Source organism: Lepus europaeus, chromosome 13 (assembly GCF_033115175.1).
Source record: "Lepus europaeus isolate LE1 chromosome 13, mLepTim1.pri, whole genome shotgun sequence".
Taxonomy (NCBI): Eukaryota; Metazoa; Chordata; class Mammalia; order Lagomorpha; family Leporidae; genus Lepus; species Lepus europaeus.
In genome coordinates, this window is record NC_084839.1 from 39,505,695 (window position 1) to 39,978,900 (window position 473,206).

The 473,206-nt window shown below is 46.2% G+C and overlaps 2 protein-coding genes and 1 pseudogene across 2 annotated transcripts; 1 reads left to right on the forward strand and 2 right to left on the reverse strand.

The window, feature by feature from the left end:
* Window positions 1-68,484: 68,484 nt before the first annotated feature.
* On the reverse strand, window positions 68,485-72,603 carry ZFP36L2 (ZFP36 ring finger protein like 2). Its single transcript, XM_062209348.1, has 2 exons — window positions 72,281-72,603; window positions 68,485-71,790 (listed from the first exon to the last, which is right to left on the reverse strand). The coding sequence occupies exons 1-2, from the start codon at window positions 72,329-72,331 to the stop codon at window positions 70,348-70,350; spliced, it is 1,494 nt and encodes a 497-aa protein (XP_062065332.1). The 5' UTR covers window positions 72,332-72,603; the 3' UTR covers window positions 68,485-70,347.
* Window positions 72,604-74,745: 2,142 nt separating this feature from the next.
* On the reverse strand, window positions 74,746-449,990 carry THADA (THADA armadillo repeat containing). Its single transcript, XM_062209349.1, has 38 exons — window positions 449,885-449,990; window positions 446,071-446,170; window positions 445,680-445,774; window positions 443,009-443,139; window positions 436,336-436,484; window positions 436,184-436,216; window positions 435,884-435,932; window positions 433,866-434,053; window positions 430,334-430,428; window positions 427,922-428,142; window positions 426,232-426,923; window positions 423,118-423,269; window positions 421,412-421,567; window positions 420,558-420,680; window positions 412,274-412,397; window positions 405,073-405,224; window positions 403,751-403,961; window positions 399,042-399,177; window positions 398,640-398,776; window positions 393,325-393,483; window positions 389,881-390,038; window positions 380,651-380,760; window positions 358,573-358,705; window positions 354,364-354,477; window positions 349,613-349,735; window positions 334,285-334,376; window positions 283,323-283,412; window positions 280,954-281,085; window positions 241,960-242,128; window positions 183,792-183,907; window positions 159,450-159,544; window positions 132,915-133,294; window positions 132,212-132,330; window positions 131,791-131,863; window positions 128,307-128,460; window positions 123,019-123,150; window positions 77,685-77,854; window positions 74,746-76,762 (listed from the first exon to the last, which is right to left on the reverse strand). The coding sequence occupies exons 2-38, from the start codon at window positions 446,144-446,146 to the stop codon at window positions 76,373-76,375; spliced, it is 5,829 nt and encodes a 1,942-aa protein (XP_062065333.1). The 5' UTR covers window positions 446,147-446,170; window positions 449,885-449,990; the 3' UTR covers window positions 74,746-76,372.
* Window positions 412,895-413,395, forward strand: LOC133772946 (RING finger protein 212B-like; annotated as a pseudogene).
* Window positions 449,991-473,206: the final 23,216 nt, after the last annotated feature.

Below are 473,206 nucleotides of genomic sequence, written 5' to 3' on the forward strand. Positions count from 1 at the left end.
TGTGGGGGCAGAGACTTCCGCCTGTTTTGTTTTCTGCTGCAATCCCTCACTCCTAGAACAGAGCCTGGCCCTTGGGACACAAGGACATGGCGAGCAGCCAAGCACTGAGGAAGCAAGACTGAACGGCAGAAGGGGAAGTGGCATTTGGTGCAGTGGCAGCTGCCACACGGGACATCCGCATCCCATACCAGAGTGCCGAGGTCTGGGTCCTGGCTCTGCTCTCCACGCCAGCTTCCTGCTACTGCACACCCTGGGAAGCAGCAGGTGATGGCCTTTGGTATGCTGGTCCCTGCCAGCCACGCGGGAGACTTGGATGGAGTCTACAGCTTCTGGCTCCCCTAGTCCTGGCTGTCGCAGGTGCTTGGACCATGAACTAGTGGACGGGAGATTCTCTCTCTGTACCTCTCCTCCCTTCAAATAAATAATTTAAAGGATGAAGGGGAGGGAGTGACCCTGGGGGAGGAATTGCAGCCACTATCCTTTATTCTGAAACAACCTGGGAGGTGGCCGAGGAGTCCCACAATGAGAAAACACAGTCACGCCCACCTCTCCCCTCTGTTTTAGAGCCTGTGCCTCCCTTCAACAGGAGCCCAATCCCCATCCCCCGATGGCCACCGCCCCCACCCTGGCTTGGGGCTGCCCCTGTGACCTGCTTTAACCAACAGACTGTGGCGAAAGTGATGCTCCTAAGAGACAGCTGGCTAGCCTTGTGATCTGCAGGAGTCAAACCAGACCGCAAGGAAAAACGTTAGAGGTACTAAACTATGAAGCTTCTTCTTTCTTGGCTGGTCTGTCTCTCTAACCTCATCATGGTGTTTTTTATTGATTATTTAATGTTATCTTAAGAGAAATTAAAATGTTAAAAAAAAAGAAGTCTGAATGCCCTGTGCCGTGCAGCCGTATATCACGCGCATAGGAGAGCCCTGCGCACATGTACAATCAAGCGTTAGGCGATGTGGGTGGCGTGGCTTGTATTTGCATACAAGAATACGTTTTATTCTTACAAGAAACTCCACACAAAGTCACTCAACTTTTACTGCTCTGCCTGACATCGCACGCACGGGTACGGCGGAACGGAAAGGAAAGGGGACCATGGCGGGGGCGGGAGTGTGTGTGGGGGGGTGTGTGGAGGGGGGTGGAGGAACAAGCCCACGCCTCGCTGTCTCCTCTGTCTCCTCTGCGCATGCTCCCTGCTCCCGGCCGCCCCCGGTTCGCAAAAACACAGCCGCATGTGGAGATCAGCGAGCTGCTCCGCTAAGGCTGGGTGAGGACCACGAGCTACGAAACAGTTGTTGGTTTGAGCCCCTACGCTGGTGGGGCTTGCTAGGCAGCACTTGCCAACTGACACAGCGGTGCAAGCCCGGAGACGGCTGCAGCTGGAACCACGCAGGCCCCGCTGCAGGCTCCAGTGTCCTGGGGCGTGTGGGGGGGGGGGGGGTGTTTCCTCCTGTCCTCCTAGAGTTGATCACTTGAGGGTTGAGCTAGGGGTTAAAGGTTGCTTCACAACAACGACACATCAAAGTGGGTATCAGAGCTTTCGAGAAGCTAAGGCTGGACAGGAGGCAGGGAACAGGGGCCTGGCACACAGGTCAGAGCCGAGAACAGGCCCGGCCTCTGTCCAGAGCGAGCCTGGGCCCAGCGGGGCCCTCGGACATCTGGTTTCCATCCCGAATCAGTAAATAAAGCTGCTTTCCCCTGCCTCCCCCAGCCTCCGTCTCTGCTGACCCCACAGGAAACAGGTCAGGAGGGGAGTGGGCCCCTCCTGGACGGAGGCAGCCCGGGTGCTGGGATGAGAGGCAGAGCCAGGGCCCCGGCTCCAGGCTCCCTCCCCACCCCTCTAAACCTGTAGCGAAAGAATTCTCAGGGCCTCCCTGGGTCAAGGAATTGGTTTTCCTGGTGTAACGGATGACTGTCACTCCTGCCGGTGGCCGTTGACACATCAGCCTAGGGTGTGGGGTGTTGATTCTGCTGATCCCGGGCTCACGCCTCAGTAAAGCTGTTTTAGCGACAAGAAACAGGGCAGCGCTATTCCCTAGACTTGGCCGATAAGGGAAGTGTATTGTCTCACAGAGCAGGAAGTCCAGAGGAAAGGCGGTTTCCAGAGAGGTTAATCCAAAGCTCAGCAACACCATCCGGGACTCTCTCCTTTCTCTCTAATGCTTCAGCTGCCTTGTCCTGGGTCAGCTCATGGCATGGTCACAACACGGCTGCCACCACCCAGGCACCACAGCATCACACAACAACGTCCACAGCAGCAGAAACAGATCAACAGCAGGGAGCATTGCCTCCTTGCGCCCCGTTGTAAGGTGCAGGGAAACTTTTCCTGGAAGCCCCAGGAAGCTCCCTCACCGGTGTCGTGGGCCAGAGTCGTGCCACATCTCGTGCCTGAATCCATCATCAGCAAGGGAGATGGTGCTGCTCTCACTGCCTCAGCCATAACCTCGAGCCTAGGAGGAGGGGGACAAACACTGGAGCAAAGCCGGGCTCGGAGTAAAGGGAGCCAGACGACTCATCGAGTAGGCACCAAGCCGTGTGTGCTGTCGCTCATTTGTTGGGCCCAGTTTTTACAGGTGGGGAAAGAGAAGAGGAAGATTGGTATTTACAGAGGGAGCCAGGCCCCCGATTCTCTTAACAATACTGCCTCACAAAGCACTTACAGCAATTAGATTATAAAGTACTTAATTATATATATATTTATATATAATATATATTATAAAGTACTCAAATTTATACATATATTTAAATTTATACATATAAAATTTATACATATATAAATTTATACATATAAAAGCTGGAGTTGGAGCAGGTGTTTGGCCCAATAGTTAAGATGCAGATTCGGATGCTTGCACCCCACATTGGAGGACCTGAGTTCAATTCCCAGCTCTGGCTCCTGACTCCAGCTGTGTGCACGCCTGCTACCCGCAGGGGATGGGGGATTGCGTTCTCTGCAGGTGCAGGCACTTGGAGAGTGAACCGGTGGATGGAAGCACTGACATGGGTTCTCTCCCCCTCTTAAGGGGGCTGAGCAGACTTTCCTCTTCGCTCTGAGCATCCATTCAGGTTCCTGAGTGCAGCAGGGTCAGCATTGGACAACAGCTTTGAACCCTGACCCTGGAGAGATCAGCTCTCCTGACCTCGTACAAGTTACTTAGTCCTTCTCTGTGCCCTTCCTTACATCTAAAAGGATGATAATAACATCCATCCCTGAACTATTTTATTTACCAACACACTGACACATAGAAAGGGGTGAAAAAGCATTGGGGGAGGGGTAGACTTGACCCAGTCCTGCTCCCTCCTCCCAGCCCCAAGCTCAGGACCCAGCTCCAGGCTTGCCAATCTTAATTTCCCGCCACCCACCCCACTCAACACTTCCTGCCTGGGCTTGGCACCTGGCACCCAAGGTTCCATCCATATTTCAGCCTGTGGCTGCCCACCCCTCAGAATCACTGCTCACCAGGGCTAGATGGGGCCACACTCCAGGCCCTGTTGCGCTCCATCCCCATCAATACTGGCTTCCTGGGGTTCTTGGCTATAGGCAACAGAAAGTCTGTAGACTCCTCGTGTTGACCAGAGAGCCAGGCTCAGGGACCACGGAGGTCTGGACTGCAGTCAGAATCCCAGCCCCCAATCACGCCGCACCATGGCCAGCCCATGAGGGACGGCAGTGCACTTGACCCTGGGGCTGGTCCTGAGGCTCACTACCCCTGACAACACTACTGTTGCCGCCCCACCAGGGCCCAGTCCTTCCCACCCTGCCTCCTTGTATCACCTGCTTCAGAGCCAGCTTTCTGGGATGGGCGTCCCTGATTGGCTGAGCCAGGTCACATGCCCACAGCAGAAGCAAAGGAGGCTGGGAACAGGGAGCTCTGGTTTCTAGAGTAGCAGGGGCTCTGCTGCTGGGGAGACAGACAGGTGGAGTCTGTGGAAGGTAAAGATCCACTGGGTGGGGGGAAACCACCTGCTGGGGGGCGGAGCCTGTGGCTGCCTGTCCCATCTCCCACCCCAGCATTAGGAATAGGTGCACTCTTTATGGAGCTCAGGTGAAATTTGAAAACAGCTGCAGCTGGGGCCCACAGCTTGGGGTCTCTACAATGAGTCTGAGGACCAACCTAAAGTCACCCACGTTTTATTTTGCAGAGTAAAATTTAAAAAGTTGAAAATAAATAAAAACCATTTTCTACTCTAACCATCAACTCATTAAAAAGCAACATTTTGGGGTTGGTGCTGTGGTTCAGTGGGTTAAAACCCCAGCCCGCAGTGCCAGCATGCCATATGGGCACTGATTCGAGTCCCCACTTCTGATCCAGCTCCCTGCTAATGTGCCTGGGAAAGCAGCAAAATCCTTGGGCCCCTGCACCCATGTGGGAGATCAGAAAGAAGGCCCTGGCTCCTGGTTTCAGATTGGCTCAGCTCCGGCTGTTGCAGCCGTTTGGAGAGTGAACCAGTGAGAGGAAGACATTCTCTCTCTCTCTCTCTCTCTCTCCCCCCCCTCTCCCTCTCCCCCTCCTTCTCTCTGTAACTGTCTTTCAAATAAATAAAATAAAACTTTAAAAAGCAATATCTTAAACACCAGCAGAAACACAAGGAAAGGGCAGAGCATATTTTTTAACTTTTTTGTTTATTTTTGTTTCATCTGAAAGAGAGTGACAGAGAGACAGAGATCCTCCACCTCCGGGTTCACCCCCCCAAATGCCCACAGCAGACAGGTCTGAGCCAGGCTGAAATGCACGCATAGGTTTTTTTCGTAATATGCATGGATGTCAATTTTTTGTGCCAAAATAGGCTCAGCTTTAAAAACACATTTATTTGAGATGACTTTTAAAATTTTATTCTTTAATAAAGCCATTTTCTTTTTTTAAGATTTATTTATTTGAAAGGCAGACTTAGAGAGGCAGAGGCCGGGGGGTGGGGGGAGGGTCTTCCATCTGTTGGTTCACTCCCCAAATGGCCACAATGACCAGGACTGGGCCAGGCTGAAAGCCAGGATCCAGGAGCCAGGAGCTTCTTCCGGGTCTCCCATGCAGGTGCAGGGGCCCAAGCACTAGGGCCATCTTCCTCTGCTTTCCCAGGCCACAGCAGAGAGCTGGATCAGAAGTGGAGCAGCCAGGACTCGAACCAGTGCCTATATGGGATGCTGGCACTGCAGGCTGCGGCCACAGTGCCGGCCCCTAAATTTTATTTTTAAGTTTCATTGTACTTGAAGCACAAATAGAATGAGAGAGTGAGGAGAAAGAGAATGAAATCTTCCATCCACTGGTTCACTCTCCGAATGCCCACAGTAGCCAGGCAGGGCTGGGACAGGGTGAAGCCAGGAGCCCAGAACGCCACGTGGTGGCAGGGCCCAAGCGCTTGAGCCATCACCTGCTGCGTCCAGGCTGCACCATCAGGAAGCTGGGTGGGAAGCAGAGCAGCTGGGACTCACACCTGCGTTCCAGTATGGGACCTTCATTTCCCACCACCCTTTGAAGTGCCCTCATACATGTCAGCTCTGTTGAAAAACTCCTGATTTTTCTGACAAGGTCATAGCACAACTGACTTTGAACCTGGCCCTGGGGTTAGATAATAGTATGGCATCAATGCTGACTTTCCTGATGTTGTTCATTGTGTGCGGGGTTGTGTAAGTCTGCCTTGGAAAAGAATGTCCTTGTTCTTGGGAAATACACCCGGAAGTATTTGGCAGTGAAGGGGCACACTGTCTGCAAATTACTATCAAATTGAGGAATTTGGGGAAATTGTACACACACACACACACTCATGTGCATATGCAGAGATAGTAAGGCAACATGAACAAAATGTAAATGCGTGGTGAATCTGCGTAAAAGTTATTGCAGAGTCTGCCCTAATCTAGTCATCTAGCAACTTTTTTGAAGACTTGAAATTATATCAGAATTAGAAGTCATAGGCTGGCGCCGCGGCTCAATAAGCTAATCCTCCGCCTGCGGCACCGGCACACGGGGTTCTAGTCCCAGTCTGGGCGCCGGATTCTGTCCCAGTTGCTCCTCTTCCAGGCCAGCTCTCTGCTGTGGCCCAGGAGTGCAGTTGGAGGATGGCCCAAGTGCTTGGGCCCTGCACCCCATGGGAGACCAGGAGGAAGCACCTGGCTCCTGGCTTCAGATCAGCGCGGTGCGCCAGCCACAGCGGCCATTGGAGGGTGAACCAACGGCAAAGGAAGACCTTTCTCTCTGCCTCTCTCTCTCACTGTCCACTCTGTCAAAAAAAAAAAAAAAAAAAAAAGTCACCCAAAAAAACCTGCACAGTGACTTAGTGGTAATTGTCACCCAGGGTTGGGTTGCCTATTTTGGTTTGAACTTTCATGAGAACGTATGTTGGCAGCAACCAGCAGGAATAAAGACAGGGCGGGCGTTCGGCCTATTGGTTAAGATGCTGCCTGGACACCTGCATCCCATACAGGAGAACCCGGGTTCGAGTCCCATCTCCACGTCTGCTCCAGCTTGCTGTTAACATGCACCCTGCAGGCAGCAGTACCGGGGTCCCTGCTGCCCACAGGGCAGACCCGGTGGAGTTCTTGGCTCCTGGCTTAAAATGGCCTGGCTCTGTCTACTGCGGGTGTTTGGGAAGTGAACCAATGAGCGCTCTCTCTCTCTCTCTCTCTGCCTTTCAAGTAAAATAAATAAATAATATTTTTTAGAGAATAAAGACAAAAATATAAAAGTTACAGAGAAAATGAAAAGGCCATGACAAACGCGGTCTAGCGCTTACCACTCAACCGTCTGCCCTAAGCTATCGTTGCGTCAAGAGGGAAGTCGAGGCCCAGGCGGGCCTTGTGCTTGCTCAGTAGCAAGGAGCGATTAGCGTCAGAGCCAGGACACTAGCTTCCTGCTTGCAGCTTCCTTCCAGGCCAGGGCGCCGGGCCTGGCTCCCCGAGAATGCCAGGTCCTACCAGGAGGACTTCCTTCAACCTGGAATCTCCCCTGAGGTCCCTGCAAGCCAACCGAAGTGATCAAGAGTTGCTCCCGACACGTGCACTCTCTTCTCACCTCGGGGAGCAGACCCAGAGGGGCACCTGGGGCTTGCCCAGGGTCATTCTCCACATCACGGGACAGAGTCACCGGCTGTGTAGGAGGCCTCCCCCACTGGAGTGCCTGTTCAGCATTCCAGCTGCTCGGCTTCAGATGCACTTTCCTGCTAGCACGCACCCTGGGAAGCAGCACATGTGGGAGGAGTTCTGGGCTCCAGAAACAGATGGAAGCGCTCTCTCTCCCCCCCCCCCCCCGTCTTGCTTCCTTTCAAATAAAATGTAAATTAATTTTTTAAAAATTTCTTAACAGAAAGGGACAAAGGAAGGGGCCTTAGGCACTGGAACAAAGGGAGTGGGGGAGGCTGCCCTTTCACTCAATGTGGTGGCAGTACCCCCCCCCCCCCCAGAGCTTAGAAGAGGCAGAAACAGCAGTTTGCAAGTGCACCGTGTTTACAGCTCCAGGAAGCATCAACCACTTGGCAGTCTACGAGAACTGTGCCGACGCCTCCTGGACTTGTGCAGTGGGCAGCCTGCACAGCTGTGCACAGCAGCCCTGAGAGAGTCATCTCTTGTTGGGGTGGGGGCAGGTGTTGGGGAAGAGATATAAGTGATTGAGTCCCTTCCATCAACCACTTTTTTTTTTTTTTTTTTTTTTGCCACAGTTTATATGCCAGGTTCCATGCTAGGAGCTGGAACTCTGCAGACTCGAGATGCTGTAGGGAGAAGCTAGGGGTAGGGATGGGGTGGAAAGAGGGCCCCGTCAGGACAAAACCCCGTGCACCTTCCGCTGCCACCCCCCTCCCTCCTCCTGCATCCTTGGGCCCCCGGGGGGAGCCCTCCCCCAGCTCACAGTGGCAGAGGTCCCTGGGCTCTCTGCTGTGTCCTCTCTCCTGGGTGGCGGGAGACCCTCCCCTATGGGACACCTAGAACTCACTCATTCATCTGCTCGTTCGGTGATTTCTTTCATTTCTCTGGGGCTCTGTTACTTGTTTGTTAACTAGATTTTGTATCAATGAAATCAAAAAAGAGGTATGTACTTACAGTTAACAAATAAAACAAAACAGAGCAAAAGTGAAAAGTGCCCCCTCCATCCTCCTGGCTTCTCAGGAACTTGGGGGAGCCCAGTGCTCATGGCCCCGAGGATGGAGGAGACGCTACCTGCAGCCTTAGGACTGCTGGGGGCTGGAGGTGGGGGAGGAGGAAGACAGAGAGGGAGGCAAAGAGACAAATTGTCCCCAGTGACGCCCAAAACTGCACGACAAACTGTCTCCTCTCTCATACCCTCTCCCTCTTTTAAAGGGAAATGGAGCTCATTGAAAAGGACCATCTGGGGCCCAGGTCACACGTGTGAAGGCTTTAAGACTAGGAGGTGAGTGATTCCGCACCTGCCCCTCCTCCCCGTCTGCCTTCCCTCCCCACCTAGACTGAGAGGGGACGGCAGAGGACTAAGGACATCCCAGCTCCCTCCAGTGGGAAGTCGTGTCTGAACCCCGTGTCCTGCGCCCAGCCCTCGCCTAGTGTTGCCTCTCCCCTCTGGCCTGGGCACACAGCTGGCACTGAGTTACACGCCGTGTAGATCTCCTCTTGGAGGGAGATGGACGAGCCTTGCTGTGAACCCTACCTGGGCCGGGTACCAGCTGTGTACATCCGCTGAGCTGTCTCCTCGTTTGTAAAGAGAGCAGAAGGGAAGCCGGCCTGGAGGGACATGATGCCGACGAAATGGAGCAAGGTGGGCTGGGAGCCCGGGGGTCTCCTTCTCAAACCGCAGCTGCACAAGAGGGCAGGAGGCCTGAGCAGGGCCCGGCCTGGTGTGGAGGAGGAGGCGGGGTGGTGCGGGCATGGACACCCGCCGGACAGAGGGGACCCTGAGCTTGCTGTGGAAAATGCCTGTAGGGAGCCACCGAGGGTTGGCAGCCTGGGAGGCACAAGAGGACAGGAAGGGACAGCCTGGGAGGCCGTGGCACAGTCACTGCAGGAGTCCCAAATGTGTCTCTCCATGTCCCCTCCCTCCCCCAGCTCAGCCCACGCACAGAGACCACGATCTGGTCTGGGCAGAGCACAACCAGGAGGGAGCCGCAGGAAGGGCGAGATAGGAGCTCCCGCGGCCTGGGTTCCAGCCCTGCTCTACGCTCCTTGCTGGGCCTACCTGATGCCTCCCAGCCGAGGGCAATCACAGCGCCGACCTGGCAGGATTGCGTGGAGAGCAACATGAGAAGCTCTCTGGGTAAAACGCTTACCCGCAGGCTCCTGTGGAGCTGGTGCTCAGTGCAGACTGATGGGAACTCCGAGGTGACAAGCGAGAGAGAGAGAAAGGCAGACACGGGGACACTGGGGACAGAGAACAATGAGGCAGCCGGGACACGCCCCCTGGAAGGAGGCAGTGATGGAGGCGCCCAGCTACGTGGTGAGATGGGAGATCACCCCCCAACACACACTCCCTTCTTTTCTTCCCACCTCCAGTCCCAGGCGGCCCACCTCTTGGTGGTGACTGGGCTGGGCGTGCTGCACACACTGAGCCCTAGGAGGGTTCCAGAGCTGGACCTACTGCACAGGAGCTAGGGCTGCAGGTGTTAGACAAGAGGGTGGGATTCCCCATCCATCAGCGGAGCCCTGGTGCAGCCCACCCTGGATAGGAGTGGACCTGTGCACATCCTGGCTCAGGCCTGGCGCCGTTCAGTGGGGGCCCCGCATCCTCAAACACTCACACTCCCCCAACACGGCCGCAGCCTCTGCAGCACAGGGCCCTGCCGGGCTGCTCCCTGCTGTCACCTCAGCGCCCTGCTCCACAAGCGCTGCTCTGGAAGCGGCCGCCACACGCTCCTGCACGCGCACCTGCCGGGACTGATGACCCCTGCTCCCCCCACGCCCGCCCTGGGACCAAGTTCTACCCGGGATTGGGCAGTGTGAAGGCGCCTTGCTTCTCTCTCTGGCTGCCCCGTGCTCCGAGTCCAAGCCGGGGTGGGGGGAGCAGTCTCAGGACTTTGGGAAACAGCAGCTTTGCACCTCTGAGAGGTAAGCGAGGACCCCTGTTTACTCCCTGGGGGAGTGGGATTCTGGGGGGGGCCCATGTCATGGAAGATCCCCGTCAGATAGTGGCCAGGTTTCCCACAGTGACCAGTTGAGACCTAAGGAGACACAAGCAGAGCTTGGTGGTGCAGCGGGGCACCCCAAGTAGGCGATCAGGGAGGACTCCCTGGAGGAGGGGAGTCTTGTGCAGATGAGAGTTGAGTGGACCTCCCTGGGGAGAGCTGGTTGGTGTGACCGTTCTGGGTTCCAGGACTGGCCCGGGAGCACCATGTCTGTGCTGGGACCTCAGGACCCCCACTGGATGACAGGCAGGCTGATTGGGCAGACTGGGGCACCTGGGCTGAGGAGGGGGGTGCCGTGGGCTGGGACAGGCCCCTGGCTGGAGCCTGCAGACAATGAGCAGAGAACATGCAGGCCGTGGGGGAGGGGACCAGGGACAGACAGGAGGCCAAATGGATAGACTAACAGATGGACTGAAGGCCAGGGGAGGGTGGCTCGCAGATGGAGGACCGCAATGACCGGATGGGGATGGACACTGGAGGGGTCTGGCCAAGAGGGACACCAGACCTTCCCCTGGAAGTCACTCTTGGAAGCCCACAAGGGCCTGCAGACTGAGCTCCTCCCTCCCAGATCCCCCACCCCACCTCTGTCTGCATCCTCTCCAGGCCAGGTTCCCAGGAAGCCAACACCTGCTTGGCCTGGTGCCCAGAGACACAGCTTCCAGCCAGGTAAGATCCTGGCTTTTGCCACTGTGGGGAGCCCAGCCCAGGCTGGGTACGGGCAGGGGCTAAGCCCTCCGATCATGGCTGACACCCACACGCATGTGCATACACGCCGTGGTGGCCTCACAGCCCCACAGATACTTGCTGACCACACGGTCATGGATACCCACGCCCCCGGCTGCCACAGGGCCACCCACTATGCAACTCCAGGTGAAAATACCATTCTGTCTACAACGCATGGGGCCACCTGGACGCTCAGACCCACCGAGCACAAGCGGTCACTAGGAAGCCAAGGCTCACTGCACAACTCATGTCCCCGGCCCCAGGGGCCCAGGTGCCCTCAGGGTCCTTGCTGATCTCAGCCCCAAGCCTGCCTCCTGCCCATGCCCTGGGCAAGTCCTTTCCTTCCTCACACCCTGTCTCACTCTTCCTACAGCCAAGAACTCGTTTCCCCTCCTTTCATTCAAGACAGGGCCATCCTGGCGCTGTGGCACAGTGGGTAAAGCCACCACCTGCGGTGCTGGCATCTCATATAGGTGCCGGTTCCAGTCCTGGCTGCTCCACTTCTAATCCAGCGCTTTGCTAATGGCCTGAGAAAAGCAGTGGAAGATGGCCCAAGTGTTTGGGCCTCTGCATCTACATGGAAACCGGGATGAAGCTCCAGGCTGCTGGCTTTGGCCTGGCCCAGCCCCAGCTGTTGTGGCCATTCAGAGAATGAACCAGAGGATGGAAGAGCTCTCTCTCTTTCTGCTTCTCTGTCTGTCTCTCTGTCTGTCTGTCTGTCTCTCTCTCTCTCTCTAACTCTGCCTTTCAAATAAATAAAAATAAGTCTTTTAAAAAAATACCCCTCTGTACCCCACAAGCTTAATAGTGTGATATATAATAGTGTCTCAAATAAATGTTTGTTGACTGACTGACAAGCTGGATAGAGCCATTGCCCACAAATCCACTAAGAATTGGTGACAGATGGGCCATGCTGGGCCACGCGCTGGGGTTCTGGTCAGAACAGAGGTGCACCCATGGGCTGGAGGGGCTGGAGCCCCACAAGGGCACGCCCGTGACTACAGCCACGCAGGGAGGCTGGAGAGGGCCCTGCACCCTTATGGCCTCTGTTTGTCACGGAAAGGTGGGGGAGGCACCCTTCAGTGAGGGCGGGGGGTCCTGAGACCGTGCAAGGGGATTTCAGTCAAGGCTGGGGGCTCTCAACCCCCTCAGGAGACCCTAACACTTTTCCAAGGTGTTCTTCCGGGCTGGGGAGTGCCCAGGCAGGCCCTGGGCCATGCCAGCAGGTCAGGGGACTTTGGATGTGCTGACGCCGGCTGCCCTGCCACGCCCCACGTTGGCCCAGTTGGCCAGAGCTCCACGCTGGCAGCCACTGGCTGACTGACCTGGGTTCTCATGCCTTCTGCCAGGGCCAGTCATACTCTAGAGTGTGTCCTGGGTGCCAGGCTCATTTCTAACCCTGATTCTTGTAGGTGTTCCCACTGTCCTCGCCTTAACCCTGTGAGGCAGACATGGCTCTGGTGCCCATTTTACAGCTGTGGAAACTGAGACACAGAGGCAGCTCCACTAACTTACTGAAGCCACAGCAGCTAGAGGCGGGCGGCCAGGCTTCCAAGTCAGGCTGCTTGGCTCCAGATCCCGCAACCTCCGCCACAACACTTCACTGTGTCTCTTCTGGAACTTTAAAAAAAAAAAAAAAAAAGATTTTCTTATTTGAAAGTCAGAGTTAGATGACAAAGGCAGAGGCAGAGAGAGAGGGAGATCTTCTGTCTGCTGGTTCACTCCCCAGATGGCCACAGTGGCCAAGGCTGGGCCAGGTCAAAGCCAGGAGCCAGGAGCTTCCCCTGGATCTCCCATATGGGTGCAGGGGCCCAAGAACTTGGGCCATCCGCTGCTTTCCCAGGCCATAAGCAGGGAGCTGGATAGGAAGTAGAGCAGCCGGGTCTCGAACTGGCACCGTGTGGGATGCCGGTGTTGCAGGTGGTGGCTTTACTCACTGTATCACATTGCTGGCCCCTCCCTCTTCTGTAAGTTTTTACTAAAAGATTTAAGTATTTATTTGAAAGGCTGAGTCCCCCCCCCCCCTTCACACACACACACACACACACACACTTCTATCCCCTGGTTCAGCAAACGGCCAGGCCTGGACAAGACTGGAACTCCACCTAGGTCTCCCATGTGGGTGGCAAGAACCCAAGCACTTGGATCACCATCTTTTGTCTTCCCAGGCACATTAGCAGGAAGCTGGATCAGAAGCAGAGTAGCCAGGTCTGGAACTGGCACTCAGATATGGGATACAGGTGTCCCAAGCGGTTGCTTAATTTGCTATACCACAATACCTGCCCCAAACTTATTTTTATTTATTTTAAAAATCTATTTATTGGCGAGGTGGAAAGATAAAGAGAGCATCCACTTGCTGATGCACACCTCAAACATCTGCCATGCTGGGGTTAGGCCACAGACGGAGTCAGGAGCGAGGAACTCAATCCAGGTCTCCATAATTACCTGAGCCATCCCCACCATCTCCCAGGGCCTACATTAGCGGGAAGACGAATCCAGGAGCTGGAGCTGGGATTGAACCCAGGCACCCTAGTGTGTTTCGTGGGTGGCTTCACTCTGTCATAATCACTAGGCCAAAAGCACCCCCTTAACTTACTGGAAAAAAAAAGTGAGAGACATGCATGGTGGCACAGTGGGTTAAATCCACATCCCTGGCTTCCACCTGGCCCTGCCCTAGCTGTTGTGGGCATTTGGGGAATGAACCAGCGAATCTCCTCTCTCTCTCTCTCTCTCTCTCTCTCTCTCAGCCTGCCTCAGTCTAGGGTTACCAGGTACACCCCCTTTGACCTCCTGGTTCTTGAGGGGCCAGGCATGAGGCCGTGGGAACAGGGTTGGGTCCAAGTCTATTCTGGAACATATCTCTCCCCCTACACACAACCTCTGGCCCACGCCCTCTCTTCCCTCTGCGGCTCTACCCCAGGCCGGCATTCCTAGAAAGTTCAAAGGCAGCTTCTGTAGCCGAGAGAGGTCCCAGCCATGGCCCAAGAAGCTGCACCCTGAGACCAGGAAGCCCGGCGTAGCCCTGGGCATTTGCAGGGGCTGCTCCCAGGCCCTCAGAGAGCTGCGACCCAAGCTTTCCTCTCCCCTGCACGGATGCTGCAGGCTGGCCCCCCCAGTGCCATGTGTGGTCACAGCCTTCCTGGAGCACCACTGCCGACCTTCCCAGCCAAGCTGGGACTCCGTCTTTGCTGTGGGGGCTGTGGGAGGGGCCAGAGCATATCCCGTCCTGCTCCTGACCCCCAGCCCCCAGTGGACGAAGGGGGCTGGCTGTGGTTTTGGTGGCAAGAAGCCCCCCAGCAAGTATCCCTCACCCTGAGACTCAGAAGAGGGTGGAGCCCCTCGGTGGCCCCTCCCCCTGCCCTGCCTGACTCAGAGGCCTGTCAGCTTGCGGGGAGAGATGCTATCTGGGTGCCAGGGCCTGAGAGCATGGGCTGGGCCCTTAGCCCTCACAGGGTGACCTTTAGCAGGGCCTCTGTGCACCCTGATCTAGAAATGCCCCAGGTACACACACATGCATGCGCACACACTCGTGCACACACACATACACACATACGTTTGCGTGCACATGGACGCAATCGCGTACATGCGCACACTCGTGCACACACACATGCATGCACGCGCCTTCACACCCAGCCAGGCTCCCACCAGATGAACCCACCCAGGGGTGCGGCAAGCCAGTGGGGAGCGTTAGGCTGAGCAAGAACAGGAGGTGTGGGGTGCCGCCTCCTGGCCTCTCCTGCAGAGGCCCCTGCACCTCTGGGTCCTGGAGGCCAGAGCTGGCCCAGCCTGGGAACAAGGCTTGTGCTCCTTGCTCTCAGCCCACCAGGGGCACAAATTCTGACTGCTCCTTGGCATACACCCCAGCCCTACAGCCCTCTCTCCACCCCCTCCCCCGTCCACTCCCTCTCCTCAAACATACTTCCTCTGAAGCCCCTCAAGGTCTCCTCCCACCCACCCTAGCCTCAAAGTGCCACACAGCCTCGAGTCCCTCCCTCAGCCCCTGCACCTGGATGAGGCCCGGTGACCAGTGTCAGGGACTTTCCCCTCCCAGGTCCGCCCTGGTGCCCTCTTCCTGGGGCTGGACTCAGCATTGCTGCAGAGGCCCACTGTGTGCACCCCTCGGCCTGGCCTGCTCCAGCCCCCCTGCACGCAGAGAGAGAGGCACACAGGGGCTCCCGATGGCTTGCGGGACCAACCTCACCGCTCAGGTCATTTTTCCTCCTCTGTGTCTCCACTCTGTGTCCGGAAACGCCCCTCCCCCCCTTCCTAATCAGAACAGCAGTCACTGCATCAACACCTGAGCTTAGATGCGCTGAGCCTCCCAACAGATGCCAGTAAGGCTCCCCATTGCTCAGATCGGGGAGCAGAAGCAGGTGCACTCTGGTCGCCACTGCCCTGATCCGGGGCCCCAGAGAGGAGATGCGGCCCCCAGTCTGGAGCCACCACCCTGTGAAGAAGTGACTTCTGTTGCGGCCATGACTTCAGCCCACAGGGACCGGTCTGGCCCTCTTCCCAGTGCGAGCTGGTGGCTGAGTCATGCCCTACCCCTCTTCAGAGGGGACTCTTCCCTGCCTGGAGAAGTGAGCTGTGGCAAGGACCAATAGGGTGCTCCTTGGGCCCGGCACCCGGCCCGGCCCAGCCCTGTCCACACCTTTCCCAACAGTTGCCTGGATTGGGTGAGTTGGGGGGAGGGGGGAGGAGGAGCCGGAGGCGGCTGCTAGAAACTCCCCCAGCTTGTGGGAGGTCCAACCTGGGCTCCGTGCCTGGGTTCGCTCGCGAGCTGCCACTTCGGTGTGTGTGGGGGATGTGGCAGGGGAGGGAGGGGAGCTGGACCATCGGGCCCTGGCCCCAGCCTCACCCTGATTTCATGGGCACTGAGTTAAAAATAGACTCCGAGGGCCCACAGAGCGGGCAGCAGATAGAGGGATTCCAGGAGCCCTCTGCGTGACCGACCCCCACCCTCATAAGCCGGCTGTGTTCCAGGTGGTCCCAGCGACACACCTGGCGCGTGGTACGTTCTGCAGCAGAAGATCAGGAACTCTAGGCCTGGTTTCCTCCCCTGCTGGACAGAAGGGGAAGCTGAGGACCAGAGGGAAGTGGTGGGCTTGAGGCCCCCAGAGCGCCTGGCTCCGGTTCAGAGCACTTTCCGCTGTGCGAGTGCGCTTGCTTGCTCTACATCTTATTTCACGTGGTGCTATGTTCCACATGCCGTGCTGTGTGTTGCTATATCGTGGCATGCCATGCTGACAGCGGGAAGGGTTGGGGCGGCAGGCAGGAAAGAGGTTGGGAGGTGACAGGTCGGGAAGCAGCCGGGAGCCCTTGTCCTCCCCAACCTGGGATCTCAGGTGTAGTGGGCGTGGCTGGGCACCCCTGAGCCCCTGTGGACAGTTTCTTGTTCATGCGTTATCACCTTGGGCTGCTTATCTTTATCAGAACCAAAGGTTGATTGGAGCCTCCTGGCCCGAGCTCAAAGCAGCTCCACTCCAATTTCACAGCCGTTTATGACCGCCCAGCGTAATAACCTCTTCAGATAGCAGCCTGACTTGCCCCGGGTCTGGCCCTGGAATCCCCGGCAGGATCCTCACCATCTGCACCAGGAGGGGTGCAGGGAAGCAAAGCAGTGCCAGAGCGCGAGGTGAGCCAGGCTGGCACACAGCCTCCCGATGGCATGAACGGCACCCCACGGGGACACCTGCCAGGGGCTGCGGCCTCACTCCAGCTCCAGCCTCGGCCATTGGTCATTGTGACAAAGGTCCCTGGGCCTTATCGGCCTGGGAGTAGAATATTAATCTGGCCATCTCTGCCCCAGCCCTGACCCCTCGTGGCGTGGCGGGGCCTCCACACTCCAGGGGGATGGGCCTTTGGAAGGACAGTGGGCCTTGTGGCCATGGAAGGCTGCACCCTTGGGTCTTTCTCCAGCAGTGGCCGAGGACCCTCCAGGGAATACCTTCTCTGAGACCTGAGACCTGAACCCTTCCTGACCTGTGAGAGTCCTACCTGGGCCCTGATGTCACAGAATACCTAGGTCCGGCCTGGCCAAGGTCCCCTGGAACCTGCACGTCGGCCCTCATAGCATCGCCTGGAAGAAGAGGATGGACTTTGATCTGTCCTAGGACACTCTCCCCAGACCCCAACACACTCAGTACCTGATCTGGGCAGCCACCCCTCCCCCCTGCACAGATCCACCTGGGACAGGATCCCTGGCCCCTGGACAGTGCTCTGTCATGTTTTGCTTCTCACTGGGCTGCTCTTAAGGCCCCACCCCCAAAACCTCTGGGGGCTCCTGGACCAAACTGAAGATCTCTACTCAGGATGTCCTCAGAGATCTCAGTGGGATGGCCCCCGGGTGGCAGGTGTGTGTGCGCCCACCCTCCAGAGGCCCTGTAGGGAGGGGGCATTGTCCAGAGGGCTGGGCGGTTGTCTTTATGGCCAGGCATAAAAGCTAATCATTGACCACATCAATGCCGCCCTGCGCGTCAGCGCCCGCCCAGGCTCGCCCCTGCCAGGCTCTGGATGACTTTACAGTCACATAAAAGGAGCCTCCAGACTGGCCCACGGGGACTTTGGCCCTCAAATGGGGAGAAGCAGGCAAGCCGCTCCCTGGAGACAGCCTTTGCTTATAATATTTACTTGGCCGGAGAAGAGCTCCTACCCTTTATCAAACACTGAGATTGTCTCAGCCCAGCCTGCCTAAGCCACGGAGTCTCTGCCAGCAGGGGCCGCCCCGTGTCCCCTCCCTCCTTCCTCCTCTTGTGTCAGGACCCAGCGGTGGCCTGAGCACACCCCACAGGGCCCTCCCAGGGCTGGGACTCCAGGCTCACTTGGGAGGTGCTGTTTCTTTAACTAGTTTTAGCCCATTAACCTCATGGAGTAGGCATCAAATAATGCCCATTTCACAGACAGTAAAACCTGGGCTGGTAAACAGCCAATCCCAACAACTCCTGTAATCTATATGGCGGTGGTTTCCAGACTTTCTGGACTGCTATCAGTAAAAACTAGTCTCGGCACACACCTTCAATATATTTACATGGGTCCATCAATCCTACACATGTATGACTGGAAATCTGGGCGCTTATGTGTCCCAGTTATCTGCACTCTAGTGGAACAAACCATTCTCATCTTATCAGTCAAACCAGATCAAGTCAACTCAGCATCCTCCCAAAGTGTCCACACCAGCAGGGACATCTCAGCAGAGAGACAAGGTAGGAATTGGGCTGAACTTGGGAGCCAACGTGGGCCTAGGGCACGTGAAACACATTGGAAAAGGCGTTCCAAGCAGGAGAAATAATGTGAGCAAAACTCAAGAGCAGAAAATGTTGTTGGGGCCAGTGCTGTGGCGCAGCAGGTTAAAGCCCTGGCCTGAAGCGCTGGCATCCCATATGGGTGCTGGTTCTAGTCCCAGCTGCTCCTCTTCGATCCACCTCTCTGCTATGGCCCAGGATAGCAGCGGAGGATGGCCCAAGTCCTTGGGCCCCTGCACCCACGTGGGAGACCCAGAAGAAGCTCCGGGCTCCTGGCTCTGGATCAGCGCATCTCCAGCCATTGCAGCCATCTGGGTAGTGAACCAGTGGATGGAAGACTTCTCTGTCTCTGCCTCTCTCTGTAACTCTTTCAAAATAAATAAAATAAATCTTAAAAAAAATAAAAAAGAAAATGTTGTGCACTAGGGCCGCTGCTGTGGTGTAGCAGTAAAGCCACCACCTGCAGCTCTGGCATCCCATATGGGCACCGATTCGAGTCCTGGCTGCTCCAGTTCCAATCTGGCTCCCTGCTAATGTGCCTAGGAAAGCAGCAGATGATGGTCCAACTGGGCTCCTGCACCCACTTGGGAAACCAGAGGAAGCTCCTAGCTCCTGGCTTCAGCCTGGCCCAGTCCTGGCAGTTGCAGCCATTTGGGGAGTAAACCAGAGGATGGAAGACTCTCTCTCTCTCTCTCTCTCTGTATGTAACTCTGCCTTGCAAATAAATAAAAAGTAAATATTAAAAAAAGAAAGGTTGTGCACCAGCAAGGACGCTAGAGATGTGCACGGGTGGCAGACAGAGGCCCTGGAAATGTGGGGACAAGCCCCAGAGAGCCAGCCTGAGACCACTCGAGCTCATCCAGCATGCAGGAGACAGCCATGGAGCGTTCATGAGCAGGGACACAACTTTCCCTGAGTTGCATTTTCAAAACCTCTGCCAGACCACAGACAGGAGCATGGGTTGCCATCCTGGACCAGTACCCTTGGGGTCGTGTAATGCAGCTCCTTGGGGAGGCACCAGACTGAAGGCTGGAAAGGAGGAGGCACGCCTCCGTCTGTGTACCTACTCTGCCCTTCACCAGTTACCCGGCCCCGGGTGAGTTCTACAGCCTCAATGGCCTCAGTTTTCTCATCTCTAAAATGGGGATAACAACAGTACATGCATAGACACTGTAGCTCTGAACTACCAATTCTGCACGTAGCAGGTGCCCAGTAAGTGCACCCTGAAGGAATCAAACTAACCTTTTGACGTCTGGTTCAGGTTTCACCTTTGAGGTCCCCATCAAACGTATGGCTCCCTCCCTGGGGCCCCTCTGAGCTCTGGATTCCTGCTGGGAATTCAGCACTTGACACAGAAGAACACCTGTCACCCACACCGTGGCTCTGCTCCTGTACCGCACACGTAATGGGCCAGGGCAAACTTTTGTGAATTGGTCCAAAGTGATGCTAAAAATGGAATCCCATTGAAAGAGACGGAGAAAGAAGAGGAAGCAGCAGCAGCATACTCAGGGGCTCTTGGCCCCGCTCATCACGTACGTGACTTACTGAATCCTCTCATTGACCCTATGAGATAGGTCACGGTAGAAGGTAGTAGAGGCCAGTCTGCGGGGCAGTAACAAGCATCCCAAGATTCAGTGGGCTTAGAACACTGCCGATCGCCTGGAGGATCCTGACAGAGTGGGTAGAGAGGCACCGGCTACAGGAAGCTCCATGTCAGCGGTGCCATCCACCATCACCAAGGCAGCAAGAAGGGGCTGTGAGAACGCGCACGCTAGCTCCTATCACTGCTACCCAGAAGTGGCATGGACGAAAGCTCCCCACAATGCTCATTTTAGGGGCCAGGTGAGCTGCAGCCCCTCAGATCTGTGCCCCCAACTCTGTGTCATCACAGCTGCTCCCCAAAGCCCACTGTGGCACAGAGCTGATCCCCCCACTCCCCAGAACCCTCCCCACATGGCATCAGCACACAAGAATCTGGGTCAGTCCTTATCTTCCAGCAAAACTGACGGCATCGAGGAATCTGGCCTTGACTTTGGTTAGGCCTGAAAATCACAACCATATTTCCTGACCACCGCAGAGACATTGCGGGTCTGGCAGGGACGAGGGAGACGGGGTGGGGCGGGGGGTGCAGGAAGCCAGGGACAGCTGGCTTGGGGCTGGAATGCAATTTATTACCGAATAATTGCGTGCTCCCTGCAGGCTGGGGTCACACACTTGAGTTTGTGCCACAAGCAGAGTCTGTCCCATGCATTTCCCAGTGCCTGTTACCTGTTTTTTCCATAATCGTCTGCAATGGGGATTTTGTAGGCTCTGAAGCAAGCAAGCTGCTAGAGCGTGTGTGTGTGAGAGAGAGAGAGAGAGAGAGAGACAGACAGAGAGAGAGAATTCCAGAGAGGGACAAACAGACAAGAAGAGTCCTTTGGGGCCGGCGCTGTGGCATAGCTGGTAAAGCTGCAGCCTGTGACACTGGCATCCCATATGGGTGCTGTTTCGTGTGCTGATCCAGCCCCCTGCTAATGGCCTGGGAAAGCAGTGGAAGGTGGCCCAAGGGCTTGGGCACCTGCACCCACGTGGGAGACCCAGAAGAAGCTCCTGGTTCCTGGCTTCGGCCTGGCCTGGCCCTGGCTATTGTGGCCATTTGGGAAGTGAACCAGCAGATATAAATTCTCTCTCTCTCTCTCTCTTTCAAATAAACAAAATAAATCTTTACACAAAGGAGTCCTTTGTGAGAAGAGCCCCTGCTGGAGCCAAGGAGAGGGAGGAGGACAGGTCTCCATCCAGCTTCTGATCCCAGGCTTTGGCCTTCCTCATCCAAAAGTGAGTGCTAAGCCTGGCTCCCCATGAGAAACAGCAAATAGAAATCCTTAGACCATGGGCAAGCTTTGTTCTGCCCCACAGGCGCTTCAGAGGAGATGCAGTTAGGCAAAGGAAGGGGGGGTGGGGAGGGCGAAGGGGAAGCAGGAAAGGAAACTGGCCAGGTTTCGGAGAGACAAAGCAGGGGGAAAGGGGAGCTCGAGGTGAGCGTTTGGTGCACCAGCTAAGCTGCCACTTGGGACGCCCAAATCCCGCATCAGAATGGCTGGGTTTGAGTTCAGTTCTGTTCCCGATTCCAGCTCCCTGCGAATGTGCACGCTGGGGGACAGCAGGTGAGGGTTCAAGGACCTGAGTCCCTGCCATCCACATTGGAGGCCCAGAGTGAATTGCAGGCTCATGGCTTCGAGCCGACTGAGCCCCAGCTGCTGCACACAGTCAGGAGTGAACCAGCAGAGGGGATCTCCCTCTGTGTCTGTCTCTGTCTCTCCGCCTCTCAAATCAAACGATATTTTTTTTTTTTTAAATTTTTGACAGGCAGAGTGGACAGTGAGAGAGAGACAGAGAGAAAGGTCTTCCTTTTGCCGTTGGTTCACCCTCCAATGGCCGCCGCGGTAGCGCGCTGCGGCCGGCGCACCGCGCTGTTCCGATGGCAGGAGCCAGGTGCTTCTCCTGGTCTCCCATGGGGTGCAGGGCCCAAGCACTTGGGCCATCCTCCACTGCACTCCCTGGCCACAGCAGAGAGCTGGCCTGGAAGAGGGGCAACCGGGACAGGATCAGTGCCCCGACCGGGACTAGAACCCGGTGTGCCGGCGCCGCAAGGCGGAGGATTAGCCTGTTGAGCCACGGCGCCGGCCGCTCAAACGATATTTTTTCAAAGAAGGTTATGGTCAAAGGGCAAATTAGGAACAGAGACAGGGGTTGCAGAGGGGCAGTGGCTACAGTGGGAGGGGCCCAGGCTCTCTCGGGGGCTCTGCGGCCTGCCAGCTGTAAATGAGGCTATCGGAGCCCCGCATCATAGAGCTCCCGTGGGCCTGAGTGAGCTCACGGGAAAAGCTGGCAGAGGCCTGGCACCAAGCAGGTGCGCAGCAGGCAAGGCCCAACCCTGCTGGTTGTGGCTGGGGCCCTGGGGCTGCTGTCTGGGGGAGGGGCTTTGGTGTAAGGGGTAGGGGGGGCCTGGTGAGAAATGCTGGATGCCTGATGCCTCTGCCCCCACAGGTGCAGCAGGATGGGCGGGACCCAGCCCAGGGGAGTCAGTCCCCCGGCAGCAGGTGCCTCCTGGACAGAAGACCAAGGAGAGCTCAGACGCCCCATCAGTCCTCCTCGGTCCCTTCCTGTCCATCCCTCAAGACCAGACTGGGCACTTGCTGCCTTCCAGGCCTCGCTGGGCTCCCTGATGGGAGGAAATTCTGGGGCCTGCTCTTCAGGGGCTCCTGCTAGAACTGGGAGGAGGGGTGGGTCACTCCCCAGAGAACAAGGAAAAGGAACTGTGCTTTGGGGCAGGAAGGGCTGAGGGCCAGGAGGCCGGCAGGGAAGGGGCGGAGCTTGAAGTGCGGAGAGGGGAGCAAAGGGGCTCTGCAGGCAGGGGGCGCTGGAAGGGAGCCTGCAAGCTGCACAGGGTACAGCTGGGAGGTGCACCCCCCATCCGAGGTGGGGGGCGAGCCACAGAGGACACTGGTGGGAAGTGCCACCGGAGTGGAGTGCCCAGGGATAGGCCGGTGTTGGGAAACATGGGAGGCGGTGCGCACCCTCCAACGTGCGGACAGCGGACGGCAACAGTCTCCAGACAGGGCACCCCCTCCCCTCCCCGAGAGGCCTGGGGACAGGACCTCACCTGACTGTCCCACGGGCAGGCCTCGGCTGTGTTGACAAACGGGCCCTTCCCCCTAGCCTGAGCGCTGAGATGGGGCATTGTTCAGCTGGAAGTGAGTCACGGCTTTTCCTTCCTCCTCCTCTCGGCAGGCTGGCCAACACCCTGCCCATTCTCTCTGCGTCTCTCACAGACACACACGACTGCTTTTCAAAATGCACAAGCTAGAAATAAGTGCCCTAGCGACATCAGGGCTGGTGAGGGGCCAGGGGGGCTGCCCATGGCGTGGGTGCCTAGGGCCCGCAGGTGTCTCTGAATGTCTGAGCTTGTTGAGCTCACACGGCATCTTTGGGTGTGCAAGCACAAGGCTATGGCTGGGGGCCCGGGAGGTGGGCACAGATGTATGTGTTATGTCCGTGCTATGGGCAGGGGGTGGCATTTTGTGCCCAAGGTGTGCCTATGTGTGTATCTGGTGGGAGAAGGGAGGTACTGGGCATGCAGGAAGTATGTCTGTGTGCTGGGGGGGGGGGGGGGGCAGTCACACCCTCATTCCATTTCCCTTGGCCAGGCCACAGGGTCAGAGATCAACCCAAGAGAGCAAGTGTTGGTGGCTGTGGTTGGGGGACAGGGTGACATTCCTGGGGGGTCTGCAAGGGTGGGAAAGCTCATCAGACTTCTTGGAGGGCCTGGCTGCTCCCCTCAGCGGTCCACATGCCATGGGATCTCTACAAGGAGGTGCTCCCTGCACGCAGGTGAGCCTGGAGTAGTGGGGTGTGCTCCTTTCCTCCTCACTTCCCCTGCTCCCAAGGAAACCGGGCAGCAGGGGTCCCTTGGGTTCAGGGGCTGCAGCTCCTTGGTCCATCTATAGGGGGCGCTGACAGGCAGCCAGCACAGGCCTGCACCTGGTGGTTAAATGGGAAGAAAAAAAAAAAAAAAGAAACACAGCTTAAACACATACGCATGCACACACACAGAGCACAGGCCAGGGGAGGAAAGAGCTTGAGGCCCTGTGACAGGCGGGATGGTTTGTCTGTGGGACGTGGGACTTTTGCCACCCACTTGCCTTAGGCAGAGCAGTAGAGGCCTCTGTGAGACTAAAACCCCAGGGTAACACGGGCTGGGCTCCATGGAAGGGACAGGCAGGCTGTCCCTGGGTGCTCAATTTGGGACCCAGCACTCCTGAGGTCGTAGGGCGGGTGACAAGGGACAATGGGCTCTGTCCTCTTTCTCTCTTCTCTGCAGGCCTCACCCAGGCACCGCTGCCTCCTGGAGCCCCTCAGGGAGATGAGGCTTGGCCACTCATGCCCCAGGGTGCGGGGCTGGCACGGTCCCCCCCACCCGGCATGCACCATGCAGAGAAGGCACACTTGGGGGATTCTGAGCCTTGCACACATAGCTGCCTTCCCCAGGATTAACTCCATGCCAGGGGGTCCCTGGGGGCAAAACCATTAGGACCCCCTCCCCACACGTGACCAGTGGTGCCTGCACTGCCAGGAGGGAGGCAGCTCCAGGGTTGGCTGTGGGTTCCAGACCCAGGAGGTGCTGCCTTCCCCCAGCACTGCCCATTCATAAGCACTCGCCCACCTGGGGCAGCGAGCACACAGTGCCCCAGTAAGCACAGTGCCCCAGTGAAGTGGGACAAACGCGCCTGTGTGCACCCTGGCCGCGGTGCGGGAGGAAGCGTGGCTGGGGCCCCAGTGTTAATGGGCCTCCTTCCTGCCCTCCCCTGCCCATGCCAGCGCCTCTCGGTGCTCATCCCTGGGCCCCTGAAACGCTCACTTCCGCTCAGCCTGGCACACCCCCAGCATGTCCCCGTCCCCAGCTGGGGGACAAACAGCCTGCTCAGGCCTCAGGTTTATGGCTTTTCCGTGTGCCTTCCTTCATGTGGTTGGAGCCAGGGTCTGGTGCCTGGAGCACTGGCCAGGGAACAGTGAGGGGAGACGGGCATGCTGCTGTCGGGGCCACAAGGCCCGACCAGGGACCGCGCAGAAGGGGCACGCTCTGCGTGCTGAGAGACCGGGGCAGGGACAGCCCACAGGAGCCAGGAGTGTGCCCAGGGAAGGCGGAGCCTCCAGGATGGAGAGGACACAGGAACCCATTCCAGAAGGGACCTGCGCAGCCCAGGGACAGCACACAGCAACTGTGGGGGGGGGGGGGAGTTGGGGGTGTTTGTGGGTTTGTCTGTTTGCTTTTAAATATAATATTAACTAAGCACTAACTCTGCCCTGTGCTAAGGAGGTCTGGTGAGTTCACTCTATCATTCATTTTCACAAAATCTCACATCTATCATCAACCCCATTTTGCAGATGGCAATACCAGGGCTCAAAGAAGTAAAGTCGCATGACCAGGGTCCAGAGCCGGTTTGAGGCAGAACAGGGACAGAAGCCCAGGCAGACAGCCCAGGCAGTGTCCCAGTGCTGAAAACCCTTTTGCATTCCTGTCAGTCGCTGCTGGGCTCTTGTACCGGAGCCTGTGAAGCCATTTCATTGTCCCTCGGGCAGCCCCGGGGGTGCCGAGGAGAAACCACAGGCCGCCAGGGCTCTCTGTGCTCAGACTCAGGGACTCCCCAGCAGCCTCAAGGCCTTAGGTTCCAGCACCTTCTACGGTTAATGAGGGACAGTCTTCAAATGGTGACACAGCACACCCTCCTTAGGAAGCCTAACTGCCTGCTTGCTTGCTGACAGCTACTTCTGTTGATTTTCCTCAAAGGATTTCTACACGCACAGCTCCTGTCGTGGCGGGCAGACCTGCAAAATGCTGCCGTCCTATAAAAGAGGGTTTGTATTTAAAAAGCTCAGGAGCTGCTTTCCAGCCTAAGAGGGCAAGGCCCTGGAGCTGGAGCTGGCGTGCGTTGGCCCAGTTTCAGAGCAAGCTGGGGCCCAGGGTGGGGTTCCCTTTCTGTCTGATCGGGCAGCCCCTGAGTCCCCACCCCCCGTCTTCTCAAAGAAGGGGCCCTGCCCAAGGACTGCAGGGTACAACCTGGAGAGACATGGAGCTGGAGGGACCAAAGGACCACGAGGAGGCAGGGCCAAGCCAGCCCGGCTCCCAGCACAGCAGAAGACGGTTCCAGGGGCTACACAAGCCCCCGGCCTCGCCTGTCCTGTGCTCCTCACAGCCTCTTTCCTGCCCCCCGCTGTCCCAGCTGGTATGGAGCAGCCGGAGAGCAGAGGGGTGGTCCCCAGCCGTGCCCTCCATGGCAGCAAGCGAGGGTAAGGCACTTCTGGAGTGTTCGCTCTGTGTATGCCAGGCTCTGTGCTTTCACAAGTTTAACATTTTCGTTTTGTTGTTCATCTCACCTGTGAAGTAGATCTGATGACGCCCGTGTTTACAGAAACGTCCCCACACAGATCAAAAGCAGTTCCAAGGCAGCGCCAGCGCCTCCGCTGGACCCTGCATGGTGGGGCCGGGCCGAGGGAGCGAGCAGGAGGTGCCGGCCCAGCCCCCACAGCCCCGGCCGGCCGCGAACATCCTCTTTGCTTGCCTTTATTGTTCACAGAACTGAAAAAGTGATGATGGTTTTCCTTCCTCTCTTTAAGAAAACAACAGAATAAAAACAAACAGAGAAGGGGAACTCCCCTCCTGCAACTTTTGCCAGAAATAAAAGGAAGAAATACTCCCAGCCATGACCTGGGCCGCCCTGCTGCTGGGACACGCTCTGGGAGGGGAGGAGACAGTGCCCCTCACTAAAACCCGAGGCCTCAGCGTCCCCCACTTCTGGACGCGGATCCCAGCTCCTGCCCAGGGAGGGCACGTGCACACGTGCACACACACACACACAGCGGAGGCAGCTGAAACTTTACAGAGAGCTGTAGTAAACCTCAAAGAAAAGCAAAGAGGAAATAAAAACATACAAGCGCAAGAAATAAAAGCAGCCCCTAAAACGTGCATCAGGGCTATGAACCTCCCATGACCAGTTGCTCCCTGGGCTCCCAGGGCCTGCTCCATTTCTCACTCCTGAGCCACCTGCTCTGAAGCCCCCAGAGGGCAGGAGTAGCTTCCCAGCCTCCCTTCCCTCCAAGCCTGAGATCTCCATTGCCCGGACTTCAGCCACCTCAACAAAGTCTGGAGAAGCTACCCTAATGCAGGATACCCACCCCTCACAGAGCCCTCCCACGCATCGGCTCAGTCAGCTTTTAGTTTGAAATAGCTTGTGCTTCGTGGCTCACCTGGGGTGACTGCCGACCCCACTGTGCAGGGTCGTGGCCTTAAAGGCTCAGCAACAGGGCTGGCCTTGTGGCACGGTGGGTTAAGCCGCCACCTGCTAGGCATCAGGGTGTGATAGTTTGAGTTCCAGTTGCTCTGCTTACCATCCAGCCCCCTGCCTGGGAGTGTGCCTGGGAAAACAGCAGGAGATGGCCCAAATACTTGGGCTCTGCCTCCCACATGGGAGACCCAGATGGAGTTCCTGGCTCCCGGCTTTGGCCTGGCCCATCCTGGCCTTTGTGGCCATTTGGGAAGTAAATCAGTGAGTAGAAGATCTCTTTCTCTTTGTTTCTCCCTCTCAATCTACTACTCTGCCTTTCAAATAAAGAAAATAAGTCTTTAAAAAAAAAAAAGGCTCAGCAGTGTCACCAAACAGGCCCTCTCAGCCAGCCTCACTCTTTAACAAGGACTCTAGGGGTCAACAACATCTTTGGAAAAAATGTTTGGATAAATTAAGACACTGGTGTGTCTTCTGGGTTCAAGGTCAGACTGTAGCTGGAAAATAGCTTTCCTCCATTGAGATTTAATAGTCTCACCAAATACCAAGTGGCTCCTTGGCTATGTACTTGGCTATACCTGTGAGAAAACAGATGAGGCTCTGAGTCTCCCAGGGGCCTGGGAGCACCGGGGAGGGGGGAGAGAATGGTGCCTAAACCATGAGAAAAGAGCCAGTACAGAAAACCCTCTCCTCTTGGAGCTGTGGAAGGCTAGAGGGGAGAGGACAGCACATGTGATATTCCTGGGAGCTGACCACAAGCCCCTGAGCCCCCTGAGGCCAGGAACTGTGTTGCCCCTCTCGTCCCCTTGCATCCCAGGCTGACGGGTCCTGCACGCAGCAGGTGCTCAGTTAGTGTCTGTCGGATAAATGGCCGCTCACTGGGCTTCCCTGGCAGCCACTGATGGGAAGAAGGCAAGCGAGGACCGTTCTCCGGAAGCCAAGGCCGGGGCAGAGCTGAGGCGGGGCTTCCACATCCCTGAGCAGCCACGCTCCTTTGTGTTGTGTTGTTGATACAGACTCCGAGTGGCCCCTGGAGGTACCGTGCCAAAGCACAGGACCCACAGTGTCACGCTCTCCCTCCCAACCTTCACTCACTCCCTGTTATCCGCTGAGTAAACTCCTGGCTCCCTGGCCCCGACATTCGGGCTGTAACTGCTTTCTCCGTGTAAAGCAGGGATGAGCAAGTCCTCCCCGAGAGAGGGCTTCTGGGAGGCGCTTGCTGCAGCGCCACACTGTTTGGGTTTCCTCCACCTTCCGGGGATGAAGGTCCCCACCCCCACCACACACCCCCTGCCCCACCTCCTGTGGCTGATGCAGGCCCCCACGCCACACCTCCCCAGGCGCCAGCTCAGGGTGTGCCATGGCAGGAACTCAGTAATGCCGGCAAGTGGCTCTGTGGACCAGGGCGGGCTGCACCCAGGGGGCTTGTACACAAGAGGACTCCTGGCCCAGAGCGCCCTCCCCCGCCACTCCTGGTCTTTGAGACTCAAGCATGGTCTGCCTCCTCTGGGAAGACTTCGTGTCCCTGGGGTCAAGGCAGGCCCCTCTGTCCCCACAGCACACATGGCAGATAAGTCTTGATCAGTGCCCTATGATAGAGCAGTTATCTGTCTGTGCAGCTGGCTCCCCAGAAAACCGTTCCCTTCCCTCCCGGCTCTCTGGAGTCTGGTGCACCAGCAGCCCAACGAGGTTCTGATGAATTAATGAATTTGCTCAGGGACCTTGACCACATTCTCTCCATCCAGTTCCCTGGATACGTGAAGGCAAGGAGGCAGGGCCAGGAGAGGAAGGGGTGGCTTGTCACCTTCGCTGGGGACACTTGGGATGCATCTGGAGTAGCCACATTGGGCCAGGGGAGAGAATTGTCCCACGCCCTGATGTCTCTCTGCGAGTGAGCAGGGGGCTCTGGTACCAGGCACACCTGGAAGTGCACAGCCCTGGGCGAGGCCGGGTTTCCGTTTTGCTTTGCTTTGTTTTTAAAGGAGTCTCCCCACACTTGCACTGGGTCCCTGAGACCCAGTGCCACACCCGCCAACCATCTGTATCAGCCGTGACCTTGAACCAGTCCCCACTCAGCCCTGCCTGGACCTCCAAGTTCTCCAAGGACCATCGTGGGCCAGCGGCGGGAAGGAGCCGGGCCATGGAATCCGGGCTCGCTGGCTACCTCCCAGCTGGGGTGTTGGCCTGGCCGCTGGGTTTCAGGTTTCAGCTTTCAGAGCGCTTTCCTGTCTCGGGCACTTTCTATTTTTCACTGTTTTTCCTATCACAGCCAAACAACAAAAAAGGAAATTGGTTGAACCTTCTGAAGATGCGGGGCTGGCAGGGCGGGGGTGGATAGAACCTACCTTGAGAAAAGTTGGGAGGGGAAGGAGGCCTCTCCACCCCCAAGGCCCGACCCCAGGCTCCCCACCCCCCAGGGATGATTCATTGTTTTGCAACAAACAGCAGGCTGCCAAGCCCAGGCAGTTGCTCGAAGCCCCGGCCCACAGAGCAGGCTGGGCTCGATCCTGGCCCTCCCCACGGCCTCCACCAGGCCGGGACCGATTGGGTTATCTCCGCCTGCACCTCCTTTGTCTGGGGGGGCTCCCCACACTCTCCCTTGAGGTAAACAAACTGGCCTTGTGTGGAAAAGAAAGGATCTGTTATCTGCTGCAGAGGCCTGGCTGGGGAGCAGGATCACAGAGCCCCCTGGCCCCAAAGAGGATGCTGGCGGAAAGCAGGACTCCGGAGCACTGCATCCACTTCCTGCCAGTGACCTTGAGCCAGCCCTGACCTTCTCCCTCCAAAATGTTGGGGAAACAGTGGCTTCTGAGGATGGCTAGGCTCATATTTCTGCAGGGCTGCTATAAATAATGTTCTCATCTGTAAGGAGCAGGAGCGATGCATGGAAAAAACCTCCGGCTCCCCTCCCCCTGCCCGGCCCCCTCCTGGGCAGCAATGGGCCCAGCAGGATGGGTGCCCTGAGCTTTCGGATGGAAGCCATGGGGGAGGAGGGAATCCTGGAGGGAGGCAGGCGCCAGCCTGGAGCCTCTGGCCACCTGAGGGGCCGCAAGCCTGGAGAGGCATCTTTGTTTCCTGCAAGAACTTTTGGAATTTCAAAAAGATGTCCCCAGGGATGGGCCCACAGGGGAGAAGTGATGGCGGCAGGGTAGCAGTGTTGCAACCCCTGTCCACACTGTCCTCCTCTTATGTTCTTATCTGGACTTCCCCAGGTAGCTCATTTCTTTTAGGTTTTTTTTTTTCTGTTTTTTTTTTTTTTAGATTAATTTATTTATTTGAAAGAAGAGCATCAGGGGTAGAGAGAGAGAGAGAACTTCCATCTGGGTCTCCAAGCACTTGGGCCATCTTCCAATGCTTCCCCAGGCACATTAGCAGGGAGCTGGATGGGAAACAGAGCAGCTTCCAGTTTCAGTACAGGACTGGAACCTGTACTCTATGGTGTCTCTAACAGTAGCTTAACTCACTGCACCACAACACCAGGGCCTTCATTTTTTATTTGAAAGGCAGAGAGAGGGAGAGAGATCCCATCGGCCAAGCCAGGAGCTGAGAATGCAATCCAGTCTCCTACATGGACGGCTGGGAGCCAACTACTCCAGCCAGCATCTGCTGCCTCCCAGGGTCTGCACCCGCAGGAAGCTGGAATGGGCAGCCTAGTGTAGAACCGGGCACCGCACCCCAGACACTAGGCCAGACGCCCACCCCAAACAGCAGATGTCTGCAGCCCCGGTTCCAGATTCGGATCCTAATTCCGACACTTCCTAGCTCAGAGACTCTGGGCCAGTGCCTTTCCCTCTCTGAAGCCCCGCTTCCTTGTCTGTAACAGATAGTCATCCTCAGCCTTGCAACACTGGCAAATTCTTCAGTTAGGTGCCTGGGGGTGGAACCAGGGCTCCTTTTTGGGCGTCTGCTTCCTCCCTCCAGCCCCACCCCATCCCTAAGCCACTGTGTGACCCTGGGCAGCTCCTCCCCCGCTACTGATGCCCAAGTGCTTGAGAATCCCCTCCCCTCCGGCCTCCCGCCGTTTGGCAGCTTCCTCTTCCAAGCCCTACTCCGCATCCTGGCTTCCTGTGTCCTTGCGGATGATTCGGATGATTCGAAGGGCCCAAGGCCAGGCTTCCCAGCCTCTTCCTCCCTGGATCCCTCCAGGGGGCTGCTACATATTGCAGAGGCATTGACACACCGCATCTCAGAGCCCAAGAGATTGGCACTGAGGTCATGGCGCCTCCAGTCACCAGCAGTGTGACCTGGACAAGCCCTTGTCCCACACTCGCTCGTCCCAGCAAATGCTGCTGAGCACCTGCTCGGTGCCTGGCCCTGTGCTGAGTGGTGAGGAAGGCACACCTGACCCCTGCTCTCACAGAGCAATCGCTCTCTTTCCCAGATGCCAGCAAAACTCATCCATCTCTCCATCTCTCAAATAAAGAGTTAATGGTAACTTGAAGAAAAATGCTAGTCGAGGGCCAACAAAGGAGATAACTATTGCACACACACCCACACACATAACTAAGTCCCAGGGAGAGTCAGGGTGCTATGAGATTGTATTCCCTGGAGGTCTCGAGAGAAAGTTATCCCCTTGAGCTTTAAGCCAGAGCCTGAAGTGTAGCAAAGAGTGAAGAAGCTGGAGAAGGAGAGAGGAGACACTGTGCAGACAGCAGGCACAGCACAAACCCCTAGGCTCTGCAGTCCTAGGGATTTGGTCTCCTCATGCTGCAGGGAGGCCATATCCAGATGAAGTGGGAGCATAGGATGGGTTTGATCCAGTGAGAGCACACAGGCCAGGGGAGAGACTGGACTAGGACCACCGAGTGGCTTTAAGAAGTTGGGAGGACACGGTTTAGAGCTCTCAAAAACACCAGCTCCAGCCACTGAATGGATGATGGCTTGGAGCAGATCTGGGGACACCAGGGAGGAGGCCATCTTCCAGGAGACAGGGGACACAGAGGGACGAGACGAGAGAGGGGAGCTGGAGAGAAGGGGTCAGGCAGCTCAGGCAGCCATAGCGCTCCAAGGAGAGGGCAGCCAATGCAGCACCTCGGCTTCCGACGTGGCAAACTGGGTGCAGGGTGGGGCAGGTTCCTGAGAGAGGAAACCCAGGGGCGGGCCAGAGTGGCTGGGAGCAGGGGAGAGCAAGAGTCTGGTTTTAGAGATCTGTATTTGCAATAATCTCTACCAAGCAGGCAGTTGGCTACCATGGTGAGTCTGAACCTCTAGATTGGAAATATAGGGAAGGGTACAAGATGGAACTCAAAACATGAGAATGGGAAGATGTGGGGGAGGGGAGTAATGCCTGCCAATCAAAGAGGACCCAGGCCCGTGGTCTGAAGAGCACCTCTTTTCAGTACCAGGTGGAGTCAGAGCTCTGTTTCACCCTCTGTGAAATGGGAAGGAGGAGGCCAGCATTGAATGCAGCAGTGGAAGTCTCTGTGCAACCCTGGCGTGCCTGTATCAGAGCACCAGCCCAAGACCCATCTGTTCTGTTTCTGATCCGGCTCCCTGTTAGCGCACCTAGGAAAACAGCACAGACTGGTGCACGTGCTTGGGCCCCTGCCACCCAAGTGGGAGACCCAGAGGAAGCTCCAGGCTCCTGGCTTTGGCCTGCCCACTAGGGGAATGAACCAGCAGGTGGAAGATCTCTCTCTCTCTCTCTCTCTCTTACAAATAAATAAACAAAAGTCTTTAAAAAAAAAAAAAAAAAAAAGGACAGCTAAGTTAAAAAAAAAAAAAAAGGAGCTCACAATGCTCATGGCTCCCAGCATAACTGAGGACGGCACGCAGGGATGGAAGTGAGGCACCAGCGCTGGCACACAGTGCATCACGGCAAGTGACAGGTGGGAAAGCAGGGACACTTGGGAGGGACGGAAACCCGAACTAGATCTAGAGCCAGAGGGGTCTATGCAGAGGACTTGGATCTCCCGCAGCTGGAAGAAGGCCTCCCTCACCAACGCCCGCAGAGGGCGGGCAGGCAGGCGGGTGGGCGGGCACTCTGACTCACCTCTGCTTCCTGCAGAGATCAACTTGCTTGTCTCGCAGGTTCCCTGGCTTCCCCCACGTGACAGGGGCCCAGCTGCGTGTCACATCGGGATGCTCCCTGCACTAGACAGGGACTTACTTATGTTCTCTGGGACCCCAAGTGGACAAAGCCTCTTGGGGAAGGGCTCTGATTGGCTCAGCTTTGTTCTGGCATCTAGCCCTGCACCAATCAGCATGGAGAAGTAAAGGGACCGGTTTCTACCCTGACGTAGCAGTGCCACGGGGAGAGTAACTGCTGGGTCAGCAAAACGGCAGGCAGCCCCCTTAAACATTCTTGTTGTTGTTGTTTAAGATTTATTTATTTGAAAGACAGAGTCTTACAGAGAGGAAGAGAGAGAAAGAGTCTTCTATCCACTGGTTCATTACCTAAAATGGCCACAACATCCAGGGCTGGGTGGGCCAGGTCAAAGCCAAGAGCCTGGGGGGCCAGGGCTGTAACATAGTGGGTAAAGCCACCGTTTGCAGTGCCGGCATCCCATATGGGCACTGGTTCAAGTCCTGGCTGCTCCTCTTCTGATCCAGCTCTCTGCTATGGCCTGGGAGAGAAGTGGAAAATGCCCTAAGTGCTTAGGCCTCTGCATCCATGTAGGAAACCAGGAAGAAGCTCCTGGCTCCTGGTTTTGAATGAGCCTTTGCAGCAATTTGGGGAGTGAACCAGTGGATGGAAGACCTTTCTCTCTCTCTCTCTCTCTCTCTCTCTCTCTGTAGCTCTGCCTTTCAAATAAATAAATAAATCTTTAAAAAAAAAAAAAAAAGCCAGAAGACTGGAACTCCATCTGGGTCTCCCACGCAGGTACAAGGGCCCAAGCACTTGGCCCATCTTCTGCTGCTTTCCTAGGCAATTAGCAGGGAGCTGGATCGAAGTGGAGCAGCCTGGACTCGAACTGGTGTCAGTATGGGATGCCAGCGCTGCAGGCTGTGGCTTGCCCTGCTGCATGACAATGCCAGGCCTCCTGCCCCAAACTATTATAGTTAAAAAGAGAAGCAAGGGCTGGCGCCGCGGCTCACTAGGCTAATCCTCCACCTTGCGGCACTGGCACACCAGGTTCTAGTCCCAGTCTGGGCACCGGATTCTGTCCCGGTTGCCCCTCTTCCAGGCCAGCTCTCTGCTGTGGCCAGGGAGTGCAGTGGAGGATGGCCCAAGTGCTTGGGCCCTGCACCCCATGGGAGACCAGGAGAAGCAGCTGGCTCCTGCCATTGGATCAGCGCGGTGCGCTGGCCGCAGCGCGCCAGCCGCGGCGGCCATTGGAGGGTGAACCAACGGCAAAGGAAGACCTTTCTCTCTGTCTCTCTCTCACTGTCCACTCTGCCTGTCAAAAAAAAAGGGGGGGGGGGAGCACATTTAGGGCCTATAGAGGGCTCAGAACCAGCGCCAGGCTATGCTTCCATCTACTGATCCCGACACTCCCGGGGACCACCCCAGCTGCCAGTCACCTGGACTCACCAGTGACTTCGTTACAGGCCTCTCCCCTATCACGTCTTCCCCTGTGCCTCCAGCTAGTCCTTGCAAGCGGATCTACCCCATTCCTTTGAAGGGGAGCCCTCTTCAGAGCCTACCATGGCTATCCCCAACACCAGGATGGACGCCTGTCCTCTCCACATGCTGTCCTTCCATCCCAGCGGGTCTCGGCGCCGTCATCGGCCGGCTGCTCCAGCCCTCCTCCAGAAAGCCACGCCTGACTTCTGAACCGCCGGCTGCACTGCTCACGCGTGGCAGTGGGAAGTGGCTGCTGCAGCCCGTCACTGAGGGGCTCATCCTGTCCCCTCTGACAGAGAGGACGGAGGCTGAGAGGGTCACTCACCTGCCTGAGATGAGATAGCCAGGACTCGAATCCAAGACCGACAGCTGACCTACACCCCGCAGGCCACGTTCTGCTCATCTCTGCTTTGGGGAAGTCCTAGGAGCCAGAACAGTTTTTACATGATCAGCCAAAAAAAAAAAAAAAAAATCTAGAAAAACATAACATTTCAGCATACATGAAAACCACATGAAATTAAAATTTCACTGTCTATAAAGTTTTATTGAAATAGTCACACCCATGAGTTAGGTGTGGCTTAGCTGTGAGCCCCAAGAGCCTTACCTTTCTTTCTCAAAAAAAAAAAAAAAAAAAAGACTTATTTATTAATTTGAAAGAACCAGTACAGAGAAGCTCACCTCCACCTACTGCCCCCACCCCCACCCCTAACCCACCTAAGATATAAAAAGGCCCAGCCTGCCGTGGCTGTTGGTCAACCTCTGTGAATTTATTTTCTTTGAATAAATTCAGTCTGGCTGTGAATTCGGATTCTGCCTCCTCTCTGTTCTGTGTCTCTTTTCCTTACATCTGGTGCCTCCTGTGAGGCGACACCAAGCTGTGCTCTTTTCTTTACAAGAACCCATCGTGGCTGCAGCTTATGTCCTTGTTCCATCAGCACCCAGGACATGGCCGGTGTCAGGCTTGGTGCCTTCTTTCCTGCTCCTGCTTGGTCCTCCCCGCGGCTCCACTCATCCTTACCCAGGTGACCTGGCCCTTCGGCTGCTCTCCTTGTGGCTGGTTCTTTGAAAACTGAGTAAGACCCAAATGAGACAGGTCCTGTCAGGACAAAGGTCTTCAGTCACCACCCCGGGTGGAGAGGCAGCATGAAAGAAAGATCGAGAGAGAGAGAGAGAGAGAGAGAGAGAGAGAGAGAGACATCTTCCATCTGCTGGTTCACTCCCCAAATGGCTGCAACAGCCAGGGCTGGCTTGGGCCACAGCCAGAAGCCAGGAACTCCATCGGGGTCTCCCATGTGGATGCAGGGGCCTGAGCACTTGGGCCATCTTCCACTGCTTTCCCAGGCGCATTGGCAGAGAGCTGGGTGGGAAGCAGAGCAGCTGGGACTTGAATGGGCGCCCATATGGGATGCTGGTGCTGCAGGTGGCGGCTCAACCTGCTAAACCACAGCGCCGGCCACTGTGTTCCCATTGGGCCCTTTACAGGAGAAGCCGGTGAGACCCAGCTCCACAGGACAGCCTGCTTAGCTGCTGCTGTCCTACAGCCCCCTGGGGTCCAAGGCCCCCTGCCCGTCGGCTGTAGACCCTGCCACATCCCCTAGCAGAGAGCTTAGGTTTGAGTCCCAGTTCCACTTCCGGCTTCCTGCCAGTGTGCACCCCGGGAAGGCAGCAGATAATGGCTCAAGCAGTTGAGTGGGGTTCCTGGCTCCAGGCTTCAGGCTGGCTCCTGCCCCAGCTGCATTTGGAGAGTGGACCAGCAGAGGGAAGGTCCATCTCCGTCTCTCTGCCTTTCATATAAAAGGAAAATATGATAAAATGTGTGATGAAAATTATACAAAGAACACTTCCAGGGAGTGGAGTGGGGGGCGCTCCAGCCCACCCCTGTCCAGACCCCAGGCCAGGTGCCTTTGTGTCGTGTGCCCCCTGTACGGCACCCTGGGCCACCTGCTCAACCTGGGAGGAGTGATGCCCAGAGTGTCCTCTGGGTTTCCCTCCCGCCTCTGCCTGCAGTGCCTCCTTCTGTGTAAAGGGGAAGCCTGGGCCATCTTCCCTGGGCTGTTCCGGGGATGAGGAGCAGATGTGCACACCAAGGGAGGAGTGTTTTGATGTCACCCAAGTGACCAAATGGAGCCCTGGAGCGACATGGGGCCCGCAGGGGCAGCCGTTTGCAGAGCGGCTGTGTTGCTGTCCTGTCTGAACAGGTGCGGCACAGGGAATCTGGGAGGTAAGGGCTGACGTCATCACTTAGACTGTATCCACTGCTTCCAGCAGGGAGGCGGGGAACTTCTCAGCCTGCCCAGCCCTCACCGGGGAGGGAAAAAGCATTCAGAAGGTCGGGGCCTGCGTTGCCGACACAGGCCCTGAAGATGCCCGTAGACCACACTCTGAGCCACAGTGCAAGAATGCAGGGCAGGTGGGAGCGGCGGGGAGGCGAGGGGCAGCCTCCCCAGACCCCACGCTGCACACTGTGGGAGCTGAGAGGATGGGGTTTCCCCACATCAAAGCAGGTTCCCCAGCCTTTGATTCCCAGGCAGGCAGCCTCTTTGGCCGCTGCCTGGAGTTTGGGGCCAGCGGGCCTGGGGGCCTGCAGAAAGTGCTGAGAGCCCAGGCCCGGCTCTTTTTGCATAACAGCTTGGCTGCCTAACAAAAGGGCGCTCCTTAAAAGGCCTGATGGGGCTGTTAAAAGCTTCCGGCAATGGTTTAATTGGGGGCGATGAAAGCGCCCTCCCTTCAAAGGCCCTCAGCTCCCCCCCTCCCTCGGCCTCGGCCTCCGGGTCCCCCTTGGCTCCCTGCAGACCCGGCCGTCGGGGACAGGACCCTTTGGCCAGCCTGTCTGAGGGGGTTCCGTCACGGCCCGACCTCAGCACCATTTGTCCACACAGTTTGGCTGCGGAAGCAGGGAAGGCTGAGTTAGAGACACATGTAGTCCCTGGTCTAGCCTTTGGGCTGTCTGCCCCCACGCCCCACCTCCGGGACACATGGGCCTAGGGCTGGCCCTTGAGCACCTGTCACCAGCGCTCCCCCGCCCCCACCCTCATGTACAGGAATCACAGTCACCATCCAGGGTTCCATCCCGGGGCCCAGCATCTGGGAGGCAGTGGTGGTCAGGGGTGACCAGCCAAGGAGCAGGACATGGGGTAGAAGCAGCTAATGGAGAATCGAATGGGGGGGGGGGGCCAATGAGAGGGGGCAGGATTTCTGGAAGCAGAGAGGGCCTCCAGGGCCTCCCGTTGGAAGGCAGGCTCAGAGTGGCCCATTGGCCTACCCTGATGGAAACAGCAAGACCGCAGCCATCCTCCCAGCCCTGCCAGCTGGGATCCCTGGAGGCCAGCAGGGGAGGCTTCCTACCCAGTCCAGTCCAGGCAGAGTGGCTCCAGGGACACCCGGCTCAGCCCTTCCCCTCGCCCACCATCTCCCACCTGCAGCGCCTTTTCCTCCCCGGCCCCACAGCTCAGCCTCCAGACAGAGACGAAGCCTCATCCCTCGGGCTGCTCCCTGCCATGGCCCAGGCTCTGCCCTTGTCTCCCCTGTCTGAGAGGGGTGCCGGCTGCTTGTGTCTGGGATTTCCATATCTCTGTGTCCTCAGCACCCAGGGCCAGCTTTCCTTAGGGGCCAGGATGGTGGACAAGCAAGCTGAGAAGAGGATAGGAGACAGGGAGGCCTGGGTCCCCGAGGCAGGCAGGCTGCTGCGTGCTGCCGCTGCCTCCACTCTCAGGTCTCAGGGCCCTCCGGGGAACACGTCCTGAAGGTCTGCTCTTCCCCCTCCCCTCCCAGCACACCTGTCCTGTCCAGGCCCCGGGGAGCTGCCCTGACTCCCACAAGCCCAGTGTGGGACAGAGCCAGGGCAATGAGGGCACGGCCCTGAACACCAAGCAGGTGCCCCTCTCTGATTTCCGGCCTTGGGCCTCTCTCCAGGAGACAGAGGAGTAGGGGTCCAAGGACCCCCTGCACCTGCCCCAGCCCCCACCTGGCAAGGACGCCTCCAGGGGAGGAGTTCCCGTCACTGGTCACTGCTCCCCCATTTGCTTATCTGCCTCCTGGATGACCTGGCTCTAGATCTCTCCTCCTGGGGTGGCCACTCTCCCAGCTTCTCCAGGCCTCGGGAACTCCCGGGATGAGGGACTTTGGGTTTGGAAGCCTGGGCAGTCCCAGGCCAGCCATCTGGATTTGTTCAGGACCGGGGTATTTCCCGGGACAGGTGTTCAGCTGCCAAACTGGGAAAGCCCCAGGCAAGTTGGCAAGTGGACCAAGTCGGCACCCTACGGCCACCCTACCGTTAACCCACAAACGGGTCTCTGCCCACAGCAGGGCCCTAAATGGGTTCCCAAGGCCACCGCCAACTGCCCCGTGCCTCTTCTCCCACCTCCTGCCCCCTGGGGAAGGTGGGAGGAGGGAAGAAGGTGGGGGCTGCATCCCACCAGCCGGGGGGCAGAGGGGGCAGCCCAGTCTCATTTGCCCCCCTCTCGGGAGGCCAGGGGCCGGGCCTGCGCCCTTTATCGCCCCGCTCAAGGAGGATCTCCGCGCCCACTCCAGCCCTGCCCTGGCTCAGATAAGCCGAGGGGCCAGCCCAGGAAGACAGAGGCCAAGCCATGGGCTGCCTGTCCCCCACCACCCAACCCCAGCCCTGAACCTCCCTGCCTGATCCTGGGTTGGACTCTGTCCAGGAAAGCTGCTTTGGAGGAGCTTTGAGTCCCGCTGTGGCACCAGAGCCACAGGGGAAGACTCGGGCCAGCTCCCAGCACCGCCTGACCCTGTGATGCTCTTGGTGTGCGTGCAGGCCTGCGGGGCCTGCCTCACGCTGGGCCCCGTCACTGGGAGGGCCTCCTGTGCACTCTCCCCCTCCAACAAGGCCTGCTCTCGGCCACCACGCTCAGCCTTAGCGTCATGGGGCGCCACTCCTGGGCCTCCAAGGGGTCCCCCACTCCATAGCCTGATCTTCCGCTCTCTAGCAGCGGCTGTGACCGCTGGGAACCTGTGGTCCCCAACCATGCTGGGTCCTTTCCTGCCTCTGCGGGCGAGAGACTCCTTCCTTCCCCCAGATGGTTGGGATCTTGCTGGTCCTGCCTGCTCACGTACCTCCTCCCCCAGGAAGCTTTCCTGAGCACACCACTCAGGCACACACTTGCCCTCTGCCATGGGCCCTGGATTTCACCAAGCCCTCACAACCACCACCACCGGCAGCAAGGGCTTTACCCTTATCATTCCCATGGTGTGGACCAAAAATGGAGGCCCAGGGCCCGGCACCGTGGCTCAGCAGGTCAAGCCATCACCTGCAATGCTGGCATCCCATATGGGTGCCGGTTTGAGCCCCAGCTGTTTCACTTCCAATCAAGCTTCCTGCTAATGTATCTGGAAAGGCAACAGAAGATGGCCCAAGTACTAGAGCCCCTGCCACCCACATGGGAGACTCAGATGGAGTTCCTGGCTCCTGGCTTTGGCCTGGCCCAGCCTGTACCATTTGGGGAGTGAACCAGCAGATGGTAAATCTGTGAATCTGTGTCCCTGTGCCTTTCAAATAAATAAAAGTGTAAAAAAAAAAAAAAAAAAAAAAAAAGGAAAGAAATAGTGGCACAGAGAGGTCAAGTAACAGGCCCAAGGTCACATAGCCGGCAACAGACAGAGGCAGGATTTGGTTTTTTGTGGTTTGGATCCTTGGCAATCTGTCCTGGCCACCCAGGACTAGAAGCTCTTCAGGGTAGAATCACGTGGCAGGACTGGCTGCTGGCTGGGGTCTTAGTGCGCACTTCGAGAACTCAGGGGGGACCCATTCCTCTGGTTCTCAGAGCCCCACTGTGGGAGGGAGCCCAGGGCTGCACAAGATTCTGTTTCTAGGAGCCGCTTCCTGGGGGCCTGGGGCCAGCCTAGGCGTGGGATGGGTGGGTGGCATCTAGAGGAGGGCTAGGGGCTTGGCTCCTGGGAATGCCAGTGGCTCCCAGGACATCTTTCTGCCCCTCAATCCCAACTTCCCAAAGGCCAGCCGCATGTGCTCCTCCTCCACGAAGCCCTACCTGCTTGCCCCAGGCCCCCTTCCTACCTGTGTCCTCTGCCCTCAGAGAGGTGGGGTCGCACTGGTACTGCATGCCAACGCCAGGCTCTCCTGCACCCTGCTGGGCCTGCAGCTGCTTTGAAGTGGAGACCATGACCTCACCAGGAAGACTTCAGGACCCCAAAAGTCTTCAGGCCTCAGAGGATGTTGGCCCAGTCCAGGACGTGCACAAACTGGGGAGCAGTTTGCTGAGTTAGCCGGAGCCCAGCGCATGCCTGGTGTGTCGGGGGGTGGGGGGGCTGCCCACTCTGAGCATGTGTGTGACTCACGGGCACCCTCGTGACAAGCTGTGCATCTCTTCAGTCTGCTTCTGTGATGTCCTTGGTGTGCGTGCAGGCCACCCCCCACATCTCCCCCTGCCCCGTACGTGTTAGCTCACACGGGGCTGAGTCCGCCCTGTCCCCACCCCCAGCTCCGACTCATCTCTCCAGGGTCCTCCGCTTGCACCAGCTCAACCCTGAAGCCTGCTCTGACCCCCTCAGCCCACGCTGCCCTGCCCTGCCCCGCCCCCGCCCGCTGGCCCCCGCGGCCCTGACCCATTGACCTTCCAGCCGAACACTGCCTGTTTTGTTCTGGCTCAGCCCTGGAGCCTGTCACCTTTGCTTCCCAAGGGTGAGGCTGACAGCTTTGCAAATTGCCCCTGAAGCTGGACTTAGGGCTGGGGACATCGGCTTGGAAGTAGGCCCTGGCTGAACTGAACTCAAACACACTCCACTGCTGTGAGCCAAACCAGGGCACGCTGGCCTGCTCTCCGCTGTGCTGGCTGTGTGTGTGTGTGTGCGTGTGTGTGCGCGCATGTGTGTGTGTACACGCAAGCGCTCATGGGCATGCTCTCTGCTCATTTGCTGTCTCATCCTTCGGCTTATAAAGGACTTCCTTATACACCCATATCTCACTCTGATCTCACGAGGAGGAGCCTTCAAGCGAGGAGCACTTATCCTCAGTGCACAGGTGAGGAAAGTGAAGTTTGGGGCGGCCCAAGGTCACCGGCCTCGGGAGGAGGGGGTAGGGCCCTAGCCCTTCACGCCTGAACGCACAGCACCTGCAGCCGCTTCCCACCTGCAAGGGCTGCCGAGTTGGAAGAGGATTCTTCCTCGTGGGCTCCTCCACCCCTCTCCCTGTCCCGAGGTTCCCCTGGGAAGGAGAGGCACAGGGGTGACCCCCGCCAGCCCCTCAGTGGCAGAGGTCCGTGGACATTGTTTCCCGTCTGGTCTGTGGTTACTGATTTCACCACAGCCCCGTCCCTCCCCAGCCCGCCAGGGAGTCCATGATTAAGGAGGGATTAAATATTAACCACCTGTCGGGCCAGGGCGGAACGTCTCTGGCTGCACCTGAGCCTACCTAAAAATACCTCCCAGCTGCTGTGGGCCAGCCCTACATGGGGCCTCTAAGCCCCTGGCTTCTCGCTGCTGCCTCCCCAGGCACCCCCCCTCCCCGCCAGGATTCAGGCCCAGCCCACCCTACTCACCCATACCCCACAACACAGGCCAGCACTTTCCCGTAGCTGGGCAGTTGCACGCCATACCACTGGAAGCACTCCTGGTGGGCTTTCTGGAGGAGGAACTGCCTGCACGGTCCTGGGGCTAGGAGGGTCAGCAGGCCACATTCCAATACTTATCAGTGCTCTTATCTCCCCACCCCTGTCGCCCTCCTCCCCTACCCTAGAGACCCCTGTGAACCTGCACATACCATATCCCAACACCCTGGGCTGCAGCAGCCCCAGGCGAAGAAGAATCACAAAGGAGCCGCACCTTTCCAACCAGCCATTTTTTTCTTCCTTCTGGCAGTTAGGAACTAGGTGGCTGCCTCCAGGAAGCTGCTGAGATTAACCTGGCCCCACGCACTCTTCAGGCCTCTGCATTCCCAGTGGCTTAGGCCTGGGTGAGTCAGGGCTGCACAGCTGTAGGAAACTGGCTGCCTCTGTGAGAATGATCCTTTGAAGTTCAACCACACAGCGGCTGTGGCCCTCCAGAGGCTGGGGGTGGGGGCCAGCGCCATCACCCAGACCCGAGGCCTGCCCTGGGTGAGCAAGCCCAGTGGCCAGGCTCCCCACTGCAGGGACCACACTGCTCACTCCATCTTCTTCCAGAACAGTGCAACGCTTTACTCAAGCCACCATGCTACTCATCCACTCCCTGGTGACAGGCGCTGTGCCCATTTTACAGATAGGGAAACAGAGCCTGCATGCTGGTCCAGGGCTGGGGGAGTTTTAAACAGCCAGGAAGTGGCTGGGGCTGGTCTGCCTGAGCTCACAGCCACACCAAAATGCAAAGACCCTAACTCTTCTCCCCTCAGCTTGCCTGCACCAAGCCCAGCTCTTTTGCAGCTGAGTTCCCAGCTGAGTCTTTCCTTTGTCCCTGTGACTTCCTCCCGGCCTGTGGAGGTGACTTCCGCTCCTGCAAGCAAAGGTGCTCCCTGTCAGCCTGGTGCAGGCTCCACCGGAGACCGTGCGCTCTGGACAGGGGATTCCAACTCCCCTATAATGAGGCTCATCCCTTTAAGGCATTTGCTAAGCTTCTTGCAGGAACTTCTAGAAGGACCCACTGTCTTCCTTTTTCCTACAGGCCATAAACGATCTTACCAGACAAGAGCGGCTCAGAACCACACTGCGCAGTGGTCTCCACACCCACCACTGCGTTTGCAGGCGGGGACACGGAGGCCGCCGAGGGCAAGCACCTGCACGGCTCGGGGGCTTCTTCGTGATTCCTCAGGGCCCTGGCACGCCTCAGTGTGGGGGCTTCCTTCTGGGGTCACAACCTCTTGTGTTTTTTCGTTTGTTCGTTTTTGTTGTTCTTAAAGGTTTGTTTATTTATTTACTTGAAAGACAGCTACAAAGAGAGGTCTTCCATCGGCTGCCTCACTCCCCGAATGGCAGCAATGGCCAGGGCTGGACCATTCTGAAGCCGGGAGCCTGGAACTCCATCCAGGTCTCCCACATGGGTGCAGGGGCCCAAGCACTTGGGCTATCTTCCGCTGCTTTCCCAGGCGCACTAGCAAGGATCTGGATCAGAAGCAGAGCAGCTGGGACTCAAAATGGCACTCATTTGGGATGCTGGTGTCACAGGGTGATGGCTTAGCTTGCTGTGCCACAGTGCCAGCCCCATGCCATAGCCTCTGGTTTCATCCCTGGCATCCTCCATTCGCCTCTCTCTCTCTCTGCCCCGGACCTCTCTCTCTGGACCATGGCTGCCCAGAGCCCACCTCCCCACCCTTGACACTGACCCCAGGGTATCTGGAGCCCAGGAAATCAGCTGGCTTAGCCATAAACAGCCTTCCCACCTCCCACCCCAGAACCCCAACGCTGAGTTGGGTTTCCCTATGGGGAAAAAGTGTTTCTCTCTCTCTCTCTCTCTCTCTCAAGATGTAGATGCATCACACAGAGCACAGAGGAGGAAAGCAATACCTGAAGCCCAGATTGGTTTTAATTGGGGCTGCTTATGTTAACAATTTACATCTCTTTTGCATACATTTGCATGAGCTATTTCAGAAGTTCCTTTGCCAAAGAGCACTGAGATGTAACAGAACTGTGGGCACTGACGCCTCAGTGAGGTCTCCAGACACACTGGGTGGGTCCGGGAGCGCAGGAGGAGTGGGAAGGGGACAGAGCACCAGCTTGGATGGGGGAACAGGCTGGGGGGACGGAGTTGGGGCCTGGAGGAAACTGGAGGAGTCCTTTCCTGTGGGCCTAGGCCTCCTTCTTGCTGCAGGGACCCCTGCTCCGTGCCCCCCTCCACTGCTGGTCACTGCTCAACCAGGCTGGACTTGGGGGAGGGCAGGGACTTCCCCTAGGGGCCATCCAGGGAGTACAACTCCGAGGGGCAAGTGTGCAGGAGGTAGCAGAGAAGCGAGAGGATGGATCCCAAGAGAGGGGGACAGGAGACACTGAGGCAGGACCAGAGGAAGGCGCAGGCCCAGGGGTGCTGGGGAGGGTGGGTGCTGCTCCTCAGAACCCTCCAGCTGCCCTCCCCCCGCCCCCGCCTGTTGCTGCTCTGCTTATGTCCTACAGAACCAAAGATGAGCTTCCGGGCTGGGCTCTGGACCTCTGCTGGCTGACCTTGGGCAAGCCTCTGCCCTGTCTGGACCTGAGTCTTCGCTGCAGATGTCCACGCGCCCTCCCAGGCCTGCCACCCTTGCCTCCCTGGCCCAGCCCCTGCTGCCGCCCTGTGGCTCAGGAATCTGCTCATCTACCTCGGGGTCGACTTCTAGTCCAGAGCTGCGGATCCCTGGGTCTGGCGCCAGCCAACCTAATCAACCCCATCTTTCCCTAGTTTTCGGCAGTCCGGCTGGGCCAGGTGCTCTTGCCTGTGGGTGCTCGCTCCAGCTCCTTTCCTATCACCTCCAAGTGCTCCCTCTGGAACGCCTGTCCCTTTTACAGGACCGGCTGCAGGGACAAGGCACGGGGCCCCAGCTCAGAAAGGCCCTATGGTTGACTGAAGGCCTGGTGGGTGCCCCCCTCATGTTTACCATGCGGAACAGAGGTCCCCACACTTCATTTTGCACTGGACTCTACAAATCATGCATCCGGCCCCACCTGCCTCTGCTCCATCAGCCCCTCCTGAGCCCCGTCTCCCGGTGGAGTCCTCACTGACCCGGGGACAAGCTCTGGCCTGGCATGGCCAGCTCCACAGGCCTGCAGGGGAGAGGTGGAGACCCTCAGAACAACCCAGGCCCGGGCCTTATGTCGCCTGGACAAAGAATGCGGGAAACTGCCAGGGTGAGACCAGGAAGGGGCAGAGACTCCTGGCCCTGTCTCAGAGGGGACCTGGCTTCTCTCCTAGCCCACCCCAGTCTGATGAGTGAGGCTAAGCTACCAACTTAGAAAGGACCCGGTCCTGCAAGGGAGACGGTTCTCTGCCAGTGCACAGTGGGAGTGTAGTAAGCCCACAGGTTGCCGGGAACGGTGGCAAAAGATGTCCTGGGGCTATAGACGTAGATGCCTGGTACTCCACCCCCCCCACTCCACCCCTTTGCATGCCCCCAAAGAGCAGCCCCCCAACCCCATCTCTGCACACCGCACCAAGGGGACAGAGGGACAGCATCCCTTGTCTAAGTGGGGTCACGTGGGCATGCCCCTCAGGCTCTGCAGCCCCCTTTGCTGCCTTGCCCTCCCTGGCCTGCAGGAAGAGTGATCAGGACCCGGGGGCAGGGCCTGCCTTTCCTAGCCCCAGCTGTAGGGCTATGTCCTCTGGGCCATGTGGGTCTGGCCCCACCCCTACCCTGTAGCCAAGGGCGGGGCTGTGACAGCAGCCTGGGCTCACCTGGATGGGATGGTCCAGCAGGGAGTCCCCGATCCCAGTTGTGGGAGTAGGGGAGGTGGGATGAGAGGGCTGCATTGTCCTAAGCCGACTCTGGCTCCCTCCTCCGGCACCTCCTTTCCCCACAGCCCTGCCCACATGGGGCCCCTGCCTGCCTGAGGGCCTCGGCAAACAGGATCGCCTATCGCCTCCCACCTCTCTCTGCCGGGCTAACTGCCTTCACCCTGAACATCTGATTTGAGAGTCTGTTCCACGGGAGTCCTTTCCTGGAGCTCAGCCTCCTTGCGCTGCTTCCGGGAACAGGTGCTTAGCGGAGCACGTCTGACTGCGGCCCCCTGGCTCCGGGCTTTCTGACTGTAGGGCTGTCGGCTAGTCACCAGGACCCCAGCAATTTGGAGGTTTGGGGTGGGTGGTGAGGCCGAGCTTCTGGGCCGTGGATGTGACTGCAGAACCTGGACGACAGCCGGCCCGCGTGGGCTGCAGGGAGCCAGGGTGGCGTCCCAGGCTCGGCAGCCTGGCCCGTGTGTACCCTGCAGGAGCTGAACTCACCAGCCTCCCCGGTCTGCAGGTCTGGGCATCTGAGCATCCAGGAGATTCCGGGCTGGGGCCCCTTCCCCCCTCCGCAAGCCCACAGCCCCCTGGCTGCTCCCCAACAAGCAGTCTCCCTCCCGCTAGGCCAAGGGGCTCCCGGTTCAGCTGCAGAAACGGTCAAACGTCTCTCTGGACCCCAAACAGGAAGCTGGGGAGAAGGGGGCCAACGGCCGGGGATCTTTGAGGCTCCTCCAGGAAGCGTGTGGGGAGGTAGGAGGGGGCAGAGACCCGCCTGCTCTCTTGAAGCCCCTGCTCGGTGGGGGCCCCTGTCAAGGCCTCTCTCACTTCCTCACCTTGGTCAAGGAGCTGAGCATCCCACAACCCCCCGCCCGGAGGTGGGAGCCAGGGAAAGTGCCGGGAGGAGATCTTTGGGATGCTCACTCCCAGCCCCCCCCCCCTTTTTATTAAGAGATCCTAGTTTTCAGAATTTTAATTTCAGGGCACAGTTGAACATACGCCCTTGCCTGCCTCATTACCCACGGCCCTAGGTAGAGTTGCCATTGATGAACCTGCCCTGCCACATGGCTGTCACCCAAAGTCCACAGCTTCCCCTGGGGCTCACTCCTGGTGCTGTCCGTCCTGCGGGGGGCCCAGTGTCCGATGCCACATGACCACCCACCCCAAGAGTCCGCGTGCTGCCCATTCACCCCCTCCCCCGAAGCTCTGACTTCTGTCTCCAGAGTTTTGCCTTCTCTAGAAAGTCAGAGACGGAGCATCACATAGGACAGGGCCTTTTCACTTTGGTTTCTCTCACTCAGCAACAGGCCTTGAAGGTTCCTGCTTTTTTTTCTTTTTGAGAGTTATTTGGAAAAAAGAGTGATATATATATAGAGAGAGAGTAGGAGATCTTCTATCTGCTGGTTCACTCTTCAAATGGCTGCAACAGTTGGGTTTGAGCCAGGCCAATGTAGGAGCCTGAGACTTCATCCTGGTCTCTTGTGTGGAGACAGGGGCCCGTGTACTCAGGCCAATAGCCACTGCCTTCCAGGGTGCATTAGCAGGGAGCTGGATGGGAAGAGGAGCAGCCAGGCCTCAAATCCTAGACCCAGGACTCCAATATGGGGTGCTGCCGTTGCAAGGCTCGGTTCCATGTCACTTCATGGCTTGAGAGCTCGTTTCTTTTTGGCACTGGCTGAGTCCCCTGTGTGGCCGAGCTGCTTATCCACTCCCCTGTGGAGGAGCATCTTGGCTGCTTGCAAGTTTGGCAGTTAGGAGTGAAACCACTGGCAACATCTGTGTGCAAGTTGGCGGGGGGTGGGGTATGTTTCCAGCTCATTTGGGTAAACACCAAGGCTGATTTTCGGTAGGAGCAAGCTTTGTAAGAAGCTGTCAGGGGGCCGGTGCTGTGGTGTAGTGGGTAAAGCCACCGCCTGCAGTGCCCGCATCCCATATGGGCACCAGTTTGAGTCCGGGCTGCAGCACTTCCGATCCAGCTCTCTGCTATGGGCTGGGAAAGCAGTAGAAGATGGCCCATGTCCTTGGGCCCCTGCACCCATGTGAGAGACCCAGAAGGAGCTCCTGGCTTTGGATCGGCCCAGCTCCAGCCATTGCAGCCAACTGGGGAGTGAACCAGCAGATGGAAGACCTGTCTCTCTCTCCCCCTCTCTCTGTGTGTAACTCTGACTTTCAAATAAATAAATAAATCTTAAAAAAAAAAAAAAAAAAAAAAAAAGGAAGCTGCCAGACAGTCTTCCAAAGTGGCTGGTCCATTTTGCATTCCCACCAGCAATGAACGAGAGTTCCTGTTTCTCCCTATGCAGCAGTTGGTGATGTCACTGTTTTGGGATCCCGCCCTTCTGAGAGATGGATAGTGGCGGCACCATGTTGTGTCAGTTTTTATTTGCAAGTTTCCTAATGATATATGATGTCAAGCTAGATCACTTATTTATTCATTTAAGAGCAAGAGAGAGCACTCTCATCCGCTGGTTCACTTCCCAAATACCCACAATAGCCAGAGCTGGGCCAGACCAAAGCCTGAGGTGGAAGCTCCATCCATTACCTTCCAGGGTCTGTACCGGCGGGGATGCTGGAGCAGGAGCCAGAGCTGGGCCAGGAACCCAGGCCCTGCTGTCCACCACTAGGTCCAACACTCACCCTGGTCACTTTTGCTTTCTTAAGATTTATTATTTATTTGAAAGGCAGAGTTACAGTCAGAGAGGGACACGCGCGCGCGTGCACACACACACACACACACAGTCTTCCATCTGCTGGTTTACTCCCCAAATGGCCACAGTGGCAGGTCTCCCACATGGGTGCAGGGGCCCAAGCACTTGGGTCATCCTCCACTGCTTTCCCAGGAGCCTTAGCAGGGAGCTGGATCAGAAGTGGAGCAGCCGGGACTCAAACCAGCACTCATACAGGATGCTGGTGTCATGCAGGCAGTAGCTTACCCGCTGCACCACAACGCCGGCCCTCCCCTGCATGACTTTCAGGACAAGTTTCTCCTCATATGACCTTGAGATCACACTTACCTCCTTTCTTGTGAGTCCCCTTCGGAGACTGAGCACTAGGGAGGTACCTGAGCGCCAGGCTCTGTGCCGGCCCCAGCTCATGGCTGACTTGGCAAGTTGCTTTCCCAGCCTTGAGCTCAGATTCTCAGCCCGGGAAAGGGAGCTTTCTGCCCCTCCCACCTGAGGTGGGTGTGAGGCCACTGGGGTCCACAGTCGTGGCTCGGCCTGGAGGCCAGCAATAACTGTGAACTCTACCAGCCAGCAAGAAGGGAGTTGGGGCGGCCCCTCCCCAACCCGTGGTACTTAGACAGGCAGGAGGACTGCTAAGCCGGAGGCATGTTTCGGCCCCTCAGAGGTCACCCCAGCCAGGAGGGAGGGGCAGAGTCAGCAAGACGGGAACCCCCCCCCAGGGCTGTGGCTCCCCCAGCACCCTCCAGGCTCCTCAGGCCCAGCCCCGAACAGTGAGACCCAGCACGACCACTCACACTCGCACTCCCCTCCAACTTTCTGTCCCTTGACACTTCAAGAAAACAACAGGATGGCTCCTAATCCAAGTATCGGGTCACAGCTGTTGATGTCTGAAAAATAACAACACATGCAGGCAGAGATGTGAGAGAGGGGCCGGCGCTGTGGCTGGCGCAGCAAGTTAGGCTGCCACCTGCAGTGCCGGCATCCCATAGGGGTGCCTGTTCGAGTCCTGGCTGCTTCTCTTCTGATCCAGCTCCCTGCTAATGCCCCAGAAAAGCCACAGAAGATGGCCCAAGGGCTTGGACCCCTGCACCACGTGAGAGACCCGGAAGAGGCTCCTGGATCCTGGCTTCTTTCTGGCCCAGTTCCTGGCCGTCGCAGCTGTTTGGGGAGTGAACAGATAGAAGATCTCCCTCCCTCCCTCTCTCTCTCTGTCTCTCTCTCTCTCTCTGCCTTTCAAATACGTAAATAATTCTTAAAAAACAAAAAGCTGAAGAAAAGTCGGACTTGCCCTCCACTCTTTCTCCAGCCTCACTCTGGAGCCCACCATTGCACAGGCTGCTGCGTGGCCTGCACACAGCGGTGCCAGGACACGGAGGTGACACCGGCAAGGCGTTCCTGCTCCTCTGACCTCCCCCACGCTTAGCCGATGCTCAGCACCTGCAGACCCAGCCCACGATGCACAGGACTCGGCTGTTTCACAGCCCTGCGCCCAGCAGGCCTCCACCTGGTCACCAGCCCTGGCTGAGAGCTTTTCAGGCTCACTCACCTCTTTCCCAATCTTTCTCCGTTACCCCTGGGCCAGACTCTCTTTGGCCCACTTCAGAGCCCAAAAATCAATAGCAATTACCCCGAGGCAGGCAGAGGAGGCCCTGGAGGCAGGAGGCCTGGGGGCCTTGGGCAAGTCTTCTTTCTCTGAACTTCCCTCTCCTCCACTGGGGAAGCCTGCTGTCTTCAGGGGGACACAGAGATGGAAAGACACCTGCTCGGCTTAGGAACCCAGTAGCCACTTGATGGGACAAAGCCTCCCCACTGGATGGACGGGGAGACAGAGGCGCAGAGAGAGTGTGGAATCTGCCCGAGCTCACGCAGCCAGCAGGAAACATGGTGGAAAGGAATCAGGCTCGCCCTCCCCCCCCCCCCAAACGCTGCCTAATGGAACTCGGGGCCGGGGGGGGGGGGGGGCGGCAAGACCATATGGGAGTTCCAGGTACTGGAAGGGCTGGACTGGAGCAAGCTGGCAAGCAGTGCAGGGGCCTTCCAGTCCGCACAGGTGTGTGAGCTGCCCCGGGGTCTCGAGCCCCCTGCATCTTTCCTCCTCCGTGGGGCGCAGCGCCGAGAGGCTGTCAGTGGACTCCAGCTTCACTGGCCACAGGACGGCTTGCAGGGACGCAGTGCGAGGCAAGGAGCGCCTGACAGCTGTGTGCCTCCTGGCTTCGACCTCTGTGTCTGCGTGGCTTCATCCCAGGCCCTTCCGGTTCCTCCACCATTCTCCCCTCTCTACAAGGCAAAGCTGAGGGTGGGGTAGGGCAGGGAGCTGGGGAGAAGAGGCCCATCCTGGCCCCCAGGGCCGCTCCGGCTCTGAGCTGGATGCTGCCCCCGCCGCACCCGGTGGGCCAGTGGCCACTGCAGCAGCCTCTGGCCGCCTCCCCCTGGCCACCCCCATCCTTCCTGCTGCCCTGTAGCCCCACCAGGCCCCAGCTGTCCCTAAGTCAGCACCGCACTCTAACTTTCTAGTTTTCGTCACCTGCCTCCCTAGCTCCGCTTCTACTTTGCAAAAGAGAATCTTCTCCTCTTTCTCGCTCTGCGTGTTCACAAGGAAACCAGCCTGCTTGATGACAATTTCCAAAAAACTCTCAGAGGAGGGCCCCAAGGTCAAGGGGCTCTTGAACCTGCAGCCCACTTGAGGCCCCCAGAGTGGCGCCTCGGGCTCCGGGTGTCTGAGGCCAAGCAGCTCACCTGGTTTGTAAGACACCTCCTATTTCAGCCGTGAGCCGACCGGAGTTGACCCTGAAGCAAAAGGCCCTTCTAGGCCCCATCTCCTGCCCTTGGACAAAACTCATGGGGACCAGGAGCCCGGTTTTCCAAACCTCGGACTATCCGTACAGGCCCCACGCAGCCCCAGGCAGCTGGCCTGACCTGCCTCTCTGCTTCCTTTGAAACCAAACCGAGCCTGGAGGAGAGACGTGGGGGCAGGGCACCGTCCGCCCTGTGAGGAGGTCAGCGATGGAAGGCTGTGCTGGAGACAGGTGTAATTCCAGAAGCCTCTCTGCAAGAGGTGGCATGGTTCAGCCAAAGCCTGGGGAGGTGAGAGCTGGGCAGGACAGAGCGGGGCAGGAGCCAGGACACCTAGCCTGAGTGTGCAAAGGCAGGCGGTGGGACGGTCATTCCTTCGTGTGTTTGTTAAGCACCTACTATGTGTTAGATGGGAGGACACGGTCAAAAAGATCCCCCTTCCCCCCACGGAGGCCCCAAATCCCTGGAGCTGGAGACGAGAGACACACCTGTGCACCCCGCAGTGTGTAAGATGGGGGGGGGGTCCTATGGAGCAGCGATGGGTGGGCAGAGCCAGGCGTGGGGGCCGCGCCTCGGCTGCCAGGTGCAGGGGTGAGGATGCAACCGTGGGAGCGGATGACGGGGCTTGGGGTGACTGCCCACAGCCCCCTGAGGGAGGGAGGGGGCTGAGCGCTGAGGAGTGGCCCAAGGCTCCCAGGCCAGGCCAGGGGGCCCATGGTCCAGGTCACCCTGAGGGGGCAGCTAAGCATCCCCTGAGGACTGGGAGCTGGGCTGAGTCATGATGAGAGGAGGGAGGTGCGTCCTGTGGCTCCTTCCCCTGGGAAAGCCAAGCGTGTGGCCCATCTCTGTCACCAGAGGGAAGCCCAAGGTTGAGGGAGTGTGGGTGCCAGGCTGAACCTACCCCTGAGCACTTTGAGCCTGTGGAACAGGCGACAATACTGCCCTGATGCCCACCGCTTCCTGGAAGCCCTCCCTGATTAACCCCTCCCCTCACTAGGGTAGATGAATGCAGGTGCCCATCTTGTTGCTCTCATGCTGATCAGAAACCTTTTTTAAAATATTTATTTATTTATTTATTTGAGTTTCAGGGAGAGAGAGGAGGAGAGACAGAGCAAGAGAGATCTTCCACCCACTGGTTCACTCCCCAAATGGCTGCAAGAGCCAGGACTGAGCCAGGCCAAAGTCAGGAGCCGGGAGCTTCTTCTGGGCCTCCCATGTAGGTGCAGGGGCCCAAGGACTCGGGCCATCCTCCACTGCTTTCCCAGGTGCATTAGCAGGGAGCTGGGTCGGAAATGGAGCAGCTGGGACTTGAACCAGTGCTCCTGTGGGCTGCCGGCTCCCTTCAATGGTTCCGAGCTGCACTGACCCAGGTGAGAGCGGCTGCCCTGTTGGCTTAGGCATTCTAGGCCATTTACAGTTGCCCATGGGATCTCAGCCAAGCTCTTTTCCAGACCTCAGTTTCCCTGCCTGTAAAATGGGGGCAAGGGGGAGTAGTTGCCCCAGCAGAACCCTGAGGGGAGCAGCAGCAGTGGATGCTCACCTACCAGCAAGCCCACGCCAGGCGCCGAGCTGAGCCCATCACTGAAGTCCTCTCAGCAGCCGTGTGGGCAAGAAGCCACGCTGTTCCCATTCTGCAGATCAGGAGACTGAGGCCCGGAGGGCCTGTGAGTTGCCTGAGGTAACAGGGTTGTGAGCCTCCAGAGGCCCTGCTCCTAGCATTTCACTCTATTAAAAAGATCCCATTCAATTTGTGGAACCAGTTCCTCGGCTGCTGGCCACTTAGCAGGCCACAGCCCCTACTGAGTAGCTCGCGGCTGCCCAGCCGGTTCTGCCCTGGAGAAGCTGGCGGCGGGAGGCGGAAGCAGGCCCTGTCCTCTCTGAGCCTGGGGGTGTCAGGAGACAGAGCCGAGCCATGGAGGCTGAGCCCACAGCAGAGGCCACACCTGCTGCCAGCGTGTGGTGTGGTCGCGTGGTCAGCCCCGCTCTGCTGGGGTCCTCCCACGGGAGATGGGTGTGAACACACCGGCCGTTGTTACTAAGCTGAGCAGGCAGAGGACAAGGGAAGGCTGTGCTGGCCAGATGTCCAGCGGCGCCTCGGGAGTGCAGAGCCGGAGGGAGGTCTTGCCATGGTGCTGACGGGAGCTGGGCAAGGGGCTCAGGGAACAGGTGCATGTTGGAGTCCGAGGAGTCTTCAGAAAGTACTGGGAACGCGTGGATTATGGAAAAATTATGCATGAGTTTCAATTTTTTTGCACGAAATATCATTTTATTTTTTTATTCAAGAGACAAAGAGACAGAGAGAGTGAGAGAGAGAGAGAAACTTCAGAGAGAGCTTCCGTCTGCTGGTTCACTCCCAAACGCTTGTGAGGCTGAGTTGGGCCAGGGCCAGAGGCGGGAGCTGGGCGCTCCGTCCATGTCTCCCGTGTCCCCGTGGTGGCGGCAGGAACCCACTCACCTGGGCCATCGTGGTTGTCTCCCAGGGTCTGCATTAGAAGAGACCTGGAGCAGGAGCTAGAGCCAGGACTTGAACCCAGGCTCTCCAAGATGCTTGCAGCCGTCTTAACGCTAGGTTAAGCACCTGCTCCATAAACTCATTTTTTAATTCCATTTTCTTTCTTTCATTCCATGAACTTTTGAAGTGTGGGGGTGGGGGCAGCTGGCCCTGAACCCACCACATGGGTGTGGACAGGTGAACTGTGCGGCCCATGCTGGTCCATCACAGGCCAATGGGCCCCAATGCCAGGCATTGGCCCCTGCGATACTGGTACCCTGAGGGCCTCTGGTTGGGTGGACTCCTGGCAGCTTGAGGTCATGGCCACGGCAGAACAGGGAGGCGCAGGGGGACCCTGGCCGGACTCTCCTCTCTCTGCTGTCCTGCCGCTGTCACCCCTGCGGTGATGCTCTCGTCACCCCTGGCCCTCCCTGTGGGGCCCCGGAGGCGGAGCAGCTGGTGTCCCCTCTCCCTGCCTTCCCTCCTGCCGGCCTGGCGGTTACACCACTGTGGTTTCATGGCCCCAGGGAGGGCCCCGTTACATAACGCCTGACACAACCACCCGAGCAGCTCACCAGCACGCCGAGTCATGCCCGCCGTCACTCACTTGGAGACTTCCCCACGGGGTCTCACATGCTCACGTGTCCTGCAGATCACTCCACTGTCCCCGCTACCACGGTTTCAGGGGGGGCACCTGCCCACCCCCTTGTCACTCAGGCCCAGGTGCTCTCAGCCCTATGGGACGGATCTGAGCCTGTCCCAGGGCTCCACGTGACAACCCAGGTGGTGACAACCCCAGAAGGGTTTGTCTTTTTTATTTTTATTTTTATTTGAAAGGCAGTTACAGAGGGGGGTGGGGATCTTCCACCGGCTGGCTCATTACCCAGTTGGCCGCAACGGCCAGGGCTGGGGCAGGCCAAGGCCAGGAGCCAGGAGCTTCATTGGGGTCTCCCACTTGCTACAGGGGCCCAAGAACTTGAGGCATCCTCTGCTGCCTTCCCAGGCGCATTAGCAGGAGCTGGATTGGAAGCGGAGCAGCCGGGGAAGCTGGCATTGCAGGCACACTGCGCCACAGAGCCGGCTTCCCCCTCCCCCTCCTGGCAAGAAGGAACGGAGGACAGGGCAGGGAGATGGACCAGAGCCCCGGGGAGTGGCTGTTGGGTGGACTCCCGAAACTCCGAACGGATGTGCAGGGAGAGAGGGGGATCCAGCTGCGGTGGCACGGGGAGGTGGGGTGTTCCGGGCAACCTTGGGCAGGGTCCCAGGGACGGCGGGTTTCATGCTTCTAAGTGCATGTCACCCTCCACGGAAACCATGAGTGGCCCTGGAACCTGCAAGGCTGCTTGTAGGGATTCACCCAACGGAAAGAGTCACCCGCGGGTGGGCCTGCATGAGTATAGCAGCGCTCATGCTGCATCGCTCGGGGGAGAGACGGGCCAGCACCTCCACCTCCCTCACCAGGCCCCTCGGAACACAGAAACTGTGCAGCTGCTAAAAGCAGGGGCCGGCGTGGGGGGCATTTGGCGCGACAGCTAGGCTACCGCTTGGGACCCCAGCATCCCATGTCAGAGTGGCTGGGTTCAAGTCCCGGCTCCGCTCCCGATTCTGGCTTCCTGCTAGTGTACACCCTGGGAAGCAGCTGGTGCTGCCTCAAGTGTTGAGTCCCTGCCCCCGACGTGGGACATCTGAACTGAGTGCCAGCTCCTGGCTTTAGACTAGCTCAGCCCTGACTGCTAACGGCGTTTTTTTCTTTCGTTTGGGGGGCGGGGATGACAGTAGGAGCCCATTTTGTGAACCAAAATCCACATGAAAGTGTGTCTCAGGGTTTATAGACGGCAGCATGGGCAACGCCGTGGAGCACTTTGCACAACGTGGTTGGTTACCCAACGGTCATCTTTCCTGCATGGCCCTGGGAGGAGGGGTCAGGGATTTTTCCATGCGCACACACTGCACTTCAGTGCCCGCTCTTTGGTTACTCATAACAAGCAGGCAGCAGATTGGAATAAGAGGAAAAAAACCCGATGCGAGGTCTCTCTCCCAGGCAGCACTGAACGGCCCCGGGCACTCGGCCCTCTGTGGGGGCGAGGAGAGGCATCAGGGACACGTGTCTTCCTTTCTCTGGCTTCCTTTTCCTCGTCTGTCAAATGGGAGAGCGCAGTGTCCATCTCACGGAGCCGGGCTTGGGGGCACAAGAAGGGACCCGTGTTTTTGCTTTGAGGAAGCCAGAGAGGAAGAGACACAGCCAGTTCACTTAAGACAACATGACGCGCGCCCAATTAAGGCCTGCATGGGGTGAGCCGCGGGAGGGGCTTAGATCTGACCTTGAGATTCAGCCTGGCTGGGAACAGCAGGAGGAGGCAAGGCAGAGGGGGGAGTGGGGACCTTGGGTGCCTCCCAGGGGGAGGCCCACGGGTGTGGCCATGGCAGGAATCGCTGGCGCACCGGGCAGAGGAGGGAGGCCTCAGAGGGCCCACTGGGAGGCTGGATTTGCCACGGGTGATGGACTCTTAGCAGCAGTCACAGGGCAGGGAAGGGCACGACTGTCTAAGTGTTGTATTTATTTATTTTTTACATTAAAACTTTTATATTTGCCTTTATTTGAAAGGCAGAGGGACAGAGAAATCCATCTGCTGGTTCATTCCCCAAATATCCTCTAAGCCAGGTCTGCCAGGCCGAAGCCAGGAGCCAGAAACTCAACCAGAGTCTCCCAGAAGTCTCCTGTGTGGCTGGCAGGGACCCACGTACCCGAACCATCCTCTGCTGCCTCTCGGGGTGTGCGTTAGCAGAAGCTGGACTCAGAAGAGGGAGAACTCGAACCAAGGCAATCTAATCTGGGATGCAGCCCAAGCAGTGTTGTGGTTTTTTTTTGTTTGTTTGTTTGTTTGTTTTTTAAGATGTATTTATTTGAAAGGCAGAGTAACAGAGAGAGGGAGGGAAAGAGAGATCTTCCATTTGCCAAGCTGGCGTTCCATCCTGGTCGCCCACATGGATGGCAGGGGCCCAAGTACTTGGGCCATCTTCTGCCTCCCAGGCAAATCAGTAGGGAGCTGGATTGGAAATGCAATAGCCGGACTCAAACCGCCACTCCTATATGGGATGCCAGGTTGCAAGGGTGGCTTCACTTGCTATGCCACAATGCCAGTCCCTAAGCAGTGTGTGCTACACATATGCTCGAGTGTTGTAGAAACTGGCTCTGGGAAGCTGGCCCGGCGTCCCAGTGAGAGATGAGTAGGCCTGAGTTGTAGGGGTGAGGCAGCAGAGACAGAGAGACGGAGGCAAAGGCCAGGCGTAGGCAGGGAACAGTCAGCTGGCTTTGGCAACCAGGCACAAGGGGTGGAGGGAAGGGAGAGAAAAGACCGGAGGAGGATGCCGGGTCCCGGTGTGGGTGACCAGGTACCTGAGCAGCCCAGCTGTGAGACAGGCACAGCGGAGGGGAGACGGGTCCCAGCTCTGGGCAGAGCTGAGGTGAGGCAGGTCCCAGCTCCAGGCACAGCTGCAAGGTCCCCTGCGCTATGGGCAGTTGGATGGAGCTCGAATCTTCCCTATTCCCCGCTGCCACTCACAGTCCGTACGCAGAAGCCAATTTGTTTGGCTCCTGAAAGGAGGGAGAGCTAGTCAGGGTACCCTGGGTGTGTCCCAGGTCTTTCTGAGGGAAAGTGGCTAGATGGTAGAGGCTTCCTTCCTTGTAGCTGCTCACTTTTTTTTTCTTTCTTTTTGTGTGTATGTGTGTGTGTGTGTGAGAGGAAGGTGAAGGGGAATTACAGGTGATTTGTTTTATTTCTATTTTCTCATTTAAATTTTTTTATTTTTAATTTTTATAGAAATAAAAATTTCAAAAAGACAACTTTAGGAATATAATAATTCTTCCCACCATACCCCCCTCCCACCCACACTCCCACCCCTCCTCCTCCTTTCCTTCTCCCATTCCCAGTCCCTTTCTCCATTAAGATTCATTTTCAATTAACTTTATACACAGAAGACCAACTCTATACTAAGTAAAGATTTATTTCAACAATTTGCACACACACACACACAAACTATTTGATAACTAGTTTTACAGTTAACTCTTATAATGCAACTCATTGAGGACAGAGGTCCTGCATGGGAAGTAAGTGCACAGTGACTCCTGTTGTTAATTTAACAATTAACACTCTTCCGTATGATGTCAGTGACCACTCAAGGCTCTTGACATGAGCTGCCTAGGCTGTGGAAGCCTTTTGAGTCCACAAACTCCATCAATATTTGGACAAGGCCATAAGCAAAGTGGAAGTTCTCTCCTCCCTTTAGAGAAAAGTACATCCCTTTTTGATGGCCACTTCTTTCCAGTGGGGTCTCATAGAGATCCTTCATGTAGAACATTTTTTGCCACAGTGTCTTGGCTTTCCATGTCTGAAATGCTCTCACGGGCTTTTCAGTCAGACCAGGAAGACTTAAAGGCTGATTCTGAGGTCAGAGTGTTACTTAAAGCTACCGTCATTCTATGAGTCTGCTGTGTGGACTGCTTCCCATGTTGGAATGTTCTCTTCTTTTTAATTCTATTTATTATTATTACCAGGCACTTGATTGTATTTATATGATCACTTTAACACTTAATCCTATCCATATGTTTACTTTAACATTTAATATGATCACTTTAACAATTAAGATGACATTTTTGGCTGGTGCTGCGGCTCAGTAGGCTAATCCTCCGCCTTGCGGCGCCGGCACACTGGGTTCTAGTCCCAGTCAGGGCGCCGGATTCTGTCCCGGTTGCCCCTCTTCCAGGCCAGCTCTCTGCTGTGGTCAGGGAGTGCAGTGGAGGATGGCCCAAGTGCTTGGGCCCTGCACCCCATGGGAGACCAGGAGAAGCACCTGGCTCCTGGCTTCGGATCAGCGCGGTGCGCCGGCCGCGGCGGCCATTGGAGGGTGACCCAACGGCAAAGGAAGACCTTTCTCTCTGTCTCTCTCTCTCTCACTGTCCACTCTGCCTGTCAAAAATAAATAAATAAATAAATAAATAAAACCATTCTAACTGGGGTGAGGTGAAACCTTATTGTGGTTTTGTTTTGCATTTCCCTGACATAGCTGTTTACATTTTAATAGAATCTTCTAGACCAGCAGTGCTGCCTAGCGGTACTTTCTTCTATGAAAGAAACCTTCAGTGATGACAGAAATGTTCTGTGCTGTTCAGTGCAGCAGCTCCCAGCTACACGTGGCCATGGAGCATGTAAAATGCAGTGAGTTTAACATTTGGTTTAGGGGCTGGCATTGTGGTGCAGCGGGTTAAGTCATCACACAAGCCTGTTAAGGTCCCAAATGCTCTGCTTTCCGATCCGGCTCCCTGCTGATGCACCTGGGAAAGCATCAGAAGATGGCCAAGTATTTGGGCCCCTGCCACCCACATGGGAGACCCAGATGGAATTCTTGGTTCCTGGCTTCAGCTTGGACCAGCCTGACCGTGTGACCATTTGGGGAGTAAACCCGCAGATGGAAGATCTCTCTCTTCTCTCTCTCTCTCTCTCTCTCTCTCTCTCTCTCTCTCTCTCACACACACACACACACACTGCCTTTTGAATAAATAAAATCTTTATAATAAATTAATACATAAATAAAACAAATTTGGTTTAAACTGAGGCAGTGAGTTTAAGATTTTCTTCAATTTTAATGAATTAAGTTTATCAAAATGCTTTATTTATTTGAAAGGCAGAGTGAGAGAGAGAGGGAGAGACACAAGGAGAGGGATCTTTCATCCACTGGTTCATTCCCTAAACACCTACAGCAGCCAGGGCTAGGCTAGGCTAAAGCCAGGAGCCTGGAACTCCATCCTGGTCTTCTATGTGAGTGGCAGGGGCCCAAGCACTTGGGCCTCTTCTGCTGCCTCTCAGGTGCACAAGCAGGGAACTGGATCAGAAGCAGAAGTGGGACTGGGTCCTAGGCATGCTGATGTGGGATGTGGGCACCCCAGGTGTCAATCTAACTGGCTGCACCACAACACCTACCCTAATTACATAGCCCATAGCTGCCGCCGGTGGGCAGGCCCCGGGCCTTCCTGACTCCCCTCAGACTGGGTCCCTGATGAGGCATAAAAAAAGAAAAATCAAGGAATGACAAAGCGTGGTATTGCACTTATCATACCCTGGGTTCTGTTCTCACTGCACAGCACTGATAACCTTTTGAGGCCTTGGCATTTGCAGAGGAGGGAATGGAACCCAGGGAGCATTAGTAGCTGTGCATGGTCTCTGGGCAGGGCCAGCCTGTGAACCCAGGCAGCCCGGGTGCTGTCCGTCAGCCAGCACCTTCCTCTGCAGGACCCCGAGCTGGGCACTGCCCTGGGCACGTCCACGGGCTAGTCTATTGTCACCCTCAGAGGGGCTTGGTATCATCAGAACTGCATCGTCCTGCCCAGTGCGACCCCAGAGGACTGCTCAGGGTTACCCAGGTAGGGAGCAGCAGAGGGGTGCGATTGGAGCTGCTGAGTGGCCAGGCCCCTCCCCAGCAGTGGTGACGCTGGCCCCAGCCCTCTGCTGCTGCAGGCCCTGCAATGGTTCCGGGTGCACAGGGCCATGGTTTGCAAACTCCTGTTTGTCCGCCCGCCCCACAGGCCCTCCAGCTCCCCCTGTGAAGCCGCTGGACAGGATCTCTCTAGGGATCTGGTGCCCTGAGCTCACAGTCCCCGGGGCGGGGCATGGGGGTGGGGCTTTGGATTCGGGTCTGCTTTGGTGGGAATGGATATATTGTTTTCAGCATTTATTTATTTACTTATTTCAAAGGCAGAGTGATGGAGAGAGGGAAAGACACACACATACACAGCACATACACACAGAAATCTTCCACCTGCGGGCTCACTCCCCAAATGCCTACAACAGGCAGGGCAGGGCCAGGTTCCAGCCAGGAGCCTGGAACTCCATCCAGGCCTCCCGCATGGGTGGCAGGGTCCAAGCACTTAAGCCATTGTGCGCCTTCCAGGGCACGGGAGCAGAATCAACTTCCTCATCTTTGAAATGGGCACAGTAAGAGACCTCAGCCTTGGGCTGTTAGGACTACCATTAACATGTGTAAAGCTTTAGTGCTGAGCAGGCCTCCATAAACAGTAGCGATTAGAATTTTTAAGGCATTCCAAGAGAGCTTCGGGGGTATGCACCCAGGGGAGGAGGCGCTGGGGGGTGTGATAGTAATAATAATAGCTGGCAGTTAGTTCTTGCTGAACACTGTAGGTACTGGGCAAGGCGCTTTGCATGAATTATCTCACTGAATCTTTAAAAAAATAAAAAAGATTCTTGAAAGTCAGAGTTACAGAGAGGGGGAGAGGAGAGCGAGAGATCTTCCATCTGTTGATTCACTCCCCAGATGGCCCCAACGACCAGCACTGGGCCAGGTTGGTGCCGCGAGCTTCTTTCAGGCCTCCCAGGTGGGTGGCAGGGGCCATCTTCTGCGTCTTTCCCAGGCCATTAGCGGGGACCCAGATAGGAAGTGGAGCAGCCTGGACACAGACAGGCACCAATATGGGATGCTGGCATCACAGGCCACAGCGCCTGCCCCTCACTTAATCGTTTTAACAACAATGGATTAACCCATTTTATTATTGTTAACCTTATTTTCCAAATGAAGCAACCAAGGTCCAAAAAGGCTGCAAACTGGGCTCAAGGCTGACCAACACCAGAGTGATTGACAGCACCAGGGGACCCGCTGCCCGCCCCCCACCTGTGATAGCCTCCTGGATTGTGGAGGGCAGGTTGAGGGCAATTATTTTACTGAAAAAATTAATTGTGGGTTAAGTTGCTGCTTGTGTCCCAGCAACTTGCCTTCCAACCCAGCTCTCTGTTAATGCTGCCGGGAAGCAGCAGGGTGTGATGCCCAAAGGGCTCGGGCCTCTGCACTCATGGGAGAGACCTGGATGGAGTTCCTAGCTGCTGGCTTCAGCCTGGTCCAGCCTAGGCTGTTGCAGCCATTTGGGGAGTGAACCAGAGGATGGAAGACCTCTCTCTCTCTCTCTCCTCTCTCTCTCTCGCTCCCTCTCTGTCACTCTACCTTTCAAACAAATAAGTCTAAAGAAACATGGATCAAGAACATGTAGCTAAAATATAAAAATCATTGAATCAAATCCCTGCTGCTCTAATGGGGGAGCCGGCGTGCAGTAGGGAACAGGCCAGGGGTGTCTGAGGGGCTCAGCTCCAGCTCCACGCCACCCTGTGCCACTCCACTCTGCCCTCCATCCCTAGACAGCCTGGCCTTTTTTCCCTCCTGTGGAGCTGCACTTCACCACCATCAGCACCACAGGGCCTTTGCACTGATTGCCCCTGTGTCTAGAAAGCTGTTCCACCAGCCCTTCGGCCTTTTTTCTTCTTCAGGGCTTGTCTGGCCCTGGGTGAGGTCAGTGCACCTCACAGAGACTCCCTTAGTACCCTGTCCTCCTCTTCACAACCCGGATTTCAGCTGGAGAGTATATTTTTTTTAATGCTGCGATTTTATTCCATTCTATTTTAGGAGGCAGAGAGAGAGAGAGCTCTCACTCCCATGTGATGGTTCACCCCCTCCCCATTCCTGCATTGGCTGGGGTTGGGCCAGGACCAAGTATAGAGCCAGGACCTCAATCCAAGTCTCTCACCTGGGTGTCAGGTGCCTCCCAGGGTCTGCATTAGCAGGAAGCTGGAGTCAGAATCCACACACCCGGATGTGGGATATGGGTGTCCTGGCATGCTAAGGGCCAGGCCAAATGCCCACTCCACAATGACAATACTTTTTGAAAAAGTTGATGTATAATTCATATACTATAACACTTACCAAGCTCAAGTGTAGACATGTACAAATTTGAGTACAAGTGTATTCATAAGGTTCTGCAGCCATCACTACAATCTAATTCCAGGACATTCCATCAGTTCAAGAAGAAACCCCGCATTCCAGCCCTTAGTCCCCATTCTTCTGGGCCTCCTGCCCCTGGCAATGTTCATCCAATGTTGGTATCCACAGATCTGCCTAATTTTCTCATAAATGCGACTTCTTTCACTTAGCATAATGTTTTTGAGGTTCATCCATGTTGTAGTGTATATCAGTACTTTTTTTTTTTTTTTTTTGACAGGCAGAGTGGACAGTGAGAGAGAGAGAGACAGAGAGAAAGGTCTTCCTTTTGCCGTTGGTTCACCCTCCAATGGCCGCCATGGCCGGCGCACTGCGGCCGGCACATTGCGCTGATCCGAAGGCAGGAACCAGGTGCTTCTCCTGGTCTCCCATGGGGTGCAGGGCCCAAGGACCTGAGCCATCCTCCACTGTACTCCCTGGCCACAGCAGAGAGCTGGCCTGGAAGAGGGGCAACCGGGACAGAATCCGGTGCCCCGACCGGGACTAGAACCTGGTGTGCCGGCGCCGCAAGGCAGAGGATTAGCCTATTGAGCCGCAGCGCCAGCCAAGTACTTCATTTTTTGAAAAAGTCTCACTCATTTATTTACTTGAAAGGTAGAGTGACAGAGTGAGAAATAGATCTTCTATCAGCTGGTTTATTCCCCAAATGGCTGCAACATCTGGGGCTGGGCCAGGTTGATGCCAGTAGCCAGGAGCTCCATCTGGGCCTCCCACATGTGCGGCAGGAACTCAAGCAGCTGAGCCATCCTTGGCTGCTTCCAGGCGCACTAGCAGGGAGCTGGATCAGAAATGGAGCAGTCGAGACTGGAACTGGCGCCATGAGGATGCTGTGTTGTAGGCAGTGGCTGAATGTCAGGTGCACAGTGCTGGCCTCGCTAGATACGCTTTTAACTTTAGAATTTTTACTAATCGAAAAAGAACACATCTCATAGATACAACTCCAAGAAGATGACCGTACTTCCTTCCCTTCCTCCCCCTCCCCCTCCCCCCAACCTCAGTATTCTATATATGATCGAGTCACAGTCCATCGTATGGACATACCACGTTTGTTTATCCGTTCATCTGTTGATGGGTATTTGGGTTGTTTCCACTCATTGGTGATTGTGAACACGTGAAGAACTTTGTTATAGAACATCAGACGAGGTCCATAGCAGGAGACAGACACTGACAGGATGATTTTATAAGAACCAACATATCACTTTGAAAACAACACAGCTGCTCCTCAAAAAGATAAGTATCTGCTCGCCCTACAACTCAGCAGCTCTGCTCCTAGGCGAACATTGCATGGAAAGCACGTGTCCCCCCACACACACCAGTGGAGGGTGTCCACAGCAGCCCAAAGGTGGGGACAGCCGGAACGACCCTCACCTCAGCTGACCAGCGAATGGACAAACAGTGGCGCAGCTGTGCAGGGGCTCCCTGAAAACACCCTCGGCTTACCCAGAGCGGGTACTCTGCAGATAAACCGTGCCCCGGGCAGCAGGGCCAGCCTCCTGGCCCTCAGTAGTGGGAGGGGACAGCCAGCAAGTCCAAATCACACACACGGAGGCTCCGACTTCCATCTGCCTCGCAGGTGGTCTTGGATGGCTGTCCAGTCCCACCCAACTCTGGGACTTGACATTGGTCCGGGCACCCTGGTTGTGGCTGGACCTGAACTCTCCGCAGGAGCCAGGCCAGGGAGAGACCACCAGGCAGCAGAGCCTCAGGCAAGGTCCCTGCCCTTCGGCGTGCTCGCCCCTGCTCATTAGTGGCCCTGGGGAGGCAGACAGCAGGTGCCCACTTATCCTGCAGCCCCTTCCCACTGGGAGCAGTCTCCACGGGCGGGCAGGGAGGGATAGGACCCAGGAAGATGCGACCCTGGGCCTGCATTTCCAAGGCCGTGTCGATGGGACTCAGGGCACCCCACAGCCACCATGGTCTCTGCACGGAGGTTGCCGGGAATTCTGGCTTCCAACAAATGCGGCGAGGCCACGGACTTTTATTTGAGAATAATTTTCATTAGCCGGAAACGGGGAGTTTAATAAATGGCAAACAGAACTTTCCAAGGCCACAGCTGGGAAACACTCGCTTTTTTAAAAATTCCGCCCGGCTTCCCAGGCCGGCAAGCACCCCGACACGAGGGCCCGATTGCCAGAGGAATCTGTAAGGAAAACAAAGCTTATTTTTAGAGGAATATTTTAAACTTGGTCTCGGCAAGCTCAGGAGTTTTCTTGTCTGTCTCGAGTCCTCAATATCTTTCCTTCTATTTCGGAGCTGCCTCTCACTCCCAGGGCACAAGAATTCCTATCTGGCAAGAGCTATTTCTAACCAGAGGAAAATAAAAGGGCCCCCCGCCCGCCCTCCCCACCCCCGGAGAAAGAATGGTTTCTAAAAATGTCCGAGGCAGCCAGCACAGCGCAGGTGTGCCGGGCGGTGAAGGTGGGGCTGGGGTCCCTGAGGGCCTGGGGCCTCTCCAGCCACCCTGCCTTCGGCTCTGACCCCCGGCCGCTGCCCTGCAGGAAGCGGAAGCCCGGTGGCCCCACTTCCGGGTTTTGAATGCAGTTTTTAAACTTGAAAGAGGCCTGTGTTTCCTCTTTAGACTTCGGTAACGCCCTGTCCTCCACAGAAATACCTGCACACATGCAGACCCAAACCCACAGCAATGCTCTCAGCTCCCCACACGGCCACCTGAACCTACACCAACCCTCACACTCAGGTCCACTCACAGCCCCCTGGACACACCTGCCCACCACCACCACACACACACACACACACACACACACGGTGAGGCACAGAGCTCATGGAGAGTGGAATTTACAGATACTTTTATTTGGTACAAAATGTTTTGAACTTCATTTTTCCACAAACTTCTTGAGGTACCCTCCTGTATAGCTATGCACACACCTGCAAACACACTGAACCCCCGCATCACAACACACCCCTATAGACCCCAGACACATCTCAACATCCACATAGAACACACACTCACACACACACACACAGTACCTGCCGACATGTATATAACACATAGCAGGACAACGTGCACACAGACACCTGCTACACACACACACACACACACTGGTGTGCTCACATTGATGGAGAAGCACATGGGCACACCTCCATGGTCCTCCCCTCCCCATCCCTGGATATACACACATACACTTCAAGGTCTGCCCAAGACTGCCTGGACAGGACTGGGCCCTGTTGGAGCTGTGGCTTCCAGCCGCCCGGCTCTCTCACCTCCCTCTGTAGGGCTTAGTGGGGAAGGCCGCCCTGCCACCACACACCACGGGGCCCTGGCCCCACCCTCCCTCCTTGGTCTTGCTGGCAGCAGGGAACTGGAACTGTCCCAGATGGCCACAGCTCTGCACAGCTCCCTGGGAGTGCGAACAAGAAAACAGAAATACAGTTCAACGAGGCAGCAGCAACACAGAGGGGCCGGGGCCCCTGCCGGAGGTGAGCCTGCCCGGCCTGAACCCCGCAGCCTGTCAGCCTCTCAGGGTTGTGCAACTTCCGGTTTCAAGCAAACCTGGTGACAGTCACATCTACCCTCGCTGTCACCACAAAGAAGCCGGAGTGGAGTGGGTTCCTGGGGACGGCTCCCTCCAAGGTCTGTGGCTTTCTAGCAGGCTTCCTCTCGTGCAGGCTCACCTGGGATTTTTCTTTTCTTTTTTTAAAAACTTTATTTGAAAGGCAGAGTGAGAGAACTTCCATCCACTGGTTCATTCCCCAGATGGCCAGGACGGCCAGGGCTGGACCAGGCTGAAGCCAAGAGCTTCTTCCTGGTCTCCCACGTGGGCGCAGGGGCCAAGCACTTGAGCCATCTTCTGCTGCTTTCCCAGGCCCATTAGCAGGGAGCTGGATTGGAAGTGGATCAGCCAGAACCGGTGCTCTGAAGTGGGATGCGAGGCTTTTTCTGAGACGCTTCCGTGTCCAGGCAAGTTTTAACATGGAGCATCCTAGAGTTGGGCCAGACTTCTCCTGCATCACGGCCACCAAGCCTGGTCCTGCAATCGGGGTTCCTGAGCTGTCCCAGGGCTCACAGCCCTCCATCTCCTCCCATGGCTACAGCCATTGTGTGTGTGTGTGTGTGTTTCCCCCTCTCACACAACCAGCAGTAGATTCAGACAGCGTGAGCGGTAGGAGCTGCGCACACGCAAGCATCCTTGCTGTGCAGCTCAGGTGACACACGGTCGCAGGCTGCTTGAAAACACACCTTGTTCTTTCGTCTGGGAGATGCCACACCTCGAAGACCCTGCACACTCTCACAGTCTGCGCCCGTTGTCACAACACAGCAGGAAAGGACTTACCGGGACTTCATTCGCTCCAGCTCCGTTCCCCAGGCCGGGATGCCCTGTTAGTCCTTGCAAGCAATTTTTTGCTTCTATTTCCTTCACTTGCAAGAAAGCTTTGCCAGGGGCAGTCAGGCCCCCATGGTGTTGTGCTTTGCTGTCCATCCCAGCCAGGGCCCTGCCCCGCCCCCCACAGGGCTGCGGCATGAGGAAACCGCCTGGCGACACCCTCCACCCCCACCCCAGGTTTTGAAGACATCAAACTTCAGCTGCTAGCAGTCAGTCTTTCCAACAAGCCAAGTTTGAAACAGTGCTGGTTTAGAAAAATAAGTTTGGGAATGGAGTGGAAGCAAGGCCTTTGAAATGAAGTTTGGCCTAAACAGCACCACACTGTAGACATTTCCTCCTTGCTACATTTTTCATGATAGAGGCCAGGGAGCCTGCAGGGTCTTTGCACCTCCCCCTTGGCCTGGAACTCCCCCCCCCCCGCCCCCCAATGGAGACTTTCAGCCAGCCGCCCACCACCCCCGCCCCAGCATCTGGGAGAACTCTGATTCAGTTCCCCAGCCCCTTTGGCAGAGCGCGCCAAGCCCCAAAATGCTCCAGTTAACACCAGTGCAATCATCGTTAACGCGAACCAGCTGCCCCAGGCCCGGGGCTGCACCAGCGCGCCCCCGCCCCTCCCTCTCAGCTGTGAGTCACAGGAGACCCTGGCTGATGCAGGGCCCACAGGAGGGGTGCAGGCAGGGGTTGATAAGGCCCAGCTGTTGCAGAGAAGTGCGCAACCCAGGGCTGAATCTCTTACCTCCTTTTGGAAAGTGTTAGGCCGTGTGCGTGTGTGGGAAGGGGGATGGGGAAGGAAAGACATGATTTATGAACCTCATTTTTGAAGTTTTTAAAGTAGTGTTTTGAAGAGAAGAATGGAGGAGTCATCACAGCAAGATTTTGTTCAACTGTTTGAGAATCAGCAGGCCAATCAATGCAGTCTTTTCCTTTTTCCGGAGACCCGGGTCGAGACCGGCTTTCTGGTCACTTAGACTTCCAGCACAGACACCGAGTCCTCTTGCATAAGGAACCTGTCTGTGCTCACTCCCAGAGGAAGTTGTCTGCGTAAACAAACATCACCCAGATCCAAGTTTAATCTGCTCAATCCTCCTGCCCGTCCCTCCCAGCAAGGACACCGTCAGGCCTTCCGAAGTCCAGCCAAAGCCACCCTTCTCCCACCCAGGCTGGCCTGGTTGTTCGCCTCGGCTCAGGCCCCGTGGGCCTGGGCTGGCAGAGCGAGCCTCTGCCCCTTCCCCACCGAGCAGTTCTGCTTCCTGGGCGTCCCAGCAGGAAAGGAAAAAAAAAAAAAAAAAAAAACCGGACCTTCAGCTGCCACTGCGGCCACGTGACCCGTTCAGTGACTCATGCAGGCCACGCCCCCTGAGGGCTCCCGCCAGGCTCAGCCCGTTGGCCCAGGCCGGGATGCATCTTATTAGCAAAGGGGACAGTTAACCAGTGCCGCTTACAGTCCCAGTAATTATTTCCCCTCAGCTAAAGGAATTCGCCATAAAAAACGCAGGTTCCCTTGGAGGAAGGCTCCACCAGCTCGCTCCCCTCCGAAGCCCAACACCTGGGCGGTGCCTGACACGCGCACAGCAGAGAAAGCCAGCCTTTGCTGCTTCAAAAGAGAACTGCTTCCACAGGACCAGTTTTTTTCCCAAAAATTTTATTGGGGGAAAACTACAAAACATTTACAGTACAATGTTTACAGTCACAATTTGTAGTGAACTGATTCCCCAAAATATATTACAACTCAAGTTGACTTCTCTTGTTACATTCAAACACCCACTTCCGCGAGAGCAGTCCAAGGGTGCGCGCGTGGTGCTCCAGCCACCTGTACCTACACACACTAGAGCGACCGCCCATTCATCCGCTGTCCAGGAAGGCTCGGGAAACGTCCCTGCCCTTCTACACGGAAAAAAAATAGAATAGTACAAGTTTTGGAATTTTCTGTAATCAAACAAGGCATATTCATGTACTAGATACCATTTCAGCGCTAAGAGGTGGCCTCTTTGTATCTCTATAAAAAAAGTGGTAAAGATCTCTTCCTTTTGTGCAGTTGAACCCATCCTACATTCAGATTCTCAAGCACTAACAAAATACTTATTTGGTTGAGGAAGATTTAAGGCAAGTTCGGGCCCTTTCGAAGGCACTGAGACTACCCCCCCCCCCCATTATTGCTACATGTCTGTATACTCCAGAGTGTCACAGTAGAAGTGGTGAAACAAGCAAACAAAATACTTTTTTGCTAGTTTATAAAGGTGGAATTAGAAAAAAAGCATGCCACACTTAAGCCTGATTGCAAAGCATGGTCATTCTTTTTTTTTCTATAAACTTGGATGGGCTACAACCATTATACATTCTAAGAAAACTCCTAAGATAGTCCTCAAACTACTTCCACAGCATCAACATAGATTTCTGTAAAGAAATCATGCAATCTTTCAAAATTTACGTAAACAAGGAAAGAAATTAATGAAATAAATATTACATACAATCTCTTAAATTAAGATTTGTTTTACTCATTTACAATAAAATAACCAAGTGAAGTTACAAAAGGCATATATTACTGTGAAAAGAACATACACTCCACGTTTTGCCGATTAATAATGGCAATCATAATTTAACATAATAAAAGAATATATATCTATTGCTTCTCATCATACTTGATAAATACAGTATGAACAAAATTTTCAATGTATACTTTTCACAAGATAATAAATAAGTTAAATAGTTTTTTTTTCATGAGTTGTGGTGCAGTGGTGCGAATCAACTCAAAACAGCTAAAAATTCAGCAGTTATTCCCCAACGATTACAAACTAAGCTCTGCCCACGACTTCCAGAGAGCAGACAGCAATGGTTCTAAACTAAACATCCACTAAGTGGTGGCAATGAACCCAGTAACCAGTATGAAACTTTGGAATGCAAGGGTTTGTTTTCTTCCCCCAGATGTACGCCTAACTATGTTAAAAAAACAAAAAGAAACGAAACGAAACTATGAGGGCTCCTATCAAGGCATATTCTTGGCAGAAATACTGGATTCTAAAAGCCCATAGGTTAGCAAGGCGGTGGCTGGCGGCCCCTGTTCCAGGCAGGGGTTCGCATCCGGATCGGACCCGCCGCATTTCAAGTGAGGACTGGAATGGTGGCTGGCAGCTGCTGTGCTGGGCGGACTTGAGTCCCAGTCTCACCGGAGACCTAAAAGAGTTTCAAAGGTTTGGCTTTTTTTTTTGTTCTATTCGCATCACAACTGCCCTGTTGCATTTTGTTCATCCATACAAAAAGTTCGTTGGCTTTTCGTTGCTCAACAAGACTTGAAAACTTGGTAATAATAATAATAAAAATAATAATTATAAAAAAAAAGAGGAAACCGAAAGGCGGGGGGAGGAGTGCGGACCCCTCCCCGCACACAGTTCGAGTCCAGGCTCTCGGGTCGGGCCTGCGGCCTTCGGCCCGGCCCTGCCGCTCCCCCACGGCGGCCTTCCCTTCCTCCTCCTCCTCCTCCTCACTGGCGCCCTCTTGCCTCAGTCGTCGGAGATGGAGAGGCGGCTGAAGATGGGCAGGCGGCGGCCAGGGTCCAGGCTGGGGGACTCGGAGCCGCTGAGGCTGCCCGAGCTCAGGGAGCCGCTCAGGTAGCTGTCGCGGTCCGAGAGCGAGTCCGGGGGGCTGGGGGGCGCGTCGAACACCGGCGACTCGGACAGGCGGCGCGGCAGCTGGAAGGCGAAGGGCGGCGAGGGCGGCGCGGCGGCCGCGGCGCTGGCGGGCAGGGGCGCGCTGGGCGGCGCCGGGGGCTGCGCGGGGGGCGCCAGGCCCTGCTGCTGGCTGCGGTAGTAGGCGGCGGCCGCGGCCGCGGCGGCGAAGTTGTGGGTCTGGATGGCGAGCGGCGTGATGAGGCTGCTCAGCTCCGGGCCGAAGGCGAAGGCGTTGTTGGCGCACGAGGCGGCCGAGCAGGCGGCGCAGGGCGCGCCGGCCGCCAGCAGGTCCTCGGCGCCCCCGGAGCCGTAGAGCAGCGCGGCCGCGGCCGCCGCCGCCGCCGCCGAGGCGCAGCACGTCGGGGCGCCCGAGGGCGTGGAGGCCGCCGAGGCCGAGGAGGAGCAGGAGGAGGCCGAGGAGGAGCAGGACGAGGCCGAGGAGCAGGAGGGCGGCGGCGGCGTGCGCGACGTGGGGCTGTCCAGCAGCAGCGGCGACTCGAGGCCGCCCGGGGGCTGGTGGTGGCCCGACGGGAAGCCCGAGAAGCTGAGGCTGTGGTGCAGCTTGGGCCGCGGCTCCCGCGCGAAGCCCAGGTGCAGCGCATCGCGCGCGCTGAAGGCGCGCAGGTCCCCGGAGGCGCCCCCCGACGGCGCGGGCCGCCGCTCGTCGGCATTGTGGATGAAGTGGCAGCGCGGCCCGTAGGGGCAGAAGCCGATGGTGTGGAAGGTGCGGCACAGCTCCGTCTTGTACTTGGGGTGCCGCGTCAGGCTGCGCAGCTCGTGGAAGCCGTGCGCGAACTGGCACTTCTCGCCGTACTTGCACGTGCCGCTCTCCTCGAAGGGCCGGCACAGCTCGGTCTTGTAGCGGGTCGAGTTGATCTGGGAGCCGCCGGCTCCCTTCTGTTGCTGCTGCTGCTGCTGCTGCTGCAGGTGCAGGCTGCGCTCGCCGTTCTCGCTGAACGAGCGGTCCCGGAATTTGTTCTCCTTGTTGAGCAGGGCCGTGCCGCCGCCGCCGCCGCCCCCCGACGGCTCCTTGAGGGTACCATAGGAGGCAGGGCCACCGGCCGCCGCGCTGCCGCCGTTAGCGGCGCCCGGGAACTTGGGCGAGCAGCTGCCGGGGCTCGGCGCGGGGTGCGCCAGGGCGTGCAGGTTGCTGGCCGAGTGCCGTCGGAGGAAGCCCGGCGCGAAGCCCGAGGTGGGGGCGGCGGCCACGGGCGTCCCCACCGCCTTCTTGTCCAGCATGTTGTTCAGGTTGAGGTTGGCCAGGGATTTCTCCGTCTGCCGGGGAGGGGAGAGCGAGCGGGGAAGGGATGAAGGACGGACGGCTGCACAGTCAGCCCCAACCTCCGGCTTCTTCTTTCCCACCTCCTTTTCCCCCCATTTTTTTTTTTTTTTTTTTTGCAGGCTTCGCCTCGGCCTCCACCCTCCTCCCCCCGTACACACGCGCAAAAGAGCAGCAAGTTTGCGAGCGAGGCCCGCGAGGGCGGAGGCCGCCCAGCCTGGCCGCGCTGGGCTCCGACATGTGATCTGCAGCCCGCGGGCCGCCGGGTGGGCGGCGCAAACGCCGTCCGGGAAGCCCCGGGCAGCGTGGCCGCGGCGGGCTCCTCCCCGCCCACAAGGCTCGAGCACACCCGGCTGCAAGCGGCGGGACTCTTCCCCGCCGCAAAGTCACGGCGCCGAGGGGTCGCCCCGCCGCGCCACGTCCGAGACGGCCCGGGGCCTCCGCTGGCCCGCGCGCCCGCCGCTCCCTCCCTGCTGCCCCGCGTACCTTGCACAAGAAGTCGATGTCGTAGAAGGCGGACAGAAGTGTGGTCGACATGTTTCTGGGTCCCGTAATGGTCGGAGCCGCAGGCGGGGAGGTCGGGAGGAGCCCTCGGGGCGGCGCGGCCGGCCTCGAGCCACGACGAATAACGGGCGAGGGGCGGGCAGGGGCCGAAAGTTTGCCGCGGGGCGAGCGGAGAAGCGGCGCGGACCGGGCAGGGGCTGCCCTGGAGTGCGGAGCGGGGCGGGGGGGAAGAGGAGAGGGAAGCAGAGCGCGCTCCTCCGCGCCCCGGGGTGCCGGCCCGCCCCCCGCGCGGAGCCGACGGCAGCTCGCGGACTGCTGGAACTCGGCGGCCCGCGAGCGCGCGCCCTATATAGAGCCCGCGGCGCGGCCGCGGCGGGGCGGGCGCGCGGGGGGCGGGGACACCGCGCTGACCCCGCCGGGGTCTCCAGGCAACGCCGCCCGCCGGCTCGCGGACGTCAGGCGCCTTGCCGGCTTCCCATTGGCCGCCGCCAATTTTTTTCCTGGCGGGGGGGAGGAGGGAGCGGGGAGACTTCGGGGCGGGGCCGGCCGCCGGGGCGCCCGGGGCGGCGCGGAGAGCTTGGCCGGGCTGGGTGCTGCTGGGTGGGTGGCGGCCGGCGGACGCGGCTCTCGCCCTGTGCTGGGGCTGCCGTGTTGGAAAGCCCCAGCACGTGTAACGTGACCAGGGCTCTGCAGTCCTGGACGGGTCTGTCCCCGCCCGCTCCTGCGAGGCGGATTTGCCGAGTTATTATCTGCCACCCTGGGTTTTGTGCTGGGCGCGGGAATTGCAAAATGCGCCAATCTTGCCAACCGTCCGCGAGGCCCATCTGGTTTGCAAAGGGTGCTCAGGACGGAGGGCGGGGGCTCCGGCCGGGCTGCACGTGGAGCGACGCGTTGGGGGTGGGGGCGGCAGCGGCCACGCGGGCGGCCGGCCGGCCGCCGTCTTGCCCGGAGGCTCCCGAGCTGGTTTCTCCGCCCCTCTCCCCGCCCAGGCTCAGTAAACAGGGCTGGAGCGCCGGGGCCTGCCGGGCAGGGCTGAGTGTCTGAGGACAAGGCGCTGGCTTTGCTAATCACATCACAAGACCTTGAGCCGGGGCCAAAGGCGTGGAGTGGCGCGGGGCGTCCCGGGCGGGGGAGCGGACTCGGAGGACGCGGGGAGAAGCTGGGTGAGCCGTGCAGGCGCGGAGGTAGCTTCCCGCCGGCCTCCCGGGGCGTTGGGGGTGCCGTGGCCGCCCGAGGGTCCGCGCCCAGCGCAGTCTGGGCCTGTCGCACGCTCCAGGCCACTTCCCGTCCCCGGCCGAGCCAGACCTGCGGGCCCGGTGGGGCACCCCCTTCGCTCTCCAGCTCCACGCCCCAACAGCTTGCACTGAGAAATGCGGTTTGCCGAAGGGTGCGCCGTCCCTGTTTGGGTACGGGGCAGACACCGCCCGCAGCGCCGAGAGAGGCGAAAGCCACTGAAAGCACCTTCTCGCTCAGTCTGCACCGGCTGCCAAGAAGCTGGGGCCAGGCCCGCGCTGTCGTCCACCTGGCAGCCCGCACCCCAGCCGCGCTTAGGCTGGAAGGTCCAGGGCGCCCAGGGAAGGAAGTTTACCTGGCCCCCACCCCTCCCCGAGTGGATCTCCCCACTTGCTATGTCCGCACGAAGTCCGTTCCTTCTGGTGATCATTGTGTCAGTTAACCTGGAACAGAACGAGCTAGGCGGGTCGCTCAGGGCCCTGTGTGCCTTCCCCGAAGCTCTGCCCCCCTCCCTGCCCAGGGAGCTAGAGTCCAGGATAGGGCTGGAGTTTAGGGCCCCGGCCCTGGTAAGTCATGTGGTCTTGGGCGAATCACATGGCGTGTTGGTGCTTGGGTTTCCTCGCTTGTAAAACTTAAGATAAAATGCGTGCTTTTCTCACCTCTCACCTTTTGTCAAGGTGCAAATGAGGTATCTGCGAAGGGGTCTAAAAGATAAAACAAGTATGAGCCATCTTATGCATGAAAGTGACAAAGCATAAAGAGGAAGCCAGGCCCTGTGGGTGGGGGTCCCCAGAATTGTGAGTGCGGAGCTGGGGAGGGGGCGAGCACCCAAGTCCTGGCCCCTGGAGCTTGGAGCCAGGGGCAGGCAGAGACGTGGGAGAGGTGGGCCGCTGACCCTGTTTTGAGCTTTGTTGGGTGGCCTCGAGAGCCCACCCGCCTTCTGTTTCTCCCGGGGAATGCATCAGCAAAGTGTAAAACAGCCTTTCCCCCTAACCACTGCCATTAGGGTAGCAACAAGATTTCAGATACCAAACCAGTGGGACATCTGTTCCTCCTGCCCTCCGAGGCTGGCTGCAGCCAGCAGAGATCAAAATCGGAGCTAAAACCCCGTCCCCAGCAGCGAGAACACCCGCTCTGCAGACGTGGTCGCAGGATTCTGGGGACGACATGGAAACATGGTAGGAACATGCTTTGGTACCGAGTACCTCCGTGTGTAAAATACTCCCATCGTTATGTAACTGCTTTTATTTCACTTGAAATGGAGAAAACAGGAGCACTGGCCTTTTCCAGTGAGCTGGGCTTTGCTGGGCTGGGTTCGTCATTATTCTCCCGAGCTTATCACCACGTCATGCCACTAAGGCCCTGACTTCTCACCAGGCAGGTCTTAGAACAGAAAAGAAGTGTGAGGTTGGCAACTTTCCATCAGGTGTGGGCTACACAGATGCCTAGCTAGGTAATTATTTCAGGATCACAAAAAACCACATTTGGGGCTGACTGGTTGCAAAACCAGCCAGGGAGTTTCCTGTTCGCTTTAGGACAGAACTCTGGTGCTGAGTTAACTTTCTTCCTGCCCTGCTACGGAGGCCTTTGTGCTTCGGCCTTGGCTGCATTTTCAGTGGCAGCAAGCTTTCTTCCAGAGACAGATTACACTCGAGACATCACCTTTTCTGCCACAGGAGAGAAAATCCCTCTTCTCTAACGTGCGCTGTCAGACCCTCATACAAAAAGATCCTTTGAAATGACCTCCCCTCTGAGAAGTACTTAAAAATATGTACAGAGCCTAAAACCTTGAACTGGGTTATAGGCTATGAGCAAAATGGCCTTTTCAGATACCTAGGCTGAAAAATGAATGTGGATGAAGCTATGGTCCATCTAAGCTATGCATTTCAAGATAACAGCCTGTGGGAAACATTTACTCTGAAACTACAGATGAAGGAAAAAAGACCAGCAGCAAAAAGTATGCAAGAGCGCCACCTGCTGGGTGTGTCAGGAAGAGGGCTTGGGCTGGACTTGGAAAAACAGAAAACCCTTAAGGTTTCTCAGATCAGATCAGTGCAATGGAGAACTGTGTTTACCCGTGTCTTAGATGGGAATCGTTCCTGTTGCCACCAAACAAATGATGGTACACAGTGTGGGCATCGAGTTCTTTATTCTGGCTCTCTTTCTCCAGGTTCCTTCCAATCTGCTTTCACCGGGTGCCACAGTCAGGTTTCCTAGCATTAGCATAGGTATGGGGTGGGGGTGGTTAGGGGAGCTCTCAATGGCTCTTTGAATAATTAGGATGGAATGTGTAGGTCACTGCAGGACTTATACATGCAGACAATAAAAACAAAATTATTTCTATGAGGTTGATCCTTACTTAATTCTCCCAGGATCCAACATGTGGAACATATTTCTGCTTTGCTAAAATGGAATAAAATTTAGAAGCCTGACCAAATGGGCTGTTTGCCAATGAACGACTCCAGCGCCTACAAACAGCCAGAAGGGGCGGCGGGGCTCATGGGTGTGTTAGAACTCAGTTCTGTGTAGTCGATTCACAGAAATGCTGGGTGGCTACGCTTGGATGTTAGAGGCCCCGGGGGACGGAAGAGGCTCCCGCAGGCCTGCAGGTGGCCTGCACCTGGGAACAGAGGAAAGATTCAGCGGGGCAGCCTCACTTCCTACAGTAGCTGCAATAAACGAGGCTGCCTGGGATGAATGAACTGAGGGAACACTCCTCAGTAAGAAAGAAGCCGCGGAAGACTGGACTCACAGAAGTGGGCCAGGCCTGGAGTGGAGAAAACCCGGCTTTATGTTCAATACGTTTCCAACAGGCACCCCCGGCCCCCAGGTCTCCTCTCTTCAACACCCTTTCTGTTCCCGGGAGGGTCCGCCGACTCGCCTCTGCAGGGGCTCCCGCAGCCCCAGGAGCTGGGGGTCTCCTTCCTGCCCAGCCAGAGAGGCCAGCAGCCTCAGGCCAGCCAAAGTCCTCTCCTCCTGAACACGCAGTCTGCCGAACTCCACTGTCTTCCGAAACTCTGCAGCGGGCGGGAGCTCTCTGAAGAGCTGGGCCAGGAGCTGGCGCTGCTCCGACAGCGTCCTCCGCAGGTGACACAGCCAGTCGGGGCGTGGGGGACGCCAGCCGGTCTTGGAGAGCAGACTGAGGAGGTGCTCGTAGAGATGCTTCACAAACATCAGGGGCTCGGCCCAAAAGTTGACCTCCGCCTTCTCGAACAGGTGGTCGTCTTCCACCTACATCCGATGAAAACACCCGAGAGCAGTCATCCAGGGAGTGGTGACAAGCCCAGGCCGGACCGAGCTGAGCTCTGCCAGATGCCCAAGAGGTATGCCCCTCCCCCAGCTGCCAGAGGGCCCACTGTGGCCCGTCCACACCCACACGTGCGCGCCACTCGCAGCCTTGAAGGCCACCTTCTATTTTCACTTGCTGTGCCGCTCCGACAGAGAGGAATTTCCCCCAGACTTAACATGACCTTTGATAAGGATGTGTTTGTGGTTCAAAGCCAAGGTGTTTTGGGGGCCTGATGTGGCGAGGGGGCTCCGGGCAGGGAGTGAGCCCTGGGCCATCCAAGAGGCAGGGAAGAGGGAAAGCCGGTGGCAGTGTGACGAGCGCAGGATCGCCCGACCCGAGAGCCCGGATCGCTGTGAGGCCACAGCCTTTCAAGGTGGTTTTATCACAAAGGCTTTATCACTGTCTCTGCATTTCCCCTAACAGGCTGCCTCTGAACTGCTGGCCTGCGGGGTGACAAGAAGGCCAGCTAAGTCGGCCACTGGTGGCCGTGGATTTCGGCTCCCAGGCTGCGTTCCCCGGGACTGCCCCCGCGTGCCTCCAGAGAAAGGGTTCATCGTTTTCTCCAAGCAGCAAGTCCCTGGGAGGCCCCTGAGCACGCCACTCTCAGGCCTAACTGTGGGGGTGGCCCTGGCTAATTCACACCCGCTGATAAGCCTCTGTAACTAAACTCCCATGTCCACGCAGCTTCTTCCAAAGTTCTCTCCCCTGGCTGATCTGAACCCTCAAAGGCAGCATGGCAGTGTGCCCAGCACCCAGAGCAGCGCCCGGCAGGCGACGTTCCCGCTGGCGCTAAGTGTCCTGAAGCACACTTTCACAAGCCCACTGGGCCAGCCCTGCCACCCCACCCCGAGACCCTGGGCTTACCTGATCTGTGCTCTCCACACAGACCACGGGCTCGTCACCCTCTCCCAAAAGCCACCCCAGCAGGATGGGCAGTCCAGGAGCCAGCTGGTCCCACTGCTGGAGCAGGTCACACAGGACAGCCAAGGCCAGGGCCAAAGCGATGGAGGCGTCCACTTGGCAGAAGGCGAATTCTGCAGACAGGAGACAGGAGACCGGAGAGCAGTGGTGGTGCTGCTCAGGACCAGCCCACGGGGCCCACGGGGCTCTGGGGCTCACTGCCATCAGCCAGGCAGGGAAGCTGGGGCAGGGAGTCTCAGTGCCCTGAGTCCTGCTGTCTACACAGCTAGACGGAGTCACAGGCCTGAAGCCCACCACCTCTGTGCCCCCCATCTCAGTGTGGACAGAGCATCCCCACCTGTGGGCCCACACAGCCCTCTCCCCGCCACCCTTCCTGGGGAACCCTCCCCGCCAGCATCTCGTTGCTCTCACCCGTCCCACTGGGTGGCCCCCTCCTTGGAAAACAGACCCTTCTGGGCACATATCACGTTGAATCTCTAACATCTTAGAGCAGAGCATGCGCATGCTTCTCCTTAAAGGGCCTGAGAGTCAAGTCGAGGACGAATCATCCCTTGCTTAACTACGGGGATACACTCTGAGAAACACACTGTGAGGCGATTTGGTCATTGTGTGAATGTCACCGAGCCCACGAACACAAACTGAGATGGCCGCAGTGTCACCAGGCTGCAGACTTCGGTGGGACCGCCACTGTATATGCAGCCCATCCTCAATCCATTTAGGACTTGGAAGGCCATGAGGTCTGAGACACCTCCTCAACTCGGCCCAAAGCAGCCGCAGCCAGTCCGTACAAGGACGGGTGTGGCTGGGTTCCGAGCCCACTTGATTACCGACACTGCAATTTGAGTTTCGTGTGCCCCAAAATAATAATATTCTTTTGATTTTTCTCAACCACTAAAGAAATGAACTATTTGTAGCTCATGGACTCTACAGAAGCAGCTGGGAGACTGGACGTAGCTCGTGTTCTGCTGCCCTCTGTCCTGGCCTGAATCCACCAACAGAGTAGGAGTGGGGTGCAGAAAGAGGAAGTGGGGCACCTTGGGGAAACCATTGCTTATTTCACCACTGGCCCTAGGCAGTCCTAAATACGGGTTTGTAGGAAGGCTTAGGGTGTTGACATTTCCGCTAACAACCCTGCCCCTGCCATCCCAACCTGGAGGAGGCCTGGAATCCCCTCACTCAGACAACGGGCCGCAACAGCTCCTCCTGCCCCAACAGCTGCCTTTCTTTTTAACTTTTATTTTTTAAAGATTTAATTTATTTATTTGAGAGGTAGAGTTACAGAGAGAGAGAGGGAGACACAGAAAGGTCTTCCATCTGCTGGGTCACCCCCCAGATGGCCAAAATGGCTGGAGCTGCACTGATCCGAAGCCAGGAGCCAGCAGCTTCTTCAGGTCTCCTACACGGGTGCAGGGGCCCAAGCATTTGGGCCATCTTCCACTGCTTTCCCAGGCCATAGCAGAGAGCTGGATCGGAAGTGGAACAGCTGGGACTCAAAACTGGAGCCCAAATGGGGTGCTGGCACTGCAGGCAGAGGCTTAGCCCACTACACCACAGCGCTGGCCCCTCCAACACCTGCCTTTCAATCACACACTTCTGTTCAGCCCTCAGCTCTCCCGACTCCGTATTTCCCAATTCAGCTCGCAGCCGTGTTCCGGGCCAGATGGCCCCCAAAGAGACCGGCTCAGCACAGGCAGGGAAGGTTGAAAGTGTGGAATAGAAGGTGCAGCTCTCTAGGGTGCTGAATCAGGCTGATGAGGGTGGCCCCGCTGAGGGCCTAGGAGGTGCCGGGTTTTGAACCACTGCTCCATCTCCAATCTTTCCAACATTCTCTGAGTGCAGAATTGCCACCCCTACTGCACAGACAAGGAATCTAGGGCTCAGAAAGGCTAACTGATTTGTGTGCAATCACAGAGCTCTAAGCAGGGCAGATGCTGTGGAGAGCTGCAGCGTGGGACACCCACATCCCATGCTGGAGTGCCTGGGATCAAGTCCCACCTCCGCTTCTGATCCAACTTCCTGCTTACGTGCTTGGGAGGCAGACAATGGCCCAAGCGCTTGGGTTTCTGCCACCCACATTGGAGACCTGGTTGGAGTTCCTGGCTCCTGGCTTCAGCCTGGCTCAGCTTCAGCTGTTGTGGGCATGTGGGGAGTGAACCAGCAGATGGAATTTCTCTCTCTGTCCCTTTGCCTTTCAAATAAAAAAAAATGGCTATTAAAGAAAACAGAATTGTTAATAAGCTTCACGGTGCATGCAAAGCACGGATTTGGAGAGCTAGCATCACCACTGCGGATGCAGGTTTTTATGGTGAGATAAGCAGGGTTGGTGATCCTGCAGCAGGGCCAGGACAAGTTAGAGGCCACAAAGCGGAACCTAGCTTCATGTAAACAGCCAAAATAACTGGTTTCATGATTGTCAGAGGCACAGATAAATCCCCCAGGACCCCTGCCCTTTAGTGTCCCTGTTCTCCCTGCTACTAACTCTGCGGCCAGAACCAGGATTTAACCTGGGGAAGAGGAAGAGGAGGAGGGTGTGAGGGGTGGAGAGGTGAAGGTGCATTTTGGGTTAGACCCAAGCTATGTGTCGGCCAGGCCTTTGCCTACAAGACAACCACCACCCGACTCATCTGTGTGGCTCTTAATTGGCTGAGAATCTGTATGGGGAGATGGGTCTAAATCCAGTGACCTCTTTCAAACTCCCAGAGAACTGAAAATAGGATTCAACAGACAGAAGATGCTCAAAACATACTTGTTTATGGGTCTGGAGATGATGAGATCTTTTCTTTTATCCCACTTGATTTAATTTAGACATTAGCATGGGGACTGGCACAGTGAACGTGCTCCTTGAATAGTGACTGGCACCACTGTTGATGATACACACACTTGACTCTCACTGGGTCCCTACTCTGTGTGGGAGGTGTCCCTGTGTAGCCAGTGTGGAGGCCATGTTAGTGGAGACCGTCCCAGGGCCTGCCTGCCCCCCACCCCCCAGCCTGCAGCACCCTTGGAGATGAAGTCAGGATTGATTTTATCCCTTTTAGTCATTTTAGTCATGTTCTGAAAAAACATCCAAGCTACCAGTCCTTAGATTGTGGAACCATCAGGTCAGCTGCTTTGAGACCTTACAGAAAAATCTACCCTCTGATTCACTCCCCACCTCCCACATTTTTTTTTTTTAAATAAATCTTCTGAAGACAAGGGTTGAAAGCCCTGAGGGAAGAAGAAAAGTTTCATCCACCAGCAAAATTAGTGCCTGCAGCTCAGGACATGCTGGGCGCATAAAGAACAGGGAGGGGCACCAGTGGTGCGGCGGGTTAAGCTGCCACTTGCAATGCTGGCATCCACCTTTTTTTTTTTTTTAAAGATTTATTTATTTACTTGAGAGGCAGAGTTACAGACAGAGAGAGGGAGAGACAGAGAGAAAAGTCTTCCATCCATTGGTTCACTCCCCAGATGGCTGCAATGACTAGAGCTGGGCTGATCCAAAGCCAAGAGCTTCTTCCGGGTCTCCCACGCAGGTACAGGGGCCCAAGCATTTGGACCATCTTCTACTGCTTTCCCAGGCCATAGCAGAGAGCTGGATTGGAAGAGAAGAAGCTGGGACACTGCATCCTCTATGGGATGCTGGCGCCAACAGGTGGAGGCTTAGCTTGCTATGCCACAGCGCCAGCCCCTGGCATCTGCTTCTGATCCAGCTCCCTGCTAACTGCCTGGGAAGGCAACGGATGATGGCCCAGGAACTTGGGCCGTGCCACCGTTGTGGGAGATCCGGATGGAGTTCTTGGCTCCTGGCTTCAGCTTCAGTGTGGCCCAGACCTGGCTGCTGTGGCCATTTGGAGAGAGAACCAGCAAATCAGAGTGCACGCGCGCTCCCCCTCCCCCCAACTCCTTCTGATGCTCTTTCAAATCCATAAATCAATATTGAAAAAAACCACAAAACGCACACCCAGGGGTCACCAGGGCTGGCGTTGGGAAGGCCCATCTGACAGGACAGCCAGCCCCCCTCCGGCATTGTTTTGGAAGGGGCAGGAGAGCAATGGGATGAGCTGGTGTCTGGCTGCAAGCGGGGGATCTGTATGGAATTTTAACTATTGTAACGCCACCCCTGCAGGCTGAGGAGGAGGAGGAAGGAAAGCTGGAATGTTCTGGAGCGGCAGGGGGAAAAAGGATTAGTTGGGTTCCGATCTCTTGTTGGAAGGACTAGATGCATGCCACCAAGGTCCCTCTCCTACCTTGCCCTGGGTGAGGGCAGCCCAGCCAGAACAGCCTTGATCTCTCCTGGCCCAGTGATGTGTGAAGGAATGTTGTATTTAACCATGCCGGCCAGCCAGGCTCGTGCAGGCTGACTGGTCCGTGTTCAGGAATCTGCTGTGCATCCACAACAGCCGAAACAATCCTGGAGGGCTCAGCTTCCTGACTTCAGAACTTACTACAAGGCTACGGCGACCAAGACAGTGTGGTACTGGCATAAAGATCAATGTAATCAATAGAACAGAGAAGACAAACAATGGCACTGAGAGGTTAGAAACAAACCCTCACATTTATAGTCAGTTTTTTTTTTTTTTTTTTAATATCTAGTTTGTTTACTTGAAAGCAGAGTTACAGAAGAGAGAAAGAGAGATCTTCCATCTACTGGTTCACACCAAAATGGCTGCAATGGCTGGGGCTGGGCCAGGCTGAAGCAGGAGCCAGGAGCTTCATCTGGGTCTCCCATGTAGAGACCCATGTAGAGGGGTCCAAGTACTTGGGCCATCCTCTGCTGCTTTCCCAGCCGCATTAGCAGGGAGCTGGGTCAGAAGTGGGTCAGCTAGGACTCGAATCGGCACGCATATGGGATGCCGAGGTTGTAGGTAGCAGCTTAGCCTCTATGCTACAACACCGGCCCCAGTTGCCTCTTTAAAAAAAAAGATTTATTTATTTATTTATTTGAAAGACAGATACAGAGATCGAGGGGTGAGAGGAAGATAGACATCTTCCATCCACTGGTTCACTCTGCAAATGGCTACAGTGGGGGCTGGTGCTATCGCGGAGTGGGTTGGGTATCTGCTTGTGGCACCTGCATCCCATATGGGCACCAGTTCGAGTCCCAGCTGCTCCACTTCCACTCCAGCCCCCTGCTGATGGTCTGGGGAAGCAGTGGAAGATGGCCCAAGTACATGGGCCTCTGTACCCATGTGGGAGACCCTGAAGAAGCTCCTGGCTCCTGACTTTGGATCAGCTCAGCCCTGGCCTTTGTGGCCTTGTGGGGAGTGATCCAGTGGATGGAAGACCCCCCCCCCCCCCTCCTCCGGCACTGTCTGTAACTGTGCCTCTCAGGTAAACAAATAAATCTTTAAAAAAAAAATTTGGCTGCAATGACCAGGGCTGGGCCAGGTCAAAGTTAGGAGCCTAGAATTCTATCTGGGTCTCCCATGTTGGTGGCAGGGGCCAAAGCTCTTAGGCCATCTTTTGCTGCCTTTTTCCCAGGCACATTAGCAGGGAGCTGAATGGAAGTAGAACAGCCAGGACTCAAACTGGTACCCAAATGGGATGCTGGCGTGGCTCACAGTGGCTTAACCCACTGCACTCCTAAACTGACTTTTTAAAAAATTTTACTTATTTTACTTGAGAGGTAGAGTTAAGATTTTACTTATCTACTTGAGAGGTAGAGTTACAGAGAGAGGAGGAGACAGAGAGAAAGGTCATCCATCCCTGGTTCATTCCCCAAATGGCTGCAATGGCTGGAACTGGATTGATCTGAAGCCAGGAGCTTCTTCCGGGTCTCCTATGTGGGTTCAGGGGCCCAAGCACTTGGGCCACCTTCTGTTGCTTTCCTATTGGCAGGGAGCTGGATCATAAGAGGAGCAGCCAGGACATGAACCAGCACCCACATAGGATACTGACACTGACACCACAGGCAGAGGCCTGGCCCACTACACCATAGCGCCAACACCCCATCCCCCCCACCCCCCATTGACTTCTGACAAAGATGCCAAAACAATTAGCTCGGGGAGAACAGTCTTTTCAACTAGTGATGCTAGGACAACTGGTTCTAGATATGCAAAATAAGGGAATTGGACTCCTACCTAACACCATATATAAATGTCCAATCAAACATCAAATATGGGGCAGGCATTTGGCATGCCAGCATCCCATGACAGAATACCAGTTCAAGTCTTGGCTCCTCTACTTCCAATCCAGCTTCCTTCTACTATGTACCCTGGGAAGCAGCAGATGGTGGCTCAACTACTAGGGTCCTATTACTCACTTCAATGCCTTAAATTGAGATCTGGGTTCCTGGTTTCAGCCTGGCCTAGTTCTGGCTGCTGTGGGCATTTGGGGAATGAACCTGTAGAAGGAAGATCTCTCTGCACTACAAAAGTATATCAAGGCTGGCACCGTGGCTCACTAGGCTAATCCTCTGCCTGCGGCGCCGGCACCCCAGGTTCTAGTCCCGGTTGGGGTGCCGGATTCTGTCCCGGTTACTCCTCTTCCAGTCCAGCTCTCTGCTGTGGCCCGGGAAAGCAGTGGAGGATGGCCCAAGTGCTTGGGCCCTGTGCCCTCATGGGACCAGGAGGAAGTACCTGGCTTCTGACTTTGGATCAGCACAGTGCACTAGCCGTAGTGGCCATTTGGGGAGTGAACCAATGGAAAAGGAAGACCTTTCTGTCTCTCTCTCTCTCACTGTCTAACTCTGCCTGTCCAAAAAAAAAAAAAAAAAAAGTATATCAAACACCTAATGTAAGAGCTACAATTATAAAACTAATAGAATAAAACATAGGAGTAAATACATACAAACTTGCAACAGTTTCTTAGACATGACATTGAACACACAACCACAGAAGAAAAGTCGAACTTCATCAAAATGCCTATGCTTCAAAGGGTAACATCAACAAAGTTCAAGGACAACTCACAGAAGGGAAGAAAATATTTGCAAATCCTATCTGACAGGAGACTTGTGTCTAGAATACATAAACAACTCTTAAAACTCAATGCTAAAAGCCCAGCTGAATTAAAATGTGTGCAATGGATGTAACTATCTTTTCTGGAGAAGATATACAAATGACAAGTAACCACAGGAAAAGAGGCACGGCATCAAAAACTCTCAGGAAAATGCGAAGCAGAACCACAATGCAATAAAAAAGACAAGTTTTGGCAAAAGTGTGCAGACACTGGAACCCTCACATGTATGCTGGTGGTAATAGAAAATGATGCAGCCTCTTTGGAAAACAGTCTCACAGTTCCTCAGCCTAGCATGCCCCAACAATTCCGCTCCTAGGAATGAACGTAAGAGAAAGAACAACTGTGTCCACACAAACAGCCCACAGTGAAGCTCCTCAAACGCCCTCCCCCAGAGAACGGATCAGTACGATGTGGCAAGGCCACACAGTGGAACAGTGCTCAGTGGCGTAGGCAACGGTGAGGACATCGGGTGTTCAATGGAGTGGCCCCGATCCCAAGGGCTGGGGGCGATGGGAGGAAAGAGGTCAGTGTGGGAAATAAATAATTTCAGACTCCTCTTCCCACTGGCTACACAGCTATGGCAAGATGAAATATGCCCTAGAACCTCCTGGAGAGCTTCAAAATGGGTGAGGTTTGCTAGGACACTCATGACTGTGGCCCATCTGCACAAGGGGATTAACATCCCGTCACTTGAAATCGTGTTGCAAACCCAACAAATCAACATTTAGAATTGGCAACCCAGTGCCTTCCAGCCTTGTGAATGGAGAACTCGAGCGACCGTGGCAGGGGGAGCGAGCCTGTGTCTCCAGGGCTGCTGCCGCTCCTGCCGAGAGCTCTAGTCCTGTCTGACTGTCCTGTGCTGCTTCCTTCCCACCTCCTGCAGAGGGCCCACCTCGGGGCTGGTCGGTCCCCCAGCCCACGTTCCCATTCACTTCTGGGCAGGTAGACAGGTCAAGTCACAGGCGTTGAGGTCATTCTCTAATTTTTTAAAAAATATTTTATTTCAGTGGCAGAATGACACAGAGACAGAGACCCACAGAGAGAGCTTCTATCCACCAGGTCAGTACCCAAATGATCGCTATGGCTGGGCTGTTCCAGTCCAAAGCCAGGAGCCCAGAACAATATCCAGGTCTCCCATAAGGGTAGCAGGGACCCAAGAATGTGGGCCATTTTCTGTGGCCTTCCTAGGAACGTTAGCAGGGAGCTGGGTTGTTAGTGGAGCAGCTGGGACTAGAACCAGTGTCCCAGTATAGGATGCCCACGGTGCAAGTGGCGGCTTAACCCACTGTGCCACAATGCCAATCCCTGGGGCCATTTTCAATGGTATGATTAAAATGAAAATGCCAACTTGGATTCTTTCCAGGTGCCAACCTTGAAAGCTATTTCAGACCATGGAATAAAGGCCTACAGTGTGATTCTGTAGGGCCACTGCCTCAAGTCTCCTCTCTCCGGAGAGCAAGTCAGCACAGTATATGCTGCACAAATGGCAATGGGTTGAACTCTCCCTTGTTTGTAGCACTGGAGGGTCCTGTGTCAGGCACTTGCCTGGCTTTGTCATCCAACCGACTCTCCACCCATCCATTCAGCTACATGCTCACTCATCAACTCGAGCTCACTCATCAACCCCTCAAGGGTTTATTGCCCACCTGCTGGCAGGCAGCACTGGGAGACACATGACAAACACCCCCAGTCCCTTCTCACAGAGAGTGCACAGCTGACACGTACGTGTCAGGAGGAAGCGGGCAAGGCCACAGAGCAGGTTAAGCCACCACTTACGATGCCCACATCCCAGATCAGAGTGCTGGCTCAAGTCACAGATACGCTGCTTCTGATCCAGCTTCCTGCTAATGCATTCTGGGAAGCAGCAGACAATGGCTCAGGTGCTTGGGTCCCTGCTACCTGTGTGGAAGAACTGGATGGAGTTCCAGGCTCTTGGCTTTGACAGGGTCCAGCCCAGGCTGTTGTGGGCATTTCGGGAGAGAACCAGTAGATGGTTTACCTTCTCTGTTGCTCTGCCTTTCAAGTAGATAAATACAAGAAAGTAAAGAAGCATCAGGGAGCAGTCCACACTGGCATATGACAGATGAACGACAGCAGCACTAGCAGGAATGAAAGGCTGGAAAAGGAAAACACACACGTGGCAGGAGGTGGGAGGACTTTAGCTGGGCTGAAAGGGAGGGGCCCGGAGTTGGAGTAGCAGGAAAACCAGACCTGCCTGGAAGAGGAACATCTGTGAGGGGCTGGGCCAGGCCTGGCGAGGCCAAGGCGGCGATTGATTGAATCTGAGTGTTACTCGGATTTCTTTTTTCTGAGTAAAGATATGTTCAAGTTTCACTATGCTGTTTCCAGATAACCTCACTCTTTCTAGTCTTTTCTGTAGACGTCTTCACTTCCCCTCAGCAGGGCGAGAGCCTGTACTTTAATTAGTCACGAGACTCAAGTGTGGAACTGAAGCTTGGTTCAGCTGCTGGCTCTGCCATTCACAGCTGTCGCCGGAAGCCTCTGTCCCCTGCCTCCCCGACCCTCTGCCGCTGGGGCCTGGTGGGTTTCAGGCAGGCCGTTAGTGAACTTCATGACCATGCGGCCAAATGCTGTCATCTCAACCTTTGCCACCAAAAAGAGCTCCCAGATGACCCCTACTGGAGAAAAAGGGTGCACAGGAGTCAGGATCCCGAGGGATAGAGGGGGCGGTCCTTCTACCCAGCAGGACATCCAGGTCAGGGAACAAGCGTGTTGTGGTACTGGTCTCTGTTATCTGAATGCTTCAAAAATGTCATCCAAGGAGAACAAATGTGGGGCCGACACTGTGGCGTAGTGGGTTAAGCCGGCATCCACTATGGGCAATGGTTCGAGTCCTAGTTGCTCCACTTCCAATCCAGCTCCTTGCTAATGTGTGTGGGAAAGCAGCAGAGGATGGCCCAAGTGCTGGGGCCCCTGCCCCCCATGTGGGAGACCTGGGAGAAACTTCTGGCTCCTGGCCTTAGCCTGGCCCAGTCTTGGTCTTTGCTGCTGTTTGGGGAATAAACCAGATGGAAGCTCACTCTCTCTCTCTCTCTGTAATGCTGCCTTTCAAATACATAAATAAAATCTTAAGAAAATAAAAAAAGCACAAATGTGCCAGTAAGAGCTTTCAAGAGCAGCCCAGTCCCAGCATGCACTGGGCCATGTTCCAGTGGCTGTGCAGCACTGGGACTCTTGCCCACCCTCTCACTTCCCGTTTGTGCTCCATGACTACAGCCAGCCCTTCCCTCTACTCCCAAGCTGGCCACAGTGTTACAGCTGGAGGGAGACCCAGACCTTCCTCAGCCCAGGTGGACCCTCCTCCTCCTCCTCCTCCTTCCTTTTGTTTTTAAGCCCTGGAACCCATTGTTTAAAAGAAAGACCACCTGGGGGCAGAACCCAGCCAAACACCAGGGCTCAGAGATTCGCAGGTGAGATCAGTTGTTGGGCCCCCATGGGCAGGTGAGTTTGTGACCTCTGTGTGGGAGAACTGAGGAACACAGCTGACCCCACGCCAGCCCTCTACCTCGACAGGTGAGGACACGGAGACCCCCAACCGGAGTCATCCTCTCAACAGTCTCCTTTGCTGCTGTGCAGGCCCTGCCTCTCCCTCCAGCTCTCCTGGCTCTGATTACTGGCCATTCCCCCTCTGGCAGGCCAACCCATCCCCAGGACCCACCCAGGGCCTGTGTTCAGTGGGTCTCTTTCTCTGTTCATATCCGTGCAGTGCTCAGGTATTCACAGATGGTGAGGGAGGGCTGGGCCCCACGTCTTTTCTCTCCCAGGACTGTCCATCAAAACAGCACTGGGCTTTCAGCAGATCCCAGCCAGGCAATGGATTGCACTTAGCACTGGACTGAAGTGACTTGTGTTTCCCCAATGGGAAAACAGCAAGATTGTAAGAGTGAGGTCCTATAAGAAGATAGGTTACCTATAATAAGATGGTTACCATTTTACAGCCAAGGTTGTGAGGATTAGAGAAGTAACTTGTTCAACATCACTCAAGTATTAAGTGGTAGGACTAGACACAAACCCAAGCCTGTCTGAGCCCAGAGCCTATATATATATATATATATATATATATATATATATATATATATATATATTTTAAGATTTATTTATTTATTTGAAAAAGTTACAGAGAAAAAGGGAGACACAGAGGGAGAAATCTTCCATCCACTGGTTCACTCCTCAGATGGATGCAACAGCCAGGGTTGGGCCAGACCGAAGCCAGGAGCCAGGAACTGCATCTGGGTTTCCCATGTGAGTGGCAGCAGACTTCCACTGCTTTTCCCAGGCCATTAGCAGGGAGGTGGATCGGGGTGGAGCAGCTGGGACATGAACTAGTGGATGTGGGCATCACAGGTGGTGGCTTTACCCACTACCCCACAACACCGGCCCCCTGAGAGCCTACATTCTTGACCACTTTGCTAGGCTGCCAGAAAGTCCAGGATGAACGGAAGAACAGACTGATTATTTTCCATTTGCCTCCATATCCATCCCCTGCCCCGTCTACCCTGTCTGGTGCCCTACGACGCTGACCCTACGGACCGCATGGCCCATGTTTCCTAGCCACCTCACTTTGAGGTGAACTCCTCAGGTGGCATGGGGACACTGATATACGGGACAGCAGGAAGACAGAGTAGTTTGGGGTGTTTTTTTCCTGCAGTCTCCCAGATTCTCGCCCTGGCTTCCTCTCCTGTGACAGCCAGAGCCTCTTCTGGGCAGCCCCTCCTCACTCACTTAGCCATCCCAGGTTCTTGGCACCATTCCCTGTCCTTTCAGCTCTGGGGGTGGGGGAGCAATGTCCTGCTGTTGCCTCTGGTACCTCAACATCACTATTGCTCCCCTTCATCTACATCCTCAACCAGAGATACTGCTGCCCCAGGGAAACATCTCTGGAGGACATATAGGGGTTAGAAGCCAGGGACACAGTTACACATCCTACAATGCCAAGACCGCACCGGCATGTCCACAGTGCGACGTCGGAGAAATCTTGCTTAGGCTCCCTGCAACCATGAACAGTCCCTTCATCAAAGCCCCTTCCCAGAGGCACTCTTCCGTGCTCATCAGGAGCCAGAGGCTCCGGGCTCCACAGGGGCGGATGCGGGATACTCACGCTTCTCACCTACTTATGGGGCAGAGGGGGCAGGAGGGGAAAGCAGCCTTCCTGGATGAAGACCTATCCCAGCAAATCCTCTGACAGAAATGATTGAAGAAAAAACAAACAAAAAGAAAAAAAAACTTTGGGGCTGGTGCCATAATGCAGTGGGTTAAGCCACCATCTGTAGCACTGGCATCCCACATGGGTGCTGGTTCATGTCCCACCTGCTCCACTTCTGATCCAGCTCCTTGTTGGAGGCCTGGGAAAGCAGAGGAAGATGGCCCACATGCTTGGGCCCCTGCACTCATGTGAGAGACCTGGAGGAAGCTCCTGGCTCCTGGCTCCAGCCTGGCCCAGCCCCAGCCCTTGTGGCCACCTGGGGAGTGAATCAGCAGAAGGAAGATTCTCTCTCTCTCCCTCCCCCTTCTCCCATCTCTCTGCCTTTCAAATAAATATTAAAAAGGAAAAAAAAAAAAAACCTTTAAAGTTAAAATAACTAATTTTTAAGATGTGTGCCCACCTCAAATCTCTGGGTTAACACAGTTTCCCTGAACTGATTTTCCCAATGGAGACAGCCAATGTGAATGGAAAGAAAGAAGCATTTTCTAAGAGTTAAAGTACACCCTTGCCCTTCTTACTCAGTGGGATCCTATTTCCCTGAAAAGGCCTGGATAAATTGCAGCAGGTTAGTGATGCACTCAGCTCCAAGCTTAGAGAAGTCCCTGCAGGGGTTCACTTTGAATCACCAAGGAATGAGGCATGGGTTGAAACAAACATCACCCACAAGCAACAAGGCCTGTGCAGCCTGGTGCTCTGAGACTGCAGCCCGGGGAGGAGGGCTGGCAGCCCAGCAGCCTCTAAACCTTTCAGGCTATGCATGTCTGCTGTGCTGCTTCTGGTGCCTTCTGAGCGCAGTGGGGGAGGGGAAGGCATGTGTGATGGATCTGGAGCAGGATAACAAAGGCCTGAGCACAGAGCAAGGAAGGGGCCCAGCCCAGACCACCTCGGCCTGCGCTAGCCAAGGGTTCCTCTGGCCTGACTCCTGTCAGGTCCCTCCTGGGCACAGTGCAGTCAGCCTCGTCCCGCTCTCTCCAGCCCCCTCCCCTTCACTGCACCTGCTCTGGGTGGCTTCACTCTGCTGAGCCTCTCGTGGGCCTTGGTCAGTTCCAACACCAAGTGGATGGTGTCTTGTGCCTTCTTCCTCTCTCCTGTGGCTACTTACCCGAAGCACTTTTGGAAGGGCCAATCAGATCCCCTCCCTTCTCTTCCCTGACCCTGTGTCGTGAGCCAGTGAGGGCAGGCCAATGCCACAGAGTGGGAAGTCCTCTGGGGGTGAGATCCCCTTCCGTCGGCCTCCTCTTCCTCAGCCTGCCTGGAGCTCAGTGGCTCTGCAGGCACAGATCTCAAAATCTCCTTTTCCTTCCTTGGACATCACTTGAGTTTTGCTTACTTTATTTTCCTCCTGGAACTTCTTTGTCTTACAGGGAATTTTTTTTTAAAGATTTATTTATTTATTTGAAAGACTTACACAGAGAGAGGAGAGGGAGAGAGAGAGAGAGAGAGAGGTCTTCCATCCGATGGTTCACTCACAGGGAATTTCTTATCAGCCTGAGCTCTTTGCGAAGCTTCTGTGGCCCTCACTGTCAGCTGCCTGGTTCCCTTCTTCCTCAGGGTTCAAGATGGACCCAGGAAGAAACCATTCAGAGACCGGTATCTGCTTGCACATCAGCAAAGCTGTCAGGAGCACAGGGCCCTGGGCCAGCTAGCACCCTGCAACACACTGGGGGACTACGGAGGGCAGTGGTGTGCGTGGTCCCAAAGCGTAACTGCAGACTCCACATTGGAGATCAGAGACATTCAGGGAGCAAGCTTTTGTCTTTAGGATTGTAACATTATCATCTCCCAGCTGTGCACTGTAGCCAGAAAGCTCCTTATGGGCACTTCCACCTGGCCCCAGTTTTCCATAGCCCTAATAGAATACAATAGGGTAACGGGGCAAACCAATCAAGATATAGTCACATATCGCTTAAGGATGGGGACATGATCTGAGAAATGCTCAGCAGGAGACTTTTTTTTTTTTTTTTAAGATTTAGTTACTTATTTGAAAGTCAGAGTTACACACACACACACACACACAGAGAGAGAGAGAGAGAGAGAGAGAGAGAGAGAGAGAGATGTCTTCCATCGGCTGGTTCACTTCCCAATTGGCCACAATGGCTGGAGCTGCGCCGATCCAAAGCCAGGAGCCAGGAGCTTCTTCCGGGTCTCCCACGTGGGTGCCGGGGCCAAGGACTTGGGCCATCCTCTACTCAGCAGGAGATTCTATCACTGTGCTAACATTCTAGAGCATATTTTACAGGAAATAGGATGGTTATGTTGGGGCCGGCATTGTGCCAAAACAAGTAAAGCCACCGCCTACGACATTAGCATCCCATGTGGATGCCACTTTGTGTTCTGGCTGCTCCACTTCCCATCCAGCCCCCTGCCAATAGCCTGGAGAAAGCAGCAGAAGATGGCCCTAGTGGTTGGGCCCCTGCCACCCACATGGGGGACCTAGAAGAAGCTCCTGGCTCCAGGCTTCAGCCTGGCCCAACCCCAGCTGTTGTGGCCATCTGGAGAGTGAACCAGTGGATGAAAGATCTTCCCCTCTACTCCCTTCTTTGTAACCCTTTCAAACAAATGCATAATTTTTTTTAATGGCTATGTATGTAATGGAGACAGTGTAGTGGCCCAGTCCATTAAGCCACGTCCCACACTGGAGTGCCAGTTTGAGTCCTGGCTGCTCTGTTTCCAATGCAGCTCTTGCTAATCTGCCTGGGAAAGCAGCAGAAGATGGCTCAAGTATTTGTGCTCCTGCCACTCACACAGGAGATCCGGATGGTCTCCTGGCTCCTGATTTTAGCCTGTCCCAGCCCAATTGTTGTGGCCATTTGGGGAATGAAAGTAGATGAAAGATTTCTCTCTCTCCCTCCTTCCCTCTTTCTCTGTCACTTTGCCTTTCAAATAAATAAATAAATAAGCAAACAAATAGCATATGACTGTATAAACAACTTTTAAACTCATAAAGTGATTTTAAGAGTTACAAACAGTGCTCAAAACATGAAGTGCTTATGATTTCAGTTTCTGGGAATTTTCTATCTTGAGAATGAGTTTACTCCCAGGCCTCTCAAGGACTTTCCTATCTGTCCCCTCTGACCACATCCCCCCAGCAGCCTCCCTGGAGCGACCATCCACCCCTCCCAAAGGCCTGGGAAACAGCTGCTGACAGGGCCCAGGCTCACAGGAGTGCAGTGGCTGAGCTCGCAGAAGCCTGGGCGAGAGGGAAGGGAAGGGGGTGGCCTGCAGGAAACCACCCTGTCGAGAACAGGCCAAGGAGCGCATTTGGAGAATGGAGGGCAGCAAGGCTCTAGGCTCCCAGAGACCAAACTGTTGTAGGCTGGATTTTAATTAGCTGCTAGGAAGCACATCCTGGCTAAGACCACACAGTCCACTGCCCAGAAAAGCCCCTTTCGTTTCCATCAGTCCTCGGGTGCAGAGGGTGGGCCGGGACTATGGGGGAGGGGTGGATTGTTTCTGACCTTGCTGTGAACGTTACCAGAAAACATAATCAGCCCAAAACTTAACAGAAAAAGTCATTTTGTTAGCAATACAGAAACCTTCAAATAAAGATGACAACTACTATCAGGGAATTACAACTTGGTGGAAATAAAACTAAAACATATCACTGACAAAGTCTAAAACTGGGCATGGTAAATGAAATGCTTACTGACTCAAATTTTGGTGCAAAAATAAAAATTTCATTACCAAATTTACACAGAAAAGAGCTGATACTTAAGAAAAATAAGGGAGGAGTGGGTGTTGTGGCATAGTGGGTTAAGCCACCCCATGGGACGCCTGCATCAGAGACCCAGCTACTCTGCTTCGGATCCAGCTCTCTGCCTTGGAAACAACGGAAGATGGCCCAAGTACTTGGGTTTCCACATGGGAGACCTGGATGGAGTTCCTGGCTCCTGGCTTTGAGGGGCATTTATGGAGTGAATCAGCAGGTGGAGGATCGCTTTCTCTCTGTTATTCTTTCAAATAAAATAAATAGATACGAAAAAAAAAAAAAGACGGGGCAATGTTAAAGATGTTTTCTGTTTAGAGAACTGATCAAAGAATTAAATCGATCTGATGGAGTTAAAATGGAAAATAATTTCAGGATTTCGGTTAACCAGTATTGGTATAATCCAGATGGAAGTTTGTATTCACGGAGTCACAATGTCCTCCAAGTCCAAGTGGCAAGATCAAAGCACACAGCATCCATTCTGAACTCTCGTTTGGCCTGAAAGGCGGCGGCGGCGGCCTCGGCCCTCGTCCTGTCTCAGGCGGCCCAGCCCTCCAGCCCCTGGCCGCCGGCGCAGTCTCTGCAGCTCTCGCCTCGATGCTTCCTGGTTGTCTTTCTTCTCTGCCCTCGCCTCGGCACCCACAGCCCTCATCCTGATGACTGTACCCCCGGAAACGCCTCCCAGACTTGCTCCATCCCACTGCTACTTCCTTTAGAAACAGCAGTGGACATTTAAGCAGGCTGCTGGCTCTCGGTGTGGCTGGCCACACTGCCTGAAGCCATCCTGTCTGATCAGGCCTCCATTTCAGAGCCTCGAGCGGCTCCACAAAGCCCAAATGTCCCACCTCAGTACATGAAAGACCCCTCTGCTGGGCCCCTGTGACTGCACTGCTGCAGGGATAAGGAAGTGTACGGCTTTCTCCTGTCACCCCGTCCCCCCGGCACCAGCAGGCCCGCCGCACGGTCCATCATGCTAAGGGCTTCCCTTGCTGTGCTCAGATCTTTTCTAGAGGCCCTGAATCCTCTCGATGCCCTTTCCTCTCCCCACCCTGCCCCGCGGCTCCTTCTTCGCATGACCAGCATCTCACTGGTGACCTTATTTCCACAAACTCCTGCAATCTGATGTCTTTTCGGACCTGGCAGCCCAAGGACAATGTGCCAATCCTCAGTGATGCAGGAGGCGGGGACAGGGTGCTGCAGGGCTGCTATGTCTGTCAGAGCGGACCTCGGGGGAACATTCAGCAAGAAAGCACCGCCAGGTGCTCACAGAGCTAAACGGGGGCCTAGCGTCCGGCTCCCACTCCCGCCTCTAGGAATACACGCCGTGGAGTCAGAACAATGAAATATTACTCAGCAATAAGAAATAAAGTGCTGAGTCATGCAACAGCACGCGTGAACCTTGTAAACATTCTGCCTGATGAAGGAAGACAAGCCAGAGGGGGCGGATGGGATCCCACTTAGTTCACAGAGACCCGTGGAGACAGACAGACTGGTGGCTCTCGTGGCTGGGGGACAGGGAGGGAACACTGAATGCATCTAGGGTTCTTCTGTGGAGTGATGAAAATGTGTGGAACTAGACAGTGCTGCTGGCTACGCCATATTGTGAATGCACTGAATGCCACTGAAATGCTTTGAAAGAAATGGTGAGTCATATGATTTCACCTTAATAAAAACCAGAAATCTGAAAAAAAAAAAAAAAAAGGTGAGGGGCTGGCGCTGTGGCGCTGCCTGCAGTGCTGGCATCCTATATAGGTGGTGGTTCGAGTCCTGGCTGCTCCACTTCCGATCCAGCTCTCTGCTGTGGCCTGGGAAAGCAGTGGAAGATGGACCAAATCCTTGGGCCCCTGCACCTGCGTGGGAGACCCTGAAAGACGCTCCTGGCTCCTGGCTTTGGATCAGTGCAGCTCTGGCCATTGCAGCCAGCTGGGGAGTGAACCAGCAGATGGAAGAGCTCTCTCTCTCGCTCTCTCTGCCTCTGCCTCTCTGTGACTCTGCCTTTCAAATAAAATAAACAAATCTTAAAAAAAAAAAGAAAGAAAGAAAAAGAAAAAGAAGGGGAAAGGACCTCCATGGGGAGGAGTAAGGGAGGACAATGGGTAATGGGATCCTTTCCCCCCGAAGAGGGAGTAGGTAAGACAGCGCCTCTCCCAGGCCCACAGCTCCCGGGACACATGCTGAGTAGACATGGGACAGTGCACAGAAGAAGGTGTGGAGAGAGTTACAAAGAAAGTGGAAAGGGGCTCCCGCTCTTCCGCCGTGAGCTGGGACTGGGCTCACGCAGGACAAGAAGGGCCAGAAGGGTGGCGAGCCTGAAGGGTGGCCTGCATCGCCACGGAGGAGCAGTTTCCTGCCCCTCATCACGCTGGGTAACAAAGCCAGACACGTGAAGTCACCTGTGACTCCCAAGTAAGTGGATCCCATGAAACAGTTTCATGCCGAGCACAGAGATCGGATCGCAGGGCAGCAAAGGGAAAACCTCTTTACCCACTCGTCTGGTTCCCATTTCCCTGCCGAGTCTGTTTCACAGTCGCGCTTTTTCATGAATGCTTTTAAGGGAGGCTGTTCCCTGACATCATGTGAAAAAAATGTCTGCATACAATTACATTACAGAGCGGCGCTCCTGGAGGAGCAGGCGGCCACAGCTTGCTGGTGTCCTGTTTCCGCTCCCTTTGCTGCTCTTGGCTCTCTGAGAGAGAAGCCTCCAGTCCCTGCTTGCTGGGCCTCTGTCTGTCAGAGCTGGGAGCTGCAGCAGAGTGGGAGCTGTGGTGAGGCCTGCAGGGCACTGTGTCCAGCCGGCACAGGCCCAGTCCTGAGCCAGCTTGTCTGATGCCACACGCCTTACACTCAAGGTGAGGGGACGCAGCCTCCCCTGACTGACTTTCTCAAGAATCTGTTCCCTCCCCTGTTGCCTGATGAAGACTTGTCCCGGGCACAGGGAGTAGTTTTCCCTAAGTTACCATGAAAAACAGCTCCCTCAATCCAAATCTGTTCTGTTGCGAGCAAATCCTCTTCATTTTCCATCCTTTCCACGTTTCTCCTTCCTGCTGCCAGACGCCGCTGGGCTCCCAGCTCTCCAATCAAGGCTGATCCATCTACCCCGGTCTTGGACATGGATAGACCAGCACAGTCCTGCCACTCCTAACCAGCCCCTCCCCATCACTCAACACTCTCCTTCAAGTCCATCCCAACCTCAGCTAGTACCCCACGCGGTCTATGACTTCAACGGCCATCAAGTTGTCCCTGCCAATATCTGGCTTTACCACTCTTCAACCTCTTCAATGCCGATTCTCCACCTCCAGTTTTACTCGGCTGCCAACATCATGTACATCTGGGGAATTGTCACTATTTACTATTATTTCAACTCAGGATCTCAAGTTCTAGGCTTTATCATCATCACTTTGAAATGAACACTCTCAGCATCACTGCCGATGTTCTCTGAGCACTTTGACATGAGGCATTACCCTAGTGTTTTTAGGTACTCATTACAATGACCTTTTAAAGAAGGTTTTATGAGCTCCATTTTATAAATGAACCATAATAAAGACCCAGGTTAGGATCTGGAATTTAAACCATATAGTCTGTATGCTATGAGTCCCATTCCACATGGCCTCTCTAACATTTCTTTCTTTCTTAAGATTTATTTATTTTATTTGAAAGGCAGAGTTACAGAGAGAATGGGAGAGAGAGAGAGAGAGAGGTTCCATCTGCTGGTTCACTCCCCAAATGAGCACAACAGCCAAAGCCATGCCAGACCTAAGCCAGGAGCAAGGAGCTTCTTCCAGTCTCCCATGTGGGTGCAGGGGCCCATGCACGTGAGCCATTTTCCTAAGTTACCATGAAAAACAGCTCTCTCAATCCAAATCTGTTCTGTTGCGAGCAAATCCTCTGCATTTTCCATCCTTTAAGATGCTACAGCTTTCCTAGGCTGTAGCAGAGCTGGATCAGAAGTGAAGGAGCTGGGACTTGAACAGGCGCCCTTATGGGAGCTGGTGCTGCAGGCGGCAGCTTAGCCCACTGTGCCACAACGCCCGCCCCATCATTCCTAACACAACTGTCTCACCTTCTACCTCTTCCACTGAACCCGTCCCTTACCCTAACCCTGATGGCGTTCCTGACTCTGCCTGTTCTCGCAGGGCATTTCTTGCTTCTCTCCGCATCTCAGGACTCCCTGGCTCTGTGATACTCTTCGGAGTTTCCAGTTGCCTTGTCAGGCGGACCCACTCCATCACCACCCCTCCCCAGACCCACCCTACAGTTCTGCTTGGAGCCACTGAGTCCCGCAGAGCAGAGGCAGTCTGCTCGACATTTCTCTATAACTCGTGCTGCTCAGTCTCAGCTGGGCTCTCGCTGCCCTTGGCCATTCTTTCAGTCACTGGTGACTCCTAACTGAACCTCTACATAAACTGTTCTCCCTGTCCCTCCATCCCACCCCTTAACCAACCACTCATTCTCAACAGATAATCGTGAATTCTACAAAGGATTTTCAACATAAGCCCAAACTTCCGTCCTCCCCAGCCTCAAAGTATCTCTAATCATTCTTCTGAAACACTAGCTTGAAGGCAGAGCAGAGTCTAGGAAATGTGGTTTTAGGGCAGAGGAGTGATGTAAACGTTTCTATGGGAGTGAGCCATTGGAGGCAGCACAGGAGAGCATGAAGGCACGAGGGAGAAGAGGGAATTGTGGCTGGACAGTGGTCACAGAGGCGGCACAAGGTGCAGCCTGGAGGCTATGTGGAGGGGAGGGAGGCTCCTGCTTGCTGAACTTGAAGGGAAGAGGATGAGGAGGCAGAGGGTGACACACAGTAGCCCACACCTGGGCCCTTTCTTTTTAATTTGCCTACCCCCTATTTACTTCTAAACTCCTGGGAGTTGAATCTGCACCCCCCCACCCCCCCCACCCCCAACTACTGCATTTTCTCTCTCAGTTCTCACTCCTGATATTTTCTCAATCTCATCCTCCTTCACCTGGCCATTTGAATGTCTGGCACAGCTGACCAACCCTATCTTCTTGATGGTTTCTTCTTATGTGTGTTTCATGACATTGAAACTTCTTGATTTGACAGTTTTCTTGTTAACTCTCATTCTAGACTATTACAATGGACTTCTAAGAATGTCCCCATCTTTAATTTCCTTCCCCTCCCCCAATCATCCATTTGTCCTTTTTTTATTCACTCATTCAATGTATACTTATTAGGCCTCTACCACGTGCCAAGCACATGGCTGCTATTAAACTGTAGCAGAATTAATGTAAACTCATAGCTCTGATCATATTACTTATTTATTCAAAAATCTCTATTGCAAATGATATCCAGATTCTTTGGCCTGGCATTCCAGGTTTTAACTGCCCAGCTTCCATTCAACCCTCTTTTAGAGAGCTGTGCCTCAGTCTCTCCCTGGAGAGCTGGTCCTTCCTCACCACCTTTCAGGCCATGGGATTTGAATGAGGCTAACCACCTCACTCCAGGCCTGGACACCTGCCCCAGGTCTGAGCCAATTAGGACACTGTTTTCCCTGCTCTCAAGATTGGCTCAGGGACGGACCTAGAACTCAATGAGAGCCAATAAAATGCAGTGGAACTTTACTGACACAGGATTTGAATAAGTGAAGATGTAAAGGCTAGAGCTGCTACAGTCACTATGAACTCCAATCTGAAAACAGAAACACCCAGAAGCAGAGGGAGCCATGGCAAGCAACCAGGTCAGGGGGACACTGTTTGAGCCCTTGAATTATGCCACATCTGAAGCCAGTCTTAGCCCTGGAATTCAGTGACAGGTCTCAGGATGGGCCTCTGAGCTGACGTGGGCTGGGTTAGACTGACCATCACTTGAGAGACAGGAGAGAACACCTGAAAGACCCTGCCTGATCCAAAGATCCTTCTCTTCCCGGCTTCACCTCACCCTGCGCTACTCATGCATGTGATGACCTTGCGCAATGCTGGCTTCCTCCTTCTGGAACAGGCCTCATACTTTGCTGCTCTTTCTGGAATGCTCTCCATCTTTCCCTTAACTGCTCCTTGCAACCATGCCGATCCAATGCACTTTCCCTTAGGCAGCCATTCATCTCGCATCTCCCGCAGTGACAAATGTTGGCTGGATAAACTGAACACACACAGACCCAGAGAAGCAGAAGCCTGGGCCTCTAGCAAGCATGCTCCTCAGCCCTCAGGGCTCCATGCTTGTTCTGTCCACTCTCCTCCGGTCTAAATCCTTACTTCCTGCCCCTACTGGCCATCATGTCCCAAAGATTTCCTTGGGAAACTTTTTTTTTAAAGAATGCTAGCAGATATTTAAAACCACAAACTTAAAAATTAACAACAACAACAAAAGGTTTTGGAAATTCTGTGTTAAACAAAGACTTCTTTCGAACCCAGGGAGGTGGAGATGGAGGTGGGCAGAGTACGTAGCCTTTCTCCAGCCTTCTCATACAGTAGGTACCAGTGCAGACAGATGTGCCACATTTTTCCCTGAAAGCATCTTTAGGTGCAGGTAGGTGCAGGTTATTTTATGTACACATATAAATATCCTACCTCTTCTTCAAGGTGCCTATTTGCTCTGCACAGGGGCCATTGTGAACACAGCAGAGCACTCATTGCTGAATGTGGTGTGCCAAGTGGTTTTGCTTTCTGGCAAATCTCCAAACCATAATTGTGAAGGGACTGGAGCTGCTAAGGAATTCTTGGGTTGCGAGAGGCTTTGATCCTACGCCTGCCTCCCTTCCCAGACACAGGGACCTGCACCTACGCGGGTGTGGCCGCGTCCATTGTTTCCCACTGCAGGGCTGCGGCTGGGAAGGCTGGGAAGGTGTGACTTGGGAGGGTGAGGGGGGACTTCAAGGTGGTGAGGGGATGGGAGAAGGTTCTGGCTAAATCGCTCGGCCTTTCTGAGCCCCTGATGGCTGTAACCAAGGGAATGCACCAGCTCCGTCCAAGTATGGGGTTGGAATGCTGTGGCTGCTGCTGCTCGCTTTCCCACACACTCTGGGCACTGGGGCTCCTGGGCCTCACCCATCATGGGCTTCCAGCAGGGTCAGGCCTCTGCACTTGATGGCTGACAGGGTTCTGCTCCAGGTGGGTGAGCCTTTGTTACTCCATTCCCTTCAAATGTAAGAGATCTGATGCAAAACGCTCTGAGCTACAGCCATTTGGCAAACTCATGTGGCTGCCTCCCTTACAAGGTCAAGAAGATATCTCAACCCGGACACAAACCACTCGGTCAGACTTTTCAAAGCGCCCCACTCCTTTCCACTGCAATTGATGATGAAATGTCAAGGACTCCTTCAGTCTCCGTTATCTTCTCCCCCGCCTGAAAGAATGCCCAGGTGCTCCTAAATCCAAGGCAGAAGGAACAAAAAGACAGCTCCAAAAATAAAGTGGGAAGGGTCTTTAATGTGGCAAATGAAACACCAGCTTACAACAAACAGCAAGTTTTGGGGCTGGCACTGGGGCACAATGGGTTCAGCTGTTACTTGTGCTGACATCCTATATTGGAGCATCAGTTCGAGTCCTGGCTGCTCTGCTTCTGATCCAGCTCCCTGCTCATGTGCCTGGAAGGCAGCAGGTGATGACTTGGGCCTCTGCCACCCAGGCGGGAGAACAAGATGGAGTTCCTGGCTCTTGGCTTCGGCTTGCCCCACCCCCGGCCCTCGTAGCCCTTTGTGGGAAAGCAGATGAAAGATCTCTCTCTCTCTACCCTCCTCTACCCACTCTGCCTTTCAAATAAATCTTTTTTTTAAAAGTAGCAGGTTTCTTGTTTTCCAGTACTAAATCAATACCATTTAACATTTGGACTGGGGATGGAACCGGGTTCACCTTTTGCCATTTGTTTTCCTTCATATGTTAATACAGAAACACTGTGAGATATGTAATCACTTCCATTTTACAGATGACAAAACTGAGACCAAGAGTAGAACCACCTGGGTCAGAACAGAGGTGACTCTGATTCCCAGATCAGTATTCTCTCTCCAAATGGCACTGCGCTTCAAAGCAGGGGAGACACCTCTCTGGTGTGGGTAGAGGCTCCTCTGCTGGTGGAGGGGAGTTGGAGGGGAAACAGAGGCAGAGAACATAGACATCGAACCCTCCAAGGCAGCGATTAGAATCCAGACGGTTCTAATGTAGGTAGAGGTCAGAGAATGATCCAGACTCTACCTATTTCCTTCAGGTGTCAGCTCCCACTATGCAAGGCAGAGGGTGAAAGCAGAAGACCCGCGTGGGCCTCATTGGCCCCAAACTGTGCTCCTCCCTAGCAAGGCTGCTGGCAGGCAGCCGGGTGATGCACGTGAAGAGAAGTGCGTGGCCCTGGGCAGCGGGGCCGAATTCCACAAGCTAGCTTTTGGGGCAGCACAGGAGGCTTCGGAGCCTCCTTCTCCCCGAATGGGCCAGTTCAGTGGGATCCCCAAGCCTCCCCCCCCCTCCCCGCCTCAATGATCCCACCGCACACCCTCCCCACTGGTATCTGTTCTAGGAAGAATGAGTTCATTCTGGATATGAGAGCCCTTTCTTCCTGCGCAGGATGAAGGTCAATGATTCACGTGGCTAAAAATGAACTTAAGGCCACCTATCAATAAAAGCAAAATGAAACACATAAAAAAGTTAAATTCTCCAGTTATTTAAATGATAGCAAGGCACACCGAGCCTTATTTAGTAATTACAACCAACACTCAGATATGTGAACTTTAATGACAGGTTGTGGACCACTGGGAGCAGGATGAGCAAAGGTGCAGAGGTGAGGGTAGGGGAAAGCCACAGACTAAAAGCAAGTCCAGAGGCAGCAGGCTAGGCCAGCTCAGAAGCAGGGAAGCCAGCGAGAGCTGGGGAGGAGGCTTGGAGGCAGGAGTGGGGGCCGGTGGGCACAAGCTGGGTGTGAATTTTAGATAAACAAAGAATAACTTTTTATATAAGTACTCCTATATACTGCATGGGCAGACTTACACTAGCAAATTATTCATTGTTTATCTGAGGTTCAAATTTAACTGGGTATCCTGTATTTTTGTTTGCTAAATCTAGCAACCCTACACTGAAGACCAAACCATTCTTTGGACTACAGCCTCAATGACCAGGCCAGTATTTACAAAGAAGGTCAAGGGGGACGATCAAGTTGAAGGTCACTTTTAGAAATGGGGAGTGAAGCAGCACAGAGTGTTTGCTAAACAGGAGAAATCAACAGCGGGGAGGCGGGTATCAGCCCTTGAGTTTGGTCCTCTGCTGATTGTTTATTTCCAGCCTCTCTTCCTTGAGAGTGCCGAGTGCTAGGGCCCCCTCTCCCTGCCAAGGGTCACAGAGACTCTCAAAAGAGGCCCTCTACACTAGGCTCTTGTTGGGACTGTGGGTAAGCTGTTCTGCGTGGGCCTCTAGAAGATCTGGAGGTCCCAGATAGACAATGAGCTGGCAGGAACACTAAGGAACCAGCAAGCCCTGGACACAACACAGGCCCTAAATTCCAGGGTGTTGAGAAAAATCTTAAACTCATGACAGAGCCCTCTGCCCCATGCCAATGGGAGTCGGGCAATGAGGCCGCCTTCTACTAAAAGGCTGCAGGCTCCTCCGGAGAGAGCCCGTGGTGATGTCAGCGGTGGGACTGCTGCTGCCTCTGCCGCAGGGCCCTAAAGAGGCTGTCGTGGGGCTGACACAGGGTTGCTGCTTCCGAGGCCCGAGCTGTGGGCCCTGGCTGGGGAACGCTGGCAAGGTGACGCATCCTGACAACTGGTGACAACTGAGAGGGCAGGTGATTTGCTGCTTGCTGCCAGTCCCTACTGCTGAGTCTGACTGTACCTCATGCATTTATGCTCCTTGCCAGGCCGCACAGGCAGCAGAGTCTGGAATGTGTAACATATAGCCTTTGAGACTCTAAAAATATTACATATTTACATATAATAATAATTATTATTATAAAGTGGAATCATTCCAGAAATTCTGTTTTGTTCCTTGCTTTTTTCAGGTAACAGAATGACAATTCACATAAATTTATTCTTTTTAACTACTACATGGTTTGTGGAGATATCTAAGTTATTTTTTAATCCTTTAAAGGACATTTAGATTGCTCGTTTTTTTCCCAGCTATAAACAAGGTTGAAAAGAATCAGATTAAACACAGCTCTGCACAATTGTGAAAATATTTCTATGCGGTAAATTCCTAGTTTTGGCATGACTGACTCAACCAGTGTGTGCAATAACATTTCTATAGTTATGGTTAAGTTCCCCTAAAAATGTGCCAACTGACAGTGCTGCCTGGGTGAGAGTGTGGCAGCCCTACCAAGGGACAGCGATCTTTTCATTCTGCACCAGTGACATGTGGGGAAAATGACAGGGTGTTTTTTTTTTTTTTTAAAGATTATTTATTTATTTAAAAGAGTTACACAGAGAGAGGAAGACATACAAACACACACACACACACAAAGCAAGAGCGAGAGTGAGATCTCCCACTGGTTCACTCCCCAAATGGCCGCAATGGCTGGGGCTGGGCTGGGCTGAAGCCGGGAGCCAGGAGCTTTATCCAGGTCTCCTGCAGGGCCCTACTCTCCCAGGAGCATTAACAGGGAGCTGGACTGGAAGTGGAGCAGCCGGGCCTGCAACTGGCAACTAAATGGGATGCCAGCATCACAGTTGGAGGCTTTATGCCATAACACTGGACCTCACTTTTTTTTTTTTTTTTAAGATTTATTTACTTATTTGAAAGGTAGAGTGACACACACACAGACAGACACACAGACACACACAGAGAAGGAGAGAGAAAGAAAGAGAGAGAGAGAAGGCTGGCGCCGTGGCTTAACAGGCTAATCCTCCGCCTTGCGGCGCCAGCACACCGGGTTCTAGTCCCAGTTGGGGCACCGGATTCTGTCCCGGTTGCCCCTCTTCCAGGCCAGCTCTCTGCTGTGGCCCGGGAGGGCAGTGGAGGATGGCCCAAGTGCTTGGGCCCTGCACCCCATGGGAGACCAGGATAAGCACCTGGCTCCTGATTAAAAAAAAAAAAAAAAAAAGAGAGAGAGAGAGAGAGAATTGAAACCAGGAAGCCATTTGGGGAGTGAACCAGCAGATGGAAGAGCTTCTCTGTTCTCTGCCTTTCAAGTAAATAAATACATAAATAAATCCTTTAAAAAATTTCCTATTTTATGGAATTTAAATTTTCTTGGTGACATAAAGTGCCAACTTTTGTAAATATTACATGGTTATTTGACATGGATGTTTATTTTCTCTTGGTAGAGAACAGGGTTATACCTGAATTTTTAAATATAGTATTCAAATCCTTTATAATCTTATTTATGTTTGGTCTAGTTGACCTTTTAAATTTAGAGAAAGAAAGTCAAAATATCCTGCTATGATCATAATTTTAATAGTTTTTTCCTAAAAGTTTTTGTTGTGTTTCTTGTTGGATTTTGATGCCACTTGGCCTGTTCAGGGATTTGTGCCTGTTAAGCCTTCTTTGGGATCCCATCTTTTATTATCATCCAAAGCCTCCTGCCTTGCTCATCACCACACTTTTCTCTGCCAAATATTATTACTGCCACCTGCTATGTAACTTTGAAATGACCACACACACCTTACTGGAGTCTGCACGTGCTGTTTCCGACTGTGAGAGTGTTGTCTGCCTTGGACAGAGCCACGTCATACATGCCCCCGTACTCAACAACTTGGGGTGAGCTCTCCTCCCATCGGGAGTGTCTCATCAGACAGACCCCTGTAAGTGTTTGACTGACTGCAACCACGGGGCTTGGAAATACACATACGCTCGAGAGCTTCACAGACAGGCTGGGGTGGGCTACTCATTGCTGCTGCTTCTCCTAAGACCCAGAGCTCAGGCAGCACTAGTGAGAGACCCGTTAGCCTTGGAGCTCTGACATCTCATTCACCAATACTGGCACCCAGCACCACCCTCTAGCATAAGGGACCTCACCTTTCATTGCACATCCCTGCTGTGGTGGTCAACCCAGCTCCTCTGGAGAAACACTCACGTAAAGGTACAGCGCTGACTTTAATTAGACCCCACTCTCCATCCACCTGCATCCACTCTGAGTACACTGCAATCATTTTGGAACTCACTCCCTGTGCGGCAAGCGTACCGTGGCTACCCAGTGTTTTCCCTGGGAGGTTTGCTTACATTACTCCCCCTTCTTTTAAGCACTTGAACCTAAGAAACATTTTCTGAGTCTGGCAGGACATGGTGTGACTCATGCAATCAGACGCCGATCATCTCCTCATTGCCACCACAGGCACTGCCACCCCTTCTTCCTTTTTGCTGCCATGCGCCTGGAATAGCTTTATGCATCGTTTTATTTCCAACCATGGCATGTTATTGCAGGTGCATCTCCTGTATCAAACTGACAGGTAGCTGGATGTGTTCCCTCCTTCCTTGGTAAGAGAGCTCGGGCTAAATGCGCCCAGCCCAAAAGAACCACACTTCTTTGCACATCTTGCAGCTAAATATGGCTATGTTATGAGTTGTGGCCAATAAGAGTAAACAAAAGAGTTTTATGGGACTTTGGGAGGGCTCTTGAAAAGGGGGATGGTTCCACTCTGTGCTGCCTCCTTTCTTCCCCTTTTCCTAATCTGCCGTGAGGACAGGATGGCTAATGCTTCTGGCCGCCTCCGAGGACCAAGAGGTGACCTTAGGATGGAAGCCAGGTGCCAGGAGGGTGAAGCAGAGAGACAGAGAAGCCTGGGCCTAGGTCTCTCACGACGGAGAGCTGCCACTCAGACTGGACTCCTCTTACAGACTGCTTTTACCCCACAGAGAAACTTCCACTGTTTAAATCACTCTTTGGCTTTTTTGTTACATGCAGACACCAGGATTCCCAAAAGATGTATTTTGCCTTTGCTTTTTTCTTAAAAAAATCTAAGAGTTATCTTTTTCCCTTTAATGATTTGAAAGTCTTCATTCTTATTCTGATTATACTAGTAATTATTTTTAGAAGCTTACCAGACACATTTGCACACTGATTGCAAGAGCATCCTTTGGGCTCTTGCTACCCTGGTACAGTCCATTGATCAGTTACGTCAGCCTCACCTGGGATTCTGGAAGAACTGCAGACTCTCCTGCCCTACCTAGACCCATGGAACCACAACCTCGTGCTGAGCAGATTCCTGGCGGTCTGTGTACACAGCACAGTGGGAAGCCACTGTGCGCCAGGGCACTGCGGCTGCCCCGCTTCTCCTGATGTATGATCACCTCCGCACTCTTCTGCTAGAAGTGGGCAAGGCTCCACCGGAGCTCATCCACAGCATCTTTGGCCTTTGAGGCTCTGGCCCTTCCTTTGTTCCAGTTTCAGCTTCTCCAGCCCTCCTGATGGTCACCTCACAGCTCCTTACACCCGTCATGGCACTTCCTGGTTAGAAGCTCTCCCCTTGGGGCCTACTCAGCAGCAATCCCCCTTCCTCCGTGCTAACAAGTCCCAAGGTGGCCATGGACACAGACCCGGCCCAGGAGGCAGATACATGCTGGGGGCTCTGAGACCATTTCTTTTGTCTTGGATAAAAGGAACCTTGAAGGGCTGGTGCTGTGGCATAACAGGAAAGCTGCTGGCATCCCATAAGGGTGCTGATTCGAATCTCAGCTGCTCCACTTCCAACCCAGCTCCCTGTTAATGGCCTGGGACAGCAGCAGAAGACGGCCCAAGTCCTTGGGCCCCTGCACCCATGGGGAGACCCGGAGGACACTCCTGGTTCCTGGCTTCCAGCAAACTCAGCTCTGGCTGTTGCGGCCATCTGGGGAGTGACCCAGCAGATGGAAGATCTCTCTCTGTCTCTTCCTCTCTCTCTGTAACTCTGCCTTTCAAATAAATAAAATAAACAAATCTTTACGTAAAAAAAAAACAACTTGGGATATGAACAATGGATGTTCCTGCCCCTCCTTCCTCCAGAAGGTGCAGTGATAGCTGAGGTTCAACAGCCACCGTGGTGACGTGAGAACAAGCACGCAGGCAAACAGGCAAACAGGCAAACAGGCTGCGGGCGAGAAGCAGAGACAGAAAGAGCCAGGCTCTGGCTGAGAGCCGTTTCTCTTTCCCTGATTCCTTCTTCCTTTTCCATATGCTCCAAATCCACCCTCCCTCCTCTCTGTCTGGTAGAACAACATTGAGATATGTTCTAGACCACTAGCTATATTATACCATATTCTTTAACTTATAGTACCAGCTAAGTTAAGCCTTTTGTTATAAACATCTCCTCTGCTTCCCCACCCACCAAGTCTACCAGTCTAAAATAAGAACACTAGGATTTTTAGTTATTTGAAAGGCAGAGTGATATAGAGAGAGAGGGAGACAGAGAGAAAGAGATTTTCCATCTGCTGGTTCACTCTCAAAATGGCTCCATGACTGGGGCTGAACCAGGCGGAAGACAGGAGCCAGGAGCTTCATCCAGCTTTCCCTTGTGGGTGGCAGGGGTCCAAGTACTTGGGCCATCTTCACTGCCTCCCAGATGTATTGGCAGTGAGCTGGATTGGAAGGGAGCAGCCAGGACTTGAACTGGCACTCCAGTAGGGGAAGCCAGCATTGCAGGTGGTGGTTTTAACCCACTGACCACATTGCCAGTCCCATTTTATTTATTTATTTTTTTAAAGAAGCTCCAATCTTTTAAAAAAATGTTATTTATTTTCATCACCTTAAAAGGCAGAGTGAGAGTGAGAGAAAGAGAGAGAGAGAGACATACAGAAAGAAAGACCATTGGCTGGTTTGCTCCCCAAATGCACACAACAGCCAGGGCTGGGCCAGGCCAAAGCCAAGAGTCCAGAACTCCATCCTGGTCTCTTATGTGGGTGGCAGGGCCCGAGCACTTGAGCCATCATGCACTGCCTCTCGGAATGCAGCAACAGGAAGCTGGATGGGAAGCAGCGTAGCTGGGACTTGAACCAGCACTGGGATATGCAGGAGATGCGGCATCTCAAGCAGCGGCTTAATCTGCTGCGCCCAAACACCCTGAACAGTGGTGTTCCGTCTTCTGGAATTTCTGAAATTACTTTCCCCTACAGATTGGAGCCAGCCAGCTCCACTCTAGGCAAACCCACCCTCACTCTCCCCTTCTCCCCCTCCCTAGGCGGCTGGCCCTGGTTCTAGTAGGCTACTTTATGGGGCACCTTGTCTACGGGGAGCTAATTTTTACAAACATTTCTGTGGTTTCTGGGGAGTGGACGTTGTGCAACAGAGTGAAAAGAAATTGAAGTCTGAATTGGGTGAACTCTTCCCTACCCCTCACATGTGAATAATGACTTGCTGATAGAAGCGGCTCCTTCAAAGGTGGAAAACAATCTAAGATTTATGGTCAAGCCTGTTCAAGAAGACTCAGTGCAGCCGTGGCCAAGGGGGACACAACGTCAGGAGATTCCTAGATCTACTGTGGGTTGGGAGAAAGGGAAGGGCGGGGCCTGGGGAGAAAGAAGGCCAGAGGCTGGCGGGAAGGTCAGGCCCCCCGCAGGCTGCTTAGGCTGTTCTCTGGTTCCGCAGTCCTGGGAACGTGTGCCACTCTTCAGCAGTGGGGGTGAGCGAGGGAGGCGAGCCTCAGCTCACAGCGTCTGCCTAAGCACTGCAGGGCTGGCGGGGGAAAGCAGGGGGCCCGGGAACCGGCCGTGCGGCAGGGAATCCACCCTGGATCTAAAGCTGGAGCTCAGGTGCTCACCTCTCAGTGTGTGCCTGGGAAGCACCAGAGCCGGACTCCTGCCCACTTCTCAGAGTCAAGTCTGAAATACGTGGCCAGAAGCCTGCCTGCTGCCCAGTCTCCACTCACTCCTCCCCTCTCTGGACAGCAAGGAGTGTGTGTGGGGGGGGTGCTGACATGGCCCCCACGCTGCCTCTGGATGACTCCTGGCTTTATGGGTGCAGAGCCAGCATTTCTGGGGGTACGTTTTATAGCCACAGCTTCAAAGTATAAAAATAGAGTGTGAAAAACAAGAACGGGATGCACAATCAGAGCCACAGTCCTCCTGCTGCTTAGGGAAGTTAGAGAAGCAGTGAGAGTCCCCAGGCTGAAAACACTGAGCACCCACTTGCTCTGGCGAGGGGAAAGTGCACAGGGCCCTTCCTTGGGTGCCCAAGGCAGCTGGGCTCCCCCCTAGAAACCTCTGCTGTCACTCGGGTCTCTCTGTGGAGTTACCCCCCCCCCTACTCTGCCCAGGCAGGAGATGCTGAGCAGGACGCCCCCAGAGGCTGCGGGTCACACAGCCGCTCCATCGTGCTGCTTCGAGCACATCCAAGCTGTACCTCAAACCCGAAAACAACCTGAATCCTTTTCCAAACACAAACCGAATCTTTTATGTCAGCTTCCATATGTTTTCCTAACGCCACTCCCCACCCCAACCTACCCCACAGCAGAAACCAATTTTCTTAACAGAGTAGGTTCCTGTCAGTTTTTCTCCTAAGTGGTCTCACTTGGAACACACACACACACACACACACGTGTTCATGCGCACACACGCGCACACACACACAGAGATTATGTGTGGTGGTGGTGGGGTGAGACTCTAGTTTGCCTTTCTTTTACTTTTGAAAACAATGAACACCCTTGACTTTGAAGCAGGGCCACTATGTTCCAGGACTGGCTTTTAAGAGGACAGGGAACTTTCCATTTCCTCATACAATGGGACTGGATAGCTTGGGGAGCCCTTGTTGACCAGCTATAACCTAACAGGCTCACGGCTGGCATCACCGGGGCTCCTGGGGCATGCAGCCAGGCTGCGAGGGGGACTGTGCCCCAAGGAGAAACACCCACCTCAAACCCCAGGGCCACCTTAACCCCAAAACCAAGCTACGCCGCAGAAGCAGTATGAGCTGCTCTAGAACTGAACTGAACACACCAGCTTTGCTGCGATGAAGACCTCTGCCCTTATAGCAGATGGGTGGCAGCAGATGTCTAGCCCAGCAATTAAGACACCAGTTAAGATGCTTGTATCCAGGCCGATGCTGCGGCTCACTAGGCTGATCCTCCGCCTGTGGCGCCGGCACACACACTAGTTGGGTTCTAGTCCTGGTCAGGGCGCAGGATTCTGTCCCGGTTGCCCCTCTTCCAGGCCAGCTCTCTGCTGTGGTCCGGGAGTGCAGTGGAGGATGGCCCAAGTGCTTGGGCCCTGCACCCCATGGGAGACCAGGAGAAGCACCTGGCTCCTGCCTTCGGATCAGTGTGGTGCGCCGGCCGCGGCGGCCATTGGAGGGTGAACCAACAGCAAAGGAAGACCTTTCTCTCTGTCCCTCTCTCTCACTGTCCACTCTGCCTGTCCAAAAAAAAAAAAAAAGATGCTTGTATCCCACTGTGGTGTAGCGGGTAAAGCTGCCTCCTGCAGTGCTGGCATCCCATATGGATGCCAGTTTGAGTCCCAGCTGCTCCACTTCTGATCCAGCTCTCTGCTGTGGCCTGGGAAAGCAGTGGAAGATGGCCCAAGTCCTTGGGCCCCTGCACCCATGTGGGAGACTTGGAAGAAGCTCCTGGCCCCTTGTGGCCATCTGGGGGAGTGAATCAGTGGATGGAAGACTCTGCCTCTGCTTCTCTGTAACTCTGCCTTTCAAATAAATAAATAAATCTTTAAAATAAAATGCTTGCATCCCTGTTGAAGTACCTGGGTTTGATACTATGCTAAGGCTCCTGATGTCAGCTTCCTGCTAATGCAGACCCAGACCCTGGAAGGCAGCAGTGATACCTCAAGCAGTTGGGTTCTACCACCCATGCGGGAGACCTTGGTTGAGTTCCTGGCTCCCAGCTTTGGCGTGGCCCAGTCCTGGCCACTGGGGGCATTTGGAGAGTAAACCACTAGATGGGAGATCTCTCTTTTTCCATCTGTCTGCCTCCCAAAATAAATGTAAAAATTAAAAAGATAAAAAGCTGATATACCCAAGAAATAACATAAGAGCTAAATAGTGCGGATCTGACAAAAGGGAAGAGAACACCAGGCCTGAAAGGCTTTGTGGAAAGGGAGGGCCTATGGCTGGGCCTCGAATGATGGGCACTACTTAGGGAAGCTGATCAGCACAGCGAGCACACGCCAGGCTGAAGAACAAGGCCCAGAGGTGGGAGCGGGCAGGGCATATGTAAAGAGATGAACATCTGTGCACGTGGCACAGAGGTCAGGGTGCTGCTTGGTATACCGCATCTGGTATCAGAGTGCCTGGTTTGAGTATTGGATGCTCTGCTTCAGATCCAGCTTCCTGCTAACGCATACCCTGGGAGGCAGCAGGTGACGGCTCGAGTACCTGGGTCTCTGACATGCACATGGGAGACCTTGACTGAGGTCTTGACTCCTGGCTTTGACCTGGTCCAGCCTTGACTGTTTTTGTGCATTTGGAGAATGAACCAGCAGATGGAAGAAAATCTCTCACTGTCTCTTTGCCATTCAAATACAATGAAAATAAACAAAGAATTTTTTTAAAAATAGAGATGACCACTCAACTCTCCATTTCCTCCTTCTTGGGTCTCTTTAAGATGCACCCCCTCCCAATTAAAGAGTTATCTTTCTAGAAGATTCTAGCTATCGGTAATGTAACCACAAGGCTCACGAGGAGTCTCTGTGTGTGTATGTATTGGGGGGCACTGCTGGTCAGCAGCCTCCTCAGTCATCTTTAACCAGAGCTGAATGAGAACGGGGGTGCATTTGATCAGTCCACCCTCAACTCCTGACCCTGGCTTAGGTTCCAAAAGGAAGACTGCCTGCTGTGTGCAAAGAGAATACACCCTGCCCTGGCCTTGCTAAGGAAAGGAAAGGAAAGCGCAGAGGAGGAGGGCTGAGGCCATGAGCAAGGGCGGACAGCACCAGCTACAGAGCTTGCCCCAACTAGCGAGGAAGATAGTCAGCACCAGATGGCCCGGGCCCCCACTGTGGGCTTATCGCCTCCCACAGAGGCCGGTCACCTTGGGCCAGGGAGCTTGGTTTTCAGGAGCAGCAAGATGATGCAAAAGTGACCCTCATTTCCTCGAAAGGAGCCTGGTGTTGTCCCTCTGGGGCTTAGTCACTGAGAGGCCACGGAAACAAGCCCATTATCCCAGCAACCAGGCCTGGCCAGGGTGCTCACTTGGCACCCGCAAGCTGCTTCCGGATTGGAGGCAGGAGCGTTCGTTAGCATCTGCTTCGGCACATCATGGGAGCCAGCTGCCAGTGACGCACTCGCTGAGACACAGGTGAACGTCAGGGGCCCCAGGCTCCCGGGCAACAGCAACGGATGGGAAATGCAATTTGGGACGCGGCCCTGGGCTCACCGTGACAGCCTGAGGTTAAGGGCCTGCCTTAATCAAGCATCTCTGTTTTGAAGGAGTAAATGGGAAAACAAAACTAGTTCCTGCTCACCGACTCGCCTCCTGCAGCTGCTTCCCTCACGCTCCACCTGGGGATGCCACAGGTTTGCTTGGGGCTAGGACTGTCCTCCCTAGCTTTGCACTGCTGCCCAGAGCCCCAGCAATGCTACGGAGGAACACCCTGCGCAGCCAGGGCCGGGAGGCCCAGAGAGACCAGGACAGCAGAATTTCAAGGCCAGATTCAGGGTGTGGTTTTATTGCTGGGAGATGCCTGCTTCCCCAGAACACTCTGTTCTTCCCACCCCCGTGTTGCCGAGTGCTCCCACACCCTCTGTCCAAGGCAGCACAGCGGCCGTCTCCCCTGCCCCTACCCGCAGCATCGTCTCATCCCGACCGCTGCTCTCCACCCCAGGAGTCCAGACCTTTCTCAGCGAGCACCCCCATATCTCAGTCACTTCCTTTATAGAAATCAAGGCCTGGGGCAGGGGGGCGAGGGCAGCAGAGAGAAGAGCCGTACAGGCTCTCAGGAAATCTAGGTCTCATTTTTCTGCTAATTACATGGCCCCGTGGAACCCACTCTTTCCTGGGCTTGTTTCCACATCTGAAAATCAGAGCTCTGAACTCCTGGAGTCTCCTGTGCGTCCCTCCTTCAGGGAGGGAAACTGGAGAAGAGGCACCCACGCAGCCTTGCTGTGGGCCCAACTGCTGCCTCGTTGCGCCCACCCTCCCTGCGACAAACTCAGTTTATCTCTGCTCTGGGCTCCCCCCATCTATTCTCTTAGGCCATGATTCAGACACAACAGTGAGTTTGGAAAACCCCAGTGTTGGGGCCAGCACTGTACTGCAGCGAGTTAAAACCCCAGCCCGCAGCACCAGCATCCCATATGGGCACTGGTTTGAGTCCTGGCTGCTCCACTTCCGATCCAGCTCCCTGCTAATGTGCCTGGGAAAGCAGCAGAGGATGGCCCAAGTACTTAGACCCCTGCACCCATGTGGGAGACCCGGATGGAGCTCCTGGTTTCAGCCTGGCCCAGCTTTGACCATTGTGGCCATTTGGGGAGTGAACCAGCAGATGGAAGATCTCTCTCTCTGTAATTCTGATGTGTGTATGTTTGTGTATATGTGCATATGTGTGTATAACACACACACAAACACACACAGAATTAAATGGAGAAAACAGGAAAGCCTCTTGTCGAGTGCTAGGAGGAATGAATGAGGCCTGCTCACATGGTGAAGACAGTCAGGGGCCCCAGAGGACAGGGCCGCCATTCTCAGAGCTGCTGCCTCCCCCAGGCCCTCCAGGTTCATTCCTCTGCACTGGCCCTAGTTGCCCACGCAGGGCCTGATGATCCGCTATTGATTCTGCCCCTGGGGAGCAATTCCTAGAGCCAGCCCTGTGCTTGGTGTGTGGGTCTGAGGGCTGAAATTCTTGCCCAGGAAATTCCATCCCACACAAGAGAGAAGGGAATATCAAGGGAGAGAGGGAGTTGCTCCAAGATATGCCATTGTACCCAGTCTTAGCAGATGCTCAGTCGGTCCCTTGTTCAACTGATGTCTTAGGGAAGAGGTGGGGCCTACAGTAGCTGACTTCATCTGCAAAAGACCCAGCACTCAGCATAATTTTACCACAACACAGAATCCACATAGCTCCACTCCTGTCCCCCAGCCCGGTCTAAAAATGCTAATCTCTTTATAGTGTAACTGCTTTTTAAAAAAACAAATTATTTGAAAGGCAGAGTGAAAGAGATCTTCCCTCTGCTGGTTCACTTCCCAAATGGCCCCAACAGCTGGGGCTAGGTCAAGCTGAAGCCAGGAACCAGGAACTCTGTCTAGATCTCTCACATGGATGGCAGGAACTCAAGTACTTGAGCCACCACCCGCAGCTTCCCAGGGACATTAGCAGGAAGCTGGACTGGAAGCAGAGTATCTAGGACTTGAACCTGCACTCTCCTATGGGATGCGCACCTCCCAAGCAGTGGCTTAATTCACTGTGCCACCCACCCCTGTGTAACTGTCTTGATTGACACATTCCTCCATTCATACGATTATCCAACAGTAATTTTATTGACCATTTAGTATGTGCCACGTTCTGGGAATATGGCAGTGAATATGCAGACTAAAATCTACTCTCTTGAGACTTTCATTCTGATGAGACAAGACAAAAACTAAAAACTATTGCAGAGAGTGAAATCAACAGGATGAAGTGATAGCACATAACTGGATGGTTGTTGTAGATTGAGTGGTCAAGGCAGGCCCTTTATGGAGAGGACACTGAAGTGGAGTTGGAATGGAATGAAGGGGGCAGTCATGTGGACTATGGAAGAACATTCCATGTGGAGGGAGCAGCTAGTGCAAAGGGCCTGAAGCTGAAATGAGCTTGGTGAGCTTCAGAATTCCAAAGAAGGCTGGAGTCAGGGGTGGGGGAAGTAAGGCTTTATATGTTACTGTAGGAGTCTGGGTTTTGTTCATGGTAAGATGGGAACCTGGTGCCAATGTTGCAGGGCGGGTAAAGCTGCCACCTGCAATGCTGACATCCCATAGGGATTCTGGTTCTTATCCTGGCGGCTCTACTGCCAATCCAATTCCCCGCTAATGTGCCTAGGAAAGCAGCAGCAGATGGTCCAAGTCCTTGGGCCTCTGCCATCCATGTGGGAGACAAAGAGGATGCTCCTGGCTTCTGGCTTTGGCTTGGCCCAGAGCTGGGTGTTACATTCATCTTGGGAAGTGAGCCAGCGGATGGAAGATCCCTTTCGTTCTTTCTGTCTCTCTCTCTCACTCTGTAACTCTGCCTTTCAAATAAATAAATAAATCTTTTTTTTTTTTTTTTTTTTTTTTGGAAGACAGGAACCCAAGGGAGGGTTTTGAGCAGGAGACTAGCATCATCTGATTTATCCCTTAAGGAGAACCCTCCAATCATTAGCCACATGGAGAGCAGACTACAAACAGTAAAGGCAGAAAAGCCAGGTTGGTGGTTTTATTATTTAAAATTTTTATTTGCTTTTTTAAAACACACGCACACACAGAGAAATCTCATCCGCTGCCTTACTTCCCAGATGCCCCCAAAGGCCGGGGTGGGGTGAGGGTGGGTGGGGTTGAAGCCAGTTGAGAGCAATCAGCGCTGCTCTATGTAAGTAGGAAGCTGGAGTCAGGAGCCAGAGCTGGGACTCAAACCCAGGCATTCTGATGTGGGATACAGTTATCCTAACCAGCATCTTAATCACCAGGCCAAAACCCCGGGCCCAGCAAAGACATCACTGTGCTTTCAAAGTATTTGCTGACTGACTGACTGACTGACTGAATCACTCTGCTGGATGTGACCACCTCTTGCCTCCACTTAAACAGTGAAAGAAATACCTGTACATCACATGGGGAGGAAAGAGAGGTGGGGTTGGAAAACAATGCATAATTTTTAAATAGGCACAAAGAAGCCTGGACATAAGGTGAGCTGGAGTCTGGAGCCATACTCCGGCCCTAGGACAGAAAGGCCACTCTGGAGGCAGCGCCCCGGGCGGACTGTGAGAGCAGCCAGTGGAGGGTTGAGGCAGGAAGCAGCGATGCCTTTGGAAGCCCTGTCAGGGCCTGAGCTGAAAAACACACGAGGCCTTTGCTGGGCTGGGGCTGGTGGACAGCCTTACAGGTTTTGGGGGTGAAGCATCGAGACTCAGTGCGAATCTCCACAGGCCCCATGGGTCTCACAGGCCCCACAGGCCCCACAGGCCCCACGGGTCCTACGGGCCCCACAGGCCCCACAGGCCCACGGGCCCCACAGGTCCCACAGGCCCCACAGGCCTCGTCCTGGGCTATGTGGCCGTCTGGATTCAGCCTCGCCATGCTACCTGCCCAACTCCTCTGCTCTGCAGTCTCACTTGGGTTTGTACTTTCCCGCCTCCCTGTGAGCTCTGCCGTTGCTTCTACATCTCCACAGGTCACGGTGCCCAGCACAGGCTTCTTTGGTGTCTCCCGGTTAACCCAGGGCCATGGCCCCTGGAGCCCTGGGCTGGCTCCCTGGGGCTGCAGTCTGGGCCCCAGACGGAAGAGTGAGGAGAGGCCACATCCTACAGGACTCCGAGCCCCAGACAGTACTCCAGGAAGACTGCTGCTCCGCTGCGTCTCAGTCAGCGACCACCACTGCCCTTCTGCAGGGCCAGAGGGGGAGGTCCCTCTGCGGTCCCCCAGCTCTTCCTTGTCTCCAAGGGCACGTTCAGTCTCCTCACAGAACTCAGCACTGACGGTGGTGAAAGATCAAGCCAGTGACACTAACTGAGCGCCCACGGTAGACCTAATGGAAGACAGTCTCTAATCTCCAAATTCGTGGGCTCGATGGAAAGATAACACTGAAGCGCATGAAAGAGAAAACGATACAGAGCAGAAAAGCAGGATGACACATGGCCAGGTGCCATGGCTGTTCAGAGAAAGGGGCACTCCTGGAGGGCGGCGGTGTTGGAAGGAGGCAGGTTCACTGCATGGCCACTGAACGTCCCGACTCAGCAGGGTGAGCAGAAATTTCACACGACATTTTGCAGGTGAGGGGCTTGGTGGGGGCAGGGACTGGATCAACTCAAGCAGCCTGCTGGCCCCTTACCATCTTTCTCTGAGTCCCACACATGGAAACAGGGATGGAGGAGGCCATGTGGATCAGGTGCAAAGAATGGTAGAAGCTACAAATCCTCTTGCAGAGGGAGCCAGTCTGGGGAGCACAGGAGGGCAGGCTCTTGCCCACTTGCACCCCTGGCCCATCCAGCGCCCAGGGGCTGGTTTCTGCTCAGTGGGACACGTGGGTTCTGCCTGGGTGGTGGGGGTGGGTCTCCTGATCTAGCCACCCATGCTCACGTTCCCCAGTCTCTGCAGCAGAGTAAGCTGAACTCCACCAGCCACCCTCATCAGCGTCAAAGGGCCCTCGCACAGAAGGAAAGGCCATGCGGGAGCCCCAGCCACGGTCCTGACCGCCCAGCCCTGCAGGGAGTGCCCCTCCCACAGCCCAGCCACATGGCTGTTATGCCCTCTTCCTCCACAGGCGCTGTGATGCGTATGTACCTCCCCTGTCATTCTCATCCAGACTCTGCCCAACCTGAGACCCACACAAATGGAAAGAAAGTTCAACGCTGCCCAGGTTGTTTTCTCCCCACAGGGAAGCCCTGGTGCCAATAAAATCTGACAATAAATCCCAACGGCATAGGAAACAGACATGAGTGAGCTGCCTGGTGGAGACGCTCTCGGGGTCTCTTGTCCTTACTGGAACTCTTTCCTGAGCACACAAAAGGTTGAGGTCAAGTCAAAGCAGGGCAGGGAGTAGGTCAGGCCTCAGTGCAGTCCTGCTCATGTACTTCTTCTCCTAGGGCACATTTCAACCCCCGCTCCTAAGCCCTACAAACACCACTCCTCTGTGCCCCTCTGCAGGTTCTGTGACTGGTCAGGGAGAGCCTCGTGGGCTCCCTCAGATCATACGTGTAAACTGCTCCACCGAGAGTTGTTCAGAGGCTGTGACTCGTGGTGGGTGTAGCACGTGCAGGACAGCCAGGGTCCAGCTCTAGGGGGGTGATTGAAACACTGAGCTACCCCTCTGGCCTCCTAGAATCATTAACCAGCAGTTCACGCCACACACTTGTACCCAAAGCCAACCTTGTGCAAAACGACATGCTAGGGAGACACACTCGGGACCAGGGGATCTCGCCTTTGCCTCTTCTCCAACAGGTCCAGGCCAGTGCCCACTGGGGCCAAACTTGTCAACAAGTCTTGGGGCTCCCAGGATAGCTGGGCTGTGCTCTGTAGAGGGCAGAGCCAGAACAGTTCACTCTGTTCCCACCACAGATAAAGTTTCCCTTTGGCCCTCGCAATATCCATTGCCAGTCCCTCCAAGGCCTAAAGAATACTTTGTCCCAGATCACAATGACTTGCAGCCTGAATGCCCTTCCCGGTTCCTGGTAGTTCTACTTCCTGGAATGCCGTAGCCCAACTTCTACAGCAGCGCTGTCGTTGAGGGGCTTCCCCTGGATACCTCACAGGTTTGAACCCTTCAAGCCAGCTCACACACCCTTCTCTCAGTGTTGAGCTGACACCAGCACTGTGCCTTTGAAACCTCCAAAACCATGAGCCAGACAGAGCTCCTCTTCCCGAGTAGCCTGACCAGTACAGAGACCCACAAGTCTAACCTCAAACTTCCCCAAGTACATCTTCTTCTGCTCTCCAATCCCTCACTCCTGAGGACTGCCACTACCTGCTCCCAGTGGGTCTCTGCACTGGTCAGCTTCTGGCAACTCAAGTGAAATGCCGACGCAGGGCGCTCACAAAGAGGAGCTCTGTCCAGGTCATGGTTTAGGAGGTCCAAAGGCACAGTGCTGGTGTCAACTCAACACTGGTGGGCGCCCTCTCTCCCCTCTGCGGGACCTCATGGAGGAATGCATGGTGGAAGCGTGCCAGGTAGGCCAAGCAGCGGCAGCCTGACCAGAGGCAGAGAAAGAGGATTGGGGAGGGGGCAGATTTGCTCCTTTAATAACAACCCTCTCTTGAGAACTCAAGGGTTGCACAAGAACTACCTACCAAGAGCACGCCCCAGTGACCTAAGGACCTTCAATCAGGCTCCACCTCCCCACGCCTCTACCCTGGGACCAAACCTCCAGTCACAATGGACTCTGGGGGAGACACTTGACCTACACTCAGACCATAGTCTCTCTGCCCCCGGATTCTTCTTGCTCACTCCCAACTGTGATCCATTTGGCAATGACACCAGAGAAAGCTTCTCAGACACATTTCTGGTAACACCATGCTCCTGAACCCCTCTCCAGCTTCCCATCATCCACTGAGGCAAGCCACTGGCTTGGCCTTCAAGGCCATTCCAAGTGTGGGTGACCCAGCCTTTTTAGGTTCATCTCCTGTTCCTCTCCCTTGCCTGTGTTCCTTTTTCTTTTCTTTTCTTTTTTTTTTTTTTAAAGACTGCACTTATTTATTTGAGTGGCAGAGTTACAGACAGAAAGATCTCTGATCTGCTGGTTCACTCCCCAAATGGTTGCAATGGCTAGAGCTGAGCCTATACATAGCCAGGAGCCAGGACCTTCTTCCAGGTCCCCCATGTAGGTGCAGGGGCCTAAGCACTTGGGCCATCTTTCATTGCCTTCCCAGGCCAGAAGCAGAGAGCTGGATTGGAAGAGGAGCAGCTGGGACATGAACCAGTGCCCATATGGGATGCTGACGCTGCAGGTGGAGGCTTAACCTACTATGCCACAGCACCAGCCCCTGGCCTGTGTTCTGATCACACAAGTGCAGTCCCTGCTAACCAGCCAGCTCCCACGTTCTCACAAATCCATGCTTTGGTTTGGCTTTTCCTTCTGTGTTTTTGTGTGTCACTTATCCCTTCTTCTGGGCCCGCTCCCGGTTCTAGACCCTTCCAAGACCTCATAGGCAGCGTGCACCTCAGCTGCCACCGTGTTTCCCCAGCAGGAATTACTAGCGAGTCTGGAGCCGAGCTCTGGCTGCATGCAGCCCTCATTTACCACATGAGGTCTCAGATACGTGGCCTTGGATTTTTCTTTCTTTATCTGGAGGAAAAGTGAGAATGAAGTCTAATGTTTTCATTGTAATTTTGACTTCTCAAAGAAGCTATAAAGTGTTAATATGATGTAATGATATTATTTTACTGTTGCATTTAGTAAATCACTGATTTGGGAACAAAATAAACAACATATATTTTTAAGGTAGTCAAGATGCAACAGTGATAACTAACACGGAACACCAAAGAAAACGCCCTGGGCAGTCTATTCCACAGAGTCCTTGTGTGCTGAAGGAATGCGAAGAGTTAGCACCAGCGAGATATCCGTAGGAGATGCTGAAGCCAGACACCGCACTTGTGATGAGCCAGTCAGCTCAACCAACTCAAGTGAGAAGTCAGGGGCAGGTCTCACTCCTCAGTGACTCTGTGGTCTGAAGCAGAGACCCGTACTGTGTGCTTGAAAACCCAGGCTGTGCCATGGAGGCTGCAAGCATCCCTCATCAGGCAGCTCAGAGCGCACCCAGGCAAGTGCCACTTGGACTGAGTGAGGGCCACTGCATGGTGCCATTAGGTTCTGGGATATTTACACTTGGAGAATCTGCCTTGAATCTGATTTTTCTGGATATAAAAATTCATTCAAAATGGATTTAAAAAGTAGAGGCAAGATGTTTTAATATAATTTCTGGAAAAGAAGTCATTCTGAGGTCTGAGTTATTAATTGTTTAAATCAATCAAGTGGTCTGCCAATATTTACTGTGTTGACCTTTTCTAGTTGTAAAACTTGATTTTTAATAAAACCATTTTATTTTGAAAGAATTTCAAGCATGCAAAAAGATGCGAGTGTAGCAAGTCTATAGCTCTGGTTAACATTCACATGTGCAAATCAGTTTCTTTTCCTCTCAACCATTTTAGAGTAAGTTACAGGTGTCATGTCTTGTCAGTCCTTCATATTCTAGCACATACTTCCAAAGAGCAAAAATCTCCTCTTGCAAAGTCACAATCTAGTTATCAAACTCAGGAAACCTATAATATCGATTTTAATCCACAGACAGCATCCAATGTGTCAGCTGTTCTGATAAGCTCCTAATAGGGGTTTTCCCCCTCCAGTATAGGATCTGGAACAACTAAACTGCATTTAGCTGTTGAGGATTTTTATCTTTTCCACACCTAATATCCCCCCTTTTTAGATCCAGAGGATAAATAGCTACATTTTTATTCCTCCAGAGACCTCCTCACACCAGGAGTTTCACGTGCATAAGACACTAAACATAAAATTACTTATTTCTACTTCTTGAGAAAAAACTCAGATTGGAAGGAAGAAGAACATGATTGTATATTTTTACCATAAATGAACTTGAAAAGATTCTGAAACAAATAAAAGTAGTAGAGCAAAGACTACTGATTAAGAGTTAAGAGTCCCACCTATAAATCCACTACGGAGTCATCTTGCCCATGTCTAGTGCAGAGGGCCCAAGAGAAATCTCCCAAGCATTATATTCCACCAAATACATACAGAGCACCTGCTGGGCACTGAGTATCCTCCCCAGACAAGCTGCCACTGGATTAAGGACGGACCCAGTACTGGGGCACCCAGGAAGTCTGGCAGCTTGCGGCTGGGGAGGTGCTTGTACGACACGGGGACTGCGAAGCTGCTCCTGGCTAACCTGCTCTGTATCTGGGGGATGACTAAAAACCAGGTGCTTCCAGGTGTGCAGAGACACACGCACTCCGAAACCAGAAAGCGCACACATTCTGGGAAGCTTCCAGGGAGCACAGGCCTGTGCACTGCCTCGGGGACCAGCGCCGGCCACGGCACATGGGCCCCTGGCTCAGTAACAAACACTGACGGCCTCCCTCTCCCATTCTGCAGTGCACTTCTTGCCTCAGCTTGTGACTCCCTGCCTCCAATGGTCTTGCTTTCCACTGGGATGGCTGGCTGGCCCACAGACCTTTCCTGACACGTGTCCCAAGTGCAGGGAGCCTAGGTCCACTCGAGCAGTCACACTGTCAGCTGGCCACTTGTCCAGAGGCACGACCTTGCTTCTACTCCACCAGCCCCTGCCCCTGCCACCCTGCAGCCTGTCTTCTACCCACTGTCAGAGTTCCTTTTTGCTCCCATAGCATTTGCCCTCACGCACAGACACCCCCAGGCCAGGGCTGGCCCAGACCACACTGCGGATGTGAGCGCGGAACTGCTGTTCTTCTTGCTCTCCTCCTGTCTGCTGAGTTAATGTCACCAGCAGATGAGGAGCCAAGCCGTGAAGAGGAGAAATTTAACTTACAAGTAATCATCTGTTTGTGTTGCATGTGAAAACTCACGTAGGAGCAAAAGGCTGGATCTGTGGTTCCTGGGTTATGTAACACAGATAATCAAGATGGCCTTATTTAAAACAGATGACAATGTAACTAGCAAAAAACCAAACAACACTGTTTATTAAATTTCTACCTTCAAAACAACTTTTCTCAAGGATGTCCTAGAGAAGGGGTCAGCAAATTATGCAAGGCAGATGAAATCTGGGGAAGCTGCCTGTTTTTGTAAATAAAGTTTTATTGGAACACAGGTATGCCCATTTACTTACCTATTGTTTACGGCTGCTTTCCCACTAAAATCATAGAATGGAGACCATACCAAACGGTCAACAAAGCTGCCACTCTCTGGCTCTATACATAAGAGTGTACCTACCCTGTCTTAGAACAACAGGGAAGACAAAAGGATCAGAACAAGGTACCTGTTGATTGGCAGGTATTTTCTTGTGACATGGCAGTCGTCACAGTTTCCGTGGCTGCATCTCTGATGACTTGCTCCTCGCTCTGCAGGAGGTTGAGAACACACCTCCAGAGAGCAAGTGTGTCTTGCAACTCTAGAAGACCAAAAGGAATTTGGATTACCCAGGATGCAATTGACAAGCAGGTACAAACGCTATCTCAAACCCACGGTGGGAGGGAGCAGTGCTGAATGGAAACAACAGCTGTTCCTTTTTTCCTGGTGTTGCAAGATACGAAGACTTGAGGATGAGAGAGAGAGCGAGCAAGCGAGAGAGCTCTAGGCGGGCAGGTTAGGAAGTATCTTCTTTGGGCATGGGAGAGAGGGCAGGTCTTCTTGGGGCAACCAGCACCAGGAAGGCCCCCAGAAGGTGCTGCCTGGGTACAAAAGCTTTAGGCCTAGCTGTTCCCAGGGTGTCATGATTCTCAAAACTCAAATTTTATGCATTAAGAGTGTTTTGAGGAAACCAGCCCCGTGTTAACCTGAGTGAACTCAGGAATTCTTTATTTCTTTAATTATGGAAAGTTGAAAAAATTTTAAAATATTTATTTATTTACTGGAGTGGAGAGAGAGAGAGAGAGAATGAATGAATGAATCACCCATGCACCTCAAAAGCCTACAATAGCTGGGGTTGGCCCAAACCAAGCCAGGAGCTGGGATCTATCCAGGTCTCCCATGTGGGTGGCAGGAACTCAGTTACTGCTGCTTCCCAGGGCCTGCATTAGCAGGAAGCTGGATCAGAAGAGGAATCCAGACTTGAACCCTGGTCCACTGACGTGGGATGTGGGTGTCTTAACCACTAGGCTAAAACTCACTTGTGAGCTTACACATTCTGACAACAAATTATCAATCCAGATTATGCTTTGGGGGTAAGAATCACAAATGGATCAGGGCCCAGGATAAGGGCAGCAGCCCGTGTCACTGTCTGTGGGGTCCACTACCTGAGTGCCATTGCTCCTGGGCACCGTCTGACGGCCTGTGCCAGGTACCGCCATGGATGACAAACAAGAAAGCAGAGCCCAGACACGGCGGTGAGCAGTCCAGAATGAAATCCTGAAGCTGTGACTCACAGCGGACTGCTGAACTGAGACAAACTTCCTGAGGGTGGGTGGAGGAGGGCGAGGTGCTGAGAGGACACCTGTGGTACAGGTGGGGTGGGGCTGGCTTGGAGGGGGTCTCCATGCAGGGCCAGCGAAGACCACCACACAGCATGGCTATCCTTAAGCAGGAGGCCGTCCTGTCCCCAGAACCTCCTCTCCCTCCCCGATGTGTCCATGGGGAATCCGACACCAGAGTCAGAAAACTGCAGTCAAACCAAGAACAGCAACGGCTCCACACCGGGTTTCGTTTTCGTCTTTCAGTTACAACCCTGGCCTTACATTTTGCTCAGTCTTTCAGAATCTGCCCTTTCTAACTGTTCTCTGGGGTTTGACACTTCCCTTCCTGAACATTTCCTCCTTTAATAGAGCCAGTTGTACCGGAGATCCTTCCCTGCTTAGTCGGTTTCCTTTTTATTAATGACTTTGCACTGCCCTTGGTTTATCCTCACACATGCTTATGTCTTTTTTTCAAAAGATTTTTTTCATTTATTTGAAAGTCAGAGCTATGGGGAGCTTGGGGGTCAGAGAGAGAGAGGTCTTCCATCCACTGGTTCACTCCCCACATGGCTGCAATGGCCAGGGCTGGGCCAGGCCAAGCCAGGAGTCAGGAGGTCCATCCAGGTCTCCCACATTGATGCAGGGGCCCAAGGACTTGGGCCATCTTCTGCTGCTTTCCCAGGTGCATTAGCAGGGAGCTGGATCAGAAGTGGAGCAGCTGGGACTCAAATCAATGCCCATACAGGATGCTGGCAATGCAGGTGTTGGTTTAACCTGATATGCCACAACGCGGACCTCTGCTTATGGCCTTGTCTCTCAATTATTATTTTTTTTTTAAGATTTATTTATTTAGGGTCGGCGCTGTGGCTCAACAGGCTAATCCTCCGCCTAGCGGCGCTGGCATACCGAGTTCTAGTCCTGGTCGGGGCGCCGGATTCTGTCCCGGTTGCCCCTCTTCCAGGCCAGCTCTCTGCTATGGCCCGGGAAGGCAGTGGAGGATGGCCCAAGTGCTTGGGCCCTGCACCCCATAGGAGACCAGGAGAAGCACCTGGCTCCTGCCATCGGATCAGCGTGGTGCGCCGGCTGCAGCGCCGGCCACGGCAGCCATTGGGGGGTGAACCAACAGCAAAGGAAGACCTTTCTCTCTGTCTCTCTCTCACTGTCCACTCTGCCTGTCAAAAAAAAAATTATTTATTTATTTATTTGAAAGGCATGGGGCCAGTGCTGTGGCATAGGGGGTAAAGCTGCCACCTGCAGTGTTGGCATTCCACATGGGTGCTGGTTCGAGATCTGGCTGCTCCACTCTAATCCACCTCTCTGCTATGGCCTGGGAAAGCAGGTCTTTGAGCCCCTGTACCCACATGGGAGTCCCGGATGAAGCTCCTGTATCGTGGCTTTGGATTGGCACTGCTCTGGCCACTGGGGCCATCTGGGGTGTGAATCAGTGGATGGAAGACCTCTCTCTCTCTCTGCCTCTCTGTAACTCTGCCTTTCAATAATAAATAAATCTAAAAAACAAAAAAGGAGATTTTATATGGAAAATTGTTTTTTAAAAAAAGGCAGTTACGGAGAGATAGAGAGGGGAGGGAGGTATCCTTCATCTGCTGGTTCACTCCTCAAATACCTTCAATAGCTGAGACTGGGCCAGGCCAAAGCTAGGAGCCAAGAGCTTCTTCTGGGACTCCCACATGGATGCAGGGGCCAAAACACTTGGGCCATCTTCCACTGCTTTCCCAGGCATATTAGCAGGGAGCTATATTGGAAGCACAACAGCTAGGACTTGAACCAGTGCCATATGGGATGCTAGTACTGCAAGTGGCAGCTTATCCCACTGTGCCATAGAAACAGCCCCTGTCTCAGTTCTTGCAGGCCATCAGCCACCATGGATCACCCTCCTCACTTCTGTAATGTTCTACCGGATCAGCAATTCAGTACAAACCAACGGCCTTTGCCCAGGACTCAATCACACCCAGCAACTCTAGGTTGTTCCACACACATTTTGCTGGTTCTGAGCCATGATCAGAGTTGTCGAAGTCACCAAGAAAAGGTGCTACAAAATGCTATGCATGTCATGGAGGAGCATGACCGAAGTCTGTAAACTTTGTTCTTCTGCCTCTGCATCCAATCACACACCACAAGCATGGAAGTCCCCTTTTAGTCCTCCCTCACAGGTAAGAAAATTGGCTGGAAGTCACTGAGAAGAAAAAGGGTATCAAAGAAAAGTTTATGAACAGAAGAAATCCAGGAAAGTGAGACACTTCTTTGGTTTGAATTCTTAGAACACATAAAATCTGAATCTCAAACTCTAAAAAACAATCCTTCCCTTTTGTCTTTAATACCAAAAGCTTCTTGGAGGCAGGTGCCATGTTTTATTCCTGAAGGCTGGCCATGGAAGAGGTAAACAAAAATGGGATTCCACTGACAGAGGGGAAGACAATCAGGGCACAACAGTAGGGATTCAATATGGCAGGAGAGGGCGGCACCATGATTGAAGCACAGTTTTAGGTCTTGAATTTTACTTTTTATCAAAACTTACGATTTTAAACAAAAAGCTTTGCTGCCTGCAGCACTGGCATCCATATGGGTGCAGTTTCGAGTTCCAGCTGCTTCATCTTCTATGCAGCTCCCTCCTAACGTGCCTGGGAAAGCAGCAGAAGATGGCCCAAGTACTGGGGCCCTCCCACCTACGTGTGAGACCTGAAAGAAGCTCCTGGTTCCCAGCTTCAGCCTGGCCTAACATTGGCTGTTGCAGCCATTTGGGGAGTGAACCAGCAGATGGAAGATCCCTCCCTCCATCCCTCTCTGTGTAATTCTACATTTCAAATAGATAAATAAGAGGTAAAAAGAAAACAAAACAAAAATCCAAACAATAGAATTTTGAAAATTAAAACAACAAATAAGCTCCTATGTTTTTCAATTCCTGAGGATTTCTCCAACCCTAGTTTTTTGTTTTTGTTTTTTGTTTTTGTTTTTGTTTTTAAATTAGCAGTTTGGGGGTAGTGGGAAGAGATACACAGAAAGATCTTCTGACCACTGGTTTATTCCCCAAATGCTCACAGCAGCTGAGGTGGAACCAGGCTGAAGCCAGGAGCTGGGAACTCCATCTGGGTCTCTGATGCGGGTGGCAAGGACCTGACCCCTTGAGTCATCGCCTCTCAGGGTCAGCAATCCGCTGGCATCAGGAGCCAGAACTGGTGTCAGACTCAGGCCCTCCAATGTGGGTCCAGACTAAACGTCTGTTTCCCAAGCTCGGCTTTCCTAAACATGCCTGACGCAATGCCTTTCCTAATTATTACTCTTGAAACAGACAGTGGTCGTAAGAAGAGAGACCCGGAAGGGAAGAACAAAACTGGAAAACGGCTGAGACCTGTACAGCCATCTGATCTAAAACCTGTCCCTAAGGTGCCCTCAACTTAACACCAAATTCAGGGAAAGGAAGCAACAGCCTAACCAGTCACTTAAGCTGGAAGCCTGGATTCACCCTGGAGTCCTCCTTTTGTCTCGACTTCAACACTGAGTCCTGGTGACTCTCCTTCTGAAATAACTGTGGAAGCCATCCTCTCTCCTTCCTCACTGCCACGGCTCCACCCTGACCCCATCACTTCTCACTCTTACTGAGACAGGCTTCCTGGAAGAGGGCACAGTTCGGCGCAGCCTTGCAAGCTAAACAGAAGGCAGTCAAGCAGTGGTTTGTTTATGGAGCACTGCTCCCTGCTGATGACGCATGGGGCCGTGGTGGGGAGAGGTGGATGGTGAAGTGGGAGGGGTGGGCCAGGGACACAACAGGAAGGGCCCTATGAACCATGTTAAAGGGTGCTTAGGTTTTATCCTGAAGGCAATGGGAACCCACTCAAAGGTTTAAGCAGTAGATGAAATGATTCGATTTGCATTTCAGAAAGACCACAGCAGCTCTTTGGAAGCTTTGTGGAGAATGGCTTGGGGGATAAGACCGAGAGAACAGAGGCGAGTTAAGAGGCTGTTGGTGGAAGTGATTAGAGTGTGAACTGAGACAGTGGGAACACACTGAAACCTGGACCGGCGCGGTGATTCTGCCTTTAGTCATTTCCCTTCTCTTTTGGCTCAGAGAATCTACCTCTAGGTACAATGGCACTACAGACCCCCTCCCCCCAGCAATCCCGCACCCCAGCATACTTACCTAGAGGGGGCTGGGGGTTGGTGAGGAACAGCGGCGTGGTGCTGGTGAGGACGTGTGCAGCAGCCAGCCTGGACTCTGTGGGCAGATGGTCTCCACAGGACAGGACCACCAGCCGAACCCACCGCTTCAGCTCCGGGGCTATGGAGTGCCTGCTCTGAAAGCACACAGTGTAGCCATTAGGAGCTCCCAATGCAACCTTGGGCCGACAAGGGGTTAGGGTGAAGCCACACCAAACTGGCTGCAAGTTAGTCTCCACTCAGTGGAAGTTAGTTCAGTTGTTTTTCTATCCCAACTAGAGAAAAAGACACAAGCCCGAGGAAGGAAAACTGATTTGTCTCTCAGTAACATGGAATCGCTAGAACTTGAGAGAAAGTTCTTTTCACAACATCACTGTACTTGACAGCTTCAGTAAAGGCCAAATTTATGGGGAAGCCTTGGGTAGCAAATAACTTCTGGTCCCTAACAACCGATCTTCAGGAGCAGAGCCCAAATTCTAGCACCCCTCTGAAGACCACACTTGGCAGCTTCCCTTGCAGCTGGGTTAAGTTCTGCCTAATGGATGCCACTGGAGTGGAAGCTGCATCCCAGGGAAGTAACCATGATCTGCATTTCCAGGGTTTCCTTTTGCTGCTAGTTGGATAAGGACAAGATGGGGGAGCTGGATCAACCCCTGTGACCATAAGATGGAAGCCACAGGGACCCAACACTGTCAGGCCACTGTATCCACCATGGACTGCTTCTATCTGGCTTAAGCTACAGTGCTTATGAATTTATGTAACATTTATACCAGGGGATGGCATTGTAGTGTAGTGGGTTAAGCCGCCACCTGTGACACTGGCATCCCACATGGGTGCTGGTTCAAGTCCTAGCTACTCTACTTCCAATCCAGCTCCCTGCTCATGTGCCTGGGAAAGCAGAGGAGGATGGCTCAGATGCTTGGTTCCTGGTCATCCATGTGTTAGACCTGGAAGAGGCTCCTGGTTCCTAACTTTGGTCTGGCCTGGCCCCAGCCGTTGTGGTCATTTGGGGAGTGAACCAGCAGATGGGGTATCTCTCTCTCTCTCTCTCTTTCTGTAACTCTACCTGTCAAATAAATAAATCTTTTAAAAAAATTTATAGCAATATACTAAAACTGTCTAAACAAAGCCCTGTTGTTGTTTTTCACAGTAATAGCTTTATTAAGACATAATTCATATATCAGACAATTCACCCATTCAAAACCAATGGTCTTTGGGCTATTTGCAAACATACACAACCACCGCTACAGTCTATTTTAGAACATCTTCATCTCCATAAAAAGAAACTATGTACCCTGTAGCTATCATGCCCCCATCCCCCCTTTCCCTTGGCCCTAAACAAGTACTGATCTACTCTCTATCTCTATGTGTGTGCCTGACTGACCTCTTTCACTTAGCATACTGTATTCAAGATTCATCCATGATTCAGGGTATATAAATCATTTCTTTTTAATGGTCAAATAATATTCCATTGTAGGATATACCACATTTGGTTTACTCACCCATCCATTGTACAGGTATCTGCATTGTTGTCATCTTTTAAATTTTGTTTTTTTCCTTTTTCTAGAAATAGGATTGTTACTCCACAAGTACTTTGGTTCCTGCTATGGTTTGACTGTCCCCTCCCAAACTCCTGTTGAAATTTCATTGCTTCTGTGGTAGTACTGGGAGATGAACACTGAGAGGCTGTGAGGTCATGAGGCTGGGGTCCTCATGCAGGGATAAGCGCCGTTACTACAGGAGCAAGCTGCTTATCATGGGAGTGGCCTTGCTATGAAAAATGAGCTCTCTAGCATTGGTCCTCTCCCTCTCCGTCTCCCGCTCTCTCTCTGTCGCTGTGTGATGCCCTCTGCCATGTTATGACATGAAAAGAAGGTCCCTGCCACATGCTGCTATCATGGTCTTGGACATCCCAGCCCCCCGGACTGTGAGAATTAAAGTTCTTTCCTTTAGAAATTACCCAATCCCTGGGACTCTGCTACAGCAGCAGAAAATGGATGAAGACACCTCCTCTATCAACCGAGGCACTTTCAGTATTACATATGGAAGATATTAAATAATAAAAATAAAAGATATGAAAGATCTGATTTGTCAGATCACCTCTGGCACTCAGCTGATGGCACCTCAGGCCTTGAGGAAGGTGCTAACTCCCAATGCACAAAGGAAACTAGGTTCCTCCAGGAACTTCTTTTCTGTGTTTCTCCACAGTTCTGTTCAGTTTCCTCTTCCTAGAAAGCTCCCAATTTTCACTGAGTATCACTTCATTCAAGTATCAAGCGGTGACTTCAGTTGCCCATGACAATTAAAAGTAGCATTAGATCAGAATGATGTCTTTGACAGACTTACTAGGCTGTCGTGGCCTACTTTTCTTCCAAACTCCTCCACCTTCACCTCCTGTGCGTATCCTAGGTTTAGCTCCTCGCCTGCCTTTGAATAACAGAGCCAAGGAAATTGTTTCCCTGTTGCTATTTCTCATTCTCTGGTTTTATCTCCACCGAGCCCCAGGCTCTCTGAACTTAACAGTCTCCTCTATGACGTCTTCCTCTGCACCCCAGGAACCCTCCCTCCTCTGGTTCCCAGAGCCCTTGCCTACCTCCCTAAGAGGGCACCAGATGCTCTACTCTCTTGCTCATTAGACGAGTACCTCCAATCTCCGCTCAGCTTTGTGCCTCAGTGCTGGGCTTACTGCCGGAACTCAGAATCTACAATGTTGTGCCCCCGCTATCACAGGATGGTAATGATAATCTGTATCTTTTACTGTGGGACTGTCTGCCTCCCATGGGTAATTGTGCAATGGTGGGATCTTTCTTGTCTACTAAGTATGTGTATATCTGTCTTGAGGCATCTTCCCAGGAATTACTTGCTTACTTTAGTTCCAGTTCCTCCCTAGAGGACATCCAAAACAGGTGGCACACATATGGGCCTGAATGCAGAGTCAGTTGGATTCAGGAGCCTGCAGCTTCTTCCTGCGTCTCCCAGGTGGGTGCAGGGGCCAAGCACTTGATCTGTGTTCCACTGCTGTCCCAAGTACATTAGTAGGGACTTGGATCAGAAGCATAACAGCCGGTCTTGAACCAGCACCCATATGGAATGCCGGCGCCAAAGACAGAGGCTTAATCAGCCAGCTTCTGGCAACAGATTTTCATACTTAGATCAGTAGGTTGCAATCCTAAATATCCTTGGAACTGATTTGTTTATTCTTTAAATAAAGAGTTAAGTTAGAAAAATGAAGGAGAACAAGGGGTTTGAGCATGTGTACTGTGGGGAGGCTGTGTTACTAGCCTCACAGATTAATGAAAAATGCCCAAGACCAGAGCAAAGAAAGGCAGGGCTCAAAGACTCCACAAATCACACCCGAAGTAGAAAACCCACACGTCATAGTGATTCTGACTGCCTGGGACGGTTTACTTCTATGGACACCTTCCTTGAGAGCACAAAACCCAGCCCCAGGATGCAATCAGCTTTACCTCTTCATGTGCCTGAAGGTGGTGGGCAACCACTTTGGAGGCAAGTCTCAGAGCTACACTCTGAATTTCAAATCTGGAAAAAAGGAAGCAAAAACACATACACACATACACAAAATGAAAATCAAATATTTTATATGCAGATGGATTTTGCAGATAATCAGTAATTCAGACATATGTGAACACTGGAAATCTCCACCTCCTGGCTACACAAATGCTTCCAGAAGCAATTTATATTTTGTTATTAATGTGAAACTCCGACATCATTCGATTGCTTGAGTTTAGAACATGGCTCCCCAGCTGACACTTAGAAAGAAATACAGTTCGTAAGCCCTTAGGCCAGAACTGTGTGCAAGTTCATGCCATAATGACAGATGGGCTCACACATCCCACCTAGGCTGCACAGGGAATGCTGGGCGCAAACCTTTCATTGGAAGCAATATCCATGGTCCAGCTCAGGAACTCCCTTGGGGTTAGATGGACACAGTGTTCTGTCTGGGGAAGCCACTCAACGGGGTCCAAGCAATGGAGAATTTTCAGTATCTGTGAGAGTCAAATCCATGAAAAAAAGAAGGGGAGAAAGACTCAGAGGCAAAGTCTCCAGATGTCAAATAATAATCACTTACACTGATGAGAGGGTCTATCTTTCCAAAGGCTTCAGGGACTGCCCATTTCCCTGGTAAGATTCTTGGCAGACTGGGATAGGCTACAGCAATGGCAAACCTAATGGTCCCTCTTGACTTGGGATCACACGGACACCCAGATTCCCAAGCCAGTACTCTTTACTGCTGATGGTGCTTTCCAGGCAGCCGTCTGCATCCAAACAGGCATGTCGGCTGCGACTTCCTCTGACACTTGCTACGGTTAGTTTCCAATGATTTGCTTCCTAGACATCCCAGAGTGGCCTGAGAGTGGCAGAGAGTTAATGTCCACCATCAACACCACTGTTGTTGACAGCTTTCTTAGCGCCACTCAGGCTGAAGCCACAACAAGTACTGTACAAAGAGGGCCCTTACCTTCTGGAGGCTGACTGCCCCTGGAGAGCCCCAGCCCACGCTAACCTTCATGGTGCTTCACCAAAGAATGGAGGGCATGGAAGGGGTTGGCCAGCACACCAGGTGGTTTACCTTGCAGAAGCATTCTGGGCAATTTTCCTTCATTGCCAACCGCAGGAACTTCTCGCCCATACTGCACAGCAAGGGTTGCAGTCCTTTCTCTTCTGAGCCACAGGCTACTGAAGGCAACCTTTCCAACAGGGCCTCCAGGGTCAGCAAGCGCACTTCAGGGAAGGACGACTCCAACAGCTGAGAGAGGGAGATCGGAACACCCCCTGGATGCTCTCCAGCCTTGGCCTCTGCTGCCCACACTGCAGCAATGGCTAGTTTGGTGAGGCTCTGGAGGTACTGGGACAGGCCCGGCACCTTGGAGGTACAAGGGAATCCTGTTATCAGCTCTGATCCTGAAATGATTCCTCTGACTTCTTCCCAGAAGCCGAGACTCTCAAGAACTAGAAAGCAAAGAAAAAAGCAAGAGAAACAGACCATCACTCTACTCAACTTTCCACAGAAGCAGGTAGGACAATGGAAGGCTCTGAATACACTAGATTGGGCCACTAGATGTTATTCTTGAGGAGATGTCAAACAAGGTGGTGAGGGACTAGCCCCCTAAGGTTCAGGCTCCAGGCTCAGAAGCAATTCCTATCCCAGCAAGTAGCAGCATTACCATCAGAAGATGTGCTCAGGGCACCACCCTCGACTCAAGAGCTTCAGGGGTGACCAGGAGAAAAGGGCATCTAGTCCCAGCTTCCTGCAGGGGCTCAAGTCTCCTCTACAGCACCCACTTCCCAGAAGCTCTTGGTTGAGTCCTACGGTGACTTGGAGCTCATGAGTCATCATTAGCTGATCTAACCATCACAGCGTTCTTCTTAGAGATCCACTCGAGCCACCCCGAGGAACAGCTCCTTAGGCATTTGCTTACAATCATCTTCTCCAAATGGAACATCTCACTCCCTTCCCCACAAGGGGGAGGGGCGTTCACCTCCTCTCACTATTGCAGCTGCCCTCCTTGGATAGCCCTGGCCCATGGAATGGATCATGGCTCTCCAGCAGGACCATTGCTTTCTGTGTTCAGCACACTAGGTTACTCATGTAACTAGGTGCCTCGTGCTGCTGACTCATACGGAGTGCAAAGTCAACTGAAACCACAGCCCTTTTTCACATGGTCTACTCGATGGTGGTGAGTCATTCTCCCACCTTACACTCTGGTACTAAGGTCAAGACCCGCTTTCTTTGTTTTAAACCCAAGTATATCCCTGTTAAATTTTATCTCTGTTAAGTTTTCTGGTCTGCCTTTTAGTTGCTGAGATCTTTTCATAGTCTTAGTTTTGATTAACAAACAAAAAAAAAAAGCAACCTATTGCCTGTGTACTAGGTGCTAAGTAAAATAAGGCCACTGCCTTTAACGAGTTGATAGTTTAGTTTCAGAAAGAGAATTTATGAACAAATAGTTCCACTAAGTAGTATAAATGATAATTTGAATCTCAAAGGAAAACAGAGGGGAAAATACATTAGAACCAAAAGGTAGAGGAATCACCTGAGCAAAGGTTCAACAGCATGAAACAGAATGGACCACACCGGGAAGTACGTGCTGACACCACTACAGCATGAACTGTGACGTGGGCGAGAGCAGGAGACACGGCTGGGTAAGAAATACGATCACGGCACACAGAGCTTCCTAGACCATGAGGAGGAGCCTTGTCATTCTTCCACAGGCAAGGGAATGCCTTCGTGGGGTTACGTAAACAAAACCAGGTGAACAATGTCCTGGCGGTGTTCTTATGCCTGAGCGTCAATACGAAAGCAGGGAAAGCAGCTAAAGGCCCACTGCAGTGGTCTAAGGGAGCCATGACAATGGCCGCAGCAAGGGAGGGGCCACGGTTTGATGTCCTCTCCAAAACTCATGTTGAACCTAGGCTGCCACTGTAACAGAATCAAGAGAGGATGGTCAAGAGGTGATTAGACCACGAGGGCTCCACCCTCTTGAAGAGGTCAGTGCTGTCACTGTGATGCTGAGTCAGCAGTGACCGTGACAGTGTGTCTGGGAGGCGATTGAACCTCTCTTGCCTTCTTGCTTGCACGTCCTCCATGTTACATTCAGTGTGAAGGCCTCACCAGATGCAGCTTGTGATCTTGGACTTCCCAGTCTTCAGAATCATGAGCAAATAAACTTTATTTTTCTGTATTTATTTTTTAAAAAGATTTTATTTATTTGAAGGAAGAAAGAGAGAGAGGGAGGCAGGAACCCAAGTACCTGGACCATCCTCTGCTGTCTTCCAGGCACATTAGCAGAAAGCTGAGAAGCTGTAACTTGAATGAGTGCTTTGATATGGGACGAGGGTATCCCCAAGCAGCAGCTTAACACACTGCACCGCAACGCTCACCCCAACTTCTGTTGTTTATAATGTGCCCGGGCCGTGACCCTCTGTTGTAGCAGCAGAAAATGGGCTGACACAGAAGAGATGGGGAGAAGGCGGGTGTAGCAGTCACTGAAGTGGTAAAACTGGCAGGACTCAGCAGGGCAGGAAGACCTGGGGGAGAGCTGTGGGTACCTCTCAGGACCCAATTCTTCAGGTAACACATTTGTCATCCAACAGCAATTAGATAAATCTCAGTTTCACAGAATCAAAGCCACATCACCCCATTACTAAAAATGTTCACTGTGCCAGGAGGGGGAAAGAGCCCTTCGGGGTGTTAAAGCATACTCCTGCCTGTGCCAGCCTCTGACCCCACTCTGAACTCTCACCAACTTGTTAACTAGCCCTCTTTGCTTTCAGTTATTTCTCAGTTTTGAATTTTCCTAACTGTACCACTTTACCCATAGTGTTTTAGCTACAAGAATATGAGGGCTGACTTCATCAAATGCCTGGCTGAAATTTGGACATGGTATTGGTAGTGTTCTCTGACTGATAATTCTATCCTTTAGAAAACTACCATAACATAATAGAGATCACAAAAACATCTGGAAAAACTTACCTGAAATGAAAAGTAGCATAGGCTGGGGCCAGTGTTGTGGTATAGAGGGTTAAGCCACCTTCTAAGACACCAGGATCCTATTATCAGAGTGCCAGTTCAAGTCCTGATTGCTCTACTTCTAATCCAACTCCCTGCTAATGTACCTGGGAAAGCAGTGGATGCTGGCCCAAATACTAGTGTCCCTGCCACCCATATGGGAGACCCAGATGGGGTTCTAGGCTCCTGGCTTTGGACTGGCCCTACTTCAGCCACTGTGGCCATTTTGGGAGTGAACCAGCAGATGGAAGGTCTGTCTCTCTGACTCTTCCTCTCTTTGCCTTTCAAATAAATATATCTCTTTTAAAAGTAGCACAGACTAGCAATAATCCAGGAATTAAAAATATAGAATATTCATATAACACACAAAATTGTTTCAAGAAGTCTTCCCCAGGAGACAAACTGGGGACTGGTCTCAAGCTCCCACATGGGAGTATCCCACGGAGGCCACCATCCACACCTTTGCTCTTAACCCAGATTCCGCAGAAGTCCCAGCTGTAGCTAGAAGCAGTCATCTTTATAAAGCATCAGCTAGGATCCTCAGCCTTGTGTCATCTCTGTGTTCAATGCCTATAAACTTAATCCCACTATGATTTGATAATGAGAAGACCTCACCACTGTGGTCTGCAGGTACCCCACCCCTCCCTCTCCCAGCTACTGCTGCTGGAGGACAACACTGCATTTAAAAGGAATTTCATGGCACTGGCGTTGTGGCATGGTGGGTAAAGCTACCGCCAACATCTCATATGGGTGGCAGTTCGTATCACAGCTGCTCCACTTCCAATTCAGGTCCCTGCTAATGTGCCTGGGAAAGCAGGCCTTTCCTGGAGAATGGCCTGCTGCCACCCATGTGGGAAACCCAGCTCAGCTCAGACCACTGCTGCCATTTGGGGAGTGAACCAATGGATGGAAGATCTCTCTCTCTTTCTCCCCACCTCTGTTACTCTGCCTTCCTTCCTTCCTTCCTTCCTTCCTTCCTTCCTTCCTTCCTTCCTCCCTCCCTTCCTTCCTCCCTCCCTCCCTCCCTCCCTCCCTCCCTCCTTCCTTCCTTCCTTCCTTTTTTAAGGTTTATTTATTTGAAAGGCAGAGTTACAGAGAAGCAGAGGCAGAGTGAGACAGAGGTCTTCCAGATGCTGGTTCACTCCCCAAATGGCCGCCATGGCTGGAGCTGAGCTGATCCGAGGCCAGGAGCCAGGAGCTTCTTCCAGGTCTCCCACTAGGGTGCAGGGGCCCAAGCACTTGGACCATTTTCTACTGCTTTCCCAGGCCATAGCAGAGAGCTGGTTCAGAAGTAGAGCAGCCAGGACTCGAATTGGCACCCATATGGGATGCTGGTACTACAGGTGGTGGCTTTACCCACTATGCCACAGTGTAGGCCCTGTGCCTTTCAAATAAAAATGTTAAAAAAAAAAAAAAAGGAATCTCATTTGTTTGGCAAAGAGTCAAACATGGCTGAGAGATCTTTTCTTAAAAATGTAGTAAAAAACAAGACAAAGAGTAGGACCATTCTGGATAATTCCAGAGGAACCTGTTATCTGAAAGAGAGTTTTCCAGGCAGGGGATGTAGTCTGCTGGGCCGCAGAGGCCCACCTGCTTCCTCTGGGGCTTCAAAGAGGGATGATATCCCCCAAACCAGGGATGAGGGTGCCACCCCAAAGAAGGAGGAGGCACGGACTATGCTCAGGGAGGGCTCCTTTGTAGGATAATTTGATTAATGTTTCCTGAGCATGTATTAGGTACTCTTTGAGATTCAGAGACTCAGAGTTGAGAAGGAAAATGATCTGCTGTTAAGGAGATTTAATACCAATGGGAGGATAAACGACAAGTTCAGAACAATGATAATGGTAAGACAACCATAACAATTACAAAATGCTTAGTGCTCTCCAATTGTTAGGGGTAAAAGCTGACTTGTGTGGAGTGCAGTTGGCCCGTGGTATCTGGGAGGTTGGTTCCAGGATCCCAATGCTCAGCCCCTTATATAAAATGGCACGGTGGTTGCAAATAACCTAAGCATATGCTCTTGCATACTTCAAACCACATCTAGATTACTTGTACCTAATACAATGTAAACGTTAAGTCAACAGGGTTCTGCTGCATGGCTTAAGAAGTCAGGACAAGAAGAAAGGTCTGACATGTTCAGTACAGATGCAATCTTTGTCTATCCACACTTGGTTGAGTAAGTTGATGTGGAACTCATGGACAGGGAAGACTGACTGCATTTCTGACCATGTGCTACTCTGTTATTATAGAACAATACATACCCATTATTTAATGCTATGAATAAAAACTACTTTCATAACTGACACTTGTGTATTACTCTAAGCATTTTAATAAGTATTAACTCGTTAATGAAGTAGGTTCTGTTATTACTATCCCCACATTTTCAGATGAGGAAACAGAAAGACTAAGTTACTTGCCCAAGGTCACAAAGGAAAAGGTAGGTAAAGAGAATACAAACGCTTTAAGAAATGCCAAAAATCAATGCAATAGGTACTTATTTTCCCCTGGAAGTGGTTAAAAAGGGAACAAATTTCGAAGAGCCCCAAAGGCTGCCTGGTGCCCCTCCAGGGAGAGTTAGGAGCAGACACTGGGAGATCTTCCAATGGTTTCCTTGAATTAAGGTATCAACCGAGGAGCAGCAAGAGGGGTTAGGTCTAAGCAACAAAGTAGAAAATCATCAAATGATACTCAGGCACCTTCTCCAGACTCTAGCTTGGGAAAAATATTCTGTGTCGTGCAGCAATTATGGCCCCGAGGGTTACTCCTGAGCACAGCTTGTCCAACTGACGGCTGTGGTTAACACACAGGCTGCTGCCCGCACCTCACCCTAGAGGTTCTGAGGGCCAAGGCCTGGGACGGGCTGTGAATCTACGTTTCTAATAAGCTCTCAGGTTCTGTTGCAGCTGCAGCTGCTGCTGCTGCTACTGCACTGTATTTCGAAAACCACTGCCCTCAAGTGAAGGTTATTAAAGAGAGGTTATTGAAAACCACATATGTCTGCATCCCACTCTTGCAGGTTCTGATTCAGTTGGTGTGGCTTTGGACACAGATGACTGTACTCTCGAGAAGGCTGCAAGCAATTCTGCCGTGCAACCAGCTAAAAAGCACACTCCACAGGACAACGTCCCAGGGCTCTGGGTGAGTGCGGAGGCGGCTCCAGTTCCAAGGATGGCCCAGCTGATTCCAGCCCAGTACTTCACAGTGGTAAAGAGCTAGAAAATTCACCACACCCCATTATCTCTTACAAATAAAAACATTCAGCGAAGGAAAATCACTAGCAATTACAAAGAAGGAATACCCGTTATAAAGGTCCCTAGCAGGCAGGCAGGTTGGCTCACTCTGTACAGGGCCTGTTCTAGGTCCCTTCTAGGTTTTGGTGTAATAATGAATTAGAAAGACCAGGCTCTGCAATTGTGCAGCTTCCAATTGGGTGGGGCACTCAGGGAGTCCCTGGAACGAGAGTGAGGGCTCATCTTGGTGGAACAGGAGGTTGGGGGACAGAAATGCCCAATATGTCAACAGAAGAAGCTGCAGGGACTACAAAGGTGTTGCTTTCCTCTTGCACAGCGGTTCTCAGCTCAGTAATCCTCTGAGAGCTTTAGGAAAACACTGGGGAATCCCGGAAGCCTGCCTTTCACGTGATGGCAGAGGTGATTCCAGCGAGTTGCTGGGGTCCACAGCTACAGCTGCTGTTACAGGGGATCAAACATGCAGCAGTGTGAGTTCAGCAAATGGTTTCCACCACCAGGATTTCTCCCTGCAGAAGCACTGAATGTGTTTTTCCACACGTATCTCACATTCAACATGTGGTACTTATTTTTCATTTCTACGAGAGCTTTTTGTTTGCAAGACACAAAGGAATGAAGTTCAGCTCCCCAGTCTCAAGTTTAGCAGCACTTTTCTGTCAGAAAGTAGTTTTTAAATTTTCTGCTGGCTATCTCAATCTTGATTGCTTTGGGCTTCATCTTTCTTGGGGAGCAAAGTGTTCCCGTGAAATTTTAGCCCAAAAAAAGGAAGAAGAAATTAGAAAACTAAAAAATAGTGTTGGAGAGTTATGGGATATTATCAAATGACCCAACATATGGGTCTTAGGAGTTCCTGAAGATGTGGAAAGAGAGAATGGATTAGGCCTTTTTAGTGAAATAATAACAAAAAAATTTCCTTAATTTGGAGAAAGAAAGGGACATCCAAGTACAGGAAGCACATGGAACTCCTTATAGACATGATCAGAAAAGATCCTCACCACGACACATGTTAGTAAAACTCTCTACAGTATCGCATAAAGAAAAGATTCTAAAATGTGCATGAGAAAAACGCCAGATGACTGTCAGAGGATCTCCAATTAGACTCACAGCTGACTTCTCATCAGAAACCTTACAGGCTAGCAGAGAATGGCAAGATATATTCCACGTCTTAAGAGAAAAAACTGTTACCCTCGGAACACTGTACCCTTCAAAGCTCTGATTTATGAATGAAGGTGAAATAAAGACCTTCCATAACAAACAGAAATTTCAAGAATTTGTCACCACTTGTCCAGCCTTACAAAAGATGATTAAGGATGTGCTACACACAGAAACATGATCATCGCTAGGAAAGAAGGTGAGGGCAGAAAATCTCCCAGTAAAGGTATAAAGAAAATCCAAAGTAAACAATAGGAATATTTATGGGAAAATGGCAGGGCAAAGTTGTTACTTATCAATAGTCACCTTGAACGTAAATGGCCTCAATTCTCCAATTAAAAGATAGACTGGAAGAATGGATTAAAAAACAAAACACGGGGCTGGTGCTGTGGCGCAGTAGGTTAATCCTCCACCTGCAGCGCCAGCATCCCATATGGGCACCGGTTCTAGTCCTGGCTGTTCCTCTTCCCATCCAGCTCTCTGCTATGGCCTGGGAAACCAGTGGAAGATGGCCCAAGTCCTTGGGCCCCTATACCCACGTGGGAGACCAGGAAGAAGCTCCCGACTCCTGGCTTCAGATCGGCACAACTCCAGCCGTTGCAGTCATTTGGGGAGTGAACCAACGGAAGGAAGACCTTTCTCTCTGTCTCTTCCTCTCACTGTCTGTAACTCTACCTCTCAAATAAATAAATAAAATCTTTTTTTTTTTTAATCTATTTGCTGACTACAAGAAACACATCTCACAAACAAAGATACACACATACTGAAAGTGAAAGGCTGGAAAAAGATATTCCATGCTAACAAAAACCAAAAGAGCTGGTGTAGCCATCCTAATATCAGAGAAAATAGATTTTAACACAAAAACTGTTAAAAGAGACAAAGGAGGGCACTAGGTAATGATCAAGGGATCAATTCAACAGGTAGATGTGACTCTAATAAATTTATATGCACCTAATTACAGGGCACCTGGCTATTTAAAGGAAATGTTAAGGGATCTAAAGGGAGACAAAGACTTCAATACAATAGTAATGGGGGACTTCAATATCCCACTTTCAGCAATGGATAGATCAACCAGATAGCAAATCAGCAAGGAAACAACAGAGTTAATTGACACTGTAGACCAAATGGACCTAACATATCTACAGAACTCCTCATCTTACAGTTGCAGAATACATATTCTTCCAACCAGCACATGGAACTTTCTCTATGATAGAGCACATGCTAGCCCATAAAGCAAGTGTCAACAAATTCAAAAAAATCAACATAATACCATGCATCTTCTCTGACCACAATGGAATGAAGCTGGAAATTAACAACTCAAGAATCTCTAGAACACATGCAAACACATGGAGACTGAACAACATGCTCTTGAATGAGTAGTGGGTTACTGAAGAAATCAAGAGAAATAAAAAAAATCTCGAAATGAATGAAGATGACAATACAACATATCAAAACTTATGGGATATAGTAAAAGTAGTGTTAACAGGAAATTTATAGCAATTGGTGCCTACATCAAGAAATTGGAAAGGCACCAAATAAATGAGCTATCAAGACCTAGAAAAACAACAGCAAAACAACAACAACAACAAAAAAAAAACAAAAAAACCCCACTCAAAACTAGTAGGAGAAAAGAAATAATTAAAATTAGAGATGAAATAAAATCAAAACAAAAAATATAAAAGATCAGAGAAATGAAAAACTGGGTTTTTGAAAAAATAAACAAAATTGACAAACCATTGGCCCAATTAACCAAAAAAATTATAGATGAAAAAGGAAATGTAACAACAGACCACAGAAATAAAAAGAATCATCAGAAATTACTACAAAAAGCTGTATGCTGACAAATCGGGATACCTAGAAGAAATGGATAGATTCCTGGACACATACAACCTACCTAAATTGAGCCATGAATGCATAGAAAACCTAAACAGACTAATAACCAAGAAAGAAATTGAATAAGTAATAAAGACTCTCCCAACAAAGAAATGCCCAGGACCGGATGGCTTCACTGCTGAATTCTTCCAGGCATCTAAAGAAGAACTAACTCCAATACTTCTCATTCTTCTCAAGCTATTCAAAACAATTGAAAGGGAGGGAAGCCTCCCAAACTTCTTCTATGAACTCAGCATCACCTTAATTTCTAAACCTGAAATAGATGCAACAAAGAAAGAGAACTACAGACCAATCTCCCTGATGAACATAGACACAAAAATCCTCAACAAAATACTAGCCAATCGAATCCAGCAACACATCAGAAAGATCATTCATCTGGACCAAATGGGATTTATCCCTGGTATGCAGGAATGGTTCAACATTTGCAAATCAATCACTGCAATACATAACATTAACAAACTGAAGAACAAAAACCATATGATTATCTCAATAGATGCAGAGAAACCATTTGATAAAATACAACACCTTTTATAGAAGGAACATTCCTCAATACAGTCAAGGCAATTTATGACAAACCCATACCCAGTGTCCCATTGAATGAGGAAAAGTTGGAAATATTTCCACTGAAATCCGGAACCGGCAAGGATGCCCACTTTCACCATTGCTATTCAATATAGTCCTGGAAGTTTTAGCCAGTGACATTAGGAAAGAAAAAAAATCAAAAGGATAAAAATTAGGAAGGAGGAAGTCAAATTATCCCTATTTGCAGATGACATGATTCTATATATAGGGGATGCAAAAGAATCCACACTAAGAGACTACTGGAACTCATAGAAGAGTTTGGTAAAGTGGCAGGATATAAAATCAACACACAAAAATCAATAGCCTTCGTATACACAGACAATGCCACAGCTGAGAAAGAACTTCTAAGATCAATCCTATTCACAATAGCTACAAAAGAGAGAGAGAGAGAGAGAAAGAAAGAAAGAAAAAAGAAAGAAATCAAATACCACAGAATAAATTTAACCAAGGTTATCAAAGATTTCTATAATGAGAATTATAAAACATTAAAGAGATAATAGGAGAACACACACACATACACAAACACACACACGGAAAATTCTTCCATGTTCATGGATTGGAAGAATCAGTATCATCAAAATATCCATTTACTGAAAGTAATTTACCGATTCAATGCAATACCAATCAAAATATCAAGGACATTCTTCTCAGATATAGAAAAAATGATGCTGACATTCATATGCAAACACAGGAGAACTCAAATAGCTAAAACAATCTTATACAACAAAAACAAAGCTGGAAACATCACAATATCAGATTTTGAGACATACTACAGGGCAGTTATAATAAAAACAGATGAATAGGTAGGCGCCGCGGCTCACTAGGCTAATCCTCTGCCTGCGGCACCAGCACTCCAGGTTCTAGTTCCAGTTGCGGTGCTGGTTCTGTCCCAGTTGCTGTTCTTCTAGTCCAGCTCTCCACTGTGGCCCAGGAAGGCAGTAGAGGATGGCCCAAGTGCTTGGGCCCTGCACCCGCATGGGAGACAAGGAGGAAACACCTGGTTCCTGGCTTCGGATCAGCACAATGTGCCAGCTGTGGCAGCCATTTGGAGGGGTGAACCAACGGAAGGAAGACCTTTATCTCTGTCTCTCTCTCTTACTGTCTAACTCTGCCTGTCAAAACAAACAAACAAACAAACAGATGGATAGACCAATGGAACAGAATTGAAAGTCCAGAAATCAACCCATACATCTATAACCAACTTATCTTTGACAAAGGAGCTAAAATCAATCCCTGGAGTAAGAACAGTCTCTTCAACAAATGGTGCCGGGAAAACTGGATCTCCACATACAAAGTATGAAGCAAGATCCCTACAAAATCCACTGAAAATGGACCTAAATCTATGACCCAATACCATCAAATTATTAGAGAACATTGGGGAAACCCAGCAAGATATTGGCATAGGCAAAAAGTTCTTGGAAAAGACCCCAGAGGCACAGGCAGTCAAAGCCAAGATTGACAAACGGGATTATATCAAATTGAGAAGCTTCTGCACAGCAAAAGAAACAATCAGCAAAGTAAAGAGGCAACTGACAGAATATGAGAAATTATTTGCAAAGTACGCAACTAATAAAGGATCAATAAACATAATATATAAAGAGATTAAGAAACTCAACAACAACAACAAAAACAACCCAGTTAAGAAATGAGCAAAGGAGGGGCCAGTGCTGTGGCATAGCAGGTAAAGCTGCCACCTGCAGTGCTGGCATCCCATATGGGTGCCGGTTTGAGTCCTTGCTGCTCCTCTTCCCATCCAGCTCTCTGCTGTGGGCTGGGAAAGCAGTAGAAGATGGCCCAAGTCCTTGGGCTCCTGCACCCGCATGGGAGACCTGGAGGAGTCTCCTGGGCCTGGCTTTGGATTGGTCTAGCTCTGACCATTGTGGGCATTTGGGGAGTGAACCACTGGATGGAAGACACTTCTCTCCTCCCCCTCTGCCTGTGCCTCTCTGTAATTCTAGCTTTCAAATAAATAAACCTTTTTAAAAATTTTTTTTAAAGTTTATTTATTTATTTGAAAGTCAGAGTTACATAGAGAGAGGCAGAGAGAGAGAGAGAGAGAGAGGCCTTCCATCTGATGGTTCACTCCCCAGATGGCCGCAATAGCCGGGGCTGCACCAATCCAAAGCCAGGAGCCAGGAGCTTCTTCCGGGTCTCCCACAAGGGTGCAGGGGCCCAAGGACTTGGGCCATCTTCTACTGCTATCCCAGGCCATAGCAAAGAGCTGGATCAGAAGTTAAGCAGCCAGTGCTCGAACCAGCCCCCATATGGGATGCCAGCGCTTCAGGCCAGGGCATTAACCTGTTGTGCTACAGCGCCAGCCCCAAACCTTTTATTTAAAAACATGAAATGGGCAAAGGACTTAAATAGGCATTTTTCAAAAGAGGAAATCCAAATGGCCAACAGACACCTGAAAAATGCTCAGTATCACTAGCCATCAAGAAAATGCAAATCAAAATGGCTTTTATACAGAAATCAACAAACAAATGCTGATGAGGAGGTGGGGAAAAAGGTACCCTAATCCACTGCTGGTAGGAATATAAACTGATACAACCACTGTGGAAGACAGTATGGAGATACTTCGGAAATCTGAATATAGACCTATCATATGACCCAGCCATCCCACTTCTGGGAATTTACCCAAGGGAAATGAAATCAGCATATGAAAGAGTTATCTGCACCCCATGTTTATTGTAGCTCAAATCACAATAGCTAAGATATGGAATCAACCAAAATGGCCGTCAACTGAAGACTGGATAAAGAAATTATGGGATACATACACCGTGGAATACTACTAGTTACTACTAATAGTTACTAATTAGTTACTACTAATAGTTACTAGTGGATAACAAAAAACAAACCGAAATCCTGTCATTTTTAATAAATCCTGTCATTTTTAATAAAATGGATGAAACTGGAAAACAGCATACTTAGTAAAATAAGACAGTCCCAAAAGGACAAATACCATATTACCTCTGATCTGTGATAACTAATAGAGCACCTAAAAGATAATCTATAGAACTGAAATTGACACTTAAAGATGCAATGACACTTAAAGATACAATGAAAAGCCCTTGTCTTGACTATTTAGGAACAGTTTTTTTCTTTCCCATACTATTTGTTTAACTCTTTACTTAGTATGGAGTTAATCATATGTGTATAGGGCTGGCACTGTGGCACAGCAGGTTAACGTCCTGGCCTGAAGCACCAGCATCCCATATGGGCGCTGGTTCTAGTCCCAGCTGCTCCTCTCCTGATCCCGCTCTCTGCTATGGCCTGGGAAAGCAGTAGAAGACGGCCCAAGTCCTTGGGCCCCTGCACCCGCGTGGGAGACCTGGAAGAAGCTCCTGGCTCCTGGCTTCGGATCAGCGCAGCTCTGGCCATTGTGGCCAATTGGGGAGTGAACCATCAGATGGAAGACCTCTCTCTCTCTCTGCCTCTCTTCTCTCTGTGTAACTCTCTGACTTTCGAATAAATAAAAAAGAATCATATCTGTATAAAGTTAATTGAAAATAGATCTTAGTAAAAAATAAGAATGGGAATAGGAGAGGGAGGAGGAAGAGGAGTAGAAGTAGGGGTGGGAGGTTGGTGGGAAGAATCACTATGTTCCTAAAGTTGTACTTATGAAATGCATGAAGTTGAATTCCTTAAATAAAAGGTTCCTTAGTGTGTGTGGGGGGGGATTTAGGGAAGTCTTGCTCCTGCCTGCAGGAGGAGCATAAGCTCAAAGGACAGGCTGTCAGTCATTCACCTTTGATTTTCTGAGCCACTCACACTGGTTAAGTCTCTTGAATAGGCCGGCGCCGCGGCTCACTAGGCTAATCCTCCGCCTTGCGGCGCCGGCACACCAGGTTCTAGTCCCGGTCGGGGCACCGATCCTGTCCCGGTTGCCCCTCTTCCAGGCCAGCTCTCTGCTGTGGCCAGGGAGTGCAGTGGAGGATGGCCCAGGTCCTTGGGCCCTGCACCCCATGGGAGACCAGGAGAAGCACCTGGCTCCTGCCATCGGATCAGTGCGGTGCGCCGGCCGCAGCGCACCAACCGTGGCGGCCATTGGAGGGTGAACCAACGGCAAAGGAAGACCTTTCTCTCTATCTCTCTCTCTCACTGTCCACTCTGCCTGTCAAAAAAAAAAAAAAGTCTCTTGAATAAATCAATATAGGGTAGGTGTTTGGTGTGGTGGTTAAGACTCAGCTTGGGTTGCCCACATCCATATTGGAGGCCTGAGTTTGAGTCTCAGCTCCATCTCCATTCTGACTTCCTGCTAATGCACACCCTGGAGGCGGCAGGTGATGACCCAAGTATCTGAGTCCCTGCCACCCACATGGGACACCTGGAGAATTCCAGGTTACTGGCTTTGGCCTGGCACAGTCCCAGCTGCTGTGGGCATTTGGGGAGTGAACCAGTGGATGTAAAGTCTATGTCCCTCTGCTTTTTTTTTAATCAACACAATCTTAAAAACATGCATGTTAATCTAACTAGCTTTAATGAGAGTTTTCTGAAAAATTGGGGGGGGGGAGATGACATCATTACTACGTAATTATGGTTACAGTGGAGTTACCCCGTAAGAGAATTTATTTAACTCAGGTGAATTTAAGCACTTAGTGCAGCGGGTAGGGGAAATGGCGAGGGAGGAGGAGCAGAGGATGGGGACAGGGAGGGGGCAGTTGTGCTGTGGCCTCAGACCAGGGGTTCTTAAACTTGAGCAGCTCACCCCAGAGTTTCTGATTCAGCGATTCTGGGAGAGGAAACCCTGCTGCCCCAAGCCTGTGTTCTAAGGAAGCCTCTGCTGTTGCCAGTGCCGGGAGCGTGTGCCTCAGACTGCCTGGGATCATTTGTGCCTCTCCCAGTGTAAGCACCTGGCCTCGCTGCCTGTGCATAACTCTGGGGTCTACTGGTATTTGGTTTTGTGCACCGTGGCCCTAATCTTAAGTCAACCCCTTCCCCTAGTGCTCAGCTAAAGACTGCTCCACAGCACTTGGCCTTCACTGTTATGTCATATGCTGAACTGGCCAAAGAGAAAAGAGTAGGCAGGGAAAATATAAGACTCTGAGGGGCAGAGATGGCTATGGGCCCCAGTAATCCCTGCAAACTTGCTCTCTTTATAAGCAGCCATCAGGACTGAAAAGGCCCAACAAAAATGGTCTCATTCTACAAGGGTAAGTCACCCAGAGGGATACTGTGTGCACGGCAAGGTTGCTGACAGTGCCACCATGGAGGGGTGGCTGCACCGAGTCTCAGAAGGTTCTTCCTTCTGCTGGGCCATGCACACGCCTTTCCCTCCCAAGCCTCAAATGTATGAATGAATCTCTCTCCCATATATTGTGCAGGCTCTGGGTTCTCTGAAGTCATTAGGTTGTGAAAAATTTGCAGATCTCCTTGTTACAAAGTTTTCTCGGCCGGCGCCGTGGCTCAACAGGCTAATCCTCTGCCTTGCGGCGCCGGCACACCGGGTTCTAGTCCCGGTCGGGGCACCGATCCTGTCCCGGTTGCCCCTCTTCCAGGCCAGCTCTCTGCTGTGGCCAGGGAGTGCAGTGGAGGATAGCCCAAGTGTTTGGGCTCTGCACCCCATGGGAGACCAGGATAAGCACCTGGCTCCTGCCATCGGAACAGCGCGGTGCGCCGGCCGCAGCGCGCTACCGCGGCGGCCATTGGAGGGTGATCCAACGGCAAAAGGAAGACCTTTCTCTCTGTCTCTCTCTCACTGTCCACTCTGCCTGTCAAAAAAAAAAAAAAAAAAAAAAAAAAAGTTTTCTCTATCCTCCCCCTCTCTCCTAGCTCCTCCACCCACTTTAAAAAAATTGGGGACAGGAAAACACAAAGCAGATTCCACTTTCAGTGTGCAGGGAGATGGCCTCTGCTTTTCCCACTTCAAAAAACTGTAGCTCTGGTCAGAGAGATGGGCAATGAGATCCAACAAATGTTTTTATCTGAAATGGTTGATAAACTGGTTCTAAAAATAATCACAGATGATAATTTGTACACTCTGAATGTTAATGTCCTGTTACGCAATTTCTCTGTTAAAAAATATATTTGTAGAGAAAAGGAAACCATAGGAACTATAACAACAACAACAACAAGAAAAAATCAACTGATTTAATAAATCTTGGCTTCGCCTTATCGAAGGGAAATTCCATTCTTCTATTTAATCCTCTGCCCCTCCCAGTAAACTGTAATCCTGACCCCAAGGGCCCTTCCAATTACAAATATGCAGAAGGAGCCTTGGAAGGGTCTGGAGACTAACTTTGTCTCACTCTCAACTGGGACTGGGTGTTTATTTCTTGTCCACTTCTGATTCCAGTTCTCTGAGCCCCTTCATCCCTGCTTACACACAGGTGTGGCCCCCATTCCACCCCGGCTTTGAAAACTCCCCTCTTCCTTTTCCCCCAGCAAAAGCTCCAAGACATGCAGCCTTCAAGCACGGCAGTCCTCAGAGGAAGGAGAAAGTGCTGCGGAGAATACGACCTGGAGGCGACCTGTCAAGTCAAAAAATAAAAACAAGCAAAGCTGGCTTGGGAGACAGCAAGTGGGAAGAGTTCTCAAGGGACGTGGGATGGCTCAAGATGAGCTCACCAGACGCTGGGCGGGACCACCATCTCCCACTTCTTCCCTCCACCCACTATGCTATCCCAGCCTTTGCCCAACACAGGGAGGAAGTCAGGAAATAACAGGACAAACACATGGCAAGCCAAAGACACAAAGTTACTTCTAAGCATATGCTGCTTTTGGATCTTTAGTGAATTTGTCTGAAGGCCGAGGCTGGGGATCAGAAATCTCCCCACCCTGGCTGGTACACTAGGCAGCTCCCCGCTGCATTTAACCTCTTAGCCACAAAGGACCTGGCGCTTTTCTACCCCCCTTAGGCAATGGGATCCAGTGTAATAGTCATCTAAGCCTCAGCAGCTGGCTGGGAAGACTCCTTTACAGAACTGGGGCTTATCTCTTCTGCCTCACCTGCTATAGGAGAGAGGCTAGAACCACTTAGCCCAATCCCTTTCCAGTGCCACGATCTAGAGCTCTGGAAATGTGCCTGACTTGGGGGCCACACTGTAAGAAACAGAATGTAAGGCTGAAGACATTCCTTGCACCCAGTGGACTTTGGGCCAACACCACCAAGAGTACCGCTGCAAGGTGCAGTACGGCTGGCAAAGACCAACAAAATCTAGCTGGACTACCAGGGACTGCTGAATGGATACAAAAATGTGACCTCTATACAATGGAATATCACTCAGTCATATAAAAGGAAAAAAGTGCTGATTCATGCTACACCATGGAGGAATCCTCAGAACACGTCAAGTGAAAGATCCAGACATGAAAGGCCACAAAAGGGTGTTTCCACCTACAGGAAGCATCTAGAACAGGCTTTCAAAACCTACCTGTATAACAATGTAATTGACATGGGCAACTGGTTTCAGATGATTTGTGATGGGGGGGGGGGGCAGGGGGTGGAGAAAGGCAGCAGTACACAAAAATGGTGAAGTACCCTCTTCACTCATTTGAATGGCATTTTACTCCTGGATGGAATGTGGGTGAGAAGGATTCATGACATGGTCTGTCACAGATGTAGACACTCAGTCCAACTGTCAAGCTATTATGAGACCCTTGACTTTGTCACAGAGAGGGGCAGTGGGCCAGAGGCCAGGAAACCTTGAGTTTTTCACCAACCAACTGTATGACCTTGGGCAAGTCACTTAATTGCTAGTTTCCATTCTACCTACAGATCAAATGATCTCCAACTCTGAAATTCTAAGAATTGTGGGCCTAGGTAGTCAGCACTAGGCTTAAAATTAACAAGGAGTAAACACCATGTTCACCCAGCAATCTAATAACACACCCTGCATTCTTCCGACTTCCGAAAGCCAGCTAGGAATCATCTGCTTATTTTAGGAGCTCACTGTTCCCTGGGAAAGATACTTTTGGCAAAAGCCAACAGTTCAGATGACAGTCCCAATATTTTGGAGAAAACCAACTAATTTATTGACAACAAAGCTTGTATTTTTTTTTTCCCTCTTGAAATTTTATAGCTGCAAGCTCAGAAATACAGTCGCCAGAAGACTCTAAAAATACGCTCTGAGTTCTCTTTTATCTCCCAGCCAGAGCTGAGAGAACAGCACCAACGGTGTCACAGTAAACACATCTGCATCCAACGCTGACCAAAGCGCATGACCGAGGAACACACAAGAATGGTTTTCAATTGTCCAGATGGATTTGGTTAAATTTAACCCAATTAGACCACATAATCAAAGCAGGTGTTTGTAAGTTGCCAGTGTTTTTATTCTTTGTAATTGTTTGGCTGGATCTCCCAGGAACTAGGTAAAGGAAGTTAATATGTCATAAAAGTCACTGACCTTTTATTTATTCACGTCGCACATATATCATTCATGTTAGGCCATACAAATACAAGGCATTGTTGAATACCTCTCACAGGTTTTACCATTTAACCATCACCAACATCTAAGCTGGCCAGTGGGAGGGCTTGTAGTAGCTCACGTCCGTGACATAAATACAGCAGTACTAAATGACCGCCTGTCTTCCAGTCCCCTGCGCATCTATGCACAGCACACTGACTTGGCCTTCAGACTGTTTAGGGATTCTAATTCATTCTCAAAAGCTGGTCATTTTTAAGGCATTTAGAAGAAAAATAATAACAATAATAAAAGTTGCATTCCAGTTAAAACAAAATGTTTATTGCACTTGGCAGAGTGATGAGCTCTGAACTATAAATCCCAACTCACAAAAAAACCCACAAAACGTAGTCACCAGCAGCCTGGTACTGGGAAGGGTTTTGTGCAGGGGCCATAGGTCCACTTGCAAAGAGGAAAAGGGCAGATGGCCACTCTCTCTTTCTAGTAACATGCTCCAGTCCCGGGCGGGCTCCTGCATTATCCCACATAGCCTTGGATGTGGGTAGGAAAGGGCCATTGATGCCTGGAGAGGATCCCTCTCTGGCAGCCCTGTGTGTCTGCAGTGGGCAGAAGCCTGTGGAGCTGAGACCCCGGAGGGTCTGGGGCTGTCCTCTGAGAAGGTGGCTGGTCTTTGCTGACTCCAGTCCTGGTGGTGCGTGGCTGAAGAGCTCAGGCCCTGCTCCTCAGTCCACAGGAGACACTGGCCAGTCCTCTGTGCCCTGGCTGTCTCATGTCTCGAGGGCCTCCTTCATTAGCACAGTACTTGGCAGAGCTGAATGCTCAGTAAATGTGCATCATTAGTATTCATCCTCTACAGGGGGATGATGGCAGAAATAAGGCTTCCTACAAATGGGGGCGTACTGGGCGGCCTATGGACATTCCAAGGGCAGGGAAGCAGCTGTCCTCGAGGGAGCCAGACAACTCCTTCTCCACTGAAAGCATTTCTATGCAACTGTCACTGTGTCATTTCTTTATTTCTTTTGGGTTACCTAATACTCTTCAAGATTCATATTTCAATAGATTATAAATACATATAATTATAGAAGAATCAGGCTGCATGAAATTTGTAAAATGCAGACTAGGAAAGGAAAAACTCACTCATAAACCCACCAGGACAGCTTAAAATGAGCCTTAAAGTGCCAGTGGGTAGGGTATTTATTTCAATACTTGGAGAAAGAAAATGGTCAGTTCAATAGCTGTGAAGAACACGAGAGCCGAGGGGTGTGGGCGCAGGGAGAAGCAGGAAGTCCTCCTCTCAGAGGGAAAGGGCTAAGTACTTAGGTCTCACACAGTCCTTCAGTAAGGAGATATTTCAACGGAAAAAATTTCGCATCTGAGAGCACATCACTGAAGATGGTTTAAAATTAGAATTGAAGCTCATGGCTGGCGTGGCCCCGCCTGGGCCCGTGACACAGCTCCGAGTCCTTGGGGCAGCAGCCGCCTGCTTCCTCATCCCCCCAACCCTAACTGGAGGCTGTAATTTTCCTTCCAGCAGGAAACTGAGATATACTAATGATGACAGCTGGATTCTGAAGAGGAAAAAGAATACAGGGACAGAGAGTCCTTGTGGGCTTAAATCACTTTAAAACTCCAAACAAAACCTCCAGATTTGGAATTTTTAAAACCTAGTTAATGGCTGAGGAAACCTCAAATGATTGGGAAGTCCTGAGATAAAAGTTTGAATTACACAAAACACATCATTATCTTAAGCTTTTCTAATCATCTTCCCTGCCTTTCTCCTTCACTGTCTCTCGGCTTGTTTATGCCCCCAGCCCAGCAGTGTGGCTCTAAGACATTTCAGAGGTAGGAAGCGCCGGCCAAGGTCACTTACAGAATAGCATTCCAAGAGGCCGGGGGCAGATCCTCCTCCACCTAGAAAAGCTCCCCTGAAATTGCTATTTCATTGCTTTTAAAATAATCCCTTTCAAGATTCATAACTGCATTGAATATTCAAATAGATGCAAATACACATATGAATGGAACAGAGTTACACTGCATAAAGTTAATAAAATGGAAAGTAAGAGAAGGAAACCTCTCCATCGCCTGACCATTCTAAACAACTATTTTTAGCATCGTGCTGCTTTCAATTCGAATCTGGTCCTCCATTCTCCACCACCCACCCACCTCCTGAACTCAGTTTATCACAGTATCAGGGAAAACCTCTCTGATATTCAGTGAATGATTTTTCAGCTACATTCTTTCCCAGCAACAACAGGAACTTGGCTCCACAAGGGTCCTAGGTATCCTACGAGGATGAGGGCAGAGAAAGTAATGTCACCTTGTTTTAAAAATGATATGATCCTGGGGCCCATGTGTGGCCCGGCAATGAAGATGCCAGTTTAGATGCCCGGAGTCCTCTATCGGAATGCCTGGTTCGGCCTCACTTCTTGTCACACTTGCCTGGCCTTGAACTCAGCACTCCCTTCAGCCTGGTGCAGTTCCAGGAAGGCTGTGCGGTGTGTGCCCCTACGGCCTTGGCAGTGTTCTTCCCTCTGTCTGTAACACTGACCTCCTCCTTGCCCACCTGGTGGACCCCCCTGTTCATCGGCCAGATATGCTCAGCCACCTCCTCCTGCATGAAGCCCTCCCTACCCCCCAAGTAGAAATGCCCCTTCTTTTTCTTTAGTGCCTCAAGTGAGTCTCAGACCTACTTCCTTCTAGTATCTGTAGTCCCTTACTGAATTAATTCTAAGTCCAAGACACATTCATCTCTACCGCTGGACATAGGCATGCAACATATATCTGATGCTAGCACGGCTAATGAAGGGAGCAATAAATGAAAATGATGATCTTTTTCCAGATCGGAGAGGCAGGAGCATCCCTAACCCTGCAGACTCCTGACCACCTATGCACAGCAGGCAATTCCTTCTGCCTAAGGATGCTGAAGAACATGAGGGCGACTGTAAAGGGAAGGGATTGAGACCCGTTCTGCCAGGCTGCAGGTGATGGGATCAGAAGCGTGCTTTCTAGCTAATGATGGTGACAACAATAATCATTATTATACTGATAGTATAAATAGTAGTTAATATTTATTGAGCACTATCTCTGTACCACGTGAAGCACATATAGGGCTTTATGTGTACAAAGGGACAACAGCTCTCACACACAGATTCTACTATTATCCCTGTTAACATTTGAGAAGAAAGTGTCTCAACGAGGTTAAGTGACTTGCCCAACATCACAAAGTAAATGGCCGATCTAGCATTCAAACCCAGGGATCTAGCTGCACTGTCTATGAGGCATTCTAAAATGTCTGCACTGTCTAAAAGGCATTGACTATGACCTTTGTGAGCCAATAATGGGGGCTATTATATACATATTTGCAATATATGCATGCTATAAACATGTCATTTGAATTCAGAAAATGAATCCCCATCTGATTGATATGTGAGTGGAAATAAGACTTGTATCTTGATAACAACTGCTACTGTTCTAAAAACAGGCAAACTATGCATTTCAATCAATAGCTAATAACTAACCCATATTTATAAAATATTTAATTTAGGGGCCAGCGCTGTGGCATAGCAGGTAAAGCTGCCGCCTACAGTACCGGCATCCCATATGGGCTCCAGTTCAAGTCCTGGCTGCTCCACTTCCTATTCAGCTCTCTGCTATGGCCCAGGAAAGCAGCAGCAGGTGACCCAATGCTAAGGCACCTATACACATGTGGGAGACCAGGAAGAAGCTCCTGGCTCCTGGCTTTGGATCAGTGCAGCTCGGGCCATTGTGGCCAATTAGGGAGTGAACCAGCAGATGGAAGACCTCTCTCTCTCTCTCTCTCTCGCTCTCTGCCCCTCCTTCTCTCTGTGTAACTCTTTCAAGTAAAATAAATAAATCTTTAAAGATAAATATTTAATTTATTTGAAAGCCAAAGTGACAGAGAGAGGGTAAGACAGAGAGATCATCCTTCTGCTGATTCACTCCCTAAATGCCTACAATAGCTTGGGGCTCAGCCAGGCTGAAGCCAGGAGCCCAGAGCTCCATTCTGGTCTCCCATGTGTGTTGCAGAGATACCATGTTCTGCCTTCCCAGGCGTGTTATCAGAGGGCTCCATTGGAAGTGGAGTAACTGGTAACTGTGACCTGAACTGGTGCTTGGCCATAAGCAGCAGCTTAACCTGCTGCAGCACAATGCCCCCATAACCAACCCACTTAACAAGGGCCTGCTGTGTGCTTAGCTGCAAACAAGGAATAAGACATGGTCTATTCTTTCAATGAGCTTACAAGGTAAAACTGTAATATCATGACATTATTTTTAAAAATAATTTTATTTATTTGAAAGGAAAGGCAGAGAGAGAGCGAGCGAGCAAGTGAGAGGGACCTCCCATCTACTGGTTTACTCCCCAAATGTCTACAACAGCTGAGGCTGGGTCAGGCCAAATCCCCAAGCCAGGAATGCAATCCAGGTCCCCAACTATTTGAGTCACTACCTGCTGCCTCCCGGGATGCGCATAAGCAAGAGGCTGGAATTGAGAATGGAGTCGGCCAGCGCCGCGGCTCACTAGGCTAATCCTCCGCCTTGTGGCGCCGGCACACCAGGTTCTAGTCCCGGTCAGGGCGCCGGATTCTGTCCCTGTTGCCCCTCTTCCAGGCCAGCTCTCTGCTATGGCCAGGGAGTGCAGTGGAGGATGGCCCAAGTGCTTGGGCCCTGCACCCCATGGGAGACCAGGAGAAGCACCTGGCTCCTGCCTTCGGATCAGTGCAGTGTGCCAGCCGCAGCGCACTGGCCGCAGCAGCCATTGGAGGGTGAACCAATGGCAAAGGAAGACCTTTCTCTCTGTCTCTCTCTCTCACTGTCCACTCTGCCTGTTAAAAAAAAAAAAAAAAAAAAAGAGAGAGAGAGAGAGAATGGAGTCAGCACTGAACTCAGGCACTCCAATACGGGATGTGGTGTCCCAAACAGCATCTTAACCACTAGGGCAAATGTCTGCCCCACAACGTTACTTTGAAAACACACTGAAAACTATACATCTAGATAAATCATCCACTTCTCAAACTGACTTTGGAAATGATTTATGACACACCAAGAATAGATTTCACTACTTTAAGCTCACAGTTTATTTTTTATCCCAAACAGTGTTATCCATCCTAATTAACCTTTTATTTGACACTTGGTTAGTTCTACAAATCTACTCTGTCCTCAAAGGAGGAGACTTTGCCACCACTGTGTGTAGATGTTGTCTATGAATGTGAACATTCACGTAGACAGATGCACAGACACACACCCATGGAGCCTGTGGTTTACCAGGACAATTCCCAAAGGACTGGACAAAATCAGTGCTCCCAAAAGGAATATAATAGGAGCCAGATATATAAAGACAATTTTCTAGTGGCCACATTTTTTTCATTATCACTAACATTACTTGAAGGTAACTTTTTGGGTTTTGTGACAAGTCATGAAAAAATTTTTCAAATATCTCCATTTGTCAAAATTAAATTCACATATTTCAAGACAGTTTAATGTTTTTCTTTCCATTCTAGTAGCTACATTTTCAAAAGTGAAACAGGTAAATTTTTTTAACATTTTTATTATTATTATTTTTTTGACAGGTAGAGTGGACAGTGAGAGAGAGAGAGACAGAGAGAAAGGTCTTCCTTTGCCATTGGTTCACCCTCCAATGGCTGCTGCGGCTGGCGTGCTGCGGCTGGCGCACCACGCTGATCTGAAGCCAGGAGCCAGGTGCTTCTCCTGGTCTCCCATGGGGTGTAAGGCCCAAGCACTTGGGCCATCCTCCACTGCACTCCCTGGCCACAGCAGAGAGCTGGCCTGGAAGAGGGGCAACTGGGACAGAATCCGGCGCCCCGACCGGGACTAGAACCTGGTGTGCCGACGCCACAAGGCAGAGGATTAGCCTATTGAGCCATGGCGCCGGCCAGGTAAATTTTTAATAATATATTCTTAAACTTAATCTAATGTCAGGGGCCGGCGCTGTGGCTCACTTGGTTAATCCTCCACCTGCAGCGCCAGCATCCCATGTGGGCACTGGGTTCTAGTCCCTGTTTCTCCTCTTCCAGTCCAGCTTTCTGCTGTAGCCCAGGAAGGCAGTGGAGGATGGCCCAAGTGCTTGGGCCCTTGCACCTGCATGGGAGACCAGGAAGAGGCACCTGGCTCCTGGCTTTGGATCGGCGCAGCGCCAGCCATAGTGGCCATTTGGGGAGTGAACCAGCGGAAGGAAGACCTTTCTCTCTGTCTCTCTCTCTCACTGCCTATATTTAATAAAAGAAAAAAATAATCTAATGTCAAAATATTAACATTCCATTATATAATCAGTATAAAAGCTTCAAGAACTTTTACTTTTTTTCATATTAAGTCTTTGAAATTCGGTGTGTATGTGTACACATATATACTTTAAGATTTATTAATTTATTTGAAAGGCAGAGTTACACACAGAGGGACAGAAAGAGCATGAGATTTTCCATCTGCTGGTTCACTCCTCAAATGGCTGTAATGGGTCTCCCACATGGGTGGTGGGTGCCCAAGGACTGGGCTATCCTTTGCTGCTTTCCCAAGCTGGATTGGAAGTAGAGCAGCTGGGACTCAAAAGAGTGAGTGCCCACATGGCTTAACCCACTGTACTACAACACTGGCCCCAATCTAGTATACATTTTCTACTTACAGCACATCTCAATTTGGACCAGTCACATGCTAAGATCCATGGATGGCAACTGGCTGCCGTACTAGACAGTGCAGGACAAAACAGCTATAGCAGTCCTACTAGAAGAAGGGGCTTTGTGCCCCATTCCCCTCATGCCTTACTCTGCAAAGCAAAGAGGAGCAATACATTGATAAAGTTCAGTTTGGAGGAAAGGATGTTTCAAAAAAGCCAAAGCCATCCTCATGGAGCCCAGCTCATCAGCAGAGGATAGATGTGGGAGAGAGAAGGTACTTTACATTTAAGGATAACCCAGAATGGTAGTACTAAATAAGCTAGGAACTCCATTCCAACAGACTAATGATTACAGTCAACCACAGAACTCTGAGGATCCCAGTGAACTCTGTCATGGCCAAGGCCCTTTTAGGTATGGATGCAGGGAATAATACTAAACCATGTGGAATGTGCAACTGAAATACAGAAACGGTGGTCTAAGACAACCTATGCAGCAGTGTCTACTTCGTCATCTCTAGACCCCAGGCACTCCAGTGCAAAGTGGCTGCAGCTCAGGTCCCTGACAGCCAGGGGAACCTGCAATTTATGGTGCAAACTTGGATACTCTCCAGAGTAAAAGGGGGCACCATTAATAATGATGCTGGGATAAAAGGCATAAACTGGGACTGTTTATAGCTATAAAGTTATACGATCCTATTCTACCAAACGGATGCAACAGCTCTGCCTCTCCAGGGACCTGGAGCTGGTGAAAGTCTAGCATATTCTTATTATCCCTGCATGGCCACAGGGGCTTTGTGGGCTAACACACAACGATCTGGGTGAGACGGTTTCGCACCCCTGCCCCCCCGCCCCCTGCAAAGCAGTTCAAATTGGTTTGAATTTGGGAACGGGGTTCCATATGGACAGAGCTGGACGTTGACAGCCTGAACGTATTTACTGAAGACAACAAATCACTGACAGACTAAATGTAACAGAGGAATGGCCTGGCCTGCTTGTACTCAGAATCCGACTTTGTAATTGTAGCCTCCTTTAGACAGGCCTAATCAATTAGAAGAGGCTGATTTTAACCAGTTGCAGGCTCATTACCCCGCATTCCAGTTTGTGTTGATGAAAATCAGTTTCAGTCTGTGGCCTGGAACTCATGTACAGCACTTCCTGCGGCCTCTTATATAAACACATCAAAAAAAATTTTATTTGGAGTTGCCCTTCTACCTTAAAAAAAAAAAAAAAAAACAACACCCACTTTGTGACTCATGATCAAAATAGAGCAGTCGTAAGGGGATCTGGGGCCCATCTTCAGAAACATACATGACCAGGACCCACGTGTGAAGTTGCAGCTGGAGGTGGATCTGAAGAGTGCTTCCAGCACGGAATCCACACAACGGGGCAGTACGGATCCTCAGTTACCGAGTGAGGAGCTTTCCAAGGAAATGCACGAGAGGAACAAGTCAAGGTCTCAGAAACGCAGGGGATGTCTGATTACAGCTCCATCTCTTCCCTGGATGACCAAGAGAATCAAACGGCAGAGCGCCAAGTACACAGGGACAAGTTTCCTTGAGAAGCTTCTCTGAGGGACCCGCGTGACAGTCGGTCTAATTCTGATGTGAGGCTGTTCTTATAAAAGAAGTCGGGGGAGCCTGTGGTGGGGCTGTGCAAAGCCCCACCTCCATTTCCAAGACCTGTAACCACTCCAGAATAGCACTGTGAATCATACCTGGCTGCTGGCCCTGTGGGGGTTTGTCGAGGCAGCAAGTCAACAGGAAGAGGATATCAATATACACGGCTCTGGTCACCAAACATGGGTTTTGCCTAGAAAGGTAAGGAACAGAAAATCAATCCACAGGAAGGAGAAAATAGGCATTTTTTCAGGCAGGCAAGTTATGAGCCTTTGGCAGTTACGACCAATACTAAAAAAGATGGATGGTCATGGATGGCAGGAAAACCAGCAACTCAGGAGAGAGACAGAAACCTCACTGTGCGTGGTGGAGGCCAGGGACCACGTGTGGACAAAGCAGACACAACTCTGTTCCAGCTCTGAATGGGAGACACGGGAATGGAGATCCTCCCCCGGTTAGTTGAAAACAAGGTGGGGTGGGGGAGCCCATATTTTATTGTTCCCTTCTTATGTGATGAAAATCTGGGGAAGAAAACATTGGTCATGAAAATTATTAGCATTTTGGAGAAAGAAAATACATCCATATATGGAAAACTGCATCTGCAGACTTAACCAACTGAACAACAAACACACGCAAGAGTAAGAAACACTGGGGCTCACATCCTCTTCCCAATAAGCGAAATGTTTTCTTCATTCAGTAAACCGAGCGGCGTATTTTACTCTTTGAATCACGTGGCGGAAAGAGTGAGTGGGCTGGAACCTGGGGGTCTGCACACAAAAGGAAGAACTGAAGGCCTTTCACACAAGGACACAGCTGAAGGGCCCTGGCCCTGAGTCTCAGTCCATATCGACCATGAAAGGGGCTAATCTTGCTGGCGGGTTAGTAACCCAGCAGGGCAGGAAAACCAGAGGGACAGGCTTGGGTCTGAGTGCTGGTTTTGTCACCTGTTACCTCTGTGTCCCGAACCAGATTCCTGACCTGTCACGTGGGACCTACCCAGTCACCCTGTCGCGAATCCCTGTGCACGTTCAGGGAGGCACAGCCCACTGGACAGGCGCCTCTCGGGGCCTGCCCAGGGCAGAGGCTGCAGAAGCGCTCCTCCCGGCCCTCCTCGACTTCCCCCATCGGACTGGGTGTGGCACTGAAATTAGCTTGAGTGTTCTGGCTGTGGCTGTTCACGTGGCTCCATCCGTAAACCCACCCTTCTCATTCCCTGAACACCAACAGTTTCATCATTCTCCAAAGCTCAGTCCCACCTCTGTCCTGGACTGCCCATTTCCTAGAACTGAGGCCCCAACAAGAAAAGTGTGGATACTTTGGATCTGAAGCAAAACTCTCTTGTGTCAAGATCTCTGTGTAGCTGACCTGCCCCACGTCAGCCCCTCAGACTTGCTTCACCTAAGGAATATGCTCTCTCTGACTACCGAGTGAACTGCGTCTTCATGAGTATACCTTGGGTCTGGCCCAACTTCGTACCTATGCCTAGCTACTTTTTTTTTTTTTTTCTAAGATTTATTTTTTAAAGATTTATTTTAAAGATTTTATTTTTTTAAAGATTTACTTGAAAGTCAGAGTTACACAGAGAGAAAAGGAGAGCAGAGGGAGAGAGAGAAGGGTCTTCTGTCTGATGGTTCACTCCCCAATTGGCCGCAATGGCTGGAGCTGTGCTGATCTGAAGCCAGGAGCCAGGAGCTTCTTCCAGGTCTCCCACATGGGCGCAGGGGCCCAAGGACTGGGGCCATCTTCTACTGCTTTCCCAGGCCATAGCAGAGAGCTGGATTGGAAATGGAGCAGCCAGGACTCGAACTGGCATCCACATGGGATGCCGGCACTGCAGGCAGCAGCTTTACCCAGTCCGCCACAGCGCCAGTCACTATGTCTAGCTACTTTTAAAAATAATTTTAGGGGCTGGTGCTGTGGTGTAGCGAGTAAAGCTGCCGCCTACAGTGTCAGCATCCCACATGTGCACTGGTTTGTGTCCTGGCTGCTCCACTTCCGAGCCAGCTCTCTGCTATAGCCTGGGGAAGCAGAAGATGGCCTAAGTCCTTTGGCCCCTGCACCTGTGTGGGAGACCCTGAAGAGGCTCCTGGCTCCGGATCGGCGAACCCGTGGATGGAAGACCTCTTTCTTTCTCCCTCTCTCTCTGCCTCTGAGTCTCTGTAACTCTGCCTTTCAAATAAATAAATAACTTAAAGTAATAATAATATATTTTTTAAAAAGGTAACACACATGGTACAAAAATAATCCAAGCAGTACAAAAGGGCATGCAGTGACAATGAAGTCTCTTTCCTGCCCAGTCCGTTTCTCCAGGGCTGCCATCACTACAAGTACTGCTTTCTACTATACCCTTCCGGGTACAATCTTTTCATCTAGAAGCATCTACCTCTGGCTACCTAGTTGCATAAATGGTGGTTTACTATGTACCGCATTCTGAACATGACGCTTTCCCATTGATAGATTCTGGATACCACTGAGACCAGTACATAGCGTTTTACCACATTTTCTTAACAGGCATTAACTGCTCCATTTCATAGTTGTACCTGACCCCAATTGACAAAATTCAGATTGTTTAAGATACTTCTGCTTTCAAATAAGAAACATAGTTCTGCATCAGTTTTGTGCATATTGATGTATACTCAGGTAAAATTCCAAGAAGCTCAATTGCTGAATCATGGTATTTGTACATTTCAATTTTCCATTGACTTTGACAAGATGTACTCCAGAGGTTGTACCAGTTTATATCTCCACCAAAAGTGTCTAAGAATTCCAGTTTCCCTGAGACCTGAAAATGACACAAATGTCAAACTTTCTGACATTCACCAAGATGGTAAGTACAAAATAGTATCTTGGGGCTGGCATTGTGGTGCAACAGGTTAAACTGCTGCTTGCCATACCCTAGCAATGGTTCGAATTCTGGCTACTCTGCTTCCAACCTAGCCCCCTGCTAATGTGCCTGGGAAAGCAGTAGAAGATGGCTCCGATATTTGGGCACCTGTCACTCACATGGGAAACCTGGATGGAATTCCTGGCTCCTGGTTTCAGCTTGGCCCAGTTCCAGCCATTGAGGCCATTTTGGGTAGTAAACCAGATAATAGAAGATCTCTCTTTTCTGTCACTCTGCCTTTCAAATAAATAAATCTTTAAAAAAAACCTCATCATTTAAAACTGCAATTATATTAACAGTGAGGCATGCTTTTTAAAAAAGTTTATTTTGGCATGGGAGTTGTGGCACAGCAGTTCAGGCCACCACCTAGGATACCTGCGTCCTATATCAGAATGCCTGGAATGCAGTCCCATCTCCACTTCCAATCCATCTTCCTGCTAATTCACCTGGGAGGCAGCAGATGATGGTTCAAGTACTTGGGTTCCTGCCACCCACACGGGAAATGCAGATGGAGTTATTGGCTCCTGACTTTTGGTCTGGCCCAGCCTTAGCTTTGCAGGCATTTGGGGAGTGAATCAGCAGATGGAAGATTTTCTTTCTTTCTCTGTCTCTCCAAATCTGTCACTCTGCTTTTTTAAATCAATAAATAAAACTAAAAAAAAAAAGATATTTCAATTTTCTGTTCTGTGAACTGTGTTCAAATCTGTTGTTGGCCTTTTCCATACCAATTTGTAGTCTCTCCTTTTTTTTTTTTTTTTTTAAGTTTATTTATTTGAAAGGCAGAGTAAGAGAGAGAGAGAGAGAGAGCATGTGCGCAACAGCCCGAGTTTGGTCAGGCTGACGCCAGGAACTAGAAACTCCATTTGGATCTCCTATGTGGGTAGCAGGAATTCCAGTAGTTGAGCCATCATCCACTGCTTTCCAGGTACATTAGAAGGGAGCTAGATTTTAAGCAGAGCAGCTGGGACTTGAACTGGACCCAATATGAGATGAGGGCATCCCAAGCAATGGCTTAAAATACTCTGGTACCATGCCTGCCCCCATGTATCTTTTGAATAATATTTTTTGCAATTTAGAAATGTTTAGTTCTATATAAATACATTAATATAGTCCAACTCCCCTCTAAGATTTTATTTCTCATATTTTCTTCCTTTTTTAAAAGATTTATTTATTTATTTATTTGAGAGGCAGAGTTGCAGATAGAGAGAGGGAGATATTGAGAGAGAGAGAGTGAACCATCTCCTGGTTCACTCCCCAAATGGCTGCAACGGCTGGAGCTGTGCTGATCTGAAGCCAGGAGCCAGGCACTTCCTCCAGGTCTCCATATGGGGCACAGGGGCCCAAACACTTGGGCCATCTTCTCCTGCTTTGCCAGGCCATAGCAGAGAGTTGGAGGAGCAGCTGGGACATGAACCAGTGCCCATAAGGGATGCCAGCACCGCAGGCGGCATGCCACAGTGCTGGCCCCTCATATTTTCTTGTGCTTCAAAATTCCATTTCATGTTTAAAACTTTTATCTATTTGATATATGTTTTGCTTTGTAATTTATTATTTTTAACATAACTTCCTGTTGTGACTCTTCTATCCACAATGGAAAGCCCCACAGTCTACAAAAACTTCTATAATGATATTATTCCCCATTCCAGGACTTCCACTGTTTAACAAAATTGAGAGTTCCCCTTGCCTTAGAAAGGGCCATTCATGGAAGGCCGAGGGCTGGCCCTGGGGCAGAGACATCACTGGGTGGCAGGCCATCCAGCACAGGGCTGGGCACATGGCCCAGGACAGCAGACCAAGTGCCTCCTGTGCATCCAGCTTTAACCTAGGTGTGGGGAGGAGATGATGACAGACTTCCAAGAATTCTGTCTAGGTACAAAGGAAAAAACAAAAGTCAAGCTTTGGAACAGGATGTAGGAGTTAAGAAAAAAACCATTAGGGTAGACTGGAGAAATGGAGACGTAATTCCACTGGGCAATGTCAGATGGGAGAGTCTAACGCACAAAGCCGATCAGGGAAGGTATCTTGAGAGGGTCACAGATGTGGGTAGAAATTCACTTGGGCTTGTCTAGGGACCTGGGGAGCCCCGGTTGGGAAAATTAGAGAATGCACTGAGAGTAGGGACAAATGAAGGCTCTCAAGAGATGGGCTACTTCGTGCTCACTGGGTGCTCCTTAGGGTATCACTCACTGAACTCTCTGACAGGGCTTCTTTGCCCCACTGTTCCTCTGTAGAGCCATCAAGAACTCCAAGGGGAAGTTTTTGGGGAAACTGGTTTGCCTTTCAAGTCTGATGAGCAGCCTCATTTCCACAGCATTTTTAGCCATGTTAACATCTTTTAAAAAAATTTCTTATTTTTTAAAGTTTATTTATTTATTTATTTATTTGAAGTCAGAGAGGCAGAGAAAGGGAGACAGAGAGTAAACTTTGATCTGCTGGTTTACTCCCCAGATGGCCTCAACAGCCAGGGCCAGGTCAGGCCAAATTAACGAGTTCAGAACTCCATCCTGGGCAGCAGAAGCCTAAGCATTTGGCCTGTCCTCTGCTGCCTTCCCACATACATTAACAGGAAGCAGGATTGGAAGCACAGCAGCCCACATTTGAACTGGTGCTCTTGATAAGGGATGCTGGTATTCCAAGTGGTAGTTTAACCTGCTGTGCCACACCACCAGCCCCTGTACAAAAAGTGTTTAAATGAACAGAGGGCAGCCTGGCAATCTTCAGAGCCCCTGGTCCTGCATCTTCCCTACAGCTGCAAAGGATGGTGGCCTTCCTGGCCTCCTGGGACACTTCGGGGACCACTCTGACTATTCCTGTGTCCCTGAGGCTTGGGGCCAAGTCTGAAGTTGTCAAGGAGATCGTGGGAGATTGATTCCAGGAGACAGGATTTGACGCTGCAAAGGAGTCTACCCATGGCTTCTACAAGACACCTCAGAGAGAAAATTGGGCCTGGAGCCTACCGGTCACGGCTCTGCCCTGAGGACAGCCACACAGCAGCCCTGTCTGGAGTCCCAGAGTTGGGCTTTACTCTGGACTGGCTTCTGAGTCAGGAAAATAATTTTTTTTCTCTTCCTTTTTCTCTTGCAATTACTTTGGAGTTTGTTCTGACTTGGAAACGGTACACTGTGAGTTCAGGGTGAGCCAGAGGTTTGTTCTTGGTCCGTCAAGCTACTTTGATGATGGGAATAAAATCCCAAGGAACAGCAAGCCAGCTGGACAGGAAACCAAGCCACAGGGTTTTGGTGGGCTTGGGGATTTTTCTTCCACCCCCAAATGGAAAAATCCTGGCATGGGGCATGGTAATGAAGATTTATAGTGTTCAAAAAAAAAAAAATCCCAAGTGGTCAGGGTCTAACAGATGGACTGAAAAACAGCATAACAGTGGTTTCTAGAAGGAGTCTCAGGTACTGTGAGGGCTATGGTTATACATAGAAAGTGAAATGAAGCACTTATTAAGAATCTTGCTTTCTTCCACTCTTTGTATCCTTTGTCCATTGACGAATACCCACCTGAGAACCTGATTAATATGTTTGTGCCTTGGGAAATCTCTGAACTTCATTAAACCTCCTGCCCTCTCTCCTGGAAGCTGGGGGGAAGCAGAAGCAGGGCAGAGAGAGCAGCGCTTCCCAGACATGTCCACAAAGGCCCTAGTGTCTAGAGGACAGCGGGAGCTCCTGGGAAGTCTGTGATAAATTATTCACTTCTCCTGTCCCTTCCGGAATCCCAGTGGCTGCAGATCTTTTTAACTGAAGCCTATTCATTCAGAAAACACTGATTAAGAAGTTACTGAAAGCCAGGAATAGTGGCAGGTTTTGGAAATATGAAGATGAAATGATTTAGTGACATGGTCACTGCCCTCAAGGAACTTAGAGTCTTGAATAGTGTTGTTCAAACCGCAGGTTATGATCTGTTGAGTTGGTTATGAAATCAGCTAGTGGGTGGCAACCAGCAAAAAAGAGAGCAAGGAAAGATGAGAGGCACGGGGGGAAAAAAAGGGAAAAGAGGAATGAAGAAAGAAAAAATACATAACCAGAGTATACCACAGAGGTAAGGATAAGCATTGTTTCATTAACGTGTTTATTATATAGAGAGTTTCTATAAAGTCCTTGCCCAAAATGAATTGTTAATGTTATCACTGATATAAGACATAAACAAATTAATGAAATGAAACAATTTTAAGTAAAACTGGTTTGTTCCTTTTTCCTTTTCCTTTCCAAGTAATAAGCCATTCTATAAGGTTATGCTTGGTAACAGAAATGTTGGTGACTATGCTGAAAGCTCACTTTCCTGATGTTAGGCACACTAAATCTTGAGTAAATTCCCTCTCTGCTGCATTGCCCCCCAGACAGTTCACATCTTACACAGATATCACCAATATTTCAAATGGGGCAAGAGTCCATGTGTATGTGTGTACATAGACACATCTACATTAGCCCACATGTCAAAGAGATTCCTTATGAGTGGTTACCAAAAACAAAAACAACCAAAACCCTTGAAAGCTGGGGCAGGCAATTGCCTTAGCTATTAAGATGTTTCTTGGGACACCTGCATCCCATGTTGGAGTGCCTGGGTTTGAGTCCCAGCGCTCTGCTCCTGATTCCAGCTCCCTGTTCATGTGTACCCTGGGAGGCATTAGGCAATGGTCCAAGCATCTGGGTCCCTCTCATCCATGTGGGAGACTTGGAATGAGTCCTGGGTTCCAGATTTGGCCTGGCCCAGCCCTGGCCAGGCAACTGGGGCCTTGGTCTACCTTCACATTAAAAAAATAAGCAAAATAAACTTGAAAGCTACTAGTTTAGCAGAAGAAAAACACAGCTAGTCATACTGAAGTATGCTGGGTGTCTCAAAGGAGAAGTCGAGAGAATAACAGGAAGGAGAATGGGAGAGAGGACTGTAGCTGAGAGGCTGGGGAGCCTGGGAGGCAGCACACGGGCACAGCAACCTTGGCACAGGAAGCAGCACCTCCAAAGACTTGGGCATGTGGCACGTTTCGAGAATAAAAAGTGCCAAGGTGATGTGGTTGGGGGGGAGTAGCAACAAATGATACAGGGTAGGAGAACATGGGGAGCTAGGGGGGCACCTTAGGAGAGAACTTTAAAAGCTCCAAAAGCTTCAAAGGATGGAAACTCCAGTGGGACCCTATCAGCTCAAGTCACACTGGAGAGTTGAGACCCCACTCGATACTACAAAACCTTGTGGGTTTCCAGGAAGAAGACAGACGACTCACTTTGGATAAACTAAGCCCTTCCAAAATAATTCACTACCATCTTCAGATGCTGCAGTTATTCTGGCCTTTTTTTTTTTAATTTTTTTTTATTTTTTGTATTTATTTGAAAGGTAAAGCCAGAGAGAGAGAGAGAGAGAGAGAAAGAGAAAGAGAAAGAGAGAGGAGGAATCTTTCATCCACTGATTTACTTCGCAAATGCTTGCAAAAGTCAAGGCTGGTCCAGGCCAAAGCCAGGAGTAAGGAACTGCGTCTGGGTCTCCCATGTAGGTAGCAGGGACCCAAGTACTTAAGCCATCATCCACTGTATTCCCAGGCATATTAGTAGGAAGCTGGATTGGAAGCAGAGGAGACAAGACTGGAACTAACACCCCAATATGATATACAAGTATCCCATTGGGCCGCTTAACCTGTTGTACTATAATACCTGCCCCAGCTATTCTGGCTTTAGGCTATCAGTGTCAGTTAAAGACTCTAAATCAAGAAACCTGGTCTGGACTTCAACAGTGATGGTTCCCAGGGAACTACTTCAAAGCACCCTGATTAGAACCATGGCTTATCTCCATTCATCTAGAAGTGCTGACTGACCACCATGGGGGCACCCTTCCCTAGGAAGGAGGAGACAAAGGTTTGGTCTTGCCAAGCTTGCTGTCTTGGGAGCAGGGGTGGTGGGCTGTATGTGAAGAGCAACAAAACACAGCAAACAATCAAAGGCAATGTCACCGAGGTGGGGTCTGGAGACAAGGAAGGATTTGGCCTGGTGAAAAGAAAGAGAGGGAATTCCAGAAAATCAAACAGGTACAGCTGACAGCTCTGGGGTCCATCACAGCCCACCTGGTGGGGCTCTTTCTCTCATCCTGGGCCATACACAGCAGCTCAGCTCATTTTTGTTATCAGCCACAAGGAGTAAGAGGCTCCAGCAGCTTCCTGCCCCGGGCCTGGCAGTGGCATTTATGAAGCAACATCCTGGAGACCCCTAGAGGCAGGCCCACCACAGGCTGGTGAGAAGAAAACCAGACAAAGAGGCTGAGGAGTCAGGAGAGGGCAGGCAGGCAGGCGAGGATTGGGCGTGAGCCAAAGGCAGGAGGAAGGCGAGTCGAAGACTAGGAGAGAGAAAATGGTAAAAGGAGAGGGAGAAGAGCCCTGCTAAGATCCCTCCACGTGACACTTGTCCAGCCGCACCAGGCCCTTTCTTTGAAACTCACTTCAAAGCCTGTCTCTAGGAAACACTCCTTGACCATCCAACTTGATGCTGCATTTGACCTTCCTCTGCTCTCCCGGAGACCCCGCTGGCGCTCTCTGTCGTCCCGGCAGCGCCCATCTGCAAGGCAGCAGTGGCTGTCCGCAGAGCAGACGCCGCCTCTCCTTGCATTTGTCTAGAAAAGGAAGCGCCGCTGTGCTTAGGAAGTGCTCCTCTGATGCAGACCACACCAAGCCATATAAATGTGGAAGTGTAAATTAAATAAAAAGAACCCTCCCCCCCAATTCTGATTTCCCCCAGCCTCCAGCCAAGCAACCATCACACGGCATTCCTGGAGAAACAATAGGGGATTTGTTTAAACTAAAATGCCAAATGGCTGTGAACTGCAGAATATGTATTTTTAAAGAAGTTATTTCCCCCAACTGGAACAGGGAGAATTCAGATGTGCATACGGGGTCAGCCGCCAGCAGCACACAGGGCCTGGCTGCTCTCCAGGCCTGTGGCTTACCTGGCCCCAGCTGGGCAGGTGTGATGCAGAGCTGGTTTTGATGGCATGCTCCAGCATCCAGCCAGCCTTTGCTGGTACGGAGCTTTGACAGTGTTAGTGCTCACCTGCAAGTATCCACTGCCCTATAGCCCTCTACTTGAATTTGCCTTTTAAAGTGAAGCTGTCCTCAGGACCCTGCTCTGGAGGCTGGCCAATTCCTAGGGAATTCTTGCTGCACTGCCATGCACACAGTGAGCGACCGTGAGCTGTGACTATCCAGAAAGGGAGCGAAGGCCTCAGTCTTGCACTACCACAGCACAATGGGCTTCCCTTAGGCAGGGAATCTGTAAAAGCAGAGGGCCTCTGCCACTTTCTCAGCGTCTCAGGGAGGCAACTGGTAGCCTGCACAGAGCACTGGGGTCCCCTTCTCAAGTCGAGGCCGAAGCCACAGCCTCCCCTGGGAATGCTGGCGCTTGAGAGGAAGCCGGCAACCCCAACCCCGTGGCTTCGCCTTTCTCTCCAGCCAGGCTCACCTGCCCTTCCAGAGAACCCCCAGGGTGCCCCCACACTCCAGAGGCCCTCGTATTTTTCCATTGCTCTATTAGGCATCTTTTTCTCATTAATGTACTAACACTCCAGCTATGTGCAGAGAATGATGAAAAAGAGACCTTGTGTGGGGCTTGGGATTTGTTCAAAGCCTGGGGAAACTGTGTTAGAGGCTGTATGTTTTTTATTCCTTTTATGAGAGATGCATGTTTCCCTCCCTCTGTGACTTGTTTAAAAGTAAAGTTTAATATGCTGCCAGAGAAATTGCTGGTTAATAACTTAATAAGCTATGTGCTAGGAATTATGGGAGAAAAGTAGTATCCAAGAAAACTTTTATTGTACAGTTTGGAGTTTGGAGCTTGGAGGATCTATAGCTTCAATTATGATACACAGTACCAACAGAAGCCCCCTTTCTTTTCAAACTGTGCTTCTCTCTAGAAGCATAAAGAAGGATAAATAAGTGAGGTGAACGAAAACTTCTGGATATTGCATGAAAAGTCGGTATACAGCATAAGGTGAGACTTTTTTTTTTTTTAAGATTTATTGTATTTATTTGCAAGGCAGAGTTGAGAGAGAGAGAGAGAGAGAGAGAGAGATCGATCTTCCATTCATTGATTCACTCTCTAAATGGGCATAATAGCCAGGGCTGGATCAGGCTGAAGCTAGGAGCCAGAAGCTTCATCCAGGTCTCCCACGTGAGTGCAGGGGCCCAGAGACTTGGGACATCCTCTGCTGCAGGCACATTAGCAGGGAGGTGGATTGGAAGTGGAGCAGCTGGGGCTCGAACTGGTACCCATATGGGATACCAGTGCTGCAGGCTGTGGCTTTACTCATTACGCCACAGTGCCAGTTCCCAAGGTGAGAATTTCTAGCAGCACAGTAAACAGACCCGTGACCTTGTGAACAGGGAAGAGCACACATTTGAAAATTAGCCCTGGCAAGGGTAATAACAATATCAACTGAATTGCATTAAAAGTTTTATCTTCAAAAATATTTCCATTTCTTTTTATCTTTACAAAATTCTTCAGAAGGAAGAAAAACAGGCATTATTATTCTCGCTTTTACAAATCAACAAAGTTGCTCATATAGCTCAAGTGACCTACCCAAGATTAGGGCAAGAACCAAGAATAGAATCAAGGTTTTGTAGAGAAACAAATTGTATCTATGTGTCCCAAACACAATCAGATGAAAAGTGAGACACTCTGCCAAGCAATTGGAGTATTTTGGTTTGCAAGCACATGTGCTGGTGCTATGTCCTAGTCGCCTGTCTGGGGAGAAGCAGGGCTCCGTGGAACAGCTGTTTCTGTGAGGACCAACAAGAGGCATTATTTCTAGCATGCCCAGCTATGTTGAGTGGGACTTAATTACTGGCGATCGGTACATTTCCTGTATCTCTTTAGCTCTTTCAATGCCCTCCTCACTCTCATCTCTCTCACACTCCCATTACAGATCAAAACTGAGGCCTACAGGAATTACAGGCCATGCCAGGCTGGCCAGTGAGCAGGGACCAGACCAAGCCCGCCAAACTTGAGTCGGTGCTGCCTCTCCTCAGCTTCTGGGCAGTGTGCTTTTAGGCTGGGGGCTTTCTGTTCACCAAGCACTTCTGGAAGTGACACTCCCTGTGGTCACTCAGGAACACAAGGGCTGACGCAGGCCCCTCTGGTTCTGGGAGTACTGGCGTGAGCCCATTCGTTCCCTTGAGTGGGAAGGTGTTCTGCCCAGAGGCTTGCAGGCCATTCCAATCAGCAAGGAGAGAACAGTGAGCCTTTTGGGCCCCTCCCAGAGCTGCTCCGTTGGCCACTTCACTAAAGCCAGGCTGTGCTCCCCACAAGCCCTCCTGGAGGCAGCCAGGCTAGAGAGGACAGAGTAGGCCTGAATCTGCTCAGTAGGGCACAGCAGTGCTTGCGCCAGGTCTGCATGTTGCCAGAAAGCCTGTGGTCACAGCTACTGACTTCAGTTAAAGGTACTATCTCCAGGGGCCAGCGCTGTGGCGCAGCAAGTGAAGCCACCGTCTGTAGTGCCGGCATCTCATACAGGCGCCGGTTCGAGTCCTGGTTGCTCCACTTCCTATTCAACTCTCTGCTATGGCCTGGGAAAGCAGTAGAAGATGGCCCAAGTCCTTGGGCCCCTGCACTCACATGGGAAACCCGGAAGAAGCTCCTGGCTCCCGGCTTTGGATGGGCACAACTCCGGCCATTGTGGCCAGTTGGGGAATGAACCAGTGGATGGAAGACCTCTCTCTCTCGCTCTCTCTCTGCCTCTCCTCTCTCTGTGTAATTCTGACTTTCAAGTAAATAAATCAATCTTAAAAAAAAAAAAAAGGTAGTGTCGCCAAAAGATCACTACTGAAAAACAGTTTTCTGACCAGGAGAATGAGCTAATTTACATATTAGAATGTAGAGCATGTTTGCATGACTTGTTGAGCAGGGTTAGGTGGCAGCCAGCCAGCTGAGAATGGATTTCTGAGGAAAGGAGACCTAGAACAGCTGTTTTGGTGGCAAGAAGGTCTGAGGCTTGGGGCCCCTTCCAGAGAGAGTAGCTTCTGAGAGGTCTCTGGGCTGCCCGTCCATGGGGTTATAGGATTTTCTACGATGATCAAGCAGCAAGAGGGAAGGAGAGGGAAATCAAACCTGCTCTTTATGTCCCTACCTTCAGGTACCTTCTGAGCCAGCTGTATCTGACAAGTAGGGAAGCTGTCTGCCCGCTTTTGTGTGACTTCTTAAAAAATGTCAGTTTGGATTAGATCCCTCTTTTGAAACAGGCAGTCAGGGTGCTTTTCTTATTCCCTTCTGGGCCTCCCAATAGGAGGAAAGCCACGCAGGTGAACTCCAGGCCCCCATTCCAGTTTGAACCATTTTTGCCACCCCTACAATCTTCAACCTCTCAAATTTCTATGCACATTCCTGTTTGAAGAAAGAATTACACTGGACTAGATGATCTCTTAATTCCTTTTTCTGGTATAAATTTTGTGATTCTTTAGCCCTGTTAGCAGCGTTAGAAAGACAAAAGCCATGTGGTCTCAAGGGCACACAAGTATTTCTGTGCTCATTACTAGCAGCCCAGGCAGGCCATGGGGCTTCCAGGTGACAGGCACAGGGAGCTGGGGGACTACTACTAAGGACGCTTTTTGTTAACCACCAGGAGAGACTGGGAATTTTGTTGACCACTGCGAGAGCCTGGAAAGATTCAAAACATTCCTCACTGTATTTCATGTGCATACCGACAGCAGCCTACTTACCAGTGTTGGTCTGAGCTTACCAACTTCCTCTTAACTCTTGGATCAAGTGCATATTTCTCTGGCTGACATTTACGGGTTTCCAAAACTGGTCTCTTATCAAATCTTGTACTTCTCAAAACACAGCTTCTCTTCTTCATTCTGTCTCCCTGCTAGCCCACATACACCACATGCATGCCTGCCAACTGCCATTGCACACGTGTCCACCCTCCTGGCATGCTCTTTTCCCATCACTGCTGGAGTCCCCAAATCATACCTCGGCTCTAAGGTTCATCGCAGATACTTCTGGAAAGCTTTCTCTGACTATCCCAGTCCACATTCTTCTTTGAATCCTTGGACTTATTATATGTACTTCTACATGTGTTTCATGGTTGGCCATTTCATACGCCTAAGTTCTCTCTTTTCAGTTAGAATGGACCATAACTAATCTCTGAGAACTGAGGCCCTTTTCTGTATATCCAAGGCACTTGCCACAATGCTGAGCAATGTACTGATTCTTTCTTTGTACTTGGTCAGTGAGACTATCACAACTCACTTAGCAACAAAGGCTCCACACCAGCATCGACTCGCTCATTCTCCAACCTAAGAAGTAGTTAAACCTCACCCAGCCTTTAACTATTCCTCCCTCCTTCTAGAAGACTTCCCTGACACCTCGATAAGGTACCCCTACAAGCTGGCATTTCTCTCTTAGCTCCTGTTACACACTTTGATTAATTCCAGCATTTACCATAATCTTCGTTATAGTAAATTAAATCCATACCTGTGTCTTACTCAAATGGTTTTTGAAACAGAGACAACATCATTAATTTTTATATTTCCCATTGTGCCTACTACATTGCCTTGCAGTGTTTGCGAATCTGAAGTTACTTTAATTAACTGGGAATGGCTCAGTGAAGGAAATGAAGCTGTTGATTTATCCAAAACATGGAACATGTTACATGCTAAAAGGAAAAAACAACCCCCGACATTAGGGCTTCTCATAATATTATGGGAACGTGCTGAGCACACGGAAGCCTGCATTCCCTTGCAAGCGAGGCAATGGCAGTGTCGCCCAGTCTTCCAACAGCAACACGTCAGTGCGCCATCAGCCGCAAGGAAAGCAGAACAGGCGTCTCTGAGCCCTCTATTGAGCTAATTACCGTCTCCAGGTCAGTTTTGAAAATTTCCATATTGAAAAAGTAGAAGGCACCAGCAGTTTGGGGTTAAATTCTTGGTGTGCAAGTTGGGTAAAAGAACTATTTTTATTTCTTGCTGCAACATGAAGAAGCTTTGATCTTGGGCACCTTGTTCAAAGGCTTGGCCTAATATATTGATCACTTCTGACTGCTTTTACACAGGCTAGTTTCCCTAAGCTCAGCCTGTCAACAAGCAATACATATATTTTCAAACTTCACTTCAATCTCAAATAGCTTATTCCTTTAAAACTTGAGGCTGTATTTTTAAAAGGAATATTTGATGAAGAAAATGTTTTGCACCTTGTTTGATTGGTTTGGATTGAAATGTGATAACTTAATTTTTTTTCTGTTTTTAAAAAAACATAAACAGGATCTCATCCTGAGATATCATGACCTTAAACATTCCTGAGAAGTCTGAAAGAGAAGCAAATAAGTGTCAACAAACTTGGGTCTAAAATACTCCAACTTCATTTCTCTCATCTTTTGAATCTGCTTGAGGCTCAAAGTGACTTGAACAGGCTGAGCTTGAGGACAAAAGGGAGGGTCCTAATGAGAACCCCCCCTCTCCCTCTTGCCCCCTAAAATTAAGACAGAGAGAGAGGCAAAGAAGAAACAAACAAAAATGCAAAACACAACACCCAGCAAGGTCTGGAAACCTGCTCTGTGACTAACCAGCCCTGTTCAGACTTGCCTCCTGTACAGTTTTGGCAGGGACCACAAATGATACCCTTGAAATGCCACATGATCATTTGAATATTTTAACAATCCTTCTGGACTGGATTCATTTCAGAGGCATGGAAGTGAGACAGCAACCTGCAGCTGTGGCAGAGAGCTGAGGTCTCTTATTATTTCAAGTCATTGCGAAAGAATGGCCTCTTTCTTGGGGAAGGGGCCCATCCGGAAGGCACAAGGGATTTGAGAGGGGGCTAAGGGACAGTGGGAAAACAGAATCAGACCTAAACCCCAGCATTTCTGCCTGGGAAGTATAGTCTCTTGTGTGAATAAATCTGGTGGTTAGAAAATAAATGCTGCCTTCAGCCGTTGTAAAGCAAAACAGAATTCTAAACCAGAACTCCTGCAGCAGGCCACAGATACCGCCCCCAGGGAAGAACTGGGATCGCCACACAAAAGTAAGGCTCAGCTTTGTCTCTATAAGCACATTTTCCTTGCACACTTGAGTCCATAGGCCCTCAAGGAGCGCACCACTCAGCCTAGTGGGGACCAGTAAGCAAGAGAAAAGGGAGAAGTGACGAGAGTGCGGGTAACAGGGTGGCTGGGGAGGAGACAGGGACATGGTTGGAAGTAAGCACACCAGGGAGGCGGAGGAGCAAGTGAAAGCACAGAGAGGGGTAAAAGGGTGCCAGGGGAGGAAAGGGGAAATAGTACAGGCAAGTGGACTGCTCACACAGTTACTTTTTTGCAAATTAAAATCAACTTGAGGAAGCAAATCACTGGATGTTATACATGATACTCACAGTAGGTCTTCAACAAACATCAGCATTGTTCACCATCTCTCTTTCTCATTAGCACTATTTTACTCTAAAGTTTATGCCCAAGGTTGCTTTCCTAGTAACCTTAGGACATATTCCTGTATTCTTGAGAGCCTGTTTTTCTCACCAGAATATCAGACTGCTATTTTTCAAAATGATAAATACCCGATGCATGCCAATAAACCATTGTTCCTACCCCAGACACTGCCGCCACCAGGCCGGCTGCCTGAACAAGTGAGTGAAGACGTCCCCTAGTGAGCCCCGTGGCCACCAGCGCTTCACACAGGTCATCCAGGGTAGATGGGGAGAGGATTCTGGGCTGAACCCTTCGGTAGTCTCAGCCCTATTGTGTAGCTCTAAGCTTTGGCCAGAAGTCCTTAAGTACGAGGGTGTAAGAGCGGCAGTTCTAACTGGGCTGGATGGACACAGGGGCTGACTCTCTGGCCCTTGCTCCTCAAAATATGTCTTCTGTTGCAGGCCCAGTAGGATCTCAGCTCTCCCCAGGCCCAGAGAACCAGAGTCCTCATCTTCGGGCGGCACACTGCACACTTTCTATCTTAGAAGCACTGTTGCAGAGATTGCTTAAGTTACCGCCTTTCAAAACCCTGACATAGAAACCATGGACAGATGGAGGCAGTGTGGTCCAGTAGAAAGTGCCTGACAAGGAGCTGGGAGCTACGTCCTCAAGAAACGCTAGTAACTGTCAGCTGGGATCTTACTTCTGGCCAGCTATAGCTATGTAGAATGGACAAATCCTCTAGCCTCTCTGAGCTGAAGCTTCCCCTATGTGTGGGAATGAGACTGGGAGTGGACGGTAAAACTTCATCGTTCTTTCCAATTCTAAATCCTACGTCTATAATTCTATTTGATAAGACTGCTTTGTTGTCCCCTTGACACTGAAATTGTGGTTTGAACAAATAGTTACAGTATTTGTATTTGATATACTCTGGCATATGTAGTGCCCAATAAATATTTGCTGAATGAAATGATGAAGGTATAGTCTGTTCTATTTAAGCCTCTTCTCAAGAAATGAAACTGTGTCATGAGCTTCGAGGATAAGCAACTAGAGTCTAAAGGGCACTTGTGAGGGGACTGACAGAATTTAAAATATCTAAATTAGACATTCTGGGGTGAGGCTTTAAAACCCCTCCAGAGGATTCTGCTTTGTAGTGATGAGCACAAACAATTCCCTCCTGGAGTGAAACCTCCCATCCATCAGTATGGTACTTAAGAAGTGCCAATACCAAGAGCCACTAACTCCTGCTTCCCTGGTGATGGGCAGGTAACCTCATGAGAAACGCACTGGGTGGGGACAGTGGTGAATCCCAGTGAACACCCTCCATCAAGATAGAACAGCCAGTTTGGGCACTGGTCCACTGCAGCCATGTGGCAATTTGGGCCTGGTGCTGCCAGGTTTTCTAAAAAGGAGCTCAAAATCTTGGCTTACTATATTTTTTTCAAAAAACTTTAAAACTTGCAGAATTCCAACAAGTCAGGTCTGTGGCCAAATTGATGGGAATGCACTGTCAGTCTGAGCCCTGTGGTTGAGGGTGCACAGTAAGCCAGGGCCTCAGCGGCAGCCAGTGCAATATCCAGGAGATACTCCTTATTAAACAGCCGAGATGACCAGTGCTGAGGGATGGCATTTCTGTGCTGTAGGCACAACTATCTGAGAAACCACCTCCACTGGCATGACTTGTTTGTTAATTCACGCCGAGCTGAAATGATAACTAAACCAGGTGTCTTATATACTGGGTGTCTCCCTGTTGTTTGCACTGTAGAAAACCACATTTCCTTACACAACAGGAGATTAGAGAAGAGTTCATGAAAGAACGTTCATAAATCTCCTCCATACAGAACTTGGTACAGAGCAGGCATTCAAAAAGTAAGTTTCCTTAATCTGATTTTTAAAATCTCAGTTAAAATTTTGGAGATAGTTTCCTGTGCACTGCTGTTGGGAAGATGAACTGACAGGCCCCTTTTGGAAAACAATCTGGGGTCTATCAAAACCTTTAAACATAGTTATATCTTCTTGATCAATTTAGTCGACTCCTGGCAATCAAAGCTAAGGTAATAACCCACAATCACACACACTGATATGAGAGTACTTCAAAAAGTCTGTGGAGGGGCCAGTGCTGTGGGTAAAAGCTGCTGCCTGCAGTGCTGGCATCCATATGGGTGCTGGTTCGAGTCCCAGCTGCTCCACTTCTGATCCAGTTCTCTGCTATGACCTGGGAAAGCAGTGGAAGATGGCCCAAGTCCTTGGGCCCCTGTATCTGCATGGAAGATATGTAGGAGGCTCCTGGTTTCGGGCTGGCTTAGCTCTGACTGTTATGGCCATTTGGGGAATGAACCAACAGATGGAAGACCTTCTCTCTCTCTCTCTCTCTCTCTCTCTCTCTCTCTCTCTCTCTCTCTCTCTGCCTCTGCTTTTCAAATAAGTAAATAAATCTTTTTTAAAAAAGTCTGTGAAACAGGAAACTAAAGATAAGTTTGCCCTGATGCTAAAATTTTGAAACCCATGAACATAAGTGGATCTTCAAAGAGTTCACAGAAAATGCATACCATGAAAAAACTATGTACAGATTTTAAAATTTTTGGTACCAAAAATAAACTTACATTTTTCTTAAAAAAAAAAAAAAGATTTATTTATTTATTTATTTATTTGAAAGAAATACAGAGAGGGAGAGGGAGAGAGACAGACAGACAGATCTTCTACCTGCTGGTTCACTGCCCAAATGGCTGTAACAGCTGTGGCTGGGTCAGGTGGAAGCTAGGAGCCAGGAGCTTCTTCTGGGTCTCCCACCTGGGTGCAGAGGCCATCTTTTGCTGCTTTCCCAGGTGCATTAGCAAGGAGTTGGATCGGAAGTGGAGCAGCTGGGACTTGAACTGGCATCCTTATGGGATGCTAGCACTGCAGACAGTGGCCTAACCCACTGAGCCACAGTGCTGGCCCCTAAACTTGTATTTAATTCCATTTTCCATGAACTTTCTGAAGTATCCTTGTGTATACACACACACACACACACACTCACACACACAAACATACACACAATTGCACAGAAAGATTTTTACTGGAATATTATTCAGGACACTAAAAAAAATGAGGAAAAACTTGAATGATGAACAATAGATCAATAACTAGGTAAAACAAATGACGATTATTCAGATGACAAAAATATGCTACCTTCAAGAAACGATATTCTCAAAGTTTATGTGTAATTCAGAAACAGGCAAGGGTATTTTTTGTTTAGAGATGCACGGGTGGTAAAACTAGGAAGAAAACAAAGAATTGTCATAAAAAAGACAATGATAATCTCAAAGGAGTGATACTGTACAAAGTTTTCTGTTTTAAATATTTGTCATTAATCTTTTTAAAAAATTGGGCTATATATATATATATAAGTTACTGTCTTAACCATTTTAAAGTGTGCAGTTTAGTTATGTCAAGCACATGTTCAGAGTTGTGCAATCAATGTTGAGAACTTTTTCATTTTGCAATACTGAAACTCCATACCTGCCCCCTACAACCGCCCTGTCCTGGCAACTGACAGTCTACTCTGACTAAGAATCTGAAAGCTCTGGGTACCTTCTGCAGAAAGCACGAACCCGCACTTGTTCTTCCGTGACTGTTTCATCTCACTTAGCACAACTGTCCTCAGGATTCCTCCACATCGTAGCCTGTGTCGGAATTTTCTTGTCCACTCATTATCCACTCACTTGGTGTGTTTCCACATGTGAGCCATTGTGAGTAATGCAGCTATGAATGTGGCCATACAAATATCTTTTTGAGGCTGCATTAATTCTTTTGAGCATGAAACCAGAAATGGAGCTACTAGATTCTATAGTAATTATATTCTCATATTTTTGAGGAAACACCATACTGTTTTCAATAGCAGCCGTGCCATCAACAGCTTTTAATGTAATAGGTAATGCTTTTATGATTGCCATGTGAAAGAAGGAAACTATAACATATACACAGAATTATTCTGACTATGTAAAAAAACACTCATAGGAAAAAGATGAAGTAACTACATGAAACCATTAAACAATAGTGGTTTCCAAAACAAAAAGTGTTTTCCACTAGATTGTGGTAAGAGTAGACTTTTATTCTCTCCTTTTTCAAGTTTTGTAGTTTATTTCCTTTTTTTAAAAGATTTATTTGAAAGGCAGAGTTACAGAGAGGCAGAGAGAGAGAGAGAGTGAGTGAGTTCTATCCGCTGGTTCACTCCCCAGATGGCCTAAATTGCCAGAGCTGCGCCAATCTGAAGCCAGGAACCAGGAGCTTCCTCTGGGTCCCCAACACGGGTGCAGGGGCCCTAGGACCTGGGCCATCTTCCACTGCTTTCGTAGGCCACAGCAGAGAGCTGCATTGGAAGTGGAGCAGCCAGGTCTTGAACTGATGTCCATATGGGATGTCAGCACTGCAGGCGGCAGCCTTACCCCCTACGCCACAGCATGGGTCCCAGTTTGATCATTTTCTATTATAAGCATACATTTCAGTGACAATCAGTGAAGAAAACTTTAGTAGGACACATTTTTCTTTCTGGTCATCATTTCTCTGTTATACTCAGTCCAAATAATATACTGAACTCATTGTGCTTATTAAAAGGGCTACACATGCAACACACACATGCATACATACACATGTACACACGCTTATTTTTCTTCCTCTTATAATAAAGGAAGGCCATACCAATAACCAAATTCATTTCTGAAAAAAATTAGGTCCATTCTAATAGTAATTGCAACTCTCAACCAAAGGTAAGTCTTTTCTCCTCTTAGTCCTACTTGCCAGGCTTCTAAAAGCCCTTCTTGTTCAGGCAGGGCCTGTGCCCACTGTCCCAGCTGGGATCTGCAAACAGCAAGAACAATGACGGGCACTGCAATCCCAGCCTGAGGCTGCTCCTCCTCCACGGTGCCCACAGGCAGCCTGTCCAGGCCAGCGGCTGATCCCCATCCTTGGTGGGTTCCTGGCCTGGGTCAGCAGCTTAGCTTCCCTTCAGTAGTTGGTAAACTGCCTTAGCACCATGAGAGAGACAGCGACCTGGACTGAGGAGGGAGGGTGGAGGAGAAAGGGGAAGGAAGGGACTTGAAGGATTAATGAGCTGATTTCCATAAAGGCTCTGACATCTTGGAATGAAAAGCAGCCTGCAAGAGCAGAGAGCCCAGTCCTTTACTCAGGCCATGTTGCCAGCTGGCCGTTCATCACCAAAATTCCCCAGGAACTCCATGGCTATTGCTAAACCACCTCGTATAAATCCTTATTAATCTTGCAAAGTCAAAACACAAATATAGGACAAAAGTCTTTATTTCATGTGCCCTCAATTTTAGGGTCAAAATTTAAAAACTGAATTGGTTATCCAATGACTTCCAATGATTTTTTTTTTTTTAATTTGGAACAAAAGGACAAATAAATGACACATTCACTAACTTTTTTGTACTTATTCGACTCAGTGAGCTCAGGCTATTGATCAAATAAATTATAGAAGAAAAAAGGCATTGGTTCTAAAATTTAAACCGACTTTTTTGCAAGAGCATTCATTTTTCATAGCTTATACTCAAAAGATACAGAAAATCCTTAGTAAGCTCAAAGGAATATTTATTCCTCTTTCATGTGTAAATTATGAGGGATATAAAGGAGCCTCTTTAGCAGTTGAATTTGGAATACTCTGCATCCTAACATCTCATGGAGAGGTAGGTGAGAAAGTGAAGGCAGGGTCTGCTTTGAGAAGGGACCACAAGGATTCAGAGTGGGTTCATCTGAGCACGGAATGACCCAGTGTAGACAAACACCTCTCAGCAGGAGGATCTCAGGGACAGGGCAGGGCGGTTCTGCAATTTCCTACTCAGGAACTGAAGGCTACCCTGTCGATGATGTGGATAATATAGAAAACCTGACACAAAGCTTTGGAATGCACTGTGCTCTGGCAGCATGTTTTCCTTCCAAACTCTATTCCAGGCTCAGAACACATCCTGATTAATACTTGTAAAAGTGTTTTGGGGAGCAAGAGGAAACCTGGTGTTAGGAACCATCCATCCACAGACCACCCATGAAGCGGAACATTCACACTTGGATAATAGAGAGTTGACTGTACTGGAAACAGAGAAGTGGTTTTCTTGGACTCTGGGCTAGGAAGACAGAAACCCAGTGAATTGCAATGATTCACGCCTTTGTTTTCTAGGGCTGAAAAATCATGGAGAAAACTCAGAGAAGGGCAGTGGGGAGAGCGGGAGGGGGAAGACTGATGATGAAAGGCCTGATGAGAAAAGCAACAGGAACCACAGGGGAAGGTTTAAAAAGGCCAAGAGGACTTCTCCAGCTGAGGAGGACGCCACCGTCAGGCAGCGTGCAACACGGAGGTCCACTCGACAGCTGGCCTGTCACTCCCACCCAAGAGGAATGAATGGACCGGGAAGCCGGTGGTAACGCTTTCCACGAGACCCATGAAGCAGCAGCAAGCTAAAGGGCAGCAACTTCTTCCTTGTGGCAGTGTAGGATTCCTGGGGCAGGGTCTCAACAGGGTGATTTCTGGACAGTCCTGACTTCCTGGTCCCCAGAAATAATAGCTAGACCTGACCTATTAGCAGATAAACTGGTGAATGCACCAATGTGACCCCAAGTCCTCCCTGTTCATCCAGGACACATGTCCCAAGGTGGCTGTCTAAGCACCCAGCAGAAGGCAAAAGGTTTCAGGGTTAGGGAAATGGTTTATGGTCAAGCAACTTCTATTTTCAAATAAAATGGAGAAAACAAAAAGTGGATTAAAATGAGAAGTACATTAGCTTTTTCAGCATTTTAGACACTACAGAATTTTCCCATCGGGGAGTTATCCAAAGCTATTGGTACTGAGACAATCGTTGAGACACCCATACCCACCAGTGGGAACTTGCACTGGCTCCCCTTCAGCACAGGCTTCCTTTAGGAGCTTTTACTATGTGGCCTCCACATATTTCCTTAGACTCACTCTCCGCCACATGTGCCCAAAGTCATCATAGTTCTCCCCATCTATCATGCCACTTCATCCCACCACATCTCTGCCCATGCTAGTGCCTAAACCTGGTATTGCCCTCCCTGTGCTGGCCATTTGGCAAAATCTTATTCATCTCTTGTCAGCTTATTCAGTGTCAGCCCTTCTCTTCTTCCTATGATCCACTCCTATACCTATTACATACATCTGTTATTATACTTAACATATGGGAGAAAAGTTATCTATTTACATATCCTCCCACCAGCTGGGAGGTAAGGCCAGGACCAGTTCCTCTATGGCTTTGCATCCTCAACATCTCCTAACACAAAGGCTGGCATGCAGCCGGTACTTGACAGTACTTTGCTGAATTGAACTGATCTGCAGGCCTCCGCCTGTCCATTACTTGTCTTGCCATCTAAGGTGAGCCGTCCAACAAAAACGAATAGAAGCATATATTATTTTTAAAAATAAAAGAGAGCTTGCATACATTAGACAACTGATATACTGGGTCTTAACCAGACCCAGCACAGAAGGCAGGGGCACATGGGCCTCTCAGGGACCTACTGGGGGCTGTGCTCTGACATCGTCCCACCAACATCAGAGGTCTGCAACATCAGTCTGGAACAGTATGTTGCAGGCAGGACTCCCTAACTATTACTAATTGAGAAATTCTTTTCCTTCTTCATCTTTCACATGGGAAATGTTCTCTAAGTTCCAAAATAAAAATGACAAGGAGGAAGAAAAAAATATGCTCCCACCCTTCTTTACCTTGCTTAATCCAAGCCACCCTCCTCTCCACTTAAAAACAGAACTCCCATTCTCTCCTCCCATTCATACCTAGCTGCTCAGGCCTTACCCCAGTGTCTCATTTCCAAGTTGCCATGGCCACTAAGAGTTTGTACCACATAATTTAGTCAGTTACTGCCTTTCATAGTTATAATATCAAACACAGGAGCAGGCACATAGCAGATATTAATAAAAACACGCTGATTGGTAGACAGATAAAAAGCCATAGAACATGTCCCCCAGTCACTCAGCAGTTTTTGCAAAACTGTCAAGAAAATATTTTTCTTTCTTTGCCACAACCCAAAGTTCTAAAAGAATAAATACTCCAGTAAGTTTAGAAAATTCATTCCAATGACTTTTAAAACTCCCCACAACTAGAAACAGCAATTCTCCAATGTATTCCTAGCCCTGATAACTCCTTGCCTGTGTGGGGTTTTAACATACCTCTTGGCCAGCCAGAGTTTGGCTTTTGTACAAACAGTGATGTCAGTCAGCTCCTGCTGGAACTCTGAATTCGTTCTGTGTCTGGAGTCTGAGTAGGCTTGCAACAAATGAAAAACCTAAACCAAAAAGAGAAAAAGCAGTATCGGACCGTGAAAATATATTTTTCCTCAATGCTCAGTGCCTCCCTCTCAGGTTTCCTCAAAATAGGCCCTTCAGAGAAAACAAGCAGCTTTGCAGAACGTGGCTCTGGTCTTTTTACAGAAACGCATGTTAGTTTTGGAGCACACAGCAGTGGGTGAGAAACCTAGGTCCACAGTCCGTACCTGAGCTCGGGGCTCTTGGCACAATTCCAACACTCGGTGACTGTTCTGCAACCAAGCATTTGCTACAAGGGCTTAGTAACGACACACAACCTACACAGGGATTGAAGCAAAGAAGTGCAAACATCTTTATGTCAGCAGTCTCATATAAAAATAAGACGTGCCTTTTAAAGTCAAAGTAGGAAAAATCAACCGCCTGAGAGTCTAAATTGGTTTATACAAGTCTGGGTTCATCGGTACGCTGTTGGCACCAATGCCTGCCTTTGCAAATACTGGGCAGTGATATTTGTGACTATGTAGAGTCTTGAGCAGATTTGTCCTTAGTTGTCAGGAGCAGAGGGGGCACACTTTCTTACTTTTCCACAGCATTGGATCCTAGAATAAGTGCAGTAGTAGAAAGAAACAGAGCAAGTAAATCCTAGCTTTCTAGCTGTGTCGATTTAGACTGAAGACCACAGGTTCAACCGTCAAGTGGCGCACACTGTGTGAAAGGTGTGTGTACACATGCAGCAATGATGCCCGCCAGGCGTCTGTGAGGACGAATCTGCAGTAGAGGGTGGGAGAGCAGAGGGTAGGGAAGAGATCCTTTGACCTTAGCTGGTGCTAAGGAGAGAAATGCATGAGAGAGAAATCCTTGTCTCCAGCCCTCTTACCTAAATTAAGAGGAAGAGGTGGGTGGAGCAAAGTGAGTACAGATAAATACAGCAAGTCTGTTTTAATGACATTTGTTTTCTTTCCCTACTGTATTCTGCACTCAAGCAGAGGATTCTTCCTAAGTAACCAGATTCAATTTTGTTCTTCTCTCTCTCCCATCAAAAAGAGGCTAGGCTCACAGCTGAGAAACAATTGAGAGATGAGGAAGGGAGTCATGAGAAGCAATAAGAGAACAAGCTACAACAGAACCTAACGGGCGAGGTGGCACGTTTTCCTGGGTGGGACATGTGCAATCATCACACCAAACACATGTCAAACACCTTCTGTGTAGAGAACCCAAATGAATTCTGACTGCTTCTGTTTTTCTAAGCAGAAGTTAACTGCATGGGAGAATGCAGGAAAGTCTCGGCGTGCAGGCTGGCAATGATCTCTCTAATAATGGACGTGTTATTCCAGAGCAGAGGATCAGATGTCACTCCTTCACCACACCCCGCAGGGACCCAAACCGCCCGGCACACAGTCTGGAGAACTGGGGCTGGCTGGGGCTTCTGTTCTTATGTGGTGACTGCCAGAGGGAAAAATACCTCCCTCGGCCTCAATCCCCACTGTCCTGAAAGAACTGGCAAAGTCACTGGGCCTTGCTTTCTTTTCTCCACAGCTGCACAAAACCAACCACCAGGCTTTTCATGGTGTCACAGGATCGTAATTAATCAGCAGACACCAGCAAAATACATGACTCTGGAATGTACTTGTAAAGAAGGCTGTGAGATTTTCAAATGCTTCTTATTTAGAAGCGATCACTTCAAAAATAACTCCAGATGGCTGTTTAAACTTAGTCCTATATTTGCTCACCTTACCTGGCAAAAACAAGACTGTTTTTGAAATGCTTGGTAGCTCTGGCTTATGAAAATCAGTCTACAGGTCCATCCATTCTGTCACCTTGGCCACACACCAGACAATAACTGTGATCCCAGTTATTCACCAGGAACTGGGGGTGATCATTTATGTGGAACAAATGGAGAGACAGGTACACTCAGAGAACTTTGGTGGAAAAAAAAAAACACCAAGAGGAGACAGAGATGAAGGACAGGGTCCAAGAAGTCCAGGCAGAGAATGGGGCAGGGAAGGAGAGGGAGAAGTGAAGACGGAGGGAGGGGGAAGAAAGAAAAGTTTTGTAGGCAAATGTATGAAGCAGGCTAGTGTTTTGGAGGTATTTTTCTTTAAGAAAGAAAGCTAATGAAAATATTTAAGTACACAACTATCCTCACATGACATTTAGAGTGTTGGGTTCAAGAAAAACAAGGCCATCCTTTGGGGTAAGGCCCGGGCACAGGGCCAGGGCCAGGCAGTTCCCAGGAAGGGTCACTTGTCCATCGGCTCTCAAAGTGTGGCAAGAGGCAGTCAGCTTCTCCTTCTTCCCTTCTTTTCTAAAGTTCTGCTCCAGGAGAACTTCTGAGCTGAGAAAGTAGCTGGGCCCAGGGCTGGGATCATTTGGAAGCAGCCATCATGCTGGACCGCAGTGAACCGAGCACAGAGAAGCCAAAGCTGCCAGGCTGAGGAGGATTAACTGAATACACTCGGGATCTCTGAGCAGTGCAGTGTCATTTTAGTGGTCCCAAACTTGCAACAGGATTTAAACACTGAGTCAACAAATAGTTATTAAGCCACTCTCATCACCAGGCCCTGTCCTAGGCACTGCAGCAGAGACAAAGCAGTCCCTGGTCTTTTGCAGATGACATTCCAGTCCTGGAAAAATGGAAAGTCAACAGCTTCCCTGACTCAGCCTGCTGGCGATTTACAACCTACACGGTAAGGTCACCGTCACTTTCCCTTTTACGCTTGACCTCACCCTCCAACAAACCCTGTGCGGAGCAGAAACCCAACAAGCATTTGCCCAGCTGAATCCATGTTGATATTTGGTGCCTCTTTCTTTATTAACTCCTTCAGGACATATGCCGCGGGCTCAGGGAGCTGCACTGTTAGGTACCAACTTCTGTGTCTGGAGTGGAGACACAGCGCTCTTAACTCCAGGGGGTTCCTCATCTGATGCGGGAAGCAGGAACACTAGATTAATGGTAAGAACCCAGCCACACAGGAGAGTGCAGCCCTCAGCTTCTTGTCACCACAATAAAATTCCTGAGGCAACTGACTTTATAAAGAGAAGAGGTTTATTTTAGTGTATGTGCTGCTGAAGTGGGCACAGGAGGAGAGGTTTATTTAGCTCATAGTTTTGGAGGTTCAAGTCCAAGATCAGGAGGCCCTGATGAGGGTGGTAGACTGCAATGGCAGAGCTCGTGCAGGGGAGAGATCACGCGGTGAGTCAGGAAGCGGAGGGAGCAGCTGGGCCAACTCAGGCCTTCACAGCCAACTCCCAGTGACCTGGGGACTCCCTGCTAGTTCCACCTCCTAAACACCATCATTGTACCCTTTTAGTACCACTAACTTATCATCCTGGGGTTTAAATGTCTGAGTTCAAGAGCCAAAATTGTATTTAAGCTGGAGGGCGGGGTAGGGAGGCACTTTAGAACTGGGTAGACATGGTGTAAGCCAATTTCTAGATATGGGGCTTTGGGCAACTTACTGAACCTGTTTCCCTGTGATAAATGGCATACATGGCAGCTCCCCATCCATGAGGGTATATTCCAAGCCCTTTGCAGGTGCCTGAAACCAAAGGATAGTACTAAACCTCATACATACTGTTTTTTTCTATACATACATACCTATGACAAAGTTTAACTTCTTAATTAGCTACAGTGAGAGATCAACAATAGTACCTGAAAATACGATAGAGGGGCTGGTGCTGTGGCATACTGGGTTAAGCTGCCACCTGTGATGCAGGCATCCCATATGGGTACCAGTTCATGTCCCCAACTGCTCCACTTCCCATCCAGCTCCCTGCTAAAGGCCTGGGAAAGCAGTAGAAGATGGTACAAGTGCTTGGGTCCCTGCACCCATGTGGGAGACCCAGATGAAGCACTGGCTTCCGCCTGGCTCAGACCTAACTATTGTGGCCACTTGGGGAGTGAACCAGCAGATGGAATACCTCCCTCTCTTTCTCTTTCAAAATAAATAAATAATTTTTTAAAGACAAATTATAATAATATATTGTAACAAAATTTATTTAAAACTTATGAACTGTTTATTCCTGGAATTTTTAATTTAATATTTTTGTACCATGGTGATTTCAGTGACTAAAACTGCTCATAAGGACAGACCACTGTAATAATATCTATCCTGCAGGATTACAGAGAGATTTTAAAGAGTCTCCATACTATTTGGCACACTGATAAATGGCACCTGACAAAATGCTGGTTTGCTTTTTTTCTTTTAGACAGGCAGAGTGGACAGTGAGAGAGAGAGACAAAGAGAAAGGTCGGCCGGCGCCGTGGCTCAACAGGCTAATCCTCCGCCTGTGGCGCCAGCACACCGGGTTCTAGTCCCGGTCGGGGCACCGATCCTGTCCCGGTTGCCCCTCTTCCAGGCCAGCTCTCTGCTGTGGCCAGGGAGTGCAGTGGAGGATGGCCCAAGTGCTCGGGCTCTGCACCCCATAGGAGACCAGGAGAAGCACCTGGCTCCTGCCATCGGAACAGCGCGGTGCGCCGGCCGCAGTGTGCTACCGCGGCGGCCATTGGAGGGTGAACCAACGACAAAAGGAAGACCTTTCTCTCTGTCTCTCTCTCACTGTCCACTCTGCCTGTCAAAAATTAAAAAAAAAAAAAAAAAAAAAAAGAGAAAGGTCTTCCTTTGCCGTTGGTTTACCCTCCAATGGCTGCCGCGGCCGGCGCGCTGCGGCCAGTGCACCGCACTGATCCGAAGGCAGGAGCCAGGTGCTTATCCTGGTCTCCCATGGGGTGCAGGGCCCGAGCACTTGGGCCATCCTCCACTGTACTCCCGGGCCACAGCAGAGAGCTGGCCTGGAAGAGGGGCAACCGGGACAGAATCCGGCACCCCGACCGGGACTAGAACCTGGTGTGCCGGTGCCGCAAGGCGGAGGATTAGTGGTTTGCTTCTGTGTTCTGCCTGCTCCCTCCCTTCCAGTCCCATTCCAAAAATAAACAGAGGCGGCTTTGCAGAAAGACTGATATTCATATTTGGCCTTGAAAAAAAATCTTACCACGAGCCAGGGAAGAATATAGAAGCAGGGGAGACAGGAAAAAAGATTCTAAAGGGTACTAAAATATTGGGATTGCCAACAAAAAGAGTGAACCTAATGTGAACTATGGACTTTCAGTCATGATGTGTCAATGGTGGTTCATTAATTGTAACAAATATACAAAGTAATTGGGGCCAGTGCTGTGGCACAGTGGGTTAAAGCCTCAACCTGCAGTGCCAGCATCCCATACAGGTGCCGTTTTGAGTCCCGGCTACCCCACCTCCAATCCAGCTCTCTGCTATGGCCCGGGAAAGCAGCAGAGGATGGCCCAAAGGCTTGGGCCTCTGTACCCATGTGGGAGACCTGGAAGAAGCTCCTGGCTTCGGATCGGCTCAGCCCTGGCCACTGCAGCCATTTGGGGAGTGAACCAGTGGATGGAAGATCTCTCTATGTCTCTACTTCTCCCTGTAACTTTCAAATAACTAAAGTGACTCTTAAAAAAAAAAAATTTAAAATAAAGAAACATACCAGGCAAATGCAAGACATTAATAGCAAAGAGGAAATTGGGAGGAGAGAAATATGTAAGAACTCTGTACTACCAGGTCCATTTTTCCATACATCTGGAATTGTTCTAAAAATGTTGGTGCTGCTCAGGGGACCACAGACAGCACAGCCAGGGTGAGCACACAGTGCTGGGAGACACACTGGAGAGAGGAGTCAGCTCGAGACAGATCTGAAAGGCGATGTGAAGGAACGTGAGCTTTGTCCCTTAGACAGCGGCGAGCTCTTTGGGGAGAGATCTTCAGCGATGGACTCTGGAACTTGGAGGCAGAATCAAAGGGCAGACAGCCCGGGACCAGCTCAGGAGTCTAGATAAGGTCGGGGAGGGGAAGCCAGAGGCTCAGAGCAACACCAGTGGGCCACAGAGGCTGCACAAGTGTATGTAATCCATGTAGGACTTCTAAATCAGTATTTATGAATGAGGAGATCTCCTGTTAAAATCATCCTAACTTCAGAATTTCTTTCTTAGGTTTAATTTATTTATGTGAACAGGAGAGAGAGAGAGAGAGAGAGGAAGATTGATCTTACAGTTGCTGGTTCTCTCCCCAAATGGCCATTGCATCTTGGGCTGGGCCAGGCCAAACCCAGGAGCTGGAATTCCATCCGAATCTCCCATATGGGTGACAGGGACCCAAGTACTTGGGCAATCATTTGCTGGTTTCCCCGGCACATTAGCAGGGAACTGATTCGGGAGTGGAGCAGTGGGAACTCACCAGCGCTCTGATGTGAGATGCCAGTGTCACAAGCACAAGCTGAACCCACTGCACCACAATGATGCCCCCCCCCCGCCCCCCGCCCGGCCACCACCAACTTCTTTTGAAACATCAAAGATCTGGTTATAGCAACCAGTCAACTGGCCTCTGAGATGACAGGTGTGCTCTCTGCTTCCCTCATCCCTACTACTGTGTTATTCTGGTCACTAAGGCCATTCATTAAACTTAGTTTGCACATTTAAACTTTTGCAGAATCAAAAGAGAAATGAAATATTTACTGAACCCAAATCCCTATCAAAAGCTTGAACACAAAGGATGGACATGGAGGGCCACGTGTTTACAGCCATCCCCTTCGGCTCATCTACCTGCCCTGTACAGGTCAGACCCTGATTTAGTGAGACTGCACCCCACCCCTGTCTGCACCACAGCAGCAGGGGACTGGAGAGGAAGACACATTTGAGAGACCTTGTTGGGGCTGATGAGGCACGGCATGGGGGGGAGGGCAGAGACAAGGAATTGGGGGTCAGGCAAGAGACTCTGACCTTGGGCAGCTGGTGAGCAAGGGGCATCTTTCCACACTGTAAGAGAAGCCAGAGCAGGTCTGGGAATGAGGGAAGGTGACAGAACAAGCATGGCTGGGAATATCTCTGTGATGACTGCTCCAGTCAGGGAATTTGATGTGCAAAACAGGGATACTCTGGAGAAGAGCTCTGGTGCTTTTTTTTTTTTTTTTTTAAAAGATTGATTTGTTTATTTGAAAGTCAGAATTACACAGAGAGAGAAGGAAAGACAGAGAAAGGTCCTCTATCCGCTGGTTCACTCCCCAATTGGCTACAATGGCCAGACCTGTGCTGATCTGAAGCCAGGAGCCAGGAGCTTCCTCCAGGTCTCCCACGAGGGTGTAGGGACCTAAGGACTTGGGCCATCTTCTACTGCTTTCCATAGTAGAGAGCTGGATTGGAAGTGGAGCAGTCAGGACTCGAACCGGCACCCATGTGGGATGCTGGCACTGCAGGCAGTGGCTTTATCTGCCACACTACAGCGCCAGCTCCAAGAGCTCTATTAATGATCACACTGCGATAAACAGGGGACAGACGGGTACCCCGGGCCACAGCAGGCTCCTCGGACAAGGACCAGAAGTGGATTTCAAGGTGTCATCAGCCAAAGAGACAGGAGAAAGCTGTACTGCCTGAAGACAGTTATGACCCAGAGAGCAAAAGCACACGAGACAACTGAGTGCAAACCACGAGCGTCATTGTGACTAGTCCAGACCTGAGGCTGCCAGGTGGTGGACTGGCAGCCTGGTCCTGAGGAGGGCTGGCTGCAGAAGCAGCGAAGAGAAGGTGCAGGAAACACAGTAATGGGGGAGGGGGATGTCTTGTGCGAAATGCAAATCTTGAACGAAACTCCATGAGGATCTGAGCAAAAGTCTGCAGAACCTGGAAGCAGTTACCCTCTGTCTTCCACCCCCCTGCTCTGAACACACAGAGGCTCAGGGGAGCCCCAGGCATCTGTGCAAAGCATGGGGTCCACTTTGGCAGCTCACAATCTTAACAGTGACTCCACACAGCAAATGCGATGCTCTTTGAATAAATGCCACGGGCCAGAAAAGAGTCAAAAGGCAGTTCTCTGAAGAAAAAAAAAAAAAAAAAGACTTGTGCTGCACCCATAAAATATGTCTGGTTTATGCTGCTAGACTGAAATAGTGACTTGTGTTAGACAAGATCAAGATGATAGATGGCTGTTTGGGAATGCAACACTGAGATGGGTTTCCCTCTTCACTAAGCATGGCTTCCAGGCGATTTTCCCCCTCAGAAAATCAACAGCAGCTGAGATCCAGAAACCAGCAGGATCCAGCAATAACAGGACAAGGTTAGGCAGGCCATGCAAGGGACAACTCCAATGAGAAAAGAGATGCTTATTTCAAAGCTCATCTCTAAATGGAGTGGATGGATCATAATTGATAACAAGCCCCACCTCTGAAGATCAACAGAGTCCCTTTTGCAACTGTATTTTCTTAAAAACAACTTCCATTTTCTTCCTTCTGCAGCCTGCAGCCTGCGGCGAACACTTCTGACCCCGCTGCACTCAGCCTACGCTCAAAGTCCTGCATCTGCCATTCCGCCCGGGCTCCTCCCGCACTGCCCCAATCCCTCTAAGTCACTGCCACATTTTTCCAAGCTCAGTGTTTACACAGGGTTTTATTTCGGCTGGTAAAACATCTGTATTTTTTCAGGGACTTAAATAAATGATCTATGCCGGGAATGTACAGTATAGGGTGATGTCAGGCCCCCTTTTTTGCTCGACTCACTGGGCAGAACAGGCAAACACTGTTTGAGCCTGTAGCTGGGAATGTGAATATTTATCCTGTCGACTTAATTCATACAAACAGAAACAGAGGCCAGCAGGCAGAAGGTATTTTATGGCTTTAAGTCAGACTGCAAGGGGGGTGGGGTGGGAAGGGGGATGGCTGAGGGAGGAATCTAAACTTTGTAATTCACAGAAACAACCCTAATCATATAACTGCTGGGAAACGGATACCAGCAAAAATGATTTCAAAGGCAGATTGTGTTTGTATGTGTGTGTGTGGGATGAGGCAGGGAAGCGAGAGAGAGAAACATTCTCCAACTTGTATGTCATTTCTAATCATTACAATGCAGTTCAGGACTACGTCTCTGTTTTAGGCATATTAACTGGATCCTCAACTGGACCTTTGGCTGCTTGGGGGTGTCCCTCTTGCCTCCAACTTCCACAACGCAGGGCACCATGTATGGTGGGTGTATGTACCAGCCTCCGTCATGGGTACAGAGAGCTCACTGTGTTGTATTTTACTGAGAGCTCAACTCTTATCAGCCTTGGTGGGTCAGTGTGGACCGGAGGCAGGACAGTAGGATACCCGAGTTCCTCAACCTGTCCATGCCCTAGAAGAGAGGGCTAAGGAGGCAGGAGGCACCCATATTCACCCACCAACCTGACCTATGCTGGGGGGCAGGCCTGTTTATCAGATGAGAACACATCCTTAGGAAGGTCTTGGTAAGTTCCCAAAAGGTGACACCTTACTGTGTTGTGTCACTGCTGCCAGGAAAAGGATGCTAACTACAAACTGTAATTACTTCCTAGCTGACTCCAGCCTGAGGAAGAGAATCACAGGAAGCAGGCCATGAATATCTCTAAGGACTAAAATGTACAAAAACACCACGTCTGTGGGCGACTGGAAATTTACTTTGTGTCTCAAATCCATCCCCTCCTTTCTATTAACACTTCCACTGTTCCAGTTCAGGAGCCAAAAGACCTTGCACCCAGATGATGAAAACAACTTAACTGACTGCTCCTTGCCTCCAACTCTCATTTTACACTCAGCTGTCAGAGAAATTTTCCTAAAGTCCAGCTCCCAAGTTCACAGTCCTGCAGTGGCTTTCGGCTTCCTAAAGAATCTGCTGGGCACTGAGGCTCAACCTCACTTCCAGCTTTACTTCCTACTTCCTCCACTTCAAGGACCAATTCGTGGCCTCAGGGGATGATCTCCCATTACTGGCAGCCTGCAGACTCCTTTTCTGTCCAGAATGTTCCTTCCATTTCTTCCCCACCCTCTCCACTTTCAGGTCCAGCCTAACACCTTCCATCAACTACGATACACGTGCCCTGAGACACACTCTTTTCCTCTTCTGCGGCCCAGCAGCTCATGGGAATGTTGTGCTTTTTTTTTTTTTTTAACTTTTTAAATCCCACAATCAGGGTTGTTATGGAAGGAAAGGACTGTGACCTCTTTTTCTTCATAGCCCTGTCTGGCAGGGAGAGGGGCTCAATACAGTGTGCATTTATCTGATTTGGAATTCCATCAGTCTCCTTTGGTGGGGGAGCACTTCTAAATTTAGAAGCCACCCTTCTTAATTCTCCCCAAAGGGATTGGAAGGAAATAGTATCAGCAAGGAAGTGACTATACATTTTTCTTGGATTATCTCTGGGCTGGTGCTCTACATTTTTGGTTTTATTTTATTTTTTAATTTATTTATTTGAGAGACAGAGATAGATCTTACAGCTGATGGTCACTCCCTAAATGGCTGCAAAAGCTGGGGCTGGGCCAGGCCAAAGCCAGGAGCCAGGATCTCCTCCTGGGTCTCCTACATGGGTACTCAGGCCAACTGCTGCTGCTTTCCCACAGTCATTAACAGGGAGCTGAACCGGAAGAAGAGCTGGTGTTCAGATGGGATGCTGGTGTCATACTCGGTGGCTCAACTTGTTGTTCCACAATGCAGGCCCCAACTATTTTCTTAAAGGCAGTACTGAATCAATAAAAAACTCTTTGATGTAATACAACTTATTACTGAAAAATAACACATATCACTTTTTCAGTCAAGACAGTGAATTTTAAAGAAACAAAGGAGAGGGGAAGTAGTGGCATAAATGAAACAAAATTAGTCATGAATCGGTAGTTGTAAATCGGTAGTTGTCAAAGCTGAGTGATTCATCACAGGGATTCATTACAGCTTCATTGCAGCTTGTGTGTATTTAAAATTTTTCTATAATGAAAGTTGTAAAGATTTAGAGAGAGAAGGAAGGAAGAAGGGATGAGTTAAGTCTATAGGACGCAAAGCTGAAATCAAACTAGGGAGAGCCTGTGATGTAGTACAAGAAATAAGACACACAAACTGCAGTGGGCATTGGGCATGGCAGTTCAGCTGCCACTTGAGATGTCTATATTGTGTATCAGAGTGCCTGGTTCGGTTCCTGGCTCTGCTTTCAACTGTAGCTTCCTGCCAGTATGCACTTGGGGAAGGCTCAAGTAATCGGGTTCTTGCCATCCACATAGGAGACCTGATTCTGAGATCCTGGCTTCAGCCTGGCCACATCTCAGGCATTTAGAGAGTGAACCAATAGACAATCTCTCTGTCCACCTCTGTTTTTGTCTTTCAAATAAAAATAAATATACACATACATAAATGATATTCAAGAAAGAAAACTTGCATATTATAAGAGACATAGAGAATAGAGGGTCCAGAAATAAACCGGCTGGAAATTTTGCATATGGAAATTAAGTGGATGTTAAAAATGACATTCAAATAAACAGTAGTAGAAGACTGATAAGAGTTAATCATTGGGGCCAGCACTGTGGCATAGTGCGTAAAGCCACCGCCTGCAGTGCCGGCATCCCATATGGGCTCTGATTAGAGTCCTGGCTGCTCCACTTCTGATCCAGCTCTCTGCTATGGCTTGGGAAAGCAGTGGAAGATGGCTGAAGTTCTTGGGTCCCTGCATCCACGTAGGAAACCTGGAAGAAACTCCTGGCTCCTGGCTTTGGATTGATGCAGCTCTGGCCACGGCAGCCAATTGGGAAGTGAACCAGCAGATGGAAGACCTCTCTCTGTCTCTCTCTTTGCCTCTCCTTCTCTCTCTGTGTAACTCTGACTGAAATAAATAAATCTTTTTTTTAAAAAAAGTTATTCAGTAAGTAGTAAAGACACAAACACCAGTCCTTTGGAAAATAATATAGTTGGATCCCTCCCTAAAGCCTTGCACTGAGATAAATTCCAGAAGAAGAGAATCAAATGTAAAAGAAAAGAAACTGTAAAAATGCCAGAAGGAAATAGGGAAATGCTTTACAATCTTCAAGTAACAATATATTTTTAAAGAAAGGACATGAAGCCATGAATAGAAACAGCGTGTCTAAATACAAGAACATTGAAACTGAAAACATTTTTTTAACTTAAAACATTTTAAAAATTTATGTATTTGAAAGGCAGAGACAGAGATAGACACAGAGACATCTTCCATCTGTTGATTCACCTCTCCAAATGCCTACAATAGCTGGAGCTGGGCCAAATTCAGGAGCCTAGAACTCAATCCCACATGAGTAGCAGGGACACAACCATCGCCTGCTTCCCCCCACAGTATGCACTGGCAGAAAAATGGAATAGAAAATGCAGCCAGGACTTGAATCTAGACATTCTGAGTTGGGTTGCAGGTAAATACCATCAAATCAAAAACTTTTGTATAGCAAAAACAATTTTGGGGGTGGGTATTTGGCACAGCAGTTAAAAATGCCACTTGGGAAGTCTGCATTCCACACAGAAGTGCCTGGGTTCAAGTGCTGGCTCTGCTCCCCATTCCGACTTCCTGCTAGTGTGCATCCTGGGAGGCAGCACATGATGGTTCCAGTAGCTGGGTCTCCGCCACATACATGGAGTATCCACACTGAGGTCCCAACCCCTGGGTCAGCGTGGACCAGTCCTGGCTGTTAAAGGCATTTGGGCAGTGAATCAGTGGACAGGAGATCTGTCTCTTTGTCTTTCAAATTAAAAAAAAAAAACGTATAAAACTACTACAAATATTCAAAAGCAAAGGCAAACCAGGGGTAATATATTATTAATTCCCCTAAGAAACAAAGGGCTTGCAAATCAATAACAAAAGTAAAAGTAACTGAATAAAATGTCAGAGATTCCCAAATTTTCACAATTCACAGCACTTTTAGTGCCTCAATAATTTTTCCATGGTGTGCTCCAGGTCAAAGAAACACATAAGAGTTCCATTTATAAAGTATTTAGGTCCAAACAACCCAGTTAAGTATCTATTCCCTAACAACTTAATGGCTGTTTGAAAAATCATACACACAAATCAAAAGAACATATGTGTATTATTTCATTCTCAAATAGCCACAATTATTTACTAACGGGCTGTAAGCACCTGTTGGATACTTAGTAACTTCCCAAATCTTGATAATCATTGGGTTCTACCACTCTCAGTCCTGGTTCACAATAATTTCCTCATGGTATTTGTGCTCTCATTCTTGCTCTCGTTCGTGCTCTCTCCCTCTCTCTCTCATCATAATAACTATCAAACCAAATTTTCAAAGATACAGCATCATCAAAATGAATGTATTGAGCTAATGCTGATGACTGTAAGTTACTTCAAGCCAGTAGCTCACATAACATCTGACAGATGGCAAATGTCACTATGCTTCTCCCCCAAATTTAAAATATCCCATGCATTGGCACACACTTTTGAGAACTCCAAATATTTAACAAAGAATATAAACAAAAAAAATTCACAGATGAAATACAAATAGCCAGTAAACATATGAGAAAATGTTTAATTTTATTAATGTTTAAAGAAGTATAGTGAAACAATGTTTTATTTTGTTAACCATGGCTTTAGCACAGATTTTTTTTTTTTTTAAAGTAAGATCCAATTAAAAACTGGGTAAGAAAACAGACACTTTCACTCATCATTGGTGGAATACAAATTGTCACTTTTTAAGAAGGTAGCGAGCAGAGCCATGTTGCACATACAATGCCATTTTTACCCTGCCGACTGGAGATGGGCAAGGCAGCAACCTGTAAGCCTGGCAGAGACTATTGATAAAGACTTCAGTCTTGCAATACCTACTTCTAAGAGTTTACTTTGCAGACAAGGGTGGGCAGGGACATAAATGCTCAGGAATGATACTCAGCAGCAATGGACCAGTTTAAAAAACAAAACAAAACAGGATATTCCCACAAGTATTCTGTCATATATGGTCAAACTGTACATCCACTGACAAGAAATGTTGTAGATTTATATATTGTTAAGTACACAGGAAGCTGCAAAAACACTATGATACCATTTTTATTGTTGCCAAGTTAACAGGTGGGATTTTTCATTCAATACTGCATTACTTTTGCACTATAGAAAGTTTTGCAGGAAGAATGTGTTGTTTTATTTAACCTTTTATTTTGAAATAATTACAGATTCATAAATTGCAAAAATGGTAGTCAGTATACCTTTCATTCAACTTCCCCCAATGGTGATTCCTAATGTAACTATAACCCTATGTTAAAATCATAGCCACACTACTGTTAATTAGATTACATACCGTATTCCATTTTCACCATTTTTTACACACCTTCCTTTGTGGGGGGAGGGGCAATTTTAGTTCATGTATGGATTTATATAACCATGACACATCAAGATACAGAACTGTCCTAACACCGCAAAGGAAGAGTGCGTTAGTTTGGAACCAGTAACAACAAAAGCTAAAATACATTCTTTTTGTCATGGATCCCCTAACTCCATACGCAATATGATAATTCACACACTCATTTTTAGGACAGGGGGTTGTGTGGTATTTTGCACCAAAAGATAAAAATTAAAGAAAAGGACCTTCTCAAGGAGTCATACACGAGAGATTTTCCAACATTCCCAGGGCCCGCCCGGTCTCCTCTGACTTTTCGGTTCTGTGGTCAATGTAGCCAGAATAGCAGGTCCGTGCAGAGCCCCATGGAGGAGAGAGGGCTGTGCAGAGGGGAGATGGGAACTTGCAGCAATAAATATCTCTAATGTTGTTTCTTTAGCAAACAAGGCCAAAGGAAATGTAAAGCTATTATATTCATTTGCGTTTTCCAGATTTTAGAGCAGCTGTAAAATGTGCCCTGTAAAGAGTCTGGCTCACAGCGCACTGTTTGGCGTTCAGCATCTGGTGTGCAGGCTGGGGTTTGGGGCAACTGGACTTAAGGAGCTGCCCCCGTGGCCCCGGCAGCCCCAGCCGCTGCCGTCTGCTGGCTCCCAGGGCACTGTGGTAATACACAGACTCCTCTTTTTGAAAAATGATGATGGAATTTTTTTTTTTTTTACTCTTTCAGTTGCAGCTTATTTCAAAGGTCATCAAAGTAAACAAAAGGAAAAGACTGTGACTCTTTAAAAGTCAGAAAGTGACAACTGTTTATAAAGCGACTGTTTATATTTTCACATGGAGGAAGGAAAAAAAATGACTCCTCTAAGCCCCTCGGAATGGAGATTTAGGCGGCTACCCCACCGCTCCCCCAGTTTGTTTGTTCATTTGCCACTCATACACCTCCAGCAGAGGCAGAGGAACATCTGCTGCACCCATTTTATGTGGAATTATAAAAGTCTACTGGATGGCTGGGGTTTACAGAATAAATCAGGCAGTGTCTTAAGCAAAAAGCCTGGGTAGCCCTTTCACTGATAACTGTGCCTTCTCCAGTCCTACTGAGTATGTATAATACCCAAAGTCACACAGACAGGAAGCAGGAGGGTCTCTCCAAATCCTGAGTCCAGTTTCCTAAGGGGGAAGCTTTGTCCAGAGAATGGTGATTCTGAGATCTAATCCAAAGGGCCAGTGGATTGCATCCTTAGGAGCCTCCTTTGATCCCTGAGATTAATACCGTGAACTCTGGACAGCCACCATGAATGAGCTTCCAACTGAATTTTATATGTGTTATTAGACATTTTCCAGGATAATGAGACCTAGGTGGTATTAAACCAACCATTTAAAAGTTTCTTTTGTGCATGGTATGCTGCACGAATTAATCAAAGTACAAGTCTCAGTCTACTCCACAGATTTCACATTATTTCTACACATCCACTAAGGCTCAGCTCATGCGGTCTCTCTGTGAAGTTCTCCTTGACAATTCCAGGTCACAGTGATTTCTCCACCCTCTCATCCCATGGTATTTATTATCTGAACCATTCATTTGGCACCTAAGATATGTTGCCCTGATTGCTATTTATCTTTTTATGTAAACCATGTCGTTTTATCTCCTACAGAGCCTTGCTGGAGTGCAAAAGTTTGTTGATTTGATTTTAAATTTAAGGCAATTATCCTGTGGGCTGAGATAAACAGTACTTGCAAGGCAATAGTTAACTCAATAGTGAAAGTAAACAGCAAGACTGCTTGTAAATGGGTTGTTATGCAAAGTAAGATGACCAATGAATGCAATTCCTCCAGACTGCAATGTGTTTGTGTCATGGGTCATCGGTGTGTTACTTCTGGCCTAGTGACATGTCATGTTATTTATATGAATTCATCATCCTCTGGGCTCATCTTGAAGAAACCCATCCCTCGGAACCTGTTTCAGCTCAAACACTGATACCTCTATGAATCTATCCTCTCAGAACTAAGTTTATTTGCTGAATGACTAGCAGAGTGAAACAATGACTTTCTGAGTTAGCCATGCCACCCATCTAGCCATAAACTATTTGCCCTTTTCCCTTTCACTATATTGCTGGAAGGCCATGAGGACCAGGCTTTGGAAAGTTCAAAGAGAAGTTACTATGGATTCTTCTCCCTGTCAACAAGCCCTCCCAGCCAATTATTAGGACTGACTTCAATGAGCTAACAAGACATTCTTCTTTTTTTCCGGTCACTGAAGTAAATGTATCTTTTTTTTTTTTTTTAAGATTTTTATTTATTTATTTGAAAGTCAAGAGTCTGGGATGGGGTGAGACACACACACATACAAACACACACACACAGAGAATGAATCTCCCATCCACTGGTTCACTCCCCAGATGTCTGCAATGGCCACGGCTGAGCCAGGCTGAAGCCAAGAGCCAGGAGCTTCATCCGGGTCTCCCACATGGGTGGAAGGATCTCAAACACTTGGGCCATCTTCTGCTGCCTTTCCTAGGCCATTAGCAGGGAGTTAGATGGGAATTGGGGCAACCAGGACCTGAACTGGCACCCATATGGGATCTCAGCATTGCAGGTGTCAGATTTACCTGCTATATCACAACACCAGCCCTAGGACATTCTTCTTGGTACCTACTAAACTATATTGATAAGCTTTAGTCTTTGTCTCTTTTAATTTCATTTAAAAAGTAGAGGGAGGGAGAGAGGGAGAGAGAGGGGAGAGAGGGAGGCAGAGGGGGAGAGAGGGAGAGGGAGGGGGAGGGGGAGGAGGGGGGAGGGGAGAAACAGACAGACACCTAGGTCAGGCCGAAGCCAGGAGACTGGAATTCACTCTGGGTCTCCAATGCAGGTGACAGGGACCCAGGTACTTGAGCCATCACCTGCTGCTTCCCAGCAGAATATGGAAGTGGAGGAGCTGGGACTTGAACAAGGCACTCTGATATGAGATGTGGGTGCCCCAAGTGGTACTTTAACTGCTGCACCAAGCACCTGACCTGATAAACTTAATTTTGAGATTAGTTGTTCTCAACCTGGCATGATTTTAACCTGGGGAGACGTCTGGCAATGTCTAGAACATTTGCATAAAATTTTATTTATTTATATGAGACACACACACACACACACATACAGAATTCCCATCACAGGATCATTTCCCTAAATACTTGCCATAGTGGAGGCTTGGCCAGGTTGAAGCCAGAGGCTGGACTTTAGTTCAAGTTTCCCATGTGGGTGGTGGGAACCCAACCACTGAGCCATCACCACTGCCTCTCGGGGTCTGAACCAACAGAAAGCTGAGATCTGGAGCCAGAACCAGAAATTGAACCCAGGTACTCCTGATAAGGGACACAGGCAGCCTAACCAGCATCTTAATCCTCTAGGCCAAACGTCGGTCTCACAGAATCACGACTGAAAGGGTCGCTACAGTGGTCTCTAGCAGGTGGAGGTCAGTGATGCTGCTAAATATCCCACCAGGCACAGCACAATCCCACACAGAGAGAATCCGCACACTCAAAACGTCGGCAGGACCAAGCTTGAGAAGCCCAAGCCTAGTGGTAGATCACGGGCTTGGTCTCCAAGACTTACCTGGTGACCTTAGCAACTCATTTAATCTCTCTGAGCCTCAATTTTCTCGTTTATAAAATGGAGCCAGCAATACAACTTACCCTGTGAGGTTACTGTGAAGTCCAAGAGATAATTCATGTGAAAACATCTTTGTAACTACTGTTTAAAAACTAGGCACCCTTGGCCGGCACCGTGGCTTAACAGGCTAATCCTCCGCCTTGCGGCGCCGGCACACCGGGTTCTAGTCCTGGTTGGGGCGCCGGATTCTATCCCGGTTGCCCCTCTTCCAGGCCAGCTCTCTGCTGTGGCCCGGGAAGGCAGTGGAGGATGGCCCAGGTGCTTGGGCCCTGCACCCCATGGGAGACCAGGAGAAGCACCTGGCTCCTGACTTCAGATCAGCGAGATGCGCCGGCCGCAGCAGCCATTGGAGGGTGAACCAACGGCAAAAAGGAAGACCTTTCTCTCTGGTCTCTCTCTCTCTCTCACTATCCACTCTGCCTGTTAAAAACAAAAAACAAAACAAAACAAAAAAAACAAAAAAAAAACAACTAGGCACCCTTATTAATGGGACAGCATGCCTTGTGTGTGGTTTTAATTTTGCTGGGTAATTTATGGTATCTCTTGAGTTAATGTGGAAGGAGACTCACTGCACCTCTCTGCAGCCGCCTGCACCCTCCTGGTTCTGCACCACTAGCTCTCTGACCCTCCGTGTTGTCTGCTTACACTGTTCTCAGGCAGGTGTGTCCACTCGGCCACTGGACCCCTGCTTTTTGCAGGACTGCTCTTTAGCAGTCCTTTGCTTAGTGGTCTCTGATGATTTTCCCAGAAGTTGTGCTTTCTAACCAATCATCTTACTCCAGCCCATAACAATGACAAGGATAAATGATGATTATCCCTCAGGTGCTTTAGGAAGTATAGCAGTTGTTATCAAGTTTGCCCTTTTTGGTCATAAGCTAAATTTTCTGCATATGTGATTTATATTTAAGAGTTATTAAGTTATTCAGTGTCTCAGAAGAGTAATTTGGTGTGCCTTGAACATATTAGTTCTATTAGTTATGACCCACAAGAGTTTTATCCTTGACACTCTTTCCAACAGAGCATGCCCCATCACTTCTCATATCCAGAGGTAGTTTCTAGCTTCTCTGGACTGCCTTGAAGAGAAAACAGACTACGTGAGTGAATCTGGCCAGTTTGCTTTTATTTTATTCAAATTAAGAAAAGTGCCCTTGCTGGGTATATTAGTCTCACAAAATAGATACCTGGACATTTATATAGTGAATTCTTAAGACCTTACATCATAGTCATATTGACAGGTGTATGGGGGCCAGAGCTGTGGCATAGAGGGTAAAGACGCTGCCTGCAATGCCAGCATTCCATATAGATGCCAGTTCGAGACTCGGCTGCTCCACTTCCGATCCAGCTCTCTGCTATGGCCTGGGAAAGCAGTAGAAGATGGCCTCTCCCTGCACCTGCATGGGAGACCCAGAAGAGGCTCCTGGCTCCTGGCTTCAGGTTGGCGCAGCTCCGGCCATTGTGGCCAGTTGGGGAATGAACCAGTGCATGGAAGACCTCTCTCTTACTCTGCCTCTCCTCTCTCTGTGTAATTCTGACTTTCAAATAAATAAATAAATCTTTGGAAAAAAAAAAATAAAGGTGTATGAATGTGTGTGCATGTATATGAAATCTGATAGACTCTTAATTGTTTTTAAAGGTAATATAGTACGAGCCGGCGCCACGGCTCAATAGGCTAATCCTCCGCCTTGCGGCGCCGGCACACCGGGTTCTAGTCCCGGTCGGAGCACCAATCCTGTCCCGGTTGCCCCTCTTCCAGGCCAGCTCTCTGCTATGGCCAGGGAGTGCAGTGGAGGATGGCCCAAGTGCTTGGTCCCTGCACCCCATGGGAGACCAGGAGAAGCACCTGGCTCCTGCCATCGGATCAGCGTGGTGCGCCGGCCGCAGCGCGCCTACCGCGGCGGCCATTGGAGGGTGAACCAACGGCAAAGGAAGACCTGTCTCTCTGTCTCTCTCTCTCACTGTCCACTCTGCCTGTCAAAAAAAAAAAAAAAAAGGTAATATAGTAGTTAGTCCCAATCTTCTTGAAGTGAATAGTAAACTCTAAGTATAAAAAAACCATGTCTCCATAACAACAGGATCTTAGCTATCATGAAAACACTGTTCGCTCAGAAACTTTTAAAGTGGCAGAAGAGAGGGCCCACGCCGCAGCTCAATAGGCTAATCCTCCGCCTGTGGCACCGGCACCTCGGGTTCTAGTGCCAGTTGGGGTGCCGGATTCTGAACCAGTTGCTCCTCTTCCAGGCCAGCTCTCTGCTGTGGCCCAGGAGTGCAGTGGAGGATGGCCCAAGTGCTTGGGCCCTGCACCCCATGGGAGACCAGGAGAAGCACCTGGCTCCTGCCTTCGGATCAGCGCGGTGCGCCGGCCGCAGCGGCCATTGCGGGGTGAACCAACAGAAAAGGAAGACCTTTCTCTCTGTCTCTCTCTCTCTCACTGTCCACTCTGCCTGTCAAGAAAAAAAAAAGTGGCAGAAGAGAAAGAGTCAGACTTCTTACCTCACCCAGATGGATGCCTTCTACTTTGGGGACCATCAGAAAAACAAATGGAAAGACTGAGTTCAGCTCAGTGTCATGAGGAAGTGAGTAAGACACCCACCAAGAGGGGAATCTTGATTCCTGATTGTGTGCTCGAGGGGCATTTGCCCCTGTGGAAATAACACGCAGTCCCCGAGGTGGGAGAGGGGTCTTCAGTCACGAGGATTCACTTTCCTGGACTTCAGAGAAGCTCTTTATGCCATGTGATAGACTCAAAGCCCAGCAGAGCTAACTTCAACCTTGGACTACTGACATTTAGGGCCAGAAAATCCTTAGTTATGGGGGCTGTTGTATGCACTATTGGATGTTTGTCGGCCCTTGGCCTCTACCCATTACATGCTGATAACACATTGCCAGTTGTGCCAACCAATAACATCTCCAGACACCACAAAATGTTCCCTGTGAGGAAACAGGGCCCCAAATTGGACGCCACTGCATTGGGCATTCCAGTCCATTTATTGATACCACGTATTACATCTGCTTTAGGGAGCTGGCACCCGGGGTGGTCTATGTGTTTATGAAGCTCCTAATCCATTTGTTCACTTAGCAAATATTGGCTGATAACTGCTTCTATGATTTTTTTTTTTTTTTGACAGGCAGAGTGGACAGTGAGAGAGAGAGAGACAGAGAGAAAGGTCTTCCTTTGCCGTTGGTTCACCCCCTAATGGCCGCTGCGGCTGGCACATTGCGACCGGCGCACCGCGCTGATCCGAAGCCAGGAGCCAAGTGCTTCCTCCCAGTTCTATGACTTCTAAACAGAAAGAACAGCACATTTCAAGGCCCTGGGCCAGGACAAGGCCTGGCGTTTAGAAGGAAGTACATGGGGGTAAGGATGAATGAAAGGAGAAAGCCAGTGTGAGATGAGGCTGGAGAGGCAAGCTGGGTCAGGTCATTTTGGTCCTGACAAACTATGCTAAGAAATTTCTATTTTAAATATGACAGTAAGTAAGGCATTAAGCAAGGTACTCAGTTAAAGCCATCTGAGTTTCAGAAAGGGCCTTCTGCCCTCTACAAAGAATAGACCAAAGAGGGAGAGAGTGTAAGCAGGGAGGCCAGATGAGATCAATGTTATCACCCTTGCAAAAGATAAGGATACTGTGCACAAGGAGAGCATCGTAGATATTGAGAGCAGAGAGGTAGATGCTACTAGATTAGAAGCCAGGCTAAAGAAGATGTAGCTCTTGGCTGGCGCCGTGGCTTAACAGGCTAATCCTCCGCCTTGCGGCGCCGGCACACCGGGTTCTAGTCCCGGTTGGGGCGCCGGATTCTATCCCGGTTGCCCCTCTTCCAGGCCAGCTCTATGCTGTGGCCAGGGAGTGCAGTGGAGGATGGCCCAAGTGCTCGGGCTCTGCACCCCATGGGAGACCAGGAGAAGCACCTGGCTCCTGCCATCGGAACAGCGCGGTGCGCCGGCCGCAGCGTGCTACCGCGGCGGCCATTGGAGGGTGAACCAACGGCAAAAGGAAGACCTTTCTCTCTGTCTCTCCCTCTCACTGTCCACTCTGCCTGTCAAAAAAAAAAAAAAAAAAGAAGAAGATGTAGCTCTTGGGGTCAGTGCTGTGGCGTAATGGGTAAGGCCATTGCCTGCAGTGCCGGTATCCAATATGGGCGCTGGTTCACGTCCTGGCTGCTCCATTTCCGGAGCTATGACCTGAGAAAGCAATGGAAGATGGCCCAAGTCTTGGGCCCCTGTACCCTTGGGCCCCTGTACCCACGTGGGAGACCCAGAACAATCTCCTGGTTCCTGGCTTCGGATAGGCACAGCTCTGGCCATTGTAGTCATCTGGGGAGTGAACCAGCGGATGGAAGACACCCCCCCCACCCGCCTCTCTGTAACTCTGCCTTTCAAATAAATGAATCTTTAAAAAAAAAAAAAAAAGATGTAGCTCTCAAAACTTGTTTCCCAGATTTTCTTTTGTGAAACTGGGTAAACGGTGGTGCCATTTACTGACAACAGGAAGATTAGCAGAGGGTCAGGTTTGCGGCTAGACCAGAGAGGGAAATGAAGAATTTACTTGTGCTCAGAGGGGAAGACAGTGCCGCCTGATTTAAGAGTGAAACAAGAAGATCATCTCTACTTCCAGGAGTTTATGGTCTATTTGAGGGGAGGGCACACAAGGCAATAGTCATATCCTATGTGGGAGGAGGGTCTACAGCCAGGGACTTTGGCAAGCACTGTATGCAGTGAACACTACCTGTGAATCGTATTCAGCACAGCCAGAGACAGAGCCTTGCCAACTCCTCCTCACCGTGCATTCCACGAGGCCACATGCTTATGTACAGAAGAGAAGATACTTAAATTGTAGTTGTTTTCTCTCAGTTCTTTCCTTTTTTTTTTTTTTAAAGATTTATTTATTTATTATTTGAAAGGCAGAGTTAGGGAGAGAGAGGGAAAGACAGAGAATTCCTGCATCGATTGGTTCACTCACCAAATGGCCACAATGGCCAGGCTGAAGACCATCTGGGTCTCCCACATGGGTGCATGGGCCCAAGTACTTGGGCCATCTTCTGCTTTCCAAGGCACAATAGCAGGGAGCTGGATAAGGGGAGTAGCCAGGACTTGAATTGGTGCCGATGTGGGATGCTGGCATTGCATCTGTCTTTCAGCTTCTCTTTCAGTTCTTTTAACTTGGCACAGATTTAGCAAGTTAAAAAGGCTTATAAATTCCACTTGAATGAATGAAATTGATTTAACTTAAAAAGTAAAATACCAACAAATGAAGATTACTAACAAAACCATACACAGATGCATAGGGATTCAATTAATGATAGATCTTTGTAAGGTATGGCAAAGAGTCAAAGGCTCATTGAAGAATGTCGAGTTTTATCTTTTTAATTTTTAAAAGTTTTTAAAAAGTTTATTTATTTATTTATTTATTTATTTATTTTAAAGTCAGAGTTACAGAGAGAGAGAGACAGAGAGAATCTTCCATTCACCAGTTCACTCCCCAGATGGCTGTAACAACCAGGGCTGGGCCAGGCTGAAGCCAGGAGCCAGGAGCCAGGAGCTTCTTCTAGGTCTCCCATGTGGGTGCAGGAGTCCAAGGACTTTGGCCATTTTCCACTGCTTTCCCAGGTCCATCAGCAGGGAGCAGGACAGGAAGTGGAGCAGCCAGGACACAAACTGGTGCCCATATGGGGTACTGGCATTGAAGGCAGAGGCTTTAGCAACTATATCACAATGCTGGCTCCAGAACGTGGGGTCACAGATAAAGATGACGAGGGTGGATTTGGAATTGCATATATATCTAGTACTTATTCTCTATGGCCACCCAGGTGTCCAATCCCAAAACAATTTCCCAGATCTTCAAACAATTTCAGTGAAAAATATGGTAGGAGACTGAATGCCTTCAATAGGATTGGGGCAGAAAAGTGGGGGAGGAAGGGAAGCAGTCTATAACAGAGTAGAGGGGCACAAACAGGAAAGCAGAAGTTGATGTCCAATACTTTGCAATGTTAGAGAAACCTGAGGTTAAGGAGCAAAGCACCAAGGTTCCCAATGAAGCTGTCATTTGAATAAAACAAGAAATTAAGACTCCTTACATTTCCATGGAAAACAGTATGGCAATTTTCAAACAATTAAAAACAGAATTACCACAGGATTCATTCGAAAGAAATGAAAGCAGGGGTTCAAAGAGGTCTTTACATGGCCATGTTTGTTGCAGCATTAGTCACAAGAGCCAAAAGGTAGAAGCAACCTAATGTTCACTGACAGATGAAATGTGGTACATCCACAGAGAGAAGTTTTATTCAGCAGTTAAAAAAAAAAAAAAAAAGGAAATGCTACCACATGCTACAACATAGATGAACAACTAGACGCTTACGCAAGGTGAAGTAGGCCAATCACAAAAAGATAAACATGTATGATCTCACTTACATGCAGTACCAAGAATAGTCAAACACAGTCCCAGAGAGCAGAAAGGTAGTTGTTAAGGGTTACGGGGAGGGAGAAACAAGGAATTGTTAATGGCCATAGAGTTTCAGATTGCAAGAGGATACAGTGCTGGGGACTGGCTGCACAACAACATGAATGTAATCAACACTACAGAACTGTGCACTTACAGATGGCTAAGATGGTACATTTTATGCTATGTGCATTTTACTGCAATTAAAAATTAGAAAAATAGGGGCCAGCATTATGACATAGCAGGTTAAGCCTCCACCTGCCATGCCATGGGCACCAGTTCCAAGGCCGGGCTGCTCCCCTTCCTGCTAATGCACTTGGGAAAGCAGTGGAAGACGGCTCAAATGCTTGGCCCCTGCCACCCACGAGGGAGACCTGGAAGAAGCTCTGGGTTTCTGACTTCAAAGGCATGGCCCAGCCCAACAAATGGATGGGAGAGCTATCTCTCCGTGTGTGCATGTGTGTATTTACTTCTATGTTGGGGAGAGCCTTAGCCTTAGTCTAACATTTTAGGCAAAGTTAAACTTTTTGAATACTTTCTCCAGGGCAAATAATTGCATTGTGCCTACCAGAGAAGAAATAGTTGAAACTTTTGTTATGATCAGAGTTGTCATCTGTAAGTCATCTTAGGAGGTACATAGGTCTGTTTTCTATCATATACTTGGGTTCAACTATCAACTTTACTTGTCATGCAATATCTTCTACCTTCTCTTTGCTCATAGCTAAGAGCGCTCGCAGTGTTTTCAGTCGGTCACCTGCATTACACTACACCATACCACTTTTTAAATTACCTGATAACCTCTCTTTCATTTGCCCACGCTGAAATCTGCTAAGATTTCCATAACTAAACTCATCAGCTCAACTCACTATCAAGGTTGTTTTCACTCTTCTCCATCCTCCCAACACTTATCCAACCTAACATCATAAGTCAGAAAACCTATTGGGTCAAATTCTCTTACTTTCTTCTATAGTTTACTCTCTCTAACAAAGACTTTGAATGGCTCTAGGTCTCCAGCAGCAGAGCTGAAATGATATTACCCTCCTCCCTCTACCTCTCAGGATGAGGCTGCAGGAGGACCAGGAGTTTCTATGCACTCCTTCTAAGATGTGTCATGAGCGATTAGCATTATTACTGTTATCTCTGCCCTCGTTTCCCACAACTCTTATTCCATGCTCCTTGATCTTGACCACAAAACATGATGTCACTAAATTGCTCACTCAATCTCCTGTTTCCTCCATTCCTGCTCTGGGCAGTCTCGCCAGCTGCCCTTTAGACTTGGAAGAGTCTCCCCTCGCATCTGCCAAGCTAACACCAGGAGCTACGTCAAGTGTTTCCTCCTTACTCATGTCTTCTTGCCCGCTCTCCACAGGAATGACCAGTAGCTCCCTTCCTAGAGTGGAGCAGGTTTGGGGAAGAAAATAAATGGCAAAATGAAATCTAGAGCACATTTTGTCCATCCTATGCTTGAGCTAGAAATTTCAGGATGTTCTTATTGTTCTTTATGGCCCTTTCACTCCAAAGGCAAATTCCTAGTGACAAATAAGATCCATCTCTCAGGATCAATCTTTTGTTATCCTTTGGATCTGACTCAGGAATGACTTGTCTCTTGTATTAACTCAGGTTTCTACACTATGTCCCTCTCTGCCACCTATAACCTAGTGTTTTCCAAATTTCTGATCATCAGAATCACCAAGGTGGCTCATTAAAAGAGCAGATCTGGGGATTGGCCTCAGATCTACAAGGTGAAAATCTCTAGGGCAGGGGCTTGGGAATCTAACTGAATCAATATCCCAGGTAACCCCTGGGTCAGGTAAGTTTGGGAAAACTGACAGCCTATCAAATCCTCCTGTTTTTGTCAAGGTCATGACAGCCAGCACTGTAAGCACCTAACCAGACAGCCTAAGTTATCTAGTGTTTAGTCAGGAAAGTTTTAGCTACTCCAGCCATGCTGAGTATGAGCTTAAAAGTCATCTGGACTTCAAATCAGTAACACATGATTCTGCACTCTAACTCTCCTATCTCAGGTTTGTTGGTGTAACTCCAGAGAAGCTGTAAGAATTTTCCTGCTTTATATCCATTCTGTGTTTAATTAGCACAATACTGAACATTTATTTGTAATTCAATTAAAATCCTACTGATTAATCAGTAAGGTCCCCACCTAACAAACAACAACAACTAAAAACCTAAACAGCTCTCAAAAAAACAAACACCTGAGCAGCTCTGAATCTTTCCCTCACTGTCAGCTAACAAGGAAAACTGAGTGTAAACTTGGGCTTGTCTCTTGGCCTGAAAGAGGATGGCAATTATTTAGTGACTTGGCCAGATTTCTAGAAACTCTTGTTATACCTTGTCTGATTGCTTAGATTTCTCATAATAGAGTCAACTTCCTTTCATCCCCTGTGGATTACTGCCTTGACCCTGTGTTCTTTCCACCATTGTGCTGGGGAGATCCAGGAGTTAATGATTTGCATCTGACAGTGCAGCATAAAAATTCTAGTTAGAAGGCCTGCTTTCAGGCACGGGCACTCAGGAACACCTTGCCCAGAAACGGATACAAGTTTCACATGGAACACTGCAAATGTTCAAGGATGCTTATCTGAAAACATATTTATTCAGAACAAGAAGAACACTCTAGATTAAAAGATAAATGAGTTACATCAAATAGAAAGAAATGCAGATCCCTTACTAAATAGTGAGATTATCACTTCTAGGACATCTAAAAAAGGTAAATTAAGTAAATGATACTTAAGAAGTTAATACTGAAAACAAAAGTGTATTCAGCTATATTCAGTACTACATTTTTCAAAAGGACGAAACCATTCCCTGTTAAACAAAAACTTCAAATGTAAATAATGAATGATCCATATGATGAGATTCATCCCTGAAACTGAGCAGATTTCAGAATCAATGCATAGACAAAGCTATTTATAAACTACTTCCCATCAACCTCAGCACCGTGTCAACTAACAATAACAAGTTAATGTTTTCCAGTAATCTTCACTGTGCCATTTAACTGCCAGCACTCAGGCCAAGGTAAACTCTACAGCAACAAAAGAGCTAACATCACCATCAAAGCACAAGATTAATGAACGCTACACTTCTGCTTTGAAGTGAACTCTGGAAAACATGCCCACAACAGGCTCTTTTTTAGTCACTGGACTTACAATTGTGCCAAATATTCCAAAGAGTAATTTGAAGGTAGATTTAAAAAAAAATTCTTTCTTTAATTAACCATAAGCTTCCATCCTTGAGGAACTTTTTTTTGGGATAAAGAAAAATTCCCTAAATTATCTATTATCAAACACAATTCCTAAACCCTAACCATCAATTCCTAATTAAAAGTTTTTCAACTGAAATACAACAAAGTGCCAAAGCTGAAGTGCACAGCTTGATGAGTTTTTACAGATGCCTAATTATGAAGTTTTTTTCTTGAGATAATTACACTAAATAAAGCTTAAAAACTTTAAAAAAAATAACTGAACAAATGATTATGTTGTATAAGATTATGATTGTTTAAAATGGTCCGTTACAACATTCGGTTGCATTGGTGGACATGAGGTGGAGCTCCTACAGGGATGTAAAACGTTAACAGTAGATGTTTACTGCTGATAACATAAGAAACAGCAGTGCTCATTTTCTGTGCAGTAGGTGAAGAATCCTCAGAAATAAATAATACACCTCTTTTTAAAAATATTAAAATTATTCAATAAGAAAATGTACTTACAAAAATTAAGACAAAAGGATAAGAAACCAAAATGTGCATCTTTTGCTACAAAAGGAAGATTGTTGATGATTTTAAAACTTTTTGATTCTTTCCCTAAGTCACCCCTGAAAATATCCATTCCTCTGTAAATAAAATAAACCAAACCATCACAGTTTCTCAAACTAAAATGGTTTTAGTGTCCATGGACTGTTACTTCAGTGTGTTTGTCAAACCTCCACACACAATGTGGCCACTTCATTGCTAAGAGGGTCTGCTACCATTTGCCTCTCCTGATGCGCTAAGAAACCACTTGCCATTTCAGCAGCTACATTATGTGCTAGCTTCCCCCATTGTTTAACTACCTCCCCTGAAGAAAGTGATGGATTATCAAGCCCAGGCCAGCATATACAACTCATCCTGGTTTCTCATGGTTAAGATAACTTGGTCCCTAGGTGTTGCGTTTTTGTCACCACTCATCCAAACACATTCTCCCATCTTCTGGCTGCCTGTTGTCACTGTTTTAAAATAAAAAGTCTCCCTTGGGAGGCTACAATGACTATGTGCTCAGCTAAACAAACAAGGACACTGCAGTGGCAAATAGCTAAGAAACAGTTAACACTTCCTGGATACAACGAAATAACTGGGAAAAGACCAATCTAAATGCTCAAGAAATCTACCTAAATAAAAATCAGGTTTTTTTGTTTTTGTTTTTTTTTTAAAGATCCATTTCATTGACTTGAAATGCTGAGTAATAAAGACAGAGGGCGAGACAGAGAGGTCTTCCATCTGCTGGTTTGCTCCCTAAAGGGCTGCAATTTATAAGTGAGAGTTAAAGCTGCCATTAAGCCTATATTTCTACAGTGAGGTGTTTTGTTTTGTTTTTTAAAGATTAATTTATTTGTTTGAAAGTCAGAGTTATGGAAAGAGAGGGAGACTGAGAGACCTTTTTATCAGCTGGTTTATCCCCCTGATGGTCAGAATGGCCAGGACAGGGCCAGGCTGATGCCAGGAGCCAGGAACCTTATCCAGGTCTCCCAGGTGGGTGGCAGGGGTCCAAACACTTGGGCCATCTTCTGCTGCTTTACTCAGAGCAAGAGAGGGGAGTGGGACAGGAAGTGGAACAGCTGGGACTCAAACCTGTGCCCATGTGGGATGCCAGTATTGTAGGTGGTGACTTTACCCACTAAGCCACAGGGCCAGCCTCAGTGAGGGTTTCTAATGACCTGAGTATTTTATACTGCAGGGTGGTGTGAAGCTCTACCAAACCAACATGGCCCACAGAAGGAAGCCCCTACAACATGGGTTTCCATATTGCATTCCATGTCACCAAAAAGCAAATAGGCCATCTAAACTGTACTTCACCCTCCGCTGGGACAAAAACAGATTATCAGTCTAATAAGCACTTACACCTATACTATATTACCAGAAACACTTATTTCTAATGCCACCAACACGAAAACAGAGGGGAAATGAAGGAAACTTTGTCATTTCCTGAGAATTATTCAAAAAGTATTAATTTAATTAATTCATTCAACAAGCCTGTATCGAGGATTTAAGGTTAAACACTTTACAAAATAATCACAAATTTATACAGCTAGTGGAAGTACAACACACAACATGTACCTCATATCATAAATGACTCAAGAATTTAAACAAAAAGTCTAACATTTTTAATATCCCAATGAAAATTGTGAATTTTAAAGATTAATAGAAGTGCTTCCTCTCTTTATGCTATTATTAGCATCAATAATTTCTACTTTACATCTAAAATTATTTATTATTAATTGATTTGGTTTCCTACAGGAAAAAGTTTAAAATCTGTGATAGGGGCCGGCACTGTGATGTAGTGGCTTCTAGTTCCATCTACTCCTCTTCCGATCCAGCTCTCTGCTATGGCCTGGGAAAGCAGTAGAAGATGTCTCAAGTTCTTGGCCTCTGCACCGGCATGGGAGACCCAGAAGAACTCCTGGCTCCTGGCTGTTGCAGCCATTTGAGGAGTGAACCAGAGGATGGAAGACCTTCTTGTGTCTCTGTCTGTAACTCTACCTCTCAAATACATAAATAAAATCTTAAAAACAATAAAAAAAAATCTGTGATAAATCATTCTGTTAACATTTCTGTTTCCTTTCAGATAAATACTAATCTAGGGGGCCAGAGCTGTGGTGTAGCAGGTTATGCTGGCACCTGCAGCACCAGCATCCCTCATGGGCACCAGTGTGAGTCCTGGCTACTCCACTTCTGATCCAGCTACCTGCTAATGCACCTGGAAAAGCAGCAGAAGATGGCTCAAGTGCTTGGCCCCTGCATCCACATGGGAGACCCAGATGAAGTTCCTGGCTCCTGGCTTCAGTTTGGCCCAGTTCCAGCCATTGCGGCCATTTGGGGAGTGAACCAACAGATAGAAGATCTCTTTCTCTCTCTGTCTCTCCCTCTCTCTCTGTAACTCTACCTTTCAAGTAAATAAATAAATCATAAAAAAAAAAAACAGACATCAAGCTATACAGGTTGGTTTATTAAAAAAAAATCTAGAAGGTTAGATAAGTATCTATAGCTGTACACTGATATTTATTTACAATTTAATATGGCAAATTTTCTACTTAAGTGTTTGAATGTTTATAGTATATGTAAGAGTTAATATTTGAATAGTAAAAAAAAGTAATACTTGAATAGTAAAATCTATAAACATTTTCAATGTAGCTTTTTTTCTGAATTTTTTACACTTATAAAACTTCCATAGTTACAGGTGAGAGTCACCTGCATTTTCTTTTCTTTTTTTTTAGATTTATTTATTTATTTGAAAGTCATGTACCTGTCTGTCTGTCTATCGAGAGAGGTCTTTCACCTGCTGGTTCACTCTTTAAATGGCCACAATCACTGGGGCTGGGCTGAGCCAAAGCCAGGAGATTCATCCAGGTCTCCTATGTGGAGGAGCATTTGGGCCATCTTCTGCTGCTTTTCCAGACGCAGTAGCAGGGAGCTGGATCAGAAGTGGAGCAGCTGGGACTCCAACCAGTGCCTGGACATGGCATTGTAGACAGAGATTTAACCTGCTGACCCACAATGCCAGCCCCTAGTTTCTATTGTTTATAAACCATTCATTCTATGGTACTTTGGCAAAGCAGCTGAACTAAGATCATTTACTGTCCAACATCAGGTATGATCTGGCTGGGGAAGATAGGTCCAAATTGTATCTTAACTCACATAATGCCACCTGCCCCTTCGACAGAACATTTTTGCTTCTTTGATCCAAGGTATTGGGGAGGGGGTGGGAGATGCTGAGAATTCTGCCAGCACTCTTTCTTTTAGCTAAATTGTATGTAATGCCTCGAATAATAGCTTGGAGGAGATGAGGAAGCCTTTTAGGCAGGCAAAACACCTGGTCTCATTCTCCAAGACAAAGACAGCCATGGCAATCAGTAACCAAGCTACAGTGGTCAAAAGGTGCCTTGAAGAAAAGAATAGAGGAGAAAGCAGACTATGTACAATATCTAAGGCAGGATCTTTATTGAGGCACTGTGAGAGGCTGTGACAAATAGACCAATCACAAGAGCAGATCAATCCTAAGACAGGGGATGAGTGTACATACACGAACACAAGTCTTTGCATAAGAACATGTGCGAGCCCACACCCTACACTGCAAAAGAGTGGTACTTAGATCACAACTTTGGAATGTTCCTTTTGTCAATGATTCCATGATGAACTGTTGCTTTGGTTTTGCATTTCTTTGGATCACACCTCCATTTTTCTTGGAAAACTCATTACTTAGAACTGGCTAAAAGAATTGTAGAGTTTATGTTTCAGAATTGGAACTCTCTTACAGCAATATATTTGGGCATAAACAGTTATTTGCCCAATATTGTTCTTCCAAGTTAAGACATTTCACTCCTCCCACCCCTTTTTATCATTTATCTTACTTTTATTTGAAAGGTAGACAGACAGAAATCACCCATTCATTGGTTCACTCCCCAAATGTCCACAACAACCAGGGCTAGGCCAGGTGAAGCCAGTAGCCCAGAACTCATTCCAGGTCACCTCCCTGGATACACATTAGCAGGAAGCTGGATTAGAAGTAAAGGAACTGGGACTCGAATCAGGTACTCCAATACAGGATGCAGCAACCCTAGCAATGACCTAACCAGTGTGCCAAATGCATTCCCCTATTTTTCTTCATTTCTTCTTGATTTATCAGGTGTTATTTACATATTCATTCCTACTAGTATCCTGCCTTATCAAATTTAAGTTTCTTCAATTGTTCTTATAATCAAAGGCAAGCGGTTTCTGTGTCCTTCAACACCCCAAAGGAAAAGTGGGAGGCTTTGTGGAGGGAGGAAAGTAATCCAACAAGGCTCAGATGCACAGGTGGAAGGGCTGACAGGAAAAAGGGCTCCCAGCTAGGATGTAAATCCTTCTATCAGGACCTCTGTCAGTGAGACCCCAGTGGAAAGAAGGGGCCATCAAAGAAGGATGTACTTTTCTCAGAAGGGAGGAGAGAACTTCCATTTTGCTTATTGCCTTGTCTAAATACTGAAGGAGTTTGTAGATTCAAAGGCTTCCATAGCCTAGGCAGATAACGTCAAGAGCCTCGAGTGATCACTGACGCCATACATAAGAGTATTAATTGTTAAATTAACAATAGGAGTCACCGTGCACTTACTTCCTATGCAAGACCTCTATCCTCAAAGAGTTGTATTACATGAGCTAATAGTAAAACTTGCTCTAAAAGATTTACTTCATTTTAGTGTATTTTTTAAAGATTTTATTTATTTATTTGAGAGGTTATAGACAGTGAGAGGGAGAGGCAGAGAGGCAGAGAGAGAGAGAGAGAGAGAGAGAGAGAGAGAGAGATCTTCCTTCTGTTGGTTTATTCCCCAAATGGCCGCAACATCTGGAGCTGTGCTGATCTGAAGCCAGGAGCCAGGAGCTTCTTCTGGTCTCCCATATGAGTGCAGGGGCCCAAGGACGTGGGCCATCTTCTACTGCTTTCCCAGGCCATAGCAGAGAGCTGGATCAGGAGTGGAGCAGCCAGGACCAGAACCAGCGCCCATATGGGATGCTGGCGCCACAGGTGGAGGATTAATCTATTGCGCCATGGTGCCGGCCCCTCGTCTTAGTGTATTAAGATGATGATGTTCTTATGTCTCATAAGTTATAGTTATGTCTAAGAGCTTGCAAAAGATGTATCATTCTTGTGTTCTTATTTAAAGTTAATTATGTTTCTAAAAAAAAAAAAGTGAAATTAACTTCGAGATGCAATGACTTTGAACAGCCCTTGTCTCGACTGTTGAGGAATAGTTTTTTTAATATATATATATACAATTTGTTAATTGAAAATAGATCTTAGTAAAAAATAAGACTGGGAATAGGAGAGAGCAGAGGAAGGGGGTGGGAGTGTGTGGGAGGGTGGGCATGGTAGGAAGAATCACTATGTTCCTAAAGTTGTATTTATGAAATGTATGAAGTTTTTGTTCCTTAAATAAAAGGTTTCTTTGGGAAAAAAATCCCTCTATCTGCATGAGGAATTCAGTCTAGTCATCCTCAGACTATTCTTAGGCTGGATTATCTCTCTCCAAAGGAGCAACTTCTTCCTCTACTCTGGGTCCTTGGGTCCCACTTTGCAGAGAGTAGAAGACCATTCAGTTCAGTTCCAGAGTGCAGGAAGAGAGAGAGGAAAACAGCAATCCTGGAAAGCGTTTTTTGAGGGTGGAATCTGTTGCTGTCCTTGAACCCCTTGACTCAGAGGACAGGAGTAACCCACAGGATTTGAGGACCACTCTCTAAGCAGAGGCACCTCAAGATCACTCCCAAGGGACATGACTGTATGCTGCTAGGATTACTCTGCAGAGGGACAGGCTCAGTAGATTTGTCTTCACTGATTTTTAATGATACTTTTATAATATATTAACTTTTGCATATACCCCAGGTCTGTTTCTATTTTCATCATTTTGCCCTCTGATGCTAATGACTTAGTGCCAGGCTTTTTTTTTTTATTAATGCAGAATGATAATATTAATACAGCTTTACAATGTGTTTTAGATTTTGATATGGCAATCTCTACAATTACTGTCTTTGCTTTTCAAAATATTTTTTTCTAGAATCAAAAGCCTGTAATATTAGCAAAGCTAATCTAGTAATTAATAAAGAGGATAACAGATCAAAAACAAAAGAATACATTCATTCTAACTGAGATTGTATTGAATCTTCAGAGCAATTTAGAGGATAATGACATTGTTAAAGCATAATTTTCTTAAAGGTAAAATCATTACTTTCAGGCAACTACAAAATGAACATGTATATGAGATTTTATTTAATTTATTAATAAGAGATTCAGTAAGATGGTTCCCAAAAATGTGACGTTAGCTTAACATTTGGAAACAAAAATCAATGTAATTCACCATATCAACAAGTTTTTTTAAAAAATGATTGTCTCAATAGATGTAGAAAAAGCAGCTGATGAAATTTAACAACTATTCATGATAAAAATTTTCAACAAAGTATGAACAGAAAGGAAATTCTTCCTCCCTCTTTAAGACATGACTCAGAACCTGCTTCAACAGGATAGAGAGAGATGAGGTTGCTTGAGGGGGAGACCACCTTCTCTAGGGTTAGTCTGAAGATGATCAGCTAACTTACATTTAGGGAAAACTCTATAGCTAATGTCACATGTATTGATGAAGGACTGAGTGGTTTCTCCCCATAATTAAGAAAAAGTAAGAGTGTTAATTGTCACTATTAGTATTCAACATTATATTGGAGGTCCAAAACAGTGCATAAGACAAAGGAAAGAAATAAAAGGCATACCAACTGGAAAAAACCAAAATCGTCTTTATTCATAGATTACATAATTACCTATGTAGTTAAAGCAAGTTCACAGGATACCAGGTTAATATACAAAAATTAACTATATTCCCTACATAGCAACAATGAACACCTAAGAGTCTGAAATTTAAAGACAGTATCATTTTTAATAAGGTCAAAAACCATAAAATATTTTAGAATAGAACTAACAAAATAAGACTCATCAACCAAGACTTGTCTCAGCCTACAGCTGGCAATCTTTTCCATAAAGGACTGAGAGTCAACATAATAGGCTTTATGCATCATATAGCCTGTGTCACAACTGTACTACCGTAGAGTAAAAGCAGCCATAGAAAATATGTAAGTGGGCACAGGCGTGTGGACAGTACTTATGCCTCCACCTCCACTTGGAAATACCCACATCCCATATCAGAGTGCCTGGTTTGAGTCCCAGCTACTTTGCTTTCAATCCAGCTTCCTACTAACGTGCACCCTGAGAGGCAGTAGATGACGGTTCAAGTACTTGAGTCCCTGCTACCCATTTGGGAGACCTGGGTTGAGTTCCAAACAATTGGCTTCAGCCTGAGTTGGCCTGTCTGTTATGAGCACTTGGGAGAGTGAACCAATGGGTGGGAGATCTCTCTCTACCTCTCACCTCACAAATAAAGTGAAATAAACAAAAACTTTAAAAAGAAAGGAACTAATAAACAAAGGCATGCCTGTGTTTGAATAACATTTTATTTACAAAACAGGAGTTGGACAGAATTTGACATGTCAACCATGGCTTGCCAATACTCAGTCTGCAGAAGTGCATGTAGTGCATCTCATTGTTCACTACTGATTAATGATCCCAGACTTAGTGAAGTTACTTGTGAACTTGTAGCTTTCTGTAGGGTAGAAATGCAAATAATTTCTATCGAGTAGAACAGATAGGCCCAAAGAGTTATGATCTGCTGAAAATATCTAACTCAGAAATCTTCTCCTAACATTCATGTTCAATTACCTATAAATATCCTAATTTTTCAAATGCTTTTTGAATTGATCACAAAATCTTTCTAGTTCCTTCAAAAAATTATTAGTTAAATAAAATTTAACACCTGCTCATTTGATACTTGCCTGAGACTAAAGATTTTACCCTTTATAAAAATTACACTTTAATAATGTCAATTTTCCCTGAAATTGCTCTGTAGATCCAACACAATCAAAATAATTTTATGTCTATTTTCATACTATTTATTCTATGAATTTTAGAAATGTACTATCTGTACTGACATCACTATAATACTTACAACATGCAATATTTTTCGGGAAAATCCAAGACAATCAATAACAAGCAAAAAATTATGTTAAAATTAGAGTTTCCAGGGTACCATAAGGTATAAGAATACAGGCTCTGGAAGTCTGACTCTGGCACTTTCTAACTAGGTAACCTTGGGCAAGTTATCTTCTCAGAGCCTCGTTTCCTCATTATAAAAGAGAATTCAGTTTCTAGGATTATGCTAAAGATTCAATGAGCAAATACACATAAGTGCATATGTAAGTGATGACAAAGTATTATTAGAAAGGAAATAGAGGCCGGCGCCGTGGCTCAACAGGCTAATCCTCCGCCTTGTGGCGCCGGCACACCGGGTTCTAGTCCCGGTCGGGGCACCGATCCTATTCCGGTTGCCCCTCTTCCAGGCCAGCTCTCTGCTGTGGCCAGGGAGTACAGTGGAGGATGGCCCAAGTTCTTGGGCCCTGCTCCCCATGGGAGATCAGGATAAGCACCTGGCTCCTGCCATCGGAACAGTGCGGTGCACCGGCCGCAGCGCGCTACCGCGGCGGCCATTGGAGGGTGAACCAACGGCAAAAGGAAGACCTTTCTCTCTGTCTCTCTCTCACTGTCCACTCTGCCTGTCAAAAATAAAAATAAAAATAAAAAAATAAAAAAAATAAAAAAAAAGAAAGGAAATAGAGGGGTCAGCATTGTGGCGTAGTGGGTAAAGCCAGCATCCCATATGGATGCTGGTTTGAGACCTGGCTGCTCAGTTTCCAATCCAGCTCCCTGCTAATGTGCCTAGGAAAGCAGCAGAAGATGGTGCAAGTGCTTGGACCCCTGCGCCCATCTAAGAGACCTGGAAGGCTATAGCAGAGAGCTGGATCCCCTGCGCCCATGTAGGAGACCTGGAAGGCCATAACAGAGAGCTGGACCAGAAGTGGAGCAGCTGGGACTTGCACTGGCGCCCATATGGGATGCTGGCACTGCAGGCAGCAGCTTTTACCCGCTATGCCTCAGCGCCGGCCCCTCAATCATTTTCTTTTTTTTTTTTTTTTTTTTTTTTTTTCTTTTTGACAGGCAGAGTGGACAGTAGAGGGAGACAGAGAGAAAGGTCTTCCTTTTTGCTGTTGGTTCACCCTCCAATGGCCGCCACGGTAGGCGCGCTGCGGCCGGTACACCGCGCTGTTCCAATGGCAGGAGCCAGGTGCTTCTCCTGGTCTCCCATGGGGTGCAGGACCCAAGCACTTGGGCCATCCTCCACTGCACTCCCTGGCCACAGCAGAGAGCTGGACTGGAAGAGGGGCAACCGGGACAGGATCGGTGCCCCGATCGGGACTAGAACCCGCTGTGCCGGCGCCGCAAGGCAGAGGATTAGCCTACTGAGCCGCGGCGCCGGCCAATCATTTTCAAAAGTAAAAGCAGCACAAGTCAGAGATATAACATAAAATGTACCCACTAATAACAGCAATAAAAATACACAAGGAGAAATAAACATTCTACTTGAAGAAAATTAAAATGTAATGTTATTAGGCATTTGGTGTGCAGGTTAAGACACCACTTGAGATACCTGCATTCCATATCAAATCACCTGGGTTTGCATCCTGGCTCTGTTCCTGATTCTAGCTTCCTGTTAATATGCACCTTGAGAAGCAGGAGCTGATGGCTTAACAAGTTGGGTCACTGTCACCCACACGGAAACCTGAATGGAGTTTCAGTTTTCTAGAACTGGTGTGGCCCATTCCTGGCTGTTGTGGACATTTGGTGAGAGAATCAGCAAATTTTTTTATGTCTTTCAAATAAATAAATATATAAATTTTTAATGTAATGTTTTTGAGAAGCATAAAAGGAAACAAACATATGAAAAGGCAGATCATATTCTTAAATAGGATACCAGCATAACAAAAACAGTATATATAGTTAATAAGCTAATGTATTCATTCAATGGGATCCCAATGAAAATGAAAAATGATGTATGGGGGAAAAGACAAGCTTACTAAAAGTTAATAGGGTATGGAAAAAGAAAAATAATGATGGGGAATTAGTCTCCTCTGTGTGGTAAAACATATTAAAAACCTACTGTGAGCAACTGGTATATGAACACAATAGAAACTACAGATCTAGATAATAAGAGCAGTTACATACTGAATTCAGCATATAACAAAGAAACTCTCCGTCAGGGGAGATAAGACGTCTTTTCTTTTTCTTTTTTTTTTTCTTTTATTTATTTATTTTTTGACAGGCAGAGTGGACAGTGAGAGAGAGACAGAGAGAAAGGTCTTCCTTTTGCCGTTGGTTCACCCTCCAATGGCCGCCGCGGTAGGCGCGCTGCGGCCGGCGCACCGCGCTGTTCCGATGGCAGGAGCCAGGTGCTTCTCCTGGTCTCCCGTGGGGTGCAGGGCCCAAGGACTTGGGCCATCCTCCACTGCACTCCCTGGCCATAGCAGAGAGCTGGCCTGGAAGAGGGGCAACCGGGACTTCTTTTTCAATAAATGATCATGGGATCAAAATATCCAATGAGTAACTGTCCATTTAATTTTAATTTTATATTATATAATTTTCACAGAAGTACTTTGAAATAATAATTACAATAAATGTTTATGATTTATTAAAATTATATCATATCAGCCACTATACTGGGGATTTGTACATATAATATCTCTACTCCTTATACCTTACAAATTATATGTTATCACTAGTTAGCAAATCAGTAAGCTTTAGCTCAGAGTTTAAATGACTTGCCATAGGCTGAATACCTAGAAAACAGAGGGAGAGAATGTTAAGTCTAAGTCTTCCTGGATCAAAAACCCAATCTAACATCCTCTATCCACAAAATAATATAGTTTGCCAATGAAGTGTTATGAATGAAGCAATAAAAACAATGCAAGATTACGAACTGTGCATATCAACTAGGAATGAAGTAACTGTAATAAAATACAGATATCCTTTTTATGTTTTTACTTTTAAAATGGTAAGTACACTTAGGGTCACTGATACACATTTTATTATGGCATCTTCTTGTTATTTCAATTACTGGATGATACCCAAGATGAACCTACCTTACAGGAAATTCTCTCCAAAAAGGAGTACTAAAGGGAAGATGGTACAGACTTCAATATCATTTTACACAGAGGAACATTTTGTGCCTGTTTTCATTTTCTATACACAGGGCCCCAGCGAAGGGAACTGAAAATCTGTATGCCAAAAGAATACAATGCGGGTTATTCTGACTTCTCTCTATTGAGCAGTCAACCTCTTAAACTTCTATTTTTGGAAACTGAGTTCCCCCTTTTAATTCCATTTCTGAGCTGTTGACCATGGTAAGACAACAAAAGAAAATCAGCAGAGGGCCTGTACCAGCAAGAACTCTTAGAAAAGGAGCAAAAGGAGTAAGCGAGCCAGAACAATTTGCAGGAGAATTCTGTGAAATCAGTGTCAGTGTTCACAGCCCAGTACAAGAAACACCACCCAACTGCAAGTCACTTTAGACTCAAAGGGGCTGCTGAAGTCTAATCGACATTGTGAAATCCTCAGAGCCAATATTTACCGCACAGTTAAAGCTATACCTGCAGAAAACAGATTGGCCCTTTTCTCTGTCCTCTCCAGGGATTCCACACCTAAGCAGCAATGCCCTCGTCTACACAGATCCAGTTCAGAAGGTGCCTTCTGTGTCTCACTGCATTTACACTGCCACGGTCTCTGCGCGCATTCTTAAAGCAAATCCTCTTCACGATGAACCAACGTGGAAAAAGAGAAAGAAAATCATCTACTTTTCAATGGTCTCCATTAGCTCCAGCCATTTTCAAAGTTCTCTTTGATTCGATAGCTGAAAACACAGAACTAATGCCCTTTTCCCAAACTAAATTTGATGTGAAAAGATTTAGAAGGATGTTTCAGACCACGATAAAGATCCATATTCTAAACATTCAGCTCGATGCCTGAAGGCCATGTGTTAAATGAATGAAGCCTAATTCTGTTCCATTTAGAAGCAAAACTAACACCTGCTTGGAGTCAACAGTGAGGACCCTGTTGGTATTTTTCTGACCGAGGCCCAAATACTGCACTTGAACAAAGTCAGCTGTCTGAAACTACTATCCCTGGGAAGAGCCTCTGCAGAGGCTCTAGTTACCGCGACACATGCAGCACACTTACCTCTACCCTGCACGACTTGGAGAAAGACAATCTGCTCCTCTAAGTGCCCTAGAAAGGGCTTCTCCAGAGAATTAAGGTTCAGCAGTTCTGGTTCCTAACTGTACGTGCAATTGTGATTTCTCACATGGGATGCAGGAGCCCCTAGGGCACCAGAGTCAGTGTCAGACACTGGGAATTTAAGTGGTGGACAAGGCACGGACCTCAGCCGTACGTAAGTGATGTCTCCTCAGGCCTGTTTTCTCATTCTGAGCCCACAACTGAAAGACCAGCCACTTGTTTAAAGTTCTATCAGTCAGCCAGATAGGACTGGGCAGGACAGAGTCGGTGGAGTGGCACAAGATAGCAGAGACAGAAGCCGGCAGCGTGTGTCCCCATCATTAAGTGATGCATGACTGTACAAAGCTCAAAGGCGAGAAAATGTCTCCGAGTGCCAGATATAAAAAAGGAGGTCGGAGGCAGAGCAGTGACAGGCGAGGCAGAATGGCCTATAGGGGTGTTAGAGCCTCAGCTGAGAGCCCCACACAAAGCTTGCAATCATTCGAACTGTTCCATTCTCCAAAAAATCCCATCTACTGGCCAGCAGATAAGGTAAGGAATCTTGTTACCCTTAGAGCCAGAGGTGGAAAGTGAGTTCTTCAGAACAAGAAATTAATGTAATATTGGGTCTTGACCTATAAACTCTGTAGAGAAGGCTCTAAAAGGTTAAACACAAAACTACCCCGAAGAACTAACCACATCTACCAACCAGTGCAAAAAGGGAATGTCAGGAAAAACAACTATCCCTGAAGTCGAGCTGAAAACAATTACAATCCTTAGGACAGGCACCAGCCACTGCAACAGGCAGAAGTGCTGGGAACTACAGGAAAACAACAACTTGAAAAAGATTAAAATAAAATCGTCAAAGACCATAAGGAAGAAATAAAAGCCACAAGAAAATTCAGAATTGTCATGAGGAAATAAGAGGTAGATTTGTAGAAAAAAAATCTTGGCCTGAAAAAAATCCCTACACTGAGGGAGAAAAGTTCACAGCACAGTGAAATACTTATTTTACTGTGTCACTACATGGAAACTGCAAACAGAATTAGCAAACTGGAAAATACATTTGAAGAAATAACAAGAGCCTAGAGACATAGAGAAATGATGCATATGAAATAGAACTTCAGAGGCATGAACAGATGTCACAAAAGTTCCAGTAGGAGAAAACGGAGAGAAGCGTTTGGTGGCCATATCTGAAGAGAGAGCGGAAAAGAATTTTCTGGAGATGAACAAAGATGCAAGTTCAGAGTAAAGATGCAAGTTCTGGGTATAATGAAAGTTATGAACATCTAGGATCATCATCAGTAACAAAGAGATCTTAAAAGCCACCAAAAGTAGGTAATTTACAAAGGAATGACAATCAAACTGTTGATAGCTATCTCATTATGACAACAGATGGCACAGACAGTGCAATATTTTCAAAGTACTGGGGGACGAGTGTCAACTCAGAAATCTATACCATGAACTTATCACTTAGGGGTAAGGGTAAAGTATTTTCAGACTTGCAAAGACTAAAAGAATTTATTATGGGGCCAGAGGTTGTGGCACAATGGGTTGGGCCTCCACCTGCGATGCTGGCATCCTATATGGGCACTGGTTTGAGTCATGGCTGCTCCACTTCGATTCAGCTCCCTGCTAATATGCCTGGGAAAGCAGCAGAAGGTGGACAGGTCCATGGGCCCCTGCACCCAAGTGTGAGATCCAAAGAAGGCTACTGGCTTCTGGCTTCGTATCAGCCCAACTCTGGTCATTCCAGCCATTTGGGGAGTGAACCAGCAGATGGAAGATGCCCCCCTCCCCTGCTCAGTAACTCACTCTGCCTTTCAAATAAATAAATAAATCTTAAAAATAGAATTTATTATACAAAGATGTTGGCTGAAAAGTTTACTAGAGGATGTACTTGAATAAGATGGAAATTGAAATAAGAAGGATTGGGATGCAAGAAATACTAAACTGAGAAATTGGTTAAATACGTTGGTAAACATAAATACTGGGTGCAAAATAATAAAAACAAATGACTGATTAAAAAAAATAAGGTGGGCCCAGCAAATAACAATAATATGGACAATAATGAAAAGGAAATTTAGAATTACAGTACTGCAAGGTCCTCAGTTTCTGAAGAGGAGAGTTAAAGACAGTATCTTTAAAATTTCAAAAGTAGTCTCTTCCAAGATAGATACAGGATATATTACTCGCAAAAGAAGGAAAAAGTGATAGAGAGGTTAAAATAATCAAACTTTTTTTTTTTTTGACAGGCAGAGTGGACAGTAGAGGGAGACAGAGAGAAAGGTCTTCCTTTTTGCCGTTGGTTCACCCTCCAATGGCCGCCGCGGTAGGCGCGCTGCGGCTGGCGCACCGCGCTGTTCCGATGGCAGGAGCCAGGTGCTTCTCCTGGTCTCCCATGGGGTGCAGGGCCCAAGCACTTGGGCCATCCTCCACTGCACTCCCTGGCCACAGCAGAGAGCTGGACTGGAAGAGGGGCAACTGGGATAGGATCGGTGCCCCGACCGGGACTACAACCCGGTGTGCCGGCGCCGCAAGGCAGAGGATTAGCCTACTGAGTCACGGCGCCGGCAAAATAATCAAACATTTTTAAACAACTCTACAAGAGTACTTCAAAAAGTTTGTAGAAGATGGAATTAAAATCTAAGTTTATATAGTGCAAAAAATTTTTAAATACATGCACAGTTTTCTATCATGTGCATTTTTTTCTTTTTTTGTTTTTAAGATTTATTTATTTATTTGAAAGTCAGAGCTATGCAGAGAGAGAAGGACAGGCTGAGAGAGAGAGAGAGAGGTGTCTTTCATCCGCTGGTTCACTACCTAGATGGCCCAAACAGCTGGAGCTGCGCCAATCCGAAGTCAGGAGCCAGGAGCTTCATTTGGGTCTCCCATGCGGGTGCAGGGGCCCAAGGATCTGGGCCATCCTCTACTGCTATCCCAGGCCATAGCAGCGAGCTGGATCAGAATTGGAACAGCTGGTACTCAAATCGGCACCCATATGGGAAGAAGGCACTGCAGGCAGCGGCTTCATCCACTACGCCACAGTGCCAGTCCCTGTCATGTGCATTTTCTATGAACTTTTTGAAGACCCCTCATGTATATCCAGTCACAAAATAGTATTCAACAATAAAAATAAAAAAATCAAAAAAGAAACAAATTTAATATGGATTACTATTAAATGCATTTTGCTATATAAAAGAATCCAGAATGGAAAGGCTATATATACTGTCGGATTCCATTTGTGTGACTTCTGGAAAAGGAAAAACCATAGGACGGAAAACAGATCAGTGGTTGCCAGAGGCTTGGGGAGAAGGGAGCATCTGAGCAGGGAAAACACAAGAAATAGTTTAGGCTATGGAACTAATCTGTAAGACACTGTAATGGTGGACACATGATGCTATATACATTTGTCAAAACACACAGACCTCAGCACTCAGTGAACTTTAATGTCTGCACGTTAAAAACAAAAATCAATTTAACTGTACTACAAACAACTTTGGAAAATGGTGTTTCGACTAGAAACTGAAAGATTAAACACAAAAGAACTGTACTTAAACACTGCACTATGTTGGTAAGGATGTTTTTGCCTTCCAGTAGAATGGGCTAATAATTTTGAAACATCTATGTAAGTATCTTGGGAGTGAAGGAATAAATAAATGGCTAAGAGATGACAGGAACTAGGTTTCTCATTGTTGGAGAGGGAAATTACAGAGAATCAAGAGGAAAAGCTAGAATTAACCAGGTAGCACTGGATTAGAGCCAAAGCTATCACATTTTTACATAGAGGCAAATGGATCAATACAGAAATAATTATAGATACATATGCATAAGTGGTTTAGTATATGTATACATGTTTCCTAGCTCTGTCCACTAACAGGGCCTAGAAACAATGACAACCCAGTATCAATGAGCACACTAGGTGCCTTGATTTTGGTTTCTAACATTATCTTACAATAAAAGGGACCAGGGTTCCTTGGATAAATGACTTGATCGGGGAAAAGGAATACATAAGGTAAGTCTAGAACACATGGTAGTACCAGAAAAGAAGAAACAACAAACATACCAAATGGAGAGGGACATAAGGCACCAAACTGAAAGAGCTCCCAATGGCCAAGACTGGAACAATTTCAAAAATAAAATTAATAACATTAGATTGTACCCCAATGTACAAAATAAAAAAACACTATAATTCCATAGTGATATAAATAAATGACTGATTGAAAATACGGATAAATGGAGAAGAGACAAACATCCCACACAGAAGAGTTCCAAATAATTAACGATACTCCCCTTTCCATGGGATGCAGCTTAACGTTCCTCTTTCTATTCCCTGAGTGTGGATTGCACTTAGCAACTTATTTCCAAAGGGTAGGGTGTTGAAAGAGCAGTGAGGAGAGGGATTCTACATGGAGAAACCGGGTCTTCCTAGCAAGAATCCATATGCTCGCCTAGCCATTAAAAAAAAAATCAGATAAGCCCAAATGAAGACACTGTCTCCAAAATATGTGACCACCAGTCCTTAAAACTTTACAATCATCAAAAACAAGAAGGGATGAGAAACTGTCGGATCAGAGAAGCATAAAGAGAAATGACAACTAATGTAATGTGGTAACCTGGTTGAGAACATGGGCAGAGAAAGAACACTAGGTGAGAACTAGTGAAATCTGAATAAAATATGTGGAATTTAGTTAATAGTAATGTAATAATTACTTCCTCAGTTGTGACAAATGGTCCCATAGTAATGTATGAGGGGAACAAGAAGAAAGACAGAGTAAGGGGTACAACGGAAACTTTCTGAACTATTTTTGCAAATTTTTAGTAAGAGCGATCCTAAAGTAAAAAGCTTATTTAAAATCAGTGATTATCAGACTGTATATAGAAATAAAATCAGATATATGCTGTTCATAAGAAAGAATTGAAACGAAAACAATGTATTACGCAAAAACATGGTTAAAGAAAAGCCATTAGTAAGGATAAAAAAGGAAATTAATGAGAAAATGAATGATTCTCAAAAAAAAAGGGACAAAAATCATGAAGATTTTAAGTACTTCCAGAATAGGATTTAAACCATTACACTAAAGTTCACAGAACTAATGAAGAAGTAGACAAATTCACATATAGGAAACTCTGACATGCTGCTTATAAATTTATAAGTCAAGCATATGAGAAATTAATAAATTTAAGTAATACAACATAGTTTTTCAAGAACACAACTTATAAATATTACCATCCCATAAAAACTGTTCTAAACAAATCTCAAAGAGGGAATATCATTATAAATTATGTTCTTTGACCACAAAGTTAATATTGTAAGAAAAAGTAACAATCACACCTCTATACAAATATGTTTAAACCTTTAAAAGTAATTAATGGTTAAAGAATAAGTCATATGAAGGGCTGGCATTGTGGCATAGTGGGTAAAGCTGCAGCCTGTGACGCCAGCAAACCATTTTAGCACTGTTTTGAGTTCTAGCTCTACTTTCAATCCAGTCACCTGCTAATGACCTGTGAAAAGTAGCAGAAGATGGCCTCTGCCACCTACATGGGAGACCAGGATGAAATTCCTAGCTTTGGCCTGGCCCAGTGCTCGCCGTTGTGGCGAGTGAACCACAGATGGAAGATCTCCCATCTTCTCATTGACTACCCAAACGCCTGCAACAGTTTGGGCTGTGGCAGGCCAAAGCCAGGAACCAGGAACTCCATCCAGGTCGCTGCCTCCCAGGGCACTAGCAGTGGGCTGGGTCAGAAGCGGAGCAGTCAGGACATCTCAAGTGGCAGCTTAACCTACTGCGCCACAACATCTACCCCTGTAAGTACAAAGTCTTACCTCAACTGCCAGTCTATTCACCTGCTGTGAAAACAGGGCAAAGAAAGTACATATTATCGATAGTGACAAGAGAAATTCAAGAAAGATTTGATTCGCTTATTTTTTTCTGAACATATGTCTTCATTCAAAACACAAAGACTTTACTATACGCAGTTATCCTTTTCTTCAAAAGACAAATAAATGCATATTACTAGAAATTTTTTATTTTTTTAAAAGATTTTATTTATTTATTTGAATGTTAGAATTATGGAGAGAGAGAGCGAGAGCGAGCGAGTGAGCGAGCAAGAGTCAGAGAGAGCTCTTTCACCTGCTGGTTCACTCCCTAGATGGCTGTAACAGGCAGGGCTGAGCCAGGCCAAAGCAAAGAACTTCATCTGGGTCTCCCACATGCATAGCTTGGGCCAGCCTCTGATGCTTTTCCCAGGCCATTATCAAGGAGCTAGATCGGAAATGGAACAGCTGGGATATGAATTGGCATGCATATGGAATGCCAGGATCACAGGCAGCAACTTCACCGGCTACACCACAACACCGGCTCCTATTAGATAATTTCTAAAATCATTCTGAAGGACGTTTTTTAAAGTCTTATTTTTTGGCCGGCGCCGTGGCTCACTACGCTAATCCTCCGCCTGCAGCGCTGGCACCACCGGTTCTAGTCCCAGTTGGGGTGCCGGGTACTAGTCCCAGTTGCTCCTCTTCTAGTCCAGCTCTCTGCTGTGGCCTGGGAGGGCAGTGGAGAATGGCCCAAGTGCTTGGGCCCTGCACCCGCATGGGAGACCAGGAGGAAGCACCTGGCTCCTGGCTTCGGATCAGCGCAGCGCAGCGCATCGGCCGTAGCGGCCATTTTGGGGGTGAACCAATGGAAGGAATACCTTTCTCTCTCTCTTCTCTTCTCTCTCTCTCTCTCTGCCTAACTGCCTGGCAAAAAAAAAAAAAAGTCTTACTTTTCATGTCATAACATTTTTTGAGAGTCAAGTCAAATTTACTATATACTTCCTAGGCATTTATATATATGAAGCACATAGAATATTTAGAAGACTTTTCTAAAAAAAATGAAAGTCATATAATTACTACCTCCATGTATATTTTAGCACCTACATCTAGATTTACCTACTAGTTTCCTATTTGAAGTTTGTATCTGGGAATCTGAAGAAACATTTATGTTCAATTCGAACTCAGTTTTGATGTCCTGGGTTACAATTTTCAGCACAACCTCAGTTCTTAGAAGACTTCTCCAGAAAGGCCCCTGCCCTGCCTCCAGGAGAGGCTTGATGACACAGACAGCAACTGTGCCCAGCAGTGTTTCAAGGAGAAGCAGGAGAAAATTCTACTAGTGTATTACATTCCAAAGCTCCTTTGTGTAAATGGAACCGAAAATTTTATTATGCTCCCTGAGGATTAAGTTTCAACTCTACATTATGCAATGAACAGTATGCGAGTGGATGAGAGGCAGGAAGTAAACTGTAAGAACCTAGGATTTTTTTTTTAAAGATTTATTTTATTTATTTGAAAGTCAGAGTTACACAGAGAGAGAAGGAGAGACAGAGACAGAGAGGTCCTCCATCCACTGGTTCACTCCCCAACTGGCCACAATGGCCAGACCTGTGCTGATCTGAAGCCAGGAGCTTCCTCCAGGTCTCTCATGTAGGTGCAGGAGCCCAAGGACTTGGGCCATCTTTTACTGCTTTCCCATGCCATAGCAGAGAGCTGGATCAGAAGAGAAGCAGCTGGGACTAGAACTGGCGCCCATATGGGATGCCAGCACTGCAGGCCAGAGCTTTAACCCGCTGTGTCACAGTGCCAGCCCCAAGAACCTGGGATTTTTAAAGTGAGTTGGCTTATATGCATATTCATGGCATTTTTCCAGAAGACACAGGGAGAGAGGGTGGAGCAGAGAGACACAGAAATGATTTCTTTTTGATTTCCAGTCTGATTTTTGCCCGCCTATTCATTTGTTCCTACGCGTAGCTAAGTGTATTCTACTGAACCGCAACTTGTGTCTGGGTCAATAATTTTTTTTTTCATTTATGTATTTATTTTAAATTTTCGATTCACATGCAATACTTGTACAAGTTATGGGGTACAGTGCAATATGTCAGTACATCTACACAGCATAAACAGATCAGACCAGGTAATCAGCTTTTCAACTCCTTGTTCTTTTGTGTTTGGAGCCTATGAGCTCCTTCCTCTCTTCCACTTCTTCCTATAGTACATAAAACATTATGAAGTATAACTTAAATCATGTGGGTTTCCTATAATACCTAATATAAAACCTTTTAAGCAGTCGCTATACTATATTTTAGAGAATGACGACAAGAGGAATGATTTCTTTCATGACCATTACTAACTAAATGAGCGGTATCCAGACACAGTCCCCAAGGATAATGGAGAAAACCCATAGGTACTCCTTAGGTACTATTGAACAAAAGGTTTTCAACCAGGGGCAATTTGGTCCCTCAGGGAACATGTAGAAATGTCTGGAGATATCTGGGCTTATCCCAAGGGTGGGGTGCATGTATGACCAGAGGGGAGATGCTATCAAACACACTACCGCTGCTGCCCCTGACAAAGAGTCCACGGTGCTGAAGTTGAGACGCCTGCTGTGGGAGGACAGGAAGGGCTGGAGACACACAGTGCAGAGAAAATGCGGCTTGAACTAGGAAACGTGCTTTTGTATTTAATTTTTCTTTAGGCCCAGAGGCAGATGTTACCTCAGGTCTCTCGGGTGCTTGCCAATTGTCTGGCTATACTCAATGCAGTGCTTTTAAGTGGCCAACTGAGTCCTCAGCAACTGAAATACACCAGGTGCTCTAAATAAATCCCAGGGCTACGGGACAAGTCCATATTCTCTGCCATCTCAAAGATGGTACCGCAATAAAAACAATGAGGTATTACTTTTTGTCTCATGGATTGGCATATGCTAAAAACACACAGCAGCAAAGAATACTATTTTCACTGGGTGGGGAACCACCACACAAATCCCACCATGTAATGAGACCACATACCATCAGATGTTTCATGGGGATTCTAGAAATCACAGGAGCCTGGCTGTGAGCATACACCGTGATGCTTTGTTTTGCTGGGTTTTTAAAGTGCGTTCAGAATGATCTGCAGTCATTAAACAGTCACAAACACTAAAGGGGGATGGTTCCAAGAGGATGGAAAGCGTGTGTTTGGAGAAGAAAAATGAACTTCGAAAAGCGCTAGATTAATCTATCCAGGAGGATCCTATATCTCCTTTCACTTTATGAACTTCAATTTTCCCCCTTCAAATGGTAAAAGAGGCCTTTGTCTGAGACAGAGTGACACTGTTCCTTTTCTGATTCATCAAGTTTCTGCTGGGATCTGAGGGAGCAGATGTAATTCAAAACAGAACAGGTGCAAGGAATAACAACCTGACAGAACTCTGCTCTTCAAAATCTAAATGAATTTCAGTTCTTGGAATACTTAACATGATCTATAGGAAGGTAGGGAAGAACACAACTGACCAGAGGAACCTCTTGGGGAAGCGAACTCTAAAGGCTTCCATAGCCATGGCAACTCATGACTAGAGCCTAGGGAGATTACTGACGCCATGAACAGGAGTGTCAAATTGTTAAGTCAGCAACAGGAGTCACTGTGTACTTACACCCCATGTGGGATCTGTCCTTAATGTGTTGTCTAATGTGAAGTGATGCTATAACTAGTACTGAAACAGTATTTTTATACTTTGTGTTTCTGTGTGGGTACAAACTGATGAGGTCTTCACTAATTATATACTGAATTGATCTTCTGTATATAAAGAGAATTGGAAATGAAAAAAACAACCTGGTGTTAAATTGGAAATGGCATAGAAAATTAATTAATTTTTTTAAAAAAACTATTATGTAGTATCTCTGTCTTTAATGTGCTGTACATTGTTATTTAATGCTATAATTAGTACTCCAATGGTAGTTTTTTCACTTTGTGTTGCTATATGGGCAAACTGTTGAAATCTTTACCTAATATGTACTAAACTGATCTTCTGTATATAAAGAGAATTGAAAATGAATCTTTATGTGAATGGAAGGGGAAAGGGAGCGGGAGGGGGGAGGGTTGCGGGTAGGAGGGAAGTTATGGGAGGGGGGAAGCCATTGTAACCCATAAGCTGTACTTTGGAAATTTATATTCATTAAATAAAAGTTTAAAAAAAAAACAAAACACATGAAGTCAACACTGCTGAAAATGGCCTTATTTCTCTCCTCTGCACACACTCCCACATCACTCCTAGGTTTGAATTCCATTTACCTCGCCTAACTTTAGTGAAATCTCATAACCCTTTCACGCTCTCTTTCCCTCATCAGTAGGATGGGCCTAACACTCGCCCCCACAGATGCACCTATGTAGGTACTCAACTGGTACACACAGACTGTGGGAAGTAACACACACACACAACCTGCCCCCTTTTCATGACTTTCCCTAGTTTAATCTTCAGCAGTAACAAGACGCTGGGGAAACACCGACCACCAGACCTCTAAGCTGCACATGGCCCTCCCTGCAAGCAGGGTGCAGAGCATCGGAACAGAGCAGCAGGCATTGCCCGGTGCACGACAGTCTGTGCTCTGGAAGCCGGCAGCGAACAGCTGTCTTCAACACCCAGCAAACGCTCCCTCAGTAACACACACCAAATAAAAGCTTTTAGATGTTTATAAGGAAGGGATTAATTCATCTTCAAAAGTAGCATTTTAATTAAAAATGACTTTTCTGGGCTTATATCCAGAAAGGAATAAATTGCCAAAAGGTAAGATTTAACAAGGTTTAGTTCTTTTTTTTTTAAATTTCTTTTTAAAAGCTCAGTGCTTCCCAATCCTTTTCACATCAAGGCATACATAGAAAATAATCTTTCCTTGGAACCCTGGGATAAACCAGATGCTGCTGCTCCCAGCCACAGGAGCACCCTTGGGCCACTCTCAGACTCCCGAGAGCTGAGGAATCGGCAGAGACCTTGGCCCGTCTTCAGCTCCACCTCCACCTCCCTCAGCCCTAGGATCTTCACAGAGACTCAGGGTCTTCTCTTTCCCCGCTCACACAAGTCCTCAAAAAGAAAGGGTCAATCTGGCCATCATTGAGTGACAAGAGTGAATATTTTCTTTAAAATCATGACTCACTCCAGAAAAAAAGCACACTGACCAGCAATCCATTTATAACCTACAACATCAGCATAATTTCATGCTTTTGTTCTTGATTTTCCATTCTGAAATTATATTCTCTGGGCATAAAATAAACAACAATGGACACAGGCCAATATCTTAGGTCACCAAATGGAACTTATCAAGTAATGTTCCATTTCTGGACAGCTTGAACATTTTGCACAATTGCACAATTTTGTTCTTTTAAGAAACATGAAAAGACAGTAAAATTCTTAATGCATCAAGCACTGTCTTATATGGTTATATTTTTTAAAGATTGAAATAATTATTTAAAATTATATTTAGTCACAAATCTTATTTTCTTTTTTAAAGAATTAATTGTATTCATTTGAAAGACAGAGTTACACAGAGAGAAGGAGACAGCAGCTTAACCCACTATGTGACAAAGCTGGTCCTTAGTCACAAATTTTAATGGAACAATATCAGTAAAAATATTTTCTATAAATACTTGTTTCCTTTTTAAAGATGTACTCTTTTATTTATTTATTTGAAAGGCAGAGCATCAGAGAGAAAGAGACACAGAAAAAGAGACGGGGGTGGGGAATCTTTTATTTGCTGGTTCATTCCCCAAATGGCTACAAGAGCCAGGACTGGGTCAAGCTGAAGCCAGGAGCCAGAACTCCATCCAGGTCTCCCACACGGGTGTCAGGGAACCACGTACTTGGGCCACTTCTGCTGCTTTCCCAAGTGCATTAACAGGGATCTAGATAGGAAGCGGTACTCTCATACGGAATGCTGGTCTTGCAAGCGGTAGCTTAACTTGATGCAACAAGATGCTGGACACAAGCATTTTTTTCTTTTTAAGATATTCTAGCAGAATGTGCACTTAAGCATTTATTGCCAATTGCCTGCGCCACCCCTGCCCCCAATATTTTTGCTTATTTTCATTTTATTTCAAAGGCAGAGAACCAGAGAAAGATCTATCCACTAGTTCATTTCCCAAATGCCTGCAGCAGCCAGGCCTAGGGCAGGCTGAAGCCAGGAGCCAGGAGCTCAATCCAAGTGTCCCATGTGGGTTGCAGGGACCTAACTACTTGACCCATCATCTGTTGCCTCCCAGAAGGAGCAGGAGGCTGGATCAGAAGTAGAGTATCAGGGGCGTGAACTAGGCACTCTTGACACAGGATATGAGCATCCCAAGCAGGAGCTTAACCACTGCTCTTTTTGTCTACCCCCCTATTGCCATTTTTGTATTTCCTTCCACTGTTTTGGTCTTTTTAGCAAGGAAGGATGGCTGGTCTAACCTTGGCTATATGAATAGCGATTGCTTCACACAACCAGTCAGTAAAATTAGCCTACCTCTTAGCTGGTTTTTTGCTTTTATTTGCACAAAGATAATATGTGACCTGCCTCTAAGTTAGACCTCACGCTGTGTCACCTGCATAAAGAGCCTGATCCCAGCCCTAACACTACAGCACATTTAAAAATTGATTTATGTATGTATTTATTTGAAAGGCAGAGTACAGAGAGGGAGAAATCTATCTGCTGGTTCCCTCCTCAAAAGGCCAAAAATGCCAGGGTTGATCCAGGCCAAAGCAAGGAGCCAGGCACTCTATCCAGGTCTCCCATGTGGGTGACAGGGGCCCAAGTACTAGGGCCAGCATCCACTGCCTCTAGACACACTAGCAGGAAGCTGGCTGGGAAGTAGAGCAGCAAGGACTTAAGCTAGTACTCCGATATGAGATGTTAGTGTTGCGAGTACAGCTTAACCTGATGCTTCATAACACACAGCATTTGGGGGCGTTCCAGAGTAAAGCAGAACTGGCCTCCAGAACCTCCTTTTATACTCAACCCTGTGCCTGGGCACTTTATCTTCTGTTTCCTCTTTATTTCTGTCATGCATATGCTCTCAGTTCACTTGGCTTCTAACCCACAGCTCCCCACATTAGGAGGCAACTCCTTGTGTTTTTTTTTTTTTTTTTTTTTTGACAGGCAGAGTGGACAGTGAGAGATAGAGACAGAGAGAAAGGTCTTCCTTTGCCGTTGGTTCACACTCCAATGGCCGCCGCGGTTGGCGAGCTGCGGCCGGCGCACCGCGCTGATCCCAAGGCAGGAGCCAGGTGCCTATCCTGGTCTCCCATGGGGTGCAGGGCCCAAGCACTTGGGCCATCCTCCACTGCACTCCCTGGCCACAGCAGAGAGCTGGCCTGGAAGAGGGGCAACCGGGACAGAACCGGCGCCCCAACCAGGACTAGAACCCAGTGTGCCAGCGCCGCAAGGCTGAGGATTAGCCTAGTGAGCCGCGGCGCCGGCAACTCCTTGTGTTTTCACCAGCGCCTAGGACAGGGTAAGTACACCTCAGTGTCTGCTCAATTAAATCCAATTTCAACCATTTCCACAAGGTTCCATCTGCTCCTATAACTGTCCAGGGTTGACAGGTTTTGTCAAACATTTAAGGATGGCAGAAGGCATGGTAACTGCGCACTTGGCCATAGCCTGCATCACAGGGCGGGGAGGGAGGATATTCCATATTTTCAGGCTGGGAGTATTAAACAGAGGAGCAAAGATAAGTGATGACAGACAGGAAGTCTTTCACCCGCTGTGGCTTCTCTGTGTTTCACTGCCTTCTTCTGTCCATCTCTATAGGGCTGATGGACTTACTCTGCTTCCAAATCCAATCAAATCCAATCAGACTTAAGACCAACTGAACGAGAACGTAAAAAGGAGCAGAGATGGATTCTTTGTTTGGTTTCCCTAGCCATAAAAACTTGTTCTTCACATCAACTATCAGAGAAGCAGCAGGTTCTACAGAAAAAAAAGACAGGCTTGTGAGCTTAGTATCTTACTCTACCACTGACTACCTCTGTGACTCTGTGCAGGTCACCCTCTCAGGCTCACCACAGTTTCCTGTTAGAGACAGAGCCCCGCCTCCCCGACACACACACACACACACACAGTATCACACCCATCTTGCTCCCCTGCTGGTCTGCTAAGGGAATTAAAATGAAATCACACATAGGATTCAAATGGACTGCAGGAGGTACTGAAATATTCATTTTACTTCTCTTATGGTAAACTTGGCAGATGTGTGGACCTGGCCCTGGGAAGCCACCCCCAGTGACTATTTCATGTCAACCAAGTAGCAGCACTGATGTTCAGCTCCACGGCCAACAAAGTGATTTTAACTCAAATTCTCAAGGTTCAGAAATCAAGGCTCCAAACTGGAGGAAAAACACAAAAACATTAAAGTATTCAAAAGGTCCCACTGGTAACTGAGACGCACCCACAGCAGAATTAGGTGAAGAGTGTAGACTGGAGCATTAAAGAGATGTGTGGAAGTGGAGTAATTATTTGGATTCATTGAAGAATAAAAGGAGCTTTTGCCTAGAAGAGCCAGATAAATGCAAAACTGGTTCTTCTACTTTAACACAACGGTCTACTTCCCTTTATCTGTACAAAAGAGCTTAATTCAAGAAAGGGCAGGGATCACCTTTAATGTAATTACACCATCAGAAAAAATAGCCAAAAGAGACAGGAAATGAAAAAAACCTCAAAATTCAAACTCTTATTTCAAATGGCAAACATTTCTTTATGAAACTTCAAAGTGTGAATTAAGTACCACAATCAGAATCAAGCTTTCCCACCATTGTTGGCCACACTCTTCCTCAACACAGAACTTTCTGAACTCCAATACGATTTCTCAGGAGTGATAAGTAACCTAGTAATGAGGTTAAGTCCCCAACATGAAGAATTTTGGCCACAAAAACAGACGGCTAATTCTACTTCAAAGACAGGGCAGCGCTGCCAGTGTTGTTCTCAAATGAGGTCATGTCCGTGGCTCTTCTCTAGCCTTTATGGAGAGTTAATGTCATTTACTCCCGGCTCTTATGAACCTGCTGTATAATCTCACCTTTTCTAATGTGCATTACTCCCATCCATTTCAACACTGCAATTATCAACCTCTGTTTTTAAAAACGATTAAGAAACGAATCCCACATGTTTTTTCTTTCTTTCTTTCCTTTTTTTTTTTTTTGCATGTCCTGTAATCTGAATCTTTCTTCCCTGGTCCGAGAAAAGTTGGAGATCAGCACATTTCTTCTTTTCAAGGTACACTATAGAAAGACTTTGAGGTTTGATGTATTTATGTAAACATTTTCAGAGAAGTCAAAATGTATACTTCAAGAAAATGTTCTGTGAAAGAATTTGTTTTCTGATTACAAAAAGATTTCCTGCTTTTGAAAAAAACATACCAATTTGATATTTACTTAGCTGGCTCTGGAGGTCCCATGGAGATTATCATTCCTGCCAGCCGCCACCATCTTTTCCAGGTGCATGCCTTTGACTGATTTCAAAGGTAGCTTTATGCTGAGAAGGAACCTCTAAGCTGTAGAAAGGAAAGAGACAGAGTCCCTCCCAACTTAACCCCTTGTGCTTTCCTCACGAAGAACCACAGGGTGCAAGAGCATCATTACAGCCCAGACCCGGCACCCGAGTGGACACGACAGGCCCGTCACCTGCCACCCTTTCGTCAGCCAGTGTGGACTGACCTGGCTAAAGACAGGAATCTGGCGACCAGCACACGGCTGACTTTCTCAGCAGGCCCTTCGTCCCACCTAGGCCGAGCAGCAGCGGCCCTGGGCTTAGCAGGCTCTCACCTGTCCACCGGGCTTCACAGTCTACCTAGGGGAAAAGGCAAATCTGAGCACATCAAGGGCAGCCCAGAGACAGCTCCACGGACCATGTGCTGCTGCTGGGCAGACTGGTGGAACAGTCTGGAACAGGCCAGATCCGCCAGGGGCAGGTGTGAGAAACAAGGCTGGGAGGCCCACCTGCACAGCTGGTCGAAGGGCCCGAGAAGCTTCTGACGAAGTTGGGACAAGAGTGAATCTCCAGCAAAAGAAACCTGACGGCTGACCGCCTCGCCGCTCGGCCATGCTTCGGACTCAGCTGCAGCTCACACTTTGACAAGCCTGTTCTGCATTACTCATTAGTGTCTGCCCCTCCTCAAAGAGGCCGCGGAGTGTGGCAGCAGCAAAAGACTGGAGTTGTTTGAGCAAATGGTCACCGTGGGCTTCAGTGGCCCATCTTTGAAACTAAGACAAACCCCTGCCCTTCTCCTCATCACAGGGGCATAGTGAGGACTCAGGGGACATGACTGCTGCAGAAACCATCAAAGAGCCCACAGGGAGCGTGACACAGGCCAGAGGATCTCAGAGTACAGTCCGGGACCCTCACAGGTTGGTGCAATCTTTTCAGCAGGTCTGCAGGATCAAACTATTTTCATAACGATGTGAAGATGTTAATTCCCTCCTTTGTTATCGCTCTCGTGAGTACACAGTGGAGTCTACCAGAAGCTACAAGGTGTGTGATGATGTCAACACTTTGATGACTAATGGAATACGTGCAGTGAGTTCTTGTGTTTTTGTAAGTTCTCAGTTCTATTCTCTAGTTAGATACTGAAAGATAAAAGCTCTTTGGAACATTCAATAACTTTTGAGAGTGTGAAAAGGTCCTAAGGCCAATCTGAGAACCACCAACCTAGAACTTTAGTTACACTCAACCCGCAGTTCCCAGATGGGGCTGACTTCCTGCCCACCAGGAGTCTCCCTCCCCACTCTGCCTTGTGGACTCTTTCTCTCCTTCACCCGGCTACCTTCCTTCAGTATCTGCTTAGATGGCACTTTTTCTGGGACTTCGCCTGACTTCCCCAAGATAAGCCAGGCAGTCCTGCCTGGGGCTCACGTGGCACTTAACACACTGAGCTGCAACTGCTTATCTTTGGTCGTCTTTTGTCATCAGCCCCTTCACAGGGACTGACTCAGTCATGGTTCTGATGGCGACACAAACGTACACAGCAGTCATACAATAACTACTTGTTGAATGACTAAAACAGCCAAGGAAGAAAGATGAGAGGTTGATATTATAATCTTACCTAGGGGGAATTAATTACTAACCACATTACTTTTCATTGTAGTATAGGCTCAAAGTATAAGCATAACAGCACTAAGAACTGTCTGTATATCATTATGTACTAGACACTATCCTAACCACTCCAAATGCATTCATTCACTCTTCACAGAATCTCTTTGAGGTATATGTTACTATTATCTGCATTTCAAAAATGCAGACACAGATAAGCAGGCAGTGTGGGGTGAGTCTGAGGTTCCTATCCAGGCAGTCCGACGCTTGAGTCCCAGGCCATGAACCACACTACAGACCGCCACGTAGGGCAGCAGTACAGACCTCAAACTAACTGCATGTACTGGGGCCTCAAGGCCACCTCTCAGTTCTGCTCATAGACCAGGAACATGACTTGACATTTAAATCCCACCTCTAGTCCTGGGCCTATGTGAGTGACCACAACAGCCATGTGGACAAAAGCTATCACCAACACTACCTGTCCCCAAGGAAAGACTAAAATAGAGCAGTTTCAATAAGGAGTCAATCTGTTGTGCTTTAGTCTTTTCTAAAAGAAGTATTATGTTAAAAATAATGAAGAAATTTTATATATTTATTCAAAATAAAGTTTCTTCTGCCCTACAGAGGAGACAGGAGGTACAGATTTGCTACAAGGCATACTCTGCCTCATGTGTACAATTCTCCTTGTGCCTCTTGGGCCAACTTCTCTCTCCAGGAATACTCTTAGCTTCACCCTGAACAGGGAGTGGCCCAGAATGTTCTGTAGACAAACTTGATGGAAAAGGGAAACTCTATATGGTTCAGAGAGCTGAGTTTAAATGAGAAAGTATATCATCGAAAACACAAGATTCAATGTAAAAGACAATGTGACAGAATCACAGAGTAACACAGTGTTCGGTATGCCAAAAGCATGCTTAAGGAAATATCTGATATTTCAGCAGCAGAAAAAATTCTACCGGTAAAGGTAAAAGCCTAAGTATCAAACAGTACATGAGATAGGAAAGTTCATCTTATGGTATTTGACAGAAGTCCCCCAAAATAACTACCTACCTGGAGAAGTGTCCCATGAATATGGTTCTGCCGGAAACACTGGTCGGTGCAGTTGGGGAGTGTGGCCAATAGAGTTTGGATGGTCTTAGGAATTTGATCTAGCATAACAAATGGGACCAAGGCACGAGCTGCCATTTCACGGGAGCGGTAGACAGGTGAGTGACCACACCTAGGAAGAAACAGAACACAAGCCTTTTCAATACTCATCTCCACATCTGTGTATTTGTATACACTGATGTTCTATCTAGCTCAGGCTGGAATATTAAATCTAGGGGAACAAAGATCAGGAGCTGTTCCTTATTTCAAAGATTTTTTCTTAATAAATATTTCCCTTATTTCAAATGACGTTCCTTTGTACTTGTATTTGCATTAGCCCTACAGGTCAATTTGCTTTTGTCAAAACATCATCAGTATATATAATTCTATTCATTGGGATTACATGTAGATAAGCTATGGGAATAAGACAACAGATAGGTAGTAGCAAAAAAAAAAAAAAAAAGGGAGAGAGAGAGGGCTTACCCTTAATAATCAAACAACTATCCATTGGGCACTTCACAATGAGTAAAAGCACTGTGATACGTGCCAAGAGTCAAATAGTCACGACTGGCTGTACGCAGTCCACGCTGTGGTTGGCAAGATGAAAAGTACATTTGAAAATGTACTTTTCTCCACAACATAGTGTGGGGAAAATGATAAGCAGGTGCTCTTGACATTACAGCTCTAGGAAGTCAGACGTAGAAAGATGGGACTCAAGCAGGCTGAGAGAAGTCAGGAAATTGTCTCAACCAAGGACAGAGGCATAAAGCAAGGGTAGAAATGCTCAAGGAATAAAGGAATAGGGAGATGTGTGCGGTTGAAGTAAAGGCTTATGCATTAGAGTAGAAGTTAAGACAGGAAAGTAGGTCAAGCCATACTGCAGAGTGCCACAAATGGCAGACTACATGGTTTGAACTTACTGAAACAGGATGAGAGACGGACCTCCAACTCATCAATCCTTGCTTCTGAACTCCTACCCATGGATAAGTGGTCTTTTGAGATTACGCAAAGGTCATCAGAAAGGCAGGTCATCTAAGGGCATCTGAAGTTTCTAAAGACTCAGAACCTGAGAAGCTACAACCATTTTGTTCAAACTGTCCACTTGAGAGCCTTCACATACAGAAGACTGACTGAGAGCAAAGGCCAATATGGCAAGTGCTGGCTAAATAAGTTCTTGATTACAACTTTCAATACCTCTTGATCTTATATCCAAATAGTAACGCAACAGATGCAAATGTCTTAAGATGTCAAGACTAGGATAGAGAAGATCAAAAGAAGGTAGATTCTACAGGGGGAAGAGATAGCTTCTTGACCATTTTCAAAATTAATTAGTGGTCCAAGAGGAAATCATTGGTTTGATCTGGACCATGTGTCCATGAAAGCTTAGCACGCAGAAGGATAGAGTTCTATGACCAAACTGTTACACCCCAGAAGTGTCCATCTAACACGATAATACAAATACAATTTCTGTACAAATGCAATCACCTGGGAATTTCACCTTGCGAGAGGCAGGGAGGAGGGAAGGTGGGGAGAAGGAGGGTTAGAGGGTTAAAGTGAGGACACTGTCACTTTTCCCCCAAGAAGGGAGCTTCACCAATGATGGGTAGTTTCAGGATGGAGAAGCGCTCACTTCACATCCTTCTGTGGGAAGACACATCACACTACAGAAAGGGCTAGGGTTCCAGTAGGTGGCTGGGCAGTTTCCACTGTTTTTTGACTAGGTTCCATCAACGCACACATTTTCTCGCATAGTTTTCCTTTAACATGATTAAATATTTAATGGGTAATTGGTAAACACAGTAAAACATTTGCTTTGGTCTGCAGGGGTTTGGGGTAGGGTGGGAAGAAAACTTCATCTGACAAAGGAAATACTCTGAAATGCTTAGCGATTTAATCAGCAAATGACCTCACTCAGTACAGCAGGCATTTGTCGGAAGCTCCCCCGGCTGTCTGTCCTCCACCCCTCCATATCACACACATACATACACACACATACATAGCACACACTGCCTTACAGTGTTTTATGTTACTGAAAAGGCTCTTGTATATAAATGTTTCTTTTCAAATACAAATAACTCTGACATAGTTACAGATGTTTAGTTTCCAATTAGCAGTAACTGTACACTAAAGAATGCCCCTCCTTTTGCTCCTGACCTCTTGCAAATGATGATTTCCCAGAGGAATCTGGCATCCACACAGCAGAAAGAACGGAAAGTGGGAAAAGGGCTGGACTTTTTTGCTTTCAGATATTCTGGGGTAGGGTACTTTCCAAATGCACACAACCAGGTGCAAAACATCACAAACAAAACATCTTACAAAAAGTAATGCAACTACCAAAAAAAAAAAAAAAAAAAAGAGAGAGAGAGAGAAGTGGTTTTTTAAAATGATACTTAAGTAACATTCATTATCAAGCAATGATTAAATGTAATTTCAAACTCCTTTCTACTACAAACTGCTTAAATGGAAGGATGGATTACAGTCAAATTTATAAACACGTTCTTTCTTTCTCTTGGGGCCTTCCAAAAGTTCACAACAAAATGAAATTAAAAGATAAGCTTATTTTGGTGCAAGTTTTTTCTTTTATTATATGTAACATATTTCTCCATAACATTTTTGAAAACCCTTTGTGTATTATATATATACACTGAGCAAAAAAACCAAAACCAACCAACCAAAAAAAACTCCAGCTACTTTTGTCGTCAGTTACTAGGGCACGAAGAGGGTCCAATAAGACACTTTAGAATCTAGTGGTTGTAAGGATAAAAAATTAGAGCACCTGGGTGTTCATTCTGCTTTGGAGACTGAGTTTTGTGACCTGGACAAGTAAGAGTCAGCTCTCTGAGTCAGTCCAGGTAACAGAACTGGCAATAACTCACCCCCAGGACTCTGAAGTGATGTGGAGGACACTCCAAAAGAAGGATGCTTTGGAAATACCCTTGTCTCTCAGTGTCTGGAGGACACAGGTTCTGGGCCTCCCTGTGGTTACCGAGCTCAGTGAATGTTCAAGTCCCTTATACAAGATTGTGTCATATTTGCATATACTGTAAGTCCTCTCTAAATTATCTGTAAGACCTAAAACAAGGTAAATGCTATGCAAGTAGTTGTTATACTGTATTGTTTAAGGAATAATGACAACAAGAAAGTATCTGTACACATTTGGGACAAATGTAGTCTTTTACCGGCGTATTTGAGGACTGCAGTTGGTTGAGCTTACATGTGCAGAGCCCACATGTACGGATAGCCAAACAGAGAAAGGTTTTGTAACATACCGGGCCTGCGTCTGGTCTAGCAGCAGCATATTCTGGGAAGTACAGGACTCTAAGTGGCCCCACTCAAGATAATTAAGACCATGAGGTGAATTCTGTAATGTTTCTAAAAGGTAAGACAATAAGTTGATATGAAAGCAAAGAAGTTCTTTCTGTGGATTCTATTAAACATGATGAGGTAAAGCCTGAAACTGTCTCAAACAAGGACAGCCTCTGTCTTCTCTAAATCTCACATCCTTCTGTAAAACAAAGCACATGAACTTGGGATCACGAAGCTCGTTTTTACTTTTCACACTCTTGCAAAATGAGTTCCTTAATGGCCCTAGCTGTGCTCTGGACCTGAATATGGGCGTCCACAGAATCTGCTAGAAACACACACACCACTGGTGTACTTAAAGCTCCAGCCCTCTCACTATAATAAACCAGTTCCCTGTCCATTTTAACCACCTAAGTAGTGACTGCCCACTGTATTCTCTGCCCTGTGTGATAAAAAACACACTTGTAATAGTAATATTTGAGTCTCACAAGTGTACAGCTCATGGCAATTAAAAAAGTGCCTATACACCTATGCTCTCTTTACTGTGTGATATTCCTGTAGGGCAAGAGGGCATTATAAACCTAAATTCAAAGATGAAGAAGAAAGTGAGGCTCAGAAAGGCTATGTGAACCTTCTAGGATGTATAAGTAGCAGTGCCCAGGCCAGAAGTGGAGTCCAGGGTTCTAACAGAGTTAGTTTTTTGACCACCCCAAGCTGTAGCCCACACCTGGAAATTGAAGGAACATAAAAACACCCCCTAGCTTATCTAAACACAAAACTTTAACTTATAAGTGTGTGGAAAATCTCTAAATAAGTGGCTTTTTGTTGCTGTTTAACATTTTTAGGACAATGAAAACATTTCAGAATTTCATGTAAACCATGGACTCTCTCACAAGAGAAAAAGATTTATGAACATGAACACACAATTTCCCATACAATCTCAGGAAGTTTGTGATGTGCATTCAAAACTCTTGGGGTGGGCCTTTAGCCTGGTGGTTAGGATACTGGTTGGGATTCCCACTTTGGGATACCTGGGTTTGATACCAGACTCTGATTCCTGACTCCAGCTTCCTGCTAATGCAGATCATGGGAGGCAGTGGTGATGGCTCAAGTAACTGGGTCCCTGCCACCAATGTGGGAGACCTGGTTTGGGCTCTCAGCTTTGGCCTGGTCTGGTCTCGGTCCAAGCAGTTGTGGGCATCTGGGGAATGAACCAGTAGATGGGAGCTCTGTCATTGCCTATCAAATAAATTTTTTAAAAAGGCAGGAAAAACATTAATTTTTTAAAAGGATTCCTTGTGTAGGGCTTTATTAAAACTTTCTTTCTCTTAAGAATTATTTATTTATTTGAAAGTTACAGAGAAGTTACAAGAGAGTTACAGAGAAGGAGAGAGAGAGAGAGAGATCTGTCATCTGCTGGTTCACTCCCTGGATGGCCACAATGAAGCCTGGAGCTGGGAGCTTGGTCTGGGTCTCCCAGGTGGGTGGCAGGGGCCCAAACACTTGGGCCATCCTCAGCTGCCTTTCCCATGCCATTAGCAGGGAGCTGAATTAGAAGTAGAGCAGTCAGGACACAAATCAGTGCCCATATGGGATACTGGCATTGCAGGCGGTGGCTTTACCAGCTATGCCACAACAACAGCCCCAAAAGCATTAAATTAAACAAAACAAAACCTTGTGGCATGTTTCCTGGACCTGGTCAGGAATCTGCAGTTGTTCCTTTGCACACAGTAAATGACTACAGAGTGGCTGTCACCTGTGTGTCCTGCTTCACGAGACACAGTGATGGTGACTACCAACACCGCTCACAGAGTCTGAGCTTAGAGGCGCTCCAGCGCCTGCTGATCACAAATCCGTGGTGCGCAAGGAGACACACACACCTGTGTAGAGTGGCACATTAAAGGAAAGTGGGACTCTGTTCTCTCCTGCTCACTCTCTCTTGCTCTCTTTCGTTGTCTCTCTGCTCTCTCTTGGCTTCTCTCACTCCCCTCTCTCCTTTCCCTCTCTCTCTTCTCTCCTCTCTGTCTCTTTTATGCCCTCCTTCTTTCTCTTTTCCCTTCTTCGCCCCTTCCCTCCGGTCTGCTGGGTTTTCCCCAATAAACCCTTTCCCTTAAAACAAACAAAAAAAAGGGGGAGTGGGTGGGAGTGCTGGGGCAGCTTTCCGAAGGAGATCAAGGACCTTCCAAAGTGGGACACAGAATGCCTTTGGATTCAACACTCCAGGAATCCAGGGGAGTTTAACACACGGGACTCTGGGCTAGAACAGGACCACTCTGCCGACGTCACCTCCTGACCTCACCTGTTTTCCGAGTGGTGGCTGAACATTTGCCAGGCACCCCCGCCCCTCATCTACCTGCCTGCACAATCTGTTCATTTTCCTGAGAGCCTTCAAAGCTTAAGAGGCTGGACAGCACCAAGTGTCCCTTGCCCACCGCGAACCACAGGGAGTCTGCTGGTACCGACACCAGCACGCAGAGTTAGTACCAGACAGTCAGACAGCAGAGGCACTGCCTAGGCCACAAGGAGCTCCCCTGTTTAGAGGCAAAGCCAGGGGAACGCAGACTTCCAGGACCATGATAGGCAAACACAAGCTGTTGTAGGTGGCTCCCCCAGAAAGGGGGGTGGGTGGAAAGGAGATCATGTCTGGCTGCGCCTAAGTGGGTCGGCCTGAGAACATCTGGGTTTGACATGAGCATCAGGCCCACACCTTTCCCTACATGAACCCAAGTGTCCTCAGTGCACCAGACAAAATGCCACTAGGAGCCAGCAATGACCATGTGCTGTAGAAATACTTTTTCATTTACTTGGCTCATTTTCATTACAAGGTCAGGGTTATTATCCTTATTTTAAGATGAGGAGGGGCCGGTGCTGTGGCGTAGCAGGTAAAACTGCCGCCTGCAGTGCTGGCATCCCATACAGGTGCCAGTTCATGTCCTGGCTGCTTCATTTCCAACCCAGCTCTCTGCTCTGCTATGGTCTGGGAAAGCAGAAGATGGCCCAAGTCCTTGGGCCCCTACACCTGCATGGGAAGACCTGGAGGAAGCTCCTGGCTTTGGATCGGCACAGGTCCGGCCATTGTGGCCATCTGGGGAGTGAACAAGCAGATGGAAGACTCCCCCTCCCCCGTCTCTCTGCCTCTCCTTCTCTGTGTAACTCTTTCAAATAAATAAATAAATCTTTAAAAAAAAGATGAGGAAAATGAGAATTCCCCACATTTCTTGGGTTATAAAACTAGCAATTGGCAAATCCTGCATTCTAACCAGGACAGTACACCTGCAAGATTCAGTCTTCTTAACACTTTATAATGCAGCTGCCTCGAAATCCCCAGAGTCTGGGAAAAGTCGAATGTTTCCAGAGCAACCTGTACGACCTAATCACACTGAGGTATGAATGAATAATTTATGGAATCAGCCAGTCTCTACCTGGTAGACTGTGAAGCAGAACACTAACATCACTAACAGTGATGCCAACAACACTAACATTTATTGAGCATTGATTTAGGATGAGACTTGGTATTCTGTGATGGGTATAGCAAATCATTTAAATCTTACAAGCCACATTAGCAGACAGAAAATTTTCTGGCAATGCAGGGGAGGTATTTTTGAACTTCTAAGGCCCAGGCCCCTATTTCACAGGAGCCAGAGTCTTCAAAGTCTCAGAATGGCTTCAGGATCCAGCCAACAACCCGTTCCATTCTTTATTACCGACATAATTAATGTCCCCCCCCCCCATTTCTACCCATTCCCAGACCCACCCCCAGTCATGACCCTTGTTCAGGTCAGGCTGCTCTGTGTCCCAGAGCCCCCAAACTTCTGCTGAAAACAAAAAGGACCAACTACTTGCTCCAGAGGCCATTACTTGGCCAAGGGGTTGCCATCTTGGGAGCTGGGCTGAGTTTGAACAAGCTGTGTCTGACCCACCCTCAAGCTCCACACTAAATTGACCCTAGAGTGCCACATCGTTATGGCCTGTTTCACAGGCAGGACAGCTAGCTGAGAATGGGAAATGGCCATACTCACAGCCCACAGTCGAGACAATCCTAGCTTACAGTGTATCTCTAAAGGCTGGGTGAGAGGCAGGAGGCCCAGACCTCTATTATCCTATTTTCAGAAAATCATCCTGTCGATTTTTCATTAAGTCGACTACTCCTTAGTGCACACTGCAGGTTCATTATCGCTGAGATGAATGTCTTTTCCCCCTTGTGCCTGTGGGGGAACCCTCTCCATCCTCTGAGATTTGTCAAAGCATTACCTTGTTTTGTGAATTTTAACTGAACCTCATCTGGCCGGCATCATCACTTCCTTCCCTGTGCCTTTCCGCAACTGTATAGCCAGCTCTGTCAGAGCAGAGGGTGCATCTCATTTACATTCCCCACAGTTACCCCCAGGCAGCATCATGTGCACTAGGCCTTAAGAGGAGAAACAGGGGCTCTAAATTGTTTTATGTTTTATAAGATTTTTTTTTTTTATTTGAGAGAGAGAGAGAGAGGGAGGGAGGGAGGGAGAGAGAGAGAGAGAGAGAGGGAGGGAGGGAGGGAGAGAGAGAGAGAGAGAGAGGGAGGTCTTCCATCTGCTAGTTCACTCCCCAAAATACCTCCCCGACATTGCTGGCTCATTTCGGCAGCAGCTGGAGCTGAGCTGATCTAAAGCCAGGTCAGGAGCTTCTTCCCCATCTCCCACGTGGGCGCAGGGGCCCAAAGACTTGGGCCATCTTCTGCTGCTTTCCCAGGTGCATTAGCAGGGAGCAGGATTGGAAGCAGCGCAGCCAGGACTCCAACCGGTGCCCATATGGGATGCCGGTGCTGCAGGCCAGGGCTTTAGTCTGCTGTGCCTTATTGTAGAGCACATAGGACAGGAACTAAGAACATGTCCTGGCATCCAGCCGATCTAAGCTTAAATCTAATCCCTGATACTAGTATGTGACCTTCAACAAATCAGAAAACCTCCTACATTTTTATTTTCTGTAAAATGGGGAAGAGTACTTACCTAATAGGACTGTTGTGAAACTTAAATGAAATAATGCATGTAAAAACACCATTCTTGTTAGATAGGAAGTGATCAATAACTGGTAGCTATATCAAATCTAGTGGGTTGGGGCTGGCACCGTGGTGCAGTAGGTTAATCCTCCACCTGTGGCGCCAGCATCCCTTATGGGGACCAGTTAAGTCCCAGTTGCTCCTCTTCCAATCCAGCTCTCTGCTGTGGCCTGGGAAAACAGTGGAAGATGGCCCAAGTGCTTGGGCCCCTGCACCCACATGGGAGACCAGGAAGAAGCACCTGGCTTCTGGCTTCAGATCGGCGCAGCTCCAGCCGTTGCGGCCATTTGGGGAGTGAACCAATGGAATCAAGACCTTTCTCTGTCTCTCCCTCTCACTGTCTGGACTCTACCTCTCAAATAAAATAAATAAAGTCTTAAAAAAAAAAATCTAGCGGGTAGGATAATTCAAAGACTTAAAACTTTTAAGCACACATACAGACTCTGTTTTTTCACAGTGTTCTCTGTTTCAACAACTAGCTGAGGAAACAGAGCTGTGCCATACCAAATAGACACAAAGGGCCCCCTTCTGCCTCCCATCTGAAAGAGCTAGGAAGGAAAGGCGGCAGCTTTGGCTTCTTCCAGGCCTCTGACTTGTCTGTGTGAGGCCCACCACCTTTATCCTCTAGGACCAGGGCAACAGTCTGTTTTCTGTTGACTCTAGCACTATTACAAGAGTTTTTCCTTGTTCAAAGCTTCAAATCCTGCCTTCAGGAAAACACGTACATGTTGTGGGTATGTGTGCATGCATGAAAGAGAGAAACCACTAAAAAACAAAGTTTGTACTCAGTGAGTTTGAAAAAGCAGACATTTTTGCATGTCCAGTGACTATGAAGCATGTCTTTGTTACAAAACTGAAGTCCCTCTTCTACATCCTCAGGTGAGCTCAGCAATGGGTTGCCAGATTCTCTGTTTGTCCTTCCTGTACCAATTTTCAACTCAAAGGATTGATCTAGCCTCACCTGAACAACTTGGTCTACCACTTAAAAGTTGTATTTACTGCAATCCTACCTTCTACATAACTCATGACTTTGTTCAAATAATTTTCTTGGAAGAGTAATGGGTTCAAGACTTTTTAGAAAATTTTTTTAATTTAAATGTTATTTTATTTATTTGAAAGGGAGAGAGAGAGAGAGAGAGCGAGCGCTCCCATCAGCATCAGCTTGCTCAAGGGACCCACGGACTTAGGCCAACACTTGCTGACTCCCAGGATGCACATTAACAGGCAACTGGAATCAGAAATGGAGCCTGGGTTCACACCCAGGCACCCTGATATGAGCCTATCCCAGGTGGTAACATAACTACTATACTAAATGCCTGATCCTAATTTTTAAAATAAGAGCAGTAGACAGTAGCTAAGCTAAAAACTGTACATTTCTAGATCAGATGGACAAAAAAAAAAGCTATATATCTGCAGATAGGATAATTTGTTTCCCTATCTGTGTATACTGGAAAACTAAAAGCATTTTGCAAATTAATGTTAATCAAAACATTAAAATATTTTCCTGAAGAAATGCTGACAACAGTAAGTCACAACAGAACAAATGAAAATGGCAGTGTGTGACCACTAGGGACGAGCCTAACCACAGAGCTTGTCTTAGAAGGTGCATCCTTTTCTGGTCACTTCCACTCCGCCTCTCAGCTAGCACGCCTTCACCCAGGCTGTTAATTCCCAGATGTGGAAATGTCCAGTGATGGAACGAGCCTCCACCACCTTGAGATCTCTACACTTCCACTGGGCCACAGAATGTGGCAAGGACACAGGGTCCCAGATGCAATGCAACGGTGACTCCCAACCGGGAGATCTGTTTTTACTTTAAAAAGCTCTGAGCCATACATTTTAGTTACTGAGGATTACAAATATGTCTTCAATAAATGAAAGGATGCATGATTTCTGAATGTTAATCCCTTGTTACTTGCTGATATCAACACATCAGAATGAAGTATGAAAATTATATCTCATCTGAAATGTCATTTAAGTCTTTCATCTTTCTTCGCCTAGACAACAACAAATACAATTTGAAATTAAGTTTTTCAGATTCCACCCATGTGTTTTGGACAGCTGGAAAGGAGATTTTTCTCTGAGCACTGAAATGTATATAACAACAACAACTTTTTTTGACTCTGGGAAAAAGATGGACAAGACTTTATAGCAACGTACACATAGAGATTAAATGTCCTAGAAATGAAAGGAAATCATTAATTTAAGTCTTTACACAAAGTAAAACAGTGTTATAAAGTGAAAAATATATAAAAGATCTAACATAACATACATAAAACTTTCCAAATCAAATGAAAGTAACCACTAGATTTCACTGGAAACTGCGGCACATTCTCCCCTGCAGTCCCTCTGTGGGACTGCTCTCTGATGCTGTAACAGTGAGCAGCAACCTGGTCTGCTGGTCTACTGTCTACTGGTCTCCAGCAATGCTGGAGTAACATTCTGGATCTGCTCTGGGGGCTCTCAGGCTGGGGCGAGCCGGGTGTAGGCGGAGGCCGAGGGCGGCAGCTTCTGTAGACTGAGTGAAAGGGCTGCACATTCCTCCCAGGCACAAAGCACTCACCATGTTGCTCTCCTGGCTCCACAAAAGACCAACAAGTGAGCACACCCAGACAGCCATGGATCTATTACAGGGCTCCTGAATGCAGTCCCTGGCTGTAGCATGTCTTCTCCTTTCCTTGCAGGTAGTGGAAGGGCCTGAGAATCAGTCCTCAACAGGCTGAGTCTCCTTTTGGTGTTGGTCACTACTCAAAGGCCAAGATCTCAAAGTGATTTAATACAGTTGAGACTCCATTAATCTTTAGAACGAGTGGGTTCCATATTTTTAGCAAGCGGTTTTTCAATTCACACAGGGCTGGGTGATCAATTTAAGAAACTACTCAAGGTAAAGACAGAACTTACTCCCTTTTTCTTTTTTTTTTTCTTTTTTGTTTGTTTGTTTGTTTTTTTTAAACCTGACTATATATTTAGGGAAAAGGTTTAGAAAGAATGTTTTTATTCCCATTTTAAAATGTCATTTTTTGGGGCCAGCGCTGTGGCATAGCGGGTAAGGCTGCCACCTGCAGTGCTGGCATCCCATATAGGCATGGGTTCTAGTCCCAGTTGCTCCTCTTCTGACCCAGCTCTCTGCTATGGCCTGGGAAGACAGCAGAGGATGGCCCAAGTGATTGGGCCCCTGCACTCATTCAGGAGACCCAGAAGAAGCTCCTGACTCCTGGCTTCGGACTGGTGCAGTGCCAGATGTTGCGGCTATTTGGGAAGTGAACCAGCAGATGGAAGACCTCTCTCTCTCTCTCTCTCTCTCTGCTTCTGCCTCTCTGTAAATCTGCCTTTCAAATAAATAAGTAAATCTTTAAAAAAAAAAGAAGTCATTTTTATTTTTTATTTTCAGCTTTCAAATATCCTGGAACAAAGAAGTCTATTGCTACATGAAATACAAGTTTCTCATGCTGGCATTTCAAAGCATCTTAAACCTAGCTCAACACTGGTTGGACAAATCATAGGTACCAAGTAAACTTGTCTTTGACCATTTTTTTTCTTTTTAATTTGAATGGCAGAGAGACAGAGATCTTTCACCTGCTTGTTCACTCCCCAAAGGCCCACAAGAAGTGGGGCAGGGCCAGTCCAAAATGAGAAGGCAGGAACTCAAGCTGGGCCTCCCACATGGGTGGCAGAGACCTACCCACTTGAGCCACCACCTGCTGTCTCTGAGGGTGTGCATTAGCAAGAAGTTAGAACTGGGAGCAGAGCCAGAACTTGAAACTAGGCACTGAAATATGGAATGTGGGCACCAAGCAAGGTCTAAACTGCTGTGCCAAACCCCTTACCCTCTCTTTGACCAACTGAACTTTTTAGGTGACTATTTATCTCGGAAATGCTATATTAAAATCTTGTAAAACTAAAGCATCATGTAAATCAAGTGAGTGTTCAACATACTGCTAATTAAAAAAACACTTTTAAATATGAACAGCTATGTTAATTCCCATTTGAGAAGAATCTGTTACATTTCTGAAAGATTACAATATCCTTGCTAAAACCCAAGGAAGGGAAGAGAGGAACCCTTACTGAGTGTCTGTTAGATGTTAGGCAATGGTACTTTCAAATATTTTATCTCATTTTTAGTATTCAGATAACCCCCTTGAAATAAATATAGATTATTTTGTAAATACAAGGAGATGTATGTTTTCATTCTAGATGGTCTAGTGAGAACAGGTACAGAATGATGAGTTACCAAATAAAATCAATCATAACCAAATACAGTGCCTTGTGCCAATTCTTTCTGTTGTGGTCATGGATATGGAATCCTTTATAAGAAATTTTTAAAAGATATATTTATTATTTATTTGAAAGGCAGAGCTACAGAGAGGCAGAAGCTCAGAGAGAGATCTTCCATCTGCTGGTTCATTCCCCAAATGGCCGCAATGATTGGAGATGGGCTGATCCGAAGCCAGAAGCCAGAGCTTCTTCCAGGTCTTCCACCCAGATGCAGGGGTCCAAGGACTCGGGCCGTCTTCTACTGCTTTCCCCAGCCATAAGCAGAGAGCTGGACTGGAAGTAGAGTAGCCAGGTCTCGAACTGACACTCATAATGGGATGCTGGCACTACAGGCCAGGGCTTTAACACGCTACACCATAGTGCCCGCCCTTTTATAAGAAATTTATTCCACTAATTCCAATGGTTAGAATTAATATCTGCAGATTTCACATATTATGAATTGGTAAATTAAATATGTTTCCTACTGCTCTAACCAGCATTTAGTAAAACAAAGCCTGAATATTTATAATGGATTATCCTGCAAAAAGGAAAATTGGTGACGAGGACTTGGACCAAAGTCATCCACCAAATTATAGTTCTTTTTTTTTTTCTTTTTAAATAAAGACGGAGCTACAGAAAGAGGAGGAGGAAAGGAGAAACACAGAGAGATCTTCCATCTGCTGGTTCACTCTCCAAATGGCCACAATGGCTGAGGCTGGGCCAGGCCAAAGCTAGGAGCTAGGAGCTTTATCTGGGTTTCCCATGTGGGTGCAGGGGTCCAAAGACTTGGGCCATCATCTGCTGCACTCCCAGGCATATCAACAGGGAGCTGGATCCAAAGTGGAGCAGCTGAGATTCGAACTGGCACCCACATGCTGTAGGGCTTGCTAAACCCACTGCGCCATAGCACCAGCCCTGCAAATTATAGTTCTTGCAGCATAGCCTTCAATCAACTGTTATGAAGAGTCCTATACATATACCACACTGGGACAAGTTCCCCAGAGGGTTTGCATTGTCCTCTACCCATATTGATTGGCTCAGGTCACATGATATCCAGGCACTCAAAACAATACTTATTTAGAGACAAATTCAAAATGCCCCAGAATAAAAATCTAATATTTTTAGTGACAAGGAAAGATGCATACGAGTCAGTACATCGGCAGAATCTTCATGGGCTTAAGGGAAAACATACACATCATCATCATCATCATTAAGTGACTACTGTGGTGAAGTGAAACCCACTATGAAGCAGACACACTTCCATGGTTTTCTTTGTGTCTGTCAAGCGAGGCTACTTTTAAAACATCCTCAAATTAAACTATTAGTATCTAACAACATGGCCACAGGCAAGTTACATAATGTCCTTTCACATCCTCATCCATAAAGTGGTATTAGTGATCTCTAAAGTCCCCCTTGATAACAAAATCCTGTAATTCAATGGACATTTAAACATTTCAGGCAGATAGCTATCTTTTTTATTTTAAAATATCTTTATGACCTCTCTTGACTTGTTCCATTGCTTAATCTCATAATAATACTGATGCTGATAATAAAAGTTTTATGCCTAACAAAACCACACTCCTCCATTCTACAACTGGAGCCAATTTTCTCCAGTTTGAGCCTCCGTGGCATTGCAGAACAAATGACCAGTGTTCTCTACACACAGAAAACCCTTCATTAACTATATTGGAATCCTGTCATTAAAGCACCCCTTACTCTTCCCTTCCGCGGCTATGACGATCCCAACTCCTTTAATCATGTAGAACCTTTTCTCTAGAATCGGGCTAATTATTTTGCCTTTACAGAGAGTTAAATGAATCCTCTCAATATCATCAACTAAAACAATTATGGGTGCTACTGCTGGATGAGAGAAATTTGAGCATCTCTTTTAATATGATTGCTCTGCAGAGATTGCAATTTGTTTTTGCTAAAGCTAATTAATGTCCTGAATGACCCTTCTCATGTTTCATAGCAGCACTGCAAGCTAAGATCAGAAAGAATACATTTTTAAAAACCATAAAGTACATTGAAAGTTTCGAAAAATTCTAAGAAATTGCACTTTGTTTTTCCTAAAAAAATAGCACAGAACAGCAAAGGATATTGAGATGTTGGGATCAGGAAAGATGCTTTTCTTTTTTCTTCTCATATGAAGATGGCAGTTAGGTAAACTGAGTCATACTTCAGCTTGCCTACAGCATCTTAGATTACTGCCAGGCTGGTTTTTTTAAACACCTCCAGGGAAAGCTTTACCTCCTCCTTTGGTTGCCCTAATGCCCATGTTTAGTCTGCCACAGTCAAAAAGTACTTACTTAAGTATAATTAGACTCCTTCTTGCTGCAACTTAATTTTGTTTTTCTGGTTCAACATGCCAGGAAAATAAATGGATTTGTGCCTAAAAGACTTGTGTCCAGAATATAATCAAAATAATAAGAAAACAAACAACCCAATTTAAAAAATGGGTCAAAGTCTTGAAAAGACACTTGAGCAAAGGCATGGATGGCAAAGAAACACATGCAAAACTGCTCAACATCTTAGTCATTAGGGAAGTTCAGATTAAAACCCCAATGAGACACCATTACATCTTCACGAGAAAAGCAAGAAGTAAAAAGGCTGAACATACCAAGTGCTGGCTAGAATATGGAACAACTGGAACTGATACTCTGCTTGTGGGAATACAAAATGGTACAATCACTTTAAAAAACAATTTGGGAGTTTGTTTTTAAAAGTTAGCCACACATCTCCACACAGTCCACCCATTCCATTCCTATGTGTTTGCCCTAGAGAAATGAAAGCATACATATGATGTTCATAGCAACTTTTCTGTAATAGCTCAAACTGGATACAACATAATTGTCTATTAGCAAGTGAGTATATAAGTAACTTGTGTTCTGTATCTGTACAATGGAATATTGCTTAGCAATACAAAGAAACAAATGATTGATATAAAGGGATTTGAAAAAGTGTGTGGAAAATGGAATTTAAAAAGTAAGTTTATTTTGATGTAAATATGTGAAAGTGCATATAACAGGGTCTTCAAAAAGCTCATGGAAAAACACATTATTAAAAAAAATCATGAGAGCGGGCACTGCAGTATAGTAGGCCAAACCTCCATCTGCAGCACCAGCGTCCCATATGGGCACAGTTCATGTCCTAGCTGCTCCTCTTCCAATCCAGCTCTCTGCTTATGGCCTGGGAAAGCAGCAGAAGATGGCCCAAGTGCTTGGGCCCCTGCACCCACATGGGAGACCCAGAAGAAGCTTTTGGTTTCTTGCTTTGGATGGGTCCAGCTCTGGCCACTGCGCCACTTGGGGAGTGAGCCAGCCAATAGAATAACTTTCTGTCTCTCCCTCTGTATGTCTGTAACTCTACCTCTCAAATAAATAAAATCTTTTTAAAAAAAAAAAAAAGCATGGCTTTACATATTATTGGTATCAAAACAAACCTATCTTTTCATTCAATTTTCCATGAATTTTTTGAAGTTCCCCTATGTATATAACAACATAGTTGAATCCCAAAATAAATTATACTGAGTGAAAAGGCCATAACGAGGGGCCAGCACTGTGGTACAGTGGGTTAAAGCCCTGGACTGAAGTGCCGGCATCCCATAAGGCACTGGTTCTAGTCCTGGCTGCACCACTTCCAATCCAACTCTCTGTGGTGGCTTGGGAAAGCAGTAGAGGGTGGCCCAAGTCCTTGGGTCCCTGCACCCACGTGGGAGACCCAGAAGAAGCTCCTGGCTCCTGGCTTCTGGTCAGCACAGCTCCTGCCGTTGCGGCCAATTGGGGAGTGAACCAGTGGATGGAAGACCTCTCTCTCTCTCTGCCTCTCCTCTCTCTGTGTAACTTTGACTTTCAAATAAATAATCTAAAAAAAAAAAAAAAGGCCATACAAAATAGAATACATTGTATATGATTTCATTTATTTAAAATTCAAGGAAATGCAAACGAGTCTATAGTGACAGAACACAAAACAGCTATAGTCAGGGGATTGGGGGGAGTGGAAGAAAGGGAGGTTGGGTAAGGATTACAAAGGGTGATGGACATGGTCACTATCTTGACAGTGGTGATGGTTTTATGAGTAAACAAACTTATCAAATTGCACACGTTAAGCATGTGTTGTTTAGTTAATGTCAATTATACATCCATAAAGTTGTTTTAAAAGAAACAACTCATATATATTAGAAAAGTTAAGTTATACATCCATTCTTGTTTTCTCATCTTAGCCTCTATCTCCAAAGCATCCCAAGTTTTCTTTTCCTTGAATTAAATAAACCCAGCTATTTCCTTTAAACTTTTATGGCCAAAATTAATTTCTTGTGTTGTTGTTAAAAAACCAAATCAAGAAACAAACCCTAACAACTCATCAAGTAGGAATTAAAAAACAAAAACAAAAATATATTTTTGGAACAATGCTCCAGATCTTCCACGTGCCCTTCTGGACAGGCTCAGAGGGAATAAGTGACTTGCCACAGCTCACACAGGGACAAGCTGCGGTTCAAAACCAGGTCTATCTGATTCCAGATCCTGTGTCGCAAAAACCAGTGTGTCTGTACTCCGAGATATTTCTACTACCACAGGGACTGAACAACAATAGCATATGTTAAAAGAAATTCAATGTTACTATTTTTAAGTACGCTTGACAACTCAAACTATTCCATGTAATTATCAGGGTAAAAAAAATACCCCATTCCATTTGAGTAGGTTAAACCTGCTTTCTAATATCTTGGGAACACCCTTTTAATTTGTTTGCTCCACAGTGATAAGGCAATTTTCAACTGTTGGTTGTTCGAATAATCCTAAATTCTGAAAAGAGAAGCCAACTCCATGTACTATTATTTCATATAGTCCAGATGAATGCACAATGGAGACTGCTGTGCAGTTTGAAGAGGAAACACAACAGATTACACACACACATACCCTACCACTAATTAAAAATATATCAGTGTTACAAGTATACAATTTCATTGGCAGCGTTATCTTTGTTCAGAAGCATAGTATATTACTATATGGCAAAGCCCTCTAGCATTTAATTAGGTTACTAATTATGAGGAGAATTGCATTACTTTCAAGTCCTTCCCTGGATTGTGACCAACGCTTACTATATTAATTTCATATGACTGTATTTTAAGATGGGGAACTTGTCAATAAAGAATACTACTCACATCCTCTGATGTGTTCATGTGCCTAAGGTGTTAGCTATGACATGATTTGAGACATTTGCTAGAAGAAAATCACTGTTAATTCCCACTGCTAATTTTTAATTGTCAAGAGATATTTTATATTTCACTGGAATTTAGCTTCAATTCAGTATCATCTTGTTCCCCAGATTTCCTCCTTGCCAATCAAAAAAATAAAACAAAGTCAGTGCAAAATGTATGAGTCATTCTTCAATCACGCCAAGGACATAACCTTCAACCTAAGATTAAAAATAAAGTGCTATGTGTGAAATTTAATACTGTTTAACTTTTGGGTGCTATGGTCTAATAAATATAGCATTTCAAAAGAAAATTAAACAATCTGGATCACTTCCGTTCATTCCATGATTTCATCAGTAGATTTCTATGGCTTTGGCTACATTTGCTAGTATCTGGGTCCTAGGGAAACTGGTGAAATTTGGCATCATTTAGTTTATAATCTGTATCACCAGTTCGCGCAAGGTACAGAAAGATTTTCCACTCCCCTATATACTTCAAAGCATGTCACTTATTATCCAAATGGCTATTATGACAAAACGATTAGTCAAGAAGAAAGCAAAGAAATCTAATTTTTTAAAACATGCACTTTTCACACTAGACTGCTTTAACCACTCATGCTATTTCTGGCAAAGTCTTTATTTCCTAAATAATACTTTTTTTTTCTTCAATTCCAATTTTTCTTACCTATGAGGTCAGGGCTTATTTTTACTGGCTTTAACTCAGAGTGAGCTTTTGTATATTTTAAATTTACCTTAACTTCTTACTAGGTCCCTATATTTTCTAAGGAAAATTTTTGTTTAAACATGAGAAATGCATTGCTGATCATGGTGAATACCTACCATCTATCTTCAAATGAAGACAGGGCTGAGTGTGTGGGTACACATACTCCTGTACACAACACTCACAGAGAACAAAAGACAGCCTTTAGGGGCCAGCGCTGCGGCATAGCAGGTAAAGTTGTTGCCTGCAGTGCCAACAATCCCATACGGGCACTGGTTCAAGTCCCAGCTGCTCCACTTCCAATTGAGCTCTCTTGATGTGGCCTGGGAAAACAGTAGAATATGGCACAAGTCCTTGGGCCCCTGCACCCATGTGGGAGACCCGGAAGAAGCTCCTGGCTTATATCAGCATAGCTCCGGCCGTTGTGATCATCTGGGGAGTGAACCAGCAGATGGAAGACCTCTCTCTCTGTCTCTGTCTCTGCCTCTCTGTAACTCTGCCTTTCAAATAAATAAATCTTTAAAAATTTTTTTAAAAGACAGCCTTTAGTCACAGCTCTGTGCTCAGGGCTTTCAGGGTTAGCAAGAAAGAAGTTTCATGATTTGGAATAGGTACAGGTGTGTGTGTGTGTGTCTGTCTATGTGTGTATGTGTATGTGTGCGTGTCCTCCTTTTCTTTTCCTATTTTTAATTCCAACATTCATCCTGCAGCTATGTCATCAAGTAACATGTCTGCGGAGTTTGAGAAGTTTCTTGGCTTAATGAGAAAAATACAAGAGTCTACCCTCACAACCTCCACCAGCAGTGAAGTTGGGAGGGCTGGTCAAATCCTATGGCAGTAGTCTTATTAGCAAGATGGCTGGGGTTGCAGACAGAACCTAACAAGACAACATAAGGTCAGACATGAATTTAATTTGGTGAAGAAATATGTGCTTGGCCACTTAATTACTGCCACATACCACAGATGAGGCTACCTTACCTAATACATACTTCTAGTCATAGGGCATTTCAATGCCACTATTTGATAACCAGAGCCATAGACATTACTATCCCAACCATCAGGGGAGCCTATTCCCACTTCTTTTGATTCACTTACAGAAGGAAAGTGGCTCTTTTGTTTTAGAGCCAGTTATTCTGAAGACAGAAAGAATTCCTTTCTGAAACCAAACTTCCTGTATGTCCATATGATGGTGGCAAAATGGTCTGTTCATCATATTTTAAATTCACAGTCCTAAAGATCAATAATGCCTTATATTCAACAGCAATCCCATTCTAAAAATGCAGACCATGCATCCCAACCATACAGTTTTTCCATCTGTGGTCAAAGTACTGAAGCTGCCAGGAAGCAAGTCTCAGGTATTTATTTTTGTTGTGGTAAGTTATACATTGCATACAATTTTTCAAAAAAAAACCTTGAGAGGCAGAGACACAGAGACAGAGATCCAGTTCACTGGTCCATTCCCCAAATGCCTACAATAGCCCCGTACTGTCTGGGCTGAAGCTGGGACCCAGGAACTCAATCTAGGTCTCCCACATGGGTGGCAGGAACACAACTGCAAGGGCCATCACCTGCTGCTTCCCAAGGTCCGCATCAGCAGGAAGGTGGAATCAGGAGCCAGAGCACGGAACCAGGGGCCAGTTATAGAACCCAGGCACTCTGATAAGGGACACAGGCATCATAACTGGCATCTTAAATCATAACTGCCCCACTATTCTTAGGTGCACAGTTCAGTGGCATCCAGCACACTGACCAAGTAGTTTTATTTTAGATTCAACTGGATTCTGATCTTAATGTCTGGATATCCAGTCATTCACTGGTTGATACTCACAGCTTCTCAGAGATAAATGTCGGTTTATTTCCAGGTAACCCCTTGGATAGGCATTCAAAAATCAGAGTTCACTGAACACAGTAGGGTTTGTATACTGAGGTGAGGAATGATCGGCTAAAACCAAGCATTTGTCCATTTCCTTCCAGATGGAAGATAGGAACTTTGATCTTCTCTTCCTTGCCATTAAGTCTTTCAGAAAATAAGGAACCCACTATTCCCTGACCTTTGGGATTTTCACAAACTTCAGACTGCAGTTCAGAACACAGACAAGAAACTGTCCAAGGAAAACATGCTCCAAATGAGCAGGATATAAACAAAGCTGTAACTAGGTAATTAATGGTAGGGACTTGACTTCCCTCACTTCTAGTCTGTGATAACAATCTGGCATTTTATCAGCAGGGTCTTTTATCTGGAAGGATTCACTGTGTTCTGCTGCCTGGAACTATTCTGGGAGGGGACAAAGAGAAGCTTTCATCTTGGAAAGGAAATGGGACTACATCTAGAAGGGTAAGGAAGAGTCAAAGCTGTAAAAGGACCTCCAAGTCTTTCCCTGCCAAAAGGGAGAGGTGAATAGAAAATGGCACGCCTGTCTCACTGAGAGCAGGAGAGCACATTCTGGGGAAGAGAGGAGTCGCTGCAGCCCTCACCCTGCCAAGGGTGAAGACAGCACTTGCTTTCTGCCTTTGTTCCAAGTTCTGCATCTTCTCCCCAAGGTGCTCTATTTATCTTCCAGTCAAAAACAAAGAAACAAATGCATGTCCCACTGAGAAGTCCCTTTTAGAAGGGATCAAAACCATGCGCTCAAAGAATGACCTGTGACTCTTCCAGATGCAGCTCAAAATGAAGGAAGAAAGGAGAAAAGGGGGTGGGGGGTGTTAAAGATACTGCTTAGATCTTACAAATCATTTCATAGAGGTTTCAACTACCCCAGGGGAAGGCTGCTGCCAGCTAATGGCTATCACTAGTGGGGTTATATCTGGCCCTCCAAGTGACTTCATTCCTAAGGGCAAGAGGAGCGAGCTGTTAGGGGAGTATGTCTTGGTAGTAGAAAGTACCCCCTTATTCCCTCTCCAAACATGGCTACTCCACTCAGACTTCATAACAACATGCCATAGATTGGTTGTGGAAGAACTGAGGAAAAACGAGGCTTTGAATTCCCCATTCTACTTAGAACTCAGAAATATTTATCCAAGGTTGAGCCAGGGTGGCCAGCCAATTCCAAAACCCACAGCCTGGGGCTTCTAAACCAGGGCACACATGGCCTAGTGACACTAGTTCCCTTCTGTCATGCTATGCAGCAATCCTGTGGAGCCCCTGGGTTCACATCCAGGGCCTCGTGACAGCTGAGTGTTCCAGGCACGGAAGGGGGTATAAGGAGGCTGCTCTCCTGGCCAGCTTTCAAGGGGGCATTCTGTCAGGACAGGGTACTCTCAAGCCATGCAGCAGAATGCAACTCTCTAATCTTTCAAGTTTTTCCTAAGTACAGCTTTCATTCTGGCTATGAGTTAAATTGTGATGACTTAAATCATGCAGAAAAAAAAAGAGCAAGAAGTGATTGAATCAGATTAATTTTTGACACTGAATCTCAGCTACAAAGCAAAAATTCCATTTCTTATGTTTCTCTTCACTAAATTTATGAAAGTTATAACTGGTATTAAATTAATTTACTTTTCATTTTATCCAAACCGAAACAAAGCTGAGCTTTAAACTCTAGTTACATAGGAAAAAGAGATTCTTTTGGGAATGATGAATAGTCAAGGCTAGAAACAAATTCACAGCACTTATCCATCACACAAAAGGACAGTTCTTCAAGGGACTCACTTGATTAATATTTGAAGATATTTTCTGTCCACTGCTTAATAGCAAATCATGTTGTCTGTGGCAATCCTTCAGTAACAATTCAGTCTCCCCTTGGCCACCAAATAGATTTCTACAGCTTCTACCAAAACAGAGGGCCTTTTCCTGTACCTACAATCCTCAAGAAGGAGCAGGCATAATTACATCACAGCACATCTCATACAAATCCATATTTTGTTAATGCTCTGGACACTTTAGAGATGGAACAGAAAAATCCCATGATTGTGCCATGTCTAATTTTGATATTATGATGATTCAGACTGGGGTTGAACAACATTTATCTATAGGACTGTTAGTTTTCATTTAAGTTGAGGAGAAATGTGGCTTTTCTTAGGGGCGGGTAGTTGGGGCTCAAATGCCCCAGCCCAGGAATCCTCCCTGATGCACAAGTCCCCAGGGGGTACCTTTCACCCTCAAAGTACTCTCCAGGCAGGTTCCACTGGTAACCTTAGGCTGGTGAAGGAAGGAGAGGGACGAGGCATATGAGAAACACAAAACAGAGAGACAAAGGGGCAAGTGAACCCACTTCAGAGCCTCCTAAGATGGGTTACCCAGAGGCTATCGACAGGGACCCAGTAAAGCAGCTCCTTATAGCAATTCCATGCAATCTGTAGTTATGAACATTTCAGTTCATGATATTCTATAATTTAAACACTTCACTGATTCATACTTTTCCTCCAACCAGCTGAGGATTACCACATAATAAAACATAGGCAAATTTTAAAAAACTGAACATGCATTGATATCCTTGTGATTTTGTCTTCTAAGAATAAAAAGATTAAGTAAGTGATTGGGTGTGGAAGTACCCTGAAAACTTCAATTGCTTACATAAATGTTTGCTACTATTACTTTTTCTTTGTGTTTCTGCAACCCTGAAGATTTTAAAACTTAGGTAAAGTTGCAGCAGTGGAAACTTAAGATGACACACTAGCCAAGGATAGGAAACATTTTCTAAAAGTTTACAAAGTATGCATAAATAGCAACCCACAAATAATCTCATTAAGATTTCATGCTTCCTAGCCTCCAGTCACATTTGCTTTTTACTAAGACACTTAAAACTGTGCAATGACCCATAATTTCCTACAATAAGAAAAATTTCTCTTTTAAGAAATTCTCAGTATTTCACAAGAATCTCAGAACTTTAGTTGAGCCAGTTGTATTTAGTAGCATGTCACAACCACTTGGGTTTAACTGCAACTTTTCTTCCTTTTCTGCTGAGTGTAGATTAGAAAATAAGACAAACGCCAACGCAATACCCAAGGAGGGGAACATCTGAAGAAAGCAGAGTGAGTCCCAATGTCTATTATATGAAACCGCAGGTGAACCTGGGCATGCTCAGAGCCACTGTGTCCTGCGTCACAGACACAACAACCAAGCAGGTGAGCAGAACGGTATCTGTGGGGTTAGGAGCCGGTACAGTCAAGACAGTGGCTGTGAGGACAGGGCCCAGAGCCAAAGCACCTGGTTCAAATCAAGTCTGAGCACTATCAACAGGAAGACCCCAGAGCACCTTCCTAGACTTCCATACCACCTGACTTTCTCTCTATGAGAATGGGAATAGCAATGGTTAAAACCTCATACTACTGGCCGGCGCCGTGGCTCAACAGGCTAATCCTCCGCCTTGCGGCGCCGGCACACCGGGTTCTAGTACCGGTCGGGGCACCGATCCTGTCCCGGTTGCCCCTCTTCCAGGCCAGCTCTCTGCTGTGGCCAGGGAGTGCAGTGGAGGATGGCCCAAGTCCTTGGGCTCTGCACCCCATGGGAGACCAGGATAAGCACCTGGCTCCTGCCATCGGAACAGCGTGGTGAGCCGGCCGCAGCGCGCTACCGCGGCGGCCATTGGAGGGTGAACCAACGGCAAAAGGAAGACCTTTCTCTCTGTCTCTCTCTCTCACTGTCCACTCTGCCTGTCAAAAAAAAAAAAACCTCATACTACTGGCCGGTGCTGCGACTCAATAGGCTAATCCTCCGCCTGCGGCGCCGGCACCCCGGGTTCTAGTCCCTGTTGCTCCTCTTCCAGTCCAGCTCTCTGCTGTGGCCCGGGAGTGCAGTGGAGGATAGCCCAAGTGCTTGGGCCCTGCGCCTGCAATGGAGACCAGGAGAAACACCTGGCTCCTGGCTTCGGATCAGCGCGGTGCGCTGGACACAGCGCGCTGGACACAGCGCGCCGGCCGCAGCGGCCACTGGAAGGGGGTGAACCAACGGAAAAGGAAGACCTTTCTCTCTGTCTCTCTCTCTCACTGTCCACTCTGCCTGTCAAAAACAAACAAACAAACAAAAAAACCTCATACTACTGTCTTGATGATTGAATGAGTTAACACATAAAAAGTCTTAAAACAGGCCGGAGCCAAGGCTCAATAGGCTAATCCTCCGCCTTGCGGCGCCGGCACACCGGGTTCTAGTCCCGGTCGGGGCACCGATCCTGTCCCGGTTGCCCCTCTTCCAGGCCAGCTCTCTGCTGTGGCCAGGGAGTGCAGTGGAGGATGGCCCAAGTCCTTGGGCCCTGCACCCCATGGGAGACCAGGAGAAGCACCTGGCTCCTGCCATCGGAACAGCGCGGTGCGCCGGCCGCAGCGCGCTACCGCGGCGGCCATTGGAGGGTGAACCAACGGCAAAAAGGAGGACCTTTCTCTCTGTCTCTCTCTCACTGTCCACTCTGCCTGTCAAAAAAAAAAAAAAAAAAAAAGTCTTAAAACAGTGCCAGGCCCATAGTCAACATTTGCTAACTACTAGCAATTCTTAGTAATTAGGATGAAAAAATCAGAGCAAGAAAGAAAAGGGCCAGAAGCATCACAGCACAAGGATACTTCAGTATGCCAAAAACTTCATCTGTCTGATTCACCACAGAACTTCTAGCACCTGACACACAATCCATGTTATCAACAAATATCTGCTGAGAGACAAAATACATGCATTGATCCCTGACTCTCTCATGAGTCACTTTTTGACTGTGAACACATTAAGTTTACTCTTTCCAGGCCTTGGCTGTTACAACTCTAGAGAAAGGGACCAATACCTGTGGTTATCTCACACTGAAGATAATATAAGAAAAAAAAAGTCAGATATTTCAAACTTATGATGGGGCTTCCAGAAGCCAATGACTTTTTTTTTTTTTTTTAGTTTTTATTTAATGAATACATTTTTTCATGGATATAACTTTAGAAAGAAATATAGTGGTTCTTTCCCCCTTACCACCACCCCCTCCCCAATTCCCATCCCACCTGCCTCTCCCTCTCCCATCTCCTTCTTCATTATGGTTCATTTTTAGTATGACTTTATATACAGAGGACCAACTCCATGCTAAGCATAGACTTTAACAATTTGCACCCACGCACTCACACAACATATAGAGTACAGTTTGAGAAGAAAATTAATTCTTTTCTGAAGGGAGGGGAGAACATCCACTTTGCTTATGGCCGTGTCCAAATATCGACGGAGTCTATGGCACAAAAGGCTTCCATAATCTTGGCAGCCCATGGCAAGAGCCTCAGATGATCATGTCATAAAAAAGAGTGTTAATTGTTAAAGGAACAACAGCAGTCACTGTGTACTTGCTCCCCATGTAGGACCTCTGTCCCTAATGAATTGCAATATGAGAATCGACTGCAAATTTTTTTGCCAATCATTTTTTTACACCAATGCTCCTTGGTTACTGAGTATGCATGAAAAGTCAATGACAGCTGAGCCTCTGTGATACTCTGAGTTCTGATTCTGATAGGTTCCCGTTCTAACCATATACAGCTAGGCAGGCGAAACAAATATCATACATTGTACAGGTCCTAAGAGAGGGATGCTCAAACCTCAGTGTGTGTAGGTAATTGAGCTTGGTAGTTTTAGGATGTCTGTGGGACAGGAAGAAGGATTTGTTCAATCTCCAGATCCAGGCCTGACTTATCAGTATAGGGAGTGACAATCCACAAGGGTACATACAAAGAGAAAAGGAAGAGGGCTGAGGGCAGGATAAAGAGGGCCAACAATGTCTGAAAGGCAGCAGGAGGAAGGGATCCCTCCTTGAGGAAAAAGAACCAAGAACCAGAGAACGACAGAAAGTAAAGAATGTAAGGGAAAAGAAAGCTTGCCAGGGCATCAAATTCCAGAGAAAGACCAGGAAAAATGAGGAATGCAATGCAGCCAAGAGCTTTTGTAACTGGAAGGGCACTCCTGGTTCACCTCTGTAGGTGCACTTTCTATGAAGGCATGCGAGACACAGTTCTGCAGTGGTTTCAGGAATGAGTGAAAGGGAAGCACGTGGAGACTACAAATAGACCAGCTTTTCTGGCCATGGAACAATGGAGAAGGCTATGGGCAGTGCAGGACTGTTGGCCTCTTGTATGAGATGATGAGAGGAATGGTGTGGATTGAACAACGGCACAATACAGGACCTCAGAAAACACATTTAACAGACAGATGAACTAGTGATGAACAATGCTCCCCAAATCAAGTGACAGATGAGAAGAAATGGCAAAGGAGAGGATGTCCACAACTCGTGTCAAGAATCTAAATGTTCCGGATGTGTGAGGAAAATCAGGTAGGTAGTGGAAGAATGCAAATACATGAGAGGCCGGATGGGCCCTGCCCAGCTGACAGGCCCGACATGGCTTGTTTTATCTGGGCTATAATTATAGTAGCTCACTTACCCAAGGCATAGCTTTCTGTGGTTTCCGTTACCCATGGGCAACCATGGTCTGAAAATCTTTCTGGAGAATTCTAGAAATAAATAGTTCCTGAGTGTTAAATTGCCTGCGTTTCTAAGTAAAATGATCAACTCTCGAGCTGTCCTGTGCTGTGTAGCCCAGCCTGGGACATGAGTCATGCCTCTGTCCATCATAGTCACACTGCATCCACCATGCACTTGTTAGTCGCTTCACAGCCACCTCACTATCAAACTGTCTGTTTTGGGACCGCACACTGATATGCCAAAGAAAAGCCATAAACGTGCTTCTTTTAAATGAAAAGGTGGAAGTTCTCCACTTAGTAAAGAAAGGAAAAGAAATCAGAGGTTGAAGCTGCTAAGGACTATGGTAAGAACAAATCATCTGTCCATGAAATTGTGAAGAAGGAGATGATTGTGCTAGTTTCTGCCACACATTAGCTGCAACGGGTACAGTATGGTACATGAGAAGCACCTACTAAAGATGGAAAAGGCTCTAAATTAGTATGTGTCAGGATGGGAGAAAACATCGTATACAGGGCTCAGTACTGTCTGGTTTCAGGCATCCACTTGGGGTCTTAGAATGGATCCCTAGGCTGGCGCCGCGGCTCACTAGGCTAATCCTCCGCCTTGCGGCGCCAGTACACCGGGTTCTAGTCCCGGTCGGGGCACCGATCCTGTCCCGGTTGCCCCTCTTCCAGGCCAGCTCTCTGCTGTGGCCAGGGAGTGCAGTGGAGGATGGCCCAAGTCCTTGGGCCCTGCACCCCATGGGAGACCAGGAGAAGCACCTGGCTCCTGCCATCGGAACAGCATGGTGCGCCGGCCGCAGCGCGCCTACCGCGGCGGCCATTGGAGGGTGAACCAATGGCAAAAGGAAGACCTTTCTCTCTGTCTCTCTCTCTCACTGTCCACTCTGCCTGTCAAAAAAAAAAAAAATAAATAAATAAATAAAATAAAATGAAATAAAATAAAATAAAAAGAATGGATCCCTGAGAAGTAGGGGAGACTACTACAGACTGGAGAAGCTCAAGGCCCAGAGAGGAAGAAAAAAGAAGCCAGCCAGGGAAACATACTATGTCATTATTTTTCTCTGCCCTCATTGTAAGTCTACCATAATTAATTTTTACCTGCTTATTCTAATCCCCAATTTATATTTTCTGGTAAACAGAAAAAATATATTTTTTGAGCTTAAAATGTTCCTTATTAGGTTGATAAGATGACTGCATATTAGGCAGCATTTGGAGCTTGGAACTGTGAAATCCTTCAATTCTGCAGTAAAAATGCCTTTTGGGTACCTTGGCTACAAGTTTTGAGAAAATATTTAAGACCAAGGAAATAAAAGCTCCACATGGAAAAATATAAAATATTAAAAAATTTTAAATATTATTAAATGTAAAATTTTACTCCCTACTATTCATTATTTGCACAAGGCTTAAATGCAACCTTTGATGGCAAATACTTTTTTTTGCATTAAAATTACCAAAGACTCACCATCAATGGTTTCTCCTATTACACATCAAACCATTTGTTTTGTGAATTTTCTGGGTAGTCACCCTTTGTTTAAATGGTAAGAAAGCTCTTTATCTTGACTCCCAAGTTATCAAACATGTAATTCACTATCAGAATCTTTCCCTGGCTGGATTCCACTTTTACAGAGTAGACAGCCTAACTTTCCTCATTTCTTACATGAAATCTTCTATGGGTGACTTTTGGGAGTCCATAAAACTGGGCCAATGTTGTGGCATAGTGGGTAATGCTTCCACCTATGACAACAGCATCCCATAAGGGTGCCAGTTCATTCATGTCCTGGCTGTTCTACTTCAGATCCAGCTCCCTACAAATGGCCTGGGAAAAGCAGCAGAAGATGGATCAAGTGTTTGGGTTCCTGCCATCCACATGGGAGACCCAGATGAAGCTCCTGGCTCCTGGCTCCTGGCTTCGGCCTAGTCCAGCCCTGGCTGCTGCAGCCATCTGGGGGAGTGAACCAGCAAATGGGAGATCTCTCTGTCTCTCCCTCTCTGTAACTCTAACTTTCAAATAAAAACAACTGAATCTTTAAAATCTCTTATTCTTCCTAGGACTTGCTACTGGGGAAAGCTTCCTGGACTTCACCCATTGATGCTCTTCCCCATCTTTCTAAGCCTTGGTCTTCAGAGGAAATACCATATAATTAAGTGGCTAATGCACACCATGTCAGGTTCACCAGCATGTGTTCTATCTCGATAGCCAGACTGTAAGTTCTTCATGAATGAAGACCTTTTCTTTACTTTGCATCTTACACAAGACCTAACGCAGCTGGAGACAAAATGAATGTTTAACAAATACTTGGTTAGTCAAGTAACTGATTGGACTCCAACTTTTAAGTGAATGGCAGCAGCAGGCCATGGATTATCATCATTGTCAGAAACTTCACCTAAGAATGAGACTATTAGTAGATCAACTTGCTTGTTCTAACATGACCTGAATTGGCCTGTTGAAGTAACAGATAACACTGAAGCAAAGCTGGTCCCTACAGGTTTTGTTTTTCCAGCTTGCTTTGTCAATACATTCCATAAGAGGTGAACTACTCACTCCTTTTGCTCAAAAACATATTTAGAAAATGGTCTTAAAGAGATCTGGCACCAGTGAAATTGGCCAGGCCCCTCTCTAGGAACATGAGAGATAAAAATCGGTGACAGATGACAGAATATCTTTCTACGCCAGAACTCTCTGCAAAAAAAGCCACACAACACAGAGAACATGATTTTATTTCACACGCTGAACCTCAGCCACCCTTGGATGGGGACTGGAAACTGAGATGGCCATGAACACGATGCTCGGGAAAGCCATGGTCAAAAGGAGCAGGCAGCTGCAATTTCACCAGCACCAGGGAACAGTCTCCAGTCTCCCAGTCTCCACTGCCAATCCCCACTTGGTAAGGCCTAACATGCCACTAGGAGAGCTGCATGGCTTCTCTTCAAAATGTATCTCTCCATTCCACAACCAACAGCCCAGGGAGATGACAGTGGGATCATGTACAGGATTCTGTGAAAGAAAGGAGGCACCTATAGGAAAGGAGAAAACTGAGTGGTGGAACAGACTATCTGCACCTGGACAATCTCGCCACAGCCTGACCTGCTATCAAACCTCACAGCACTGAAATCAAGGGGCTGGGCTTCTCACAGAGGGATGAGGTAGCAGGGCCCTTCTTTCACCCAACTACTGTTAGCATGTTAGGAGGGTGGGGGAGACGCCTTCCCTGGAGTCCCCTTCTTTGAGCTTCACGGCATTTAGTAGTAACCACAGGCAGTGGAGTTTTTTAGAGCTCAAGGCTAGCCAGAGGGGAGGAAGTTCTAGGTTAACCACACCAGAAAAGCCTTATTCTCAGGTGACCGCTAGCCCTGGGGACTCCTCCTGTGTCTCTCTCCGGACATCTCTGCTGAAAGAAGATCCTTTGGGAAGTTTGGGCAATGAAGAGTGATCTATTTCAATCAGTCTTTGGAAAAGCATCTCTGCTCAAAGACTCAGATGTTCTGTATGCTTGTCAGAAAACAATGTGGCTTAAGCCAACATCTGGAATGAAGAAAAATATAGCAACCACACAAAAAGATAATTAAATTAATGAGGAATGCTTTTCAGACATAACATCACATAGGCCAAAAAACTGTTTTCAGAACTATCCAGAACAAAGTTATAGAAGTTACTTAGAAGCTAAATTTAAATGGATTAATTCCTGGGGGGCACCATTTAGAAACAGACCACCATGACCCTGTGGGCCATGCCAAGAATGGCACCCCAACTCCTTCTCTATGGGAGACTGAGGAACCTAAAAATAATAATGTACAAGTACATCGCACAGGCTTAGTGGCAGGTTTATCATTTCATTCACTGTTCAATAAGAACCCATAGCCAAGTTGTTCGGCCACTCTGAAATAAGACATTCTAGACAGATGCACTGCAGAAATCCTTTAGAAAGTTTTGATTACTTTCACTTCCAGGCAGCTCAGTATGTGGAAGCCTGTTAATTTCTTTGATGGAGAATACTGATTTTCATGAAATAATTCTTTAAATTAAAAGCTGAAATCTACTTTCTCATTAAGAGCAAAAAAGAATAATTAAGTGCTGTCTGCCATATGGCAGCTTCTCAAGTATGTGAAGACCATTCCCATGTTGCCTCTAACCAAGCCTTCTCCAGCCTAACTGTTTCCAGATGTTCAGCTTCCTCCTCATCATGGTCACACACACACCGCCACCCTCCGGGGATAAATATTAGTTTATCAGTGACCCTACTAAAACGGAAAGCACGGAACAGAATAATGTGGGCTTGGTCCAACCAGCAGAGTTCAGGAGATTCTTTGGAAGCAGCAACAATTGCATGTTATTTTCCCATGGCTCTCCAGGAAAATCCCATCGCCCCAGACTTTTTTCCCCCATACAAACTGCTATGAAGCCAGATATCCCTTTTCGTATGGGCATACTTTTGATTTTTTTTAAAATCAGAATGATACATCCCTCTATTAAATATTGCCTTAATGTTCTCAGCCCATCAATTCAGCCTTCAAAGGCCATTTTGGATCTTATTTATCAATCATGAACTATCAGACATACATGTACACACAAACAAGAGCACAAGGAATAATATGACATTCAACCATTTGCCTAGCATCAGTACACATTGCAAAAAAAACTGAAGTTCCGCATACAAAGCTGCTCAGCCCTTTCTCTTGCAGCCATACACAGGCAATGGCCAAGTGCCTGAAACTGCGTTCATCACTCCCATGGTTGAAGACTATTTTGAATTTTGATTCCCTTACCTATTATATTTATGTTATACACAAATTTGATAAGCACGTAATCTAGTCTGTCTTCAATTAAGTGAGTAATTCAAATGTTGAATAAAGCTGCATTGTCTTCATCCACAAGCCTAGTAATCCCACCAAAACAATGAGCTGACTCTGGCATGACTTATTCTTAGGGAATCCTTCCTAGTTCTCAGCAAATAAAGTGCAAAGCACTTGCAAGGGATACATTTAATGATCCAGTCTAAGACAATCAATATCAACACAACTGTTGAGTCAGTATTAAAATATGCCTTTTCCTTCTTTTTCGAAAATCCTTCTGTAAGCTCCTGGCACAAAACTCCCACCGCACATTTCCCTTACGTTACTAACATGGTTCGGGGCTCACTTGTTCCCAAGGCTGCCATCTACCTCATTCAAGGATGTGCCCACTCACAGGACACAGTGCTGGATCTGGCTCTGGGACCTTCCAGCCAGCTTACTGGCAGCAACAAGCCAAAGCAGGGGCTGAAAAAGCCTGCTCACTCTCTAGTACCATTACAGTATTAACCCCTCCCTCTCCTTAGACTCTTTCTTAATAAGCACAGCAAGGAGCTCTTATCTGCTAACTGTGATCAAGATGATTCTCCTGATACAGAACTATAGTCTTAAGCACATGGGCCTTCCTACGTGGTTCCTCCATTCATGCTACACTCATCAGGGAGGTTGTCCGCACATATTCTGGCTGATTTGTAATTCTAGGCCTCGGAACAGAAAAATGGCATACATGCACACACGCACACACCCCTTCTAATCAAGCTAGGCTCCTCGCCTTTGGCTCTAGTTTAAAGCCTGCAGCAGGGAACTGCAGGGTGGCCCACCTCAGGGGCTTCCTGGAAGAAGCAAGGGAACAGTTCACAGTTCAGAAAGATCTTGGGCCACAGGCCCTTGAGAACAGAGAAGACGTAGGTAACCTCTAGTCCAATACCTTAACTTGCTAGAAAAGGAAGCAGAGGGTCAGAGAATTCAGGTCAATATAAGCAAAGTCAAAGCTTACATAAAAACATAAGACTACTCGAGGCCAGTAAAACACAAAACCCAGCTGGGCCTCTTTGCCACATAACCAGTAACCTGAGGGATACAAAATGTGGCTCCAATATTGTAGCACTACAAAGTCCCTTGAATACTTCAAGACACACAAATCTGATTAGACAGAAAAGTCTCAATTCCAAATTCGCTTTTATTTTATACAATCTTACACTGTGCCCAAATCTGGGGTAGGCAGGGAAACAAACAAACAAACAAGCAAGCAAAAAAAACCATGCAACCAACCAGCCCATGGCAGCTTCTGCATGGAAGATTAAGATTCATTCAGACAGGGTTGGCGCTGTGGCGTAGTGGGTTAAGAGTAGCATCCCACATGAATGCTAGTTCCTGTCCTGGCTGCTCTTCTTCCAATCCAGCTCTCTGCTATGGCCTGGGCAAACAGGAGAAGATGGCCCAAGCACTTGGGCCCCTGCACCCACATGGGAGACATGGAAGAAGCTCCCGGCTCCTGGCTTCAGGTTGGCCCAGCTCTGACCGATGTGGCCGTTTGAACCAGCGAATGGAAAACCGTTATCTCTGTCTCTCCCTCTCTCTGTCTGTAACTCTGTCTCTAAAATAAATGAATATATTAAAAAGAAAAAAAAAAGTGCAGTGAACACTACTGAGGAAGGCTCACCAGGATTTCCTGATACACCCTCCTTGAAGCCTTCTGCCCGCAGGAGCCTCTGGGCCTGGCCACCAGCCCTTCAGCTCCACAGATGAGCTCTGTACATTGGAGAAGGGGTTGAGGGAGGGCGACGGCAGCTTCCTGGACCTGCCTGTGATGGGTGGGTTCTTCCCAGAGCTTATGGAGAAACATCAAGGTCTGGTTTGGGTTGGGCAAGAGGGCCTGTTGACCTATCCTGCCGTGGGGGTCCCAATAACACAAGAGATGTATTCCAGAGTCCTGGGATGGTAGCTCAGTAACACTGCTTTGGACATTAAAGTCCCAGTTTGGAGAGTTGTCAGCAATCCCAGCCCCAAGCCCACAGATGATTCTGTTGTAGAATCCGGAAGCTTGGGTCTGATGCTGGGTAGGTAGAAGTAGGAGGTGGGAATCAAACCCAGCCACTCTTTCTGGAGAGCAGAACTCCCTTAATAGAATGAACCGATCTTCCAAGTGCAGCTTAATTTGCAGCCACAGTTGGGTACAGGAACGCAAGCTAAGGGTGGAAGCCACTGATGTGGGCCTTCAAACAACAGTTAAGTTGCCTCTTGAGTGCCTTGTTCAAGTCCCTGCTTAGTCTTCTGTTCCAGCTTTCTGTTAATGCTCCCCCACCTTTACCACCTCCCCATGCAGGAGGCGATGGCCCCTACCACCTACCTGGGGGCCCAAGATTTCCCTCCCTGCCTCCTGGCTTTGGCCCTCTGGCCATTATGGGCCTTTGGGGGCTGTACCAACAGATGGAGGGGGTCTCTCTTGAAATAAAAGTTTTAAAAGGAAAAATAAACAAATAAATAAAAGTGCCCTGAAAAGCAAATAAAAGGCACAGGAAGGCCCTTCCCCTTTGATACTGATGGGATGCTAAGGTCTCAGCTGTCAACAACAGGAGGCACTTTCTCAACTGATCCTCATATATGCAGTTAACCACAGTGGTCCAGACAGGGAGAAGAGCATTCCCTAAGTGTCACAGCTGGTGACTAAGCGGAAGAGCCTGAACAGAACCAGGTCTCTCTCGAGTCCTGGGACTTTGTTCTGTTCAGGATCCCATGGTCATATGTCTGGGGCATATGGGTTTCCTATGGCTTTTCAGCTGAAACTTGAAACTCACTTTTGAAAGGGAATTCAAAGCTGCAAGGCCAGAGACTTCTGAGTCTCTGAAACGACTTTTGAGTCTCTCGAAAGCCGGACAAGGGCGCATGGTGATCTGCATTCAGAAAGCCAGTCAGGGTTCCTTGTAAAGCATGAATTACTCTGCTTTGTGGTATTTGAGCCAAAGGGTGAATGAACCTAACTGAAGGCATCATATTCTTATGGGAAAGGGCTGTATGTCTGCACCCAGCACAGCATCAGGCACGTTAAATACATAGAATTTTTTTTAAGTCTGTGAACAAGATGTTGGGATAATATTACTCCTGTTTCAAGATGGTGCAACAGTCATAGCTACACAAACCCAAGACTTTGGAAAGTATCAATCAGTAAGTCCTAAGATCAAGTCAACAAAGAAAATCAACAGAGAAATAAGCTTCGATATATTCTTAAATGTGGGATAGAAGAGTAAGAACACAAATAATACTTACCAATACCTTACAGAGAGGAAGGCCTGAATAGGTAAGTATACATAAATCAAAGAAAAATAAAATGATATGGGTGGGGCCTTTATTCTTCATTTCAGCATGGTCTGAGCAACCTTTCTCATTACCCCACTAGCTGAACATTTTCTCAGATGAACACAGAGTATGTGTGAGCCTGATTAGACTCTTCCAAGTACATGTATTACCATTAACAATGCTACAAAAACAGAACACCATGCATGCACTGTGCATATGTCATCTCTTTGCCCCAAGTCAAACAGCCCCATCTTTATCATGACTAGAACCATAAATACTGTGTGGAATAACAGGTTTTATGATCAATTTTTTTATTTTCTTCATAAATAATGTTCTTAGGCATAATTTACATTAATGTTTATAGATTTATGAAATTCATCATTTTTTTTTTCACAAAGTCTATTCACAGTTCATCTCCCCAGTAAAAATTCTGGGGTAGCCTTGGTTGTTCTTGCAACAGGTTGATGAAACCCAAATCTGTTTTCTAACTCGAAATCTAGGGCCTTTCTATTTCACAGCAGAAGATGGTCAAGAAAGGAGAGCCAATTCCCCTCTGTATCTAGCCATGGATCACCACTCTTACCCCAGGCAACTGTCCCACAGATGTGTGTTCATCAATCCAATCATCTACCTCTACTATTATAAAAACATCACTGGTAGGAACATCATTCTACATCCTAAAAAACAGCGAGAACTTATATGCACTGACCATTGATAGAAGCTCCCCATATCTCATAGTTGTAAATTTCAGGACCACACTGGCCCATTCAGTGTAGCTAAAATTCTTGGCTACATAAAAAGGGAGCTGGTTATTATGGTGGAATAGAAAGAATATATCTAACACTCTTGACAAGCTCTGTATTCTTGGATTCACATTCCAGCTCTTTAACTGGCTTGCTTTCTGAACCTCAATTTCTTCCACGAGAAAATGAGGATGATGGTACCTCCTTACAGACTCATTATAAAAAAATGCCCACCTTAGTACCTGGCAAATGGTCTGGGCTTGACAAAGGTTGGTCTACTTTCCACTGATTTCTCAGAATACTTACTCTTTCTCTGTATCTGTGAGTTAAAATCTACTTCTTATAGACTCCTTACATAGCCTAACCAAGTAAAATCCTACTACTGTCAAGTTTATAAAACTTATCCATGTGTGGGGCCAGTGCCATGGCACAGCAGGTTAATCCTCCGCCTGTGGCACCGGCATCCCACATGCATGCCGGTTCTAGTCCTGGCTGCTCCACTTCCAGTCCAGCTCTCTACTGTGGCTTGGGAAAGCAGTAGAAGATGGCCCAAGTGCTTGGGCCCCTGCAACCACAGGAAGAAGCACCTGGCTTCTGGCTTCGGATTAGCGCAGCTCGGGCCGTTGCGGTCATTTGGAGAGTGAACCAATGGAAGGAAGACCTTTCCCTCTGTCTCTCCCTCTCACTGTCTATAACTCTCTCAAATAAAATAAATTTAAAAATTAGATAAATAAATAACAAGTCACCAAATAATTTGAAATATTTTAAAAAAATTTACCATGTGTGTGCTGGGGGAAGGGGTGGGCATCATGGTGTTTTATTTATTTATTTATTTATTTATTTAGACAGGCAGAGTTAGACAGAGAGAAAGGTCTTCCTTCCGTTAGTTCACCCCCCAAAATGGCCACTATGGCCAGCAAGCCACTGGCTTCCCAGCCATAGCAGAGAGCTGGACTGGAAGAGGAGCAACCAGGACAGAATCCAGCACCCCAACTGGGACTAGAACCCGGGATGCCGTCACCGCAGGTGGAGGATTAGTCAAGTGAGCCGCGGCGGTGGCCCCTCATGGTGTTTACTATCCCAGACGTCATCTTGCTGCTCAAAGTGTAGTCTACACACCAGCAGCAGTGGCATGGAAGATTCAAAGGCAGACTGTCAGCCCCTACCCAGACCCACTGAATCAAAATATGCAAGATCCTTGGTGATATGTTTACATCTTAGAATTTAAAAATACTACTGTATAACACACCTGGACACTCAATAAATCAGAGGCTATTGACTCTCTAATTGAGGAATTAGTTGTGGCACTCCTGCTTTTGGTAATGCTCCATGAATCTTAATTTGGGTAGAAAGCAACTACTGACCATAGCATTTTCATTGGAAGTACAAGATGATTGCAAACTTCTTAATTTGTAACTTTTGCATTATAATATGATACACTAAGAACACTGGTTTCAAAGCAAAAATTTAAATCTTCCCTATTAATGCAATCATTTATATAATTGGTGCTTTTAAAATAATAATAGAAGCATTCTGATTGCATGTAAGCTAATTAAATCACAGTTTGGAAGGATATTTTTAATGTAGTAATTTCTGGTTTCTGGGATGCAACACATAATAGATTGATTAGTAAAAGGCTCCTACAAATTGAATGTTCTCAGCACAGATGACAAGCTTCTGCAGCAGATCTTGTTTCTAACATGTCCTGTGATTCTGTGCACACGGCTTTCTCCCTTGCATCCGTTTTCTGAAAACATTTCTTGGGTTTTTTTCCAGGTATTCACGAAAAGAACACTTTTTAAGGCCTCTGCAAGTAAAGTTTACCATCCAAATTCCTAAAACGAATCACCAAGTGCTGGATGAGGGAGACTGGTAACTGTGTATCAGGAAACAAAAACCAGTCGGAGTGAGTCATCTCTGATCAAAGATAAGACAGCCACAGCCAGGGCTTGGCGCAAACAAATGCCCACAGCAATCACATGCCAGAATCTCGTGTTTAATGGTTTCTCACATTAAAATGCATAAGTCAGCTGTGTGAAACCAGGAAGTGCAACCCAGGATACCACATAAATAACAGAGTCTCTTGAGTTTGGTATTATCCTTCTACTCCAAGGCCATTTAAATGTTCAGCAGATACATAAAAACGAAGATGTTATTTTGTCAAGTGGTAAGCAGAAAGGTAAAAGCTAACTAATCTGACAGGCTTTTGAAATGTTTAAAAAGAAAATGTTAGTACTTTTTGGAGGCCTACTTATTGAGGTCTTTGATTGAAAATGAAAAAAGTGATCAGGTGTTGGTGCTGTGGCGCAGAGGGTTAATGCCCTGGCCTAAAGCACTGGCATCCCATATGGGTGCCGGTTTGAGTCTCGGCTGCTCCACTTCCAATCCAGCTCTCTGCTATGGCCTGGGAAAGCAGTGGAAGATGGCCCAAGTGCTTGGGCCCCTGCACCCACGTGGGAGACCCAGAAGAAGCTCCTGGCTCCTGGGTTCGGATCAGCGCAGCTCCAGCCGTTGCGGCCGATTGGGGAGTGAACCAGCCGATGGAAGACATCTCTCTCTCTCTCTCTCTCTCTCCCCCCTCTCCCTCCTCTCTCTCTCCTCTCTCTGTATAACTCTGACTTGCAAATAAATAAAATAAATGTTTAAAAAAAAAAAAAAAAAGGAAAGGAAAAGGTGATCAGAAGGTGGCTGATACCTCAAAATATGTTTCAGAGCAAATGGTAAATCAGCTATGGAAGCAGAAAAGCCTGGCCCCACTACTAAGCTTGAAAAAGAAGATGAGGGGTAATTTGTGCCACAGGGCACTGCCGTCTACAAGCTTCTCCAGGTACCCCTTAGTAGGTTCCACCAGATGAAGAGCCAGGAGTCCTGATAGCCCCTAAAACTCCTAGACAGTGGATCTACCCAGGCCCAAGCCTGCTCCATGCCTGCCAGGCTCGACACAGGGATAATGTGAACACTCAGGCTATATTTTTCAAAGAAGGTATCTCCTATCAACACCACATGCCCATTAGCAGGCAGGGCTCCAAGGAAAACATCACTTAAGCAGGTTCTAATGAGTTCTTGCTCCATGATATAAGTACTGTCCTCTGAAACACTGCAGACCAGCTGCAAACAATGGCAGTATGCCCCAGGCCCCGCACTCATAAAACTCCTCTCGAAGTAAAAAAAGATTGCAATTTCTGAAATTGGAACAAGAGAAACACTCCCTTTAAGCCCCCACGCCCACCCCTAGTGTTTCCACGCAGTGCGACACTACCTCATAATGAAGGGAATAAAAGGCGCCAGGCTGAGGGCAGAAGAAGTGCCATCCATTGGGGACGGGTAGAGTCTCTCCAACACCAAAAGTAAAAGGAACATGCTGGGATGACGGTCTGGTTCTCCCACATCACTGAAAAGCAATTATTGAACAGCAAAGATTAAAAACTTAAGAAGGGAGCCACTATCTTCAAATACTGCTTCTCATTCAACAATTCTGTGCATGAAGTGAGACTCTCTTCGAGAGGCCTATTTGCCTTTCTTCCTTTTTCTTTATTCACTGTACATCTTCCTAATGTGCATCACGAGGAATGACTGGAAACTGCAGACTGGGCTTTTGTGCAAAATCCTCTTCTCAAAGCTCACCATACGCTGAAGCAGAGTTTGCTGTTGCGATAAGAGTTGTTCCTTCAGCAAAGGGGTGCCAGCAAATGGGTTCCAGAGTTTGAAATAGGAAACTTTCCAGTTTTCAAATGTATTTAAAGACAGCATCAGCAGGCAGCCAGTTACTAGGGCCAGAAAAGCTGTGTGCACAAACTACTAGTGGGAGAAAATGTATCATAAACTGAAGTATAATCCATTGATAATTTTACTTTCCCACTACAGATACTGTACATTCATAACAAGTACAAAAATCAAGACTGCAAAGCCCATGCTATAAGATGTCCACCTAAAATTTCCATTATCAGCTACAGAATATGATTATAAGAACAACAGTGAGACTGAAAGCCCACTGAGTGGCTGTGCTTTGTGTTTCCTAGGTCACAGGCCATTTTTGATCACGTAGACCAGTACCATATCTTATCATAGATAGGTGGCCAGATTAGTTAGCTAATTGCTACAGTTTCACAATAGCAAACTACAGACTAGTAATAAAAAAGGGTAGGTCTGCATTAAGCAAATTCAATATGTAAACACACATATTTTAGAAAGAGGGAGAAAATAATTACTTTTTTTTTTTTTTTTTAAAGATTTATTTTAGAAGCCAGCGCCGCGGCTCAGTAGGCTAATCCTCTGCCTTGCGGCGCCGGCACACCAGGTTCTAGTCCCGGTCGGGGCACCGATCCTGTCCCGGTTGCCCCTCTTCCAGGCCAGCTCTCTGCTGTGGCCAGGGAGTGCAGTGGAGGATGGCCCAAGTGCTTGGGCCCTGCACCCCATGGGAGACCAGGATAAGCATCTGGCACCTGCCATCGGAACAGCGCGGTGCGCCGGCCGCAGCACGCCTACCGCGGCGGCCATTGGAGGGTGAACCAACAGCAAAAAGGAAGACCTTTCTCTCTGTCTCCCTCTACTGTCCACTCTGCCTGTCAAAAATAAATTAAATTAAATTAAAAAAAAAAAAAAAGATTTCTTTTAGGCCAGTGCCGCGACTCAATAGGCTAATCCTCCACCTATGGTGCCAGCATCCCGGGTTCTAGTTCCAGTCGGGGCGCTGGATTCTGTCCCAGTTGCTCCTCTTCCAGTCCAGCTCTCTGCTGTGGCCCAGGAAGGCAGTGGATAGCCCAAGTGCTTGGGCTCTGCACCCCCGTGGGAGACCAGGAGGAAGCACCTGGCTCCCGCCTTTGGATCGGCACAGCACGCCGGCCGCAGTGGCCATTTGGGGGGTGAACCAATGGAAGGAAGACCTTTCTCTCTGTCTCTATCTCTCTCGCTGTCTAACTCTGCCTGTCAAAAAAAAAAAAAAAAAAAAAACAGTAAAAAAAAAAATTTATTTTATTTATTTGATGGGCAGAGTTGGGAGGCGTGAGAGTGAGAGAGAGAGAGAGAGAGAGAGATCTTCCATTCACTGGTTCACTCCCCAAATGGCTACAATGGCCCGGGCTGGGCCAGATTGGAGCCAGGAGCCAAGAGTTATCTGGGTCTCCCATGTGGGTGCAGGGGCCTAAGGACTTAGGCCATCCTGCACATCTTCCCCAGGTGTATTAGCAGAGAGATGGACTGGACGTAGAGCAGCTGAGACTTGAATCAGAGCCCATATGAGATACAGGCACTGTAGATGGTAGCTGAACCCACTGTGCTACAGTGCTGGCCTCAAGAAAATAATTCTTAATAGGAGAAATCACCATGTATTTTTAAGAAGCCAGTTCCTATAACACTGAAAACAGGATTAAATTTGATACAATTTAATGTAAAACAGGATTTTTAAAAACATGAAACATAAAAATAGATTTTGCATAATTTTTCAGGTAAAAAACTACCATCAAAAGATAGCCAACATGATGCAATTGTGAAAAAGCACATTTAAAAAAAAAAAGTTATCTATATATTACAAGGAAGGAATTGATTAATATCTGTTGCCCTAGAAGGAAAATTGTAATTAATGAAGTCACTCACACCTGTGATTTCACTCACCTCACCCTGTTTTCTTACCTGTCCACTTTATTGGCCACAGTTTCCAATTGATTGAGAAGAAAAGGATAGAGTTCTGGAAAGCGGGAGAAAAACTGTCTCCCTGTCATTCTGCAGAGGGAGAAAAAAAGATACATTACTATTATTTATTTCCTCTGATCTGATAATAAAGCCTTTGTTTTACAGGGAGATAACAAAAGCATTTGTTTGGATATTTAGCAAAAGAAAGTTCAAAACAAAACCTACAGTGTCTTAAGAATTTAACAACAGAATTGTTATATATAATTTTGGTTTACGAAGTACTTTTAAAGCATGCACTTTTACCTCAAATTTAACATTATGTATGTTTACAAATATTAGATATCCAAGTCTATCAGGGAGGAAATATGTAATCTGTGAAAACATCAAGTCTGCACAAGTGAGTCAGACTACCAGGACAGTCAACATCTGACTGAGACTCAGCTCCAGTGAGAAGGGCATATCTAGAAAAAGATTTCTCAGCCTTGCGCCAATGATACCTTCTCCTCAGTCATGACAATCAAAACATCTCCAGACACTGCCAAGCAGCCATGGGACAAAGTGGTCCCTGACTAACAACTACTGGTCTGGAGTGTGGGCATCAGAGGCACAGACTTGGCTTGTGAGGGTCTGGAGATCCAATTCCCGCCAGCACTGTAAGGGGTACCTTTTCCGTGTTTCCAGAAACTACTCTTGAACTCTGCCAGTGTCCTAAAAATAGGTCCTCTGACCACACAACTGACCAAAAAGTTCAATCTGAAACTAGGAAATATTTTGTCAGCATAACTATTTAAGAACTACTTTCAAGGAGAGCCATAAATACTCCCTAACCTGCCTACCTGGATAAGCTCTGAATGTATGCTCCTATTAATAAAGACAGAGAATGTAATTTTTTGTAAAAAAAAAAACACCCTGAAGTATATTTATATACAGCGAAATGCTCAGATCTTAGGAGTGACATTTGATCCACAAATGCACAGCCTACATTCATGTAATCCACACCCCTATCAAGACTAAGAAAATTCCCCATTACGTTCCCTGGTGCCCCTTTCCAGCCAACTCCTGTGCCACCAAAGCAACCACTGAGTTAATTTCTATCACCACAGTTTGGTTTTGTCTATTCTAGTATTTCATACAAATGTAATAATATATTACATAATTTTGGGGGTCTGGGTTTTTTCAATCAGCATAAAGCTTATGAGATTTATCCATGTTATTTGATGTATCAATAGTTTAATTGTATTTCTCTTGAGCAGTTTTCCAATGTATGAACATTTAAGTTTGTCTATTCATTCTTTTGACAGTCATGGGAGCCTTCCATTTTTGGCTATTATGAATAAAGCTGCTATGAACATTCTGTACAGAGCTTTTTGTGGACATAGTTCTTCACTGCTCTTGGATGAAAATCTGAGAATAAAGTTGCACTGTATTTAACATTTTAGGAAATTGACAGTTTTCCAGAGTAGTTAAAAACACTTTAAAACTCCCAATGACAACAAGTGAGAGTTCTTGTGGCTCTACAACCTTTCCAACATTTGCTACTGTCTCCCCCCATCCCTTTTTCACTGTAGCCATTGTTAGTGGGTAGGCAGTAGTACCTCCCTGTGATCTTGATTTGTATCTCCTTGGCAAGTAATGTCAACTGAGCATTTTTCGTGTGCTTTGCTCCTTGGCATAGCCTTTTGTGAAGTAGCTATTTAAGAGCTGCCTATTTTAAATAAGTTGCTTTCTTCCTTGTCACCTGTATATGCATACACTTTCTCCTAAATGATTTGCCAGCTTCTTTTCACTTTCTTTTTTAAAAATTATTTATTTTATTGGAAAGACAGAGAGCAAGGGAAACAGGGACACACAGAGATAGATTTCCCATCCACTGGATCATTCTCGACATGCCACCAACAGCTGGGGCTGGGCCCGGACAAAGCAAGGAGCGGGGAACTCAGTCCAGGTCTCGTGCGTGGGTGTCAGGAAATCAGCTACTTGAGCCATCATCTGCTTCGTTTTAGAGTGTGTGTTAGTACAAAGCTGGAATTGGGAAACTGAACTGGAACTCGGGCACTCCAACATGGGATGTGGGTGTCTTAAGCATCATTTTAACTGTTGCCTTAAACACTCGCCTATACTTCTTTATGAATGTCTTTTTTATGAAGTTCTATAAGTTATCAATTTTTTTCCTTTTATGATTCTTGCTTTCTAAGGCCTAGGAAACCTCTGGTTACTTCAAAGTCACAAAGACAGTCTATGTGTTCTATAATTTTGGCTTTTATGTTCAGGTCTGTGATCCAATGATGTGAAACAGAGGTCAAGGTTCTTTCTTCTAGATTGATATAGATTTTTAAAATATTTATTATTTTATTTATTTGAAAGGCAGAGTGACAGAAAGAGTGGAGAGAAAGAGATTTTTCACCTGCTAGTTCACTCTCCAAATGGCCACAGTGGCTGGGGCTCATTCAGGCTGAAGCCAAAAGCCCAGAACTCTATTTGGGTCTCCCAGTTGGGAGGCAGGGACCTTAGTACTTGGGCCATCTTCTGATGCTTTTCCCAGGCTCATTGACAGGCAGCTGGATCTGAAGTGGACTCATATCTGAAAGTGCTCTGATATTGGATGCCAACTTTGAAAGCGATAGCTTAACCTGATGTACCACAACACCATCACCTATCATTTTTAAGAGACACTGTAAGAAGAGATATGACTTAAACAGGAGATGTGCCATGTTCATGGATTAGAAGACTCAATATTAGAAAGAAAAATTCTCCCAAAATTGATAATAAAATATAATTCCAATAAAAATAGTATGCATGTATGTGTGTGTATACGTGTGTCCTCAGTAGATGCTTAAATGTATACAGATACATCAATAGTCAAGAGTAAGATTATCGGGGCCGGTGCTGTGGCGCAGTGGGTTAAAGACCTGGCCTGAAGCGCCAGTATCCCATATGGTCACTGGTTCTAGTCCCGGCTGCTCCCCTTCTGATCCAGCTCTCTGCTGTGGCCTGAGAGAGCAGTAGAAGATGGCCCAAGTCCTTGGGCCCCTGCACCCGCGTGGGAGACCCAGAGGAAGCTCCTGTGCCCTGGCTTCGGATCGGTGCAGCTCCAGCCGTTGCGGCTATCTGGGGAGTGAACCAGTGGATGGAAGACCTCTCTCTCTGTCTCTACTTCTCTCTGTAACTCTTTCAAATAAATAAAGTAAATCTTTTTTTTTTTTTTTTAAAGAGTAAGATTATCAGAGATAATCTTGAAGAACAAGATTAGAAGACTGAAATAGCTAGAAATATCATAGAACTTCAGTAATTAGGACACTGTGGGTAAAAGTAAGCCAGTAGACTAGAATGGACAGCACAAGAAAAGTCATACACAAATCTGGTCTGTGAAAGAGCTGATACTGTAGACTACAGATAACCACTATCTACAGATAACCAATTATCTACAGACAAAATTAAACTTGGATCGTAACCTGCTATATGTACAGTATTCAATTCTATTGAATCCAAGACTTAAAAGCAGCACAAAGGAAAAATGCAAACACATACAATTTTTAACCTATTTTGAAAACTTGGGATCCTGCCATGCCCATTCCTGGCCTGATATTGCTAGGTTAGATGCCCATCCTGTCACACATGAAGTTTCCTGTTCACTTGCTTACTTCTCCTAGCAGATTACACATTCTGCATGGGTACAGCCTAGAGCTATCTCTATCTCCCATACTAAGTATGATATCTAATCCACAGCTGGTGTTCAATAAACAGATAAGTGAAGAGTCCAAAAGGACAGAGTACTTCAGACAGACAAGGAGGGGCCGGCACTGTGCATAGTGGGTTAAGCCTACAGCAGCAGTGCTGGCATCCTACAAGGATGTTGGTTCAAGTCCTGGCTGTTTCACTTCTGATTTAACTCCCTGCTAATGTGTCTGGAAAAACAGCAGAAGATGGCCCAAGTACTTGGGCCCTTTCACCCCATGGGAGACCTGGAAGAATCTTCTGGTTCCTGGCTTCAGACTGGCCCAGCTCTAGTCATTGAGACCATCTGGGGAGTGAACCTGTGGATAGAAGATCTCTCTCTCTCTCTCTCCCCTCTCTCTGTCTGTAACTCTGCCTTTCAAATAAATAAATAAATCTTAAAAAAAAAAAAAAAGACAAGGAGAAAAGAAATTATACTCAAGATGGTAATAATAATTTCATAAAGCATATCATTAGCTAATCTCTGGCATTCAGAATCATTATTTGGGTCAATAAGTTGAGTATCCGACCAGGGGCTGGCATTTTCTTAAACACAAATAAAGCTTGTGTCACTGGTCTATACATAGTTTTACCAATATAACAAGCCCTGGGGGCAAATTCTTCCATGATGGGAGTTTCAAATCTGTTTATGTTTGTGGTCAAAGCTAGACCAGATGGGGTAGGCATTTGGTCTACTGGTTAAGAAGCCAGTGTCCCATATCAGAGTGAATAGATTCAATACCCACCTCTGATTCCTGACTCCAGCTTTCTGCTAATGTAAATAAACCCTGGGAGGCAGTGCTGATGGCCTAAGTAATTGTCCTGTCATTCATGAAGGAGACCTAGATTGAGTTTCTAGTTCTCAGCTTCAGCCTGACCTAGTCCCAGCCACTGCAGGCATTAGGAGAGTGAACTAGCAGAGAGAATGTTCAATTTGTTTGTTCCTGTTCGTTTCTCTCTCTCTCTCTCTCTCTCTCTCTCTCTCTCTCTCTCTCTCTCTCCCTCACCACCCAAAGAAACAAAAGCCCAGCCTAGAAACTTTATGAAAACAACAGAAGTGATAACAAAAAAGGAAAAACTGCATTTTTGTAACTCCAAGCTCCTAGGAAGTCAAAGCTCATCAAAAATTGTTAACAGAAACAAAACCAGACAGACACAGATGAAACCAAACGAGTCAGGATAAAGGATGAGAATGAGGAACTTTAAACTGGGAACTGAAAGACCACAGAAAAGGTGTTATTCCCCATCCTATCCGATAAAGGGTACACATACCAGATGAGAGGCAGGGTGGAACTCAGAACACACCACCCCGAAGTAAGATTATAGGAGACCAGTTATGCCAAAATATACATCTAGGAAATATTTTGAGCTGATTATTTTGAGAAACTGCAGACAAAACAAAGGTGTAGCCCTGAAAAGCTGTCCTCCAATAAAAGCAATTCGTTTCTGTAAGTACAAAGGAAATCAACATTACCAAAATTACCTGTAGTAGGAGACAACTTTTACTGAGACCGATCTTTGTAATAAGTCCATCTTTATAGTTCATACATATTTTCTTCTCGCCCTCCCATAATATGCCTCCAACTTCCACAGAAGCCCTAAGCCCTGTTCCTGTCTACAGATCTGAATGCTATATAAACTTCAATCTTTGGGGCTGGCGTTGTGGCATAGTGAGCTAAGCCTCTGCCTGCAGCACCAGCATCCCATATGGGTGCCAGTTCATGTCTGGGCTGCTCCATTTCCAATCCAACTTTCTGCTATGGCCTGGGAAAGAGGTAGAGGATGGCTCAAGTGCTTGGCCCATGCACCTGTGTGGGAGACCCAGAAGAAGCTCCTGGCTCCTGATCGGCCCAGTTCTGGCCATTGGGGCCATTTGAGAAGTAAACCAGTGATGGAGGACCTTTCTCTCTGTCTCTCCCTCTCTTTGTAACTCTGTCTCTCAAATAAATAAACTCTTTAAAGAAAAAAAAAAAAACTTTAATCATCTAGTCATTTTTTTAAAAACAAAAATCATTATTATTTACTTGAGAGGCAGAAAGAACTTCCATCTACTGGTTCACTCTTCAAATGCTTGCAACAGCCAGGGATGGGTCAGACTTAAGTCAGAAGCCTGGAACTCAAACTGGTTCTCCAATGACTATTGCCTCCTATGGTCTGCATGAGCAGGAAGATGGAGTCAGGAGCGGAGTAAGGAATCAAACTCAAGGCATCTTAACTGCTAGGCCAAATACCCACCCCAATCTGTTCCTTATTTGTGTCTCATACTCTATGAGTCTTCCATACATGTGTACATAATTAAAAGTTTTTCTCCTGTTAATCTGTTTAGCCCATATCCCAGCCAAAGAACCTACAAGTATAATTGGAAGCCATTTTGCCCCTCCCTGACGGGCTCCTGAAGACATACACAAAAGTACAAGGTTCCAGGAGCAAGGTTAGCTATGAGTTCCACCATCCCAGCACTCCTTTGTCTTCCCTATGCCAGTGCAAGATTCTCACAACCCAGTGAGAGCCTGGAACAAAGAAATCAGGCAGCAGAAATTCACTGAATTAATGAAACTGCCTGCTGGGCATCATTCTGTTTTATTTGAAAAGCTTTACAAAAATCATCCTAGCACAACTGTGTGTTGAGGGAAAATAAAAAATACTGCAAAGAAAAATTAAAAAACCATTGCCTATCTTATGTTTGACTCCATGTCTGTCCATGGGTGCTTCTGGGCACCAACCCAGAACACTTGCTCCACTAGCTATGTTCAATTTCCCTTCGTCTGCACATTCCACATCTAATCTTGGTAATGTAGAGGGTCTAGTTCTTTGGCCATTTTTGTAGGCTTTGAATCTAGACTACCATGAAAAAGCCTGAAGAACTCTTTACTTGAAACAAACTTCAATTTGTCTTAGGAACTCTGACCTTAAGATTTGACATACATATGAAAAGTTACAATGACAGAGTGCATGCTTTGGAGCTTAACAAAAACATCCTGATGAAAACAATCATGCAATTAAAAGGGGAAAAAAGCATTAAAGAAGGTATCTGCATTGCCCAATTCCTAAGACACATTCTGTATCACTCTCGATCATTTCAGGAATAGGGATCAGCAGGTCATTGTACAAAGGCATAAAAAGAGAATGCTAGCAAAGGCAGGCAAAAACTTGCAGGAGTAAGGAACTACATAGTAAACAGCTGCAAAGGCATAAAATTGGGCCCAATCTTTCAAAAAAAGGACCTATTTTCAGGCCATGGAGCAAACAAACACCATACATGTGGTCATTACATAGAAATGAATATTAAAGGCAAAAGCTTGGAGGTTCAATTGGTATTTCAAATGGGAATCCAACAAACTATTAAAATCAAGCTACTGCCCACATTCTGGTCTATAAAACCTCCCCAGAGAAGAGAAATGAGCTCAGGATCTGTCTCCTTGCCACAGTGACTGTTGACAACACAGCAAGCTCATCTTAAGAAAAACAAAAACTCCAAATGGAAACAAAACTACAGGGAAGATAAAGCACACACATGTGTTTCAAAGGATCTGACCAAATGCAAACTAATAAAATAGAAACAACTAATAAAAAGAAATCTGGGTCTGGAACCCCACCAGAAAGGCCATCTCTGACCTTGTTCTTGGAATCTTCTCCCCACCTCTGACTGGGCTGACATCAGGATGTCACCCTAGAACAATACTGAACCAAAGAATGAGTGATTGCAAAGAGGAAATGTCAGTGGTCCCACAGTCAGAAGCTCACGCCCAACAAGTACTTGTAATCACAGTGATGATCTACCAGGAGTCCCCTTATTAACCTTCAGGAAAGCCATGGAGAAAGTTAAAGACACCGGGGTCTCTGTTTTGAGTGCACTGACTCGGTTAAGGCCTCCTTCAAGGCTCCCCATTTTCCCTTTCTGATCCTCTGGAAATAGTTGGGAGATTCTTGGACTTGTTGAATGCTTTTCTAAATCCTTCCCTTTCAGGGGCTGCTTCTGAAATAGAGAATTCCCAATTACTAAACTGGCTATCACAGTACTATATCCAGGGAGGAAAGTGAAAAGTTTTAGTTCTGGAAGTGCACAGCCATTCACCATGGGAAGGGTGGGACTGGAAACAGATTTCCACTCATTTCGCAGCCAGTTGGTGAGTCATGTATTGCTTGAACCCATGTGGACAAGGTTCCTTTCGGGCAGCTTAAATGAATTCTCTTTCATCAGGAATAATTTCTACACTTGATCTTAGCCAAAAGGCCAAGAAGTGAAAGGAATGATTTCTTAGAAAACGTTTCTTGTTGTAACCTATCATCTCTAAAATCGTTTCATCCAATAATCATTTTCTTTTTTTCCCCCTCTTTTAAAGATTTATTTATTTGAAAGTCAGGGTTAGAGAGAGAGAGAGAGAGAGAGCTTCCATCCAGTGGTGGACTCCTCAGATGGTTGCAACATCCAGGGCTGGGCCAGGCCGAAGCTAGAATCCAGGAGCTTCATCCAGGTCTCCTACATTGGTGGTAAGGGCCCAAACACATGGGCCATCTTCTGCTGCTTTCCCAGGAATATTAGCAAGGAATTGGAGCAGAAGTGGAGCAGCTGGGATTCAAACTGGCACCCATATGGGATGCTGGCATTGCAGGTAGCGTCTCTACCCACCACACAACACTAGCCCCCAACCTCATTTTCTACAGAAAGAAAATGAAGCTTGAAAAGCTCAGTAATGTACCCAGGCCATGCATCTGGGAAGAGTCTGAAGTGAAATTCAAACTTGAGCAGTCCGACTGCATCACTCATAATCATTATCTTATACTACAGTATTTCTCAACATGTTTAAACCACAACCTGCAGTTAAAATTACACTTTACATTACAAGCCAGTACACCTAGATAAATGTCACACACACACACACACGCAATTAAGCAAAAGCCATATGCACATAATTAAACTTTAGCAAAATAGTAGTTATTCTTACTAAATATGATAAAATCTTCCAATAATCATTTTCTTAACAGTTTGTAATAGACTTTTTCTAAAGATGACCAACAAAGTACTATCTTCTCTTAGATACAGATAACTCTTTTCTCTCAAGAGGTGGGGTCTATTCTCCTTGACTCTAGAATGCCTTTTTTTTTAAATTTTTTAAATTTTTTTTTGACAGGCAGAGTGGACAGTGAGAGAGAGAGAGACAGAGAGAAAGGTCTTCCTTTGCCGTTAGTTCACCCTCCAAGGGCCGCCGCGGCCGGTGCACTGCGGCCGGCGCATCGCGCTGATCCGAAGGCAGGAGCCAGGTGCTTCTCCTGGTCTCCCATGCGGGTGCAGGGCCCAAGGACTTGGGCCATCCTCCACTGCACTCCCTGGCCATAGCAGAGAGGTGGCCTGGAAGAGGGGCAACCGGGACAGAATCCAGCGCCCTGACCAGGGCTAGAACCCAGTGTGCCGGCGCCGCAGGCGGAGGATTAGCCTATTGAGCCGTGGTGCCGGCCTAGAATGCCTTTTGACTTGATTTGATAACAGATGGCAGAAGTATGCTGTGCTAGTTCTGGCTTAGGCTTTAAGAAGCATGGCAGCTTCTTTATTTACCCTCTTCAAGCCCTGACTCCTTCGGCTGAAGAGACCTGAAGTCATTTATGCCCTAACTTGCAGTTTGGACAATGTGACTGTAAAGCCATGTTAGCCATTTCAGCCCCAGGTGAGGTTTCAGATGAATGTAGCCATCTGAGCAATCCCAGGAAACCCCAGATGGTGAAGAACCACCTCCCAGTGGATCCCAGAGCCAAACCACAGAATTGTGGGAAACAATAAATCACTGGTACTAAACTGAGGCACTAAATTGAGGCATGGCCTGGTATGCAACAATACATAACTGGAACATGGTTATCCTGCCGAGGACATTTAATTAGACTCTGAAAAGGTTAATACTTAAAAAAGGGATGCTGACAACAAGGAAAACACAACTGACTGTACCTACTAGATTCTCTCACCGTAACAGAGGCCAGAAATCTGAAACGAGGATAAAAATGTACCAAAATCAATGTGTCAGCAGGGTACCTCTGAAGGCTCTTGGGAGAATCCCATTTTCACCTTTTCCAGCTTCTGGCAGCTACAGCATTTCCTGGTTTCTAGTTACATCACTCCAATCACTGCCTCTTTGTCCTTTGTTTTCCTATCATATTCTTTCAAATCTCCCTAAGGCTCCTTCTCTTTAGTTATTACAAACAGCACCAAATCCAATAGCCCAAGACAACCACCCTACCCCACCCCCAACCCTGATCCTTAATGTAATCACACATACAAAGACCTCCATCCCTTCCTTTTAAGATAATGTTTGTAGGTTCTAGTTATTAGGACCTGATATCTTCAGAGGTCTATTATTCTGTCTGTAACAACTGCTAAGACATTAGAGATAAGGGAATAAAGAATGAATATAACTGACTTTTTCCAAAGTAGTTGTTTTCTAAATCTTTGAATCAATGAACCACTATTTTTTTTTTCAAATATTATCCCAATATTTAAAACATAAAAGCAAACAAAAGAGGATTCCGTAAAGATGGCTGAACAGGAAGCACCAGCCATCTGTCTCCTCACCTAGACAATAACTATACTGGCAGAATGTTTCTAATGTAACTTACTTTGGAACTCTAGAGACTGCCTGAAGGCTTCAAAGGTTGTAATCTGCATTAATTTAAGCCCATTTTAATTTAGAGCAGTATGAGTTCCAAGGCAGGCAAATGCTTTCTTGCTCCAAGGAGCAGTTTGCACAAAGCTTGTAGAACAATAAGGACCTTATCTTCCAAAAACAGGGTATCTACATTCTGATCAATGATTACTCTTCAGATTTTAGGGATAAAATCACATAGGCTGGCAGTCATTGTTGCAAACAACCCCTCAGCAAACCCCTCTCTCTCTGTCTGAAGCTAATTTAAGTAGTAATTACCTTTTTCTTCCTTTCTTTCTGTATTTATTTATTTATTTATTTATTTATTTATTTATTTATTTTTAACTTACTCCATTTTTTACTTTTCCCCTTTGGAAAATCCAGTTCTTAAGATCTAGAACACACAAAAGCAACCATATATAAAGGAGAATTTAGAAAGCCATCTCACACATCCAATGAAAGGTACAGGCTTTTAAAAGTTCTAAAGAAATTAAATTTAGATTTCAGGCTAATCTCCAGCACACCCAGCCTATAAGAATGAAAACAACAAATATCAGCAAATCCTGAGTAAAAGAGAGAATCTTATTTCCACAGTTATGACATTATTAGATTCAAAACTTAGTTTTCAACAACAAAAATCAGAGGCATACAAACAATCAGCAATGTAAGGCCCACTCAAAGTGGAAAAAAGCTAACAAAAGCTGTCCCTTAGAAAGATCAGAAGGTGGACTTGTTATACAAACACTTAAAAACAAATGTCTTATAGATTCTCAGAGAAATAAAAGGCAGAGAGAAAAAAATATTTTATAAATAAAATAGATCAATAAAGATAGAAAACTGAAAGAAAATCTAACAAATTTTAGAGCTGAAAAGTACAATAACAAAAGTGAAAAATTCACTGGAGGGATTGAAAGGTAGCTTTAAGCAGGCTGAAGAACAAACAACTTGAAGATAGAATAACTGAAATTATTGAGTCTGAGGACTAACACAAAGAAAAAAGATTTAAAAAATGAGGACAGAGCCCAAGGGATCTGTGGGACACTACTGGGTAAACCAATATATGTGTTACAAATTTCAGAAGGAGAAGAGAAAAAAAGGGTACATTATCCAAAGAAATATGGTTAAAATTCCCTAGTCTGGTGAAACATGAATATAAACATCTAAGAAGTTCAACAAACTCCAAGTAGGATGAACTCAGAGACCCAAACCAAGACACATTATAATCAAACTATTAAACCAAAGAGAGAAGCTTGAAAATACTTAAGAGAGAAGCTACTCATCAGGTACAAGGGATTCTTAATAAAATCATTAGATTTCCCATAAGAAACTTTTAGAAGCCAGAAGGTAGTGGGCTAATAAGCTCAAAGTACTGAAGAGGGGTGGGGAGATACTGTCAATAAAGAGTCCTGTATCTGAGGGTGGTCATTTAGCCTAATAGTTAAGATGCTGGTTAAGATGTCTGCATACCATACCAAAGTATCTGGATCTGATAACCAGCTCAGGCTCCTAACTCTACCTTCCTGTTAATGCAAATCTTTTTTTTTTTTTTTTTTTTGTTATAGGCAGAGTTAGACAGTGAGAGAAAGACAGAGAGAAAGGTCTTCCTTCCGTTGGTTCACCCCCCTAATGGCTGCTAACGCCGGCGTGCTGCACCAATGCGAAGCCAGGAGCCAGGTGCTTCCTCCTGGTCTCCATGCGGGTGCAGGGCCCAAGCACTTGGGCCATCCTCCACTGCCTTCCCGGGCCACAGCAGAGAGCTGGACTGGAAGAGGAGCAACTGGGACAGAATCCAGCGCCTCAACCAGGACTAGAACCAGGGTGTCGGCGCCACAGGTGGAGGATTAGCCTAGTGAACCGCGGTGACAGCTGATGATGTGAATCTTGGAAGAGAGCAGGTGATAGCTCAGGTGATTGGGATTTTTGTCATCCATACAGGAGACCTGGATTGAGTTTCCAATTCCTGGCTTGCTCGCTTGCTCTCTCACACACACACATGCATACACTCTCTCTCTCTGCCTCTCATTTAAAAAGAATCCTATATCTGGCAAAACTATTCTTCCAAAGTGAGGGGAGAAAGTAAGACATGCCTGGAAAAAGAAAAATTGGGTTCATTTGTTACCAATAGACCTGTTCTGCAAGCAATGCTAACAAGATCCTGTAGGTTGAAGTTAAAGGACATTAGACAATAACTTGAAATCATCTAAGGAAATAAAGATAGCAGTGAAGACAAATAGGTGAATAATTATCAAACTAGTATTATTGAAGGTTTGGTTTATAATTCCACTTTTGGTATTCTATATGGTTTAAAAGACTAATATATTTCTAAACAACTGTTGTTAAGTTAAAAGCTAGTATTATTGTAATTTTTTTTTTTGACAGGCAGAGTGGATAGTGAGAGAGAGAAAGAGAGACAGAGAGAAAGGTCTTCCTTTGCCATTGGTTCACCCTCAAATGGCTGCTGCGGCCGGCGCATCTCACTGATCCGAAGCCAGGAGCCAGGTGCTTCTCCTGGTCTCCCATGCGGGTGCAGGGCCCAAGGACTTGGGCCATCCTCCACTGCCTTCCCGGGCCACAGCAGAGAGCTGGCCTGGAAGAGGGGCAACCGGGATAGAATCTGGCGCCCCAATCGGGACTAGAACCTGGTGTGCCGGAGCCGCAAGGCGGAGGATTAGCTTGTTAAGCCATGGCGCCGGCCGTATCATTGTAATTCTTATTTGTAACTTCACATCTTACTTTGCATATAATTTGGAATTAATAAACAAAAATTTTACTATTTATGTCTTGGGTAATACAACTTATAAAGATTTAAATATGTGACATCAGTTAAGTGAAAGGGGAGGTGGGCACAGACCTGTGTAGGAACAGAGTCACTATATGTTATTGCAGTTAAGGTGGTATAAATTCAAATTAGAATGCCTTAACATTAGGAAGTTAAATGTAATCTCCATGTTAGCCATAAAGAAACTACCTAGACAATATACACACATACACAAAAGGAAATGAGAAGGGAACTAAAAACATTTCATGGTAAAAAAATAAACACAAAAGAAGAAAGCAATGCATGAAATGATGGACAAAAAAAGCTAAGTCTTTTGGATAACAGGCATTCTAACAGTGAGGAGATGATATCTCATTGTGGTTTTCATTTGCAATTCCCTGACAGCTGAGGATATTGAGCATTTTTTTTCATGTATTTGTTAACCATTTGTATGTCTTCTTTTGAGAACTGCCTACTGAGGTCTTTTACCCATTTCTTAACTAGATTGCTTGTTGAGTTTTTGAGTTGCTGGTATGTTTTGGATGTTAAGCCTTTATAGGATAGGTAACTATTATTTTCCCATTCTGTTGGATATCTCTTCAATCTACTGAATGTTTCCTTTGATGTGCAGAAGCTTCTGAATTTGATACAATCCCTTCTGTCTACAAAGTAGTAAATGTTGGCCAGAGTGTGCAGAAAGGGGAACTCATACACTGTTGGTAGGAAGGTAACTTAGTGCAGCCACTGTGGAAAACAGCATGGAGATTTCTTTAAAACTAGAAATAGACTTCCCAAATGATCCAACATCTCACTACTGGGTACAAACCCAAAAAACATGAATGCAATTCATTAGAGATATCTGCACCACCATGTTTATAGCAGCACTGTTCACAACAGACAAAATATTGATGTGCATCATCAGATGAAGAAAATGTGGGGGCCAGTGCTGTGGTGTATCAGATAAAGCCGTTACCTGTTTTGCTGGCATCCTATAAGGGTGTCACTTCAAGTCCCGGTGGCTCCACTTCTTTTTTTTTTTTTTTTTTTTTTTTTTTTTTGACATGCAGAGTGGACAGTGAGAGAGAGAGAGACAGAGAGAAAGGTCTTCCTTAGCCGTTGGTTCACCCTCCAATGGCTGCCGCGGCCAGCGCATCTCGCTGATCCGAAGGCAGGAGCCAGGTGTTTCTCCTGGTCTCCCATGCGGGTGCAGGGCCCAAGCACTTGGGCCATCCTCCTGGGCCATAGCAGAGAGCTGGCCTGGAAGAGGGGCAACCGGGACAGAATCCGGCACCCCAACCGGGATTAGAACCCGGTGTGCCGGCGCCACTAGGCGGAGGATTAGCCTGTTGAGCCATGGCGCCAGCCTCCACTTCTGATCCAACTCCCTGCTGATGCTTCTGGGAAAGCAGTAGAGGATAGCCCAAGTCCTTGGGCCCCTGCACCCACGTAGGGGACTTGGAAGAAGTTCCTGGCTCCTGACTGCAGATTAGCACAGCTCCAGCCACTGCAGCCATTTCAGGAGTGAACCAGTGGATGGAAGACTCTCTCTCTCTTTTCTCTCTTTCTCTCTCTCTCTGCCTCTTCCTCTCTATAACTCTGCCTTTCAAATAAATAAATAAATAAATATTTTTAAATGTGGCATGTCTATAATGGAATATTATTCAGCTATAAAAAATGAAATTCTATCATTTGTATCAAAACAATTGCAACTGGAGGACATCAGGTTGAGTGAGATAAGCTGTACACAGAAAGACTTATACTGCATGTTCTCTGTTATATGTGGGAGCTAAACTTTTCAAAGAAAATAAAAAACATGGGACTGGCGCTGTGGCTCACTTGGCTAATCCTCTGCCTGCAGCACCAGCACCCCATATGGGTGCAGGGTTCTTGTCCCGGCTGCTCCTCTTCCAGTCCAGCTCTCTGCTGTGGCCCGGGAAGGCAGTGGAGGATGGCCCAAGTGCTTGGGCCCTGCACCCGCATGGGAGACCAGGAGGAAGCACCTGGCTCCTGGCTTCGGATCAGCACAGTGCCAGCTGTAGTGGCCATTGGGAGGTGAACCAATGGAAGGAAGACCTTTCTCTCTGTCTCTCTCTCTCACTGTCTAACTCTGTCAAATAAAGGAGTAAGAAAATAAAAAACAAAAATAGAAAAAATGTCTATGTATATCAGTTTTCCTGCAAATGTAGTGTTTTACCAAACCGTTTAAATCTGTCAAATTGTTAAGAATTAGGCTACTGGGGCCAGGTGTTGTAGAGCAGCAGGTTAAGCCATTGCCTGCAGTGCTGGACTCCCATAGGGACAGTGTTTTGAGTTCTGGCAGCTCTACTTCTGATCCAGCTCCCTGCTAATGTGTTTAGGAAAGCAACAGAAGATGGCCCAAGTCCTCGGGCCCTTGCACCCACGTGAGGGGCCTGGAAGAATCTCCAGACTTCTGGCTTCAGATCGGTCCAGCTCCAGCCATTGCAGCCATCTGTTGGAGTGAACCAATGAGAATAAGACCTCTCTTTCTCTGGATCTCTCTCTGCCTCTGCCTCTCAAATAAATAAATAAATCTTAAAAAAAAAAAAAAGAATGGTGATTATGAGAGGGTGTGGAGTACGGGGAGCTATCATTTAATAGGTGCAGAGTTTGATTTTACAGGATGAAAAGAGTTCTGGAGATGGATTTGTACAACAATATAAAAGTATTTACTTAATACCACTGAACTATATACTTAAAATGGTTGAGATGGTAAATTTTATGTTATGTATATTTTTCACAGTAAAAATGCATTATTAGATTTAAATGAACCAGAGCTTTCTAGGCACAGTTAACCTTAGAGATGTGTACTCCATCCATCAGTGCACCTAGAATGGTGCCTGGTACATATCTGCTCCATTGTCATTGTTTTCTTGGGGCCCCATTTCCACAAACCCTGCCCCATTTACCAGTCAACCACAGGGGCCCTATCCCTTCTTCCTGACTCTGAAGATATGTATAAAATTGAAGAAACTCTCACTTGGCAACTCTAAATTCCTTCACATAAGCATTAAAACCTAAAACAGGCACTAAACATGCAAACCGTTCAAACAAAGCTGCATCTGCCTCATTTACTATACCATCAAAACATCACCTAGCAATTTCTCTTTCACAAATTAAAAATTAATGAACTAATTAAGAATAAGGTTCAATATTTCAAAATAAAAGTTTTGGTTTATATTACTCTAACATTTTCTTCAATTAATTATGTCAAGATTCTACCCTAAGCCATGCAGACAGACATTTCTACTAAAGCTACTATTAATTTGCCAATTCATATAATTTAAGTGAAGAGGAGGTGCCAATGGAGTCTCAAATATCAAGGAATTTTACTATAACTAGAAGAACTCCCAAAGGACTACTACTCCAATCATTTTACTTTATAGATGAGGAAACCAATGCACCAAGCTATTAAGTCAAAGGAATTGAGTCTCCCAGGGCTAAAATACAGGTTGGGGGCAAATAAAAGTCTGGAATCCAACCCTCCTGTTTCCCAGTCTAGTCACTGGACGTTTCAGGGTTTCTATTACATGGGTAATCCATCTATCTCCATTACAGGCATCTGCTTAACAAGCAGAGCACACACTGACTCAGACAGACTAGTTTTCAAAGGAGCGCGTGTCCCCATGGTTGGGTCAGATAGGAATCCCTGCACCACTGTCAATCAGCCTGGTCAAGTCTGATTAGCGTTTCCCACCTGAGCTTCTACTTCCACACACTATGCCTGGCCCACTCATTGAATTTAAAGGGGGACAGAAGAGCAGGCTAACTGCCAGCTAAACTAATCTTTAAAAATCTACCCATCTGCTCTTAACAAAGCATTTTCTGAGATCACTGGACCACAGATAATTCCATTTGGTCCAATAAGTCTCCTGTCTCTCCTGTATTCAAATTAAGAGACTCTTACTAACACACTAGATTGTCCCTAACCATCCCTCACCCTCTAAAAACCTCCAATTCCCAAGCAAATCAAACCAGAAAAGTGTATATTTGTTCTTATTCAAGATGGGTGGTTAATTTCCCCAGTGAACATGATTTTTGTAAACCTGTATATTCTCAGGCAAGGACTTATTTACAAGGAAAAACAAAATAAAAACAAAACCCTAGAAAACCAAACCACCACGAGGCAAATGTTACACTCTCAATTAATGGACAATGTTGTCCATCACTAGGTATGATATGATATCCAGTTTATATATATTTTCCTAAATTCACAACTAAAATAAGTAAAACTCAGAATACAAAGTGTGATTTTCCTCTAGTACAGAAGTATGGAAAAGAGTCCCTACTTAGTGGATGTCCATCTGAAATTGAAGGATTGAGTCTTCCATCCAAACTGCCTGGAAACACTCAAAAAAAAAAAAAAAAAAAAAAAGGATAATTTTCAACAGATTGGCTGGATCTCCAGACAGAGTGGAAAAGTCAGAGCTTGGCAGAGTTGTTACAGGAACATTTTGGACATCTTAGCCATTTGTTTTTTGGAGAGCCAAAAACTAATCTGGAATAAGTATAACTCATTATTGTTATTATTATTAAAAATTCTAACCTCTGGCTCCTGGGGTTGGCAGCAGGAAGTATGTTGGTTTCTGTATAAACGCAAATGAAGTTTATTAAATTAAACAATGCAAGATGAGGGTCCTGTGTTTGGTGTTCTCATGAATGCTGGTTTTTAAGTACTCTTAAGTTAGTAGGCTGCCACCTCTTCTTAGACCCTGGAAAGCCATCTGCTCCACCGAAGAGCAACCTATACATTGAGATCACACAGATGCAGACTTTTGACATGGCTGGGAGCCATTCCCTTCCATGCATGTTTCTCCTTAACAGCCAGAACATAAGCCTTCAAAGGCAAAGGCTGTGTGTGCTACTCCAACTATATATTCTATAGCATTTAGCCAAGGGAATGGACATGACATGCGCATCCCACATTGTTTTTAAATGAAGGAATAAGTCAGCTTTATTTTTTCCATATCTTTAGAATATATTCTGTGAATTACAATGAATATCTGCTCATTTTAAAAAGAAGGCAATATACAAGTGAGTAGGTAATAAGAGAAATCATACCCTGTCCATTCTATACTTTTTCTATAAATGTATAAAAACAAAGTGGGGTGGGGGTAGGGAGTAACATTATGCTTTTAAAACTGTACATATGAAGAACATGAAAGTTTTCCCTCTATAAAAATTGGAAAACATTAATTATACATAATTATATGTATTATATATATGTATACATACATAATTTATATACAAGTTTATAAGAATACATAATTTATACATAATATATGTGGCTGTTTGGGAGGAGTAGCAAAGATAGGTGTATCGAATCGTATTGTTCAGAACTTACTTTTTTTTTTCTTGACAGGCAGAGTGGACAGTGAGAGAGAGAGACAGAGAGAAAGGTCTTCCCTTTCCATTGGTTCACCCCCCAAATGGCCACTGCGGCCGGCGCACCACGCTGATCCGAAGCCAGGAGCCAGGTGCTTCTCCAGGTCTTCCATGCGGGTGCAGGGCCCAATGACCTGGGCCATCCTCCACTGTACTCCCGGGCCACAGCAGAGAGCTGGCCTGGAAGAGGGGCAACCGGGACAGAATCCAGCACCCCAATCAGGACTAGAACCCGGGGTGTCAGCACCGCAGGTGGAGGATTAGCTCATTGAGCTGCAGCGCCGGCCCAGAACTTACTTTGAAAAAATATTTAGGTATATACTCATTTATGTCCTGAAAGGAGAAAGGGAAAAGATGTAGTTTTCCTTATCCTTATCTGAAAGAAAACTTCTTGAATGAATTCACATTATTTTCCTTTTATCTCCAGCTTTGAATAATAACTTAGTCAAATGAAACATAAGTGGGAAATCATATGTTCTCAGAATTTGCAAGACAGTATTTCATTAACTTCTATCTTCCCAATTTGCTGCCATTTTGATCCTTAATTCTTTATATCTGAATTGCTTTGCTTTTATTGCTCTCCACAAAATTTTAGAAATTTCATGATGTTTCTTGGTGTGAATTATTTTTTCATTCAATATACTGGAAGTCACTTCATTTAGTTCTAGGAAATTTTCTTGTGCTATTTCTTTGATAATTTCTAGCTCTCACTATTCTTTTTCCTTTCTGAACTCCTATAAGCTGAATGTTGAACTGCCTTAAGTATATATTCTAGTTTTCCTATTTTTTCTCTTCAATGTTCCATTTTTTTCTCTCTCTCTTTCTCTCTCCAGTTAAACCTCTGACAGAGTTCTTTTATTGTGCTTTCCATTAATGGGTTGAAATTTTTACTTGGTCTATCATAATCTTTAATTTCTTAAGAGTTCTTTCCTATTCTCACATTATTCTTTTAAAAATATCATTCTGTTCTTATTTAATATAACCAATTGTATCTCACAAGTCTGAAAATGTTAACTTACTTTTGTTAAAGCCTTTTAGGTTTTCTTCTCATCCCTATATCTGCTTTTATGAATTCTTTTTTTAAAAAAAACTTTTGTCTTCTACTACTGATTATAAATTTTAGGTGGCAGGTATTTCTTGGTATGGCTGTAATACTTCTCTCCCTTCAAACACAAACACAAATACCAACACAAAAGAACAATTCTGTCTATTAAAAACAGAACCATATTAAGTGCCACATGTGTCAAGTAAGGGGTAGAAAGCAGGGCCCAAACAAAGGCCACCCTGAATGAGCAGTACGGCAGCAACAAATTTAGGTAAAGGACAGGTTCTGCTTTATACTCACACACAAGCTTTCCACTATGTGAATCTATAGTCCTCCAATTCTAAACACAAAATTAAAGGATTTTTCTCTTTTTTCCAATTCAGTGATTACTCTAAAGAAACAGAGACACAATAGTTTCTACAGAGGCAGGAAATCCTTCAGCTAACCAACTTTTACATACTGTTCCTTATGGTCACAATGTTGACCACACTGTGGTAACTCTTTCTGACTTTATGACCTTATTACTAAGACCGTCAATTATATTCGCTGTTATTTGAGCAGAGGAACTGCTTGAATGCCAAAAGACTACTCTACAGTGCTATTTAACCTTTCCCAACAGAGACTCATTGAAACTGGGAGTTTGGTAAAATGTTTTACCTAACCTTGCAAAGATACTTCCCAGTAAATATTTGAAGTATATAAATACCTCCAAGTAGTCTTTAAAAATGTGTAAAACTCACAAATACTAAGCCAAATACCCACCTTAATTATATAATCATATTTGAAGTAAAATAATGCCATGGGTTCAGACAAAGGTAACAATGTGCCACATAAAGCAAGGCAGTTCAAATACTATTTATCTGCCTACATGATGCCTACTTCCAATGGCAACTTTGTAAGATTTTATTTTAGAAAAGACTGCTACTTCATGGAGTAAAGTCTCAAACCATGTTCCATAGGTTGTTTATTCTGTGGTGGGGTTGAAATGAGCAAACATGATGCAGAGAATGAACAAAGATTTGGAATTAGCCCATCCAGAGGAGTAGCAGTAATTGGCAGTGTAACCTCAGGTGACTGACTGTTCAACCTTCCTGAGTACCTTTCTATTTTGTTTTCTATGAAATGGGAATAATAGTGTCCACTCTGTGGAATCACTGTGAGAAATGAGATAATACATCTACAAATCTAACACTGTACTTTCTCAACAGATCTGTCTCTGGCTCTGGCTCTGGCTCTCTCTTTCACATACACACAAACATACACATGCACAGTTCTTTGGCCATGACTCCTGCCACCCAGTCCTATTCCTTTCCCTTTAAAGAAATCACTTTAAAGTCACTTTGAAGAGAAGATGAAAGCAACAGAGAGGAGATAAATATAAATCACCATTAAGGTGAACACACTCTGTGATTCTAATATCCAACAATACCAGAGAACATAACTCACTTTCACTCTTAGGTTACAAACAACTTAAAAACGCACAAAGTAGGGAGGGCACAACAGTTAAGTTGCTGGTTGGAATACCTACATCCCATACCAGAGTGCCTGCTTTTGAGCCCCAGCTCCACTCCTGACTCCAGCTTCTTGCTAATGGAAACCCTGGGAGGCAGCAGTGATGGGATGGGTCAACTGGTTGAGTTCCTGCCACCCAGACCTGGATTAAGTTCCCAGCTCCTGACTTTGGCTTGGCCTAACTCCCACTGCTGCAAGTTCTGGGGGGAAAGAACTAGCAGATGGAAGCTGTCTCTCTCTTTCTCTGCATCTCAAATTAAAATAAATAAATAAATCTATGAATCCAGTTGGGTTGGGTCTAAAAAATTTTATATAGTATCTTGAACAAATTCACACCTATACATTACAGGAATTAAATACTAGGTGTAGGGGTGTGTGTGTGTGTGTGTGTGTACACTAAAAGCCAGGAAGAAAGCTAAAGTATACATACACACACACATACACACATACTCACAATTGGCATGGTGACTAAAGGAGATGAAAATGGTGATACATACTATACGAGACTGCCACTTCCAGGAGTGTAGACTATATACTCTCCACTTCCACCTTACAAGAAAACAATGCTTGCTTTTGATGTGCTCGTTCTATTAGTAACAACAGACATTTCCAGAGCTGAACACAGACAGACACACACACACAGACATAGACACAAATAGGTGCAGATTCTTCAATAGTATATTCTTCCTTGGAAAAGGAAATCACTATTTCTCATAACTGTTTGCAATTTCAACGGACTGCCTAGTGGCGGAGTCTGTACTAAAATAACTTAAAGTCATCCTAACATTTATCCAAAAACATTTTCAAATTTGCCAGAAAAAATGGAGCACACAAAAATGACTGATATAAAGACTAAACAAAAATAACTAATTGATGGACTAGTCACTGATAGTTTTCACATGTAAATTTTGGCATTCCATTTTATTTTAAATTAATAACATTGAATTGATGTTTTATAGGCCAGAGGATTTTATGACTATACATCAAACACGCTGTTTATAAAGCATTGAAAGGGAACTACCCACAAATATTTTCTAACACATTTTTCCTTTTGTCCAATTCAAATTGTTGCTTCATTTTTTCCTTCCTCAACCTAAGCTTTGTTCTTTTTATTCACTTCTACTTCCTTTCTTTGTCCTTCCACAAGGGGTAGTCCATTATAGAATCTATTCCATTCTTTCTGGAATTTATAAAGCATCAAATGACTTTAATCTGGAAGTATACTAAGGAAAACAATGGAAAATAAAAGGTGGTGATAGAAGATAAATATCCTTACATACACTCAAAGCCACACTGCCTTCAACCCTCCTCCCAACAAAAGCCCATAAATAGGGTGGCCAAGGCTTATTTATAGAAAGGACAAAGGGTAGCACAGGATAAAAATGAAAATGCAGCCAAAGAAGCCTCTTAGTTTCCTTTGGCCTAATTTAAATAGGGTTACTCAAGTTCAAGAATGGGTAATGGATGATGTTGCAAGATAAGGATGAATCAAAGAGTCATCATTAAAACACTGTTTTACTCTAAGGACAGACTATCATATGTTTTGACCTAAAAGACATGACTCAGAGAGAGCCCAGGATTCCTTTCCCTTTCTTCCCTGAAATGTGAGCACAACAAACAGAAAAGGTAGAGTGTCACATAACATGAGTCCAATGCCAGCTGAATGGTGCTTTCAATCCCACTATTCATCAGATGCGTGACTTAGGTACATTGCCTAATTTATGAGTCTCAGTTTTCTCATTTATTAAATGGGGATAATTATAGTAACCTAACTACTTTACATGGTTACCATTAGGATCAAGTGAGACAAGCGACCAGAGGGACTCTGCAATCACCAAGTTCTGCTGATGCCACCTATCTCTCAGTTCTATTCATGTCTTCCAATCCCCATTGTCACTATCCTAATTCCAATTACCAACATGTTTATCCTAGTTTAGATCACAAGTTTACAAACATCAGACCACACACCTGTGCTCGTTCATGAGAAAAAGCAAGAAAATCAGGGCAACATAGTAAATTTTGTATAAAGCTAAAGGTATCCATTTAAATATTTTTATTTCCATTTATTTGAGACTCTTGTACGCATGCGAGTGCATACCCTTTATTTTATGAAATGATCCTGACAGCATGTTTTTTAATGTCCTTATTTAACACAATGAAAAGGCTGACTATTCTATTATGTTGATCCTCAAAAAATTTTTAACAATTTTTTGCTGGTTCATGAAATCCAAAAGTCTGGGTACCACAGGTCTACATTATTCTAAAAACTAAAACTATTCAAATAAACAAACTGATCTGGTCTTCAACTTTAATTTCCAGTCCAGCTGCAGTATGGTCTCTACATATCAGGCAAAAGGATCATACTGAAACAAATCTAATCCTGCGCACCTATGCTTTAAATACTTTCTCTGCTTCCATGCTCTCTAGTTGGCCGACAAAGTCCCCAGTTCATCCCAGGCTGCCCGCTTGCATTCTGCACATTTTTACCCCCAGGCTTTCGCATCAGGAGCAGTCATCTCCACCTCCGCTTCTCTTTCCCAGCCACATATTGCACAGCCTTCCTTTCAGCCATCACCTTCATGCTCTGGAGTGTCTCCCTGGATTCTACCAGGCCCAGATTACATGTATTTCCAATGTGTTCTTATAGTAACCCTTACACCCCTCATTGTAGACTTGAATTTGTACATTTGACAAACACTTACTGAACTTCTGTTAGGCACTGTTCTAGGAGCCTGAGAAACAACACTGAATGAAGCAAAGACCTACCCCCAAGAAACTAGCACTCTAGTAAACGGAAACAGACTAGAAATTTGAGTTAAAATAATAACAAAACACAAAATATCTAGTGACTGCTTATCATTGTGTTCTATTGAACTTAATACAATGTCTGGCTCCTCCCTGGAGCTCAAAAAACACTTGTTGTGGAGTGGGTGCTTGGTGCAGTGGATTAAATGTCTACTTGGGATGCCCCTATCCCATACTGCAACACCAATCCAAGTCCGGGTTACTCTGTTTCCAATCCAGCTTCCTGCTAATGTATCCTGGGAGGCAGCAGATGATGACATAAGCACTTCAGCCTTGCCACTCACATGGGAGGTGGCGGATGGAGTCCCAGAACTTCAGCCTGGCCCAAGCCTGGCTGTTGCAGGCATCTGGAGAGGATCAGCACATGGAAGAACTTTATCTCTTTGTCACTACATCTTTCAAGTAGATGAAAATAAATAAATAAAAACAGACATTAAAAAAATCACTTGTTGGATGAGCAGAGTTTCAAAAGCTGCTTTGTGGATATGAAGAACCAACTACTGTGTGCACAAGTCCATACTATCAAAATCTCTTCTCAGAAGTCTCAAGCATGCTGTGTCAGTCGTACCATGGCAAGTACTAAGCTAAACTCAGTTTTACTGTTGGAAAACATAAAGCAGTCGTACCAGTAATTTTTAGGTCAAATGAGCTAAGCACTAAAATCTCAAAAGTCCCAACTTGGCATAATATGCATCCTCCTCAAACTCAAAACAAACACAAAATTAAAATAAAGCCAGTTCCTTATATGGTTTGGAAACCAATATGCTTGCTTCGTGCTATATCTAAAAGGTTAACACCAGAAAAGTCAATAACCCATGAACAAGGACCTTGTCAGATCACTGTCAAGGTATAATCCCGATCTGAGTTATCACCTGCTGAAGTAAATTAATATCAAGAAAGTAAACATTTAATGAATATTCATTTGTCTCTAGTCCAAGAAGGGTCTTAGAAAAAGTTTTCCTTTAATTAAAAATAAAAAATAAGCCAGAAATGTGAAGTAAGATCTGAGGAGCAGTCCCTGTGGGTCAGCTAGTCAGCATAAGAAAGAGTTGGCAGTGCTCAGGGAAAACTGCTCCAGGGTGTGACTGTAACACCATCCTGTTCATGCGAAGATTTGGAAAATAGATTTTCTGGACAGAACTGGGCCTAACATCTCCACTACCGAGCCAAAAAGTAAACCTGGTACAAAGGTACCCACTGGTTCTGAAAATAGCTTGCTGTCCAGACTGCAAACACTCGTTCATCAAGCCCTGGCCTCAGACATGCACCAATCAATCAGCCAACTCACCAACATGTATTTTTTTTTTTCATTTTTTTAAAAAAAATTTTATTTATTTGACAGATAGAGTTAGACAGTGAGAGAGAGAGAGAGAGACAGAGAAAAAAGTTCTTCCTTCCGTTGATTCACCCCCAAATGGCTGCCATGGCCGGCGTTGCCCCGATCCGAAGCCATTAGCCAGGTGCTTCCTCCTGGTCTCCCACGTGGGGGTGCAGGGGCCCAAGCGCTTGGGCCATCCTCCACTGCCTTCCCGGGCCACAGCAGAGAGCTGGCCTGGAAGAAGAGCAACCAGGACTAGAACCCAGCGCCCACATGGGATGCTGGCACTGCAGGCAGAGGATTAACCAAGTGAGCCACGGAGCGCTGGCCCCACCAACCTGTATTGAATGTTATGCTAAATGCTCGGGAGGACACTTGCACTTACAAGATACAACTGTAAGCCTCAAGGAACTTAAATTTATAGAACGAGACAGAAATGAATAGAAAAACAAAATGCACCACAATTGATGCGTTAGCACTGTTAGGTCAAAGCAGTAGGGAAGAGGCCACAGAAGCTGCTCCAGAAAGGCTGGCTTCACAAGAGGTGACACTACCAGGATGCTGACAGACTGCAAAAGCAGAGGAGATGAGGTCTGAAACTACTCTAGGTGAGTCTTGACCTTGAAAAACAGCCAGGAGTCACCTCTCCCAGAGGGAAGGGGAAGCTGCTGGAGGAGGAGGAAAGTGTGTGGAGGAGAAGGGCCGGCATGAGGCCTGCTGAGGCAGACGTCTGCAGGGCCTGTCTAGAGAGGGCCAGGGCAGAAGGCTCTAAGAGAGAGCAGGCTGGACTATGGGAGACCTCTAGTACCAAGCTAATGAATTGGAAACTTATTTCTCAAATACTGGAAATCTACTTGAAGTTTTGGCAAAGGAGTAACATGATGAACTGTGTTTGGGTCTGTCCTAAAAAGTTTCACTTAAGTCTACACTGCCCACACAAAAAATCAGAGCGAGAATTTCTTTTTTAACAATGTGCCAAAAGTTTTAAAACCAGCATATTTTCATAGATATTTAAATAAAATCATACACTATGACTAAGTCTTAGATCATTCTGTAAATCACTTATACTTGAGTTAAGTGCTATAACCACTGAAAGGTCCATTTTAAGCAGCACTGAAAAATGATTTCTGAAAGGCAAATCCAGTTAGAGCTACGCGACTCTCTCACTTTGCCATGCCCCCAAACCTGACTAGGGTCTTTATTTGGTTGAAGCATTACAGATTTCCTTATGTACCTGGAAGGAAGAGCTGTTAGTCATCAATCTGGATGGTGTGGGTTAATAGGGTCTTTGTTTAGAAAATTTAATTACAGGTTTGGGCTTTGGATGAATGCAAAATGAAACTATGGGAGGGGACTCTCTCTCTCTGCTACTCAGCAGACTTAAGACCCAGGGACCTTCAGAATTGTCCCTGCATGCCTCACTTGGAGAGGCAGCTTCTTCCCTGTTGTCTGTGGCACAGCTGGCCCTGGTATACTGGCTGCTCTGGCTGCCCTGCACCAGTACTTCCAACAACGGTTCTGCAATCAAAGGCACAAAGATGTTCAAAGGTAACTGGCAGTTCCATGCCCTCTTAGAAGCTTCTGCCTCGACACCCTGCAAGTTTACACCCGCTCCACGCTCACCAGAATTTGACCACCTCTGACCCCCAGAGGCTTTGTACAGGGAACACAGAGTTTAAAATCAAGCTTTAATTTACCTTTACCACATAATTTTATACTGGCAAGGGATTAGCTAAGGAAAGCTGCTGAAGCAGGTTAATTTGGGGCTGCATTTTTTTACACCTTGTAGATTATCAGAGATGCCAGCAGTGGAAAACCATAAACAAGGGCACAAATAAAGTACACTAATGACATTTAAAGACACTAGAGTTTGAAAGTTTTCTGAGCAACAAAGCAAGGAGAGAAAACTCTCGTTGCTGAGAGCTGCTTTGCAGGCCTTGGGACATGTTCAGGCACTCTTCCGCTGAAAACCTAAGGTGCATGCCAGTGTCACAAAGGCAACGTTGCGACCAGCAAGTATTAGTAATAACAATATGAAAGGCACAAAGAGAATTTCTCCCAAAGCTCCATTCAGGTGATGGTAACATTTCTAGCTTAAAAAAGGCAAGGAAAGCTTTTTAAATCTCAAACGCGGTTAACAACCTCTCCAGTATATTCCAGCATACACATTTCTGGAGAAAAACAACAGGTAAGTATAACACACAAAAAGCATTAGGGTGATATTCAATTGAAAGGTGAAAGCAGCTAAACTCAGAATAAGTCATTTTAGAAACAGGACAAAGGAACTTTTCTTTCTCTTAATTTCTGCCACTCCTTCACTCATTAAGTGCTCTGGTATTTGGGGGGACACTGAGAAAAATTTGGCTTTCAGTTCCTTTCAGTGTGTGCAGGGGGACCCCAAAACAAAATCATGAAACAAACATCTCCAGTTCAAATTGCAAAGGTAACTATCCCTGCAGAGAGCAGATTATTTGGATAAAGACATGTGGTAAACATTTCCTAGGGAAGGAGCAAATGAAAAAAGGTCAAAGGCAAAAGTCAACCGAGAAGAGCTGCACCATCTCAGCAATTTACAAATTCAAAAGAGAGCAGCAGCTTGAAGGGTGGGGGTACACACACCACCTCCATTCACTCCCAGCTGAGGTTTAAGAGAAAATCTCTGGCTTCTCTAGGGAGAGTACCATAACATCTGTTCTCTTGTCATAACATTTAAGAAAATACTCTCTCTCTCTCTTTTAGAGCTGTTGGTTCATAATTACATGATTTCTCTTGAGCCTTGGTTTCCGTAAGACGTGTTTATTCGGCACATCTGCTCTCCCCATACCTGATTACACAAAGGTATCATAAAGAGCAAACCAACAGGTATAAAGAGACCAGCCCTCAAAACAGATCAAAGCAAACAGCCCATGGAGTCCTTTGGAAATCTTGGCTGGCAGCTCTTGTAAATCAAAGTGCTTCTAAAGCAGAAAGCATTCAACTACCGTATTTATATAGGGCGTGATTGACAGGTCAGTTATTAACTTCATAAAAACACAGGCAATGTTAACTAGCAAGAATGTTTGTTCTAGCTGTTCTATCTGAAGGAAAATGAAATCCAAGATAGAATGGCTTGCTCTCTGTTTCTTTTAAGTATTTATTTTAGAACCGTGCAGTATAAAAGAATGTTTTTTCAAGTCAGTGAACTTAAGCTATTTTGCTTACTGTTCTGGAATTTAAGTATGTTGTTATAATTCTTTAGAAAACAAATGTTACATTTACTAAAGGCAAATTCCAATGGTTCACCATGATCTTTTCAAGCCCTCAAAAAACTTTTCTTCTTTTGAATTACTAAAATTAAAGAAATTTTACATTAATTAATCTTTCTTTCAGTAACTAAAGTGTACCAAATCTGGGAATCAAACAACAGGAAGGCCTCATCCCAGTACTCTGGATGTTGGCACATAGTCCTTGAATTGCTTATGGCAGCAAGTCTAAAATTTGCCAGGAGGAGATAAGAATATTCAGGATTACAATTTATTAATATTATTTTCTGCATTACTAATACATTCTACCATGGATGATCATTTATTGCAAGATTAGGTAGTATATTTTATTTTTAAAATTCTCTTAGAAAGTAACAGTTGCATGTAAATATATGAGCAAGAAATCCTATAGAAGAACTAAAATATTTTCAGCTTGCAACAGTTTTCATGGTTGGGGCTTAATTTGGTTGGCATCTACATCCACCCCAGTGGGTATTAAAAAAATGTCAATCTATGTCTCTCAAATTTGAAAAATAGCTCCTAAAATAGTGGCATCAAGCAACCGTGTATCAAAGAAATCTAAAGGCTTTGCATTTATCCATCTATGAAAGTAAGAAAATTTAAGGGGAAGAAACAAGATTTGCTTTTTTAAATTAACCCACACATATCTTTAAGATTGAAATGATAAAAAGTTGGCATTTCCTAGCCAAATAAATGCTTATGAAGCAGATTAGTGTTTATGTGCCTATTTGTTTATGTGTGTTTAATATCCTCAGGTCTGAGAGTTTTTCCATGTAAACAGAAGTTTTGTTAAATATCACTTGAATTCAATGAAAAGGCCTATTTTTTATCAACACATTTCACTCTTAGCTAAGGCTGCCATACGAACTGCATACCAAACACAAAAGCAAATCAGAAATTCCCAGAAAACCCTTCCTCGCTCATCAGTACACTAAATGTGCCACACTCCTGCTTCCTCCAGCATTCTTACAAACACAGTCTTCCAGAACCCAGAATTCTTATGAAATAAATACTCAGCCCTAGAACATGCCCTGGCCTCCTCCACTATCCACCCCACCTCCTTCCCCCGCAGGACTATATTTTCAAACTAGAATATTTGTTTTGACAGACTTCTGCTTGCTTAATTCTCTGGCAAAGGCTTTCTCGTGCACTCCTAGCCAGTAATAAACATTTTGCCAAAAATATGCAACTCTTGGCATGACAAGAATAGGGAGGGAAAGAAAAAAAAAAAAAAAAACTGCCAGCAGAGACTTCTAGAATTAAAGATAAAAGCAAGTACATTGGAAGAACAGAATCCTTTCCCTTAACATATTATAATTTCCTCTTGTTTTCCCTGCTTCTCACTACCATGCAGAAAACCTTCATTGGCAGTTTTGCATACCTTCTCTAAACTATATAAAGCAATGGGAAACAATTCCCTAAATCTTGGTTTCTAATTAAGGAACTACTTATCCAAATGAAAAATGTAGGTTAGCTAATCCTACTCTGAAAGTAAATCTCCAAAACAATTTCTTAATAATAGTTTATCAGGAAAATTAAAATCCATTGAACTTGCTTAATCCAGTGGAATACTTCTCTTTCATTATTTCTCCAGTTACATTTAAGGATCTAGCATTCTAACACTTCACAATGCAACATGCTCAGCCTTCCCCCACAGAGTTCAGAAGGGCTGGGAGGGGCAGCACACAGCTCTCCTGGGAGAGCTTAGGGTATGGGTGCGGTGCTTCCTCTACAACTACCCAGATTCTTGGGAGGAGTAGCCCACAAAGAAGTTTCCCTGCATGGGTGGATTCAGGCACTTTCCAAACAAAACATTCACAGATCCAGATTACTGAAAAACTCAATCTCTGGTGAGAGATCCTCTTCCTCCACATACCATGTCAACGTCGGATGCCTCCTGAAGTCTACCCTCACCCATCTGGGTGATCTCATTCATTCTGCTGGCCATCTACGCAAACTGCTCCTTCATCTAGAGCAGACCGCCCTCACAGCACCAGACCCTTTGTATCTAACTGCCAAATGGCTATGTTCTAAAGGATGTGCTTCAAGCACCTCAAAACATGGGGGCAACACTGAACTTGTGTCTTCCTGCTCCCAAATCCTTGCCTCTGTCAACTGACCAATTAGCCCAGAAAATTGTCCAACTCAAAAATCTGCCATCATCCCACAATCTCTCTCCCTCCCTGTCCCCTCATCTATCATCATGCCTTGTTGAATCTACCGTCTTAATCTCTCTGATCAATACTGCCCTCAACATCCTGCTTGCCCACCCCTTTCTGACAAAAACTCGCACTCCTCTCCTCTCACCACTCGGGCCATCTAGAGTTTCTCCAAGTGTGTTTACAAGACAGTTCTTCCCAAGATATTCCATAAAGAGGTTTCCACGATTCACTATTCTAAATGAGTACCTAACACTATGTCTGGAGAGTCATAGGGCATAACCACATACGAAAGTTGCCAAGAAACCCTGAGCTGAAGAAACTTTCTCACACCAGCCATTCAACTATGGTCATCTGTCCTCCCGGCTCCCCTTCCCCCAACCGTTTTCCTTCACATGTTTGACTCCTACTTACTCTTCAAGCTCAGACCCTGACTCTTCCAGGCCTGAACTCATCCCCACTGGGTGTTTCCAGATCTCTCCTTGCATGCCTCTGTAACAGAATACTCATGCAACTGGCTTGATTCTGAGACCCTTGGAAAAAGACTTTGACTCATTTCTCTTCTAATGCCCAGCACATTATCTGACACACAGCAGCAGGTCAATCAACATGACTGGGTAAATGAATGCTAACAATAGCTCAATGTATGGTGCAATTTACTCTGGCCAGGCCCTCTCCTAATCTCCTTGCATGCACAGTATTAACTCACTTAATCACACAAAACTCCTCTGGGGTATTTACTCCATTGAATACATGTGGGAACTGAGGCAAAAAGAGTGAATGCATCCCATTATTCCTCCAATAAAACCTTAGATTTTCTTATCTCTAGCAGGGTAACCCTGAGTAACTTTACTGCTCAGGAAAAAAAAGATGTGATTTATTCACTGGAAAGTGATCTTGCAGAACTTGGTTACTTTTAGAAATTCTGTACACTATGAATAATAAAGCTTTGATATAATGGAAAAATGACTGGGTTAGGATTCGTATCTGAATTTGAACACCAGCTCTGCTTCACATTTAGATATGTGACATGTGGCAAATTAATAATCTAAATTCCAAGTGTCTGCCTACCAGGAAAATATGAAATCAAGAGTATGAAAGCCCTTTGTAGCTTTCATGTTATACAGTGGGGTATACTGCGGCTGTTACAATGGCTAACACAATGGAATAAGGTGTACCTCCCCATACAGCAAATATTTATGATTGATTGCTCTATATTTCTATTTTTATTTCCCTTACAGATAACTGGTTCAAATAATTAGAAAAGTTTTCAAATATACATAGAGATTTCGACTGAAAATTAAGAACTTTCGATTAGATTGGACCAATAAAATCACATCTGCTTTGAGGCTCACTGTATAGAGAAAAATAAGAAAAATTGAGTACTAATAAAAAAGCTCGACAACAGTCTTAAAAATTTCAGCAAAACCATGACCACCACAACTAACTAAACTACCTACACTGTAGAGACTGTCTACACTCTGCTGTCACTAATGGAATCTTATATAATATAGCCAGTGCTCTCAGCCCTACAAACCATGAACAGCTCAGTAGATAAATCTCAATAAGCCTCCACATCAAACAGACTGGAAGAAATCAAAAGACCGCTGAGCTAAGCCAGACCAGGCTGATATTTTGGTTTATTGGTTAACTGTTATGCTTGGAAAGGCATAAAGCTTAATTGCAAGGCTTGAGGTGTATGTAAAAAATGCCTGACTTAAGGAGAAATACTGATCATAGCATCTGTCACTAGTTAAAAAACGTGGAGATCTTTATCCAGGATATTTTTGGTTGTTTATATTTTAAAAAGATGAAAATAGCCAGTCACATGGTGACTAAACATGAATCATTGTTTCAGCTTTTTGAGAATGCTTGGAAATCCCAGGTGTAAATTAGGGAGTAACACTGTTGTTAATCCAAATCATGTGAAAGTTAAAAAGGGGGAAAATCTGGTTTAGTTTATGACTTCTTGTGGTATTAACCATAGGTTTCTCACAAATATTAATGAATACAGCACTTTGAAACACTATATGGAAAAGTGAAATCCGGTGGTATAATTTGGATCTTTTTACTATTTTCTACTGAATAACTAACTCCATTTGGCGGAACAAAAACCAAAACTAAACATTTTTTTTAAAGGCCCTAGGAGAAAGTTCTCCCAGTAAAGGTCCAATAAAGATTTTAGTGAAAGACTGAAAGTAAGGTCCGCATCCCTGCAGTGCCCTCATTTTCACAGCTACCAAAGCTACCCCTCTACACTCCATCAGCATTTCCACAGAGCTCCAGGACGCGCAAAAAACTCAAAATTCAATCCCTCCCATTAAGAACTTGGTATATGAGAGTACAAAGCTCATTCACAGAGAAGAGATAGATAAAGTCTGGGTCAGGCCAAGAAGAGTCCTAAGGAAAGAGAGAACAATGAGTGACCAATTCATGTGCTCTATGAATCTAAAACAATCCTCAGCTTCCTGGACTTCAAACACCAGCATACTAGGACTTCCTGAGCACGACAGCATTTGCCCCTCCCAACACTCGAGACACATACACTATCATGGCCCCCATCTTATGATGAAGAAACCAAAGCTCAGGGGACTTGGTGACTTCCCAGAGTCAGAGGCAAAAGTTAAACCTAGGTCTGCCATCTCAGCATGCACCTTCTCGGAAACACCAATGGACACAGTATTTCTTTGCTGCTACCCAAGGCAGACCTTGAATCAGGCACTGACACAAAAGGGATCCTCAGATCCAGACCCTGCTCTCAAGCAAGCCACAGTCAAGACAGGCAAGACTTCCTAGAGGAAAAAAGATTTGAGCTGATCCTAAAGGGTGGAAAATCAGCATAATGTAAGAAGACAGGAAGGACAGGAATTTTAGGAACAGAAAAAGCATGAACACAAGCACTCAAAGGAGGATCGGGCATTTGGCATAGCAATTAAGCTACTATTTGGATGGACTTGAGTCCCAGCTTCACTCTCCATTCCAGCTTCCTGCTAATGTGTACCTTGGGAGGCAGCAGATGCTGGCTCAAGTAGTTGGGTCCCCGCCACCCATGTGGGACATCTGTATTGAATTCCAGGCTCCTGGCTTTGGCCTGGTCTAGGCCTGGCTATTGTGAGTATCTAGGGAGTGAATCATTAAATGAGAGATCTCGTTCTCTCTCTCTCTCTCTCTGCCTTTCAAATAAATAAATAAGTAAGCAATTTTTTCAAAAGAGAACCCAAAGGAAAAGCATAACATATTCAAGAGAATAATAGTGAGATTAGCTTAATTAGAGGATATTTGTTGGGATAGGAGAAAATAGTTGGCAGTAGCTTAATACCTATCTGTGGGTTTGAACAACAGGAGATAAGGTAAAAGGGAAAAGTCCACATTATATAGGGCCTTGAATGCCAAGCTGAAGAAAATACAGTTAACCAACAAATGTCATGGGCAAATGTTCAACCTTGCTAAGTAATACAAGCAATGCAAATTGAAACAACATGGATTTTCTCACCCACATTCCCTTAAGCTTACATTTAAAAAAATTACACACACTACTGGAAATATCATATATGCTAAATTTGTAAACAGTTATCATCATATTTAAAAGAAGCTTGGCTCCCAGTTTATATTCTTTAATCTAGTATCTTCCTATTTGACTATTCTTACAAAAGAAATAATCCAGAAACAGAAGTAAGGCCAAAATGCATGGGAGAATAATCCATGCATTATTTTATAATATGTGGGAAAATCGGAATGTAGATCTCAATGATAGGGGCCAGCACTGTGGCATAGCAGGTAAAGCCACTGCCTACAGTGCCAGCATCCCATTGGGCACTGGTTCGAGTCCTAGCAGCTCCACTTCTGATCCAGCTCTCTGCTAAGGCCTAAAAAAACAGCAGAAGATGGCCCAAGCCCTTGGGCCCCTGCACCTGTGTGGGAGACCTGGAAGAGGATCCTGGCTTCTGGCTTCAGATCGGCCCAGCTCTGGCAGTTGCAACCATTTGAGGAGTGAACCAGCGAATGGAAGACTTTTCTCTCTCTCCCTGCCTCTGCCTCTAACTCTGCCTTTCAAATAAATAAATCTTTAAAAAAAAAAAAAATCAATATAGGCAATTGGTTGAAACAAAAGAAAACAAGTTTCTTAAGGGGAAAAATCAATTAGAAGGGTATGGATTTTAGACTGTAGGCTGTTACAGAGACTTAGTAAAAAATTTCTGAGTAGGAAAGTGACATAGGAAAACTATTTTCCAAAAAGATCAATTTGTCAAGAAATCTGATAATACATAAGCAGAATCTGAAGACCAGTTATACCCTTTGACTGAGAAATTACTTAGTCTGAGGAAATACCTCTGCATATTAAAGTACCTTATAAATAATTACTATACCATTATTAATATTTAAAAAACAGGGCAAAATACCAAATAATACTAATAGAATTTTCAAGTAAACCATTATTTGTCCATTATTAAAAATGTAATTTAAGCATCCATGAAAAAATAAAATGTATGGTGCTTATGTAACTACATGAAAAAGCCTTCCCCTAAGTGATCAATGGTGTATACAAACCTACCCGCACATAAAATAATTACAAATACATTTTATAAAACCTAAATACTTGTGGCTAGAAAAAATGGCAAAATTCACCAAAACGATAACGAAGGTTGCATATGGGTGAAGAGGGTAAGATTATTTCTAATTTCTCTATATTCCCCATATTTTTTCTTAATACTTTCAGTGTAAAGAAAGAGACTAAGAGGGAAACACAGAGGCCAGAGCAGACTCCTGGACACTACGGCATGACCCTATCATCCACATGACTCTGGAAGATTCTGAGGTTCCAACCAGACTTAGCCATCTGAAAAACCAGCAGTATGCTGACGGCAAAGAGGAGACGATTCCAGATGGAGAATGCTCTTTTTGAATCAAGGAAAAAAATATCTCATCCATGGGTCTGATAACAGGAGAGACCTGAGTAACGAAAGGCCAACTGTGTTAAGAAAGAATAGGTGTGGGAAAAGAGCTAGAGCCTACAGGCCTACTGAAAATGCACAAGTGTTTTTCTTCCATTCACAAGTACACTCAGGTCTTTAAAGACCCAAGGTTCTCCTAAGTAAGCAGATCAAAAACTTACAGTGACTATTACTAAATTACCATTTATTGTTCTCCCCAGAAGAATAAAATATTAAAAATCGTATCATAGAGTAATTGATTAGAAAGGATACACATCAAAAATCAGAAAGTTTCCTGAAGAAGCAGAGAAGCCATTTGTAAGAGGTGAGCACAGCTCCAAGCATTACGAAACTACAGGCAATGGTACAGAGCTCATAGGATATATAAGAATAATCAAATGCTTATTTCTTGGGTTATACAGATACAATACTATGATATTTGATTCCTAATGATTATTCTCTTCTTTTCGTTATAACTACTGTCACTTCACAATGAAATTTATCTGTTCCTTATTTTGTGTCTTTTAATCGCCTTTTTAAATTGATGTATTTATTTTCATTTTGTTTGAAGAGAGACAGAGGGAATGACAGATAGCAAGAGATCCTCACCACTGAAATGCCCACAACATCAAATCTGAGCCAGCCCAAAGCCAGGAGTCTGGAACTCAATCCAGGTCTCCCACATGGGCGGTAGGAACCCCAGTACTCAAGCCATTACCCGGCTTCCCAGAAGGAGCATAAGCAGACATCTATGTGGGAAGCAAGGAAACTGGGACTGTAAGCAGACACTCCAGTATGGAAAGTGGGTATCCCGAATGGCAGCTTAATCTCTGCACTACCTACCTACACACTGTATGCTCCCTAATAGGTTAGGGAGGCATATCGGCACCAGTTCTTGTCCTGGCTGCTCCTCTTCCAATGCAGTTCCCTTGCTTATGGACTGAGAAAGTAGTGGAAGATGGGCCAAGTGCGTAGGCCCCAGCATCCATGTGGAGTCCCAGAAGAAGCTCCTGGCTCCTGGCTTCAGATCAGCCTACGTCTGGCCATTTCGGCCATCTGGGGAGTGAACCAGCAGATGGAAGACCTCTCTGTCTCTCCCTCCCTCTGTCTGTAGTTCTACCTCTTAAATTAAAAAAAAAAAAATATATATATATATATATATATATATATATATATATATATATAGGTTGTTCTTGTACCCTCCTAGTGCCTAGCACTAAGCCAAGCAAAGAGTTGATGCTCAATACAAGTTTATTAGTAGATATCAGATCATGTCCACAAAGTCACCGCAGACTAGATAAATAAGCCAAGAAACAGGATTCCATTATCTTGATTTTTTTTTCAATCCTATAAAGAGTGTTGGTACATACTGGCCCTGAAAAATCATCAAACTTCAATTTAAGGGGCATGGAGGCAGGAGCAAGAAGAGATTTCTAGAAAAGGAAACATCCACAGAAATGCCATGAATCTCATAGAATTCATTGTCATGAACAAGCCAACCAGTTTGGCACAGAATAAAGGCACAGTTCTGAAGGTAGTCAGGGCTGACAGCAGGAAGGTTAAAAAACAATCAAGTATTTAAGAAGGGTAAGTCCATCTGTGGAAAGGCCACAACTTACAAATAGTCACATGGTAACTGAGATACATTTTTCCAAGGACATAAATGTTACAAATGGCCCACAGAAATTATTTACTTCACCACTGAAACACAATATTTTTATAATGATAAGAAACTGAAAGTGAGGCTACTGTAATACTGGTAACCGATCAAAACAAGAGAATGCCATCAGAAGAATCTTATTTATTTCCTTGAAATGTTGAAAGCTAAGGACAAGTTGGCTTCCTTAAAGCATGAAGATAGTGATGACAACCCATGCTAGGGTTCTTGGGAAAAGTAGGCACTCACCACTCAGTGGCCAGTAACACTGCATTTTCAGTACAAATGATTTCATTTCCAAATATCACCAATATTGCTCTGTGCTTATCAGATGTTATATAATTCATATAACTTACTGTCATTCTGACAGAAACAGAAAGCAGACGATAAAGAAATGGTCAAGTGTTAGGAGTAGGTGCGTGGCACAGTGGTTAAGATACCTGCTTCCCATATCAGAGGCCCAGGGTGGAGTCCTGGTCTGCTTCTAACTCCCCAGTTTCCTGTTAATAGGCATCTTGGGAGGCAACAGACAACAGCTCAAGTAGTTGGGTCCCTACCAACCACATGGGAAAACTGGATTGAGTTTTGGGCTCCTGGCTTTGGCCTGGCCCAGTTCTGACTACTGTGGATGGAAGGTCTCTTTGTGTCTGCCTTTGTCTTTCTGCCTTTCAAGTAAATAAAAACAAATAAATAAAAATGTTAGAAAAAGTAGAAGAGATAGAAGCAGGAAGAGTTGTAAAAAAATACATGTTTAAAGAGGGTGAGGTTTTCTAAGGTGCAGTCACATCATGGGAATGACATGAAGCAATGCGTGTATTTTTAATTTTATTTGAAAGACTGAAAGACAGAGAAAGACAGACAGATCTTCCATCTGCTGGTTCACTATCCAAATGCCCACAACAGCCTACGCTAGGCCAGACCAAAGCCCAGGAACTCCACTGAATCTCCCATATGGGCGGCAAGGACTCAACTCCTTCAGTCATCATTTGCTGCCTCCTATGGTGCGCACTAGCAGGAAGCTGGATCAGAAGTGGAAGAGCCGGGACTCAAACCAGGAGCTCCAATACGGAACAAGGGTTTCCCAAGTAGCAACTCAGCCACTGTACCAAATGCCCAACCCAATTCCAAGAAATTTAGAAAAATCATTTGACTTTATATCACTTAGCCTTACAATAAAAAACTCAATGCTGTAATATATGAGTCAAATTCCAAAGTAAATTACAGTTTATAATAAAAAATGTTAACATTCTGTTGGCTTGTTAGAGACTAGCTTTGAACCAGTAAAACATTTCATATTGCAGAATTGCATTTGGGAGCATAGAAGTGGATTGCATTCTATCAGAATTTCTATTTTAATGTTCTGTGAGATTTTGTTCACATGTAAAGATGTATACTTGGTTCCTGGGTGCTATGGTTTGGATGAGGACTGTCTGCCAAACACTTACATGCTAGAAGCTTGGTGCCCAATGGAATGGTGTTAGAGAAGGGGGGGTTCTAGGGGATGGGTGCTCCAATCCCATGTACAGATTAATGCTGTCTTACAGGATTAGTCAGGTTTGGATTAGTTCTCAGAAGGGTGGGTTTGGAGCAAGGCCACACCTGGTTGTTATGGAAGTTGGCCCTTCTGTACTTGGCCATTTCCTTTTCTACTTCTCTGCCATGTTGTCATGCAGACAGAAGCCCCTCATCAGGACACCAGTTCTATGCTCTCTGGACCATCCAACCACCAGAACCATGAACTAAATCCATTTTCTTTACTTATGACCCATCATTAGGTGTTCTATTACAGCAACACAAACAGCAACACAAAATAGACTAAGACACAGGGTTAAGTTTCTATAAAGCAAACTACTTACAAAGAATAAATTATAGCCGGCGCCGCGGCTCACTAGGCTAATCCTCCGCCTTGCGGCGCCGGCACACCGGGTTCTAGTCCCGGTCGGGGCACCGATCCTGTCCCGGTTGCCCCTCTTCCAGGCCAGCTCTCTGCTGTGGCCAGGGAGTGCAGTGGAGGATGGCCCAAGTGCTTGGGCCCTGCACCCCATGGGAGACCAGGAGAAGCACCTGGCTCCTGCCATCGGAACAGCGCGGTGCGCCGGCCGCAGCGCGCTACCGCGGCGGCCATTGGAGGGTGAACCAACGGCAAAAGGAAGACCTTTCTCTCTATCTCTCTCTCTCACTGTCCACTCTGCCTGTCAAAAATAAATTAAAAAAAAAAAAAGAATAAATTATAGGGGTCAGTGCTGTGGTACAGCAGATTAAGCCAACATCTGCAATGCTGACATCTCATCTGGATGATCCCACTGGATCAAGTCCCGGATGCTTCACTTCCAATCCAGCTCCCTGCTAACGTGCCCAGAAAAGCAGTTGAGGATGCCTCAAGTACTTGGGCCCCTGCCACCTATGTGGGAGACCCAGATGGAGTTCCAAGCTCCTGGTTTGGCCTGTCCCTGTCGTAGCTGTTGCAGCCATCTGGGGAGTGGATCAGTGGATAGAAGATATTTCTCTCTCTCTCTCTCTCTTTCTCTCTGTCAACTCTGCCCTTCAAATAAATAATTGTTTTTAAAAATAAAAAAGAATTACACAAAATCATACATCCAGATACTTTAACTATTTCATGTCTTTTTAAAACTACATGAAGGAAACTATAAATAAAAGATAAAACATTTTCCTATTTAGGCCAACATACTACATATATCCTATCCTATCGAAGTCATCATTCTTAAAGAAAATATTTTCAAAGCTTTTGAAATAACCTTGAAGGATATAGCAGCAGACATCATTAGTTGCCTAATCAACATTCATTCCCTCACCTCCCCCTTCCTTTGGGTAGAACTTGACTTTTGTTGGGTATTCACACTTCTCCAAGCACTCATATGCTTCAGGGAGGGCTGGCACCAATCCTAAACTCAACTGGGAAACCCTGATTAATGTAAGCTAATTACGGTGGATCCATTTCCCTCTCCAGGAATAAGTTGAAGCATGTTAAGAGGTTAAGCATGGCCAACAATTTGTGAAGTGATTTCTGTAAGGTGTGGGGTGGGAACATAAAAGTACATACAGGAAGAGGTATTCTTGCTTTTAAAAAGAAATAGACACACAAAGCCCACTGGATGTTGTATATAGACTATAGCATTGGGACACGATAGATGGAACTACAGTCATCTTGCAACCATAAAGGATATTTGCTTATGGTCCATGCCATCACATCAAGGATGACACAGTAGAAATGTAGAAAAAGCCTGAATCATTGACAAAATTAATCAATCCTCCTTAAAACTTACTGGTTGTAAGTGAGATAATTTTTCCTTCTTTAAATTTTGATTCAAATCTTCTGTTACATGCAGAAAAATATTAAAGCATTTCAGCAGCTATATGTATGAATTATTTTGAGCCTATGGTTAAATATTAAATACAACTATTGTTTAGGGGATGAGGGATGACAACACAGTCTGCTGGTTAATTTACTTTAACACATACAGTCCAAAGGTATAGAACCCAGCCCTTCTAGCAGATCCTAAACTCTTACCTATTGCATTGCCCTTTTTTAAATATCATTATTTCATTTGCTTGAAATTCAGAGTTACAAATAGAGGGAAACACACAGAATGAGAGAAAGAGAGTTAGAGACAGAGTTAGAGACAAAGAGAGAGAGAGACAGAGATGTTCCTCATCTGGTTCAATACCAAAATGGCCACAATGTACAGCGCTGGGCCAGGCCAATGCCAGGAGCCAGGAGCTTCCAGGTCTTCCACATGGATGGAAGCAGCCCAAAAACTTGGACCATCTTCTGCTGCCTATCCAAGGCACATCAGCAGGGACCTAGATTGGAAGGGAGCTGGATTGGAAGTGGAGCGGGGGCGGCGCTGCAGTGTAGCAGGTAGAGCCGCTGCCAGCAGTGCTTGTATCCTATACAGGTGCCAGTTCAAGTCCTGGCTGCTCCACTTTTTTTTTTTTTTTTAAGATTTATTTTATTTATTTGGAAGACAGTTACAGAGAGAGGTAGAGATAGAGAGAGAGGTCTTCCATCTGCTGATTCACTCCCCAGGTGGCCGTAACGACACCCATATGGGATGCTGACACTTCAGGCCAGGGCTTTAACCTGCTGTGACACAGCACCAGCCCCGGCTGCTCCACTTCTGATCCAGCTCTCTGCTATGGCCTGGGAAAGCAGTAGAAGATGGCCCAAGTGCTTGGGCCCATGCAACCACATGGGAGACCTGGAAGAAGCTCCTGGCTCCTGGCTTCAGATGGATCAGCCCCAACCACTGTGGCCAATTGGGGAGTGAACCAGAGGATGGAAGGCCTCTCTCTGTGTGTCTTTCTCCTCTCTGCTCTTTTCTCAACCCTGCCGCCACCATAGTCTGACAAGCTACCCACTAGCTTGCTGATCAGCACATCAACTATGTTGTAGGCAATTTTTCTTCATAACAATAATCAAGTCTTTGAGAAAGTAAATATTAATCTTCTTCTGACAAAATGGCAGAATATTCTAATGTAGAATATGAGGTATATTCTCCCAAAGAAGCATTTTAATTACCATAGGATTTTAAAAGGCCTAAAATTATGATGTTTTCATAGGATCATGTATACCCATCACCTGCCGTTTGTAGGACACCATTTAAAATTTCTTTTTCTTTTTTTTTTTTTTTAACAGGCAGAGTGGACAGTGAGAGAGAGACAGAGAGAAAGGTCTTCCTTTTGCCGTTGGTTCACCCTCCAATGGCCGCCGCGGTAGCGCGCTGCGGCCGGCGCACCGCGCTGTTCCGATGGCAGGAGCCAGGTGCTTATCCTGGTCTCCCATGGGGTGCAGGACCCAAGGACTTGGGCCATCCTCCACTGCACTCCCTAGCCACAGCAGAGAGCTGGCCTGGAAGAGGGGCAACCGGGACAGGATCGGTGCCCCGACCGGGACTAGAACCCGGTGTGCCGGCGCCGCAAGGCGGAGGATTAGCCTAGTGAGCCACGGCGCCGGCCACCATTTAAAATTTCTATCTGACAAGTTGTGATGATTTATAATAAATTTAACTGCAAATAACACTGAGTCATTCTGATCCTACCAAGAAATACCTGAAATGAATATGTGTCTTCTACTCTTTCCTAGGCCATAGCAGAGGGCTAGATCAGAAGTGGAGTAGTCAGGACTTGAACCAGCACCCATATGGGATGCCGGCACTGCAGGCAGTGCCTTTACCTGCTACGCTACAGCACTGGCCCCAATACTAATATTTCTTTTTTTTTTTTTGGACAGGCAGAGTGGGCAGTAGAGGGAGACAGAGAAAGGTCTTCCTTTTTTGCCGTTGGTTCACCCTCCAATGGCCGCCGCGGTAGGCGCGCTGCGGCCGGTGCACCGCGCTATTCCAATGGCAGGAGCCAGGTGCTTCTCCTGGTCTCCCATGGGGTGCAGAGCCCAAGCACTTGGGCCATCCTCCACTGCACTCCCTGGCCACAGCAGAGAGCTGGCCTGGAAGAGGGGCAACCGGGACAGGATCGGTGCCCCGACCAGGACTAGAACCCGGTATGCTGGCGCCGCAAGGCGGAGGATTAGCCTGTTAAGCCACGGCGCAGGCCCAATACTAATATTTCTTAATCTAACTCATATGTTGGTCTTATTTTCAATAAATGATAAACTTGTTGAAATGCAAAACCATCTCATAAACTACTTTTGTGCATACAAGAGTGCCAAGGTATATAATAAGTATTCAATGAAAAACTACTACTGATTATGCTATATAAAAAAGAAGTTCAGTGTGTAACATTAGTTGAAAATTCTTGGAGTTTCTAAACGATACATTACTGAAATCAACAGTAACAAGAACCAAGTTCTGAACAAAGAAGAAATATTATTCAAGTCCTAAAGACACTTTTCCCTCTGGCTTTAACCTCTTTGACTCCATTTTCGCATCTGGAAAACAGCTCTGTGGCAATTCTCTACAGGTAGTAAGTGCAACAAATAGTGCTTATAAACCCCCTGATAAATGAAGACTCCATCTCATAGTTCTGGAAGCAATCCTGACGTCTTAAATTATGTAATCCTGGTATTACATTATATTAGTCTGGCTCATATAAAATGTAAGCTACAAAAATACCAAAGGTAAGAAAAAATATTTACTCATGCTTTTACTAAGATGCAGAAAGAGGATGCATGCATTGCCAAAATTCCATAGAACATGCTCAGACGGAGGCAACAATGCCTTAGTTATTAAAGAAGGCAAGGGCCTGAAGCAGTACTTAGAAACAAAGATCATTCAGTCCATGCAAAAGTCAATATTTAAGAACACAATGACTAATTCCCACTTCAAGTTCATGAACATATTTCTTTTTAAGAACTTCTTTTTGGTTAAAAATTTTATTTGTGGTTTTCCAACCTGTAATCCATGAACCTAAGAATGAATAAAAAAGTGAAACATGAAACTCTCCAGTAGGCCAAAGTGTCTGTATAAACTTCACTCTAATTTTAAGAACTTCTCAACAAAGATTTCACAAGCCTGATATTTTATTAGGATACTCTAGAAAGTCCATGGAAAATGAAATTAAAGATTGTTTACTTTGGCACAAAAAACTTTGAAATTCATGCATAGGTTTTTCATCACACATATTTTCCATGAATTTTTTGAAGAACCCTCATAATTATCCTCCCAAAATACTCATTTATCTACTCTACCTAAAGAATCAGACTGAGGGGGCATGTCTTTTGCATAACAGTTAAGATACCAACTTGGATGCCTGCTTACCTTACCATATTGGAGGGGCTGAGTTCAAGTCCCAGCTTCACTTCTTTTTTTTTTTTTTGACAGGCAGAGTGGACAGTGAGAGAAAGAGACAGAGAGAAAGGTATTCCTTTCTGTTGGTTCGCCCCCCAAGTGGCCACTACGGCCGGCGCTGCACCAATCCGAAGCCATGAGCCAGGTGCTTCCTCCTGGTCTCCCATGCAGGTGCAAGGCCCAAGGACTTGGGCCATCCTCCACTGTACTCCCGGGCCACAGCAGAGAGCTGGACTGGAAGAGGAGCAACCAGAACAGAATCCGGTGCCCTGACTGGGACTAGAACCTGGGGTGCTGGCGCCATAGGCGGAGGATTAGCTTAGTGAGCCGTGGCACCGGCCTCAAATATATAGATCTTTAAAAAAAATCCTATGGGGCCAGCACTGTGGTGTAGTGGGCTAAGCCTCTGCCAGTGGTGCCAGCACCCCATATGGGTGCTGAATCATGTCCCAACCGTCCCTCTTCCGCTCCAAGCTCTCTGCTATGGCCTGAGAAAGCAGTGAAAGATGGTGTAACTGCTTGGGACCCTGCACCTGTGTGGGGGACTCGAAGAAGCTCCTGGTTCCTAGCTTCGGATCGGCTCAGCTCTGGTCTGGGGAGTGAAACACTGGAAAGAAGACCTTTCTGTTTTTCCTTCCCTCTGTCTGTAACTACCTCTCAAATGAATAAATAAATCTTAAAAAAAGATCCTACAATTAAAATGTTTTTCTGGGAGAATGAACTTATATTCTATACTAGAATAATTCAAACTAGTATTACTGTTGCTAACAAAAACATTCTAGTTGAGATTATTCGGAACTAAAAATAAAAGTAACTATTAAATTATATCAGCAGCACTAGCTTTTGTGACCTTGAGCAAATCACTTTACTATTCTGCACCTCAATTTTTCCCCTTTTGAAAAAAAAATGCTTATTTATTTGCAAGGTAGAGTTACAGAAGGAAAGGGAGAGACAGAGAGTGATCTTCTGTCCACTGGTTCAATTCCCAAATGACCTCAACAACCAGGTTAACACCGGGAGCCTCTTGCAGGCCTCATACGTGGGTGGCAGAGGCCCAAGCACTTGGGCCATCTTCCGCTGCTTTCCCAGACACATCAGCAGGGAGCCGGATTGGAAGTGGAGCAGCTGGGACATAAACAAGTGCCCATATGGGACGCCGGCACTGTAAGTGGTAGCTATGCCACAACAGTGGCCCTGCGCCTCAATTTTCACATCTAAAATGAGAATGACTGAATGACTTCTTAGGTCAAAGATAAAAGCACAAAATGATAATTGTTATTATCAGCACCATTTTAATTAAAGATATGGGTGAAAAATACAAACACTGACTCTGAAAAACATTAGATAAAATCTGGAGGAAATCACACCATAATCAAGAATTACTATAAACTCTATAAAATTCCCTCCCCATTTTTACAGAGGTAACTATCTTGGTGAATTTCTTAGCACCAACACTGTTACCCTTCAGGAGTGTCATTCCTTATTTGTCAACCAGAAAACTAAGATTTCTATCTTTGGTTTTTACAGCACTTTAGACACCTTGTGGCACCTTCTCTTCCCTCACCTTTGCCTGCAGTAGTGCTGGGGGAGGAGAGGCGTGGGGTAGTTCCCTGAGGAAAAGGTCGGTCATGGGCCAAATGGCACACAATCCATGTTGTCTTCTCACATCCAGAGACAGGGTATGAAAGTCACCTCAAAGCAAACTTCTCCTCTGGCCCGTTACCATCCCTGCTAAAATTATCCTACTACGAGGAAGACGGGAGGTTACTGGCCCACATTCAGGCTGTGAATGAAGGGGCATTTCCCACTGAGTTTGACAACGTAAAATCTAAAGTCAGACTCCAAAGCGATGACTCATGGCTCAAGAGGGGCTCTGTGCTGTGTGGTGTGTGAATCGGCACGTGCTCTGCAGACGGCACTCAGGTCGTGTTCCAGATCTGCCACTTCCTAGCTGTGTGACTGTGGGCAAAGAACTGCCTCTCACCAACCTCAGCTCTTCTCTGCGGAATCCGGATGGGACTACCTTCCTCCCAAGGCTGTGATAAAAAGGCTTAAATTAGACCCATGCAAAGTGTGTGGCACGTGCCAAGCAGACAACAGGCACTAAAGAAACACTTGCTTCCTTCACAACTTCTCTCTTCCTTCCACACAAGTGAAACAAAGAGACTCCAGCACAACACACAGCTGCCATATTCTTCAGGAGCCTGTCAGTTCCCCTGGCACAGAGAATACTCCTGATTCATCTCTGGAGCCAGTACTCAGCCTAGGGCCTGGCACAGAGTAAAAACATAACAAATACGTGTTAAATGGAGAAAATGAGAATCCTTTGAGTCTGCGGACATTAATATTATCCTGGTCACAGTCAAAAGAGACCTGATTTTCAATTTGGCTGAATAGGCAGTTGCCACAAGCTACTATGTAGTTCAAAGCAAATAAGTTCTTTAATAATTACATTCTTTAAAATACACAAAACACCAAGTGCCCTACAGCTCTCAATTTTAGTTTTGAGAATCCAATTCTTTCCTAAACAATGGAGTGGGTAACCACAGAAACTTGTGGAATCTCTTTTCCTAGAAAACATGAAGAGCAGGAGGCAAGCCAGTCTGTCTGGAAACTGCCTCCAAATCTGCCTATAAGCAGGATGAACTGGGTCAGATGCCCTTCGGAGGTTCCTTCCAAACCTACACCACTGAGATGTTAGGAAAAACAACTAAAATAATTCTGTCATTTATACCCAGGAAAATAAAATAAATTTAACATCTCCTAACAGTCACTGGAAATAATTTTCTTTGGACCTAGTGATGCTTTTACAAACACATTTTCTTCTTAAATTGTATTAGACCATTGTAAGCTATTAATTTGAACATGAGTTCTCTTTAATAAGACAGAATACAGACTGAATTTAACATAGGAAACAAGTTTATTCTTTTGTTTCTCTTCACCTGTTTCCTTGTGCCCCAAATCTACTAATCCCTGCAGACTTATAAAAAACACTGCTTCTCTCCAAATACTCCATTCAGTTCTCCCATTTATGAATTTCTTAGGCACGCATTACTCATACCACATTATGTATGTGATTAATTTATGGTGTCTTCTATTTTCATCTGATTCACAAGTAACTATTTTTTTCTCCCATGCTGAACTATAAATTCTTTGAATAAAGTCCAAGTTTTATATTTTTCATGTATAATACTAAGCTCATGGTAAGTGCTCACCAGGTCTTACTGGCTCACTTACTGATCTAATATGAAAGGGTAGCACAAGAGTTACACTATACCCCTCTGCAGCTGAGCGTCTGAAGTTTTGGCAAAGCAGACACTTCAAGTCAAAAATAAAGCTTTCCAGATGGCTATATATTGGCATCTGTCATTTAGCTGGGACTAGCATAGTTGAAGGTTAACAGAGGCCAGAGGGAAAAACCCAGATTTTAAGACCACGGGGGTTTAGCTCTGGCCCTATAAGGAATAAGGTGATCCTGCTCCCATGCAGATTGAGGCTATTTAAGAAAGCACAGCACACAGGGGTCAGCATTGTGGCATAGTGGGTTAAGCATCTGCCTGTTGTGCCCCCATCCCATAGGGGTGCTGGGTCAAGTCCCAGTGGCTCAACTTCCGATCCAGCTCCCTGCTAATGTGACAAGAAACCAGTGGAGGATGGTAAAAGTGTTTGGGCCCCTGCACCCAGATGGGAGACCCAGCAAAAAGCTCCTAGCTCCTGCCTTTGGCCTGGCCCACCTGGCCCGGCCCCAACCATTGTGGCCATTAGGGGAGTGAACCAACGGATGGAAGACCTCTCTCTCTGTATTCTTCTCTCTCTCTAACAGTGCCTTTCAAATAAATAAATAGCAAGCAAGCAAGCAAGCAAGCACAGCACATGCCCTAGATCACAGAGCTGCACTCGCTCTGATTTTACATAGGATCAATTATTCATTCTCAAAGCAAGTCAGCCAGGTGAGAATAAACAACAGAAAGGAACTTTACAAAATTAAAATTTAGTATCATTTGAAAAACACTCAAGTAAAAATTGTTTTTCTCATTCTTAATAATCCAAAAAGCACATCTAGAACAAGACTAATTGGCCCAAAAGTTCAGTTACTACAAATAGATTCCACATACTTACAAGTAGAGAAGTAGGCCTCCTGCTCCTATCTGCTCCTATCTGCTCCTATCTTTATATAACGACATGGGAACTTCTGCTACATACAATGTGCTGGGCACTGTTAATACAGCATTCTACCAAACTTGTGATTATTCTCATAACATGATTGAAGGCCTTTACTTAAGGAGATTTCAGGAGCAGTCCAAACCTCTTAACAGAAGAGCAAATCAAAGCCCAGAGAGGTAACTAACTTGTTATCCTGACTATATGGCAACAAAGGCAGAAGTAGAAACCAGATTGCCTATCTCTTGACTTGTAACAAAATTTACTTATTTGTTAAGCAAGTATTTCTGTATGCCTCCGCGCCAAACACTACACAGTAGGCACATAAAAATGGTAAGATAATGACCCTGTTTTCAAAAGATTCAGTCTATCAGCAAAACAAGGGAAACAATAAAAGCAGCAGTAGCAGGGAAAAAAAGCAAACCATATCTCTTAATTGCCTAGGACTTCCAGTATTTTCAAAGAAAATGAACTTGTAATAGTTTGCTTTATCCTCACAATAGCCTTCCAAGTACCCAGCACAGATCTTACTATTCCTGGAATATAGATGGAGAAACTGAAGTACAAAGAGAGTCTATTAAGGTCATCTCCAGTGGCAGCAAAATGCCTAGAAACCAAGTTTGTTTACTCCAAGTAGACATTTTTTCCCCACTAGATGGAAAAGGCAGATGTTCTTTTTATGTACAGCTCCCTTCTGACCAAGAGCAAGGGTTTGCACGAGTATGCACAGGGCAATCCATGGTTGTGAAAGCAAACTCAACAGCCTGTGCGGTGTCACCAGCTGAGCTTAGTTAGTCTGTGGCTAAGTAACTAACCAACAAGACACCATTATTACCAATATTCTTAAAGTGACCATTATCCCTACACAGACTGGATGGGAAATGTCCTGCCCTTAGGGGGGTAGTATTATAGGGAACAAACACATAAACATTTCAACAAGTGACATAGTTAAACAAACCATCCCAAACAATGGCACATTTAGGACAACAGAAGTTTTGCAGAGCAAATCTAAAGGGAGCTGCCAAGAAATATACTCTTCAAGGGTTAAACAGAGAATAGAAGTTTTGTGTATAAAGAGAGACACACCAATCTTCAGATTACTGAAATAAAGACTCTTATTGGGAATGTTCATCACACTAAAAATATTATTCACTTCCTAATTCCTTCATTTCACATTACAACTTTACACAAAACAATTATACAAATATTCCATATACCTCTTTCTAGGAAAGTTATATATTTTGCAACATTTCCTTTCCAAGAGGAATGAACTTATAATGGAGGTTTCCATCAGCACGACTTCGGCAAAAAGTTTAAAGCTGTGTGACACCACTGCCCTATTCTTCCACACTCCTCAGGGGCAGCCTACATGAAATCTCATCATTTGCTCACCTCATAAAATGTACATACATATTCAAGAATTATTTCGTAAGGACTAAAAGCATTTCTTCCTTTTCAAGTTAAGTTTTAAACATTTATTTCACTTGTTTGATAACCTAACATTCGATTTATTCAACTACTAATGGAGCAACTATTTTAACCCTTACAACTATAGAGCTATTAAGAAAATAGACAAAACTAAGGAGAAACAAATATTAGTGGTATTAAGTTTCTGACAGGAAGAATTTAAGAACAGGTAACAGAGCAAAAATTATAATCATCCATCCAAAAGAATAATGTTTCAGTTATTTTCAAAATACAATTTAGTTAAAAAAAAAAAAACAAAAAACCTCTGGTATTTCCTGATTACACTCAAGAGATTCATAGACATAGCCAGTTACCTTCTTTGGAAATATCTGGAAAATTTTATAAGGTGATAAGTAGCAATTTAAATGACAATTCAGAACTATCAAAAATTTCATTAGAATTACAACAAACATATAATAAAACTACTACTCAATACTTTTCAACTCCTATATTCTATAACATTGTCTAATTCCTAGGACTTAATTCCATAACAAGAAATTAAATTTCTTTGAATACAGAATAGCTTAGACTCTAAATGTGGAGAGCGGTAACTTTCTCAGGGAGGCTGGCAGGACCTGAACTTATCTCCAGACCCTCAGGAGGAAGACCAGTGGGCCAAAGGGGACCGGAAAGGAAATAATTACACGTGCAGCGACAGTGACATCTAGTGTTAACAACTGCAAGCCGACCACATTACCATTAAGTCCTGTTAACTGCTAAAGAACCATTCAAAGCTTCTGTTTAAAAACAAACAGAGCTTGTTCATTATACCTAAAACTACCCATAATCAAAATGGTTCCATAGGTTTCTTTCCAAACATTAAAAAAAATTTTATAAAGAGAAAAACATCTTAGAGAGTAAACTAAAGACCATAAAGTAAAGGGCATTGTTTGTTCCCCATGGTCAACATCTGTAACTACTCCCCCTGGTAATTGGTAATCTGGGACCTATTCTGATGACTGTTATCATAAACATTTAAACTTCCACCTGTAAAATTAATGATACAGCACAGGCTAATGCTTGCTTTCTTGATCAAGAAAAAGTAATTTAGGATATTGCATGGATACTTAAGGAAGATTCAAAAATAAATTAATGAATTAAATAAATAAAAATCCTAGCTGTTAAATGGAGAAACAAGCTCTACATTTCAGGCCTTGCAGATACTTTGCTACATTTTTATTGCTTTGAAAGGTCCATTTATTAAAGTTGATATTTTTGCTCAAGAGCTTAGAATTTGGCAGCCTACGTTAATTCATTATAGTATTTTTATAATTTATGCTCTAGACCAATCTATAAAAGTATGCAATATTTCAAAAATTATATTTGGCCAGGATAATATTATATAAAAAGTAAAGTTAGCATTTGGTGGAGCTTACCTATTTGTTTTGGAAAGTTCATCCTTTCCTCTTTTAACTCCAAAAATTCTTGTGATCAAGGAACTAAAGAGAAGTGTGGATGAATTTCTCACCTAATGTAAAAATAAACACACAGTAAGGGTTAAGAAATATTCACTGCATGAAAACAACATTTACAGTTTTCAAACTACATATTCGAAATCATTACAAAATTGGCTAGAATAGGGCTAAGGAAAATATGGTTTGTGTTCATAAAACAAGACAACTTTCAGAAAAAACTCTATAGTAATTGACTCAATGACTTCCTCTTAAACTGGGCCCTACAATCCAAGTTGATGCACAAAACACAGCTTTTCCCCATAATTCTTTTTTTAATTTTATTAAAAAATTTTTTAATTTATTTATTTGACAGGTAGAGTTACAGACAGTGAGAGAGAGAGAGAGAGAGAGAGAGAGAGAAAGCTCTTCCTTCCATTGGTTCACCCCCTAAATGGCCGCAACAGCCAGAGCTACATTGATCCAAAGGCAGGAGCCAGGTGCCTCTTCCTGGTCTCCCATGTGGGTGCAGGGGCCCAAGCACTTGGGCCATCCTCCACTGCCTTCCCGGGCCATAGCAGAGAGCTGGACTGGAAGAGGAGCAACCAGGACTAGAACCCAGCACCCACATGGGATGCCAGCACCACAGGTGGAGGATTAACCAAGTGAGCCACAGCGCCGGCCCCTTTCCCCATAATTCTTTTTTTTTTTTTTTTTTTTAATTTTTGACAGGCAGAGTGGACAGTGAGAGAGAGACAGAGAGAAAGGTCTTCCTTTTTGCCGTTGGTTCACCCTCCAATGGCCGCCGCGGTAGCGCGCTGCGGCCAGCGCACCGCGCTGATCCGATGGCAGGAGCCAGGTGCTTCTCCTGGTCTCCCATGGGGTGCAGGGCCCAAGCACTTGGGCCATCCTCCACTGCACTCCCGGGCCACAGCAGAGAGCTGGCCTGGAAGAGGGGCAACCGGGACAGGATCGGTGCCCCGACCGGGACTAGAACCCGGTGTGCCGGCGCCGCAAGGCGGAGGATTAGCCTAGTGAGCCGCGGCGCCGGCCCCTTTCCCCATAATTCTAATATTACTATTATTTTCATTATTTCTTTTTACTATCAAATGACACTTCAAAGTATTCACTTGTTTTTAAAGTTCTATTTTTCATTTACTTGAAAAGCAGAGTTACAAAGAAAGGAGGAGAGACAGAGCAAGAGAGAGAAAGATCTTCCATCTTCTGGTTCACTCCCCAGATGGCCGCAACAGCTGGGGCTGGGCCAGGCCAAAGCCAGGAGCCCAGAGGTTCTTCTGGGTCTCCCACATGGATGCAGGGCCCCAAGCACTTGGGTCATCTTCCACTGCTTTCCCAGGTGCATTAGCAGGGAGCTGGATCAGAAGTGTGGTAGCTTGGTCTCAAACCAGCACTCCTATGGAATGCGGGCATCACAGGCAGAAGTTTAACTTGATATATCACATCAGTCTTCACTTTTTTTTTTTTAATTTTTAATTTGAAATATAGATTTACAGAGAGAAAGGAGAAACACAAGAGAGATCTTCCACCCACTGGTTTATTCCCCAAATAACCACAATAAACAGGGTTGGGCCAGGCTGGAGCCAGGAGCTTTATCTAGGTCTCCAACATGGGTGGCAGGGGCCCAAACACTTGAGTCATCTTCTGCTGCTTTCCCTGGCACATTAGCAGAGAGCTGGATCAGAAGTGGAGCAGCTGGGCCACAAACCGGTACCCATGTGGGATGTCAGTGTAGCAAATGGCATCTTAACCCACTAGGCTACAACTAGCCCCCCAAATTCATTTTTTATACCCTTCTTGACCATAAGTACCTCAAAAAAAATCTCATCTCTTTCCATGTATTTTCTGTAACCATTTACCTAAAAGATACCTAAAGACCTAATTCCAAAGAATCCATATAATTAGTATGACCAAGAAAATATTTGAAACCCCAAATGTTGTTTATTAATTCCACAATGCCAGTAATCTACTCAAGTAATTTTAACCTTAAAATTACCTGAAATAACAGATTACCAAAAAGAAGAGAGGCTGAACTCATTACTTAGTATGGGGTTAATCTTACATGTATAAAGTTAATTGAAAATAGATCTTTTGTAAAAAATAAGAACAGGAATAGCAGAGGAAAGAGGAAGAAGGGTAGAAGTGCAGGTGGGAGGGTGGGTAGGGTGGAAAAAATCACCACGTCCCTAAATTTGTGCATATGAAGTGCATGAAGTTTGTATACCTTAAATAAAAATTTCTAGGTTTAAAAAAAGGCAATATAATTAATAAACATGAATCATTTCTCTAAGATGATAATGAATGTATCTTTTCCCAAACCAAAGGTAAGATGCTTTGAAATATTATTAAAACATCTTGAATATGATGGCATTGTCAAGCTTCTGCAATTTCCTTGTCGAATTGGAGTAGAGTATGAGTATGTACTAAGTTCTCTATAGGGTGTGAGGCACTATACCACAGCATTGGGAATATCTAGAATTAGAAGACACATACTTGGTGCCATCACAGAGCTGATCTTCTGATGAGGTAGGTGTGCCGTGGCCATATGATATGTTCAGTAGCAATGTAAGTAGAAAAGTCATTAAAAGTAATGATGTGAGATTTAGAAACAGTTTCCCGAAACCACTGCCTAAGAGTCACACTCTCCAGTGACCACAAGGACTGGACAGCAGTGGAGTCTACTGCTGTCACTGTTCAGCGTCAGTGGAGTTGTGGCCACGAGGGAATACGAGTCCAGTGTTGCCAGACCGTCAACTTTTTCAAGAGAAGCCAAGAAACTCAGATTTTTATGTGAAATATCCCTATTTTGAAATGTTGGCAATAAATAAAAGGGAAGGGGAACACTGTGTAGGCCAAATAAAACACAGTGGTGGACTACATTTGTCCCATCAGCCACCGGTTTGTAACCTCTCCTCTAGAAGGCCAGAACTGACTCAATTACCCATGGGAATCCTGGAAATTGACTTTACAGATATATTAGCACAATTCATACAAAAACTGCAATGAAATCCTAAAATTGGACACATCTATTCACAATGATTCAAAAGTCAACCAACATTAATGGAGCTCCTACCACATGTGCTAATATTCCCCAACAACAAATCAATTTATCCTGTTATTTTATCAATATCATCTCTACCTTTGCTCACCTCTTGATTACTTCTCACCCAATGTACTGAACTAGTTCCCACAAGACTCCTGGGTGTAAGATGATCTGATAAAGATATCTAGGACTAGGGGCTGGCGCTGTGGCACAGCAGGTAAAGCCACCGCCTGCAGTGCCAGCATCCCATGTGGGCACCATTCCGAGTCCAGGCTGCTCCACTTCCAATCCTGCTCTCTGCTATGGCCTGGGAAAGCAGTAGAAGATGGCCCAAGCACTTGGGCCCTTGCACCCACATGGGAGACCCGGAAGAGAATACTGGCTCCTGGCTTCAAAATGGTGCAGCTCCAGTCATTGTGGCCAATTGGGGAGTGAACCAGTGGATGAAAGACCTCTCTCTCTGCCTCTGCCTCTCTTTCTCTCTCTGTTTAACTCTTGACTTTCAAATAAATAAATAAATCTTAAAAAAAAAAAAAAAGATATCTAGGACTCTGTCTCTTTTTATGAATCTCTTAAAAACACAAAAGGTGCCAGCGCCGCGGCTCACTAGGCTAATCCTCCGCCTTGCGGCGCCGGCACACCGGGTTCTAGTCCCGGTCGGGGCGCCGGATTCTGTCCCAGTTGCCCCTCTTCCAGGCCAGCTCTCTGCTGTGGCCCGGGAGTACAGTGGAGGATGGCCCAAGTGCTTGGGCCCTGCACCCACATGGGAGACCAGGAGAAGCACCTGGCTCCTGCCATCAGATCAGCGCAGTGCGCCGGCCACAGTGCGCCAGCCGTAGCGGCCATTGGAGGGTGAACCAATGGCAAAGGAAGACCTTTCTCTCCGTCTCTCTCTCTCTCACTGTCCACTCTGCCTGTCAAAAAATTAAAAAAAAAAAAAAAACACACACACACACACAAAAGGAAAAGCCAAAACACAAACTCCACCTTGCTCTAAACAAAACTTTCTGAAAAAGGCTTCCAAATGCTGTAAAGTTAAAAACTGGAGTACCCAGAGATGTCAAGAATGCACACCTTCAGCAAAACTGTAGAGGACCGATTTACAAAGTGAATGGACATGCCCCAGAAATAAAACCACCTTGACTGATTCAATAGGCTGGACACAGAAAACATAGGATATCTTATAGTAATGTTAAGATGGATCAGGGCTATCATACAGTCTGAATGTTTGTGTCTGCCCCAAATTCTTATGTTGAAATTCTAACCCCTAATGTTATTAGGGGTTGGGGCCTTTGGGATATGATGGAGGACCCTCCCCCCTGATCCCACCATAAAGGGGATTAGTCTCCATACAGAAGAGGCCCAAGAGAAACATCTTTCATCCCTTATACCACGTGAGGACACAGCAAGTATGTCTCCTCTGAACCAGGAAAGTAAGCTCTCCCAGACAACGATTCTACCAGCACCTTGATCTTAACTTCCTAGCCTCCAGAACTGTGAGGAATAAATTTGTTTGTAAGTCACCTCGTTTGTGATATTTTATTATAGCCACACAGACTTTCATCATAAAGTTCCAGCAGCAACAGCCAATGATGATTATAGTAAGTGTAACAAAATGGTGATATTCTATGTAGCCTTCTGCATTACTTATTCACAGAAAAAATAGTTTTGGAAAAAGGCCTTTTCTCATCAGCTATTTGGCTACCCTGTTATTCAGTATATAGCAGATTTTTTCCATATATTCACCAGTTTTCAGAATATTGAGTGCAAAACACATCAACCTCAAAAGGTAATTGAATTTTTATTCTTTAATAGGGATATCTGTTTATTTATTTGAAAGGCAGAGAAAGAGAGAGAGGAAGGGAGAGAGAGAGAGAGAGAGAGAAAGAGAAATATCTTCTATCTACTGGCTCACTTCCAAAATGCTCACAATAGCCAGCGGTGGGATTAGGGCTAGGCCAGGTCAAAGCCAAGAGCTAGAAATTCAAGATGGGTCTCCCAAGTAGGTGGGAATCAGGGATGGACCTAAGATTTGAATCCAGGCACTCTGATATGAGATGTGAGCATCCCAAAAAGCTTATGAAACATTATGCCTGAACATCTCCTATTAGCATCTTTAAAATTACTTTTCCTTTCATTGAGATACATGCATATATCATAAAATTCACTATCTTAAATTGGTCATCATTTTAATGTAATCAAGGCTCAGGCTCACCCACATTGTAACATATATAAGTAAGCTATTCTTTAATATCCCATTGTAAGGCTATATCACATTTTTAAATTTTATTTATAGGGCTGGTGCCATGGCTCACTTGGTTAACCCTCCACTTGCAGTGCCAGCACCCCAAATGGGTGCCAGGTTCTCGTCCTGGTTGCTCCTCTTCCAGTCCAGCTCTCTGCTGTGGCCCAGGAAGGCAGTGGAGGATGGCCCAAGCGCTTGGACCCCTGCACCCCACGTGGGAGACCAGGAGGAAGCACCTGGCTCCTGGCTTCGGATCGGCAGAGCTCTGGCCATAGCAGCCATTTGGGGAGTAAACCAACAGAAGGAAGACCTTTCTCTCTGCCTCTCTCTCACTGTCTATAACTCTGCCTGTCAAATAAAAAAATAATAAAAAAAATTCTATTCATAATTTAACATTTGAGCTGTTTCCACTTTTCAACCATTAGGAAAAATGATGGTAACAAACATTCATGCACAAGTTTTTCGGGTGAACATGTTTCTCTTGGGTATACATCAAGAAGTGCTACTGGCAGGTCATGAAGTAACTCTGTTTAGCCTTTAGAGCAGGGGTGGGAAAATGTCTGGCCTGGGGATGGTGTAAGGCCCATGAAATCATTGGGTCTGTCCCTGCTAAGGCAACTATAGGTGGGACACAAAATTCAAGAAACCTATAGCAGGCTAATTTTTAAGCTAATAATTTTGTATGTTATGAAACTCCAAACGGCCTTTGGCAGAAAATATGTTCCCCACTCCTGCTTTACAGGAACTGCCAAAGTTGTGGAACCACTGTACAATCTCACCAGAAATGTATGAAGGTTCCAATACCACCAATTCTCAGATTTCTCAATATTCTCCTCAATACTTGTGAGCATGAAATGGTATCTTATAGGGATTCTGACTTGCATTTCCTTAGTGACTTATGTTAAGCATTATTTCATGGGCTTATTAGTCATTTGCATAATTGCTTTGAGAACTGTATTCAAATTTGTGTCCTCTCTCTCTCTCTCTCTCTTGTTTCTTTTTTGAGCAGCAGAAAAAGACGGACAAAGAGAACTTCCATCTGTTGGCTCACTTCCCAGATGCTCACAACACCCAGGACTGAGCCTGGCCAAAGCCAGGAGCCACACATTCAATCCATTTTTCCCACATGGGAGGCTAGAATCCAATTACTTTAGCCATCACTACTGCTTCACCAGGTCTGCATTTGCAGGAAGCTGGAGTCAGGAGCTGAAGCTGGGCATCAAATCCAGGTACTCGAATATGGGACCTGGACATCATAATTTGCATCTATAACCACCAGACTAAATGCATGCCTCTGTGGCCCATTTTTAAACTGGACTGCTTCATTAGTGAGTTGTAAGAGTTCGTTATATTTTTAGATTGTAAACTTTTATAGATACATCATTTATAATTATTTTATTCCACTCTATATTGTCTTTACTTTGTTGATAATGTCCTTTTGATCACAAATTTTAAATTTTGATCTAGTCAAATTTATTAATTTGTTTTCTTTTGTTGCTTATATTTCAGGTGTCATATCTAAGAAACTGTTATCTAATCCAAGGTACACAAATTTACACTTATGTCTTCTCTAAAGTTTCATAGTTTTAGCTCTTACATCTGAGTTTTTGATCCATTTGAATAACAGATAAGAGACTGAATTCCTTCTTTTGTATGTTCTTTCTCCATTAAATTGTCTTGGCAATTTGTTTTTAACTGAGAGGTTTATTTCCAGATAGTTGATCCTGTTCCATTGATTTATATATCTAGCCTGATGCAAAAACCACAATCCCTTGTTTACTATTGCTTCAGTAGTAAGTTTTGAAATTGGGACCTGTGAATCTTTTTTTTTTTTTTTAAGATTTATTTATTTATTTGAAAGGCAGAGTTGGGGGGGGGGGGGAGAGAGAGAGAGATCTATCTTCCACCTGCCCGTTCACTCCCCAAAATGGCCACAATGGCTGGAGCTGGGCTGATCCAAAGCCAGGAGCCAAGAGCTTCTTCTGGCTCTCCGGTGTGGGTGGGGGGCCCAAGTACTTGGGCCACCTTTTGCTGTTTTCCCAGGTGCATTAGCAGGGAGCTAGATTGGAAGTGGAGCAGCAGGGACTTGAACCAGTGTCTATATGGGATGCTGCCGCTGCAGGCGGCAGTTTTACCTACTACACTACAGTTCTAGTCCCATAAGGCCTGTGAATTGCCCAACTTTGCTTTGTTTTTCAAAATTCTTCTGTTATGAATCCTTGGTACTTCCATATGTATTTTGCAATCAGCTTGTCAATTTCTGCCTCCCAAAAGAGCCTTATGGGACTTTAATAGAGCTTATGTTGAATATGTAGATTGATTTGGGTAGCACTGTCACCATAACAATATTAGATCTTTCAATGATGAACACAGGATATCTTTTTATTTATTTCAACCTTAATTTCTTTGAATAATGCTTTATAATTTTCAGTATACAATATATACTTTCTGAAACTATTATAAGTGAAATTATTTTCTTTTTCTCTTTTTATTTACATTTGATTAATATAAGCATAATTATATGTAATATATAATTATTTTATATTATATAATATATAATTATACATATAATATAGCATATATTTTTATATATTACAACATACAAAACATATATACTCTAATTATATGTGATTATATATAGTATGTAATTCTATAATTTTATATAACTATACAATTATATATGTATATATATAACTTATACATAAGTTATATATTTATATATTTAATGTATAGTCTTATGCAAAATTTATATACTATAGAATATATAATATGGAATGGAATATATTAATATAATATGGAATATATAATAATATATAATATATAATTACATAAATATATACTATATACTATTAATTATTAATAGAGTTATTAATATAATGCATTATCCATTTTATTATATAATTATTTCATATGTAATTATATGATATATAATAATATAATTAATGTAGTTATTAAGCCTTTGGTTATAAATTAAAAATATGTTATCTCAAAAATTAAGAAAAAAAAGAATGAGAAAGAAAGGAAGGAAGGAATTATTTTCATTTTTGGATTTTTCATTGCTAAAGTGAAAGTAATTTTTGTGTTTCAACCTTGTGCCCTGCAACCTTATTGAAATTGTTTATTAGCCCTAATTTGTGTGTGTTGTTTAAGATTTTCTATGTATAAGCACATGTCATCAGAAAACAGTTTTGCATCTTCCATCCCAATCTAGGTGACATCTATTTCTTATGCCTGTTTAGTTCTCCTTGGTAGAATCTCCAGTAGAATGTTGAACAGAAGTGACGAGAGAGGACATTCTTGTCCTGCCCCTGATTTTGGATGGAAGTTTTCCGTCTTTTACTATCAGGTGTGTTGTTAGCTATGGGTTTTCAGTTGATACCCTTCATTGGTTTGAGATAGTTTTCTTCCATTTCCAGTCTATTGAGTGCTTTTATCATGAAATGATATTGGAAGTTGTCAAATACCTTTTCTGAATCTACTTAAGCAATCAAGTGGTTTTTTTTCATTTATTCACATGGCATATTAGATTGATTTTCAATTGTTTAAAAATATATACCCTGGCCCGCGCCGCGGCTCAATAGGCTAATCCTCCGCCTTGCGGCGCCGGCACACCGGGTTCTAGTCCCGGTTGGGGCACCGGATTCTGTCCCAGTTGCCCCTCTTCCAGGCCAGCTCTCTGCTGTGGCCCAGGAGTACAGTGGAGGATGGCCCAAGTGCTTGGGCTCTGCACCCCATGGGAGACCAGGAGGAAGCACCTGGCTCCTGGCTTCGGATCAGCGCGGTCACCGGCCGCAGCGGCCATTGGAGGGTGAACCAACGACAAAAAGGAAGACCTTTCTCTCTGTCTCTCTCTCTCTCACTATCCACTCTGTCAAAAAAAAAAAAAAAAAAAATATATATATATATATATATATATACACCCTTTTACAACCACAGAAGTTACACACAGAACATTACAAAGAGTTATTATACATGTAGAGCAAAATAACTAGCATAGTAGAAGAGTTTCCCTATACTTCTGATGATAGTTTAAATGGTTGAAGGACACTTAATTCAGGTACTGCTTTTCCTGTTTTAGTACTTCATTCATATTTTCTGTCCCACACCACTATGGAGTTAATGAGGAGAAAGCCGAAGCAGACATAGAATTGAGAAAGAGGATGTGACTGGCTGACAAACCACACTCTCACTGATAATATGAATCACTGATGTAAATATTAATGTGAATGAAGCAAAAGGTCATTAACAGGGCTAATATTTTTTGAAAACCTCATAATAAGCAGTGGCATTGAAAACATGTCCCTTTTGGGCAGGGTGAATGAAGGGGAATGCAAGCTAAAAGGAGAGTAAAGACAGAAAAGAGTAAGGAGCAGCAAAGGTGAAAATGGAGATATCAGAAGGGCTGCCACAGAATTCTAGCTACAATCAATCCTCCACACAACGAAGAAACCAGAAAAACCTTCCTGCTGCCTATGGCCTTCTCCACCAAGCCTCCACCATTCAGATGCAAATGACAACTGCTACCAGTTTTTCTCTTATATTCATTGAGGATATGAACTTTTTCTTTCCTTTCTTTTACATGATTTTTTCTTTCCTTTCCTTCACAAAAAAGCTTTTACACAGATTTATGTAAGCTACAGAAGAATTAGGTAAATGAAAAGAAAATCTGGATGGGGCTGGTGCTGTGGTATACCTCCTGGCTTCTGGTTTCAGATCAGCCCAGCTCCGGCCATTGCGGCCATTTGGGCAGTGAACCAGTGGATGGAAAATCTCTCTCCGTCTCTGCTGCTCTCTGTCTTTAATTCTGCCTCTCAAATAAATAAGTAAATCTTAAAAAAAAAAATCAGGTTATACAAAGCCATGCGTGTGTGCGCACACACAGCTACATGTATATACATTTTTTTCTTTTTCTTTTTTTTTTTTTTGACAGGCAGATTTAGACAGTGAGAGAGAGAAAGAGAGAGAGAGAGAGAGGTGTCTTCCTTTTCCGTTGGTTCACCCCCCTAATGGCTGCTGCGGCCGGCGCGCTGCGCCAATCCAAGGCCAGGAGCCAGGTGCTTCCTCCTGGTCTCCCATGCAGGTGCAGGGCCCAAGGACTTGAGCCATCCTCCACTGCCCTCCTGGGCAACAGCAGAGAGCTGGACAGGAAGAGGAGCAACCGGGACAGAATCCAGTGCCCCGACCGGGACTAGATCCCGGGGTGCTGGTGCCACAGGCGGAGGATTAGCCTAGTGAACTGAGGTGCCAGCTACATTTTTTTCTTAAATAACCTAAATACTTCCTTCACAAATATCTAAAAAGTATGAATGGAGAGCCCCTCATACGCTGTCAGTATTTAGTGTGGTCATTTACACACCTTCAATCTTTACCCTCAATACACAGTGAAGTCCTTTAGGACAGGATCCATATATGACATTTAAAATATTTTGCCTAATGTATATGAAGCAAGTTAATAACAAATATATTCTGGAAAAAAAATGAGATTTGGATTCTAATTTGCCTTCTATTACTTCTTAACATGGGACCTTGAAAAAGACACTACAACAAGGATCTAAGGGCTGCGTCCATTAAGCCAAGAAAACTGTGCTGGGATTTCTGAGCCTATGCCTGAGGAGAGGGCTAGCGACATTCTGGAGTTCATGGTGACCTGCTCCGAGACATGTCCTCACCAGAAGACAGAAGAAGGAACAGGGCTTCTACTGGTCAACAGAGCACCTACAAGGAGATTAGCAGAAAAGGACACTTTCCTCTGGGCGCTTGGGCATTTAGCATAACGAGCAGAGCACAGCTAGGTTTCAGCACTACATAGCCCTTGACTGGTAATCTTTTTTTTTCTTTTTAATTTATGTTTTTAAGGAATATAAATTTCATAAGTACAACCTCAGGAATATAGTTATTCTTCCCACCATACCCAGCTCCCACCCAGACTCCCACCTCTCCTCCTCCCTCTTCCCTTGGACAGGTACTCTTGAGATAGCCTCTCAACTACCAGAGAGCTTGCTGATAGCCAGAGAGGCAGAGGGGACATGCGGCAGCACTACCAGGAAGATGTAAAAGGGCCTTTTCCTTATCCTCCTCTGCAACCCACGGCAGGCTGTTCATGAACTGGCCTGCAGGAAGCAAGCTGAACATATGCCAGGTGACAATATAAACCCAGCATGGGACTAGCGGGGGCCCTGGCACATCCACTGGAGCTTCTGAGTGCTGCAGTGAGGCTGCAGGGAAAGATCAGGTGTCTCAAAATCACTGAACAGAAAGAGAAATGAATCATATTTGTAAGTAAAAATCTGCTCAGAAAATATATATATAATCTGAGAATTTTCTGAGCAATTTACTCACACACACACACACACACACAATAAATTTCTTTGACACTTATGTTTTTAACTAGTTTCCAAAATATATGTCAAAATGATCACCTCTCACTCTCTACTAATCACTTCTCTATTGTGGGCCACCATGGTATTTTGGCAGAACTAGTACAACAGCTTCCTGACTGGTCTTCCTTCTTCCTTCTTACCACCTTATAATCTAGTCTCCACTTTTAACCACATCAGTCAGAGCTCATCATTCCGCTGCTGGGAAACTCTCTCATGCAGGGCTTTGCAGCAACAGTGGGAGTCAGGGCTTCAAACCCCATGTCTGTCCCAACCACACCCATGGAGGTTCTGACTCATCCAGCAATCTCTAGATTCAGACGAGATATCACATCACAGGACATGGTGTTTAGCTTCCTTAGTAGCTCCCCAGTAGTAGTGCCAATTCCTGTTCGGATTATGTTAATGCCCCAAGGGGTGAACATTAACAAAAGAGAGAGAGAGAGATGGGAGAGAGGACTGTTGTTCCAAGAGGTGGTAGCTTCACATGGTCTGGGTGGAAGATGTACCATGTGACATGATATCAGTTCAGTCTTCCTGCAAGGCTAAGGCCCACTTGGTAATGTCTTCCTTCTTTCCTTGCCTTATTTCTTTTTTGTTTTCTTTCATTCTGGCTTCTCTGGGTTGGTATCACTCAATAAAACCATAGGGTCTAGGTTCTAGTTCCATTTGTCTTCTAAGGAAACAGGGAAAGAACCCTACAAGGTAAATGAAGTGGACATTCTCTATATTCTTGTAATAGCAAAACCTTCCTCTACAATTGCACATATTCTAGAATTTGACAGATAATAGCTGTGTGTCCTTAAAGTTATTTCAGCTCTCTGAGCTTTGTTTTCCTTATCTATAAAATGAGGATTATAGGGGCCAGTGCTGTGCTGCAGTGGGTTAAGCCACCACTTGCAACTGCCAGCATCCCATATTGGCATCACTTTGTATCCCGGCTGTTCCACTTCCAATCCAGCTCCCTGCTGAAGGCCTGAGAAAGCAGCAGAAGATTGCTCAAGAGCTTGGGCCCCTGCACCTATGTGGGAGACCAAGAAGAAGCCCCTGGCTTCTGGCTTCAGCCTAGCCCAGCTCTGGCCATTGAGGCTATTTGGGTAGTAAACCAGCAGATGGAAGATATTCTCTCTCTCTCTCTCTCTCTCTCTCTCTCTCTCTTCCTTTCTCTCTCCTCTCCCTCTCCCTCACCCTCTCACCCTCTCTCTCTATAACTCTTTCAGAGAAATAAATAAATTTTTTTAAATGGTAGATATAATGATAACAGAACTAAGAAAACAAACGTAAACAATATCGGGTACATGAAAAATACAATGTCTTATTTATTCTTATATTTCCAGGGCTTAATAGATCATCTGCAACATAGTAGATGTCCCTAATGCCTAATATGTTTACAACAATACAACTTTCCATTTTCCCTCTGTTTTAAAAATACCTATTAGGTGGCAAAGATTGAGCAATCTCCATAGTCTCAAAAAAATGAATCACTCATTTCTGATATTCGTTTTTGCTAAGACATTGACAAAATCACCAGGTTTCACTCTCTGAAAGCCCATTCACAGAAATTACTTCCTGGGTCATCTGGAATTAATGGTATGAAGAAAACAGTGCTATTTCTGGTGATCAGTTTTATGATCTCTAGCTGTCCTGATGGTCAAGACACATTCCTACCTCTCTGCTTTCTGTATTCTCTGCTTCCTGTAATGCAAAAGGTAAATAGTGTCCTCAAGAGCACTTATGCAACACTCCTAGACAGAATTCCAGAAGTCTGTATGTCTTACAGGAAGATGCACCATTTTCCAGGCAAGAGTTGGCAACCTTGAGGATCCCTCCTGGCACTGGGAGACTGCAGCCCTTTGGCAACCGCTGCAACACACTGACTCAATTAGAGGCTTATCATGCAGGTATCAGTTTGTGCAGCTCACTACTTGGAAAGACTGCCTTTCTAGTAAATACTCCATTCTGCAGGTAATGTATTAGGTCCTAGCTTCTCTTCTCCTCTTTCATGCTTCTTTTTAAAAGCCAAATTTCAAGTATCTACAAACCACATGTGTTCTCCTATATTCTAGAAGACACAAGAAGAAAATTGAAGAACCATGGTATTTCTCCTAGGAATCATGATAAAAACAAACAAAAGTTTACTTATTGAAACTCAACAACTGTACTGGGTAACATTCACTATCTTTAGAGTTTTGAATCAAAAGGCTTTTGGACAGTGATCATATTGCAAAAGAAAATGTGATCAGTGTTTCATTTCTCCCTTTTAAGTGTATGTATTGTTTTCTCAACATCTGATAGAATATATTTATAGTGTTTACTCAGCACATTGATACCCAGAAGCCATCGCATCCAAAAGAAAAAACACACTGAGAAACTAAGAAATTGTCTGCTTCCAGATCAACATCACTCATCAGTGGGGAAATGCAAATGAAAACCAGAATGAGATACCACTTTGTACCCATTAAAATAGCTGTTACCATACATTATATACATGCATTGCATGGCACCCCATAATTATATACAACTGTTATGTGTCAGTTAAAATTTTTAAATTTAATGGCTACTATAATAAAGTGGAAAACAACAAGTGTTGGTGACAATGTCTAGAAACGCATTTCTGTGCATTGCTGATAGCATATATAATGCTGCTGTGGAAAACAGTTTGGCAGTTCCTCAAAAAGCTAAACATAGAATTATCTTATGATAGACCCACAAAAACTGAAAGCAGAAACTCATACATGTGTACATCAATATTTACTATAGTACTATTTGCAACAAAGTGTGAAAACAACTTTAACACCCATCAATAAATGAGAGGATAAACAAAAATGTAGTAAATATACAAAGAATATTATTCAGCCTTAAAAAGAAAAAAAATTCTGATACTTGCTACAATGTGGATAAACCTTAAAAACATTATACTAAGTGAAATAACCCAATAAAAGCACAAATATTGTATGACCACTTATAGGAGGTATTAGACCGGGCAAATTCAGAGACAGAAAGTAGAACAGAGGTTGCCAGGGGTTGAGGGGGTGGGAGATGGAGAGTTAATGCCCTGTTGAGGATATGAAAAAGTTCTGAAAATGAACCAGTGTGGATGAAATATTGTACACGAACTGGGTATACTTGCAAATGGTTTAAATGGTAAACTGAAAAGAAAGGTAACTGTTTAAGCAAAAATAACAATGTAGTATGGGTTTTCAACATACATTTTACATAAAAATACATACATTTTACATAAAAGTAAAATGTAGAACAATAACAATATAAAGGGAGAAGAGAAACAGAAGTACACTATTATTAAGTTCTTACACTTTAAATGACATGGTGAAATATCATATGAGAATAGACTGAAATAAGTTAAAAATATCTACCATAAACCCTAAAGCAACCACTAAAATAAGAAAACCAAGAGTAATGGCTAATAAGCCAACAAACAACATAAATGAAACCATAAAAATATCAAGAATCAAAAAGTAGCACAATACCAAGGTTTATCTTTTAAAAACCCTCCTTGATAATACACAGTGCGTATATATACATATTTTATCATCTAGTGAAAGGATAGTTTACTAAAATCTACCAACAAGCTTAATTAAGTCAATGAAAATAAATGACAAAAGCACTTACTGCCCAGACGGGTGATGTAAAGCCCAGAATTGCAGCTTTAGCTCCATCGGCAACATAAGGAATAATATTTTCTCCCAGACGTGTATCTCTGAACAAAGCTCTAAGGATATTTAAAGCATGAACCTAGAACAAAGAGCTGAAAATTAGTTGTAGGTTGAAAATTATGAGAATTCTAAATCTGTACATACCCAACAGCACAGTCCGAAAACAAAAAAAGTACTGAATGGCAAGAAGAGACAACACAAAAAAAAGGAATAGCAGATTTAATTTTTAAAACACCCAGTAACTGACAGATTCATTTTTAAAAAATTGGACTTCGGGGGCCAAGGTTGTGGCATAGTAGGCTGAGCCTCTGCCTACAGCATTGGTATCCTATATGGACGCTGGTTTGTGTCCCAGCTGCTCCTCTTCTGATCTGGTTCTCTTCTTATGGCCTGGGAAAGCAGTGCAGCATGGCCCAGGTGCTTTGTCCCTTGCACCTGCATTTGGATCAGCCCAGCTCTGGCCATTGTGGCCATTTGGGGAGTGAACCAGCAGATGGAGGACCTTTCTCTTTGTCTATCCCTCTCTCTGTAGCTCTGCCTTGCAAATAAATAAATAAAATCTTAAAAAAAAAAAAATTAGACTCTAACAATGCAATAAAAAAGCCTGACACAATGAAGATATGTAGAATCCTGCACCTAACAAATAATAACACATTCTTTTCAAACACACATGAAATATGTATTTTTATTGATATAGCCACAAAGTTTCAACAATAGTGATAATATATTATGTGCTGATCACAATGGAATTAAGTTATAAATATTGCTTTAAATGCTTTAAAAATTGACACATTTTAAAATAACAGCCAAAGAAAATTAAAAAAAAAAAAAAAACTTAGAGCTGAATAATGAAGTTGGTACACATTAACATTTATAGGATCTTATATGCTGATACTTCTAAAAATCACTGAAAATGGGCCGGCGGCGTGGCTCACTTGGTTAATCCTCCACCTGCAGTGACGGCATCCCATACGGGTGCTGGGTTCTTATCCTGGTTGCTCCTCTTCCGGTCTAGCTCTCTGCTGTGGCCCGGGAAGGCAGTGGAGGATGGCCCAAGTGCTTGGGTGCCTGCACCCGCATGGGAGACCAGGAGGAAGCACCTGGCTCCTGGCTTCGGATAGGCGCAGCGCCAGCAGTAGCGGCCATTTGGAGAGTGAACCAACGGAAGGAAGACCTTTCTCTCTGTCTCTCTCTCTCACTGTCTATAACTCTACCTATCAAATAAATTTTTAAAAAATCACTGAAAATGAATGTGCTAAGTGTCCAATGAAGATGATAGAATATTTGAGAGAAAGAAAATTAAATAAGACAAGAGGGGCAAGTGCTTGGTCCAGTGGTTACGCTACCAGCTGGGACGCCCAAGTCCTAGGACAGAGTAGCTAGGTTTGAGTCCAGCTCTGGCTCCTGACTCTAACTTTCCACCAACATAGACACTGGGAGGCAGCAGTGACGGCTCAAGTACTGAGACACCTGTCACCCATGTGGAAGACCTGAATCGTGTTCCTGGCTCCTGGCTCCACTCATAGCCCAGCCCCAGCCATTTCAGGCATTTGGGGAGTGAACCAGCAGATGAGAATTCTCTCTCATCTCCCTGTCTCTCAAATAAAAAAAAAAAAATCTTTAATTCTCCTAGACACTAAAAAAAAAAAAAGAAATCCAACAAATTAACCATAAAAATAATAAATATATCCATATGATTTTACCAATGAATTCCAAACATTGAAAGAACAATCTTTTTAAAAAAAAATTTTTTTTTTGGACAGGTAGAGTTAGACAGTGAGAGAGAGAGACAGAGAGAAAGGTCTTCCTTCTGTTGGTTCACTCCCCAAATGGTCGCTACTGCTGGTGCTGCGCCTATTCGAAGCCAGGAGCCTATTCCTGGTTTTCCCATGCGGGTGCAGGCGCCCAAGCACTTGGGCCATCCTCCACTGCCTTCCCGGGCCACAGCAGGGAGCTGGACTGGAAGAGGAGCAACCAGGACTAGAACCCGGCACCCATATGGGATGCCGGCACCACAGGCGGAGGATTAACCAAGTGAGCCACAGCACCTGCCCCGTGAAAGAACAATCTTATATAAGATGTTCAGAGAAGGAAAACTACCAAACTTATTCTATTGAGTCTAGTGTAACTTGGCTATCAAAACAGCCAATAGCCACTCTTACATGTGTATTCAAGAGAATAAACACACATGCTCACCATTTATAAGAATGTTCTTAAAAATACTATTCTTTTTAAAATTTTCATTTATTTACTTTCAAACAAAATATTTAAAAGCAGATAGAGTCCGAGAAATGTAGAGAGCGCTTTCTCCTATCCACTGGTTCACTCCCTCAAAGAAACACTGTTCAGAAAAGGAACAAAAAATGAAGGGCAGACATTTGGCCTAGCAGCTGAGATGCTCACATTCCAGGCTAGAGTCCTTGGGTTTGACGGGTAACACACATAGGCCTTCCGTCTCTAGCTTCCTGGTAATGCACAGCCTGGGAGGCCACAGCAATATCTCAAGTAATTGGGTTTCTGGTTCCCAGCTTCAAATGCAGCTCGGCCAGGGCCATCACGTGCATCTGAGGAATGAACCAGCAAACGGCAGCCCTCTTTCCTTCACTCTCTGTGTGTGCCTCTCAAAGAAACAATTTTGTAAAGAAATCAAACTGAACTAGAGTTTCTAATCTTAAGAAATAATGTTGATTGAAAAATCTAAAACTATAAAAAGATAAGTACTTGATACTACAGATGTAAAAGGCGAACATAAAAGTATGACAGAAATACATGGGAGGGGCCAGTGCTGTGGTGCAGCGGGTTACGACATGGCCAGCAGCACTGGCATCCCATTCGAGTTTTGGCTGCTCTAGTCCTGATCCAGTTCCCTGCTAGTGCATCTAGGAAAGCATCAGAGGACGGCCCAAGTCCCATGACCCCTGCACCCATGTAGGAGACCAGGAAGAAATTCCTGGCTCCTGGCTTCCACCTGTCCCAAACTGCAGCCATTTGAGGAGTGAACCAGTAGATAGACAATCTCTCTCTCTGTCTCTCCTTCTCTTACTCTGTAACTCTGCCTTTCAAATAAATAAATAAATCATTAAAAAAAAAATACATAGGAATGACAACACTAACTCCAGTAGTGGCTATAGCTCAGGGGGAGAGGAATGAGACTGGCAGAAATCCACAGGGTATGTGCAATTCTACCTATAATGTTTAATTTCTTAAACTGGGATTGGTTTCAAGGATATTTGTTAGATACTATACACTTTTGTATGCTGAAATGTTTCAAAGAAACACAATAAAAATAATAAAAAATAAACAAGGGAGTTGAGGGGAGAAAAGTAAATTAACAACTAAAGCCTAAAAGAGTAGTCAAGAGACAAAATTTTTAAATTTCACTGTTTCATAAAAAATGATCACCAGAATGCCATTAATTGCTTTGAGGCAGAGTACAGCAATAATTATTCAGAATTTCTTAAAGCCAAATTTCATTTTTTAAAATGGTCTTATAAAAACAGTACATTTTTAAAGTGACAGTTAAAGAAAATGGATTCAATTATATTTTTCATACTTCATCGGAAAATGTTTTGAAATGATCATTTATGAAAGATGACTGATAACAGTTTAGTTAAATTTCTTTTTTTTTATTAATTAATTATTTTTTTTGGGGGGGGGGGACAGGCAGAGTGGACAGTGAGAGAGAGAGACAGAGAGAAAGGTCTTCCTTTGCCGTTGGTTCACCCTCCAATGGCCGCCACAGCTGCACGTTGCGGCTGGTGCACCGTGCTGATCCGAAGCCAGGACCCAGGTGCTTCTCCTGGTCTCCCATGGGGTGCAGGGCCCAAGTACTTAGGCCATTCTCCACTGCCTTCCCGGGCCACAGCAGAGAGCTGGCCTGGAAGAGGGGCAACCGGGATAGAATCCGGCACCCCGACCGGGACTAGAACCCGGTGTGCCGGCACCGCAAGGCGGAGGATTAGCCTAGTGAGCCACGGTGCCGGCCTAGTTAAATTTCTTAAAGAAATCAAGAAATTCTGTATCTTACAGTCATTGGCCACTATGTGCCATATGTTTGTGAACCCCTTCCTTTGCCAATAGCCTCCAATCTGGCCCTTGGGCAACCCTTCAACACCGCCCAAAAGCGCTGAAATAAAACTGCTTGTACGTCAGTTTTCAGTCAGTTCTATGACTGAACATGGCCTCCCCCAGTTGCATAGGAAGGTCCTACTGTGAAGAATTTCCTGAGTAAACCTAGACTACAAAGCACAAGAAATTGATAGGTATTTACTACCTAGCAATGGAGTGCAGATGTAAGAAGTGTTTAATTCAACTTTGCACATACAAGTAGTGACTAAAAGGGAAAGGCTAGCTAAAATTAAAACATGAATAAAGCAAAAGTTAAAAATGTACATCAACTCAAAAAAAGCAAGTGATAGCATATTCATTTTCTAACTTTTAGATGTAGCAATATTATAAAATATTTTAGGTAAGTTGACTGCTTTGATCCTAAGTTAAAAATAGTGCATTAGATCAAAATATATCAACTAAAGAAATGGTTTCTTTTGTGAACAGGAAAGATGAAGAACCCAAAAAAGTATCTATATATACTTCAAATAGCTGCCCATCTTCAAGAATTCTGTATGTTTAGCAGATTATTTTTAAAAAATACAGTGAAGATTTAAAAACACTGTCTTTCTAGCAGGGTTTGTATATTTCCATTATTACCTGGGGGATTGTGCTCTGTGAGTCATCTGTAGGCCCAGCCAAAGAGATCAACTCCTTCATTGTTATTTTCAACAAATCCATTTTGCCTTTCTTTGGTTCTGATGCCAACAATGCCTACGGAAAAACAAGGCAAAAATTAACAGGACTCTTATTTTACATATACCTATTTGCCATGCTCCTGAATCAATCCCCAAATGCAAAATCCCCTTTATAAAAATGGTTATCTAGACAAGCAAGTTGAGCCATGTGGCCTTGGGAAAGTGGCTTAACTTCTTCAACACTCAGATTCTTTACCTGTAAAATTACTTATTTATTTATTTATTTATTTATTTATTTAATTTGAAAGGCAGAGAGACAGAAAAGAGATACAAATCTCTCATCCACTGGTTTACTCCCCAAATGCTGACAACAACTAGAGCTGGGCCATGCTAAACTCAGGAGCCCAGGACCCAATCTGGGTCTCATGGGTGGGTGGCAGGGACCCAAATTCTTGAGCCATCACCTGCTGCCTACCAGAATGCACATGAGTAGGAAGCTGGAATCAGAAGCAGAGCTGGGACTCAAACTCAGGCACTCCAATTCTGGACGTGGGCACACAAAACAGCACCTTACGGGCGACTCCGAGGCACCAGAAGATTAAGCCTCTGCCTACAGTGTCAGCATCCCACTAGAGCACTGGCTCCAGTCTCAGCTGCTCCACTTCCAATCCAGCTCCCTGCTAGTGTACCCAGGAAAGCAGCAGAGGATAGCTTAAGTGCTTTGTCCCCTGCACTCCTGTGAGAGACCCAGAGGAAGCTCCTGGCTCCTGGCTTTGACCTGGCCCAGCCCCAGCCATTGCAGTCACTTGGGGCCTGAACCAGCAGATGGAAGATTTCTCTCTTTCTCTCTCCTTTTCTCTCTGTATCTCTGCCTTTCAAATAAAAAAGGAAAGAGAGAGAGAAGAGAATGAAAAAGAGAGAGAGAGAGAGAAGAGAAAGAAAATCCAGCATCTTAATTGTTGCACCAAATGCCCACCACTGTAAAATGAGATTAAGGCAAAATCCCACCATTCCTGAGATCACTTCCAGTTTGCTTGCTAATTACATAATTCTAAGAGTCTGAGAAATGACTCTTCTTGACAGTTCCTTAAAGACTTCAATTAGGTGGAGGGCTCAACCACAATATGCAACTCAGTTTGGTAACACATTTATTCCACTCTAAATTTCTCTTCTTTAAAAAAAAAAAAAAAAAACTGGATTAAATTTCCTCTAATAATTTTGAGGCTCCCTAGAGATTGATCAGTTCTTTACTTCTTTCCAGAAGAGTATACCTGGAGGACTAATCAACTCACAATCACAGCACTGGAAACTCCAGGAGACGAAAATACTACAAGCTCTACAGGGCTCCTACATTTGAATTTTCAAGCAGCTGCTTATTTGCCTTGTTTCTAACACTTTGCCAACAGCCAGTAAACAAAAATAAGAAATCAACCACTTGAGGCAACAAAAAGTAGTGAAATACTGACACGTGCTACAGAATGGACCTTGAAAACATTATGTGAAGTAAAAGAAGCCAGATGCAAAGACCACATACTGTATGATTCCATTTGTATGAAATACCCAGAATAGACAAATCTATAAGAGAGAAGCTAGAACAGTGGTTGTCTTGGGCTGGGAGTAGAAAGGGGGCATAGCTAATGGGGATAGTGGATTTGGGGGATGATGCTCTAAAATCAGACTGTGGTGATGGTTGTGCAGCTCTGCGAATATACTAAAAATCACTGACCTGTGCATGTTAAAAGCACAAATTGCTCAGTGAGTTATATCTCAAAAAAACTGTTAAAAGTCAGGTTAGCCATACTTTCAGACTCCCTCTATACCTACTCTTCATAAGTATGTAGTTACTGGTTCCCAAGTGTGACAGTTTTAACTTATTCAGCTTCTTCTGAAGCATTTATAATCCATAAAAGAGGAATATTAAGATACACACACAAAATAGTGAAGTTTAAAAGAAATGTCCTGGGGTTGGTGTTATGGTGCTGTAGGACAAGTCGCCACAGGCCCGCATCCCATCTAGGAATGCCTGGAGGAGTCCCACCTCCACTTCCCATCCAGCTTCCTGATAATGCGCACCCTGGGAGGCAGCAGATGATGGCCCAAGTACTTGGGTCCCTGCTATGCACACGGGAGACCCAGATGCAGTTCCTAGCATCTGGCTTTGGTCTGGCCCAGACCTGGCTGTTGCAGGCATGTGGGGAAAGTGCCAGCAATGGAAGATCTCTCCCTCTCCCTTTCTCTCTCTCACTCTTTCTGTTATTCTTTCAAATAAGTAATTTAAACTTTAAAAAAGAGATTTCTCACAGTGCATTTATGCTCAGAAAGACTATTTTAAAAAATTATATCTGTCTACATAGTCAACTCAAAAGTTAAGCATATTTTCTTTTAGACTTCATTCAAATTAAATAAGAAAGCTACAAACAATTACTAAAGCGCCTTCTGGGGAAGATCGGGTTTTTTCCCCAAAGACGTAGGCAAAGTTGTGCCACGGCTGAGGTGAGAAAAGTACACCTTGTGATCATCTGTCCCTAAAACCAATACTTGGAACTAGCTGAGCACCAGAGTACAATGAGCACACAGCACAAACATGCGACAAGACCTTGCTCCTTCCTTTACACTCATCCCCAGATTGACAACGAAGGCGTGAACACACCAGGGCAGAATGAATTACAAGCAGGAGAGAGAACTACACCAATACAGTATGGGCCAGATGAGGGAGAAGGGGATTTCTGAAGGTCACTAAAATCTGTCCAGAAAAACTAAGCCAACGATCTCTGTCAAAAACCTCTGCAATTCACACCCACTGTCACCAAAATAACCATGCAGGAACCTTGGGATTTTGAGGGAGGAATAAGAGAAAGAAGGAAACAACATAGGAGCCCTAAAGACACAGAGCCTTAATTTCACTTCTTGTTACTTTTATTATACTTCACCATTCCTAGACTTTACTCTGTATTAAACAAAGGCCTTTTGAGATAGGACAGATTAAATATTGTGAGGGTACTGCTTTTTATTCTTTGGGTTCAGGAAGGTGATAATTTCTTAATTTCTACATTGTGAAAATAAATATTTTCCAATCAATAGCAGTATCTGAGTGTGCAAATACGAAGCCGTCTTTAAGGTATAATGATCCATGAGAAAAAGCAAGGGCTCACAGTGCTTCTTTCTATGGCCCAAAGAAAAACACACTAATTCAGACATATTCTCATAGGAATAGGGGCTCAAGAGTCAGATTGCCTACACCCATGTCTTAGCCTGGCTTTGACCATACCCATGGCCTCTGGAAAGTAACTTAACTTTTCTGAGCTCTAGCTCCTTCATCTAGGATATATGCATGTTAACAATACCTATATCACAGGGCTAAGGGAAGGATTGAAAAAAGTAATATATGTGAAATAACCACTAATAACTGTTAACTATTACTGAGATTATGATTATCTTCTGGATGGAGTCAAATGAATCTGTTAACATTGGTGGCCTACAGGAAGAATTTTGAGGGTCTTGAAATGAAGACTTTATTTTTAAAGATGTATTTATTTATTTGAAAGGCAGAGTTATGAAGAGAGAGGGAGAGATAACGAAAGAGATCTTCCATCTGCTGGTTTACTCCCCCAGATGGCTGCAATGGCCAGGGCTGGGCCAGGCCAAAGCCAAGAGCTCCATCTGGGTCTCCCACATGAGTGGCAGGGGCCCAAATACTTGAGCAATCTTCCAATGCTTTCCCAGGAGCATCAGCAGGGAGCTGGAATGGAAGTAGAACAGCAGGGATTTGAACAGGCGCCCAATGTGTGATGCCAGCATCACAGGCTATGGATCCACCTGCTATGCCAAACTGCCAGCCCTAAAGACTTTTTTTTTTAAGAAAATGTAACATATGCACTTCCTGGAAGGGAGCAATGAATGTATCACAGTGATGTCTCCCTACTTAATACATAAGCGATATAATTATTCATCATACCACATTCTGTTTACATTACAAGATTGACCTCTTAGAGGGTTTGTTCCAAGAACAGAAATGCCACAGGAACACACTGTCCATGCAGCAAAACAAAGTCTCAGAGAACTGAAAAGACAGAAATATCCCTCATGCAATATGTGCACTCATGTGTTAAGGGGATCAGAATACACCACCATCAAAAGACAAACAAGCCACTGCCGTCCTGTAGATAAGTACCTGTATGTAGAAAGGAATTCCAGCACTGCGCCTTGTGGCACAGAGTTTAGAGGAAGGATCACTGCATTTAATTTCCTCCAGAACACTCCATAACCACTGTTCCGGCAGCTTGTGCAGACTCACATCAGGGCACCTAAAGGGCATATACAAACAAACGTTAGCAATTATCGAGCACCAAAAGGTGAATGCACAAGCTACTGATATAAGTAACAGCTTTAGGAAACAGTCACCCTTACACTGGGTGGGAGGTGTTGAACTAAAAAGTCGCCCTTGTATTTTCCATCTACTCTCCTTATCATGGGTCTTAGGGTTCAGTTATTGAAGATTCCACAACTTGTGTGTGTGGAGCATGTGCCTGACTGCTAAAGAAGCTTTAGCACATAGGTCCACAACCATGCTCCAAGTGCTGTGAAGAGGCTAGTCAAGCCCTCACACGTCTTATGCTGGTAAGACTCAAGATTTCCAACAAAGAAAACAGAACTTTATTGTTTACTGTGACTTATGTTCTATACTTACAGAAATTACACTGAAATAAAACATTTTAAACTATTCCTTAGTAACCACTTCATCTCTCTCACAATGTGGCCTCCCACAAATAAATCCTAGAGAGAACCAGACCCTAGAGAGAATCAAGAAAGCCAGGTACTGCAGAGAGGCGTAAACGTTGTAAGGTTCTGCTCTACCACATTGAGTGTAATTATAGAGCTTAACACACAATTTACCTCTTCTAATATCTACACTTATGTCCTACCAGACTCTATACTATTATTGGAAGAAATAGCATATTTAGTGATAAGTACACAAATTATCATAGGAAGATAACTGAATTTAATTGAAATTAATATATGAAAATAAAGTCCAAAGGAAAAAATAATATTTTCTAAATTGAGAGATACCAGAAAAATATCTGATTTCTAATAAATATTGAGAATTAGATGTCCTAAAAACACATTTGGGGGGGGACAGCCCTGTGGAGGAGTAGGTAAATCTGCTGCCTGCAGTGCCAATATCCCATATGGGCGCTGGTTCAAGTCCTAGTTGCTCCACTTCCAATCCAGCTCTCTGCTATGGCCTGGGAAAGCAGTGGAGGATGGCCCACGTCCTTGGGCCCCTGCACCCGAATGGGAGACCCTGAGGAAGCTCCTGGCTCCTGGCTTTGGATCCACCCAGTTCCAGCTGTTGCAGCCGTTTGGGGAGTGAACCAGCAGATGAAGACCTTTCTCTCTCTCTCTCTCTCTCTCTCTCTCTCTCTGGCTCTCTGTAACTCTGCCTTTCAAATAAAATAAATAAATCTTTAAATACACACACATATTTAGAATTTTTTCCCAATTATTCTCATTTAGTGTAAAATAAACAACTTCAGTTTGTGACTAAAACAACAATAACTCAAATTTAGCTGTATGTTCCATATAGAATAACACATATACATAATACTACTTTAAAGGATGCATTTTTAAGAGTTTGCTAAGAATATTTCAGCAAATACTTCAGCCATAAAGGCTACAATCAAATCTCCCTGGTCTTGGTTGGCTGTGATTTTAAGCTTCCTTCCAGCATCGTTTAAAGCACATCACCTCAATCTATTTCTTCCCACTCACCCCTCTTGGCCACTAAAACCACCTATCACAAACATGAACCCTAGCTCAAAAGAGATTCAAAAACCTAACAATCAAATGCATTGTGTGAACCCTGTTTATATTTGGATATGAATAAACCAAATGTCAAAAAGAAGTAACAGAGGAAATGTGTTACGTGCTAGGTACTATATGACCACAAGGAATTATTCACAGGATGTGTCGGTAGCATTGTGGACATGGAAGAAAACATCCATATTTTTGGAGATACATACTGAAGTACATAGGAGTAAAAGATACAAACCAGAGATGGCCTTCATAATTTTCAGCAAACAACAATGAAAAAAAAGAGACTGAAGTAAGTGGGGAAAAACTGTTATAAATCTGGGTAATGGGGGGCCGGCGCCGTGGCTCACTTGGTTAATCCTCCGCCTGTGGCGCTGGCATCCCATATGGGTGCCGGGTTCTAGTCTAGTTGCTTCTCTTCCAGTTCAGCTCTCTGCTGTGGCCCAGGAGGGCAGTGGAGGATGGCCCAAGTGCTTGGGCCCCTGCACCGGCGTGGGAGACCAGGAAGAAGCACCTGGCTCCTGGCTTGGGATCGGTGCAGCGCGCTGGCCGTAGCAGCCATTTGGGGGTTAAACCAATGGAAGGAAGACCTTTCTCTCTGTTTCTCTCTCTCTCTCTCTCACTGTCTAACTCTGCCTAATTAAAAAAAAAAAAAAATCTGGGTAATGGGGAGAATCAATTAATTATATTAGTCTTTCTACTTTTAAATATGATTGTGTATTTATGTATATATATATATATTGTGTGTATATATATATATGTACGTATACACACACACATTTACGTTTGAATATTCCACAACTGACGTGACCTTCTCACACGTTTACATTTTTGAAAATTGAAATTGCTTCCCAACCACTGGATTTCATATCTTTAAAAAATCAAGATAAATGTCCTGTGTTTCATGGAATAATTCTTTTTATCTTTTTAAAGACTGAAAAACAGGGGTTGGAGAGCAGGGAAGGAGAGAAAGGAAGAGATCCTCTATGCATTGAATCACTCTACAAATGCCCCCAATAGTCAGGGATGGGCTAAGCTGAAGTCAGGAGCCAGAAACTCTATCATGTCTCCCACCTGGGTGACAGGGACTCAGTACTTGACCCATCATCTGCTGCCTCCCAGGCACATTAGCAGAGTTGGATTGGAAGTGGAGTAGCCAGGATATGGGATGTGCCTGCTGTGCCACAACACTAGCATCCTGGAGTTATTTCTTTATTATTAATATTGTTGGTTTGCTATCATCCTCACATGGTATTCTGATCAAAAACTGAAATCAGAAGTAGGCATTTGGCCTAGTGGTTAAGACCCCTACGTCCCAAATAAAAGTGCCTGAGTTTATACCTAGTCCCAGCTCCTGACTCCAGCCTCCTGCTAACAGAGACCCTAGAAGGCAGCAGTGATAGTGCAGGTAATTGGGTTCCTGCCACTCAGACCTGAATTGAGTTCCAACCTCACAATTGTAGCTTCTTGGCCACTGGAGACATTTGGGGAATATACCAGCAGATGGGAGGCACTCCTTCTCTCAGTCCATTCCTCTGTTTGTCTCTATCTCTTTGCCTCTCAAATAAATACTTCGAAAAAATATTTATTTTATTTAGACAGGGAGAAACACAGAGAGAGCTCCCATCTCCAGGCTCACGTCTCACACAACAACCTGGGGCCGACTGGGTCAAAGCCAAGAGCCAAGAGCCAGCAACCCAATCTAGGTCTCCCATGTGGGTGGCAGGGAGATTCAACTATTTAAATAATCACTGCTGCCTCCCAGTGTGTGCATTAGCAGGAAGTCAGCATCAGGGGCAGATCTGGGGCCATGTAGAAGAGGTTCTAGCAAAACCAATCAGCCAACCAGAGAAGGCAGGCAGGCCTGGGAACAGAGTGGGCTGCTCTCTCCAAGAATCACCCTTCCATGCAAGAACTAGCTCTTGAATAATAACCAAATCTTGATCTATCTAACTCCTCTTCCATCCCGATCAAACTCTCTTAGCTTGAAAGTTCACCTAAGACCTAGACTCAACCCCGCTACTTAAATGTAACCAAATTACTATATAGAAATCTGTTCTCTTTGCTGGTTCCCATACTAACACACAAAACACACACACACTCACACACTCTCTCTCTCTCTCTCTCTCTCCATATTCCCAACTAAGAATGTCTCCACATGTATCCTTATTCATGCAAACTGCTGAAGCTGCTTTCAAATACTGCACCTCACAAGGACCTTTCCTTTCTCTAAGTTGCTAATTTACTTGCGGCAACTACTAGGCATAAGGTGAACAGGGGTCTACACAGTATCACATCATTTCAGCTAGACTTTGAAGGATGTGTGTAGGTAGAATAGTGGAAGGCCCATTTATGTGGGGCTGAGAAAATAGATGAATTGACTGGGGAACAGCTTAAGTCAAGGCCCCAGAGGCACTTCCCTGATTTAGATTCTTGGCTACTCTAACTGTAAACAGTTATGCAAGCCTATTTATTCCTTTGAGTATTACATACTCAGGACCAAATTCTCCTTGTTAATTTTGGGAATTTGAAAACAAAGGCCTGAAGAATGTGCTACAAGGCCAAGTCTGGCAAAAGGCTCTCAAGAAAGCCCTCTCTGCCCAAGGCCAGGGATTCAGAAAGCTCAGGAGCTGTGGGAAATGCTCAAAGCACCAACTCCTTCCATCCAGTCTAAACCTTGTTCTGCTCTAGAATGCCCCAGGATCAAATCAGCATTAATGCAGAACCCTTTAGTTGTCTGGTTTCCAATTTGGATTTTGTCACTGGATCATATATTCCTGACTCCCTTGCTTCCTACTGCTGCATCTCTCGAAGGCCAGTCTTGCCACACAGATACATAAAAGAATTTAGCCCAATAGGCCGGCGCCGCGGCTCACTAGACTAATCCTCTGCCTTGTGGCACCGGCACACCAGGTTCTAGTCCCGGTTGGGGCACCGATCCTGTCCCGGTTGCCCCTCTTCCAGGCCAGCTCTCTGCTGTGGCCAGGGAGTGCAGTGGAGGACGGCCCAAGTCCTTGGGCTCTGCACCCCATGGGAGACCAGGAGAAGCACCTGGCTCCTGCCATAGGATCAGCGCAGTGCGCCGGCCGCAGCACGCCTACCGCGGCGGCCATTGGAGGGTGAACCAACGGCAAAAGGAAGACCTTTCTCTCTGTCTCTCTCTCACTGTCCACTCTGTCAAAAAATAAAAAAAATAAAAAATTTAAAAAAATTAAAAAAAAAAAAATTTAGCCCAATAATAGAATCTCCACCCTTTTTACCAAAATGAGGCACACTATATTTTAAACAAAACTGGTGTATATGTTTTATTTAAGTTATCATACGGCCGGCACTGTGGCTCACTTGACTAATCCTCCACCTGTGGCGCCAGCACCCAGGGTTCTAGTCCCGGCTGGGGCGCTGGATACGAGTCCCGGTTGCTCCTCTTCCAGTCCAGCTCTCTGTTGTGGCCCGGGAAGGCAGTGGAGGATGGCCCAAGTGCTTGGGCCCTGCACCCGCATGGGAGACCAGGAGGAGGCACCCGGTTACTGGCTTCAGATCGGCACAGCGCTGGCCATAGCAGCCATTAGAGGAGTGAACCAACGGAAGAAAGACTTTTCTCTCTGTCTCTCTTTCACTGTCTATAACTCTCTCTCTGTCTCTCTCTCTCACTGTCTAACTCTGCAAAAAATTAAAAAAAAAAATTAAGTTATCATACTACCTGCCACAATGACTACTGAATGCTCACTATACATCAGTTACAAGAGCAGGGTTTTCTTTTTTTTTTTTTTAAAGTTTTTTTTTTTTTTTTTTTTTCCTTTTTGACAGGTAGAGTGGATAGTGAGAGAGAGAGACAGAGAGAAAGGTCTTCCTTTGCCATTGGTTCACCCTCCAATGGCTGCCGCGGCTGGTGCACTGCAGCCGGCGCACCGCCCTGATCCGATGGCAGGAGCCAGGTGCTTATCCTGGTCTCCCATGGGGTGCAGGGCCCAAGGACTTGGGCCATCAAGAGCAGGGTTTTCATACCTTATTTTACCTCATCCTCGCAACACAACAGCTCTGTGAGCAAGTATCATTTTTTCCCAACCAACAGATGAGAGGGAGTATATCACAATGGTTAGGAACACACGCTGTGGAGCCCAGTTATAAGGCTTAGAATCCCGCTCTGCCATCAAATAGCTGTATGATCCAGGGCAATTTACATCACCTCTCCACTTCTCACTTTCCTGCTCTATACAATGAAGATCATTGGAAGCAATAACTGAATTTATTTTGTAATGTGTATAATAAGGTCTTTTTTTTTTTAAGATTGATTTATTTGAAAGACAGAGTTGGGGCCAGTGCTGTGATGTAGCAGGTAAAGCCACCGCCTGCAGTGCCAGCATCCCATATGGGCACTGGTTTGAGTTCCGGCTATTCCACTTCCAATCCAGCTCTTTGCTATCACCTGGGAAAGCAGAAGATGGCCCAAGTCCTTGGGCCCCTACACCTGTGTGGGAGACTCAGAGGAAGCTCCTGGTTCCTGGCTCCGGATCAGCACAGCTCTGGCTGTTGCGGCCTACTGGGGAGTGGACTAGTGGATGGAAGACCTCTCTCTCTCTCTCTCTCTCTCCCTCTCTCTGTGTAACTCTTTCAACTAAATAAATAAATATTAAGAAAGAAAGAAAGGGTCGGCGCCGTGGCTCAACAGGCTAATCCTCCGCCTAGCGGTGCCGGCACACCAGGTTCTAGTCCCGGTCGGGGCGCCAGATTCTGTCCCGGTTTCCCCTCTTCCAGGCCAGCTCTCTGCTGTGGCCTGGGAGTGCAGAGGAGGATGGCCCAAGTACTTGAGCCCTGCACCCCATGGGAGACCAGGAGAAGCACCTGGCTCCTGCCTTCGGATCAGCGCGGTGCGCCGGCAGCCATTGGAGGGTGAACCAACGGCAAAAGGAAGACCTTTCTCTCTGTGTCTCTCTCTCACTGTCCACTCTGCCTGTCAAAAAAAAAAAAAAAAGAGAGAGAGAGAGAGAGAGAGAGAAAGAAAGTTAGTTAGTTACAGAGAAGGGGGAGAGAATGTGAGAGGGAGAGAGAGATCTTCTGAAATCTACTAATTCCCCAAATGGCCACAACAGCCAGGACTAGGCCAAGCCAAAGCCAGGGGCCTAGAACTCCATACTGGTCTCCCACAAGGGTGGCAGGGGACCAAGCAACTTGGGTCATCCTCAGCTACTTTCCCAGGCATATTTACAGGGAGATAGGCCAGAAACAGGGCAGCCAGAACGCAAAGCAGCACTCCGATATGGGACACCAGTGTTGCAAGTGGCAGCCTAACCCACTGTGCCAGATTGCTGGCCCCATAATAGTTTTCCAAGCTATTATGCATGAGAAAAGCAAATTTTAAAGTTTCAACTAATCTTCTGACAGAGAAAGAACAGCTGGCTTACATCTTGACAACATATCCTCCGACACACAGTACATATTAGTCAGACACGAAGTGTACAAACACAAACCCCTCAAGCTCAACAACAAAGCAATCATCTGGGTACAACTGAAGGGAAATGCAAAGCAGTAAGCGTGCTGACAGCAGAGACCCACCAGGCTTCAGGTTTAGAATCAGAGTGGTGGACAGGAAGCCAGCTCCCGTGGAAAAACTCACCTTACCTCAGGAAACTCTCCATGAAAGAAGACTGAAAAGGGGGCCTCTGCCAGTTGCCAGGGCTGCAGCAGTGGGAAAATCATGGGCACAGGGAACTAACCGCAGACCAGGTTCCTAAGTCAGGAACTAGATCTGTGATGTCCCCATAGCAGTGTGGAGTGGGAAATCCAACATGCTGCTATCTGATCTCGTGCTTCAGATGGAGAAGAATGATCCCAGAGCAGAAACAAAGCTACCAAAGAAGCCTCTAATCACAGGCAGCGAACCAAAAAGCAAAAATATACACCTTCTAAGATGTGCGAGAAGAAGTTAAATAATTTGCCCAAGGTCATACAGGGAATAAGTGATGGAGAGAATGAAAACGTAGATCGCACCCAAGTCCCTGCTTAGTGAAAAGGCTGACTTCAAGGTGTCTGCCGCGAATGCTCAGTAACACATCTGGCTTGATCTGGCTCGTGATAAAGACACCATCAAATCTCTACTGTTTGCTTCAGTGGATTTCATTCCTTCATTAAAAAAAAAATCTATTAAGTACCTGGTATTTGCCTTGCACTATGCTGTGCCCTAGAAACAGATCATTATAATAAAAATTCCAAACAGCACATAATTCAGAAAGCATTTTCAGGTTGCTTTGGAAGGTATTTCCAGAGTATATTGTTTTAAGAATCCTAATCCTAATCCTATTTTATTCAGGTTACTTTCAAATTGAGTTCAGTCCCTATATATTTACCTAAGGATGGGGGGTTGAAGTAGTTCTGAGTGAAAGGGATGGAAAGCTAGCTGGGGAACTGAAACAGTCTACCGAAAACCCATTCGATGGGTAACTCGCTTATGACTGACTTGAAACGAACTGTGCCTCATTCACTTTGGAAGTACTCCAGCTCCCTTGGGGAACGAGCAAAGTTTATTATGTTAATCAAGTCTTTTCTTATATTAACTGAATGATTCATGGTGGCCTAAAGAAATGACTTCACCTGAAAACACAAAGCAACTAACTTCAAATTAACACATGAAGTACACTGAAAGACAATCTACAAAGCAAATTTCCCAGAAAACTATCAAGACTGGATTGCCAGGAAATGAATCCTATGTAACCTCAACTGAGTCGGGGAAGCCTCTGCCTACATCTTTCTTTACTAAATCATAGTTACCATGTTATCACTAAGGGCTTCTAGCACTAGAGAGGAGACTCCTGTCCCTTCTGCATAAACAGACTTTCAATCTTTTTAAAAAGAGATTTATTTATTTATTTGAAAGGCAGAGTTACACAAAGAGGGAGAGATAGAGAGAGGATCTTCTATCCACTGGTTCACTCCCCTAATGGCTGCAACAGCTAGGACTGAGCCAGGCCGAAGCCAGAAACCAGGGGCTTCTCCCAGGTCTCCCACGTGGGTGCAGGAGCCCCAGTGCTTGGATCATCTTCCACTGCTTTCCCAGGAGCATTAGCAGGAAGGTAGGTTGGAAGTGGGGCAGCCAGGACTCCAACTGGTGCCCATATGGGATGCCAGCATCACAGGTGGAGGCTTAACCCATTATGCAACAATGCCAGCCCCCAGATTTTCATTTTGTATGGGATAAGAATAATCCAGGGCTGGCAATATGGCACAGCGGGCAAAGCTGCCCCTACTTCTAATACAGCTCCCTGCTAATGCACCTGTGAAAGCAGAGGAGGAAAGCCCAAGTGTTTGACCTCTACACCCACATGGGAGACCCAGAAGAAGCTCCTGGCATCAGCCTGGCCCAGCCCTGATCATTGCAGCCATTTGGAGAGTGAACCAGTGGATAGAAAATTTCTCTGTCTCTCCTTCTCTCTCTCTGTAGCTCTGCTTTCAAATAAATAAAATAAATCTTTTTAAAAGAAAAATACATATCAATAAAAGCAAAACTATATATTTGCTAATTGTTAATAAATTTTTACCTTACCATGGTTCTTAATTCTCTTTTATTTTTCATTTGCTAATCATTTAAAAATTATCTGAATAATGTAAAAAAAAACAAGAGTTCATTTTGGGGACAAAACTAGAATTTGTCCCTAACAGTGATACCAAATAATGGTACATGTTAACTCAAGCTCAATATCATCAGCCATCATCATCATCATCATCATCATCATCATCTGAAAACAGTAATAAACAATAATTTAAACAGATTCTTAACACAACACCACATCTGTAGATTCCGAAAACACTATATAACACATAACAGAGTAAATGACATAGGCAATGAAAAGGTTAAAACACAATACAGGGGCCAGCACTGTGATGTAGCGGGTAAAGCTGCTGCTTGCAGTGCCTGTATCCCATATGAGTTCCAGCTACTCCACTTCCAATCCAACTCCCTGCTAATGCACCTGAGAAAGCAGCAGAAGATGGCCCAAGTGCATGGGCCCCTGTCACCCATGTAGAAGACCAGTAAGAAGCTCCTGGCTCCTGGCTTCTGACCCACCCCTGGTCATTGCAGCCATCTGGGGAATGAACCAGTGGATGGAATATCTATCTCTATCTCTTCCTTTCTCTAATTCTGCCTTTCAAATAAATAAAAAAATAAACAATATTAAAACACACATACACAGGGCTGGTGCTGTGCAGTAGCGGGTTAAAACCCTGGCCTGCAGTGGCCGCATCCCATATGGGCACCGGTTTGAGGCCCAGCTACTCCACTTCCAATCCATCTCCCTACTAATGCGCCTGGGAAAGCAGCAGAGCATGACCCAAATCCTTGGGCCCCTGTAGCCACAAGGGAGATCCAGAAGAAGCTTCTGGCTCCTGGCTTCATATTGGCTCAGCTCCAGCCACTGCAGCCATTTGGGGAGTGAACCAGCAGATGGAAGACCTCTCTCTATCTCCACCTCTCTTTGTAAGTCTGTCTTTCAAATAAATAAAATAAATCTTTAAAACACACACACAAACACACACACACACAATACAAAGACATGAGAATTCTGTTCTTGTATTCAGAGGAAATCAGAGGATACCAGACAGCATGTACCTACCTGCACATGAAGAAGAAGAGGAAGAAGAGGAGAAGGAAGGGAAGGAGGATGAGAAAGAAGAGAAGAAAAGAAAAAAAAGACAGTGAAGGAAAGAAGGAAGGGTGGGACTGGTGGAAGGGTGAGGCTTTCAGGGCCAAGTAGTTGGAAAGAAATCCAATATTAGAATCACTTCTAACCTCCATCCTACTGCTGAGGTTGCTATAAGGAACTCTACACTTACCCAAGTCTAAAGATTTGTGTAACAAAGTTTATAGCTGCCTTTAACATAGAAAGCAAACAGATTACCTACTTTGAAGGGGGAGTGTGGGGGGACCTTAAATTGGGGTACCATATCATTTAAATTTAAACTGGGAAAAGAAAATCTACCTACCATGTCAAAACAGGTGCTTACTTTCACAAGTTATGTACTTTAAAAATTCCATGCACTAGTCTAAAATCACCTACTAATGATACTGAACAAAGTGATCTAAGGTTCCAAGTAAAGGTAAGAAACAAATCAGGAAAGGATAGCGGTAGCTTAGAGAAGAACAGTACACTTTCTAGGAACAGAAAGTATCTCCATGTATGTTGTAGGCAAATTCAGGAAGTTTCTCATTTTCCCATCTAGTCTTCTCCCAACTATCCAGACTACACTACTACACATATTTGTGGACTTCTTTATAACCTTAAAGCTACTTACTCTGCTCTACACATATTAATGTTTGCATAATTCCCAAGATACTTTTGATTTTTCACACCCATGTGGTTGGAAACTAAAAAAAAAAAAAATGTATTCCAGAGAGAACAGAATGCAAACTCCTTATCCTGGCTCACAAAGTTCTATGTATTTGTACAACCTAATTCAATCTCATCTTATCCTGCTCTACTCTTGAATACACCAAAGACTTTTGCACTAGGAGTTTCCATTGCTTGGAATCTCCTCCTCAAAAAGTTGCTGTTTCTTGTCCAACATGCCTTATATTAAACATTATTTCAGTCTACGAGAGAAAAGAGACTTTTCCTTACCATCAAACTTCATCATTTTCAAAATACATACTGCTATCTAATAGTTTCTTTATTTTTGTCTATATCTCCTTTAAAATTAAAACTCCAGGATATCAGGAATACACACTTTTCTTGTCCATTTCTTCCATTTCAGGACCTAAAACAAGGTCTGGTACCCAATAGGGAGCTCAATAAATATTTATTGAATGAATAAATGAATGAATGACCTAGAATTTACTAACTCCATTGAGTCAGCCATCTAATAAACCAGGCTGACAAAGAAAAGGGACAGAGTAATTAGAAAAGAAAGCATAAACAAAACTGTTTTCCAGTGACAAGAGGTGCCACCATTCAAGTCAGCAGGTGAGTCAGCGCCTTGGTTTCTGGGAACAGGTATAAACACATTCAGCAAATCTCTGCATACTAAGGTCACAAAAGGTATTTCCTACTGAAAGCTCCAGGTAGCCTTTTAAAACTGACTCCATTAGCCTAAATGCTGCCAAGAGATATTTTTCCTCCTAGATTCAAGAACAAAACAAATTACAGGGTTCAAACCTAGGTACAGTTCAGGTTCATGTAAAATATTATCTAAAGAAGGTATGAACACCTGCGAACATGCAATAGAAACTATGCTGAATTTCATCAGTGTCTCTGAGCTTTAAGAACAGACACAACAGTGAGTCCAAGAGTCCAACATTTCCCTTTCTCTCTGATGGCTCTTTGGGAGACCTACAGGCACAGAGCTTCAACTTACCTCTCTTTGGCTGACTTTCAAAGACAGACCTCCAGCCAGAGTAACCAACTCCTCTGTTTGCCTGGGACAGAAGGGCTTCCCAGAATGCAGGGCTTCCTGTGCTAAAAAGCTGAGAGAGTTCCAGGTCAAACTTTCTCCTACCCTAACCTCTCTCTCCCAATTTTCTGACCATTGCTAATTGTCTACTGTCCCTCAAGGCAGCCTTCTAACACCTCCTCAAACTCAACAAGTCTAAGTCCTCAACCTGCCTCCCACTAAGCCCTTCTTCCTTGCTTTGCTTTTATTTTGGGGGGCGGGGGGTTAATGGCATTAATTATTATTCTCATCACCTCGGACAGAAAGCTCAGCAAGTAGAACTTTTGTCTTGGTCTTTAATTTCTGCCTTGCAAATTCTCTAATTCATCTAAGAGTAAAAAGCTGGGCTGGGGGCCGGCACTGTGGCATAGTGGGTAAAGCTGCCGCCTGCAGTGCCAACATCCCGTATGAGAACTGGTTTGAGTCCTGGCTGCTCCACTCCTGATCCAGCTCTCTGCTATGGCCTGGGAAAGCAGTAGAAGGTGGCCTAAGTCCATGGGCCCCTGCACCCGTGTGGGAGACCTGGAGGAGGCTCCTGGCTCCAGACTTCACATCGGTGCAGCTCTGGCCGTTGCGGCCATCTGGGGAGTGAACTAGAGGATGGAAGGCCTCTCTCTCTCTCTGCCTCTCCTTCTCTCTCTGTGTAACTCTGACTTTCAAGTAAATAAATAAGTCTTAAAAAAAAAAAGTGAAACAACAACAACAACAAAAAGCTAGGCTGGAAGTTCCTCTAAGAACAAGGTCCACGTTGTACCAATATTTTTATACTCTACAGGGACAATCTATCACAATTCCTTAGGTAAACCTGGAGATCACTAAATCTTTGTTTAACTGCTAATCTCTGAGACAGAATGAAGTTTCAAAAGCATCCTGAATTCTAGTACTGGTTCTGTCATTCTGTCATTAATGAGTTGTGTGGCTATGGGCAAATCATTTGATCTATTAAGAACCAAGAATGAAATTAAAATCATTATTAAAATTATTTGCAAATTCAATGAGATATTATTCCCTGGGTTACTGTTATAAACAGAGAAAACAATGACCATACAATACATATGTATCCAAACTCCTGATGAGAATATGCCCCACAAAACCTTGCCATGGCCCAAGGCAAGCCTTGAGCCTTCATTCAGGCTCTCACATGTCCCTCTTAGTTCCAAGGAATTCAAGGTTTCAGATATAGAGCCTAATAACTGTCTCCAGGTTGACAGTAACTGCTTACCATACCATCCTCTCAATGCCCGAAGAAGTTCATCTAACACTGTATCAGGCACACAGGAAATGTTTAAGAAATCTTTGGTGAATGAACTAGGGCTGGTGCCAGTGCCTGCACATTAGCTAAGCCTGAGGTAGGCACAAGATTGAAAAGCTTGTGTAGAAGGGTTGGTGAGGTCATGGTACCTGTAATAACACAACACACTAATCTAGAGTTCTGACTATTCAATGAATCTTCTGTCTGCTCCCCAGCAAGGAAAGACTACTTTATAAGGAAGTGATTTCAAAACTCTATAGAGTTGCTAGTGTTTATGATAATGAAGGAATTGAGAGGTAAAAATGGAACCATGCAAGGTTCCCAAGAACAATGCAGCAAACCCTCGTTGTTTGTTTTGGTTCCTCATCACACAATCCAGTGGTCAGCAAGGAAAGGAAAAGGGTCTTGGGCAAAGCTGTCCTTGGTTCTCTGTGCCAACTGTATGCAGTCACCAACCACAACTCAGGGGAATTCCAAAATCCTGCTTTTGTGAGCGAATGTCTCTCCTCCAAAAGGGCAGACATCCTGTCTGAAAGCTCTTTTGTTTGACTATCATGTCAAATAAATACTAAATACGCAGTGTCTTTAGCCTCTGAGTACATCATAAAATGGTAACTTTCTTACAAGGGGTTCAAAGTTCACCACAAACAACTCACTGCCACTAAAAGTTATTAATGAACAAAATACTCCTAGGAGATCAGTTTACCAGTTCTAAAGTAAGCTTACCAAAAATGTATCCAATTTCCCTCAATCTCCCATACCCTAAATCCCCAGACTTTCCCAATCACACACTAAAAGGCAGCATTGTACAGTGAGTAGAGTGCTCAGGGAACTCTGGGGAAGGAGGAGAGATGGAGGGCTTCTGATTTTCATGTCCATCATGATATAGAAGAGGTCAAGAAAATTTTTTTCTTAAAATAAAAAAAATATGGACAGGAAAGAGGTGTTGTTGTTGTTGTTTTCCTAGGCTAATTGCCATATGGCCTAAAACCCCCACTAAAAGTAACAAAAATAAATGGGCCAGGATATCTCTGGTGTTCAGGCCTTTGTGTTGTCTTAAGCTGATCTCTGAAGCAAATTATTGTTCCATAAATAGATTAGTTCAACTTCTATCCACAGAGCTATCTCACTGCTACAGAATAAGCATTCTAAAACAAGCATAAAACCCATGGACCAAAATCAAATTACAAATGCTATTTTTCCCCAACTAATTGGTCATTAGACTATTTTGTGCCTATAAATCAAATGCACTGACTACAAAGTCACTTTCCAATGGCTTCATCCATCCATCAATGAATGGTAACACAGCTATTTTTTGTTAGCTTCTGATTAGTTGTATACTATTGTTACCTGAGAAATGTTACCATCTTTTCATCAAACAGTATGGTTATTTTTTCCAAACTTAAGAGATTTTTTTTCCAATTTCTAATTATTTCTTTTTCTTTCTTTTTTTTTTTTTTTTTTTTTTTGACAGGCAGAGTGGACAGTGAGAGAGAGAGACAGAGAAAGGTCTTCCTTTGCCGTTGGTTCACCTTCCAATGGCTGCCGCGGCCGGCGCACCGCACTGATCCGATGGCAGGAGCCAGATGCTTCTCCTGGTCTCCCATGGGGTGCAGGGCTCAAGCACTTGGGCCATCCTCCACTGCCTTCCTGGGCCACAGCAGAGAGCTGACCTGGAAGAGGGGCAACCGAGACAGAATCCAGCGCCCCAATCGGGACTAGAACCCGGTGTGCCGGCACCGCAAGGTGGAGGATTAGCCTGTTGAGCCACAGCACCGGCAGTCTATTTCTTAAGCTGAATTCTTCACTCCATTCATTCTTTCATCAAGCATTTTGTTTATTATTCCAAGGTTCATGTTTATTATTTCAATTACATTAAACACTGACAGGTGTGTGTAGGGAGGCTATAGCATGCACATTTTTAAAAGGAACATAACCCTAAAGCACAGAGAAACTCTAAGCCTGAGAAATAATTTGGCCAAATGAGATCCAGTGAGAAAGTTACACGTCGACAGAAGCCATGCTAACCTCCTTTGCCACCATCAAATACTGCAGGTTAAAACATCAGGGGCTTAGTCTGAAGCCACAGCTGCAGGCACAGGCAACAGCAGTGACCAAATCTAAAAATGAATTACCAATCAGAGAGTCACGGGGAGAAGGGCACAATAGAGGGGGTAAAAAAAAGGTTGGGGGCTGGAGTTGTGGTGTAGCAGATTAAGCTATGGTCTGCAACACAGGCATCCCATATGCGCGCCAGTTCAAGTCCTAGCTGCTCCAGTTCTGATCCGGCTCCTTGCTAATGTGCCTCGGAAAGCAGGAGATGGCCCAAGCACATAGGTGCCTGCCACCCATGTGGGAGACCCAGATAGAGTCCCAGGCTCCTGGCTTCAGCCTGGCCCAGTGCTGGCTATTGCAGCCACTTGTGCAGTGAACCAATGGACACAAGCTATCTATTTCTCTCTCTTTCTAACTCTGCCTTTCAAATAAATTAACATAAATCTTTAAAAATAAATAAGTAAATGAAGGTTGGAAAGATATACCAGATACTTGGTTCTCTTATTACTAACTATGACTATCCCTAGAGGTTAAGGAGAAAAAAGTAATATTAAAAACTCTATTACCAGATCTATTACTAGCTGTACTGAAAAAGCTGAGCTAGAAGTTATTCCCTGAGAATAAGGTTTCTCTGTCATTGTGTCTACATGACAAAATATTATTATAAGTGCTGTAAAAATGAATGTTCAGAGTTCCAGAAAGAAGGTAATATCTAATTCAACTGTAGGAGTACACTTAAAATAAAAAGAGGATGTGGGTGTTTGGTCTAGCAGTTGAGTGGCTCATTAGGACAACCATGTCACATATCAGCCTGGGTTTAGGTTCCAGCGCAGACTTGATTCCAGCTTCTTGCTGAAGCAGACTGTGAGAGGCAGCAGGCTTTAGCAGTTGGTTCCCTGCATGAGAAATGGAGATCGAGCTCCTAGCTTTCAACTTCAGCCTGCCGCAGGCCCCAGCCATTGTGGGCATTTGGGGAGAGAACCAGCAAAAGGAGCTCTCTGTCTCTTTCACTCCCTTTCTCTGTATCTCATTACAGGAAGGAAGGGAGGGAGGGAGGAAGGAGGGAGGGAGGGAGGGGGGAAGGGGGAGGGAGGGAGGGAGGAGGAGAGGGAGGGGGAGGGAGGAAGGGAGGGAGGGAGGGAAGGAGAGGAGAGGGAGGAGGGGAGGGGGAGGGAGGGAGGGGGAGGGAGGGAGGGAAGGAGAGGAGAGGGAGGGAGAGGAGAGGGAGGGAGGAGGGAAGGGAGGGAAGGAAAGGAGGGAAGGGAGAGGAGAGGAGGGAAGGGAGAGGAGAGGGAGGGAGGGAGGAAGGAAAGAGGGAGGGAGGGGAGAGGGAGGGAGGGGGGGGGGGAGGGAGGAAGGGAGAAAAAATAAAAATAAGGAGGCCACTGTCGTGCTGCAGAGGGTTAAGCCGCCATCTGTGATGCCAGAATCCCATATGAGCACAGGTTGGAGTCTCAGTTGCTCCACCTCCAATTCAGTTCCCTGCTAAATCACCTGGGAAAAGCAGCAGAAGATGGCCCAGGCACTTCGGTACCTGCCCAGATGGGAGACCCAGATGGAGTTCCAGGCTGCTGGATTAGGCCTGGCCCAGCACCTGCCATTGCAGTCATTTGGGGAATAAACCAGCAGATGAAGATCTCTCTCTCTCTCTCTCCTCCCTCTTTCCCCTCTACCCCTCTGTAACTCTGCCTTTCAAATAAATAAAGAAATCTTAAAAAAAAAAAAAAAAAAGAGGAGTTTGGCCAGCAGTTAACACTCGCATCCCACATCAGATGGCCTGGACTTAATACTTGCCTAGGGCTTCTGATTCCACCTTCCTGCTAATGCCCACCCTGGGAGGCAGCAGTGATGGTTCAAGTGACTGAGCTTCTGCTATCCTCCTGGGAGCCCGGGATTGAGTTCCTGGCTTCCAGCTTCAGCCTAGCCCACCCCTGACTGTTGTAGACACTTGGGGAGTAAACCAGCAGATGGAAGATCTCACTATCTCTTTGTCTTCCAAATATATAAATTTTAAAAAGAGAAAGCATGAATATTTTATCAAATACTAAACAGAAAACACTACATAATAAAATCAGATTACAGAAATTAACTCAACATATTATTTGTGTATGTGTTATGTGTATGCAAGGATGGCTTTTCCAAAAGCTTCCCAGAAAAAAGAATAGTGTCTCCCATTCCCATTTATTCTGAGATGCTTGTTTATAATAGTGAAGTCAGTTTACATTTGAAGACATTTTGAATAATCCCATTAAAAACCAATTCAAACAATGTGGCTCATGTTTAACTCTTCAGTTATTTATCCATTAATCTCCTTAAGTGCTTCCTTCCTTAGCACAGCTGTAGTTCAAGAGGTGGCCAGCAGTTGGCCTCCATTTCTGTAGATCTTCATGAGCGCCCACATCTCTTTTTGCAAACTTTTTAAATGTTGTATGCCTAAACAACTTTTTTCATAACTTAAGAGCTTACAAAAAGCTTTCAGAAAGAATCCAAAAGAAACAAATTTTCTTTTAAAAATAAAAACCAAACAAAAGAGCCACACACACTGTAAAGATGTTCCCTGCAAAACATTCTGTCCAGCAGATTTGAGATATCTCCAAGGAACTGAGAACCACTTGGTGTGGAGGCAATAACAGAGAATGCAAGACAGGTTGGTTAAAAGCCAATCCTGACAGTCATGAGGAGACCTTTAAATCAGATTAGGAGTGGCTGAGAGAGCAGGCACTAGTCTCCCTACTCCACTTCTCTGAAATGCCTTCACCTAGATCATTCAACCACAGTTGGACACAAACCTCTGTCCTTCATCCTTTGTTCTTTTCTCATTTTCTGCTCTTCCCGAAAGACTGCGCTCCTAAGTACGATGTTTATGGAGAAAATTCACAAATCTACATCTCTGTTTCTGTTATAGCACCCAAACTAATCCCCTATCTCCAACTGCTAACTTAAATAGTTCCACCAGGACATGCCCTCATTATCCCACACTTACCAGATGCAAAGCAAACTTACTCATCTTTATCAAACCAATTCCCTGTTGCAGTTTCTTTGGCTTTGTTAGCATCGATCCCAGTCTTCTGTTGTGGACTCCCTGCTGACTGCTATTGCTCACATTCACTGGTTCACGTGGCAGACTGCATTTTTTAAGACTTATTTATTTATTTTGGAAGGCAGAGTAACAGAGAGAGAGAGGGAGAGTCAGAGAGAGCTCTTTCATCCTCTGGTTCACTCCCCAAATGGCCACAATGGCTGGAACTGGGTCAGTCCATAGCCAGGAGCAAAGAGCTTCTTCTGGGTCTCCCACATGGGTACAGGGGTCCAAATACTTGGGCCATCTTCTTCTGCTTTCCAAGGCACATTAGCAGGGAGCTGTATCAGAAGTGAAGCAGCTGGGACTCAACCCAGCACCTATGTGAGATCATGGCATTGCAGGCAGTGGCTTTACCTGCTATGCCACAATGCCAGTCCCAAGACTGCATTTTTTCAAAGATGACCACCACAATGTCTCCCACCCACATATACTTCTATAATATGGTCTTTGCCACTTTGTCATTGGTAGGCAGATTGAATCCAAGCTGGCCTAAAGACTCACATATAACCAAAAGAATGTGACAGAAGCAATGCATGAGACCGCATGGTTTTTGCCTGGTTCTCCTGGCACACTCCCTCTGAGGGAAGCCTACTGCATAAGATACTCATGACCACATGTAGTCCCAACCAAGCCAAGTTTTCTTTCTTTCTTTTTTTTTTCTGGACAGGCAGAGTTAGACAGTGAGAGAGAGAGAGAGAAAGGTCTTCCTTTCCGTTGGTTCACCCCCTCAATGGCCGCTGTGGCCAGCGTGCTGCAGCCGGTGCAGCGCGCTGATCCAAAGCCAGGAGCCAGGTGCTTCCTCCTGGTCTCCCATGCGGGTGCAGGGCCCAAGGACCTGGGCCATCCTCCACTGCACTCCCGGGCCACAGCAGAGAGCTGGACTGGAAGAGGAGCAACTGGGACAGAATCCGGCACCTCGACTAGGACAAGAACCCGGGTGCCAGCGCCGCTAGGCGGAGGATTAGCCTAGTGAGCCACGGCGCCAGCCTAGGCCAAGTTTTCTAACTATCTCCACCAAGGGGCACAAAGGCAGGCAAAGCTATCTTGTATTCATTCTGACCAGTTAGTCTGCCAGCTAAATGCCACCAACCAAACTAGTAATTAACCTAAAAAGAATCACATGGCTGAGCCCTGCCCTAATTTTGTGTGTGTGTGTGTGTGTGTGTGAGAGAGAGAGAGAGAGAGAGAGAGAGTGTGTGTGTGTGTGTAGGAGAGAGGCTGAGAGAGCGAGACATATAGATGAGATAGAGAGAGAACTCACCTGATTCACCCCCAAAATGTTCACAATGTCTGGAGCAGGGAAAAGGGCAGGGCCAGAGCCAGAAGCCAGGAACCTAATACCGATCTCTTACAAGGATGGCAGGAACCCAATCATTTGAGCCATCACTGCTACCTCTCAGTATTAGTAACGTGCATTAGTGGGAAGCTGGAGCCAGGAGCCACAGCTGTCAATCAAACCCAGGCACTCCAGTGTAGGATGTGGGTATCTTAACTGCTAGACTAAACCCTTCTCTGTAATTCTAGACACACAAAATTAAGCAATGTAATATGATGTGCCCACAGCTTCCCCTTGAAATCATTCTATATGTCATATATGGAATTGTTACCACAGCAAGCTGAATGTTAACTGAAATATCACATGTTTGTCCCCATTCCCTTAGCCACCACCAGGGAGGAAGACATCAGATCTAGATTGTTTTAACTGAACTCAGGTTCTACTCACTGTAATCTATCATTACAATCTATTTAAACTAACACTTCCAATGGAGAAACTTCTATTACACATCCATCCTACAACCAACATCAATCTCATAATGGTCTGTGTTTTCAGGAAATTCTACAATGCAAAAGAGTTTTCAAAAGGTCGGGAGATGTCATTAGACTAAATATTATCTTACTTTAGAAATGAACAAGTTCAGACTAAGGAGGTTAAACTTTGTAAAACTGCACCACATTGCCAATAAATGAACAGAAATAGGACCAAGAGCGTATGTCACAGATCACTGCTCATTTCTTTATCCTACGATGCTTATGATATATTTCAGATAAAAACTGCTGGTGTCTCTCCCTGTTCCTATTACAGCAAATTGACTTTCGAGACACACCATAATTTGGCCTCACTCTATCCAGGTATATGCTATTTCCTACCAACCCCACCACAACCACCAACACTCCAGGAAGGCTAGCTTATTTACTCACCTAAGTTGATTCTGGCTTCTGAACGTTTGATCACAGTGCTTCCTTTTTTCTCTTCCTATCTACTTACTTATGCACTAGCACACATTCTACCTCTTCTGTGAGACCTAATAGCCTATCCCTGTTGCCCTATCTGTTGTTCCTACAGGATTTGTAAATTTCACCCATAATTTGGTGTTAGTCTTACTTCCTGAGCTGGTATTCAGCCAACACACATCCATATATACATGGTGATGCCAGGTACTCACAGCCAGTGTCTGTTCTGCCGAGTCAGTGCCCATGATATGGTTTCTGCTAAATATTTTGAATTTCAACCCTGCTTATTTCCCAAACTAACCATAAGCTCTTTAATAACAGGAACCATGTCTTATAAAGAAGCATTATATCCTCCAAACCAAGCACAGTACTAAGCACACAGCTAGTATTGAATATATACTTGCTAGGGAGTGGGGGGTGTTACATTGTAAGAAAAAAATAATCATAAGTCATGTCTATACTAGAAACATAAAGTTGAAAAGCTGACAAAATGGTTTGAAGATCAGCAGTTTGACATCAAGGACATTTGTTTAAGTATCATCCAAAGACATTATGTACAGCCTATAACTGCCAAAATGTTTTATACATGTTTTTACCAGGAGTGTAAAAAAAAGTTTCAAAAACATTCAAGGAGTAGATGTCTTAACAGCCCAAAATAAAATGTTTGCTGAGGCTAGAAGGCTGGCAGAACTCCGCTTCATTTCAAAAAGTTTCCAGGCAATGGAAATGTTTTCCTGGAAAATACTACCTTTTATTTAGAGAACACTTGCCATGAACACTTAGTCATTAAGTAATTTAAGGTTTCCTCACAAGCTCTTTGGAGGAAATCTATTATACGAATGAATGAAATTATCAGCACCTATAAATTAAAAAAATACACTTGGTTAAACATATGAAATCTACCTAAGCATTTTCCCAGTAAGGGGGGAAAAATCTTTTATAGTCTTTGGCCTACTTACTATTCTTTAAAAATTTTATGTAAGATAAAATTACAAAGAAAGAGACAAAATCCTTACGTGTTTCTGTCTGTAACACATACAAATCCAAAAACCTGCAGGGTTTGTTTTATGCCAAATGCCAAGTAATTTTCAAATAGACAAAACATTCATTTCATTCAATGAAAAGAAAAAGTAATTCCAAAGCTGTTTTTAGCAAAATCTTTGCATTTGCTTCAAATCACCTTTCAATGAGACAGCGACTCAGTCTGGACATTTCACTCAATCATCTGCAGTAAATCACACAATGAACCCTAAGAAAACAATTTCTCCCAAGAGTTTCTTTAGCCAACCATGTCTTTATTCTGTTAAACATCAAAAGACACAACTAAATTCTACTCCAAGCACATGGTTTGTACATTTAGTTCTTTTAAAAACGTACACAAAAGGATATTTGTTTTACCTGTTTAGTATTTCAGTGAGTTTCACAAAACCAGTATAAGCCAGTTCAAATGCTCCTCTGTGCCTGGACTGTAAAAGGTGCTGTTTAAAGTAATCTCCTATTTCTTTTACCTTAAAAAAAAATTCAAACAAAATATTCAATTTATGCTTACATAAATGTATTAAATCCATAATATCACTTGGAGTTCAGGTCGAGATATCCATTTATTGAGCACTTACTCTTTGACAGGTAACGTTTTAAGTAATTTTATAATATCTCATTTAATCTTCATGAAATAATTTCATGAAATCTGTACTATTATTATCGCTGCTTCACAATGGGGAAACGAAGGCCCAGAAAGGCCAAAGGTCACACAGGGATGAAGCAGTAGAGCCAGGACATGGGCCCAGGCAGCCTGGCTCTAGAATCAGCCATCTTTAACTACCAAAATAGGACTGCCTCCCTATGCCAGCTTCCCAAACCTCACTGAATCCTTGTTAGCTCCTATTATTCAACAGCAACAGCAAATCACACAGAGTACCAATGCTCACGCACATAGATCTAGATGAAATATTTTTACCTTTTATTTCTCCTTTCAAGTATTTTCCTTTTTTATTGTGGTAAAATATACATAATATAAAATTTACCATTTTAACCATTTTTTAAGTGTCCAGTTCAGTAACACTAAATATATTCATACTGTTGTGCAACCATCACTATCATCCATCTGCAGAACTTCTTCATCTTCCCAAACTGAAATTTCATACCTATTAAACAATAACACCTATGGGGCCAGCACTGTGGCGTAGTGGGTAAAGCCGTCCCCTGTGATGCTGGTATCCCTTGCATCCTGTATCCCAGCTGCTCCACTGACGATCCAGCTCACTGTTAATGGCCTGGGAAAAGCAGCTGAGGATAGCCCAAGTGTTTGGGCCCCTGCCACCCACACAGGAGACCTGAAAGAAGCTCCTGGCTCCTGGTGGTCATCTGGGTAGTGAACCAATGGATGGAAGATCTCTCTGTATCTCTCCATCTCTCTCTGACTTGAAAATAAATAAATAAATCTTCTAAAAAAAAGTGATACCCCATAATTACCTTTTAGAGATATACAAATATTAATGGCAATGCAAGATTTTGTAGAAAAGGCCTCCTGAAAAAATTAACAGGCTGAGTCAAAACCATGCAATTTGCCTGAATGCCACCCAATTGTTTAGCTGCATGTTGTCTTTCTCCACCCAAGATTGAAAAATAAATTAACTAAATAGAATTAACTGTTAAATTGTTTAGGTAAATTGGGCTTTCGTATTATTAGATTTGGTGACTACAGGCTTTAGAAAATTCAGGTTTTATATAACACTCAGACCCAAAGATATAATCAGCTATCTCTTGATCTAAGTCTTCCCTACAGATCACTGTAGTGAAGACACAAACTGAACCAAGAAATCTCTGATTCATTTACCTAGAAATAGCTTTTTCCTCAACACAATGACCAAATTAGTGTTTTGCACACATTAGAGATGATGAACAGTATGAGAAACAGTTAAACACTTGTCAATGGGCAACTGTCAGTTTCCTCATCTATGAAGTGGGAATAATAATGGTCTTTACCTCATAGATTACTGATTAAAATAAGCTAATAAATTAAAAAGCTCAGAACAGGCCAAATAAGCTATAATCAAAGTCAGTTTAATGAGTTCTGTCTGCGGTCCTAAATACAGGGAAAAAATAAGACATAATTTACACTCAAGCTATATCTGGGGGCTGGCACTGTGGTGCAGTGAGATAAAGCCCCGACCTACAGCACTGGCATCTCAGATGGGCACCAGTTCGAGTCCCAGCTGTTCCTCTTCCAATTTAACTCTCTGCTGTGGCCTGGGAAAGCAGTGGAAGATGGCTCAAGTCCTTGAGCCCCTGCGCCCACGTGGGAGACCTAGAAGTAGCTCCTGGCTCCAGGCTTCAGATCAGCCCAGCTCTGGCCATTATGGCCATTTGGAGATAGAACCAGAGTATGGAGTCTCTCCTCTGTGTAACTCTACCTCTCAAGTAAATAAATAAAAGCTTAAAAAACAAATCTGAATTCAACCTAAAAACAGACCTAAAGCTCATTAATCCTACAAAATGGGGATCAAAAGAAACACTGGTTTCTTTTGATTGTGTGACATTATTTTTTATTATTAGAGCAATACAAGCTTTTTTTTTTTTTTTTTTAAATAAACTAATCTCTCTCCTTTTTTTTTTTTTTTTTCTGACAGGCAGAGTGGACAGTGAGAGAGAGAGACAGAGAGAAAGGTCTTCCTTTGCCGTTGGTTCACCCTCCAATGGCCGCTGCGGCCGGCACGATGCAGCCGGTGCACCGCGCTGATCCGAAGGCAGGAGCCAGGTGCTTCCTCCTGGTCTCCTATGGGGTGCAGGGCCCAAGCACTTGGGCCATCCTCCACTGCCTTCCCGGGCCACAGCAGAGAGCTGGCCTGGAAGAAGGGCAACCGGGACAGAATCCGGTGCCCCAACCAGGACTAGAACCCGGTGTGCCGGCGCTGCAAGGCAGAGGATTAGCCTACTGAGCCGCAGCGCCGGCCTAAATAAACTAATCTTTTAATTCAATTTTTCCATGAACAATTTTTAAAGATTTATTTAATTTAAATAATTTATTTAATTTTAAGTTACAAAGAGGGAGAAATACAGAGAAAGACCTTCCATGCACTGGTTTACAACCCAGATGGCCACAACAGCTGGGGGCTGGGTAAGGCCAAATCCAGGAGTCAGGACCTTCATCCAGGTCTCCCATGCAGTGGCAGGGCCCAAGTACTTGGGCCATCCTAGGCTGCTTTTCCCAGGCCATTAGCAGGAAGCTGTTTGGAAGTGGAGCATGCACCAGCACCCATATGGAATGCCAGTGCTGCAGGCAGCAGCTTTACCCACTAAGCCACAATGGTAGTGCCCCCCCCCCCCCGTCCCACCCCAAGCTTTCTAAGAACGTGTATCAGGCATGAGAAAATAAAAACAGGAAATAATAGATATAGGGCTTAACTTCCTTAGTTGATAATTTGTTCCCAAAATGTTAAGACATAAATATTAATGGCAAAGTGCTTCTCTGTGGACTTAACAATGGTTCATAATCTACTCCTTTAGCAACAGTAAGATTTTCATTGCTCCCTTTATCCTAACTCCCCTTAATGGAGTCTAAGCTAAGAACATATAATAAAATCAAAGAATTCAGAAGAATGACCATTGGGTGTTCTTATCAAGGGTTAATCTCAACCATGGGTAATTCTGGCACAGAAATCAAAATAACACTCTTAGGACAAAAGTGAGATACAGTTTTCTCTCATTTTGCACTTCCATCTCTCAACAAATGCACAAAGGTAATACCCAGGATTCTATGAATCGTCCCCTTTGAAGCACGTCCGGAATTCCTGTTGGTCAGCAACATTTTTAGCACCCTGCCAAACACTCAGCAGCTCCGTGCTGGCCTGGATGGAGGAGGTGAAAACAAGATGTCTGTCCTCCGCAGGCTTTGGAGTTCAGACTGGGAGAAAAAATCTGTAGGCAAGGTGGTCCACGCTAGAAACCTAACAGTTCCCAGAAATGAAAAACCCTTCTGCATTAGAATAGTTAGAAAAGGTTTCATGTCCCGAAGTTGAACAAGATAATGTACCTGGGTAGACCAAAATTGGAAGAGGGTAATTAATATAAAAGACACTCACAGGCTAGTATGAACGAATAAGCATTAAGTACTTGCTACCTACCAGACACTTCTCTGGGTCTATTTATCTGAATGAATATAGTACACACAAGCCAAGGATAGTAAACCTGGTTGAATAACGTAGAGGTTTCATGTTAGAGAGCAGTGCAAGACAGGGTTGCAAGACAGGGATGAACCATTAAAAGAGAGTGGGAGGAGTCAGCTAGGCAGTGTGGTCTATGAGCAGCTACGCAGGGGTAGGGCACTGCTAACAACATGCCAGTGGATAATCAGCTGACTCAAACCAGCTACAAAATTACTAGAATCAGAAACAGAAAAAGAATTTTTAAATTTAATTTGAAAAATGAAAAACTCCTCTGAAAACTGCAATTCACTGTCCTTTCTTTAACTGTCATTGGGTTCCTATTTATAAAGTTCACAAAAGCTTTCTTTTTGGGTGATGCTTTTATAAAATATTTTAAAAATAAGTAATACACATCTCAGGATGTTTGAAAGAGAATTAAAATAAAATACCAAAAAGCAATCACTGATTTCTGTTCTTAAAGCTAAATTCAAGTAACTGTCTTTTTTTTTTTTTTTTTGACAGGCAGAGTGGACAGTGAGAGAGAGACAGAGAGAAAGGTCTTCCTTTTGCCGTTGGTTCACCCTCCAATGGCCGCCGCGGCCGGTGCGCTGCCGCCGGCGCACCGCGCCGATCTGATGGCAGGAGCCAGGTGCTTCTCCTGGTCTCCCATGGGGTGCAGGGCCCAAGTACTTGGGCCATCCTCCACTGCACTCCCTGGCCACAGCAGAGAGCTGGCCTGGAAGAGGGGCAACCAGGACAGAATCCGGTGCCCCGACCGGGACTAGAACCCGGTGTGCCAGCACCACAAGGCGGAGGATTAGCCTATTGAGCTGCGGCGCCGGCCCTGTCTTTTTTTTTAATTCAATGTATTTTGCCTCTAACTTTTCATAAAACCTACTCCCATCAGCAAATTGACATACTTTATGGATTTGCAAGGTGCTAATTTCCACAGGGGAGGACAGCTCCATGCTATGTCTCCAGGCATCTGTAACTCACCAACAGACTAATCAAGGGAGGCAAATGCTCAATTAGAGCAAAACACTCACAAAGGACAAATGGAAATACATTTTTCAATTTGCCTTTTAAAGAGTAGAAAAATCAAGGCTAATTACACTCACTGTAAACTAGATAAGCCCAAAGAGTTTTAAATCCATACATACAGGTATGACATTCTGACAAAGAGCATGCGCAATTAAGTTCTTGGGCTCTGTAGCCGACAGTACTGAGTAGCAGGACCAACTCCATTACCTTATTAATGCAAACTAATGGAGCAGCACAGTCCCCTCATCTGGGAAAGGGAGATCAAACTAGAACCTGCTTCACAGGATTACTATGAGAAGTGAGTGCATACAAGTATTTAGCAGAGTACTTGGAATGGAAAAGCAACCAAAAAATGTCCACTTTTGTTTTTATTATACAGTAGTAAGATTTAATCCTTAAGCCTTAATTTAAAATCTGACTCTAAGAGACAGTCACATCTTAAAATCTTGAGCATGTCAACAGTCAGGAGTTTCTATTTCTACTTAGGTTAAATGGGACATTTTACAAAAGTTCATACTCTAATAAGATCATCAATGTTTTAAACTGTGTGCTCTTTACTAGTTATTTCTTATTAACACTTGGGATTTTTTTTCAAAGTCCAAACATTGTTCTCCTTCATTATAAAAATAAAGGTCAGTTTCCAGGTTTGCAGACATCATTATACCAGAATGTTTATTCTTTGCTTTCTAACAAATTCTTAACCATGAGACATTTTAACTGCTGCTTTTTAGTCTAGTGTTTCCTAAAAATGTATTTCTGTCTCTTGTATCCCCATTCCATTTCTAAGTACTTTGAGGCCAGAGAACCAAATGTTATACTTCTTTATGTTCCCACAATACCTTTGCAGTAAGACAGTCAATAAAGAGCTAACTAAATGATGGGGTTTCATACTCAACTTCATTTCAAAGCTTAACAACGGTAACATCCAGTCAGTACAAGCCAATGTACTTATTCATAATTTCTAAACACTAAAGTTTGACAAAAGAATATATAAAAGGCAATTCTTAAGACTTATGAATGCTAATAAATGTACATTCCATTTGTAGTCCAGGACAGTAAATCTAAAACAGTAACAAAAGACACTGAGGGAATGTAGCAACTCAGCACTGAGCATGACACAAATGGCAACAGAATCCAAAGAGAGAGCTGAAGAAAGAGTCTAATTTGCAATGGTTAGCGACTATTTTTATTCATGGGATTTTCATGGCAATAAATAGTAAGAGGGGCAAATAAGGTACGAAAAGATCTACTTCTTCGGAATATTTAAGAAGAAAATACAAATATAAGTTGATACTCTAGGTACAGGAAGTTGGTTTAAAAACATCACTACACATGAGGTATCAAATACTCCATGGAAAAGAGGCCAAGAAAACGTTATGAAGCAAAAGCTCTACATCAGCAAAACATCAAGGGTGAAAGTGAGACACACACCAAGTAGTCGGGAAGTTGTGAGATAAGGGAGTGTGCACCGCTCACTCGAGGGTCTGGACTTCCACCTCTCACAGCTGGTTTTATCTCTGCCTCTTGCACAGGGACACAGGGACGTTATGAAAGAACCTTTCGTTATGTGATTACAGTGCAGGCGGAAAATCAGACATGCCTCTGAATGAACACATTTTCCTCGTGGAGAAGCCAGTGAGAGCATGCTGCTTGACAAGCAGTGCTCAGGGAAACAGAACCTTTGCTAGAAAGTTCAACAGTAAGTTGTCTTCCTGTCTTGCTGCTTGCAAAAATTTGCCTGGGCATTGAAAACACAGGGAAAATTCAATTTAAAGAAAAATGAAGTGGGTAGCTCAGAACAAAGGCAGCAGTGTGCCATGTCAGAACACAGGCTGGGAAGCTGAACTGGGTTCCTGTCCCAGAGCTGCCACAAACCAGCCTTGTCATCTCAAGCAAACCAGCTAAATCCAGAAGCCTCGCTTGCCTCTTGTCCAAGGCAGCTGGGTAATCTCTGCAACCCTTCCTGCTCTAACAGTTTGTGAGGACAGCACTGAAAACCCAGAATCATAAACCAGCACCAGTCCTCTTCACACAGCCAACAGAAATCCTCAAATTACAGTCTCATTTGGTCGGCCTGCTGGTATTCTATTCAAGTACACTGGACTTAGTGGCCATCCAGTTAACAAAGGCCATAAAGCCAGGAAGGCCTTAAAGGAACTGGGGTACTAAAGAAATCTCCCTTTCCTTCTATTACAATCTTCTGTTCCACTGGAATGGTATTGCTTCTTCAAGAACAAAGGGTGAATGAAAGGGAACATCAGGCTGAATACCAGTTTTTCAGGCTTTGAGAAACAGCTTCCTTCACCCACTAAGAGGAAAGCAGATCAGGTATTAGTTGGTCCCCAAGTAACAAGAAATCAAGGTCTATATTTTCTCCCATAACTAGAACAGAATTCTGTCAGGAAGCCACTTCCCTGCCTCTCCAGGTCTGTGGCAGTCACAGTCACTGAAGATGTTGACTCCCACACTGTCGGTTTTGCCACTGGGCACAGCTGACGGTAACCAGAGCTGCCAGGGTGACTGTGCCCTTGGAAGGAAGCAGTGTACCTTATGTGTGGCTCAGCCAGCCCAATGTAAATTATATTCTTCTCAATCACTTATATTTTTAATTCTTAAAAAAAGGAAATAAATACATGGGAGTATTTTTAATTTAAAGGAATTTTGTGGCATAAAATCTATGTTTAAAAGTAGACACCCTTTTGAAACTGTAAATAACACTAATTTCTTGCTGACTTTGGATATTCATTGACTACATCCTCCAAAACTAAGGCATTCCTTTAGTTAAAGTTGACAAGATCAGGAACAAAGTTTCCCACAGAGGGCAGAGTTTCAGTGTTAGAACACGGCCATCATATATTTTGACCCTTCATTCAGTCATTAATTTCTTTATTCACCTATGTATGTGAAGTTGGCATACAACGGTGCCATAGAACACTGACAATCCCATCACAGTGGGAAAGATGTTTTAAAGAAAAACGATCAAGACTACTTCTTACTCAAGCAGTCACCAGAAGCATCCTATGGTTTATAAGTTTTTTGTTACTGTTATGTTCAGTTTATTGTATTTTTACAAATGCACCTTTGATCTTACATTGATTTCTAATTTTAACACAGCTATTCCACATAAATTCATAAGATCTGGGGACTACGTAAAAGATGTCAAAGCAAAATGATTTTCAGATAAAGCTTTCAAGTCTTTCTCGGTTACAGTAAAAATAAAACATGTTTCTCTTAATTTGTTTTTAAACACTACCCAGCAAACCCAAAAATCAAGAGATTTTAATTTGTCCTTGGGGAGAGAAGGTGAGAAGTCCAGGGGCACTAGCACATGTTTACTTCGTAGCAAGATGGCAACCATCAGCAAGCAATCACTGATCATGGTTGGACTCCTTGGCAAAGATGCTGGCACCAGCACTCCGACCAGTCACCAGCAATGACTCTGAGTAATGCTCTGGCCACTAATGTCTATCATATTTGGAAAAGAACACAATGATGCCCGCAGTGCACTGCTGCCTGTGCCTGTCTCCATCTCAGGCTCTTGCAACATCACAAGCCCAGCTGCTAGCCAGATGGAAGCACATGAGCCACAGAGTGTGAGAATAAAAATATTAGCATTATTTCCATGCAACCAGTCATGTGGTTATTATAGAAGTAATCAGTATTAGCATACTACAATATTTGTTTTGTTCTTGAATGTTGTAACACCCTAGGGAAAAAATTATCTTTATTTGAAAAAGGTTAAAAATGAAAGTACATGTTACATATCTTTTGCTGGAAAACTGTGGGAAATGGATTTGCTGAAACCATATGGAAAGGAAGAAGGAATCAATTAAAAACAGAAATCTAATAAATCTAAAATATTTCCAAATGAAATGCTTGTGGTAAGCTAATTTCTTGTAAACACTGCACTCAAGTCAGTTGAACAGTCCCAGATGGTGAATCAACTTTGTGGTCTTAAAATAAAAGTCAGCCAAAAACACCAAAGTGACTACAACTTTATCATCGATATAGTGGGAAACATGAGATCCATAATCAACCAGTATGTTACTTGTTACTCCTTTGCAAAATGTAAGTGATTTGTGGAGTTTTACTACATAGAAATTTTCAGCTAAAATTTAAGTTAAAATATATGTTAAATGGAGAAATAAAAATTTAAGTGATAGTACTGCAGTTAAAAGTAAGGTAAAATCTACAGTTACTTAAATAAAAATGTTTCTTAAAATACCATAGTTTTGAAATGTATTACAAAGTCTAGTATACTAAATTATCATGAACTTTCTTCAACTGGTATCTATAAAATCTATAATCTAGAAATCTACGATCTCTGTAAGATTTTATTCAAGAAAAATTCAAACTCTTTTTATAAAGATGCATTATAAATAAAAGGTTGTGATTTATGCTTTGACCAGAAATTTTGTGTAGCTGAGCAAACATCTACCTTACCTGCTCCACTGTTAATAATCCATCAGAAGATTCTGGCACAGATTGTATGGGCAGAAATTGGCACAGAGTGCCTAAAAGTAAAGCAACTTCCTTCATACTTCTCCAACAACATACCAGGACCATCTGAGCAGTTACATCACATGTTTTTACTTCTTTACCTTAAAACAATAATAATAATGATAACCTATTGCAACACTAGACACTCTTGATTACTCACACCCCAGTTTTCTTAGAACAAGCTTATTCATAATTTCCCCAAGAATAACCTGCTTGAACAAACAGATTGTCACATGTTAAATTTATTCAGGAGAAATAAGCCAACAATTGATGAGTACGGGCTAAGAGGAGGAATCACACTATCTTTTTAATTATTTAAAAATAAATTTAAAAATAAAATACAATATTGTTTTAAAACCTTTATCTAGGGGTTGGCACTGTGGTGTAGCCTGCAGTGCCGGCATCCCATATGGGCGCCTATTTGAGTCCTGGCTGCTCCATTTCCGATCCGGCTCTCTGCTGTGGCCTGGGAAAGCAGTGGAAGGTGGCCCAAGTCCTTGGGCTCCTGCACCTGTGTGGAAGACCCGGCGAAAGCTCCTGGCTTCGGATCAGGGTGGCTCCAGCCATTGCCGCCATCTGGGGAGTAAGCCAGCAGATGGAAGACCCTGCTCTCTGCCTCTGCCTCTCTGTAATTTTTAGAAATTAATAAAATAAACTCTCTCTGCCTTTCTATCACTCATAAAGTATTATATGGATGACTATAATAAAAATTTTTCTAATTTATTTTGCTGAGGATAGCTACTATAGCAGTAAAGGTGCAGAACTTTTTTTTAATGACTCCTTAACACTTCGTTTTTGGTTTTATTCATTTAATTGAAAGAGGGAGAGAGTACCCATGTGCTAGATCATTCTCCAAATGTCTGCAATAGCAAGGGTTGAATCCAGAGGCCAGGAACTTAATCCAGGTTTCCCACATGGGAGGCAGGAATCCATTTACTTGAGCCATCATCTCTGCTCCCATGGTTTCATTAGCAGAATGCTGCAGTCACCAACTAGAGCTGCTTATCAAACAGGTTCCCCAGAGTGAGAGGTAGGTGCCTTAACTATGAACTAAGCAACCACTCTCAGGATAGAAATTTTAAGATCAAAGAAAACAATAATTTTCTTTCAAGACAAAATTAAAACCCCTTGTCAATAAACTATAATTACCCCTATGTACTGTCTTATTCTAGTATTAAGAGTATTTTAGTATTCATGTTTAAAAGGGGGAGGGGGGGCAGCGCTGTGGTTAAAGCCCAGGCCTGAAGTGCCGGCATCCCATATGGGCACCAGTTCTGGTCCCAGCTGCTCCTCTTCTGATCCAGCTCTCTGCTATGGCCTGGGAAAGCAGTGGAAGATGGCCCAAGTGCCTGGGCCCCTGCACCCACATGGGAGACCCTGAGGAAGCTCCTGGTTCCTGGCTTCAGATATGCTCAGCTCTAGTCGTTGCAGCCACCTGGGGAGTGAACCAGCAGATGGAAGACCTCTTTCTCTCTCTCTCTCACTGTCTAAATCTGCCTGTCAAAAAAAAAAAAAAAGACAAACTGCTAAATTTTTTCAAACTAAGTTAAAAAGGCAAGTTAACAAATGACATTTACAGTGTAATCTTGTATCTCTCCCTCTTCTCTGTAACTCTTTCAAATAAATCAATCTCAAAAAAAGAGAGAAAAGAAATGGGATTGGGGAGGAAATGAAAAGGGACTGTATATTTATCTCTGTGTTTTTTGAAGCTATTACATTAAGCATATATCTATGCTACTTTGTATAATTAAAAAATCACAAGAACTTTATATAAAGCAATATCCCCATCTAGTGGAGAATGTAGAATATGTAATAAATTACCTTAAATGACTGCTTCGGACTTTTTACAGCACTGCAGAAACTCAAAAATAATGCCAAAACAAGCTGTAAGAATGCAAATTCTAGAAGCATGGTACAACCAAGCAGGTCACATTTTGCTGAGTAATAAGGTGTGGTTCCTTTAAAAGGCTGCCTGACTTTAAGAACTCACACAGCAGACAATGAACCACACCACTGGGAGAGACTGCTGCCCAACCCAGGTTCAGCATACATCATTCCTCTTACATCATCTGACTTGTAATAGTAGGTTTTAGCACTCAAAGCCTTTTGTTCTGTTTTGTTGTTTTAAAGATTTATTTATTTATTTGAAAGTCAGAGTTACACAGAAAGAGAAGGAATGGCAGAGAGAGAGAGTGGTCTTCCATCCGCTGGTTCACTCCCCAGATGGCCACAACGGCCGGAGCTGCACTGATCCAAAGCCAGAAGCCCAGAAGCTTCTTCTGTGTCTCCCACGCAAGTGCAGGGGCCCGAGGACTTGGGCCATCTGCCATTGCTTTCCAAGGCCTTAGCAGAGAGCTGGATCAGAAGTGAACAGCCAGGACTTGAACCAGCAAAAGGCTTTTGTTAAAACAGCTTCATTTTCTGGTAAAAGCCCAAAAGGGGCAGGTGTTTGAGCATCAGTTAAGTTACTGCTTGGAACACCCATATCAAGCATCTGGTTTAAGTCCCAACTACTCTGCTTCTCATCCAGCTTCCAGCTAATGTGCACCCTGGGAGGTAGCACATGATGGTTCAAATAGTTAGGTCCCTGTGACCCACATTGGAGACTGATTTCCAGGCTCCTGGTTTTGGATCGATCCAACTCTGTCTGTTACGGGCATTTGGAGAGTGAACCAGCAGTTTGAAGATCTCTGCCTCTCTCTTTCTGCTTTTCAGATAAAATGGGGGTGAGGGAGGAATCTGACAAATTCATTCCTAAGATCAAATAATTACCAAAACCAAGTTTTAAAACCCTTTATTGTGGCATGTATTTAATCAACCAGTTAACACGCTGGTTAAATTGCTCAAATTGGAGAGTCTAGGTTTAATTCCAGCTCTGGATCCTGATCTCAGATTCCTGCTAATACAGACCCTAAGAGGCACTAGTGATAGCTCAAGCAATTAGGTTTCTCCCAGCCACAATGGAGACTTGGATTAAGTTCCCAGCTCTTAGTTTTATTTGTTACTTAAACTCTGATTAAAACCTATGTTACGGCCGGCGCCGTGGCTCAACAGGCTAATCCTCCGCCTTGCGGCGCTGGCACACCGGGTTCTAGTCCCGGTCGGGGCACCGATCCTGTCCCAGTTGCCCCTCTTCCAGGCCAGCTCTCTGCTGTGGCCAGGGAGTGCAGTGGAGGATGGCCCAAGTTCTTGGGCCCTGCACCCCATGGGAGACCAGGAGAAGCACCTGGCTCCTGCCATCGGATCAGCGCGGTGCGCCGGCCGCAGCACGCTACCGCGGCGGCCATTGGAGGGTGAACCAACGGCAAAAGGAAGACCTTTCTCTCTGTCTCTCTCTCACTGTCCACTCTGCCTGTCAAAAAAAAAAAAAACCTATGTTACTGTTACCTTTGACTTCTGCGGAAGTATCAAGAGTCAACACACTGACAGTCAAGTCCTCCAAGTTAAAGTTATCACATTCTTTCAGTATTTTGGCTTGGTTGAAGTAATCATTAGTATCTCGTGGTTGAATCTCATTCAAAATCATCTGTAAGCGGCTTGCTGACTCTGAGGGAGAGAGACGAGAGCACATGAAACTCCAGCTCCAAATCACATGAAATACCCTTAGGTGTACTTGCCCTCAAAAATGCTATAATTTTTAAGACTTGACAATCAGCACTGTTTGAAGGGATTCACAGGGTGAATAACATGAAAATTATTTATATGGTGCTTACTCTGGTGAAGGAAGTGCAATAAACATTCAGAGGTTATTTCTCTATCTACAACATCAAGGCTTAAAGACAGAAAGGCAAAAAGAGATTTTAAAAAGTCAACAACAGGCCAGTGCTGCGGCTCAATAGGTTAATCCTCCGCCTACGGCACTGGCACACTGGGTTCTAGTCCCGGTTGGGGCGCCGGATTCTGTCCCGGTTGCCCCTCTTCCAGGCCAGCTCTCTGCTATGGTCCAGGAGTGCAGTGGAGGATGGCCCAAGTGCTTGGGCCCTGCACCTGCATGGGAGACCAGGAGAAGCACCTGGCTCCTGGCTTCAGATCAGCGCAGTGCGCCGGCCGCGGCAGCCATTGGGGGGTGAACCAACGGCAAAGGAAGACCTTTCTCTCTTTCTTTCTTTCTCTCCTTCTCTCTCTCTCACTGTCCACTCTGCCTGTCAAAAAAAAAAAAAAAAAAAAAAAAAGTCAACAACAAAAGCAAACTTAACAGCCCAGAAATAACATAAAGATGTCTCTTTGAAATGTATGACTTAATAGACTGCTTCCTCACTATGATTTACAGTTCTAGTTCATTGAACTTCACTCACCGGATGAGGAACTGTAAGTTCCAGCAGTACACAACTTTGTTCACTGCTAAGATGCAGCGCTAGAACAATAGCTCACAGCAGAGGTTCAGTAATATGGGTTAAAAAATGAATGGATGGGGGTCAGCACTGTGGCATAGTAGGTTAAGCCTCTGCCTACGGCACCGGTGCTTCACCCATATGGACAAGCCAGCTCTCTGTTTACACCAGGGAAAGCAGTGGAAGATGGCCTAAATGCTTGAGCCCCAGCATCCACATGGAGACCCTGAAGAACCTCCTGCCTCCTGGCTTTGGATCTGCCCAGCTCTGGCCATTGCAGCCATTTGGGGTGTGAACCAACAGAAGGAAGACCTTTCTGTCTCTCCCTCTCACTGTCTAACTCTACCTGTCAAAAAAAACCACAAAAAACAAAAAACAAACAAACAAAAAAAAAAACTGAGCATCGTCTTTCTTTTCCAGTGAAACAAAATTTAAAAATAAACTGGAATAAAATTACAATAGAGAACATCAATTCCAAATAAGATCCTACAGATTCTGCTGATTTTCTCATTGAGTGGCAGGGCTCAAGTCATCATTAGGAGAGAATTTTATTTTTAAGTTTCATTAAAAGTGTCCATTAACCATCACAATTAAACATGCTAAAGAAGCAGCCAAGCTGTCAAAATGCTCACTTAACCCATCGAAACACCTCAAATCCACCCTCTGCTGACCTTTTCCTTTTTTAAAAACAAGGAAAAGCAAGCAGATGCAAGTTGGTAAATGCCAAGTGTCCGTAGTCACATCGAGAAACAGTGCGATTCTCTGACCCAATATACAGAGAAAGGAGGTAATAGCTAGAATTCTATGCTCTACTACACAGGGGCCTAATACTATCCAGCACCCAGCAGAGTGAAGGAAGCAGGGTCAGGTTTTCTTTTTTTTCCACAGAGCGCAGGGCGGGTTGATTTTGTAAGGTATTTGTCAAGGCAAGAAGGGATACAAACGAATTTGGAAAAGAAAAGGGTAGATTCTTTTCCCACTGTATTCTACTTAAGGTATTTTCCCCACAATAAGGTAAGAACCGTGGTGTAGAGAAGACAGGCAGACTGAGCACAAGAGCAAAAAAATAAAATAAAAATAAGATGGCAACTTTCTCTCAGGGACTGGAAAAAATTTAAAAAAAAAAAGTTGAACTATATCAGTGTGTTCTCCTTCATCTTCCCATCCTTCCCCTCCATCATCTTCTTCACCTTCATCCTCACTCCGTCTTCAATGTCTTCCAGTCCTCCTCCTCCTCCATCATAATCATCTTATTCTCCTTCCCCTACTCATCATTAGTATCAGGAACCAAGTAGTACCGTACTGGATTCAGCCAAATATCATCTTTGATGAGCTCTAATTCATTTCACCTGCAGCAGAATGGTCAGGAGACCATGTAGAGCTCTCTGGTTCCTCACACTTCCTCTTCCTGCTGGCTTTGATCTGCATCTGACTTGAACGTTTTGTCAAATCATTTCTAGATTTCCATCTGATGTTAGCAGACTTTAAAGATGGATCATCACTCATTCAGATGAAATTCTTTGGAGAGAATCTTATTTTCAAAGTAAAGATTTTGATCAAAATAAAAATTTATTCTATAACCTAATTTAATATCTTCAAATTCTGTCACTTCAACTATAGTCAGATAATGCCAGGCTCCCATTTTCAAACAAAATAACAACAGGTAATCATCTGATATCAGTTAACAAGTGAAAGAACAGATATTTGTTATATATCTATTATTTCTACTAATATTTTAGACACCACGGGAATAACTCAAAGTGCTATCAAGTTCATTCAACCAAAATCTTTAGTTTATTTGTTGCCTCCCTGAAATTTTGTCACCCAGAAGCTCAACAGCCATGAAAAGCAACATTTAGCCCAAAAACAAACCAACAAAGCCAAGATGAAAAAAGAGGAGAGGATGGAATAAAATTCTGAGAACCTATCCATCCATTTTATGGTTCTCAAGGGATTTTTTTTTTTTTTCAAGGAATTCAGAATACAGGGCAGATAACATGGGAAAGAGCAACAAAAAAGAAAAGATCTAAAAGAAAAAGCGGGATTAAGGAAAAGCCTGTGGCCTTGGTCTAACGCCAAGGAATATTTTAAAACTTTTCGGCCGGCGCCGTGGCTTAACAGGCTAATCCTCCGCCTTGCAGCACCAGCACACCAGGTTCTAGTCCCAGTCGGGGTGCCGGATTCTGTCCCGGTTGCCCCTCTTCCAGGCCAGCTCTCTGCTGTGGCCCGGGAAGGCAGTGGAGGATGGCCCAAGTCCTTGGGCCCTGCACCCGCATGGGAGACCAGGAGAAGCACCTGGCTCCTGGCTTCGGATCAGCGAGATGCGCCGGCCGCAGCGGCCATTGGAGGGTGAACCAATGGCAAATGGGAAGACCTTTCTCTGTCTCTCTCTCTCTCACTATCCACTCTGCCTGTCAAAAAAAAAAAAAAAAAGCCGGCGCCGCGGCTCACTAGGCTAATCCTCCGCCTTATGGCGCCGGCACACCGGGTTCTAGTCCTGGTTGGGGCACCGATCCTGTCCTGGTTGCCCCTCTTCCAGGCCAGCTCTCTGCTGTGGCCCGGGAGTGCAGTGGAGGATGGCCCAAGTCCTTGGGCCCTGCACCCCATGGGAGACCAGGAGAAGCACCTGGCTCCTGCCATCGGATCAGCGCGGTGCACCGGCCGCAGCGCACCTACCGCGGCAGCCATTGGAGGGTGAACCAACGGCAAAAGGAAGACCTTTCTCTCTGTCTCTCTCTCACTGTCCACTCTGCCTGTCTAAAAATAAAAAATAAAAAATAAAATAAAAATTAAAAAAAAAAAACTTTTCAATAACAAACCAAATTTTAGCACATTATTCTACAGGCTCTACCCATTATAGAAATAGTCACGATTTCTCATTGGGCATATACTGCTGCTTGCCTGAGCCACATATCAATTCTAAGATCACATGTTCCTTATTCCCTTCCACTGTTTAAGTCAGAAAACTAAAAGATCAAAATTTCATACTTAGACTAACACCAACCAACATAAACAACTCTGCTTCTCAATATCATGAATTATCAGCATCTTCCAATTTGTTTTTAGTAAAGAATAAAACCTAACATTTCCTGTGGAAAACATACAACTCAAGATTACCTTAACTATCAGCCCCCAGTATTTCAAGGTATGGAACAGCACGTGTCTATGAAATATTCCATATGTTCTAATAAAAGTTTCCCATTTGCACTCCAAAATGCATTTACAAACTCTACTTCTATACCAAATGTAAAGTCATTGCTCTCTGTATGTTCAAAGGAGCACCGCCAGTCCCTCTGGCCTATTACAGTGCAGGCACACACCACCCAGGCCGTCCAGCACTGAGCTCAGCTCCTGTCCTGTCAAGGATGTGTTCCTTCACCCATGTGTTCATCACCAACATTTAACACAGATCCACCTTTAGCAGGCACTGTGCAATAAGCAGAAAGAACACAGATGAGATCCCTGCACATTACAATCGTGTGGCAGAAAGCTCCTTGGAAGAGCAGAAGATCCTACAGGATCTGCAGGGAGGTCACTAAAGTACTCCAAATGGGGGAAGGGACAGTAGAGTGGGGGGAGGCAGAAAGGTTCCATATGGATTATGTTTAACATCATGAATTAGAAAACACTACTTTGGATCATAACAAGAAGAAAATAGCATGAGAGGAGATGCAGGAAAGGAGTCGGGAGGCCCCTGAGGAGTCCAAGCAAGAGAGGATAAATGCCTGGAAAAGGTGAGAAGATGGAGACATAGAATAAAAAAATAAAATAAAATAAAGATTTCAGAGCTACTTAAGGCAACACTGAGAGACTGTGGAGACAGGCTGGATATAAGGACGGAGAGAAGCCACACAGCACGAGGCCTTAGACTTGCATAGATCGATCTCTGGCGGGATCACTCACCAAAGCTGGGAGGAGAAAAAAAGACAAAAGTCCCTGACTTCCATTTGGGCATGTTGAATGTTTCCTCTCCTTTCTTTTCTTAATGAAATGGTCTTTGTTTGCTGAATGGTCTTCGCCTGCTGTGGACTGCCACTAGTTGCTCACCTCATAATTTACACTGCCCGTCTCCCAGGCCCAGCAACTTCCTGGCAGGCTGTGTTCCCACAAAATGCCTTATCAAACCCAACTGACCCTGGGGGAGGAAGTTCCTTGCCCATCACCTGGTGCTGAGGGTTGGATATTTGTAGCTATTTTGCAATAATTAAAATTTTTACTAAAAAGATAGAAATACTATGGAAAAATAATAATTTCTTTTTTACTCCTCAATTTAGCCTTTGCATTTCTCCAAAGAAATAACTAGGAAAAAAAAGAGGGAGAGGAAAACCTAAGAATCAGAACACAGTACTGTGGCCTCTTTTGTTTGCTGACCTGAATCAGTGTCCATGGGGACAAGGCCTTCGGGGGAGGAGCTCTGAATGACTGGGGACACCACCGTAGACAGCCTGTAGGATAGAGAGATGAGCTGCTCCACCACAGGTCTCCACTCGCTCACCAGATGCAGGCTGCTGCAAAAGGATCGAAGAGCAATTAAGACTCAAAGCAAAACATGGAAATTAACAGATACAAGGAGTTGAAAGCACTCGTTTCAAAGTTGTGCAATACATGAAATATCTGAGACATAAAAATATGTACACACATGAAGGCTTTCAAATCTACTTTCCAACTGTCTGTAGGGCAACAGACTCCTATCCCAGGGCACATTCCAGGAAGAGGCAAAAAACCAGAAATGCACACACGTCTGAGACAGGACACAGCTGTGGAGACGCTTACTTTAGTGGTAACTTCCGCAAAGCTCCCGTTATACAGTGAACTCGCCCATACATTGGAAACGCTGCGGCTGCCTGAAGCAGAGAGTTTTCAGCCCTGGATACTTCTTCCTCAAGATTTTCCATCAAGCATTTAATAACTGGAAAAAGCAAACAAAAAACACGAGTAATCCAGTTTTAAAACACTTATAATTTTGAGAACACAAAAACAGTTCCTAGGAAAACACCCAAGTCAACTAAACTTTAAAAGGGACTTTCTGAAGCAAAAAGAGATCTTCCAGGGTTATCCCGCCCATGGACCATTTTCTAATTAAGGTAGAACTGAGTATCTTCTTTCCCTCACTGTCTGGAACCATTACAGTTCTGAATCACTCCTCCTACTCTTCCTCTAGCTGGAAAATCAAACCCCAGGCCCTTGTGGCATGTGCTATTTGGACAGAGGATTTTTTTTTTTTAACAACAGTTTTAGTGAGATAAATATCTCACATACCCCAAGTCAATGGTCTTTAGAATAATAACACTCATGTGCAACCATCACCACAGTCCATTTTAAAACAGTTACCCGTTAGCAGTGACTCCCCTCTACTCTACCCTCTACCCTCCTCCAAGCCTGAGTAATCACTAATCTGTTTCCAGCCTGTATGGATCTACCTGTTCTGGACATAAAGTGTAAATGGGATCACACAATATACATGGTCTTTTGTGACTGGCTTCTCTCACTTCACTTCATGTCTAAGTTCTTCTACGCTACAGCATGTGTCAATAGTTCATTCTTTCTTACAGCTGAGTAAGAGTCCACTGTAGGGATATACCACATTTTATTTATCCATTCATCAGATGATGGACCTGTGTGTGGACTGTCTGCACTTTTTGGCTACTACGTATAAGACTGTAACAAGCATTCCTCTACAAGTCTTTATGTGGACATGTTTTCATGTGCCTATTAAGGACTGAATGTTTGGATCCTCCTCAATACTGCCATGTTGAAAACCCAACCGGCAATGTGGTAGTATCTGAAGATAGAGCTTTTGGAAGGTAATGAGACTTAGACCAGGTAACCGTCATGAGGGTAACCCCATGTTGGGATTAATGTTCAAATAAGAGGAAAATGAGAGATGGGTGCACATACACATGTGCACTCAATCCCTCTCTCTTTGCACCACCTTAACACACAGTGAAGAGGTGCCTGAGAGCTCAAAGATGGCCTAAACCAAGAATTAAATCTGCCAGCACCTTGATCTTATCATTCTCCACCTCTAGAACAGAGGAATGACTGTTTCTAACCCACCTGGGCTATGACATTTTGTTACAGTAGCCCAAGTTCACAATGACAATGCCTAAGAATGGAAGGGTGGTCATATGGTAACACTATGTTTCAACTCTTGGGAACTGAGAGACTGTTTTCCAAAGCAGAGGTACCATTTTACAATCACACCAGCTATGCATGAGGGTCCTTTCTCCACGTCTTCATCAACACTAGTTATGTATTTTTTCCTCTCTTATTATAGCCACTCTGCTGGGCAGGATCCTCACTATGATTTTGATTGGCATTTCCCTAAAGGCTAATGATACTGGGCAAATTTTCATGTGTTTATTGTTTACTTGCATATCCTTCTTTAGAGAAATGTCATTCAGAGTCTTTGTCTTTTTTTTTTTTTTTTTTTTTTTTTGACAGAGTTGGAGAGATAGAAAGGTCTTCCTTCCATTGGTTCACCCTTCAAATGGCCGCTACAGCCGGCGCTGCGCCGATCCGAAGCCAGGATCCAGTGCTTCTTCCTGGTCTCTGATGTGGGCGCAGGGGCCCAAGCACTTAGGCCACCTTCCACTGCCTTCCTAGGCCACAGCAGAGCGCTGGACTGGAAGAGGAGCAACCGGGACTAGAACCCGGTGCCCATATGGGATGCTGGCACCACAGGCAGAGGATTAGCCTAGTGAGCCACGGCGCCCGCCCCCTTTGTCTTTTTTCAATTGTTATGTCCTTTTATTAGTGAGCTGAAAAAGTTCTTTATCTATTCTAGACACAAGTCTCTTATTGGATGTAAGATTTGCAAATGTCCTATTCTGCAGGTTGTCTTTTTCTCACTTTTTTAATGGCATTCTTTGAGGCACAGAAGTTTTACATTTTGATGAAGTCCAATTTATCTTTGAATATTTTCGTTGTTGCTGCTTGTGCTTTGACAGTCATATCTAAGGAACCACTGTTTTAATTGACACTCATGTGTTCTTCAAGGATTTTATAGTTTCTAGCATTTAAATTTAGCTCTTCAATCCATTTTGAGCTGACTTTTCTATATAGCGTGAAGTAGTAGGTTCAATTTTATCATTTTGCATGTGATACTATGTATCCCAGTTATCTTTTAAATTTTAAACTGTGCATAACCAGGGTGGGCATTTGGCCAGCAGTCGAGATGCCCACATCCCATATCAGAGTGCCTGAGTTGGAGACCCTATTCTACTTCCAATTCAGTGTCCTGTACCCTGGGAGGCAGCAGGTAATGATTCAAATGCTTGGGTCCCTGCCACTCTTGAGGGAGACATAGATGGAGCTCTAAGTTCCTGGTTTCAGTCTGTCCAAGCTCTGGCTATTGCCAGCATTTGAGAAGTAAACTCAGCCGATGAAGATCTCTCTCTGACAGTCTATGTCTGCCTGTCTCTATCCTTCTTTCTCTCTCTGCCTTTTAAATAAATAAAACAAAAAATAAAAATAAAATGACAACTTTAAAAAGAGGATTGTGTATAACTAAAAAATTAATACTTTCAGAATATATAAAGAACTTCTAACAATCAATAGGAAAAAGATAAACAATCCCATAGAAAACTGAAGAAAGGACACAAACAGGGATTTTACAAAGGGGAAAGTGAACAGTGTATAACTGTATAAAAAGATAACTACATTAGTAATCAGAAAAATGTCAGAACAAACCACAATGAGGCATTAATTTATATCCTGCAAATTTTTAAAATCCGAAAATAACAAACTATGCTGATATTGTGATGTAACACAATTCTCATAATTTGCTGATGGGCATATAATTTGAAAACCTATTTGATATCATCTTATACAACTGAAAATCCACACACGTTATGACCAAATCTGTTTTGGTTTACCATAAACTCTCATATATGTGCCTTAGAACTAGATGAGCATGTTCACAGTGGCATCAAGTATTTAGAGAAAAAAGCAAGTCCAACACCATGAGAATGAATTAACAAATTGTGATAAATTTGTATAATACACAAAGCACTATTTAGATAAAATTCAAAATCACATAAAACTAAATAATATACTGTTTAATGATATATATTCATAGGTGGTAAAATCACAAATTTGAAATATTAACCTAAAATATGTTATGAAGGGTTAACATAAAATATAGGGTAGAATGAAGGGGAAACTTCCAGGATACTAGTGCTATTCTACTTCTTACAATAAGTGATATCACCGAACTTATGAATAAACTTGTGATGTTTTTATGTTACTGCGTTTTTATTTTGAGAAGCAGAGAGTACAAGAGTGACAGAGAAGGAGCTCCCATCTACTTGTTCACTCCCCAGATGCCTGAAAATGGCTATGAGTGGGCCACACTGAAGCCAGAAGGGAGCCAAGAACTCAATCCAGGCCTCCTCTGTGAATGAGAAGTACCCAACTACTTTAGCCAACATCATTGGCTCCCAGGGCCAACATTAGCAGAAAGCTTGAGTCGGGTATAGAACCCAAGTACTTCAATATGGGATTCAGCATCTTAACTAACATGCCCAATACCCAATCCTTTATTGCTATTTAAACATTATATATTTAAGTATTCTCTGTATGCCTGACCTATTTCACAAAGTTCTCAATGACAGCCTATGTGAAGCATGTACTCCCCAGTCCTCCAATGGTCTTATCAGGGTCTGTGTTGAACCCAGCCCTGAAAGCAGCTCAAATGGCACTGTTTCCTCCCTATCTCCAGACACATGGCCATACTCCCCACAGAACTATCCATAGCCTCCTAATTTCCTCCCACTATGAGTTCCCTACTTCATGGCTTTTTCCACCATCATGGAAAGAATAGTTTCCAACTTTCTGTATCTGACCTCCATTTTAAAAATAAATGTTTTAATTATTTGAAGAGCAACATCTGAAATGCTAAACATCATCCTGATCTTTATAAATCCAAATCTATTCTTACTTCCTATACACTTCTAAAACAGATTTACCAGCATACAAGTAAGTACTTGAATCCCCAACACATACTTGTTGAGACTCTAGATTTAAACCATCTCAGACTCTAGGTTAAGAACTGGCTATATGGGAAGAAAACAGTGTAGGGGTATGACAGTTAGAACCTACACCCCCACAAAGGAAACCTGCTCTAACAGAAATAACAAAGATGATCCTCTTACAGTCATAGTAAAATTTCTGCAAAAAACAAAACAAACAAGAAAACCACATTTGGTTGAGAAAGAGTTGGTAGTTTTTAAAACAAGAGCTTTATTTATATGCATTTGCATATCAATGAACAGGAATCCTCTGTTTCCACACAAGTATGACAGCTGAGTAATCTGTTTATTTGCATAAAACTTATAGTGTTCTTATATGCTGTTAAATTCTTAAATACTAAACCACAAAGTAAATGTTTAACCATTAGATATGCTAACAAAATGAAGAGTGAGAGAGTAAGATAATGGTTTTGATAAATAAGAGCAAAAGGCCATTTACTCAATACAAACCCACTAATGCGTTCTTTTCCACCACAGCAGCAGACTTATCTCCACCTTCGCATGCAATTTGCTGGGTTAAGTACGCAGGCAGGGATGATGGCAGCGCATCCTGCCAGATTAAGAAGTTCAGCAGGTAGGAAGCTGTGACACAGTCATATGGTTTGGGGCTTGTGCTGAGCTCCAGTGCGGCCTGGAACAAGCCTTCCAACTTCTCCGAATCCTAGAATAAAGTACAGACTCAGTAACAGTCACAGAAAGATTTCTTTAATTTGATTTAAAACACTGCCTGCCATATAACTATAACTCAGTATGAACATTCATTCCTTTTCTGAATAAAGGTTAGTTTTCTCATAGTACTTAATGGTTATTATTGATCAGTTCAGAGATGAAAGCCTTGAAAATCATTTCAATTGCGAAATTGAACTTTGATAAAGCCTTTTTTTTTTTTAATCCATTTTGCTCCCACAAAAGTGTACTTTTTTCCCCTTAGAAGTTCTAGGATGAAGGATGACAGAGAGCAGACTTCTTTTGTCTCTTGAAGTTTCCGTTTATGTGGGTGCCATACGCCTGCCCTTCTCCCTTCCCCCTTCACATTCAGCTACCTCAATGGAGAAAAATATAATACAGTGGGAGACTGTTCCTGCAAACACTCCAGATCCATGTGGGGAGAACAAGTGCTCAGCTCAGCCTGGAAATTCTGCCTCAAGGATTCCTATCTCCCACTCATACAAACAGCCACTCAGATAGCCTGTCCTAAAGAAGATGGAACAAAGGACAGTTCACTATTGTAGTCACTGGAAGACACCGAGCACCTTGTGGGGTGCTGACCTCCAGTATGCTGGGTTTCAGGATCAGCTCAGCCACTGCTTGACGGGAGTCCAGAATTGCATTCTCTACCTCGTTTACACTCAGTCTCCCAGTCTACGAGGCAGGGAGATTCCTTTTAAAAACTCAAGTTATTGCAAGTGATGGATTTTAATCAAACATTACACGTCTAAGGGGACTGGGAGATCCCAGATAACTAAAGTACACCAATAATCATATACACAAAATCCACTGCCTCCTGCACACCCCTACTGATAAAGCAATAAAAAAGCAAACCTAATTGAGTTGGATTTTTTATTTTACAATGTTTCCTCCTATCACACCATCTCACAAAAGTAGCAAGGTATTGAGGATACCTGAAAAAAAAGGGTTAAAAAAGAAAAAAAAGACACAAGCAGGCAGACATAAAGAACAAAGATAATCCTTAGACTCCTTTATCTCCTACTAAAACAGAAAATCTTTACATATATACCACATAAACATGTGTACATCAAAAGCACAAATACCTGAAGATGCACAGCTGTTTTTGATAACTTCATCAGAAGATCAAATGCTAAAGTTTTCACTTCCTCAAAAGTGCTGGTAAAACATTCCAGTAGAGCTTGGAAACGACCAGCATCAATATCCTGACTCAGCTGATACACCGTCTGCACTCCATCTAAGGACAAAAAAAAGAGATTTCAAAATGAACTAAAAGAAAAAGAAATCAACATCCTGAAGCGAGCTACCTGGTCAGACTTACAAACAATTAGTACAAGAAGTCATACTTCATACTTTACCCACAAAAACATAAAATAACTTTTCCATTAATTTATTTAAATGACAAAATAACAAGTATTACAGTCTTTCAAAAGGTATTATACATGAGATTCCTAAGTTATTTTTGAAAATAAAAAAATTTTAAACTTCTTACAAAATGTTTATTTATTCTTTTTATTTATTTGGAAGACAGAGCAACAGAGACAGAGTGATAGCTCTTTCATCCACTGGCTCACTTCCCAAATAACTGCAACAGCTACTGCTAGGCCAGGCCAAAGCCATGAGACAGGAATTCCATCCTGGTCTCACATGTGGGTGGCAAGGACCCAAGCACTTGAGTTAGCTTCAGCTGCCACCTCGATACTTTAGCAGAAAACTGAATCAGAAACAGAGCAGCCAGGACTGGAACTGGCAACCTGAGATGCAAGCATGTCAAGTGGCTAAACCCACGGACAACACCTGCCTCTAGGAAAACATCTTGATAAATCTTTTTTATTTGATTTATTTATTTATTTGAAAGACAGATGGGGCCAGCACTGTGGCCTCGCGGGTAAAGCCACCACCTGTGGTTCCAGCATCCTGTATGGGTGCCAGTTCAAGACCCGGTTGCTCCACTTCCAATCCAGCTCTCTGCTATGGCTTGGGAAAGCAATAGAAGATGGCCCAAGTCCTTGGGCCCCTGTACCCACAATGGAGACCCAGAAGAAGCTTCTGGCTCCTGGCTTTGGGTTGGCTCAGTTCCAGCCATTGCAGCCATCTGGGGAGCGAACCAGCAGATGGAAAACTTTCTCTCTCTCTACCTCTGCCTCTCTGTAACTCTGCCTTTCAAATAAAAAATAAATATTAAAAAAAAAAAAAGGAAGACATAATTACAGAGAGGGTGAGACAGAGTTAGATAAACAGAGAGATCGTCCATCTTCTGATTCATTCCCCAAGAGGCCTCATTGGCTGGGGTTAGGCCAGGTTGAAGTCAGAAGCCTGGAAATCCATTCAGGTCTCCCATGTGGGTGACAGGAGATCAAGGACTTGGGCCATCTTCTGCTGCTTCCTTGAGCGCATTAGCAGGGAGCTGGATGAAATGGAGTAGCCAGGAACCCCCCATAAAACTTACTGACCTATAATCCAAAGTCCTACCAAATTTTAGGATGAATTAATAAAGAATGATGACGTATCTTTTTAACGCTATGATGCATTCTTCAAACAAATACCATTTGGGCATGAAGCATGATATTTTTAATATGCTATTAGATTTGGTTTTCTAGTGTTTTTTTTGTTTTGTTTTGTTTTGTTTTGTTTTAAGATTTATTTACTTATTTGAAAGGTGGAGTTACAGAGAGGCAGAGGCAAAGGTAGAGGGAGAAAGAGGGAGAGAGAAATCTTCCATCCGCCAATTCATTCCCCAAATGGCTGCAACAGCCAAGGCCAGGAGCCAGGAGCTGCTTCTGGGTCACCCACGTGGGTGCAGGGGCCCAAGGACTTGGGCCATCTTTCCACTGCTTTCCCAGGCCATAGCAGAGAGCTGGATCAGAAGTAGAGCAGGTGGGACTCAAACCGGCACCCATATGAGATGCTGACACTGTAGGCAGCGGCTTTACCAGCTAGGACTCAGTGCTGACCCCTTTGCTAGTGTTTTGTTAAGGGCTTTTGCTCCTAGATTCATAAGGGTTATTGGTCTGAGTCTTCTTACAGTGTCTTTGGTATCAGAGTAATGATGGCCTCAAAGAATGTGTTAAGAGGTGTTTGCTCTTTTCTTACTTTCTGAAAGAGTATAACAAGGGTTAGTGCCGATCTTTTTTTAAATATTTGGTGAAATTGACAAAAGAAGCCACTCACACAAGACTTTACTTTGTTGGGAGGCTTTTGATTACCGATTCAATATATCTGTCAGTTAAAATTGTCTATTTCTTCTTGAGTCCATGATTTTCACATTTCTAGCAATCTGTCCATTTCACGCACTTTTTACTTCTGCAAACACAGAAATGTCCTTATTTTCATTTCTGATTTTAATTATTTACACCTTTTTCCTTCTTCTTAGTCTAGCTCAGACTATCACATGTTGATCTTTAAAAAAAATTCTCGTTTTGATGATTCTCTGCATTGTTTTTTGATTCTCTATTTTATTTATCTCTGTTCTAATCTCTTTTATTTCCTTCCTTCTGCTAGTCCTGGGTTAAGTTTGTTCCTTTCCAATTCTTTGAGGTGCAAAGTTAGCTTGTTGACTTGAAATTTTTTACCACAGACATTTATAGCTACAAATTTCCCTATCAGTGTTGCTTTTCCTGTGTTTTGTTTTTCTTCTCACTTACCTCAAAGTATTTTCTAACTTCTTCTGTGACTACTTCATTGACCCACTTCAGACCTGAAGCCTTCTCTGACACCACTACATGACATAGCTAGCACTCCACTTTCTTGGATATTCTCTACCTGCCTCTTATCTTCTTGAAATATTTTGTCACAGAACTTACCTTCATCTGAAATTCTATGTATTAATTGTTTTTTGAAAGATTTATTTATTTACTTGAAAGTGAGAGTTACACAGAGAAAGAAGGAGAGGCAGAGAGAGAAAGAGATCCTCCACCCACTGGTTCACTCTCCAGCTGGCCACAATGGCCAGAGTTGCGCCGCTCCAAAGCCAGGAGGCAGGAGCTTCCCCTAGGTCCTCTACGTGAGTGCAGGGGCCCAAGGACCTGGGCCGTCCTCCACTGTCTTCCCAGACCACAGCAGAGAGCTGGATTGGAAGTAGAGCAGCCAGGACCTGAACCAGCGCCCACATGGGATGCTGGTACTGCAGACGGCGGCTTCACTCGCTATGCCACAGAGCTGGCCCCCTGTATTAATTGTTAACTACTGTTTGTCTCTCTTTACTAAAATGTAAGCCGGCACTGCAGAGTAGTAGGTTGGGCCTCTGCTGCGCCAGCTTCTCCACTTCTGGTCCAGCTCTCTGACAATGGCCTGGAAAGGCAGCATAGGACGGCCCAAGTGCTTGGGCCCCTGTACCCACATGGGAGATCTGGAAGAAGCTCCTGGCTATTGCTTTTGGACTGGCCCAGCTCCAGCCATTGTAGCCATTTAGGGAGTGAACCAGAGGATGGAGGATCTTTCTGTCTCTCCCTCTGTCTGTCTGTAACTCCACCTCTTGAATAAATAAACTTTTTTTTTTTTTTTGACAGGCAGAATGGACAGTGAGAGAGAGACAGACAGAAAGGTCTTCCTTTTGCCGTTGGTTCACCCTCCAATGGCCGCCACGGTAGCGCGCTGCGGCCGGCGCACCGCACTGATCCGAAGCCAGGAGCCAGGTGCTTCTCCTGGTCTCCCTTGCGGGTGCAGGGCCCAAGGACTTGGGCCATCCTCCACTGCACTCCCTGGCCACAGCAGAGAGCTGGCCTGGAAGAGGGGCAACCGGGACAGGATCGGTGCCCCGACCGAGACTAGAAGCCGGTGTGCCGGCGCCGCAAGGCGGAGGATTAGCCTAGTGAGCCGCGGCACCGGCAAATAAACAAAGCTTTTTAAAAAATTTAAAAATAAAAAAAATGTTAGAGGTGGGCATTTGGCTCAGTGGTTAAGTCACCACTTGGGACACCTGCATCCTGTATTAGAGTGCCTGGTTCAAGTCCCAGCTCCTCTGCTTCCTATTAATCATTCTGCTGGTGCCATCCTGGGAGGAAGCAAGTGATGACTCAAGTGCTTGGGTCCCTACCACCTACACAGGAGACCCAGATGGAATTCTGGCTCCTAGCTTTGTCTTGGCCTGGCCCTGGCTATTATAGCCACCTGGGGAGTGAACCAGAGAATGGAAGATTCTCTCTCCCTCCCTCTCTCCCTCCCTCTGTGTGTGTATGTGTGTGTGTCTCCCCGACTCTCCCCCTCTCCCTTTGTAACTCTTTCAAATAAATAAATCTTTAAGAAATATATATATGTACACATCTAATACAAATACTAAAATAAGCGCTAAATTAGTATTTGCTGACAAACCTTTTTAATCTAATTGAAGAACACAATTTTTTACCATGAGTATTGTGACATTTGATTCCACCTAAGAAAAATGCATGTGGCTTCTTCTTCTTGGTCTGTGATATACATGAGGGAAGGCAAAAATCATCGACTAATATCAAATCATACTCCTTCTATAAAATAATATAAAATCTCCACACTTGTAATCAAGGATGACTTCCCAATCGCTGGTGGAGTTTGGCTGGCTCCATCTTCCTTCCTTCTAAGTTGCTTAGTTAACATAATTACTACATTAGTCACTGCCCAATTACACGTGATTCATTCATTAAGAAGCTGACTCAAGTTTTCCACTTTTAAAGTAATATATATTTACTTTAATTAAATACATCATCTGGACTGAAAAGTTACTAATCTAATTAAGCTTTCTGTTCCTAGGTACAGTTAAAAGTATATGAAATGTGCAGAGAATTTTTTGTTAAATAAAGTAACCACTCAGGTAAAAATCTTAAGTTTAGGGGGCTGGCACTATGGCATGGCGCCACCTGCACCGACGGCATCCCATATGGGCCCTGGTTCGAATCCCGGCTGCTCTACTTCCAATCCAGCTCTCTGCTACGGCCTGGGAAGGCAGCAGAGGATGGCCCAAGTCCTTAGGCCCCGCACCCACATGGGAGACCTGGAAGAAAGTCCAGGCTCCTGGCTTCTAATTGGCGCAACTCTTGCCGTTGCCGCCATTTGGGGAGTGAACCAGCGGGGAAGACCTCTCTCTGTCTGCCTCTGCCTCGCTGCAACTCTGCCTTTCAAATAAATAAAATAAATCTTAAAAAAAACCTAAGTTCAGTTGTAATATCACAGAAATCCCTTGAACTGTTGTATATTCTTATATTCCTTCTCTGTGAATGCTGTACCAAATTACCACAAGTAGGTGGCTTCTATTGTCTCACCATTCTGGAAGCCAGGAGTCCAAAATCAAAGTATCAGCAGGTGCACATTAACTGGAGAGGTTCTAGAGAATTGGCTTCTTCTGTCTTCTGGCTGCTGGCATTCCATGAGCCATCACCCCACCTCCACTGTCACACTGCCTCCTCTCCTGTGGGTCTAACTTCTCTCTTTCAATGATACTTATGATAGCATTTATGTACCATCCAGATAATCCAGATTATCTTATTTAAGATTCATAATTTAGGGGCAGGTGTTGTGGTGAAACAGATTAAGCCACTGCCTGAAATGACCACATTCCATAGTGGAGTGCCAATTTGGGTTCCGGCTCCACAGCGTCTGTCCAGCAGCCTGTTAATAAGTCTCAGAAGACAGATGATGGCCCCAGGACTTGGGTTTCTGCCACCCTTGTGGGAGATCCAGATTAAGTTCCAGGTTCCTGGCTTTGATCTGGCTGAGCCTAGTATATTGCAGGGATTTGGGAAGTGAATGAGTGGATGGAGGATCTCTCTGTCACTCTTCCTTCCAAATAAACTAATCTTTTCTCAAACAAACCAAAAAAAGCCTTAATCTAATCACAACTGCAAAGACCTCCTTTTCTAGGTAAGTTTCACATTCACAGGTTCTAAGAACTTGATATGGATGTCACTTGGTGGTCATTTTTCAGTTTACCACTCCTGCCAGTCAGGTGATCATGTGAATCATCATGAGTACCTGGACAAGGCAACATTATGTGCCCCCCATTAAGATGCCCTGAGAAGAACACCATATCACCTAAGCAAATTCTTGACAAAAATGTAAAGCCTAAATCATATCATCAGGAAAAATGAGACAGTGCCCCAAATGAGACATATTCTTCCAAAATGTTAATGCCATGAAAAAAGAAACCTTCCAGCTTAAGAGAGGCTAACGAGAGACATAACAATGAAATGTAATGTATGTCTAGAATTGGGTTCCCAATTGTGGGAACATTTGGTGGGCCATTTGTTAGGACAACTGGCAAAATCTGAATATAGAATGTGCACTAGATGATGGCATTCTATCAACATGAAATTTCCTGAACTGGATCACTGCATTACAGCTGCAAAATCAATTAAGGAACATATAAAGTCAATATGGCAAAAATGAACTGATTAATCCAGGTAGAGGACACATAGCTGTTCAATGAAATATTCTTAGAACTTTGCCATTAGTGTGAATGTTTCCCAAAATTAAAAACTTGAGGAAAAATGATTTTCCTCAAATGATACAAGCCTGTATCAACATCAATTAACTTTCCCCCTCCCATTAAAAACTTACATTTTGCCTAATAATTAAAGATAAGTGAGAATCCAACTACAGTGTAAAGTTCTTTGGTCCTCAGGTCACCCCTGCTGAAGAGTGGCAGCTAAGGATATTTTCCTGTTGGACCACAGTCAAGAACACTGAACACAGGCAAGAAATCCACAAAAAAACACACACTCATTTATGGGGATAAAGAGAATTATTTCTTGTTGAAAAGGCAAAAAAGATTACTCAAAGAGGGGCATTAAATGCTTACTTTCTTGAGTACCTCTCAGAAGGAAAAACAAGTGTCATTAAACCAGAATGCCTGGAAATGACATGCTCATATTGTCTTTCCAAAACAACAGACAGCACACAAGGGAAACCACACTTAACCACACAGACTCACTGTGGAATATTAAACACAGAAGAGACGATTATTACTTTAATTTCTAAAACTTAAAGAATATAGCAGACACTATCTTAAAACAGCAAGGATCAAATTAGAGATTAGTAAGAACTCTTCTCACAATAAGCCTAATCTATAAAAACTGTACAATTGAGTAGGTGAGTAACAATGATGAAAAGGGAGATAGTTTCTCTCCCATCTGTTCTTTACTGGCAAACTTAATTTCATACAAAGAATTATATGGTAAGAATAAAACCTCCCACAGAAATCTAAAGACAACAGAACTGAAACTGCAAGTAAAGCATAATGTGAAAAGGATGCATTTTGACCAAAAAAAAGGAAAAAAAAAACCTTTCCTCAAAATATTATCAAAAACAAAAACATACCTTCTTGAACAGGAAAAACTTCAGCTATTGAGACTAAAATGGTTAAAGCTGAAAATCTAGTTGAGTAGGAAGATCCAGGAAACAATGCTTCGAAAAGACTGTCACAAATAGATGACATAAATTTCTGAAAAAAAAAAAAAAAAGAGAAAGAAAATTAGAAGTATAATTGAGTACACTTTAAGAGTGGGTGTTTTTGTTAGTTTGTTATAAGAGAGCAGAGGGGTTTAAAAACAAAACTGGTTGGCCTGTTGCCGGCACCACGGCTCAACAGGCTAATCCTCCGCCTTGCGGTGCCAGCACACCAGGTTCTAGTCCCGGTTGGGGCACCGGATTCTGTCCCGGTTGCCCCTCTTCCAGGCCAGCTCTCTGCTGTGGCCCAGGAAGGCAGTGGAGGATGGCCCAAGTGCTTGGGCCCTGTACCCCATGGGAGACCAGGAGAAGCACCTGGCTCCTGGCTTCGGATCAGCGCGGTGCGCCGGCCACAGCGCACCGGCCGCAGCGGTCACTGAAGGTTGAACCAATGGCAAAGGAAGACCTTTCTCTCTGTCTCTCTCTCTCACTGTCCACTCTGCCTGTTGGCCTGCCATTTCCAGCTCTTGTGAGGAGAACTGGATGTTTTGAATGGGCTGGTTTCACTGCTACCAGTGTTTCCAAAAAGATTAGGCTCCTTTCACTGTCACCAGCTGTGGCCATACTTTACAGGGAGGTTAGGGGGGAAGTGTCACTCTGGAAAAATGTGCTGTTTCTGGAATGTCTGCAATCACTCTGCTCTTTCTGATAATCTGAAACCTCAGGAGACAGTCTTCAAAACGCCACAAAACAACTTCGCAGTGTTTCAGTCACACCTCTGGGGTCTGGAGTTTCCAAAAGAAACAGATCTAATCATCTTTTATAAGCATAGAATTACATAGGCAGAAGTAGCCACGCTAGAGGCACAGCAAACAGTGGCTAGCCAGCCAGGACAAACCACTGTCAATCTTAAGAAAGGAGAACAGAGAATGGAAGAAATGTGTAACCATCCCAAAGGAACCTGCACGTCAGCACCAAGGAAGCAGGCTGAGCACACTGCAGCCGGTAGGCGTTACTTTACCATCACAGTCAATTTGGTTCCTGCCACAGTAGCCGAGGGGTCAGTCAGTTCTTGGTGCAGTCTATCCCTTAGAAGAAGGCTGGCTTTGGAAGCATGAGACAGGAAGTGGGTGCCTCAGGGAAAGAGCACTCCAAAAAACGCAGACTGAAGCCCCCTTACCAGCTTCAACTCAGCCTGTCTTTTGGTCAGAGGGCAGGAAGAACCACACTGGAGAGTCTTCGAGGTTTCCAGCTACCAGTGCAGTAGACAGGATTAGCCAAGGGGGGACGAAGCATGGGCTACTTCTGTATAGATCATCTTCAAGGTCTGACCCATACAAACCACTGAAGGACAGTCTATTCGGTGCACACTGGGGAAGAAGGCCTTGGATACTGTCATTGGCTTTGTTTACAGGTCTCCTTCTGTACCTTATTCTCTCTTGATTTTTTTTTTTTTTTTTTAAGATTTATGTATTTATGTGAAAGGCAGAGTTACAGAGAGAGAGAGATTTTCCATCTGCTGGTTCACAGCCCAAATGGCTGCAACATCCAGAGCTGGGTTGATCCAAAGCCAGGAGCCAGGAGCTTCTTCAGGGTCTCCCACGTGGGTGCAGGGGTCCAACCACTTAGGCCATCTTCTATTGTTTTCTCAAGCCATTAGCAGAGAGCTGGATCAGAAGTGGGGTATCCGGGACTTGAACAGGCATGGGATGCCTTGAACATAAGGGATGCCAGCACTGCAGACTGCAGCTTAACTCACTATGCCACCACACTGGCCCCTCTCTCTTAATCTTTACCTTATACACCCCATGCTACCTTCCAGGAAAGTAGTCAGGTTACATATAAGGCTAGTGCTTCAAGATGTTTATATCACTTCCAAAAGAAATACATAACTCCTCATGCAAATTCATGCAAATTCAAAGTAAGGTCATAAAATTAATTCTTGACATCATGCTGGGGATGGGAGTAGGGATAATATTCTCAGCTACATTTCATTTCTGTATTTTATTTTTAGCTGTGGATGTACTGTCCCATTGCCAGTGCTAACATACAACTCTGTTCTCAATCACCATTACACTTTTTCTATTTACCTGCTGTTTCTTCTATGCCGAGTTACTATTAAATATATTGATGTTCCTTGTCAAAATAAGTTGGAGGGGCAGCATTCAATCTAGTCATTAAGACTCTAGTTAAAACACCCACCTGCGACACTGGAGTGCCTAGATTCCATACCCAGCTCCGTTCCTGACTCCAGCTTCCTGCTAACACACACCCTGAGGGTGGCAGATAACAGCTCAGGTAAATGGGTTCCTGCTACTTACATAAGAGACCAGACAGTTCCCAGCTCCCAGCTTCAGCATTAACCAAGGCCCAGCCATCATGGGCATCTGGGAAATAAACCAGCAGATGGGAACTCTGTTTCTGTTTCTCCCTATCTCTTTCTTTATTTCTTTTTTTTTTTTTTTTTTTTTTTTTGGACAGGCAGAGTTAGTGAGAGAGAGAGAGAGACACAAGACACAGAGAAAGGTCTTCCTTCCGTTGGTTCACCCACCAAGTGGCTGCTATGGCTTACAGCCGGCACGCTGCGCCAATCCGAAGCCAGGAGCCAGGGCTTCCTCCTGGTCTCCCATGCGGGTGCAGGGCCCAAGCACTTGGGCCATCCTCCACTGCCTTCCCAGGCCACAGCAGAGAGCTGGACTGGAAGAGGAGCAACCAGGACAGAATCTGGCACCCCAACTGGGACTAGAACCTGGGGTACCAGCGCCGCAGGGGGAGGCTTAGCCTAGTGAGCCGCAACGCCGGCTCTCCCTATCTCTTTCAAATAAATAAATAAAAAGATTTAAGGTAACACTTGGCGATATAGATGTTCAGCTTACTAAAATATACAGGTAGCAAAATAAAGAGGATGCCACTTAATTGGTACTGCAACTCAATGCATATTACAAGTTCTGGAATGACAGAATGAGCAGGTGGAGTCACCTCCAAGACTACTGAATCTGTCACTCTTTGAAGCCTCAGAAATTTTAATCATGATTACCTGACAGCTGGGAAACAATAGATACTGCTTTTTAAAGCCTTTATTCTCTGAATTCATCTCAATAAGTACTGCCCCTTCAAAAAATAAATATAAAGCATATTAAATCTGCTTGATAATTCAGCCTGACATCCTTTCCCATAAAGTACACCACGACTTTCATGAACCCTTCCTTCTTAGAGTCTACAAGAACTACAATCCCTATCATAACCCAGACAAAGGAAAAATATAATATTGGTGAAAACAAGATCTATTCAGCCTCCACTCTGTGCCAGAGTTGCCTACATACTGACTTTCCTTACTAGAGGCATCCAGTCATCAAAGGTACACATACTTTTAGAAGTTCCAAAATAACCAAAGAAATATCCAATACACAAAACCTGACAAATTAGGCTATAATGACATAATAGATACAAAGATCCAACTATTCCCTGTGTTCTACTTACCTCTTTGAGACCCCTGCTCTACCATTCTGTTTACATCAATGATTAAAAAAAAGGAAACTTTTAATGAAATACAATTTTAAAAAAAGCAAATAACTTAGGATAAAGTCTTCTTTCTCGTGTTAAAAAAAAAAAAAGTTGGGGCCGGCGCTGTGGTGTACTGGGTAAAGCCGCCACCTGCAGTGTCGGCATTCCATATGGGCGCCAGTTCAAGTCCTGGCTGTTTCACTTCCAATCCAGCTCTCTGATATGGCCTGGGAAAGCAGTAGAAGATGGCCCAAGGACCATGCACCCAAATGGGAGACCCAGAAGAAGCTCCTGGCTCCTGACTTCGGATCTGCGCAGCTCCGTCCACTGTGGCCATTTGGGGAGTGAACCAGAGGATGGAAGACCTCTCTTTTTCTCTCTGCCTCTGCCTCTCCTTCTCTCTCTGTGTAACTCTGACTTACAGATAAATAAATAAATATTTTTTTAAAAAAGTAAAGAATAGGCAGGCATTGTGATATAGTGGGTTAGGCTGCTGCTTGAGATGTCTGCTGCCTATATTAGAGTATGGTTCCAGTCCCGGGTCCTCCACTTCCTGTTAGTGCACCTGGGAAGAAGCATAGGATGGTCCAAATATTTGGGTCCCTGCCACTCCTGTGAGAGATCCAGAGGACCTTCTGGCTCCTGGCTTCGGTCTGGCCTAGCCCTGACTGTTGTGAACATTTAGGGAGTGAAGCAAAGGATGGAGATGGATGGATCTTTCTCTCTCTCGCTTTCACTTTGCCTTTTTACAAGACAAAGATAATTTCTGTATAAGATGAAGAGAAAAACTATAAGGAAAAGCTGTGATTTTCCAGCATCCTGTTAATGCTATGCCTGAGCACAGCATACAAGCAGCCCTAGTCCCAGCTGACTAGACAATGTCCTTGTGTTCATGTCTCTGGTGAAGGACGTGCAACATTGGGGATTTATCTTATAGGCTCCCTAAGCTCTAAGAGTTTATTAGTCTATCAATTCTACTGGGTCTCAAAGGAATAAAACAATTACTGAAAAATATCTTAAATTGTTTTTAATTATAAATGCACAAAACAGTATTTACATTAAAGCATGACAAATTCTTCTTTAGAAATTATCTTATCCTGATTGTATTGTCCTTTATATTTTCAGATATAGTTTTTATTTCCTGCAGACTATAACCACAATGGGGACAGCAAACACATCTAAGTTTAGATCCCTAGTCCTGAACACAGCATGCAACACACTCAATGGGAACTCAGTACATGCCCTGGTCATTGAATGCCTCCCAGTAAGGATGCAAACAACCCGCCTACCATTGACAGCTCTCTACTATCCCATTCTCACTTGGATTTTCTAGACTCATTTCCCCTCGTTCAATCCCTCAATTCCCCCAAATATCTTATAGGTCACTGATACCAGTAAATTCACCATTCCCCAAGTTCTCCCTTTCTTGTGCTTCCAAGCCTTCACTTAATCTGGTACTAGATGATAAAACTATTGAGACCTTAAAGTCAAGGGCAGTTCTGGATTTAAATCCTGGCTTTACTACTTACTGGCTGCAGGACCTTGAGTGCATTACTGAATTTCATTTTGTCTTTTTTGTTTGTTTGTTTGTTTGTTTGTTTTTTGAGAGGCAGAATTACAGAGAGAGGAAGAAGCAGAGAGAGAAGTCTTCCATCTGCTGGTTCACTACCCAAATGGCTACAATGGCCAGAACTGGGCCAATCCAAAGCCAGGAGCTTCTTACAGGTCTCTCAAGTGTGTGCATGGGCCCAAGCACTTGGGCCATCCTTCGCTGTCTTCTCAGGCACATTAGCAAGGACCTGGATCAGAAGTGGAGCAGTCAGGACTCAAGCCAGCACCCATATGGGATGCTGGTACTGCAGGCATAGGTTTAACCTATTACAAGCCCAGGTTACTGAATTTTACTAAGCTTCAGTTTTCTACTAGTCAGGTGGAGATAATAATACTTACCCTATAGTCTTTTTATAGAAGATTATGATATTTTTATTGGATATTATATGAGAACATGGCTTAAAACACTTTACAAATGTAAAACTATTCTAGTTATTCATAGTATTTAGGTATGAAGTAATCTCCACTAGACAAGAAGACATCTTTTCCGAACTAACATTTTCTTTTTCTCCCCTAGCCTTTTGTCTACTGACTGGTACTGTGCCTGGAACCTACTGTTAGGATGATGACGGCACCAAAGTCGAAACCTCCATGAGCCACAGTGATGATCTGCCAGTCAGGAGAAGCTATCACACGCAGGGGACTGATCCAGAGTTGGAACTCTAAGCACTAAGTTTCAAAAGATATACCTCTACAAGCACAAACCAAGAAACCATGCATACATGAAAACTCAGAACTTCAATTCACAACTGTGTCTCTAAGTACCTAATTGAGATTTCACAAATGTCACTGTACCCCTTGTGAAAAGAAGCAAAAGAGAGTTGTTTTCTTTCTTTTTTTTTTTTAATTTATTTGACAGGTAGAGTTATAGACAGTGTGAGAGAGACAGAGAGAAAGGTCTTCCTTCCGTTGGTTCACTCCCCTAATGGCCACTATGGCCAGCACCGTAGTGAGCCACAGCACTGGCCCCAGAGCTGTTTTCTTAAATCGAGCAATGATTTAAGACAAAAAAAAGTGGCACATTATGGCCGGCGCTGTGGCTTAACAGGCTAACTCTCCACCTTGCGGCGCCGGCACACCGGGTTCTAGTCCCGGTTGGGGTGCCGGAGTCTATCCCGGTTGCCCCTCTTCCAGGCCAGCTCTCTGCTGTGGCCCGGGAAGGCAGTGGAGGATGGCCCAAGTCCTTGGGCCCTGCACCCGCATGGGAGACCAGGAGAAGCACCTGGCTCCTGGCTTCGGATCAGCGAGATGTGCCAGCTGCAGCGGCCATTGGAGAGTGAACCAACGGCAAAAAGGAAGACCTTTCTCTCTGTTTCTCTCTCTCACTATTCACTCTGCCTGTCAAAAAAAAAAAAAAAAAAAGTGGCACATTACAGTAGGGGCTTGGTTTATACTCCAAGTCCCTTTGAATGATTCCCAGTAAGGCTCTGGAGACATGTTACACTTGAGAAGACTTTTACATCAGCCGGCCAGTTAAGCGTCACAACCAGGACTAAACTTACATCATTAATTTCAGGCTGTGACTTTCTAATCTTCATGGCTGGGATTTTAGAAAGATAAAGCTGTGTGGTGCAGCAAGTTAAATCACTGCTTGCAACATGAATACTGGTTTGAGTTCTGGTTGCTCCACTTCAAATCCAGGTTCCTGTTAATGTGCCTAGAAAGGCAGTAAAAAGTGGCCCAAGTATTTTTGGGCATCTGCCACCCATGTGGGAGACCAGGATGGAATTCCTAGCTCCTAGCTTTAGTCTGACCCAGAAATGACCATTGTGGCCATTTGGGGAACAAACTAACAGATGGAAGATCTCTCTCTCTCTCTCTCACTCTCTGTGTATCTGCGTGTATGTGTATGTGTATGTGTATCTGTCTCTTCCGTTCTCTTTGTCACTCAGCCATATAATCTTTTGAAAAATTAAAGGGTGGGAAGGAGAAGGGGGTTGGAAAGTATTACTATGCTCCTAAATCTGTATATATGAAATACATGAAATTTGTTCACCTTAGAAATTTTTAAATTAAAAATAAAAAAGGAAAAAAAACTAATTAATTAAAAAGATGAAGCTGATTTCCTACAAATAGGAATATTCTTGGATAGATGGTGTTTTGTTTTTGGTTGAGTTTTGAGAGGCAGAGAGCACTCCCATTTCAGCTTTACTCCTCAAATGTCTACAATGCCCGTGGGTGGCCAGGCCAATGTCAGAGGCAAGAAACCCAATGCAGTGTCCCACATGGGTGGTGGGGACACAACCACCTGAGCCTCTGCAGGTCCACATTGACAGGAGGCTGAAACTGGCAGCCAGAGCTGGCACATGAACCCAGGGACTCCAACATGGACGCAGACATCTTAACCATTAAGCTAAATGTCCACACCCAGTAAATAGATGGAAATCTTTTACATACAAAATTAAAAACGAAGGCCATACGTATTAATGTTTACAGGAGGCAATGAGTACATCATAGTTGAAATGTATCATCAATTTATGGTATCTGTTTCCCTAAATAAAATAATGTAGATGAGCTTTGCATTCAACTGTGCCTTTGGAGAAAATGAGTTTGCTACTGAGAGGCTAGATTTGGGGTGAGAAACCAGCGAAAGACTCATTCTGTTCTCTTGAAAAGAACTGAAAATTGTCAGGATGAGGCCTAGTCCAGACAGGAGTTACCATGCTTGGAGTTCCAGCCAATTTATTATCAGAGTGCCCTGAAACCCAGCCCTCTCTTCAAGCCCCTACCAGAGTTGAACCATGAGCCAAGAGCCACTAACATGGAACTAGTGAGGCCAGTCTAAAGAGGAAGTAGGCCCAGCTGCAGCAGTCTTACACCCAGGAGAGGTTGAGGAGTTCAGGGGCAGTAACAACCTTTCGTTAGAGTCCTAAATTCACCTGGCAGACATAAGCTCTAAGTTACTGAGGTCAGATCAATATGATCCAGGCTGCCCTGGGAGGAGCCCAAAGCTCATGAAGATACATGCCACACTTAGCTTAGAGGAGAAAAGCACAGAACTGGTGTTCACTAAGAGATTTCCATTGAGTCCCTTTTAATCCTTATTCATAATTCTTTTGGGTTTCTTAAAAATCTGTATGCCTAGAAACATATCACCTACCTTATATTGCTGTAAGGAAACAGAAGGGTGCTGTTTTCTTGACTCATTCTCTAGTTCATGGTTAGATTTACTTTGCTCCAATTTATAAAGTACCTGAGAACTTTCCTGTATCCTACAAAACAACTTTTGAGAAAAAGAAAACAAAGCATGTGTGAGCCACAAATTAAACTTAAATGTCAGTCTAAAAGGCAGAATCCTTGAGAATAAAACTTCAAGCAAGGAAAATACAAGGATTTTTTTCTGGTTTTTTTTTTTTTTTTTTTTTTTTTTTTGGTGAACTCTTTAATATTTATCATGTCTCCTTTGAACAGAAAATTAACATTTATATTTTTTAAACAAAAGCTCTAATCCAAAACAGAACATGGTCATTAAACCTTAGTTTCTCTATTTCATTTAAGTCAGCAGGAACCCAAAAAGAATATATTCATTTCTATACTCTACCAGTTCTTCTCCCCTTATGTGTGCTGCATAATTAACTCAAGCTGAAATAATCAGAAATGGCCTTTTTTTTGAGGCCCTTAGAGATACTACAAAAACACAAATGCATCCTTCCTCCTGTTACAAAAGTGATCTTCAAAACACCTCACACCTTGAGAACTCCAGCTCCAGATTTTATTTCTCTCAACAAAAGAGCTCAAGGTTGACTTTATTATAGCCAAAGAAAAAGACTTCTCACTCTGGATTTTAATCCCAGATAGAAGTTTTATGGAGTCATAGACCAGGCCACAAAAAAGGCATGCTGGAGCCCAACCCCATCCCCATGCCCACACTATCCCAAAAGAGGGGCTCTTTATAAAAACTATCTCCAGAGTAAAGTTCACTATTTCCCTTTACTTTCTGATGGGAACTTCTACCTTTTTAAGGAGAGAGCAAATCTGCTGCCGCACTCCTGGAGACTGGCTGTTAAGATTGTATGTGATAAAGAAATGAATCCACTGCATTTCTTCTGTGGACACAATTTCTGTGCTTCGATTGCTTTCACAAAGCAAACCTAAAGTGTCTATTCGGACCTAAAACACATCAAGCAGTAAAATATTAATTTTCTAAGGACATATGCAAAATCTAAACCACTTAAAATGTTTCATTATTTGCATGGGCTGCCAAAGGACAGAAGTAAACTTCTGCCCATCTATATGAACCTCAGATGGACAGCCAAGCCCCAAAGATCCTGTAGTGATTACCCATAACATTATTTTTTAAAATATGTCAACTTGAAGCCAGTGCTGTGGCATAGCAAGCAGCCCCAGCATCCTACTTGGGAGCTGGTTTGTTTCCTAGCTGCTCCACTTCTGATCCAGTTCCCTGCTAATGTACCTGGGAGAGCAGTAGAAGATAGCCCAAGTCCTTGGGCCCCTGCACCCACGTGAGAGACCTGGAAGATATTCCTGGCTCCTGGCTTCCACCTGGCCCAGCCCGGCTGTTGTGGCCATTTGGGGAGTGAACCAGAAGATGGGAGATTATTCTGTCTCTCCCTCTCTCTCTGTAACTCTGACTGACTGACTGATTGACAGATAGATAGATCGTAAAAAGAAAAATTATTTTAAAAATGTTGGGGCCAGCGCTGTGGCACACAGGTTAAAGCACTGGCCTGCAGCGCCAGCATCCCATATGGCCGCCGGTTCAAGTCCTGGCTGCTCCACTTCCAATCCAGCTCTCTGCTATGGCCTGGGAAAGCAGTAGAAGATGGCCCAGGTCCTTGGGTCTCTGCACCCACGTGGGAGATCCAGAGGAGGCTCCTGGCTCCTGGCTGCGGATTGGCGCAGCTCCAGCCATTGCAGCCAACTGGGGAATGAACCAGCAGATGGAAGACCCTCCCCCTCTCGCTCTCTCTCTCTGTCTTTCAAATAAATAAAATAAATCTTTAAAAAAAAGTCAACTGGAGATTTATAAAAATGAAGGAATTTTCATTCTTGTTCTATGGTGCTCAGCTCCATTCCCTTTTCTCACTGACCACTTTACCCCAGGAGCTCTTCATCATAGTACATTTCGTTTGGGTCTCCTGGTTTCTTTTTACTACCCCATTAGAAACTCAGCTCTGTCCATTAATGACATCACCTTATTGAAGACAGAGTGGCCCTGATTGAATTAATTTTAGTCAATTGATGACTAGGAACCAGCTGGCACTGGAGCTTTCCATAAAATGCACAACATTCCACTTCTGCCAAACAATGTCCGTAATCAGCCTCTAGTCCTTGCATATTTGGGTCCTTCCATTGTATATGCTTCCTCTCTTCTAACCACATCACCACTTTCCCAGTCACCCACCACCCACTCACGCCAAACACTCTTCAGAGTGTCCCAAGGAAGTTCTCATGCATAAGGGCACATCTGATGTCTTCGAGGACTCCCCAGGTGTTTTAAGTTTTTTTTTATCCCCCCCAACCAAACTTTAAGTAGCCTGAGTACAAGGTACACACTTTTTACCTTGTATTCACCCTCTTTAAAGACCACGAAAACAGTCGTAGGTATAACACAGAAGTCTCTACATTGGATTGCTGAATGAATGGAAACACTGGCGATCTATTGCACACACTCACTCCCAGTTATTGTGATTCCTTACTTGGCAGTGCTGATGAATTAAGCCTTGCTTTATTCTTGCACTGGACACAAGGTTCTCCCAAGCATCAGTTGCAGACTGAAGATGTCCATGAGCTCTAGCTGTTCGCAGACATGCCACCAAAGCCCCCAGAGCCCCTCTGCTATTACAAGACCCTAAGGATGAAAAAGACTGCTCTTGTCCCAATAGCACAATAACAAAGATCATGCCCATGTTATGCAGTGACTACTATAATCTTCAGTTGTCAACTGTCATGCTTCCAAGGAAGGTTAGGTTTCAATAAACCAAAGTTACATTTTAAATTAAATTCTACCACAAATTAAAAGTTCTATTCTAGTGGTTGGCGTTCTGGCACAGCAGGTTAAGTTGTTGCTTGTGACACTGGTATACATTTTCAGAGAGCTGGTTCAAGTCCTGGCTTCTCTGCTACTGATCCACCTTCCCACTGATGTGCCTGAGAAGGCAGTAGTTCCTGGCTCCAGGCTGAAGCCTGGGCCAGACCCAGATAGTGTAGCCATTTGAAGAGGGAAACAGCAGGTGGAAGATCAATCAATCAGTCTCTCTCTCTGGTTCTCCCTCTTTCTCTGTTTCTCTTTCAAATAAATAAATCCTTGAAAAAATAAAATGATTTTCCTGTTTTTAAATAAGTTTTTAAGATTTGCTTATTTATTTGAACGGCAGAGTGAGAGAGATTGAGGAAGAGACACAGAGAGATCTTCCATCCACTGGTTTGCTCCCTAAATGGTTGCAATGGTTAGGTCTGGACCAGACTGACACCAGGAGCCTGGAACTCCAACTGCGTCTCCCACGTGGGTGGCAGGGGTCCAAGCACTTGGGCCATCTTCCACTGCTTTCCCAGACATATACATTGGGAGCTAGACCAGAAGCAGAGAGGCCAGGATAGGAATCAATACCCTGAAACGGGATGCCAGCATTGTAAGCAGCAGCAAAACCCACTGTGCCAGAATGCTGGGACATAAAATAATTATTATTTAAAATGGTTTAATTATTCTTATGTCAATAATTTCAATCAAGCATAATTCTCTTATTAACATAAAGGAATCACAACTAATTTGCTAATTTATTTATTTATTTATTTGATAGAGTTATACAGAGGCCGGCGCCGCGGCTCACTAGGCTAATCCTCCGCCTTGCGGCGCCGGCACACCGGGTTCTAATCCCGGTCGGGGCACCGATCCTGTCCCGGTTGCCCCTCTTCCAGGCCAGCTCTCTGCTGTGGCCAGGGAGTGCAGTGGAGGATGGCCCAAGTCCTTGGGCCCTGCACCCCATGGGAGACCAGGAGAAGCACCTGGCTCCTGCCATCGGATCAGCGCGGTGCGCCGGCCGCAGCGCGCTACCGCGGTGGCCATTGGAGGGTGAACCAACGGCAAAAGGAAGACCTTTCTCTCTGTCTCTCTTTCTCACTGTCCACTCTGCCTGTCAAAAATAAAAATAAAAAAAAAAAAAAACGTAAACACAAAATTAAAAAACAAAATCTTTAAAAAATAAAATAAAATGAAAAAAAATGAAAAAAAAAAAAAAGAAGAAAGAGTTATACAGAGAAAGGAGAGGCAGAGAGAGGTCTTCCATCCGCTGGTTCACTCCTCAATTGGCTGCAACAGCCAGAGCTGCACCGATCCGAAACCAGGAGCCAGGACCTTCTTCTGGGTCTCCCATGTGGGTGCAGGTGCCCATGGACTTGGGCCATCTTCTACTGCTTTCCCAGGCCATAGCAGAGAGTTGGATCGGAAGTAGAGCAGCCAGGACTTGAACCAGCACCCATATGGGATGCCGGCACTGCAGGCAGCAGCTTTACTCGCTACGCCACAGCATTGACCCCTGCTATTATTTTTATTTTTTCCTTGATACTTAGACAATGAACTAGGCTCCTGAACTTGATCTGGCCCAGCCTTGGCTGTTAAAAGGCAGTTTAGGAGTGAACCAGTGAATGGAAGATCAATCTCTCTGTTTCTCCTCCCTCTGTCACTCTGCCTCTCAAATAAACAAATAAATAAATCTTTTTTTTAAAAAAACTGAACTAGAAAATGAATCAGGGGAAAGAGCAAGTAAAGACATTAAAAGTAATAACACAAAAATCAAAATGGCTTTCTGCCAAGAACAGGAAAAACATTTCAATGACCAAAGATTATCATTCTCTAAACATAAACACTGAACCTCCCTGCATATTTTGGAGTTACTATTTAGTAAAGAAGATAAAAAGAGGCTCACGAAGAACCTGGCATATTGAGAGACTAGGAAATCGGCCATTATTAAGGGAACAGGGAGTCCTGGTTCACAAGCGCCTTGACATAAAAATTAAGACAATCTTATTACAGAACAGATTCATGATTTTAGATGGTTTCTCAAACAGTCAAGAACAATTATTGTTAACAATGACAAATAATGGCTTATTTTTGTGTACAAAAATCAAATGTTCCTGTTATCTCATGATAACTCTGAAATACTGAAAGTTTTTAACCATTTTAGCTGAAAATATTTCCTAAATTGTACAGTAGGACACAATATTCTTGCCTGGAAACAGAATATACTAATTTTAGGATTGATATGAGTCCAGATCACCATCTTACATATTAATTATCAAATTCTGCTTTAGTGCACTAAGTCCTTCAGGGTTACTGAATTCCTATCCTATTCTAAAACAATACAGCCTGTTTCTTGAGGTCATGTCTTCAAATGTTGACTCTACCCCAGATGCAAAAACTTGCTGCTGCCAATTCACCTGTCTTTTTAACCTTGACTAAGATAATTTTTAATTACTGTCTCACTTGAATAAGCAAATTATATTAACACACAAACTTTTACTAGACTAACAACACAAAAACAAACTAAAAACTCAGTTAAATGAATTAAAACTTGATAATAAAGGAACCCTTATTATGGTTTCCATAACTAGAGTTACTCCTTAGCTTACTACCACAACTTTATCCTGAAAGCTCCATTCAGCTATGTACAGGAACATTTGTTTCAACCTGAACTAGATACCAATAATACCTACCTTTACTCATCAAAGAAGTGGTAATATGAACGTGGTCAACATCTGCCCACATTTAAGCACCATAACTAGAAACTACTGAAATAAAAATTCATTTTTCTTACCAGTTTTAGCATCAATAGAAGCCTGAAGAATCTGGACCATGTACTTTAAGCTTTCAGGGCTGTAATTCAATAATTTTGGCAAGTAATAATCAATCAGGTAAGATTTTTGATCCAGGTGTCCTTCACACAGTACAAAAAGGAGAGGAGAAACCCAAGTCTCATGCCACTGGTCAATCCAAGCACTGTTGAGAGTCTGGGATTTCAAACGATTCTTATGATTTTTAAACATGGTTTCTAAGAGATCACTTGCATAAGGTACCAATGACTGGTCCCCCATCACCTCTAAGATTTGAGATGGAATGGTTTTATCTACTGCCAAAATATGTTCAATTCCTATGGACTCTACCAAACAGCCAAGGCATGTGTACTTTCCTTTAATATGCCATTCCAATCGCAGAAGATTCCCAGTCAATTCCAAAAAGAAAGGATCAGAGACTGAGTCTGCCCCTTCTGCAGTGAGCTGGTGCATTTGGAGGAGATTTTTGAATATGATTTTGGTTTGATGTCTCAGAGAATCCAATGGATGTTCCCAGTGGGTATAGACATATTCCAAAAGTCTCTGAGCGATGCCTGAATTACCACTCAGACTGTCCTTGAGGCCTGAGGAACTTGATTCAAGGACATGCATGGCTGAATTAGTCCAAGATGCCAAGATTCTAGACAGAAACATCTCCAGCGTCGCTTCCTTAATCCTGAGGAAAAACAAGCCATGAGACGTAGTACTATAAACCGACTAGAAAGAAAAATTTCACTTGTAATCGTTTAGACCTTAGAAATCTAAATACAAAGAATGAACTGGGAATTCAATCTGCATTAAATTTGCGAATCACGAAGCCCAAACAAATCTCACATTTGTATGTGAATCTTCTTACCTTATAAAAAATAATCCAAAAATGGACACAAGGAAATTTGGTGATGGGGGTGGGAGGGTGAGTGAAGCATTTATTATCTTAACTGTGACGATGGTTTCACCAGAGATTTAAAATATACTGATGCTCTAGGGTTGAGGAAGGTTAGGAGAAATGGAGTTTCTTTTCACAATGATGAAAACATGCTATGACTTACATCCTATGTAAACTATAGCTCCAACATATAGAAAATGATCTTTACAACATTGTAGCATTCCTCCTTCAGCCACACTTTCATTTCTAGCAAGCTCTATCATTCAATATTCTCAAAAACACCAAAAAAAAACAAACTCCTCTGAAGTCATAAGACCTTGTTACAGAGTTCCCAACTTGAGTTCTCATTAGCAATATGATCTTATATAAATTACTTCCTAAATTTCACTTTCTCATTCAACAAATTAGGTTTCTTATCCTATCTACCAAACACATGAAGATCACATTAGATCACCTATCTCAGTTTTTCATGAAATTCTAAAGCACTTCACATATGAGCATCGAAATTTTTACAGTTTTCAAAGAAACTAGCACAAAGACCAAAATGTTAAAATTAATTTTAAAAATATTCATTGCAGATTAATCTGCACCAATAATTTCTATAATTCTCTTGCTCACTTCACCTTAGCTTCTCTTTCACACCCATTTCATTCCTTATACAGGTATCACTTTTAATTTAGGATTTACCCTGACCACCTTTCACTGAATACTAATAATACCAGCTCAGCTGCATCTCTGAAATGACTTACAAGCAAAACAAAATATGATACAGCAGCATCAAAACTCACTGTGAACTCAAGGTGAACAAAACATGTGCAGTATCCAAGAGCAGGGCCTCCCCACGCAGGCCCATGCTCCCATCCTGCCAGTCCAGCATGGCGAGCGTCCCCTGACACAGGAATAAGAGAGCTGATGCAGGGAGGCTGGCACAACAAAGGCTCTCGCAGCTGCTCACGAACCACTCGGGGACGCTGGTGCAGTCCACTGAACGGAGAAGCACACTGCTTATCTGGAAAAGAACAGAAGAACTAAAGCATATAAAGGCTTTAAAACTTCCCAGAGATATTGCAAGACATAAATCTAAAAATATCTTTCCCCTGAAACATCACAGAAAAAAATAAACAAAGATAAAACAGTTGCAAATATTAAAATTATTATTTCAATATTAAAAGAGAAAAAATTGAAGCCTGAATTATAGCACAGACGGTAAAGCTGCTGTCTGCGATGCCGGTATCCCATTCCTGTCCCGGATGCTCCACTTCTGATCCAAGGCCCTGCTAATGGCATGGGAAAGTAGCAGAAGATGGCCCAAGCTGCTTAGGCCCCTGTTCCCACAAGGGAGACCTAGAAGTTCCTGACTCCGTTGTGGCCATCTGGGGAGTGAGACAGCAGATATAAAATTCTTCATCTCTCCTGCTCCCTCTGGAACCCTGACTTTCAAAATAAATAAATATAGGGAAAAATTAAATCAGTGTTCATGAATCCTTCTGCTGATCTGACTGTACTGCTAGAGCATAATACATCGCCACCTGCAGGTGGAAGAGCTGAATGCTTTGTAAGAAGTGACGAGAAAAATTTTCAATTTTATCTAATGATAATTACTTTGTGTGACAGAATGATGCATATATATTTTACTTAAGATTACGTAAAAAGTTAAAACAAGTTCCTAGATAATACATCAAGAGGAAAAATTTACAGTAGTAAATATAAAAACTGGCCTAAATTATCAATTAACACCTTCTTTGTAGATCAAACACACTAAACAACTGACTCTTGCACATTTTCTAATGTACAGCATTTGATTTATTCTTAATTAAAAGCCCATATTTATCAATTTCTATATATCCACATATTAATCTCTGCATAATTTTAACATTATCATTATAAATATAGTAACATAAATATCATTTATGATACTAGTGAGAGATGGAACTGAAATAACAGCACTAGAAAAACAAGGATATATATCAAATGTGTTGTTATTCATCATCCTTCTGAGGTGGATTTACATGTGAGTGTTACTTTTTTTTTGCTTTATATGAATTTTTGGAACTTTTTAATTTTTTTATTTATTTTTTATTTTTTGACAGGCAGAGTGGACAGTGAGAGAAAGAGACAGAGAGAAAGCTCTTCCTTTTCCGTTGGCGCACACCCCCAATGGCTGCTGCGGCCAGCGCACCGCACTGATCCAAAGCCAGGAGCCAGGTGCTTTTCCTGGTCTCCCATGTGGGTGTAGGGCCCAAGCACTTGGGCCATCCTCCACTGTACTCCCGGGCCACAGCAGAGAGCTAGACTGGAAGAGAAGCAACCAGGACAGAATCCAGCACCCCGACAGGGACTAGAACCTGGGGTGCCCACGCCGCAGGCGGAGAATTAGCCTAGTGAGCCGCAGTACCAGCTGGAACTGTCTTTTTATAAAAGAACCATTATAAAGACCTAGACTATGTAAAAAATGTATTTTTTAATTTATTGCTTTTTTTAAAGATTTTATTTATTTATTTGAGAAGTAGAGTTACAGCAGGCAGAGGGAGAGACAGAGAGAAAGGTCTTCCATCTGCTGGTTCACTCCCCAAATGGCTGGAGCTGGGCCATCCTGAAGCCAAGAGCCAGGAGCTTCTTCCAGGTTTCCCACACAGGTGCAGGGCCCAAGGACTTGGGTCATCTTCCACTGCTTTCCCAGGCCATAGCAAAGAGCTATATCAGAAGAGGAGCACATGGAACTAAAACCAGCGCCCAAAAGGGATGCCAGTGCTGCAGGCGGAGCATTAACATCCTGTGCCACAGCGCCAGCCCCAATTCATTTCTTAAAAAAAAGTTAAACATACATCTAACTCTCGATAAAACACAATTTTTTTAAGATTTATTTATTTATTCTGAAAGTTAGAGTTACAAAGTGAGAAGGAGACTGAGAGATCTTTCATCTACTAGTTCACTCCCCAGATGGCTGCAATGGCCAGTACTGGGACAAGTGGAAGCCAGGAACTTCTGTCAGGTCTCCCACACGGGTGGCAGGGACTCAGGCGCTTGGGCTCTCCTCCACTTCTTTCCCAGGACATTAGCAGGGAACTAAGTCAGAAATGGAACAGTCTGGACACAAAACAGTGGCCCATATGGGATGTCGGCATTGCAGGTGGCAGCTTTACCTGCTACACCACAACATTAGCCCCTAAAGCACAATTCTAAAAAGCAGACGCACTTACCAAATCAGGAATTTTTTCAGATGGATGAAACATAGTCTTAACAAAAAGAATAACAGCTAATCCAGATGTGCTCTGAATAGTCTGTAGGAGGTCATCTATTTGGCAAAAAAACAGTGAGAGTAAGCATGTATTAAAAGAGATCCTGGTACAGTGGAAAGAACAGATGCTTTTGGGTCAAACAGTCCTGGGCATAATTTCTAGCTGGACCACTTCCTAAAGCAGATTTTAGACAAAATTATTTCACCTCCCAGGGACTCAGCTGTCTCCTCCATAAATGTGGCAAATAGAGCTCCTATCTGACACAGCTGCTGTAATGTGTACATGAACAATGAACCCAGACCTTTTAATATGCAATAAATCTAATTCCTTTCTCTAACATCCACTCTCTTCCTCTATACTCACTGCCCCCTAGCACAACTAGCAGCAATACCAACTATGCCCTCCCCTCCACAGATGCCTCAGCCCAACCCTCATCTACATATACTTTCCCTGAAAAAGATGGCAGGGCTTGTGTACCAAACCCAAATTAATGCTAATTACAAACTTTGCTATCACTAGCACTGTACCCAAAGCAATTAATCTCTATTAGCCTATGATAATAGGATGTTTTACACAATCTAGATAAGAAGTATGACAGCCACTATAATTTATGTATGAAGTACCCTTCATCCCTGATAACAAACGGTGGCTTTGACTGGGACAGACCCAGCAAGACAGGATACTTGCTTCCTCAATCTTCAGTGCAACTAAAGACAGCCGCATGAGAGAATCCAGGCCAATGAGATATAAGCAGAAGACCCTGGGTTTTTCCTGATTAAAGGTAAGGATGCAAGTAGCCCCTCTTCCTGCCTTGAATACAGACATGATAGCTGGAGCTAGAGCAGCCATTTGGCAATTATGAGACAACAAATACATGGGTGCAAAAACCAACATGCTAAAGAAGGCAGAGCAGAAAGGCAGAAGATGTTTAGGTTTGAGAGTCTCCAGCAGTTCTGGATCACCTGTCTCTGAACTTTCTATGTGGGAAGAGCAAGTAAGCACACTTACTTAAGTCCCTTAAGTTCGATTTTCTGTTTTGCAGCTAAATATTGTACTGATATATGACGCTTTAAGATACAGGAGAATAACAGAGATTAGGTGCCATCAACTTCTCAGAAAAGCAGCAGTCTCATATGAAATCATGTTTTCTCTGCATATAATCAATTAAAGCTTTTTAAAAAATTAACAAATTCCTCTTTTAAAAATCAAATATCCTCTGAAAAGTTGTTGGTATGTTATATTTTAAGAAAACTTTAATCATTTTTTTCTTAATATCCAGCTGATATGCTGAGCAAAAAGAAAAATGGAAATACTAATTAAACAGTAATATAATTAGAACGTTCACTATTTACCATGGTTAAAAACACAGAAACAATGAGATGCTATTTTTTTCCCCAGTCTAACAAAACCAGAGTCAGTTATTGTTTTTTACAAACGAGAGCTCTGAAGAGAGCCAATCAATATTTGCTTTTAATTAAGTTAAATTCATATGTACATTGCCATCTAGAATGGAAGGTAAAGGGAGAAAGGATAATTTAGCTTTTCATGTAGCTACGTATGTTTTACATAATGCTTTTTATTTAACTTATTATTGTACTATAAAACAGATACAAAAAAATTACTCAAAATGATGTATAGCTTAATAAATTACTAGGTGTTCATCCTGGTCCCCTCCACCAAAGGCAAAATATAGAACTTGGTCCCCAGCCCTGCAGGCTCTTTCTTAGACCTCTTCATAGTCACAATCCCCTCTCTCACTCTTCCCGTTTTCACCGTAATTACTTCCTTGTGTTTCCTCAATAGCTGTAGCAATCAAATGTGGATTCCTAAGCATTATGGTTGCTGTGATAATTTTCTAAAATGTAATGTCTTTCATCTAAAGCTGCCGCCCTTTGTCCCTTTCTGATACAATCTCTCTCTGGAGGATCCCACAGCCACTGGCACTGAACAGTTTCCTAGAGTCTGGGTGCTGTTGTCACTGACTGATCCTGATGTAGTTCAACAAATTCCCCTGTGCTGCAAATTGGCAGCTAACTCGGAAACAGCATTATTCTCAAGTTCAATCCCTTTGGGAAGGCTATAGGTAGTAACAGGAAGACTATGAGGCACATGCTGTATGGTTTTCTCTGTTTCTGTAATATCAGCTGCTATCGATGCTCAATGCCTATGTTAGTTCACTGGAGGCTACAAAACTGATATTCTATTACTTCATTTTTAATTCATTTATTGAAATACTTTTATAAATCGTCGCTTCCTTTCATACACTGCTTAGTTTTCTACGGGTACAGTTCATATAACTATAAGAGCCATAAGAAGGAATAATGACCAGGCACACAATCAGCAACTACTGTCATTATTTGTAACACCTGCTGCTAAGGAAAACTGAATGGGTTGCACCAATCTTTTCAGATCTTCCCTTTGTATCTGGAAATTTTGTCTAAAGATTTGTTTTGCTACTTAAGGCTTTCAAATACTAAGGCAGTTTTCTTTCTTGTATGTAATACACACAGCTTAGAAAACGACTTTGGCGGGCACTGCGGCTCACTAGGCTAATCCTCTGCCTGCAGTGCCGGCACCCCGGGTTCTAGTCCCGGTTGGGGTGCCGGATTCTGTCCTGGTTGCTCCTCTTCCAGTCCAGCTCTCTGCTGTGACCCGGGAAGGCAGTGGAGGATGGCCCAAGTGCTTGGGCCCTGCACCCACATGGGAGACCACAAGGAAGCACCAGGCTCTGGGCTTCAGATAGGCGCAGCGCACCAGCCACAGCGCAACGGCCGTAGCGGCCACTTCGGGGTGAACCAACGGAAAAGGAAGACCTTTCTCTTTGTCTCTCTCTCTCTCACTGTCTAACTCTGTATGTCAAAAAAAAAAAAAAGAGGAAAACTCCTTTAATATTACCCCTTGCTGAATTGGTACATTTGAAAGAAAAAAAGAATTAAAACTATGTTATCAGGGCTGGCGCCATGGCACACTAGGTTAATCCTCCGCCTGCAGCGCCAGCATCCCATATGGACACCGGTTCTAGTCCCGGCTGCTCCTCTTCCAGTCTAGCTCTTGGCTGTGGCCTGGAAAAGCAGTAGAGGATGGCCCAAGTGCTTGGGCCCCTGCACCTGCTTGGGAGACCAGGAAGAAGCACCTGGCTTCTGGCTTTGGATCAGGCAGCTCTGGCCATTGCGGCCAATTGGGGAGTGAACCATTGGATGGAAGACCTCTCTCTCTCTCTCTGTAACTCTACCTATCAAATAAATAAATAAAATCTTTAAAAAAAAAAAAAAAACTATGTTATCCAGGGCCTTTCCCTACTCTGAAAAGCTGGGGAAGGAGAAATTCAACCTTTCAGTCAACTACATCCAACAATCAATCAATATAAACAAAGATATAAGATACAATTTTATATATATATATATAGATAGATAGATATTTCATAACATTGATAACATTGTTAGGAAAAGCTGACTAATCCCCAAAGGTAACCATCATTTGTTGTTACACTTACCATCACTTAAAAACTTGGTGAAAATACTCAGCAATCTACACATACTTTGCCATATAGGAGAATTGGAAGTCTTCCAAAGATTTCCCTGGAAACTTTGTACTTTCTGTATTAACATCACTGAAACTCTAATGCCTACCAATAAGTCATTCATCAACTGTGTTTGAACAATATGATTTCCAGCAAATTTTCTACAAAGAAGAGAAGACATTATTACAAAAGGAAACTCAAAACTGTCACCATTTCTACACTTCTCAAAAATAAACATGTTCCTCAATCACAGGGTGTAAATCAATTTTAGATTATGATAGACATTTACACCTCTACCTTCCATACCCACAAACATTCCAATTATGCAGACATTTACTGCAAACTTCAACACTCTGAAATAACCTCAGTAAGTCCCTCTTCCTCAACCAATAACTAACTTAGCTTCTCTTTTATATGACAAAGGTATAAAAAAAAAATAATAAAAATAAAAAAAAACAAGAAAAACTGGTAAAACAAACTTCAACATGCTTGGAACTTGAACCAGCTTTCTTTACCTGGCTTCCAAGACGTCAGGCTCTGCTGGATGTTCTACTTCACCGCTGCTCTTTCACAGACACCTGGGTTTGCTCATCCTCTTTTCCTTATCTCTCTATGCTAAAGCTCCCTAAAGTCCTTAGTTCTCTTCTATTCTCCATCTCTCTCCCTTGATGCTAACCTCCTGCAGTTCATAAATTACAATCTCTGTAATAACAATTGCAAAAAATCTCCAACTCAGACCTCTCTAATTTCTAATGCACACCCTAAGAGTGTTTCTAACTGCCTACGCAGTAGCTTCTCTTGGATGTCTAACAGCTGTCTCAAAATACGTGAACTTTCTTTCAACTCCAAACCTTCCCTTTCTTCTTCATCCCACTGGTAAGAAAATCCTGTTGTTGTATCTTCAAAAACAGATTGCCTCCACTGCTACCATCTTGGCCTGAACCACTCTCATCTCTCCCTCAGACCACTGACTGTCCAGCTTCCACCACTGCCACTCTCAGTCTATTCTCAACACAGCAGAACCTACGGTGATCCCGAGAAAAAATGTTATGAGGCAGGCGTTAATCCTAGTGCTTACAACTCCTGCTATCCCCATATCAGAGTGCCTGGGACCAATTTCTGGTTAATTCCAACTTCCTACTAATGCACACCTTAAGAAGCAGCAGATGATGGTTCAAGTACTTGGACCCCTACCACATATGCAGAAGACCCAGATGGAGTTCCAGGTTCCTGGTTTCAGTCTGGCCCAGCTCTGCTTGTTGCAGGCATTTGGAGGGTAAACCAGTGGATGGAAGATCATTAATATCCCCAAAGAGATAACAGAGGACACTTTTCCTAAGAAATGAGAACAGGATGCTAAGAAAAACTCAAAGGTTCAAAGGTCAGTGGGTGAAAGACCTCTTCCCTTTCTTATTTATTCTCGTAATTAATTTGACTTTTCTTAAGATTTATTTATTTGACAGGCAGAGTGAAAGAGAGAGAGAGAGAGAGAGAGAGAGAGAGAGAGAGAGAGAGAGAGAGTCTTCCATGTTCTGGTTCACTCCCCAAATGGCTACAAGAGCCAGGGCTGGACCAGAATGAAGCCAGGATCCAGGAATTCTCACACATGAATGCAGGTCTCACACATGAATGCAGGAACCAAAGCACTTAAGCCATCAATAGCAGGGTGCCAGATCAGAAGCGTAGTCACAGTAACAGGGAGCTAGATCAGAAGTGGAGCAGCTGGGACTTGAACCAGCACTCAGATATGGGATATGAGTGATGCAAGCAGGGGCTTAACCAGCTGTGCCACAACACTAACCCCTATTCAACTTCTTAAAATTAGATGGTAAACCTCTAAAAAATAAATTTAAATAACCAGGTCATATATTAATGAAGAGGGATGGAAACACCCATTCTGAGAACTTTCTGACGATTTTGCTTGTAGAGAGTCAATATACAAATCTCAATGTGTATGCACATATACAAGCATGCAAATACACAGCACTTGCCTGTTTTCTTCCAGGATCTCAACTAAACTCTTCTGCAGAAAATGGAGCACTGAAACAAAGAGATCATAATGACAAACAAGAGTTTAAAACCATGACCTGCAATTCCTGTATAAGAAAATATTTTAAATCACCATGGCCTAAAATGTTATCACAATATGGAAGCAGAAATCAGAAAGCAGGAACATGATGTAACTCAGTTGTCTGCGGTACTCCATCTACTGACAAGAAATTCAAATGAGCCTATTCCAAAATGATTCATATAATCAGTCACCTCGTGGAACAAAGCCAAATAGGACTTACCACTTTTAAGCAGATTATCAACACTCGCTCTGCCTGCAGGGAGAAAAATGAACACTGGTAAGGAGTTTCAGGACTAAAAGGAACATTATTTAAAAACAATGATGTAGTGACTGGTGTGAGCCAGAACAAGTACTAGAAAAGCACAAGCTTACCCAAGTTAAAGCTCTCCATACAGGAAGACAGATTGTCAAATACTTTCCTATAAGAATATACACCAGTAGTATTCAACTCTTGCTCAAGACGAAAAGTAAAACTGTATATAGCCTCAGCCAGACAAAATTCAGGTAGGCCATTTAGTGAGCTAGAAAAGAACGAAATATTAAAAATCTGACAACCTAGTAGTATTGCATATGTACAGGCAAAAAGGACAACTTCACACCACCATTACTACAATTCCCTGGTCTACCATCTCTCGTCTGGTCTCTGAGTCCATCTAGCTTCCCTCCCATCCTCTAGACTACTACCAACAGAGCTGTCAAAGTGATCCGACCAAAATACCACGTTACTTCTCTGCCTAAAAGCCTCCAACAACTTCCTTCTCAAAGTAGCTGCCAAAATGCTTACAATGACCTGCCAGATGCTAGGCCATCTGCCCACCACTAGCTGGCTGACCCACCTCAGTCCTTGTTCACACAGCTCTAGCTACAAGGCCTTCCTCTCTTCTGACAACAGGCCAAAGTCACTGCCCTAGCTATTTCCTCCGCCCAGAACACTTCCCACTGACACCCAGCAATCACTGCCTCCCCCTCTCAGGTCAGTCTCCCATATCACCTTACCATACCTGACCAATGCTGTATAAAGTAACCACCACACTTGAAATCACACCCTCAGCCATGCTCAGTGCTCCCTTTTCCCCTTCTGCTTTACTTTTCTCCATAGCAGTCACACTAGCAAATATGCTATATGTGTTATTTAGTCTATTTGCTATCTACCTGTGGGAATGGAACGTCAGTAGCTCTAGACTCTTCCATTCTCCGTATCTCTAATCCCTGGAAAAATGCTTAAAACAGTAGGCAGTCAATAAAAATCTATTGAATGGATAAATTAAATGTATGTCAACTTTACCTCAATCTCAATCAAAGCAATACGTACTTTTTTTTTTTTTTTTTTTTTTTTTTGGCAGAGTTAGACAGTGAGAGAGAGAGACAGAGAGAAAGGTCTTCCTTCCGTTGGTTCACCCCTCAAATGGCTGCTACAGACAGAGCTATGCTGATCTGAAGCCAGGAGCCAGGTGCTTCCTCCTGGTCTCCCATGCGGGTGCAGGGCCCAAGGACCTGGACCATCCTTCACTGCCCTCCCGGGCCACAGCAGAGAGCTGGACTGGAAGAGGAGCAACTGGGACAGAATCCGGTGCCCCGACTGGGACTAGAACCCAGTGTGCAGGGCCCAAGGACCTGGACCATCCTTCACTGCCCTCCCGGGCCACAGCAGAGAGCTGGACTGGAAGAGGAGCAGCCGGGACAGAATCCGGCACCCCAACCGGGACTAGAACCCGGGTGCCAGTGCCACAGGTGGAGGATTAGCCTAGTGAGCCGTGGCACCAGCCACAATAGGTACTTCTTTAAACTATATCAAATGATTGTACAGAAACAAGTGTTGTTTTGGTGTATGAACCCAAGTTTAAAATCAAGCACATGTGTATAAAACATATAATACAATAAAATGGCATTCCAAACGTAGAGAAAGATGAATTATTCAACAGTTCAGGATAGGTGACTCTCCACATAGAAAACAAAACTAAGTTGAATCCCTACCTCACCCAACAGTCAAAACTTAATTTCAGATGGATTTAAAAGTAAAACAATGGGGCCAGCGCTGTGGCATAGTGGGTAAAGCCATCACCTACAGTGTCAACATCCCATATGGCATGAGTTCAAGTCCCAGCTGTTCCACTTCTGATCTAGCTCTCTGCTATGGTCTGGGAAAGCAGTATAAAATGGCCCAAGTCCATGGGCACCTGCACCCACATGGGACACCCAGAAGAAGATCCTGGTTTCTGGCTTTGGATTGACACAGCTCCACTAGTTGTGGCCAACTGGGAAGTGAATCAGCAGATAGAAGACTCTCTCTCTGCATCTCCTTCTCTCTCTGTGTAACTCTTTCAAATAAATAAACAAATCTTTAAAAAAAAAGTAAAACAAAAAAAGTATTCTAAGAGAGAATAAACAAGCCTTTATAATCTTGTATTAGAGAAAGCAAACATCAGCAAAGCATGAAACTCAGAAATATATACAGTACAAACAAAATTAGCAGTGTTCATAACAAAAAATTTTCTTAAAGACAAGATAGCATGAAGAAAGTCTAAAGAGAAGTAACAATATATCTGACATACAACCTAATACTCAGCTCTTACAAATCAAAAAACATTTCTAATAAGAAAATGTACATTATATGAAATTAAAATTAGTCAATAAAATTCCACATATTAAAAAATGTTCAATCATACTAATAATTTGTGAATTGCAAATTACAACCAGATAGCATATCTTACCTATTAAAGTTTTTTTTTTTTTTCCTTTTGACAGGCAGAGTGAATAGTGAGAGAGAGAGAGAGACAGAGAGAAAAGTCTTCCTTTTTGCCGTTGGTTCACCCTCCAATGGCCGCTGCAGCCAGCGCATCTCACTGATCTGAAGCCAGGAGCCAGGTGCTTCTCCTGGTCTCCCATGCGGGTGCAGGGCCCAAGCACTTGGGCCATCCTCCACTGCCTTCCCGGGCCATAGCAGAGAGCTGGCCTGGAAGAAGGGCAACCGGGATAGAATCCGGCGCCCCAACCCGGTGTGCCAGCGCCGCAAGGTGGAGGATTAGCCTGTTAAGCCACGGCGCCGGCCCCTATTAAAGTTTGATATTATCTAGAATTGAAAAAATAGGAAGAAACAGGCCCTCGCATTCACTGTTGGCAAAAGTATCAATTAAAATAGCTTTTTGGAGCACCATCTAGCAATATTTACCAAAAATTTGATTGTTTTTTTTAAATTTTTTGTATTTGAAAGGCAAAGAGGGGCTGGTGCTGTGGCGCAGCGGGCTAAACGTCCTGTCCTGAAGCACCGGCATCCCATATGGGTGCCAGTTCTAGTCCTGGCTGCTCCTCTTCCAGTCCAGCTCTCTGCTATGGTCTGGGAAAGCAGTAGATGATGCCCCAAGTCCTTGGGCCCCTGCACCCATGTGGGAGACCTGGAAGAAGCTCCTGGCTCCTGGCTTTGGATCGGCGTAGCTCTGGCCGTTGCAGCCATCTGGGAAGTGAATCATCGGATGGAAGACCTCTCTCTCTCTGTCTCTCCTCTCTCTGTGTAACTCTGACTTTCAAATAAATAAATAGATCTTTAAAAAAAAAGAGAGAGACAGAGACAAAAAGAGAGATCATTCATCCATTGGTTCATGTCCCAATGTCCAAAATAGCTGGGAATGGGCCAGGCTTAAGCCAGATGAGAATTTAATCCAGGTCTCTCACGTGGGTGGGAGAAACGAAAGCGCTTGAGCCATCACCTGCTGTTTGTGGATGTCCCAGGTAGTGCTTTCTTTTTTTAAATATTTATTTATTTGAAAGGCAGTTACAGAGAGGCAGAGGAAGAAAGAAAGAAAGAGAGAGAAAGAGACAGAGAGGGTCAGAGAGGTCTTCCATCTACTGGTTCACTACCCAAATGGCTGCAACAGCCTGAACTGTGCCAATCCAAAGACAGGAGTCAGGAGCTTCTTCCGGGTCTCCCACTCAGGTACAGGAGCCCGAGCACTTGGGCCATATTCCACTGCTTTCCCAGGCCATAGCAGAGAGCTAGATTGGAAGTGGAGCAGCCGGGACGAGAACCGGCGCCCATATGGGATGCTGGGACTGTAGGCAATGGCTTTACCTGCTACACCACAGCACTGGCCCCCCCCAGGTATTCTAATTACTGCATCAAACACCTCACCCCAAGTTACATGTTTTTTACCTCAACTTAGGAAAAAAAGGGGGTGGAGGGGCGGTTATATTACCTGTAAGATATTCTTTCATTAAGAAGAAAAGCATAGCCGGCGCCGTGGCTTAACAGGCTAATCCTCCGCCTTGTGGCACCGGCACACCGGGTTCTAGTCCCGGTTAGGGCACCGGATTCTATCCCGGTTGCCCCTCTTCCAGGCCAGCTCTCTGCTATGGCCCGGGAAGGCAGTGGAGGATGGCCCAAGTGCTTGGGCCCTGCACCCGCATGGGAGACCAGGAGAAGCACCTGGCTCCTGGCTTCAGATCAGTGAGATGCGCTGGCTGCAGTGGCCATTGGAGGGTGAACCAACGGCAAAAAGGAAGACCTTTCTCTCTGTCTCTCTCTCTCTCACTATCCACTCTGCTTGTCAAAAAAAAAAAAAAAAAAAAAAGGAAAAAAAGCAGGGACCAGTGCTGTGGTAAAGCCAACACCTGTCATGCCAGCATCAGATATGGGTGCCAGTTGGAGTCCTGCCTGTTCCACTTCCAATCCAGCTCCTTGAAAATGTGCCTGGGAAAGCAGTGGAGGATGGACCAAGTGTTTGGGGCCTTGTCACCCACACAGGACACCCAGAAGAAGCTCCTGGCTCCTGGCTTCGGCTTGGCCCAGGCCCAGCCATTGAGGTTTTCTGTGGAGTGAACCACTGGATGAAAGACCTTTCTCTCTCTGCCTCTCTCCAACTCCACCTTTAAAATAAATAAATGCTTTTTAAACTTTTTTTTAAATACAAGCTATAGAGTATAATGAAGAATATATGCCCACTCGTACAAAAAAGAAAAAATAAAATATAACACATATATGCTAAGGTCCCCCCAAAAATGGTCTAGTAAGATAAGATACCAAAATGTTATGTGAGAAATAAGCATTTGGCAGTGGTTAAGATACCACTTGGGATGCCTGCATCCCCTATCAGAGAACGCGGGTTCAGATCCCAGCTCCTTTCCTGATTCTAGCTTCCTGCTAATGTGAACACAGAAGATAGCAGGTAAGGACTCAAGCAGTTAGGTCCCTGCCACTCACACGGGAGACCTGGATTGAATTTCTGCTCCTAGGTTCAGCCTGGTCAAGCCCCAGCTGTTATATGAATTTGGGGAGTGAACCAGTAGATGGACATCTCTGCCTTTCAAATTAATGAATATTTTAAGTCAAAAAAATTGTTAAGCGACAACTATCAAAGAAAGTAAGATAAGCCAGAAAGAGTAAAATAGCAGCCTCACACTTTATTTTGTATCCTTCTATATTGTGTAAAATTTTCACATTGAACCGGCATCCCATATGGGCACTGGTTGGAGTGGCAGCTGCTCCACTTCTGATCCAGCTCTCTGCTGTGGTCTAGGAAAGCAGCAGAAGATGGCACCAAGTTCTTGGGCCCCTGCGCCTACATGGGAGACTCAGAAGAAGCTCCTGGTTCCTGGCCTCAGATCGGACCAGCTCTGACCACTGCGGCATTTAGGGAGTGAACCAACGGATGGAAGACCTCTCTCTCTTTCTATCTCTGCCTCTGCCTCTCTGTAACTCTGCCTTTCAAATAAATAAATCTTTTACAAAAAGAAGAAGAAGAACAGATAGAAAAAGTAGAGGGAAAAAAACCACCAAAATGACAGATTTAAATATAACCAATAAATTGGGGTGGATATCCAGCCTAGCAATCAAGAAGTGGGTTATGATGTCTATGTCCCATATCAGAATGCCTAGGTTTGACTCCTGTCTCCAGCTCCTGACTCCAATTTCCTGCTAATATGGAACCTGGGAGGCAGTAGGTGACACCTCAAATACTTGTGTTCCTAATTCTCCCATATAGGAGAACTATATTGAATACTAGGCTCCTAGCTTCAGCCCCAGCCCAGCCCTAGCCAGCCCCACTCATTGCAAGCATTTGGAAAATGAAAAGCTGACAGGAGCCATCTCTGCCTCTCTTCTAGAATAAACGAAATTTTTTAAACTTTTAAAAATAAACAACTTAGGGCCAGTGTTGTGGTACAGCTGGTTAAGCTGCCACCTGCAACACCAGAATCCCATATTACTGCCAGCTCATGTCCCAGCTGCTCCAGTTCTGGCCCAGCTCTCTGCTACATGTGCCTGGGAAAGCAGCAGAAAATGGCCCAAGTTGGGCCCCTGTCCCCTATGTGGGAGACCTCCATGAAGCTCCTGGCCCCTGGCTTTGTCCCAGCCCTTGGAGAAGATAATAGCAGATGGAAGATCTCACCTCCCTGTCTCTGTAACTGCCTTTCAATGAATAAATAGTTTAAAAATATATAGCTAATAAATACAAATGGATCAAGCTGGATGTCAGCAATCTATGTCCATAACAAAGCCCACAGCCTGTTTTTAAGGCCTGTCTCTAAGGTTTTTTACATTCTCACACAGTTGAGACAGTTAGATTAAAAAAAAGGAGGCCGGCGCTGCGGCTCAATAGGCTAATCCTCCACCTTGCGGTGCCAGCACACTGGGTTCTAGTCCCAGTCGAGGCGTTAGATTCAGTCCCAGTTGCCCCTCTTCCAGTCCAGCTCTCTGCTATGGCCAGGGAGTGCAGTGGAGGATGGCCCAAGTGCTTGGGCCCTGCACCCGCATGGGAGACCAGGAGGAAGCACCTGGCTCCTGCCTTTGGATCAGCACGATCAGCGCAATGCGCCGGCCACGGCAGCCATTGGGGGGTGAACCAACGGCAAAAGGAAGACCTTTCTCTCTGTTTCTCTCTCACTGTCCACTCTGCCTGTCAAAAAAAAAAAAAAATTAAAAAAAAAAAAAAGAGAGACTGCATAAAATTTTTAGTGATATAGTTCAGTTTAGTTTTATAAAACCAAGGAAGAAACTTCAGTCACTTTTAGTGAAATTGAACATTTATAACATGGAATTTCTAGTTTCCCTTACCTTGCCAATACTTTCTTCAAGGGATTCTTTAGACTCAAAGAAAGATAAATGCCTGCTAAAATACTGAAGCAACTTCGAACCATGGGATCACACGCACCATTTTTATCTATCTTCTCCAGGAAAGGCACAATCTATAAACCAAAAAATTTAAAATAATGTTTTCCAACATCAAGTATTGTAAAGTAACAGTCACAGATATTCCTAAGTTCTCAACTACGATGTAACATGTTTTCCATGCTGCACTGTTAAGGAAACTGATTTAAAAATCTATTTTAGTATTTATTAACCTTTTTGATCCATACACCCAGAAAGAATCATAGATCTGTTACTGGTTTAATGTATAGAAAATCTGTAGCACTATTAAAAAACTAGAAATTGTGGCCAGCACTGTGGCATAGCGGGTAGAGCCGCCGCCTACGGTGCCGTCTTTCCATATGGGCGCCGGTTCGAGTCTTAGCTGCTCCACTTCCGGTCCAGCCGTTACAGCCATCAGTGAACCAGCAGATAGACGGCCTTTCTCTCTCTCTCTCTAATTCTACTTTTCAAATAAAATAAATAAATCTTAAAAATTTAAAAAAACAAAACTAGAAACACATTTAATTACTTTCCAAAACAATACAATGAAAGCTCAGGTGGTAAATCCTACTATTGAAATACTAATAAGGATAATCTTTATATTTTAAATTACACTTTAAATATACATGCAAAATTTTTTTGAATATTCAGGTTATTTTTTTTTTTTATTGGACAGGCAGAGTGGATAGTGAGAGAGAGAGAGAAAGGTCTTCCTTTTTGCCATTGGTTCACCCTCCAATGGCTGCTGCGGCCGGCGCATTGCGCTGATCCGAAGCCAGGAGCCAGGTGCTTCTCCTGGTCTCCCATGCGGGTGCAGCGCCCAAGCACTTGGCCATCCTCCACTGCCTTCCGGGGCCATAGCAGAGAGCTGGCCTGGAAGAGGGGCAACCGGGATAGAATCCGGCACCCCGACTGAGACTAGAACCCGGTGTGCCGGCGCCACAAGGCAGAGGATTAGCCTGTTACGCCACGGTGCCGGCCTATTCAGGTTAATTTTTTAAGATTTATCTCCACAGGGGCTGCTACATTGGCATAATAGGTTCAGCTGCTGCTCATGACATCAGCATCCCACATCAGAATGTCAGTCTGAGTCGCAGCTTCCGATCCACCTCCCTGCTAATGCACCTGGCAAAGCAGTGCAAGATGGCTCAAGTGTTTGGACCCCTGCCAGCCATGTGGGAGACCAGGATAGAGTTCTTGGCTCCTTGCATTGTAGCCACTTGGGGAATGAACCAGTAGATGAAAGATCTGTGTCTCTCTTTCTCTCTGTCACTGTGCCTTTCAAACAACTAAAAAAATCTTTAAAAAAAATTATTTCTGGGGCCGGTGCTGTGGCGTAGCACGTAAAGCCACCGCCTAAAGTGCCAGCATCCCATTTGGATGCCAGTTCGAGTCCTAGCTGCTCTACTTCCGATCCAGCTCTCTGCTATGGCCTGGGAAAGCAGTAAAGATGGCCCAAGTCCTTGGGCCCCTGCACCCATGTTGGAGACCCAGAAGAAGCTGCTGGCTCCTGGCTTCAGATCGGCGCAGCTCCAGCCACTACAGCAATTTGGAGAGTGAACTAGCGGATGGAAGTCCTCTCTCTCTCTCTTTCTGCCTCTCCTTCTCTCTCTGTATAACTCTGACTTTCAAATAAATAAATAAATCTTTAAAAAAAATATTTCCACACACACACACACAAAAAACAGACAAGTATCTCCTATTCTATCTATTTACAGCTCCTATTATGGTAAAAGCCTGAATATGGCATTTATTACAGCTTTAAATAAAAGGACCTTTTACAATGAACAGAAAAGAAAAACTCTATTCTTTAATGATAAACTGATATTAAATGATTGAGAGCCAAAATTGTCAGCTAGGGGCCAGTGCTGTGGCACAGCAGGTTAAAGTCCCATCCTGCAGCACCAGCATCCCATATGGACGATGCTTCAAGTCCCAGTTGCTCCACTTCCAATCCAGTTCTCTGCTATGGCCTGGGAAAGCAGCAGAAGATGGCCCAGGTGCATAGGCCCCTACACCAACGTGGGAGACTCGGAGGAAGCTCCTGGCTCCTGGCTTTAGATAGGCTCAAGTTTGGCCATTGTGGCAATTTGGGGAGTAAACCAGTGGATGGAAGACTTTTCTCTCTGTCACTCTGTCTGCAACTCTGCCTCTCAAATAAATAAATAAAATCCTGAGAGCCGGCGCCGTGGCTCAATAGGCTAATCCTCCACCTAGCGGCGCTGGCACACCGGGTTCTAGTCCCGGTCGGGGCACCAGATTCTGTCCCGGTTGCCCCTCTTCCAGTCCAGCTCTCTGCTATAGCCCGGAAGTGCAGTGGAGGATGGCCCAAGTGCTTGGGCCCTGCACCCCATGGGAGACCAGGAGAAGCACCTGGCTCCTGGCTTCGGATCAGCGCGGTGCGCCAGCCGCGGTGGCCATTGGAGGGTGAACCAACGGCAAAGGAAGACCTTTCTCTCTGTCTCTCTCTCTCACTGTCCACTCTGCCTGTCAAAAATTTAAAAAAAAAACTTTAAAAAAATTGTCAGTTAAATTTCAAATCCATGGCAGCATGATAATCTTCAAGATGTATCCCTGAATAGCAACCCACCCTTACCTGTTTAACATAATGGATTTGTGACACTCCATCTGTGAGTTGTGCACACTGTAACAGCAAAGAAGCCAGATTTCTCCCTTCCACATCAGCAAAAGCTACAGAATACACACACATAATTTTAATTATTTACCTCAGTTATGAATGAGTTTGTTTGTCATGCACTTTACAAAATTTTTAAATTATAAACCAAAAAACAGGTAGAATTTAGTGTAGAAATAGAACTTTAAGAAACCATTTTACATCCAACACTGAATTTAATAAACACAGGAAAATTAAATAGAAAGAGTTTAAACATTATGTGCTGTGGGATTTCAGAGATTAAAATACACTGCTTGTAAATTAGAAAATATTCTGTTAATCTTATAATAAAGTGAAATCAGAAATCACTTACATCTTAAAGTTTCAAGGTCCTGATGACAAACGGTCAATGCAGCAACTTGCATGTCTCTCTTCTTCTTCACACCCATCTTAAGTAGAGTTTACAGCAGTCACTACAAGAAAGAAGAGTTTAAGACATTGTCTAAAGTAGGGTTTCTCAACCTCAGCACTACTGACATTTTGGGCCAGGCCAGTCTTTGTGGAGGGCTGTTGTCCTATGCATCGTAGGAGGTGTACAGCACCCTTGGCCTCACAAGATGCCAGCAGGACCCCTCCTCCTCTCCATTCCCCAAGTTGAAACAACCAAAAAATTGTCTCCAAATCCCCCTGAGGAGCAAAGATTCCTGCTTTGTAGAAGAATAATTTTTTGAAACTTCAAGAACAGTATGTTATTATATAAAGTTATTTTTACCTACTACTTTATATCTTATAATACAGCAAACCTTCATTTCTATAAAAACAAAAGAAACCATCATAGATTTTCCAAACTTCAATTGAGTCACACTAATCTCAGGGACTTGTTAGACTGACATTCCAGGAGACATCACTGTATGCTCATACCTGTAAAATCTTTGGTAAAGGAAACTTTGGCATACTGTGCTTGTGAGTGTACTTGCGAGTCAACAGACCAACGGGTTTAGAACGGGCTAACCAAGCCCCACTATATACACCATACACTAATCTATTCTCTCCAGGCTATCTGGAGAGAAGTCACTAGGGAAATGCCACAGGGCTCTTATCTTGGCACACTTTGCATTTTTTAGGATTGTTGGCACAAAGATCAAAGGACATAACATTATGCACGTATACAAGGCACAAAGCTGTGGGGACATGGATGACACAATCAGTACTGAAAACAGTTCAACCAGGCCTGAGTCATGGCAAAGCAGGTAAAGCCACTGCCTGTGACGCTGGCATTCCATATGAGCACCAGTTCATGTCCTGGCTGTTCCACTTCTCATCCAGCTCCCTGCTAATGTGCCTGGGAAAGCAGTGGAAGATGGCCCAAGTCCTTGGGCCCCTGCCACCCATGTGGGAGACCCAGAAGAAGCTCTTGGTTCTTGGCTTTGGCCTGGCCCAGCCCTGGCCACTGCGGCCATTTGGGGCATAAACCAGCAGATGGAAGATCTCTTTGTCTCTCCCTCTCTCTATCTTTCAAATAAATAAAGTAACTCCTAAAACGAAAAAAACAGTTCAATGAATTGGAATAATTAGTAATATGAAATTTACCAAGATGAAACAGAAATAAAGGTAAAATGCTCAATTTAGCTTTAAAAAACACACATTGAAGTACAGAATGCGAAAGCAGAGGGAGGTGAAATATGGTTCGAAACAGCTCAAGATGCAAGCCAAAAGCACTCAATCCCTGTGGCCTGACCAAGGCAGTGCCTGCGTGCTCAGCCTCGTGCACAGGTCAGGAGACACGTGGAGCGCTATGGACCGTGCTGCTGGCCACACTTTCAGGAGCCGTGAGGAGGAGCAAGCAGATGTCTGAAGGGCCTAGGGGGCATCTCTTTCAGTCAACAGCTCAGTCAGCCTGGAGAGAAGAGGAGGCCAGGAGCCTTAAAATAGCTGCTGGATAGCTCCGAACAACAAAAGCAAGTAGATTTCCTTTGTCCCACTAATTTCTTTTGAGTAGGGAAAAATCAGCACGGGGTTCAGGGAGGCAGATTCTGGCTCAGCATAAAAGAACTCTATGGTCCCATGAAGGAAAGGGCTACCTTGTAAACAGAAAATCTCCCAGCACTGGGACTATCCAAACAGAAGCTGACTGAACACTTTTTTTCCCCAGATGCTTGACAGAGCTCCTAACGCTGGCCTCACTTCTGCACTGGCCTCCATCTCTCCATTCATCAAATCTATCTTAACACTAACCAAGCCAAATTGCCTATTTGCTTAAAAACTTCCAAAGGCTCCCAGTTACTGTCAGAATAAATAAATAAAATAAACCCAAACTCAGAAGTTTAGTTTTCAAGCCCCTGAATGCAGGGGTGGGGAACCTTTTTTTCTACAAAAGGTCTTTTGGATATTTACAACATTATTTGAGAGTCATACAAAATGAACAACTTAAAAATTAGCCTCTTTAATCCTCTGCCTGCAGCGCCGGCACACTGGGTTCTAGTCCTGGTTGGGGCGCCGGGTTCTGTCCCCGTCACTCCTCTTCCAGTCCAGCTCTCTGCTGTGGCCCGGTAAGGCAGTGGAGGATGGCCCAGGTCCTTGGGCCCTGCACCTGCATGGGAGACCAGGAGAAGCACCTGGCTTCGGATCGGCGCAGCGCACTGGCTGGCGCAGCTATAACAGCCACTTGGGGGGTGAACCAACGGAAAAAGGACGACCTTTCTCTGTCTCTCTCTTTCTCACTGTATAACTCTGCCTGTCCAAAAAAAAAAAAAAATTAGCCTCTTATATGAGACATACTGAATTTCACATCCTGCCTACAGCTGCCTTGGCAGGGCCAGACCAAACGATTTCACAGGCCTTATATAGCCCCCAGGATGGACATTTCCCACCCCCGGGAAATAATCCGGTCTTGCCTTCCTCTTTGTTGTCAAATCGGTCCCTCTTCACCAGCTCAGGGCTTCATACCTCCTCCTGAGGCTCTTATTCCCACCTAAGGGGAATCAGGTATCCTCCCACACCTGCACAAGGCTGGCTCCTTCTCAACATTCAGATCTCTGCTTAGTATCACCTCCCAAGAGTCTTCCACGACTGCTCTATCGTTTTAATGGCACCACTCTGACTCACACACACACTCTCACACTCACACACACACACATCACTTCCATTTCTTCACAGCACTTTACTGAAATTGGGATAACCCATACATTTCATATTGCCTGATTCCCCTAGCAGTAAACTCCATGAAGGCAGCAACTTTAATCTGTTTTGCTCATTTTAATTCTCAATTCCTAACACCGCATTTGGCAAACAGTAGGTGCTTAATAAATCTGTTTGATGAATAAATCAATGACTTAATTAACAAACAATGGTCAGAGACGATATAGAAGGAATATATAGCAGAAAGGTAGACGATCTGATATCTGAATTCAACTATACATCTAAGTGACAGGCTTAGCTCTAACACTTAAGAAACCATGGTCCATTTGGGATGTAAAAAAAAGAAAGAGAGCAAATGCTTTAATGGCATGTGATCAACCACTTAACCAAAAATGCTACTAAAATTGGAAGCAGCTGGACTGGCATCGCCCAGGGAGGAATTCAGTAAGTTACATCCAGGGGAATGGCTGAGGCTCACTCCCTAAGGGAAGTGACCACGGTACAAAATGAGAAGGCAACCTGGGAGCCTGCTCTCTGATGAATGATGAGCTGCAGCAGGATCTGATCTTGGAACCCTCGGGACTGACACAGAAATGGACTCGGTGATTATGCGAGCTCAAGGGATGTCACACACATGTGTCCAGGAGAACTGAGCCTCCACCCCTAATCCTTGCGTCCACCCTAAGGCCCTGCTTAGGCGGCCGGAGGTGTCCAACAACCTCTGCTCCTGGGTCCCACTTACAGCTTCCCTTCAGAACGCGGTCAACCCCCACCTACACCTCTCTGGCTGACGCCCACATTCTCTGGGCAATTTCCGAACCACGTGGAGTCGGAGGAATGACAGGTGAAAAAACTGGTTAAAGCGCTGTCTCCATGGAGATCTACGCGACCGGAAATCAGTTTCACAGCCGCCCTACGCGGGCGAGACCAAAAGGCCGGAATTGGTGCGACCCGCCAGACGGTCCCAGCAAACTGGCCGGCCGCCGCACGGAGGAGAGTGAGTGGCGCGCCATCGCGGGTCTGACAGGCATCACGCCTGGGAGCCGAACCTAGTGCCCGTGGGCGTCCGAGCCGAGCCGCGGCAGTCCTCACGAGTCCCGGAAGCTGGTCTAGTTCTGCCGCTTCTCCGTGGCCCGCAACGTGGTCTGGGATCGACTACCGGGTCGCCGAGGAGGGAGGGAGGGAGGCAGGGCCTGGAGGAGGAATCATCGCGATATGAAGCGGGAGCAGACCCTCCAATTAGGAGGCCGGTCAACCGTGATGTCACCGCGGGTGGGCGTGGCAAGCGGATTTGATTGGACGGCGAGCCGCCGGGGCGGACCGAGCAGGCTGGAACCGCGCCCACGGGACCTCTTCTGCGCAGCCTGGACTGCGGGCTCCGCACCCACCTTGCGTGGAGGAGCCTGTCTACCTCAATCAGGGCCCTCCTCCTTCTTCCCAGGCGGTTTACCCGGCGCGGAGAAGGGGAGAAAACCAGCCCCTGGCTGCGGGGACGAGGAGCCCGGCGCCTTTGGAGCCTGCGAGCTGGGGGAAGAGGACTGGGCAAGAATCTAACCGAAGCGGCGCGAAGAATTTGGGCTCAAATGAGAAGTGAACGGGCGTGCGCCGGGGTGCACCTGCTCCTTCAGCAGACCGTGAGCTGTGTGGTCGGGGCGTCGTCCCCGCGTTCGGATACGCGTATTACGCAGCTCGCGCCAGTTGTCATATTCTTTCCTTCCGAAATAAGCAACGGCGCCGCGCCCTCCACGAGGCGCCGGGGCAAGGGACAAGATCAGGAAACACGCGAGGCCATCTGAGCAGCGGTAACTCGGCAGGTGCTGAGAAGCATCCTCAGTCAGGGTAATGACTTTTTAAGCGATGGCGTCTCTGAGTCGTGTATCACCTTGCCTTGTTTTTTTTTGCATCACTAAACCAGATACAGTTTTGTTTGATTTTGAGCCTTATTGATGGAGTTGGATGTGTATTGCCCAGCAGTTTGCTCCTTTGAGCATTGTTGTTGGGATTCGCCCACAGTGGTTGTCATTCTGTCAGTCACTGTTGCTCATTATCCCATCGGTTAGTACGCTACGGTTATGTATCCATGCACACTTGGGTTATTTCCAGCTTTTCCTCTAACAGTGCTGCTCTTGAACTCTTGTGCATCTCGGCTGATGAGTGCATGCGGAATTTTCTCTACAGTAATTTTTTCTAATATTTTTGACGGACTGCTAGGAGGAAATGCATTGGGTCCAAGTACATATAAGTACACAAACACAAATGAATTAAAATTGTCTTAAATATTTATTACTCCACAGGAATTCTGAGACTTTAAATTTCTGTTTTAATTATGATAAAATACACGTAAAATGTCATTTTTTAAAAAATTTTGTTTTTTCAGTCCTTTTTGGTTCTGACTGAACCATTTGAAAGTAAGGGACAGACATTTTCACTCTTTAGCCCGCACAATGGTGGTTGGACTTGGAAACAAACACAATAAACATTTAGGTTAAAAGGTGATGAATGCTATGGGGTGGGGGGCTGGAAAATGACACGGGGGAGACTTGCTGCCTGTTAAATAGGATGGTCAGGGAGGCATCACTGAGTAAAGATTTGCAAGCAATGTAGGAACTGAGAAGGGGTAACCATAAAAATCCAGTGCAAAGTGGCCGGCGCCGCGGCTCACTAGGCTAATCCTCCGCCTTGCGGCGCCGGTACACCGGGTTCTAGTCCCGGTCGGGGTACCGATCCTGTCCCGGTTGCCCCTCTTCCAGGCCAGCTCTCTGCTGTGGCCAGGGAGTGCAGTGGAGGATGGCCAAGTGCTTGGGCCCTGCACCCCATGGGAGACCAGGAGAAGCACCTGGCTCCTGGCTTCGGATCAGCGTGGTGCGCCAGCCGCAGCGGCCATTGGAGGGTGAACCAACGGCAAAAGGAAGACCTCTCTCTCTTTCTCTCTCTCTCACTGTCCACTCTGCCTGCCAAAAAAAAAAGGGCAATTGCTGTACACTGGGCAGGTGCTGTTGGCTTAGACAAGGACCATAGCAGTGGAGGGTGAGAAGTGCACAAATTGTAGATGTACAGTAATTTGGAAGTAAAACTAGTAGGATTTTAGGAAGGATAAGAAATAAGGGAAAGCAGTCAAAAATATAATTCCGAGGTGTCTAGCCTGAGCAGCTGAAAGGATGAAGTTGCCATTCATGGAGTGGTGAGGAGAGGAGAAGTTTACATGAAACTGATTTGAATGGGTTTTAAAGAGACTCTAGAGAGAAACTGGCAAGATCAAGTAAAGTACTCTAGTACTCCTACTTCTACTACTCCAGGACTGGATACTTGGAGTGGTGGCTCCTGGGGGAAGTAAAGACAAGAGAAAGTTTGCTTGTAAAGGCTGAGCAGTAGCACAATTGAATAAGATATCCTTTTGGTTTTGTTAGCTACCTGGCAGCATTTCTAACTTGAGACTGCTTCAACTTTTCTGCTTGAGTTTTTTTAGCATGAATTTGAACCAAAAACTTTTTTAAAGTAACTGTATAATTCATTCGTAAAAATGATCCCATGGGCAAGAATTAGTCATCCTGACTCTATAAAAGTATTAATGAAAACACAGTTAAATGACATGGTAAAAGTAAACAAATAAAATCATGAAAAGTAATCCCTTGGGGCCAGCACTGTGGCACAGGAGGTAAAGCCACGACCTGCAGTGCCAGCATCCCAAATGGGCACCTGTTCAGGTCCTGGCTGCTCCGCTTCTAATCCAGCTCTCTGCTATGGCCTGGGAAGCAATAGAAGATGGCCCTAGTGCTTGGGCCCCTGCACCTGCATGGGAGACCCAGAAGAAGCACCTGGCTCCTGGCTACAGATTGGCGCAGCTCAGGCTGTTGTGGCTAATTGGGGAGTGAACCAGCAAATGGAGGACCTCGTGCTCTCTCTCTCTCTCTCTCCATTTCTTCTCTCTCTGTATAACTGACTTTCAAATAAATAAATACATCTTTGGAGAAAAAAAAAAAGAAAAGTAATCCTTGTACATATATTTTGTCCAGTGTAGTATTGCATTTGTCCCAGGTTCTCTCCAAGAGTCTATGGCACAGCCACCCACCCCATCCCGTGCCTGCCTGATCACAGGGCCAGGCCATTCAGAGCCTTCACGTTTCCTGATTTCCAAGGCTACAAGCAAAACTTTGTGGCCACTTCGTCAAGATCATCAACAGGATTGCTGGAGTTCCCCAAATCCCTCCAAGATATTTGCTTGAAGCCAGGATCTCTGAATCTATACCCCCACTCATCTCCTAAAATCCCAGTTCTGGAGAAGGTGACTGAGTCCAAGCAAGCGGGCAAGAGAGAACCAAGGACACACAGACCACCAAGCTCCACTGCCCCTGAGGTTTTCGTGGACACAGTGGCTGATGGCACATGATACATTACCTCGCTCCTTCAGTTCTGCCTCTCCCCTCTGCCAAGATCATCTTGATTTTCATTGCCTTCGTTGTTGGAGACTACTTCCTTTGCATTGAGTCCCAGAGCCTCAGGATTCGTGGTTTCAGTTGGATTTCTGTTCATTTCTAATTGTCATTCGCTTAGAAATAGAAATACTTCTTTGGGCTACTAACTTTTGTATCAGGGAATTGTCTTAAATAGTAACAAAGTTATGGGGCTGGCACTGTGACACAGCTTGTAAAGCCACCATCTGTGGTGCCAGTATCCCATATGGGCGCAGGTTTGGGACCCAGCTACTCCACTTCCAATCCAGTTCTCTGCTGTGGCCTGGGAAAGCAGTAGAAGATGGCCCAAGTACTTAGGCCCCTGGAGACCTGGAAGAAGCTCCTGGCTCCAGGCTTCGGATCAGCCCAGCTCTGACTGTTGTGGCCATTCAGGAAGTAACCCAGCAGATAGAAGCGCGCTCTCCCTCTCCCTCTCCCTCTCCCTCTCCCTCTCCCTATTCCTCTCTCTCTCTCTCACTCTGCCTTTCAAATAAATAAAAAATAAATCTTGTTAAAGAATACTGGAATAATACCTGCTGTGCCACCTTGATGTAAGAATTCAATGAGCTATCACGTGTAAGGGGTCAGTCACTGTTTCTGGCACACAATGTGCTCGACAGGTGGCCTTCTGTTGTATTTTCCTCATTCACCTTTGATCCCAGACCACAGACCCTCTGGGTAAACTGAGCAAAATCTCTCCAAGCACGTCCATGTGGCCATCCTGAGAGCTGTAAATGTATTACCTTCTGTGGGAAAAAGGACTTTGCGAGATTAAATTATGCATTTTTAAAAGATTATTTATTTGAAAGGCAGAGTTAGAATTGGGGTTGGGGGGAGAGATCTTCCATCTGCTTGTTTACTCCCCCAAATGGCCACAATGACTGAGGCTAGGCCAAACCTTAGCCAGGAGCCAGGAGCTTCTTCCAGGTCTCCCACATGGGTAGCAGGGGCCCAGGGACTTGGGCCATCTTCTGCTGCTTTCCCAGGAGCATTAGCAGGGAGCTGGATCAGAAGTGGAGCAGCCAGGACTCGAACTGATGCCCATATGGAATGTCAGCACTTCAGATTGTAGCTTAATCTTACTGTGCTATATCTCTGGCCCCTATATTACGCATTTGAAAATGAGGTTATTCTGGTTCCGACAGATGGACCCAGTGTAATCACAAGGAGCCCTTACAAAAGGGAGGCAGGAGGTTCAGAGATGGAAAAAGGAGATGTGTTGACGACATAAGCATGGGTTGAGTGATGTGCTCAGAAGGAAGAGGCCACCAGCCAAAGAATGCGAGCAGCCCCTAAGCTGGGAAAGGCACAGAAATCCCCCCTGGAGTCTCCTGAGGGAACAGCCCAGCTGACACCCTCACTTTAACCTTGGGAGACCCATTTTGGGGCTGCAGGACAATAAATGTATGTGTTAAATCACTAAACGTGTGGGATGACAACACCAGTAGGATGTTGACTCGTTCCTCAAGTGGACAAAAAGGAGGGAGGGTAGATACTGAGACTCCTCACTCCCCGATCTCAATCTGCAGGCCAGACTGACTCCACAGCGGCCGCCTGGTGGTCTGCCTCCAGCCCACCAGCTGAGTGCCTCAGGGCTGATGGAAGCAAACCTGTGCCAGACTCTGTGGGGTACCCCTGTGCTCCCTCAGGAAGGGAGGAATGCAGGCAGTGAGGGTGAGGACCCTCTAACTTCAGCATGAAAAATTCCCTGACAGCCAGTCATGATCTCATTGCACGCCGTGCAGGAATGGCACAGACTGAGTCCTCTTGGAAGAAAGCAACAATACTGCTTGCCTGCATCCCAGCAGTCAGAAACCTCTGTGCCATTCTGAAAGGGGGAACACACTTCAAAGGGCCTGGCAAAGGAGGGTATTGCTGGGCCCACGAGGCTGGCATAGGCTCGCATGCAGGTGTCAGGAGCCAGGGCTGCCTTCGAGAACATTCTCCAACCCAGCACCCAGCTCCTAGAGATGGGAAAGAGGCCTAAGGACCACAGGGACTTGACCCCACCCTCCATATCCCAGAGTTCACCTGGGCTGGAGAGGACTCCCAGCAAGCCCTCCCCTCCACCCCAATCGTCTTCATTTACTTCTCACAACAGACCTACAATTCTTATTATTTATTTATTTTTTAACTGGTGAAGCAGCTTATTCAAAAAGCGGCAGTGGCTGTACAGCGCACTTTCCATTATATTCCAAACTCTCCTCTTAATATGCAAACAAGGCCAATTGTGGCAGTGACACTTCCCTACAAAATGAAACAATGCCATGATTACAAGGGCTTGGGAATTAATGGTACGAAATGGGTAATTTGGGTTTAGTGTTAAATCTTGGCATGGATGACCCAGGGGCAACAAGGGAGGTTTTCCAAGTATCACCTCTGCCATCTGGTGGTCAAATGGCAGCACAACCACAACAGCTGGGCATTGATACTATCATCACCAAGAAGTCCAGCATGACCCCGGAGCTGGGTAAACTTTCAGGACTTGAGATGACAAAATAAAATGTTAAATACACAAATAAAGGTCAGAGGTTTTTCATGACATCTCTGCTTGTGAGTGAGGATCCACATAGTTTACAGTGGAAAAGCTCATGCATCATTTACTGAACAAATATTTGTTGAACACTGTCTTAGACGGATTCCCCAGGAAACCAAGTGGAGGCAGAGATTTGCATGGGAAAGGGTTATGGGGAGTCATGAGGACCACCCTTGTAAGGAACAGGAGGACACAGCCGGTCAGAAGGAGTTGAATTGGGATGAATTTGCAGCTGAGGCCTCAGCCAGTTCTCCCGGGAGCTCTGCAGTCTGCACGCAAGGGGACTGAGCCACTGCACCTCTGCACCCACCGGTTATTGGGCATGCTGTGGGCTGCAGCAAGTGACATCAGTCAGCCACACTCGGGAAAAGAGTGCCTTGTTCTGTGCCTCTTCTCCCTAGACTGTTATTTATAGCATGACATTGAACTCCACACTCTGAGTTCTTCAGGACTTAAATGTTTAAAATGAACAAAGCCATGTCTCCATTGTGGGTTTCAGAACAATCATTTGGGTCTTGAAAAGCCAAAAAATAACCTTTCTTGTATCCTGGTTTAGCTATGCCATCCATTCTCTCAGGCAAGGGGGTGGAATTGTCCAGGGGTCTTGACAGGGGCCGGAGGGCCATGATGGCAGTACTTATTGGCAATTCTAATATTTCTGTGTTCAAAATTTCAGGTGCTTGCCTTCAAATAAGCATCTCCATTTGATTATCCTACTTCAAATTTTTATCTCTGCCTCAGTTCTACCTAACTCGTTCCTCCTCCTGAATTTTCTATGCTAATTTGTTCCCCAAGCAAGCAAAACTTCTGGGAAATCTTTCTTTCTGTCAAAAATCCTCAGTCTGGGGCCGGCACTGTGGCATAGCGGGTAAAGCCACAGCCTACAATGCCAGAATCCCATGTGGGCACCAGTTCAAGTCCTGGTTGCTCCACTTCCAAACCAGCTCTCTGCTGTGGCCTGGGAAAGCAGTGGAAGGTGGCCCAAGTGCTTGGGTCCCTGCACCCGTGTGGGAGATCTGGAAGAAGCTCCTGGTTCCTGGCTTCAGATCAGCCCAGCTCCAGCCATTGCGGCCGCTTGGAGAATGAACCAGGGGATAGAAGACTTCTCTCTCCCTTTCTTTCTCTCCTTCTCTCTCTGTGTAACTCTGACTTTCAAATAAATAAATAAATAAATCTTTTTAAAAAAATCCACTGCCTCCCAGCTGATTAATCATCAAGTTCTTTGTAGCTCCATATTTTCTAACATTGTCCAAATTCCAGATGCTGTTAACAACCTCCTCATCAGCACTATTGACATTTTGAACCAAACAATTCACTGTCATGGGGCTGTACTTTCCATGTAGGACATTTAGCAGCATCTCTCAAACTACCTTCTAGAAGCCAGTAACACCCCCAGCCATGACAATCAAAAAATGTTTCCAGACCTAAACTGTGCTAAACAAAAGGAGAAACATGTGTGCCCTGACATACTTGCCAAAATGTGCTCTCCTATTTTGAACCCAATGGAAAAAGTTAATTAAAGTGCTACAATGACAAAAACAACAAAAGACTGAATTCACTCTATGCTAATGTAACATTTGCAAGGAGAAAAAGAGGCATCCAGAAGTAATTTTAGAGAAACTTTGTGTGTCCAGTGTAAAATGAAAATGCAGAGCCCCGTCTTAAAAATTAGTATAATTTCAAAACAGTGAGAACAGAGCATTAAGCCAAGTCTGGCACCTTTCTGAGCTTGGAGCTCTTTGGAATGTGGGTCTCACAAATTAGTCCTGAACCCCAACTTACTCGATCTGCTCACTTAGCCTTTGTCATACTCGTGAATCTGCCTGATGTAAAATGTGAAAGCCATTTAGACCTTGGGAATCCCAAGCTGATTGGAAAGAGCTGTCCCATTGCACAAGCACACAGGGGCCTGAAACCACCACCCACCTGTCTTTATTTAAAATTTTGATATTTTGTTCATCATGGATTTTGCGTTCATATGATTTTTAGAAAATACTATTTACCTTAATTACCGAGGATTGTGGTACCCTATTGCACCATAGTGCCGGGCCCCCCCAGTACTGTTTTTAATGTTGAAACCAACATGAATTCCTTGCTTACTTCCCCCTAATCCATGCTCAGGCCCCAGGCATTGCCCAATGTTCCCTGCTGGTTCAGAGCAGAGTCCACTGGGAGGCGTGCTGAAACACTGACTGCCTGGCCCGGCTCCCAGAACTTCAGAGCCAGCAGGTCGGCGGTGGGGCCGGAGAATGTTCGTTTCTGACAAGTTCCCAAGTGCTGCTGACTCTGCCTGTCCAGGCACATTGAGAACCACGACTCCGCTGATCCTGTGGAAATGATTTTTCCAAAATACAGGACTCTCTCTGCTTGAAAGCCTTGCATGGGTCCTTCTGGCCCTCAGAAGACAGCAGATGTGGCTTGTCAAGATCTAGGACACCTCCATGGGGTGCCTTTCCAGCTCCCCTTTGTGGCCTGCACAGATTAACAAGAGGGCTTCAAAAAGTTCACGGGAAATAGAATTAAAAGATAGGTTTATCTGGGTGCAGAATACACAACTGAAGACCTCTTGCACTGCAGTAATATGAGACTGGCTGACTCTTCCGCCTCTTCTAAGAGGCTGCCATTGCCTAGAGCCCTGAAGAGCAGGCTGATGTCCTGCTCTTTGTCCTCCCATAGCTCTTTTTTTCTTTTTAAGATTTATTTATTTACTTGAAAGTAAGAGTTACACACACACACACACACAAGGGGGGGGGGGAGGTCCGTCATCCTCTGGTTTACTCCCTAACCGGCCACAACAACCAGAGCTGCTCTGATCCGAAGCCAGGAGCTTCTTCCGGGTCTCCCACATGAGTGCAGGGGCCCAAGGATTTGGTTATGCTCTGCGGCTTTCCCAGGCGCATTGGTAAGGAGCTGGATTGGAAATGGAGCAGCCAGGACTCGAACCCATACCTGTATGGGATGCCGGCACTGCAGGCAGTGGCTTTACCTGCAATGTCACAGAGCTGGCCCCCTCCCGTAGCTCTTTGGGCCTAATCTGTTTCATGTCCAATTTCCTACGGAAATGCTCTACGTGAATTTGTACTCCATCAGATGCCAGAATCCCAAAGGGTTGATACTACCCTTACTCCTCTAGTCCTTGTTATAGAATCTGGCCAAGATGTGCTCCAATAACATTTAGCAAACTATGCTGTCCTGACCTGGATGCTGTTATAATCTAACAAAAATACAAAGAAAAAGGACACAACTTCAAGTGACAACTGGAGATGTAAGTGCATAGGACCATACAGCCAAAGGTTGAGACTTAAAGCCTAGCAGACTATTTGTCAACTGTTAATGAGTATTTTATGCAGAAGTAACCCTTAGTGTGTTCTGGGTGACCTCTAGACCCTGCTGATAACAATATCCACATCAACTGTGAAAGAAAAAAGCCAGGAAAGAAAAACTTTAAATAATGTAGCCAGAAAGAAAAAAGCAATGGTGGAATAGAATGATCCAGAAGAGCCAGAGAACAAAAATCTTGTGTTTTTTTTTTGTTTGTTTGTTTTTTGTTTTGTTTTTACAAAATAAAAGATGAAAGTAAAATCCTCAGTAAAATATATTAGAAAAATTTCAAGAAATCAGTTGGGCTCATTGTTTTAACATTGTTTTCAAGAATCATTTTGTAACATAAAGGATAACATTAAAGTATAAGATCACCATCTGAATCCATTTAAGTAAAATTTGGATAGTCGGCTCCTGATGTCATGGAAAAGTGATGGAAAAAATGAAACTCATAGGAGAGAGAGATCTGCAATCTGCCATGGAAAATATTAGATGGCTTATGGGATTAAAAAGAACCCCAAAACTCTGGCATAAAAGCCTTGCCCATCAAACTTAAGGAAAGTGCATATCAGTAGCTTCATATTCCAATAATATCTCCAGGAAAAGTGCACTTGCAGTGTTTTTCCAACATGCTGATTTCCAGCAGACCTCGTTGAAGTTTTCCATATATTTTTAAACACGCACGCTCTGGTTAGAGAAATGTGAACAGAATCTACTCTAATTGAAAGGAGATTGTGTAACTATGGAAAATACTGCCATGGAGCCAGAGATCCTGCTTCCAAGAAGGACTTGTTGCCTTAGCTTCTGGGGGTGCTGTGGCCACGCCTGAACATACACTTTTCCTGGGAGGCCTACATCCAACCACTGATGTGCCGATGGGCCTGGCTATTTCCCATCATTGTGGGGCTTATGTGTGCTTGAGGACTTCAAGACAGTGGCTGAGGCTTTGGGGAGCCTGTGTATTGCCGTCCTCACCAATTCTACATCTTCCCACCCCTTCACCAGAGGCAATCCCCCAGTATCCTGTGTGCCAAGCCTCATCTCAGCTTCAGAACTAACAGGAGACGAGAATTAACACATTGATAGAGAAAGGCTCATTTGTGGTTCCTTTCCTCCTTGACTAGTCAGGCAAGAGCTAGAACAAGGATGGATTGACATAGATACACCTACATCCATAGCTACACCCCTCTCTGCTTATATCCAGATCCATGCTAGTATTGACTATTCAGATGCATAGCATGGTCACCCTTGTCTCTATGCAAGAAAGCCCTGGGATTTTCCAGTTTTCTCCAAACAACAGAACGAGGAAATGCCATTCAGGAGCAGAATTAATAATTCAATCATTCATTCTGCATTTAGGGAGTGTCCACTTCTATGCCAGCCCCTTTGGGATCCTAAGGACGCAAAAGATAGAAGTCCCACCTTCTGTTCTTTAAGGAATTCCATCCAATGTTGAATAAAGCCATTGCTAAGGCTATCATAGAAGAAAACACTGATCATAATGAGGAGCAAAGAAGGAAGTGATTCCTTTGGCTCTTGTGAGTTAGGAAAAGCTACATAGCAAAGAGTTTTTTAAGATGTAGGAATTAGTGGCCAGGTGACCAAGTGGTCAACAGAGTGGCATTCCAGCCATTCTCAGCAGAAGGAGCCACCCGCGCAGACCCCGCAGGCAATGACTCAGCATGTTTGGGGAGAGACAGGTCTTTGGGTCCGGCCGCATCCTCTCACTGCTCGGTCTTTCTGTAGGTTGTTCTCTTTGTGTGAACACTCCGCACACTCTCCTAATTCTTCCCCTGGAGTAACTCCTTGTCCCTCGTGGCTTTGTGAGGACGTTGCTTTCCCCAAGGATTCCACCGCGATTCCTTCAAGGTGCAGCTGGATGAGCCTGCTGTCTGGTTCTGCAGAGCAGCATTTGTGCTTTCATCACTAACTTCCTTTCCAGTGTTCCCCTGACCAAACCATAACCTCCTCGAAGATAGGGGTTAAGACACTGCTGATCATCACATGTCAACAGTATGTTTGAAAGGTAAAAGACACTGTTTACTTAATGAATAATGAATGCTTCCAAGTGCAATGGAGTTAGGAAAGCATATTCTATTCATCTAATAAGTATTTATTCCATGCTATTATATGCTAGACATTTCAAGGCACAGAAAATAACAAAAAACCACTGGAGAAAGATGGATGATAGATGAACTGAAAAAAAAAAACAAACAAACAGGAGAGGAGAGGAGGGGAGAAGCTTCTTGTTTTATGTAGGGTGGGCAGGGGAGAGCTCATTATAAAGTCCTATCTGAACAGACCTCTAGGAAATGAGAGACCAAGCTACAAATATCTGGCAAGTAGGATATATTTGGAAATATAATCAGCAATCCTTAAGAATGCCCCATCAGTGTTGATTCCATATCACAGCTAATTTCTCTTTGCTCTTGTGGGAAGTTGTCATGAAGGGTTTTTGTTGCTGTTAAACTCTCACTTTTATTTTGGCTATCCCTCTAGATAGCAGCAAAGCATCTCAAGGTTCTTTCACCCGCTGTTCATCTTTGAAGGGTTCATGTACTGGTCAGGAGAGCTCTTTGATCTTAAGTATTTTGAAATCATCAACTAACCCAAATAACACCTATCAGTATAAGTCTTTTTTTTTTTAACAAAGAAGATTTATTTATTTTTGGAAAGGCAGCGTTACAGAGAGAGAGAGAGAGAGAAAGAGAGAGAGAGAGAGAGAGAGAGATCTTCCATATGCTAGTTCACTTCCCAAATGGCCATAATGGACAGGATTGGGCCAGATCAAAGACAGGAAACAGGAGCTTCTTCCAGGTTTATCATGTGGGTACAGGGATCCAAGCACTTGGGCCACCTTCCACTGCTTTCCCAGGTGCATTAGCTGGAGGCTGGATCAGAAGTGGTACAGCTGGGACCCGAATTGGTGCCCGTGTGGGATGCTGGTATTGCAGGCAGCGGATTTACCTGCTATACCATAGCATAAGCCCTGTCTTTTATCTATTGTTAGTCTGCAGGCCTTGGCAAGAGGAAGTAATACAGCCATCTGAAATGATTTAATTTCTGTTAAGAAGCTTAAATTTCAAGAATAAATTTAAGTCTGTGATAGTCAAGCCTGCTTGACAATACTTATTTCTTTCTTTTTAAGTATGAATCATCATAAAATTAAATCAAGGGTAATCAAGGGAGTCTTTTTATGTTTATTTTAAAGATTTATTTATTTGTTTTGAAAGTCAGAGTTACAGAGAGAGAGAGAGAGAGAGAGATGTTCCATCTGTTGGTTCACTCCCAGATGGCTGCCAGGGCTGGGCCAGGCTGAAGCCAGGGGCCTGGAACTGGGTCTTGCACATGGATGTCAGGGGCCCAAGCACTTGGGCTGACTTCCGCTGCTTTCCAGGTACATTAGCAGAAGTGGAGCAGCTTAACCCATTACACCACCATGCTGGCCCATGACGTTTCTACAAATGTAAACAATTATTTATTTGAGAGGCAAACAGAAAGAGAAACAGAGAGAACCTCCCAACCGCTGGTTCCCTGTCCAAATGCCTGCAACACCTGGGCCTGGTCCAGGCTGAAGCCAGGGCCTAGGAAGTCAATCCAGGCCTCCTCCATGGCTGGCGGGAACACAGCTGCTGGAGCCCTCACCACTGCCTCACAGGGTGTGCATTAACAAGAGGCTGGAGTCAGAAGCTGGAGCCAGGAATTGACCCCAGGCACTCAGGTGTGGCACGCAGGTGTCCTAGCTGCTAGGCCAAATGCCCTCCCCATTATGATTTTGTTGCTGCTGTTATTTTAGTTTTAGACAAAGTAGCTGCTTGTAGAAATTCTAAAATCAACAATAGGACTCTGAAGATGGCTACATACATGAGCCGCTTCCACAAATGTTTACTGAGACTTGTCAGGAACAAAAAGGGAAATACAGATTGCAAAGGTAGAATCCTGGAAAAAATATTTTGGGAGACTTGGTATATTTGTTTTTGTGCTTGCATGTGAGAATGTCTTTTTTAAACTTAGAAAATATACCATTATAGGGAGATATTTGTATTAACTTGTTTCACCTAAGTATAGCTTGAGTAAGGAGATAATTTTTTTTTATTGTCTGTCTGGTTTTTTTGTTTTTGTTTTTTAACCCTAAGTTTGGTAAACAAAAGAATTTTTGGGCTGGCGCCATGGCTCACTTGGTTAATCCTCCGCCTGTGGCGTCGGCATCCCATATGGGTGCCGGTTCTAGTCCTGGTTGCTCCTCTTCCAGTCCAGCTCTCTGCTGTGGCCCGGGAAGGCAGTGGAGGATGGCCCCAGTGCTTGGGCCCTGCACCCGCGTGGGAGACCTGGAGGAATCTCCTGACTCTTGGCTTCAGATCGGCGCAGCACGCCAGCCGTTGCGGCCATTTGGGGAGTGAACCAATAGATGGAAGACCTCTCTCCCTCTCTCTCTCAAATAAATAAATGAATAAATAAATAAAAGTATATGTTAAATTTACTACCTGAATAAACTATAACTTTCTTAGTAAACAAAGAAAAAATCATATCTGGGGGCCAAAGTACAAAAACAAAGGAGGGGTCATTTCCCAGGTTAACAGGATTTTCTTTCTTTTAAGAAATCTCTGTGGAGCCGCATAGCAGATAAAGCTGCCACCTGCAGTGCCAGCATCCCATGTGGGCATCAGTTCAAGCCCCTGCTGCTGCATTTCCAATCCAGCTCTTTGCTGAGGCCTGAGAAAGCAGTAGAATATGGCCCAAGTCCTTGGACCCCTGCACCTATGTGGGAGACCTGGAGGAAGCTCCAGGCTTCAGATCGCCCCAGCTCTGGCGGTTGCAACCATTTAGGGAGTGAACCAGCAGGTGGAAGATTTCTCTTCTCTCTCTCCCTCTCTCACTGCCTCTGCCTCTGCCTCTCTGTAACTTTGCCTTTCAAATAAATAAATAAATCTTTAAAAAATCATAAAGAAATCTCTGTGTGAGGATTTCTGCATGCTTTTGTGCTCTGATTCATCTCAAATGAGCGAACTTGCTCATGTCAAATTTCCCCGCAAACTGGCTACTGCATTTCGAGTTTTCCGTGGTAAAACAGTGCCAGCTTAGGAAATTCAGCATCCGTGTTATCAAAGATAAAAACAAGAAGGAGGCAGGTGCTGGGCTAGAAGTGGCACAGTTTTATATTCAGAGAACAGAATGGTCTATAGGATGGTGCTTGCCTTTGTGTCTCTAGGGCTTGGCTGCAGCCCAAGTGTTACTGATTCAGAGCTGGACAGAATCTCGATGAAACTGAATGGAGAAACAAAGGCAGAGACTGAGGGAGAAGTCCTTATAAGGTTCGTAAAGGTGTCCCCAGGGAAACTCTCCAAGTTCCTCTGTGGAGATGGTTGAGCTCTTAGCACCAGGGCGGACTCAAAGGCAAACTTACTAGGTTGATGCTGTCTTCTCTCTGTGGTTTTCCTCCTGTAGGCAAAATAAATAAATAAATAAATAAAAAATGGGGGTTGAGCAAAAGCAGGCATTAGACAGCTCAAAATCAGTACTGCCAAAAAGCTATACGAATCTGGTCAGCTTTTTTTTTTTTTCTCCTAAATCCCAAAGGACCTTATTCCTATGAAAATGAAAGAAACCCAACACTGAAAGGCTCCAGTGATTTATTGGAGCTTGATTTTGCAAGCACGGATGGAGACACGAAGGGTCCCTGATGTGCACACCACTGTTGAGTTGAGGATCCTGCTCAGAGGCCACACAGGGTGCAGCTGAATCTTATTGGAACACCCATGCAGGGTCTTCAGAAAGTTTTGGGGAAATGCCTATTATGAAAAATGTATGCAAGTCTTTCCAAATTTTGAGACCTAAATAAATATATTTTCATTTGATTTACCATGAACTTTTAGAATGCCTTTGGGTTTCTGTTAATTCCCTCCAGCCAAAGACTACCTGAAACACACTTGTGGTTGAACAAGTTGAGGTTTTTACTCATTGAATTGCAACTAAGAGAAGCACACACTATGAGGAACCATGACATCTCAATAAGAGGATGTAAAAGGGACTGATTAGAGGATGGAGGCTTTAACAAAGCAAATGAGGCACAATGAAACATAGGCAGTCTACCCAGGTTTTCTATATACTATTCTTGTACATGCAAATTTTCTTTAAGTTTGGACCTACTTCCAAAATAAAAATGTGGAGATGGGCCTTTGGCCTAATGTTTAAGATGCCTTCATTCCATGTCTGAGTTCCTAGGATTGATTCCAGCTCTGGCTCCTGATTCTAGCCTCCAGCTAATGCACACTCTGGGAGGCAGTAGTTGGGTCCCTGCCACCCAACTGGGAGGCCTGGATTGAGTTCCCAGCTCTTAACTTTGGCTAGCCAAGTCCTGGCGGCGGTGAACGTATGGGAAATGGCCCAGCAGAAGGGAGTGCCTTCTGTCTCTCTCTCTGCTTCTTGAATTAAAAAAAAAAAGTCATTTAAAAAATATGAAAAAATACATACTCCAAAAGTTAACTTTATCCCAATTTGCAGTGGAAAAGAGTTCAAGGAAGTGGACTTTTTCTTGAACTGGATCCTGTGAAAAAATGAAGATAATTCTATCTCTGAATATTGTAAGGATGGAAGCCTAGAGTGAGGATAAAGCAGCTACATGGTAAAGAGGCAGCTGTCACTGATAATAGCCTGGGGCGGGAGGTGCTCTGGGCATTGTTTGTGGTTCCATCATGGTGACCTTGCTTTTGTCAGTGCTTAGTCAACATTGTGAAGCAGTGTTTTCTCTATGTTTCATCCTGGTGACAGAGTGACTGTTGTGATGTTGGTGTTCTGTGAAACTGTAAAAGCCCAGTGGGACGCCGTGGCTGACCTGTGGCACCCACTGCCTCTCCTCACCCCAAGGCTGAGCTGCTGCGCCCCGCTGGTTCTCAGATTTTAAGGGGTGCTTTTCCTTTCGTCAGTTAGGAATGGTCAGCCATAGCCAAGGCTGCTATTCCATCAGCACCTGTAAGAACCCAGGATCAGCCGCTGCATTTCAGCAATGTGGCAGTCACATTAGATGGGATTCTCTCCTCCTAAAGTAATAGGAAGCTTGCTTCTCTTTTTTAATTTTTAAAAATTCCTTTATTTGAGAGACAGGGAGAGCTCATACTTTCTGGTTCCTCCCTCACATGTCCACAAGAGCTGGGACTGGGAACTCAGCGCAGCTGTTCCATTTTCCTGGCAGGAACCCACAGTGTGAGTCATCACCGGCTGCCTCTCGGGGTCCTCAGTTAGCAAAAGGCTGGAGCCAGGTTGTTATTGTTGTTGTTGTTGTGTGTGTGTGTGTGTGTCTTTAAGATTTATTTATTGATTTGAAAAACAGAGTTATAGAGAGGCAGAGGCAGAGAGAGAGAAAGTCTTCCATCCGTTGGTTCACTCCCCAAGTGGGGAGTCATCTTCCACTGCTTTCCCAGGCCATAACAGAGAGCTGGATTGGAAGTGGAGCAGCTGGGACCTGAACCAGCGCCCATATGGGATGCTGGCACTGCAGGTGGTGGCTTTACCTGCTATGCCACAGCGCTGGCCCCTGCTGTTGTGTTTTAAAAGGTGAGAAGAGGCCGGCGCAGCGGCTCAATAGGCTAATCCACCGACTTGCAGCGCCGGCACACGGGGTTCTAGTCCCTGTCGGGGCGCCAGATTTTGTCCCGGTTGCCCCTCTTCCAGGCCAGCTCTCTGCTGTGGCCAGGGAGTACAGTGGAGGATGGCCCAAGTGCTTGGGCCCTGCAGCCGCATGGGAGACCAGGAGAAGCACCTGGCTCCTGCCTTTGGATCAGCTCGGTGCGCCAGCCGCGGCGGCCATTGGAGGGTGAACCAACGGCAAAGGAAGACCTTTCTCTCTGTCTCTCTCTCTCACTGTCCACTCTGCCTGTCAAAAAAAAAAAAAAAAAAAAGGTGAGAAGAGGGCAGTATTTTAATGCCATTGACCTAAAAGAAATTCCAGGTTGAAGGTGTTTTAAGAGACATAAAAACTAAACATATTATCTAATTTTATTTTAGACTGGATTGACCTGGGGAAGAGGGGGACGGGATTGCTATGAGACATTATTGAATCAATTAAGAAAATTGGAATATGAGTGATAGGTTAAATAAAAGTGTTGGATGAATGCAAATTTTATCAAAGTTGACAGCCCTTATATGCAGGTGAGACAATGTGCTGGTATTTAGGTACACGCAACTTACTAGCAAGTGGGCTGGGAAAATATAAATAAGAAGAGAGGAAGAGGTAAGCCAATGAGGCAGAGTGAATGCCGTCTGTACAGGCACTCCGTGTACTATTCTTAATTTCACAACTTTTATTTACATTTACAACTATTTTTCTAATAACCACATAAAGAAAATAATGTTCATTCTAATTAGGCTTCAATTACACTTACCCTGTAAGTGAAATGTACCAGACTTCAAGGGGGCCTCCTCAGCCCCCTGAGATTTAGGTTAGTTTGGCACAGTCTCATCTCCCTGTGGCCCAGCCCCCTTCTCTACCCAATTCCTTAACAGTGGAAGAACTAAGGCACCCTAGAGACTTCTGTGATTTCTTGAAGCTAATGTCCTTACGGTCACCTCTGCCTCTGGGTTGTTGTTTTTCTGTTTTGATTCTGCCCTAAGTGCTAACTCAGAGAGGAAATCTGATCCCCTTCTCTTGCACAACTCATTTATGAAGGCTGCAGATTTTACAGACGACCTGGGGGTCACCCAGGAGTCACATCAGGCACCGTAGAGCAAATAACCTAAGGTCACACTTTAGATTTCCTGCTCTTAAAAAGCCTTTTGGCCAGATCACCTCTTGGGGCTTTTTATTACTCCTCACCCTGTGCCATGCCAGTTCTGTGCCAGCTTGCTGGGTCCCTCTGCTCTCCTCTCTCTCTCAGAAGCAAAACCAAATTCCTCTCATTTTCCTTGGTTTGGCAGCTTAGTCATTCTTTTATCCCTTGGGCTCCTGCTAACACCAACAGCATCTCTCAAGTGAATTTTTTAAAGATTTACTTATTTATTTGCATTTTGTTTGAGAGAGAGAGAGAGAGAGAGACTTTTCATTTCCAAATGCAGCAGCCAGGGCTGAACTAGGTGGCAGCCAGGAGCCTGGAACCCAATCCAGGTCTCCCATGTGGTTGGCAGGGACCTGAGGCCTTGAGCCCACACTTGCTGCCTCCCAGGGTGCACATTAGCTGGAAGCAGATGACCCTGGACTCGAACCAGACTTGAATATGGGATGCAGGTGTCCCAAGCTGCCATTTAACTGCCGCGCCAAACAACAGTCCCCCTTAAGTCTAAGATAATACAAATTCCATCTTGTTACATAAACAGAGCAAGAGTTAGCATAGTGGAGCTGAAGATGTGCCCCCGAGACTGCCCTCCACAGAAGGGCAGGTGCTCAGCTGTGAGGAGATGGCCAGGAGGCAGCCTTCAGGTGCCACTTCCTCCAGAGGCTGCTCCAGTCTCAGAGAAGCCCCTGCTCAAGGTCAAGTCAAGCCCTCTGCCGAAGGCTACAGTAGGAGCATAAGGCCAGCCACTTAGACTTGGTGTGAGTCCACTCCAGTGGGCAGGATTTGCTCGGGTACTTCCTGCCGGCTTGACCAAGTTTTGTCAAGTTCATTGCAGTTCCACTTTCCCTCTGCTCAAGCTCCTTTCTGTTACAGGTGTTGATTTCTCAACGACAACAACGTGCACTCCAGATTTTATCTTAGCATTTTCCTCTGGGGAATCTGTCCTGCGACAAACCGCAATGAAATTAAGCCATTCAAAGGGTTTTGTGTGTGTGAGAAACGTCGAGATGTATAACAAGAACCCGAGAAACCCAGGGTTATATTACTCAACTCTTAATTATAAAAAAAAAAAGTCTTTTTTTCTTTGTTTTAATGATTGCTTTTTTATTTATTAATATACAGAGAACAGATTTCATGAACTTCATAGATATAATTCCAAGAACACAATACTTTCCTCCCTTCCTCACTTCCTTCCTTTCTTACCTTTTTTCTTTCAATTTTTTGCAATAACAAACTTTTTTAAGATTTATTTTTATTTATTTGAAAGACAGTTACAGAGAGAGGTAGACACACACACACACACACACACAGAGAGAGAGAGAGAGAGAGAAAGAGAGAGAGAGAGAGATCTTCCATCCACTGGTTCACTCCTGAAATGGCCACAACGGCCGGAGCTGAGCCCATCTGAAGTCAGGAGTCAAGAGCTTCTTCTGGGTCTCCCATGTGGGTGGAGGGGCCCAAGCACTTGGACCATCTTATGCTGCTTTCCCAGGCCATAGCAGAGAGCTGGATCAGAAGAGCAGCTGGGACTTGAACCGGTACCCGTATGGGATGCTGGCACTGAAGGCAGTGGCTTTACCCTCTACCCCACAGCACCTGCCCCACAAGAATATACTTTCTTTTTTTTATTTATAAAGATTTATTTATTTATTTGAGAGTCAGAGCTACACAGAGAGAAAAGGAGAGGCAGAGAGAAAAAGAGGTCTTCCATCTTCTGGTTCACTCCCCAATTGGCCGCATTGGCCGGATCTGCGCAAATCCGAAACCAGGAACCAGGAGCCAGGAGCTTCATCCAGGTCTCCCACATGGGTACAGGGGCCCAAGGCCTTAAGCCATCTTCTACTGCTTTCCCAGGGCATAGGAGAGAGCTGGATTGGAAATGGAGCAGCCGGGACTTGAACCGGTGGCCATGTGGGATGCCAGCACTGCAAGCGGTGGCTTTTACGACTACACCGCAGCTCTGGCCATTTCGGCCAATTGGGGAGTGAACCAGGGGAAGGAAGACCTCTCTCTTGCGTGCGCGCTCTCTCTCTCTCTCTCTCTGCCTCTCCTTCTCTCTCCATGTAACTCTGACTTTCAAAGAAATAAGTCTTTAAAAGAAAATACCATATCTGGCTGGCGCCGTGGCTTAACAGGCTAATCCTCCACCTTGCGGCGCCGGCGCCTTGCGGCGGGTTCTAGTCCCGGTTGGGGCGCCGGATTCTATCCCGGTTGCCCCTCTTCCAGTCCAGCTCTCTGCTGTGGCCCAGGAAGACAGTGGAGGATGGCCCAAGTGCTTGGGCCCTGCACCCGCATGGGAGACCAGGAGAAGCACCTGGCTCCTGGCTTCGGATCAGTGCGGTGCGCCAGCCGTGGTGGCCATTGGAGGGTGAACCAACGGCAAAAAGGAAGACCTTTCTCTCTGTCTCTCTCTCTCTCACTATCTACTCTGCCTGTAAAAAAATAAAAAAAGAAAGAAAGAAAGAAAATACCATATCTGATAAGGAACTCATATCTAGAATCTAAAAGAACCCTTATCACTCAACAGTAAAAAAAGCAAACAAATGAAAAAAAAAAAAACACAAACTCAAATGAAAATGAGCAAAAGATTGGAATAGGTTTTCTCCAAGGAAGATATAGAAATGACCAAGGAGCATAGGAAAAGATGCTTAACGTTGCTAGTCATTAGGGAAATGCAGATGAAAAAGACAAGGAGATAATCCTTCACAACTATCAGGCTGGCTGTAATAAAAAGACAGACAGATAATTACAGGTTTTGGTGAGGATGTAATGAATGTGGACCCTGGTCCACTGGTGGTGGGATTGTGAAGTAGTGCAGTCCCTTTGAAAAATAGTCTGGCAACTGTTTAAAACGCTAAGAATAAAATTGTCATATGGCCTAGTAATCCCATTCCTAGGATATAACCAATAAAAGTTATGTCTTCATGAAAATTTGTACACAAATATTCACAGGAGCATTATCCATCATAACTATACACTGGAAAGAACTCAAATGTCCTTTATCGAGGAATGAATAAATCAAAGGTGTTATATCTACAACGTGGAGTATTATTTAGCCATAAAAGGAATGAATTACTGATAAACGCTCAATATGCATATACTTTAAAACCATTATCCTAAATGAAAAAGCCAGTCACAAAAGACACATATTGTATGGTGCCATTTATATGAAGTACCCAGAACTGGCAAATCTACTGTAGCGACAAGTGAAGTAGTGGTTGCCCAGTGGTGAGGGGGATAGGAGATCTGGAAAGTGAGGAGTACAGTGTTAAGTATGAAGTGTGAAGTACAATTTTGTTTTTTTCTTTTTTTATTGTTGCTGTTAGCAGTGGACAGGGAGTGGTTGGTAAAAATATTCTAGAATTGATTGTGGTGATGGCTGTATAACTCTGTTAATATACTAAAAACCATTGTTTACATAGGCAAAACATAAAGAATCTGATTTATATTCCAATAAAGCTGTTATAAAAATACTATCTAAAATGCTATTATATTAGGAAAATATAAAACTATTGAAAAAGCTGTGTTTATACTAGTGAAAAATTAAAAATAACCTATATAATAAGACAATGATTAAACAAATTTGGCTAGAACTCTATGGTAGAATATTAACCAGCCATTAAAAGTACTTTAAATAAAACTTAATGATGAAGAAAATGCTCATAATAACATGTTAACTGTAAAAGCAAGATAAAAAAATAAATTCAGCATAATCCTATGTATTAATGGAAAACACAGTATACATATAGAAAAAAAAGATTGAATGACAACAAAATTTCAAAGTGTTTAGGAATGATGAGTTGTGGATGATTTTAGCTTTTCTCTTTGTTCTATCTTTAAATATTTTCCAATGAAAATAGGTTTTGATTGCTTCTGTATGTAGGAAACAAAATATCATAAAACTTAAGTAGCTATGGGTACTTTTTTTTAAAAAAAGTATTTATTTACTTATTTTGAAAGTTACAGTTATAGAGGGAAAGAAAGAGAGAGAGAGAGAGAGAGAGTTCTTCCAACTGCTGGGTCACTCCCCAGTTGGCTGTAATGGCCAGGGCTGGGCCAGGCCAAAGCTGGGAGCCAGGCACTCCATCCAAGCCTCCCACATGGGTGGCAGATGCCCAAGTTTTACGCCATCTTTTGCTGCCTTCCCAGGTGCATTAGCAAGAAGCTAGATCAGAAGCCTTGAATTGAACTGGCACTCGGATGTGGGATGCTTGGCACACCGGGTTCTAGTCCCGGTCGGGGCACCGATCCTGTCCCGGTTGCCCCTCTTCCAGGCCAGCTCTCTGCTGTGGCCCGGGAGTACAGTGGAGGATGGCCCAAGTCCTTGGGTCCTGCACCCCATGAGAGACCAGGAGAAGCACCTGGCTCCTGCCATCGGATCAGCGCGGTGCGCCGGCTGCAGCGCGCTACCGCGGCGGCCATTGGAGGGTGAACCAACGGCAAAAGGAAGACCTTTCTCTCTGTCTCTCTCTCTCACTGTCCACTCTGCCTGTCAAAAAAAAAAAAAAAAAAAAAAAAGAAGCATCAGCTTAATCTGCTGTGTGACAAAGCCAGCCCCTGGCAGAAATATCAGTTTTGTGGATCTTTGTATTCCTTGTAACACAGTGTGGTGCCTGTCTATTTATCTATCATAAATTCTGATAACATGTATCCCTTGCCACCTTTGTTCATTCATTCATTCAACAAATATTTATTGTGCATCTACTCTGTGCCAAGTGTGTGCTGGGTGCTGGACAAACATTAAAGAGCAAAATCAGACAGTGTCTCAGCCTGGTGAAGGGAAACAGATGATCAAATCTCCACAGATAAACACAGTATCCCAAAGGAGGTAAGTTCGAAACACAGGTCCGTGTTGCTATGAACATTGATGAAGGCAGGTCAGAGATATTTTCTATCTGCTGCTACCTAATATAAAAACATAAATTTTAATATATACGTTTCCCTTAAACAGCTTTGCACTATAATTCACGTAGCATACAATCCACCCATTTAAATTGTTCTTGGTCATAGCTTTTAGTACATTCAGAGGGTTATACAACCATCACTACAAATTTTAGAAAGTTTTCACGACCCCAGAGAGAAACCTCACCCCTCTTGAGTGTCACCCCCATTCTTCCTACGAGCAGCTGGATCATCCATTTTCTTTCTCTGCGCATTTGCTGGTCCTGCACATTTCAAGTGAGTGGGAACGCACAGCCTGCTCTTGCCACTGGCTTCTTCCATTCAGCATGGTGTTTTCAGTGCCTGTCCATGTTGTAGCCCGTGTCATTACCTCGCTTCTTTTTATTGCCAAATAAT

Excerpts from the sequence above, each read along its gene's own strand:
- ZFP36L2 (XM_062209348.1), bottom strand. The coding sequence starts at position 72,331 with ATGTCGACCACACTTCTGTCCGCCTTCTACGACATCGACTTCTTGTGC. Across the intron at positions 71,791-72,280 it reads ACATCGACTTCTTGTGCAAG|ACGGAGAAATCCCTGGCCAA; the intron begins GTACGCGGGGCA and ends CCTCCCCGGCAG.
- THADA (XM_062209349.1), bottom strand. The coding sequence starts at position 446,146 with ATGGGTGTGAAGAAGAAGAGAGACATGCAAGTTGCTGCATTGACCGTT. Across the intron at positions 445,775-446,070 it reads GGACCTTGAAACTTTAAGAT|CTTTTGCTGATGTGGAAGGG; the intron begins GTAAGTGATTTC and ends TGTATTCTGTAG. Across the intron at positions 349,736-354,363 it reads CACAGAGCACAATCCCCCAG|GTTCATGCTTTAAATATCCT; the intron begins GTAATAATGGAA and ends TCTTTGTTCTAG.